Here is a 576,716-nt window from a genome sequence, read left to right as displayed (position 1 = left end):
CCCTACCTTGGGCAAGCTGCACAGTCCCTGGGTGGCCCCAGAAGCAGGAAATGGAAAACCACTTCTACATAATCTGTACCTGGAAAACCCCAAGAAAGGTCACTATGAATCAGAATTGACTACACAGCACACAATTAATAACAGTTTTAGAAATGCTGTTAGAGAAATGTTTTTAGTCCTTGAAGCAGAAACAGCCTGTAACTCTAAGTAGGAAAAGGAGCTGCAATCATTTGCATGGATTTTCTCACATATAAAGCTGTTCTACCAAGAAAGCTTTGTTTTAGAGAGGGTCTGTGTCAATTAGGGGTGAGTGTTGTATTCTGCTGAATCCCCAAAGATTAACTTGAGATATTTGTACATTTCCATGATTACCATGAGGTGGACCAAGCAGCCTAAGGGTATCCAAAAAATAGAACAGCATCTATGGTGTTTAAAATGTTAAAGTAAAAAAGACGAGACATAATTAAACTTGAGGAGAAAGAAATCAGTTGGAAACGTACTGAGCCGGTGCCAAAAGAAAAGGAGATTGACAGCTTCACCACCCTCTATAAAGCCTGAGATCTCTCCTGCGCACTCCAACTGCTGAGTTGCTATCAAGGGTCTCTGAGAGAGGTTTCCGGGCTGTAGCAGCTGCTTTCCACCCCACACCATGCCCTTTACCTGCACTGTGAAGTGAAGGACTTCCAGTAGAGCATAATGCCTTGACTTTGCCTTTTTAATTTTGTTTTTGAAACTTAGTAGGTTAGACTGACGGCATTGTGTGTTTGCACACGCACAAATGAATACTCACATTCTTGCAGTTAATTCAGAACTTCATTGTAGTATGTTACCCAAGCAAGTTATCAGAAGTAATTGGTTCTTGAGATGTTCTCATGTCTGTGGGTGCTTCCAGTCAATGGGCACATACCAGTCAAACGACAGTGTGACCCAGCTTAAACTGTGTAGTCCACTCTGCTCAGTAGGAAAAAAAATCAGGTGGTGGGACCTGAAGATATAAGAAGGTGTAATCTAGTTTGCTTATAACATTCTGTTAATGTGGTACAGTAACTGCACCGTGAAAATGTGGTTTGGGAGCACCCTGACTCTTGCACTAAACAACACAAGATTTCCAAGCACGTTTGCTTAGGACTGTATTCCTTTCTCAACATCTTTCCCTACCTCTTCTTTTTCTCTTTTATTATTGGTGCAGTGGTTCCACTGCTAAAATTCATGAAGGCTGGAATCCTATTGCTTGGTGTATATAGGAAATTGTGGCTAGATTGTTCTATGTCCATTGAATCCCTAGGCCTTTGGTGAGTCAGTTCCTTCATAAGTTCCCTTATTTAGGCATGAATCGAGTCAATGGGCCAGGGTGCACCTCTGACACAGGTCTTCCACCTATTCACTTGAAGCTTGGCTCACTTGCTTTGTCTCAGAGGATAGAACTATGTCTGCATGCTTCTCAGATTCTTCAGAGAATTAAAGCAGTTACTCCCACTTCCATTTAATAACATTGCTCAGTTACGGTGCTTTACTTATTTTCGTTATGAGTTTTATCATTTTGATTATATTCCTCTGTCACCAGATTGTGTTCATATGTCACCTAAATGTCGTCTTAAGCCCTTTTTTCACAACAGGAGAGACTGTTCAGAATACAAAAACTCAAATCACAGTTACAAACACTAACAATAAATGGGAAAAGCTGACACTCAGTTTAAGACATTATTCACAGAAACTTCATGTTATCATGTAGCAGGCACGCTGAAGCCTCTACCAACTCAGGCCTCCAGGAGTGCTCACTCTTCTTCTTCAGGTAGCTGCCACCAATTTTATCCAATATTTAGAAAGACAAGGGTTGTTTCAAAACAAAAACTTGTTTATTGGTTTAACAAAATAAAGTAAGTAAATCACAGGATGTTAATCAAGGTCTCTCACTCACTGACACACACAGACTCTTCCCTCACTGACTGTTTGGCTCACAGGCCCATAGACACAATCATCACTCACTCTCACAAAATCTCTCTCTAATCTCCCCTTACATCATACACCCCATTATATATTCCAGCTCCTCCCCCTTCTGCACCACCTTCCGTCCCCTCATTGGCTGAGGTTCCACTGCCCAGCTGTAACGGACAGGTGGGGCAGGGCTGAATGCTACATATCAGTTCTCGTCTGTCATAAGTATGTTAGATAAAGTAGATCTGGTTTTTTTTAAACTTTCGGTAAGGCAGATCTCAAATTGGAAGTAAAAAAAATGAAGGTTTGAGAATAAATTCTTCTTTAGACAAATCATTTTCAAAGTCTTCCATTCTTACCCCCTGTACAGCCTGCAACATCCTTTAAAGGATTCCGGCTCTGCCAAAGCATTATTCAGTTTTGTCTATTTGGGTGCTAACAACAACCTCCGATATGCAGATGATACCACTCTGATGGCAGAAAATGAGGAGGAATTAAAGAACCTTGTAATGAGGGTGAAAGAGGAGAGTGCAAAAAACGGTCTGATCATGGCCACTGGTCCCATCACCTCCTGGGAAATCGAAGGGGAAGATATGGAGGCAGTGACAGATTTTACTTTCTTGGGCTCCATGATCACTGCAGATGCCTGCTTCTTAGGAGGAAAGCAATGACAAACCTTGACAGCATCTTAAAAAGCAGAGACATCACCTCGCCAACAAAAGTCCGAATAGTCAAAGCTATGGTTTTTCCTGTAGTAATGTATGGAAGTTAGAGCTGGACCATAAAGAAAGCTGACCGCCAAAGAACTGATGCTTTTGAACAGTGGTGCTGGAGGAGGCTCTTGAGAGCCCCTGGACTGCAAGGAGAACAAACCTATCAATTGTGAAGGAAATCAACCCTGAGTGCTCACTGGAACGGCAGATCCTGAAGCTGAGGCTCCAGTACTTCGGCCATCTCATGAGAAGAGAAGACTCCTTGGAAAAGACCTTGATGTTAGGAAAGTGTGATGGCAAGAGGAGAAGGGGACGACAGAGGATGAGATGGTTGGACAGTGTCATCGAAACAACCAACATGAATTTGACACAACTCCGGGAGGCAGGGGAAGATAGGAGGGCCTGGCGTGTTCTGGTCCATGAGGTCACAAAGAGTCGCACATGACTAAATGACTAAACAATGACAACGATAATCCAATCAACTGCAACATTTTCAGAATGGGGCTGAAAAATGTCAAATATATTTCTACTCATGTAAAGTTAAGACTCAAAGCAGCAAGTGATATTCCCCTCCCGTATAACTACCATGACCACAAAGAATGGGTGGGTAGCTGAGCGTAGAGAGAAAAAAGCAATAGCTGCATAAAGTGTTGGACCATAGGAAGAAGTTTCCTGTTGCAGAGTTTTGAATTTCTAGTAAAATACCTTTTTACTATGCAGCAGAATTATAGAAACCCACAGGAAAGAAAAAAGCTACCCAGAGCCCACCCCTTGTCTGAGCAGCAAATGAGACTCTATACTGGGGTGGTGAACCTTTGGCACTCCAGATCTTTTGGACCACAACTCCCAGAGATTTTTTTCTAAATCATTGGCAATACAGACTGGAGATTCTGTAATTCTGAAATGCACCTGAGGTGGCAGCACCAAGATAAAGCTGGAGTACATTGAAGAAATTCATTCTGAAATTGGAGCCTTCACTACAATGGCATAGGTAACTTCTATATGTAGTTATACTAGCACTGGTAGATCACCATCATTCATTCAGAACTATATTTCATTAAAAAATAGAGGGTTGTTTCTCCGATTTCTCTAGATATCACTTTTCATATCTAAAAGCTGCATTATAGAATTGAGCAGATCCAGCAAAATGTCAGAAATAGGAGATGTAGGAAGGTATGTTGTTGGTTTTCTTCAAAATGTTCTGCAATCCTTACACTGTGGTGTTTTGTTTCTTTACTATTTTATGCTGCAATTGAGTGGGAAGTGAATTGACTGGTGAAAAAAAAATACGTACTCTGTTTTCTGTGAGGCAAAGTGTAACAACTGAGTTCTATGCATTTTTCTTAGCTGTTTCAATCAACATGTTCCAAATCACACTTTATAATTATTTTGGGTTTTTTTCTGTTCATTTGTAAAATGGCACAGTTGGTTTCTGCCATTTCTGTAAAATTTGTCCAGTGCTGACTTGTATCAGTTCTACAGAAACAAGGAAAAACAGTGTAAACATTTATTTGTGCAGTAAAAATTTACAGTAAACAGTCTGTGTTCTGCACAAGAAAGATGTAAATCAAGCTAAAAGGCAGATAATGGTCTGTACATTTAGGAGACTTTAAGAGTTCCTTGGCAGAAAATGGAATTTAAAAAAAATCTGGGGGGGGGAATAAATCTGATCTATGGAAAATATTATTTGTTAAGAAAGTCCCTTTTTACTAAAACTGTTTTTTTTTAAATTTAGCTGGTTCATGCTGGTTTGATTTTTGGCCAAAGAGGGGTTCAGTGCTTCCCAGCCCTGCCTCCTCTAGAGCAGTGGTCCCCAACCTTGGGCAACTCCCAGAAGCCTTCACCACCACCTTGGCTGGATTTCTGGGAGTTGAAGTCCAAGAACATCTGGAGGCCCAAGGTTGGGGACCACTGCTCTAGAGGATGCCCACTCAGAGGCAGCGCCTCAAGGAGATGCAGCAGGGAAGCCAGGATGCTGTCTCTGAGTGGGCACCCGCCAGAGGAGGTAGAGCTGGAAAGTGCTGAACACCCGTGCTGCCAAAAGAACAAACCAGCACAAACCACCAAAGAGAATCATTTCTTCCCCTATTACCATATTTTTGCTCCATAAGACACACCTTTCCATAAGACGCACCAATTTTTTAGGAGAAGAAAACAGGAAAATATAATCTGTTTTCTTCGCTCCATAAGACGCACAGACTTTCCACCTCCCTGTTTTGTGGGGAAAAAGTGAGTCTTATGGTGCGAAAAATACGGTATATCTTGATGGCATGGAATGTTCTACCTACAAAGGTAGAATAAATTGCTTAACACCAGGATTCAGCCAAGCTACTCAATACATTTTTAAAACCTATTTCCCTTAGTCCAAAGCAATGTATCTCTCCCTCACTTTTTTCTTTCCTTGCCTCTGTAGATTGTATGAGTGAATGGTTTACGAAGGTTAACATGTAAAAAGTATATTGTTGTACAAAAAGATGATGTGATTTAACATGACAAGGTGGGACCCAAGGGCAGAAATAAACTAGATTCTTCTGTTTAAGCTGTATTACATGAGAATGAGGGGCTGGGAAACAGAAGCAGAAACACACTATTAACATGCATATGTTAAGAAAGAGCTTTGGTTCCTAATGTGACTCTCCAGTGCATTCTGTATATATCATGGTAATGACTGGGGAATACTCTGCTTCTATTTTGGCTTCGGCTCATTCACTTATTAAATTTTAATATGGATTTTGGGGAGGAAGTTGTTGGTATTAAAATAGATGGAACCACAGTAATAGCCATAAGATGAGATACAGGAAAGGATAATACTATGATTCTGTGCAAATCTATTCATAAGCAAGCATTACTGCATACAGTGATGTTTAATACCAGTCAAAACTGTACAGCAGGGGAACACAATTCATGAAACAGGTACGCTGCCCCCCTTTTTTGCAGTGAGCCCACACAAGTGCTCCTGTTGCCACTTTGCTGCTGAACATTTGGCATCACATAGTGAAAAATACATTTCCTTTTTAAACATGCCATTCTTTCCTTTAAAGTACACACTCCTCTGGCACCATGTTTACAAGTAGATTTGTGCCACTGAAAGCTTCCTATGAATCTGTGTGGCACACAGGGAGTGCACACCTTGTTTCAGCAGCAAAATTTAAAGTGGCAGCCATTGTCTTCCCCCTTCAGTTCAGAGTAAGGGGAAATATCCCTTGATTCATGAAAATTGTTCACCTGTTGTGTTTACAACTGCCCCCTAACATGAATAATCATGAGTCAGCCGAAAATATTTATTTGTGACTTTTAAAAGGAAAGACCCTATGCAAAATAACTTTCAATCTAGCTTGGCTAGTATAAAAATCAATAAATCAGTCAGTCAATCAATCATTAAATAGTCATTCCTTAAGTCTCATTCAGTTTTGTGACAAGGATTTTAAGACATGAATAAACACATTTGAGACATTTTCATTCATCCATCCAGCTAGCTGGCCAGACTAAAGTATAAGAAAATGCCATGTGACCAAAATCTGCTTTGTAATGATTGTTCATAACATTTCAGCAGAAGGTGACCTCATTCCCCTGGCAACCTATCTGTCAAAGCTGTGGTCCTTTAAGACAGTGGGCAAGGAGGTACAGGTTTCCTTCCTGAGCTCTTGCAGGAATGAGCTTAGGCCTTGGAGCATGAGATTGGATTCACGTAATTAATTTGAAAATGTTGTTAATGGTGATAAAATTATTCTGTCCTTTTAAGAGAACAGCAGCAAGGCTTTCTAGCTTACCATCCTGCAGCTATGAATCCCACAAGCTTGGGTACACATTGTATGAAGACATATTTCCTTTTAGTATTCTAGCTTTACAGGCCATTAATTTCTAAGTGACCCTTTGTTCTCATTAAGTTATGGGTCTTTTAAAAAATAGGAAAATCTCACTAACAATTAGTTCACACTGTAGAGTTTAACAGTGCCTCTCATTAAATAGGTCCATTTTTTTAAAAAAAAACTTAAAACAAAAAACTAGCATGCCAGAGGACTTCAAGACTATTTCCCCTCAAGTACCTTTCTGCATATTTCAATACATTGTGGCTGACACAGAAAGAGTCAGTGTTCCATTCCCTCAACTGGATGATCTGCCTGAGATGGTTTGCAGCACTTGTGAAGGTAGAAAATCTAGTGTTGGCTAGTTTGACCTTCTAGGCATAGCAGCAAAAAAGAGAAGAGAAGAGAAAAGAAAAGAGAGAGCATTGCTTATCACAAACTGTAACAGTACAATAAAAGGGAATGGTGATTCATTTATCAGTTTTTACCCCCTAGAATGCAGTAGATAACAGGTAGATTTTATCGTCGTCATTTAGTCGTTTAGTCGTGTCCGACTCTTCGTGGCCAAATTACTGGAGCCTCAGCTTCAGGATCTGTCCGTCCAGTGAGCACTCAGGGTTGATTTCCTTTAGAATTGATAGGTTTGTTCTCCTTGCAGTCCAGGGGACTCTCAAGAGCCTCCTCCAGCACTACAGTTCAAAGGCATCAATTCTTCGGCGGTCTGCTTTCTTTATGGTCCAGCTCTCACTTCCATACATGCTGTCGAGGTTTGTCATCGCTTTCCTCCCCAGAAGCAGGCATCTGAGCCCAAGAAAGTAAAATCTGTCACTGTCTCCATATCTTCCCCTTCTATTTGCCAGGAGGTGATGGGACCAGTGGCCATGATCTTAGTTTTTTTGATGTTGAGTTTCAAGCCATTTTTTGCACTCTCCTCTTTCACCCTCATTACAAGGTTCTTTAATTCCTCCTCACTTTCTGCCATCAGAGTGGTATCATCTGCATATCTGATATTGTTGATATTTCTTCCTGCAATCTTAAACTTTATCAGGAAGCATTAAAGGAGCCCTGGTTAGATGATGCGTTCAGTCCTTTGTAGCCTTGATCAGCTTTCCCTCAAAAAATTTTTTGTTGTACAATCCTATGTACATCTCAGAAGTAAACTCCACTGAGTTCCATGACTCTCACACAAGGAGGGTGATCCTCTCTGGACAAGATAGTTACCAGATGTTCTACACCACACACAACATAAGGATCCCTCATCCATCCTGGGAAACTCAACATTGACTGCTTGGACAATGCTGGGATCTAGTTGGGAATCTATAAGATTAGAAGGGGAGAAGTTAAGAAGACGAGATAAGAAGAGGGCATAGGCTAAGCAACACAAGCGTTTTGGTGAGATGGGAGAATTTTTAGTTAATTTATTTATTTCAAAAGTCATGTCGGTATTTTCTTCCCTCCCTAGCACAAGAATGGGAGAATAGGAGCAAAGTAACAAACAGGATTTTGTAACTTCTTTTTTTCCCCTCTCTTTCTCTCTCTCTAGTAAGGCTTTATTGCTCTCATTTAAATGCCAATTTAACTTTAATTGTTAAAAAGACTTTGAACTTAAGAGTGACTGAATCACTAGTCAGACAGGCAGCAAATGTAGCCACTCTGGTCAGTTAAAAAAATCTTAGTGTTGATACTGTGGCAGTCCCTTTATGAGACCAGTTAAATCTGTTTTATATAGCTGTTTTTGTGTTAAGAATTGCTGTTATTCTTTGCAGGGCACATTAAGTGGCCTGAAACACTGATTCTTATTAAAAACTTGCCATCTGTGTAAATTCTCCTAAGAAGCAACCACAGGGTTCATTGCGGCTGGGTGAACAATGAAGCCAGAAAGTTGCAAAGTACTCAGGAGCAAAGATAAAGATGGCTTTCCTGAAATATGGAAGTTAAAGAAAGGGAGCGCTTAACACTTCTCTGGACAGCTGTTTTTCTCTTGATGTTACCTGTCTTTTTTCACTCCCAACAGTGTCTTGGACATGTGGACCAACACAGGTCAAATTACCTGGAAGGGAAAATTTTATGAGTAAGGTTAAGTATTTCCTTCCTTCCCCTGGCTTCAGCCATACAGCACAACCATGTGTGATTCTGAGCATAGGTTGGAATGAGGGGTTTGTAATACACCAGGTTTATTTTGATTGGGTGAGAAATGATCATATTGTTGTTGTTTAGTTGTTAACTCGTGTCCGACTCTTCGTGACCCCATGGACCAGAGCACATCAGGCCCTCCTGTCTTCCACTGCCTCCTAGAGTTTGGTCAAATTCATGTTGGTAGCTTTGGTAACACTGTACAACCATTTTGTACTCTGTCGTCCCCTTCTCCTCTTGCCTTCGCTACTTTCCCAACATCAGCGTCTTTTCCAGGGAGTCTTCTCTTCTCATGAGATGGCCAAAGTATTGGAGTCTCAGCTTCAGGATCTGTCCTTCCAGTGAACACTCAGGGTTGATTTCCTTCAAAATGGATAGGTTTGTTCTCCTTACAGTCCAGGGGACTCTCAAGAGCCTCCTCCAGCACCACAATTCAAAAGCATCAATTCTTTGGTGGTCAGCCTTCTTTATGGTCCAGCTCTCACTTCTATACATCGCTACTGGAAAAACCATAGCTTTGACTATGTGGACTTTTGTCGGCAAGGTGATGTCTCTGCTTTTTAAGATGTTGTCTAGGTTTGTCATTACTAAATGATCATATAGTCTGTGGTAAACAGCAAGCTCTCCTTCTTTCCTCTGCTGCTTTAGCCGAGACTGGAGAAGAGGAGGGGCATGAGCGGGAGTCTCCCCTCAGGTCTCCTTCTCCGTAGCAGCATCTCCTCTGAGCTTTGTCACTTTTGTAGGAGGAGGGTACAGAGGTGTCACAAATTCTACTGCCAAATGAGGTGGGATAATACTGTGACAAACCCAGACCTACCGGGATATGCCACAGTTTCACTAAGCTGCCACCAACCATTCCCTATAAGAAGTCACACAGACCAGGGATGGATTTTTAACAAATAAAGGAATAAGGTTTATTTAATTAACACACAGGGAAAATAAAATGATCAAGTGAATAAGATACAGTAACGTGGCTTAAACATTTACCATTTACAATACATCAAGTTACCTTTATTCATACAAACCAGGCATGTTTAATAAACAACAGGTACATTTAACTTTTTGGTCACCAAAATATATACATAGTCCATGTTCCTTCCGCCGTCTTCATTCTTCGGGTCTTCTTGACAAGGCGTCAGCAACACAGTTCACTGACCCTCTGACCACCTTCACTTCAAAGTCATAGTCTTGCAGGTTTAAAGCCCACCTCATAAGTTTACTATTGTGGGTTTTCATTGTCTTTAACCATTGCAGTGGTGAATGGTCAGTGCACAGAATAAAATGTCTTCCCCAGATGTAAGGCTTGGCCTTCTGGATCGTGTAGACTATGGCCAGACACTCCTTTTCCACGGTTGCCAAATGTCTCTCACCTTTCTGGAGTTTCCTACTCAGGTAGGACACTGGATGCTGGTCACCATTCTCATCCTCCTGGCAAAGAACTGCTCCTACCCCGCTGTTAGACGCATCGGTGTAGATGATAAACTCCCGGTCGAAGTCTGGAGCACGCAGCACTGGATAGTTGATGAGGGCCTCCTTCAACCTCTGGAACGCCTCCTCACAGTCGCTGGTCCACGGGATGCGGTCATCAGTCTTCTTCCTCGTCAGATCGGTCAGCGGAGCCGCAATCTCGCTAAACCTCGGGATGAACTTTCTGTAGTAGCCCACCAACCCAAGAAATGATTTGACTTTTTTCTTGGTGTTGGGTCTAGGCCAATCACGAACTGCTTCTATTTTGGCCTCTAGGGGTTTGATCACTCCTCCCCCTACCATGTGACCCAAGTATTTTATTTCTGGGCTACCCAGCTGCAGTTTGTTCTCTTTGCAGAGCCTAGGCCAAAGCACTTCCTCCCCTGGGTCAAAGTGCCTCTCCCTGGCTTTCTGGTCATCCCAAGCTTTCTTTCTGACCTTTTGAGCTTGCAGGGTCTCTGCTGCTAGCTCTAGGTTTCTCTTTAGGTCATTCCTTAAAGAGTCTATATATGTCCCAACATCTTGTGGGTCATCCTGGGTGATCTGCTCCCAATTTTGTTTGATCAAATCAAGGGGCCCTTTCACCCTTCTCCCAAACAAAAGTTCAAACGGACTGAACCCGGTACTGGCTTGTGGCACTGATCGATAAGCAAACAAAAGGGATTGCAGCTTCTGGTCCCAGTTGTTTGGATTCTCTGCCAAGTAAGCCCTAATCATGCGCATCAGAGTCCCATTGAACTTCTCCGTTAACCCATTACTTTCAGGGTGATAGGCAGTGGTTTCCTTGTGTTTAATTCCACAGATTTGCCATAACCGTTTCATGAGCTTTGATGTAAACGATGCGCCCAAATCTGTGATTATTTCTGAGGCGAATCCCATCCTGGACATATACCCCACCAAGGCATCTGCCACTGTGTTAGTTTCAATGTTAGTCAAGGGAATGGCTTCAGGGTACCTTGTGGCATGGTCCACAATGGTGAGAATGAACCTGTTCCCCCTCTTTGTGGCCTTGGGCAAAGGTCCCACAATATCCACCCATATACATTTGAACGGAGTGTCAATCACAGGCAAAGGGCACAACTTTGCTTTGGTCCTGTCACGGTTATTCCCCTGCCTCTGACACACATCACATTGTTTACAGAACTCCTTGATCTGCTTCCCTATTTCAGGCCAGTAAAAATTCTGTGTGATTCTCTGCTGTGTTTTGTTCACCCCTAAGTGCGCAGCAAACATGTCAGAGTGCCCCCTTTGTAAGCTCATGGGGCGATACTTTTCAGGTACCACTAGCTGACTTTTGATCCCATCTCCCCCTTTTGAGATATTCCTCAGGGTCTCTCTATATAAAATTCCCTTTTTCTCGCGAAATCTCACTGGGGTTTCAGGTGTTAGCTGAGCGTCTGTCACCTGTTCAAAACACTTTTGGAGAGTGGCGTCTGCCTTTTGCTCTTGGCCAAATCAGCTGTCTGTGGTTAAGGTTTCCACCACAGCTTCGGAACTCCCCTCTGCTTCCGTCTCGGGCTCGACAGTACCCCCCTGAACTGTCCCCGTGGTAGCTTGTGAGCGTGTAATCACTAGCACCGGTTTTACATGTTCAGCCAGGTCATTTCCCACGAGCACGGCTGCTGGCAGAGTCGATGAAATCGCTAGCCGCCAAACTCCCCTCCAGCCTTGAAAGTTCACAGGTACCTCCGCTACTGGCAGCGAGATCACCTGTCCCTCAATCCCTGCCACCTTCATGCTCTCATTCGGGATTATATACTCCCTAGGAATAATATCTGGATGGCACAGGGTCACCTGGGAACAAGTATCCCTCAGCCCCCTATACTGATGGTCAAGTATTCCTACGTCCACCCCTGCGGTTTCAAACAACTGCGAATCTGTTCTCACTAGCAAGCAGCGCTTGACCTCCACAAGAGGACCATTTTCCTCAGCCTGATCAGCAGATGTAACTGTTCCAGATTGAGTAGCCATGGCAACAGGCTCCCTCAGTGACAAGGAGCTTTGCTCTTTCTGGACACAGAACACAGCTTTTGGCTTGGTTCCACTCAAATCATGAGGCACATTTCCTTTTAGCTGCTTTAATTTCTCACACTCTGAGATTAGATGGCCCTTTCCTTGACAGAAATAACATTTTCTGCTGTATTTTGAGTCTTTCTCATCTGGTTTTGGTTTTCCCTCCAAAATCTGAGGTCTTTGTTTTATGTCTGAGGGCTTCCCTTCACCATGGGCCCCTCCCCCTTGCTGGTTTTTCCCTGGTCCCTGAGAGTACTTGCTGTAGGTTTCTTTGGGTTTACCTACAGATTTTCCCTCACCTAAGGGCTTTCTTATTTGGGAAATAAAATCTGCGATCTCGGCCGCTTCTGCCACAGATCTAGGTTTCCTTTCCCTCACCTGGAACTTCAGTTCCCCATGCAGGACTGAATAAAACTGTTCCAGCGCTATCAGGTCTTTGAGCTGCTGGTAGGTCTCTGTCCCCTCCTGAGATAGCCATTTCTCTAGCAGCCTCACCAGTTGGGCCCCCACTTGGGTAAAAGTCTGCTCTGGTTTCTTGGTGAGTGACCTGAATCTTTGCCTCAGCTGTTCCGCATTTATCCCATGTCTGGCAAACACCAGTTTTTTAAACTCAGCGAAATCTTTTAACAGTTCCTCTGGCATCTCTGCATAGACTTCTGCCAGGCTGCCACTGATTAAAGATCGCATAATGGTCATCTTCTCAGTTTCCTTTACTGAGAAGTCCACAAACGCTCTTTCCACTAGGGAAAAGAACACCTCAGGGCAATCCCCCTTGTGGTACACAGGGAATTTCTTCAGGTCCGTTTTAGACAATTGGCCTCCCTCAGAATCTCTATTGTTATTATTGTTCTGATTCATCAGTTCCAATTTTCTTAACTCAAACGCCATCCTTTCTTTTTCCAGAGCAATTTTCTCTCTCTCCCTCTCCATTCTTTCTTCTCTTTCCATTCTCTCTATTTCAAATTGCCTTTGTTTCTCTCTTTCCCTTTCCTCCATTTCCCTCACCCTCAGTTCATGCTGTTGGGCTATGAGCATTTTCCTGAGTTCTGGGTTCTGCTCTCCCGTGCTGTCATCCTGCACTGAGCCAAATTCATCCTCAGAACCTTGGTCTACTTGTGGGTCTTTCACTTCACCCATTTCTGCCATTTGGCTTCGAGTCAAGGGCATAATCCCCCCCCCAGAACAGGCTGCTTTCAAAAGTCAAGCCTCAAAATAAAGCGACCACTTTTTTTTTCTCTTTTGCCTCAGAACCAGCCTTCTATAGATTGCTGCTGTTCTTCAGCACTAACTTGCAACTGTTGCCAGCCAGAGTCCACCCCCCTCTGCTAGGCCTCTCAGCAGACAGGCTAGATCACTGCTACTTCACTCAGCTTTGCCTCAGCTTTTTTCCCGCCAAAACAGGTTGCCTCAGAGCTCCCTAATCTAGTCCCCAATCTGAGGTTACACGTTCTTCCACTAGCGTACCTCCCCGTGAGGTAAGCCTAGAAGATTACCTACGCGCTCTCAGATTGTCCCTGACTAGACCCCCCTTGCTCTGGGCACACTTGCGAAGGCTTTGCTGTACCACTGGACAACTGGACCAGTCGTATCCCACACGCTGGACACCAATCAATGTGACAAACCCAGACCTATCCGGGATATGCCACAGTTTCACTAAGCTGCCACCAACCATTCCCTATAAGAAGTCACACAGACCAGGGATGGATTTTTAACAAATAAAGGAATAAGGTTTATTTAATTAACACACAGGGAAAATAAAATGATCAAGTGAATAAGATACAGTAACGTGGCTTAGTCTCAATCATACATACATCAGTTTGGTTCACACAGAACACCTTTAAATAAAGCACAGACCCTGAACCTATCAGTTCTGGCTAACCATACAGACACCTGAACCTATCAGGTTGGTACTGACTGACACACAGTAGTACCCTGTCTGACACACAGACTCCCACACCAGCTTCTTCTTCTCAGCTTCCTTCAGCTTCTCCTAAGTTCTCCACACAGGCTCCACATATATATACAGTACAGCCCCTCCTCCTGATGTCCCGCCTTCCACTCCCCATAGGATGGAACTTTCCCTCCAAACCCATGACAGACAGGTAACATCAGTGCTGTATGTAACAAATACGTGCTACCCTCTGCCCCCAAATGGGGGCTGCCAATGCCACCACCATTGCCCACTAGCGCTCCAAGGAGAAAGAGGACGGGGGGCAGTAGTGGTGGTGGCCAAGGCAGCAGGAAGAATGCCTCTCCCTCCATATATACTGCCGAAGAACATGTGAAGCAGCCATTGGTCCAGGAGAGGCCTTGTTGACCCGCAATGTCTCTACAGCTCAGCCACTTTTCATTTTGGTGTTTTAAAAAAATACCTGACCCAAAGAGCATCCTTGGAGCCAAGTCACTGTGGGATTGGTGGTCAAACAATTACCCATTTCACTCTTCCCATAATACTTTGGTCTCTCAGAGTCTCTTAGAGCCAGATATATTTGAAATAACTGGCCAAGAAAAAAACCTGCAGAAGCATTGCAGAACAGCAAGGGCCATCCTGGGGCAACGGGAGCCACCAGCTATCTCTTCTTCATCTCCAGCTGTAGAGGCTTATAGAGCAGCAAGACCCTCAAGCTCTGATAGTGGGTGTTTCTGATGGCAAGCAGAGGGTGGTGGTGGTAGCTCTGCCACCACCTTCAATTTGCTGCCTGAGGGGCCGACCTCACAAGGGCTAACAACAAAGCCAACCCTGGAAGGGTGACAAAGATGCAGGCAAGAATTGGCAATAGCTCCTTATATCTCCACTTTCTTGCTCACTGCATCACAGTAAGGGTGTGCTTAATACAGGAATATCATCAATTCACTGATAATATATAACACTCTGTCCCCAGCACAGAAGATAATCTACGGCTCACCTTAAACAATGATTCACCAATGGGCTGAAATCTGTTGGGCAGTTCTGCAAGGAGGATAACTTTAGATGTGAATTGCTGTAAACTAATTATGTTTCTGTGGACATTATCTCTCGCATACTGAGTTCCGTGACTCTGCTTGCAATGGATAATACCTCTGGAGATTTCTTAACATGTCGTAATTCATGTCTAAATGTTGCACCATTTGCTTTACTAAGCAACAAGATTTCAGCCACTGTGACAAAACATACGTAAGTTTAATTGTCCTTATCACATGACAGCAAAGTTCATCTAGTCCAGTAATCTCTTTTCAAGAGTAGCTTGAAAGCACACTCTGTTCTGGTAGGGATTGGTTTTGCTTTGCTTTGTTTTAGTTCTGTATTTATCTGAATCACACCTGCATTCTCACCCCATCCTTTGTTCTTATAATTCTCCCTAATACATCCATTATTTGCCACTGATAATAGCTCTGTTTTCCTCTGCTTGTGCTCATCTTTGGTCATTCATTTTCTAAATGTACTGTACACATGAGTCAGACTCTTATTGGCTTTCATGTGAGGTTTGTGTAAATTGATGTAGCTAATTGTGACTAACTGATGAGATGCTTGGGCATGTCTTGGTGTGTCCTTGGCTTGTCACATGCTTGATGGTGCAACAGAGGTGTGCCCCAGCACCTCTCTTGTTAGTCGCAATTAGCTGTGAGACGTTATACAAACCTTGTGCAAATACCAGTAAGATTCTGACCATAGTATATCTCTCTGGAAAAGGGTGGAAGCTCACAGCTAGATGCAACTTGTGTTTGAATGAATCACAGAATGTGTGCAATAGAAATGATTATAAAGAATCTTGTCTTCAAATGAAATTCTTTTGGAAACATTTCCTTCTGGAAAGAATATAGGAAGAGTGTGGTGGCTGCACAGTTTCCCTGTGGTCTTATCTCATGTTTCACTGAGTTGTTGTCGCTAGTAATTATCCCCTAATTCTTTTGGGGATTTACAGCTGATTGGGAGAATGATCTAGGAGTAGGTAAAAAATTAGAAAAGGCTAAGACTCAGGAGATGTGGGAAGGGCTTGGCAAGAGAAAATGAGAAGAATTAAGAGCGACGTTCTGATGATCTCAGTTCCGTGTGTCTACTGCTTGCTGGAATGAATGAATTGAGTGACAGAAGAGTGCTGGATGGGTGCCAGGTAAGACTGTTATGGCTATTCAGAGGGTGAAGAAAATCCCTCTGGAGAAACTTATTTTTCAATTACTGTCCTCGCCAGCCCTAAAGGGGTGGATGGACTGCATAAGAGTGGGTGAGTGTTTACGGGAGAGAGAGAGAGAGGGAGGGAGAGAGAGAGAGAGAATTAGATAGGTTTGGAAATTGGTTGAGACATTAGGATTAGGATTAGGTTAGATAAAAGACTGCTTGAAATATAATTATTTAGAATGTGGGTGACTATAACTCTGGGCTAGATAGATTGCTTCAGATAAACATACAGAAAGTGAATGGGTCATTGATGTCATGGAAAGTAATATTACACAAAAACTTTTACATTGTTTCCCTCTTACAGTTTTAATTGTTTTTATTCTTTTTAAAAATATTATTATCATCCCCACCCTTTACAATGTAATATTTTGTAAAAGTAAAGACACTTTTTGTATGTTACATTTTTCTTTACATTGTGGTGTGAACTGTCAGATAAACAGCCACACTGGCTGCTTGGCCTCAATGCAAACATGAGGGAAAGCAAAAGGAAAAATACAGATTGCAGTTTAAACCAAGTTTCTAATAAAGATGTTATACAGAGTGAAGTAAAGAGTGCCACACAAAAGCATAACAGCTTAGGGGTCACTCATGTTGTTACAACAGAGTAACAGAATCAATGAGTTACATATTAAGGGCAGCAGTGGGGTGGAAGGAGGGGCTCAATTGCCCCCAGTGTGTGGACACCACAATAACAGTGTGCTAGATATTATCACAATCAGATCTGATGAGTGCAGATTATTTTTATGTGTTATTAAAAAGTGGCAACTGTGAAGAGACTGAGAAATTGAAGAGAAGTAGTTTGGGGAACCTTTCTGGAAAAATTCAGGCTTTTCTCAATGCCTGGGAATGTCTGGCTGAGAGGAAGAAGCTAGGCAGCTTTTGCCCACAAAAGAATGTAAGCACCATCTGTGATTTATCTGGTCAAAGCCATTTGGGCTTGCTCCCTCGTTCTGTGCTAATTGGGAATGACTTCAACTGTGGTAAAGGGAGGGGACAGAAACTACTCTTGCCTTCATGAATATTCAAGAGAATGTGAATCCTGATTGGTGGACCACATTGAAAGGTCTGGAAGGTGATAGATAAGGTATAAAAAAAGTAGTTCAGGAGTAACTTTAGATGGTTTAATTATCTTTCAGGAGACATTGTGCTCAATCACTGTCCTTATTTGCCATTCTGTATGGGATGCATCTTGTGCATGCTCAGAGACCATGCTGAAGGTATACTAGTGTTTAAGTTCTAGGTAATTTTGTTAGCTTTATATATATGACAAAGGTCCGCACAGTCAAAGCTATGTTTTTTTCCAGTCTTAATGTATGGAAGTGAGAGCTGAACCATAAAGAAGGTTGAACACTGAAGAACTGATGCTTCTGAACTGTGGTGCTGGAGGAGACTCTTGAGAGTCCCCTGGACTGCAAGGAGAACAAACCTATCCATTCTAAAGGAAATCAACCCTGAGTATTAAATGGAAGGACAGATCCTGAAGCTGAGGCTCCAATACTTTGGCCATCTCATGAGAAGAGAGGACTCCCTGGAAAAGACCTTAATGTTGGGAAAATGTGAAGGCAAAAGGAGAAGGGGACGACAGAGGATGAAATGGTTGGACAGTATAATCAACGCTACCAACATGAATTTTATCCATCTCTGGGAGGCAGTGGAAGACAGGAGGGCCTGGCATGGTCTGGTCCATGGGATCATGAAGAGTTGGACATGACTTAATGACTAAAGAACAACAAAAATAATATATTATAGGGACTTCCGGCTTGACGTCGCGACGAGACAGCAGCAGGAGGACAGAGCTCTGTCCCCCGGGCTGAATTCTGACCTTGTTTGGGACACCATAGGGTGTCGGAACCACCCTGGAGGGGTGGTGAACTGGGGGGGAAGCCTGTTGATCACGGGGGGGCGGCCACCCCCATTCGATCCAGGAAACTCCCTAATCAGCCAACGGGCAGAAACAAGCAGCCTCGGCTCACTTGCAAGTCCTTGGCAGCCGGCTAAAAGAAGCAAGAATATCAGCTTTCTGGCATCGCTGTTTACCGGGTGAGATTTTTACAACTAATTGCTTATACCCCTGGAGGAAATAATTCCTATATATGGAAAAAAGAATTGCTATCTCATCTCAGAAACTATAAAGCGGCAAAAAATCTGGTGAGAGGGATAGCTGATAGAAAGGAAATAACTTTTAAAAATACACTTTAAGAATATTACAGTTTGGTGTTGTGAAGCTTGAGAAACTTTCCTGTGAGTTATACTTGATAAATCTGGACTCTGTTTGGACTACCTGAAATCTTTTGGCATGGAGCCTAGGAGCGGTGACCTTGAGCACTCTGCTGTTATTTCCTTTTGACTTTCTTTGAGCCTGGCTGGTAAATTAACCCTAAAGTGGACCTTTAAGGCCATCAGGCCACGGATACAAATATTGCACCCTACCCTGGTATTTTGAGGGTTCAAATTTGGTTCAGGCCTATTTAGCCAAAGCGGACTTTTTGAAATGACTCTGGAAACTTTGAATATCTGTTTATAACCATTTGGGCAGCTGAAACAGAATGGCACAACAAGGACAATTTTGGAATGAAATAAAATCTAACCTTCAGACAATATTAGAAACAGTGAGATCTCATTATCAAGAGGCAAAATTATCTAATCAACATCAGAAGAACTATAGTCCGCAAGCAACAGGGAATAACAAAGAAGGAAATGGGAGTATCTCAGATGATGTATGCCAATCAAAGCAGCAGCTGGAGGAAGTTAATCTAAGAGAAACATCAGTCTTGGACCAGAGGAGAGTACCAGGGGAAGACAAAGGGAAAAAAACAGCAAAATTAACCAAAAAAAAGCCTGGAAGACTCATTGAAGATAGACCAAGTACATAAAGAGTTAGTGGACATAAATCAGATCTGCAAAATGGTTTCAGAGGACATAAAAGATGACAGAATGCTTAGAGACACAAAAATGTTAAATGAGAAAAGGAAAATTAGAGAGGGAATTACCTAGAAAGATGAAAAAAGGGAAAACAAGGAAGGGCCCCTTAATATTGAAAACATGTTTATATCTATCATCTGGAACTGTAAAAGGGTATATTCTGTATATTAAAAAGGAGAACTAAATTGAAATAAGGGAGCCCTAATCAGGGTAAAGATGTTATATGGTGATTTTTTATTTTAGGTAAACTAAACTAGATATAAAGCTGGGTCATGGATCTGGAACCACTTTCAATAAGAATGTTATTAGAACACCTTGAGAATTTTATATAATATGAGAGTAATATTATGATAGTAGTCATATTATATACTAAAATTTGTATGTGAATGGTTTGAATGTTTGAAAGATGTTTGGAATTTGAGGGGATAACCGGGAAGACACTGAGATGTAAAAAACCAAATAATTGTAAGCAAAACATGTGACACGATGTTTGACAAGCACAAAACAATGCAGATAAATTGAAAAACTAATAAAATGTTTATAAAAAAATAATATATTATAAAGCATCAAAAGGCATTAAATTATACTGTTACACAAGGCAAAGCACTCTTGGTGATATTGTACAAACAATAAAAGCTGTCTAGCTTCACCTAATGACTTAATTTCAGCTATCCCAAATAATTATTATATTGCCTCTAAGTAATCATGGCTACTTGTCTCCCTCAATCATTCCAAACAGCCTGAAGGAATGAAACACTCTTTCTCCATCTAGCCCTCTGTGCTTCTCTCTTCCTCTCTACCTCCCTGTGGCGATTGGCCCTGTCACTCCTGCCACTCATGCTCAATAGCTTATTTGTATGAGCCTATGAGAGAGCTGGAGAGGCTGAGTCAATTGATATAGGAGGCTTGGCTGAAGGAGGAGCAATCAGATAGGGATCAGAGAGGAATCAGATAGAAATAGGAGTGAGATAGCAGTGAGATAGGGATGAGTTAGGAGCTGGTTAGGAAATTGATGAGGAGAGAAAAAGAACTGGCTAGAAAGAGATAGGTTGGTGATGTGTTTATGAAGCTGTAACAAACAAAGTAATGAGGAAACTGATAAGCTAAGGCCAATGAACTTTGATTCCCTGAAATATTTCTAATACTGTTGGAAATACTGTTTCACTTCAATAAAAATGTTGTTTGTTCACAAGACAGGTGTTCAGTCATATTATTATTATTATTTATTGCATTTATATCCTGCCTATCTAGTCATTTCGACCACTCTAGGCGGCTTACAACATAAAACGTAACAAGTTCAAGAAAAATTTATAACAATTAATTAATTAAATGATTTTGCAATGGAAAAAAATACAAAATAAATCAAATAATAAGAGAAAAAAAAAAAGAGGACAGGAATTAACTGGAAGGGAAGGCCTGCCTATACATCCATGTTTTTAGTTAGTTCTTAAAAGTACCCAGCAAGGGTGCAGCGTGAATCTCCGGAGGTAGATTATTCCAGAGGCGAGGAGCCACCGCCGAGAAGGCCCGGTTTCTAGTTCTTTCCTTCCGGGCCTCCCTCAGCGTCAGGCTCCTCAGCCTCACCTCCTGGCTCGTGTGGGTGACACGGGTAGAGCTAGTTGGGAGTAAGCGTTCCGCCAAGTATTGAGGTCCTAAACCGTTTAGGGCTTTATATGTAAGCATTAACACTTTGAAGTTAATGCGGAAATGGATGGGCAGCCAGTGCAGCATGGCCAGAGTAGGAGAGATATGTTGGTATTTTCTCATTCTAGTAAGGAGTCTGGCCACCGCATTCTGTACCACCTGTAGTTTCTGCATCAACTTCAAAGGAAGCCCCACGTAGAGCGTGTTACAGTAGTCTAATCTAGAAATTACGAGCACATGTACTAAGGTAGTGAGCGCCCCCATGTCTAGGTAAGGTCACATATGATAATGATATTGTGGATTCAGATAATCCACTGGTGGCAGCATAAAGGGAACAGGCCTGTGGGCCTTTGTGAGGGAATAATAAACAAGGGACACAGGGTTCACGACACTCCCTTTTCTATAACTTAAATCAAATCTATGCAGTATGATGATATCCAATCAGCTTAAAATTCTCTGTTCAGAACTCCACACCCAGGATGTAAATTTTCCAAAATCCAGCCTCTGAGGTCTCATGAATTTCTGCTGACAAGCAATTAAGATAAAATTTGGTGTTTTATGTTCTTCTTCACATGACCTTGGAACTGGTCTGTAGCAGGCAGGAACACAGGAAAACAAGTTTTCTTTCCCAAACAGATTGTGAAAAGCCTGAGAGATAAGTACTACATATCCCATTTCCTCACAATGAGAAAACTGTCGGTTTCATTTTCTCCCCTATTCATGCTCTTTGCAACCTAGGTGTGAAAAAAGTCGCCCACCCCCGTTTTTAAATTCTCCCTACAACCACATTCCTGTGAAATAAAACCCTTCACAATTTGGCAGAATAAAGCAATTATCTGCATGGACAGCATTATATTATACCTACTTGCTGTACACAAATACAGTATATGCAAAGAATGAGAAAATAAGGATTTTAGCAGCTGATTTCTCATTTTATACATTTAATCTGGTCTGCCTATATTCCGCTGAAGTATTTTATGGAATTGTTTGCTTGCCAAGTAATTTTGTTATTGTTTTCCTCCTGCTGTAAAATCTGCCCCTGTCGCTTCCCAGACATTGAGAGAGGAATATATATAAAACAAAACAGAGAATACACTGGGTAATACTATGTAATATACAGAGGTTATAGACAGTGGCAGGCATTGACTGAGTTTCTGGGGAGAAGCTTCAATGAGCAGGAAATAAGATGGCAGCTGGAATCCGAAGATGGTTATGTGGAATTTCAGCCGCTGTTGTTTCTGATGATATGAATTAAGCTACTGAAAATGTTATATTCTGCTTGGATCTTTATGTGTATTCTTCAAACTGTGAGTACAGTCAGCAAAAGCCCCGTGAAAAAAAGAATATATTTTTAACATGCTAGCAGCATTTCAGCTGAACCATCCAGAGAAGGTTATCTATGCACCCAAAACATCTCTGTGATTTGTTAATTTTAAGTTGAGGCACGTGCAATTCTGAATTGGGGTGGGGAGAGAGAATGAGAGAGAAAGAGAGAAGAGTTAGGGAAAGAGAGCAGAAAACGATTGCCATTGAATCTGAACACATCAAAGCCAAGCGGAAAAAAGTCACCTTGCCTTAGAATCTGCAGTTTCTTTTTTTTTTTTCCTTCTTGCTCTAAAATTAGACACATTCATTTCAAAGGAATTGCCATCTGGGCAATTCTATGTAAAGCAGGAGACCAGACCTGGTATTCTTGAGAACGCAGTCATGGTAGGAGAATAAATTGTTCATCTACCCTCAGCCTACCACACCGTATCTTCCATTCCCCTTTCCTGATCTTAGACATACCGTATTAAGAAAATACAGCTGAGAGAAGGCAAAAGAAACAGGGTGATAGTGGTTTATTTTCAGCACAAGCCACTGTGTTTTCTCTGAAATAATTTCCACTGAGTTCAGTGGATTTCCCTTCCAATAAAGGTCAAACTGAATCTTACTTCTTGTATGTATCTTGTTTCTTTCTTTCTTTTTTATTCAAATATACAAAAGGGGGGCATGGTCCCCCACTAGGAAAACATATTGAGATGCCAGCAAGAGGGCAAGAAGGGAGCAGCAAGGCACTTAGTCCTTCCCTATTTCTCATGCCTCAATTTACATTGAGGTGAAAGGCTCCTTCGAACGAATGGTGTGCATAGGATTGTAGCTGTCAAGAGACAAATACTAGTGTTGCCTATTTTAAGCCATGATTCATTGATGTGCCTGCTACCCACAAGCAATTTCAAAACTAACTAGCACATGACATAATAAATCAAAGGACTTTGCCAAATATTGAAGGATCTAAAATCCTGATACTGTATTGCTCAGGACACATAGTATCACAAGAAAGTCATGGTGTTCTCCCTGGCTAAGTGGTGCAATGTATCTGGTGCTGGGCATGGCTTGTTATTTCTTTCGGAAATGTATTTATTTAGTACATTTTATATCACTTTCCAATCAAGTATGCCCAAGGGCAGGAGCTGGCTAACAGCATCTCTGCATTCCACTTAGGGTGGAAACACATTTCCGTGGAGTAAGATAGAAGATTGTTCCCAATAGCTGCACCCAAGATTATCGCATGCTTTACCCAATAAAGTGTAGCTAGTCCTTTCTTTGGTTGTTCTGCAAGATAAGGTTTGCTTCTCTTCTTGACCAAGATTTCTGCCATTTCTACAAAATATCTTCAGCTATCTGCATAACTATGGTGTCCTTTTATTTTGGTAGGCAATTGTAGTCAATTGACTAGATGGGTGGGGTGTAAATAAAATAAAATAAATAAATAAATAAATAAATAAATAAATAAATAAATAAATAAATAAATAAATAAATAAATAAATAAATAAATAAATAAATAAATAAGACAGAGAGACAGACAGACAGACAGAACCAATTATACCTTCAAATAATTTCTGCAAGATATGCAGTTTGCACAAGTTATGAAATTTGTGTAGCAGTGGCCAGGTCCACAGCACCAGAAAATGCCTCACCCCCACAAGGATGAGAGAAATAAAGATTTTTATCTCTGCTTCTCATCCACTCTCCAGTTTACCTGTGCTGTTTGTCATAATGAAACAAGACATGAAACATTTTTGTTCCTTATGTAAATTCAATGGGAATCTGTTGTGAAGAGCTTTTATTAAGTAAGGATGCTGAAAAAATGTGTGAGCTATATATATGGAACCCTAACATCTAGAAACAGGAATTCTTCAAGCATATCCTTGTGGAGCAGGGGGCAACTACAGATACACAATATAGATGAGGAGCTTGCTCTTTGGCATACTGGTTCCAGTAGGATGCCTAGACTGGTGAACTGTAATCTAGGAATGGATGAGAACTTTGTTTCAGGTTTCCTTCAGTGGGGAATGTGGAAATTTCTTTGTATTTGACATGGAAAGGACTTGAGGGCTTTTTTTTATTTTAAAAGAAAAATGGGAAAAGCCAAAATCGACAGATTTGTTCTTCTAGGACCAGAGGTCCAAATGGTTTTCAGTTTGGGGTTCGAATTTCTCTGTGTTCAACCTTGTTTCTATTAAATTAAGATTGCTGACTCTTTTCCCCTTCTCAGAAGCTCTACATCTTAAACACTTATGTATGTCAGATGACATAGCTTTTTCATGCTGGAATAGCTATACAGTGGTGCCTCGCTAGACAGTTACCCCGCATGAGAGTTTTTTCGCTAGACTTTGGCTTTTTGCAATCGCTATAGCGATTCGCAAAACAGTGATTCCTATGGGGGAATTTCGCTGGACAATGTTTTGTCTCAGTTTCGCAAACTGATTTTTGCTAGACGACGATTTTGACAGCTCCCTCCGTGCTCGCAAACAGGTGTTTTCGGGACCTAACCTTCGCAAGACAGCGATTTAAACAGCTGGTCGGCAGTTTGCAAAGCAGCTTTCCTATGGCCAATATTCGCGAGACAATGATGATTCTTCCCCATTAAACAGGTTTCAATGGATTCCAATGGGGAAATGCTTTTCACTAGACAATGATTTCGCTAAACAGCGATTTCAGTGGAATGGATTATCATCATCTAGCGAGGCACCACTGTACCTATTAAAGTAGAGTGTACAGATAGCAACAGATTTTGTTTCTGGTTTTTTTTTTGAAGAATTTATCAAAATGCATATGTTTTCATAGAATTTCACATTTTAAAACCATGTGAGGTTTAAAATATTTTTATATGCCACAAAGCAAAAGGGATAGTTTTCCTCATCCTTACTCTATTTACATATCACCACGAGGCAGATCCTACTATGGTTATTAAATTCAGAATTGAAAGACCCTGCCATTGTCGTTTGAGAAGAATGGAAAAGAAAGGGATAGTAAGTGACACAATATGGAATGAATCAAAATCTACTCAGCTATGTTTATGCTCCCCACTGAAATTATGTGCCATGTCCTTCATGCTTCACATCAAAAAGATGCAGGAGTGAGGCCCATGCCTATGGCATTCCTGCCTTATGTTTGGCCCCAAGTTTAGTGGCCATGAAGACTTTCTCATTTCAAGCTGCTTCTAAATTAATTAATTGATTGCATTGTGATCCGTATACATGCATAATGAATTTTATAAAAATGTTGCATTTACTATGAGCCATCTTGGGATCTTCGGCCTCAAAAGTGACATAGTCATCCTGAAATAAAGAAAGTACTGGAAAAAGCACACAAAGATTCTTGGCGAGCCAGTCCTTTTTATGCCAAGGGCCCACACAAACAATATTTGCCCATTCAGACAACACATTAGGCATGTGAATGCTGAGCTGCAGTTCAAAGCCTTAATCCAATTCCTAGTTCTAACTAGAGTAGACTCACAAACAGACCACAGTTTCTGTATGTTGAGTTAACATTTATGCAAATCCAATTGATTCAGTAAGTTTGTATTTATTTGGCACCATCAATTAGATTCAAGCTCAAAGGTCTGTCCATTTAAGGCTCCAATCTCCAGGGGAGGGACAATGCCTGAAAGCAGCAGGCTTGCCCAAAAGATAACGTAGGCTTCAGTGGAGCACCAGAACATGTTGGAGTAACTTGTCAGTTTGGAACTGTACAGAGTCTTGAAACAGGTGCCCAAATAGCTATATTGATCTATTAATATTGAACACAGCTAGCCCTCTCACCTCCTCTGGTTCTGCAGACTGCATCCATATCATGGCATCCATATTGGCAGTGTCTGAAAGGAGAGCTATATGTTTTCACTTATTTTAACAGCTTTCATTTATGTGGTAAAAAGCTTTTGTGCTACTTCAGAAGAATTGTGCACTGTTCTGCCAAAGAGGAGAGAAAGTGGGCAACCGCCCCCCCCCCCAAGTTTTCATGTGACTGCTGCTGCTAGTGAAAAAAAAATCCCCCATGCTTTTCCTGCTGCTGCTCATCTCTTTCACAAGGATGTTTTAATGTATGAATTTCATTGAAGAAGTTTTGTGGGTGTTTATTATGTCTTTATATGAAACACATCCTTAGTGTCTCTAACCAATGTTGAAAGGGATAGACAGACCATCATCCACAGAGGCAGAAGACAATTGTGGTTGGGCAGAAGTAACACCCACAAAGCACTCCTGCTGGCATGTCACACATCAGTCATAACTGTGACCAATAGCTGGCCACCAGGGTGTAATGCCAACTTGAACAATGTTTCAGCCAATAATTCCTGTCCTAGCACACTAAAATATCCAGCATGTGCTGCTTTCAGAAATCCACTTATATGATTTTAGCCCACAGAAGCAGCAGTTAGTTAACTAGATTTTACAGTATTTCTCAAAACAAAGTAGCTGCCATCAGGTTGTCCCTTTCTTTTCATCCAAGATGCCAAGCATTTCTGATTATCTTATAGTGTTGGGAGCAATGCCAGTGTAGATCTAGGCATATGTGGTCCCCCCCACCCCCGCATTGCTTTCAAATGTTACAATGCACTCTCCTGTATATTAATTTGAAAATAGAGGGTATTCAAATGATAGGAAACTTCCAAAAAACAGAAAGTCATGATAAATTAATACAAGATGCATTTAGGAAAAACCAAACAACACTCAGGCATACAAGAAAACAAATGAGGGGAGTCAAGGAGAGGAAGAGAAGAGAGTGACAGCAGGAAAACCAGAGGCAAGACAGGCTACAATAGATGTGCTGAAAATATATTACTGTAAAGCTATTATTATTATTATTATTATTATTATTATTATTATTATTATTATTATTATTATTATTATTATTATTATTATTATTATTATTATTATTATTATTATTATTATTATTATTATTATTATTATTATTATTCAACAACAACAACAACAACAACAATAACAATAACAATAATAATAATAATAATAATAATAAAAATAATAAAAATAATAAAAATAATAAAAATAATAATAATACTTTACAGTTACCTACACTTATTACATATTTCCTCCAAGAAGTGCTGCATTGGGCTTTTGGTTATCCATGCTTTGGGGCAATAAATGTGCAACTGGAAGATCACATCATTTGCATATGTACCATCACCTGCTCTCAAAGGCTAGGACTCCCCAAGATTGCAGAAGAAGCGTATGACATGAAGATGCTATTCTGTGCATACTTATCGGTCAGTATGCTCCCTTGACCTGAGGAGACCACCATTCCTAAGATCTGAATGCACTGAGCGTAGAAGACAGGGAGGAATTATGGCAACAATCTGTAATTCCAAATGGGTACATGTGCATGGCCATTTGGGAAAAGAGATGAACATAAACTTTGATGGCGTTCCTGATGGAAGAAAGAAGGGAAATGACTTCGAGGAGACAATGAAAAGTGTTGTGACAGTTTAGACACAAATAAATTCATAACAGCATGAGCTGCCAAGAACTATAGCCCGCTCCATCAGATGCATCAAGAGTTGCCCAGTGTTTCTCACGCACACTCTCTCACACACATACACACATATATATACAGTGCCCTTCAGAGGAGAGCAGATCTCTGTGTTTCGACTGCTGCTCTCAGAATTCTGGAAAAAGTCATTCAAAAACTACATATCTGCCTCACTCTAGTGCATGTGGTTGGGGGTTGGGTATCCTGAGGTCAAAGGGAAATTAAGTGCAGAATGTATTCAGAGTGACAATTACATTAGTAGTGTACTCTGTGTGAGCATAATGAGCCCGCTGACACTCATGCTTTAATACATTTATTAGCCTTCAAGGGGCAGAAGACTTTTGTTGCTTTTGCTGCAATAAATTAACAGCTGTACTTTTAGAAAAGAATAGCCTTCCAGCAAACAGGGCTTGCACCAAGCCAACTATGTGGTATCCTGCTGAGAATCAATTAAAGGCTGTGTTTGTTTGAGCACCGTGGGCATTTCCTCTTCAAACTGGCATGCTAAGGACAGTTTTAGCTAAAGGAGAATGGATGCTGTTGCAGCCTAATGAAAGAGATTTCCCCAAAAGATATAATCCTCTTTTACTTTTGGGGAATAGAATACATGGAAGAAAAGAGATAGAAAGAATCTGCTACAGAGGTGAGTTACTGTGGTGAGAGCAGAAATGGGCACACAGACAAAAGTGACTCACTTGAGAGGAGGATACTGTTCACATGACTCTTTTTGTTGTTTAATCCCAGAGAACACTGTTCAATACCCTCCATTTTCCTGAGTTGCAAGACTGTGGAAAGGAACATTTTATAAAGACTGTTCCATACGTGAAGATGAAATAATGGTGGTGTAGAATTTGTGTGATATGTTTTTATTTAGACATATATATATCTGACAAAGGTCCGCATAGTCAAAGCTATGGCTTTTCCAGTCGTAATGTATGGAAGTGAGAGCTGGACCAGAAAGAGGGCTAACTGCCCAAGAATTGATGCTTTTGAATTGTGGTGCTGGAGGAGACTCTTGAGAGTCCCCTGGAATGCAAAGGGAACAGTCCTATCCATTCTGAAGGAAATCAACCCTGAGTGCTCACTGGAAGGACAGATCCTGAAGCTGAGGCTCCAATACTTTGGCCATCTCATGAGAAGAGAAGACTCCCTGGAAAACACCCTGATGTTGGGAAAGTGTGAAGGCAAGAGGAGACGGGGACAACAGAGGATGAGATGGTTGGACAATGTCATCAAAGCTACCAACATGAATTTGACCAAACTCTGGTAGGCAGTGGTAGACAGGAGGGCCTGGCGTGCTCTGGCCCATGGGGTCACAAAGAGTTGGACATGACTTAATGACTAAACAACAACAACAAATGTTAAACAGGGGGCAGGAATCCAGAAAGCACAAGGCTAATGCTCCAGTGTGAGCATTAGCCAACAGCTATCAAAAGCTGTTAAGAATGTGTGGTCCTCTAGGTGCTGCTGGCCTGTAATACCCACCAATATTCCTTGCCATAGGCAATGATGGCTACAGCTGAAATGATTTGTAGTTCAACAACATCTGGAAAGGCCATACATTTCCTACCTCTGCATTAAACAAAGGCTTCCATTATCGAGCCATACAAAAACAGAAGACAAGTGGACATTTGATATTTCCTCAAAGCACGCTTATAATAATGCCAGTCTGAATCTTCCTCTTGAGTGTGCTCTGACAAAACTGTTGTGTTTAGGAAATCCACAACCAATCTTAAGAGTCACAGAGGGCTGGCAGTTGTTTTGCTGAGCTAATTGTAATGTGAATGGACTTCATTAGATGGTTCTGATGAATCTGACAGGAACAGCTGATGCACAGGACTGTCTCTTGGTGCGCCTGTATGTCCAGATATGCTTCTCTTTCAAAAGTAGTAATCCCTATAACATAGTGTACCTATCTATGTCTATGCATCATGTAAGCACATTATCTAAGCTGCTTCCCCCCACCCCAAATTTTAAAAAATCCTTCCCATGAAGTTCATCAATCAAAAATCCCTTCCTCTCATGTAGCTCTTGAGCTTACTGGAGGACAGGTGGGATCAAAATGAAATTATGAAAGCAATAATAAAAGGACATCCTAACTTTAATTGCAAAAGTAACTAATATAGATGATACAATCCATGAAATGGATTTCCCTCAGATACTTGAATGAGTTTTGGTTTTGATTGCATAAAACATGGTTTTGATTACGTAAAATGCTTACCCCTGCTAATAATAATTTTAAAAATGAATGAGATTAGGCTGCGCCATGGACTAAAAGCAAGTTAATTTGTTTTGGGGATTTATTTATTTATTTATTTATTTATTTATTTATTTATTTATTTATTTATTTATTTATTGGACTTATATACCGCCCCACTCCGGACGGTTTACAATTTTTAATTATACAGGCTACACATGCAGAAGTTCAAAATTTCCCTCACACACACAACTTTCTCATAATGAAGATTGGAGGGAAAGGTCAGCTCCAGAGGTGCTGCTGAGATAATCAATGTAACAGCACTTCTATTGATATACCCAGCAGCTATGCTTGGGTAAACTAAGGTAGTTGCTAGATACACAGCAAATTCGTTGTCTGGGTCAATATGCAGAGTAGTGAGTGCTCTTCAAGGTGAAATCAATGGAGAATGCCAACACTCAGGTTTAGATGAAGAGCCCCAGCAGGACCAAGGAAAGGGTCGATATTAAGATATTAACCACAAGGGGAGAACAATGATGCCTGCTAGTTATGCACTGTACATGTCACACTAAGACCATGTTAAAGGAAAATAAATGAATTCAAGTTTAGTCTCAATGGGGAATTCCAGCAAATAAAAGTGGCTTGGGTCATATCTACTCACAGAGCAGATTTGCCTTGCATTGAGACCATACTAAAGATGCAAGAATCAAGTTATTTACCATCCATTACATTTTACATGCATGAAATGAAATATGGACTAAGTTCATTTCCTGCATTTATTTATTTATTTGGCATGAATATTCATATTTAAAGAGATTTAAATTAGGGATGGGGGAGATTTTGGTTTGAGTTTTTCTTAATAGGAACTGCCAAAACAGAGAGAGAAAGAGAGACTGAGAGAGAGATGTCTACATTAGAGATGGGGATGACTCACCATTTTGGTGAATCGTCCCGCTTCATGAGTCATCCAAAGTTGATGACTCATGAAGCATGAAGTTGTCCCCCATGAAGCAACAAATAACGCAGTTATTCATCAATTTGTGGCCGGGGGGTTATTAAAAACACCAATCCCACCCTGCTGCTGCCACTGCCCCCATCCTCCCACTGCCACCCCACCCCCACTGCCACTCCCTATTGCCACGCCACCACTGAATCCAGGCTGTCCTTTACAAAGATGGCAGCTGCAGCTTCCCTACCCTAAATGAAGCCGCAGCCACCATCTTTGCAAAGGGCAGCCAGTCTCCCTTTTTACTTGCCATGGCTGCGGAGGCCAGATAGAGACCACGGCGGTGATTATGGTAAGGGGGTGTTGGTGGGGGGGCTAAGGTAGGTAGAGGAAGGGAGTAGACTGTGGGGTGGGTGGCTGCCTATTGGCCCGCCAATCAGCTGATCAGCAGCCGGTAGGCAGAATGGTGTTTTGTTTTTTGTTGTTTTTATTTTACGAAGGATGAATATAAATGGCAAAATATTTGTTGATCCATATTCGTCATGACTTAACATTTGATGAATATGGATCTACGAATATTTAGCGTCAAAAACGCCAATCCATTTTATATTCGTCCCCATCTCCAGCCTACATAATTGGACTGGAAATGTTGCAAGTTAAACAGGTTTTATTCAGAATAAACCAAAATTGACAGCTGCCTCTGCCAGGGCCCAGAGCTTTGAGTGCTTTACTCTTTAAAGTCTGGTTTATATCCCTATGTATTCTATGAATTTTCTGTAATTTCCTTTAAAGGCCACCTCTGTCAGGGGCCATTACCATCATTTTATTATTCAATGTGTAGAGAAGTATTTCTGTTTTTACTTGTGTCAGAGTATAAAATTTACAGGCCTGAGCAGAACAAATGTCCTAATGAGCAGCCATGATGTTCAGGTGTGTCAAAACGCTGAGTCACTGTGACTCAGGAGGGCTGGCTCAAAGATGATGCAACATCTGTGCTGATTGGACACAGCCAGATGCATAAGTGTATATATGTGGATTGTGTAGAGAAGATGTATTCCTGGTATTCTGATGAATTCATGGTGTCATGCTATCGCTCTGTATACTTGTAAATATCATGTAAATACATGTCTGGTGGTGGAAGAAGCTGATCGTGTCTGTGTGAGTCATTTTGCCACAAGGACCTTGAAGTTACTCTGCAAAAACTTTTCCGTGTGTTCGCGCACTAACATCTTGAAGGCACTATATGAAGATCTCCAGCAAAGGTCTTTCTCAATACCTATTAGCTGATTTTCTTTTCCATTTTTAACAGAAAGTGGTAATAATAATAATAATAATAATAATAATAATAATAATAATAATAATAATAATAATAATAATAATAATAATAATAATAATGATGATGATGATGATGATGATGATGATGATGATGATGATGATGATGATGATGATGATCATCATCATCATCATCATCATCATCATCATCATCATCATCATCATCATATCATCATGTGCTATCAAGTCAGTTCTGAGCTGTGGTGACTCTTTTCAGGTTTTCCCGGTAGAGATTACTCAGAAGTGGCTTAAAAGTTATGGGAAATATTAATGTTCCTTTCACCTGTGTCTCAAATGTGTGCACTAGGGCATTTAATGTATGTGTGTCCTCACTTATTCCATAGTCAGGTGTAGGAAGGAATGCTATGCACACTTAGCAGGCAATAAACTTTCTAATAATCCAGTTTCCTGAGATATGAAGTATTCCAGACCTCAGGGACTTGCTAGGCTTCTTCAGGTTTCCAGGCAGGAAAACATATATCTGGGTAAACAGTGCTGACAGAGGAAATTTGGTTTTTACATGTGAGATGGCTTCAGATTCTGGTCACCCTCCTGGCTAAAGATGAAGGTGTTTCTGTGTGCATATACATGTGCAACATGCATGCCCCAGAAAGCCAGGAGCAAGGGAAGGAGGCTGAATAGACAACCAGCAGGTGCATGCACTTGGGCCCCAGTGTAGCAGCTTGTGAGGTTTTGTCACAAATTCCTCATTCCCCCCTCTCCTAATCTCAGTTTTTGGGATGTTGCTCACCTGATAACCTTAGATTTAGGATTGCATTGTTAATATGCTGAGTAGAACACTGTTGCGGTGTTGATGTTTTCTGTCAGTCATAATAAGGAGCACTCCCCTGAGATTACTTTACAAACAACTTATTTGTTTGTGTCCACTTTAGAATCTTTCCTGTTTTGATGTGCCTAACAATCCGCTGGGATCCTGAAGTAATAACTTGGCCTCTGGTCTCCTGTTTCTAGTTCTTTGATGCTTGGATTGGATTTGCATCAGTGACTATGACACAAAAGGCTACATACTTCATTACCAATCTCTTTGGATGTCCAGTCCAGCGAAATAGGCTATTATCTAAATGCATCATTTTATTTCCTTATACCTGTCTAGCTGAAGGCACAGATAACTATAACAAACTGCTTCCAGCAGCATCCACAGACAGTAATATAGAGCAATTTAGTGGTAATGGACCTCAGAGTTCTCTAGTACGGAGAGATGGCATGTTTTTGAAAGCTAAGAAATAAGGTGAAGTACAAATATTGGTATTATTCCCAGGTAGCAGTCACTGACTATAAACACATTTTCCTGGTTCACATTTGTTGCAAGTGTAGGAATGATTCGGAATTCTCTCTAGTTTGTATTAAGCAGGCTTTATACAGAGGCTGAGTAAAAAAAAGGGGGGGCACTAAGTAATTTTCTTCTACATCTTACAGTTCTGTTTTCTAAGCCCTAAAATGACATAAATTGCATGATGATGTGACTGGGTAAATCACCACATTTTGTCTTCATCTTTCATTTCAACTGGGGATCAGATATGAATACTATATCCCATTAGGGAAGAATAGTCCTACCTCAGAGCAAAAATGAATGTTACCCACTTATCCCCTTTGCCATTTATCTTTCCTGCCTTGGATCAGAAGAATTCAGATAAATCAATATTATTCCTGTAATCTTTGAGCCAGACCTCTAAACATGGATTCCCAAGAAATCCAACCGCCATGTTGACTGATTGCCTGCCTCTGTTGCTTTTAGTGCAGTTGCTTCGAAGAACTGCACCCACTACTATCAAATGAGCAAGTGGTTTGGTTCCAAACAAGCAGCACCAAGAAACTCTGATTTTTTTTACTGTTGTTTCCACTTGCCCTATATTGCCTCAACCCTGCTAGAGGGATAATTAAGAATCACAATCTGTTCCTTAGTTTTTCTACAACAACCAAAGCATCTACTTTGTATTTGCTCTCCTTTACTTTTGGTGAAAAAGAGCTTCACTGATTTTCCCAGATGAAAGTTCTTGTCAGTCGAGAGAATTGTGTTAAAATGGGTGTTCGCAGAAACAATGTCATTAACAGATAGCCACTTTCAATATTTGTCACCTAAAGAAGCACATTTCCCCCATGATCGATATCAAGAAGTAATTTCTATCCCAAAGCAAGTAAGAAGGGGTGTCTATTCTTATTACCTTTCATAATTCCTTTTGTTTGTTCTAGTGAAGCAAACTCATACAATCTGCAACATATATTGTGACCTTGTGTGCAACAGAAAAAGAAGAGAAGATACAATGAGGAACAATATTACATGCAGGCTAAACAATACAGCCAGACTGCTTCAGAATATTTGTAAATAGAAAGTTCACCTCCTAACTCACTTGTTACACCATTCAGCACAAACTACCATCTATATGGTTCATCTCTCAGTGTGGTCAATGTGGAAGTTCTCTCCCTTGTGCAGATTGGCATGGTAACCATCTGTGTACTATGAAACAAAAGGAAAGACCAGAGGTTTATAAAGAATTAATGAAGAGAGAATTAAACTGGTCACATACAATTTGAGTAGTGAACATCTGAGGCTTAGCTGGAGTATACAAGAACTCTCCCTGACCTCAAAGTTGGAACAGTGCTTCGTATGCTTCCAAGCTGGGTTATTCATAATCTAGACACTGAGAATGAGGTGAAGAGTATCTGCTCCCTTCCACCTATCCCAGGAGGATATTTGTGCTTGTATGGATATGTGTAGGACTAGGGACATACAGCACTAGAGATTAAATGTAGAACATAAAATCAACAAACAACTGACAAGCTAGAATAATAAAGAAACGGTGTGTTAAATGAGAAATCTTCAGAAATGTTCTCCCCAATATTAGCAGCCATAAGATGGCAGGCTTTTTCTTTTTCCTTTCCTTTCCTCCCTCCTTACCAATTTCTCTTCTTTGAAGTTCTGTTTTTTCTGCATTTCAATGAAATATGCAGTATTGGAAAATGAAACACTGTTTGCTTAGTATAGCGAGTTATTTGTGTCCTTGTGGTCAATCGTCCTATCCTGTTGTCATTGCTCACTCTCTCTCTCTCTCTCTCTCTCTCTCTCTGTGTGTGTGTGTGTGTGTGTGTGCACGCACGTATGTTTGCATACATGGAGGTGATGAAAAATCCTCAGATAATTATCTCAAAGTCCATCTACATGAATCAAATACTACAGGATATGAACTGCTTATAAAATGAGTAAATTTGAAGTATTTTTTACAGACCATGTGATCCAATCAATCTAATCACTTTTTTTTCTCCCAAAGTAGCTTTCCCCCCTCTGCCACTGAGGGACTTCTACTTTTTCAAGCTGGAGCAATTCACATGGGCTTTTTCTCATGCAGTTAGCTGTGATACATCTTGGAAAGATGGGGCATGTTTGTATTGGTGTAATAAACTGTGACAAGAGATGAGTTAATTCCTGCATGAGTTACTTGAAAAACAACAACAACAAGAGAAAAACAGATGACAAGGGGAAGGTGGTGATCCGTGTTATGGAATCATTCTGATGTATGAATTATGGTGTATTTTGCAAAAAAATACTGTTCAAAATTTTGGTATTCTGTACTCTAAGACTGTGAAGTACCTTTTAATGTTATTTTTCCATAGAAACATTTTAAGGAATATAGTAGTCCGAATCTTTAGATGAAAAAGTGGCTTCACAACAAACCATAAAAAGATTATGAAAGGCTGGACCAGAGGAAGGAAGGATTGGCAGAGGAAACACCAGAGGAAGGAATCCAGTATGAATGGTGAACTCTTGAATCAATTTGCAGCCTTTGTGTCAGCACTGATTGTGATTTCAAGTGTAATACAGACAGTGAATCAAATAACAGCAAAGCTGAAGCATTCCAATTCAGCTTTCCAACATAGTTGCACCCTTACTCAACTTGATTCTTGGAATCACTAATATTTCTTCACATTCTCTTCAAAAGCATATTGGAGTGACCATGGTTTTAAATAAGATGGGAGAAAGGCATGTGGTCCTTGTACACAACCCAAAGACAAGGGTGAGTGCTAACCTTCATTTGACCACTAACATCTCGTACAGAGAGGGTATCTTTTTTGTCTACAAAATATTTATCAAGCTGGGTGATGTGCAGGGGAAAAATCCATGCCAAATGTACACACCAGGGTTTTCATTTAAAATAAGTTCCAAAACAGAGGCTGTAAAATCTAATTCGAAATGGTAGGTTTTTGACCTCACTTCTGGCAATGTGGATTAGAATGCCCCAATCTTATTAGACATAGAGCTGTTAGTGACTAAGTATCTCACCCTCCCATGCTTAAAATCCAAACATATGGTTCCCTTTACAAAATTTATGTTGTGAACGTGCACATACAGAGAGAGATGGAAGAAGAAATGTAAACAGAGATTAAATGATAAAGTAGAATAGAAAGTATAGTCTTAGGCAAGTCAACAAAATGTGTGTGAAAGAAAGTGACCCTGCTGCTGACATGACACAGCAGAATGCACCAAGATGAGGTCTTTATTACATGTGTTATGTGTTATTCAGTTGTATCCATCATACTGCAATGCTAACAGTGTTTTCAAGATAAGTCCGTTTTTAGGGAACAGTTTTAACAATGCCATCTCCCCAGTGAGTTTTGATGGCTGCAGGGATTGAACTCAGGTCTCCTGAGTCCTAGTCTGTCACTCTATCCACTACAGCATATTTACTAGGATCTCCTCATCTTCCTGTGCCTTCTCTTGAAGTTAGTCTGTATCATTTTGGGGAGGAAGAAATGAGCGAATTAAACAGAGAGGCAAATGTAAAAGCACATCCCCCAAATACCAACTGGGGACCCATTTTTGCTCCTTCCAACAAAAGATGCCTCTATTATTCATTAATTGTTTCATTTTATTTCTTTCTGGGTTCTGAAATGGTCTTAAGATGAAGTTTCCCATCACAGCCGAACATGCAGACCTGCATGCTCACTGAATCCAACTTTGCTACATAATATGTTATGTTGATTGAAGGCACGTGCACTTTGCCAGTAATAAGTATTTGCTGCCCTTGGGCCCAGCGCCGGCAATATTTTTAGAGTCTCAGAAATGTGGTCATTACTTTGTCTTAGCTGCAAAATTACTTTTATTGACTTGCTATTAAAATATCCTTCACGAAGGGCTTTTACATATTGCTTTGACACCCAGGAAAGGAATATGATGATTCTGTGTACAGCACAATGAATTTTGTTTCCAGGTTAGGCTTCTGAACAGGATGTGACACAGAAACTACCATTCTTTTAAAGAACTCAGGATGTCATCCTTGTGGCCGCTAGGAAGACTATACTGGCCTGATCCCATTCAGCTTCCACCTCTTACACTCAATAAATCTTTGAACCTGGTGCGAGGAAAACTTACTTTGGAAGACTGCAGCCTACAGAATCTTATCCCTTGGCTGTCATGTGGACCGGATTCTGAAAAGCTACTATCTGGAACTGAAACTCCCCCAGAAACTCTCAGTCAAAAGTCAGGGATCTAGTCCTTCTAATAACTTTTATTTATTTACTTTAAAATAAGACCCTTGCTGAATTTCAAGATGATTGTTGTTTTTGTTGCTAAGTGCCATAAAGTGGTCTTCAACTTATGGTGACCTTATAACTGAGCAAACGTGGAGCTGCCCTATCATTAATAGCTCTCCTCAGCTCTCAAACTCAAGACTATTCAGGTGTCATATTAGCTGATGCTCTGAACATGGGTAGAGGGGAGCATTCAACTTTGCCCTTTCTATCATTGTTTTCCTGACTAATTTCAGTGCCCAGTCCGAAAAGAGGGCAGTGACTGGTTGCATGTAAGCTCTACATGTGAGGAAGTACTCGGGAAAACTATGAGTTTGTGCTCATGAGCAGAGCCTATATATGAATAGCATCTCCTCCTCTCCTCCTCTGCAGATGTAACACTGAAGCCATGGAGGGAGATGAGACCAGGTGTTCATCTCTAAATGCCTTTAGTATACTGGTTTATACAAGACCTGAGTAGGACTGCAGCTGAAAACCAAACTCACCAAAGTGGGTGAAAGAGGTTTATGTGAACCTGTCTGTACCTTATAAGGCCCATAAGTAGACCTTTCAGGGAAGAATGCACCTCTGTGAGGATAAATGAATCCTGTTTTGTGACTCTCCCGCTGGTAGTTTGTTTCTGAGTATCGTATTTCACTCAGCTAGTTTCTCTGGATTTCTGCCCTATGATTGTTTTTTTTAAAAATGCTTAATGTGGCTCTTTAAAAGATTGAGTCTGAAAATAAATAGGAACTGGAAGAATTATAGTGGATATATATGTTCTGCAATCCCAGTGGGATTTGTTTCTCAGTCTGATCCAAAGAAATCTCGTAGCTTAATTGTGGTGTAAATTATTCGCTCTCTGTCACTCAACAGAATAAAACAAGAATGATCAGGAGCATACACGTGGAACCATTCATCTCACACTAAATTGTGTCATTGAAACTTAGACTGAAGGACAGCTAGGAGAAAGAGTGCTTTGTCAGGGCAACTCTCCACACAGAAAACAGGCAGTTTCAAATGCTCTTTGCTCTGGGTTACCCAGCGACAAACAAAACACCCTACTCTTTTCATTCTCATGCAGAAATGAAAAAAATCTCATAGTAATTCACAGTCTTTTTCAGTGTTTTTTTCCTACGTGTCAAGAAACTCTCTTTTTGTCAAGGAAGAGAAAACGTGCGAGCGTTCATTAGATCCTTAGCATTTACTAACACTGGGTTGGGAATGGGAGGAGATAATAATTATCTATTCTTATCTATCCTGAACATTGCACAATCATTAAGCCAGTAAATTCAAATCCTAGCAGCAATGTTACAGTCTAAGAAAAGGCAAATCTATTAATCAAAAAGGGGGAGAGCTTTAGATGCCAGAATGTGTGCAATCGAGAGACTGGGCAATGTTGGTAGGCAAATTCCTTTAAGATTTATTCTATTTGAGACCAGAGTCTAAGAGCAGGAGTTCTTTTACTACATGGGTGTTGGAGTTGGATGGGTGCAGGGAACCTGAGAGGAAGAGGAGGATGTAGCCAGTCTGATTCAGGGTTGGAGGAGCGATCACTGGGTAAAAAAATAAATCAGAACTACAGCTCCTTTGGTATATTCTGTGAGTACAAATGGAATTTATGATTTTATACTACCTGGATCCATCAGTGCATGGCTTTGCTCTGCTGCAAAAAAACTGATACATATCCTTGTTAGCTGACATTCAGCTGATTTGGTAAGACATTATGTAAAATGTAACTGACATTTCCAGTTTCTCAAAAGTAGTACTGCATCATTAAAGAAATATTTTTTTTAAATGAAGATAAATAGAAAAATATAGTCAAAGGGGGAGGGATTCCTCCAATCTATTTCAATGCCACAATCTATCTATTACATCACAGGGTTGTCCCCACAGTTAACACTACTCTCAGTGCGATTTTGTTGAAAGTACCCATCCATGAAGGCTAAACAAAGTGCTATTTTGGGTCTCACTGAATCTTGCCAAAAAGAATGCATGCCCTACCACTGATCCAGAAAGATAAATGACAGCTCTTAAAGGGGATTGTTCAGTAGATGTGGATGAGGTTTTCCCCCCCCCCAACCCAAATAGTGTCAACAGTCATCCATGTATCATATCTATGTTCCAGTGTGGACAGGCCCTGAATTTTCTTTATTTGCACAAACTGCACGATTCTGTTCAAAAACAGTGTCCCTTGCCTTTGATAGACAATGCACACCACAATCACAGAATGACTATTTGTTGAGAAAAGGTTGCAGACAAAGCCTATGATCCTTCCAGCCCTTACAAGTTGATGCAACAAAGCAGCATTCACCATCACTTTGCACACAGTAGGACCACTGTATCCATCGGATCACTACCCACAGTTTCACTTATCTGTTGCCTAAAAAATAAATAAATAAAACCCAGAAATACATATTTCCAAGTTACATTACCACGACTGATAGTAATACTAGATGGAACTAACGACTGTCCTATATAATGCACTTATGACCTCATGTTCTGTGGGAAGCATCTTCTGATGAAATGAAGAAGTTGCATGGGGGGTAGTTGCTTGTTTTAGGGAAGACTCTTTGGTGAGCAGGAGTACAAGAGACCCAGTCCTTTGGCAAGACTGGGCCACAGCTTCCTCTGCCAACCATGTATGGACACCAAAGAACCTGGAAGTAAGTGTTTGCTATTATCCATTATTTCCAGCATCTGCGGGATGGGGGGGCTGATCCTTGCAGATACTGTGATCCTACTGTAATTTGCATGAAGGCATTTTTTTAAAACTTATTCTTAATTTGAATAAAAATGCACCCTTCTCTTCTCTTGCCAAGAGCTCCACAGGATATTCCCCCCCTCAAAGATGCTCACCCTCAGGACAAACAAGGATTTATATCCCTATTCTGGAATACAGAGAAACAAAAATCACAGACATTTAAGAAAAACGAAACAGCGGTAGGCTGAATAATAATAATAAGCCACTGGCAATGGTGCGGCTAAAAAATATTGTAAATAAATAAATAAATAAATAAATAAATAAATAAATAAATAAATAAATAAATAAATAAATAAATAAATATGAAAGTCAAAAAGATTTCTAAAGCTCAATCTTTGGAATGAAAAAAAAAAGACATAATTTTAGTCCCGTGTTTTTCATTCATACAAGACATAAATTGTATGGAACACCTGTAGTTGCTAGGTCCTCCTAGAAGTTGATCCATGCATGTTGGTTGCTTCCCTTGGATTCCCACTAGAGATGGGCATGAACCGCCAAAATGGCAGTTCATACTGATTTGTGGAAGTCCATGAACCATGAATTTACAAATTTTTCCTGAATGAACCATGAATTGGGTGATCAGGTCATTCGGGAATTTTGTTTTTTAGACAGCTCAGTGTCTGTCTAACACCCCCAAGGCCATCTGCCTCTCTGCCCCACAGCCTGCCCTGTGCCACATTCCTACTGCTGCCATTGCCTCCCTACTGTTTCCTGCTGCATCCTCCTCCTCTCCCGCCATCTTGAGAAGCAACTGGCTCCCACAGGTTTTGCGCATGCACCCACCTCTCAGCTGAGAGGCAGGCATATGCCAGATACAGACACATGCGCAGATGGCAGCAGTGGCAGAACAAGTAATATTTTTTCAACAGCTGGCTTGTCAGCTGGCGGGGGGCTCTGCTCATGAAAGAGAGGCTGGCTGCTAAAAATAGATGATGATGATGATGATGATGATGATGATGATGATGATGATGATGATGATGATGATGATGTGTGGTGGTGGTGGTGCTCGCAGTCGTGCTGCACAGGACAAGGCAGGGAGGCAAAGGGGACAGTGGGAAGGGGGTGGGGGGCAGGCTGTGTGTGTGGCAATGAACCAGGAAATTTGTTAAATCAAGAAAAATGTTCATTGGTTTGGGAATGTTTGGGTTCTCCAGTTCAGAACCAACCCAAATCAATAAACCAGCAATTTTTTTAATAAACTTCCTGGTTTGTTGTTTTAGATGTGCCCATCTCTACTTCCTACAAAAACAGTGATCCTGCTTAATAGACCTATTCAGGCATTATACCATCTAGCACTGTCAACATACTTGGAGATGAGGAACTTCTCTCTAAGCATGTTGACAATGCCAGATTGTAAAATCTTTGTCTTTCTTTCTACCCACTTTCAGCACTGAATCTGAAGAGAAAAGATCCTGAGCAGGCTATGCATTGTAAGGAAAAAAAAGCTCTCCACAATCTACTCCCTTGTGTGGACAGCCTACATGCTTACAGAAAGATAATGATGCTGGCAGAATTGGAAGGTAGCAGGAAAAGAGGAAGTCCAAATATGAGATGGACTGACTGGGGAAGGGCAATGGAGCATTTTTGAAGTCAATCATTCATGAGGCAACTTGGTGGCACATAACAAGAAGCAGTGGCTTTTCCACTACAGGGATATTCATCTGCTAGCTTCTTGAGATACAAACTGCAGCACAGACGTCCAATATTTTTTCCACATCCACAAAATGTTCCTTCTGTGTAACTGCTTTTTCCATCATATATCCCACTGTCTGGCTAATGCATAATTTCTCCCATCTTCGCAAGCCACTCTGATTCGCTGTGGGAGGCAACATTCTCTACTATTTCTAAAGCATTTGTTTTGAAGGGAAGGTTTGTCTCACCCTTGGTGACTCCTTTATCGCATGAGCTGGAGTTAAAATATTCATACACTTGAAAAGCTTTTGTAGCAATAATTATTTCACTCTGCTGTCAACAGGCCTGTAAAATTCTTTCCCCCTACAGGACCCTCCTCCTGATTTGCTGCTTCCTTTTTGCAGGAAGCCTGATCTAACACCCTTGTCTCTTAATGACTACAGCCAAAGTTGCACACATATCCCTGTAAAGTGCAGAAATGATTATATCTTTATCATGTGTAAAATATGCACTGTTTTAACCACCTCTAGTGATATGTGAAGATTCTCAGTCATCCAGGTGTGGTTATCTGGAAGTTGAGTCATGGCAACTAGACTTCTTTCTTGTTAGGTTGAAAAATTTTGCTACTCTTCCAAGTAGCTTCTTCAGTTTGAGGAGAGTTGGTAGAAGATCCCTTATATATCTTCCCCATTTGTTTCACTTTCCCCTGGTCCAAAAAGGTTCATTAGAAGGACAAAGGACTGGGGGTGAGGGATAATCCCACTTCTGCAGTCCTTCTCTACCCATTGTCATGGGTTATTTACAGTTGCCATGACTCAGCTTCCAGACACCTCTAGTGATACTGATAGTACAGAGCATGACATTATTGGTAGTATGCTGTGTTCTAGACTGAACACTTTGTCAAACTACATGTGAGGGCAGTGCTATGCTAAAGTAAGTCCTACTTAGGTAAAAGGTAAAGGTTCCCCTTGAAAATTTTTGTCCAGTCGTGTCCAACTCTAGGGGGCAGTGCTCATCCCCGTTTCCAAGCCACAGAGCCAGCGTTTTGTCTGAAGACAATCTTCCGTGGTCACATGGCCAGTGCGACTTAGATACGGAACGCTGTTACCTTTCCACCCCCATTTATCTACTTGCATTTGCATGCTTTCGAACCGCTAGGTTGGCGGGATCTGGGACAAGCAACGGGCGCTCACTCCATCACGTGGATTTGATCTTACGACTGCTTGGTCTTCTGATCTTGTAGCACAGAGGCTTCTGCGGTTTAACCCACAGCAGCACCATGTCCCTACAGATTTGGAGTTACAGTATCTGCAGCAACAGTGATTCCTTTTAAAAATACATTTCCTATGTATCAGACACCTATAACTCGCAGGCCCTGGAAAATACATTGTTTATAGTTGAAAGGGAAAGGAAAACATCTGAAAGAACTATAAATATAGAGAGATAAGACACAAGTTCAACTCATCATTGCAACTCCACGCTACATCATATACCCTAAATATCAGCAACACTGACACTGAGCACCAGATACCAAAGAGCAACAATTGTATAGAAGCGCACCAACAGGCTTCATTTCCAGAAGCTGACAATAACAATCATAATGGATTTCCCTCCATAGATGCAAATTGACATAAAGTTGACTTGGCTGCATGAGACCATTATTTAATAATTTTTATGTGTGTCGAGTAGTATGCTTAAAGGAAGAAGATTACTTAAAATTTAAATACTTTTTACTTTTAAATGATGTGTTTTAGAAATCTATCCTCTGCCTTTTAGTTTAAATGTGCTTTTTTATGCTATTAGCGTTTGAATTTTTAGAGTGCAATCAAAACATCCATTTCGATATTTTATTGTACTTCTTATGCTCCTGATTTTGGAATCAATTCTGATGGAAGTATTTCACTGCAATTTAAATTTATTTTTCATAATTTTTAATAATCATTTCTGTCTACAGCTTTCCAGAGCTGTAAGACATATGGATATTTTCAAACTATGAAGTATTTTTATGCATATGGAACATATAAGCAATGTGAATTCATAAAGCTTGTAGAATTTGACAATCTGATGTTGCCTGGAATCATTGCAACAATTAAAAGACGTACCTTGAAACCCAGGTGAATTTTGATATGATAGGAAAATAATTGTGGGATTTCATTCTAAAAATTAACCATTTTGTGGGGAAGAGGGATAAATGCCAGCTTTGATGAATACAGGGTTCTTATTTTTTACCTAGAGGTCTATAAAGTTCTGTAGGACTTTTGGAGAGATACTCAGGCTTCAGAACCCCTGACCTAACAGAACTACTAGAAAATGTATCTTCCAGTACTAGAGATGGAACCCTTTGGCACCATCTCTTCTATCCATCCTCCTGGTTATCAGTTTTGCAACATTGTGCTTGAGCATTGCAGGGGCCATTGCCTTTTTACTAGACAAATTAATTCCTCCCTCTTTCTAAATTACATTATGTATTATAACTCATTTAAAGATCCAGTGGAATGAGAAGCAGTTTCTTGAGATACTCATCGGATTAAGCCAACGTTCTGCTCCATTCTGCATCTAATCCATAAATACCTATTTAATCATGTTTATATTGCTTTCTAAATAAATTCAAATTTTATGCTGCTGTTTATGTGGGCCAATTATATCACAATTGCATCATCAAGTGTTGCAGGTTATTAATGATTATGAGGTGAATCCCTAAGTCCTAACCATTTACATCAACAATTTCAATTTTTCTTCTGTTCAGCTTTAGACTTATGTCAAAAGCAAATATTTCACATCTGTTTATAGATGATAGATTGACATATAGACAGATACATAAGCTGACAACTAGGTAGATATGGACAGCTTATAATAACTTTGTGCTTTGCAAGGAGAGAAGAATGACTGGCATCAAATTTCATAATAAAAAGCCACATTAGAATGAATATGATATATGCTGATAAAAATTGGTTCTTTTTTTTAAACAAAAGTGATCAAGAGATTGAAAATCAGGAACTTTTAAGATGCGGCACGCTTTAGGCTATAAAGAGATAATGAAACCACAGTCTCTCTGTATCTGTCCTTTCCACACTCACTCACTCACTCTCCCACAATCAGTTCAGGAGTAAATGTGCCACATGTGATGCAACCAAAGGGTATTTAAAATGCACACAGTCCCACGATCAAGAAGTAAGTAAAACACACCCAGCAGTATCAGCAGGGAAAATAGATCCACATAATATGAAAGTAGCAACAGCCTGGTTCATTGTCTTTCTATGTGGACTGGAAGTTAACCAAGCAGATCTTGACCTCTCACAACTGCTGAGGCGTGTGTTAGCTTCATACATCTCTCAGTTTCAGAACACCAGGGACATGCTTTTGTGGTGGTTTTTAGCCCATGAGAAATGTGTGTGTGTGTGTGTGTGTGTGTTAGAAAGTGTGCATTGACTTCAAAATTTGATTTAAACACAAGTTTGAGCCTTGACACCACCCTTTCACTTGTTGCATTGAACCTGGAAACAATAACTGTTAGATGAGTGCTCCCCCCACCTCAATATCTCAGAACTAGGGTTTTGGCTGATGTGGAGAGTCTATCCAGATACATCAGCCTCTCCTACTTCAGACAGTCTCATTACTATGGTCAGTATGACAGTGGAGAAGGCAGGGCTACTTTGTTTCCTTCAATGCATGCTTTATGGGGCTCCATGTGTCTCCTTAGAGACTGAGTAGGGCTTTGGTGACCAGAAAACAGTCTAGTGTGGCAGTGATGGAGGCACTCCCAATTCCACTTGGAGATGGAGCCTGAACCTCTGCACTTCTGATTACCTATCACTGGAAAGCAATGAATCCTTTTTTTTTTTTTTTTTGCTCTTTGCAGGGTTGAACCTTCCACTGAGATAAAACTTGTCACCCCTTTTTAAAGGAACGAACACACACACACACACACACACACACACACACACACACACACACACACACACACACGTATAAATGCACAGTAAAATGACATGAAATCTGCAAGCAGTTGCCTCAGGGTGTGTGAATAAATAGTGCCATGTTTAAAATGAGGAGCTGCACGGATTTTGTGACAGAATAGCATTTAGAGTTTAGTGTTGCAAAAAAGAAAAGGAAGGAAGCAAGGAAGGAATAAGGGAGGGAAGGAAAAGGAAACATTTGTCCTTTTATTTATTTATTTATTTATTTATTTATTTATTTATTTATTTATTTATTTATTTATTTATTTATTTATTTATTTATTTATTTATTTTTATTTTTATTATTATTATTATTATTATTATTATTATTATTATTATTATTATTATTATTATTATTATTATTATTATTATTATTATTATTATTATTATTATTAGGTAACAGAAATGGAACCATGTAAGAGATTGCGAAAAGCCTGAAGGCTGGCTGGCTCTCTCTTTCTCTCTCTCTCTCTCCTTCAGGCTTTTCACAAATTCTTACCTGGTTCCATTTGTGTGTGTGTGTGTGTGTGTGTGTGTGTGTGTGTGTGTGTGTGTGTGTGTGTGTGTGTGTGTGTGTGTGTGTGTGTTTATTTAACCCCACCTTTCTTAAAAGGACCCACATTGGCTTACAGCAATCAAAGTACAATATTTAAAAGCAAAAAACGATGAGTGTACCAATATTCAAAGAGAATTAAACAACTATTATATTAGGTTCAACAGTTTTTGCAGAAGAGAAGTACGTCTGTCTGAAAATTTTCTTTCCATTTGCTTATGATTAGAATTTAATCATGAATGTACAAAGTTCAAATGTGGAAAACTCTGACACATTTGCCCATCCACTAGAGATGGGAGAGGATATCATTTCAGTTAAGACTTAATCAAATGCATGTGGCCTGTTGTCCAAGCGTTGGGGGTGTGTGCATCCCTCCTCTTGTCAGTGCTAGATGACATGCCATTCCTTCTCAGATCATGGGCTAGCAGGATCAGAGACTGCAAAGTTTTCAGAACATTTACATGTGAGGAAAAGAGATGTGTTCATTCCTAACTGCACACATTTCTGGGATGAGGAAGAAGAAGGGTCTCCCTCTCCCATTTCTATGAAACATCATAGTGGTGTTCTTGTGGGGGGTGGGGAGAGAACCTGAAAGAACTTTAGATGGATTGGTGGAGCTGCAAGGGAGTTACAATAAATCAGAAACAATCTTTCATGCTGGCTGTGCTGGGTTCTATTTGATAGGCCAAGCAAAATTTTTGCCACCAGAAATAGGTTGCCTGAGGGTATATTTAGTTAAGTGTTAACTGAGTCACTGTATCAAATATGTCAAGAACAAAAGTTCAACAGCTTCAATTTCAATTTGTCAAAGCCTCAGAGCGCTACAGAATTTTATGACATCCCTTGATAGATTTAGTCTGTGGTGCACCATCCCCCATGTAGGCATCCTTCAGTCTCGAGAGACTAAGGTAACGTGCTCTGAATAGAAGTCTTGGAACAGCATCTAGTGTAGCTGAGAAGGCCAATTCAAGAGTGACAATCCCTTCCACACTGAAGACAAATACAATCTGTCCCATGACCAGCTCCCTGGTTTTGCTGGTTTCGGGACTGCCTCTTTGCAGAGGCCATGCTGCACTGCCTGCCTCCAGGCTGAACGCTCAGATGTCAAAGTCTGCCAGATGTTGAGGTCCATTCCTGAGGCCTTCAGATCCCACTTGCAGATATCCTTGTATCGCGGTTGTGGTTTCCCTCTGGGGTACTTTCCCTGCACTAATTCTCCATACAGGAATCCGACTGTCAGCCGTTCTCATGACATATCCAAGCCAACATAGGCGTTGCTGTTTCAGTAATGTATACATGCCAAAAATCCTAGCTCGTTCCAGGACTACTCTATTTGGAATTTTGTCCTGCCAGGTGATACCAAAAATTTGTCAGAGACAATGCATATGGGACATGTTCAACTCCCTCTTCTGCTGTGCACAATAGTTGAGCTGTGGCTGAGCCATGCTTCGGCAGCGTGGCTCATCTTTGCCTTCTTCTCCAGAGGCAGCCGTTCCCCCCTCTTATCTTCCTCTTCCTTCACTGGCACGGTGCATGATAGAGTACAGCTTCTTAACGCTGCTTGAGCTGTGTTGCTGGAGACAAGGAGTATTCTCTGGCTTGAGAAGTCTTTGTGTTGGTGTCTTGTGTCAATACATGGTTAACTGACAAGAATGAGGAATTTAGGTGATTTTTTTCCCAACTCTTCACAAATGATCTCACAGCTTGCCATTAAGAGACTGTTGGTATGTATTAACTATTATAAATTTCTTCAAAAATACTTTCAGCCTCCTTTGTATTCATAATCTAGTTGGGGGCCAGTCTCTGTGTTGCTGACACTAAGGATTCAAGGAACAATTTTTGGGGAACTGAATACTACTATCCAATGCACATAGCTAGAAACTACAGTGTAGGTATGGAAGCTGTCATGCTTTAGGCACATCTGAGAAGAAAAGATTTCTTGGAAAAAACAGTAACATTAGGAAAAGAGGAGGCAACAGGAAAAGCATTGAATATGTATGATAAAGACAATGAAGGAAGCCATTGTCATTTGTTTGTATAATCTAAGCAGGGCTGTCAATTATAGGACCTCTTAGAGTTAATTAATTCATAAGGTCACCATAAGTTAGAAGCAAAATAACGGCACATAATGACTTGACAAGACACGTTTATTAATAACTACAATAACAGAAGCTACTAGCTCTAGTAAGAAAATTGCCTTCAGGATTCTTTTCCCTTTCATAACTATAATCAGGTCTCTCCTTTTCATAGCTGCAAATGCCTAGCAAATCCACAGCTCAAGGCAAATAAAGGGTGTACGTAGTCTCTGAGTGCTCAAAAAGTGAAGCTGTTTTCGAATAGAGCCTAACAATGTCAGTAGAAAGAAATAGTACTGATGAAACTGACAGCTTTAGACCCCTGTGGGGTGCTCGGAGCTCAGGAAAACTCCTACTGTTTTCATCAAGTTACCATGAAGCAAAGAGAGAAGGACATACCATCCTATACTGAAGTTCAAATACCCATGCCATTACTACATTGTAAACAAGGTGCATCAGCTCCCTAGTACGGTCCATTCCCAATCAGGGCATCTAGATAGCTGCCCAATATCCCCTGTACCCTTTTGGTGACATTCAAACTTGATCCTTACGTGAGTGCATTATGTTGCTTGTGCATTTCCAGTTCTCAGTGGAAAACCCCATTCCTGCCAATAGGGAAAATTCAAAGTGGCTGTGATGGCACTCTTCAGGCAATTGTGCAAAGGCCAGCAGATAGTGGGATCTGTGCTCGCTACCCCAAAGAAGAAGAAAAAATCAGAAGGAGTAAGGTGGAAAGACCCCAGAGCACGAATCTTGTTACAACCAATCAGATCCCATACAAGAAGAACACAGACGCACACAGACACACAAAATTCTAATAATAAATTGTTCAGCAAATTAACTAGGCTAGATGAAAAAAAATAATCTGAGAATACAAAGTCTTGCTAGCATCAAGGATACAAGTCTTCATTGGCCTCCCAACCCCGGAATAAAAAGGGGGGGGCAGTGATATGGGTCAAATACGGACCACACTTTATTAATATACATTCATATTCGAAATTGCCATTCAGAAGGAGGGGGCCTGCTGTAGTGCGTAAACAGTTAAATGACGGGAGTATCTAAATACTCCTAGATCAATGAAAGGGCGAGTCCCCAGCCCCCAGGCTCCAGCGATCTTAAGGATAGCAGGAACCTGACCAGCCACTAACAAACACTCCCAGACCTTGATCCCACTTTATTCGAGGGTTTTTAGTCTGGAATTGGCCCAGCGCATCTTCCCGCCACAGGCACTGTAATCACACGATCCGCAGTGCCAGGCGGTGGGATGTACTGTTGGCTTACTTCAAATTACAGCAGGACCCACTGTAAATACCTGTTTTTTCTGCACTCCCCGCCAGTGTGACTGAAGTTTTAATCCACCAAATTGCCACAACCGTCTTCTAGTGTGGGATAGGCAAAAACTCCCCCATCCACAGGCCAATCAGGATGAAGGCCAAAATTCCTACCCGGCCCCGTAACAGCAACCAGAATAACTCACACTAGCAATAGGGAGGGCGGGCGGGTGCCCGAAAAGAAGAGGGTGTTCCGGAGAGGAAAGCCTCTTTAAATACCCTGGCTTTCCCCTCCCATCACGTGAGACTAATCCGTCTCACAATATCCCGGGTGGAAGGCAAGGCCAGCTTCGCTGTTCGAGGTCCAGGGACCCTCCAGCGGCTGGATCACATTCTGCAGTGCCTACATGAACTGTCTGATGGAGTGGCTGCAAGGGAATATATAATGCATGGTAACACAAATAAATCTGGTTTGCACAGATACCTTTGGTATGTTCCATCTTTTCACATTTGACTGAAAACAGTGCAAAACTCCCTTGAAAATCACCTTTTGTAATATTACCCTCTCACCTCCTCTTTTCTCCTGACATTGAGACAGAGAAAGGAATAGAGAGAAAAGAAATGGTGGCTCAGCTATTCAGTGCCGATGGAAAAATAATAAGAGACAACAAAAAAAAAGCAGAAGTTTTAAATTCTTACTTTAGCTAAGTCTTTTTCTAAAGACATTCTATGCCGATCCAGGAAAATGTACAAATGGAGGGTTTAGGATTGCTGCTTCAGATTGATAAACAAATAGTCAAGGAGTACCTTATTCTTTGGATGAGTTCAGATCTCCAGGGCCTGATAAACTGCGTCCAAGAATACTGAAGGAAGTGGCTGAAGAACTCTCAGAACCACTCTCTATTATTTTCTTGAAATCATGGAAGATGGGTGAACTCCCAGATGATTGGAGGAGGGCTAAGAGAGATAGGGGCTTCATATATGAATATGATGCCTGCTGGCAGACGTGCCCAGCTTGATGAACACCCAGGCTCAGACCCAGCCAGACCACTTACCATGCAGCACACACATCTGGCATCATCTTCTGCGGTCCAATCGTGGCAGTACCTCAGCTGCTGCAGCCCTGCCTCCTGCTCACCCAGCCACTCCACGGCTGAGCAGGGGGAGACTCCTTGCCGGAGTGCTTGTTAGCTTCATTTTGAGAATAACATAGTGACAGGAAACCATTATGAAAATACATGGAGCCTAGAGATGGGCACAAAACCCAATTTGTGAAAAAATCAGGAAATCTGTGAAAAATCACCAGTTCATTGCTTTGGATTGGTTCGAGTTTGTCCAAACCAGAGAACCTGAACTTTCCTGCAGCAATGAATTTTGGTGCAATTTACAACTCTCCTGGTCCATTGTCTCCCCACAGCCTTCTGCCCACCTCTTCTGACTCTCTCTGCTATTTGTGCTTATATGGTTTATTCCAATAGTGGGCAATCTCTTGCATTCTAAGGGCTGAGTTCAATTTTAAGTCAGTCCCTGAGGACTGCAGTTCAGTGAGCGGGTAGAGGAAAAGGCAAAATGCTGGGAGCAAATATATAACCACAATTTAATTTAAAGCTATTACTTCCATTAACTAAGCCCTAGGAAAGGCATTTCCTCACATTAGAATGGGGAAAAGGTACAACAACTGTGAAAACAAGAGGCTTGAAGTTGCTTGCCCCTAACTTATGTCCTACCCAAACCATAGTGAAGTATAATTAATCATATTAGAGTAAGCAAACAGGATATTCCTGGAGGCAGCCAGAAAAGGGATAGAGCACCATCATTTTAGAACTGCAGAGATGGAAGGGACTATTGAGCCCAGCCCTTGTCAAAGAGGCACAGTGGGGAATGGGATTCCCAACCTCTGCAGCCAGAGACCAAAAGGGATGTGTTATGCAGCAGTTCTGATCGATGACATTATGACACATGGGGGGCCGTGTCTTCCCAAGATACAGCTTGGTGACATTCCCAAGCAATAACTCTCCAATTCATTGCAATCATAATGATGAATAAATATTATCTGAGCTTGCATATTCATACAAACTAACTGATTTCTTATGAGGGAAGTTTACTGATCCCTACTATAAACTCATGTAACATTAAATGAAACAAGGTTTTTAGGAAATGAAATTCTTCACCGGAGACCTAATTCTTTGACTGAACAGCACTGCTTGTGGGCCCGTGGAATACACAGTTTCTCAAGCTAGGAGCACAAAGCTGGGCAAATGTCCAAGTACATCTTTATTTTGTTATTTTTATATTCAGAACCTCACATTCATCCCATCTGTAAGCTCAAAATATAAAGCCTTTGGAATCATTGCACTAAAATAACAAAAGACATGCAAATCAACACACAACAATAAACACAGTCACCTTTTAAAATATAATCAGCAATACGGTTGTGTTCTAAGGCGAGCTTTGAAAAGGAGCTTTTTGAGGACTCCAGCTCCCAATATCCCTCAGCCAACACAGCCAGTAGTCAAATTGGTGGGGAATTCTTTTAAGAAATTAGCCTTTCCAGGCTATGACTCAAAGGAAGTTACAGTGAGCAAACACAAGTATGGAAATCCTTTATTGGATCCCTGATTAGGGAGGTATATGGGATATTTTTGTTGTTGTTTAGTCATTTAGTTGTGTCTAACTCTTCGTGACACCATGGACCAGAGCAGTCCAGGCCCTCCTGTCTTTCACTGCCTCCCAGAGTTTGGTCAAATTCATGTTGGTAGCTTCGATGACACTGTCCAACCATCTCGTCCTCTGTCGTCCCCTTCTCCTCTTGCCTTCACACTTTCCCAACATCAGGGTCCTTCCCAGAAAGTCTTCTCTTCTCATCAGATTGCCAAAGTATTGGAGCCTCAGCTTCAGGATCTGTCCTTCCAGTGAGCACAGGCTTGATTTCCTTTAGAATGGATAGGTTTGTTCTCCTTGCAGTCCAGGGGACTCTCAAGAGCACAATTCAGAAGCATCAATTATTTGGTGGTCAGCTTTCTTTATGGTCCAGCTCTCACTTCCATACATCAAGACTGGAAAAACCATAGCTTTGACTATGCGGACCTTTGTCGGGAAGGTGATGTCTCTGCTTTTTAAGATGCTGTCAAGGTTTGTCATCACTTTCATCCCAAGAAGCAGGCGTTTTTTAATTTTGTGGCTGCTGTCACCACCTGCAGTGATCATGGAGCCCAAGAAAGTAAAATCTGTCAATGCCTCCATATCTTCCCCTTCGATTTGCCAGGAGGTGATGGGATCAGTGGCCATGATCTTAGTTTTTTTTATTTTGAGCTTCAGATCATATAGATAAATAAAATAAATAGATATAGATAATATATCTATTGGTTGTTGTAGGTTTTTTGGGCTGTTTAGCCTTGTTCTGGAGCCCAAAAAACCTACAACAACTATCAGATCCCGACCGTGAAAGCTTTCAATACAACATGTTTATTATTTTAATCATCTATCTAAATGATTACTAAATTAGTAAGCTAATAAATCATACATTAATAAATAAACTTAATCACCATTTACGATTGTAAAATCCTGCATAGTTGTTTGGCAAGTATGAAAAAATAAACTCAAGCAAAGTCAATTTTGGGCATCAGAATTTTGGCACTGAGTAAGGATCGCTGGTCTGTCTGACAGATCACATAGAAAGTTGACACCCCCAAATCTGCATTAAAAGCAAGATGTGTTGTTCTATAATCTCCCTAAATTATGGTTAAAAAAAACACAACACATACAATAAAATGAATCTCACATACTAGAGAAAGCTGCCAATGCAGAGTCATAACTTTGGTTACTCTAACTCCACTTTGCTAAGTGGGAGAAGCCTTCCATGGCTGTTCTCAATACTACATGAAAATTCCCAGTGTTGAGCCTGGTATCCCTTTAAAGACACCTTTGATCCCTTTAGGATCATATGTTCCTGTGGCCCCCATTATAGCAGTGCCATTGATTGCCAATCCGTTTCCAGGCACAATTCAAAGTGCTGGTTCTAACCTGTAAAACCCTAAATGCCTTGGGTCCAGAATATTTCAAGGACTGCAATTCCCTTTATGGGCCTATGTGGGTGTTAAGATCATTAGGAGAGGCCTTCCTTTCAGTTCCACCGTCTTCACAGGCACGCTTGACGGGGACATGGGAGAGGGCCTTCTCTGTTGATGCTCCCAGACTTTGGAATTCCCGCCCACAGGACGTCAGACTGGCCCCGTCTTTACTGTCCTTCCACAAGCAAGTTAATTTTTTTTCTTCAGCCAGTCTTTCCGGAGTGATTGGCTGTCTGCATGAGGTTGTTAAACAAATTGTTATGCCTTACTGCTTTGAATGTATTTATAGTGTTGTTTTTGTTTACCATGTTGTAGTGTGATATTTGATCCTTCCTAGTATTTGTATACTTACTGTTTTTAGCTTTAAATATTGTCTTTTAATGTAACATGCCATCTTGAGTCATTTTTAAGAAGAAAGGTGGAGTGATAAATATTTTAACAAACATATTTAAAGTCACATGTGATGTGTGTTTTGGAGCAGTTTTCATGCTTGTGAGACTCTAGACCAGTGATGGTAAACCATTTTGAGCCCAAGTGCCCAAACTGCAACATAAAACCGACTTATTTATTTCAAAGTGCCAACTCTGCAATTAAACTGAGTTTTTAGTTTAGGAAAAACAACTGCACCGCATGTTGTTTTTTGCACTGCAAAAACCCTGCACTGCAACTTTTTTTCCCCTAGGGGTGGTATTAACAGAAAAATACTTACCAATCCTCCAATTCCTCATCGGGTTAGACCGGTAATTACTGCCATTGCACCTCTTTTCTGGACCACTGCACCAGCAGAGGGGAGTGCCGAAATCCAGGACCAGAGAACAGGTAAGTATTTATGATTTGCATGCCCACAGAGAGAGCTCTGCATGCCAGCTGTGACATACATGCCATAGGTTCGCCATCACTGCTTTAGACTATGTTGTCCTTCTTGTCATGTGTTAAAACCTGTTTAGAAAAGGGAGCAGGAACTTTAATTCAGCCCTACCGTTTCTTTTTCCTTGGCTCAACCATCAGTCCAAGTATAGATTCCGTAGCCAAGAAATTAGAAGACTGAGATTCAAAACAGCAGCCAGGAATGAATTAGAAAAGATATCAAGGGCAAAGATATGTCGCTGGAAACCAAGACAATTTCGTCTACACCATTGTATTCCCAGTTACTATGTATGGATTTGAAAGTTGGACAATGAAGACAACTGTTGAGAAACAAAAATTGATTTATTCAAAATGTGGTCTATCAGAAATACATTTAAATGGGTCCTCAATCAGATCAAGCCTAGACTTTTTCAGGGAGCAAGAAGGCCTAAAGTGAGGCTGTCATACTTTGTGCACATCACAAGAAAAAAATGTACAGTATGTCTGATGAAATGGATTTGGCCATGAGATGTGAGGTGTTTTTTCCCTGGGAGAAGGATCTACACAGCACCAAGGATAACTCCAAATGCTCCCTGGATTACTGTTTGCTGATCTCCTCCATTTGCTTTATGAGTGGAAGTGATTGTCTTAGAGATGCAGGTAGAACTGTTTGGAAAGAATGGGTCTACTCTGTCCGCGTAGTTCACATTTGTGAACAGTTGATGGTTTCCTTTGTTTATTTTGTAGCATTTACACTTTTTTCTCTTAAGCTGTTCAGGGAGACTGGTTTAAAATCAATCTCTTTCATCACTCAAAAACAGATATACAAATACACCCTTTTGCCCCATAACCTTTACTGCAAGCAAGTAAACACAGCAATGTAATCCTGCTAGCCAACCAAGTCCGCATATATATCACTTCATCAGTGATGTGAAAGAGTTCAAAATGAATACATGCTTTGATAGCTGCAATATCTCTTAACAGCAGGGCAAACCTCTCTACAGTCCAAAGAGTTTGTATTTGGGATAAAGAAGGTTCACTAGCTGCAATCCTGTTCCCTTATGGGAACTCCTAGGGCAACTGAGGCTGTGGTCATATTAGCGAAATAGCTTTCTTTAGTTACATGACATTTGTGTTCCTGCTGTGCTTTGAGGTCACGTGGCATTTATTCCCGAATGTCCATCCCATTGTGTATTTGGGTTTCAAGTCATTTCTTTCCAGTTCAGTAAACACCTAGAACTTCTTGTTGAGACCATTTGACAAAAGTTAACACAAATACCACGGAAAATTTTTAAAATGAAAACGTTTTTAAAAGAACGTGCACGGTTCAAAAAAAAAAAAGAGAGAGAGAGAGAGAGAGAGAGAGATGCAATAAAAGCATCAACACAAGTAGTGATGCAACATTTTTTTAAAAAATCTGCAACAAAGAAATGTAGAAGCCTCTGGCCGAGCAAGGAAGGTCCAAAGTTAGCATGCTTTCCAGGTATATGATTCACGAATGGCCGTGTGTCAAGTGACCGCGAATTTAAATTGCAAAATCAAAGGGGGAGAATTGGAAAACATTTTGTTGGTGTGACCACAGCCTGAATAAGTGTTTCTCTCCCTTTGATAGGCCCTCTTCTGCAGAAATGGACAAGCACTTGATTGTGATATTTGTTGTGCAAAGGCAAGTGTGTGAGAGGGCGGAGAAAAACCATTACTTTTAGGCACGTAAAACCTGAATAGGATTTTATCTGTTCTGTTTAATGGGTTTAGTGATAGGTGAGCAGAGAGAGTTTTTCCCTTCTTTAGAGAATCTAAGGTTGGAGCTCACCTCTTGTGTTTACTCAAAGATAAGGTGTAGGAAGCGTTAGTGTGACCATGTTTTGATGATAATGGGAGGGAGTTGATTTGTGATATGAATTTCCTTACTTTTGGAAGGTATAGCTTCAGTCATGACTTTCTGCTTTATCCGAAGTGATCCATGCATTTTCTCTTCAGGGAATATACTGCCAGGTCCAAGGAAAACTGGGGAAAACATATCATCTTAGGTGTCTGTTCACTGCAACAAACACCTTGCAGAAAAACAGAGACAATTCCCCCCCTGATACCAGATATAACCTAAACAGAAAATAATGGAGAGAAAACCCACCAAATGTGTCCATTTTCCCCAAAGCTTTAAGTTTGGATTGCTGTTTGATGTGGAAGTGCATGTTAATAATAATTTTAAAAGGTTCCACAAATGTCCACCTTTTAAAGATAACGGATGTCTGTTACCCGTGCATCTCATCAATTGTCTCAATTTGCTATAGCCTCCCTGGACCTTTATGCATTCATGAAGAAAGCTGTACTGAGGCCAGTACACATTATTTTCTCCTCTTGTCAGTTTTTTTTGTTTGTTTGTTTATGAGTGCTCATAGCGCTGAAGAATTAAAAGTGGATGTCTGTAACAAAACAGATTACCAGGATTAGATGCAGGTGTTTGTACATAAAGGCAACAATGTCCTGTTTACTGCAGGAATGATTTATTGGGAAAGTCCATTACATAAATATGCTTCAGGCAAATAATTGCTCTCTATGGGATCCATTTGCTCTCTGCCTTCTAACCTTTCTCTGTACGTAAACCCTTCCCAACTCATTATCAAAAAAGAGCACATATTCTAATTAGCCCATTACATTTCTAGCTTCTCCATGCTACCTTTTGGATTAAACAAGAAATAGCAATTGTTATGCTTATGTCTGAGCTATCTTAGAATCAGAAAAGGGATCCCCAGGGTCACTTAGTCTAACCACTTGCTGGTTTATCACTGAGTGGGTTCCCCCCCAGGGCTCCATAAACTACAAAGGAGTGCAATACACACAACTCTTTGGAGAAACTCCCGGAGGGCAGCAGATGGAGTGGAAGGTGACACTGGCAGAGACCTTTTCACAGACAACAGCAGTTACACTCAAGCTAACTTTTGTTAGTACTATGCGGAAGGCAATGGTATTCCATTTCTGAATATTTTGTTTCTTTAAGATCCTATGATGAGCCAGTACAAATTGGGCTGACATAAATCAGAGTTGATCGGACAACTCATAACAACAAAACCATAAATAACACTCAACTGTTTTGTTTTGTTTAGAAGCCTAGGAAGTTCCCTATCTCTCATGAAATTTTCTTCCTTAGGAGTCAGAATAACTTGAACAGCTACATGCATTTAATGGATCATAATTGACAGGAAGGGGATACATTTCCTGCTGTGCCTCAGACACAAAAATCCTTGGGCCGGCCCTGAATAGAAGAAATCATCAGATGCTTGTTATCAGATGCTAAGGAAAAGAAAATCCACTAGGACCAATAGCATCTGAGTAAGAGTCTCTGTTTAAAAATCTCACCCATGACTGAAGAAAATCCAAGGCATTATACTTTTCTAGTACAGTATGTCTCTTATTATGATTTAGAATGTAGCATACTACAGTACTTGATCACTGCTAATTTTTCTCACTAGAAAATAAATGAGACTACATTCCGTGCAACAATTGATTAAAAAAATTCATTCCCTATGTAATGAAATAATTTTCCCTCTTAAATTACCATGAACTCAGCTAAAACTTGAAGGAACTGGGGGATGGGTAAAATCCTACAACTAAAGCCACCATTTTAAAATCCTCAAAAGCTAAGCAATACAAAGACAGCAGTGGTAAGTCAGTTGAAGGTACATGCTAATTTTTCTTGATGAAATGAAGATGGTAACCTGCACAAAATAGGGGCTGGACTGGACTGTATGAATGAAAAATGGCAGAGCTGATTGGGGGGTGGGTGCATTCGAAGTACCAGCTTTTATATTGTTTAAGTTTGAATATAATGTTGAAGATCTAAAACAAAATAAATATAAATATAAGCCTGCCAGTCCTGGAGTCTAAGATTCTCACTTTTTCAGCATCAATACAGATATTACAGGCATCATCATCATCTTAAAACTGCAGAGCTGAAAGGAACCCTATGGATCATCATGTCCAGCCCCTGCCAGGGACGTACAGTGAGGAACTATGCTCCCAACCTCTGGCTCTGCAGCCAAATACCTAAAGCATTGAGCTATCCAGCAATTATTCAGCATTTCCTTCTCAGCCTTATAGTATTTATTTTATTTAAAATACTTTTACCCCCTCCTTTTCCTTAAAAAGGACCCCAGGCCATTTGCATCATTAAAAGGCAATATTAACACTAACAATGGTGAGTATATAAATACAGAAAAGGATCAAAGAAATAACATTCTAGAAAAACATAAGCAACACCTGAGTAGGCAATGCAGAGTGAAAAGTCATCCAAGTAGGATCTGTGGTCAAACTGAAGTTCCTCTAGAAACTGCAAACTTGAAGAGAATGTCTGAAATTTCCAAATTTCAGGTTCCAAGTCAGGAGACACAGAATCAGTTTCCTCTCTTAATTTCTATAGCCCAAGCATGGTTTCTGTAATGGCTGGAAATTGAAATACCCAGAAACATAGCAATTTGCATAGGAGAAAAGATAGAGATTAATTTTAACTTAAATTTATCAAATCCAGTAGCTAGGATGGCGTCAACTTTCCTTCCTCCCGCCCCTCTCCTAATCCTACCCCAGGCTGTCCAATGGCCAGGCAGTGTCCCAAAGGAATGGCATTTTCATATTTTGGCGCTCAACTCTCATATATCTGTTACTCCGCTCAGGTTTTGGATTCTGCTCATAGACCATTTAGCTGCGTTTCTTTCCTGTCAGAAATGTCAAAGTAAGAAAAAGGGTCAGGCTCAAAGTCGCCCAGAAGCTGTGAGGATTTAAACCTGGATCTCTCAAGCCCCAGCATGTTACCCTTTAGCTACAGCCCTTCCTCATGATTTTCTCTCAGAGTCGTGGACCTCTGTTTTCGGAAAAATAGCAGGCTTGCATCCACTAACATGATTAGTGTATGATACTTATTTCCTACTGACTAGATGGGTAATATTCTTCCCACCTTCCAGCATTTAGAGGAAAACTGTCATTCCTGCTTACTTGGAATGCTAGTGTGTTATTAATTGCTCTTCCTTGGCCATCCTTTGAGAAACAGGTATGGAAATTTATTTATTTATTTATTTATTTATTTATTTATTTATTTACACCCCACCTATCTGGTCATTTTGACCACTCTAGGCGGTTTACAACATAAAAAACATAACAAATATAAGAAAAAATTATAACAATTAAATAATTCTGCAAGGACACTCCCTTTTGCCCCTTTTTTTCCTTCTGCCTGGAAGTTATGATGGCAACTTTAAGTAGGGAAGGATCCCTTTCCTACTTAAAGATGCTTATAGAATAAATTTTACTATAGAAAAAGCTAGTTTTTGTGTGCTTGAGGGAAGAGTGATGAGACTGGAGCTAATCTATCGGCATTGCTGTGTTATTTTCTGCATTGAATCCTGCCAATTAAAGGAATACCCAAATTCCTAGAAACCTGCTTACGAGGAAAAAAACAATGCATGTGCAACAGGCATGTCCTTTCTGTTGGTGCTCCTCTCCTCCTGGAAAACGCTGCACAATGAAATGAACACAATTCAAAACAATCCACACAATCTTTACTTCGTTAGAAGCTACTGAAGCTCAATGTCATAATCCTCAAGTCATTTATCTTGGCCTTGATTTATATGCATTGGCATCCTGTCGGTTTTCATTCAGAGCATTTATGTTGCAGAGCAGCTTCATTTCTTGCCCTTTCTTGCTCACTAGCTGCATGCATAATACAATTTACATTCTGGTGAGGAGTGAGCTACCCCCTCCTACATGTGGCAGCACATGACGTTCAGTATTGGTTTTGTACCTAAAAGAGCTTTTCAAATCTTCATGTCGCTTATATCCAAAGTAAGTACATATGTTCGCTTACAAAGACCCAAAGCTACTTTGTTGCTGGCACATATGCAATTTTTATACTTTACAAGCTTCTCCTTTGACTTGGGAACAAGAAAAGAAAATGGCTAGGATCTTGCCAAGTTCCTGTTAGTTACTTTTACGAGCAGAGAACTCCGTCTCCACCTATCTTACAGGTAATAGGTTATGGTTTCTTAAGGCTATGGTCCTGTGTTCATTTGCATGGGCATCAGCTCCACCCAACTCAACCAAACAAGTGAACGGATTAAGTGAACGTCCACTGATTCAGTTGGAGTGTCCAGTTTTCTCCTACTTCCAGTTGTTCACAAAACCTCCAAGTGTGCTGCAGAAGGTCCCCAAATCTGAAGTCAGTTTGGAGTCATGTAGAGTGGGAGAGTGAGCTTTATCTGTAGAACATTTAAGTACAATCCTTGTCATGTGTAATCAAGTTGTTTCTAATGTAAGGTGACTTTACGAATTCATGCCCTCCAAAAGGTCTTATCATTAACAGCCTTAGTTAGGTCTTGCAAACTCAAGATTGTGGCTTCCTCTGTTGAGCCAATTCATCATATATTATGTCTTTTTCTTTTCCTATTGCCTTCAACTTTTCATGGCATTACTGTTTCCTAGAGTGAGTTCTTGCCTACTCATGATATGTCCAAAGTAAGTGAGCTTCACTTTAGTCATTTTAGCACATTGTGAGAGTTCAGACTGGATTGGATCTCAAACTGACTTGTCCTTTAAGCAACCCATGGCTTCTGTGAAGCTCTTCAGTCCCCCCCCCCCGCCCCACAGCTTTCTTATCCAGCATTCACATCTATGCACAGTAACTGAGAAAAACATAGTATGGATGATCTTGGTGACACATCATTATACCTATGTTGTTGTTTTTTTAGTTTATTCACAGTTGCAGGTCTGAGTCTCAGTCTTCTGATTTTTTGGCTGTGGTTTCCATTTGGATTAAAGACTGAGCTAAGGTATAATTTTATTTACTAATTTGGTTTCTTCATTGTCAAGATAAGATTTACATAATTCTTCATTTGTCATGATTTTTGTCTTCATAATCTTCAACTGCAATCCTGATTTTGCACTTTCTTGTTTAAACTTCATCAACAATCATTAGAAGTCATTGCTGTTTTCTGCCAATATTATGGTGTCATATGCATATCTTATATTACTGGTATTTCTGCAATCATTTTTTTAGTCCTCTTTCATCTGAATCTAAACCAGTTTTCCATATGATATACTGCATGTAAAGGTTGAACAGAGGAGGGAGAAAATATACCCTATTTTACACCTTTGCCGACTGGAAACCATTCTGTTTCTCCATTTTTATCCTAATTGTAGTTTTATGTCCAGAATACAGGTTTTGTTTTGGGATCATTCCACTAAAATCTGTGGAATGCTCCAAATCCAACATGTATTTAGAATATGATCACTAATGATTCCTCATTCTCTGAATCTTGCTTGGACATTTCTCATTCCACAAATGGTAAAAGTCTCCATTATAAAAATTTGAGCACAACTTTGTTTTCATGAGAAATTAATGTGATGGTCCTATAATCATGGGACTCTTCCATATCTCTTTTTTGGGATTGGAATATAAATGGAACATTTCTAGTCTGGGTCTGTTATTGTGTTTTTAGTTATTTCTGGGCATATTCTTGTGGTAGATCTTATCTCTATATCATGACAGAGCTTTATTGCTTCTCATCTGTCATTGCCTCCCTCAAGGAGGCAAGAGGGATGGCTTGTAGACAAAGAGCCTTTTCGGCAGCTGGCCCCAGACTATGGAACGCCACCCCAAGGCAAATTCATCTGGTGCTGACATTGATGGCGTTTTGGTGCCAGGTCAAAACCTTCCTGTTCCAAAAGGCTTTTAATTGAAATAATATCAACTGTGGGTCCTGATGGCAATTTTTAGAGTATATATTTTAATTGTATCTTATATTTAAATTGTTGTAAGCTGCCCAGAGACCTTTGGGTAGTGTGGGTGGCATATAAGTTAGTTAGTTAGTTAGTTAGTTAGTTAGTTAGTTAGTTAGTTAGTTAGTTAGATAGATAGATAGATAGATAGATAGATAGATAGATAGATAGATAGATAGATAGATAGATAGATAGATAGATAGATAGATAGATAGATAGATAGATAGATAGATAGATAGATAGATAGATAGATAGATAGATAGATAGATAACCTCAGTCTTTCATCAAGGTTTGTTTCATTCTAGATTGTTGCATAGCTTTTTTGAGATATAAACTATTTGGGGGGAGCTTTGTTCTGAATTAGTCCTAATTCAGCTTAATTAGATGTCAAACCTATATAATGGTCCTTCTGGTGATCCATAGGATCTGTAAAGCTATCCTCTAACACCATATTTCAAATGAGTCTCCTCCTCTCCCTCATCTGAAATAGCTTCTGAAGCAACTTAAAGAAGAAAATGCAAAAGGATTACAGTTGGGGCATTTTAAAATTTATTTGGTTATAATGAGGACCTTTTCAATTGTGGCCCCCAGTATAAGGAACTGAAATGAGTGGACTCCCCATATAGGATTATCCTATCAAGAATTGAAGACTTATTCATCCACAAATTTTTGACCCCCAGCCTAACCTGTTCCCCCCAAAATAAGACCTAACCTGAAAATAAGCCCTAGTATGATTTTTCAGGATGTTCATAATATAACTCCTACCCCAAAAATAACGCCCAGTTCAGTGAAACTCCACCCTCAACCTTTGTGCAGCAACCAGAAGATGATGACATGACTGTATTTGAATAAATGTAGATTGTCGTACATGAAAAAAACCTCCTCTGAAAATAAGCCCTAATGTGTTTTTGGAGCAAAATTTAATGTAAGACCCTGTCTAATTTTTGAGGAAACACGGTATTCATATACAGTATTCTCATCTTGTCAATTGGCATTATGGAGCTACTATCCTGCCCCTTCTTTTAACAATTAATAATGAAGAGGAGGCGGATTTTCAGGGTGGACAATTTACAAGCCACCACTTATGCAGAAACAACATAAGACCTAAGTAGTTTTGTGAGGCTGGTCCATTCAGCCACAAGTAGAAGCATTTACACAGTTCCTATGGATTTCCAGTTCCAAAAGAAAGAAGCCCTATTGATCTCCATTCTCCCGGAAGAAAACAGTTTTCATATATCTTTTTCCAGGTGTGTTTATAACTTATGAAGCATCCTGGTATATCAAGAAGAAGGGCAAAAGGTTCTCTGACTTACAACTTGAGTAAATTTCTAGACATAATTTCCAATCAGAACTGTAGCAAATTGATTTGTGTGGGTATCGTTTGGAGGGATTATACAGTTTTATAAATGGAAATCTCCCACTACCTTCTTAAGCTCTGAAAGGTATTTGCATCAAGAATTCTATTTGAAGTATTTCCCTGCTTTTTCCCTTCAAATAATATATGTGTGATAGTGCTTCTGATATTATTCCTGATCAAAAGGCACCGCTTTATCTGGACCGTTGCCCCATTTCCTTCTTTTCTCACTCCTTTTCTTTCTGCATACATTTTAAAGTCTAATGTAAAATCCAACATCACACTAAATGCTGTCTGTTCTTTAAGATCCGTATTTCACTGTTCTTGTCTTAATTTCATCTCCTGCAATTGTAACTCATTATTCAGGTTATTTCTCGGAAGATTGATTTGAGTATTAAGGGATCATTTACTTTTCCATTACAATAGACACCTCAGGTTATACATTTCAGCTGTAAGGAGAAAATGTACTTATCGTTTTGTCAGCATTTGTGTAGGAAAGGCCCAGGGTTCTCTTGCTGATATTTTCCTAGTTAATACAATCTATGTTCCTTTATTTCCTGGAACTAATCCTATGGTTGTCTCCACTGAATATTTAAAAAGTGTGAGAGAAATAACACGAAGCTGAACAGTGGCGTTGTGATAGGATTTGAGAATGTGTCTGAACTGGAACGAAAATATTCCTCCTTTTAAAAGGTAGTGTTACTTTTTTTTCCTTGTTTGTGGATTTGTTTGCTCTGCCGTTTTGTAATTATGTTTTACGGCCAGTTCTGTAACCAATTTTAAATGGTTGGCGTCTTTAACCTAGTTTTTTTTAAAAAGAACCAGGGAAAGAAGACGGCTATATTTTGCGTGAGCATATAGAATGAATTAAGTTGCAGTTTTTTTAAAAGCTACCATGGAAGCCATTCTAACCAGCCAGCCTTTAGTAATCGCATTTCCTTGTTATTAAACTGGTAGCTATAAAGTCCTCATATGCAATACTCAATTTATTTTAGGAAAAGGCAGAATGTTCAATGGGTCCAGCAATGAAATGTTTCGGGGTAGAGGCCAGAGATGGGGGTATGCATATATGAATATCCCCGCACAGCTGGAGTTAATGACAGTCTGGTCCCTGGGGCCGGAACATCCACTCACACATCCGCCAACGCCTCTCTTCCTTCCAATGGCTCTGGAGCGCCATTCTCTTCCCGGTCATCTAGCCACTCCTGGCAGAGGGAGGGAGGAGAAGTCTCCATGCAAGGCTGCCAAGTGGCTAGCTGAGCAGCGCTCTGGAGCAATTGGAAGGAAGAGAGGGGCTGCCACTGCCGAAAATGTGAGTGGACCCTCATTACCTCGTGGCGCAGTGGTTAAAACGCTGTACTGCAGCTAAAACTGTGCTCACGACCTGGGGTTCAAATCCCAGGTAGCCGGCTCAAGGTTGACTCAGCCTTCCATCCTTCCGAGCTCAGTAAAATGAGTACCCAGCTTGCTGGGGGGGCAATGTGTATCCTGTATAATTAAAAATTGTAAACCGCCCGGAGAGTGCTTGTAGCGCTATGGGGCGGTATATAAGTATATAAATAAATAAATAAATAAATTAACTCCAGTTGTGTGGGAATATTCGTATTTGAATATGAATACCTTCATTTCTGGTAGAGACCTAAGATGAAATATTCTTCCAGTGGAAAGAGATTTGGGAGAGCTAGGATTTATTATGGACACTGCAAAAAAAATCAGTCAACTTTTGCAGGCCTCGAAAATAGTAACAGGGGACATTGTTACACATTTTCACTAGAAGAGAAGCACCAATCATGAAGTTGGAGGGGGGGTTGGATGGGGGTGGGATGAGTCACTTAACCAGAAAAAAATTATGGAAGCAGTATTCTTGTTACTGAAAGTCTGAGCTCCTTTACTTGTTGAGCTGGTTGTAAAAAGGGTGGGCAACGAGTAAGATTATGCTTAAAGATTTTCTGTCATGGATATGTGAAAAGAGCTGGTATTATTATATCACTGTAGTTCATCAGTTGAGATGTGTGTAACAGTGGTAATAACCTCGGCTTTATTATGTGGGCAGAAAAGTGTTTGAATGATTTAAAGGTAGGGATGTGGAAGTGTCCTTAATCAAATCTACAAGCACCAGCGCTAGATGTTCTCTTGATGTAATGAACCCCTGCCTACTCAGTAGCCTTCAAAAGCAATAGCTAATGGTGCTGCCACAAAATATGAAAGTGGTAGTGCCCTGTTCCCACTTGTAAATTGAGCACTTTTCCATCTGGGAAAAATTGAAGGCACAGGGACGAAAGTGAAGTAATAAGGTGATAAACTTTATCTAAGACTTTTAGGAAAGGGTGGACAGGACATCCCTAGTAAAACAACAAGCTACTAAAACTACATAAATAATAAAAGCAAGTCAGGAGACGGCAGTTCATACAACCCTCATGGCAAGCACACGGTCTCTGCCTCACGGTTGATCTGCATCCATGTGTTGTGTCTCTGTGTCAGGTAAAAGCAATTGTCCCCCTTTGTAGAGCCTTACCAGGAAGAGAGAAACAGAACTCATTGTCTCTAAAGTAGGTCACACTTCCAGCTGAGGTCTACTTCAGTTAAGACAAACGCATTAACCCCATAATGACTGGAATGGATGGTTGGAGTCAATACAGCCTCCCTTCCTCTCCATGTGCATTTGCTCTGGTTTATTTAATTGTTTCTGGCCAAAATCCTCTCTGTAGCTATGCAAATAGCACACTTTTTGGAGCAATTTGCCTCAAGTTAAAAAATCACTGATGACTTTAACAGTTACATGCTGAGTCACACTACCCATTATACAACATATGATGTCTACGGTGGGTTCTTCACTGAAGGCATTTTGCCTACAAAAGTTACACCATTTGTGTTACATCAGTGTTACTGGGGAAGAGGAGCTGAGCTGATGTACCACAAATACTTTGTGATGTGTAGCAGTATGCACATTTATCATGTGTTCTTTATCATATGAGCAATTTTTACATCTGTCAGAAAAAGAGTATACGCTATCATTTAAGCAACCTTCACTACTCAGATGCACTTTCCCTTTGTAAAGTGTTCCCAAGATCATCAGTTACAATTGCAACATAGTTTTTATGGATATACTGCCCTTAATAATTGTAGTCCTTCAAACTCATATCCCGGAAGGGATTGTCACTCTTGAATTGGACTTCTCAGCCACACCAGACGTTGTTCCAAGATCTCTATTCAGAGCACATTACCATAGTCTCTCGAGACTGAAGGATGTCTACATATAAGGTCACAGGTTATATAGTCAGTGCGTTCCAAAAAATATCGGACAAGTGTTTAGCCATAGTGCCAATTTCCTTCTGATTTCTACAGTATATTGGCAGCTGCTCCCATTAATGTACGAGTTAACAGTGATTCATCGCTTAGACTTGCCATCTATCATTCTGACTTTCTGGATATCTGTGATATTAAACCTTGGCTTTTCTGTGAAGTCTCTGCCCTCTTTCTGCATCTCCTTATTAAAAAACAAAATAATATACAGTGGTGCCTCGCTTAGTGATTGCTTCGTTTAACAATGTATTCGCTTTGCGATGGGTTTGTTTGAGGAATTTTCAGCATCGTTTAACGATGTTCTCTATGGGGGAATTTCACTGAGGGGAAAAACAAAAAATCACCAAAAATTAACGAAGATTCAGAAGAAAGCCAAACTAAGTGTGCATAGGTTTCACAAGGTGGACTAACTATTCCAACCATTTAAACATGTTCCAAACATTGTAAGACACTTAAAAATGAGCAAACACGGACATTGGAAAGCCATTCAAAAGCACTGAAGCCGGCTTCAGTGCTTTTGAATGGCTTTCCATTGGGGAAACATTGTTTCACTTAGCGATGTTTCCTATGGGGATTTTCACTTAAGGAAGTTAATCCGTTCCCATTGGAACGGATTAACTGGTTTTCAATGCATTCCTATGGGAAATGGTGTTTCACTTAATGATGTTTCCCATAGACATGGGTTTTTTGGAACCAATTAACATCGTTAAGCGAGGCACCACTGTATAATAATATATTTCTAGGTGGAAAAACTGGCCATATAAGCTCCTCCTCCATTTCAGGCTCATAGAGCCCCCTCAACTGGAAATTGAAATGGAAGGCTCAGGTTGGTGTAGAGAGTGAGAGCAGCCCTGCAGGGCCTGTTGGCTGAGGAACAAAGGGAGCCTCTCAGTCTCTACAAGTTGACTCCTCTTCATGCAAAATATAAGAAGGCGGGTGTGTGTGTCAAATAATAAAACAGTTACTGTAAGTAAAACACAGACAAATGTAATAGCTACAAATGGAGTGGATTCCAGCAAGAGAGCAATACTGAGGAAAAGCTGACTGAAATAAAACCAGTTTTGCTCCTTGTAGGAAAAAAAAAAGAGCAGATGTGCCTCTGATGAGGGAGTTCCTGTAACATCTGACCATGAAAATTTGAACACAGATCTCTTGGGTCCTATTGTAAGACTGTCTACTGTACCACACTGTCTTTAAGTGTATGTGTTCTGTGCTGTCAAGCCGGAACCAACTTATAGTGACCCTAATAGGCTTTTAAGGTAAGTGAAATATTTAAGGTTTTACCGTTTCCATTTCCCCAGTGAGTTTCTGTGGCTGAGCAGGGATTCGAACCCTGGTGTCCAGAGCCTTAATCTATCACTCTATCCACTGCACCACACTGGGAATTGAGTGAAAGTTAGCTAACTTTTATTAGTACTGCACAGAAGACAGCAATGTTAAACAACTACTTCTGAATGTTTCATTCTCCAGAAGTCCCGTGATGAGCTAGTCCATCATGAAGGGGGGGGGGTTGGGAATCCACTGTCCTAAGTCTGTATGAATTAATGACTTACTTCCAAAAAACTGAACTGTTGGAAGTCATTAATTCATAGATTCACCATAACTCTGAGGGACTTGATGGCACATAGCACATAAAGTGGGAGATGCCCAGATAAACAGATAAACCTTTAATTGACCATAGGAATGCTCAGCACCAGGAACTTATCTAAATCTTAAAACACAGTTTAATTACCTAATTATTAACCACTGAGCTTCCTAGGTGGGATTTTTGCCCATGGCCTCCCAAGACCAAGCCAAAACTTCTAAATTGGCTGTGGGAAATTGCCACTGAAATTCAATAGCAAATGTTTCAATTCCGGTGTTTTTGTTGTATTCTTGCACAGCAAATACTAGATGCCTATCTAGTCTCCTGTGCAGGTAGCTTTGCCATTTCAAGTGATATGTTGTGAAGATCTCTGAGGCTACATGTCCCACTACATTACAAAGTGAAAACAGTTTTCAACACTTTCTTAAAGGCATTCTGCAGAAACAACAGTGATCATTCACACTCTCTCACATTCCTTAAAAGGAGACACACATGCATGCACACTGAGAGTGTGGTGGTGTTGGGGTCGTTTCTAGTAATCACACTTCATTGCTGGTTTTATATGAGCTTGAAAACAGCTGACAGTCATAAGATGAAAGACCAAAGACATTGTTAATGACTTGTCATCATCCCTCCTTTACTCCTTTGCTGGACAGCCAAAAGCAAACGTTTGTGTGGTTCTTTGCACAAAAACCTGCCAGCCTTCTTGCTATTCCCAGTGCTGAGCTGAAACTGATTAACTGGAAATCAGCAAGCGAGAGAAAGCTGGGTATGCCTACGTCACCCATGCAGTCAGAAAGCCATCCAATATGAAATATGCCATATCTAGAGGGAAGTGGCAGCAAGGGAAAAGCCATTGCCCAATACAACCCTTTTGTCAATTATTTTGAGGCTGTAGCCTTGCTCATACCAAATGGAGTTGATGTAGTGTCTAAAATGCCACTGACAGCATGGCTACACAATAACTCCTCATGTTGCTAATAACATTTCAGTCATGGCAGGAAGGCTTTTACAAAACAGGGTCTACTCTTGAGCAGTTAAAAAAATCACATTTCATGGGGGTCTAGAAGGACTGACACAGACGGTGTCTTGATTCATGTGTTGTGCCAGAATAACTTTAACATAGACCCATCTACTTTTTTATAAAACAACAGAGGTAACACCACTGGGGACACTGAAGAACTCTTTGTAATACTCTGCTATGAAATATTCTTAATTCTATAAAACTTTAATGTGTGAATTGTCTGGAATGTGATTTCACCTTACAGCAGCTCTACATGATATCTGTCATCATGCACATTGTGAAACTAACTAAAATAGTAAATGGGGCTATTTGAACATTGTTGTGATCCTGGCTGAGACATTATCTTAAGAAAAAAAGCAATGTTTTCTACATCTGCATTGGTCTCAGAGGTCCACCTCTAGCACTTTCCCTAGCAGACCACTGTGGGTGTCACTAAAGAATCAGAAAATGGATAATGGAATCAGGCCCACATTGCCTTAATCAAAATATTTCAGTTCAACTGGATTCCACTTCATTGGACCTGTTAAGTGGATTAGTTGAAGATTTTACTTGAAAGAGATGGCACCAAACCAGATAATCAAATAAATGATGATTTAATGCAATATTAGGCATACAGACTTTGCTCTGAATATATGTTTTGCTTACTGCTATTTAATTTCGGGTGATTATTAGCAATTATTTGTATTAATATAGAAACCCAGCTGGTGTCAGCCAAGGCAAACTTGGAGAAGACCCCGTAGCTGGAAAAATGAGACAATCAATCTTGATACCACTAAGCAGATGGGAGCCAGCAGTAATTGGCAGAGAGTAATGGATGGGAGAAAAACATAATAATCTAATTTCATTAGCTATATCCATCCCTGCTGGCAAGGTGGTCCCAATGTGCTTGAGAGTACTCAGAAAGCAAGATGTTGCCCCGAGCAGCCTTTGCAGAAGTGATGGAAGTGAGATAGGATAAACAGGAAGATGTTGCTAACAGTACTGGGCTTAAAAGGACCTAGAAAGGACTTGTAAAGTCCTCTTCTAAGGAGTTGACTCTAGTGTAAGAAATTAAGGCTCTTAGCCCATCTTTGTGCCAGAATTGTGGACTGGAGGAGGTTTGGATGTTGTATAAATCTCTCACTCAGACCTTTTCTGCCCCATTTTGGCTCTTCTGCCAATAGTCCACATGTCAGGTCAGATAAACTGATGCAAGTATCTCTCTCTAAGGGTTCTAGAGAACTTTATTGACTTACACAGGAAAATCTGATGCCTGAGTTCATCACAGCTGGCATTTATCCCAAAAGGGTTAATTCCAAGAATGACCTAGAGGAGCATTACTCTTACAGGGAGGCCTATTCCTCTTTGCCTGCTTCCTGCTGAAGTGCCCCCGGGCTCTAAGAAGCCAGTGGATGCCTTGGAGGTGGGCAAGGCAAGGAGTCCCACAACACAAGAGATAGAACAAGCCTTACTTCTTAACTGTTAGAGCAGTATAGTAATAAAACCAGTTACCTCAGAGGTGGTGAGCACTCTAATGCTGGAGGCATTCAAGAGAACATTGGACAACCATCTGTCAGACCTGCTTTAATTTGGATTCCTGCACTTATCACGAGGTTGGACTCAAAGGCCTTGTAGGCCCCTTCCAACTCAATTATTCTATGATGTTATGTTTCTATGATTGACTCAAATGCCTTTATAAATGTGTACATTTTAAAAATATGTACATGTTGATAAGCAAGCAGAAACATGCAAAGTTCCAGCTACAAATTGTATATGTATCTGCACTCAGCACCATAAACTATTGATATGTAAATTGGAGGAGAGATCTGGGCAATGTAAATTCTTTGAACATCCTTCGTCTAGCATCTTGTTCCTAGTCAGTTGATTTATGCAGTTGTTGATTCTCCGAAGGGCCTGTGCAGGTACCTCTCCAGCAGCTGGGTTATGCTTCCTTCACTAATGCATGAAGCTGGTGCTCATGTTTGCTTTGATTTATGTGTACAGCTCATCTACCCCAGTTCTTTTTCAACTGTCAACTGCTTGAATGTTCTCTTCTTCTTTGGAACCCAGGAAGCAGCCTTACAGGAAGTCTGATCAACATCTATTGCTGGGGTGGAAAAACCTTTTCTTCCCAAATACTACATTCCAACATGGCTCAGATTCGCAGTGGGCTGCACTCCACCATTACTGCAAAATCAGAGGATGTGTCCAGTGTGCTGTGCTTAGGTCAAATATTAATGGATGAGTTTCAATTGTTGAGACCTGAAGATGTGGACAGGGTGCTTGGTTCTGTCCGTTCTATCACCACTCCTCTCGACCCTTACCCATCTTGGCTAATTGAAAGATCTGCCAGGAGGGTTCGTACCTGGGTCCAGGAGGCCGTGAATGCCTCTTTGAGAGAGGGAGTGGTCCCTACCACCTTGGAAGAGGCGGTAATTCAGCCACTCCTTAAGAAGCCTAACTTGGACCCAAGGCTGGAGGTTAACTACTTATCAGTGCTGAACCTCCCTTACTTGGGCAAAGTGTTGGAGTGGGTTGTGGCCGGGCAACTCCAGGTGCTGATGGATGAAAGGGATTTTCTGGATCCATTTCAATCAGGTTTCAGGCCAGGTTTGGGTATGGAGACTGCCTTGGTTGCCCTGTATGATGACATTTGCCGGAAGAGAGACAGGGGGAGTATGACCCTGTTGATACTCCTGGATCTCTCAGCGGCTTTCAACACCATTGACCATGGTGTCCTTCTGGATAGGCTGGCTGGGTTGGGAGTTGGGGGCACCGCTTTATGGTGGTTCTGCTCCTTCCTGGTTGATCATGTCTAGAGGGTGGTGCTGTCCTATGGCGTTTATGTCATGGGGTTTCTCAGGACTCGACACTGTCCCCCATGCTGTTTAACATCTACATGGAAACGCTGGGAGAGGTCATCAGGAGGTTTGGGTTGAGAAATCAGGAATATGCTAAGGACATATACCTCTCATTTTCCACCAATCCAGGTGAGGCGGTTTCTGTGCTGAACTCATGTCTGGACCTGATAATGGACTGGATGAGGGTTAATAAATTGAAACTCAATCCAGACAAGACGGAAGTGCTGTTAGTGGGTGCTTCGCCGGACAGGCTGGAGGGCCATTTCCCTGCCCTGAATGGGGTTACACTCCCCCTAAGGGACAGGGTCCACAGCCTGGGGGTGCTCCTGGACCCCAGTCTAACTCTGGAAGGCTAGGTGGACTCAGTGACTAGGGGCGCCTTCCTTCAGCTGTGGAAATTGTACCATCTATGCCCCTACCTGGACAAGCGGAGTCTCATGACAGTTACATACACACTGGTAACATCTCTTATAGATTATTGCAATGCTCTCTATTTTGGGCTGCCTTTGAAGATGGTCTGGTGACTGCAACTGGTCCAGAATCGAGCTGCGTGACTGGTGAGTGGAAGAGCCGCTAGGGCACATATCAAGCCGATTCTGATTAAATTACATTGGTTACCAGTTCCTGCCCGGGCCCAATTCAAAGTGCTTGTTTTGACATATAAAGCCCTAAATGCCTTGGGTCCTGGATACCTGAAGGACGGCTTCCTTCCATATGAGCCTACCCAGCAGTTAAGATCTAGCCCGGGGGCCCTTTTGAAAGAGCCATCCCTCAAGGAGGTAAGAGGGATGGCTTGTAGACAAAGGGCTTTTTCAGCAGCTGCCCCCAGACTATGGAATGCTCTCCCAACTGAGATTTGTCTGGCACCAACGCTGATTACATTTTTAGAGTATATGTTTTAATTGTATTTAAATTGTTTTATCTTTTTATTGTATTGTTATTGTATTTTAAGTGTTGTAAGTCACCCAGAGACCTTTGGGTGGAGTGGGTGGCATGTAAGTTAAATAAATAAATAAATGAATGAATGAATGAATGAATGAATGAATGAATGAATGAATGAATGCATAAATGCATGAATGCATAAATGCATGAATGCATGAATGAATAAATGAATAAATGAATAAATGAATGAATGAATGAATGAATGAATAAACAAACAAACAAACAAACAAACAAACAAACAAACAAACAAATAAATAAATAAATAAATAAATAAATAAATAAATAAATAAATAAATAAATAAATAAATAAATAAATAAATAAATAAATAAATAAATAAATAAATAAAGGTAAACCATCTGAGAGATACACAGCAACTTTTAGGTATAATCAGTCTAAAAGTGGATGGCATAACCCCTTTCATGTATACACATGGATGTGCAGCTCCATTAATTCATGCTGTTATATGGTCATGCTGATAATCTTGAGAATCTCTCTGTGTGTCATTCTCTCTGTCTCTCTCACACACACATACACAGAGAGAGAGACTGAGAGAGAGAGAGTTGATCAGGGTGGAAATACTCTGTGCACTCTTTACTTGGCCAATCAGATTCCATATTGGCCACAGAGATGGTAAAACTGCCGCCAATATTCACCAGTACTGGCTGATTCAATTGGGGAAGGAGGCAGGGTGTATTTGCTTTCATCAGCCACACTTGCCATATGGTGGAGAACAATGAGTCCCAGCTAAGTGCTGTGCCAAAGATTTCTCCATTTCACCTATTCCCAGTTAATATGACTGAAAAGTAATTCCCTTTAAAAAGAATGTCAGAGGAGGAAAATTTTCATAGAATTTCTCATGGGTTTCAGGAATTCTGTTAGACATTTACCATACATTTGGATAAATATGTAAGTACAAACCAAATTGGGGTTGGTTTTGTTTTGTTTTGTTTTGTTTTTTGATTTTTGAGGGGATCACAGGATAGAGTAAAGAGCTTTTACTCATCCATAGAGTGAAGGAACACTTCTGTGAATCCCTCATGTAAAATCCTCTATTCATTGGTAAGAATTAAAAGGGAGGGAGGGGGAGATGTAAGGAAGATAGAAGCTATGCTTTTATCTTAGAAATGATTCTTCCTTGCCATTCCTGTTGCTAAGTTATTGGTGAAATCACCGAAGTATTGTGGCTGCAGAACCAAGATGCAAGGAACAAAGAATGGCAGGGACATAGAAAAATCTGGAAAGTCTAGAACAGTAGCCTTGTGCATTGCCCTTTTAAGAAAAAATTAAAATTGTGGGCATGCGAAGTCAATAGCATTTATATTTTATTTTGCTTAGCTGGGTGTTTGGCTTGCAATAATCTCTAGTATACCTTCAGCACATTGCTTTTTAAACCACATTGATTAAACACAATCTAAAATTCCAGAGTTACAATTCTTATATTCCCCCCTTCATAATTTAACACCTTATTTATACTAAATATCAAACTTTGACAAATGAGCTTACTGCCCTTTTAAAATCCATCACTGACTTCCTCCCTGCCTTAGAAAATCCATTGGGTTTCTGTCTTGTAAGCTGGGGAGGGGGGGGAGGGGGAATAATATAAAAATAAAATACAGTATAATAAAATGCCCTGCCTTTGCTGTTTATATTTCCCCATTTGCAGGAATAGGATCTTAATGAAGAATTGGAAATATATAAACACCATAAGTGACCCAGAAAAGGATCAACTGTGTTTTTGTTCTACACCATCAAGTTGGAACAGACTTACAGCTACCTTAATAGGGATTTCAAGGAAAGTGAGATATTGTAAGGAGTGGTTTTACCAGTTCCACTACCCCAGTGAGATTTGTGGCTGAGTGAGGATTTAAACCCTGTTCTCCAGAGTTCTAGTTCATCACTCTATCCTCTGCACCACACTGGGAATCCAAGGATCAATTACAGTGTCACAAAAAGGTCATGGGGTGGGTTGACCTCCATTTGTATAGATTTTATTTGGACACAAATTGTGTTGGGGGTGGAAATGTCTGCACATCCCTTTGTTTCCTTTCTGTACCATGCTTAGGAATGTGTATACATGTCTTATCTTTTATCATACAGGAATCTATGTGGCAGTCAAAATTCCCCAAGCCCCTGCTTTTCCTTCTTCAATTAAAGCCCAAGAGAACATGTTATATGGTAACTTATTCCCTAGGGCTTTTTCCTGTGAGTGAGTGTGGGCAGCCAGGAGAAGTGACAAAGAGATGTACAGAATGTAGTACCCTCAATCTCTTTGCAGTGTTAAAGTTAAGAACACAAATATAAACAAAATAATTCACAAAGGCTTTCATGGCTGGGATCTAATGGTTGTTGTGGGTTTTTTGGGCTCTTTGGCCGTGTTCTGAAGTTGTTCTTCCTAACGTTTCGCCAGTCTCTGTGGCCAGCATCTTCAGAGGACAGGAGTAGCACTCTGTGCTCTGGTGCAGTTTGTTTGGGAGTTGAGTATTTATGGCTGTGGGGTCAGCTTTTGTCCTTTTCAGGAGATGGGTGATTATGGTGAGTTGTGTGTTTTTGTTGTGGGTGTATTGTTGTGATAAGGAGGAGAGATTATCTCTCACTGTAATTAATGGGTGTCATTAGCTGGTCTTTTGTGTGTAGTGATCACCAGTCCTTGTGGCTGGATAGAGTTCGTTGATGTTTTGCAGGCTGTATTTTTCAGTGCTCGGAGTCAAGCTTTATTCAGTTTTAAACTTTCTTCTTTTTTGTTGAAGTTCTGCTGGTGTTTGTGGATTTCAATGGCTTCCCTGTGCAGTCTAACGTAATGATTGCTGGTGTTGTCCAGTATTTCAGTATTCTGAAATAGAATTTCATGTCCAGCTTGTTTTAGGGCATGTTCAGCTACTGCTGATTTTTCCAGTTGTTTTAATCTGCAGTATCTCTCATGTTCTTTGATTCTGGTGTGGTTGCTTTGTTTTGTGGTTCCAATATAGACCTGGCCACAACTACAAGGTATCTGGTATACTCCTGCAGTGGCGAGGGGGTCCCTTCTGTCCTTTGCTGACAGTAACATTTGTTTTATTTTTGTGGTGGCCTTGAATATTGTTTGTAGGTTGTGTTTTTTCAAAAGTTTCCCCATGCGGTCTGTGATCCCTTTGATGTATGGCAGAAATACTTTATTTGTGGGTGACTGTTTTTCTTCTTGAGTTTGGTGTTGTTTTCTTGGTTTGATGGCTCTTGTGATTTCATTTTTGGAGTAGCCATTTGCCTGTAAGGCCCAATTCAGATGGTTGAGTTCAGTGCTGAGAATTTGAGCTTCACAGTTCTGATTTGCATGGTCCACCAGTGTTTTGATTATGCCTCTTTTTTGTTGTGGGTGGTGGTTGGAGTTTTTGTGTAGGTATTGGTCTGTGTGGGTGGTTTTTCAGTAGACCTTATGTCCCAATAGGAGGTCAGTTTTGTGTACAACCATGACATCTAAGAACGGGAGTTGACCCTCTATTTCTTTTTCCATGCTGAATTGTATATTTGGGTGGATGCTGTTGAGATGGTTTAGAAATTCTTCCAATTTTTCTTCACCGTGGCTCCAAATTGCGAAGGTGTCATCCACATATCAGAACCAGACTGTGGGTGCGAAGAGTGCTGAAGCCAGGGCCAGTTTTTCAAAATGCTCCATGTAGGAGTTTGCTATAACCGGGCTGAGGGGGCTCTCCATGGCCACTCCATCTGTCTGTTCATAGAACTCGTTATCCCACTGAAAAAAGCTGGTCATTAGGCAGTGTTGGAAAAGGGCCTTGATGTCTTCTGGAAAGATCTGCTGGATGAATGTCAGAGTGTCCTTTATCGGTACCTTAGTGAACAGGTACCGATATGTCAAAGCTGATCAGTTTGTCCCCAGAGTTGAGTTTTAGGGTGCTGATTTTGCTTATGAAATGTCCTGAGTCTTTGATGTAGGATGAGGTTTGTCCAATGTGGGTCTGTAGGAGGGTGGCTAGATGTTTCGCTGTTTCATATGTAGGGGAGCCGAGTGGGATCAAGTCTTTGTGGATTTGGGGGAGTCCATATAGTCTTGGTGGGAGAGCTTCTGTCTTGCAGATTTGTTGAAGGACGTTAGGGTGCAGGGAGGAACTCCTGATCAGCATGTTTGTTTTGTGATTTTCTTGGTTGGGTCCCGTTTCAGTTTTCTGTAGGTGGTGGGGTTTAGAAGTTCCCCGATTTTGTCCTTGTATTCTTCTGTTTCCACAATTACTCTGGTGTTGCCTTTGTCTGCTGGCAGAATGATGAGTCTGGATCTGAGTTTAGGGACTTTATAGCACTTCTCTCCCTTCTTGTTATGTTGCTTTTTGGTGGGGTTTGCTTTTCATAGGATTCTTGTCACTTCGCCTCTTATTTCTTCTGCTTTTTCTTCTGGAGGATGATATACAGTGGACCCTCTACTTAAGGAATTAATCCGTATTGGAACAGTGGCTGCAAGTCGAAAAGTCTGTAGGTCGAATCTCCATTGACCTACAACGCATTGAAAACTGATGAATCCCATAACTGGCAGTTTTTATTCTATTTTTGTTCCATTTTGGTTTTTTTCTGGTCTGTAAGTCGATTCTCCGGCTGCAAGTCGAATCTAAATTTTGCGGCCAGAGAAGTCTGTAACTCGAAAAGTCTGTAAGTCGAGCCGTCTGGAAGTCGAGGGTCCACTGTAATGCTGATTCCACATTGGCAATAATGTATTCCACAGGAATTTTACTGGGTGTGACTGCAAAATTTCCTCCTTTGACTAAGACTGAGGTTTCTTCCAATAGGTTGATGATGATGCATGAGGTGTCTAGTATAGGTTTCTGTTGGCTTGTTTGGCATCTGTTGAATTTCTGTTTTTGTCTGGCTGTGTGGTTCATCATTTCTTTTTCTATCTTTCTGTAAGAGACGGTATTGATCTTGTCCCAATCTTGACTTCTCATTTTTTGGCTGATATAGATGTGTAGGCATAGTAGTTCTTTGTCTGTGGAGTCCAGTTTTTTTGTGAGTTGTGTGGATTCTTTTTGTTGCAAAAAGTGTAGGGGGAAAGCAGCTTTCTGCAACAAAAGTGTAGGGGCAAAGCTTTCCCCCTACACTTCCATTGCAAATGTGGAGAGGGGAAAGCAGGGATCGAAGTACTTTGATTCCTCCCCCCCTCCTTACTTCTGTGTATAAAACAATCCTCATTTTTCCTCTAATTATTTTAGGAAAAAGTGTTGTTTTATACATGGAAAAATATGGTAGCTCTTGCTACTGCCTGCCATGGCCATGCAAAAGCCAAACACAACTTGTGGGGAAAAAGAGCAAAGATATGCTACAAGCAATGCAAATGAGGCACTTCACCACTGGGAAATTTTGGGAGAATTTCTTCTTTTCTTCACAGAATGAGGATGGTGAATTTTAAAAAGTCATTTGTACTCTGCTGTAATTCCAGCTTCACTAATCCAATTTTCTTCACTAGGACTGCCATGCTGGCAAAATAGTGCTTTTGTTGTTACTAAACTAAGAGTTTTGCTTCAGCAGAATGTTTGGGGTGGCCTGGCAGGCTGATCCTGTTCCATGAATTGGATTTTACTGATCCCTGGTCTATTATGTCTCACAACAGCTCCCATTGGGGTTTCACATAAGGGACTTTCCTAGCTCTCTCTAGAGATGCCACATGTTGCACATTGTTCCTTTTGATGTTAAACCCATCCCATGTGTCCTAACCACAATCTTACCTGTTCTGCTAGACATATCTATATGGACACTGAGTACACGTAAGTAAGGTTTGCACACATAAGCTAGAATGTTGAATATTTAAGCCATTGCTGAAGAACTGTTCAAGAATGTCTTGGTACATATGGACATGATAACTGGTGCTAATGCCAGCATTCATGTTTCTACAAACCAATTAATAGCAAGAGTTCTTTGGATTTATTTATGTATCAAGTGTCAAATTGCTAGAGTGTTATCTGATAGTTATTTGCCTACCACTTGATTCTCAGTGGGGCTAAACATTGCCCACAGAACAGAATACACATACTGAAATCTCATCCCATATCAGCCTGATGTGGCATATGGTCAACTGAAATGTTTTATAACATAGCACAGATAAAGCTCATTATATTTTTTTTGCACTCAAGCCTGTCCTCTGAAGACTGTAAAATCCAAGCAGACAACACCCTTCTGTAAGCCTTCGTAGTTACTAAAGTTTGTGGTAGACCATTGGACTTGAAGGAGTTACTCTTTCAGAATATACCACACAGAATGTCTGGTTAAAGGTATTCTTAGAGTTGTCATCTGGAAAATAAGTTATTATTGCTTTCCTCAAACAACACAGTGTAATACCCACGTAAGCTGGAGAGTTGGGGGAAAGTTGTTGCTTTCATCTGTAAGGAATCCATCTTGCCCACCAAGATGGTGGGCCCTACAGTTATCTTGTAGTAGCCAAGATTCCAACATGGAATTTTGTTCCCCATCAAACTTTCTGCTCCAGATTCCTTTCCCAATGAGAGAAGAAACACACTACCTCATTGCTGAGGCCTGTGCTAAGAGAGATGCTTCATATACTGCTAAAGAAGAAAGGAGAGAACTATACATTCATTGCAGTTTGCCCTTGCATTTTTATTCTGATGAGAAGCAGTGGGGTCATGTGTGGTGAGCTGGACTGATTGCAGCAAAGTGGGAGGGGGTTTCAACCTTTGGCCCCACCCTCATCAAAACCCCACTTGCTTGCTATTCACTATGACAGATAAAATTCAAAGGAAAGGCTATATGTGGCTATAGTAAAATGACTTCAGTTTCTAGGCAAGTGTTCTCTCTGGGATTTTCAACCTAATGGAGCTTGGTTATTGGATTTGTAGAAATTTTCATAAGGACTTACTTCATTTCTTTCTGCCTGTATCAGTTCTGGACCAGTTACTGTGTTGCCAAGGATACGGAGGAGGGATTAGTGCACTAGAATGCATATGTTCTCCCACATACTGTTATCCAGAGCCCACTAACATTTAGGGAATTCCTGTTCTGGGTGCTTCTCATGATGATTATGTTGATAAAGAGAGACAGACAAGGCACTGATACCGAAAGGAGAACTAATATTGCTATGAACCTGTCTCGCAATTAAGATTTGCATGAGAGACACGTTCCATTTAATAGAGATGTGTGAGAGGACCATCTCATTTGTCACTCCCAAATTTAGGATTGTTCCCCACTTGCTTTATTTTTAGGAAAAGTGTCAAGGGACATCTTTTTAACTTGGGTTTTTATACTTCTTTCTCTCCCTCTCTCCCTCTCCCTCTCCCTCCCTCTCTCTCTCTCTCTCTCTCTCTCTGTGTGTGTGTGTGTGTGTGTGTGTGTGTGTGTACATGTGTACGTGTGTGTGTGTGTGTGTGTGTGTGTGTGTGTATTTAGTGTTTCAGTGGTGTTTTTGTGACTGTCTTCACATTATTTCTATTTTTATTATTATAAAACGTTATACACCACCCTGCTGGCTTGGACATAAAGGCTATAGAAAAATACTTCAGATAAATAAATGATTAAAATAAATACTTGAATGTTAATGGTAAGTGAAAGCTCTATTTTGCAGCTTTTTCTCAAAGGAGAGTCAAACTTTTCCATTCTGTTTTGAAATCTGGTTAATGCCTGTGGTTTTGATGTGGTACTGTGCTGGTTTTATTAATTGTTCTGGCATTTGTTCTTATGATTTGTATGCTTCCTTTAGCATAGTCTGACAGAAAGAAATGAAGACATTTTATACATAGAGAGAAAGGGAGGGAAGGAATGAAAGAGAATCTGGAGATTGGGATATATTCTGTAATAAAGGTACACATGTAATTTGCAGTTGCAACCAAACACATATCAGAACTGCAAGCCAGAATTAGACTTGTGACTCCACATGTCAAAGTAAGGCTTCCTCTGTCACATGGATGTAAGTCCTTGCTTGTTTCACCTTGAAAGGCAAGGATGAGAAATTGCAGTAGTTCAGTCCTTGATATTGAGAATGGTGAGGAATTTTGAAAGCATGAGAGTCACCACAGTGGCAAGAATGATGTTTTGTGGGGGAAGCCGCCTATTATTTCACAAAAATGTAATTGTTGTTTTGCAACATTATGCAATTCAAGAATTGTGAGATTTGCCCCAAATTAACCATGATTACTGTTCTGATGAAGAATCTGAAGCATTAGGCAGGCTGTTGCCGTCTTTCTTAAGAATCCAGAAGTTCTTCTGTTCTTACTGTTTATGGGCATGCTTTATGAAAATTAAAGTCTTTGTCTCACTCTTGGATGGGGACAAAGAATCCCACAGGAATTTAAAACTTCTCCTGGACATGTTGCAGTGTGTTGAGACAGCCTACATTGGCAAGAAAAAGCAATCTAGCAACTATGCTTTCTATCTTTATTTCCAGAGCATCACTTGAATCTAGACAATATAGTAGTCATTTCCTACTTGGGCCTCCATATGTTCTTGAAGTACAACTCCCAGAGGTCCTGGCCAGCACAGCTAGTGGTGAAGGCTTCTGGGAGTTTTAGTCCAAGAACATATGGAGACCCAAGGTTGGGAACCAAAGCAATACAGAGAATATTAGTTCAGAAACAATTGATACATATTTTCCTTATGGTGAATATATTTGCCATGTAGTCCAGCTAATTCCTCAGATCTGCTGTTTAGGATCTTATTCCCCTCCTGCTTCCTCTTTCTTTTCTTTCTTGAGGCAGGAGAGATAGAGAAGGAAATAGCAACTCATAAAGCACAGAACTGTGTTTTGCAAGGTCAGCACTAGCAGTGTTATTATCATGCATCTTGTTGGCAATTCTAACAAACTTTATTTAAAGACACAAGGGGAGAAGTAGTGTCTGCTAATTGGAAATCCCCAGGTATATTTCTTCCCTCCTTTTATTTCTAGATGCATTATTCTCATGGATCCATTTTTACTTTGAAAGGCTGTAGCTGGGGCTGCTTTCCTTTCCTTTTGTCCCCACCCCAGTTTATGGTTGGTTAAATTCCGTTCCTGTTTATAAAAAATGCTAATTTTTATATGGGCTCTGAGCCATTTAAGAGAATCCTTCCTTCCCCTCCCATTTTCCCTGCCATGAAATCTTTTGTTAATGCCTGAATAAGAAGAATAATTTAAATGGCTTCATAAAGTACTTTGAGATTCTTTAAAAATAAATGCAATTTGGAAATATATGGTGACATTCCTTTCCAGTTCCAAACTTGCCTCTAGGCTGAAATGCAATCTGAAACACAGGAGAGTTCTGGAATCCTTATCCCAATAAGATCTGAGCTGTGCATGTGATTTTAAGGCCATTCAGTCCAAGAAGAAAAACTGCAAGAATCTATTAGTACTAAAAATAGCACTTTAAAAAGTTCTGGTCTGATACAGCCTAGCAGTGGAATTTTATTTGTCCTGAGGATTGATGTTGGTGTTAGTGAAGGCGAAGTAGTGTCCCTCAAATGGGGTTGCCTATACATCTTTACTTCCTTTTGTAACTTTTGTATACTTTATCTGTAAAATGCCTATAATTTTTGTTTTGTTTTGTTTTTTTTAAGAAAAAGGGCATCCAAGAAATGGAGATGATGCTGATGGAGAATGATGATGATGGAAGAGTCAGTCTGGAAGAAAATCAATGTTTCTTAACTACTACAATAATGCCCAGCTGGTTGGTAATGTAGCATGTATCATATGTGTCTAAAGCTATGTTCCAGTTCCAAATCTCTGATTAGGAACTACAGTTTAGTAGAACTGATATAGAAGCATCTGCTCAGGACTTCAAAAAAGATGACTGTTAATATCCTAGTGCCCATATTGATCTAAGCAGGCCATTGGTTTGATGTGCGGAAACTTAGAATCCTATAGAGAACATGGATTCAGCCAACAAAGCATTTGAATAGTTTTGAGGACTTCACAGCATAGAGAGCTGAACCAAAGCCAGGAAGCAATTGCTTCTGGGAACCATCTCAAAGACAGAACAGGCTGTCTGACTTTATGCCTCTCTGTGTATTAATAAAACAATTAAGACTGAAGCATGCAGCAGAGTGAATCCAAGCAGCTGCTGGACCAATGATGACATGGTATACCTACATACACACCATAGTCACAGGCTCCTCAAAAGAGGCAAAGTATGCTGAGTTGCCCTATCCTAACACAAAACTGATCCTATCTCCTCATTCCCACTTCTTGTTACTCCCTCAAACTCTATCTCCTCCCTGCTAGTCTTTGTTTTACTTCTGAGATTCACACTTATTTTTACATTATTCTGTGCAGTGGCTTCCAAGAAATTATTACTTATTCCAGAGCTTAAGTTTAGATGTTGCTAGCACATACTGTAGCTCACTATACAGATGTAACTCTTACCACAAGTCTGCTAAATTCATGTATTTCTCATAGTCATTTAATCTTCTGCTCTTCATTGTATCAGCCTCTTCCTGTTTGTTTTATTGTCCTGATTGCTTGGTTTTGTAATATACTAGAGTCCCTGTTTTGGGAACTGGACTCTGTCTTGGTACCTCTGTCTTTCACAGAATCCCTGGCACCTTCAAACCTAACATAAGAATGAAACCATATCCCTCTTCCCCCTTCTCCTTCCTCCTTCAAACTTTACCTCCACAATGACTGACAGAAATGTTAATTTTTCCAATGACAGCTATAAAGACACAGTGAGGACAATACTTCCAGTGACAGGTGCTGGGAAGGTAGCTGTGCTAACCCACAACTGCTATCATCTCTTGAAGATCACACCACAAAGCCTATTACACACCTTCTCAATTACCCTGATGGCCTCAGGAATGGTGGAGGAGAATGATCCATTCAGCTGGCCATCTGGTTCACTTCTGCACATAGTGGAAGGCCACTGTTTGGTCCTTTGCCTCATACAGCAAAACATCTGGGGTCATTCTCTGGTTAGCCAAAAGAGAGCAGCAATAGCAAGTAAACACAATGAAGTGTCTACAGATGTAGCACTAAGATATTTCTAAATGCAGGGGAGGTAAATTCCTACAGCTACCTCTTTGAGACTCTGAGCATATCTGTGGGCCTTTAAGAATCCATGTCTGTGTCTTTCCCTGAACTATAACAGGACCTCACCAAACTATAAATCCCTAGATCTGTGGCAGTTAAAGTGAGATTAAACTATAGAAATTCTGCAGTGTAGAAGGCTTACTTCTACTTATGCACAGTTATCCAGGATAACAGTAAATTAGAGGTGTGATGCTAACCCTTCTGGGTGGGCAAACTGAGTTGTGTGAGACCCAAAGCAACAGAGAAGAGTATGTGACTTGGAACCGATTGATACACTGGCCAAATCCTATTGCTTAGTAAGATAAATTATACTTGAGTAGGGCCATTGAATCAATTTGGTGAGTCATCACCTGCATAAGTTTTATTGACTCACACGAACCTACTTTAGTGTAATTTACTATGTTAAGAAACAGGATTTTGCACCCTGTGCATTGTCCATAATCCACATGAGTAACTGCTTATATGAGTGGCATTCTTGTACGAATAGAGCAGGATGAGATCAGCATATTTATAGAAGCAATATTCCTGCGACTTAGCAGCAGCTGCAGAAAGTTGTGCTGACCTGTAACAGTAGCACACAAAAAGAGACCAGCTCACAAATAAAGAACTTTAAAAGCAGAAAGTCTGTTACATGCAGTCCTATAGTAGTTAAGTACTGTTTGCACATGCAGCATCCAGTCTTCATCTCAAGTGGCTGAGATCAGCAGAGGAGCAAAGAGAAACACTGGCATGGCTGGGCTCATAGCCCAAATGACTTGAATAATGGCAGGCCTACACAGATGGTGTGGTGTTATTACATCTGCTCTCAAACACAGTCTTCTCCAGACACATCGAGCTATGAAGAAAGGGTTCTAAAAAGGGATTGATGGTGGAAGGGGAGAGGAGAAAAAGAATTGGGGAAGTAAAAGAAGGTCAAAGGCAAAACAGAATGAATGATCAAAGAGGGATGTTCATCCAAAAGCAGTGGTTTGACAGACAGCTGAAGCAAGGTTGTTTTGTGCAGTGCTATGAAAGGAAAGGCAAACAGAATAAGGGGCATGTATATGAGTACAATTTCTGATTCGTTTAGTTAGGAGATCAGAGGTCCCTATACTTCCATTGTTCTGACACAGTAGCTGAGAGATGCTATGTGATTAGGATCAAGCTGTGATAGATGGAAGGGAAGCAAAGCGTTTATTCCTTTGTTGTGCAGTGTGTGATGGTAAGCAATTTCACCACAGTTCAAGCTCTGGGGAGGTAGGGCTGGCCTGTGTCACTCCGTGATGCCACCCCACATGTTCTTTGAATTAATATTCAAAGGAGGGTTTTCTGAACAGTCCCCCTCCCTAATCCTTTGTAGCATAGTTATTAATTGAGCTGAAAATACTCTTTAGATTCCAATCTCTTCAAAATAGATTCAGATCCCTATCCCACAGAAGGCATTATCAGGCACTATGGATGAAAAAGACTTGTAAGATAAAGTGCGGTTTAATTCTGAATTGTGTGTGCTTGGAAGATCTGTGATGCATTTTGGAGATGTAATATATGCACAGAACCATGTGATAGTTTAAAAATGGATACACTTGACAACTAAATCCACTTGTTGATTGTAAGTAGAGAAGACCCATTGAGTCAATGGATCTCCTCTGATTTGGACAACCAATTGGATCTAGCCCAAACAATGGGGAAAATGCATCCCCAAATGCATACATTAGGAACAATGAATGAAAAAATGTGTACAGATTACCATGCAGGGAGAAAACAGGGACGTTTGATTAAGTACTTTAATCACTTTCTCTGACAGAGCTTTTTAAAAACAATTCTTCCATAAATTGAATTGGTGCTGTTTACTGAAATCTGGCTTTGCCCTTTCTCCGATAGCAGCTTTAAGAATGTTGCTAGTCATTTTTTTGCAATCAGTATGCAGGACAATGCAAGGCAAGTATCATAGACGTCTATAAGAAAAAGATACTCAAGCCATCCCTGCCAGTAAGATCTGGGCTGCAACTCCTCCACCTGTAGCTCTTACCCTCGCAAGAGCTGTTTGAGAAACTGCAAAGGCTGCCCCGTGATGCGTAGGCAGCTTTGTTCTCTCTTCAGACACTTAAGAAGCAATTGCTCCTATGAAGGAGTTGCCACTTAGGGGCCAGAAACTGGTGCCATATTTCCTCCCTGACTGGGCACACCTCATTAGGTCAATGATAGCCCTTGGTCAGACTCCCAGCTAGGTACAATTTTTAGGGACAACAGTGCAGCTTTGCCACTTACCAGTCAGTACTGGTAGATGCAACGACATTGAAGACATTAAGTGAAAAAGAGGAGAGACAGATTCATCGTTGTTTAGTTGTTTAGTCGTGTCCAACTCTTCGTGACCCCATGGACCAGAGCACGCCAGGCTCTCCTACCTTCCACTGCCTCCTGGAGTTGGGTCAAATTCATGTTGGTTGCTTTGCAGAAACTGCCCAGCCATCTCATCCTCGGTCGTCCCCTTCTCCTCTTGCCATCACACTTTCCCAACATCAGGGTCTTTTCCAGGGAGTTTTCTCTTCTCATGAGATGGCCAAAGGACTGGAGCCTCAGCTTCAGGATCTGTCCTTCCAGTGGGCACTCAGGATTGATTTCCTTTAGAATTGATAGGTTTGTTCTCCTTGCAGTCCAGGGGACTCTCAAGAGCCTCCTCCAGCACCACAATTCAAAGGCATCAATTCTTCGGCGGTCTGTTTTCTTTATGGTCCAGCTCTCACTTCCATACATCACGACAGGAAAAACCATAGCTTTGACTATTCGGACTTTTGTTGGCATGGTGATGTCTCTGCTTTTTAAGATGCTGTCAAGATTTGTCATCGCTTTCCTCCCAAGAAGAAGGCGTCTTTTAATTTCAGGGCTGCTGTCTCCATCTGCAGTGATCATGGAGCCCAGGAAAATAAAATCTGTCACTACCACCATATCTTCCCCTTCTATTTCCCAGGAGGTGATGGGACCAGTGGCCATGATCTTAGTTTTTTTGATGTTGAGTTTCAGACCGTTTTTTGCACTCTCCTCTTTCACCCTCATTACAAGGTTCTTTAATTCCTCCTCACTTTCTGCCATCAGAGTGGTGTCATCTGCATATTGGAGGTTGTTGATATTTCTTCCGGCAATCTTAATTCTGGCTTGGGATTCCTCCAGTCCAGCCTTCCGCATGATGTATTCTGCATATAAGTTAAATAAGCTGGGGGACAATATACAGCCTTGTCGTACTCCTTTCCCAATTTTGAACCAATCAGTTGTTCCATATCCAGTTCTAACTGTTGCTTCCTGTCCCACATATAGGTTTCTCAGGAGATGGATAAGGTGGTCAGGCACTCCCATTTCTTTAAGAACTTGCCATAGTTTGTTGTGGTCCACACAGTCAAAGGCTTTTGCATAGTCAATGAAGCAGAAGTAGATGTTTTTCTGGAACTCTCTGGCTTTCTCCATAATCCAGCGCAAGTTAGCAATTTGGTCTCGAGTGCCTCTGCCTCTTCGGAATCCAGCTTGTACTTCTGGGAGTTCTCGGTCCACATACTGCTGAAGCCTACCTTGGAGGATTTTGAGCATAACCTTGCTAGTGTGTGAAATGAGTGCAATTGTGCGGTAGTTGGAACATTCTTTGGCACTGCCTTTCTTTGGGATTGGGATGTAGACTGATCTTTTCCAGTCCTCTGGCCACTGTTGGGTTTTCCAAACTTTCTGGCATATTGAATGTAGCACCTTAACAGCATCATCTTTCAAGATTTTAAATAGTTCAACTGGAATGCCATCACCTCCACTGGCCTTGTTGTTAGCCAGGCTTTCTAAGGCCCACTTGACTTCGCTCTCCAGGATGTCTGGCTCAAGGTCAGCAACTACATTGTCTGGGTTGTCCGGGATATCCACATCTTTCTGATATAATTCCTCTGTGTATTCTTGCCACCTCTTCTTGATGTCTTCTGCTTCTGTTAGGTCTCTCCCATTTTTGTCCTTTATCATGTCCATCTTTGCGCGAAATGTTCTTCTAATATCTCCAATTTTCCTGAACAGATCTCTGGTTTTTCCTTTTCTGTTATTTTCCTCTATTTCTTTGCATTGTTCATTTAAGAAGGCCCTCTTGTCTCTCCTTGCTATTCTTTGGAAGTCTGCATTCAATTTTCTGTAACTTTCCCTGTCTCCCTTGCATTTTGCTTCCCTTCTCCTCTCTGCTATTTCTAAGGCCTCGTTGGACAGCCATTTTGCTTTCTTGCATTTCCTTTTCTTTGGGATGGTTTTTGTTGCTGCCTCCTGGACAATGTTACGAGCCTCTATCCAAAGTTCTTCAGGCACTCTGTCCACCAAATCTAGTTCCTTAAATCTGTTCTTTACTTCCACTGTGTACTCATAGGGGATTTGGTTTAGATTATACCTGAGTGGCCCAGTGGTTTTTCCTACTCTCTTCAGTCTAAGCTTGAAATTTGCTATGAGAAGCTGATGATCAGAGCCGCAGTCAGCTCCAGGTCTCGTTTTTGCTGACTGTATAGAGCTTCTTGGCTGCAGAGAATATAATCAATCTGATTTCGATATTGCCCATCTGGTGATTTCCATGTATAGAGTCGCCTCTTGTGTTGTTGGAAGAGAGTGTTCGTGATGACCAGCTTATTCTCTTGACAAAACTCTATTAGCCTTTGTCCTGCTTCGTTCTGAACTCCAAGGCCAAACTTCCCTGTTGTTCCTTGTATCTCTTGGCTCCCTACTTTAGCATTCCTGTCCCCTAGAATGAGAAGAACATCTTTCTTTGGTGTCAGTTCTAGAAGGTGTTGTAAATCTTCATAGAATTGTTCAATTTCAGTCTCCTCAGCAATGCTGGTTGGTGCATAAACTTGGATTATTGTGATGTTGAATGGTCTGCCTTGGATTCGTATTGACATCATTCTATCATTTTTGAGATTGTATCCCATTACAGCTTTTCCCACTCTTTTGTTGACTATGAGGGCCACTCCATTCCTTCTACGGGATTCTTGCCCACAATAGTAGATATGATAATCATCTGAGCTGAATTCGCCCATTCCTGTCCAGTTTAGTTCACTGATGCCCAGGATGTCGATGTTTATTCTTGCCATCTCCTGTTTGACCACCTCCAGCTTCCCAAGGTTCATAGATCTTACATTCCAGGTTCCTATGCAGTATTTTTCTTTGCAGCATTGGATTTTCCTTTCAGTTCCAGGGACGTCCACAGCTGAGCGTCCTTTCAGCTTTGGCCCAACCACTTCATTAGCTCTGGAGCTACTTGTACTTGTCCTCCACTCTTCCTCAGTAGCATGTTGGACGCCTTCCGACCTGAGGGGCCCATCTTCCAGCGTCATATCTTTTAGCCTTTTGTTTCTGATCATGGGGCGTTCTTGGCAAAGATACTGGAGTGGCATTGCCAGTTCCTACTCCAGGTGGATTGCGTTTAGTCGGAACTCTCCACTATGTCCTGTCCGTCTTGGGTGTCCCTGCACGGCATAGCCCATAGCTTCTCTGAGTTACTCAAGCCCCTTCGCCACGACAAGGCAGCAATCCATGAAGGGGACAGATTACTGATGTGAAAGAACCACCAAGTTATTAACAATAGGAGAAAGTTCCAAAGAATTTTATTGCATGTTATTTAGAGTGAATAAATGCAAAATGGATATTTTTATAAAAAGAATAGATGATTAGGGGGTGGGGAAAAACACATTCTGTCACCTCAATTAATGTATGAGGACAGTTTAGAATACATTTCTGAGTAGAGGCACTACAAATATTTTGCACTTTTAGACCACAGATTTATTTATTTATTTTTCAAACACACACACATGGGGAGAGTGAGTGGAAGGGAAAATTTTACACACGTTGCTTTATATTTAAGTTGTTCGTGGAACCTATATTTTACTCATTTAAAATATTTCTAATACCGGCTGAGGTTGCAAATCTGTGCCTGCTCTGTACCAAGTTTAAGCAGTAGATGGGATTTTAAAAGATGGAATTCCCCACAAAAGAACTTTCCTATGCACAGAAGATAAGCATATCTGGAAGAAAGTAAAGCCCTTTGCTTTCCTCTGACACCTACTAATATGTTGATGATGCCCAAACCGATCTTCACACCTAGAAACATTCCCTTTGGTTCAGTTGTATATTTCCAACTGCCTGCTTTATATCGGGCATGGACTGATCTCACTTCTCTGTATTTTTGCTTGGTTCTGGCACAAGGTTATATGCTGATTTGCAACATATGGGTCAGCAAACTTAGTGTCTCTAGGTGCTTCAGAGGCTGTTTTAAGTTGGTTAGTCATAAAAAATGGTAAATTTGTGATTCATCAACCTTAATGAATCATGAATCAAAATCACCATTTTTCTGATTTGTGCCCATCTCTAATTAAGATCATCAGGAAAGGGCTTTCTTTCATTCTTAACAATTTCACAGGCACGTTTGGTGGGAATGTGGGAGAGGGCCTTCTCTTTTGCCACTCCCAGACTCCAAAACTTCATCCTGTGGGAGGACAGGCCGGCCCCATCTTTACTGATCTTTTGCAAGCAAAGATCTTTCTCTTCAGGCAGGATTTCTCTTAAATGACTGGTTGACCAGGGGCACTTTTTAAAAGGTACTGTATCATTTTATTCTGTGTTTTACTTGTGTTTTTAGTCTTGTTCTTATTATGAGTTTTAATAGGGTATTAAGTTCTGTTTGTTTTACTTTTGCTTTACTTTGGCTGACTTTGCATCTGGATTTATCTTGTTTTGCTAGCCAGTTGTGACTTTATTGGCATCAATCTTAGACTGATACACACAGTTTCAAAGCTGGAGGACTTTTGTCAAGGCATAGGCTGCCCTCACATTGCTCCATTCTGCTGGCAAAAAACCTCTAACGTACCATTCCTACCCACCCACTCCAAACACAAAGATTGTGAGACAGGAAAGTATTCTGATACATTTTCCCCATAAAAGTTCCAATTAATTCTATCTCCAGAAGCTTCTTTGAGTTCAGTGGTTTCTGAGGAAATGTCCTAGTTTCTCAACCAGCAATTTCAGTACCTGCAGAGCAGATAGCAGCTTTTGCAAGGACAGCTCAAATAGTCTGTCCAGAGCAGGCAATAAGATCTTTTCTGCTTGCTGCAATTTCCAAGTTAAGTCAACATTGATTATAAAGGCTATCCTTGAACTTGAAGAATCGTCTCTTCTCATAGATACCTAAGTGGTCAACTTAGGTCATTGTCTGAGGCCACACTGCAAGTGCCTTTTGAGCTATGGCCCCAAGCTGAGGGATGTTTTCCTCACAGAGACCAACCTGGTGTCCACATAAACGTCTTTAATGAGCTTTTTTATTTTCATAGGAATTATGAACAGTTGCTATATTATGGTTGATCATTATGTTAACTCTTATCTTAGCATCTCAGAACTGGAAGGGACCGTATGAATAATCAAGTCCAGCTCTGTTAAGATGGGGAGTCAAACTCTTCCAAAGCTCAGACTCTGCAGTCAGATACTTAAACTACTAAGTTATCCAGCAGAATTACATCTTTGCTTCCTATGTAATTGTGCTGCAATGTTTTGTTCTCTTCCTCTTATTTCTGAGTACAGTTTACACCTACAGTATGGGTTTTGCTGTATTTAAATTCTATGGTATGCAACTATAGTTTTTAACTAGAATGCTCCCCAGAAAACTCTTTCTATAAGCTCTTTAACACAGTAGATGCTGTTCCAAGTCCTCCATATAGAGCATGTTACCATAGTCTCTTGAGACTGAAGGATGCCTAATCAAGCTCTTTAACAAACAAATGTAGAACCTTCTGGTAATGTTGGGGATTTATCAGATTTAGCATCATATGTGATAATGAGTATATGACAGAAGGAGATAACACTATGTTCACTTTCATCATGGGCACCCACGTACAGTCAGCATAGTAAAGTACAGAACTGGGTTGTGGGAGTCATCACATCAGCTGTGTATGCTGTGCAGTGGTGACTCCCTTAAAATGTGGATGAGATAATTTAACTCATTCTTTAAGGAGTATAAACATTGTACAACCAAAGGCAGAAGGTGACACGATACCCTTTCCTCAATTCCATATACAAAATCAGACCAGTGCTTGCTAACACTAACAACAAATACAAAATTAAGACTAATGAATTCATTTTATTGTAAGCTTTTGTGTGTTGTAGTTCCACTTCCTTGGACAAATGCCTTGTGTTTAAATATATTGATTGTAATCTATGAAATTTAACTCTGAAACAAATTTGTTAGTCTTAAAGGTGTTGTAAACTAGTGGTTTTAAAAATACCAAAAGAAGTTTAATGTATTTTAATAGTAACACTTTATTGTGAATTTAAACATACATATATATATTTCACAATTGTAAAGTGCCCTGAGTTTCTTCATTGAGAGAAAGGTGGGATATAGATAAAGTAGCTAAGTAAATAAATAAATACAGGGGCCTCAGTATCTTTGTGTTAGTTTTTATTGAAACATGCTAAAATGGCTACATTTCTGAAAATTTATTCAACACTAGCAGGAAAGGATGAGGGCTCAGGAGAAATGGCAAATGACTGTGATGATTGCCCACGTCACTCATGTCATTCATATTCATGAGCTGATTTGCATGAACCTATGAGAGGACTGGAGAGGCCAAGTCAGCAGCAACATGAGGCTTGGCGGGAGAAGGAGGAGTCAGATAAGGGCTGGTTAGTCAGAGAGAGAGGGAACAGATACTGAGAGATAGAGCTGGTTAGAAAAATAAGTAGAGAAGGTGGTACTGTAATGATATAGCAAGAGAAAAGAAGTATGCACTGAAAGAACTGTGGATGATTTGCTTATGTATAATGTGTATCTGAAGAACTTCTGTTATTATTCAATCTGCTTCACTTCAATAAATAAGATCTGTTTCTGTTCAGAAGACAAGTGTTCAGAAAAACATCATTTATTTTGTGGACTGAGGTAATCCACTGGTGGCAGCGAGAGGAAAACGTGATGTGAGCCTTTGTGAGAGAAAGACAAGCAAGGGCCACAAGGGTGAACACCACAGCTACCAATGTGATGCTTCATCCCCTGAGCTGCTTCTCTCACTCTTTCTACCCAAGAAGCATAAACACTCATGAAATCTGTGCTCAGTACCTGCAGAAAACGATGCAAGAAGGAGAAACCAATTTTTTTTTTTAAAAAAGGATATAAAATGAATCTGTATCCAAAGTGGAGTTCAGGATGCTGTAAAAATACAGGTTCAATTTAGTCTGGCAGGAACTAACCTCTCTGGGTATCTGGAGAGAGAGAAAATTACCATGACCTGAGACAAGAATTTGGATTTTATAATATAGGATTTATTGAAATACTGAGGCCCCTGTATTTATTTATTTACTTAACTACTTTATCTATATCCCACCTTTCTCTCAATGAAGAAACTCAGGGCACTTTACAATTGTGAAATATATATATGTATGTTTAAATTCACAATAAAGTGTTACTATTAAAATAGTTTTTGCAGAAAGGAGATGACAGGAGTCTTAACTCAAATCATGTCATCTCACCATAGTGAAAGCATAGTCGTTCCTTTATAGGAATTTAATTCATAACAAGCTGAGATCATTAGATTGAAACATCCCAGCTTCTTGATATTTTCCATATGTTTTGTACTTGCATAGTCTTTAACTGAAGGCATGTTTTTAGTCTTGTGGCATCACCTGATATTTTACATAGAACTTCAAAATTAATACTGATTACATAGTTAGAACACTGGGAAACAAGAACTATTTTATATTTTGAGAACAAAGGGTTAAATTGCTATAATGTTTTTCAGTGTTGCAAATGTCAGACTGACCTTCCCTTATCTTCCCAGTCTGCTTGACTCCGAACTGGGAGAGAAAGTATCTTGAGACATGATTAGAAATGTTTTAGGGCAAATTTCCTTTTGGAAAAAGTTCCTTTGTACTTTATGATGGGATAAGGCTTTTAAAGGAAATACATTGATTCTGTATATTGGAAAGGAAAAAGGGAAAATTGAAGTTTTCTCACAAGGATGGTAGCCATTAAAATGTAGACCATAGTATTAAAACAAGAACAAAACTCTGATCCAAACAATAACATCGAGGAACAGGCATCAAAAGATTTGCCTTACCTGAGGTCTATGAAAATGTTACTCAGTTGTACTTGATTGTACATCTGCCATCTGTGGAGCTGAACACGTGACTTTAATAGCAAATTTTGTAACATTAGCAGAGTTGAGTACAAGTGTCCATGCAGCAGTAGATGTCAGAGAATGTTTGTTAGACTGCGTTGCCATATACAATGGTAGAGGAGTAGGAGTGACATTTTTAAAAGCTGAGGGAAAGGAAGTTGTTGTAGTTTATTTTAGACTCGATTGGGCAGAGGCAGGCAGCCTATGGAGGTTGAAAATGCACTCAGGGCACCGACCACAGTGACCCCTTCACATCTTGCCAAGAGTGGTTTGGTGCTGAACCTGCCTAATTTTCAAAGAAATAAAAAAAAGGGGGGGAAGATATTCTTAAAACTGCAAAAATCCCCTATATACTCTAAAAAATAAAATAAGTGGTGGTGGTGGTGGTGGGCCTGCTGAGGCCCTGTAAATATGGCAAAATTTCCTCAACAGGGTGTTTTAAAATTTTTATATTTGAGTGAACACAAAAACAAAAATTAAATTATGTTGCTTATATACCAGCCCATAGTGCTTAAAGCACTCTCTAGTCAATTTGCAGTTTAATTATGCAAGCTATACACTGGATATTCGGTTTACTCACCTTGGGAGGAGTTAAGCTTGAGACAGCTACCTGGGATTGAACCTAGGCCATGAGTTTTGGATGCAGCAGTTTAACCACTGTGCCATGAAAAATACGAAAAATGAAATGATTTTAGAGGTGTGTGTTAGGAAGCTGGGACACATAGGAGTTCCTGCATTGGGGTGCCTGGAGTGCTGCATGCAGGCTATGCTTGCCCAGCCCTGAGAGACCCATTGAAGAGGGATTGTAGCTCACAGCTAGAATATTATTTGCACATAGAAGGTCTCAGTTTCAGTCCCTGGTGTGTTCAGATAGAGTTGGAAAAGTACCCTGCCCCGAATCCTGGAGTGCTGCCTGTGAGAGCTGGCAACACTGAGCCAGATGGATCAGTGGGGTGACTGAGTAATAAGTAGCTGTTGTGAATGGAAAAAAGTAGAGCGAGTAGAGTGGGATTTCAAGTTTTCCCAGTCAGCCATGAAACTCCCTGGGTGGCCTTGGGCCTGTCATATATTCCCATCTTGGTCTATCTCAGGATTTTGTGAGGGAAAAGTAGAAGGGAGAGTCCTGCATGCCATCTTGAGCTCTCTGAAGGAAAGATGTAGCAAATAAATAAATAAACAAAAATAGATATGGATTCAGAAGTAAAATTTGCAAGCTGCGTGTGTGTGTATCTGTGGGGTCCCATCATAAGTTCTGCTGTTGGTTCTTCTAAGGAAGCTGCTGATTTTTAAAATAGTGTTTGAAGCATCAGTGGCATTTTCTACTCACCCATACATAAAGGCAAGGTAAAAAACGATATCAGAGAACATCTTGTCTTGCACTGAAAACACAGAGTGCTAGATGATGACCAAATTCATCCACTCCTGTGCCAGAATGGGAGAGAATTTATACTACAGAGAGGCAGAAATCTGGCGTTTTGCTGTCAAAGCACAAGAAGAGAGACCATCAGTTCCTACAAAGTTCAACTGCAGTGTGATTGAGATATTTCCATAAAGTCTTGCTGAATTTCTTCTACAAACCATTAAGCCCTAATTTGTCACACTAAAGCTATTTTTTTATGTTAGGAAGAGCTCAAGAATCCTGCTGTTACTGTACCCAGTGGAGTCTGAGCAATCACTTAAGCGTCACTAGGTTATTTGCTGTGACCTTTTCAACTCGTAATTATTATTCATAATTATTCTGCCAGCACAGAAAACATGGTTTTGCTTGTCATTACTTAATAGTGTCACTTCTTTCACCATGACAATATGAACTTGTGTAAATAAGCACCATGATTAATCCAGTTTAGTGCTGAAGCAAGCACTTTTCTATTGATATGTTTTGAAATTAAACCTGGTTCATTTCTTCTCAGTAAAAGGCATATTTGCCCTTCTGTTCTAAAGGCACTCCAAAGGTGGGTTAGAAATCTCACCCCACAGAAGGGTGAACAATTTCATTTGTGACTATTGAGGACTGGCCTTAGTAGCACAAAGAGACAACCACCTTGGTGAACAGTGTAAGCACTAAGGATCAGCAATAAAGTTTCAGAGCATGATCTAAGGTTCCCTCTACATGTCCTGCCTTGCACCTGTAATTTAAGTTAGCTTTATGACCTGCTCTCTACCCAGTGCTTGTAGATGTGATGGATGAAAGATGCTGGCTCAAGTTCAATCCACTTTACTTCCATATGTCACATATGAGCACATATTGTCCTTTGCCTCAAGCAGCAAAATATATTAGATTGATTCTGAATGCACTCATAACAAATAGGCCCAGATTCTAAAGACATTCTTATTTCAAGCACCATAGACACATGCCTGTCTTGTTGTCTCCTCTGTGTGTGGATATTTGTTTATCTGAATTTCTTATCTCTGACTCAAAATTTTTCCTATGTTATTTGGAGGTCCAGCTGGTTTCCCATATTGTCTGTGGGTATTTTGTTTTTGCTTTGACTTCTTCTAAAATATTTTAATGGTTTAACATTGCAAAACAAAGTGTGCTGCTTACATACCAACCCATAGTGCTCCAAGCACTCTCTGGGTGGTTAATTATGTACAAGTTAATTATTGCAGGCTATACATTGCACTGCCCGCCCCGCCTCCAGCAAGCTGGGTACTCATTTTACCAACCTCAGAAGGATAGAGGGCTGAGTCGATCTTAAACCGGCTACCTGGGATTGAACCCCGGGTCACGAGCACAGTTTTGGCTACGGTACAGCAGTTTAATTACTGCACCATGAGGCTTACAACTTTTATTTTTATTTAAAATTGTAGTTCCTTACCAGAAAAGGAAGATCAGCCTTTAGAATCTTCCATAGTTGCTGTAATAGAGTAAAAGAATGATAGCAAAGCAGAAATGGATTGCTGGGTAGAATGAAACAAAGTGACAGGTTGCTGGCACCAGATTCAAAGGAATCCTAAATTCCAGGCAGAAACAGAAGGATTTGTATGATGTCTGCATAGAAGAGGAATGCCCCGATTCAGTTCTGGGATAAAGTGAGGTAAATTTACAAATCAGATTGTATCCAAGTCATAAACTAAATCTGGTGCAGGCGGCCGATTACATCAGCCTAGGGATGTGAAGTGTACATGGAAAAAATAAAGTTCATTCTCGGCAGTTTTCCAGGTCTCACTAGGATAACACTCCTCGTTGAGACTTCTTTCTGCATCAGCAATATTTTGTGCAATGGAAAAAGAGGATTTTTTCCCCTTGGTTTCACACCAAGAGTGAAAAGCTGAGATATTCATATCCCTAGAAAGGTTATGCAGCTTTAGATCAGAGACAAGAAGTGTGTTTATACTATGGAAATAAATCAGATGAGGGATTGGGGTTTTCGAACTTGGCTTGAAGTCACACGGTATTCATGTGTTTTTATAGTTGGTGCGTGCATAGTCTTGGGAAAACATTTTTTAAAAAACTGTGTTGTATATTGTTTGAGGGACTACATGAGCTTTTGGAATCTGCATTTAAGACTTTTTCCTGTGCCCACCTGCCTTCACTACATGTTTAACGTTCTTTTATGGCCACAGTTTCTCCAACACAATTCTAGCATCTCTCTATAAGAGAAATTAATATGAACAAGATTCACTCATTGTCAGTCTTGAGAAAACTGAATGAATTCCCTCTTTTAATGTTCCGGCCAGTCAATGCAAACCTACTGTGATGGTTCCACTGGGCATGTAAAACAAAAAACAAACATCCTATTATATATAAAAACATTGAGCAGCCAAAACATTTAACCTTTTAGACTATTTCCTCCTTGACCTCCATCCATTTGGTACTATCATCCAGAGTTCCTTCCATAGTACAGGAATGCACACATTGTGTACAGAATCACTTGTTCCCTGGCAATGAAAAGGGAATTCCTTCATTAGTATCAGTCTGCAGCGGTTGATGATGTCAATCATATTGTGCCAGCAGAGCTCTGCAAAAGGATACTGTCTATTGACCCTATTGGGTTTAAATCTGTGTTCCACCATCATTCAGCAGTTGATTCAATAAACACGTTTTAGTTTGAATCCCCACAGTAGCTGTGCTAGTCTGTGCTAACGTATCAGGCAAAACCAAAATAAAAAATAAAAAATAATGAAGACAAAAATATTGCGGCACCTTAAAGACAACCATTATAAATTTACCGTGAGCTTTCGTGGACAAGTCTACTTTTCCAGACTTTTTATTCTTCCTTTGATTTTGGCTGTGTTTAGGCATAATGCAAAGTCATCAAGGTCATAATGCTATATTATAAAATTTCCTCTGCCTCACTGCCTGTGAGAGATGGCCATGCTGACCGGATCATTCTGAGAGCTCTAATTCACAAAGGTAACTCTTCCAGGTTCTATTCCAGATGTATCCATAGGCCTAAACATTGCAACACCATTGGCTACATTCTCATTCTCTTCTTCCAACCTTGTCCAAGCAACATCTCCCAGCATTAACTTGTTTCAGACTCCGCCAGCATGCTTCTCCCCTATGAGTCCATGTTCTTTGGCAACCTAGCTTCCCAGCCAAGGATACTATCACAAAGCTTTATAATAAGGTTGCCCTCGTCCTGCTGATCTATTGGGCAGCCAGACATTTGGCCAACAAGTATGTTTGTGTGAATGGGCATATGTTGCCAGCCATCGACTGTGGGAAATTAGTTCTTTCAGGAGCCTATTTGGGAAAATGGCTTCAAGTGAATGAAGTCACCAGGCTGAAATGAGATCCAGGTTGCTTATTCAAGCAGCTCAACCTTACATTTGGTAGATGTAAACCACAGTAGTGCTAGATATAAGTCAGAATTAACTTGACATCACATGGTTATTAATGTATTCCTTTTATTAAATGAACTGTTGTTGTTTTTAAGAGACATGAGTGAAGAGTGAACAAACTGCAAAACACCCCATAGGAAGTAATGTTGTTCACACAGGGTTTGGGGAAGGTGACAGTGGTTGACAAATACTTACAGATGATAAATTTGAAGGAAGAGACCCAGTGGGTGCATGCAGTTGGCACCATTGTGCCCTTTGGTGCAACATGCATACAAACCACTCTGGCCTTAGCCAGTGAGTCCTGGCACTAAGTGGGAATGGATGGAGATGGATGCTCAGGCTTCCAGTGCCTCTTGCCCCAAGATTGCTCCTCACTTGGAGGCCCAGAGAAGCAGAGCAATTCCCTAAGACTCCAGGCTGTGTCCTGAAACACAGCAATCTGTGCTAGAATTGCCTGGGCTCCTTGCATGCTGGAGAAGGTTTGGGGAGAAATAGCCTTCTGTTATCTAGTTTGCAGGAGAAGAGAGACTTTATGGGACACTTCTCCAGTAACCTATTTATTTATTTATTTATTTATTTATTTATTTATTGGACTTATATACCGCCCCATAGCGCTACAAGCACTCTCCGGGCGGTTTACAATTTTTAATTATACAGGCTACACATTGCCCCCCCAGCAAGCTGGGTACTCATTTTACCGACCTCGGAAGGATGGAAGGCTGAGTCAACCTTGAGCCGGCTACCCGGGATTTGAACCCCAGGTCGTGAGCACAGTTTTAGCTGCAGTACAGCGTTTTAACCACTGTGCCACTCTCTTTGTGTATATGCATCAATGTCAATATGTATAGTACATTTAAATCAATATAGTATCTACATTGGAATATATTTGAAGGTCTGTTGCTGCTGTTGCTATCTGTTTTAAAAATGCAAATCCTTGCAAAGTTTCTGTGTTTGCAATATTTATTTAAAAGCTATCCCCAGAGACCCCAAGAGACTGGTACACTTGCATACCCTTGCAGCTGCTGTTTATACTGTATTTCAAAAAAATGCAGAGGCAGTCACTAAAAGAGAGGTAGGGTTGAAGGTGTTTGTGCTTATGCATGGTAGTCCTGCCCTCTCTTTCCCCGATACCAAATTGAGCAGGAAGGTCTGAAAACAAACATTACTTGTGTTTGCCTTTTCTTTCAAAGGAAACTCTTCCAAGCTCCACTTTGGACCTTGATGCTATACAAAAGAAAACGTGGACTGAGAAAGCAGGTCTGATAGATACTGGGATAGATGCTTCACTTAGCTGATGCTCACATCCCCATGACTGAAATGTTCAGTGAATTTTTGACGGCACACTTTCTGAGCATTTCAGGTCTCAATTGTATTAGGTTTTCAGCTGCAAAAACTGTCATGTGAGTTGTAAAGAAAGTTCTTATATTTCTTTAAAATGAGAACTTTCCCCACATTTCCAAATGTATTTGTAAATGTGACAGAACAAACTTCAGATTTATTTTTATAAAAATGAATGCGGGAGAAAAGGAAGTTGACCATTATTCATCCTCGCTGTGGGCTTGGAGTGCTTAAGTCTGAAAAGTCTGGTTTGTTTCTGCATGGGCTCAACCACGTGTATGTTGCTGATTTTCTCCTTGTTTTCCCTCCCTCCTTCTCTCTCTCTTTCAAGAGGCTGCATATCTTTAACAGCTACATGGTAGGTAATTATGACTTGGTTTTCTCCATGCTGGGGATAATTGATTTTTTAAAAATAAAAATAAGATTTAAACAGATTGAAAGTAAAATCAACAGGACATTTTCTTGTATCTTATACTAAGTAGGATGACAGCAGTGTGTATAAGAGCACAATCATATTCTTCTTGTTTGCTTTTCTCTCTCTCCAGACATGGATCTTACAGTCTGACTCAAACTGCTAGTAATTAGTTGCCTGGTATGGAAAAATGCCAGTAGTGACCACTTTTGAGGTAGGGAGATTCATCTTATTAATAAATCATAAAGGGATTATGCTTAGCATACACAATCACCCCAGCAGGGGGGCGGAAATCATTTTCTGCCAAAGGAATTGTTCAAGGGAGTCATGTTCTACACTGAGGCATGGAAGCACTTAGAAAAGCAGCAACATATGAATAATTTTAATCAATGCTACTAAATCCAAACAAGTAACATTAGTGAAGTGTTCAGAAGAAGGCAAATAATAAGAGGTCATTCTTTAGGAATCTTGATGAGCTGAGTTTAAGAGCAAAGGTCAAGCACAGCAATCATCTCTCCTAAATGAATAATGGAGAAAAGGTTAAAAAGACCACTGTGTAATCTACAACAGTTTAGGAGCTAGAAGTGGCTGATGGGCTGTTATTTTCTCCTTGAGATTTCAGAACTAGAGGCTGGTCTAAGCCAATGACATTTCCTTAGAATCCCTGCATCCACTGTTTACTTTCCCTTCTCCCTTGCCTTCCCATTACGCAGTACAGTTGCGGTTTCAGCAGCATGAACATCGAGGCCAAAGCCTGAGACATAGTGGCTGGCTCTTGTCAAGACACAGAGAAGAGGACCTTGAGATGTCACCAGGGTGGACCCATCAGTCACAGGCACAAGAGTGTGTCTGAGAGATAGTCTAATAGTGTAGAATGTACAGTGTATGATGAATTTCAAGACTAATATTTAAATTCCAGCAGCAGCTTTAGAGCATCCAAGGTTACTTATTTATTTGAAACATTTTAATGGATAGGACATGAGCATCTTTCAGTGTCATGTCCTGAGGCCATTATGAGAATGAACCTCAAAAGTTAGGGCTGTCCTTGCCTGAGATTTCAAGTTCAGCCTCTAACCCAGAGAAAAGAATCTAAAACATGTATATCACGGCCAAAAACCTGCAACCTGGTAACCCTATGAAGGACAGCTGTCTTGGGCAGCAGTTGCTGTGGTGAGGCAGGTACCACCACCACCACTACTACAGAAACCGTGGCCATTCTGCTTCTTCTGCAGGACACAGTAGTATATGCTGTCTGCTTGCCATGAAGCTCCTATACTTGACTATCTGCAAGTACAGTATATGGGAGGAAACTGTCCAAATACATACTGAACCTCTCTGTACTTGGGATGTTTTCAAAGACCTTGTCTTTTACTTCTCACAATAGAAATTCTATGGCCAACCAATCCTTCCCTTTATATTTTTAATGCAGGAGTACGGAGTGATGGATCAGAGTGAATTCCTTCTCTCTGCTTTTTTTTTTTTTTTTTTTTGCCTCATGACTATGGACTGTCTACCTGATTCATTATTTGCAGCCCACTGCCCCAGGAATCAATTAGCTAGGCCAAATAAGTGCCAGGGGTGCAGTGGTTAAACAGCCAAAACTATGCTTGCAACCTGGACTTCAGTCCCACGTAGCCGGCTCAGGGTTCACTCAGCCTTCCATCCTTCCAAGGTTGGTAAAATGAGTATCCAGCTTGCTGGGGGTGAGGTGGGGGGCAATCTGTAGCCTGCACAATTAACTTCTAAACTGCTCAGAGTGCCTTAAGCACTATGGGATGTAATATAAGCAGCAGACTTTGCTTTTTTTCCTTTTGCTTCAGAGGAGAAACAAAAAGGGGGGGTGCTTATATACAGCCCTATAGTGCTTAAAGCACTCTCTTGGAAACTTAGAATTTAATTAAATTATTCAGGCTATACATTCCCCACCCTCACCCCGTCTCAATTTACAAAGCTTTGGCTGCAGTACTGCAATTCAACCACTGTGCCAGAAAACTCTTAGACACCAGATGGAAGAGGCCAGCTTATAAATTTAAGACCCTGTCTACTTTTCATTGTTTATTACCTTGAGAAAGGAAGAGGCTACGAAAGGAATTTTACTTGAATTGCTGGTAAATTATAGCACAAGAGACATTTGGGCTTTCTCTTTGCCCTATTATATTTTCTAGCAAAGAGTATTATATATTATATATTCCTATCAATATCCTATTCACTTTTCACTGTAGGTGATGGAGCAATCGGGTCAGTTGCAGAAGACAGAAAGGTAATTTTTGAAACTGTAACTCCCAGGATCCATCAGGATTCTGAGAGTTGTAGTCCAAACAGAAACTTTTCTCAATCTCTGGCAGGATTCATAACATGCCAAGTGTGGGATTGGGTGTCTTGCTTCCACCTGGGGATTTCCCAGCTTGAGGTGTCTTGTGGCCAAAGCCCAGCTATGGTACTGGCATACTTGCCAAACACTCAGGTCTCAGGATTGGCCCACAGTATAACTGGGCACCATGGTGGAGCCCACTCATTTTGTCCTTTGACAAGAGCTGGCATGGCTAACAGTTCAGTTGCTCAATAGCTGGATCCTTGCCCTGGATGATACCAAGTTATAAATAAATTAACAATTAGTCTATCTGTTCTTGATCCATCTCAGTTAGTGTATGATCCTGCACCTATCTCCTCTACTTCATGGTGGAGACAATGGTGCAGATGCAGGGCCCTCCTGCAGAAAAAGTCACTGCAGCCTCACATTTGTAATTTCTTTAAATGGGGAATGATCTTAAAAAATAAGAAAAATAAGTGTAAAACATAGGCATTTTAAACTAATTTTTCAACAGACGCTTGCATAATTTCTCTTCATTAATTTATGGAATGTATCCCTGGCATCAGGGATTTCAGAGCAAAATATAATAAATTAAAACAGTCAAGGGTTAAAAGTATATAATACAATGTATTACTAGAACTTGAGTGGAATTTTTTCAGTCAAAAAATATTTGCCAAAAGAGAAAGGTCAAGAAATAAAAAAAAGTAGCTAACTTCAACTGAGTATACCCAGTGTGTTATATTGGATACATTAAAGAACCAGGACTCAGGAGACCTGGGTTAGAATCCTGGCTCAGCCACAGAAAGTCATTGTGGGGGTTGGAATTGGTGAGATTATTCCTTAAATATCTCACTTATGTTGAAAGTCCTATTAGGGTGGCTATAACTTGATTCTGATGTGATGGTGCATGATACATAACTTCAGCTGGAAGGACATTCCAGAAGATGGGATTCAATAAGGTGACCCCTCATGCTCATGTTCCTATGTGAGGAATGCTTCCACACTGATGGAAGGGGAATTAGGACTGAATTATTTGAAATTCCATTCCAATGAATCAACATGAGATCTGACACAAGTCTCCCTTCAGGTGAAATGTCAGCACATGAACATTTCTTGCAGAGAAGGCAGTATATATTTACTCCATGTTTGGAGGGAGGCTGAAATCCCACTGTTGCAGCACTGGAGGAAACTAAAGCTGAGAATCAATATCCTATTTTAAAACTCTCAAGACAAAAGCTTGTGCACATTAAGATCTGGCTGCAATTGTGCAGTTTTCTGGTTTTTTTTTAAATACCTCTGCTACTGTAGATTTTATACAGGAATGGAAAGTGCTATAACTCAATGCATTTTGCATTCAGAAGATCTCAGGGTCAATCCTTGGGGTATTCAGACAAGAAAAGACCCCTACTAGATGACTGCTACCATGAGCAGCCACTGTAAGTCAATATGGCTGATATTTAATGGATGAATTATCTGACTTGATGAGCTCAATGGATGAGTTACTTGACTCAACACCAGGCAGCTCTCTGTGGGTTAGATCCAAACATCCTACAGAGAACAGCCCCACTGAAATCAACATCATCAGATATTGAAGAAGACAAACATGAGCTTGAGAGAAGGAAACTGCAGTCACTTCTGAATCCTGATGAATGAAATGGTCAGTGTTTAGTTTTCCAATACACATTTGTGTTTTTTGCCCTTGACAATCTGGAGTAAAATGTATTTGACATAGTAAAATTAAAACACATACATACTATGTACAAATGGATTCTGTTGTGTAGAAGAGAGTAGAGGAGTCCTGAAGGAATGAGCAAGTTCACAGTCTAATGTTGAACCATTGTTTAAATATTAAAATAGTTTAAGGTCTCCCTTAGATCCCTAGCAACTAACTTGAGTTTTTTTCTATGCCTTGAAACTCTGTGTATATTTTGACATTTTTGCTATCAGATCAATACAACTAAAAAGCAGCTCCCAAATACATCTGGTTGACTACTGGACCACATAGACTTTTTTTAAAAAATCCAACAGGATTTTCCTTTTGTTCTTATTATTCCATCAAATGCAGAAAATCCTCCTTTCTCAAAAAATACCAAAAGGAATGCAGACTTATATGAATTTTGGCTGGTTCACACATTATCATTTGATTTCTGTGTACTTAAATACACCTGGTACAGTGGGGTCTTGACTTAAGAACGGCTTGAGTTAAGAACATTTTGACTTAAGAACCGCTCTCATAGGAAAATATTGACTTGACTTACATACTTAGATTTGAGTTAAGAACTGAGAAAAACCACGTGGGAGGCAGGGAAAGTGCAAAATTTGAACTTTCAGTTAACTGTTGGCCAGTGAAAAGGGTGGCTGTCTGCTTCCTCACTCCTCCCAGCGTTTAGAGAGTGGATTGGGAGACAGTCTTCAGACTGCCTGGTACTGTACTTGCCTGGACTGTATTTTCCCTGCCTTCCCTGAACCTTTCTTGACCTAAGAAAAAAAGAAACAAAATATCCCCCTCTAGTGGTCGAAGGCGGAATAGCAGCTTCCCATTAGTTTCTATGGACGGAAAAGAGCAGATACGGATCAAATGGTTTTCAATGCATTCCTATGGGAAATGCAGATTTGACCTGAGAACTTTTTGACTTGAGAATCGCCTTCCAATACGGATTAAGTTCTCAAGTCAAGACCCCACTGTAATGCGTAAACTGCTAATTCCACTGTGAATAACTGGTGGTGAAAGTTAGGTTCTGTTTGTGCCTATGGTAGTAATCCTTCATGCAAGTGGCAACTTTTTCAGAGATGCAACATCAAGTTATGAGCAGTCATAATATGTGTCAGCCTTTGGCACCATGACATGTGTGCATACATGCACATGCAATAGAAACATTTGCCAATCACACGTGTAGTACCAGGAAGGTAAACATCTGGTGTTGCATGCCATGATGATGTGTTCCTTAACAACTAGTAAATTTTGGAAGATATTTGGAAATCAGCTGCCCAGAGTAGACTTCGGTCTAGATAGGCAGGGTATAAATAAATAAATAAATAAATAAATAAATAAATAAATAAATAAATAAATAAATAAATAAATAAATAAATAAATGCAAGAATCTCCTTTTTTTGAGCTGAAACATGCATATTCTGCCACCCACAGAAATAGTGCCCTGTTTTGAAGCAAGCAATTACAAATTATTCATTAGCTTTGCTGGGAAAAATAATCAGAAACAATAGGAAAAAAACAACACACCAGCGACAGGTAATCTATATCCATTGTTGTAATAGCAAGTAGTCTCTCAAGGGCATTGAGTAATGGGAATGGATGCAATAGAAATACTTTTCATAGTAATCTACGCCTTTATTGTTATGTTGTTCAGGTGGCCTCCAGCTTCTAAAATGGTCAAATGGTTCTTAAGAAATGAATTTGGAACATACTCATCTAGATACTTCCCAAAGTGGAGTTTGGTTAACTGACTACAGAAGCATAACACACAATCATGGAGTGGTGTATTTCTGGATGTTCATTTCTTCACTAAAAAGAGAAACAGGCTGAAGACCTTTCCGCACAACCCAAGATTTCCAGTGGTGAAAAAAAAGAACTTCTGGACTTCTGAAGGACCTACCTTTGTGTAAGATAAGAAGTAGCTTAAACCAGGTGAATATATGTTATATGGATGAGTTGAATTCTTCCATGCAGTTGTTGAAATATCATCGACTGTGCAATCATTGGCTGATGTGATGTGTGACATTTAGGTTACTAGAAAAAAAATCAGCTCTGTTAAAATTTTGTGGAGTTACCCTCCCTCTGCAGAAGGATGTGTTGTACCCTATCTTGAGTCCTTCTTGCAGAATGAAGCCCAGGATGGCATGCCTCGGCTTGAGGGAATCTGGACAGAAGAAGGGCCTGAGGTGCAGGCTTCCAGTTCCTTTCTTCAGGGACTCAGGAGATTGTGACAAATCTTGGCTCTTTTCAATAGGACCCCGTCCCTCCAGATGGGGGAGGAGATTTCCAAAGAAAAACAACCTCCAAGTCCCAGATAAAGATGGCATCACAAGATATAGGGCAGCCAAACCAAGCTGAAATGAAATGCTCAGTTTTGTCAAAGTCTGCCTCCCTGAAGGGATCAGCCAAATAGTTGCAGCTGTGGAAAGAAATGGACTGAACGACAGTAAAGATAAACCTGCAGCTCAGACTCCAACTCCATGCTGAGAACAAGTTCCATCTTTCACTTGACTGATTCCTGGCTCTCAGTGTTCCTTACTTCACAGACCACCCACTGATCTAATTTACTGACCTTGTTCCTGCCTGTTCTATTTAAATTGTGAACCCAATTTGGTAGCGATTTAGACACTGGCTGTAGCCTGAACTTTTTATGTTCTTTTGCCCGTTCCCTGACTCTTAGTAAAATCTCCTCTGTATTTCAACTTCACCTGGTAGTGGACTCCCTTTTCACCACTGCTTTAGAGTTCTCATCACCTTTATGGCATACATCTCCCAGTCTGCACTTGTGACTTGAAAAATAGGAGAGGATGGCTGTAGCTGCTTAACTTCTAAGGGCAGGTAAGTGACTTAGAGTTTCTGTGACCTCTTCTATTGCCAATCATGCTTGAATACAATAGGTCCTCCTCAAAAAGGCCAGAGGACTTCAAAGTGCTTTCAAAGAGGCACAAAAGTGACTCACCACTTTCCAGAAAGGAAACTATATTTATTGAAATTCGCTTTTCTCTATGAACTGTAAAAAGAAGAAAAGGAGCCTGGCATATGGCCATCTGGGGAAAAGGGGCAATGTCCAAAAATGATATCCTACTTTTTCAGAATATCATGCATTCCTACTACTTACATTCTGGTAAGCACTACTGCAGTTAGAAGAAAGACAATTCTATTTCTGGGAGTGGAAGGAGAGCTCAGTAAATGTAGTGAAAATGTACAAGTTTTTTATGTGCAAAGATGTATCCTTCTACATAGAGATTAGTTTTATAATTAAGTTCAAGACCATTTATTATCTACCATAAATAGCTTATAAAGTAGAGGCTAGCATCCTCTTCATTGACCTTGTCTGATTCTGGAAGGTACCTCAGAAAACATCTAGTCCAATCCCCCACTTGATTTAGGATCTGCAATGTACTGTGTGACTACATCACTGGCAGGTGGCTCTTCAGCCATCTGTCCCACCAACTAAACTGCTGGTGCTATTAGAATGTTCCTCTGAATGTTTAATCAGTACCTCCCCACCACAATCATTTCCTACAATCTGTCCTACCTTCTACATGACAGCTCTTCAAGTCTTTAAAGATCACTATCATCACTCCTTAATCTTCTTCTCATCCTGATTAACTGTTTCATCTGTACCTTGTAGGACTTTGGTTGCCACCCTGAACCCCTTTGGATGAAACACTTCTACTGACTCAGATCATTTGCCCTTTACTGCCTCGGGCAGAGGCAAAAAAGTTGAGGGCAATTCCTATGTGTTCTCAACCTTGGCGTGTGTTAAGAAGTAGCACATAAAGGAAGTTCAGAAAGTGGAAGGTCCCTCTGCATCTCCAATATCCAGCTTCCCCCCCTCTGTTCATCCAGGTAACATGAACCATAAACCCTGACTGAGCAGAAGAGAAAGGCTGGATAAGGTTATGAGAGACACACAAGCCCTGTTCAAGTGTTATATGTGTGGGTACACTCACCATGTGAAGAAGAGAGTGTTCCTGTCCATTGACACTTTCCACATGAGTAATGTGTCTATGATTTTCTAACTCATGTGGAACATAGGTAGTGGATCTCTCCCTCTTCATACTCATTGATGCCTATGAACAGGAGGACAATGAAACCAGAGAAGAACAGGACGAGAATGTTCACTTCTCTACATGGTGAGTACCTACATATATAAAGCCTGAATTAGGCTACATTCCCTATAATATCCCATTGCCCTGCATGCATGAACATATGGAAAAGAAATTCCCATGAACCAAAAATAATAATTCATGGTGAGACTGTTACCAAAGGTGTGGACAGACCTTTCAGTTTCTTGTTCTTAGAAAGAAATCACAAGCTGTAGGTTCTCATTTCTTTTTGGTTTTCAAAATATGTGGAAATAAATGGGTGCAACCTAAAATGTATGTCTTTGAAAAATGCACACAAACATGGTTTAGTTAATGGAAAAATCCACGCAAAAGGAAAAGGGTGCACCAAACTATGCACAGATTTACATGCCCAGCCTCCCGCAAACTATAAGAAACAAAGATAGGAAGAAAATGCTGCTGGCATTGGAAGAAATGAACACTGCAGTTCAGCTCCCTTATGAACTAATAAGAAAGAAGCATCTAATAATGTTAGGAGTTGAACTCGGACCTTCATGGGGAAGATGTGCAACTACATGTGCAACCCATGCCTGTTATGTCCCCATCCTGTGCATCTCTGGTGTGTTAAATGTAGAGCTCTGATGCACGTTTCTCAGGTCATCTGGATAAATGCCTTTAATCACCTCCCAATGTTATTCTGTAGGAATTATAATTAAAATTTAGACCCCATGTATTCCTGACAATCCTGCATGCTTGTGGGGGAAAAAAAATCTAAAATAGTCAGCCAATTTGTAACCAAATTCTTATTTCAGTCCTTCTGAATTAATGCATCGAGGTCTCTATCCTCCCGTAGGAATGAGTATTGCGGCCAAGATCTTGATCCTGCACGCGTTCTCTGTGAATAAGACTCTTGGTTTAAAACTGCTTAAGATCACTGGATGATTGCATTGGCTGAATACAGTGCATTTCATTTGAAGGGACAACATGCATGCTTCAGGAGTTGGTGGGGAAAGTTAACAGTCAACTACAGTGGAATCCTGATGGATCCAACATGGATAATACACTCTCTATGTGCACTTGGACCTTCATGGGGAAGATGTGCAACCACATGTGGGACATGGTGGCGCTGTGGGCTAAACCGCAGAAGCTTGTGCTACAGGGTCAGAAGACCAAGCAGTCGTAAGATTGAATCCACGCGACGGAGTGAGCGCCCGTCACTTGTCCCAGCTCCCGCCAACCTAGCGGTTCGAAAGCATGCAAATGCGAGTAGATAAACAGGGACCACCTCAGTGGGAAGGTAACAGTGTTCCGTGCCTAAGTCGCACTGGCCATGTGACCACGGAAGATTGTCTTCGGACAAAGTGCTGGCTCTATGGCTTGGAAACGGCGATGAGCACTGCCCCCTAGAGTCGAACACGACTGGACAAAAATTGTCAAGGGGAACCTTTATCTTTACCTTATGTGCACTAATGTTACATGTTAATAGCTTTACTCTAATATTATTATTAATAACAATAACCTTTGAACTTCAGAGCTGGAAGGGACCCTATGGATCTTCCAACACCTCTCAAGGAGGCACAGTTGAGGATCGAAATCCAAACTGCTGTCTCCACAGCCAGATGCCTAAACCACTGATTCTAATGTACACAAAGAGCTCCTTCAAAACCAGAATTATCCCTTCAGTTCAATAGAATATTGATACATTAGCATCAGGCCTTGGAGAAATTTGGATTTATTAGAGACCGGGAAAATAGCAGAAAATGTCTGATCCATTTATCTGGGAGTCAACTGGAATGCTTATAATAATGCATAAGAACTTAATTTTGCAGAGCAATCGAGCAATTATTTGTAGAGCTCAGATGGTCAGCGAATAATCTTGGGCAGATGTCCATTGAGAGACCTCCACTGCAGTCAGCTTGCAGCTAAAAATTACCTGCACTGAAGACCTGCAACCTTCGGTAGCTCTTCTAAAGGGCTCACTAATTTACAAAGATCTTACACATTTTGTTTTGAAGCCGTGTGTTGAACTCTTCCTTTCATGGATATTATGGCTAGTAGTTGTTGATGTATTTCTTTTGCATGTTTCCTTATGTTATGCCTTGTTGAGAAAGGTTTGGGTGTAATGCATATGGAGAAGTGGGATACAAGCAAATTGACTGTGGCATTTTATAACATGGCCTTGATTGAGAAACTGGCACATATCCACTTAATATACGTATCGTGTGCTGGTTGTAATGTAATTGTTATCGCTAGAGCTGTAGCCCCAAAGTGCTCTGCACCTTTGAAAACACTTCAACCTGATCTTGTCAATGACAGCATTTGTGTGCTTCTAATTCTCCGTGAAATCCCAAGGTCTGTGAATAGAGAAATGCAAACAGCAGGCCCAGGTCATAGACTGAAGGATGTAAGCTGGACAGGAAAGCTCCAGCAATAGTCTGAAAAACTAGGTTGTCTGTTTTACATTTAATCCTCCACCTCACTTTTTCCAGTGGCCACAACAAAGTCCCACTTGGCTTCTTACAGCAACCACTGGGATGAGTGCGGAAAGAGGCTATAAAGCAGCAACTGAAAGTCTTCAATTATCCCTTCTTAGAAAAGCAGCACAGGGAGCCTGATGTTCTGGACTCTGTGTCCCTTCTGCCTCTCCTCCCACACCTGTTCTCTGGATCTGCAGTTAGTGGTGCTGCAGCCCCAAGACTGATGGTTTCATCAACTATTATGCAGTAGGAAAGGCAAAGAAGATTCCTTTCTAGGGTAAAGGCATATTGTCCTTCACCTTCCTTTGCTCTCCTTTTGCTCCACATCTAATGGTGATGTTTCAATGCCAGATTTAGCATGAGTCCAGGGAGCTGTTACTTCATCTTGTGAAGAAGCAACTTCAGCCTGTTCAACTAAAAGCCAAGTCCAGTTTTATCAAATGTTTTCTCCCTGCTAGTCAGCCTTTAAGGTGTGCACTTCCTCCTCAAACACATTTCATTTGTAATGTGTGGAGTACTGGGCTGCTGGGACATTGGCCAGTAACATATCCATTGCACCTTGGGTACAGATTACCTGTGACACAAGTAACATTAACAAAAGTTTCTGTCAAATATATTCATATTAAAAATCAGAAAAAGGCCACGTGCCCCCAAAACAGTACAAATACAGGAACAGGTGATGCCTTTATTGGAAAACAAAAACAAAAATATAAACAAACAAAAAACAGTGAGCTTTTAGTGATAATTCATCTTTCTCAGGCTGTGCACCAAGTTCTCATGGGTTGCTCCAAAATTATATGTTTTTATTAAAGTCCCAAAGTCCCATGGCCACTATTGAGGCAATGTGTAGCTTCTTAGATGGAAACAGTTGTAGTCTACAGTCTCAAAGAGTTTAACTAAACTTTTATTCACAACTCTGATGGAGGTTTGCCATCCTTCTAGTTAACTTGTTTTCCTTAGCTAAATGGAAACTCTTTGAGTTTCAAAAGAAGGTGGAAGGGTGAAAGGAAGGGGGGTTAGAATGCTTGGCCAACTTTTGTTTAGACAGATGGGTGATAAATTCCAAATTATTGGCTGCAGAGGGGACTAAAGCTACACCCTCCCCAGGCCTTTTGCAGACTGCAGCTATTTCCATCTAACAAGTCACGCTTGGCCCCCCAACAGTGACCGTGGGACTTTGGGCCTTTAATTAAAGAGTATAATTTTTTGGCAACCCATAAAAACTTGGTGCACAGCCTGAGGAAGATGAATTATCATCAAAAGCTCACTGTTTGTTTTTTGTTATTTTTTTTACTGGTCCAGTAAAGGTATTACCTGTTCCTGCATCTGTAGTCATATTAAAGGCATGTAAGACAAATCCCATTCTATGTTGCTGAGCGTTTTAATGTCAGAGGTATTGAATGGGCCAAAAATATCACATCTCACGATTTGTAAATAACTCCTGCAAAGGACTGTAGGATTTCAAGGATCTTTTCTTTTCATCAATAACATTATTGGTCTGTCACTCAAAACAGGGCCTCAGAATGAAGGAAAGGAAGTTCATTTTTCCCAGTATTTTTTTTACTGTACATTTTGTAGCAAAAGAGGGTGGGGGTGAGGAGGAAAATATTTTGACCACAAGGATGTCTTTCTAAAACTTCAAATAGGAAACATGACAAATAACAAGATCAAATACACAGGCATGTCACAATATATCTCTTGAGCTCTTTTAAAAATAATAATACATAGATTATCTTTCTCTCTGTGTGTGTTTCTTCTGCGCATTACAATCTTTTTCTGCACACTGCTCTGAAATAATAAATAAGGTGCAACGATGGAATAAGGTTCTTGGTAGACACATCCTTGGGAGAAAGGAAATATAAGAAATACAGAAAATGAGTCAGAATTAAAGGCAGTTGCTCTCACTGCTATAAATGCAGAAAATTCACAGTTGTCATGATGTTGTGGCATGGAGTATGTTCATCAACAGCAATCCTATCTCTGGGGCAAATGTTCCAAAAATGCCTTTTTGTGATAAGTTTGCAAGCCAAGAATGATTATCAGAATCCTTTGGCCATTTTGAGTAAGATATCTTCTCTAAGATATCTGAGCAGGAAGAGATACCAAGCTCTTGAACCTGGGACACCATTTATTCTGCAATACATCTTGTTTGCCATAGCTCAGGAGAAACACTCACATAATGAAACATTCAATTGCATGACATGCCTACTGACCTCAAATTTCATGCCCTTATTTTGACTGACAGGATTATATGCCATTTTGTAGCAAACGGGCATGAAGACCTTGTTTTTGTTTCTTATTTTATCAGTGATGCATGAGTCTAAATATTTCTTCCTGAGATTAACGAAAAAAGCAATGACGTGCCCTTGGCCAGAAGCAATTTCGGAAGAGGTCACTAGACCAGCCTCTTGCCTCATTCCCTATCTTTAGTTTATGAAAATGAGGTTGCTCTCTTCCACCCCATTAGCTCTCTGATACTATTTACCAATCACTAGAACTCTGCCTCACACACTGGCAAACAAGGGATCATGAATAAAATAAGTGAGGTGTGCATTTAAAATATGAATCTCACATTCTTTTGTTTTACTCAAAAATAGAGGGGGGGAAGAGCATGTGGAGGAGGAGAAGCACTGTGGAGTTCACCGGGTATTTGGCCTTTTTTAATGTCACAATGCTGCCACATATGTTTCTTGGACTCGGGGAAAGGCTGCAGAACAACAAGGGAAGAAAAGGGAAACATGAAAGAAAATCAAACTCAGAGACCCTTTTTATTCTTGGGAAAGAAAAAAAACATCCTTAACCAAACAGGTAAAGCACCACGTGGTGTGTGATGAGATATTTTAGATACACATGCTCCCTTTCTCCGGATGTTATCTTTCTTCAGTGACAGCTGCCGTTGCCTTTCTGTTGGCATTATAACCATGGGAGTGGTCTTCTCAGACCTAGAGAAAATGGAGAGGGAGGGCATTCCTCTTTAAATATGCATCACTTAACCTGTGTGACTCCTCATTTAATCTTGTTCAACAGTTCACCAGAAGACTGGGAAACCACTCAATGCTATCGGTGATTTCCTTTAGACGTCCACATGTACAGAACAAATGTATCGGAGGCATTTCATCAGCTCCTCACAGGCACACACACACACACACCCCTACCCACATTTGGTAACCCCTCTTACCTCACTTTTAAAAAATCTTAATATTTACTAACCAATATACGGCTTAGTTGTGTGTGTTTTTCTGTGTCTTTGTGTCCTCCCATTGTTGTTTATGGCCTTTTTTTTTAAACAATCATGGACCTTTTTTTTAATGTTTGAGGGACTACAAATGCAATGGAGCACAACTCTTATTTACACTGTGCTTTCCATGACCCACTCTGAGCTTCCATAAGTCCCCTTTGCCCCTGTCAGGTCACTGTCATCGTACTGCAAAAGCATGCCATTCACTGACAGGCTTCGTTTTGTCCAAATGTTTGTGATCTTTTTGGGGTAGTTGCAGCACTGAGAGGTGGAAAAGTCTCCCATGTCAAAAGAATGGCTACGTTTAGTTTTACCCTCCAGTGGTAACATGAGGAGGCTACGGAATTTGGATTCTTGCTGGCCCAATAGTGGTTCCTTGTCTGAGTGACGGGCCACTGTTGAAGTTCTGGAGTCTACTATGTCCTCTTTTTTCTGACACTTCAGTTCCAGAGAGGCAAAAGCTCCCATGAGCCGGTCAATGTTGTTGTGCTTTGACCTTGAAGGGGGCCTCCACTTACTGGACAATGTGCCCTGCTCACTTTGGAGGCTGTAGCCATCACAGTCGCGACTGTTCACAGAGCTAGAAGAAGACGAGATGCTGCTGTGCGCAGACTCACAGTTAAACTGCATGAGCTCATTCCTTACCACCACTTTGGGGTTGACTTGTGGCAGGACGCCATTCTGGACGGGTTGTGATCCATTAGTTTGCGAATAGACGTTGCTAACACTGGCCATTTTCCCTGGTGCGTTGTTGCAAACCTTGTACCGGACCATAAGTATGACGATGAACACCAACAGAGTTGCCACAATAATGCCTCCGATAATGAGGATCATTGTCCCACCCAGGAACTGGCTGTGCATGGAGTGGCACTGGGGATAGTCCTCTTTGGTGTAGAACTGGGCACAGCCAACAATGTTGGTAGCAGTCAGTGTTGTAGCAGTATCATCCCACATGGCCAGAACACACAGATCGTAGCCTGTTCCAGAAACCAGGTTGTTCACCACAAATGCTTTATTCGTCGCAGGAATCATCCTTTAGGGAAAAAGAAAACAGTAAAATCAGATGGAAACATATAATTAGTGTCAGCGGGAAAGTAGCACATAGTAGCATCAGAAAGGGATGGTAAATCTAGCCTTCAGATTTTTGAATCCTCAGATTCTTTCCATCCAAAAAACAAAGATGGCAGCACTATCACAATTGAATACACAATGATTCAAATTCCTAATTTGAACAGTTAGCATAAGCAAATATGTTGGTAAATTATAATCTAAAACAATATGGAATGGAATTCTCATTCATCCCATGTGACGGATATAATTATTCAAAAAAGAGGCTCTTGAGAGTCCCCTGGACTGCAAGGAGAATAAACTGATCCATTCTAAAAGAAATGCTCAGTGCTCCCAGGAAGGACAGATCCTGAAGCTGAGGCCCCAATACTTTGGCCATCTCATGAGAAGAGAAGACTCCCTGGAAAAGCCCCTGATGTTGGGAAAGTGTGAAGGCAGGAAGAGAAGCAGATGATAGAGGATGAGCTGGTTGGACAGTGTCATCAAAGCAGCCAACATGAATTTGACCCAACTCCGGGAGGCAGTGGAAGATAGGAGGGCCTGGCGTGCTCTGGTCCATAGGGTCACAAAGAGTCAGACACGACTAAACGACTAAACAACAACAAATCATTCAATAATACAGTGGTGCCTCGCTAGACAATTACCCCGCATGACAATTTTTCGCTAGACATTGACTTTTTGCAATCGCTATAGCGATTCGCAAAACAGTGATTCCTATGGGGGAATTTTGCTGGACAATGTTTGGTCCCTGCCTCGCAAACCAATTTTCACTAGATGGCGATTTTGACAGCTCCCTCCGTGCTCACAAAATGGGTGTTTTGGGGACCTAAACTTTGCAAGACAGCTATTTAAACAGCTGATCGGTGGTTCGCAAAGCAGCTTTCCTATGGCCAATCTTCGCTAGACAACGACGATTCTTCCCTATTGGAATGCATTAAACAGGTTTAAATGCATTCCAATGGGGAAATGCTTTTCACTAGACGATGATTTCGCTAAACAGCGATTGCAGTGGAATGAATTATCATCGTCTAGCGAGGCACCACTGTATTTCTAAGAACCATGAATGTGCAACAGTGCAATCCTAACTCAAGTGTGCATCAGCTATAGTAGTTTGGATAGCAGAAGCCTCTTGTGCCACCAATACTGCCTTTACAGTATGCCCAGCAAAAGGCCTTTTGTCTGGCTGATCTGTGCAATCTAATTTGAACCGTGATCGGGTCCAGTTGTATAAATCTGCTGGCACAACTACTGTGCTGGCTAAGAGTAGTTAGCCAAAATAGGGTGGAGAAGGGATGGAGCATGGAGAAACTGGGTTATACCAGATATTAACCTCGTCTAGCCAAGAGATACGGCCAACAGGCCAACACAAACTTTAACCAAGATGACTAGAATCCTAAATAATGTCCAGTATCATTCCTAGAGTAGAAGGAACTTGGATTCACAATATTTCAATAAGATACAGCTCTAATTATCTAAGACGATTAAGGACCAACAGAACTAATACAACAGCTGCTGAAGCTTTTCTGAATCTTGTTTAACCACTTAACTCTCAATATGTGCCTTTATTTTCACTAGTATTGTTGCTATATCTTTTTTACTTCTACTTCCAGCACAGTGACACTGTAGAATGAGCATTATCCAAAGCAAGAACAGAGAACCTCCAGCCTCTTGTCCAAATGCAGCCACCAGGGACTCTCCATTTAGCACACAAGCTACTGTTATCTAATGGCTAAAGATAGGTTATATAAAGCAGTATAAATATAGGTTATATAAAGAGTTGTGCAGCCTAGCAAGCTGTTGAATGGGACTGAGTTTTGCTATGCATGCATGAAAGCTGTTGCACTGGATCTTACCCTGTCCCAGCCCTTGAAGAGGTCACAGGCAAAAAGTTCATTGATGGGATTCAATCAACACATGGCCAAGCAGCAAGACTGCTGCTCTGTATTGACTGAGCAGCAGGAACTCGGTAGTGACTGGTTACTTCAGTTCAAAGATCTAACTGCATTACCAAGTTATCATTCTGCCAGCTTCCATTCCCTAATCATTCAACTCACTTGCTCTCTCATGCTCTTGGTTATTCAGCTGAAAGGATAAAGTTGCAGATGAAAATCCTGTCAACCCAGAGATTGGCTTATGGTTAACTTCTCCGGAAATGAATCAAAAGAGACACAAAGAAAGATTTCTTCCTCTGCCTGTCCATTGAGGAGCAGAGAAAGTGTTCTCTTTGTTGATATCCTGAAGTGGCTCACTTATTAAGCCACTCCACAATATCAGAAATTAAAAACTAGAAGGCTGTCTTTTCATTCATTTCCAGATGTCAAACACATTGGAAATAAAACAAAGCAAAGCTATTCTACGCTTCAGATATGTATAGCTAGGAAAGCTCTGGGAATGATTTGGTTCACTCCAGCAATTACATCATATGATCACTGGAAAAAGAAATAAATTAACTTGTCTCCACAGTGGACCAAACAAAAGGTTAAATGTCCACCTAATTGCACCTTTAAATAACTAACTGATGCAAGACGAGAGAAAATCCTCCATAGGGAGAACTGAGAGGAATGTGTAGGGTCACCTATGCCTTTATATAGATGTGCCCATTGGATGTGGAAGTTCAATTGCTGAATGGACAAGGGCTTTTGTCTTGGCCTCAAAAGCATTCTCTGATGCAATTCCCATGTACGGCTTTAGCATCCAGCTATGACAGTAAGCGATACTATCTATGTCCAGAGGGGAAAAGGTTATTTGAGTATTAGTAAAGTAATGCTTTATGCATATTAAGGTTAGTTTATAATGCTGGGTTAAGAATCTCTTCTTCCAGACTTATCCCCCTTTTCTCCTACATTTGAATGCAACATTAGAAACATTCCCAGAAGGTATTGAGAGGTTGAAATAATGTTGGAGGGCACTAACCATGACCTATGTTTTAAAATATTAAAGGAGGGCACCTCAGACGTTCTCCTGTTCTCAGACATTTGCCTAGAAAACATCATTTATAATTAAGACATTGATATTGGGTACATTTTTGCAATAGAATAAATGTGGGTATTTTTCATGAGTAAGCAAGGAAGGTTATTTATTTATTTATTTATTTATTTATTTATTTATTTATTTATTTATATCCCGCCTATCTAGTCGATAGACCACTCTAGGCAGCTTACAACATGGGATACCACAATAAAAACAACAGAATTACATAAAAGAAAACTTTCAACAATTGGGTTAAAACATTAGGAAAGAAAAGAGAAGGGGATCAGGAATTAACTAGGAGGGAAGGCCTGCCGAAACATCAATGTTTTAAATTGCTTTTTGAAAATACCGAGCGAGGGCGCCGCGCGAATATCAGGGGGAAGGTTGTTTCAGAGGCGAGGAGCCACCGCCGAGAAAGCTCGATTTCTTGTCTTTTCCTTCCGGGCCTCCCTCGGCGTTAGGCTCCTCAGCCTCACCTCCTGGCTCGCACGAGTGACACGGGTAGATCTTGGTGGTAGAAGGCGTTCCGCCAAGCATCGAGGCCCTAAACCATTTAGGGCTTTGTACGTAAGCGTCAACACTTTGAAGTCGATGCGGAATCTGATGGGCAGCCAATGCAATGCTGCCAGAGTGGGTGAGATGTGTTGGAATTTTTTCACCCCACTGAGGAGTCTGGCCGCCGCATTCTGCACCACCTGAAGTTTCCGCAACAGCCTCAAAGGCAGCCCCACGTAGAGCGCATTACAGTAGTCTAATCTTGAGGTTACGAGTGCATGCACCAAAGTGGTGAGCGCCCCAACATCGAGATAGGGCCGCAGCTGGGCTACCCGCCTAAGATGGTAGAAGGCGGTTCGGACCACCGACGCCACCTGGGATTCCACAGTGAGCGCCGGGTCCAGATGGATCCCCAAGCTGCGGACCCCATCCTTAGCAGGAAGGGTCACCCCACCAAAAGAGAGGGAGTTTCCCAAGCTCCCGACCATGGGGGCGCCCACCCTTAGTACCTCCGTCTTGTCCGGGTTCAGCCTCAGCCCGTTCTCCTGCATTCATTGCAGTACGGTCTCCAGGCAGCGCTGGATGGACAGAACGGCATCTCCTGCGGAAGGTGGAAATGAGATGTAGAGCTGAGTATCATCAGCATACTGATGACACCGAGCTCCACACCCCCTGATGACCCCACCCAGCGGCCTCATATAGATGCTAAACAGCATTGGGGAGATGATTGACCCCTATGGAACCCCGCAATTGAGATTCCATGGGGCCGAGACACTCTCCCCAAGCTGGACTCTCTGGGGACGGTCCTCCAAGAAGGAGCGGAGCCAGGCCAGTGCAAGGCCCCATTCCCAACTCGGAGAGCCTCCCCAGGAGGATACCGTGGTCAATGGTATCAAAGGCCGCTGAGATGTCGAGGAGGACCAGCAGGGACATGTTGCCCTTGTCGGCCTCTCTCAGTAGGTCATCACACAGGGTGACCAATGCCGTTTCTGTGGCGTGGTGCGGCCTGAAGCCCGACTGAAACGGATCCAGGGCATCTGTTTCGTCCAGGTGCGCCTGAAGCTGGTCGGCCACCACCCTCTCCGCCACCTTACTTAGGAAAGAAACATTGGCGACGGGCCTATAATTGCCAATTTCATTCGCCGCCAAACTTGGTTTCTTCCTGATGGGCCTAATGAGTGTTTCCTTGAGAGCAGATGGAAATCTGCCCTCAAGGAAAGACCCATTAATTATTGCAGTGGTCCATTCTGTTGTTGTAGGCCTGGCTGCTTTGATTAGCCAGGCCGGACAGGGGTCAAGGGAGGAGGTTGTGGCACAACAGCAATCAAGCACCCTGGTGACAGTATCATGCGTGACAGGCTGAAATGTGTCAAAAATTACCGGGCAAGACGGAGCGCTGGACATCTCAGCTCGACTCACTGTATTCAAAAAAGGAGACAGGTCCCAGCGGATGGCCTCCACTTTAGATTTTAAAAATGCTGCAAATTGGTCCGGTGTAAGACTAGGGGGAGGCCCATCACCCGGGCCAATTCCGGATAGGTCGCGCACTATGCGGAATAATTCCGCCTGCTGGTTGGACGCTTCGCTTATCCGGTTAGCGAAGTATGCTCGACTGGCAGCCTTTACCTTAGCCAGGTAAAGGTTAGTGGCGACCTTAACAGCTATCCAATTGTAATCCGTCGGGTCCTTTCTCCATTTGCGCTCTAGCTGTCTCCTGACCCGCTTCAACGCCCGGAGGTCCTGGTTAAACCATGGCGCCGGGCGAGCTCTGCGTTGGAGAGGGCGTTTAGGTGCGATCATGTCTACAGCCCTAACCACAGCGGCGAACCAGCTGTCCGTCAGTGCCTCGACAGGAGCGGCAGCCAGGTCTGCCATAGCACCTCTCATGGCATCCTGGAATCCAGTCGGATCCAGTAGCCTTCGAGGGCGGACCACAACAATAGGTCCCTGCTCCCTGTGAGGGGGGAGGGCCATGTCGAGGTTACATTTTATTAGGTGATGATCCGACCATGGCAAAGGGACCGACTCAAGGTCAGTCACCATCGGACCACTCTCGCTCCAACTGGAGGAAAAAACCAGGTCGAGTGTGTGGCCGCCCACGTGGGTGGGGCCGATGACATGTTAGGTGAGAAAAGGTCACTCCCATCCACTTTCCCTCTTAAGTCATTAAGAGGGGCTTTGTTCCTGAGGGAGGTGTGTGGCAGCTGCAGATCTCAGTGGACAGTGGATGTGTTGGTTTTGTTTTTGATTCCTAGTGTTTTTTTTTCCTTTAAAAGCCTCTTGAGGGATACTTTGATCCCCCCCCACCGGCCTGTCACTTGTCATTTAAAAGAGAAGATGTTTAAGGCGTAAAATAGGCCCAAGTATATGAGGGGGAATTATGTTTAAAGAGTAGAATACACATATATACATACACACATACACAAACACGAGGTCTCTTGAGGGTATGATCTTCAGCTACATATATACAAGCACACAGCAATGGCTAGGAATGGACAATAAATTTGCTAGATATGCATCAAATAGAAATATCCATTTTTTTCTGCATTGCAAGACTGGCAGTGGCACCCACTGCATCTTGCCATGAAAAGCTGTGCAACCTTGAACATTACATGTGCATATTAGGACTAAGCACGCATCTAAAAATGCACACAGATAGCCAGGCAGACACAGAAAATGTACACAACCGAAAACAGATTGAATGGAGTGGAAATACTGTTGGGATATCGAAAAGACAAGTTCAGATCCATAGTGAATGTCACCAAGTTAGATAGCTTGGAAAATGAATTAGAATCATAAAAGATAAAGCTGTAAACGTCTACCAGTCATGACTCATGACAGCTATATAAACTGCCTTCAGTATCAGAAGCAGCAAGTCTGTGCCGGGAAACATGAGCAGGAGGTTACTACCATTCCTTCTGTCCTGTTTATGAGTTCCCTATAAGCATTTTGGTGACCTGCGTGGGAACAGAACACTGAGCTAAATAAACCTTTGGCCTTATCTAGCATGGCTCTTTGTATTTTCTAAAACAAGTACATTCTAATCCAGACCACTAAAGCACCCCATGCTACCAAGCAGTTCTCAGCTAATTTCTTTTTTGTAACTGTTCCCCCCCCCCACAAAAAAAGTGATTTTTCTTTTGATGGAGTCAACCAAAGTCAGTGGTGTCCACATGATAAGGGCTGCAGCCCGCCCTTCCTGAGCAAAACCTCAGAATCAGAACTATCGTTGGGCCCAAGCCATCTAAATGACTGTATTAACGCTCCCAGACTCTGGAACTCCCTGCCACAGGAGGCCAGGCTGTCCCCATATTTGCTGTTCTTCCTCAAGCAGATGAAAGCCATTCTCTTCAGGCAGATATTCCTTTAAATGGCCAAGGGGACATTTTTTTTTCTTCTTTGCTATTCTATCTTGGTAATCCTCTCTTTAAATTAATTGTTTTAAATTGAAATTTGTAATTTTATGATTTTATATGTTTTTATACTGTTTTGTTTTATTTTGTAAGCCGCCCCGAGTAGACATGGTCTAGAGGGGCGGGGTAAAAATCAAATAAATAAATAAAAATAAATAAATTAAAGGATCATTTTATTCTGTTTTACTTGGGATTTTAATCTTTTTCTTATTTTGAGTTTTGATATCTGATTAATGCTTTCTGTTATTATTGTAATTACAGTGGTGCCTTGCAAGATGAATTTAATTCGTTTGGCGGTTAATGTTGTCTTGTGAAAAATTTGCCTTGCGAAACGCGTTTTCCCATATAAATGCATTGAAATCTAATTAATGTGTTCCTATGGGCAAAAAAAAAAACAGAACAAAGTCAAATTTGGTCTACAAAGGGTTTATTAAGTGCTCTTTAAAGCCATGCACATTGTGCAGATGACTTTAAAAAATTTCAATCAAAAATTGTAACTTTTTAAACTTCATAGAAAACCATTTAAAAATCAGCAAACATGAGGCAGGAACAAAAAACGGAAAGCATTCTTCTTGCAAAGCACGGCCATAGGAACATTTGTCTTGCGAGTCATCAACCCCCATTGCCAAAACCATTTGTCTTGCGAGTCTTGTCCTGCGAGGCATTTGTCTTGCGAGGCACCACTGTATTTAGCTTTTCATCTTGTTTCTTTTAATACTGAAAGCCACCTTGAATTCTTTAGGAGAAAGGGGGCATATAAATATTTTAAATAAATAAACTTGAAGTGGATATCTACTTGCTTCCTTTGTTGTGTATTCCTTTGCCCCAGTTATTAGCCATTTTTCAGTACTAGTCCCACCAGAGTTTCCTATACCTGTTCTAGAGCACAATCAATTTACATTTTTATGGTTGCATGACATCTGGAGAAGTCACTGGCCACCAATTGTTTGTTTGTTTGTTTAAGATACATCCCCATTAGTGTGACACACTATTCTCTGTGGTGTTTTATATGACATGACAAGCAGTGTGTTTCACCCCAAAGATTTTAACAATACTGACAGATGTATTTTGTCTTGTTCTCAGTTAACTGCTTGAATTAGCTCTCAAGATCTGTATCTTCTCTATCCATTTCCCTCTTCTTCAACCTTACTTCCCTATTGTTCTATTGTCTACAAGAAAGAAAGGTCAACTGACAAAAGTAATGCCACTGAATAGACTTTTTTTCTTTCTTCATACAAGAATAAAATTAATGAGTCTATCCCCCCCCCCCACAAAACTAAGAAATCAAAGGATTCATTCACACTTCAGGATTAAACAAGCAGCAGGTTCATCTCCTTACTTCAGCTGAAGTGTGAAACTAGCTGCACCGGATTAATCACACCATAATCCTTTTTCTAATTCACACAACCTTCATTTTAAATATGAATTAGCCACCTGCTATAAGCTTCCTTGAATTCTTTCAGGGTGTATATGCTTTCCTGGTTGTCTTGGATCACAGAACATGAAAACTAAAGGTACTGTTTCATCAGCCTTGCTGTGTTTATATTCTATGATTATATTCTGTGGAATTGCCAGCATAGTACTTTGAAACAGTCAGATATTTGCACATTTTCTCCTCACTACATGCTCATTCTAAATCAGCTTTCTTCCAGTTCAACTATTGATCTCCTCCTGCCTTCCTTGTCTTTATTTTCCACAGCACTTCTTGTGAAACAGTTAATGTCAAAGTTGGTTCCTGTTTACTTGTTGTTGTTTAGTCGCTAATTTGTATCCGACTCTTCGTGACCCCATGGACTAGAGCACGCCAGGCCCTCCTGTCTTCCACTGCCTCCTGGAGTTTGGTCAAATTCATCTTGGTAGCTTTGATGACACTGTCCAACCATCTCGTCCTCTGTCGTCCCCTTCTCCTCTTGCCTTCACACTTTCCCAACATCAGGTGAGCAGTGCCAAATCTGGTGCTGCTCAGAAGTCCAGTTTCAAACATAATTGTTTTAGAATTGCCTTGTAGAATGCATAAATCTATTTTAGGAATTACTCCATCCACCTTACCCAAAGGAAACTGCTACGTCTGTATAGGGTTCGCTTTGGTGAGCAGTGTACTGGAGAAGGGGAATAATAGAAATATAATACTTACCCCTCCAGGAAAAAAAATGGGGTAGGGCAAAGAGCCATGATCTTCCCACATGACTAGATTATTTGAAAAAGCATTTATTTTCGTAGGTATAAACTGGCTATACTAATATTTTCCTTGGCTCTTTCATTTGCCCTGAATAATTAGAAAAGTACAGCAGAGTGAAATGTTAGATCTCCATATTAAGCTACCATGTGCATTGCTTGTATTTTTATATTATTCCTGACTGATGACACAACATTCTCCCCAGACTTTTTTTCTTTTTATGTGAAGAACTCGCACATCTTCAAGCATAAACAAGTTTGCTTGCTAATCAGCACTTCCATTTCTAATGTTCTTTCTTGATGAGGCATTATCTTCTTGAGCACAGATTAATCCACCACAACTTCTTATTATGTTTAAGATGCTTGTCATGGCACTGGGATGCTATGCATGGCAAAGGACCAATCTGATCCCTCCCAGAAGATTTCTTGTTGTTATAATCCAGAGAAGAACAACAGTAAGGTGGAGAGGGGGATGAAGAAAGAGGATGGAAAGGAAAGTTAAGTTTAAGTAGACAAAATGGACAACGGGACCCTACAGCTCATGGATTCAGGAAAGGAGCACGATTTGGAAAGAAGGATTTTATGAAGGGAAAATAATGTGTGACATGAAATGATAGGAATATACTTGCATTATTTGTACTGTGGAGCTGAAAGGCAGGGATATATTAACTGAATGGGGTTTTTAGTTTGTTTTTTCTATTGGTCATTTAGGCAACAAATCTTCCTCCCTTCCCTCTGCTTCCCACCATTTGACATTCTGTTGTACCAGACTGAATATGGAGAATGTTGGAGAGACTAAGAATCCATAACCATTGACAGATAGATCAGGGCTCTCTTGTACTGTGTTGCCTGTACAGATGTTAGGGCTGTGCATTGGATCTGGATGATAACTGAAATTGAGATAACTCTGGCCCCTTTGAACTTATTTCTGGATTCCTCATTAAAAATGGGGGCAACAGGAAGTGTTTGCCTGCTCATTTGACCTTATGCTTGCCAGTGAGGCACCATTCACCGTTTTGCTGAGGTGGCCCTTCTGCACAGCAATGTGCTAAAAATGAATTCCTACACAAACGTTTCCAAAATAAAACTATGACTGTACTTCAGTTCTGAAACAAAAACACTTAGAGCTGAGTCAGAAGATATTCAAGTTCTCTGGGAGCAGCTAACAAATAAAAGCAAAGACAATTCTCTCATGTCTGAAGAGGATGATCTACTTTTCATGAAGCTACCTAATCGCAAGACAATTTTTTGAGACACTCTCTGAAACAGCCCGCCTCCTCCAAATGTATTGCTAGTCAGCTGTGATTGATGGCAGCTCTTAAGAGTCCTCACACCTAAAATCAATGCAGACCCATTTTCACTCTAGGATATTGATGACTCTTTGATTACCCCCAACACGGGAGTGGAGAGAGGCCACTTCAATCCCTGCTTTGCTCCATCACATGGTGCACACTTTTACAGCTACTCTGCTCGCCTGGCACTGTTAATCATGGAACATTTGCCATGCAGCAGGGAAGAAATAAAGAGCCAAACGGGTTCTCTTCAAGAAATAATCATCAATCGCTGGGTAAGACTCAACACCGCTCAACTATCTTAGTGGCAATCTGTGTTGGGATCTTTGTGGGAAATGGAAACTTTGGACAGTTGGGGCAATCTCATTCAGAAATTTAACCAGAGTGAAGACCTTGTAATGTTCTTCCATATCAAACGATCCACGATTGCTTGGATGAGATTAGTTGGATTTGCATTTTGATACTAATCTATAAATTTGCATTTCCTGAAAGTATGCATAATTTGATCATGCATGCCCCTGGGGTTTTCCTCAGGCAGCTCTAACAAAAATAAAAACAATGAATCCAGAATTTTAATATATATTGGCTGGAATCCTGTTGTGCAGTTACACCGATAGTGAAAGTATTTCACACATAGTGTAATTTCGAAGGAATTGCCATAAATTAAGAAATCTCCATAAGCATTAACTGTTGCATGCTGAACCATTCTTTTCTTACTCTTTTCCTAAACTATTCCTACTCTTATCCAGTTTGAGGATGCGCGAGGAGCACTATCTTTGCACATTTTAATTATTAGTTGATATTACTGGCACCTCCTGCATTGTGCTCTTCAGGTCAGAACAAAAACTCAGAAAAGTTACTTTTTTGTTGTACAACTCCCATTGGCGCTCCAGTTGGTGAAGCACTCTGTGCATTACAGATGATCAAAAACAGGGGTGGTGGTGGAGGGGGGTGAATATTTCTGAGTTATAGCCAGCTTCTATGTTCTCTGGATAGTCTAGTACATTTTTCAGTTGCAAAAATATTTTTAAAGTCTGCTTTTAGATAAAAGAAAACCAGGAAAAGAAGTATTTTAACAAGTCCTTAAAGGCAAAAAAAAAGAAGGGCCAGGGAGCTAGAAACCAAACCTTGGTTGGTTTCCAGCCCCCTGAACCAAAAGAACTGTGTTCAGAAAAGAAGACTGAAAGGAGATATGATAACACTTTTCAAATACTTGAAAGGCTGTCATACAGAGGAGGGGCAGGATCTGTTCTCAATCATCCCAGGGTGCAGGACATGCAACAATGGGCTCAAGTTAGAGGAAGCCAGATTTTGGTTGAATGCCAGGAAAAACTTCTTAATTGACTGTTAGAGCAGAATGGCAATGAAACAAATTATCTCAAGTGGTGGTGACTGCTCCAGGCATTAAAGAGAAATTTAGACAACCAAATGGCTAATATTCTTTGATCTGCATTCCTGCACTAAGCAGGGGGTTGGAATCGATAGCCTTATAGGCCACTCCTAACTTTATGATTCTATGATTCTATGATCCACTTTCATGTAGATTTTTTGTTTAAAAAAAGCATATTAACATAGAAGTGAAGTGGACTGAATGTTATAGATGAACATATATGAATATGTATGAGCGTGGAATAGAGATGGGGATGAACCGTCAAAATGGTTCACTACAATTTGTGGTTCATCAAGGTTGATGAACTATGAACCACGAATTTCACCCTGGTGAACGGAAAAACTACAAATTCGTTCACTGGGTCTTTTTTTAGACAACCCATGTGGCTGTCTAACAAAACAAGAGCTGCCCCCCATAGCCTGTCCCCAGCCCAGCCCCTTTTCTACAGCCCCATCACTTTCCTACCTTGTCCTACTGTGTCCGCCACTATTGGAATGGAAGCTAGGCTGTTGGAATGGTGGTTTCCTTTCCAGTAGCCTAGTTTCTGCTCCATTGTAAACAGCAACATGGGGGCTTCCCTTTGGTAAACTTGCCTGAAAGAGAATCCTCCCTGCTCTCTGCAAACCAGGTGGCTTGCCTTTCTTCCTGTGCCCCTGATGGCAGCTGATCTGTGGGGGCATAGACAGAAAGATGGCCCAAAGGGAATTCCACCCCACCTGCTGTCTTTACTGACCCGCAGGAGGCATAGAAAGATAAGCAAGCTGCCTGTCTGAACAAAGTGAACCCCCCCTTCTGTTTGCAAAGGGGGGGGATTTCCTTTGGGCAGGCTTTCCCTGTCTGTCTATGCCCCGTGGATCAGCTGATTTGCAGGGGCATAGGCAGAGACTAGGGAAGCTGACAAATGGACAAATATAAAAGGGGCATATTTGTCCCTTCATCTCCAGAACTCACAAATACAAAGGGACGAATATCTGACAAGTCATAGAAATCACAGAAAAGTGAAGCTGGAAGGGGCCTACAAGGCCATCAAGTCCAAACCCCTGCTCAGTGCAGGAATACAATCAAAGCATTTATGCCAGGTGATTCTCTAAGTTTTTCTTGAATGTCTCCAAGTGTTGGAGCACTCACCGACTCCCGAGGTAACTGGTTCCACTGATGTACTGCTGTAACAGTTAGGACATTTTTCCTGATCTTCAACTGAAATTTGGCTTCCTTTAACTTGAGCCCATTCTCACATGTCCTGCACTCTGGGATGATCGAGAACAGATCTTGCCCCTCCTCTGTATGACAGCCTTTCAAATATTTAAAAAGTGCTATTACCCCTCCGTCTTCTCTTCTCAAGGCAAAAGATGCCCAGTTCTTTCAGTCTTTTCTCATAAGGCTTGGCTTCCAGCCCCCTAATCATCCTTGTCACCCTCCTCTGAACTTGTTCCAATTTGTTAGCATCCTTCTTGAAGTGTGCTGTCCAGAACTGGACATAATACTCAAGGTGAAGCCTAACCAGTGCTGAATAGAGGGGGACTAGCACCTTGCAGGATTTGGAAACTATACTTCTATGAATGCAATATTAAATAAGCAATATTAAAAGAATATTGCAATTTGTTTTTATTTCCCTCCCCAAGTCTAATGTAGAAGGAATGTGAAACAGACTGATGTGTTGCTCTAATGTACATTTGGACAGTGGCAAAGGTACATTTGGTGGTGCTGCAGGCTAAACCGCAGAAGCCTTTGTGTGCTGCAGGGTCAGAAGACCAGCAGTCGTAAGATTGAATCCACGCGAAGGAGTGAGCTCCCATCGCTTTGTCCCAGCTCCTCGCCAGTCTAGCAGTTTGAAAGCATGTAAATGTGAGTAGATAAATAGGTACTACCTCGGTGGGAATGTAAACAGCGTTCCGTGTATAGCCACGCTGGCCACGTGACAACAGAAATTGTCTTCGGACAAACGCTGGCTCTATGACTCGGAAATGGGGACGAGCACTGCCCCCTAGATTTGAACATGACTGACTAAAATTTCAAAGGGAACCTTTACCTTTACCTAAAGATACAGAAGTGGCAGAGAAGGAATATGCAGTCCTCATGCATTCAAAGTTTTTTTCTACTCCCTATGTCCTGGGATTATCTATTGCAATGGTTCCCAACCTTGGGTCCCCAGATATTCTTGGACTATATTTCTGAGAAACCTTCACCACTAACTGTGCTGACCAGGATTTCTGGCACTTGTAGTATGAGAACATCTGGGCACTCAAGGTTGGGAAGCATTAGTCTGTTGTATTGTGGTGCTGGAGGAGGCTCTTGAGAGTCCCCTGGACTACAAGGAGAACAAACCTATCAATTCTAAAGGAAATCAACCCTGAGTGCTCCCTGGAAGGACAGATCCTGAAGCTGAGGCTCCAATACTTTGGCCATCTCATGAGAAGAGAGGACTCCCTGGAAAAGACATTAATGTTGGGAAAGTGTGAAGGCAAGAGGAGAAGGGGACGACAGAGGACGAGATGGTTGGACAGTGTCATCGAAGCAACCAACATGAATTTGACACAACTGTGGGAGGCAGTGGAAGACAGGAGGGCCTGGCGTGCTCTGGTCCATGGGGTCTTGAAGAGTCGGACATGACTAAACAACTAAACGACTAAACAACGACGAGTCTGTTGTATTATACTGATGACTGGGGAGGGATCCAAGGGTGGAATTCTAGCATAATCAAAATTGTGCATTAATAGAATATGCATCCACAATGACCTGGGTTTCTCTTCTGTGTTTTGTTGATTATTATATTGTTTGGGGTGAAGAGTTGATAACAACATGAGTTGTTTGCACATCCCAGGGAGCCTTTCCTCCAAAGTCGTGGATCACCGCTCGACAGATTTTCCTAGCCCAACAAGATTAATCATGTAATTGCCCTGAGGACTAAAAATTAATAAATCATATAACTGGAAATAAGGATAGTCTCATATTGCCTCTAACAATTCACACCCCCTGGCGTGCTCTCTCAGCATATATCAGCAGCTTACCATGTGATCTTGTGGGCACAGCATAGCATGAATGGTTTTTTTGCAATGCTTTAACTAGGTCTGCAACATCATTAAGCAAATTAGGAAATAAAAGGCTTTGGAAACCCAGCAGGAAACATTATTTTTCAGGTTTGTGGTGGACATCTCTCTCATTCTTGATGAGAACTTAATGCGTATATGTCCTGTTTCCAACCAATGGAATAAATCACAAGTTAACCTTCTGACATTAAAAGTTAAAAGGGAGGCAAAGAGGAAACTGATTAGGCTAATTGGTTTGGCTACTCTGTATTCCCATTCTCCATCTTGTGGAAAGGGATAAGAAATTATCTATTCTAAGCCTGAAATCAGAGGCTTAGGAAGAAGGGATTTAGAGAGAGGCTTTTGCAAATGCATCCAACCGCAGGATATGGTTGAGCATTTAGAGGGAGAAATATTTAATGACTAATTAGATTTTTGTCAAATAAAGGTGCTGCCTTTCCCAGGGCAAAAACTGAGGAAATATCTGTTCCTTTTACTTTCATTGTGTCAGAATGATAATTAATCTTGGCAGGTGAAATGTCTGGCCAGATATTAGCCTTAACATTTTAAAATTCTTGCTGGTAGCAGGGACATATTTCTAGAATGCTTTGCAAAATGGAATGTGGTGCTTTTTTTAGACATTAGCCCTGCCCCCCCCCCAAAAAAAATCTTGAGGTGCAAAAGATTTTCTTCAAAGTGTAACAGAGAAATTAGTAAAGAAAGGCCAGTTCCTATTATGAACTACTCCCCCCTGCGCCTGGCATATGCATCAAATGCTTCTTGCAGAATTAGCCAGTGTCACACATGATTATTTCCTGAAGAGGCTCGTCTGTTATTGTAAAAAGAGGTCCTGCCTGCCTCACAAAGTGTACTGCCTCCAAGCGATGACACTGACCGGCGTTTTAGGGAGATCCATACATTCATGGGTCAGCAAAACCATTTTATGACAGTATAGCAATTGATAGCTTACAGAAACAGCTCAGTGGGTATTATAAACTGTAGTTGGCAATTAGGGATGGTCCAACTTGTCTGTTGGCAGCTTTCCCCCCAAATTGAAAATGTTCATGTAAAGTTCTTTCTAACTTGTTTTTAGCGAAAGCTGTCATTCTGTATTATTTATTTATTTATTTATTTATTTATTTATTTATTTATTTATTTATTTATTTATTTATTTATTTATTTATTTATTTATTTATTTATTTATTTATTTGTTTATTTATTTGTTTATTTTCTAGACTGAAAAATGGTCACTCTGGGTAGTGTACACCAGTGGAAACAATGATAGATCATACAATATAAAATATACAATAAAGCTAAAAAAAATAATTTAAAATCAATCAGATGGACGCTGATGTTAAATATACATTCAAAGTGGAACATTCAATGACGGAATGAAACAAAGAAGCCTGCTGAAACAAGAAAATTTTGAAAGATTTATTGAAAACCCTCAGGGAGGGGGCTCAGGTGAATCTTGGGTGAGAGTTCATTCCAAAGCAGAGAAGCGACTACCAAGAAGGCCCAGTTCCTTCTGGGGCCTCTCAGGGTAAGCATTCTCAGCTGCCCGGTCTGAGATTAGTAGCTGGGATGGACATCTATCCTTGGAAGGAGGCATTTTGTCATGTATCAAGATCTCAGATCATTTAGGGCAGCGGTCCCCAGCCTTGGGCCTCCAGATGTTCTTGGACTTCAACTCCCAGAAATCCTGGCCAGCAGAGGTGGTGGTGAAGGCTTCTGGGAGTTGCAGTCCAAGAACATCTGGAGGCCCAAGGTTGGGGACCACTGATTTAGGGCTTTACAGGTCAAAGCCAGAGTTTCCTTAACTAATCTGGCTGCCATGTTCTGGACCTGTTGAGCCTTCCTAATCAGTTTCAAGGGCAGTTCCATGCAAGCGCATAACAGTAACCAATTCTCAAGACTTCCAAAGTATGGACCAATGTGGTTAGAAAAATGCTGTCAAGGTAGGGAAGCAGCTGTGTGATCTGACTAAGATGGAAATAGTTTGTAAAGACCACAGGCACTATCTGGACATCCATGGAAAATGCCTGATCCAAAAGAAGGCTCAAGCTGTGAACATCGTCCTTAATGGCGAGAGTGACTCTCTCCCCAATCTTAAGGTGGGCCTAATCTGTAAACAGCAGGAGCTCCCACCCAGAGGATTTCCATCTTGTCTGGGTTCAATATCAGTCTGTTGGCCCCCATCCATTCCAGCACTGCAGTCAGAGAGTGCTCAAGAATCAGGGTATCATCCATGGCAGAAGGATGAAAAGAGAGACAGAGCTGGGTGTCATCAATACGCAGATGACACCTAACTCCAAACCTCCAGATGGCCTCCTTCAACAGTCTCATATAGATGTTAAATAGCAAAGGGGAGATGAGTGATCTCTGTGGAACCCCACAATTTAGAGTTCTAGGGGCAGAGACCATCCCTCCCAGCTGTGCTTTCGGGATAGCCCGCAAGGAAGGATTGGAGTCAGAATAAGACCAGAGCTCCAATCCCCAATCCTAGGAGCCTCTCCAGTAGCATACAATGGTTGATAGTATCAAAGGCAGCTGAGAGACTGAGGAGGACCAACAGAGACACCTTGACCTAGTCAGCCTCCCTCAGAAGGTCATGTTGCAGGTGACCAATGCCATTTCCATGTCATGACACATCCTGAAACAAGACTGGAATATCTTGTAAGATAACCTAAAGTATATTTTGTGTAGTATAGCCATTGCTCATAGGAAGGCAGCCGATGCTCACTGGAAACAGTGCCTTATTATCATCACTAATCATTTTCACCCACCACTAAAAGCACTTTGTTAAGGCTGTTCTTGGATTATAAAAAGAATGAATTTCAGTGTTGGACCAAGGATGTGACAGAGTCAAACCCTCTCCACAATCCTAGGAATACACAATTAATCATGCAGTGTTTCTTGCAGAGGTAATTGCTCACTTTTCTGGGTCTGAAAGTAATTGATTTTATTACGGTTATAGTTTTTGAAAAGAAACTATTTACTTTTCCAGTTTCCTAAAATAATTTGAACTGTGACTTTTAGGGTTTTTAAAAAATATATATATAACACCCAAATGGCACAAATAATGGGTCTATGGAACAAAACAACCCTCCTTCCATCCTTATTATCATCACTATATCCACAATAGAGCATGAGGTAGCAGCAACAAGAGACACAGTACATGCCAATGTCAACCCTATTCATTTCCCACCATTTTGTAGGACGACACCATTCAAATTTGGAAAGGAACAAAAAAGTTATCCCACAAAAATGAAAGTTATCCCTCATTAATTACAATCCTATTGTAATTTAGTTAAGCCTTAAGGGACTTAACTAATAGAAAATAGACATTTGTGAAAGTTACTAGCTATTTCTGGATAGTTGTTTTCAAACTTTGACCTTTTAACGGGATCTGAAAAGGTTCTTACTCATGCCTGTCTATATGATGCCTTTCCAGAAGTCTCTACAACTTCACATGCCCTTTCTATCATATCCATGCGTCTCAGTGTTTACCATTCTCAATGGTAGCGCCTAGGGCCTTCTAGTTACCTGCAAAGACGAATCAATGATACATGTGATGTAAAAGTTAATCTTCAGGCCATGTATTTCAGTTTCAGTCTAGTTCCTTAAAGCCAGTTAAGCTTTAGACCTAACAGAGCCAAACTTCACAATCATTAATACAATTGTTCTCTATGTTCTTATTTTAATTCCTTTCCTTTTTTCACTGCATGCAAGCAAAGTCCAAGTTCAGTCTTGTGGTAGAACAATTATCATTAGAGTCAACTCCTTCCCCATACTTCTGAATACTGTCTTCCCATCACTCAGACATCCAGCTGCCCTTTGGAGAATTTGTCTTGTCAGATGAAACCCACAGTACATGTTGCCTCATTATTATTTCCTAATTTGATTATGCTCTTTTCAACTCATTTGGAAAAAGGGGAAGAAAAGAGAAAGTCAAAGGCGAATTGATAAGCCTTGTATGAAATGGTGAGCAAGACAGATACTGATAATGAACATTCCCCTTGAGCTTCAAAGAGAAGGGAAAGACGTGCAAGATTCTGTGCATGAGGGAACATTAATTAATGCTGAAATTTATTAGGCTGTAGAGCTGTGTCTCAAAGGGAAAGTCAGAAGAATATTTTAAAGGTGAACATACAAAGTACAAGAGTGCACAGCTTTAGGCCTTTATTGAGCAAAGCCACTTGCAGGGGGACGGGAATTTCTTTTAAAACCATTGTTAAGGCTTCTATATTTCTGACTCAATGTCTTTTCAGTGGGATGGCATATGATAAATGGGTGTGGAAAAAAACCTCATTATTTTGTAAGAGGTTGATGCATGGAAACGGGCTAAACTCTTACTGGTGCCCAAAACATTCCATTTATTGTTTGTGTTGTGTTCCTCAGAGATATTTTTTACTTTTGTTTCTTGAATATTTAGCTTCAGAACAAGGTGAAACACGTACCCTTTTGTTCCAATAGTGAACATATCATAATATTATTGAAATATATTTTCCTCTTCCAGCACATTTCTGGATACAATTTAAAGGGCTGGTTTTGAGGTAATGTCCTTCCACTACTTGGGACAAACGTACTGTATATGATACCACGTATAACTACTTGAGATGGAGTGGAAGGTTACTGGTGAAAGGGCCTTTTTGGTGGTGGTTCTTAGTTATGAATGGCTAGATAGCTCAGTAGTTTAAGTATCTGGCTGTGGAATCAGAGGTTGTGAGTTTGACTACCCCAGTGCCTCCTGTGAATAGAGCCATCCTGTGTGGCCGTGGGCAAGCTGCACAGTCCCAGGGTGCCGCCAGAAGAAGAACGGTAAATCAGCTCTCAGCACTCTTTACCTGGAAAAAAGTCTCCATAAGTCAGAACTGACATGACAGCACACAATTATTATTGTTTTATTATTACAGTGATGCCCTGCTTGACAACGATAATGCATTCCAGCAAGATTGCTGTTAAGCGAAATCGTCATCAAGCGAAAAAAACTCCATTGGAATGCATTGAAAACCGGTCAATGCGTTCCAATGGGGGAAATACCTCATCGTCCAGTGAAGATTGCCCATAGAGAACCGCCGGTGAGCTGTTCTAAATCGCTGTAATGCGAAGCTTCTGTCCGGAAAGCAGCCATTTTGAGAAGGGAGGGAAGCCATTTTGTGGAGGGAAGCCATTTTGCACAGCTGGAAAAAACATTGTATAGCGAAGAAACAGTTTGCGAAGCAGGCTCCTAATCAACGTAAAGTGGATTTCCCCATTGGAACCATCATTTTGCGATCGTCAAGCGATGTCATCGTCAAGCAATTTCGACGTCATGCGGGATAAGCATCTAGCGGGGCACCACTGTACCTAGTTATAGAACACACTTCTTCAATAGGCTCACTTGGCTGCAGTTTTGCCACCATATGTATAACTATGATAAGACTAAAGTAAAGCACAGAATTCAAGACGCAAAGAATAAAAGGTCAAATAAAAAACAGATGTAGTAGATTAAAACAGCTTGAATACATTGGGGAAAATAATAGAAAAAACACCTGTTATTTCCCCCAGTTCATTCAATGTGCTTTAATCTTCTAAATCTGTTTTTATTTGACTTTTTATTCTTTGCTTCTTAAATTCTGTGCTATATAGTACATGATTCTTATCATCATAGTTACTGGTTTTTGCTCCTTCTTCTTTTGAACAGAAAACTTTTTCACTTTTATCACAGAGTGATCCCACAGTTCCTCTTTGTCCCCGATTGTCCACTGTTTCTTGGCACTTCTTCCTAACAAGCTCATTGTGACTCCCCTTCCGCTTATCAATAGAGCACCATCTTAATTTAGATCAGCAACTTGAGAATCCAGGCCACATATCTGAAATTAAGCAAACCCTATCTAGCCTCATCAAGGAACTATAAGATTAGTCATAGCAACACTCTCATTCATGATTTATTCATGAACAAGTGAAAACAAAGTACTTGGGGAGAAAAAAATTAATAAAGGTTGCTGAATTAGAACTCCATTTCCCCCATTACAAAGATAAGAATGATAATTTTCTGTTAACAGTGAGCGGAAATTACCAGTCTGCCGTATGTGTGATATGGAATTCCACAGTTTATATATATATATGCTCTCATATATATATGCTCTCATAAAACCTATTAGGTTGTTGAGATTGTTAAGCATTAATATGACACTATGTTTTCACTGAAATTGGTGAAAACTGCTTTTTCAACAAAATTGCTAGAATACTAATTTACAGGGCTAGAAAAGCTATCCACCAGATCAAGAGCTCTGTGATGTTTCTGTCCTCATTCATTTCTATGAAAAGAGCAGCTCCAGAGATGCATTCCTAGCAATTCCATGGTTGTGAACAGTGACTTATGTTGTGATTGCATTTAAACCCCCACACTCATTAAGATTATTGGTAGTGCACTACTGTAGAAAGGTCATTTGATTTATTTAAAACAGATAGCTCACTGTTCACTAAGAAGATTTCATATTTCCCCACTAAATTTATTTAGGGTATAGATACATAGTATCTAGGGTATAGTCTGAATGCAGCCCCCCTCAGCTGTTTATGGAGGCACTGTTGCCCACCACTTAATTTGCTGTCACTACTATCATAACAAGTCCCCACAGACTGGTATACCTCAAAAATATAACTCAATTCTAAGAATTTACAGATGTTTGTTTTGGATTTTCTCTGTGTAGCATTTGATCATCTCTTTTCCCTCCTTTGTTCATAAACAAGGTCTCTTTATTTTGTGTTGGAGAAAGATTGGCTCATACAAGTCAAAACTTTACTACATACCAACAGCTGGCAAATTCTGTGGCAGTCATACATATACAGTTTAGTTACAGGAATCACAGAGTTCACTTTAGCCTTGACAAATCAGGATTATTTCAGAACTCAGGAAGAGGAGGGAGTCATCTGTGGAGCAGGTATAGTGCACTGGCCTTCACATATTCTTTTCCTATCTTTCATTTTAATAACACTTTTGTTATCTATTTACTCTCATTGGAAGGATGAAGTTCATGCCATTCAAGGCCTAAATTGCTTCTTCTTTTTTTAAAAGTTTTTTAAGCAGACAGTGTCTCAACCCCAGTTTTGGGGAAGAAGCTGCCACACATACTCTGGTTATGAGCTGCTCCACTCATATATAGTGGGAAGCAATATAAGGAATAAGGAATTCAGAGAAATCTGTACATTGTTCTTCCACAGCTAAAACCAAACAAATCCACCTCTTAAAACAAGAGTTGCCATCCAACTTGCCTTACAGACAAAAATAACTAAACTCTGATTATCATACTCTGGCCACATCAAGAGAAGACAAATCTCACCAGAAAAGACAACAATGCTTGGAAATGTTGAAGTCAGCAGAAACAGGAAGATAGGACATGAAATGGATTGACTCAAGAAATGAAGCCACAGCTTGTGTTTGCAAGATCTGAGCAAAGAATGATTTGGATGTCATTAATTCATAGGGCCTTCATAAGGCAGAAGCAACTTGACAGCACACAACAACAGTGTTAGGAGTACCGTGCACTGGACAGTATTGGTTTTCTTGTGTTTTTAGCAGCTCGGCAAAATTAATGGTGAGACTAACTATTATATTCTTTCTTCCTCATAATAATGAAGCTCATAACCTAATAGTAGGTTATAATTCTAAACATCATGATACTTCCCTTTAACTGCTTCATAGATACCCAGTGTAGTGTACTAGATCAGGGGTCTCAAACATGTGGCCCGCTAGCCGATAGTTTGTGGCCCCCGCCTTGCCTGCCCCCCCAAAGCACCCACGCATCCTCTGCTGTCAAGAGTAAAAAAAATGCTTTGCCTCGCTTGCTGGCTCTCTCCCAAAACAGTGCCTCTTGCAACCTCCGCCCGGAACTGCAGCCTGCCAGCCGACCCGCCTGTCTGCCAGTTGGTGCGCTGCCGGCCCTTCCCCCCCCGAGCGCCTGAGCAGCTGCCGCACAATTCCTGAGAACAGAGCTCACTCCTTGCCCGTCCTCGAAGATCACCTCCAAGCCACTAACAGCAGCTGCCACTGTCGCTGCCTCTTCCAGGGAAGTGGCTCTCTGGCTCTCTTTCTCTCTCAGCACTAGCCTGGTCAGCGGCCACCTCAGCACTCAGTGGTGCTTCCTCCTCCTCCTCCTCCTCTTCCTCCTCTTCGTCCTGCTTCAGCCACCTCGGCTCTGGAGGCTGCCTGAGCTCGCCTTGCAAAGTTTGCTCCTCTGTCATGGTGGGGGTAGCTGTGGCTGCTGAGTGTGCCTTTTTTTGAGGGTGCCCTCAGAGGAAGGTTGCCAAACCTTCTTGTGTGTGTGTGTGTGTTTGTATACATGCGCGCTTGCGCAACTGTGGGGGGGCACCCTGTTCTGTTTAATTTCGTGGGTACCAGCGGGGGGTTTTATGTCATGCCGTCGTCCCCCCGCTACATGGCCACCGGCGCTCCCTCCCTTCTCCGCTTGTTCGTCTTGCTACTGCTGCTGCTGGTGGTAGTGAAGAAGGAGCCGAAGGGGGTCATGGCTGGTGACAAGGGCTTGCACACCCCTCCTCCTCCTCCTCCTCCTTGGAGCCCCAGCTGGACTAAGGAAACTCCTGGGCGGCTTCCTCGGGCTCTTGCTCCACTTGGCGGAAAATCTGATGTGGCCCAGCCTCAGCCAGACTCTGCCTCCAGCGGCCCCCAGGTAAATTGAGTTTGAGACCCCTGTACTAGATAGAACAAGGGACTAGGAGTCAGGAGGCCTAGTTTCTCCGGTCAGCCATGGAAACTCATGGGGTGTGTGTGGCTCTAATAAAACCACTCTGTAAATATCACATTTACCTTGAAGCCCTATCAGGATTGGTATAAGTCAGTTCCAACTTGACAGCACATAGCAACAACAAACTGCTTCATAATAATGCTATAAAGAAAAGGTGCCCATCAAAAAGTGTTTGAAATTTTTCATTATATACATTGCTAACTAGATGCGTCTAGGGCAGTGATGGTGAACCGTTTTGAGCCCGATTTTGGAACACAAAATCAACTTATTTATTTCAAAGTGCCACTACTTCAATTAAAACCAGGATGCTGATGTTTTAGTTTAGAAAAAAAAACAACTGCTCTTGCACTGCAAGGATTAAATGCTTGTTTCTCCGCCCCCCCCATGGGCGGTATTAAGAAATAAATACTTACTGGTCCTCTAATCCCCTATTGGGCTAGACCGGTAATGGTTGCCATTGCACCCCTCCGCTGGACTACTGCACCAGCAGAGGGAACTGCCAAAATCCAGGATCGGAGGACAGGTAAGTATTTCTCTATGGTGACTTATGGCTCGTGTGCCCACAGAGAGGGCTCTGTGTGCCAGCAGTGGCACGCGTGCCATAGGTTCGCCATCACTGGTCTAGGGATAGAGATATTAGTCTGTCTTTTCTCTATGTCACTTTCATGGGTGTTTACTCACAGCAGAGTTTCCAAAGCTCACTTTTGTTGGAGTACAACTCCTGGAATCACTTAGCTGGTTACTGGCTATGTTGCCTAGAGGATTCTGGGAGTTGTAGTCAAAAAATAGTATCTTCAGCCTTTTTAAAAATCCATATATAAGTTATTTTTAATAAATTTGTAAAGACATATATTCTGCAATGTAAGTATATCTGAACATATTCAACCTGAAAATACTTTTTTTTTCAGTTTGCTTTGTGCCAAGAACTAGGGCAGAACATTTGGGAAGTATTGTTCTCTTCCTATTCAAGCCTTAGTCCAAGATGTGTGGATCATGTTAACAAGCTCAAAGAGTACATTTCTCAAGTATCACTACACACATTTTTTTTAAGCTGCAGTGCTTCATAGATTTTCTACAGTCTTCAGCCTGAGACAAAATGTCCATCCCTGTTTTAGCAGGTAGCCATGTCATGTAGTGACATCTTGTGGATATCATGTAAAATCCACATACTGCAGAAGGGCTGAGAGGCTAAAGTATCCTTTCCAACCTGACACAGATGATTTATTAGATTGCCTATCCCAGAATTCCTAATCAGAATTCCTGGCCCTCTTAGCTAATATCTCAGGGAAACTGAAGAACCGAACATTTGGAGCACATGAAAATGTTTGTCTAAAGCATCTGCAGGAACATTTCTTTCCTTGATCATGGTGAACTGAGAACTCCAGAAACAGAGCATGATCCAGCATACATTCTGCTGCATAAACTCTCCTAAAACTGCATAGATTTATCAGAAGGGTGAAGAATGGACTACAAATGACAACAATTTGTCTGGAAAGGAAACAGCAAAACTAGGTGAGACAAAGGTAAATGCCTAGGTCTGCAGGTCTTGAAGAAGTTTGATCAAAAGCAATTCACTACCTGGGAACTAAATAATCTCCTTTCTGAAACGGCGGATTTAAATTCAGGAGTCCAGACATTTTAATTCTATAAGATGAAGTCTACAATATTATAACACATCAAATTTAGTGACACACACTTCCGAAGTCACTTGTTCTAGATTATGAAGTGCCTTCAAGTATTTGAAGACATACTAAATAAGAAATTTCATCCTCCTTTAATGGCTGGTTGATCCTACTGACTCAATGCTGAGAGGCTGGTAGTATGTGGCAGTCTCAAATCTACTATTTGTGGGGCACAGCATATAAAATGATATTCTATAATATCTATAGAAGTATCATAACTATAGATATTCATGGATGACACTGATTTTCTTGATCATTTCCAGTCTGGGTTTTGGTCGGCCCCCTCCAGGTTCTCTCTCTCTCTTTCTCTTTCTCTCTCTCTCTCTCTCTCTCTCTCTCTCTCTCTCTCTCTCATCTGACAGAAAGAAGCATTTCCAAATGAAGTACTGGGCTCCAACTGCCCACCATATTTACTTTTTAAGTAATGCTTCTAGGTCAGTGGGCAGCCCAAAGCCATGCATGAAAAATATTAAGTGAGTAGTGGCTGGAAGGGATCTCAAGCACTGGGAATACTGTGTGTGCCTGTGGCAGAATCCTGCCAAGGAAATGTGGAGTGTTAATGCCCCACAGGCTCAGCCCTTATCCCAGTTCCCAGCTTGCAGTTGCACGCACACTGGAGATCGTTTCATTCAAAACAATGGGGCTTCCGCTTTCCCAAAGGAATATTAATACCCTCTTGATCAAAGAGCAGAGAAGGAGTAATCATATGACAAACGCCTGTTGAAGGTGTGACAAAAACCAAGAGTGCTTTCCCATTTTATCAGTATGTATACACAGATATATTGGGAAATATAGTAGAAAGAAATAAAAAAAAACATCAGTAAGGAAAATTCCAAATCCCTGGACCATGATAGAGAAGAGCCAATGGATGCCATGATCCAACAAGCCCATGGGCTGCAAAAAAAATTCACCAGAGACAGAACGTAAGGCAAACATAAGATTATTTTGGGGCAAACTAAAGAAAGGCTTGAGAGAACAATCAGGTCTTAGGTTTCCTCCTGAAACCCAGAAGGGATGGGCCTAGTGGCATGTCTAGCAGAAGGGAATTCCAGAGTGAGGCAGCCACCACAGAAAAGGCCCAATTGGGTGGCCTCCCCCAGGGTGGCCACCCAAAGCATCCCCATATAAGAGGTGTGGATGGGACAGGTGGCCATTTTGAGGGAGAGGCACTCAGACAGGAAGCAATGACCTAAGCCATTAAGGGCTTTAAAGCTAACATAAGCACCTTGAATTTGGCCCGGAAGCTTACAGGCAGCCAGTGCATGTTGGTTGACATTTCCTAATACAGCCATTCACTCAGTTACTAATACAGGACAGTAGTTGAAGGAAAACTGTGTGATAGTTCTGTCATTCACCGGCAAAATTACAATGAATTATGCTTAGTTTAAATAACTAATTAGCACTCGGCCATATGTAAAATTTAGCCATATTTACTGTTTGTAGGAGGATGAAAGGTTCATTTGCTATCATCAGCATCCTGTACTGGATTTTAAAGTCATGGGCAATTGTGTTTGAATTTTCAAATACTGTAAAATTAAATCAATGTCATGATTTTAAATCCACAGGAAGCCTATGTTTTTCACATACTTGGAAAGTTTACTTTTTTAGACTAGAGCTCCCAGAATCCTGCAGCCAGTGGCTATGGTATAAAGGGAATACTGCGAGAAGTAGCTCAAAATGTCATTTTTCCTAGGTCAGGGATTTCCAAATGTCAGGGACAGGGGGTTCTCTGAAATTTCTCCTGTTGCACATAGTGTGTAAAGGCATAACAGAAGGGTTTTGAAGTTTAGTTTGGGTTTAATTGCCTTCTATTTGCTAACTAATGACTTCAGTTCCTAACGAGAAAAAGTTTAAGAAAATTTAGTCATAATGATCAGTCTTGATGGAATGGATGAGTGTGAACTATTCTTAGCTTGCTTCCCCATTAATTTCTGACTCTGCTTCACCCTTCTACATCTACTTCCTCCATCTTCTATCCCTTCTTTCCAGTTCCTTTATCATTTTGATAGTCCTTTACTGATACACTGTTTGATGTTGTGTATAGAGTGACAGACAGGAACTTGAGACGCCTAAGTTTCAAATCCTTGGTCAGCCATGGAAAGTCACTGGGGGAGTAGAATTGGTAAACCCATACCTTAAATATCTCACTTACCTTGAAAGCCCTATTAGGGTCAGTATAATATGGTTTTAACTTGGTACCACATAGCAATAACAGCTTTTTTTCTACACCCTCACCAGCTTTTCATTTCAACATGGGTAAATCAGGCCTTCATATTGTGTTAAAAACACAGTATTGTATTTTTACTGTATTCCCCTCCCCTGAGGTTTAATAAGGATATTATTACACTAGCCATTTTATTTTCTGTTCAGACAAGGCTCTTCCAATGAGCTCTTTATGATTTAATAGTATGAACGGTAGAAAGGGTAAGGAAATGAAAATCTTTGGGTGTCAGTTCCCCTACATTTCTGCAAATTTCACTTGTATTTCCTTCCTGCCCTTGTCTCATGCAAGTGTTATTAGAACAGACCTATTAAATCAATGAGGATTTGATAAGTTAACTCTTCCATAAGTTTCATCGATTCAAATGGGTGTCCCACAACTGCAACATACATTAAAGCAACAATAGTGAGTGTAATTTAATGATGTATATGCATTTTTGTCTACTGTTTGTATTTCTACCCTTTCACAATTTAAAATGTGCAAATGTTATGCAAATGGGCAAATTCTCTAGAAGGTAGATGACAGGTATGCTTCTTTGTACATTTCATTTCAAAAGTCTGGAAAAAATACATCTGTCAAGAGTGTTAGATCTAATTCCTTTTTATCAAACCCAGTGTAGAATGATTCAAAGGTGTTCGGTTTATTTAGCCTGCAGAAGAGGAGATTGATGGGGAATATGACACCCATCTTCAGATGTCTGAAAGATTGCCACATGGGAGATGAAGCAAGGTTGTGATCTGCTGCTCAAAATTGATAGGACTGGAATCAGACTATTCAAATTACATTAAGGGAGATTCCAATTCTGAATTAGGAAGAACTATCTAATGGTAAGACCTATTTGACATATTGCCTTAGAGGTAGGTCCTCTTTCATGGCAGGCTTTTAAACCAAGGTTGGATGGCCATCTGTCAGAGATGCTTCAGCTGTGGAGATCCTACTTTGGCAAGGAGGTTAAATTTTATAACCCGTTCTCCCCACTTGGAAGAGCACTAGAGCTCCAGAGTTCTACGATTCTCTGTTTTCTAAGGTTAGCCTCTAGATATCAACAGCTCAATAATAAAAGGGACCCAGCTCAATAATAATAAGGGACCCAAGACACCATTGTGATGGAATTCAAGATGACTCATCCTGGGACACAAGGTCTACAGAAAACCCACCCACACAGACAGGTACCTACACAAAAACTCCAACCACTACCCACGGCAAAAAAGAGGCATAATCAAAACACTAGTAGACCGTGCAAATCGGAACTGTGAATCTCAGTTTCTCAACACTGAACTCGACCACCTGAATTGGGCCCTACAGGCAAATGGCTACTCCAAAAATGAAATCACAAGAGCCATCAAACCAAGAAAACAACACGGAACTGAAGAAGAAAAACAGCCACCCACAAACAAAGTATTTCTGCCATACATCAAAGGGGTCACAGACCGCATGGGGAAACTTCTGGAAAAACACAACCTAAAAACAGTATTGAAGCCCACCACAAAAATACAACAAATGTTATGGCCAGCAAAGGACAGAAGGGACCCCCTCGCCACGGCAGGAGTATACCGGAAACCTTGCAGTTGTGGCCAGGTATACATTGGAACCACAAAACGAAGCATCCACACCAGAATCAAAGAACATGAGAGACACTGCAGACTAAAACAACCAGAAAAATCTGCAGTAGCTGAACATGCTCTAAAACAAACTGGACATGAAATTCTATTTCAAAATACGGAAATACTGGACAACACCAGCAATCATTACGTCAGACTGCACAGGAAGCCATTGAAATCCACAAGCACCAGAAACTTCAACAAAAAAGAGGAAAGTTTGAAACTCAACAAAACTTGGCTCCCAGCTCTCAAAAATACAGCATGCAAAAGGTCACGAACTCTACCCAACCACAAAGTCAAGGGGATCACTACCATCAACCACAGTGACAGATAATCTCCTTATCCCAACAATACACCCACAACAAAACACACTAATCACCCATCCACAGAAAACAATACACCCACAACAATCCACACTAATCATCCCATCTCACAGCCATAAATACTCCACGCCCTAGCCAAACTACACCAGAGCACAGTTTGCTGTCCTCTGAAGATGCTGGCCACAGAGACTGGCGAAATGTTAGGAAAAACCACCTTCAGAACACGGCCAAGAAGTCCGAAAAACCCCACAACAACCATGACTAAACTAGAATATATACCTGTGAGGAACTTGTGTTAATTTTTGTTCATTCATCTACTGAAAGTGCAATCCTCAGTTCACCCTAGCCTGTTGTATGAATGAACAGTAGCAAAAAGCTTAATATATGACTTGCTATAAACCCTGAGGTACTTTGCCAGAAGTAAGCATATTTGTTCAATTAAGGTTCTGATGCTATAGTTCTTTGAAAATGAGGATGTCTGCCACTGTAGCCTCCACAACAGTTTGGGATTAACAATTCTGTAGCTCACAATGAAACAAAAGGAAGAACAGCATTTCATACTGTAAAAGGCCCACGTGGAATCAGGAAGCAATATGTTTCTTTTATTATGCAAATATGTTTGATCATACCTCACACAAACTAGCACAGTGCCATTCTCTGGGGGGTGAGAGATGAACAATTAGTATTTGTTTTCCCCACCAATATGGGTGGAAAAACCCACACCTCTAAATCAAACTAGGAAAATATTTATTACCCATGCTAGCATGAATGCTAGCATGTAACCAGCAGAGTTTATTTTTAATTCATTGAAATATTGTGAACCTTGTGGCAGCCTTTCCCCCTAACTGCCTCTGAGGCTGCATTAACACAGTGCCATGTGCTTTGAGGGTCACATTTTCTTCACCCACATTTATGTATATTTTGGAGTTATGCCTCACCTTTCCACTAAAGAATACCATTGCTGGAAAAGCAAGAAAAACAGCTACTCATCTGAAGCACATCGGGTTTGATTACATGGCTAACTTGAGGAGAGAAGGAGCACTGTTGATATTGGTGCTGTACATTTAGGTAAAGGTAAAGGTAAAGGTAAAGGTTCCCCTTGACAATTTTTGTCCAGTCGTGTTCGACTCTAGGGGGCGGTGCTCATCCCCGTTTCCAAGCCATAGAGCCAGCGTTTGTCCGAAGACAATCTTCCGTGGTCACATGGCCAGTGCGACTTAGACACGGAATGCTGAAACTGTATTTCACCAGGCTTGTGTCAGGTTTTTACCATCGTTTCGTATATTTGCATTTGTTCATTTTTAAAAATCTCTGCACTGTATTGCTTTTAGAGGACACTTTGGATCTACTGACTCCAAAGCCTCCTCATTTCTCCAACACTAGTGTTACGATGTCAGCAGCATTCCCTTTCTATTTCAAACAAAATGTGAGACCAAGGAATGAGTCCTCATAATATCACAGAGATAGGGCAGGGTTGGGAGAGGGTGTGTAAAACCTAGGCTTTGGGCCTAGGCTTTGCACACACACACACACACACACACAGAGAGAGAGAGAGAGAGAGAGAGAGAGAGAGAGAGAGAGAGAGAGAGAGAGAGAGAGAGAGAGAGATGAGGGTGTCATGGCTGAGTCCTTTTCAAAGGATGAAAGCAAGGACAATCCACCTCAGAAGGAAGAAACTAAGAGTGAAGAAGGACTTGAATTACCAGCTGGCAGTGCTGTTCCAGAAGAGAATGAACACAAAGAGATTGAGGAAACATATAGAGATGACCCAGCACTTCCAGGAGATTATGTCAGTTTGATGGATAAAAAAACCCTCTAGCCTTCGAGAGTGCTGGTGACTCCAGGTATTGGAACAAAGAAAACAATGGAAGCAGCCTAGGAGAAGAGAAATTTAGCTTTCTGCACCCTTAGAATTGCTTGTCTTGAAATTTATTTCATCATCTAGAGCAGTGGTTCTTAACCTTTGTTACTCGGATGCTTTTGAACTGCAACTCCCAGAAACCCCAGTCAGGACAGCTTAGTGGTGAAGGCTTCTGGGAGTTGCAGTCCAAAACTCCTGAGTAACCCAAGGTTAAGAACCAGTGATCTAGAGCTTCGGAGATACACAGCTATTGCCTAACACTCCAGCTGGTATGCTGAGGCCTGGAAACTATACCCAACACAAACCAACAACCCCCTCAAAATCTAGCATACAGTGTATTTTTTCCATTCCTCACCATTGGTGTTCCCTTGCCCAGTATGAAAAGGAAGTGTTTTGCTTATCACTTTGCCCAGCATTTTGAGGAAAGGTAGAAGGAAATATAGCAGATAAGAACTAACTTTCTTTTTGCCTAAATATGAAATTTTCAAGTCATGGAAGATGCCTTGGCCCCAAATGGGAAGAAGACATGGAGTATTATTCCCCCCCCCCCACCTGCCAAGATCTTCCTAATAATGCAAACTGTCTCTGTGTCATACTATTGACCTTTCCTTTTTAGACCCAAACTTCACATCAGACAGCAACTGTAGAATTGCTGACTGATTTTTTAAAGATGCAAACAATTGCTCCAATACTTCTAATCCTTAGAAACCTATGCAATGAACACCAGTTGTTTGCAAATTTGGGGGATCAGATTAAAGCATATGCATATTTTCTTTACCTTTACCTTTACCTTTTATATTTTCTTCCTAAAAAATCATGTCTTAGGAATGCACATCTTTCAGTGAGTGTTCCTTGCCTTAAATATCAGATGTACAAAAGAAGTCATGCTATTTCCCAACTAAAAAGCAGATTGACTTGACAAATGTGAGTTGAGGCAAGATCCTGTTAGACTAAATAGACAGTGTCTTCCTATTATAAGAACTCTTCTTCTAATTATGTTTAACATGTTGTCTGGTTTAGTTTTCACTCTCTTTTCTTGTCAAAAGCACCACAGAATACTTCAATCTCTCAGAGACTGAAGATGATGACTTTGTAGTTCCTTTTCTTTGTGCGTAAGGATGCGACAAACAAATATTTTCGTTGCTAAGACATGGCCACACACAGTTGCATTTAGAGGCAGCTATCCATAAATAGGAGTGAGAGAGCATCCACAACTGTCCAGGGCCATCCACCCAGCAGTCAGAACCTAATTTCAAGAAATGTGCCTTCTCTTCTGCCGCTGAGACTTCAAGATCTTCTTCATTCCTGCTCTCTTTCCTGCGGAGCTGCTTGTCCTTGTCTTCATCCTCTGAAGAGGACTCAGCCAAATAAGGCCCAACTCTCCCCACCACTCCTGCCTTTTTTGACAGTTATTACAACTTTGCTCATATAAGAATAAAAATATGAGGTATGATTCAATAATGTTTCTAATGCCATTGATTAATGATTACTCCACTTAAGCATTTTGGAAACTGGTAACAGGGCTCTGCATTGTATGTTCTCCTTGCACTGAAAACATCAACTGATGTAAACGCGGGGGGGAATCTTGTTCTATGAATTTGTAAAGCGTGACGTAGTGCTTTCTTCTTTATTTCTGAAGTAGGAGAGGGATACATTCACCTTTTACTTTAAATCTGGAAGTGTCTATAAATCAAATTCTTCTGTGCAGCATCAATGCAGCTACACCTGCTGGACTGAAATGTATCTACAGTCTGTGACAGCCAGATTAGAACAGGAGCTTTATGTGTGGATTCTTGAAGCCTACATGGAGCAAAATGACTCCCATCAGGCAGTGATGGCCTTCAGCACATACCCACACAAATTGGCAGTACAGTAGAAAAGGAAAAATGAAGAAGAAAAGTGCAGACTTAGTTTAACACACCCAAAATACTGTCAACTGGATATTTCTTACTCAGCATGTTGTTGTTGTTTGTTGTTAAGTTGTGTCTGACTCTTCGTGACCCCATGGACCAGAGCACGCCAGGCCCTCCTATCTTCCACTGCCTCCCGGAGTTGGGTCAGATTCATGTTGGTTGCTTCAGTGACACTGTCCAACCATCTCATCCTCTGTCGTCTCCTTCTCCTCTTGCCTTCACACTTTCCCATCATCAAGGTCTTTTCCAGGGAGTCCTCTCTTCTCATGAGATGGCCAAAGTATTGGAGCCTCAGCTTCAGGATCTGTCCTTCCAGTGAGCACTCAGGCTTGATTTCCTTTAGAATTGATAGGTTTGTTCTCTTTGCAGTCCAGGGGACTCTCAAGAGTCTCCTCCAGCACCACAATTCAAAAGCATCAATTCTTTGGCGCTCAGCTTTCTTTATGGTCCAGCTCTCACTTCCGTACATCACTACAGGAAAAACCATAGCTTTGACTATGCGGACCTTTCTCGGAATGGTGATGTCTCTGCTTTTTAAGATGCTGTCGAGGTTTGTCATCGCTTTCCTCCAAAGAAGCAGGTGTCTTTTAATTTCATGGCTGCTGTCTCCATCTGCAGTGATCATGGAGCCCAAGAAAGTAAAATCTGTCGCTGTCTCTATATCTTCCCCTTCTATTTGCCAGGAGGTGATGGGACCAGTGGCCATGATCTTAGTTTTTTTGATGTTGAGCTTCAGACCATTTTGGCGTTCTCCTCTTTTACCCTCATTATGAGGTTCTTTAATTCCTCCTCACTTTCTCCATCAGAGTGGTATCATCTGCATATCTGAGATTGTCGATATTTCTTCTGGCAATCTTAATTCCAGCTTGGGATTCCTCCAGTTCAACCTTTTGTATGATGTATGTTGCATATAAGTTAAATAAGCAGGGAGACAATATACAGTGGTGCCCCGCTTAACGACGTTAATTTGTTCCAGTGAAATCACTGTAAAAAAAACATTGTAAAGTGAAAATAAAAAACCCATTGAAACACATCAAAACCCGGTTAATGTGTTCCAATGGGCTAAAACTTCACCGTCCAGCGAAGATCCTCCATACGGTGGCCATTTTTGGTGCCTGTATAGCGAGGAATCCATCCCTAAGCACAGCGGGGAGCCATTTTGAGCACCCGGTGGCCATTTTGAAAACCCGACAATCAGCTGTTTTGAAATTCCCCCATTTAAAACATTGTTTTGCAATCGCAATTGCAAAAACATCGTTGTGAAGCGGATTTGTCGTAATGTGGGGTAATGGTTAAGTGGGGCACGACTGTACACCCTTGTCGTACGTCTTTCCCAATTTGAACCAATCAGTTGCTCAATATCCAGTTCTAACTGTTGCTTCCTGTCCCACATATAGATTTCTCAGGAGATAGATAAGGTGATCAGGCACTCGTAATTCTTTAAGAACTTGCTACAGTTTGTTGTGGCCCACACAGTCAAAAGCTTTTGCATACTTTATTCAGCATAGAATCATATAAAATAAAATTTGTTTTGAAGAAAATTGTTTTTCAGAAGAAGAGGAAAATAGAAAAAAGACATTCAATTATTATCTCTGAGACTCTGGAAAGGAAATAACATTTTTGGAAGTTATAGGGCCAATGATAGTATTTTCCCTCAGTGTATCCATCATACTAGAATCTACCTCCTTGAGAGGCTTTTAAAAATCAATCAATCAATCAATCAATCAATCAGTCAGTCAGTCAGTCAGTCAGTCAGTCAGTCAGTCAGTCAGTCAGTCAGTCTGTCTGTCTGTCTGTCTGTCTGTCTGTCTGTCTATCTATCTATCTATCTATCTATCTATCTATCTATCTATCTATCTATCTATCTATCTATCTATCTATCTATCTATCTATCTATCTATCTATCTATCTATCTATCTATCTATCTATCTATCTATCTATCTATCTACTTAATATTTATGTAACTTTACCTAGAATTAGTTCAAAACATTCAAATCCATTTCCAAAACTTTCAGGTAGCTCTTGAAGCCATGAAGGCAAATTTCATGCTTGAAATATAGGGAGAAAAAAAGAGAAGAATTTCCCAGCCCATGCTGTATAGTGCCAGTCTAGCTGATACTAGAGTTGTTTCCATGTTTATCATTTCTTGCCTCAGAGACACTGATCTTGGCATCTCATAACACTCATCTCAAATGAGAGACAAGTGTTACAGTTCAAAGAATTCAACTTCAGAGGGCTGGAAAGTTTAAAAAGAAAAAACATCCATGTTTGTGCACAATTGTTTTTTTTAAAACAACAACAACAACAACAACAACAGCTGTGGAATCTAGTTTAGATCAAATCCTGGATATGGATTATATTAATAGATAGAGCTAAATGTCTCCAAGGGGATCTTTCTAGGGCTTCAAAGTCTTGTTTGAAGCAATAATGCTTCCAACCTTGGTTGCAAAGAATTGTAGCCAGAGATTTTATTAATACAAACTCTGGCAAGGGGGTTTAAATCCTTGTTTCTTTTATTTTTGTGTGTAAGATTGAAGAATGGCAAACATTTTCTTCTTATCCTGAAAGAAGATGAGATATTTCGGGGTAGTAACAACTTGCCAACGTTTACACAGCTTGAAAAATCTTGTGCAAAATTATTTGCCCTAAACAAATAGGTAACTTCCACAGTTTGTGCAAATTACTCAGAGCTACCATCAATGCTACCACATTGTGTGGACTTTTGAAAAATAGATGGATTGTTTCTGTCTTTTAAAAATGGGTCCCTAGGCTTTCTCTGCTTGCTGTATGTGTGCTTTATTTCTTCAAGGGAAATGATACTAGATTTCCAAAAACTGCCCAAAGACCTACCTACCATGGTGAGCAAATAGCAGAAATTATTTTGATATCCATTGGCAAAGTTCAGCATTCAGTTTGAGACATGAACTCAGATGAGGACTAAAAACAGATGAGATTTTACATAGTTTATAATGGAGCTAAGATTATGAAACAGAATCAATTTGTATCTCCCACAGATTGGCAAGGATATTATCTTTCTGTCATGCTGTCCATTCATAGATGGCACTATGTCCATATTCAAGTGTGATTTTGTTGCATTGTACAAACTGGAATGAATACCAAAAGGAAAAAGAAACACAAAACAAAATGGATCAATTCCCAGGGATGTTAGCAAATCATTGGATCCGAGTCCAACGTCCAAGTCTTTGGAACCACGTCCCGAGTTCCAAGACCCAGGTCAGAGTCCCTATTTTAAAAAAGCTTGTTCCCCCAGAAAAAAAAGATGGGGTGAGTGGCTTCCAAGTCACAAGTTGAGTCTGAGTCATTGAAAGAAAGAAAAAACTCAAAACAAGTCTGAATCAAGTTTCTGGTGCAACTTAAGTCTGACTTGATTGCAGGTCCTGAAATTCAAGTCCCCATCCATCTCAATCGCCATCGAAAAAAATAGAAGAATCCTAGCTAATACTTATTGATTAATTGACTATAAAAATTGATCATTTGTGCACATCCTGTAGCTTTCTTCAGCCAGGAAAGATTAGTAATGCAGACATAAGCATTTCATCCTGAAACAGGCACATAGAACCTCATAGAAAGTCAAAAGCTAGGAAATCAAGCAGTGTCAAAAGACAGTGGCCTTTAGTTTCACTTAGCTTCACAGCTTATTAAGGCATAACTCTAACTCATTGTCATTAAATACAAATGCTTTATTAGAAGAATATTTAATTAGCATTAGATGTACCACCTTTCCAGTGGAGAAGGACTCTCTTCATAATGGCTGAACTTCACTGCTACGTTTACAAAATCCAATTGCTAGTTAATGAATGAGCTGATTGTCCACACAGCAACAGAGGAAAAAGCACAGGTTTCTGGGCCAAGATCATTGATTTCATGGGTGTTTGAATAGATGCACAAATTGGTGAAGCAACAAAAACAGGCAGTATTGTTATCTTGTGAAGTTTTCTGGCTGTTTTGCTGCTTTGTTGTATGCTTTGCAAAAGTGTGCCTCGCTTTCCCTTTCTGACACTTACATGATTAACAACGTACAGTAGACTAGAAGTCTCTTTGTGTCCTGTGCATGCATGGCTTGTTGCCCCCCACCCTGGCTTTTTCAAAGAGATAGCCAATGCCTTGAGCAAGAAGAAGCTTTGTTTGTCACTACTGACTGATCTCTGACTTGTACAATGACAAGGCGAAGATCACCTCGAGCAGCATGGGTGGAATGTAGTGCTCCACCTATGTTGCAACCGGATGCTAGTCAATAGCCATAGTTTTGAAAAATAAAGAATTATAAATACATGTCTTTAGTTGTCTTACATTTTGCAGCTTCTATTTTGCCTTCATCCCCTCCTTTATGTTCTCCTCCCCCACATTCAGCCAATTTGCTATTGAATGCTACTGTCAAGTCTTTGGCTGGAACTTACTGGCTGAAATATTTTCTTCCAACTGATTTTGATCTACATTGATTATCTGTTTTTTTTTAGCTCAATTTGAAGTGCTAAATTTTAGTCTTGGAAGCACTATATAGCTTAGAGTTATATATTTAAGAAATATATGTGCCACTTCAGGTAGTCGAGTTGGACTTGGATGTCCTGTACTTATTGTTGCCATATCTCAGAGCATCAACTGATTCTGGAGAAACCACTATGTTTCTCTGGGTTTTCAGGCAAGCAGTGCTGGAGGAGGATGCAGTTCAGTCGTGTTGAGTGCGAGTGCGAGTGCGAGTGCGAGTGTGTGTGTGTGTGTGTGTGTGTGTGTGTGTGTGAGAGAGAGAGAGAGAGAGAGAGAGAGAGCAGTAGCTTTGAAATTTAGACACCCACTTCCAACCATTGTCAGCTGCTGCTGCAGTTAACTTGCTCAACACAAAAATGTTTGCATTTGTGTTGTGCTTACTTCTGTCCCAATCCTTGTTTATTCTACGGCAGTGACATAATAAAAAAACCCCTTTTTTATCTCAGATTTTGTGACATCACAAAGGCTAACACCCTGTTCTCAAGTTTAGGCAATGAATGTTGCATCTTAAATATAAAACCTGAAATGGCATTATTGAATGTCATACCAGGAATTAATGATTACTCTGGGCCCAAAAATGGAAAAGTGAAGAGGTTCCAACGATAGAAAAGTTGTTAAAGAAGCTATGGGACATAGCAGAACTGGACATGCTATCAGAAGCACTACGGGAACAACGAAGAGACTATGTAAAACAAAGGTGGGAACTAATATACTCTTGGGCCCAGAAGAAGACAGGAGTGTACGGCAAATTTTACCATATATGTATATCTACTTAGTATACACTGGAAACCAAACCGGGGAGAGCAGAGGGTTAACAAGGCTGGAGTCTCTGACTCCAAAAGGGGGAGTGTTTAGCTTAGTAGAGGGTTTAGTTTAGTTTTTCTTCTTTATTATTCTCTTTTTGTTTTTCTGTTTTTTGTATGTCTGAATTCAAATAAAATTTAAAAAAGAAAAATAAGGAAGTTTAGGCAATGAATGTTGCATACCTGGCCACCTCGCTTATTCTGAACAAGCTGTTACAAAAATCTACTAAGAGCAGACCTTTTCAGTTACGGCGCCAATCTAACAAACACCATTTTGCACAGAGACTTGCCAAGTTACAAAATTTTGGTTTCTTGCCTCTACTTTTGATTCCTAGCCCTTTCTTTGGTCAGCCATTTTGGATTTTTAGGTTACTTTATACTCTTTCTGCTTTAGATGGCTTCTGTTGCTTTTTGCTCTTTTTGGATACCTTCAGCTATATTGGGATTTTGTGTTTGCTAGTTTTATAGTTTTGTATTGATGGTTACCTTGCATCTCTCTCATGCAAAAAAAGGTATACATTTTGAAGTTTCTTCTTCTTTTAGTCTTGAAAAATGAATAACTAGCCTGTAACACGAGACTTACTGCAATAGAAGAGTCATCAGAACAGCACTTCAGGTCAAGAGAACGGGTTTAGCAGAGAACAGGAAAGGCTATGGTACTCATAAAGCTTTGCCTCTCAACACAGGGGAAGAACAGAGAGGCTAAGCTCAGCAGGAAGGACTGCTGCTGCTGACATGGCCCACCCCCCAAGTTGATACAGGAGGTAGTCATCTCACTGTGCCTAATGGTGGGGTCAGTCTTTGCCTTTTCTATCAGGTTGTTTCTCTCACTGTTGATCTGAAATCCATTTCCTTGCAATTTAAATTAAAAAGATAGTTTTAGCTCCGCTCTAATCTCAATAGATTTTGATGTAGGGTCTGCACAGGTTACAGCAGACACTTAGTGGCATTGATTTTGTTGGTTTCAGTAAACATAATTGACTGATGAATTGACTTTTATTAAGTTTTTGAGATTCCGAGTAGCATTTTTTGCAGACAAATTGATTTCAAAAACCAGGAAAGAACAGAACTGACTCTGTAGGTAGCATCCAACACCAAAGGATTTAATCCAGTTATTCTTCTGTGGAGTTGAAAAAAATCCAGATAATTAGAAGATAAGAGGGAGCTACCCACCCCGATTCCATCCCAAATCATCTTTCCTTCAAAACAAGCTTTTGTGGACTGTTGCCAACTTCTTCAGATGCCCCCTCCATCCATAGCCTTCCTATGTCATATTCTAAAGAGTTGCTTACCATCTGTTCAGGAATGGTTTGAAGGGATTGGCAAGCTAAGGACTGAAGCAGAACAGGCCTGGCAGAAGCCCTGCTCTACAGGGAGAACCTCATTTGCAGTTCTCAAAGCTGAAGTCGGAGGGCAGAATCCTGCTACCCTGCTCTGCATCCCTGACAGTCTGGTGCCTGACTGTTTACAGTCTTATGCAAGGAGATACCCTGGATTTTTCTGTGAAAGCCTAAGCCCCATTGGTTTCAACAGCAAACATTCTGGCCAGAATCCTGTTACAGGACCATGTAATGTTTTACCTGTGGTGTTTCTTGATCTCCAACTGGAAATCATGGAACACCACAAGTAGAACATTAAGTGCTCCTGTGACAGGATTCTGGCAGAGATGCTGGCAAATCTTTGGGTCCAAGTCCCAAGTCCGTGTCTGAGACTTTGGTACCAAGCCCCAAGTCCGAGTCCCTATTAAAAATAATTTTTCCCCCTGGAAAAAAGGGAGGGTGGATTGGTTCCAAGTCATGAGTTGAGTCCATGTCACTGAGGAAAAAAACAACAGAGTCACCGGTATGATTTAAGTCCGACTTGACAGCGTGTCCCTTGACTCAAGTCCCCATCCCTGGATTCTTACCATCATGTTTCCATGCTAGTCAATGGCAATACTCACCCGAGCATTTAAAGTGGAAGATTAATTGCTTTGGTCTATTTGGCTGTTGTTGTTTGAGCTGTCAACTCAGACTTATAGTGACCTAATAGGGCTTTCAAGGTAAGTGAAATATTTAAGAAGTGGTTTTACCAGTTCCACACCCCCAGTGAGCTTCCATGCCCAAGTGAGAATTTGAACTGAGGCCTCCTGAGGCCTAGTCCATCGCTATCCATTACGCCACATTGGGTGTCTCCTTTCATTGTACATCACTGCAGTCTTGCACGCACTTAAAGGTATAAGGATTATTTATATCAGTGGCCTTCAGTGTGTTCAAGGGCATTGCTTGGTGGCTGTTTTATCTTTTTATATTTGAATTGTTCGCCTTTAAAGGATGAACTTTAAAATCTAGCAAACAAACAATTCCAATAACCCACTTTAACTAGCTGAAATATATTCTGTTTTGACAATTTCTGCAAATCACTTTAACCTGCTGAAAAAAAAATTCTTTTCTGAGGCTGCTTCTTTATGTCTGGGTGGATAGAAGGGAATTTACCGGATCTTTCATAATTTCTTTCAATACTATGTCCAGAACCAATGTGCCTTTTAGTCTTAAAATTGTTGTGCAGATGGCATATGCACAGCTCAAAGCCCTATTATTTTATTCATTAAATCTAATCAATTTATGTCTATTCACTTATCCCAGTGTATGAGATCAGTTGTCTACATTAATCTGCATCTCTATGAAACAGCTATAGAATGGCTGGTGCACTGACTTCTTCAATCAGAAGAGAGACATAAAAGCAGTCCTGTTACTAATCAGGCCTGGCTTTCCATCTCTTAAATAGAAAAATATTCTGCCATGAGTACTTGTAATTGATTCATGCAGTGTTAAATAATGAACACCCAAATAAATCTGCCAGATATCTTCAAATAACTTATAACCTGTGAATTACAATCTAGTCATGGGGCAGGCGGAAAAAAGGTCATATACTGTAGTACACATTATTCCATGCACATTCATGTAGCTCTTTCAACAGACTTTACCATTGACCTTTTGAAAATAATAACAATAAACAAATGAATGAAAATTGATGATACATAGATTGTTAAAATTGTTCTCCATCCAAAAACACTAACATGGATGGCATCCAACCCAAAGGGTTACTGCAGCTTTGTGGGCTGCCTACTAGGCAGCACCCCAAGTAGCTGGGTGGTATATAAAGGCAAAGCTACATGGTTCTCTTCTACCTTCTGTGTATTGCCATTACCAGATTGATGCTCCCATTCTTGCCTAACAACTCAAGTGAGAGAGTTCAAGGGGAAATGAACATAGGTTGGCTCTGCAATAAGCTAGCACCGTGGAGGCAAACCTTTTCCGGCTCAAGTGCCCAAAATGAGAAGAAACCGGTGGCTGCTGTGCTGCCTGGAAGATCAGAACCGGAACAGGAAGTGGCAGTTTCAGGGGGAATCATGGGGACAGACAGGAAGTTAAAAGGGGAACCATGGGGACGGACAGGAAGTTAAAGGACCCAGAACAGGAAGCGAAAGGGGGAATCCCATCTGCAGCCACTTCAAAAAGTTTGTCGCGTGTCAGAAGAAAGGGCTTTGCGTGCCAGCCGTGGCACGCATGTCATAGGTTCGCCATCACTGCGTCTCATGCATGCACAGAAGAACTCTTACAAAAATTGGAGAATTCTGATGTTCTTTTGCCATGTCAAGACAGTTTGTCTCAAATACAAAGAAGATATTGATAAAATGTGCATAAGACTGTTCACATCCCTAATTGGTCTATTGTTGATGCTTGGGTCTACAATGGGTCTTGAACCTGAGAAATGCCACCTGGAGTATCACCCTGTATATGCACACCATCACTGAGAATGAATCAGCTGGATTCCAGAGCAGAATGGCATGTGATTAGTAAGAAGGATTTTATTTTAAAAAGGTGTGTTCTGATTTTCACTAATTGGAAGCATTTTCTACAAACGTGAGGCCACCAAGAGTTATAACTATAAGAGCTTTCTTGCTATATGTAATTTTTTTCTTTGTTTTGATATTGGGGGAGAGACTGGCAATGGGCCAAGGTCAGATTTCATTATTTTGGGAGAGAGACAGGATAACCAGTCCAAAGGTCCAAGCGTTCTTATGTGGCGAAAATAAAAGGCTAAGGTGAGGGGAATCAGCCTATTTCTTGCCCACAATAACATAACCTCTTACATGACTGATTACTGTGTTTTTCAGTGTGAAGTTGCCTCTGAGGAAATGGGGCTGAATCCATGAAATCTTATGCCGAATACTATTTGTTAGTTTTTCAGTATGTCACAAAACTTTTGGTTGGAGATGGACACAGTCATCTATCTGTGAATTTCTAAAGTTGTTTTTGAGAGTGTGCATTTTTATCACAAAAAGCATAAAAGATGGACTACAGGTGAGGCACCTAACAGTTGGAGAGAGCAAAGTACAATGTTACAATATTTGTCAGTGACAAGGAACTTGTTTCTATGTACCACCTGCTTCACCTTTATGAATGTTTGATGTGGGCATAGTGAAGCAGAAAACAGAGGAGCTTTCTAAAAAAATTCCATCTAGTTCTTTCTTCTTATTGTTATGCTGTACAGCAGCAGCCTCTTCTTAAACTATCAGGAAAATACACACCACATGAATAGTCTGGGACTGCTTGCATTAGCCATACAGACATGGCTAGGAAGAAGGCTAGAACAATATGCACTCCAAACAACCAGATTTCATGTAGGCAAGAAAGCTACCCTCAATTGGCCTGGCTCAATTTGCACACCTTTCAGGGAGGAGAGCAGCTGGGATGAGGAAAATGGAAGAATGAGATCACATTTCCCTGAGCTTTCTGAGATATTCTCAAAGAAGTCTGGAAACACTAAGTGAGGATATGTGTTACTTATTATTACTCAAGTCTTATTGCATGTAACCATAGTATTTTGCAAATTTTATCAGACTGGAATTTTTTTTAAAAGGAGGTTAAATATACTAATCAAACAAATCTGTCATTTGCACATTTTATTGGAACAGCAATTAAATCCTTTGGTCTAATCTTTTCGGCTGCCAGAGTAAATACAGGTATTTGACTGGTTACCTACTGATGCACATCAGGGAGTAATTTGCTTTCACTCAGCCAACTCCTTAAAGACATTCCCTCCACCAAAGGTGCAATATATATATGTATAATATATATATATATATATATATAAAATTGGAAATAAGGGACATTGAAAATAAAGGACATAATTATTAATTATTTATTTGTATTTGCATGATGAAACCAGGAAATGAGAGAGAGAGAGAGATTTTCCTGGTTTTATCGTGCAAATACAAATAAATAATGTCCTTTATTTTCAATGTCCCTTATTTCCAATGCCCTATAAATGCAAAGATATAGAGATAAGGGAATATTTGCCTACTTCTCATCCAAGTATAGGGAAGGCATGGTCTGAAACCACACTTCCTTAAATGCCTTCCTTGACTCAAAGGGAACTGCAGTAATGAAAGCAAAGCCTCTCACACCAGTGAAGCCACTGTCTGTGTTATATGACAACAAATCGTTTATGGTGATCACAGCCTTATGTTGACCCTAATAGCTACTGAAGATATTTAAGGAGTGGCTAATCATGACTACATAATTTTCATGTTAATAATGAAGAAATTGAAATATTTAGAGATTTTGTATACCTTGGTTGAGTCATCAATTCTAATGGGGACTGCAGCCAAGAAATCAGAAGAAGACTGAGATAAGGAAGGGAACTAGATAATATCATCAAGTATAAGGCTGTATCATGGGAGGCCAAGACCAAGATCATCCACACTCTTGTATTTCTGATCTTTATGTATGGATGTGGAAGCTGGACAGTAAAGAAAGCTAACAGAAAAAAAAGATTAATTTGAGGTGTTGAGGGAGAGTTTTGTCTGGGCTGCAGAAAGATGAACAAGTGGGTCCTAGATCAAATCAAGCCTGAACTATCTCTGGAGGCAAAAATGTTGAAGCTGAGGCTATTCTATATTAATGCAGGGAAAGGTGGAAGGCAGGTGGAAAAGAGAAGACAAAATGCAAGATGGAATAACTAATGGAAGCTTTTATAGGAAGCTGAACAGGGCAGCTGAAGACAGGACATTCTGGAGATAGTTCATTCTTAGCATCACCATAAGTCAGAAGGGATCTTACAGCACATAACAACACAGTTAAAAATGGACTGTTATGAGTAGATGTGGTTCCACCTCCAGGTCTGTTCTCTTCCATATGGAATTCTTTGTTAATGAAAAAATACATGTATTTTGATTCCTCTTTTTCACATGAAGTCAGCAATGGATTAATAAACACATGCTTCCATTGACTAAAGCAAGGGATACCTGCAGTGTCAAGCATTCTTTTCTTTCATGGACCATATTGCAACCATGGAAATATATGGATTTCTAACCACAATTTAAGACTTTGTTCTGTATTCAGTCCAGGAGATGTGGAATTAGATCAATCAATTAAAAACCTATATGAAGCAAAATGTCATCCATCCTTGCTTATTTTTTTTACCTAAGCTATATTGGGGAGGATGCTGTATCCTCATTTGCTTCTACATACACAGTAAATGCATGAAATACTGTATATGGGTTAAGACCATGCCCTGCTGATCTTGCCCTTTATGTCTCTTGCATGGGTAGGATGTGTCAAAAGAAGGTCCTACAGATGTAGGTTTTGCACTGCAGTCAGGATCTCAAGCCACACAGTGGTCCTAAGCAACTGGCCCTTATCATACACACTGTTCAATGTGTGAGCAGTGAGTTCAGAAGCAATGTAGTAATGTTGGGAGTAGGGACAATAGATTATAGTCCTGCCACTTATTGTGTGTTTGGTCTATATGTGAAGGCATGTGGGAAGACGTCTATCCTATAGGAAGGCTCCTTAATGATGCCTGAATTCCAGATACACAATTCCTTCCTTTAAAAAAGATGAAATCTATGAACAATTAAAGCAAATACAGTGGTGGCGGCAGTGTGGTGTGGTGGCACAGTGCCACAACAGGAGTAGGTAGTCCCTCCCAGTGGGCATGAACCAAGAACTGCACCATGAGCCGGTTTAGTTTTCAGGTTGGTTCATGGTAGTTCATGGTCCGTGGTCCATGACTAACCACGAATCACCAGCATTTTTCTGGCTCATGCTCATCTCTAGTTAGTAATGCAATTTTCCACTGTTCCTTCCAAGAGAAGAGGCAGCCTGTGCAGACTTGGGCAAGCTTCAAAGTTCCAGAGCGCTCTCAGAAGAAGGGAATGGTAAATCACTTCTGAGTACTCTATATTCAGAAAATCCTGGAAGGGGTCACTATAAATAAGAATTGACTTGATGACATGCAACTTTCCATCTAATTTTCTGGAGCACTGTGTGCTGGCTCTGCTCTTTGCACGTAGAATTACGGCCATAAGTGGAAGCAAATATGTGGCGACACTGTCATGCCACCTATTTGCTTCCAGTTGTGGCCATAATCCTATGTGCAATTACATGGAGGCTGCACACTTGCATGTAATTATAGCCATAATTAACAATAGCATCAAAATCTTGCCTTGTGCTTTTAAGATTCATTTGAGTATGAACACGTATGCATTAGAATCCAAGGAAACTTTCACAGAGGAAAGGTTTCCTGCAATGGTTTCTAGCAGTGGGGTTTTGGGGGAGGGGGGGTAAGTGGAGCTTTCCTACTCTCCATTGACCTAAATCATTTAAGGATGCAGTGGAACAATGCTCAACTTGTTAAGGGCAGTTGAATTAACCTTTAACAACATCCCTTGGTTCCCTAAACCTTGATTGCAGACCCTAGGGTTCTGTGTTCTTGACAAAAATCCTGACTTCACCATCCTGTAAATCTCCCCACCCCCATCAGAACTGTACTAACATCTAGTTCAAATCTCAGTCAGAGTAGACACCTAGACCTCTAGTGTCAAATATAATCCAAATATACAGTATGCACAAAAGAATATATATTCCAGACCTTCATTCTACAGGCATCAAGGAATGGCAAAGTAATGCAACTTTATTGCCCATGTAATAAAGGTGAAGGTGAGATTGCTGATATAAATTCTTTATATAAAGAATTCCAGTATAAGTGCTGTTTCTTTCAAGCATAACCAGCAACTAAACCCAGTGGAGCTGAGGAAGTTTCAAGAGGAGGCTGCTGAGCAATGAAGCAGTAAAAGCAATTAAGAGAAATTGTTGGAACTTCCTTATTTTTGCTCTTTACCAAGAAATCCTCTTTCTGTCATTCTTTATTGCATTATTCCCTACAGCAAACAATCCAGTGAAGTAGGTCACTATTTCACAGGTAGCTAAATTTGAAAGATACTGATTTGCTCAAGATCATATAGTGGGCTCATTGAATAGGCCTCCCAAATTTCAGCCAGTCTCTTCATTCATTCATTCGTTCGTTCATTCAAAATATTTTTATCTTGCCTTTCTCCTTAAAAAGAATCCATGGTGGTTGAAATCATTAAAATAAATTCAAAAGGATCAAAACAAATACCATAATAAAAAGCATTAACAACACCAATTCAACAATACCACATTCAAAGCAGTAAGGTATCACAATCCATTTAAAACCTCATTCAGGCAGATAGTCATTCACTCAGGGAAAGCCTGCTTGAAGAGAAATATCTTGCAAACTAAGTCGGATGACTTTGTGTGCAACAGATATGGTCTATGGATATTTCTTAACTTATGACAATGTACCTCTAAAAGTTATACCACCTGCATAAATGAACAATAGGATTTTAGCCACAGTTGCAGTCTCTGTGCAAAACCAATGTTTGGAAACAAAGCACACAGACACAATGATCAGTGAACAATGGGCTGGCTTTTTAAAAGATACGCAGACAAACCATTCACTATTTGTGAGTCTTCAAAGTCCGTGCAACAAAGCAGCATTATTATAATTTTGCTCAACTGTACAGTTTGCTGTACCTTTACTTTTTTACAGCAAATACCTTCTGTGAAGGCGTATGTGAATGTATTGTTCATACTACTGCAGAAGCCAAACAGGGTTATGACAGCCTGAAGTTCTATTTGTTCATGGAAGACACTTTTGAAGACAAGAGTGCTGGTGACAGGAGATGCAAAAGGAATGGGTGAATATTGTTCAATTTCTGGATAATACAGAACACTTCTGTTGTTCTCATGAACTGGACCCTTGCTGTTGTTACTGAGTTTTGAATTTTAAGTTAAATTCCTCCAGTTGCACAGCAGAAGTGCAGGGATTCACAGGCCAGAATATCTTCAAGTTCCCCAGAGACCACCCTTTTTCTTTCATTAACTGGCACTTAAAGTCTGTTCCACTGTGAGACGCGAGGTGAGAGTGAATAGCAGAATACCTGAGGTTCAAAGTGGGGAAGGGAGAGATCCAACCCCAGCAGGAGAAGTTTACAAAAATATCTCAGTGGTATCGACCACAGACCAAGGGGGAGGTTCAACAATTCCTGCGTTGGTAGGTTACTACAGTTCATCCCACAATTCTCAACCATAGCAGCCTCTCTAACTGATTTGACCAAGAAGAAAGCACCCAAGAGGGTAAATTGGGATAATAAGCAAGAAGAAGTCTTTCAGACCCTTAAATCCATTATTTGTGAGATACCTACCTGCTTTGCTCCCAACTTTAACTTCCCATTTAGTTTGTTTACAGATGCCTCAGATACACATTTGGGGGCTGTGTTATCTCAGGTGCAGAATGGGGTAGAGTACCCAGTACTATACTTGAGTTGTACGTTATGTCCCAGAGAGCAAAAGTATGCAGTTATTGAGAAGTTATTGAGAAGGAGACTCTGGCAATAAAATGGGCCACATATGCCTTAAAGCAGTGGTTCTTAACCTTGCGTTGCTCGGGTGTTTTTGAACTGCAACTCCCAGAAGTCTTCACCACCAGCTGTGCTGGCTGGGATTTCTGGGAGTTGCAGTTCAAAAACACCTGAGTAACCCAAGGTTAAGAACCACTGCCTTAAAGTATTATTTACAAGGAGCCCCTTTCGCTCTTGTAACAGATCATGCTCCCCTCCAATGGTTGGTACAGATGAAGGAAACCAATCCTAGGCTAACAAGGTGGTATCTGGCCCTCCAACCCTTTGCTTTCACTGTCCAGTACAAGAAAGGTGCGGAACACGCTAACGTGGATAATTTTTTTTGGCAGGGACCATGGGCCAAGAGTGAACAGGAGAGGGCGACCCTCTTGGACATGTGTGTGTGAGAGAGACGCGAGGTGAGAGTGTAGAGGCGCTCACTACCTTGGTGCATGCGCTCGTAATCTCAAGATTAGACCACTGTAATGCGCTCTACGTGGGGCTGCCTTTGAGGCTGCTGCGGAAACTACAGGTGGTGCAGAATGCGGCGGCCAGACTTCTTAGTGGTGTGAAAAAATACCAACACATTTCACCCACTCTGGCCGCATTGCATTGGCTGACCATTTGCTTCCGCATTGACTTCAAAGTGTTGATGCTTACATATAAAGCCCTAAACGGTTTAGGGCCTCGATACTTGGTGGAACGCCTACTCCCACCAAGATCTACCTGTGTCACCCGCGTGAGCCAGGAGGTGAGGCTGAGGAGCCTGACGCCGAGGGAGGCCTGGAAGGAGAAGACAAGAAATCGGGCCTTCTCGGCGGTGGCTCCTCGCCTCTGGAATAACCTCCCTCCTAATATTCGCGCGGCTCTCTCGCTGGGCATTTTCAAAAATCAACTAAAAACATTGATGTTTCGGCAGGCCTTCCCCTCTGTCAATTCCTGATCTCCCGCTCCCCCCTCCCCTCTCCTTCCACTCCCTAGTGTCTGTCCCATCTTGCTGAAAGTTTTCCTTATGTAAAATTGCTTTTAATTATATTGTTGTTTTTGCTACTGTCAGCCGCCTAGAGTAGTCTTAACTGATTAGATGGGCGGGATATTAAATAAATAAATAAATAAATAAATAAATAAATAAATAAATAAATAAATAAATAAATAAATAAATAAATAAATAAATAAATAAATAAATAAATAAATAAATAGAGACTCTCGCCGGAGTGTCGTTCTTCCTCAAAAAGGAACAAGAGGCACAGACAAGACCCACCTGCACCACCCATCGAGACCAAACAGCAAGGAGTCGATACCTGGGAATTAGAGCGGGAACTGTTAAAGATGACAAGTGGCCACCCAGACCGGGAGTGAATTGGTGGGAAGAGAGGAAAGAGGGAGGTACATTGTAGAGGTGGGAATGGGAGATATAAAAGGGGAGGTAGACGTAATACCAGGAGGCTGGGAATTGATATGGGTAGAAGAGCCAGGGACTGGGAAATGGGAAAAGGTATGGGTCCCCAGAGAAGAAGCTGATTACCGGCAGAGAAGGGGGCTACCACAGCGTCCTTCCTATTGGGGAGAGTCGGAAGCCAGAGAGTGGTGCAGGAGGCTCAAGGAGGAAAAGGAGGCAGTAGAAAGGGAGGAAAGAGAACACCGGATATGGTGGCTAGAGGAAGCCCAGAGGAGGGGATACCTGATGGACGGTGGACCCCTCTTCGAGGAGAGGAAGACCCTTATGGGTTGGAGGGGCGAGATGAAGAGACCACCCCATTATTGAACCCTGAGATAGAGAATGGCAAAATGGAAACATCAACCCATTTTTGAAGGGACCTTGGGAGGACTTACACTGTAAGTCCTTTGTTAAAGAGATTTGGATGCCGTTGCTGGACCCGTTGCGATGAGAGAAAACGCAGAAATTGAGTTTGAGCATACAGATTTGTTCTTACTGGTTCCAATAAAACCCAGTTATGATTTTTCAACACGACTGTCTCCAGTGTCTCAGTTAAAACCAGGGGAGGCAAAATACGAACCCTCACATCCACTAGCTCTGAGACATAAATAGTAGAATGAATAAAACATATCTCTTTACTTACAGTTGAACAGATAACAGCAAGCTAAAAGAAAAAAAGACTGGTTTGAACAACAGACCTTGACAGACTCACCGCTTCCAACAGACTTGGGTGAGGGGGAAAAACTCAGAAGGAGAAAGGTGGGGCTCTCTTTGAATTCAGAGGCAGGGAAAGAACAATTGGTTAGTGCTGGATAGATTGACAGTCACCTCAGATCAGAGGGGTCGCTCCCAGACACACCTACTAGAGGCACTATGTGAAGTTGCAAAACTACAACAGCTGAGATTTTGCACCCATTGAAGATCATAAGCTGTAGCTAGAATATGCTACAGTGCTAAGCTGAATAAGTTCTAGGGATAAGTGGGTTGATTTGCACCCCATCTGCAACTGCCAAATTGCCATGGAACAGATTACATATTTGTTTGGAAGGAAAACTGTACTCCTTGAAGGCTTCAAGGAAAACAAGGCATGGTGTCTGCAACCTTTACATATCCAAAAGCAGCAATTTTATCACTGTTGCTGAAGAGCATTCAGCATCAGAAGAGGGAGCAACGAGAGGTGACCAAAAATAAGAGAAAATGCTCAAGTACAATCATGCAGCTCATCCCTCTGTATGTTGCCCACCTGTGTCATACAACTACATAATAGTGACAATGATTTCAGAAAATGATGCTGAACTGATAGTGTATTCTTTCATGTTATCCTTTCCTAGAAAGATTTTCTGACTTAAAAACAAGTACATACTGAAGCTGAAGCTCTGATCCAGCTGTAATGTTTCATTCATAACCTCTGCAGTAAATTTTCACTCACCACCTTTACCTCCTTAACAATGATAGCAGGTTTTACAGACTGACAGGCTAATGCTGTTAAGGGAAAATGTTGGCTCTTTGCGTTTCAAGATTCAATTTAAAAATCCAGCAGGCCTCATATATGTTTAAATAAACATATCTTTTCAAGTCAGTCATAAGAAGCTTGAAATAAAAATGATTCTGCTTTTTGAAAAATAAAGCACTGCCATTCGGCCCTGAAGGTTAATGGTAAGCTGTTTCACTCAGCATGTCTTTCTCTTGCTGGTTCTGGAATTACATGGACCTCTGCCCTTTCTCCTGTATATCTCCCCCCGGATTATAATTTCCAGTTAAAATCAGCTGTAAACACCCCACTTGCAGTAAGATCTTCACCCCTGCATGAAGATTCCCAAAGAAAAGTTAGTTTGGAATAATTCAGTAAAACTATTTAATGTCAGACTCAGAATATGTCACACCTCTGCATTAATGAGCTAGCGAAAATATAATCAACATCATTATACTGCAGAAGAAGGAAAGAATAAGCTATGCAGAATCGACAGGTACCATTCTTAAAAGTTTGATTCACACCAGAAAGATGAGAAACCCACATCAAAGAGACTGTTTCATTCTGGTAGCAACAGAAGTCAATATGATTATAATAGAAAGCAATTAACTGCATTTGATAAAAATTGATCGACTGATCATTGTAATTGATGAAAGCAATTATCCAGCACTGAAAGTTAACTGGGAAACAAATTAAGTTGGAAGGTATCTGCACGACACAGCTGAAGGAATTTGATTCTACTCCAGCTGCCCTGGCTGCATCCTAGGGAATCTCTGGATTTGTAGTTCGGTGAGCCTTTTTGGATTCCTAGTGAGAGAGCATCAGAGCTCATCTCTCAGCTATAGCAGAGAATTCCAAATGCTGCAGCAGTGGCTTTAATAAAAATGTCATTTTTCCCTCCTCTGTGTGTGCGTGTGTGTGTGTGCACACACACATGCGCACACGCCATCTTGAAATCTGATACAATGAGGGGATTGCAAACTGTTTTACCCTCTTTTTTCAGAGCAAATCTCTTGTGATTTCCCCATTATTTTATGTCCTTAATAGGACAATTGGTTACTAACTCCTTTTTTTAGCTCATTAACAATGCACTGTATTATGCTCTTTACTGTCAAGTTGCTTCCCATGATGACCTTAATAGGGCTTTTGAGGTACATGAGATTTTCAAGTTTCCATGGCCAAGTGGGGATTTGAACCCAGATATCTTGAGTGCTATCTGACAATGTGCTAAACTGCACTCTCTCAACCAAGTTCTACTCACTATTGGAAAAAAAATTGAAAAAGAATGTCCACAGCATAGTGGGCCGATTTGCCCCAGTTCCTAACTGTATCTGAACTCTGACGCAAGTATAGTATCCAAGCATGCCTGGGGTTTTGTTCTGTCTTTATTACTAGTTATCCATTTTCTAACAGGTTATATCTAACTGTTAAGTCCAGCTAGATCAGATTCACTGAATCATGGGACTTCTCAGGTCAACAGTTATGCATGTCCCACTGACTCTGTTGGGACTAACAACTCTATTTCATTCCATATTTTAACATTTTGATAGCGAACCACCTGAGTTGCTTGCTTTTGTTGTGACTCTATGGAAGCTTCTGCAGTTTTTTGTTTGTAAAGTGACCTGAGCACCTTTGTCCACTGAGCAGTGTAGAAATGAACATTAATACAATTGTTTTGGAAGGGCAGTTTATAGGAAATGCAGCTGCAAAACAGAACCATTCCAGATAAGATCTTTGCGATGTTTTACATGATCTTTTAAGACCCTTTTAATTAAGCCCAGCAGGCAGTTATAGGTTTCTCTTTAGCTGATAAGAAACAGTCCATAAGCTGATAAGCAATTACTGTAACAAAACTTTGAGGAAATGTGGGTTGTACATCTGCTTCCCTCTGCTGCCCGTTACTTCTCTTTCCTATCTGCCTCAATGACTTGTTCTTTGTCCCCTTTCTGACCTGCCTATATGACTTGCTCACTTGAGTGAAATAGCTCCTATATGCTTCCTTAGCGGTACAGTGGGGTCTTGACTTATGAACGGTTCTACATACGAACTTTTCAACTTACGAACTGCTCTCATAGGACTTAGATTCGAGTTACGAACTCTTTTCTTTCCTTTTTTAAAAATCTAAGTCATCTTAGGTTAAAAGGAAAAAAGAAAAAATATCCCCCTCTAGTGGCAGAAGGTGGAATAGCAACTTCCCATTAGTTTCTATGGATGGAAAAGAGCAGATACGAATTAAATGGTTTTCAATGCATTCCTATGGGAAATGCAGATTCGACTTACAAACTTTTTGACCTGAGAACCGCCTTCCAATACGGATTAAGTTTGTAAGTCGAGACCCCACTATATATAAATCTAAATACTATAATTAATTGAAATATAGTTAGTTAAAATGTATATTTAATGAAAATAAATGCAAGAATAAGTATGTAAATACAATGAGTAAATGTCTGAGGTCCAATGTGAATGGTGTCATCGGTAGTGGCAGATTGCCACCGATTAATGGTTTCCTTTTGAGATGCTGGGGTATACATGGCTTGTATACAATGCAAGAAATCACATGCACCCCCAAATTGCAACAGAAAGGCTTTAATCAGTGGCAGTCTCCAGCTGCCCATGAGGTCATTCCTGTTTTACAGGCACACACTACCCAAAAGCATCTGGGCTAATAAATGAATCAGTAAGTCAGACAGTCACAAGTAAACAGTTGCAAAATGACTTGGTTGCCTCAGGTGGCAGATAATAAAAAGCAAGTTAAGTAGTCCCCACTGGCTGCAGGTGATGGGAGGCACCTGCAAGGTGTTGTATGAAAGAGCTGCGTGCTATTGAGGTTGTGTTATGACCTGTAAACTAGGTTGAAGCCTTCAAATTGTGATAAAGAATGCTACCTGATTGCCAGTGATGAAGAGAATTTCAAGGTCAGTCCAGTTGACTTCTGTATGTGGAATAGAGGGGGCTGCATATTGTTCTCTGCCTCTGGCAACCAAGTCTGTTCACCCAGTCCTGCTAAATAGAAGCAGATTCTGAACATGAAGGCGCTGTACACTGTAAAGCACCAAGAAGACAACAACAGTGCAACTTGTAGCTCTCTGGATGGACTTCCCCAGCCAACATAGGCAATAGTAAGGGATTATGGGAGCTGTGTTCCAATCAAATCTCTGGAAGGCCAGAAATTTCCCACTTCTGGCATGAAGCATTTTGCAATTTGTCACAGTGGAAGCCTTAGGCAATGATCCTTGGAATGGCGGTATGGTTGTTTGCTAATGCCTCCCTCTTTTCTTTTGCAAAATAACAAACAGCGTGCATGACCTCTTTCCACACTATTGCTTTAAACTGTTACAATAAACAAAAGTGACAGGATTGATTAACTTGTTACAGAGAAGCTGAATACAAATGATTTATTATAACAAAGGCAAAACTGCTTTTTTGTTTTTTGTTTTTGTTTCATTTTTGTATTTTATTTAAAAAGCAGAACAAAGCTGAGGCAGCCTGGGTGGTTCTAAACTTTTGAAATTATACTGCTTTAAATATTTCTCTTGGGAAACACATGTGCTATTCTGATGGCTATTATTTTCTATGTTCTGACAATGTGCTGCAAGGCATGGAATAATGACAGTACATACACCTCTAACAATTCACTATTTATAAGGAAACATATCACACATACAGAAAACAAAGGCACAAACAGCAGAATAATTAGTGCAAGATTTACAGCTGAAAAGCCAGTTATCATCATCATCATCATCATCTTAGAACTACGAGGAACTCTGTGGATCATGGAGTCCAGCTCCATCAAGGAGGCACAGCTGGAACTGAATTCCCACCCTCTCAATCCACAGCCAGATACCTAAGCCCTTGAGCTATCCAGCAGTTCTTAAAATGGGTTATTTCCTGCACTACTTGTCAGATAGCATATTATTGCTCTTTTTGTCCTGTTGTTCTTTTTGGGGCTAGCCCCAGATATTCTTCTGCCTGAGGCATAGTAGTAAACAGTAGTTCATATACACCCAGCACAAGATACACAAAACCCAGGACATGAGGCAGAAAATCCTGCAAGATTCTCTTCTCATCCTTGCAGTAAAAAGACTATGGCCAAAATCCTATTACTTAGCACAGTAAACTACACTAGTCTATGGCAAGCCACACTAGATTCTCCACTGGGGATTTGAAAATCAACTTCTTCATTTCATTGAGTCAAATGGTCCTGCTTTAACTGCAACTTACTTTAGCATAGTAAGTTGTAATTAGCGTAGGCCTATTTGAATCAATAAAATCCTCTTTGATTCAATGGGCCTACGCTAGTCCACTTTACTACATTATGTAACATGATTTTGGCCAATAATTAAAAAGTATATAATCAGCTGCCTGCTGCAGCTGCTTCAGTATACCACCTAGACAGTGACAGGTCCCCAGGTCTCTTGTCTTCAGAACATAGGTAAAGGTAAAGGTACCCCTTGACATTTTTAGTCCAGTCATGTCCGACTCTAGGGGGCGGTGCTCATCCCGTTTTCAAGCCGTAGAGCCAGCGCTTGTCCGAAGACAGTTTCCGTTCTCACGTGGCCAGCATGACTAGGGAACGCTGTTTTACCTTCCCACCCAGATGGTACCTATTTATCTACTCGCATTTACATGCTTTCGAACTGCTAGGTTGGCAAGGAGCTGGGACAAAGTGATGGGAGCTCACTCCGTTGCGTGGATTCGATCTTATGACTGCTGGTATTCTGACCCTGCAGCACAGGCTTCTGCGGTTTAGCCCACAGTGCCACCACGTCTCCTTCAGAACATATTTGAGTGCAAATAAATTCAAGGAAACCTGGTTTTGAACCTTCAGTGATTAGACAGAACTGACACTGAAGACGTGTGTTTGTGCTTTACTTGAAAGACGATTGGTAGCTCACAGTCTAAGAAAGGGTGCACTTCCATCCATGTGTACATTCTCTGCCCCTTCACAAGTTGCTCAGCGCATTGGCTACCCTGGCCAAAGCTGATTCATTTCAAACAGTGCACCAATAATAAAAGGGCATACAAATGAGAGATAGAACTCTCAACATTTTTAAATGGCCACTGTCAAGTTATGTTAAATCTGCTTTAAGAACTAAAAGTCATGGGCCAATTAACTTACCTTCAGAGTTGATATCATTTGAGCCTCTCAAATGACAGAGAGCACTGCAGAGCCAGATTTTCAAAACACACAAAGTCTCCACCTTAGAGGTCACAAGCTTTAACCCAACACGATCACCAGAAATGGCATTTCCCCCTAATATTTTCAAAATGATTGTAACCTCCCTGCTTTTGATACTTCCGCAGCTATTCTGCCTTTCTTGCTGACATATCTGGTTTCTAACCCTTCTACCCATCTCTTCCTAAATTGTGAAATGAATAGAGGACCTCACCAAATTTTGTGTGTTTATTTGTTTGTTTAAGGTATCTACCACTGGCAAGCTGCTGGGGGAATTGGCATGCTTTGCACTCCAGTATTCCCCCCCCTCCAATTTTGAGGCTTTCAGGATCTATTATTTCCAAATCTGGAAGTCTTCTATTAATGTCCCTGTATTCAACATGGGCTTCAGGATAAGCTATTAAGCTCCCCAAAGTGGTGATCATCCCTTAAGTTGATTATCAGCCACACCAGAGCTCAAACATAGTCATATACCTTTTGTCCCTATTAATCATGGCATCATATTAAAGCCTGTGAAGAGAAAATAAATCTCAACTTTGTATAACTGTAGTAAATTCTCCAAGTCCTTCTTTCTTTGTCCCTCTCTCTGAAAGGAAGAAAGAAAGATATCCACCGCACCTTAAGCCCTAGTCTCTTGGGTATCATTCTGATGAGTATTTAAAGACAAATCCTTGACAAGTCTCTTGGAGATCAGAGATAAACTATTATTGCTGAATATCCCTCAAACTTGAAGTAGTGACATTTAAGGCACTTTACTCCTTCCCTGTTACTACAAGGCATGGAGACATTTCAGATCTCATTAACTCTCTGTGCTCATTTGTTTCCATTCCTGGTCACTTTTCTCACTGCAGACCAAATATGATCCTTGAAAAACAAGTACATTCTTTAGTTGCACTGATAAAGAGGCTACAGTTTCAAGTTGAAGACACTTAATTCTCATATAGACTCTTACACCTGCCTGCCACAGTCTACTACATATATTAAATTCAATAATATTGAGGTTACACAAGTAGAGGTCAAAAATAAAAGGTCAATTCAAGCTTTTCAACAATACTGACAGGATATTCTGAAGCTACCGAGTTTATAAGATGAGGATTTTCATATGAAACCCCCCCTCACCAGATGGTAATACATGCATATTAAATTGTGATAGCTATGTCCCATCAAATGAAATTACTTTTAGGATTTACTCGTTTTCAGGGTTGGAGGGGTGGCTTTGCAAGAGTAATGGATTCAGTAGGACTACTAAGGTTTAACTCTTGTTGGGGAAAATGACACATGAAAAGTCATCTAGAGAAGTCCCGGAGGCTGTTCTGGAAAATGGGAACCATATTGTGCTGCACTAGAAAATGGAAACTGTATTAATACAATTACTTAATGCAGTTTCCCAGCAACTGCATTAATACAATTTGTCTGTGCAAACTACAGTTTGTATGCTAACAAAGGAAAGGAGATCAAGAGCTGAGTCTAGATTCTATAAGCATCCTAACGTGCTGGTTGGACTGTTATACTTTACTGCATTGAATATGTTTTGGTGTTCCTTATGTTTTTTGGTATAGTATTCCTTTGTCCTTTTAGTATTGTATACTCATTATTACTAACTTAAATACAGTTTTTTAATTCTTAGAAGCCACCTTGGGTCTGTTGTAAGGAGAAAGGCAAATTGAAATCATTTAAAATAAATAAATAATAAATACGCTAATTTGTATTATAGTTAGAAACTAAAATTTCATAATTGGAACAGAATTACATTATACCTCACGTCCATAGAGAACAACATGACCAAATGATCCATGTGCCTGCTAATTTTTCTGTCCAGGGGAATGTGGCAATAGCCAACTACAAAAGCCTTGATTTTCTTCCTTATGCTTCTGTACCTCTAAATCGTAGTTGGACAGGAGAACCTTTCCAACAGAGGGCACCTTAAAAACATTGTTATTATTCAGTTAGAACTATCCATGTAAATAGCATAAACAAAACAGATTCTTGCTTCAATAACTCCCCATTGAAATTTCAGTTAGAGCTAAAGGCAACTGAAGTGAATGAAAGCAGAGGCAAAGGGAACACTGGAAAAATATGCACAAACCAGTTAATATCTAGTCATCAATCGAATGTAATGCTAGCTAAATAACATTTCCTACTAAAACAGATGCCTTGGATTCTAGCACTCTGCACAGTTGGATGTGCAGCTGCTAGCAAAATAAAAACTGTGTTACGGATTGTCCTTGTACTGTCTAAAATGCACAACTGCTAGCACAACAGGCCTTACACTGCCACAATGAAGTTACAGGATAACAGCCCCATTTGATTCAACTGAAAAGGGACGCAACATTATTTTCTGGCACATTGAATTAATAAATGCACCTTCCAGCTTCCAGGCTGCCCCCCCCCAATTCCACTTGATTTGGACAGTGTTTCCCAACCATTTTCGGGTTGTAACCCCCTTTTATAGTACCCAGGTAACCTGAAGCACCCCTACCATATTTACATAAAAGGTATTTTTAATGGAGTAAAGAAAACACATCAAAAAAGATTTTTTCAGAATATAATCCCAGCCCTGTTGAGATCCCCTCTCCCCTCACTGCATCGCCATATTCACATCTGGAAGTGTGGGAAACTCTGGCAGAGCGAAAGGTGTTGCTGCAGTAGCAGCAAAACCTTTTCAGTCCTGCTGCCATTTTGAGCGTCAGCGTTCCAGGCACTTGCCTCATTCAGGACTCTTTGAATCCGACTAACGCTCAGGTCCAAAGGGCTGATGGCATTCCTGCAACGGTGGATGCAGAGGAGCAGAGAAAAATGAGCGAGAGCAGCTCTTTCAGAGGGATAAAAGGAAAATCCATCCAAATAAGAACTTTAGGTTGCCTTTAATTCCAGTTCAGATTAAAATTATCTATCTGTGGGCCAAGAGGATTAAAATAAAACAACATTTTGTATGCAGTATTTAATATAAAAGAATATAAAAATAATTGCAACTAAAAATAACCGTGGTTAGCTCCCTGGTTAGGAACCTGTGGTTTAGGAGAACCTCTGCTGCAAGTTTACATTCAACGACTTGCCAAGGTCCAGTATATATAACCCCAACAAGTTACCAATATCTCAGTGGAAGTCCAAACTTGAGTTTAAGTGGGAATCAATCATGGTTCAACGCAAAGCCTAAGGACTGTAAAGAAGCAGAATGCATTAAGAAATCTAAAGTGGACATCACAATAGTATTTAATTTGAATTCCTGGAACTGAGGGAGCAAGCTCTTGGGCCAATACTACTTGCTTTAATTAAACAAACAAACAAACAAACAAACAAACAAACAAACAAACAAAGAAGCAAACAGAAAAATACGCAAAGTCTGAGCTGTTGTTTTCACATCATCTGCCGTACAGTGGAGTTTGTGAAATTCTATAAATTCCAACTTTCCCCACAGCTGAGGGAGCCCACGGTTCTATTTGTTGGCTTTTAATATTCATAAATTGTACAAGCACAAATATATTAACACCTCCAACATACACATGAAAATGGTGAGTCATTTGGAGTATAAATAAAGTGCTATTTGAGGGGAATTTCCTCCGTGTTGAAGGTACAAGTGTAGACTTTGCCATTTGGGTGACACACAACTAAGAACTGTGACAGATTTTGTGGGTAAGCACTGTGTAAGTCATTCTGAAGGTGCCTGGAGTGAAAATTCTGAGCCTTTGATGAGCTAGATAAACAATTAGAGAGAGTGCTAAAATTGAGCATCCCTAACTAGGTGCTACTGCAGAGAAAAATTTAACTTCCTCTAATATATTCACTTCCAGAAGTGTAACTCTTATGGATTTATTGCCAATTAACTCTAAAGTTATGGGAACACAGGCAGCCTTTTGTAAGCAAAATCCCTAGAACAGAATTTGGAGCTAGGCTATCATACATAAACATTCATGATTTATTATGCTGCACTCAAAGCAAAAAGAAAAAAAAGGGGGGGGGAATTACTTTTCTGGACTCCTGTTTCCAAAATTCACCAGTGTTATAATCCTATTCAGTTATTATTTAAGTAGGTAGAAGTGGAGTGTAATAGGAAAAGATGAAAACTTAACATAAGATGCATTGCCCTGAATAAAGGAAGTTCTAGCCTTTAGATTTCAAGGCCTGAGGAGAGCTGTTAAAAATAGGACTTTTGGGTGGTCATTAACTAATAGGGTAACAACAGTACATAGCATGCATAAAGTGGCCCAGAACTGTTCTGTTTCTGATTTCACATTCAGGGTGACAATAAACATGAAGAGGAAGAGTTTTGCTAATAAGAGTCTCCTTTGCTGTGGAGATCTGTTCCTCTTCAGATTCATTCTCTTCTACATGTAGGAGGGCAACAAAAACAAGCAGAGCTAGAGTGCTTCCCTCTACCCGCAGTACATATAACTGCTTAGGTAATGCCTGACTAGCGCTTCTGTCTGATTATACATGCAGCTTCTGCTATTACCACCTCTACAGCCTTCCTTTTGGCCTCCCCATAGTTCCTAGTAACTTCATTCCTCCTTAACAGGCTCCACAGCAAGGCTGAAGATGTACACACAGCCCTTATCTATTTCTACTAGCTCAGTAGATTAGACGTTATGCCTAGTGCCCATTGCAGTCTGGGCATATTGTTTGGAACCTTACGTTTGGCCAGTCACTGTCCTGGTTGATATATAAAGCACCATGTTAAACAGTGCTGTCTCTACCATTAAAGCATTCAGAAGTAGAGATGGGCATGGAATGAACCACAAATAAAAAACCTCATGAACCCAGCTTGTGGTTCATTTCACAACCCCGTTCAAGGATTCCATTTTGTTGAAGCAAAAGAAAACACAAACTGGTTCTTTTTCTTTGGCAAAAGGGGATGCCCACCCACCCCTGTAGCGTTCAGCCCTGCCCTCACCTGTCCGTCACAGCTGAGCAGTGGAAAAGCAGCCAGTGAGTGAACGGAAGGTGGTGCTAAAGGGGGAGTGGCTTGTATATAAATGGGGGTGTGTGTGGAGTATGAGAGAGAGATTTGAGTGATTTGAGATTTGTGAGAGAGATTGGTGAGTCTGTGGGCCTGCGAGCCAATAAGTCAGTGAGAGAGGGTTCAGTGAGTGAAAGATATTGATTATCAACTTGTGATTTACCTATTTTATTTTGTTAATCAAATAAACACGTTTTTGGTTTCAAAGCAACACTTGCCTTCTTAAATAATTGATACTGAAGTATTGGTGGCAGCAACTGAGTAGAAGAGTGAGCACCTCCTGGAGGCCTGAGATATTAGAGGCTTCTGCGCGCTCGCTACAACCCCCCCCCTTTCACTGCCCCCGTTGCCTTCACTTACTTGCTCCTGCCACTGCCACTTCCATCATCACCATCTTCTCCACTGCCATGGGTAGCAACCTCAGAGGCACTGGGCCCACCTTCCCTGCCAGGAGCCAGCTGCTGCCTCTCAACATGCATCCACAGTGGGGGCGGGAGGAGCAGGTAGCCCCCCCCATCACAAATCACGAACCAGTACATTTTTCTGAGGGTTTGTGGTGGTTCATGGTTAGTCCCTTTGGAAATTCATTGCCATTGCCACTAACTCTGAGTTAGTCTTTCCTTAATCCATGTTATTTGGATGTGTGGATGAAGGAAGACACAGCTGAACAATAAGCAAGAGTCTTCAGTATTTTCAATAGTAACCCAAGTGAGCAGGAATAAAATATTCCCGAAGTGTAACTCTCTCTAAAAGTAAGATGGCATCCATCTGGCCAAAAGAGCAGGGAGGCAGAGTTCCAGAAGAGTCACTTCCATATCTCTGCCATATTTGCTCCATGAATATGTAGGAGACTGGCTACTGTGAACAAGTCCACATTTTAGCATCTCATTTGACAGTTTCTGAACAAGCAGTTTCATCACACCACAGAGGAACCTGTTAAAATGACTCAGAGCTCAGCCCCACCATTACTCATGTACAATGCTTTCCACATCTGGTCACCAAGTGTCATCTAAAAGCAGCTAAGTGCTGGGATTCTGAGCAGTGATGTATAGTCTACTCCGTTGAATCGGCTTCATGGGTTGTGTGAGGCTGCTTAAACATGTGGTGTTCTTGTCTTTGGAGGTTAGTGCTCTGGCACAAGGCTCTCTATTTCTCACTGCATTCCATTTCATACATTTCCAGTTGGAATGACAGATGCAATGAATTATTCAGTTTTTTCCTGGAACCTTTCCAGTCTTAGATTCTACAGAACTGGTCTCTTGCAAGTTCAGTGATCAATGCACGGTAGGAACTGAGCTCTCAGTATTCTGCACGAACCTTGTACTCTGAAATATATAATGGATTGTCATACCTAAAGTAAGCTGCAGGAACCTCAAGCCTAGCTATGGAGTTCTCTTAGTATTTAAACAGAATGTGGAGGGGAGCATAATTCCACCAAGGATTTCCTTTTCCTCATGGTAAAAATTCTGATCACCAACTCTATTTATTGTCTGACTAAAACCTGGTCATAAGACATACCTTTTGTCATCAGAATTTAGTCTTGGTATTAACATTTGAGTTAATATTTGGGGATCCAAAATTCTTTTTTCAGAAACGATTTCCTTTTTGTTATACAGTAATGTCAAAAGCTTCACTTCCTCCTGCAAAATTATTTCCATAAACCTAAAAGCTTGCATTTACTTGCCTGGAATTAAATCCCATGGAAATCAGTGGCACTTACTTTGGAACAGACAAGATCTGCCCAGGCTTGCAAAATCATATGCCTTGGCGTGGGCCCTCTGTTCCTGAAGGTCTGCCTCAATAGAAACATCTTTGCCAGCTAGAAGAATAATAACAGTGGGAGTTGAGGGGTGTGTGTGCCCAGACTGTGTAATGCCACAGTCTGGGAGTAGCCACTGAAAAGGCTCTCTCTCTCTCTCTCTCTCTCTCTCTCTCTCTCTCTCTCTCTCACACACACACACACACACACACACACACACACACACACACACACACACACACACACACACACACACACACACACACACACACACACACACACACACTTTAACAGGAATGGAACCAACAGGAGGGCCTCTCCAACAGATCTCAAAGCAATGGCAGGTTCTCTGAGGACACATGGTCTTCCCAATAGCCTGGACATACGTTATATGAGGTTTTATAGGACATAAGCATCTGTTTGATTCTTGCCTGGAGATGGATCAGTAGCCAATGAAGTGGTTATAACAGAGAAGTTCCTTGCTCCTTGTAACAAGCTCCTCTCTTTTTAGATTAGTTGAAGTTTACAAACCTCGCTTAAATGCATCTGCACATGGATCATGTTGCAGTAATCCAAATGGGATATATGTAGATAAAGCATGGGCCACCATGGTCAAATTAGACAGCTCCAGACCAATGTATTGTGGATGATGAAGAAAAAACACACAAATTAATTAAACACGGACCATGGCAGAATGTTTGACTGTAATAATACAGTTTAACCACTGTGCCATGAGGCTCCTCATGATGAAGGTATCACATACTGTTCATTTTGCATCTTGTAAGGACCACACAGCTTTGTTTGTTCCTTCTGCACTAAGATTAATTAAACAGAAACTAACCACCATAGACTACTGAAACTGAAGAAAAGTGAGAGTATGGGGAGAGGAAAGGTTTGCATCCAAGTTTGAGAATTGCCAGGGTGAAAAAAAGAGAGTTTTTATCAAGTTTTTACAACAGAGCTGTACAGTGGTGGAAATGGTGTGAAATTTTTAACTTAAATGAGTCTGTAAAGTTATGGGTGAATAATTTTAAGAAAATAGAGACTCCAGTACCATAACCAGAATAACTTGCTTATACACTTTTTTCATGCTCTGTCATATTCTTTTTGGTTAATAATGTGGCACAAAATATCATTATATCCTTCTTGAAGCATGCTACAAAGGGCCAGGACTTTTTTCAAAGAACCTGCTGTTAGGATGCAACACCTAACCAACATGATATTGTGTATAACCAATTAATTTGACACTTGATGATCTAAATAATAATAATTACCTGTCTAGTTGATTCACTTATACTGACCTTTTCCAAGGATTTCTATAAGTCAAATAATGGCTTGTGACGGATCCCTGTGGGAGTGTATAACTTGCCCAGGACTGTACTGGTTCATTCTACTCCCAGATGCCACAGTGGGAATCAAACTCTTGACCACTGTCTAGGTCTTGCAAATATCCACCCAATTTAATACTCTAAACCAGGGGTCTCCAAACTTTTCAGTATAAGGGCCACATCATATATTTTACACATTTTCAAGGGCCGAAGGAGTGTACCCGAAGGGGGAACCCAAGTGATCTTCCACCCCCACTGTCAAAGACAGTGGGGAGTGGAGGATCACTTGCATTCCCCCTTCCCTCCTTTTCCTATGCCCAGGCCAGATAAAAAGGCAAGGTGGGCCAGATGTAGCCTGCAGGCCGTAGTTTGGAGACCCCTGCTCTAAACGCCCATCCACACTCACCCTGATATCAGACATGGCATACAGGTTACAGCTCCCTTAATGATACCTAGTGATTATGGGGGCTTTAGACAAAACACACTTTCCCAGTTTTTAGACCAGTGCCCTCAGATGATCTTGGACTCCAACTTTCAGAAATTCTGGTTAGCACAGCTAGTGGGGAAGGCTTCTTGGAATTTTAGTCCAAGAACACCGGGGACCCAAGGCTCTAGACATTAGGTTCTGGCAGTTATTTTATGATACTACTTTGTTAGGGTCTTGAGGAAGGTTTCTTTTAGTATTTTTAGGAAGACGGTGGTTGTTGTTGTTTTATAAGTTTATTTCCTCTATCCCCCTGGTTACAACTTCACAGAAGTCCTGTGACTAATTCTTTTTCTCCACTTCCTATTTTATCTTAGCCAGCTCCTCTTCTGCCTGTTATCTAAAGTCAGAAGTATGGAAGTTTAATTGTGAAGGGCATGCTGTGACCCAAGAAAAAAGTATGAAAGATAAGAGGACTGCACTGGAGTTGCTGAGGTCAGCTGTTTGTGAAGCTAGAAACCGTGTGAGTTCTCTTCATACCTCCCACATGCCACTGACTGAACTCAGCACAGCAGGTAAGTTCAGCAGCTTTTAATTGGGCACATGTTAAATCCAACAGAGAAATGATATGAGCCAGCAGTGGAGGTATCCCTAGGCACGTATAAACCTCTAAACCTCAAGCCTCTATTAGGAAACTGCAACAATTTCACTTGTTGTTTCATTGCTATGTCCCAACACTTCCCTATTTTTCCACAAATAATTCTGAACTGCTGAAAAGCAGTATGGGAATCCTTGGGACATCTAAAGGTAAATATATGGATGTATATTGAGAAGAAGTAGCTCACATATCTGTTCAGAAAGTTAAGGACCCAATGTCCGCTATTCAAACACCAACCACCTTGCAATGTTCTGGACACCCTATTTCTGTGTTCTGTAGTATACTGTAGTTACAATAAAGGGAATTACACTAATGTCTTCCATCCCCATTGTTGTTTTCTTCACCTAGAGAGCGTCAGGGCCTGTCCAGATTGGCTGTTTTGGGTGTGAGTGGGATTGGGATATAAAAGGTCTGTTGAGATTGGAGGAAGGAGCAATGTGCTATTTGGCATGAACAACAAATGACCCACTGTAGCCTTATCAGCTGCCAATTAAGCACTTCCCTTGATCACCTATGCAGGGTCAAAGGAATTGATTTTTACATCACTCCTTTCCTCTCTGTCAACACTGTTCTGTTTTCTCCCTTCCTTCATCCCTGCATCCCTTGCTTCATTCTCCACCTCTTCTCCCAACCTTTTTCCCCCTCCTCCTTTGGAATTTGCAACCACAATGGCAGATGCTGCTGATAGCTGCTATCTCCAGGATAAAAAAACAAGCCTGCCAAAAAGAATGCATGCCCTACTGTTGTGCCAGACAGGTATGCAACACTCTTAGAGGGGAATGGTGGATCGTTCTAAATAGAAACACTTGCAGATGATGTCATTTTGTCAGATCCAAACAGTGCCATCACGGATCCATATATCCTATGTATATGCTAGTGTGGACAGATTCTCAGTCTCCATAGAACAGTTCTTTCTTTACATGGAGACTAACTACATGATCAGGAAGTCTGGCTTTATACGTGCAGAGAGAGCAATCATGAAAGAGTGCACAACTACATTCTTCCTTTTTCTTTTTGGTTATATCAGGCCATATATCAGGCAAAGCTGAGACTGCAGTTCTAATGTCAAGGCATTTTGAAGGGAAACGCCCCTCTCGGAGGTGCCCAGGTTCTTCTTGGCAGGACAGATGTCTCACCAGAGTCAATTATCAATTCTCTTCTTCTGCAGGTCTTGTTTTATCTGGTGGATAACCAAGCTCTCTTATTGCTTGCAGTAATGGAAAGAATAAGAGGTGCTTTGCAGCATGCCTAAATTTCTATTCATACTGTGCACATGTTTTGGGGCATGTGTGAACATCTAATAAGATGTTGGGTATTCTTTAAGTTTTGTTATTGAGCTATGTTGGCTCTGTTACAGTTACATTGCTCTAATAAAAGAGCCTGTTCCTGCAAACGCTCTCTGTGATTTCGTGGAGGAGGACTGGTCACAGGTAAAAAAAATATTTTGTCCTTCTCCACTGCTGCCAACTGAGTATCTTCCTTAGTTTTGCTTTCTCTTTTCCCATTTCTAATCATGTAAAGGGGAACTATTGAGGCCCCAGAAATGCAAAAGTATCACTAGAATGGTTCATATATGTATTTACACATCTCTCCAAAGACTGTGCAATTCAAAATTCACAGTTAAAGCATGCTGCTGCTTATGACACTGAAAGTGCCATGACATTCGACGTGACAATGATACTGATATTTGGTTGTTTTAGGTTTCTCGAGCTGTCTGGCCATGTTCTTGAGGTTTTCCTTCCTAACATTTCTTTTCTGCGCTCTGGTTCAGAGCACAGAGTTCTGACTCCTGTCCTCTGAAAATGCCGGCCACAGAGACTGGTGAAACGTTAGGAAGGAAAACCTCAAGAACACGGCCAGACAGCCCAAAAAACCTACAACAACCATCCGATCCTGGCCGTGAAAGTGTTTGGAGAATACATACTGATATTTTTTATTTTAAAAACTTGAGCATTGCATTTTCTTCTACAATGCTATTAGTTTAATTGCACAATACCTCACACAAGTCAGTGTGTTCTTTCTTTTCTTCTGCAGAAGCATGACAACAACTCAGAAAACTGTTATTTTAATCAGGACATTTGTCTGTAGTAGAGAATATGTGACTTTTCCTCCTGAATACAAAAGCAAATATATCTCTAGTCCATATATTGTTCTTCATTTTAGGATTTTTATTTACAGTTATACTTCACCAGCAAGGCAGAAACAAGAATGTTTGCTGTTCTGAGAAGGCCTATTCTTAAATTGCAATGGTTGTTTCACACAATGATACTAAATTGCAGTGAGCTAGCTCTTCCTTTCCATGTGATGTCTAACTTCATATTATTTTTGAGAGAAACATTTCTCACCTCTATTTTTTTTACCTAGAATGTAAAAAGAAAAGGCCACGGTGGATTTTTTTACCTGTCATTTTCAAAGCATAACAAATGTTATGAAATGAATAATAAAATATAATGTTTTTCTCTCAGTGAACATTCATTCATTCAAATGTAAGATGTACTATATTCTGAAAAACTTTTGAGGGATCTCTAACAAATCTCCTATCTGGAGAACAATTATGGTTTCTGGAAAATAAATATGGACCAAAAGGGGGTAGGGAGAGAAGAGAATAAAAGATAAAAAACAAAGAAAGAAACAAAGAAAATAATGAAGAAACATTGTAGGCACCTCATGGCAGACAAATAGTATGTAAGCCAGTCCTTATGCAGAGAAAAATACAGTGGTGTCCCGCATAGCGACGATAATCCGTGCAGCCAAAATCGTTGCTATACGGATTCATTGCTATGCGAAATTTAAAAAGCCCATAGGAATGCATTAAAACCTGTTTAATGCTTTCCTATGAGCAAAAAACTCACCTTTATGCGAAAATCCTCCATACAGCAGCCATTTTCGCTGCCCGGTAAGTGAGGAATCGGGGCGAAAACACAGCGGGCAGTCATTTTTTTTTACCTGGCAGCCATTTTGGAACCGCTGATCAGCTGTTGGGAAATCATCGTTATGTGAAAATCGGTAAGCGAAACAGCTTACCGATCATCACAAAGCGATTTTTTCCCATTAGAAACATAGCAATGCGATCGCAAAAATGATTGCAAAAAATCCATCGCTATGCGGATTTGTCGTTAAACAGGGCACACGTTAAGCGAGGCACCACTGTAGATATAATGCTGCTGATGGCCCATTTTATGCTAACATTATGAAAATAAACTAGGAGATAGATCAGGGATTTTGAAATTGGGTTAGTCACATAGTACAGTGGTGCCTCGCTTAGCGATTCCTTCAATTAACAATGAAATCGCATACCGACAACTTTTTCAGAGTGTTTTTACGCTTCGTTTAACAATGGTCCCTATGGGTGATTTTCACTTAGCGATGTCGGGACCATGCTTCGCATAGTGGTTAAATTTTGGGTCCCCTGTTTCGCTTAACGATGGTTTTGACAGCCTGGAGGTCGTGCTTTGCTTGAATGGCGTTTTAACGGTCGCTGTTTCGCAATGCGACTGCCACCAGGGTATTTTTCCCTGTTGTTGTTTTCTTTCAAATTTAAACAGTCAATACCCAGGATGCATTGGTGTTTTTCCATGTTGCAATTTTCTTTCAAATTTAAACATTCAATACACAGGATACATTGTGCCTTGTGCAGGGAAGGTTTAAAAACCCTTCCCCATGCAGCCTAGCTTTACTTTTGCACGTGGAGTTCCAGGGCTGACTTCGTGAGGAACAACTTTGGTTTCTTCTGGAGAACTTGGCTAGCAGAAGGTAAGTTTGCATTTGTTCTCTTGTGTGGGTGGTGGGTTTTATTGCATAAGCAAGGACAAACAGATTCAAGAACAGCTTTTACCCAAGTGCAGTATTGAGTTTAAATGCGGGGTCATAAGTTTTTGGTGGAATTTTAATTGCTGGGAGAAACAGGGTATTTATATTTGTATGGTGAATGTTGTGTATATTTTTAACTTTTTTTTGTAGTGGTGTTGTCCAGTTTTACCTTGGGGAAGAGCACCTCATTTAGTTGCACCCACTTGTGAGTGCAATGACAAATAAATTTCTTATGTCTTCTTATGTCTTATGTCTTATGTCTTACAGGCATTTTTACAGTACAGTGGTGCCTCGCACAACGATGTTAATTGGTTCCAAAAAAAACCCGTTCTGTGAAACATCGTTCTGTGAAACACCATTTCCCATAGGAATGCATTGAAAACTGGTTAATCCGTTCCAATTGGAACGGATTGTTGTCCTTAAGCGAAAATCCCCATAGGAAACATCGTTGAGGGAAACACGGTTCCCCAATTGAAATGCATTGAAGCCGACTCAATGCATTTGAATGGGTTTGCGAAGTCCCTTTTCACTCCTGTAAAAGTGCCTTAAACTGTTTGAAAAGTGTTTTAAATGCTTGCAATTGTTAGCCCACCTCCTGAAACGTATGCAAACTTAATTTGGTGTTGTTCTGAGTCTTCGTTAATTTTTGGTGATTTTTTGTTTTCTCCATTGAAAGCCATTGGACGGACCATCCAATGGCTTTCAATGGAGAAAACAAAAAATCACCAAAAATTAACAACGCCTCAGAACAACACCAAATTAAGTTTGCATACGTTTCAGGAGGTGGGCTAACAATTGCACGCATTTAAAACACTTTTCAAACAGTTTAAGGCGCTTTTACAGGAGCGAAAAGGGACATCGTTGTGCGAAAATTCCCCATAGGAAACATCGTTGTGTGAAGCGGCAAATTTTTCAGGAAAAGCCATCGTTGTGTGAATTTATCATTGTGTGAGGCACTCGTTGTGCGAGGCACCACTGGGTATTTTCTTATTTTGGGGTAAATTGCGGGGGGGGGGTTGTGCATGCCTTTCAAAAGTTTAAAATTTTTTACTGTACTGTATATTTTTATTTTCTTATTTTGGGGTAAGTTGCAGGGGGGGTTGTGCAAGCCTTTTAAAAGTTTAAATTTTTTTACTGTACTGTATTTTTATTTTCTTATTTTGGGGTAAATTGCAGGGGGGTTTTGTGCATGCCTTTTAAAAGTTGGGATTTAAAGTTTAAAACTGCCTTTTTAAATTTTTTTCCTTGGATTGCTTTCCTTGGGTGTGAGAGAGTTCTGCAGAAGTCTCGGATGCAATTTGTGACTGTGTTTGAAGCCCATTCGGAGGAGCTGATGCCAGCCATTGAGGAAAAGAGGAGAGCACTAGCAGCATACAAAGCCTGTCCTAGTGAGTACAACTTGCAAGCTCTCCGAGCTGCTCATAGCCAAGTCCAACAGGCTGCCGGGAGATGTTCCAACGATTATTGGCTTCAGCTCTGCTCTCAGATACAGATAGCAGCGGACACAGGTAACAAAGGAATGTATGACAATATCAAGCAGGCTTTAGCTCCAATACAGAAGAAATCTGCTCCCTTGAAGTCTGCTACAGGTGTGATCATCCAGGACCAAGCACAGCAGATGGACCGCTGGGTGCAGCACTACTCTGAGCTATATTCTAGAGAGAATGTAGTAACCAAAGAAGAATTAAACAACATTGAGCGCCTGCCTGTCTTGGAAGAGCTGGACAGCAAACCAACCTTAGCAGAAATAAATGCGGCCTTGGATTCCCTTGCCTCCGGCAAGGCACCTGGAAGGGACAACATCCCTGTTGAAGTGCTGAAATGCTGTAAGGAGATCATCACCACCAAACTGTATGAAGTCTTTTGTCTCTGCTGGAGGGAAGGTGGAGTACCACAGGACATGAAGGATGCAAACATCATCACATTGTACAAGAACAAGTCTCATTCTTATTTTTTGGGGGGACTGCAGGGTGTTTTTGGGATGGCTAGAGTCTTGCCTTGGGATAAACTGCCTTTTAAAAAAATTTCCTTGGATTGCTTTCCTTGGGTGTGAGAGAGTTCTGCAGAAGTCTCATTCTTATTGGGGGGGGGGGAACTGCAGGGTGTTTTTGGGATAGCTAGAGTCTTGCATTGGGATTTAAAGTTTAAAACTGCCTTTTAAATTTTTTTCCCCTTGGATTGCTTTCCTTGGGTGTGAGAGAGTTCTGCAGAAGTCTCATTCTTATTTTTTTGGGGGGGGGGAACTGCAGGGTGTTTTTGGGATGGCTAGAGTCTTGCATTGGGATTTAAAGTTTAAAACTGCCTTTTTAATTTTTTCCCCTTGGATTGCTTTCCTTGGGTGTGTGAGAGTTCTGCAGAAGTCTCATTCTTATTTTTTTGGGGGGGGAACTGCAGGGTGTTTTTGGGATGGCTAGAGTCTTGCATTGGGATTTAAAGTTTAAAACTGCCTTTTTAAATTTTTTCCCCGGGAGAATTTGGATCTGCTATTGCATTGGTTCTGTGTGGGAGAAAAGTGGAGAAATGTGATTTAAAATTTTGGGTACCCTGCAGGGGAAACTTAGAGGATACAGTAGCTTCTGTTGTGGGTGTTTGAATGGAAGCCAGACATAGGCTCCTGTTTCAGTATTTTTTTAAGTGACAGCAGACTTCTGTTATGAGTGAGGGTGCCCAGGACACATACAGAGGGGTGGGGGGAGTGAGGCAGGAGACATTGACAAATCCCATTGGCTTCTAGGCTTGTGAAGGAGGGGACACTTTCCTTCTCATGCTGCCTGCCTTTTAAAAAAAAGTCTTTCAAACTGGGATATTGCTATGTCAAAATAACAGAAAAATAAAATAAAGCAGATGTGACTGCAGACTGACCACAGGGGCATGGGCAAACACACATGCACACACAAACGGAAACCCAGTGGTGAAGGAGAGGAAACTGGCAAGGGGCTGGTGAGAGGGAAGGCGCACCAGAGAGTGATGGGAGTGTCAAAACCGAAAGACACAATTTACACTGACAAAGGGTGTTCTAATATGCAAAAATGATTCAAATTAAATAGATTTCACAGCCACGTTAAAATAAACAACCCTCTTGCCACCGTGTGAAATACCTCACTTTCCAAACAAAAGCCATGCTTCGTGAGGGAAAAAAAATCCAAGCTATGTGTGTCATGTAGTCGCCATTTTAAAGAAAAATGATTTACAACATGCTAAACCCAATTCAAATACAGTTTTCCCCCTAGTTTAACCAAGCTCTCAGTGAAATAACATGCTAGAGGCATGAAGGGCCAAATTTACACCCAATGACTTGCTACAGGCTGCAGAAAACTTAGATATGATTGAAAATTGTCCAAGATATAGGAAAGTGAAACTAGCGGTGTCCGGGCAGCATTTATATTTTCTTTCTTTGCAGAGTTGAGGTGGTGGGGGAGGCTTCTGGACCAGAGTGAGAAAAGGCATTTTTGACTCCTCACCAACTTGCTGAAAATCATTTGCAAATCAGATCAGTTCAGGAGAGAATTGATGTTTCTTGCATGCCCCTAATTTAACTTTTAGTTGTCTAGGGGTGGGGTGGGGTAAAAATCAAATAAATAAATAAATAATAAAAACAAATCTTTTATCTGGGCCTCTTGACACCTTAGCTTCTCTACAGGGTTCATACTACTCTCAAAGAAAGTGAGAGTGAGTGAAAGCCACTACTCCCTGTGACAAACCCAGACCTACTGGGATCTGCCACACGTTAACTAAGCTGCCACCAACCATTCCCTATAAGAAGTCACACAGACCAGGGATGGATTTTCAACCAATAAAAGAATAGGGTTTATTTAAATACAACACACAGGGAAAATAAAATGATCAGGTGAATAAGAAATAGTAACGTGGCTTAGTCTCATTCATACATGCACACAGTTTGGTTCACACAGAACCCTTAACTTGAAGCACAGACCCTGAACCTATCAGTTCTGGCTAACCATACAGACACCTGAACCTATCAGGTTGGTACTGACACACAGTAGTACCCTGTCTGACACACAGACTCCCACACCAGCTTCTTCTTCCCAGCTGCTGCTTCTTCACATCCCAGCGTCTTCCACTTCACCACACAGGCTTCACATATATATACAGTACAGCCCCTCCTCCTGATGTCCCGCCTTCCACTCCCCATAGGATGGAACTTTCCCTCCAAACCCATGACAGACAGGTAACATCAGTGCTGTATGTAACACCTCCCCTCTTTATAAGTTGTTTTGTAGGGGGAAAGCTAAGGTGCTTTTTCCCAAAAAACAACCTGAATCCAAAACATACAAAAACATTTATACATACCATATCATACTTACTTATACTTACATTCTAAGTTAACCATAGCAATTAGGCATTTAACCATTTACCATATACATTACATCAATTTACCTTTATTCATACAAACCAAGTTCAAAAAACAGGTACATTTAACTTTTTGTCATCAATATATATACATAGTCCATGTTTCTTTCGCCGTCTTCATTCTTCAGGTCTTCTTGACAAGGCGTCAGCAACACAGTTCACTGACCCTCTGACCACCTTCACTTCAAAGTCATAATCCTGCAGGTTTAAAGCCCACCTCATAAGTTTACTATTGTGGGTTTTCATTGTCTTTAACCACTGCAGTGGTGAGTGGTCAGTGCACAGAACAAAATGTCTTCCCCAGATGTAAGGTTTGGCCTTCTGGATCGCGTATACTATGGCCAGGCACTCCTTTTCCACGGTTGCCAAATGTCTCTCACCTTTCTGGAGTTTCCTACTCAGGTAGGACACTGGATGCTGGTCACCATTTTCATCCTCCTGGCAAAGAACTGCTCCTACTCCGCTGTTAGACGCATCGGTGTAGACGATGAACTCCCGGTCGAAGTCTGGAGCACGCAGCACTGGATAGTTGATGAGCGCCTGCTTCAACCTCTGGAACGCCTCCTCACAGTCGCTGGTCCACGGGATACGGTCATCAGCCTTCTTCCTCGTCAGATCGGTCAGCGGAGCCGCAATCTCGCTAAACCTCGGGATGAACTTTCTGTAGTAGCCCACCAACCCAAGAAATGATTTGACCTTTTTCTTGGTGTTGGGTCTAGGCCAATCACGAACTGCTTCTATTTTGGCCTCTAGGGGTTTTATCACTCCTCCCCCTACCAAGTGACCCAAGTATTTTATTTCTGGGCTACCCAGCTGCAGTTTGTTTTCTTTGCAGGGCCTGGGCCAAAGCACTCCCTCCCCTGGGTTAAAGTGCCTCTCCCTGCCTTCCTGGTCATCCCAATCTTTCTTTCTGACCTTTTGAGCTTGCAGGGTCTCTGCTGCTAGCTCTAGGTTTCTCTTTAGGTCCTTCCTTAAAGAGTCTATGTATGTCACAACGTCCGGTGGGTCATCCTGGGTGATCTGCTCCCAATCCTGTTTGATCAAATCAAGGGGCCCTTTCACCCTTCTCCCAAATAAAAGTTCAAATGGACTGAACCCGGCACTGGCTTGTGGCACTGATCGACAAGCAAACAAAAGGGATTGCAGCTTCTGGTCCCAATTGTTTGGATTCTCTGCCAAGTAAGCCCTAATCATGCGCATTAGAGTCCCATTGAACTTCTCAGTTAACCCATTACTTTCAGGATGATAGGCAGTGGTTTCCTTGTGCTTAATTCCACAGATTTGCCATAAGCGTTTCATGAGCTTCGATGTGAACGATGCTCCCAAATCTGTGATTATTTCTGAGGCAAATCCCATCCTGGACATATACCCCACCAAGGCATCTGCCACTGTGTTAGTTTCAATGTTAGTCAAGGGTATGGCTTCAGGGTACCTCGTGGCATGGTCCACAATGGTGAGAATGAACCTGTTCCCCCTCTTTGTGGCCTTGGGCAAAGGTCCCACAATATCCACCCCTATGCATTTGAACGGAGTGTCAATCACAGGCAAAGGGCACAACTTTGCTTTGGTCCTGTCGCGGTTATTCCCCTGCCTTTGACACACATCACATTGTTTACAGAACTCCCTGATCTGCTTCCCTATGTCAGGCCAGTAGAAATTCTGTGTTATTCTCTGCTGTGTTTTGTTCACCCCTAAGTGCGCAGCAAACATGTCAGAGTGCCCCCTTTGTAAGATCATGGGGCGATACTTTTCAGGTACCACTAGCTGACTTCTGATCCCATCTCCCCCTTTTGAGATATTCCTCAGGGTCTCTCTATATAAAACCCCCTTTTTCTCCAGAAATCTCACTGGGGTTTCAGGTGTTAGCTGGGCGTCAGTCACCTGTTCAAAACACTTTTGGAGAGTGGCGTCTGCCTTTTGCTCTTGTCCAAATCTGCTGTCTGTGGTTAAGGTTTCCACCACAGCTTCTGAACTCCCCCCACCTGCTTCCGTCTCTGGCTCATCATTACCCCCCTGAACTGTCCCCGTGGTGGCTTGTGAGCGTGTGATCACTAGCACCCGTTTCACATGTTCAGCCAGGTCATTTCCCACGAGCACGGCTGCTGGCAGAGTCGATGAAATCGCTAGCCGCCAAACTCCCCTCCAGCCTTGAAAGTTGACAGGTACCTCCGCGACTGGCAGTGAGATTATCTGCCCCTCAATCCCTGCCACCTTCATGCTCTCATTTGGGATTACATATTCCCTAGGAATAATATCTGGATGGCACAGGGTCACCTGAGAACAAGTGTCCCGCAGCCCCCGATACTGACGGTCAAGTATTCCTACGTCCACCCCTGCTGTCTCAAACAACTGAGAATCTGTTCTCACCAGCAGGCAGCGCCTGACTTCTACAAGAGGACCATTTTCCTCAGCCTGATCAGCAGAGGTAGCTGTTCCAGATTGAGTCGCCATGGCAACAGGCTCCCTCAGTGACAATGAGCCTTGCTCTTTCTGGACACAGAACACAGCTTTTGGCTTGGTTCCACTCGAATCCTGAGGCACCATTCCTTTTAGCTGCTTTAATTCCTCACACTCTGAGATTAGATGGCCCTTTCCCTGACAGAAATAACATTTTCTGGTGTATTTTGAGTCTTTCTCATCTTGTTTTGGTTTTCCCTCCAAAATCTGAGGTCTTGGTTTCATGTCTGAGGGCTTCCCTTCACCATGGGCCCCTCCCCCTTGCTGGCTTTTCCCTGGTCCCTGAGAGTACTTAGGGTCCCATGTTTCCCTCATGTTTCCTTCAGAATAATTCAGGTTTTGTTGTGCCTTAACCTGTGTGCCTTCTTTTGGTTTCAGAATAGTTTGTGGCTTTATCTTTCTTTCACACTCATAAACCATATCCACTGCCACTTTGGATTGTAAATCTTTTCCCTCAGAAAACTCATCTATGCCGTATGCATCCTTAAAAACTTGCCTTAATAGAGTAAACCCAGACCTCTGTTTCTCTTTCAGTTGTTCAATATGTCTATTTTCCATTTGCTTAAATATATTGTCAATATTTTTCATATCTTCCATATACCTATCCCAGTCATCATCCCTCTTGGATTTTTCCTCACTATTTATTTTCATTTGGCAAGTGGTGCAGCTTTGACAAAATTCTTTTATTTCTTTTCCCATTTTTGGCCAGTAGTACTTCTGGGATATTTTCTGCTTAGTCTTTGCCATCCCTAAATGTCCCGATAGGGTGTCTGTGTGACATTTTTCCATTACTTTCTTTCTATATTTAGAAGGAACTACAAGCAATTTTTCCTTCGTGGAGTTTATTAAGATCTCCCTACATAAAAGGCCTTCTTCACAATAATATCTCTCACGGTTCTCAGGGGTTACTGGACAATTGCTAACCATCTTAAAGCACTGCTGCAAGGTTGGATCTAGTTGTTGATCCCATTTGCTAAACTCAATAGAGTCCTCCCCCTTTGAGTTCTCCATTTCTATTTCTAACTGCCTCATTTGAACTTCATGCTGTTGGGCTATGAGCATTTTCCTGAGTTCTGGGTTCTGCTCTCCTGTGCTGTCACCCTGCACTGAGCCAAATTCATCCTCAGAACCTTGGTCAACCTGGGGGTCTTTCACTTCACCCATTTCTGCCATCTGGCTTCGAGTCAAGGGCATAATCCCCCCTCAGAACAGGCTGCTTTAAAAGTCAAGCCTCAAAATAAAGCGACCACTTTTTTTTCTTTTGCCTCAGAAACAGCTTTCTCTATAGATTGCTGCTGTCCTTCAGCACTACTTGCAACTGTAGCGAGTTAGGGTCTACCCCCCTCTGCTGGGCCTCTCAGCAGGCAGGCTAAATCACTTCTACTTTACAGTTTTGCCTCAGCTTTTTTCCCGCCAAAACCAGGCTGCCTCAGAGCACCCTACTCTAGTCTCCCCTGTTGGCACGTTCTTCTACTAGCGCACCTCCCCGTGAGGTACACCTAGAAGATTACCTACGCGCCTCAGATTGTCCCTGACTAGACCCCCCTTGCTCTGGGCACACTTGCCAAGGCTTTGCTGGACCGCTGGACAACTGGACCAGTCGTATCCCACCGCTGCCACCAATCAATGTGACAAACCCAGACCTACTGGGATCTGCCACACGTTAACTAAGCTGCCACCAACCATTCCCTATAAGAAGTCACACAGACCAGGGATGGATTTTCAACCAAGAAAAGAATAGGGTTTATTTAAATACAACACACAGGGAAAATAAAATGATCAGGTGAATAAGAAATAGTAACGTGGCTTAGTCTCATTCATACATGCACACAGTTTGGTTCACACAGAACCCTTAACTTGAAGCACAGACCCTGAACCTATCAGTTCTGGCTAACCATACAGACACCTGAACCTATCAGGTTGGTACTGACACACAGTAGTACCCTGTCTGACACACAGACTCCCACACCAGCTTCTTCTTCCCAGCTGCTGCTTCTTCACATCCCAGCGTCTTCCACTTCACCACACAGGCTTCACATATATATACAGTACAGCCCCTCCTCCTGATGTCCCGCCTTCCACTCCCCATAGGATGGAACTTTCCCTCCAAACCCATGACAGACAGGTAACATCAGTGCTGTATGTAACACTCCCCTCTACTGATATGTGAACATCCACCAGTTGGAAGAGCTGTCATTGCTCTCAGCAGTCTCCGGAGACAGACACTTTCCAACCGTCTGGCTTTAATGACCTCTCAAGAGCCAAACATTGTTAATAAACTGTTCAGCAAAACTGTCTATGCTGCCTGCAATGAAATCTCCTGTGACATGCAATTTTCCTGGACACTTCTCAAACCATGATTGGCTCTGAAACATCCTGAGATTTTGACAATCACATAGCAAGTTTATGGAAAGCAGTGGTGCTTTCCACAGAGGAAGAAACAGTCATGATAGCTGTGAGAGAGGACAAAGGGGTAGGGACAGTGGTGTAAGGAGGGGAGGAAAAAGCAGTGGAAACAGAGGAGAGGAAGAAGTAGGTAAGGCAGCAATGAGAGCAGATGGTGGAGGATGTGGAGTGGAAGAAGAATAAGACACATAAGCAGAAGGGGGCAGCATTCTGCCTCCTAATACAAACCCTGAAAGAGATTGAGTTGCTCTTATTTCTTTACGTCCTATGACTTTGGGTCTGTCTTTCACCCAACAAAGCTGTACCTACAGCTTATGTGGGGCTTTAATCCTGTCTATACTCTTGTACCTACAGCTTATGTGGGGCTTTAATCCTGTCTATACTCTTGTCTCTCAGAAAACAAATTGCAAATGTTTTGCCTCTACAGTGGTGCCCCGCATAGCAACGATAATCCGTTCCGAAAAAATCGTTGCTATATGGATTCGTCACTATGTGGAACAAAAAAGCCCATAGGAATGCATTAAAACATGTTTAATGCGTTCCTATGGGCAAAAAACCTCACTGTTATGTGAAAATCCTCCATACAACCACCATTTTCGCTGCCCGGTAAGCGAGGAAAGGGCGCGAAAACACAGCAGGTGGCCATTTTCTTTACCCAGTGGCCATTTTAGAACCGCCAATCAGCTTTGGAAAAACATTGTTATGCGATAATCGGTAAGCGAAACGCTTACTGATCATCGCAAAGCGATGTTTTACCACTTAAAACATTGTTATGCGATCGGAAAAATTATCACAAAAACTCAATCGCTATTTATTTATTTTTTAGTTTTATTTTTATTATTTATGCAGATTCATCATTAAATGAAGCGCTCGTTATGCGGGGCACCACTGTAAATGGTTTGGGGGTGTTACAAGCATTCCCTAAGTATCTGGAATTTTCATACATGCCATCACACCAATTCACCAAACTGAGGTCAGAGACATCAAGATGTCAAAGTGCACAATGTGTATTCAGAAGGTGCCAGGTTCAGCCTCTGGCTTGTGGACGTATAGGTGGATGCTGGCTTCTGAAACAGTGCTGAGCTGAGTCAGTGCACAGAGTATTGAGCCAGATGGACCAATGCTATGAGTTAATATAAGAAGGCTTCACATGGATAGACATCTATAGCAAGGCTTCCTAAGCTCCCTGAATGAGTGCCAGCATGGAATTTAAGTAACAGCCTGGTTCTAATGGATGGCATTTGAAAGTGTATCTTACAGAGTATGAGGGGACTTATTTCTCAGTAAATATGCTTAAGGTTGCAAGCTAAATAATAATAATATATATATATATTTAAGCAAACCAGTCAACCATACAATTGTTTAAATAGGCTTGAGACATGGAACATTTATATATTTTGCACATTTTCCTCCCTGGGCTGTAAAGTACATATGAAAAATATAAAACTTGAGCAGTATCTAATATACATTTTCATGGTGTGAATGCAATCAATGCGCAGACTGAGATGCTGCAGTAACTCTTAATTTGTAGACTGGCTTTTATCGCCCTTAAGAAATACAGCAAAATGAAAAGAGCCTAAATCTGTCATAAATCCAATCGCTGTGAAGAGCTTCATGGAGGCACACGTCAAGAGCACCAGCACCATTTCTTCCTTCCAGTTCTATGCTAGTGAAAAGGATTGTGAAGTCATGGACTAAACTTGCCAGTCACTGTCGCTTTCAACAGGATTACAATTTGCATCTGGGATTCAAGATGACCTGGTCCATCTGGAGGTGCTCCAGCCAGGGACACCACAGTATCTGCTGTCAAGGTCAGGCTATGTTTGAGTCTGTGATCAGGGAATGGATTCTGGGTAGAAAGCTCTGCCTCATGGAAATAACTTGAGAGAAACCAGGTATCTGGTTTTGGAATGTCTGACTCCTGTACTTCAGACCTGTAGCTTGCTTCGGCCTTCATTGGATTCAGACAGATCCTGCACTAAGCTGGCCACTCACCGGAAAGGAGGGCCTGTAGCAAAAAAGAGGGCAAAAGAGGGCACTGATTTGCATGTGCTAATTTGTACATGAAGGTGTAAAGTGAGAAATGGTATTTGTAATTTTAAACTGAATCACAGGACATCTCATTTATATGAGAAGACAGTAACCAGGTGATTTGTGTACTCGCTGATTTGTCTACATACTTATTGTGAGGCAACATATGTAGGTCCCTGGATCTCTCTTCTTCTCCTTCTATATCTTTAAACAAGACTTGTTTTGGAAAGCCCACTATGGCCCCATAACAACTCCTCTGCTTGAGATGGAGAACAACAGTGCCAAGCTACAATGAGAGTGGTATGTGCCCCTTTTTTTTGAATCAGAGTCCTCCATTTGAAATAGAGTTCAGAATATTACTTTTAAAAAGTAAATTGTAATATTGTCCATTGGGGCATGTGACAGGGCTGGTGGAGCCAGGTCTACCCCTATGTCTCCCACTGGGCATTGCAACATGCCACTGGAGCCTGGTACTGGCATCCTGTGTGGCCAAATCAGGAGGAGGGACAAACCTTCTGAGTCACAGTGCCATCTGTGGAGGGCCCCTCCACATCAAAGGGCAGCTCTACAGCAGCAGGTGCAAGAGAAGAGGAGCCATCTGCTACGCATTTAAAGCACCTGTGGCTATCAGGTAAGGATGAGAGGCTAGAGAGTGGGATGAAGAGAGTGGGATGAAGAGAAAACCAGGGATAGAGAAGATGATAAGGAGGAAGATGAGTGGGTGGATGTCAAAGATGGAAATGTGCAGTTGATGTGCAGAAGGCTAGAATTATACTGACTGCGCCTTTGTCGATATACTATGTCACTGTTCCTGTGCTTACTCTGGATTGCTGTTCTGGTGTAACAAGAGGTGCAACCTTCACTGACCCAAAAAAAGATACTAAAGAAGGAAGCACCAGTTGTGGTGTCTCCACACTGAATGACAGCACCTTGAACAACCCCCTAGACAACAGATGGGGGGGCTTACCTGTCATTGATCGGTGGGGGGAAGGACCAGGTGCAGCCCAAGAAGTTCAAGTTGAGCTGCCTTTCCCTAAGGAATGCTGTTAATGAGGAGACTCCCAGTGGGGCTTCGTGCAAGAAGGCTGCCTTGTGTGTTCATTATGGGATGAAGAGGTGTTCAATGAATTTGGCTCATATGTTCATTCCACAAGGGCCCTTTGATACCCCTCACCTATGGGGGGCAGATGGTGGGAAATCACCTGCCTCATTGCCATTGACATTATGTTACTTCCCCAGAATAACAGCAAACTAAAGGTGGTGTGATGTGTTCTGTTGTCAGTGCTGTTTCTGACATGAGAAGATGCTGCTGCTTAGCTTTGATGGTGATGGCCAGATGCTCTATCTTTTGCTGAAAACAATGACCCCTTGCTGCTTACAGCAGTGCAAACTCGTTTCCTGCTGTAGAATGATTTAAAATAAATTCCTTTATTATGTCCCTCCGTCTCTGCAGGCCATCAGAAAGTCAATAGGAGGAAGTGCTCCAGGGAAAGGAGGAAGTCTTAATGCATTTTGTGGAGCCTTGCCTCACATCACTCTCTAGTGGCCGCCTGGAAAGGGACTAATAAATGAAATAAGAAATTTTAAACAGAACAGCAGGATGATGCAAGCTTTTGCCCTACTGTGAGCTGTACGGGACTCTTATCCCTGTCACCTTATTTTATACTAGGTACAATACAGGATTCCTCTGCTTATAATTTACTTTTGAGATTGTTATCTGCAAAATGGGACACTGAAAGGGACACAGATTTTGGATTCTGTGAGCAGCTGTGTTGGCCAAACAAATTATCTTATGGAGATGAAAATCCTCCACTATGCTGCATATAGAGTCATATACAGACATTCTTTGGGTATGGATGTAAAAGAGAAAGTCACATTTAACTGACATGACAATTTGGTCCACATTCTCAGAAATGTTTGATAGTTAGCTTAGGTCTGTGAGGAAATACGTAAGCTGCTATTTGTAAGTCATCTTCCTCTCCTGTCCCCTTCCTTATTATCCCCCCACCCCCATTTATGCTTTGTAATCTTGAGATGTTTGGATTGATTGATTGATTGATTGATTGATTGATTGATTGATTGATTGATTGATTGATTGATTAGGTTTCCATATGTGTTTGACTTAAATGTTGTAATATCAGTCACAGTTGTTGTAATGCTGTATGGCTGCTTCTAAAGGTGGGGGAAAGAGGTGAGAGTGACTTTGGGATGATGGTTTAAGTTATTTCACTGTACAGCGGTGCCTCGCTAGACGATGATAATCTGTTCCACTGAAATCGCTGTTTAACGAAAACATTGTCTAGCAAAAAGCATTTCCCCTTGGAATGCATTGAAACCTGTTTAATGCATTCCAATAGGGAAGAATCATCGTTGTCTAGTGAAGATTGGCCATAGGAAAGCCACTTTGTGAACTGCCAATCAGCTTTTAAATCACTGTCTTGTGAAGCTTAGGTCCCGAAAACACCTGTTTTGCAAGCGCGGAGGGAGCTGCCAAAATTGTCTAGCGAAAATCAGTTTGCGAAGCAGGGACCAAACACTGTCCAGCAAAATTCCCCCATAAGAATCACTGTTTTGCGAATCGCTATAGCGATCACAAAAAGTCAATGTCTAGCAAAAAAAAAATGTCATGAGGGGTAACTGTCTAGAGAGGCACCACTGTATTAAAACTAATCAAAAAATTTAATGGTGAAAAAAAGCAATATCTCCCCATTATTAGTAGCTATACTACTTTTAGTCATCAGGAGGAAAACTTACTTCATACATCATACTAACAGTGTGCCTTCTTTGCAAACAAAGTAATAATTAATTACTAATTATATTTAATTCATTTGAAACTCTGATTTGACAGAGTTTCTTTTGGGAATGGGTACTAGGAAGCTGCATTGCCCCTCCAAGTTCACTAGGGTCATAACCATTGCACAACAGAACTTCCCACAGTTGTGCCACTGAACTTTTGTAGCACAACTGCAAAACAGAATCCTTGACTGAAGGTTATTAATTGAAGGTCTCACAAGTGTCTGTGGATTGCGTGGCAAAACAGTGCAGCCAAAAGAGAACTCAAATTGCCTTATGTGTTTTTAAAGTTCTTAACATGAATGCTAGAGCTTTAGATGGTAGAACTGAAAATAGAATCCCTTTTTTTTAAACTGCCCCATATAAACCTAGCACATCATCATATTCATGGCAAGGAGAATGTGAGTTACAGCTTCAATGCACATGTCAGTCCTGCCCAAAGGACTAGTCTGTTTGAGCAAGTGCCACCTAGATGCTCATGAGGAAATTGGCCTGAGTCTAAACATTTGCTGTGCTAAACTATGTGTCTTATTCTGGTTCCACAGAGATTGATGTGATTTCTGCAGTTCAGGGCCTATAGTCAGATGCACAGTAAAACAGTGTTGTTGGAATTCCAGAAGAATACACTTACATACTGTTGGCAAACACTGACATTAATCCTAATAATACTGACACCAACAACTGTGTCACAATTTGACTGAGTTTGAACTTCCATGCAGCTGGCAGGACTGATGAGAAACTTTTCTCTTTATTTCTTGCTTCTACTGCTTCACAAGAGGCTACAGCAACCGTGAGATCTCCTTCAAACTGCCAAGAATGGCACAGAGAAAGCAGTTTCATACTATTATCTCAATGAAAGGGCCTGCAAAATACCTCTGGCATGAAATGAGTACCCTTACCCAACCAAAATTAATGGTCTTCACGGATAGGAGAAATATGGTCCTCGCACCCCTTTCACTGTTATATTTCAAAAGAATACATTGGTTGTGAAACCTATACAACATGCAGGTATCCTGCTCCCCACAGCCAAGAGCAGAATGAGCTGTTCCTTTTCACCTGGCAAAGCACCTTACATTCAATCCAGACAACAATAACAACAATACCTGGCATTGATTTTTCAGTCACTGCCAGAGCTTAGGAATCTTACTTTTCTGGCTACAAGTCTCAGACTTCCCTAGAGGCCCGGCTGACATAAATTTCTGGGAACCATAATCCAAAGAGCCAATGTTTCCAAGTTCTGAACCCTGCAGACATAGTTTTCTTTCCTGCTTGCAGTGAAAATATGCAGGATGAACAGTCATGGATAATGAGGATCGACTACCTGTAAATACAGAATCTATAAATACAGAAATTAAATAAATAAATAAATCTGTCAGATCTTTTTTATACAGACCCACAATGCACAATTTGACCAATGATAATCAAAGCAGAATTACTGTAGTGTAAGGTTAACAGCAAGTGTGAAGGTTGGGTAGCAACACAAAACATGTTTGGTAGAGTAATGGGGGAACACAGAGCAGAGCTGTTTTATCTGTTGTCATCGATGATCAACAGATCAAGATTGAGTTACAGATCAGGATTTTGAAGAATGGCATTTCATGGACTGCAAGGCCTATAAAGATATTGACGAAGATTTTTCAGGCATGGTTATTTGGAGACATACACAAATGCCCATCCTAGATGGGGCAGTCAGGGCCAGACAGTCCAAAGATTAAGGTTTCTGTCCTCTGGGGCTGTAGGCAGGCACCTTTATCCATATCCCTGGATTTCCTGTGTTACACCCTAGTATGTACCAATATTCTAGCAGGGATGCTAGAAGGCAGGGAACTATCATCTTTCCATTGTCATATTCTGTAACAAGTCTATCAGTAGGAGACAGATGCTATGATTCATTCGACCCAATCACCCACGGCCACCCCTTCATTTCTCTTCCAAGAAGAAAAGCTGACAGCCTTACCTGTAAATTAGAACTTCATCATCTGAGCAGTTATATTGTAGCTGGTACATTTTAACTCTTGGAGCAGACTTGCTCACTGTCCATTTGACCAAAGCTGAAGAAGTGGTTACCTCAGAAATCAAGACAGCCCTTTCTGGTGGTCCCTTGGCTTCCCCTCGATTGGACTTGCTGGAGCTGGTGATGTCAGACAGTCTGGATTTGGGTGGGGCTGCTCGTCCTGTGCCGTTGCTGAGATGTGGGAGCTGGACTATGGACAACTCAATTGTTGCCGTAGATTCTCCTGCAGCATTCGCTGCTATGCATGTGAATTTTCCATAATCCTTGGAGGTTGTGATCAGGATTTCTAAAGTGCCATTATCGTAAACAGCTGTCCTTGAAGAATTCCCAATAAGTCGATCATCTGGGGCTACCCAGTGAATGACCGGGGAGGGGTCCCCAATGGCTTTGCACTTTAAGGTGGCTGTTTGTCCTTCTAAAACCAACAATTTGTGGGTGTGCTGAGTAATCAGAGGTGGCTCACAAACAAACTCCTCTTCCCTGACATACCAAAAGTATCTCCCTTTGAGACCTGGTGGAGAAGCACATGTTTCCATGTCATCATCTCTATCAAGACGCCGCAGCCACAACAGTTCACAATTACAATGCAAAGGGTTTCCTCCAAAGCTCAGAGATAAAGGTGGGGAAAAAGGAGTTGAGGTCAGTGGAGATGTTTGGGACCTGGCAAATATGGGATCAGGAGGAAGTTTCTGAAGCCTGTTGGATGTTAGGTCCAACCTGGCTAGTTTCTGAAGGTCTGCAAAAGTCCCCTCTGTAATATAATCTATTAAATTATGATCCAAACTTATCTGGTGCAAGTTTACCATCTTTCTTATAGATTCCCATGGAATGCTTCTGAGGTTATTGTAGGAAAGATCCAGATCTTCTAAAGTGAACAAAAAATCTTCAAAGGCGTCATCTGAGATATAGGTCAGCTGGTTGTTGTTTAGAATCAAGTGCTGCAGATTAATGAGGCCTCTCAAAATATCCTCCCCAATATCGGGCAGCCTATTACTATCCAAGTGCAACGACCGCAGGCTTTCCAGGTCAGCAAAAGAATAGGGCTGTATGTAGCTTACAGTATTCCTAGACAACGTAAGGTCAACAAGTCCACTCATGTTGGCAAAATCTTGTCTGCTGATGTTAATAATGAAGTTCCCCCCAAGCCGGAGTTCAACAGTCCTTCTGTCTATGTCTGGTGGTACAAAAAGGAGGCCCTTGGAAGGGCAAAGAGTCCCCAGAGACTCAGACAGGTTCTGACAGACACAATATTTTGGACAAGCGTTGACCACAACAGCCACTCCAAACAACAGGATGCTGCAGAACAATTTTTCCATGGTAAATCACACGACGGGGCCTGCAAGGATGGGAGATAATCACAGATTAGAGGGGGGGAAATGAAAGTCAAATCAGAATCAGTCAATGCCTTCTCTGTGTGCCTATTCAACCAGCAGCACCCCACATTTGCAATAAGCCAAAGAAAACAAAGTGAAATCAGAATCAATCAATATTTCAAACTCTAGTCACATCTGAGGTTTCATTTCACCACATAATGCATGCCCAATGCATTTTGATAGTCTAACCATTTATAGCATTATTACCAGTGGCTTTTTCCCCTGGATAACATCACTGTGATTAGAGAGAGGATTGAAAAACGCTACTCATTTCTGCACACCGAGTAGCAATAGCAGCCAAAATCTTTTGTCATATTGAGAGACACTCTTTGTTTACATAGCTGATAATGAAATATTAATTAATCAGGTAAAGATAAGCTCTTTCTGTGCAGAAAAGATTTTGCTGCCTCCTGTCTTCAGAAAACGATTGTCACATCTATTTACAGTGGACCCTTGACTTACAGATGGCTCCACTTACAGACTTTTTGAGTTACAGACTTCTCTGGCCACAAAATTTAGGTTCAACTTGCAGCCGGAGAATCGACCTACAGACCGGAAAAAAAACCCAAAATGGAACAAACACGGCCGGTTACAGATTAATCGGTTTTCAATGCATTGTAGGTCAATGGAGCCTCGGCCTACAGACTTTTCGACCTGCAGCCACCATTCCAATATGGATTAATTTCGTAAATCGAGGGTCCACTGTATCTGCTGAACATACCCTGCACTTTTGACAGAACCCAGAAACAAGGTGTATGGTACAATCACAGTTTGTGCGGAATTCCGAAGAGGTCTGGAGTGAACAAATGGAAAGGCTGGGTCAAAGTGAACACGCTTAAGCCCTATTTATGTTTTAGCAGAATCACCACCAGAATAGGAACAGGGTGGCAACAGCACATATGTTTCCCATTGCCACAAGCTCTAAATGCTTTTTATATACATATGTGGCATGAACATTTTGAGGGAAGTGGCTCTCAAGCAGACCATTAGAAATGGATTTTTTTATTTTTTTTGCTAAATTTCATGTTCTCCTTGAACAGGCTGCTCAAATGAGGAATTTTTAAAGCTCACCTCTAGCCTAGGAATTCCCCCCCCCTCAGGATCTGTAATTCATACAGAATGTCCCTGGCTCCTTTCTTTTTGAGAAGCAAACAGAGAAGGATTTGTTAAGAAAGATGCAAACAACCAATCTAATGATCCATATGCTTAAATAAAGCAGTGGTTATCTTTGTGTTGGGCAATTTGCCCATTTCACACAATTGTGTAAATTGTGCACTTTTGAATTACATGGATAGTTCTGCATTACGTGGCCCTTTTTCTATGAAATATTATCACCATTGGGAAAATTCTGCATAGACTACCAGAAAATGTTTCATCATCCTTCCCAGCAATTGGAAAAATGTTGCAAGGATGAGAAAAACACAGCATTACATTCTGAATAGGATTTTGTGTGTGGAAGTTTCCACACAAGCCAGTATTCTGAGTTATCAGGATTCTAGCCCATGCATGCCTCCCCCCTTGCAGATGTTTACATAGATATGACATGGATTTGCATTAAAAAATTAAATTAAACCTATGCATGATGTGCACTTGTAGAGTCTTCTTCAACTGATTACAAACCTTGAAAAAACAGTGTTTTTTCATTGTGTAAGAAAGATACGAACATAAACGCAGTTTTACACATGTAGAGCAGAGTTGATGAATCTCTCCATGGCTGAATCAAGCCATGGAGAGATTTCATCAACTCTACTCTACATGAGTAAAACCATCTCAGCACAGTGGGACTATGTCTTAAAGATTCATTAACCCCATCTAGAGATCTTGGATTTGATGAAAGAATGAAATGTCAATTCCTTTCTCTCCATACACAGTATTTTTGCAATGCATGTAAAACTTAATTTTCATAATCAAGAACCAATCAAGTCAGGATTAATATTCCTAGTGTAGGGTTACTTCTGATATTGAAGACAGTGCTTGCCACTCGGCAAAGTTGCTCGTTCCCGTTTGTGTGGTTTTGCTTTATGCATGGACCACAGTAGACATGGCTATTGAATTCTATGCTAATAATTAGAATGTATCTTAAAAAGCACTGAGAACCCCATTGTGCCTGCGCATCTTCTGGACCAGTTAGCTTTTAAGTAAGGCAATCTTTAACCTTAGAAAATTGTTTATAAGATTCCTGTAAGATTTCTTCTAGAACAATGGTTTGAGAGCAACTGTTGTAAAGCTGCATGCACCGGAAGTGACTTGAGTTGTCATGACCACTGAATTTTTCCTTCTCATATATTTGCAACCATCCGGTACCACTTTAAATATCATGCCTTTATCCTACAGAATCCCAGGATTCTCAGCTTTGTATGTACAATTCTCAGTTGTAATTTAATGCAATGTACTGAAGCTCTCTAGAAGATAATTCTAGGTGCTTCACCAAACTACAAATCTTAAGCCTCCACAGCAAGGAGTGTGGCAGTTAACATACGGAGTGGCTATAAAAGAGCTGTATATATTGGATGACCAGATTAAAAACTGAAGAGGGTTCCTGAGCTCTTAACAACTGCTTAGAAGAAAATGTTTCAGCACATTCATATTTTAATGCAAGCCACACCTTTTGAAATTTCCTTCTCTACACAACTACTAAATGAACATGAGCCCTGTCTTCTTTTTCATCAGGTGACCCCTAAGTATAAGATTTCCCCTCCCTCCGCCCAAGAATCCTCTTGTATTATAAAGATAACATTGTGGTTGGATTTGGATTACACAAGGGAGTGGGGAAAACCAAGTATGGAAATACCGTATTTTTCCGTGTACAGTGGGATCTTGACTTGAGAACTTAATCCGTATTGGAAGGCGGTTCTCAAGTCAAAAAGTCTGTAAGTCAGGTCTCCATTGACCTACAGTGCATTGAAAACCGATTAGTCCCGTAACAGGCCGTTTTTGTTCCATTTTGGTTTTTTTCTGGTCTGTAAGTCAAATCTTAGTCTGCAAGTCAAACCTAAATTTTACGGCCAGAGAAGTCTGTAACTCAAAAAGTCTGTAAGTCAAGCCGTCTGTAAGTCAAGGGTCCACTGTATACGACCCACCAATATATACGACGATCCCTAATTTTGACCCTTGCCAGAGGCAGAGGAGCAGTCAATGGGCAGCCACGAGGGGCAACCCATCTCAGCTGCGCCTCTGCCTCCTGCTGCCCAATCAACTCCTCCAGGGCCAGTGCTGGGGCTCACCTCCAGCTCACGTCACCACCTTGTCCCCTCTCCAAAGGGAGCCCATGAGTGGTGCTGGAGGAGGTGATCTGAAGGCGGTGGCAGCAATCAATGGGCAGCCGCCAGAGGTGGGTGAGTGAGGCTGCTCCTTCGTTTCCGTCTGTGTATAAAACAACCCTCAATTTTTCCTCTAATAATTTTAGGAAAAAGGTGCTATTTTATACATGGAAAAATACGATATTTGCCCAGCCTATAATTAGAGCTATGCTCTTCTATGATCTTCTCATATTAATATCAGTGAGATCTTCTCAGAAACTATGTTGCAAAATGCTCAGAGTGTGTTTGTGCTAATGGGGCAGTATGGAAGTGGAAATAACAAATAAATATGAAAAGTTTATGTGTGTGACAGCTTGCATCTGTAGCCATTCTGAAACCATGCTCATTAACTCACTAATTACCACAGTTCTCAGATTTATAGTGTAGACTGAAAATCTGGGTCAAAAAGTGCTGGTTTGGATGATAAAAATAACAGCATGTTAATCTGCTAGACTCTAGTGTGATAATGGGCATGTAATTAAAAGACTAATGCCTAGATGGATTCAGGAGAAGGCCATGCTTCTCTCACCCATGAAAAATGCTCAGCAGAGTAAGTTAGGACAATATACATCTCATCTGAGAGCAGCACGTCCCTTTGTAGTTTCTGTGGTAATTAGGTTTATGATGAAGAAGAATATGGGATAATGGATGTCTTGAAAACAGACAGCATTTTGGACTTTCATAGAAATGGTGTTAATAGAAAAATGGTCTCCTGAGCAAAACTGTGAGAAAAAGAATGTACATAAACACTTCTATATGCTAACATTAGAGAATATAAGGATGAGTCCAAAATATTTTGCACCATGAGGAAAAGGAAAAATGCATCCCCCACCCAATTCATTTCATGTGGAGAAACCCACAAAGCTATTAGCTGAATCTGCAACAATGTCAGTGGGATAAGATCCTTAGCCATATTTTAAGGCCTCAGACTACTTTAAGTTATGCAGGGCACATTCTGTGAAATAAGCAATGTTGCTCTGCAAAACAGGAGAATGACCAACAGATACATGTACCAATGTATACTTTAGCACTTTGTCATTCTGCTGCTATTAGTTGGGGAGAGATGAACAAAGCTTGTATGAATACCAGCAGGATTCTGGTCTATATTTTCTTAATTATTATCAAAGTACAATAGCAGAATTGGCCACAAGAGGGAACTGGATAATATTTCCCTATATTTTTTCTGGCATTCTGGTAACATCACTGCCACATACAGCAGTAATACTACACCAACACCATTCACTTTTATAAACAGAACAACACTAACCATAATCTGACTGGCTCAAGGTAAACAGAGAGTTGTCATAATCAACTCACAGTTACCCACCAAAATTCTGTCTTTTCTCCTTCCGTAGTTAATTCCTTTTGCTGCTCAGTGACACCAGAGAAATAAGTTTATTTCATTGCATTACATAAAAATAGATAGTCAAACTGAATGTGTAAAATTTAAAAATCAATGCAAAATTAAAATAACAGAGTTAATTAACAAAAACAAAATAGTAAAACTGGGAGAAATAGAAAGTGAAATTGAAAACATGATAATTTAAAATGTCTAGTCAAATAGAAGGTTTTGTATTAACAGACTGGTGTACACCTTCCCCTTAGACTTAAAGATTGTGAGATATCAGTAGTCTTTTAGAAATATTTGCTTAAACTGCAATACAGTATCTTAAACCAATCAAGAAAGAAGGCAATTTTCTGCCACATAATATGTCACATTATATTGAGTCTTTTTTTCCCCTTACCAAAGGAATTTTTCTGCTCTGAATTATTGAGGTGTAGTAATATATAACAGTATTAATTTTAGTTTGGGAGTTAAGAGACAGGTTTGAAATGGCTCCGTTTCTTAAATTCTACTGATAAATACTTGAGATTTATGAGAAACAGAAGGTGTCTTTTGTTTCATTTTACCTTCTGTATTAAACCAATATCCAGTATTTTGTAGCTGTGCTACTTATGCAAAATCAGGGTGTGGACTCACATCTCTCTATTACCATTTCCACACAAGAATTGGAGTTTGTTCATGACTTTCTGTACCTTGGCTCAATGATTTCTGACACCCTCTCCCTAGATGTCGAGCTGGATAAATGCATTGGCAAAGCAGCTACCATGTTCTCTAGACTCACAAAGAGAGTATGGCTTAATAAGAAGCTGACAGCATACACCAAAATCCAGATCTATAGAGCCTGTGTCCTGAGTACACTCCTGTACTGCAGTGAGTCCTGAACCCTCTGTGCACGACAGGAGAGGAAGCTGAACATCTTCCATATGCGTTGTCTCCGACGCATTTTTGGTATCACCTGGCAGGACAAAGTTCCAAATAGAGTAGTCCTAGAATGAGCTGGAATTTTTTGCATGTATACATTACAGAAACAACGATGTCTACGTTGGCTTGGGCACGTCGTGAGAATGGCTGATGGTCGGATTCCAAAAGATCTCCTGTATGAAGAATTAGTGCAGGGAAAGCACCCCAGAGAGAGACCAAAGCTGCAAGACAAGGATTTCTGCAAGCAGGATATGAAAGGAATGGACCTCAACAGATGGGAAACCATGACATCTCAGCATTCAGCCTGGAGGCAGGCAGTGCATCACAGCCTCTCCCAATTCGAAGAGACCCTTGTCCAGCAGGCCGAGGCAAAGAAGCAGTCCCAAAACTAGCAAAATCAGGTTGCTAGACATGGGACAGTCTGTATTTGTCTTCAGTGTGGAAGGGATTGTCACTCTCGAATTGGCCTTCATAGCCACACTAGACCCTGTTCCAAGTCCTCCATTCAGAACATGTTAACATAGTCTCTCAAGACTGAAGGATGCCTAATCTAATCTATGCAAATCTGTGCCACAATTAACAAAACTCTGTGTATCGTATTTATCCAATACTAGCGCACAACTGGCTTTTAGAATCTTAAGGATAATTATTTTCTGGAGCTTTAATTTAGTGTGTTATCCTAGATATTTAACTATAAACGAAAAGGGAATTGAGAAAACAATTTGGAGGAATGAGATGGGTACTGTTAATTAGAAATAGGTAAAACTCACTTCACCCATGTACATTTAGTCCAAAACTACATTTGAAAGGGGGCTTGCTCAATATGGAGTCTACCTTAAGCGTGTTCCATTTCCCTAATCACTGTTTGATGAGACAATGTTATGTTTCATTGCTCTCCTGGGAGCAAGCTGACACTGAGGAGTAAAACTGAGGAGAGCAATAAAAGGAGAATACTTAGAAAAAACAGGTAGGAACACCAAAGAAATCATGCCTATGTAACATGTCTGTACACTTCTAAGGTAGCCTTTGCCAACCTGGTATCTGCCATAGGTTTTGGAGTACAATTTTCTCCAGCAACAGAGGATGATGGGAAATGTAGTCTAAATCTTCCAAGAGGAAGAAATAAAGAGTGAGGTTGCAAGCTAGGGATTTATGAGAGTGAAATAATACTTTTACCAGAAGTACATCTTGGACAAGTGAAAATACATAAGAGCTGTCATTCTTACTCTAGGCTTCTAACAATGTGCTTTTTGTAATGTCTGTAATGTAGAATTTAATCCTAAAGGAGAAAGGGATTAGCGCTGCTCAAATATATGAAGGGTTGTCATGGATCTTGAATGAACTTTAGGAGAAATTTCTGAATAGCAAGAACAAAGATACTAACATATCCAGTTCTGCCAGAGGGAAGATTTCCTCTAGGACAGTCAAACAAAAAGGGCAAACCACATAATGTGGTATGATTCACTTCCACAATGGAAGACAAAGCAAAGCAAAAGCAAAGTGTGCTGCTTATATACCACCCCACAGCACTTAAAGCACTCTCTGGGTGGTTTACAGTTTAACTAGGCAGGCTACACATTAGTGACCCACCCACACCACACAAGCTGAGTATTCAGTTTACCAACCCCAGCTACCTGGGACTGAATCACTTAAATGCATGGTGGGCTCTTCCTTGAAGGATGTCTTCAATCTGGGCACCTATTTCTTAGGGATGTTTTCACTCTAGATATTATTCACTGTATAGGGCGTTGGATTAGATGCTCTGAACCCTCACCCCAATGATTCTATAAGGTACAGTGGCATCAAACATATATTTGTAAAGGCAATCATAAATTGAGAACCTTAAATTATTGAGAAAGAGATGCAAAACAAGAAAGACTCAGGACTACTTTAATTCTCATCATATGAGGGTAGTTCCTAATACTCATTTATGACAATCATACTGACTTTGAATGGAAGCAAAAGAACTCAATTCTTCCCAAGTTCTTACTCAACGGTCCGTAGTTTATGGTGCAACAGAAGAAGTGAGTGGATCAGCATCACAGTAAGCAGCCTGCCCTAAATGCTAGCTCTCGAGTAGCTCCTCTCTTTGGCGGAAGTGGGCATGTTGGCTGCTCCCTTTCTTAAAACCTCCATACATGGTGAACTTGAATTTGGAGACTCATCCCACCAGTCTTCAACATCCTTGAAGATACCTCACAAAATGCAGATGGGGTGTCCGTGATATTTCACAATTTTTATAAATTTGCATTTAATAGGCATCTATCAGGCTGTGAAATTGGCCACTTGCAGAAAGTCTGTAAATCACGGTAGGCTCCTGTCCCAGCACAGAATGAAAAACAGCCACTTTAGTGCTCTTATAACAGGAATTAACATGAGTAACAGGCATAAAAGTTCTTATTTTTTATTCAGATTTTCCTTAATAAAGATACAACTCTGGAAACTCTGAAGAGATAGCATCTCATTTTAAAAGATATCTCCAATACATTTGGCTAAAAATGCTGTGCTCGTTTTCTTGAGCTTTACATATAAATTACAAATAGCCTGTGCACACCCTGGCATTAGTTGCCAGGTAATTATGAGATAAACAGTTTCAGTGGTCAGAAGCTACAATTTCCCTTCTCCTATAAAAGTACATAATTGCCCTGTTAGATCAGCCCAAGCTCTATCCATTCCACCATGCTGTTTCTAGCATAGCATGCTAATACCTTTGAGCAATCACAAAGAGCGGCGATGATGCTATGATGTTATTCCCCACATGCACATCCTTTAGTCGGAGGTTGATTTACAAGTAGCTTGGGAGGGCACACATCCCAAAATCTGGGCATAAAGCAACCTCCAAAAACATACTTTGCCCACATGCTGCCCCTAAGTATACTGCTTCAACAGATTATCACAGGGAGAATGCATACAACTTCAAGTGTATGCTACATATATGTTGGTTGGTTGCATTCATTGTCATGGCTAACCGACACATAATGACAGCAGTTAAATGTGTTTGTATGTCTGGGCTATTCATGTATAAAGCAATGGGGAGGAAGTTTGTATGCCTTCAACAGCAAGACATGTTGAAACTAAGCTTAAGAGATCAACCAGCATTGCCAAAAAGGTCATATTAGAACAATAATGACCACTTTCAAGATATGTTTTCACTCTTTCCTAGATTTTTCTTGGGATTATGTGCAATGTAACATTTTTAAAAAGAATAATATAAATTTGTTTCTAGTTGCAGGTGCCATGAAATCCGATACCCTAAATCTGACACTATAGGCAAATGACAGTTGATGGCTGCCTTCTCCCCTTGGAGTGTAACATTTGCAAATTGTTGTAAATTCTTACCAAAAATGAGCTGGAAGAAAATTCAAACCTGTCCTGTTCATACCAAACCCTCACCACTCTTCTATATAGCCATGTGAACAAACACTACATCTAGTTTGCTCTCCCCCACCCATCCCCATTGTCAAGAAGCTCTTGTAAGTTTGATGAATAAACTAACTCTATTCCCAGTGATAATCCCTCCAATATCCTTTCCCTTCCTCCTTTCATATCCTTGCTGGGTGCCTTGGCTGTTTCGATCTGAAATTCTTCAATGGAAGGTAGCAGGATACCGTCTTAATGTGTCTCTGAGGTATAATCTCTCTGTGTGAGCTTTGTTCTTAGCTGAAGCTCACAAGCATAATTGCAACACATGATAATTAACAGCATTAATTTACAGGGACTGCATCTTTTTTATAAAAAAAATAGCCATGATTAGCCATAATTATCAGCAGGAGGAGAAATTCTGTCCAGGTACTTTTTGCTTTTATGGCCATCCTCTGTTTTTATCAATGTGATTGACGCCTTTGTTTCCATGGCAACTGAGCTGGATCAAACAGAAAAGCAAACATAGGGAAGGCCCAGAAAGCCCCCCAGAAGTACACTAATAGAAGGCAAATAGACACTAGGAACAACCTATTTGATGATGTCAGTAGCAGTGTGGGAAATAATATGTATACTGCCATCTGTAAAAATTCATTGACAGATATGGCTTGAAAATCTTCCCTCCAGAAAAGCAAAGTAAGCAACTTCCTTTGATTTATTCTCAGGAAACAAGGTGGCGTTGATTCACACAGTAGGTCATTTCAAAGCTTGGGCAAAGTTACTTTTTGGATTATAACTTCCAGATGCCCTTAGCCCTAGACATGCTGACTGGAGGATTTTGGGAATTATAGCAAACCAGTAGCTTTTCCAAATCCTGATTTTTCCAGGAAACAGTGCAGTAGTTCCCTCCATGTTTACAAAATCCAAAAGAGGAATAAAAAATGAGGTATGTCATTCAGATGCCACTTCTTTCTACTGTGGAGACCCATGCATCTTATCACAGGTAAGGTAAAGGTAAAGGTTCCCCTTGACAATTTGTCCAGTCATGTCCAACTCTAGGGGGCGGTGCTCATCTCCATTTCCAACCCATAGAGTTAGCGTTTGTCCGAAGACAATCTTCCGTGGTCACGTGGCCAGCGTGACTAGACAGGGAACACTGTTACCTTCCCACCGTGGTGGTACCTATTTATCTACTCGCATTTTGCATTTTGCATGCTTTTGAACTGCTAAGTTGGCGGGAGCTGGGAGAAGCGATGGGGGCTCACTCCATCACAGGAATTTGATCTTATGACGGCAGATCTTTCTGACCTTGCAGCACAGAGGCTTCTTATCACGTCCCTTATCACAGGTAGCTTCCACATTTTTAGGGGTCCTTAGCAAAGAATCCTCTAGTGGGGCTTCTTTTATTTCTGTTGACCATGGTGGCAGGGATAACCATCATGAGCAGGACTGTGATGAGTGACAGGAAGCTTGGAGACACAGTTTTAAATTCCAAAGGGCATTTCAAACATTGTGCAATATCAAAATGTGATGAGCAATGTATGGCCCTGGAGACAATGATGAATTGTAGTCCCCATCCACTTTAGCAAGCACAGGGAGCTATAAGGGACAATAGGAGTTGCCGCATTTTGCCCAACACCTGGTTTATATTGTGGAGGGGAAGCAGGTAATGCTGCCAATTCTTCAGCTAAAGGTGGAATCTGCCTCCAAGAGAGACAACAGATAAGCAAATGCTGCAGTGACTATTCTCCTTCTGCAATTTCTTTCCTCTCATTTCTATTTCGAAGAACAGAATTGTAATTTTGCATTTCATTCCCATTATCACTTATTTCTGTGCTCTGAGATGTGTATTATGGATTTTATTGTTTGCTCTAGTTTACAGGAAACAATATTTCTAAACTCTGAATTTACCTGCATGTTCACTGGTGTTCAGATGCATGTTCGAAGAACAGAATTGTAATTTTGCATTTCATTCCCATTATCACTTAGTTCTGTGCTGTGAGATGTATATTATGGCTTCTATTGTTTGCTGTAGTTTAATTGTCATCATGCACCCCACAGAGAAGGACCTCAGACACTGCTATTTTCATAGATCACAACTACATACATTCTAAAGCAGGGTGGGTCAACAACATGGGGCTTCCAAATGTTGTTGGACAGGAACACACACTGTCCCTCTTAAAAGCTATGCTGGGTGAGGCAGTAGGCAGATGAAGTGCTGCAACATCTGCAGTGCCATAAAATGCCCACTTCTATGCTAAAGGCAATCTGCACATTAAAACTGTTAAAATTTTGTTTTAAAATCTGTTTAAAAAGATTTTCTCAGGAAGAAACAGGACCTGTTTCCAGACGTTTGCAGTAATCCGCATGACTCAGTCACCGTTTCATTGTCCACATCCAAAGAGCAAATTGTAAAATAGCAAATTAAATTGGAAGAATTATGTCGAGGAGGGGACAGGTTTGTTTTCCACGGCTCCGGGCACTAAGACAAGGAGCAATGGTTCCAAACTACAGGAAAAGAGAATGTATCTGAATTGCAGGAAGAACTTCCTGACAGTCAGAGCAAGTCGGCAGTGGAATATGCTGCCTCGGAGTGTGGTGGAGTCTCCTTCTTTGGAGGTTTTTAAGTAGAGGCTGGATGGCCATCTGCCAGGAGTGCTTTGATGGAGTTCCTGCATGGCAGGGAGTTGGACTCGATGGCCCCTGTGGTCTCTTCCAACTCTGTGAGTCTAGGATTCTATGTATGGCTATTTCTAAACTCATCATGTGTCTTCCCTGTTTAACAAGATTTTCTAAACTCTGAATGTACCAGTATGCTCACTGGTGTTCAGATGCATGTTCAAATACAATATCCTCCCCTCTGAGCCCCTCAACAAGCCTTACATTTCTTATTTGATCTTAGCTGAATTCTTCTACATTAACTGAAGGTTGGGGGACTGAAAGGTAGAGTAGATATTCCTAACAAAAATATTGTGTTGTGTTGTGTCGTGATGTGATGTGTATGTGTTGCATGCATACAAATACACATATGAGTACACACATGGAGGGATCAACATAACTGCCTTCATTTTGGAAACCTCTTTGTGGAGGTAGATGGGAGAATTCTAAATACATCCCTTCAGGGGATGTATTTCAGGGGCAACCCCCCCCCCCCCCCGGTCTGGACAAGGAAGCCCCTCCTCTGAAATTTTCAAATGAGATGTCAGCTTGCTTTGATCATGAGCTTCCTTTACAATGGTAAATAGTGGCACTCTACATTTATATCAAACAAATGCGCTTTTGGCTGTTCATCTTGGTTCTTAGCAAAAATGGTCTGTTTTGCATTAACAATAAAAATTATTTTAAAAAATCCCCCACCCCTTAGACATGCAAATTAAGTAAGCTTTGAAACAGAGGGAAAATATTTCATGTGAATTAGTCCCTTAATTTATGGGGTGCCTTAAAATATACAATGGCCCCAACTGTATTGAAGATCACAATGCTTTATGCAGATGTAAATGTTTATTATAAGCCACATCTCTGCATCAACTCCCATCTAAACCTTGTATAAACTCTGAAAGATTTTAGTTTTTTAATTGCAAGGAGATTGGCTCAGGACAGCAGGGAGACATGCCCAGCTGCAAGACACAAAATTAAGCCTGCTCAGCTGTGTTACTTGGAATCAATGCCTAAAACTCACCATCAGTGCAGACAAATGGCCTTTTAGCTTTCCATGTTTTTCAGAACAGAGAGGAAACATACAGACCTTATAGATCCTCAGAGACACATCCATTACAAGCAATGCAACACAGGCAGCTCTCCTGCTTTAGACACTGCTTCACATTCCAAGCATTTGCCGAACTTACACATCTCAACATTGTTGAAGGTTAAACTACTCTGAAGGTAAAAGAATCCATAATAATGTTCTGTTTAGACACTCTTTTTGGCAGCAAGAAACTAGTAAACATCTTGAGTCAAGCACTACAGTCACCTTCAGGAGACCAATGTCTCAATAACTTTTTCTAGGAATAGATAAGATTTATTTATTTATTTATTTATTTATTTATTTATTTATTTATTTATTTATTTATTTATTTATTTATTTATTTATTTATTTATTTTTGGACTTATATACCGCCCCATAGCGCTACAAGCACTCTCCGGGCGGTTTACAAGTTTTAATTATACAGGCTACACATTGCCCCCCCAGCGAGCTGGGTACTCATTTTACCGACCTCGGAAGGATAGAAGGCTGAGTCAACCTTGAGCCAGCTACCTGGGATTTGAACCCCAGGTCGTGAGCACAGTTTTAGCTGCAGTACAGCGTTTTAACCACTGCGCCACGAGGTTCTTCTTTTGATGTGCAGATTGCAGTGTCTTCATTTCAAATGAGCTAGGTTTTCAGTGTTCTCAGTGGCTCCTGCCAGGTTGTGGACCTCCTTGCCAAAAGAGGACAGACTGGCCCCATCGCTGTTGTCCTTCGCTGGCTGGCAAAAACCTCGGCTAGAAAATATGCTTTTAAAAGATGGGTTCTGTATTTTTAATTAGTGGCCAGAATCAGTCCAGCACATGTAAGCCTCATGATGTCATCAGCTGTGTCCTTTCATCTTTAACTATTTTTTCGCTAGCAGCCCCTCCCTGCAGGTTTTGAAGCTCCCTGAGGATTATTTTCAACCTGGAGAAGTCTTCTGGTCCTGCTGGGCACCCCCCCCCATCTCATTGCTTTCATTTAGGGATGGGGATATTCATATTCATAAACAAACACAAATATCCCGGTCCCAGGTGGCCTAATGAGGGTCCATCCTCTGTCCATCCACTCATGCTTCCTGGCGCCGAAACAGTACCGCTCTTCCCACCAATGGCATCTGGAGCTCCGCTGTCTTTCTGCTCAGCTGGCCACACCAGGCAAGAGGTGGGCGGATGAGTCTCTCCACAAGGCTGCCAAATGGCCAGCTGACCAGGACCTTCACGGCACCAGGACCTATGAGTGGACAGTCCTGTCCCCAGGGGCCAGACCCTCATTAGGTTCAGCTTGGACCGGGACAGTCGTATTTGTAAACAAATACAAATATCCTCATCTCTACTTCGTCTGACTTTTCCTAGAACAGGAATGGGAGACCTAAGGTCTCGAGGTCCCAATACATTTCTCTGGAGTTCCCCCAGATGGCTAGACCCTCTCCACATCATCTCTCTGTTTCATGGTTTTTCAGCTACGGCTCTGAATCCTGTTGGTGATTGATGGGTGCATAATCTGATGCATAACATAATGAGGCAAACTGCGACTAACTAATATTAGAGTTTTTGCAACCCCATATGTTGCCTGTAGTTTGTTTGGCTAGGAGTTGCCTTTCAGGGCTGGGGTGCCTATTAATATATCCAGCACTAATCAATTGTTCCTTCCTGCCTCTGATTTGGAAAAGGGGCCCACTTTGTCTTTTTCTCTCTCTTGAGTCTGCTGAAGTCACGTTTGTCAGTTTGGTCTTTGATCTGCTCAACCATAAGTAATGAAGCCTTACTGTAAGTGCTGGTTAATGAGAAAAGGAGTTGACTGCTTTAGGGAACTTGGGGGTATTCTGCTCTGTGAATCCCTGCACTTCTGCTGTGCAGCTTGAAGAATTTAACCAAAAGTTCAAACCTCTGCAACAACCAATGAGGTGTTGGCCACATGATTAGGCACACAAGTGTTGCACAGTTCATTGCATGCCTTGTAACATGATCAGCATGCCATTAGTTAGGGGCAATTTGCCACAATGAGTAATACAATTTAACTTAATTTGATTGATTATGTGCTATCAAATCTATTTTGACTCTTTGTTTCCAGGATTTTCTAGGTATAAAGTATTCAAAAGTAGTTGACTAGTCCCTTCTTCTGGGACTGTGCAGCTTGCCCAAGGCTGTCTCTTATCCCGGGAAGCACAGAAGGGAATTGAGCTCCCAACTTCTGGGTGTGCAGAGAACCAAGTGACTGAGCTATCCATGTTTAACTCTCCAACAGCATGGGATTTTTCTCAGTCTTAAAGATGGGAATTCGAGATGGACACATATTCAGAAACAAATTAAAAATTCTTTAAAATCACTAATTTGTTGATTTGTATTCATATCCGTATTCCTCCCTGACAAATATGACTCAATTAATTTTAGCAATTTTTCATTTGTCGATTCATTGGGCTGTAAAGTGACCCCCCCCCCATCACCTAGAGACATCATAATCACAGAGAAACTTCCCCTGACTCTCCTCTACAATCCCTCCAAGTTTGGTGAAGATTGGGTTCCTCTAAGACAGCTGCTAAAGGGCACTTTCCTGGGTATATAACCCACACTTTTGGGGTGTATAACGTGGATGACCAAAACTCTAATTTTACCAAACTTGTAGGGCATGTAGAGGAGAGTGATTGGAAGCTTCACTACAATTTTGGTGTCTCAAGGTGGCTGGGGGGGACTTTCATGGGTCCCCTCCTTGTGGATGTATAACTCAGACATTTGAAACTCAAATTTCACCAAACTTGAAGGGCTTGTAGGGGAAGGTTAGTAGGAGCTTCCCTGAAATTTAGGTGAGTCTAGGTGCTTAAGAGGGTATTTTATATGGTTGTAAAGGCACATTGAATTGTTGATTCATAAGGGAAAAAATCATGAATTTGTTATTCATAATTCATCGACCTTGACAAATCTCAAAATGAAACAAATCACTATTTTTTTTTCCAATTCGTGCCCATCTCTAGTGGGAGTGGTTCTCTTAAGACTTCATTATTGACAACAGGAGCTTTAAAACAAAATTTGCTGGTCTTTTCAGTCCCACTTTTTTGCTTTTGGCCCCCTTCAATGCCAGAATGCAGCCCATGAAAACCTTTCTAAAATTACATTTTGCCTTGGGCTGAAGAAGGTTTCAAGCTGTTTCCCTAAAACATATCTTCTAGCAATAGCACCTGAAAGAGGTGGTATGAAGAGCAAAGTTTTTTTATTTTTATTTTTATTTTTTAGGCCTTCATTATGGACTTATACTCTTAAGATCTCAGCTATAATTATTTGACTGGAGGAAAGAAAATAACCCAGAGGGCATAACAAAAGAAACACACCCATTTTAGATTCCTGCTTTCAATTCTTCATTCCTTCTTCTCTGAAATTATGATGAACAATATCAAATTTTGCTTACAAGTCAAAGGTGGACTTGCCAGTCTTACTCCCCATGTCATTAAGTTGAGCTCTTGTGTTATTTTGAGCTAATTTCAGTCAACCAAAGAACTGAGAGGCATTGCATGAACCAGGAGTTGCATGTGGGATGATTCTCCTCCACCATTTCATAAGACCATAACATCCAGAACTTTAAGAATAACTAAAAAGTTCCAGTTGCACTGAGGGGAAAAAAAGAACATTGATGTTTTCCCTTATTACATTAGGATTGCACCCTTTTTAAAGTCACAATCATCCCTATTGTTTGGTTACTGTTATAATGTATTATATGTAAAGATATAATAGAAATAAAAAAGAAAGACAAAAATGTGGCGGCACTAACTTTTACATGTAGATTCCTTACTTTATAAATTTTAATGTGAGCTTTTGTGGACTTCATCCTCAGACTATTGTAATGTAGTGAGGTTACACCTTCACTATTAGGGAAATTAAGTAATTGCAAGTAGATTATTATTTGCTGTCTGGATAGCTCAGGGGCTTTTTTTGCATTGCTTTTAGGTATCTGGCTTCAGAGCCAATGGTTGGGAGTACATCCAGCTAGTGTGACCTGGAGCAAGCCTCCATAGGCCCAACGTGCCCCCAGAAGAAGGGAATGGTAAATCACTTCTGAGTATTCTCTGCCTGGAAAGGATCACCATAATTCAGAATTGACTTGATGGCACTTGATGATTATGATGATGAGCCCATTACTTAGGCAACTTCCAAACTCTGAATTGTTCATATGGGCACTATAGGCCAAATTAGAGAAACTGCTATTTATTTATTTATTTATTTATTTATTTATTTATTTATTTATTTATTTATTTATTTATTTATTTATTTATTTATTTATTTATTTATTTATTTATTTATTTATTTATTCATTCATTCATTCATTCATTCATTCATTCATTTCCTTCCTTCCTTCCTTCCTTCCTTCCTTCCTTCCTTCCTTCCTTCCTTCCTTCCTTCCTTCCTTCCTTCCTTCCTTCCTTCCTTTATACTTAATGCAGTTCTAGAACATTAATAAAATATCTTCCATCCTTGATTCTACAGATGAAGTTGAAACATCCCATTAATCTTCTCAGCCTATTTGTACCCTTCAATTCCCCCACTGTACCATTCCCTGAGTAACACACTTCTTTACTTTTGCTTGGTTTTCTTTGCAAAACATGACATTGTATATTTACTTGTACAGTGTAATAATAAATTTCTTCTAAAGATTAAATGTATTATTCTTATTATGTTCTATGCCGCATTCAGTACAGGAACAATTCAGATCTCATTTAGATGCAGGGCACTGAACAGGTGATCCTTTGTCTAGGAAGCCACATTTATATTTGCAGAAAGAGATACTACAAACACTCTATTTCAACCCAAGTCTGGGTCTTGTATGATAAGAAAGTGATGACTGTAGATAAGCAGTGCCAATGCTTTATTTCTGCAAGAAATACTGTCTCAGTGCTATGACTGCAAATGACTGAGGGGGGTATTCATGCCTCAACACTTCACAAATGAAATCGGACATACACTTGGAACACCCTTATTTTTTCATATCACGGTCTGATCCTGCCAGTGGCACAGCATGGGTCGCCAGCACCTGAGGCAAGTACTGAACACTCTAACCCCCTTTCCACAGCTGCCCTCCTTTTCTCTCATTTCCCAAAATGAGTACCTCCAAAGCACCTTCCTCCTCCATCATCATCCTTCCTTTCCCCATCATCCTCCAGCTCCTCCTCACCTACCTCATGCTGGGCCCAGTCAGGGCATGGAGGGGCCCTCCTGTGCCTCTTGCTCCCATTGCTGCGCTGATGCCAACGCCTCCTGCAGCACTGACACAGTTGCGGTCCACTCCCACCACCAGCTCAGCAGGAAGAGCTGCCAGGATTGCGGCCCTCCTGTGTCCCCAGCTCAGCCTCTATGGCATTGGGTGCCTGGCAGCAGCAGTAGAAGCTTCACCCCCTACACCAGAGTTGGGAAGGGCCACCAGAAAGAGGCTACCAGCTTGCTCTGCTAAACATGATGCTCTACTTCCCTTCGTCACCCGGCACCGCACTTGTGCTGTGGGAGACAGTCTTGGCCTTGGAAAGAGGGAGGGAGGGAAGGAGGGAGGGAGGGAGAGGAGGACAGGGGACATGAAAAGGTTGTGATTGTGTCTCTTAGAAATGTTGCACTTTGGGGCAACTGCCCCTTGGGTGCCTCCCCCCGCCTATGCCACTGGATCCCCCTGCCATTTGTATCTATCAAGTGAGCAAAGGGGTATGCAGAGTGAGGCCCATTAGTTGCACTGTGATTCCCTAGGAGGTTCAGTGCAGGTTACCTGCCCTCTGTTTTAGGCCTTGAAATGTTACTTTTCAAAAATCAAAGCAACCAGCTGGTCACTGCCACTTCCTTTAAAAAAAGCATTAATATGCCTAAATGAGGGCCTAAAGGCGTGATTTACCTTTGGAGGCAAATAAACAATATGGGCTTTTTTGAGGGGTGAATTAAAAAGGGCATGTTTTAGAGAATGGCAAAAAATCACCCCCAGACCCTCGGAATTTGTTCACCTCTGGATTGAGGGTGGAACAGTTCCAATATTATGTGACATATTGCTACAGTGTGTCGAAATTAAATGAATATTTTGTGCAAAGATGGACATGATAAAGGACAAAAATGGTAGGGACCTCACAGAAGCAGAAGACATCAAGAAGAGGTGGCAAGAATACACAGAAGAATTATACCCGAAAGATCTGGATGTCACTGCAGATGGTGACAGCAGCCATGAAATTAAAAGACACCTGCTTCTTGGGAGGAAAGTGATGACAAACCTAGACAGCATATTGAAAAGCAGAGACATCACCTTGCCGACAAAGGTTCGCATAGTCAAAGCTATGGTTTTTCCAGTAGCTATGTATGGAAGTGAGAGCTGGACCATAAAGAAGGCTGACCACCGAAGAATTGATGCTTTTGAATTGTGGTGCTGGAGGAGACTCTTGAGAGCCCCCTGGAATGCAAAGAGAACAAACCTATCCATTTTGCAGGAAATCAACCCTGAGCGCTCACTGGAAGGACAGATCCTGAAGCTGAGGCTCCAATATTTTGGCCATTTCATGAGAAGAGAAGACTCCCTGGAAAATACCCTGATGTTAGGAAAGTGTGAAGGCAAGACAAGAAGGAGACAACAGAGGACAAGATTTTTGGACAGTGAAATGGAAGCTACCAACATGAATTTGACCCAGTTCCAGGAGGCAGTGGAAGACAGGAGGGCCTGGCATGCTCTGGTCCATGGGGTCATGAAGAGTCAGACACAACTTAACGACTAAACAACACAGCAACAAAACCATGTCACAATAATCAAAGGCAAAGATGGGCAACTTTTTTGGACCATTTTTCTGTGGTAATTTTTTGCTCCGCTAGGGTTGCATCAGCTTCTTCTACAAATAAATGCTCCACTATCCTTTCAAAATGAAACTGGAAGTGTTTAAAAGACCATCTACACCAGTTTTTTAAAATTGGCATTCTGGGCCTATTTAAAAGTTGAATCACTAATCCTGAAGGGTTTTTTTTAAATACCCTTTTCTGCTCTCTAATGTTCTCACATGAGAGTACAGCTGTCCCAGTCACTTTCACAGAAGAAAAAACAAAACAAAAGAAAACAACACTGAACTGCATTTGAATTGGTTTTTGATTCAAATTTATCAACATGCACAAAATTCCATTGTGTGAGAAATAGAAAGTGACAGAGATGTGTACAGTGGGGTCTCTATTTAAGAACTTAATCCGTATCGGAAGGTGGTTCTCAAGTTGAAAAGTTCTTATGTTGAATCTGCATTTCCCATAGGAATGCACTGAAAACCATTTAATCCGTATCTGCTCTTTTCCGTCCATAGAAATTACAGTGGTACCTCTACTTCAGAACTTAATCCGTTTTGGAATGGTGTTCTTAAGTTGAAACGTTCTTAAGTTGAAGCAAAATTTCCCATAGGAATGGATTGAAAACCAATTAATCCGTTCTGGCTGTTTTTTGTTATATAGAGGTGCGTTCGTACATTGAAGCATTAGTTCCCATAGGAACTAATGCAAAGCTGGTTAATACGTACTCTACCACTAGGGGGAGAATTTTTTTTTAAGCTAAGATGACCTAAGGTTAAAAAAAGAGCAGGAAAGGTTTTTTTCCCTGTTCTTATCTTGGATTTCTGTTCTCAAGTAGAAGCAAAATTTAGCAAATGCAGTTGTTCTTAAGTTGGATTGTTCTTAAGTAGAGACTTTCTTAAGTAGAGACCCCACTGTATTCCTAGTTACATCCTCTACTGGTTTATGTATGGCCTTAAATGTTAGATCCCAGTACTGTCTCGTTTTCATAGAACGGAACCGAACCATCATTCTTAAAAAGACAAATATTCATTTCCCTTACAAACAATGTTTCTCACTCCAGGAAAGTTAATTGGAAAGCTCTACTCACATATGAGTGCATTTAAGATCACAGAACCTTTTGTGCCATTTACTATATGGTTAGTTAATTTTAAGCTGGAATTAATTGCAAGCCATCTTTACAGTATGCTAAAGATAAATTAGCTTTACAAACCGGAGCACTGTGTGCTAGCCACATTTTTGCTTTCTCAGCAGACTTCTCAGAAAAAGTTGTGGCTCCAATCTTCCATTGCGATTACAACAAAAACAGCAAAGGGATCAAGCAATGACTGCCTCAGAGCTCTCCCCTACTGTGGAACATGACATTGCTCCTCAAATGGGCCTTGTTTCCCCCTTTGCAGTCAATTCATTCCCAACTCTCCTCATTCCAGCTCAAGCTTCCCGCTGTTCAGAATGCTAGCAACACCTCCTATGGAGAGCTGTTACGATGGGCTTGCTGTAATGCAAGGAAAGTGCTTCTACTTTCCAATTACTGCAGTGGAAGAGCTTATTAAGTCTAGGTCTTTCACGTTTTCTTCTTCATCTGTGATTATTCCACATCCATTGGAAGTGTCCTCGGGGCACACTTGCATTCACTGCTATCCATATTAATCTTAAATTGCTATATATTTTTTGTTAATCCAAATCATTTAGAAATGGTGGTTCAGAAGAGGGTTTAATACATCTGGATGTGAAAAATTTTGGCGAGATCCATCCTTTTTCTCCTGTTTTTGTTGTTGATGGTATTGACAGTGGATTCTCTGGCTTCAACTAAGAACAAACACCTAAGAAAAATACATCCTCACAGGATGTAGCAGTGTCTACACCATAGTATGAAAACCAACAGAGGCTTGGAAGCTTCCACTCGAGGTGGATAGAAATCAATTGTTTTTGACATTTCACAATTTAATTCTTTAAATTTTTTATTTATATCATTTTAAAAATCTGATTTTTAACTCATTATTTAAATTGATATTTAAATCAAACCTAGCCTGCTCCCACTACAAGCAGCTAGCCTAGCAGTAGCATCAGCCCTAGCTCTTTTTGTACATTCTCTGTAAGGTTGAGTGTCCCTCAGAAATCTGCTTTAATGACAACATTGTTGTGTTGACTTTGCCACATAGGGGAAACGTGCTTCTTAGTTCACAGTGGAAGCAGTGTTTCCAGAAGCAGCTCTATTAGCCTTCAGTTATGCAAGATCTGTTTGATAGTGCTTCATCGACTTTGTGATTTCCTTAGTTGCATGCTAACATTGTCCTAATTTAAGATGATGATACTATAAAAGAAGGGGAATGTGGTGCCAAAGCATCAAAAGCAGTGGGAAGCAAGGGCTGTGGGACATTTATGTCCTGTACTCTGGGATGACTGAGATTAGATCCTCCCCTTTTTCTGTATGACTGTATTTCAAGTATTTGAAAAATGCTATCATATCCCCTTCAGTCTTATTTTCTCAAGGTTAAACATGCCCAGTTCTTTCAGTCTTTCCACAGAAGGCTTGGTTCTCAGTCCCCTGATCATACCTACTGCCATCTTCTGAACTTGTTCCAGTTTGTTGGCATTCTTGGTAAAGTGTGGTGTCCTGAATTGAACACAGCACTCAAGATGAGATTTAATAAGTGCTGAATAGAGGGCAACTAGTACTTCATGGGATTTGGAGACTGTTCATGGGATTAATGAAGGCTAAGATAGCATTTTCCTTTTTTGCATTCACTGTTGGCTCACATTCAGCTTGTGATCTACAAGAATTACAAGTTCCTTCTCACTTGTAGTATTACTCAGCCAAGGACCCCCCCCCCATCTTGTAACTGTATGTTTGTTTGATTTTCCCCTAGGTGCAGACCTTTGAATTTATCCTAATTAAATTGCATTCTTTTTTTTAGTTCAGTCCTTATTGGACCCTGAAACTCACTGGGTGACCTAGAACTCTCTCTGTTCCTCTTTCTCTCAAAAAAATAAAAATAAATAAATAACAAAACTTTTCCCATTTTTGATCAAATCCACCAGACTTTGTTTGCATGCCTACCTTACTAATACAGCTATACAGTATATCAGTCAGCATTCCCAGATACTAGCCAAAATCGACTCTGTTTGGAACAAGAAAGCTATGAGGAAGGGTTGGCATACTACTGTTCCAATAAACCAGGTCTCTTAAATTTAAAAGGAATGTAAAAATAAGTGGTAAAAAATAAACCTCATATACTTCAAAGAATAAATCTGACCACACTTTACAGTTCCTGCTTCCCAGCTATTCACAGAATGATAGTGTTACTAGATACAAGGAGCCTGTTGCTGTAGACTGTATTTAAATTTATATTGCAAACAACAAGCTCCATTACCTCAGGATTTGCTTACAGAATTCCTAATTTTGTTGTTCGCCACACTTTTATTATTTCTTTCATTCTATGTTTTTTTGTCCTTAAAGCATGCCATTGCCCCTCATTTTCCCCCAGACTCCTTCCCAGTTCTATTTACTGTTGTTTAAGCAACATGGTGTTTCATGCTGCATATTCATCCACCTTCAGTCACATCACTTCCTCTATCTTGTGCAGTTTCTGTCCTCTCAGTTTGGGGTGGTTGTCTCCTCTGTGTCCATTTCAGGTGTGTGCCCCTCAGGTTAATGTACAATACTCAGTGCTATAAAAGAAAGAAAAGTAACTGTTTGGGAGACATTTGGAGGTAGGTGGAACACTTACCCCACACACACACCACCAATAACACACACTGCTGGGTAGGGATGTAAATCATGGCCTGGTTCTCCTTCAGATGTTGAACAAGAAAACTACCCCCCCCCCCCGAAAAGAGAAAATCTATTATAGAAAATGGCAGGTTTTCTTTCTCCCCAGTCTCTAAACAAATCTATGTATTTGGGCCAGACACAGCTCACTGGTGTACCTCTTATGTGTGTGAAGGTAACTCGGAAAAATGAGATTTCTTAGACTACAGCACCCAGATTCTCCTAGCCAGCATGGTAAGAGCTCTGAAAGATATACAGTGGTGCCTCACTAGACAGTTACCCCGCATGACAGATTTTTCACTAGACATTGGCTTTTTGCGATCGCTATAGCGATTCGCAAAACAGTGGTTCCTATGGGGGAGTTTCGCTGGACAATGTTTGGTCCCTGCTTCGCAAACCGATGTTTGCTAGACGACGATTTCGACAGCTCCTTCTGCGCTCGCAAACAGGTGTTTTCGGGACCGACGCTTCGCAAGACAGCGTTTTAAACAGCTGATTGGCGGTTCGCAAAGCGGCTTTCCTATGGCCCATCTTCGCTAGGCAATGACAATTTTTCCCCATTGGAATGCATTAAACAGGTTTCAATGCATTCCAATGGGGAAACACTTTTCGCTAGACAATGATTTCGCTAAACAGTGATTTCAGTGCAACGGATTATCATCGTCTAGCAAGGCACCAGTGTAGTCCAAAAATTCCTTCTCCAAGTAGGGAGTCAAGTACTGTATCTTTAACTTCATGGCCTCAGCTAAACACTAGCATCCCTGAACAGCTGTGTAGTTTGCCAAGTGACGCCTAAAGCAACAACTCAAGGCAAATGTTCAGCAAGGCAAAGAGCCTACATCCAAGAAAAGGCAGGAAATACAGAATATTTCACAGAGACTTACTCAGCATTGCATTACTTCTCCTAGTAACCTACTCAAGGTCTCTTTGAGCAGATGTTTGATGTGATGCTGTTCTTTAAGACTACTCCTCTTCTGTGTTAGCGTAACATTCAGCTAAAAATTGCTCCATATTCTTGTATATCCAGCCTTAGTTGCCATTTGGCAAGTCCAGCAGGAACTAGTGGGAGGAAATAGTTCACTTTGCCATGAACAGCCAGTGCTTGCCTCAATGCGTTGTGCCCACTCACCAAATTGTCTAATGCTGGTTTACTTCTTGTGGATGATAGGCATTTGCTCCCTCATTTCTGGGCTGAAGCTTCCTTCCTTCCTTCCTTCCTTCCTTCCTTCCTTCCTTCCTTCCTTCCTTCCTTCCTTCCTTCCTTCCTTCCTTCCTTCCTTCCTTCCTTCCTTCCTTCCTTCCTTCCTTCCTTCCTTCCTTCCTTCCTTCCTTCCTTCCTTCCTGGAATGTCAGTATTCCCAACAGCACTGAGAAATAAGCTGACAAAAACTAAGTCTACATATATTAGCCTGTGTGCAAAAAAATGTGCACGCATGCTCTCTCACACATGGACACACACACACACAAACACATGGAGCAAAAATACACAACTGATGCAAAATAAGTAATTTGAAAGGATTTTTATACTCTTGTGGGTCACAGACTAATGTGGAAATCAAACAGAATATAATTATTTATTAGTTACATTTATGCTGTGTGCCTTTCCTCAAGTGACTTGAGAGACAGACACAGATTTCCAATTCCCTTTTTCCCAACAGCCTTGTGAGGTAGGTTAAGCTGGCAGTGACTGATCCTGGGTGATCCAGGCTTCATGGTTCAATGGGGATCTCTGAAGCCTTAATCAAACACTGTAACAGATACATCTCACTGGCTCTTGTTGTATTGCGGATAAAGCATTCTGAAGTCACCAATCTGTGACACAAGGCAGAGAGGTCACTCTCTACATACACCATTTTTGTCTACAAAGTACAACCATTTGTAGCAAGAGTGTCAGCGATTCAGCAAGTCAAAATTCCCACATTGATGCAGACTGTCCATTTTGGCAACACCTTTGAAGAAGTTATCAGGCCCAAGTACGAAACTGAAGAAAATGTCTGTCTCCCCTTTTTAAAGATTTCTTTCTTGGGTAGGAGAAGGGAAGGGTGAATGAAAGAAGAAATGTCTAACGAAAGGTCATTTTGTATGTTATAATAGTTCATGTAATTTCTAGTATTTAACCTTGCAGGGTAAATAAAATAAAATAAAATAAAAGCCTGAGCCAGTTAATTGTCAGATGTGAGTAATGAAACCAAGGGGTTTCTTTGACCTTTCATCTTTTTAGAGAAAAAAAATAATTATGCTCCAGCAGTAGGAAATTTAAGCATGGCAAATTCTGATGAGGTCACTCCACTGGAGTGAGAATAAGAGCGTGCACTCACCCACGTTCCTCATGCCAAGAACAGCACTAATCTAAATGCTCATTGTCACAGCATGAGGGGCACAAATGAAGACATGAAATGTTCAAGTTCAACATTTATGTGATGAATATGTGAATGGATTTCTCCTCAGTCTAGAACATTATGGAGGTTTCTCTCTAAGACTTTATCTATCAAGATACCACCTATGAAAAAGAAATAATGATAGTGGGTCAGCTGCCTTTTTTGTCCACCACTTTTGGACCTCAAAAGATGGGGAACCCTGACATCTGAGCGTTCAGCCTGGAGGCAGGTGTTGCATCACAGCCTCTCCCAATTTGAAGAGACCCTTGTCCAGCAGGCCGAGGCAAAGAGGAAGTCACAAAATCAGCAAAATCAGGGAGCTGGACAGGGGACAGATTGGATTTGTTCTCAGTGTGGAAGGGATTGCCACTCTCGAATCGGCCTCCTCAGCCACACTAGACACTGTTCCAAGTCCTCCATACAGAGCATAGTCTTTCAAGACTGAAGGATGCCTAACTATAATTATTGCTGCCATTTTAGGACTGGAGAGCTGGAAAGGACCTTTGGTTCATCAAGTCCAGCCCCTATCAAGAAGGTACAGGAGGGAACCAAACTCCCAGCCCTTGGCTCCATAGTCAAATGCCTAAACCACTGAGCTATCCAGCTTTGTTTGTTTTACATTGCATTTGTTCTGTGTATGTGTTTGGAATCAAACAACTAAGCCAGGGAGCCACTAAGCCAGGGAGCCACAGTGCCAATCAGCATATGATGATAATTCACAGTGGAATGGGATTGTCAAGTAAATGGCTGGATCCCATTGTTTTTTATGTGAGTGGGAGGCAAACAGCACAACTTTTACTTGTTTCTAGCTGGCAATTAAGGATTCTTGAGCATGCATCAACTCAATGGGCATGGTCACTCCCAAGAAGTGCAGTAGCAATTCATTAACTGCTGGCTAGAAGTGAATGAGTGTTGTGCCATTTGGCTTCCTCGTGCATAAAAAAGCAACAGGATTTCAGGTACAGTATCAAATCTCTGCTTAGGACTGATTAGAGATGAGAGGCTTAAATCTGAGCTTCAATCAGAAAGAAAACTGCACTGTTCTTCTTGGTTGCTCCTGGAGTAGCCTCAGGCTCCTGAGAGATTTCTTCCTACAGTATATCATCAAGAGTCATCTCCTCTGACAGACTAATTCACAACTTGGGTGTTTATCTCCTTCTGCTGAAAGTTTAGCCCCATTGGGGTCAGACAGCCTGCTGTATCTTTGTACTCCACTGTCAGACTTTGTGACCTAGCTGGAACGGATGGTGCCCCTGCCCCCAGCTTTGCTTCTGTTCCAGTGATCAGGTCAATTGCTTGGGAAGGTCATATTCAGTGATTAGCAGATACTCTAACTACATTAAAAGTCACTTAAACACAATACAGCAAAGAGAAAAAGACACGAGAAAATGAAAAGAAGGGAAAGCCATGAAAAACTGGTTATGCATGAGGCTCAGTATGAAATTTGGAAATAAAAATGGAACAATGGGGAATTGCTAATGTGTTGTTTCTGCTTTGGAATGTTAAAATCTTGGAATTAATGTGGATGAAGAGAAAGAGCTCTTACAAAAGAAAGACATTCAGTAACACATAATGGGGTGGGTGGGAATGACATATAGTACCAGCAGTAAGCTTTTCGTTGTGAGTTATCTACACACAGGTATGAAACCACCTGTTTCATGCATCATGGTTTAATGTGATTACTCATATTGAAATAGGATGAGGAGCAGCTACCAGCCTACCAGCTGGCCAGTATTTACACCACTATTGACAGCATTGGGGCTAGGGCAGCAGTTTACTTGCTTGACACATGGCAAAGCAGAGCCTCTGGAGCTGGTTCTCCCAACATGAATAATATCACTATCTGGCCTAGTGCGGAGGTAGCCAGGAAAAGGACCTCCAGAGCCAAGCATTATGCAAAGAGCTGGCTGAAAAGTGACCATCCTATGGAGGTAGGCAGGGTTGCCATAGATTAGTGAGGAGAGCTTAGGTATCAGGTAAAGTGTGTATGTGTGTGCACGTGTGTGTGTTTCTCTTCCTCCACAGGACGGCCTGCTCAGACACTACTCACAAGTAACATGTTCCTCCAAATAATGATAGGCTTCTACAGGCAGCCACAAGGAAAGCATGGTGTAGGCAGCAGGGGTTTATATACGGGCCCCCCACAATTATCCTTGTCAACCTGAGGGGGAAACCTGAGGTCTACATACTTTTAATGGTATAAAACAGAACTTGGAAAAGTTGCCTTTTTTGAACTGTATCCCACACCAAGTATAGCCATTGTTTCCGTGACCAAAATCCATCCATCCATCCATCCATCCATCCAAACAACCAAACCACACACACACACACACACACACACACACACACACACACTTTTCCATGCACTGTTTTCTAGTAGGGTTCTATGTAACATTCAACACAACCATATACACTGTATACACCTCCATGTAATCAGTAGGCCTGTAATTATCAGAGTGTTGGTTGTTCCCCTCATCTTGCAGAGTGTGGGCAACATACAAGTCAAATAAATAAAAATAAATAAATAAATGGCACCTGCCACATAGAAATGTCTGAAAACTTTCCCTCACTTTGGTAAATCATCCAGTATATTACGTAGACTGCAATGTCTCATGGCCAGGACAGTGGAATATAGTAAGCCAGACTTTGCATCCTCTGAAGTACGCTAGGCCACATCTTGTGTGTATATAGCAGCAAAAAAACAAAAAACAAAAAACAAAAAACAAAACAACCCCACAACATTTCTTTAGTGTTCAGGCCTTGAAGTTAAGAGCAGCACAACTGGGAAAGATGTAGAAAACACTGTGGCCTAAGGATGTAAGGTGTGTTCTGTACCATCAAGTCAGAACGGACTTACAGCAACCCTAATAGGTAAGTGAGATATTTAAGGAGTGGTTTTACCAGTTCCACTCTTCCAATGAGTTTCCATGGTTTAGTAGGGATTCAAACCCTGTTCTCCAGAGTCCTAGTCCATCACTCTATCCACTACACCACACTGGGAATTCCTATGGATTTAGAGAGTACTGAAAATATCTTCCTCTGAACATTTTTCATGATTTTGCCATGCCAAGAAAAACTCACTCCAGACAGAGAGATTTTCTAGCTTTCTGTAGAAACAGAGAGACCAAGAGATCAAAAGACCTCTAGTTTTATTTACCCCATGTCACTCATTATCTATCTATCTATCTATCTATCTATCTATCTATCTATCTATCTATCTATCTATCTATCTATCTATCTATCTATCTATCTATCTATCTATCTATCTATCCATCCGTCCGTCCGTCCGTCCGTCCGTCCGTCCGTCCGTCCGTCCGTCCGTCTAACATTTCTGCACAGATTGGTACTCTGTTCATGATAGAAAGACGAAGAAACATCAAAGAAATTCTGCAAGTTTCCTCACAAGATTTCTTTGGGGTTAAAAGTCTCATATAGATGTTTGCTGTGAGGAGAAAATAAATTCTCCCTCCTGCTTCAGCTTTTTGCTGAAGGATTCACATTCGTATTTTTTCATGTATTTTCACACTAGGCCCAGAATGTGCTGAAAAGTAAAATTAGTCCAAAGTCTGTTGCAGAGCCTGAAAACATTGTTGCTTGGACTACAAGTCCCAGAATCCTCCTATCAGCATGAACGGTTGGAGATTTTTGACATTTTTTACCATTCCAAACTCTGATTTGCTCCAAAGGTATTTCGGCTCCAGCTGGAAGGGATAGTTCTGGCCTGAAGTTGGGAGTTTTTCTCCATCCCTATGGTAAATAATTATATTTACACCACACAGGTATTTGTTTTCTTGTTTGTTTACTTTTGGTGAAAGTTTTTCCTCATTAATTGAGTTGACACTCCTCTGTGTGCATTAAAAAATGTCAAGATGCAATAAAGGAAGGGAGAAGATATTGAGTGACATTTCTTGACATTTTCCACAGAAGTGAGGTAAGTTAACATTGTGGCTGAATGTTTAAAGGTCTAGGAGTTAATGTTCTTTCTCATCAGTGTGGCTCCAGGCAGGGCTGAATGAATGCAGAAAAAATATATTTCCTAACAGGTATTTTTGACTCCTCCAACAAGGATCAGAAACTTCCCATCTGATCTATTTATTCTAATAGTGAAGAAAACTTAGAAGGAAAAAAGTTGCCGGACATTTATCTCCCATTTATTTCACAGAACATGAGCTCCAGATGAGAAACATTCCATTCTAACTTTTAAAAATTGCTAAGTTTTTTTTAAAAAATTAATTAAAATGCATAACATTTCAAAATTTAATTCTAACTTTTAAAGTTTGTTGAGTTCTTAATTTAAAAAATACAGACTATTTAAAAATCTGAAATCTCTTTCATACCCCTCCCTATTATCGGTCCTTCTAATAATTGTTCTTGTATTGGTGAGTACCATTTAGTTCAGCTGCTTGCAAAACTCCTAGGTTAGATCCTTTCCAAACAGATACAAACATCTCCCAAAAGCTTTGCGAACAAAGCTTGAAACCGGGGGGGGGGGGGGGGGGGGGGGAGACTGAAAAGATGAGGTCATGGCTCTTTCCGGACATTCTCAAGCCCTTCCCTGAATCTTCATCTCTCTCATTCCAAAGTTAGGATTTTGTATTATACTTGTGGGGATATATGAGAATTTAACAAAAGCAATATTCTTTACAGTGGCTCACCAAGGAATAAATCAACTCTTCCAGTCTTTTAACTAATGAATGCAAAGGTACTGGGTTAATTGACACACACACATTTTTAAATCCTAATCAAATATCGTTGTATTAAAAAAGAATAAATCATACACAGACCATTGGGATTTAGCTTCCCCACTCCCTCGCTTCTCCACTCCTGCCTTAAAAATGTCAAGCTGCAGGTGATTTCTGGCTAGAGATAAGCCACCCCTGGAAACCATATTCCTGAGATTATAGAAATTTAGGAAACTGGTGAGTGGTGGGGCCGCTAGGGAACACATCAAGCCGATTCTGTTCAAGTTACATTGGTTACCAGTTGCTGTCCGGGCCCAATTCAAAGTGCTTGTTTTGATATATAAAGACCTAAACAGCTTGGGGCCTGGATACCTGAAGGACTGCCTCTTTCCATATGAGCCTACCCGGCAGTTAAGATCTAGCCAGGGGGCCCTTTTGAAAGAGCCGTCCCTCAAGGAAGTAAGAGGAATGGCTTGTAGACAAAGGGCCTTTTCAGCAGCTGCCCCTAGACTATGGAATACCCTCCTGACTGAAATTCGTCTGGCGCCAACACTGATGACATTCTGGCGCCAGGTCAAAACCTTCCTGTTCCAGTAGCCTTTTAATTGAAATAACATCAGCTGTGGGTACTGATGGCAATTTTTGTAAGAGAAAATGCTCAAGGTGGTGTAGTGCATAGATTGATGGACTGGGACTCGGGAGGTGTAGATTTGAATCCCCACTTAGCCATGGAAACTCACTGGGGATAAGGAACTGATAAAATTACCCCTTAAATACCTCTTACCTTGAAAGCCCTAGTAGGGTCATTACAAGTTGGAACAAACTTGACGGCACAGAATAACAACAGGAGAAAAGAGGCACATAGTTTATTTTTGCAGAAGTGGGAGGAATTTGGACTTATCACTAAAAGCAAAGAACAAGTTCTGTGGAAGTGAAATACATATCAAGCAGACAACACAAAATAATGTAGTGTGTTCTAAGAGGCAGTCCTCTAGCGAGGGACAGAATGGAAGAAAGAAGAGCGACCGTGGAAGGACCTCCAAAGGCGGCTTTTCTCAATCCTCAAAGCTCCAGTTTTTCCATTTCTGACAATTTTGCTACTATCATTCAGCACCACAGAAGGATTAAGCAAGGCTTTTGCCAACCATCACCTTTTATTTTGAACAAGGTGGGAGCCTCTATTTTACAAGTAGTGCTTCTGTGAGGCTTTTGGGGGTGCAAATCAACTTTCAAACAAGGCTCCTGCCTTCTTTAAAGCTGTTTCCAAAGAAGTAGCTGCATGAAGGCATGTCTGAGCCATGAAAGCTAACACTAAAATAAATCTGTTAGCCAGCTTTCTTTAAAGGAAAACAGTGGTGGGTTTAAAGGAATTTTTCCTTCACTGTGCTGCTAATCATATACCGTACTCCATCGCCTTTGTGCCCATTAAGAGCATAAGAAGATATCTGCTATATTGAATCATAAATCAAGAAATAGGCAGGTATTTCCTATTCTTTGCTCCCTGTTCTTTTACAAGATATAAAAAGCATGAGTCTGTTTGCTGTGGTTCCTTTTTACTACCGGGACATACAGTTGACCAAAATCTGATCTGAGATGCTGAAGATGCCATCTCCCTACATGTCACCTTCTGCTTCAGAGATCAGATTTATACAAATCATGGATACTGATGCCAGTGAATTGGACTGATGCCCAGGCTCAAACAGGCAACAAAGCACTGGGGATATGCCAAGTGTTCACCAAAAGAAACGGTGAACATTATAATGCTGCTGAATTCTTCTGGGACTGAAAATATAGCCAAACTGGTACAAATCAATCGATCAATCCCAGTTTACCTACCTTTCCACCTTCTTGTCCATCAATCAGCTAGCACCCTGCTCCAATTCCCCGCACCCTATTCCATTCATCACACACTTATAAGAGGTTGTAGAATGAGCAGCATGCTCGCCATGGTGGAAGAGAAGCCCAGAAACACCATCTGTCATTTCATCTCCAACACACAGCATAAGCCTCAGAGGTCCTCAGGAAATTCACATTTCCCAAGACCTGGTGCACTGACTCTCGGCTTATTGTAAACCTACTCTGACATAATCCATGAGACGGACATGAGCCATCCACCACTAAAAATGACAGACTTTAACAAACAGTACAAAAATATAGTGTGATGGGAACATCTCTTTCCCTTGAAGTGCTGATTAATTGCATTCTCTGTGTTTGCATTTGTATAAATGAAACGATAAGCAGATGAGGAAACAAAGATGATGTGTTGGGGAAATAGAATACAGCTATATATATGGATTATGTATAATTTAGAAGAAAATGTTCAGGTACTCAATGAATGATTTCTCATTTGTATGCAGTATTAAAAATTGCAATGCAAATACAGTTGATGGAAGATATTTCAAAGCCTTGTCTACTTCATTCCCCATATTAGCAAACAACACTTATGTCAACCTGAACAACCAATCAACACGTGTTTCATTAAAAAAAAACACTTTGTAGATAATCATCAGCAAACTCAAAGTGCAAGAGCCTATGAATATTTAACTCTACTGTCATTTACACAACAAATCTGGAAGATTCCTACTACTGCATAGTAAGTTGTAGCATTTATACAGCCATTTAAAGCATTCAAAGCACTTGACGTGGATTTATTATCTCACTAATCTATGCAACAACCCCATACGTAGGCCAGTGTGCTCCCTGTTTTTCCAGGAAAGGGCTGAGAGGCAGAGCGAGTGGTCAGTGTAAGTCCATTTGGTCAGGTTAGTGGAAGTTCAACTATCTCAAATTGGAGACTTCCAAATTTACATTGCTTTTTGCAGCTATTATGTGAATAATTACTTTAAAATTTAAATTGACACACTGCAACTAAAAGCAGTATGATTCAGTCATAATTGCAAAATAGTGTCTTTCCACCTAGCCTCGTGTTGTCAGGCAAAAAATTCAGTACCTTTCCAATGTAATCACCTGCTTTTGAGGAGAGCAGAGAGTGACAGACAACACTAACTAGGTTGTGGAGACATCTTGGTTTCAGGGAAATCATTCAAAACCCACCTCTATGTTCATGAAAACACTTCACACCTTCCTTCTTGTCAGCAGCCTCTGTCTGATTTACCACAATAATCTCACTTATTTCTGTACCTTTTCGATGCTTCCCACAACTCTTCTACTATCTCAACTTCATGCCTGTTTTAATCTAGTTCTGTCACCATCTTTTCATCCATTGTCCTATTTATCTAAATTAAGGTTTTCTGAATCGGGGTGTGTGAGACTTCGAGGTTCTGTAAGCTGCCTATCTTAAACTATAATGGGGGACGGGGAGAGAAGGTTGGATAGTACATGCAGTTGTACATACCAGGGCCAGTTCTATTCAGAACAGATTCTGGCTGTCACAGCAGGGCAGCAAATTATTTGTTATTTAATTTATCATGAATCGCTGAGAAGAGAAAGGGACCTGTGAGATGTTTCACCTCAAGACACGAAAGCAACCTGAAAAATGTATGGTCTCGTAAACATCAGTTCACCACTGCTGCTTCTCCACCTCAAGTGGAAAACGTATCTTGACCTAGCTCTGATGTCTACCTTTCCTTGGCTAAAAACACTCACCCAGACCAGAACATTGCCTGGAGAAAGATGTAACGTGTCTGCATTTGGTAGGTCTACAGACATAAGGAAACGTAGTACTGAGTTTCAGAAAACCAGAAGAAGATGGTCCTGTTTATCAGTTTATTTTATAAATATCAGATAATCTGTTTATCTATCCCACTATTCATTAGGCATGCTCAGATTATCATATTTTGCCATTTTGCCATTGTCCCTCTGTTTGACAGAAGCTGAAACACCTTGAAACTTTTAATTAACCACTGTTTCCTATTTTGCAGGAAATGAACTATAGTTAATTAAACGTTTCCTGGTTGAATCATAACTTATATGATGGTAGGATCAGAGGGGATCTCTGGGTGAGCAAAAGGCTTGTCCCTACTTAAGCTTTAATAAACTAGGTTATGACAATTAGAACTGGCAGTCGTTAAAAATATTCAGATAAAATCCAGTCTTACTGGGCCAAAACATTGAACTCAGGTCTAAACCACATGTCTATCCAAATATAGTTCCTCCAAATTAATTCCATATGAATGCCTGAATAATCATTGTGCATTCACATATAATTGGCTGATCTTCATTCTATAACATTTTGTACAAGTGCTATCCTATTGGACCAGGGTTGCTTATCCTGCCTTCAGTTTGCAGGTATTTTCTGCAGCAACAGAAGTGACATTTTCACACTGGAAGCAAAACATCTTGGCCTTGGCGCTGCAGGCTAAACCGCAGAAGTCTGTGCTGCAGGGTCAGAAGACCAAGCAGTCGTAAGATCGAATCCACGCGACGGAGTGAGCTCCCGTCGCTTGTCCCAGCTCCCGCCAACCTAGCGGTTCGAAAGCATGTAAATGCAAGTAGATAAATAGGTACCACCTCGGTGGGAAGGTAACGGCGTTCTGTGTCTAAGTCGCACTGGCCATGTGACCACGGAAGATTGTCTTCGGTCAAAAACGCTGGCTCTATGGCTTGGAAACGGGGATGAGCACCGCCCCCTAGAGTCGAACACGACTGGACAAAAATTGTCAAGGGGAACCTTTACCTTTACCTTTTTATTTGTAACATGCCTACTATATTCAGACAACTGATCTGAACAAAACATGACCTAACCATTGATTAAATAAGATTTCTTGACCTTGAGCACAGGTGCATAGAATCTTTTTGTTCCTCAACCATCTATGATCCTGGCACAGCATAGCTGGTAATATCTATGAAAATCAGCTGAAAAGCAAATCATATGACACTGTGAAAGCCAGTAATGCCCTTTCTGCCCAGGGAAATAGCAAATGTGAAGAGATCTTTTCTCTTCATTGGGACTCGTCAACAGCACAAACAGCTCCAGGTGGCACGTACCTCTCTCTTTCTCTCTTTTCACACACATGCACACACACACACACACAAAGGGGAAGGGGGGGGGAGAAAAACAAAGCCAAAGACTCTGAAGACGGTTCCCTGCTGTTGCAGGGTATAAACAAATGACAGGCTGGCACAATGCTCTTCAGTCTTCATTTATAAAACAAATAGTTTGTATGTTACTTACTCTAGTCAGGTTATGTTGAAACAGGACCTTCTGCAGAAGAAAAAGTTACCAATGATTATTATCTCACTAATCTATGCAACAACTCCATACATAGGCCAGTGTGCTCCCTGTTTTTCCAGGAAAGGGCTATTCAATTACAGCGATGGCTCGACTTATGACTATAATCCATTCCAGAAGATGGATGTAAATCAAAATGGTTGTAAATTGAAGCACCATTTCCCATTGAAGTGCATTGGAACGCGGTTAATCCGTTTCAGAAGAAAAAAACAACCCAAAAAATAAATTGAAAATAAAACACTGCAAGCCCCATAGGAATGTGCTGGGGCTGCAAAAAAAATAAACAACCCCAAAAATAAACAATGGAGCAAGCCCCGAAGGTGCTGGGGCTTTAAAATAAATTTAAAAAAAAACAACGGAGCAAGCTGTAGCATTCAGCCCTGCCCTCACCTGTCCGTCACAGCGGAGCAGTGGAACAGCAGCCAATGAGGGGACGGAAGGTGGTGCTAAAGGGGGAGGAGCTGGGATATAAATGGGAGGTGTGATGTATGCGGGGGGGATTTTTGAGTGATTTGAGATTTGTGAGAGATTTAGTGAGTCTGTGGGCCTGTGAGCCAATAAGTCAGTGAGAGTAGGGTTCTGTGTGTCTATGTGTCAGTGAGTGAGAGATATTGATTATCAGCTTGTGATTTACCTATTTTATTTTGTTGATCAAATAAACACGTTTTAGTTTAAAAGCAACACTTGTCTCCTTAAATAATTGATACTGAACTGAAGTATTGGTGGCAGCAACTGAGTAGAAGAGTGAGCACCTCCTGGAGGCCTGAGATAACAGAGGCTTCAGCGTGCTCGCTACACAAGCCAGGAAAAAAACAACAACAACGGAGCAAGCCGCAAAGGTGCTGGGGCTTAATAACAAAACAAAACAAAATATAAGCAATGGAGCAAGCCCCATCAGAAGGTGCTGGGGCTGCAAAAAACACACACAAACAAACAAAAAAATGAACAGAGCAAGCCCCAAAGGCGCTGGGGCTTAAAAACAAAACAACAACACAGCAGAGAAACATAACTTTCCCCAGCCCAAACCCACCCTGCAAAACCCACCCAGAACAGTTTTTAAAAAGCAGAAAGCAGCACCTTACCTCACCTAGCAGTCCCAAGCCTCCCTGCAAACAAACACACTCTCACTCAGAAGCAGAAGCCAGGCAGTCCAAAGCCTCCTCCGATCGCACTCACTCTAACTGTTGGGGCGAAAAAGCTACAAAGAAGCAGCCTATTCGCCTACCAATGTTTAGCAATTTGAATTCCCCATCTGGAAGTCCCTGCAAGGGAAGCATGCAAGACCCATCGGAAATGAGGGAAACCCCCCCCAAAAAAACAAGCCCCCCAAGACCCATCACAGCACAGAAACGTAACCCCCTTAGCCAAAAACCGTGCTGCAAAAACACCCAGAACAGTTTTTAAAAATCAGAAACCAGCACCTTACCTTACGAGGCAGCCTCCTCCAATCGCACAGTCTCTAGCTGCTGGGGTGAAAGAGCTACAAAGAAGCAGCCTCTTCGCCACAAACAGTTAGCAATTTGAATTTCCTGCCTTTTTCCCCTGCCTTTTTGTGTTAATACCTGGAAGCTCCAGCCGCAAGTCGAAGCAAAACTTTGCGGCTATAACTCAAAATGGTTATATGTCAGAACATTTGTAGGTCAAGGCATCACTTTTCATCATTCTGTGAAAAATGAAAAGGACAGAACTGAAGAGTCCACCCCCATGAAGTATGTATACAAGGGAGAATTTCAGCATTTTTTCCCCTGAATATGTTGTCAAGGTGTACATGAAAATGCCCCAGCAGCTTCTTAGAAGCAGTAGTGAGTCTGATGAGGCCTGTGGCTGAAAGTCAGTTAGCCATATTTTGTTCAGTATGGTGTTTGTTCACAACTGTAAGTAAATGAAACCTTTTATTCTTTCTACTTCAAATGTCTCTGACCGACTTACTGAGACTATAATGCCAGTTGATGAGAAAAAGAGATGGTCTACTCTGGGGACACTTGGAGATATTCTGTTGATCCCTACATCTCTGCTGCACAGCTAATGGGATTAAACCAAAATTTTCAAGACTCTGCAACACTAGAGTCAGTGGAACTTACATAAGTCTTGACTTACAAAGATTCCATTCCTTAAAAGGGTTAGCAACCACATTTAGGCTTATGTGTTCAATTTTTACATAGATACTCTCTGGCAATTGACAGTAGGCATCCATGAGAAATCTAAACTGAATGCCCTCAATATCCATATTTTCCACGCTCACAGGGAAGATCACATATCTGCATTTCCAGATAAGTGAAACAAACAAACAGCACTTTCTCCTCTGAACTTTCTCCTCTATTTCGGGGAGGAAGTAGTAGCTTAATCGAAAAAGCTGTTGGGCAAAGTCAGCTTTGCATGTGACAGTGATTTAGAACACATTAATATACAGTGGTGCCTTGCTTAGCGAATGCCTCGTTTAGCGATGAATTCGCATAGCGATGGGGTTTTCCGGGGAAAATACTGCCTCGTATAGCGATGTTTTCTATGGAGGAAACTCGCATAGCGATGGTTGGGACCATGCTTCGCATAGCGAATGCGGTTTATGGTCCCGTTTCGCTTAGCGATGTTTGCAAAAAGAGCGGGAAAACTGGCTGTGTTGCAATGCTAATTTCTTGTTTTCCTCAAATCCTAACTGCCAGTACCCAGGATGCATTGTGCCTGTGCGGGGAAGGTATAAAACCCCTTGCCCATGCATCCTGGGTTTACTCTCCCATGTGCACTTCCAAGGTTGGCATTTGTCACTTTGGACTGTGTTTTGGGGGTGCATCCTGTGCTTGAGCAAGAGAAGGTAAGCTTGCATTTCTGAAATGCTAGATGTTTTTTGCAAGGGGGATTTTGGGTCTGTGCATTTGTGTGGGATTTTGTGTTTTAAATGTTTTCTTTCTGCCATGTGGGGATGTTGGGTCTGGCTGGCTCTGGCTTTGGTTATGGGGGGGTGTTAATTGGGGGAATTGCAGGCGTTTTTTTGCTGGGGGTTTCTGTGCACTTGTGTGGGATTTTTGTGTTTTAAATGTTTTCTTTCTGCCATGTGGGGATGTTGGGTCTGGCTGGCTCTGGCTTTGGTTATGGGGGGGGTTAATTGGGGGAATTGCAGGCTTTTTTTGCTGGGGGTTTCTGTGCATTTGTGTGGGATTTTTGTGTTTTAAATGTTTTCTTTCTGCCATGTGGGGATGTTGGGTCTGGCTGGCTCTGGCTTTGGTTATGGGGGGGGGGTTAATTGGGGGAATTGCAGGCATTTTTTTGCTGGGGGTTTCTGTGCATTTGTGTGGGATGTTTGTGTTTTAAATGTTTTCTTTCTGCCATGTGGGGATGTTGGGTCTGGCTGGCTCTGGCTTTGGTTATGGGGGGGGTTAATTGGGGGAATTGCAGGCTTTTTTTGCTGGGGGTTTCTGTGCTGGGACTGCTGTTTCTGGTGGATTTATGCTTGCCTGAGCCTGGGATTGGGGTCCTCAACTGAAAAGCCATTTGAAAACTTTTTTTCTCTGTGCCTGGCTGCCCATGGGGTGGGGGGTGCTGGGGTCCAAGGGTGCTGGAGCCACACTGGGAATGCTGTTTCTGATTCCAATTTTGAATGTTTTTCCTGTAGGTGTGGTGTGGAGTGCTGTGGTGTGGTGTGGTGTGTTGTTGTGAGTCCTTTGGTGGCTGTTTGATCCTGAGGTAGGTAACGTTTCTTTTCCTTTGGGTTTTTTCTCCTTTGTTTGTGGTGGAGGGTGTTGTAAGGGTCAGTCTAATTGTTCTGAATTTTTCTTTGCTTAGGCCTTGCCTTCAGGTGTGCTGTAGCCTTTCCAGGCTTTTCCAAACGATCCGTTTGATCCTGAGGTAGGTAAGGGTTTATTTCTCCCCCCCCCCCAGGTTGTGGTGCGTGTGTGTGTGTGTGCCAAAACTGCCACTTGCCTGTCCAGGGCAGTTTTGGCCAGATGCGGGAAGGTGAGGCAGATGTACATCACTGACTGTTTTTTTTTTTTTTTCATTTAACGTAGCTACAGCGTTGGACATGGGTCCAAAGAAGACTGCTTCTGCCCAGGTTGGCAAGCCGACCAGGGAGAAGGTCACGCTTGAAATGAAGAAGGAGATCATTCGTAAATACGATGGGGGGAGACGCATTGCGGACCTCGCCCGGGAGTACGGGTGCAATGCATCGACCATCGGCACCATCGTGGCCAAGCGTGACAAGATCCTTTCAATGGATGCTGCCAAGGGTGTCACAAGGATCGCCAGGAACCGTCCAGCTGTCCTGGAGCAGGTGGAGAAGCTCCTGGTGATCTGGATGGAGGAGAAGCAGCGTGGAGGGGACACGGTCACTGAGGCTGTGATCTGTGAAAAGGCCAGGTCCTTGTACGCCGACCTCATGGCAGAGCAGCCCGGAACATCAGCTGAGCCTGAGGAGTTCAAGGCCAGCAGAGGCTGGTTTGAACGATTCAAGGCAAGATCTGGGATCCACAGTGTGGTTAGACACGGAGAGGCAGCGAGCTCAGACACCACTGCTGCAGAGGACTTTGCTGTGGAGTTCCTCGAGGTCGTAACTGTTACATACAGCACTGATGTTACCTGTCTGTCATGGGTTTGGAGGGAAAGTTCCATCCTATGGGGAGTGGAAGGCGGGACATCAGGAGGAGGGGCTGTACTGTATATATATGTGAAGCCTGTGTGAAGAGAAGTTAGAAGAAGCAGCAGCTGGGAAGAAGAAGCTGGTGTGGGAGTCTGTGTGTCAGACAGGGTACTACTGTGTGTCAGTCAGTACCAACCTGATAGGTTCAGGTGTCTGTAGGGTTAGCCAGAACTGATGGGTTCAGGGTCTGTGCTTTAGTTATAGGCGTTCTGTGTGAACCAAACTAGTGTATGTATGACTGAGACTAAGCCACGTTACTGTATCTTATTCATTTGATCATTTTATTTTCCCTGTGTGTTATGTAAATAAACCTTGTTCTTTTATTTGTTAAAAATCCATCCCTGGTCTGTGTGACTTCTTATAGGGAATGGTTGGTGGCAGCTTAGTGAAAGTGTGGCATCCTCCAGTAGGTCTGGGTTTGTCACAGTAACCACAGAGGGCTACCTTCCAGAGCAGGTCTTCAATTGTGATGAGACCGGCCTGTTCTGGAAGCGGATGCCCAAAAGGACCTTCCTCACCCAAGAGGAGAGCAAGCTGCCTGGCCACAAGCCGCCTGACCCTCCTCTTCTGTGCCAACGCCAGCGGGGACCTGAAGATCAAGCCATTGCTTGTCTACCACTCTGAAAATCCACGTGCTTTTAAGAAGCACAAGGTAGACAAAGCACGGCTGAAGGTGATGTGGCGTTCAAACTCCAAGGCTTGGGTCACACGGGTACTCTTTGTGGACTGGGTCAATCACGCTTTTGGCCCAGCTGTGAAGCGGTACCTGTTGGACTGTGACCTGCCTCTGAAGGCCCTGCTCCTAATGGACAATGCTCCTGCCCATCCTCCAGGCCTTGAGGATGACTTGTTGGAGGAGTTCTCCTTCATCCGGATCATGTTTCTCCCTCCAAACACCACCCCGCTACTCCAGCCCATGGATCAGCAGGTGATCACAAACTTCAAGAAGCGCTACACCATGGAGCTGTTCCAGTGCTGTTTTGAGGTGACTGATACCACCAGCCTCACCCTCCATGACTTCTGGCGTGATGAGTTTGACATCGTCATCTGCCTGAAGATGATCGCCAGGGCCTGGGACGGTATCACCCAGCGGAACCTGAACTCTGCGTGGCGCCCGCTCTGGCCAGGCTGTGTGGCTCCTGGTCCTTCAGCACCTGCACCTGAGTCCACAGTGATGCAGGACATTGTGGACTTAGGGAGGGACATGGGCCTCGATGTCACTGAGGACGACATTGCAGAGCTGGTTGAGGGTCATGACCAGGAGCTGACCACACAGGAGCTGGTGGATCTTCAGGCGGAGGCGAGGGAGGAGCACGAGGAAGAAGAGCAAGAGCATGCAGAGCTGTCGACTAGGGACCTTAAGAAGTTTTTGACCAGCTGGAATTATGTGCAGACTATAGCACAGCGGTATCACGAGGACACGAATCTGGCACAGAACTTATCGAATTCCTATGACGAAAGGATCGTGTCCCCTTTCCGAGGAATTCTGAAAAGGCGGCAAAGGCAGCTGACAATGGACAGGTTCCTCACAAAGAGACCAATGCAGGAAGAGGAACCTGCTCCTCCCACCAGTGCTGCTCAGGTTGCTTCAATGTGGAGCATTTCTTCTTCCTCCCCCTCATCAAACCCCTAAAAGAGTGCTGCATTGATTTGGGGTGGTTAGGGTGGTTTAGACGATTCCACCTCAATTGTTGTTAAAGTTGAAATGTTTACTGTAGTTTTTTGCTTCTTCACTGCAAGAAGGGTTTCTGTAGTGTACTGATGCACTTTCAAAAAAGTTTGTTGTGAAATGTTATGCTTCTTCACTGCAAGAAGGGTTTCTGTAGTGTACTGATGCACTTTCAAAAAAGTTTGCTGTGAAATGTTATGCTTCTTCACTGCAAGAAGGGTTTCTGTAGTGTAGTGATGCACTTTCAAAAAAGTTTGTTGTGAAATGTTATGCTTCTTCACTGCAAGAAGGGTTTCTGTAGTGTACTGATGCACTTTCAAAAAAGTTTGCTGTGAAATGTTATGCTTCTTCACTGCAAGAAGGGTTTCTGTAGTGTACTGATGCACTTTCAAAAAAGTTTGCTGTGAAATGTTATGCTTCTTCACTGCAAGAAGGGTTTCTGTAGTGTACTGATGCACTTTCAAAAAAGTTTGTTGTGAAATGTTATGCTTCTTCACTGCAAGAATGGTTTCTCTGCTGAAAGAGTTATGCAGATGTTCAATCACCTCGATTTCTGAGTCTAAAAAGTTGTCTTATGCTATAAAGTTTATGATGTTTAATGTGCACTTAATAAACCCTTTGTTATCCTGATTTGACTTTGTTCTGAGTCTTTTTTAAATTTGTTATAAGTTCTAAATGCTTGGGGTGGTCAGTGCAGGTTGTAAAACCTGTGCAGACTTAAACTTGGCTTGGTTGTGACTCAGTTAATTTTGGTTGAATTTTTCCCTCCCCCATAGAAATCCATAGAGCCCAAATTTTGACAGCTCCATTGTTTCCTATTGGGGAGAAAAAAAATCACCCTAAATTAACGAAAAGTCGCATCTAAGCCAAATTACATTTGCACCCGTTTTAGAAGGTGCAGAAACTATTTCAAGCATTTAAACCCATTTTTGCCCCTTGTATGACACATTTAAAATTGCAAAAATTGACTTCGCAAAGCCATTGAAATGTATTGAGTCAGCTTCAATACATTCCAATGGAGAAAACATTGTTTCGCTTAGCGATGTTTCCTATGGGTTTTCTCGCGTCACGACGGCAATCCGTTCCAATTGGAACGGATTAACCGGTTTCCAATGCATTCCTATGGAAAATGGTGTTTCGCATAGCGATGGTTTCACATAGCGATGGTTTTTTTGGAACGAATTAACATCGCTATGCGAGGCACCACTGTTATATGCTATTGTTGGGGCTTCTGAATGAGGACTCAGCACACAATTAAGCTAATCAAATGTACACACAGTACACAACTGTGATTGAGGATTGCACAGTTGCTGGTCCTTTTGAATGGGAACCACTGAAGATAATGAGGCACAATAATAATTTAGATCTGATTTGTGAGAATTGCATGGCTGCTGTTGTACCTATAAGCTTTCTAGAAGGCAAAAATATCTATAAAACTTAAGAGATGTGGGGGTTTTGCACACCCCTAAGCTAACAGCTTGGTCTGCACCACATTATTACAATGTGTTTACTCTTGTCATCCATTTGCAGACCTCCCTGCAGTTCTGTATTTTCCTACCAGAAATGAAGTCCTTCTTCCTCCATTTATTAGTCTAAATGGCCGTGTTAAATTTGCAGTGTGCATAGCCCTTCCAACATTAAGGATTGTACCAACAGGACATGATGCTCCCTTTGCGGTGATTAACTCATGCAAATCTCCCACTACATGCATTCATCTGTTTTCTCCCAAAACAAAAGCAGGTGATTAGAAATGTAAAACTAAACATGTAACCAGGGAGGAATAATACAGGGCGGTTCAAAAAACACGAACTCCAAACACAATCTTTCATAAGAAGGTGGATCATTTTGAATGAAAAGGCAATTAGAGTGCCCCTCCCACTGCCTGGGGAGATATGAGGTGGAACCACAGGCACCAGAAGGCCATTAAAAATAAAATAAAATAAAATGGTGTTGAGTTCAGCAATGCAGTATCTGTGTTTTCTTGGCTAGGCAGTCACATCCATCTTGTATGTGGGTGTTTCAGCCATATGTACAAAGGCGACAGAAAGCACGACCAAGACATTTGAAATAAAATTCTGTTGCTTGAACTTCTTAAAAGAAAAAAAAAGGCAACTTTGTTATGTAAGAGCCTTTTGCATAAAGATACTTATAGCAAAGTGAAGTACTGTACTAAGTGTAGCAAGTTACTTGGGGCAACTTGCATGTGGTCAGTCAAAGCTCAAATGGCTGTTGTGGGAATATAAGGAGAATGGGGCAGGAAGAGAATAAATTGTGTTGCCCTGAGTTCTTGGATGAAAGATATAATAAAAATCAAGCTACCATAGTAGAGATTAGTGTGTTCTTAGAGACAGAAACAATATAGCTAAAATCCTCATAAGGTTCCCAGTCCCATTAGTTTTCTCAGTACTGACACAATATAGGACTGCAGTGAGGAATTGCAGAGCTCTACAAGACTCCTTATCTGCAACTGTGAGTGAGTCAAAGAGCTCTTCCCTCTGCTGAGTTGTCTGTAATTTCCATTAAATATCTCTAGTGTCCTTTCACTTTCAGAAGCAAAGCACAACAGAGAGAGAGAGAGAGAGAGAGAGAGAGAGAGAGAGAGAGAGAGAGAGATATGGGAAAATATTTGTTAACAAAGATGGTAACAACTCATCTGCTACTTCAAATTCTGAAAGAGGGGAGCCAACATCTTAATATTGGGCAATATTTTGTGCAATATGTCCAATTTGCAAATGTTGTGATTATGTACAAAAAACCAAAATTTTGCACAAAAATGGAATCTTCAGAATCCTAACCAGTGAAGAGAAGAATACTGTAATTTCTTATCACTGGATTTGCATCCTGATATGTCACAACTCAAATTACTTCCATTACCCCAACATATATACCAGATCTGCTGTACTAAAGCTGTTGTTACTGAATTTTTCTTAGGCTGAAATTTCAAGCAATTTTGGACTTCCTGATTAGGGTACACATCTCAGAAATTCTGAAGAAAGCAAAAATGTTGTAAGGGTACTAATATTTCTTGAGAGGTGTTTTATTCTTCCATCTTGTCACAGAATTTCAATCCAAAGTGAATTTCTACTAAGATATCAAAGAGACTTTAGTTGAAGTTTTTAAAGGGGGAAAATCACTAAGACCAGTGAAGTTTCTCAGAGAATCCCTTGGTTATATATGTATCTCCATAGCAATTTTAATGGTGGGTTTTGACTAGCAGAATATATATATGAACTGTTGGTATGTACCTGCTTTTCTTCCTGAAATAATTCCAGGGGAGTGGGCAATATGTGTAATTTATGCAGAAGCTACTCTAAGAGCATCAAATTGGAAAACTGAACCTCCACTGTTATTTTTACCAATGGTTCCTTTGTATCCCATTAAAGAAAAAAACTTTATAAAATTCACTCATGAAAAGAAGTGAAACAAGAGCAGGATTAGCAAGCTTTTTGACATCTTTTTTATACAGGGATGCAAAAATATGTTTTTTGATCTACCTTCATTTTCTTATGAAATGTTATGCCTATCGGCATTCTCTTTTTGGAGTTTTTTAAATCCTTGGAATGAAGAAATATTGTTCGAACTGACGCAATGTGGGAGAAAGAGCATTTCACACATGTATGCATGTATATGCACACATGCACAAACACACAAACACAGACACACACACAAAAATCACCCATAACTTTCAGCTAATAAGGTGGAAGCCTACTCATTCTGAGTGAAGACAGGAAGTCAGATTGGAGCTGGCTACAGTATGTGGAACTATCAAGAATGGTATTCCGAGAGGGCAAATGCGTGTTGTGTTCACTCTGATTTATCTTTGTGACACTATCCCATTGTCAAAATTAATTGGCTGTATGTCAGCATGTTGACCCTAGATTGGCTGACCTCAGAACAAAGTCCATGTGTAGGTTTTAATTTAAAACATTGCTCACTGGGTACAAAAAACATTGCAAACCAATGACATTCCTTAAATGGGGGAAAGTGATGGACATTTTTCTTATAATGTCACCCAAGCCTCCACCACTCTTGCCCAATCTGTGCAAATTTTTATATTAGTAACAGTATAAGTAACATTTTTAAACTTTGCTTAGGGAAGTAAATAGAGACAAAAAATCATCTTCGTTTTGTTACAGGTTCTTTCAGAAGTGTTTCTTTCATTGTTTGTATTTTTCATGCATCATTCCTTTTATTTTACACAAAAGAAAAAGCCTCTTTCAAATAATTCATTTTGGTTTTTTCCTATTTTGGTTTTCTTGCTGTTCAAAAGCCCTATAACACCCTTACAAGCTACCGTACCACCCCAATATCCATAGGGGATTGGTTTCTCAATCTACTGTGGATGCGTAAAACCACATATAGGAGGCAATACACAGTAAATTAACAAAATAAGATTTAAAAAAAAAAACACCCAATCAAACAGACAAATCCCTTCACTGCCCCCCACAGGGGAAAGAATAGCAACATAAAAAGAAGAGACACACAGCGCCCTCTCCAAAAACTACAAAAAGCAAAAGCAAAACCACAAATCATTTGGGCTGAAGAGACTTTCTTTTAACAGTGAACAAAATAACATGAAACATGAACAAGGGAGCCCCTTTCATGCTTTGGGTCTTTTGTTAAAATACAAACAAGCCCATCCACAACATTAATTTTTGCTGGATGATACGATATCTGGATGTTGTGGAGGAATGAACAAAAGACAGATTTGGTAGTGCTGGAATCCAAGCATTACATGTATTTCAGATAACAAATCTTGGGCTTCTATATAAACAACATCATAGACTTCAGTGTTCTTTATAAAGAAATATTGAGAAACCAGGTGTACTGAGAAACAAGTGTGGATGGAAGGCTAGTACAGTATATTTCGAGTACAGTAAGTACAGTGTAGGTGAAAATACATCCATGCTGGAAAAAATAACTTACAATGGGAATCTGAGCAGAGACAAAGGAAAACACCAAGTACAAAAGAAGCCCCAGTAACAAGCAGTGTGAGGAACCTCATATTTCTTCTTTAACTGTCATAATACCTGTTTTTCACCAAATCCAGGATCAGTCACTCAAGACCTTCACCCTGTCACTTTTCACCTGCCTGACACTCCTCTGAGATGATATTTAGGGCTACTGATGTTAGTGAGCATGTGGATCCATTTCACTGCTCATTTACTTTTAATGTCACATCTGAAACTGGGCAACAGCATAACGTCTTCATCTCATCCACCCACATCCCTTGAAAGCATTCTTGCTTCACTAAATTGTCTGTTTGAATGGCTGCAATTCAAGAAACCTAAATTCCAGAATTCCTATAGACTCAAATCTTTGGGAGGCAATACACAGATCACTATAAAGCTTAGTTCCAGACCTTTCTTGTGGAATCCCTAAAGCAGCAGTCATTGGCAATTACGTAGTGTCATTTGATTATGAAGAAATTACTTTTTGTAATTTGTAGATTAGATTTATACAGATTAGGTAGGACAACATTTTGATCACTGAAAATAAGGCTCATCTGATGTGTCTGTAGATTTAACCCAGGTATTTTATAGGCTGGTATTCTGTAGCTTGCCATTTTGTAACTACACAAAATGGAGGCACACAGACAAACAAGTCAACAATAAGCACATCTTCCAAAACTGCACATTTTATAAAAGATTGTAAAAAACAAATTGCAAAATACACCAATTTTATTTTTAAAAAACACACAATGAAAATATATTTTAGAGATATTGTCTTGCAATGGGACTGGAACAATCCATTTTCTTACAGACCACATGAGGATGAATCAAAGTAGAATGCACACCCCTGTCCTGATATAGAGAAAGTATGTTCTCGCTTTCGCAGCCTGAGAAAGAGATTGAGAAGGCATGAGTGGTGATTTTTGACCAGCCCTACTTGAAATTCACAACCTAATCAGGGGAGGGCAAAATGCGGTCCTCCAGATGTTGCTGAACTTAAACTCCCATAATTCCTAGCCCACGTAGCCGATAGTGAGGAGAGTTGGGCCTAGCCCACACAACCAATAGTGTGAGGAGAGTTGGGCCTAGCCCACACAGTGAGGAATGTTCAGGAACATCTGGAGGGCCGCACTTTGCCCAGGTCTGACCTAGATGGAAAATTCTGAAGCAGTTTAATGTTTGCATGTACACTAGCCAGGTCATATCATTTTACAGAGTCTCCATCGGTATTCCAGCTGGAAAGTAATAATTCACCATAACTAACAGACAGAGATATAAATTAAATTTTCCCTAAAGGATTAAACCAAGGAACATTTGGTTTAAACAGGCAACAAGAGTTTAATTTCTGGGAACTGCCAGGAAATAGGGATTGACTTTTTTTTTCTTGCTACACTGCCTGGAAGGATTTGATTCCCTTAGCTGAGGTAAATGTATTATCACTTGATGTAAATGTGTTATTCTGTCATTAGCTCATTCCTTCTATACAAATGCACCTTCAAATCCAAACCCAAGTTCATGGAAGCATGTTGTGATTATTAAATTTCCTTCTAAAAGCAGATATAACTTATAAAGCTAGCTAGGCCCTTTTGCACACCTTCTTAAAATACATTTATAGTATTATTGACAAATGCTAAGTTAGCAGAAAGCTACTCAGTTGCAAATAGAGCTGCCCATCCATCACTGTAAGAGGAGGGGAATAGCATGCACAGCTTCTCCAAATCATTAGTGCATCACCATGGACAGAGCTCAGAAAATGTACTGTTTTGGACTACAACTTCCAGAGTTTTCCTGACAGCTCAGCCATTTTGCTGACATTTTCAAAAAAGGAATTGTGGGAAGGACATGATATCGTCTTTATCAAGCTGCCCTGTCTTCAATTTGTCTTCTTCTTCACTGGTGAGGCATACCATTGCCCCTTCCAAAAGCAGTGTGAAATAGCTGACTGACTGTTAAAGAGTCTGAACAGGATTTAAGTGCACCCTGACAGGTTGTTTTTGGCCTACTTCACAATGTTCCCCTCTAAAGAAGGTTCTGGTTTGGCTAACATTCAATTTGCAGTAATTTTAGGTCACAGTTTGATGTGGGTGTGAGCATGGAAATAGGTTTACAGATACCCTGGCAAAAACACTCCAGGGCACCACAAAGGTGAAGGATCACTGGCTCTTCATACTTCTCAGAAGACCTACTGGGCCTCTAGAGCCATGGGTAGGAAGCAGGCTAATTCATTATTTCTTAAAAACTCACTGCTAAGATGACCTGACAAGAAGATAATAAATACTAAGGCAGATTGTTACTCTTCTCTGGGGATGGAAGTCATATAGCTTAAACATGTTTAATTTATCAGACAATAATACAAGACAGGCCTTTAGAGACCAGAGATCTGCCCATGCGTGCTTATACTGAGTCATACGTTTGGTTCATCTCACCCACCACTGTCAGCTCTGACTGACAAAGGCACTCCGGGATTTCTGACAGGACTCTTTCTTCGTTCTACCTGGAGATCCCTGGTATTTCCCACTTGCTTCCCATCCAAGTGCCAGCCAGGCCTGAATGTGCTTAGCTTCCAAAATCAGATGAGATCAGATTGCAGAATCTTTATTATGAAAAGTGCTGATTGGCACTTGGGGAGTACAGAATTTTGAGCCAAGATCGTAAGGCGAGTTAAGGGAACAAGAATCCAAGTTACAGATGGAAGTATATCCTGCATGTAATCCTTGGTGCACTTTCTTCCACATATCCTTCTCATTAAAATCAATAAAACTACTCCTGCTTCATGTCTTCATTATAATATATGGGGAACAGAAACTCCCAACTCACATGATCATAATTCATTATTTCTTAAAAACTCACTGCTAAGATGACCTGACAAGAAGATAATAAATACTAAGGCAGATTGTTACTCTTCTCTGGGGATGGAAGTCATATAGCTTAAACATGTTTAATTTATCAGACAATAATACAAGATGTTATTTACCCTTATACAGGATGTACAATTTATTCAACAAAGCGTGAACATTTTAAAACCTGTTCACGGTTTCCCTCGTTGTAATAATTAAAAAGACAGCTGGAATCATATGTACAAGATGAGAAAGCATCTAGAGAAGAGGCACAAGGACTCGCTAAGTTTGCTTTGAATTAATCATTTCTGTACTCTGCCTTGAGATTGAGAGCTGAGATCTAGGCCAAAAAAGAAAAAGAAAAAAAGAAAAAAAGCAAGTTCTTTTCCAGCATCAGAATTTTAATATGTGTCAGACAATCCATGATGCATGATGGAGTCTCCCAGCATATTATTACTGAGACCAACCCTAATGGGAAGGTTTGAATCTCTCCTAAAGCTGCTACTACTGTGGCAAAGGAGTGAGTGTGAGGAATATCTCTGTCCCCAGGGCTGGCTGACATGAAGGCCAAGACAGTACCCTTTCCCTTCCTGCATACAAAAGCTTTATTCCACAGGGGATAGCATCTTCCACCACATCAGGAATCTGGAGGTTGGTTAAATCGTTCCACCTGGTACACAGAGTTCATTCTTTTGCTCCCACTTCCAGGCATCTGCTCCATTGTGCCCAATGGTAAGGCCATTCCTGGCTCCCTCCCTCCCTTCACTCTCAGCAAACAGCACCTTGGACAGCATAACTGAAGCTTGGTAAGAGTGTGGTAGAAGTACAGTGGTGCCTCGCAAGACGAGCGCCCCATTTAACGACGAAAGCACATTACGACGAACTTTTTGCGATTGCAAAAGCGATTGCTTTATGATAGTTTCAGTGGGAGAATTTTGCTTTACGATGATCGGTTCCCTGCTTTGGGAACCGATTCTCGCAAAACAACAATTTTTGGCCAGCTGATCGGCAGTTTCAAAATGGCCACCGGGTAAAAAAATGGCTCCCTGCTGTTTTCTGGGACAGATTACTCGCTGCACAGGCAACAAAAATGGCTGCGTTATGGAGGATCTTTGCTGGGTGGTGAGTTTCAAGCCCATAGGAACACATTAATCGTTTTTTAATGTGTTTCTATGGGCTTTTTAATTTCGCATTACAACGTTTTCGTTCTACAGCGATTTCGCTGGAACAAATTAATGTCGTAATGCGAAGCACCACTGTACATCTGGAGAATCCTCTTCCTCTATTACGCTATTTGTTTGATCCATGAGCTGCTACTGCTGAGCATAAACTAACCTGCTTACAGGCTAGTATGAGGTTGTTGTATGTGCATGCTGAAATGGAGTACGGCCATTTCAGGACTAAAGTCTAATATGGACAGGAAGCAATTTCCAAAAGATGGCAGAATGAGTACTAAAAACAGATATGTAATCTCTCTGAAAAAGATAAAATCAATTAATTCAAATTTGATTTGGACTATTATCAATGTTTGAAATCAGTTCTGATTATAACATTTAACTATTTTCCTTGGTGACCAGCATGGTTATTGTATGAATGCTTAGTGTCATATGACAATGTTGTTGCTTGAGTATGGCATCTGCAAGTGAGTGGCAAAGAACATGAGCGGTATCATTTGAAGCACACATGCCAATAAAGTCCTTCTGTAGCACCATTCTGTCTTCCATTCACTCCTGAATTTAATGGGCAAAAAAAGGCATTGTAGAAATATTTTAGAGTTATAAAATCTCACTGCTTCTATATATGATAACCTCATTGCTTGGTGATTTAGTTAACCACCCATAGTTCTTAGCTGAAGGAGGGATGGCGGGGGGGGGGGACGCCATTGCCAGTACATTTTGTATTGTTTCTGAAATTACCAGAATGGTAATTTCTACAAATCAGAAAACTGCAGTATGGAGGTCAAACAGAATAGAATCTGCCACGGCTGATATTTCCTGCTATACATCTTACAGTCTCATTTCCCTTCTGTTCTGAGAAGAAAAGTGGAGAATTCTAAGCCCTTGTGAATTCTAGTAACAGAAGACAGTTTAAATTCCTGTCAAAGAAAAACATTTGAAATGGCTCAATACTTTATGCAAAGGCCTATGAAAGTTTGATGAGCACACCCAATTAGTTAGATGAATGGTAAAATGCAGGGTCCTTCTGTGATGTAGATGTATATCTCAAAGAAATGTGCTGAAAGAACCAAAGAAGTGAATCCTCATTTCACCAATCAACAGAGCAGAAACTGTGTCCATACTGGATACAGGATTCTGGGAGCTAGAGTAGGGAAAAAAAAAAGGACTTAGCATAGCTCGGCTCTGCTGCTGAGAAGAAAACAAAAGAATAACTTCTCTATCAGTGTTGCCTCAGGTGACTTCTGACACAGAGGTGGGCAAGGTGCTGCCTGAGATTTTCATTCACCCCTTCAAAGCCGGTATTGCTATCTTTGGATATTCCTGTTTTCTGGATTTGCAAAAAAAATGGCTGACCTAGAACAATGCTTTCTTACTGGTTACACCCCCCCCCACAAAAAAAACACTCCTCTATTTGAGGTACACTGATGACTTTTCAAAATGTAGAACCATGGAAAGGACGCCCTAGAGAAAGTCCCCTGGGAGTTCAATGACTTGCATCTGAACATCAACCTTAACTTAGACCAGCAATGGCAAACCTATGGCACGTGTGCCACAGCTGGTGCGCAGAGCTCTCTTTGTGGGCATGCAATCTATTAGTTGCCAGATCATTACTTCCCCCCCACTGCAGCCAAACCTGTGGAGGAGGCTGCAGAGTGGGGTCTCGAGACACCTCCATGCCTAGGATTTCCCCTTCCGCCACCCCTTCCAGTTCTGCCACCACTGTAGCCCACCACCCACTGGTGGGTTTTTTTTTTCAGTTTGGGCACCTGGGCCCAAAAAGGTTCACCCTCACTGACCTAGACCAATCCATACAACAGGTGCATTTTCTTGACACCACGGTGAAGTTACAATATGGGCATCTTAACACTTCACTGTATCAAAAACCCACTGATCAATATATCTCCCTGAATTCCTCCAGCTTCCATCATGAACACATCATAAAAATCTACTGTTTACTGGCAAGTGCTCAAGTACAATCACATCTGCTCAGATCCACAAGACAAGAGACTCAAAACTCCAAGATCTCCAAAATGCTTTTCTCAGGCTACAATATCTATCCAATTGGTTAAAGAACAAATTAATAAAGCAAGATGAATGAATACACAGAAGCAACCTAATGCAAGATAGACCCAGAAGAGGAAATGGCCGAACACCACTAATTGTCACTTTCAGCCCACAATTGAGGCCATTCACATGCATCATAAATGATCTCCAAGTGATCCTTAATGATAATACTTAACTGTCCCAAGCACTTGGTAGGCCTATACTTGCTTATAAACAAGCCCACAATTTCAGGGAACTGTTGAAATACAACAAATTACACAACACTGATACAATGTTGGGGACTATGCCCTGCTACAAACCCAGATTCCAGCTCTGCCTTTGCATTTAATCTGGCAACACGATCACCAGATGGAATAATGTCACACACAACATCAAGGACACTTTTACTTGTTCCTTTCCTAATATGATCTATTCTATCTTTTGCCAACAATGCCCTTCTGCACTCGACATAGAACAAGCAGGAGAATCTCTATGCAAAATAATTAATTGATGTAAACTGGGGAAAAATCACAATACACAGAAACCTATCTCAAATCACTTCAGTCTACCAGGCCACTTTATGAAGGTTGCTGTTCTGGAGAAAAAAAATTACTGGAAAAGAATCCAAACAGCAGAGAAAATATATACACATACTGGAAACCCATCTCAACAGATTAAATATTGGCCAAGGTTTCATAAACCATTGCCAAATATGATAATTGTCTTGTCATCAGCTGTAATTTTGCTTCCTGATGAACCAGATCCACCTTTTCAGAATGAGGCTCAAAGGTAAACTTGTGCATTCTCTAGTTGTTTCCTTTAATCACTGTTGCTCTTTACAAAAACAAGCTTCAAAATAACTGAATACCAAACAGGTATTTGCTAGGTGTGAAATGCAACCAAACACAATTGTCCCTCTGTCTTACAGCCTTGCATGTATGCTTTTGCTATGCAGACTCTGTATTCTGACTCATATGTCTGATGAAGTGGACATGCTCCATGAAAGCTTACATTAAAATATAGCAGTTAGACTAAGGGCTTATTTACATTAAAGCAATGCTACAGAATAAGTGTCGGTGTAAATTAAATTGAGTTAAATAAAGTCATAGTCACATGGTATTTGAATCACATTTTGCATTCCTTTAGAACAAGTTATAATCTAATGTTTTTAAAGAGACATCCTTGCCAGATGTTTCCACTCTCTCTCAGTACTTTACTTCTTTCTTATATAGAAATTCAGTTATATTACTCAGATACTGTGCAAAGCTCAATTCTGCATTCCATAAACCAACACAAATAATAGGGGTGGTCTGAATTAAAAATGATAACTTTGAAACTGGACCTCAGACCAGCACCACATCTGACACAGAGGTAGCAAAGTGTGCAATGTCACTTTGTGAATGGCAGAAGAGGGTATCCTGTAGACCAGTGGTCCACAGCCTTTTCCGAACTGCAGACTAGTTAGGGGAAGCCATGCGTGGGGGGCAGCCCCCTGCTTGGTGGGCGTGGTGCACTCACATGCATGCATGGGTGAGTGTGGTGCGCTTGCAGGTGAACGTGCTGCGCTTGCATGCATACACTGATGGGTGTGGCGCACTCGCGGATTAGCGGGGCACACTTGCATGCATGTGTAGGTGAGTGTGGTGTGCTCACAAGGTAAGCATGGCACACTTGCACCCTTGTATGGATGGGGGTGGCATGCTCATGGGTGAGTGGGGCCACTTGCATGCAGGCGGGTGGGCCGTGAATGCATGTGGGCATGCGTGTGGGGAGTACATATGGGCGGAGAGATCTGTCTCTGTGGCTTGGTCCTCAGAAGGCCACGGACTGGCAACAGGCCGCAGACTGGGGGTTGGGGACCCCTGCTGTAGACTATTTTGACTTCAATTGTTGACTTGGTATTGTCAACATTCAGGTTCCCCTTGTTATGTAAAGTTTGGCATCCTGTTTCCTGCTGGCAATATGGGCAGAATATTATGCAGCAATACTGGGCCATTTCCTGGCTTTTTGAATTGGAGGTACAGAAGAATAGTATCCCACATTTGTAAACCAGATGTTTTTAAGAATTGAATTTTACTTACACATTGCCTCATACATACCTTTCCACTGTTTACGAAGAGTGTTTGTGAACATCTATCTCTCCAATGGTTTATATATTAACTTTTTATGATTAAAATTGTATGCATTGTTTTCTGTGCATGTGCTTTCTCTGTCACATCCGGTTACTCTTGTAAATGTGCAAATTCTTGAGGGGAGGGGTATTTTTTCTTGCAACAAGTCCTGAGAGATGCAAAAAGGGTCCTTTTTTTGGATTTTTGTTAAGCCCTATTAAGTCTCTCTGCATTGGTATAGCTTGTCTGTGAAGTTGAAGAGGTTTACAACCAGAACTTTCGAAAGTTACTTTTTTGGACTGCAAATTCCAACCCACCATCAGTCAGCAAGAGCAGTCGCTATGGTGCCTGGGGAGGGGGAGGGGGACCTCAGAACTTGCAGTTCAGAGAAACAGCCCTTTGAAGATCGGATTGTAATTGCTTGCTTTAGATCCTTTCCGAGCTCTGTTTACAACTCTGCAATCCTGCTCCTTTTTACATAAGGTAAAGTTATGGCAGCACAAGCCTGCCGGCTGTTATGTTCAGGCACTCCGGATTGCCTAATCAGATTGTACAATCTTGTTCATTTGCTTGCTTGCTTGGAACAAGGAAGGCACGGAAGCATAGCAGAAGCTGGCTTCTGCCAAGCTGATTATTGGGGGATTTCGCAACTGTGCTGGGATGGGAAGGGAAGGAGCATGTTACTGGCTGCAGTTGTGAATGCATGTATGTGTGCACACGCACCCAGCCTCTAACAGAGGATCAAGCTACGAGCACAAGAGGGAAAGCTTCCTCTGTACCTTTTAGGAGCTTCCCTTTGGAGTATTGACATGGTGGGAGAAGGAAGAAAAAAAAACAAGACTGAAGAAGGGGATAAGGTAGGGAAAGACAGTCAGGCACAGGAGGAAGTATACATTCTTCCTCACTTTGGAGGTCACATGCATTACATACATCCGAGTGCAGATATTCTCAAACGACTGCCTAACCTGACTGGAATTGAAAATGTATACAAAGTGACAATCTCCTACTGAGGAAGCCTATTTGCATCTCAGAAAGCTAAACAAAGAAGCACCTACAGCAGTGCCGATGAAAGCTCTCTTTATTTAATTACTTTACAAACGAAAATGTTGCTGAAAGTGCTACACTTTACATACCTCCCTGCGTGCATCCTCTGTCCAAGTGCTGCCTTTGGCTGATGTAGCAAGAACTATTTTCTTTCCACTGGAGGTAGATAAAGTAATTCAGAACTGAAAAATAAACAGAACCCTATATTTGATGTGTGTGTGTGGGGGGGTTGTTTGTTTGTTTGGCAACAATAAAAACTGAGCTAAAATTCAAGGGTAACTTTTGAAAATTATTCCAGTGTATGTGTCTTTGTGTTTGGCTAGAGTTGAATGAAAGGGCAAAAAGATTCTCACATGATGTTCTTCACTGCAACCCAGTTAACAGAGGTTCCATAAAAGGTAAGGGAATATATCCTCAGCATACCTTGTGGAGTTTGTATCTGGCTGCAAGAGACACAGGTTTGGAGCTTGATGCCCCACTGTGCCTCCCTTGAAAAGAGCCAGCCTGTGTGGCCTTGGGAAAGCTGCACAGTGCCTGGGTGCCCTCAGAGGAAAGGAAAAGGAACCATTTCTGAATACCTAGAAAACCCTGAGAAGGGGTCCCCAAAAGTTGGAATCAACCTGAAAGCATGTAATTATTATTACTGTATTACATCTCTAAAGAAAAATGGTTCTGAAATGAACAGGGGCGGGACACACAACTTCACATTGTCATTTTAGGCTGTCTTCCACTTTTGTGAGGGATATTGGCATTTCTTTGGGTCCAAGACCTGAATCTCAGTCTTTGGTACTAAGTCCTAAGCACCATGTCCTAGAGTCTATTTAAAAAAAGAAAGAAAAAGGGAGGGGTGGATGGGTTCCAAATAGTTAGTTGAGTCAGAATCTTTGAAAAAACCACCATGTTGAGTCCGATTTGAGTCACTGGTGTGACTTAAGTCTGTCTTCACAGTCCCCATACCTCCCCTTCGGAGTTGTTTTCTAAGGGTGTGACTAAACTGGCAAGCCAAATCGGAGTGATTCAACTTTGACGTGGCTTGAACTGCAGTATTTTTAACCGTTGTATTTGGTGGATCATATTGGGATAATAAAAATCCTGCATGCAGTAACATTGGGTGCCACTCGATTTACAAAAGAGCTACTTTAGTTTAGTACATGTTGCATAATATGTATAGACGGGACAAACACTTTTCAACACAAGAGAAAATATTCCTCAAAAATGAGGAGTTGAGTACAAATGATTTGAGCCCCTTTGCAAGAGTGCAAAGCTGCCAGGGAGGGGTTTCTTTGCCCACCCAGCCGGAGGAGATGGACACAGGGAGCTGCGTTATATCGGACAAGCAGGCAGGGCCTGGAAGACGCTTTGAAAAGCCTTCCCCTGCCTGGTTCATCAGGCCTCCGCCACGTTCCTTCTTGGCCCACCCACCCACCTAGTACTAAGAATAAGAGTTGCTGGTTGTTTTGGGGCCGGACAGGAGTTTTCGATCAGCACCCAACTGGCCTAAAGGTGCAGGTGAGTTTTTGCCCATCCCATTCTTATCTACACGAGCGATCGTGGGCTTTAAAGTTAGGTAAACATGTTTGCAGCACAGTCACTACTGTGAGCAATGCAAAAAAGGATTAGGTTCAGGTGGGTGCAAGGCACCCCTCTTCTCAAAATGGAATTAATAGAGGTGCAGTGGAGGAGAGAGGAAGCAGGGGGACACCAGTGGATTCTGGGCACTTAGGGTCTTGAGGCTTGGGTGGTGGTCTGCCTCGATGTACTTTGGCATTTGTATGGCTGAAAGTGTGCTGTACAATAGGCTAGCATGCTTGTGGAGCAGGAAATCTCTGGTAGAGGTCTGGAGAGGGAACAGGTCTGATCCCAGACCTGTTTGCACTACAGTAGGCACCCCTGCAAAAGGGGAAGTTAGAGTCTGAAGAGTTAATAAAATTGTGGCTCTAGTTTAACCCCATTCTTCTGTGTCTTGTCCTGTTATTCCGAGCTGGGCGGGCAACTTCTTGACATTTGGATATCTTTGACTCTTTGCAAAACGCCATGGTCGACTCAGTACTCTCATGGAGGAACTCGTTCACGTTCTATCCAGGCATCTAGGCTATTAATGTATAACAGCAGAGTATGAAAGATAGCATATGGCAGACTTAGCAGCAAATTGCAGTGAGCAGAAATTTTCTAAAGCTTCTCAAGCAGCAACAGTGAGGCATAAAAACATGTTTCTTCTCTGCACCATACGGAAGGCACCAAGCTATGTTGGCCGGATGCAAAATACTCTGCTACTATACAGAGGGAAGGTGATCCAGAATCTCTCATTTTACAACTCCTTTGACATATTGAAGAAATCAGAATATGCTGCTTGTGGTTTCTTTCTCGATGGCCACCATCTGCTGCTTTAAAACCTCACCATAAGACAGCACTTTGATGGTAATTAAACAGCAAGACGTTTTTAAGAACCTGGCTTTTATTTTCATATGGAAGCTTTCAAAGGCAACTGCTTCTAACAGAGCAGCATTTCCCACAATACAAAACTTAAGGAGATACAACCCCCACCTCTTTTTTTCCTCATACAGAAGCTTTCCAATCACTAAGCTGAGAAAAATTGTCACTCTCAACATAACTGAAATAACTTGTATGTGTTGCCTGAGGCTCAGTAAGGCTGCCAGCATTTTACAACAGGTGATGTAATAGTCATCTTATCCAGCCATCATAACCCTTAGACAATGATCAGGGCTGATGAAGCGTGTAATTATGAATTCGGGGGACCAGAAGCCTTCAAGATCCACCTTGAACAATATTATTTTTATTTTTAAAATTAAAAAAATTATTTAACTTATATGCTGCCCACACTACCCAAAGGTCTCTGGGCGGCTTAAAACAATTAAAATACAGTAAAAAAAGAGGTAAAACAATTAAAATATAATTAAAATATTATTTTGTCAGGATTTGTTCCTTTAAGTGAACAAGGGTTAAATTTAATATTATAGAGACAATGCAAAGTCATACCTGTAACGTCAAGTCAATGGATGATTGATAGCATACAGATGGGACAAGCTTAGGTAATGCTTGTCGACCATGTTCAGCTGCCATGTCTGCAGTGATAAGCTGCTCTCACTATTTAAGCAAGAGTGTGAGAACAGCACTTTACCACTCAGTTGTGAGTCTGCTGGTCTTTACTTTACTTGAATGTGAATATTAGGTTGCTCTGAGATATCTATGCCAATGTATATATTGCCATGTCTAACCAAGTCTAATATATTATGCTATAAGTTTTATTAGAATTATCTCCATGCATTTTCTCATACATCCGCGTCTTTACCCTGCTTATAAGGGGAGGGTTTGAAGCTACCAGATAAGAGACTCTGTGTAACTTATTATCTTGGGCTCCAAGGTTTGTTTTCCCTAACACAGCGCTCTTGGAAGCTTCACTATCCAAATCTGACTCCAAGCTTTATGAGAGGCAAACACCACATCAAGCCTTTGGAGTTGGCGCCATGCCAACATATTTATAATTATTCACGTTCATTAAAAACTAGTCTGGATAGAGATGGGTGGGTAGATGGATAAAGGCCCACATGGATAGGTAATAAATCTCTCATTGTCTACAGCTGTGAACATACTACTAGTACTGTGGGAACAAAGAGGGTGGCAACCAGCGGTCTTGTTGCTGCAGTTGTACCACAAGCTCAGGTGATGGCTTTTGCCAGCAAAAATGTCTAAGAAGAGAGAAAGATACAAAACACCCTCCCTGCAACACTCTGTTGAATTGTTTTCCCCTTCTTCCCATTTATGAGCTTGAATTTTAGACCTTGGTGAAGGTAAATGTAAAGGTTTCCCTTGACAATTTGTCCAGTCATGTCCTACTCTAGGGCGCGGTGCTCATTTCTGTTTCCAAGCCACAGAGTCAGCATTTGTCTGTAGACAGTGTCCGTGATCACGTGGCCAGCGCGACTAGACATGGAATGCCGTTACCTTTCTACCATGGTGGTACCTATTTATCTACTCGCAATTTTACATGCTTTCGAACTGCTAGGTTGGCAGGAGCTGGGACAAGCAATGGGTGCTCACTCAATCACGTGGATTCGAACTGCTGATCTTTTGACCTTGCAGCCCAGAGGCTTTGCAGTTTAGCCTGCAGCCAGTGACTGGAGTGGCCAATCCAGAGTTGCTGTTTTGGTCCACCCCGTACCCATAAATGCTTCTTTATGTAGCCTGGTAGTCCTCCATTTCCTCACATGATGATATAGTCTGACATAGGCTTTTTTCCCTGTCATTTGGCCACAGACAGATTTCTATGTACACAAAAGGTGCCATATGCAAATGCACCCATACTGCCATGTTTTAATATTGTAAGCCACATTGGGTTCTCTTGAGGAGAAAGGTGTGGTGTAAATATTATAAATGAATAATAAATATTCCAACAAAAACATGCACCTTGAATTTCTTCATATGCTCTTTTTTCCCTGCTGCCTGGTCTACATTTACCCTGGATGATCTATACTTTATTATCTCTACTATGTCAGTGAAACAGCTATTTGCACCCATTGTACTTCTCTCTTTCATCTTTGTGTATCTGTGTTTTCACATATGAAACAGACTTACAGCTTCCAGGCTCCAAGGGATTTTCGTGACCTAGACATTCACAGCCCCTAAGCAATCTTACTGAGGATAGATTTCTCACTACCAGGTAACAGAACAGAAGGAACCTTTTAAACAACAAAAGCAATTTTCAACATTTCTTGAGAAAATGACAGGAATCTAGCTGTCTACAAAGTGTAACAAAGGAATGCAAAATGATCAGGGTCTGTAGATCACTGTTCCTGATCCTGATGGTCGTGGTGAGGCTAGTAGTATTTATCTTTGAATTTTTAAGACTCCAACCCCATTCCACTGACCCCAAGACTTCCCCAGGACCAAAGAAATGCTTAGTGAATCTAGGAACCCTAGAACATGTAGGAGATTGCATAGTCTGACAATCTGAAATTGAAAAGTGACATTTAATCAGTAATTAGTTACAATTATAATTCCAAGGCACTTAGAAACAGTTAATTAATGTTATAGTTACATCCTAAAAGCAACCCACTACTTTCCTATGTCTTTTAATTGCTTGAAAACATATTCTACAATCTGCTGTGCTGTGATACAAAACTTTCCTTCCATCCACCTCATCAATTCATCACTAACAATAGAACATGAGGCATCAGCACAAAGTGCAGCACAAGGCAATACTTGAACCATGCAGTATTTGCCCCCCATCACTTAGTGAAGCCACATCTCATAGCTATAAATGTTACCTAAAATTATAGTCATACTGCAAAAACAGTGATGCTGTTCCTAACTTAGTTAGTTGTAATCAAGCATGTTTGGACATGTTTGTTGGTTTTCAAACAGATATAAGGCTAAGCAGGAGAGCCCGAAGCAGCAGTGAGTTCAAATCTGACCTCTCTTAAACCACAAATATTGCTTGGGCTCTTCAGAGATTAAAAAGGTTTTTTTCCCTTAAAACATTAACTCAGAATACAAAAGTAATATTGTAGAACTAGGAAAGCCAAAGCAGAAAATGATTGACAGCTCAAGACCAATGAAAAGCCCAAGCTCTCCTGGAAACCTTATGGGCCTATGAAAGGGAATTTCTCTGTGATTGTTACTGGCAGCTTTTTTGTATGTTAGAATGAATGGAGACACTGCTATATGCTTCACTTGTATTTTCAGGAGATACAGTATGTGCATTAAAATTTTTCTTCTTTTCCTTACGAAGCTGCAAATCTCAGTCCAATGAATTGAGTGCATTGGATGGAATTTATATGCACACTGGAAGTCAAGCTTTGCCTGCACACCGGAGGTCAAACAATAGTTGTATGCCTCCAAATTTGGGACCCAGTCCTTTATTCTTCTCATTTACATTTTTCTTATTATTCCTACAAATGCATACAAGTACTTTAAAATAATCAGATACAGGTGGAATCAAATGGCTAAAAAATAGATCAAATTGAATAAGTTATAATTTATAAGACAAATAATTTGAAGGTGTCAAAAAAGAAAGTATTTGCACACCCCTAATTGCAATGCAATATGCTTACATTCTGTAAGCCGCCCAGAGACCTTTGGGTAGTGTGGGCGGCATGTAAGTTAAATAAATAAATAAATAAATAAATAAATAAATAAATAAATAAATAAATAAATAAATAAATAAATAAATAAATAAATAAACGAACGAACGAACGAACGAACGAATGAACGAACGAATAATAAATAAATAAATAAATAAATAAATAAATAAATAAATAAATAAATAAATAAATAAATAAATAAATAAATAAATGTTCTTTATTAGAGATATAATTACCAGGAGCTATAATTATATAAAGAGATATAATTACAAGGAACTTCGTATTTGTTGCCTTGCTACACGAACTTCCAGGAAGAAAGTTCAGATAATAGTTCTCATTTACACCCATGAATAGCATGACCATTGGCCTCTAAACAAGGACACTGTTTTATTAGTGGATCCTTTTAGGTTTTATTTACTGTCAGTCATTTATTGTTTCCCTATATCACCACTAAGCAACACATTGTTTGTAACACATTCCTATTGATCAACCCATAAGAGCACTTAGGCCAACTAGCACTATCACCACCATCACTAATTAGGTGTTGAATCAATTTTAATTAATGGAAATAAAGAAGACAATAGCTTACAGTGCCTCTGGTCAACCAAGAAAACGCCCTGATTAACAACTCCAGAATAAAAATTCCAGTTAATCAGATGGGTTTCATAAAATGGCATGAAAACCAACAATTCCAGAGACTTGGTAATTTGAAGTGGAATCAGAAACGCAAAGAAAATAAGCACACTTCATGCTGAAATCCTCTCACACATTTACTAGCATCAGTATACATTTCAGTGGTGAATCACCACCAGTTAAGAAGTCAGCAAAAGCATTTGCTATATAGCACCAGGTCTTATGATTTCTCCTCTTGTAGCAGTTTGTTGTTGAAATTAGACTAATGAGTTATGCCAGCAAGTGTAGCTAACAGGATTCTGTCCACTGTCTGACATTCTACAGCTCTGAAGTATTCAAATGCTGGGAAGTAAAATGTGTGGGAAACTAAACAACAACACTGCAGAAATGTAATTAAATCATTGTAACGGGAACAAAGGAAAAACAAAAGAAAAGCAATTATGAGAACAAAAAAACAGATTAAGTAAAGAGAAGGAAAATTTTACTCATGCCTAGTAGCAATGCAAAACGTTTATATGAAGAATACTGGATGTGTTTCACATATGCATATTCATCAGAAAACACTGATTAGCTGTGACTTCCTGTTGTGTGTGTGTGTGTGAAAATAGTTTAAAATATGGTCATAATTCAAGGTTGTTCTTTCAGATGAATTTTTTATGGGCAGTTCACTCTTATGTATACAGTGGACCCTCGACTTACAGACTTTTCGAGTTACAGACTTCTCTGGCCACAAAATTTAGGTTCGACTTGCAGCCAGAGAATCGACCTACAGACCAGAAAAAAACCAAAATGGAACAAAAATGGAACAAAAATGGCCAGTTATGGGATGAATCAGTTTTCAATGCATTGTAGGTCAATGGAGACTCGACCTACAGACTTTTCGACCTGCAGCCACCGTTCCAATGCGGGTTAATTCTGTAAGTAGAGGGACCACTGTAACTCAGAAAGAATAAGGTTTTATGGGGTTTACTTGCAGGCAGAGCTAGCTGGACAGCTCAATGAGTTGGGTACCTGTTAGCAAAGACAGAGATCAGGATTCTGATTCCTATTAGGTTTCCCAGAGGTAGAGCCAGCCTATGTAGCCTTGGGTGAGCCACACAGTCTCCAAGTGCTCACAGAAGATGGGCATAGCAAACAATTTCTGTGTACTCTATAGCTACATAAATCAGGAAATGTTTGCCAGAAATCAGAATCACTTGACAGCACATAATTATTATTATTACTCCCAGACAAGCATGTTTATACTTCTAATTTACATTGTACAAAAGCACTGCATTTCAAGCAGTGCTAAAACATTTTTAAAAGATAAAATAATTAATTACTTTGTGGCAGGCAGACTGCTGTTATCTTTATTTCTGCTGCTTCTATGAAAATAATCAACCCGCATTGTGGGTTATTAAAATACTGCATTGTCTTTACCAACAGGCAAAAGAACTTCAGAGAAATGCTCTTTTGTTCCTTCTAGTGACCAATTATGATATTGTCCATTGAAAGCACTAGCAAAAGCAAGCACTTCCTTACTTTCACAGCCGACTAGATCGCTCAGTGACTTGGGTACCTGGCTGAGGAGCCAGATTTTGGGAGTACAGTTCCCCACTGTACATTACAATAGTAAAGCCAGCCTGTGGAGCTATGGGTGAGCTTCACAGTCTCAGGACACTCTCAGAAGAAGGGACTAGTAAACCACATCTGAGTACTCACTACCTAAAAATGGTCATCGTAAGTCAGAATTGACTTTGGGGTATACAATTGTTATTGTTTCAGCTGGAGGCTAAGAGTGGCACAGGGCATTAAAAATCCTCATTGAAGTGTTTCAGTGTGTAAATAGATGAGAACCCGGACAAGACGGAGGTCCTGAGGGTGAGCGGACCTACCAACAGCAGTTTGAGAAACTCCCTCTCTTTTGGGGGGGGTTTGACTCTCACTGCGAAGAGTGAGGTTTGCTGCTTGGGGATTCATCTGGACCAGGCGCTTACCATGGAATCCCAGGTGGCATCCGTGGTCCGATCCATCTATTTCCATCTGTGGCAGATTGCCCCCCCATCTAGATGGGGGCTCGCTCAACACTCTGGTCCATGCGCTCGTAATCTCAAGGTTAGATCACTGTAATGCTCTCTACATGGGGCTACCTTTGAGATTAATGCGGAAACTCCAAATGGTGCAGAATGCGGTGGCCAGACTCCTTAGTGGGGTGAGAAAACATCATCATATCTCCCCCACCCTGGCTGCCTTACATTGGCTGCCCGTTTGGTTCCGCATTGATTTCAAAGTTCTAATGCTTACGTATAAAGCCCTATATGGTTTAGGGCCTCGATATCTGACGGAACGCCTCCTCCCACCCAAATCTACTTGTATCACTCGATCTAGCCAGGAAGTGAGGAGGGAGGCCTGGAAGGAAAAAACAAGAAACTGGGCATTCCTTCTGAGATTCATATGGCCCCTTCGTTGGGCATTTTCAAAGGCTAACTGAAAACCTGGCTATTTAGGCAAACCTTTCCTCCAGCCACCTCTTGATTTATTTTGTTCTTTCATCTTGAGTCCTTGTCTATTGATGTACTATCTATATTTTAAATGGTTTATTTTATATGTTGTTAGCCACCCAAAGTAGTCAGTTGACTAAATTCAAATTCAATAAATAAAGAAAAAAAAAAGTATGAAGAATTTAGTCAGTGTTATTTCCATGCATAGTTTGGTAGCCTTTGAATTTATATTTTGCCTCATCTTTTTCCTTAAAAGGACACAACAACATTAAACAATATTAAAGCTAACAATAGGAAAACTCAACAGTGGCCAGAGGACTGGAAAAGATCCGTCTACATCCCAATACCAAAGAAAGGCAGTGCCAAAGAATGCTCCAACTACCGGACAATTGCACTCATCTCACACGCCAGCAAGGTTATGCTCAAAATCATACAAGGTAGGCTTCAGCAGTATGTGGACCGAGAACTCCCAGAAGTACAAGCGGGATTCCGAAGGGGCAGAGGAACTCGAGACCAAATTGCAAACATGCGCTGGATTATGGAGAAAGCCAGAGAGTTTCAGAAAAACATCTACTTCTGCTTCATTGACTATGCAAAAGCCTTTGACTGTGTGGACCACAGCAAACTATGGCAAGTCCTAAAAGAAATGGGAGTGCCTGACCACCTTATCCATCTCCTGAGAAACCTATATGTGGGACAGGAAGCAACAGTTAGAACTGGATATGGAACAACGGATTGGTTCAAAATTGGGAAAGGAGTACGACAAGGCTGTATATTGTCACCCTGCTTATTTAACCTATATGCAGAATACATCATGCGGAAGGCTGGACTGGAGGAATCCCAAGCTGGAAATAAGATTGCAGGAAGAAATATCAACAGCCTCCAATATGCAGATGATACCACTCTGATGGCGGAAAGTGAGGAGGAACTAAAGAACCTTGTAATGAGGGTGAAAGACGAGAGTGCAAAAAACGGTCTGAAACTCAACATCAAAAAAACTAAGATCATGGCCACTGGTCCCATCACCTCCTGGGAAATAGAAGGGGAAGATATGGAGGCAGTGTCAAATTTTATCTTCCTGGGCTCCATGATCACTGCAGATGGAGACAGCAGCCCCGAAATTAAAAGACGCCTGCTTCTGGGGAGGAAAGCAATGACAAACCTTGACAGCATCTTAAAAAGCAGAGACATCACCTTGCCAACAAAAGTCCGAATAGTCAAAGCTATGGTTTTTCCTGTCGTGATGTATGGAAGTGAGAGCTGGACCATAAAGAAAGCTGACCGCCGAAGAAATGATGCCTTTGAATTGTGGTGCTGGAGGAGACTCTTGAGAGTTCCCTGGACTGCAAAGAGAACAAACCTATCAATTCTAAAGGAAATCAACCCCGAGTGCTCATTGGAAGGACAGATCCTGAAGCTGAGGCTCCAGTACTTTGGCCATCTCATGAGAAGAGAAGACTCCTTGGAAAAGACTTTGATGTTGGGAAAGTGTGAAGGCAAGAGGAGAAGGGGACGACTGAGGATGAGATGGTTGGACAGTGTCATTGAAGCAACCAACATGAATTTGACACAACTCCGGGAGGCGGTGGAAGATAGGAGGGCCTGGCGTGCTCTGGTCCATGGGGTCACAAAGAGTCGGACACGACTAAACGACTGAACAACAAAAAGCTAACAACAATGAGTATGCAAATACTAAAAAGGTTCAAACAAATGCATACAGAAACCATAACCAACACTAAAACACATTTAAAGCAGTAGGGTACAATAATCCGTTTAAAAATGCCACTCAGGCAGCCAGTCACTCAGGGAAAGCCTGCTTGAAGAGAAAGGTCTTTGCCTGCTTGCAGAAGGACAGCAAAGATTGGGCCAGCCTGGCCTCTTGTGGAAGGGAGTTCCAAAGTCTGGGAGTAGCAACACAGAAGGCTCTGTCTCCCATGTACCCATCAAATGCACCTGTGAAGGTGGTGGGATCAAGAGAAAGACCTCTCCTGATGATATATTGTTACAATGTATTTTCTTGTTTCTCAAAACTAACAAAAAAAAGGATAGCATCACTTATTTCTTTTTTTATGAGCTTTGGTACTTTTTTAAAATCTCTCACTTCACTATTGCTTCAATGCCTAGAGTGGAGCACAAGGCGACAGAGCCAGGCAGCACCTGAATCACATGATATGTCTCCTGCATCTTTTAGTGAATCCACCTCTTGACTATAATAGTAATTTAAAAATTAGCAACACAGAAAGAGTGTAGCTACTTCTCATTAAGTTATACCAGTTATAATGTGATACAATTATATCCTGGGAAAAGGAACTAATCGTAATTAGAGTGGTGCCTCACTAGACGATGATAATCCGTTCCACTGAAATCGCTGTTTCGCGAAATCCTTGTCTAGCGAAAAGCATTTCCCCATTGGAATGCATTGAAACATGTTTAATGTTTTCCAATGGGGAAGAATCGTCACTGTCTAGCAAAGATCGGCCATAGGAAAGCTGCTTTGCGAACCTCCGATCAGCTGTTTAAATTGCTGTCTTGCGAAGCTTAGGTCCCGAAAACAGTTGTTTGCGAGCATGGAGGTAGCTGTTAAAATCTTCATCTAGCAAAAATTGGTTTGTGAAGCAGGGACCAAACATTGTCCAGCGAAATTCCCCCATAGGAATCACTGTTTTGCAAATCGCTATAGCAATCACAAAAAGCCAATGTCTAGCGAAAAAACTGTCATGCGGTGTAACTGTCTAGCGAGGCACCACTGTACAATTGCTTCCAATTGGTTACTTATAGTATCTGAATACTTGTAGAGTTAAGCAGAATGAGATGGGAGACAGGCTGCCTGAGAATCCCATGCATTTTGTACAGTGGCAGGATGTAAAGTATTACCGGTAAATTACTATAGAAAGTTTCTGTAAATTTACCTACAGGATTTGGGCGGTTGTGTTTTCTTTATGACAGCTGTAAACTATGCCAAATAGTTCTGGAAGTCTGACATTTGAATTTTTGTAAAATATAGATTGGAGTTTGGGTGTTATTAAGTGGTTATGTTATTGTGAACTCCTCATTCAGTGTGGTGTCATTGTATATTAAGGACCTCTTAGACTTCTGACAAGCAAAAATATTTTCCACCCAAGCTGAAAAGTTCTTAGAGCTTAAAAGAAACCTATTTAATGGTAGCTGGTAAAAATTTCTTATCTAGTGATGTGTATAGGTCTACTCTGTCTGCGTCTAGTTTGTCTAAAGGCAATGCTGTTCTCCTTCTGATTCAACATGAGACTGCTGATCCAGATGGGCATTTTATTATTTTGGTGATGAACTGCACTGATAAAATTATGGTTATGGTTGCTGTTTATGGCCTGTACATGGATTCAACCATTATGTTTTATAGATCTTCGAGCCATTGGTAGTTACTACTTCTTTTTACCTGATACTACAGTGAGATTTTAATGATATTCTGGGTTCAAATCTCCTCATAGGGAAAACTGGAAATGGAACTCAACATTATCCCTTCTCTTATATGATTTTTCTGCATATTAAAGTATTGTGTGTAGGGCAATAAAGTGATTCTCGTTTCACTTAATTCTTAAGAAATTTGTTTAGCTGACATATTCTCTAAATGCTTGGCCTGGTTAGGAGAGTGAAGATTTGTTCATCAAAGGAATGTGAACAATTATTATTGTGTCTATATCAGCTAGAGACAAGTATCTGAGAAACTTTAGCTTATCAGGAAGCATAGATCAAATAAGTGAATGTCACATTATACAGTACTTAACAAACATGCAAAGTTACATGGGGGTGATGAACTTGTGTGTTTCTACTTAATGGATGCTTGTATTATTCTTGGTGATTATGATTGGTTATTCTATGTTAGGTGCTTCTGTCTAGTACCTGTACAATTGAACGGATGTGGATATGCATTTGATATTGAACTGGACTGAATGTATGGATTTTATTAATAAAGAACTGTTGCATAGCAGAAAGTTTTCTTTAATTGACTAAGAACCAGATGTAGAATTTCTCCAATGCCCCTCTCTCATGTAGAGTACATTATCTGGTGAAATCTACACCACAACATGAATTGGTGGAATGCTACATCCAGCAGGTACAGATCATAGATTTGTTCCACCAGTTTACCACAACAGTTTCTGATTAGGCTAATTTGTAGAGTCTTTGTTACCCGGCATCTGGCTTAGATCTGGCTTAGATTTCTGACAATTCATCAGCACTGTTATGTCTTCAGTTCTCAGACCATGCCAGCTTGCCTTTGGTCTGTACTTAACAATCTTTCTTTACTTAATGATGGGAAATTTAAAACACAGATTGTTGCTGAAATAACTGAATATTTTAATACCAATGAGGGATCAGTTAGTAGCTGGATGATTAAACTGGAGGCCTTTATGTGTAGTAGAATTGTTGTGCATGCTTCTTCTAAGAAAGCTGAGAATAAAGAGGGAATCTGTCTTGAACGATAAATTGAAAGTTTTATTTCATTAGCTTGCTATCATCCTTAATCCTGATCTTTCATGGGACATGCAAAGGACTAAACACAAGTGAAATAATGCATATTCACAGAATGTTGAATTTGCCTTTATATGTATGCAGGAGGCATACTGAGGAAGTGGTGAGAGCCAAATAAGATTCTGGCTTATTGGGTTAAGCAGTGGAAAAATAAGAATTATATTCCACCGATTAAAGATGGAAATAATGAGATGTGCACCGTTTGTGCAGATATAAATTCTCAGTTCTCTGAATTTAACTCTGAGCTATTCAGCAAAGACAGAGAGGATCAAGAGTAAGAATTAGAAGCTCTTTTTCTCTCAGCTTGATCTTCCTCCTTTGGGTTGTTTACAAAAGAAGACAAAAGCAAGAGTGGGTGATGAGTTTTTCTTGCACACTCCATTTAAAAAAAATAGCAAGCTTACATGGGTGAATAAGAGCCAGGGTGTAAAAATCTTGCTGAAGAGACACTAGAGGTCCATTAGAGAATTAGATCATCTCTCATAAGCATGTAACATCAATTTTGGAACCTTTGTCTACAATTTTTCTGCACTATTCATGAAACAGGTGTGCTTAGCTAGAGGAAGCTGTTTTCATCCATGAAAGCTTGCTGTTTTTTTTTTGTTTTTTTTTTGTGGTCCAACAAAGGATTATCACTCACTCTTGCATTTGTGCAATTTTGAGGACTACATGGCCTTTTCTTTGTTTTTGCAAAAGAAGATAGTTACGGAACCTTGCAATATAGAATAAATTGAAATAGTGATGAAAATATGAAGATAGGTGAATTGCAAGAACCCAATGGGTTTCCAACTGAATGGCATGTATTCTTTGCTGACCTATTAATTTCATATTACAGTTTGTACAATGAAATATTTGGGCTTGGTTACTTATATTGCTATGACTCCCAAACTTGGAAACGACCACTTTCACTCTGCAAACCACAAATTGGTTTATCTAGTTAATGCTGATGCAAAGGTTCTTGCAAATAGGCTTCAAATGTTAGGTTTCTTTAAAAATACATTGGTTTGCATAGAAAAATTGGGATTTATTTAACATAGACAAGGCACTCAGCATCTCAGACTGATAATCTATTTCGTTGTTTTGAAACATTAGAAATCTGATCAGGTTTCCATTCTCTCATTAGATGCTGAAAAGACCTTTGACAAAATGCACTGAAAATTTAGGTAAGTCAGCTTTTTCTCAATACTTTTTGAAGTGGATTAAAACCTGTTTCCAAAATCTTTGGTCCTGGCAGAACTTTCCTATACTATTCACCATTGCAAGAGCTATTGGAAAAGGCTGCCCTCTTTCTCTGTGTTATTTGACTTATGTTCCCAAACCTTGGCTTACTTAAGAAGACAAAATCCTGCTATAAATGTCCTTACTCATTCTGATGAATTTGAAATAACACTCTATGATGATAGTTTGCTGCTTTTTTCTGACCCAAGTCTTCTGTTCAGGCATTAATTAAAACAATAAATACTTTTAGAGATCTGTCTGGTTATTCTGTCAACTGGTGAAAGCCAGCATTAATCCTAGTGAAAGACATATCACAGTTTCTATTTGCTGATTGACATTTTTGCTGATGCTCAGAAGTTGCTACGGGTCATATTACATGTCATTAAATATTTTTGGATACTAATTCTTAGGAATTGTTCAGAAATTACTAAATTTCTGATATACGTTTGGATATGGAAAGATGTGCACATTTAAATTTGGCCTATGCATGAAAAATGTATACTATGCCTTTGATAACTTACATTCTTCGTCCGACAAACATTCTAATACAATTTGCACTTTGTTCCAATGTTTTATATGGGTTTCCTCAACACCAAACATCTCCTTGAAGAAGATGTAACCTTTGTTTAATGAAATAGAATTTGGCTTCCCTCATATTAGGGCCTGTCCACATGAATTGACTGAAGCAGACTGGAACATTGGTAGGTGATCCAGTCTGCCATCTGATGTGATTCTTTGCCAGTATTGTGAAGTGGCTTAGTAAGACAGCCATTTCAGGATATTGGCAAATTAATCACTTCCTTGGCTCTGTGGATGACCCAAGGAAGTGAAAAAATAGTGTATATTTGACAGTGAATTAGAAATGGGCATAATCCAGAAAACTGGTGGTATATGATTAGACAAAACAAAACAAATGGCAATTTGTTTTGATCCGTTATTTGTCAAGGTTAATGGATCAACGAATATGAATATACGAATATTCTTTGACGAATTGATGGATCAATCTGTCGTTTCGTCTGCACTTTAAATGGCTATAACACTACCCCCAACCATCTGGAGACACCAAATTTGCAGGGAAGCTTCCTCAGATGCTTTTCTGCAACTCCTGAAAGTTTGGTGAACATTGGATCATAGACTCCTGAATTATGTAGTCACAAAGAGGACCCCCCAGGTAAGCTCCCCCCAGGACCCCCTCCAGGAGACTCCAGAATCACAAAGGAGTTTCCTATGTCTTTCCCCAACACACCTGCCAACTTTGGTGAAGATTGGATATCAGACATTCAAGTTATTCACCCAAAAATTGGGTCCCCTATCCAGGAGAGCTTACCATGCAGCACAAAGGCCATTCTGTCTACTGGCTGCCAATCAGCTGATCAGAAGCCAATAGGCAGCCACCCCCCCACCCCCCACACACAGCCAGCCACCCCAACAGCCTACCCCCACACCCCCTTCCTTTCTCTACCTTAGCTCCTATCCCATTCCCACTGACACTCCATCAGACCTTCGCAGCCATGATGTGTAAAAAGGGAGACTGGCTGCCCTTTGCAAAGATGGTGGCTGCAGCTTCATTTATGGTAGGAAGATGCAGCTACCGTCTTTGCAAAGGGCAGCCTGGATTCCCTTAAGGCAGGCTAAGGGAATCCAGGCTGCCCTTTTCAAAGATGGCAGCTGCAGCTTCCCTATCCTAAATGAAGCTGCAGCCGCCACATTTGCAAAGGACAGCCAATCTCCATTTTTCCATGCATGGCTCCAAGACCAGAAGACTTTGGCAGCAGAGATTAAGGTAAGAGGGTGTTGGTGGGGGTGGCGTTGGGCCTAAGGTAGGGAAAGGAAGGGGTGGGGGGTAGGCTGTGGTATTGGGTGGCTGTGTGGGATGGTGGCTGCCTTTCTGCTGCTGATCAGCTGATCGATGGCTGTAGAAAGGATGAATAAAAACAAGTAAATATTTGTCCCTTCCTATTTGTGGGGGTCTCTGGAACCCACAAATACGGATCGATGAATATTTAACAAATCATCTATATTCGTTGGGAAAATTATCTGTTTTTATATTCATCCCCATCTCTATGATGTTTTGGGTTCATGACTACCCACAAACCAAAAAAGTTTACAACCCCACAAAACAAATCTGTTTGCAATTCATTTTGGGGGTTCATGCTAGTGGGAACTGTCCACCCATCCTTTCCTTACCCCTCTTGCCTCCATACCTTGTCTTCATGCTACCAATGCCACCTCTGCTGTTGCCATCACCATCCTGAGAGGCAGCAGGATCCTTGCATGAAAGCCAGGCTTACTGCCTATGTACATGTGCCCGCCTGTCAGCTAAGTGACAGCATATGTATACAGACAGCAGACCCAGCTCCTTGCATGTATGCTGTGCCTGCTTTTTGTGCAAGGAACTGGGCCTGCTGCCTCTTAGGATGGTGGTGGCGAAGGAGGTGGTGGCAGCTTGAAGACAAAGCAGGAAGGTGACGGGAGCAGGGCAAGGGAAGGAGTGGACATCCATTTGCTGAAGCAAAACAAAGCATCTAGGAGAAAAGAGTTTGGTGCATTGTTTCATTTTGACAAAACATGTTGCATGAACTGAGCCATGAAATGAATTACAAACCAGCACAGTTCATGTTGTTTTGTGGTTTGTAGTTTGGGTCATGCCCATCTCTACAGTGAATATTTGCTTCATCACTTCAAATGGAAAGCTTCCTGCAGCAGAATACATTAAAAATGTCTAATGATGAACAATATGTATGATATACATGGAAGAAGGGTTAAAAAAGCCATTACTATTGCTCTCCTTCCCCCTCATTCCCTTTTTTTGTTTTTAATCAATTTAAAAATGATTTGTTTTGTTTTTCTTTTATTTTTGGTTATTTGTGTGTTTTGTTTTGCATTGTTTCCATGATTTAAGCACAATTTTGAAGGATTTTTAAAAAGGGCATCTATAATACACATAAGATGTTAGACCTCAAATCACATCTGCCCCAGCTACCATTGGCAATGTTCAGGGATAAGGACGGTAGTTCAGCAACATCTGGAGTGCTGTAGGTCCCCCACCACTCTTCAGAAAGGTACCCTAAAATTAAGCACTTCTGCTTAAATCAGTGGGAAGTGAAAATACTTGACTTAGTTATGTATCATGCACATGCAGCCATTTAAAGAATAGCAGCAGCACAGGCCAAATCAAAGCCTACTAAATAGCAAATAGCATGAGGGCCCTTAATGGGCTTTTGGATCAGGCTCTTGCAGAGATGATCATTCCTAAAGCTTATTATCTGCTTGGCGAGTGAGCTTCATGAACAGTTGTTAGAGTGTATATTCCTTAATAATTACCAAATGAGAAGGGGTTTTCCCTTACTCTTGCATTATAGTTACTTGGTACAGATGGTCTGGATTAATGTGTCACCACTGATATCCATGTTTCACTTCCAGAACTAAATCACAATATTCTTTAAAAAAAAAAAAAGCTTTGGAGGATCAGTTGTTGCTATGGCAACACATGCTATTTTTACAACAGGGAAATGAATACTCCCCTCTAACCCACAACGATCTCCCTTTTTCCTCCTTCAGACTACATTTTCAATAACCTTCGTAAAACATCTTAGTAACATTAATTTGCTTGAGAAACACTTCAGATTATCTGTGTCATTCACAGCTCATATGCACTTCCCCTATGCCACAGATCCAGTTCTTTAGAATGTTGCCACAAAAGCTCGTTTATGGAGGACTCTGGCAGTGGGACACTTTTGCCTTGCATGGTGCTTTCCCAACGTTGGGACAAGTTACATGTTGGGATTTTGGCAGTTTTAGGTTAAAAAAAAATCTCATCTCTGGTTTTGACCTACAGTGTCTGTGTAGACTTTGGCCAAGCTACATGGTCCAAGAGCATCACCAGAAGAAGGGGATGGTAAACCTCCTCTGAGGACTTTATATGTATGGTCACCCTAAGATGGTCAGCCTAAGATACAATTGACTTGATGGAATATATTACATCCAGGGACACCATCCTGGACAGACTGATATGATGACCTGTTCAAATCTTTCCTTTAAGGACCAGCTGCCGATACCTTTGGGACTAGATTTTCTTTTTAGTCTTTTATGCATTAACAAGCCAGATGATATAACAGACCACTATCTTAATCATTTGACTTCCGTAGCTATGCAACCTTCAACTTCTTCTACAACAATCAACACTAACCCATTTCCGCATTCTAAACTGCCATTGTTTACGGTTATGTCTTTTGATTAAATCCCTGGGTTAATTTTCAAGGATGGCACAGTAAGCCTGGAAGCTAAAATCCCTTCTGTAGTTCAATATCTTTATGAGGGTGAAAGGATGTTAAATGTGGCAGTTAAAATGCTAAGCAAAGTAATCAGTTCATTAGGAATTGGTTCAATATGTTTGCTGTCTGTAGCTAAAGCTGTTAAAAGTGGACTTGCATAAATCAATGGACAGTTTAGGGTATCGAGAAGCTATACTCTTCTCAAACACCCAACTGCAGAACCTACAGGATTTCATGTCCACAATATTATCATGTTAGTATCTATGGTCAGATATATTTAACCAGCTTCCAGTGCAGACAAAAACCAGAAATGTCTGGTAGTTGGAATGAAATATGCAAAGTTGGCCAGCTATGTTATTTCATTCTCAATTTGAATCCATTTATATACAAACTCACAATATAAATATTCAAATACAGTCCCCTAGTAAGAGCTTCACAACAATTCATTGCTCAGCTTATTCTTTGCTTTTGCCCTATTGAGCATGGAACTCATTTAGTGCTTGAAAGGTCAATTCATAAAATCCTTCAGGTGTTTCAGCCATGGCCCAGCCTCTCTGATGGTTTTGTTTTGGTAGCAAAAAAATGTATGAATGGAAAGAGCAAGGGTAAAGCCAAATCAATCTCCAAACTCTGTACCACATTTTAAATCAATATATAACTCTCAAAAAGGAATAGAAGTCCTTGGGCTAGCAAAAAAATATATGAGCATTTCTATGACAGCAGCAGCATAGTCATTGTTGGGAGTCTCTAGAATGGAGGTTCTGGGATCATTAGATATCATTGGACTATACCTCCGAGAATCCAGGACTCAACTGCAGTAGTTGGGGCTTTGGGGAGTTGAAGTCCAACAACTGCTGGAGACTTAGGAGTGGAATCCATTCCTTTACAGTAATGGTTTCTAGCCTTCGGTCCGCAGATGTATCTCACGGTTGTCCTTATTTTAAGGACTCAGACAGGATTATACAGCTATAGGTGCATCTAATAAGGGATCAAAGCAAATGAAACATCTGCCCAGAGTAGACCTTTCATCTGGATGGGTGGGATAGAAATCCAATAAATACATAAACATCTCCTCAGTTCTGTCCATGTGCATGAAGGCAAGCAGGAGAAAATTACACTCCATTGCAATATATTTGCCCTGTGTTTGATATAACATATTTTTCCATGTATAAGACTATACTTTTGTCTAAAATCTTTAGACTAAAAATTGAGGGCAGGCTTATACATGGGAGTACGTTGAGGAGATAACAAAAACAAGTGGAGGGGAAAGCAGGGATCAAAGCTATCCTGCAGCGCTTTGATCCCTTTTTGAAGTCCTCTTAGATTTCTTAATTTTGGATTAGAAAAGTGGGGGTTATCTTATACATGGGGGTGTCTTATACACAGAAAAATATGGTACTTGCACACATTTAGATGTTCTGATGTGGGTCAGAACATGTGAATTTGGCCTGTATACATAAAATTCAAGGCACATACTAGCACGTAATTGTGCACATATTTATCAAGCAAGAGCCACATGATCAGCTTTTTTGCTTGACACGCCAGATGTCTATTGACTTTATGTATCTGATACTGGTGGAGTACTACCAGACTGAGGTGAGTAACCAGCTGTTACAGCTGGGTTCAGACCAATTTCAGTCTTATTTATTCAGCAGGTCTTCTGTAAGTGTGACTATATTTGGATCCAATCCTATGATGGCACAAGAGAAGCAAGCAAATATCCGTAATGCTTGTTCCCTGGCACGTACAAACATATATTAGCTGTTGTGTTTGAAGGAAAGATGCATGCTTCTAGTCTCTTTGGGGAGATTCTTCAAGTAAACCATATAAGAAAAGAGGATAATGGAGAAAATAAAAGCACCTGGAAACCTATCAAACAAAATATTGTGCAGTGGACTACCTAGACCTCTGTTTTAATCCATATATACTAGACTAAATGCTTCATAACAGCAGCACTGTCTGGTTTGAGTGTGGTACTTAATGAGAACAAAGAATCCATGAAAAATTTCACCTGGTCTCTGCCTTTTAATGAGGAAGAGCGTAAAAATATTAGGATCAGAGAGCTCACAGGCGTGAACTGTACCTTAGCTATTTGGAAAAATGGTACGCTTGTGGAATCAAGCATTTCTTCAGACAATAGTCCCAAAGATACACCATCTTTCTTTTTTCAGTGAGGCAGAAATAGCTACAAAAACAACTGCAGACAAAAAGATGAAAACAGGGAGAAGTTTCTAGCCTTGCATAGTTTTTTTTTTTAAAAAAAGCTCTGAGGTTGAGAGAGACTAAATATATGGAAGGCACATATGTCTGAAAAGGGTGCTGGACTCACACCTCCTACTATGAGTGTCATCACTAAAGTTTCCTGATTGATTCTTCATAGAGAACAGAAGAAAAGGGAAGAGTACTGGGAAGGAGATGGGATCCATGAAATTACAGGCTGGTTCCAGGGAAGATGGTGGAAAGCCTCATCCAAGATAAAATCTTAAAACATATAGAAAAGCAAGCCTTGCTGAGGGAAATCAGCATGGGTTCTGTAAGGGTAAGTCTTGCCTCACAAACCTTTTAGAATTCATTGAAAAGTTCAGCAGGCATGTGGGTGTGGATGAACCAGTGGATATTGTCTATCTGGATTTTCAGAAGGTGTTTGACACGGTCCCCCACCAAAGGCTGCTGAGAAAACTCCACAGCCAGGGGACAAGAGGGCAGGTCCCCTTATGGACTGAGAATTGGTTGAGAATCAGGAAACAGTGAGTAGGTGTCAATGGGCAGTTTTCACAATGTAGAGAAGTGAAAAGCGGTGTACCCCAGGGATCTGTCCTGGGACCGGTGCTTTTCAACCTATTCATAAATGACCTGGAGACAGGGATAAGCAGTGAGGTGGCCAAATTGCAGACAACACAAAACTTTTCTGGGTGGTGAAGACCAGAAGGATCGTGAAGGGTTCTCAAAGGATCTTTCTAAACTGGGAGAATGGGCAGAAAAATGGCAATTGCGTTTCAATATAAGAAAATGTAAAGTAATGCACATTGGGGCAAAAAAAAAAAAAATCAAAACTTTAGTTATCAGCTGGTGAGTTCTGAGTTGTCTGTGATGGATCAGAAAAGAGATCTTGGTGTGCTGGTGGACGGCTCAGTGAAAGTGTCAACCCAGTTTGTGGCAGCAGTGAAGAAAGCCAATTCCATGCTAGATATCATTAAAAGGGGAATTGAAAATAAAACAGCCAACATTATAATAATATTGTACAAAACGCTGGTAAGGCACCTGGAGTATTGTGTACAGCTCTGGTCACTGCAACTCAAAAAAAAAACAACATTGTGGAATTGGAAAAGGTGCAGAAGAGAGCAACTAAAATGATGGCTAGGCTGGGGCACCTCCCTTATGAGGAAAGGCTACAGTGTTTGGGGCTCTGTAGTCTAGAAAAAAGGTGCCTGAGGGGGAACATGATTGAGACATATAAAATTATGCAGGGGATGGGTAAAGTGGATAGATGGAAGCTCTCACGTAATACCAGAACCAGGGGAAATCCACTTAAACTGACTGTTGGGAGAGCGAGAACAGACAAATGTTGTTAGTCTGTGGAACCTCTTGCCACAGGATGTGTTGATGACATCTGGCCTATATGCCTTTAAAAGGTGATTGAACAGATTCCTGGAGGAAAAGTCAATTGCAGGTTACAAGCCATGATGGGGATGTATAATCTCCAGACTTAAAAAAAGGTACCTCAAAATGCCAGATAGAGGGGTGTGGTATCAGGAGACAGGTATCTAGTTGTCTCATGTGTTCCCAGAGGCATATGGTGGTGCTAGTAATGGAAACAAATTAGTTTAAAATGCAACCTTCTGAGTTATGGGTATGGGGCTGCATATGTTCTTTGCTACTCAACCTGAGATTAAAATTAAATCAGTTTTCTTGTTCACAGGGAGTCTTAACAGCTTCCCCTTCTTCAGATAGCCATCTTGTCCATAATTAAATTGAATTTTGTTTTAATTTTAAAACTGTAAGTTAAATTTAAAGAGTGAGGTGGGACTACCTGTGGTCCCTTCGACGCCTGTAGGCTCTACACAATGTAAAGCATCATTGAATAGAGGTTCTGCAGTCCATCAAATCAGATCTCTTGTTGCCAATAGAATTCAATATTTACTGTACGTGTCCATGCAACCTATACACTTCATAATCGAATGGGTAAATTATGTGGTCCTGTACCTGGGCATTAAAATAGCTTCCTGAGCTCTTGCAGCCCCACATGCAATCAGTCTACATTCTGAAATGGAAGGTTTTATTACATACAGCATGCATAACTATTCTTGTTATTATTAGGCCTAACAACAGTTGTTACAGTTCAACAAATACGTCTTTATCAATTTGAGTTAGAGAAACATTTTTTGTATACACAAATAAGTGTAACCAAATACAACACAGATTTATAGTGACAGGGCTACTTCCTGACATGCCCAATGGATTCAGTATTCACTGAGTGAACATAATTCCCCTTTGAATTGTTAATAGAAGAAAAACTATGCAGCTGTTAATATTAATGAGTAGCCTTCTCTACAGTGTTGGGCCAGTTTCACAGCCAAAAGTTATATCTATGTACAAGCAGAGGAGAATATTCATGGCAATTGCTTTACATAATATGAAATAAAGCAATGGCATATGATTTTCCAAATGCTGTTTTCCTCCCAACCATTATCAGCCTTCTCCAGAATGGCTATTAGTAAGGGAGGATGGGAGCTGTAGTCCAACGACTCCTAGAGAGCCACAAAGTTGTCCACTTTTGCTGTAAAGAATTTCGTAACCTAGAAATGGACAAAGAAGTGTTAAAGGCAATTATGGCAGGGGCTTCTAATCCCACCAGCCACTCCTGGCATAGTGGACAAGGATGATGGAAATTGTACTCCAGCAGCACCTGGAGTACTAAATTGAGTCAGTTCCCCCTTCCACCTGATAAATTAATTTCCAGACCATTATAAGACTACAATGCAAAGGAGAGAATTCCACCCCAGAAGGCATTAATTAATCCCTTTGTATTCCAATGCAGAGCCTACTAGCCTCTACCTTCATGCCAGAGGAACATACTGTTCAAGTTTACCTCAACTTTTTTACCACATACTCCTGCTGCTTAAGTGTAATCCCCAACACATCCAGTAGAGCACAGTACTGACTCTTTAATTATGTGTTTCCATGAGGGAGAATTAGCTTGAAGTTCACTGCTTAACCACCATCTGGGTCTGAGTAAATTACTGCCTGTCAGTTTGATCCCTTTCAAGGGCTATCCTGAAGATAAACTCAATTAAAGAACCAGAAAGCACTTCACTGATACTCTAAAATGTAATATAGAATTAGTATTTATTATAGAAATTGGTCATCACACTTTAGTAAAATGCTTTTCTGACAGTTTGCATTTATTGTGATTTTTTTCTTTTTTTAAATGCACATTAATGTTGATTTCTCCAACTACCCCACCAGTACTCATGCAATTTCTCTGTTGCTGCCTTTGTTCATTTAAAGTATCTCTATCTGTGATTGCTGGAAAAGGATAAACTTTGAAGAAAGCACAGTTAATATTATAGCAAGATGAGCAATGTGGAGAGACAAATTTGCTAGAGTGAAATTCAATGTGAATTTAGTGTTGCAATAACAAGAAAAAGCCCAATTGCCTGTTTTTTAGGCTTCTTACTTTATTTTCCAGAGACAAACAGTCTAAATTTTTCCCCTCATCCTGCAGATTTGAAGCTGGCATGCAGCAGTCCATGCTAACAACTCTCATATATCTACAGGCCCCATTTAAGGGCCTGTCCAGATGAGGGAATTTGGGCTTAAAAGCTTCTTATTTCAGTACTATCTATTTTATCTTGCACTTGAGCTATTCTCACTGGAGATGTTTATTCTCCCATGAGAAAGGTCTTTGGATTTTTGGTTTATTTATGAGAAAGGTTTGCCCAATTTACTTGCATTTAATGGGTACCTGGTTTACTCAGGAGGTGGCAGTGCACAACCTCACTGTGGTGGTACCAGTGCAATGTTGGGATTATGGTTGGGGAGACATAAGAAAGGTAAACCTCCCTTTTCTTGGCATTTCTCCTCAGCTGGGCTCTGCTAAGGCTCTGTTGCCTTTTGCTGACAGAGCCGTGGAACTACCCTAGTTCACTTTTACCATGGCCATCATTAAGCAGGTCATGGTGACTTTCTTAAAGTAAATGGCATAGCAAAATAGCAATGCATCAACGTAACATTGTATACGTATTATACATATTGTACCAAAAGACACATTCAGTATATTAGAATTATGCTGCATCACTTTGGCAAATATTAAAGAAAAAGAAGACAAAAATAGAGGAGGGTGTGTGTCTCCATCCACACTTTTATTGTCACAACCCACAAAACACGTTGCAGGGTTGTCATCTCAGATAATGCTGCCCATAGCTCCAATTGGGTGCAGACTAACCATCCACACAGGAGAATGCCAAATTGCACCAATGCTCACTCATCAGAAACCCTTGCACTGTTTCAGAAAGAGATGCATCTTAAAAGGGGGGCAGGATGGAGCATTCTAAGTCAAAACACATGTGGATGCTGTAATTTGGTTTGAACCAAACCACACCAAAAAAAATTCAAAAGAACATTTCATATACTTGTCTGGACAGGTCTTAGGCATACAATTATTGGTTGTTGTAGGTTTTTCAGGCTGTTTGGCCATGTTCTGGAGGTTTTTCTTCCTAATGTTTCACCAGTCTCTGTGGCCGGCATACATACAATTGTTCTTTGAGTGTTCTCATGCTTAAATCAAATCAAATGGATGGATGGATTGATATGCACTTGCCTGTGCATATTTATTTAGAAGTAGGTCCTACAGGGTTCAACCAGGCTTCTCATGTACGTAAGTGAGATTGTAGCTCTAATCTTAAAAAAAAAAAAAAAAAAAAAGCGCGCTGCTTATATACCGCCCCATAGTGCTTCAAGCACTCTCTGGGCGGTTTACAAGTTAATTATGCAGGCTACACAATCTAGTGCATCTTTACTCGCAAATAAATTCTACAGAGTTCCATGGAGCATTTTCCTGAATGAACTGGGCTGAGAATTCAATCCTGAATGTTGTAAGACTCCTTCCTTTTCAATGTGACTACATTTATTCATCACACCAGCTATCTAGACTTCTAAATAAATAAATAAAAAAGAAATATGGGGAGGTTTTTTTGCAACAACAGAGAATTTGGGATAGAAAACCTGAGAGCTTCAAAATATTTTAAACTACATGTCTCATCACTCCCAGCCAGCATAACAACAGATGGGAATTATGTAGTCCAAAGCATCCAGAAGGCACCAACTTATCTGCATATTGGTTATACTGATGGAGGAATAATGTCATTCCCCAGCTCTGCTCTGCAGATGCAGAAGACATCAAAGTTGAACAAAGCATGAAGTAAGATGCACCAGACCCCTTTTAAACTCAGTAGGGTTTAAGGTACCCATGTATTGTACTTTAGAGTTCTCTATTTGAAGGACCGTCAGAGGAGAGCTCTCCTGTTAAAGGTCTTCTGCATTTGAAGCACTGCCCGGTCAAAGTCTTTTTTGAAGATAATGAACCTTAAAAAGGGAGAGAAAGGACCATGGAGATGCTTATCAGTGTTTAGCTCCTGGACAAACAAACTGGGCACATTCAAGATTACCTACTCATGATCTTTGTTGCCACACAATACAGAGACCTATTTCTATTTAAATAATGAGAATTATTTCTGTGTTTGCATGGTCACATATAAATGAACCTATAGCAATTTTTTGTGCGGTAAAATTTTGTGTCCTCTTTTGTTCTCTTTTTGGGAGATGCATAACAGGAGCCTGTATTACCTCTCCTGTAACAGCCTCCCTGCAGACCTAGTTATTATTCCATTATTCCATTTTTTTAATTATTCCATTATTCCAACCACTGGTGACTTGGATTGTTGGGAACTGTCATCCCACACACCTGGACACCACCAACTTATCTATAAGCATTATGGTGTGGCGAGAATCCTCCCATCTAGCTGATCCTTCCTGATTTTTTTTTTCTACCTAGGTTGACTTTTAGACAGAAAGGTATTTTTGGTACCTCCTTTATAGTCTGTAAAGTTGTTAATAATGGTTGAGCTACATTTTAGTAATTGCAACAAGCTGTGCCAGACCAACATTTTCCCTTGATCCAGACTGACCCAAAGAATAGATGTTCACCTCTCATAAAGAGAACAACTTGTTTTATTTGAAAGGAGGAGGAGGGAAGTTCAAGGTTGTACTTGCCAACCTGGCTTTACAAAAGAGGGTTTGTATTAGACATTTTTTGTAAATCTTAGCTGGTTCCCTTCTGCAATAAAAGTATTCACCTTTTGCAGGGAGACATGATGCACTCCCCCCTTTTTTTGGGGGGGGGGAGAGGGATAGCTTAAAACAAAAACAGAAATTTGAACAAAGCATACATTTTTACAGGGTTCACCTTCCCCATCATTGCAAACTATGAATTAACTGACAATAGAAATGGCTTGTACCATTACAGATGTACATGCAATGCCATTCATTGGATGATATAGGCAATTGTGTTATATTTAGAGGTATTGCAAATTAGTTAGTTATTTTCTAAAGAATATCAATAAAAATAATATATATAAAACCCTTCATCTTCATTGTTTCTTATATGCTTTGGTTTGCTTGGGCTGTATTTTGGTGATTTTATTATAAATCACCATTGGGAGCCTATTTTCAGTGAAAATTAAGGTCATAAAAATGACAAATTAAGTGTCTTTAAAGTTGGTATTTGATTATATGGACTTTCACAGGGTAGGAATGTTGAAGTGCACAAGGCAGTTGGTTAGCAGGCCTTCCTTTCAGCCTTTGCGCAATATCTACTCATCTAAATTCACTATGCATTCTGGGCAAGTAATGGCTTGCCTAAGCTCTCCTGGTGCTCACAAAGACACACACAAGAAAAGCTTTTTGTAGTCTAGCACCTAAATTGTGCATTACAATCCATATAGAACCATAGATGCAACTCCAAGGATCATAAATAGAGATGGTGAATCAGAAAAATGGTGATTAATTTTGATTCATGATTAAAAACTGATGAATCACAAATTACGAATTTACGATTTTTTCTGATGAATCGATTGTCAATTTATTTTTTAATTTAAAACTCTATAACATAGCCTCTTAAGCATCTGGAGACACCCAATTGGCAGGGATGCTTCCCCTTAATCTCATCTACTACCCCTGCAAATTTGGTGATATTTGGTAAAGTTTGTTTCCAAACTTGAGTTATATACCAACAAAGAGGGTCCCCCAAGAAATTTCTCTGGAAAACTAGAAGCACCAAAACCACCGAGAAGCATTCCTCAACTCTACTCTAAAATCTCTCCAAATCTGGTGAAGACTGGATCTCAGACGTCCAAGTTATACACTCACAAAGTGGGTCCCCATAGGAAAGTGCTCTTTAGCAGCTGGCTTGGGAAAACCCAATCTTCGCCAAATTTGGAGGAATTGTAGAGAAGAGTCACAGGAAGCTTCCTTGTGATCTCTAGGTGCCTCAGGGGTTGTTTTATATCCAAACAAATCAATGAATAAAAATTGCTAAAAATTCATTGGTTCATATTCATTGGGGGCATTGATTCATATGAATACAAATAAAAAATTAGCAATTTTTGACCAATTTTTGTAATTTTTTTGTGTGCCCATCTCTAATCATAAAAAATTCTAAATCATCCAAACCTCTGCTTCCAAATTGCCAGTAGAAGAGTCCACCACTCTCTGAGGCAGTCAGTTCCATTGTCCAGTGGCTCTCGTTGTTAGGAACTTATTTTATCCTGCTTAAATAGGATCTTCTTTCTTGTAATTTCTTGAAGTTAAAAAACAGCCTGCTGCATCTTCCACATGATAGCCCTTTAAAAGATGGAAGATGCCTTTCATTTTGCTTCTCAACCTACTCTTCTCCAGGTTAAATGTGCCATGTTCCCTCAACTTTCTCTCATAGGGCTTGGTCTTACCATTCTGGTTGCCCTCCTTTGGACATGTTCCAGCTTCTCAAAGTCCTTCTTAGACTGTGGTGCCCAGAACTCAACATAGTACAGTTTCCCAGAAAATAAGACCTAACCTGAAAATAAGCCCTAGTATGACTTTTTCAGGATGCTCGTAATATAAGCCCTACCCCAAAAATAAGCCCTAGTTAAGTGAAACCCCGCCTTCCACAATTTTGCAGCATTGTGCAGCAACTAGAAGAAGATGACATGACTGTAAAATAAAACATCCCCTGAAAATGAGCCCTAATGCATTTTGGAGCAAAAATCAATATAAGACCCTGTCTTATTTTCGGGGAAACATGGTATTTGAGCTGAGGTCTGATCAAAGCAAAATAGAGTGGTACTATTACTTCTGTTTATGTGAGTGCTGACACCCTAATATATCATTCACTTTTTTTGCTGCTGCTGCTGCTGCTGCATCGCAAGATTGTAAACCACAAGCTAAACATCACTCATGTGTAGCTTGTGATCTACTAAGATCCTTAGCTCCTTTTTATAAGTACTATTTCCAAGCCAGCTCTTACCCATTCTATATTTCTGATTTTTATATACATCTGATTTTTCCTGCACTTAACATTTTTTTCCTTTGTGGAAATTCATCCAGAACTTGGAAAAGCAATTTTTTCAACTACAAATTCCATGATTACTCAGTTATCATGGTCAGAATGGGGATTATGGGAACTGTAGTCAGAAAAATAACATGTAAATTCTAGCTTTAATTGCTGCTAAGCTGAGAAAATCAGTGCTCTGTTGTTATGTAATTATTTTTGTTCAAAGAATAGAATGATATGACCTGGGCATTAGAAAGCATTTTTACAGGCATGTGACAAGTATTCAGAAAATGTGTTGTTCTCAGTGATCTTCTGAGTCTCTCCATACCATGCCCAATGAGACCATCCCTTGCATCAGTGTGATTTCAAATTTCCCATGAAAGCAAGACTCTGGTTTCACGCCACTCCCTATTGTGTGGAAAAATCTTGAATCTTGTGTGGAAAAAATGTGATTTTACATAGAAATTGTAATAATACTATACAGGTTGGTATGTCTGCCAGAAAAATATAACCACAAACCTCTTATGAGGTTACACAAGATGTTCTACAAAATTAAACAAAATTAAACAAAATGTCTTTGTTTAAAAAGCAAAGCTCATAAGTCTTACGCTAAGGAGAAAAGTGTGATATTCTTTATGTCTGTTGGAGAGCAAGAAGCAGTGAAATTCACATCTCTGCTCTGAAAGGTTTACTTTTCTTATGAGAGCATTGAAAGAGGACTGTTAAGTTTGTATTAGACAGTTGTTATTTTAAGTAATTGGTACATAGCAACTGGGACAGATCAGACATGTTATCTTTTTCAGCCCTGCTTATATTAAATATTATATTATACTATATTATATTATATAGGCATATAGAATTGTTTTAGCAAGGCTTGCCAAGACTTTGGACTAACAATCAGCCTGAAGAAAACACAAGTCATGGGCCAGGGCATGGACTCACCTCCCTCTATTACCATCTCCACACAAGAATTGGAGGTTGTTCATGAATTTGTGCACCTTTGCTCAATGATCTCTGACACTCTCTCCCTAGATGTTGAGCTGGATAAATGCATTGGAAAAGCACCTACCATGTTCTCTAGACTCACAAAGAGAGTATGGTTCAATAAGAAGCTGATGACATATACCAAGATCCAGGCCTATACAGCCTGTGTCCTGAGCACATTCCTGTACTGCAGTGAGTCCTGGTCCCTTTGTGCACGACAGGAGAGGAAGCTGAAAACCCTCCATATGTGTTGCCTCCGACGCATTTTTTGTATCACCAGGCAGGACAAAGTTCCAAATAGAGTAGTCCTAGAATGAGCTGGAATTTTTAGCACGTTGACATTACTGAAACAGCGACGCCTACCTTGGCTCGGGCATGTCGTGAGAGTGGCTGATGGTCGGATTCAAAAAGGCCTCCTGTATGGAGAATTAGTGCAGGGAAATCGCCTCAGAGGGAAACCACAACTGCGATACAAGGACATCTGCAAGTGGGATGGACTTAGGAATGGACCTCAACAGATGGGAAACCTTGACATCTGAGCGTTCAGCCTGGAGGCAAGCATTGCATCACGGCCTCTCCCAATTTCAAGAGACCCTTGTCCAGCAGGCTAAGTAAAGAGGCAGTCATGAAAGCAACAAAATCAGGGAGCTGGACAGGGGACAGATTGTATTTGTCTTTAGTGTGGAAGGGATTGTCACTCTCGAATTGGCCTTCTCAGCCACACTAGATGCTGTTCCAAGTCCTCCATACAGAGCATGTTACCATAGTCTTTTGAGACTGAAGGATGCCTAATATTAACTAACAATTTCTTTCCTTTTTGTAATGCTCATGGCCAGTGGCATCAGACAGTTGCCTTACTTATTAATAACAGGACCAAAGTAATATGCTCAGAAAAGCAAACTACGAATAGCATTCTGACAACAATTTTCTAACACACTAACTTCCGAAACTAGTGGATAATAGATTGTTCTTGCAGAGAAAATGCATACAGCAGGTCAGCATGAGTCACAGTGATGCATAATGACAGAGGAGGAACTCAGGTAATAATGCTTGTTGTGAGCAGAATAGGCAGCTTTCAAGTACAGAAGAACTTCCCTTGTTTTGTTTACAACTAAGTGAATGGCATACCTCTCTGTAGCCTTTTAAAAACAGGCTTGGAAGCTGTTTTCCTATTAACGCCCTATATTCAGATTTAAAACACAAACAGGTAGGTTAAATATCAAGGGTGGCATGTGTTCCTTCCATATTTTTGAATGTATCCATTCAAAGTGATACAAAACTGATTATAAAATCCAAAGGGGAAGAAAATGCAGGGGGTAATTCTGGAGATGAGGTGTGGCATTGAAGAAGAAAGGCTGTGTGTGCAAAGAGTGTGTGAGTTTCCTTCTCATTCATTTTATATTCGTCTCTCAAGCCATGTGCCAACTCACCAACCTCCAACAAAGCCTAGATGGACAATACCCTCCTATGAGGTTTTTTTTTTTCAGATGTGGAAGTGGGGGCAGCTGAGGAGGCTGAAAAATGGGTGAGAGTTGTGTAGCAGAAAGTCAGAGAACACCTACAAATTCACTTCACAAAAATAAGATAAGCTTTAAAAGAAGATATTCTTAAGGAATTTTAACACAGAGAATGAGGAGGGAAAACAAAACATCTAGGAAAAGTTCGAGATGAAGAGGACACCCTGTATTTCTAACTTCTAAAGCTTTTTTAAAAAATTAATTCAGTGATTGTTTCAGTAAACAGCAAGTTTAACTCAGTTTTAATATTCAAACTTAATTGTGTTTTTAGTCATGTCAGTTAACCATTTTGCAAGCTCAGCCTCAGGGCTAATAGAAAATCGTATTTTGAGTGAGAATCGTATTTTGAGTGAATTCAAATGGCATTTTCTGTACAGCTGTTGCCTCACCTAAGGAGTCGTCAGTATCTTGCTTTAGGCTTTCTCAAGAAGCTGTCATCTCTAAGCAACGGCATCATCTTATCCTGCTTAGCTCAGGCGATCTGATAGGATCTGACAGCAAGGTACAACAGCTTAGCAAGAGCTTATCAAAGCTATCTGTTGCAGCCTAACTTCAACCCCTTTCCAGTTCTGGGAATTGTAGTCCAACACAATAACATTTTACATTTTGGAGGCGTCTGGTAGGCCCAGAGAACAATAACGCTTTCTTCACCACAGTTCCAGATCCGTTCACACAAAGCCTACTTTGCTACTATTCCTGGATCGTAATTTCTCCCTGCTTCACTAGTTGTGGTCACTTCCCCCCCCCCCGCTTCATAAGAGGTCTGCATTTTTACCTGAAGACGATGTGGTTTTCAAGCATTTCCCAGGCACCTTAAGGGATGCACCTTATTTTCCTTCCCTTACTCAACTTGGAATAATGGACATCCTCTATTTTTGAATGCTACAACTCCACCTGGCCCATTTTTATTTGTAGCTCTGCTGTGGTGAGCTTATTTCCTTCGGCCACACCTGACTCCAATCAGCTGCAGTGGCTTCATCCAAGAGGAGCTCCTGTAGAGAAGAGCAGTTTGACAGATTGGTGTTTAATTACCATCAGCTTAGAGACCTTGTGGGGAGCTGAAGAGATGTCATGTGGCTAGGAACAAGAAAAAAGAGGCCATTAACCTTTGAAGGGATGGCAGCCCCTGATCTAGCCGTGAGACCTCAAACATTATAGTTGGACATAGCCAGCCTAAAGCTTGAGATTTATTCCTTGATGTTAAAACATGCCTGACCTAATCACAGAAGGGTGGGGAGAAGCATTGTGATTTGGTGCTCGGAAGGAAGAGACAAGAGGTGACATACAAGAGCCTCTGGACTTAAGAAACAATAGCAGCGTAACTAAATATTTACTCATATAAACATCAATTTCCATTAGAAATGCTTTTGGTCTGAACTAGAAATGTAAATCCTTCTCTATCTCACCCTTATGTGCGAAGATAAGGAATTGCAAAATTATCTCCTGATGCTGCTAGAAAAAAAGTACCTTGTCACACTCTCAATGAGAGATTCTATTTATTTATTTTTGCACAAATTAAGCTAATACGTTCAAACAATACTTTAATCTTCAAAACCGAAGCTTGTAAAATGGTGGTGGCTGCTGCTTTGTCATAGCACATTAAAATCAGAAGCACCAGAAGGGTTGTTTACATCCATAATCTACAATCTTTCTGTATGCTGGTATTCACTACAGGAACTTCTCAATAGGAAAGCTGCATTCCTGTGGCAACTTCCCTATTTCCCTTCATGAGGCAGAACTTCCCAAACAGATCAAGTCTGACATAAATCAAATTCCATGGTCTTCTTTGACAGCTGCTGGATGAGAAGAGTAAATTCACATCGGGATGGAATTCTGCTTTGTCATACAGTCCATTCTGCTGGCAGGCATTGCATAAGAGTTTTACTATTCAAGGGAAATGATATGGAATCATTTCCATAAGATATGTATGTATGTATGGTATATGTGACATTTGTGAAATTTTAATACCTCTCTCTGAGCGAATCTGGAGTCATTTTATGAAGCTGAGTTGAGGGAAATTCAGGACAGATGAAAAGAAGGATTTCTTCACACTGTGTGCTTTAAAACTGAAATTCAAAAACCACAAAATGTACTAATGATGGCCAAGACAGGTTTCAAAGGAAATGAGACATATTCACAGAGGATGAGATGATCACTAGTTGCCAGTCATAACGGCTTTGCCTTATCTTCAGCATCACAGGCAGTAATGTCTGTCAGGACCAAATCTCCCTAAGGAGCATAGGTCCTTCAGACAGGGAGTTCACAGGCCACAAATCTACCACTTTACACATGGCACTTGCACCTGGAACAAGCCTGTCCTTAAAATAACACTTTACTTTTACTCAGTACTTTGCAAATACAGATGCATGGGCTTTGTGATTCCTTAGAACTCACAACAGCTCAATTAATTAGGACCTCTCTGGCAGCTAGCTATTGGCCTTTACCATTCCTCTGGATTTAGCCAAACCCTGCTGATCCAAGAGACCAGTCCTCAGTGACGATTTTTATAACTATTTTTTATTAAGAAAATATATGCTTTCATAGAAACAGTTTGTTTGTGCTCAAGTATTAACATAAAGACATGTTCAAAGGATTATCATAATTAAATACAACAACTAATTCCCATTAAAATAATAAACACTAAAACTGAGCTATGGTGGCCTAGCCCCACCTACTTTTTTCTTACCTACATTCTTTATCCTTCAAGCTACACAACACAAACCATCAAGAACTCCTCTCAGGCAAAATTTCTCTTCTACAAAATGGTCTCTCTCATCCCATAGTCTCTCTCCAACATAACCCATCTTCAGTTTTTCTACATTCCTCAGACCTCCTCCTTCATGACTGTAAACCAATTAACTCAAAGAGGCATAACTGTCCGATCCACTTACAATTCTCATGGAGATGCAGGTGGGTTATGTCCATTCCAATTAGAAAAGAATTTGTTGGGTTTTTGTGCTGGGCCTCCTTGCCCTTGCATCCTTATCAGGTTTCACTCTGTACCAGCCTGGCTGTAAATTAAGAAAAACAGCCTCTCTGCCTTTCTCACATTCCCATGTCTTCAACTCCTTTCACTTTTAAAAACGAAGAGACTCAATTTTCTTCCCTTCTCATTGACTACAAATCCCACTATCCTTCAATCTCATGACAATGTCTGTGTACACTAGAGTCAGGGGAACATGAGCAAGAGAGAAGGCTTACATTCCTTTCTTGGATGGGTAACAAAAACTGAGTGGCCACTGTGTGGACAGAATGCTGGATTTGGGTCTGATCCCAGTGTAACTCTCTTTATTTTTTTATGGCTTGGACCCCTGCTTGGCACCAAAGCATACAAACATTGCCCCCAAATGTACATATTTCCTTGGTTTTCTCTACAGCCCATTCCCCATTGAATTCATTTCCCCCATTTCTTTTCATAAGGATTGATATGTTCTTTTTGCTACAGAATTCTAAACCAAACTGAGCAATTTTGAAAATGGAGGGCGGAGGGAACGATTCATCCATTTGTGTCTGGAGCGACAGCCCAGATTGTGCAGGAGGTCTGATGGAGATGGTGGTGGCTGTGAGGCATTGTGCTGGCTGCCAGCATGGGGGGCAGTTTTGGTGTCCTCCCATTGGCTAGCCACAGATTTCACATGGAGCAACCAGACCAGAGTGGTGCAGTTTCGACTTCAGTCAGTTTCCACCACATATAAGGCTCCCCAACCAGTGTATGACTTGCCAGCTTTCCCTTTCTTCCTGTTTGCTAATTCTTATAGGTCATTACTCCAGAGGTGAAGGTTTGTTGGGGGGTTTAATGGGTGCATGGGGATTATAATGGACCATCTTTTTCCTTTTAATTCATTCAACTTTGTGAGTGGGCTGGGGGCATTGTGGTGGATCCTGCTTGTGTAAGTGGTGGCACATAAGACCCTTTTGCGTCTGGGTACTGAGGGACCCTCTTGAGAAAAACTGGGGATGGGCCATGGTATGGCCTAGCTCAGAGGCCAAATACACAGAGTGATGTGCACCCACCCATGAGGTCTCAAGACTGTTACCACTGATGGTGATGGCGAATTAATGAGGGGAGGTGGTGGCATAGGGAGACTGGCAATACACTGGATCCATACCCAATGCTGGGCCAGAAAAGCTGCTGCTGTAAACAATAAAGCTGTGGCTTTTCCTTCCAAAATCAGTCAGTGTGTTTAATGTCACAGTATGTGTTTTATGCAATCCAGGCCTGCTGAGCCCTAGACCAGCAATGACTATGGACCATGCAACTCCACAATGGAAATAACAAGCATGATGTCAGTGGTTTGGATATCCAGCTGTGGAGCAAGAGGTTGGGAGTTTGATTCCCCACTGTGCCAACCTGACAGGGGCTGGACTTGATGACCCACGGGCTCCCTTTCAGCTCTGCAGTTCTAAGATAATGATGTATCCAAACGTTTATTTTGCAATATATCCTATCTTTGTGAGGAATCTAAAGGTATGGAGAGGAATGCATACATGCTATGGAAAATTCATCTAGCATACCAGAGAAATCCTTTAGTTTCAATACAGTGCTCACATTTGTCAATCAGGGCAGGGGAAAGCCCAACAGATTAAGCAGGATGCAGAGGAAGGCTGGCTTCCTACACCTGTTACAGACTTAAGGCCAGCAGGGAGTAGTTGGTATTTGCATGGCTACACTGAACAGTGACTCTGACAATAATGGTGGTGGTGGAGAAGAAAGGGAGAAAAGACAGGGCCTAATGTCCTAAATATGTCATCTGTTGGACTGAGCACATGTATGATTGTGGAAGGATAGCTGTAAGGGCTTTGAGTGGATAAAAGCAAAAAGGCAAAGTGTGCTGCTTATATACCACCCCATAGAGCTTAAAGCATTCTCTTGGGTGGCTTACAGACTACACACTTGCTTGGCCTCCAAGTGAGCTGGTTTCTCATTTTACCAACCTCGGAAGGATAGAAGGCTCAATCTACCTGGGATAGAACCCCGGGTTGTGAGTACAGTTTTTGCTGCAGTCGTGGTTTAACTACTGTGCTCCTTGGTCTGCCCCTGGGGTTGCCCCAGAACTGCACAAAGTAGCCCTGATGCAGTCTAGTTTTGCACATTTGTTTGATGACAATGCACATATCTGCTAAAAAGCTATGCTAAGAGGGAAATCTTGAGTCACAGAAGAATTATAATAAAACATAAGGAGCAAAAGAGAAATATCTATCATGGCATAATTTAATGGAGCTTCTAGTAAGATGAGACACCATGGATGCCATGAAGCAAATTTGCCAGTGTTACAACTGCAGCAATGAACAGACAAGCTAACAAGACACTGTAGCCCATCAGTCCTTGATATCTTCCTAATTTCCTGCCTGTCTAGAACAGTAAGGGGAGGGTTGCAGAGAGAAAGAGCGAGAGAATATCAAGCACCTGGTAGACTGAAATACATGACGAGCATGCTGTTTTATGAGCCAGCTGCTACTGCTGCTTTGAGAGGCCTGATTTAGAAAATCAGATCTAGTGTGAATTGGATCTATCCCTTTGATGTTGCTGGTTATGAAAAACCCTACAGAGCTTCACAGCACTAAAACTGGGAGGGGGAGGGAAACAGAACTCATTTATCCCCAGGGTCCACTACTTCCCAATCTTAATGATCATGAATTATCTCTCACCAAATTTGAGATGGGCCTGCAAACCACTGAATAAGGACTTCAACCTCTGAAGATTATTCTGCCCTGATTTGGTGGGCAGTCCATGGAAGGCGGGTGTTGGTGGTGGTGGTCTGAAAGTGTTTATCCCAAATGGATGCGGGAACCTTCGCCCTTGGAACGCCCAAGCTTCCAGCCTGTGGCAGCTGCTGCTTCATTCATATTGCATGAGGAGTTACAGAGGCAACATGAAACACTGAAATTAATCCTGATAGAGTCATGAATAAAATGTAAATATAATCTCTGGGAGGAAAACATTTTGCAATGGAGTCCCAGAAAGTCAAGTGCAGGGAGGGGAGGAGGATTAATTGCGCACGGTGGTGTTCAGAAATGACACCTGGTCCCACCGGCTTTATTTTAGTACCACAGACCAGAATCTAAAAGAATCACACACAGCTGAGAATGGAAACTGTCATATGCTACACCTGGGTTGGTAGAAAGGGGAGGGCTTGCAATGCAGCAAAGAGAGCCAGGGGGATCTTTTCAGCTCCAGAAAGCTAACTATCTGGCGTGCTGCACAGCCTAGGCAAGAAACAGGGATTCCCCTTTAAATGGGGAGTGGTGCAGTTAGCTGGAATGGGGTGATCCATCATTTTCACTTTTCAGCTCAGTGCATCCCCATTTCTAAAACCTCGAGTTCTTTCTGTCTCAGATACAGAGATATTTGTGGAATTCAGCAACTTCTGAACCAGGAAAAGTTTTCATCTTTTTGCACCCGCTAAAGTCTTGTGTTCATGCCAGAGGCAAAAAAAATCACTAGTGAAACCTAGTGATTTTTCACTAGGCTGTCTTGATGTGTCGTGACACTTTAATCTCATGGATAACAACTAATTTTTTTTGCAAGAATTCTTCATACCCATATTAGCCACAGAGTCTGCCACTCATTTGTGTGGCTTGGAGAGCTTTAAAAGGGGATGAAGCAAATTTATGGAAGATGAAGCCATCAATAGCTACCAGTCAGGATACTAGTCTCTCACAGGAAGAAAGGTGGCATATAAATTATACAATGTAAATAAGTACTGAATGAATGAATTAACGGTGGTTATATATTACTTCCAGTGTCAGAGCCACAGTATTCTATTCAGTTATTTGCAGTCCATGGTTTAAGCTGAGGTGGGGCTCTTCATCCCAATGTCAGATGCTTAAATCAAAGGTCAGTAGCACTTTTGATATTCACTTTGGAACACCACGAGTGGGTGACTGCAACTGTATTCACATTCTACTTCTGGGTTGTGAAACAGGATACGGTATTGGGCTACATTGGGCCTTTGGACCAATGTAGCACGGCTCTTTTAACATTCGTAGATGGATTGCCAGTTTACAGTATCTGTAGAAAAGAAAAGAGCCTAGAAATGTGACTTTTTAAAAGACAGAAAATGACAAGCAATGAGATTGTTGACATTCTAAAGTAACTAATGTATTTTACCCTTGAAAAAGATCTTCCATCATGCACAGCATGACGGAGGTCTTACCAGCCATTCGCTAAAGCAACACATTCCTACACAGCTCATGGAACAGTAGAAGATACAAAATCACTGCTGCTGCTGCTGCTTCTTTTAGCAAAAGCCACAGCGGGAGTATTAAGAAACTAGAATGCAATTAAATGAAGTGGAATCGTGCATTATCCCCATCACATGTTTCTTGGTACAAATGTCAAACACTGCTTACAACCTGGTTACTTTGAACTGTATTTTCCAGGTAATTAATACGGCACCTGAAACATAAAATATTATTTAAAATAGCAAACAAATGATTATATATCTCTGTTTATGAATGTGGGATATTGTGCTTCTGAACCCATGATTCAAAAAGTCAAGAAATGGCCCAATATTGCTGCACCATACCGTGCCCATGTTGCCAGCAGGAAAAAGGATGCCAAGCTTTACACAGCAAATGGCATCCTGAATGTTGACAATGCCGGTGGCAGCAGTCAAGATGGTTTACAGGATACGTTTTTCTGCTCACTACCATTCAAACTTGTTGTTTGGGTGAGAAGTGATCAACTGATGAAAAAAGGAGCCAGCTTCTGGGATTTTCCTTTGTGCGGTGTCACTTTGCAAGGATCATGGGTGGGGAAATGATGGTCCAGTGAGCACAGACCTTGGGGTTGTACTGCAGCAGCATCTGGAGGGCCCCAAGTCCGTCACCTCTGGTGTAGCCAATACTGACCTATGTGGACCAATAACCTGATGTAATATTCATCAGCTACTTCTGCATCTTATTTAGAGGATTTTATTTTATTTTATTTGCAAAATACAGATATTGTAGCAATTGAATAGCATCATGGGAAAAGACATATGAAACATATGACTGAAAAATGGACCAAATTACCTAATACTGCAAGATGAAACTAATTCACTTTTCTCATATTTTCTTTCATGTGAGCATACTGACCTCCAACCCCCCCCCCCCAAAAGCATGTCTTCTTTTATATAACCACCACTCCTACCGGTTTTCTGTTCACCAGGGACAATATTTTGCCTTATCCAATGAACTAGACTCCAGTTTATGAAAGCAAAGCCAAAATACTGTATATCTGTTAATCTAGATGTTTGGAAAATAGTAGGCAATGCCCAAATCTCCCAGCCAGCATGACCACAAGAGATCCCTCTGTTTGTTTTTTAATCACATAATATCTTTTAAACACACACACACACACACACACACACACACACACACACACACACACACACACACACACACACACACACACACACGCGCGAAAGAAATGAGCAGGATGAAATATCCTATTTTCCCATTGGATGGCCAAGTGTGCTGACCCTTTCTGCCTTTGAACTGATACAATTTCAATGAGATCATGGCATACATTGTTCCCACATTGTGCGCATCTCAACTGAACAAAAGAAACTCCTCCAGAAGAGAAAATGGAGCAAAACTGAAGGACAAATCATAAAGCCATTGGAATGGAAAATTAGAAAGCAGTATAAATAGGCTCTTCAGAGACAAATAGGTGTTTCCTGCAACAGTAAGCATGCATAAACAATAAAAGCTCATGTCAGTATGGGAAAGGTACTTTCCAGAAAGGGTCTTATTAACTTTTCTTGCAAAGAGTTCACACAGCAGAAGTTTAATGCAGGCAATTAATTAACATTACTCGATTTCTCCAATATTATTGCACCTTAAAATGTAGTGGCAAATCTTAACGCTATTCTCTTGGGCAGTGCATAGTCAGTACATAGTCAGTACATAGTCAGAGCCCATGAATTTTACCTGGAAAAACTGATTGACTGAGGAAGGGTACAGATTGCAGCTTTCCAGATGTTACTGGGACTGCAACTCCCAGCAGCCCTAGCTAGGCTAACAAATATTGAAGAATGCTGTGAGTTGTGGCTTAAGTACATTTGGAAGGTTCCATTTTGTCTATTCCTGGTGAAAAGACCACAGAACGAGTAAGTCCTTCTACAGCAAGGGTAGGGAATATGGAGGCCTTTAGATGATGTTGGAGTGCAACTCACCTAATTTTGCAAAAGATGGACAGAGGTGAGGAATAATGGGAGTTATGGCCCAAAAACATCTGGAGATGTTCACATTACCTATCAATGCTCTATAATTAACTTTTAAAAATATATATCTAATGTCCTTTTCATCATTATTATCACTGTCACCACAATCACTCTCATAATGAATTTGACACTACTGTTCTTTGCAGAAGCACAAGACTTTTGTGAAAAGTGCTGTTGCACCACTCTTCAGTTTGAACTTAAAGCATACACAACCAGTAAGTTTTGCTCAGGTCTTGCAAACTAAAAGCTTCCTTTATTGAGGAAGGCATCCTTTATTAGCATCCTTTAAAGGCATTCTTCATTGAGATAATAAGTTTCACATTGCAGTAGTTCTAATCTTAAACTTTTCCTTAATCTCTTCCCCTATACACTTTTATTTTCTGACCAATTCTGTATTCTCATTATATGTGAATGGTAAGATAGTCTCAGTTTAGTCATTTTTGCTCTAATGAGAGTTCAGAATTGAGTTCACTGAGTACACTTTTTCTGCCTATCTGTAGTATCTATAAGGCTCTCCTAGAACATTACATTTCTTCACTGCATTTCACACAGTATGGATGATTTTGACCATTGCGATCTATGAGCTCTCCTCCCCCCTGTAATTCCAAAAGATTATCTTTTGGAAAACATGTTTGTAAAGGTTTTGATGGAATATACTTCTTCTTGCTCAAGTTGCCTATCTCAAGGGAAGGGTTTAGAAATATGTATTCATGAAGGCTTTCACGGCTGGGATTTAATGGTTGTTGTGGGTTGTTCGGGCTCTTTGGCCGTGTTCTGAAGGTTGTTCTTCCTAACGTTTTGCCAGTCTCTGCGGCCGGCATCTTCAGAGGACAGCACTCTGTTTAGAAATAGTTTTCCAGTCTGCATTTTGAAGAATGGGCGTGGCAACTTCTGGTAGACCATCTTGACTATTGTCACAGGTGTTGTCAACATTTATGCTGCTCTTTGTTATGTAAAGCTTGGCATTGTTTTTCCTACTTGCATTGTGGGCACAATATTGTGCAGCCATATTGGTCCATTTCCTGGTGTTTTGAATAGTGGACGCCGAAGCACAATATCCCACATTCATAAACCTGTAGAATTTTCTGAAGAACTGAATCTAAATTATACAATGAAGATATCTTGAGATCATATCTGCCTCCTTTTTTGTTCAAAATCAAAATAACCATGTTCAAGACTATGGCAATTTCAGCTAGAGTAAAGGGGCATTCACTGAAATGAATTCATAAATAGTATGAATCATCTTTTATACTTTAGCATATACTTATAACATCTTTTCATATCTGGAAAGACTACTGGGTGCTTCTGTCATAGGATGTAGAAATATAAAAGTGTAGATATGTTTGTAGTTCAGGTTTATGTTGGAATAAGTAAAAATTGTATGTTCCCCTTTAATTTCTTATTTCAGATTTTGGGGAAAATGGAATCAATGACTTACTGCACAAGGACTTAGTATTTTTTGTTGTCTCGGGCAGATTTAGCTTATAAGTAGAAAAGTAATAATCTCCTCACAGTGTTTACTCGGCAGCATACAATGCTATGGGTATTAGCCTTGCTAGACAAATCAACTCCATTGGTTCAGGTATCTAAGATAAACAGAGCTGCACTCATTTCAGGATTAATGCTTTATAATTCTTAATGTGTATCCATGAACACAAACACATGCATGTAGAAATTCACACAGAAACAGACACAAGCACATATATACGTACAGATATTCAACTCAATACATCTGGTAGAAGGACCTGATCATTCCACTGATGTCATATGATTGTTCATTCTATGGAAATCTGTCTTCACAAATCATAAAATCATAGAATCATGAAGTTGGAAGGGGCCCATAAGGCCATCAAGTCCAAACCCCTTGCTCAATGCAGGAATAGAAATCAAATGGTATCTGCCAGGTGGTTTCCTTGTTTCTCTTGAATGTCTCCAGTCTTGGAGCACTCACTATCTCTCAAGGCAATTGATTCCATTGCTGCTCTAACACTTAGGATTTTTTTTTTTCATGATATTCAACCAAAACCTGGCTTCCTGTAACTTGATCATGTTAGGTTTTGAGTTCATGTATATTATATCATTTCTGGATTTCTGTCCTATACTGTAGTGTTGATAACAAAAAATACTATGCAAGTATCATTTAAATAGCCAGGTTCAAAACCTGAGCCACTGGAACCTGAGCCACTATTATACAGCACAGAATTATTATAGTTTTCCAGTATTTTGATCTACCTTTCCATGGATTTGCCCTTGTACAGATAGTTTGATTGAGGAGCAGGGTAAAAGAGGAGACATCCACCCCATATCTAATGTTATCGATGTTATTTGTTAATATAATAATCCTGATCTTTCATTTGTTCTTTTTAATTTAATAATTCTATGTCTACCAGCATATATTCAACATGAAAAAAAAAGTATCCTGATTTATAAATAGGCAGTGCATATCAAGACAGATAACTGTTAATACAGTTCGTTAAATGTTTAGAGATGGAGAATTCTGAAAGGATTTTGTTCCATGAATGAATAACTACCGCAGAACTAGTCTTTAGCAAGCCAGAATCCACATCATCACCTTGCAGTTTTGATTTGGTGGGAAGAAAAGGCTGGAATAGAAAGCCTAGTTTAGGATGATAATGGGAAGTGGAGACTGTAAGAAAGAGCATGGTTGATCCCTATAGCTTTAGGCTATAATGATATGAGGCAATTTTATTTTCTCATTATATCCTATTTCTTTAAAAAAGAGCTTTATTTTTCATTTCTAGGGTGAACATTTTATTCTTTCCTCTCTTAAATGACTTTTCCTTCCCTGCCCCCATCTCACTCCTTTACTAAAAAAAGAGTGAGGGAAGCGAGACAGACAAACAGAGGAAAGTTTATCTGGACCATATTTCTGCCCTCCAGCATCTTGACATTTGAATGATGGAACTAATTTGGTTTGGATACATATTACATTGCAAATTGCAAATTGATGTTATAGAAGATTCGGAGAGAATTGCTTACTGCAAATATCCATAACTTTTGTTTGTATAAGAAAAGTGAATAATCAGCATTATTAATAAGTATCCCGACTAGGTCCCAGGTTTCAGAATGTTATTAAGAGTAGAAGAATCTCCAAGGGAGGGGTGTCCTTGCATTCTTTTTATGCTTGCTGGAAGCTTCCTTTTCAAACAGGAAGCTAAATGAAGCTAGTCCTATGTGAGGCCATGAAGTCTTTCAGCTTAGGCCTTTCTTCCACATGAGCCGTATTTAAGCATTTGTAGGTGTTCCTGCAATATGATCACTTAAAATTGTAGAGTACAGGTGAGAAGCAAAAATGAAAGGTGACAGAAACTTGAGTACCATTATTGTGCAAATAGAAGGCTGAGACAAATAGGACTATTACAATAACCAATGCAAAGAAATAGAGAACAATAAAGGCTTGGGGTGGGGGAGGCCGCTTTCAGAAGATCCAGGAAAACAAAGGAAATTAAAACCTAGATTAATGAATGCTGACTGACCAAAAGGGAAGCAAATTATCTGACCAGGAGAAAATAAAAAAGATTAAAACAGTGAAGAGTATAAAGGATGACAGATTCCTTTGAAAAGAAATATTGAACCTATATTTTTAGAAAGTGAAGTGAAATTTGTTCTGAAGGTACTAGGAAGAAGTAAATCACCAGGGATAAATGAGATACTGATAGAACTATTTCAAGCCGCAGAGACTGAATCTGTCAAAATCCTAACAAGAATATGCCAACAAATATGGAAAACAAAACAATGGCCCACATATTGGAAATGTTGAATATACATTCCAAATCCCAAGACAGAGATGCAAAGGAGTGCGGTAACTATAGGACCATTGTTTGATCTCCCATGCAAGTGAAGCAATGGTCAAAGTATTCAAACAAAGCTTTTTTTAACCTTTTATGAATTGAGAAATGTCCACTGTTCAAACTGAATTCTGAAAAAGAAGAGGCACTCAGGATTGTATTGCAGATATCCATTGCCTATTGCAGCGTACAAATGATTTTTAAAGAATATCAGTCTATGCTGTATACACTACAGCAAAGGCTTTGACTGTGTAAATTATGAGAAAATATGGGTTGTTCTAAAAGAAATGAGTGTGCCTCAGCACTTCATTGTCCTGATGCGTAACTTGTATTGGGACCAAGAAATTACCATTAGCACAGAATATGGAGAGACAACAGGGTTTCCTATAGGCAAAGATGTCAAACAAGGGTGTAAGAAATGCAGATGACATCATTTTGCTGGCATAAATTAACTGAAATTGATTGATTGATTGATTGATTGATTGATTGATTGATTGATTGATTGATTGATTGATTGATTGATTGATTGATTGATTGATTGATTGATTGATTTTTTTATACTGCCTGTCTGGCCGAGGCCACTCTGGACGGTTTACAGCATATAAATATCATTAAAAAATAATAAAATACAAATAAGCAATAAACTCAAAACACAAAATACACCAAAATTAAATATTTAAAAACATTTAAAAATATTCAAAGCAATTAAAACATTTTAAATATTTAAGATGGTGGATATTGGAAGATAAGCTAATTAGATTCAGCTGACTTTTAGTGAAAGTGAAAGAAGAAAGCGCCAGAGCAGAACTGTAGTTGAACATGAAGACCAAAATCATAACTACAAGAGAACTACACAACTTTAATGCTGACAATGAAGAAACTGAAATAGTGAAACATGCAGCCAAGAAATCAGAAGAAGACTAAGAGTCAGAAGGGTGGCAATGAATGAAATAAAAAAGACCATTAAGTGAAAAGATCTATCCCTGGAGACCAAGATCAAGATTATCCACACTTTTGTATTTCTGATCACCATGTATGAGTTTAAAGGCTGAACAATAAAGAAACCCTGAACCACTCAACTCTGAGTGCTCACTGGAAGGACAGATCGTGAAGCTGAGGCTCTAATACTGTACTTTGGCCATCTCATGAGAAGAGAAGACTCCCTGGAAAAGACCTTCATGTTTGGAAAGTGTGAAGGCAATAGGAGAAGGGGACGACAGAGGATGAGATGGTTGGACAGTGTCATCGAAACTACCAACATGAATTTGACCCAACTCTGGGAGGCAGTGGAAGATAGGAGGGCCTGGCGTGCTCTGGTCCATGGGGTCACGAAGAGTCGGACACGACTAAATGACTAAACAACAACAATAAAGAAAACTAAAAGGAGAAAGCATTTCTGAAATATGATGCTGGAAGAGAATCTTTTAAATACTCTGGACTGCAAGAAAGACAAACAAGTGGATCCAAGAGAAAATCAAACCTGAGCTATTTCTGGAGGCAAAAATGATGAAACTGAGGATGTCCCACTTAGGGCACATCATAAAAATACAAGATTCTCTGGAAAAGGCAGTGCTGGGAAAGACAAATAGTAGATGGATCAACCCTCTCAAGGAACCCACAGGATTGAGTTTACAAAATCTGAACAGGGCTGTTGAGGACATGACATTTTAGAAGTAGCTCATTCATAGTGTTGTCATGAGGTTGAGGTGACTCGATGGCATGTAACAACAGGTATCTGTCAGTTGTGTATCCCAGAATGGAGAATTCTGGGATTTTTAGTCCAAAATGAATGGCACATCCCTAATTTTCTCAGCATCCACAACAGAGCATGAGGAGTAGCAAGAGAAAAAGGACAAGCCAATATTTAACCTATCAATGAGGCCACAGCAGCAGCAGCACTGTAAAAATGCAATAGGAACAAAATGTTCACTTTTAAGTTACAAGCCTACTGTGTAGGTAAGAATCTGGACCACAGATTTCATGTTTTAGTGGCAGTTAAACCTAGGTGCAAATAAGGTTAAACCTAGGTGCATTGTCAATATAACATATGCCATCATCTAGGAATTTAGTTTGACATTTGCACAGCGAACATCTGACCTTTCATTTCTCTCAGATGAAAATTACTGCTGAGCACACATAGCTTTCTGCTGTTGATTCTACTCTGTTGGTTGAACAATAGTTCACCGTGGTTGGTTCTACACTAGGCTGTGCAGCTATATAAGTACATTGTGTAAGCTTCAGTATGGTGTACAGTTCCTGTTGACTTATTCACTACTCTGAGCATGGTAAGAGGTGATTAGTTGTGTGTGAAGAATGTGAAATAGGAGAGACCAAAGCCTCCATGTGTGTGTATGGGGGAGGTGTTTATGTATATCACCTGCTTTGTATGCAAAATCTCCCAGGATCAACCTGTGGTACTTCCTGCTGGAGAAGGCCAAAGAATCTTGGCTGAAATCCCGAAGAATCATTGCCAGTCAGTATATTTTTTTTGTTCTGAAAGGCACAAAGTCTATGCAATTGTACAAGGAACATCACACAAGCGTTTTCCATCCTTCTGATGAGTTGTGAAACCAGGCATGGGACTGATCACCCTGGCCAAAAGGGTGCACGTCTGGGCAACAGTTGCTCAGTTAAATTTCTCTGTCCTCTTTCCACAAGCAATTCATGGCAATGCAACAATCTGCTCTTATTAACACACAAAACAAGCCAGTGAGGTATGTTAAACTGAGATATCATGACTCAGATCCCCATTGAATTTGATGGCTGACTGGGCATGTGTACCAGGGTTTCCCAAGTCTTAAGCTGGCACTGCACCATCCTGGCTGCCTTCTGGTATATTGATTTGTTGAAATCAGCCTTGAATATTAATAATTAAATTAAATGAACCAACCAACCCATCTGGCTTCCTGTGTTCCCATAAATACGAACTAGGTGCACCTAAAATGCTCTCAGAGATTTATTCTGCAGGCTTTAAATATTACATTCTTCTGCGAGTGCTCCTGCCCACTCATGGGAATAGGGTGGCAGGTAATCCTTGGGCTTCAGACCAAAAGGTTGAGGCAACTCTGCAGACCTGGTTCCTTCACTGGCAATCCCCTCCACCTGAGCCCTGTTGGCAGGGAGCCCAGTTCCCTGCACTGGCCTTGGGGTGAACATTGTCTCTTCCTGCTCCCCAGATCCTTTCACCAGGTATAAATGGAACAGGAACTGCTGATCTGACAAGAGTAATTGCAGAAGTCTTTACACTCTGGCCCCCTTTAGGTTCTTGTAGCTTCTCCTGGACCCTCACCTGGGTTCTAGGACAAGGACGCCTGCAGACACCAGAGGCATTCCCATTGGCACTGTCATTGTCGCCTCCAGCACCTCTTCTGCATGGAGGTGAGTCTGGGCAGGTGATAGTGGCAGTGGAGGAACTTGCTGGTGGTGATCCGGGTACTTCCACTGAAACTTTTTGCTGTCTTGGATGGTACAGGCCCTTGCTGTCCTCTTAGGGACCTGTAGCAGCACTAGGATCCTGGCCCAAGGGTCCTTCTTGAGGACATTCTCAAACAGATCCTCTGCCAGGTAGGTGGGTACCAGCTCTTGCCTAGTGTCAGTCCAATGTTCCTCTTCCTTGAATTCCCCACTCTGGATTCTCCAAATTCCTGCTCTTCTTCCCCCTCTTACTCCTCCATCTCTCTCTCTCTATAGCCCCTACCTGTTCACACGACCCCTACCCCATCCATGGCCCAGGTGCTGGTTCTCATCCCCTGTAGCTACCTCTTCTTCACGGGTGGACCAACAAATCCTTGCTCCCATCTGAGGTCCAGTGGGTTCTGGATTAGAACTGATGGCCTGCTCAGGGCACTAACCACAGTGACGCTCTCACATCTTCCCAAGAGCGGCTTGTTTTCAAATTGGACTGGAAGAACTGACTCATACATATTGTACACACACACACAAGAACTTCAGCAAAGCATTTCGGCTTCTGCTTTCTTCAGCTGCTCTGGCACTGTCTAGTTCTTTCTCGCTGTATGAATAAGCTAGACTTCTAACTGCAAACACTGGAAGCAACAAATAGGCCCTACAAGCCTTGCTAGTCTCATTAAAGCTCAGTACTCTGCTAAAATCTATGGTATTTAAATCCAAATATATCAATAAGACTGACACCAGCATCAGTCCTGTTTGGAGTATTTTTAAAAGAAATGGAAGCCTCTTCTGAGTATTACACATGCAAGACCTCTAGCTGATCTGAGAATCCCTCAGGGGAGTTTATTCTGAATCTAATGCATTATCAAAGCAAGAAAAGAAACAGCTGCATCATAATACAGCTACATTCTAATGCCTTCTGCTTTGACTGAATCCCTAGAACAGTGATGGTGAACCTTTTTAAGCCTGAGTGCCCAAACTGCAACACAAAACCAACTTATTTATTTCAAAGTGCCAGTACTGCAATTAAACCTGACTACTGAGGTTTTAGTTTAGAAGAAACAACTGTCTCTGCACCACAAGGGTTAAATGCTTGGGTTTTTTTCCCCCTAGGGGCAGTATTTTTTTAACAAATCGTCCACAAAGGGTTAAACTGAATGACTACATCTCTACTGACAAGATACTCAGCACTGGCACTCCACAAGGCTGTGTCCTTAGTCCACTACTGTTCTCCATTTATTCATCGGATTGCACCAATAACCATCCCAGTAATAGGATTATCAAATTTGCAGGCGATACTACACTAGTAGGACTTATCTCTGGGGATGATGAGTCTGCGTATCGGGACGAGGTATTACAGCTATCCCGCTGGTGCAAAAAAAAACAATCTTTTATTTAACATCCAAAAAACCAAGGAATTCATAGTGGACTATAGGAAAAAAGAGCAGACATTCAGCCACTGTATATAGATGGAGTTTGTGTGGAACAGGTGGTTGAATGTAAGTTTCTTGGGACTATCATAACAAATGACCTGACTTGGAGTGCAAACACCGCTGCGTTAATCAGGAAGGCACAACAACGGTTGTATTTTCTAAGGATTCTTAGAAAGCAACAATTGACTGAGAGTTTGTTAATCACCTTCTATCGGAGTTCGATTGAGAGCATATTATCCTACTGTCTCTGTGTATGGTTCACGAGCTGCACAGTGGCAGAGAAAAAGGCAATTCAAAGGGTGATTAAGACGGCCCAAAACATCATTGGCTGTTCACTCCTCTCTTTGGAAGAATAGTATAAGAACAGATGTAAGAGGAGGATATCTAACATACTGAAAGACTCCTCTCATCCGGGATATCAGCTCTTTAAACTATTACCATCAGGAAGGAGATTCAGGGTATTGAAAGCAAGGACAAGCAGATTCAAGAACAGTTTTTACCCAAGTGCAGTATTGAGTTTAAATGCGGGGCCATAGGTTTTTGGTGGAATTTTAATTGCTGAGAGAAAAAGGGGTATCTATATTTGGATGGTGAAAGTTGTGTATATTTTAACTTTTTTTTGCAGTGTTGTCCAGTTTTACCTTGGGGAAGAGCACCTCATTTCGTTGCACCCACTTGTGAGCGCAATGACAAATAAATTTCTTATGTCTTATGTCTTATGTCTTATTAACAGAGAAATACTTACCAGTCCTCCAATTCCCCATCAGGTTAAACCGGTAAACACCGCCATGGCACCCCTCCGCTGGACTACTGCACCAGCAGAGGGGAGTGCAGAAATCCAGAATCGGAGGACGATTCTCAATGCCGCCTTATGGCCCGCATGCCCACAGAGAGGGCTCTGCATGCCAGCTGTGGCACATTGGTGTAGGTTCACCATCGCTGTCCTAGAACAAAAGCAAGAGCTGTGTTTCTGCAGCTTTGGCCTCTTTTCAAGGTTCCTTCTGCAAATTGCCTTGACCATCCAGGGGAAATCCTTTGAGCCCAACAAGCACCAGATAACCTCTGCATTAAAAAGTCTTTCCTTGTACAGTGGTGCCTCGCTTTACGATTGCCCCACATTACGATAAAACGGCATTGTGACAATCTTTTTGCAATCACAATTGTGATCGCAAAACGATGTTCTATATGGGTTTTTTTTTGCTTTGCAATGATCGGTTCCCTGCTTCAGGAACTGATTCTTCGCAAAACGACGATTTTCCTCCAGCTGATTGGCGGTTTCAAAATGGCCACCAGGTAAATAAAATGGCTGCCCACTGTTTTCTGGGACGGATTCCTCGCAAGACAGCCACCGAAAATGGCCGCCCTATGGAGGATCTTCTCTGGATGGTGAGTTTCCAGCCCACTGGAACGCACTGAAGGGGTTTCAGTGAGTTTCAATGAGCTTTTTATTTTCGCATTACAATGTTTTTGTTCTACAGCAATTTCGCTGGAACGAATTAACGTCGTAATGCGAGGCACCACTGCATTATAAGGCGGCACTGAGAATCAGCTGACACCAAACCCTTTAAAAACATGTGCCTTCAGCTTGAAGAACACGGAAACACAGAGGAAACTGCAGGTTAGCTGGCATGACAAGATTTTGGATTGGCCTAACTCAGAGTATATGGGTGTCACTCTGTATTGAATCTTGGCCTTCAAAAAACATCATCTAAACACGAAAATTACCACCAGAACTAACATATTTAGGAAATTGACTGTGTTAGACTTGGGTGCACACTGGGGTGCATAACCACAAATAATAAGAACAACTACAGAGAGAAGGAGAAATAGAAGAGCATAACAGAGAAAACTAAAAGCACTGGGGTGAGGGGGATAGAAGGGTTTCTAACCAAGACAAAGCTGGCGCAAACAGCATTTGGCATTCAGGTCTGCATTGTTGACACCACTTTCACTGATATTTTGGAGATGAAAATGAGGACTGGAATATTATCACATATCATTATCAAATCCAAAAATCTGTATCTGGACTTTTATTTTCCCATTCTGAGTATTTTATAATTTTGGCTTGCTTTTCTTTAGAACAGCTTTTATTGCACTGTCTTCTGAAATGCTAAAACAAGGATGCTTTAAAAAAAACCTCAGTCTTCCAAATTTTGCTAGAAACTGAGGAGATCCACAACTCCTGTACACTTGTGGATTAGATCCCCACCCTCTGCCACCCATTTTTCTCAGTCTCTGGCAGTTCTGAAGCACTTCTCGGGTCAAACAATGCATTGTGATAAATTTAAAAGGTGTGTTTGAGAGCAAATGTGTTAAGAAATTTATGTGTGTGTGTGGGGGGGGAAATAGCTTTAAAATACATTATTTAAAAATTTAAAGATAAACTTGTAAAAGTTGTGTTTTTTGGCTTCACTTTCCAGATACACCACTGGCCATGCTGGTTGAGATAGTATGGAGGTTGTAGTCCATACAAGTTATGATTCTAAGTGTATTCTTGAAGGCTTTCACAGCTGGGATCCGATGGCTGTTGTAGGTTTTTGGGGCTGTTTGGCCGTGTTCTGGAGGTTTTTCTTCCTAACATTTTGCCAGTCTCTGTGGCTGGCATCTTCAGAGGACAGGAGTTAGAAATCCGTGTTTTTTCCAACAGACCTTTCCAGACCTTACAACACCTTAATTAGAACACCTAATTACAGTGAGTCGTCTCAACATTTATACTTTCAGTCCTGCTGTCTTGCTCTATATTATTTCATATTATTTTATCTATTATTAATTAAATTGTTAGTTGTTTTATCTTTATTTTGATTTTATATGATTATGTTCATTGTTTCGAATTGTGTGTGTTTTATTTGTTTAATATGGAAACTGCCCAGAGTGGTCTAGTAGCCAGATGGGCAGTATAGAAGCCAAATAAATAAAATAAAATAAAATAAAATAAAATAAAATAAAATAAAATAAAATAAATTCTGGGAGTTGCACTCCAAGAACACCTGGGTTACTCAAGTTTGGGAACCACTGTCTTGGTACGTTTGGAAATTGGCAGGAGCAATATATATCACACTTAAACTGAGATGCCCTTATACAGATCTGCCTCTATCCTTCCCTTCTTTCTCATATTCCAAACAATGATCTACAGTAGGTAAGGGAAAGCCACTTGTACACTAATCCTGTTCTGACAATATCCTCTTTATTCTTGGGGCTGGGAGAACACAGTACCTGTAATGCTAGCTTCTCCTCCTTGCATTTTTTAAAAAAATGCCTGCTAGAGAGTTTGATTACATGCCTGGTGAAGTTATAATTTCTACTCCGACAAACTACAGTGAATAAAGAGAAGGAAATCTTTTCTTTTCCTCTTCAACCAAGCAAGAGAATGAGTTTGTTTTCCAGGCGAGGGAAAGGTGCCAACACATAATCATGATAATTAAAGAGCCATTTCATTTTCTAGGCCAATTTTGTCCACTTTCAAAGGTAATACAGTATCTGCTTGGTAGAAACACAAGAATCGTTTTCATGCTCACAAAATTAATATGTTCTGTCCACACATGTCTCTATGGCTGGACCAGCATAGCTCTACAGCAGATTGGTCTGATGAAAATTCAGAAATTGCAGAAAAGATCCTTGTTAGGAACTCAGCTCTTTTACAAATCAATTAAGAAAGACTCTGCAAATCCCATACAGCTTAGATCTACAGGCTTTGGCAGCAAGTTTATTAGGAGGTGTCTATACTGTATCAGAATTTATGAAGTGTAAAGTAATAGGTTAAAACTACTGTAGAGCTGCACAGCAATATTAGTTTTATGCAAGTTATGCTTTAAGACCACATATGAAAGTGTGTGTTCTGTGCTGTCAAGTTAGAACTGACTTATAGCAAACCTAATAGAGCTTCCGAGATAAGAGAAATATTTGAGGAGTGGTTTTATCAATTCTGCTCCCCCTGTGAGTTTTCATGGTTGAGCAGGGATTTGAACCCCTTTCTCCAGAGTCCTAGTCTGTTACTCTAATACTCCATACTAGGAATCATATGGGAACCACATATGAATCGGTCATGAATATCGTCCAGAATAACTATAGACATAGTTATACTGACAGGTATAAGATTCACATATCTGCATCGATATGGATTGAGAGAGAAACACACGCATGACAATCCCTACTTCTGTTTCTGTCATATGCTGTATAGCGATCACCCTGCCTTTGCTCATGTATGAGGTTATTTGCATGCACCAATGGGAGTTGTTGGGAGGTGGAGCCAGAGAAACTAGAAGGGAGGTTTGAGATAAGAGCAGTTAGTTAGTCAGTCAGTTTCTTTGCAATCATAACCTGGGATATAGCTCAACATTTAATTATTTTGATGACATTTGTGCAGAGAATGCCATGGTTTGGGATGGCATATTATGCTTTGGATTAGAACTTGGGAGATCAAGGTTCTAATTTCCAGTGAATCATGACTGTGTGCCAGTCATTCTCCATCAGGTTGACTTACCTCACAGAACTGTGATGACTATAAATTGTGGAGCAGGAAAGTCCTGTACTTATGCTACCTTAGACTCACTGGAGGAAAGACAGAATATAAGTATAACTACAGATATACTTAATAAATGCAGATAAAAATAACACATGGAACTGTTGAAAACACAATAAAGTATAAATAAAGAAGACAAAAAACTGGCATTTTAAAGACCAACTGCTATATTTTAATGTGTGCTTTAATGAACAAGTCCATGTCCTCAGACTTCTCCATGAAAGCTCACATTAAAATATAGCAGTTTTTAAGGTGACATAATGTTTTTGTCTTCTTTATGTCTATTTCTGTTTTGTTTTTGCCCGATATGCTAGGGTAGACTAACACGGCCACCTCTTCTAAAACTACAAATATGAAACTCTGTTAGGCCAGGTCCAACAATTCATCTATCTAGATCAGAAATGGGCAAATTCCAGAGGTCTAGGGGCAAAACATACTTAACCCATCACAACCTCTAATGGTGAAATTAGAACAAACACAATAAATTTTGAGACAGCCTCACCCAATGAAAAACCTCCTCACCCTCCCCAGCAGCCATCACATACTCCTTAAGGCTTAAGGCATTTCTTTCAACATCATAGGGGAGAGAGTTTTGGGGGGGATGCAGAGGCTGCATTCAGGGTCCTGGGACTATGTATGGCCCACCCACCCACATTTTACCCATTCCCAACATAGACTAATGCAGTGACATTGTAGAGTCCCAGGGAAACAGCCTTTTAATCCCATGCTCTCAAAAGTCTTTTGAAGGGGGAATGGGGACTTCCTGCATGGTCTCTGCCACTGATTTACAGTCTGTCTGCAAGGCTGTTAGCTTAGTAGTAACTAGCAAAGCTAAGCTGGCACGAGTAGACATGCTCTAGAGGGGCGCGGTATAACTAACTAACTAACTAACTAACTAACTAAATAACTAACTAAATAACTAAATAACTAAATAACTAAATAAATAAATAAATAAATAAATAAATAAATAAATAAATAAATAAATAAATAAAATAGTTTACCTGCAGCTGTGCTGTATCCAAACCCTTTGCAGGCTCAGTGTAGTGGAAATTACTTTAGGACTAGCCTGCTATTGTGACATTTTGTGTCCTTGGGCTGGAAAAGAGTTGGATCTGACACAACAACTCAATGGCTGCTTCCTCCATTTCTTTTATTTTTTTATTTAAACATTTATTGCCCTCCCTATACCAACATGAATTTGACCCAACTCCAGGAGGCAGTGGAAGAAGGCAGGAGGGCCTAGCATGCTCTGGTCCATGGGATCATGAAGAGTCGGATACGACTTAATGACTAAACAACAACAATATCACAAGATCTCAGGTCGGATTACAAAACTGTATAAAATGATTTTAACACATAAGATATTTAAACAAATTAAAATCAAACAGCACAATATAATTCAAACCTTTAAAAAATTAAGCCATTTATAAGTCGTCAAAACCCTCAGCTGAGACAAGGAAGCATGTTGGCAGCCAGTACGAATCCTTCAGAGCCAATGTCATGTGAGTTCGGAAGGACATTTCTGTTAGCAGTTCAGCTGCTCCATACTGCACCTGCCGCAACTTCTCTGTCATATTCAAGGGTAGCCCCACATGGAGTGCATTGCAGTAATCTAACCAAGAGTTTACCAGGCATGGATTATTCTGACCAGGTTATCCCTGTCCAGGAATGGTTATAGCTGGTGGAGCAGCTGAAACTGACCTCAGGCACTCTGAGCTCACAGGAGCCTTTAATGCTAAGAATGAATTTAGAAGTATTCTCAAACTATGCACCTGTTTCTTCAGGGGGAGTGAAACTCCATCCAGAACAGGTCTCTTAAACCAACTCCTTGACCTGAGAATTGTCAGAGCACAGACCCTTGGTTTTGTTGGGATTCAGTTTCAGCTTATGTCCCTCATCCAGCCCAATACAGCCTCCAGAGTCGGTCTAGCCACCTGCACAGCCTCAGCTAACCCCAATAATAAGAAGTACAGCTGAGCTATGCATTTCTTTGGCATTTCCGCCACAGACCTTCATTGGCATAGTGGTTCTGTTAGCAAATCTCTCCTCTGGGAGACCTCCAAGATCAGCTGGCATTAAGAGGTTCTGCAGGGAAGGCTGCTTCTGCCAGTACATGATGCTTCTATCTGTTTCAAACATCCTAGTTATAACTGGACCATTTTTTAAAAATTAAGAGTACACTGGAAGGGGTACAGCCCTATGCACATCTATGAGGGAGTTGACTTTCTTTCAGTAAACAGACTGTGACTGTGTTATAAGGCACACCTTCTCCCTTCTTGACCAGCTTTCTCCAGGCTCCTTTCTGCCAAAACATTCACACAACCCAGTCTCCTTAAAAACAGACTGTACATATTAACATGTCTATTAAACGGAGACAGAGAAAGGGTGAGAGAGAAATTGTGGCCATCTTTCCTGAGGCCTTGATAATCCTCTTCAATGATAAAGCTTTACTTTTCAAAGCTAGCAGCCATATCAGCTTGTCCTTCCCCGGCTTGTGCCACAATGTGTGACGTGCTTGGAGAAGAAGGCTTGTCTGTTTGCATTTGCTTTCTGCAGGGGATCAAAGAAGTCAGAAACAGCTCTGACACCTTGCCAGGAATGAGTGGGTAGCGCTCAGCTCTTTCTGGAGCTTAGCATTTGCAATGCATGCTGGGATGGAAATCTCATTATGCTGCAATTTCCCACCCACCCTCATGTCTCATCCTCACACACACACGTGTGTGTGTGTGTGTGTGTGTGTGTGTGTGTGTGTGTGTGTGTATTTTCCCCAAATCCAGAATATAAGTGATTTGGGTGACAGATATAGGACCACCTAACAATCATGCAGCGGAACTCAGAAACTATTGGAGTAAAAGAACTGGCAAAGCAGTGCTTCCACATTTCCGCATCAGCTCTGCAAGGAGTACATAGCAAGAAGACAAAAAAAGTATCACCACACTTGAATTTATCAAAACAAAGTGTTCTTCTAAAGACTACAGCAAAGCACCCAGGCTGTACAACACTGATCTGTAGGTCAAGGTTGCTTTTAACTATGGCTTGAAATGAGTGGCCGAGGATTTTGCCTTATTTGTTCTGATACTTCAACCAGAAAAGGTTAATAATAAATCCATAAAAATAAGTGTCTGGGGAATTTAAGAAACTCCAGAAGCAATAAATCACATTGTTTTCCGAAGCTATGTGTTGTTTTTTCAGATCCTCTACAGAACAAGCAACTAAAATGCCCCGTTTTGGGCTTATTCCTTGAAAATGTAAAAGAAAAGAAAAGAAGATAAAGCAATGTTCTTTGTCTTTTTTTTTGTACTCCAAGCATTGCATTATGACAAATATTTCTTCACACTTCATCAGAGGAAATAGTTACATATCTGCTGTGTATCTACAATATTTTCCTTGTATCTTACATAGGGGGAAGGGTGGGATGAAACTCAAATTTCCCCTGCATTACAAATTAAAAAGTAAGGATGGGTGGAGCTTTTCCTTACACTCAGACTCCATCAGTCTCACATACCATGTGTTGATTTGTTGAGGAAATTTGAAAATTTCTGAGTTTTCTTAGAAAACAAGCCTAATGACATGATCACCGATCTGTGTTGGGCCGAGTGCAGCTATTCCCAATATGGAAAGGACCATGCTCTACTTGCTTGTGAGTAGTTGCTACATACAAAACGACTCTCAGAAAGAAAAGAAAAAGGTGGTACCACTAACTCAGGTCCACAAACCTGGTTGAATACACTGGGATTCAAAGTCAGATTTCTGAGCACCTGGAGCCCAAAGTCTGGGAAGCAGAATCTCTCCGCTTCACTTCTTCCTATATATTTGTACACATTTGCAAAGAGATACAATGTCCTCAGCTTCATAATCCTGTCTGTGACCAGAAAATCATTCTGCTTAGAGATTTGGAAGTGGCCAAGCTTCTTCCATGAGTCGTGTGAGGCCTCTGAAACTGGCTTGTCTCTCAGAAGTGGGAGTTAAGAAGGAAGAGATCACAAAGGTTTTCCATCTGCTATGGTTTAAGTTGTTTCAAAGGATTTCAAGCTAGTTTAAAGAGGACTGTTTTAGATCATCATTCATATATTTCATTGCTTGGTTCAAGCAAAGTAGGACAATAAGGACACAATAAAGGACAATAAGGATCACAGTAAAGTCATAGTCCGGGGGAAAACAACAACAATACATCATCAACACAGATAAAGGTAATCAATAAATTGATTACATTACATAAATTGATTACATTACATAAATTGATGCATTACATCAGGGGTGGGCAATTAATTTCTATAAGGGGGCCACATGAAAAACCTGAAATGTGTTCAGGGGCCAAAACAACTTCACTTAAAAATAAAATGAAACACTGATGTTATGATTGTTTTTATTTTAAACTTATTAATCTTCACAAATGCTAAAGAGGTTTTTTGTGGTATGTTAAAGATAAGCAACTGATCAACTTTAGACAAAAAACTATAAATGGTTTTGATGTTCAAAACTGTCTGCGGGCCAGATAGGAACAGCTTGCGGGCCGTATGTGGCCCTCAGACCACACTTTGCCCAGATTTGTATTACATGAACACTTCATAATTAACATCCCACTTGGAAAGCCCTTCTTCAAAACTAATGGTTCTGTTCCATAAGGAAAGGAATGTTTGAATGTGTTATTAAAAGAATTAAGGAAAACAAGAATGACGTGACTTGGGAAAGGTTACGGATGAGACAGCAAAGAGAGAAGCAGAAGACAGAGGACAGAAGTCAGCTATACCAGACAGGTGAGGAATGCAGATAAGGTCCGTGATACCTGACTAGTAGGGTATATAAATGTTAATACACATCTGTGACACATTATTCAGGTATTAAGCCATGTGTAGTCATTCTGCAGGATAAATAAATAATAAAAAGCCCTTTCATAGTGGGTATTTTCTGTTTCTCCCACCTTGTAGGTAATTGGAATTGGTCTACCAAGGTGTTTGAACTGTTAATTTTTGCATCAGCCAGTTCTGTAATGCTTGAGGAGCACGTAATTGGGATCAGAGTGTCAGCACTCAACCTCATGGTGCTAAAGACAAAAGCCTCATAAAGATAATACGTACCCTAAACAGGTACAAGTAAACATATGTGGAAGAATGGAATTGCACTCACTGGTTACATGGTAACTGCCCAGTTCCCATTCAGTGGAGGTTCCATCTGCATGAGATATGTATATATATATGTGTCTCTGTGTATATATATCTCAGTATATGATCTGTATATAGGAGAATGTACGGGAGTGTTCATCTGTTTTGAAACCGCAATGTGCTTGTGTATGTTGGGATATCGACCCTTTTGCCAACAGAATTTCTGTTACATGTAGGTCAGTGGACATTAAATCTGAGCTGACTACCACCACATATATACTTCAACATGTTTTGAGGACCATTTATACGTGTCTCATGTAAGAACAAGGGCAGTTATTCTTAAATAAGTTGCTGGTATGTGTTTTGTTTTGAACAGCATTTGCCAGTCTAAGGTGTAAAGATTCATGAATGTAAAAATACACCCTTTATCTCACTGGTAAATGTGACAGGATATGTTTTAAGTGGCTGTTCAGTACCACTCAAAATGGTTTGGTTTTCTCTGGAACAGCAACTAAGACTAGACTATATCTTCCAGTAGGTCAGCTCCTCCTTGTCCCTCATGTGCTGCCCAAATTAACTCCAGATGGTTGGGACAGCCTTGAAGTTGCATAAGGAAGTCTTATGATATGTGTGACATTGCATGTAGTATCATACTGTAGATATTGACTTGGGATGCCATACCTTTGCTCCTAGCATGACTCTGAAGGCATGTACCCCTCCTTTTGGCCTCAATGCAACATAATTTTAAGCATGTTTAAGTCTATCAAGTTAAAAATGGATTTAAACAGGCATATAATTAATTCTGCAATGAGTAGCCCATCTTTTGTGCTGAAACCCTCATGTCCTTTTTTCCATCTTGGTTGTTTGATTCAACTGAGTAGTTCTTATGCACAAATGCACTTATCGGCTGCAATCCAACCAGGCCAAAGGATATGGGACAAGCAGTTATGACTATGCAGTCACATGAAATGATTATGTCCTGTGGTGACCCAGTAATTATGCTTCGCCTTGGTAGCAAGTGAGGTAAAGGAAAAGAACAGCAGTTAAATCTAACTCAGACACAAGACAAACACATCTTATCTTCAAAAGATGGGCTGGATCAGTCAAATGGTGAAGTTCTCTAGATGAATATGATTATAGCCTAAAGCCACTGGTTACCTCTAGCTAAAGCAGACTTACTGGATCAATGGAAACTTGGTAAGTAAACATATACATAAATTCTACCGATTCATTGGATCTGTTGTGGCTGGGACTAATAATTGGATTAGGTCCTATTTAGCCAAGTTAAGCACATATATCAACAACAAAAAATAACCCTGAAAAGACCCTACTTCACTGTTACCCTTATGATTCTTATTAAGCATCAGCAGAGTGCATGATGCTACAAATAAACACAGAAATAACTGAGCCATTTACCAGTATTCATTTTTTTTGGAATGGAGCACAATCCGGAAATGAACAAGCTCAAAACCATGTCATTTAGCCCTGCCACATAGAAGAGATCATAAAAGGCCAATCAGCACTTAAATCTCACTAAATTCTTCTTTTGAAGGCTTAAATGAGTATTAGCTGCTGGTTACAATATAAGTCGCACTGGCCATGTGACCACGGAAGATTGTCTTTGGACAAACGCTGGCTCTATGGCTTGGAAACGGGGATGAGCACCGCCCACTAGAGTTGAACACGACTGGACAAAAAATTGTCAAGGGGAACCTTTACCTTTACCTTTTTACAATATAAGAACACACTGCCTTCTATACAGGACTGAGTTTTATTTAAACAGAAAATAGATGGCATAAGTGTCAAATGCACTGGTTGGTTGTAATTTAGAAGATGTTTATGTAGTATAAAAAGAGAGATTTAATAGTGCTGTATCACACAAAAGAGACAACATTTGTCAGCGGTACACATAAAGCAAAGAAACCAGGGAAATAGCGGAGAGAAAACAGCCTCCTTCATCCAGTGCCTTAGGAACTTCTGGACATATTGGATGAGATTGGGAAAGAAAGGTCCCATTATCTCCAATCACTGATCAGGGATAACATTCTGGAATCTCCTCCACACTCAGGAGAATCTCTACCGTTATCGTCAAAGAGTGATTAGATCTTTGGGACTCTCTTCTTGGCAGAGAGGAAAATGGCTTTGGCAGGCAGTCTGATTATGCATTAAGTATGTGGGCTACAGCCGGTTGGATAGCTCAGTGGTTTAGGTATCTGGTTGCAGAGGCAGCAGCTGGGGGTTCAATTCCCTGCTGTGCTTCCTGCAAGTAGAGCTAGCCTGTGTGGCCTGGAGAAATGTACACAGTCCCCGGGTACTGCCAGAAGAAGGGAGTGGCAAACCACTTCTGAGTATTCTCTACCTGGAAACCTCTGAAAAGAGTTGCCATAAGCCAAAGCTGACTTGACAAGTTGTTGTTGTTGTTGGTGGTGGTTGTGGTGGTGGTTGTGGTGGTGGTTGTGGTGATTGTGGTGGTGGTTGTGGTTGTGGTTGTGGTGGTTGTGGTTGTGGTGGTTGTGGTGGTTGTGGTGGTGGTGGTTGTGGTTGTGGTTGTGGTTGTGGTTGTGGTTGTGGTTGTTGTTGTTGTTGTTGTTGTTGTTGCACAAACAATCGAAATTATAAAAACACTGATAAAAACGTAAGTATCTGTTAAATATCAGCAGACGGGCCAGATATTCTCCTTAACCCCAATCTATATTGACTCTCATCCACTCTAGGATTTCAAACAGGACCTTTTTGAGATCCATCTAAAGATCTTTTGGATTAAGCCTGCAGCATTCTGTATCATGTGCTCTACATTTGTGTATATGGCTTTCAACAAGATCTTGCAGGATTGTTGGGCAGAAAGAACTACCTGTCTGTTTGGAACTCTTCTCTTCATTGAAACTGGGAGAGGCTGATCATTTGGTCCCCCTGTGTACTCTCAAAATCTTCTCCAGAACGCAGAGAAAGTTTCTGAAGTGGGTTTTCGGATCAGCAGCAATGTCTGAAATACATGATAGATAATAGCCTGCACAATTCCATAGTTTTTTTAAAAAATCAAAGCACTACCTATAGAAAGTTAGTACGTTGTTGGGAAAATGTCTAGAGTGAACAGATTATACAGAAATTACTGCTGGAGCTTTCCATTTAGGTGCTTATAATGTAACAGTGACCTTCATGTCAGGAATAATTGTGGTTTAAAACAAAAGCAGCAGAGATTTTGCTAGCCTGATCTCTTGGGGATATTATCACAGAAAGAGATCCATGTATTTATTTCTCATATAGCATGAAAAGGATAACAAAGAGATCGCCTGAAACACCAAACGAAACAAAACAAAACAAAACATTCTTTTGCTCTTTCACCCTCTAATATCATATCCAGCTTTCCCCATTCCATGTAATGTCAGGAAAATAATTAAAAGGCTCCAGGCTGTTTCCAAGCTTTTGCTACAGATGCTTTCAGGAAAAACTCAGGTCCTGTTGCTGAAGTTAACATGAAGCCAAAGGTCTGGTTCCTTGCTGATTTACTGGAATGTATAGGCCCAAGCAGAAACAGTACACCATCTAAAGACAGAAAAAAAATGCTCTAGGCTTGAAACTTAATGCAGAAATATTGGGGCCCAGGAAAAATATCTTCTGCTACATAGAGAAGAATAAGAATGAAGGAATGAATTTATAAAAAATATATGTCAAGTGTAATCTAGCCCAACTTTCTGCCAATGCATGAATGCAAGAAAAAAGTGAGGGCCACAAGGACCTAGAAATGAGACCTAGATGTCTCTTCTCTCCTACCGCAAGCTTCTCTCCGCTGCTGGTGTGGTTAGCAGGGAGGAAGAGAGAGAGAGAGCAAGCAAATGATTATAGGTAGAAGAGGTAGATTATTGGCATTGTACATCCTCAGTACAATGGGAAGAGAAGAATTAAAATCAGCCAAGCTCCTTTCAGGCACATAGACCATTTTCAAAAAGAGAGATGTGTCACTCTGTTTCAGCATGTGTAACAGAAACAGCAATGACAATAACAGCAACACAACAAGTATCATGGTATCTTTAGGACTAACAGATTGATTCTGGCACAAGCTTCCATGGATTACTGTCCACTTGTATCTGAGGAAGTGTCTTGTATTCCACAAAAGCTCAGAATTTTTTTTTTTTTTAAAAAAAATCATTTTCAATAAAGGTAGGGGTTGGGGTATGGGTACAAGGAGATAAGAAGAAAATGGATAGGGGTGGGGTGAGGATAAAATTCCAGAGGGTGAAAAAATATTCTTACATCCACTTACTTAGTTATGTTAAAATGGGAAATCACATAGATAAACCATCTAACAATTTTCGCAGACAATCTATCTTTACAGCTCTCGCCATTCCTTTGGACCTTCTCATACTTCTTTTATCTATACTTTCCAGTCCATATTTCATATCCAATTATAAAACTGTTCTCATTTTTAAATCCTTTTTGAGATGATCTTTCATTTAGTGCTTCTGTTAGAACATCCATCTCTGCCACTTCCTGTATCTTTTCTATCAGATCCTCCAGAGAGGGCACCTCTTCTTTCTCCCAATATTTTCCATATAGTATCCTCGCTGCCATAATTACATGTATTATCAAATATCTCATTTCTTTATCTACAATTTCAGTCATAACATTACGAACAGCATTTGTTGAAGATATTGTTATACAGTTTAGACAGTTTCGTTGGAGGCATATGCCATCTGTAGAACATCTTATATATTTTTCTTTAACGTTTTCTAATTTTTGTAAGTTTAATATTATTCTGCTAAATTTGGGCCCACTATTATAAATCATTATGACCAACATTTTGTGCCCATTTTATCGTATAGTCTTTTACCACTTCATCTTCATATTTAAAAGATATCCATACACTATTTTATCATTTGTCTCTAACAGTAACTTGTCAAATGTTGCTTGTTCTTCATAGAAACCCTTTATTTTGTCACAAAAGTTCAGATGTCTATTGCATCTGCTGGTTTGGGTTTGGTGTTGATCAAATTCACTCTGAGATCACCTGCACCAGGATTTTCCCTTTCAGGTTCTTTCACTTTCTTGGGACCCATTACATTTCTGTATTTTTTTTTAAGTTATCATCTGTTTACCTGAGAAAACACTCATTTATCATACAAATCTACTGTTATTTTCCTTCCTTCAATTTCTATGTCTGTTTTCTTAACCAAACCTAACCTAGTACACAGAACTGGTGTGAGGATGAATTAGATGGAGTAAAATATGGGGAAGCACTTGACCATGACTTCTTTAGAAGGATATGGTGTAAATGAATATTCCTACCAACTAGAGTGGTCGCAATGACTAGATAGGTGGGGTATAAATGGAATAAATGAAATAAAATAAAATAAAAAACTTCACCCAATTTCTCATCTGGAAAAAAAAAAATCATTTTCAGGAACAGCTGACCTGCTAGATAGCTCAGTGGATTAGGTATCTGATGGTGGAGCCAGTGGTTGGGAGTTCGATTCCCCTGTGGACTTAGTGATCTATAGCAACGGTCCCCAACCTTGGCCTCCAGATGTTCTTGGACTACAACTCCCCAAAGCCTTCACCACCAACTCTGCTGCCCAGGATTTCTGGGAGTTGAAGTCCAAGAACATCTGGAGGCCCAAGGTTGGGAACCATTGATCTATAGGGTTCCCTCTAGCTCTGCAATTCTGAATGATGATGATGATGATGATATAATTGGTTCAGACAATGCATATTGCAAAAATATTGGACAGCACAATACAATGGTTCATTTGTTCTGTCTACACATTTTATAAAAAAAAACTTGCCAGGAAAACATGGACCCAAACACACATAAGTATACGTGCCCGTTATATTGTTTGCATCCTGCATCTTCCTAAGGAATTTGGGAAGATAGAAGAAAACCATGCATTTCAAACAAATCAAACAAAGACAAGAGTAAACATGAGAAATTGTACTGCAGCTGCAACCCTGAAATTATATTTATGAGATAACTGGAAAGCCACTGAGAGGCAGAGTTCTATAGATTGAGTGAATCAAGCTCTCATCTTCAGATAGCGATCACACTAAAAAAAATTGAAAGATTGTTTCTTTATTTCTACAGCCCTTTGTCATTGTCTCCATTTTGTCTCAAGGGTCCTTCATATCCAAATATCATCTACTTGTTCAATACTCTATTATTTAAAGAACTGATGTGTCTGTATAGTAGCGGTAATAGACAGAGAAAGGAGAACTAAAATGTGGAAGAACTAAGAATTTTATTCAGTATGCGTAAGACCTAATTCTTATATCTTGGGCTAATACATACATTGAAGTGTCTTCCTTCTTTGGTTTCTATGCTTCTTCAAATGTGATGATACAGTCCCTGCCTCAAAAAGCTATATCTAAATGCACATGTACATGCATGTTTCCAGTTAAAATGTTTGCAAATATGTGTAAAAAAAGGACACTTTAAGGTAACATGAATAAAAATGTAAACACACAGAAATAGAGGTTCATATGGATTTGTCCCTGAGTCTGCATGTCCAGGTTTCAGTGGTGGCCAGGATTGCCTTTGTACAACTAAAACTAGTGCACCAGTTGTGTTTGTTCCTAGAGGGGCACATGTGTTAGTTACATCTTGGCTGGACTACTGTAACATGCTTTACATAGGGTTGCCTATGGAAAGTGCCAGGAAACTTCAGCAGGGCCAAAATGCAGCAGCCAGATTGCTAACTGGGGCTGGACACAAAGCCCCCCTCTTACAGTAGCTCCAATGGCTGCTGATCAATTTCCAGGCAAAATGCAAAGTGCTAGTTTTAACCTATAATGATCTTAAAGGTTTGGGCCCATGCTATCTCAAGGGCTCGAGCCTGCCCGAGTGTTAAGATCATCAGGAGGGGCATTCCTGCCATCTTCACACGTGCATTTGGTGGGGACCTAGAAGAGAGCCTTCTCTGTTGCTGCTCCCAGACTCTGGAACTCCCTCCCACAGGAGGCTAGGCTGGCTGCACCTTTACTGTCCTGAAAGTAGGCAAAGACTTTTCTTTTCAGGAAAGCTTTCCCTGAGCAAATGGCTGCATAGTGGGGGTTTTTAAGTGAATTGTTGTACCTTATTGGATTGAATGCATTTTGATGTTGCTTATGTTTTGTGGTATTGTATTCATTGATCATTTTAGTATTTTATGCCGTTATTTGCTTATACCGTATTTTTCGCACCATAAGACGCACTTTCCCCCACAAAACAGGGGGGGTGGAAAGTCTGTGCGTCTTATGGAGCGAAGAAAACAGATTATATTTTACTGTTTTCTTCTCCTAAAAAATTGGTGCGTCTTATGGAAAGGTGCGTCTTATGGAGCGAAAAATATGGTATATTGTCTTTTAATTGTTGTAATGGGCCCTTTTTAAGGAGAAAGCCAGGTTAAAAGCAGTTTACACACACACACACAGAGGGGGGGGGGAGGGAGGGAGAGGGAGAGAGTTATGTGCCATCAAGTTGCCTCCAATCATGGTGACCCTGTGAATGAGCACTCTCTAAAATGTCCTGTCTTCAGCCGCCCTGCTCAGCTCTTATATATACCTTGTTGCCAAGGTACTGAAAATAATCTCTTATTTCCCACCACTTAATAAAGAAATAAAAAATGCACATTGCAGGGGAATGGGATGGATTGTGCAGACAAATTATCGTGGATCACAAACGGACTGATTGATTCAAATATTACATTCAGGAAAGAAGAATGCATTTAGGAGTCTCACATATCTTATATTCATCTAAAATATAGTAATTCACCAGTTATCATTCCAACAGCCAAATGTACTCTGTAAATTGTAGTCTTGTACTATAGCGCTCTGCGGGCAAATGCTATTATTTATATAAAGACTTCCATTTTTTTGAAAAATTTAGAGACACAAGGTATTTGCATTTTTTCCCCTCACTTGCTTGTTTGGGCACCCCTCTTATAATTTGGGCTTAACAATTATTTGCCAAACACCACAAATAAGGGTTGGATTATTGTTAATGGCAGCATTTCCTCACCTATTCTCCTAAACACACTAATATTAAATCCTCCTTGGCCATTTCAGATGGATAACAGAGTGGGAGAACCTTGAGCCTGATTACTGGGGATGTTAGTAACATATAGGTCATCAGTACATAGGTCTCTCATTGCTTTTCTCCCATGTCCTTAACATGCCAGGGCTCAAAGCTATTAACTACTTCAGGGCAATTAAGAACTTACAAAACAGTACACAATGGCTGGCTGGCAAGAGAACTTGCATTTGAACAATGTTCTAATTTGACATCTCTCTTTTCACAAGGTGGTTTGCCCCCCTTTCAAAACTCTGTAGAAATAAGTTGCCTATTTCGACCAAGAGCAGAATACAGTGGTGCCTCGCAAGACGATTGCTTCGCATGGTGAGAAATTTGGTTTACGATGAGGTTTACGGAGCAATCTTGCTCTTCATTTAACGATGTTTCCTATGGGCGATTTTCGCTTTACGATGTTAGGGACCTTGCCTCGCAAGACGGTTAAATTTTCGGTCCCTGTTTTTCACTTTACAATGTTTTTGACAGCTTGGTCTTGCTTCGCTATATGAGTCTTTTAATGGTCTCTGTTTTGTTAGACGGCTGTCTTCGCTTGGGAACCGTGTTTCGCTTAACAATGTTTCCTATGGCAATTTTCGCTTTACGATGACAATCCGTTCCCATTGGAACGGATTGTCAGGTTTTCAATGCATTTCAATGGGAAAATGTGTTTCGCAAGACGATGTTTTCACTTAACAGCGATTTTCGCGGAACGAATTAACATCGTCTTGCGAGGCACCACTGTAAAAGACAATTGGTTCTTGTCAATTTAAGCTAGTCCTATTAATGCTACAGTCATAATGTGCTGAAATCATTCAAAATCTCAGCTTTGTGCCTGTCATTGCAATGCTCTACAGATAAAGGAGCAAATGCTATTGAACCTTGTCATACAGACTTCCACTTCTCCAACAATGCTGGCATTAGGGTCACCTGTGTAGTTCAAAAACCATGTATAACTCTTATGCTCCACAAACCACGATTACAAAGCATAAATAGATGATTCACAAACACACGCTATATACACATCAGTTCTCTCTTTTGGGATTCTCTTCCATAGTGTTGACAATCCTTTCTATACAGCGTGTAATGAGTCTTAAAGGTCCTTTTGATCCCCTGGTCTAGAGGCTGAATTAGAGATGTTGTGTTTGGGAGAAAGCAGACCATTTCTATACATTTGGAGTTGAACTCATGTCCCTAGTTCTGGACAGCCAGGGACACTGTATATATTGAGCACTTATTTATTGAATGTTTATTTATTTATTTAAATATTTATTTATTTAGAATAAAACCATGTATAACCAAAACCCAGACCCATGCTCAGACCCATGCAATTTGAAGAAGTGTAAATCTATTTAAATTTCTAGTTTCAGCCCTGATGGGATTTAGACCTATCTAAAAGCTGAGGCTGCAATACTGTACTTTGGCCATCTCATGAGAAGAGAAGACTCCCTGGAAAAGACCCTGATGTTTGCAAAGTGTGAAGGCAGGAGGGGAAGGGGGTGGCAGAGGATGAGATGGTTGGACAGTGTCTGCGAAGCAACCAACATGAATTTGACACAACTCCGGGAGGCAGTGGAAGACAGGAGGGCCTGGCGTGCTCTGATCCATGGGGTCACAAAGAGTCGGACATGACTGAATGACTAAACGAAATGTTTTCAGCTTTCACACACTATATTCTAATAGTTGTCTGTGTACTCTGTACTCATGAAATAATTGCTGTTTATCATGGCCAGAATCTGATTTACATATGTGACTGAGTAAGAGGAATCACATAATCAATCCTTCCCTTGGTATATTGTCCACTGAATGCCTGATCTCACATTGGTTGTACATTTGGGCACATGGTCAGGAGGCCACAACAGGGGAAAAACTGCTAGGCCAGTGGCCTTCTGTTTACAGTTTTTCTCAAACTGAATTTTTCCCCATATGAGTTCTTGGATGTTTCTGTCTCGTACTGGCTATTGCACATTGCCACAGATGAGGAGATCGCTCTGGGAAGTGATTTGTAAAAACATAACATCTAGACCTCCCTTCCTCTATGGCTAGTGGCCACACTGACTCTGGAATGCTGGCAGATGTAGTCCGTTAACATACCTTTGCTGGCCTCTGGATAAGTAATATTCTGTTGTATCTTTAGCATTCATGATATGAGTGAATCCACAGCAGAAAATGTTTAATATGTGCATAAGCTCTGAGACAATTACATTCCACTTCACATATGCTGTCCCCCACCCTAAGTCACGCAAGACCATAAAGGCATATGGGCTATTTCCTTAACCTGCGAGATCATGCAAGGGCTATTCTAAGACTGCAGAAATAGTTGTTTGATCCTCTGCCATCATATTCTCAATGGTTCATTTCAAACTAATCTAGCGTCTGTATAAAGTCAGCTTCCTTATTGTGCTTAGAGATAATTTCTGCTGCTTCTGCATGTACAATATTTAAAATATTAGGTCCATGAAATGTATGTTCCATGCCACCAGAGCAAAGATTTGTTAATATTATTTATTATTACTGAGTGAATAAAGAAGCAGGTATTGGAGTCACTGGGAAGGCAGAATAGACCAAGTAAACAAAGCAAATTGAAATCTTGCATCACGAGCTTCTTAAATTCCAAGAATATAAAAGAAACAGAATATATCAGTATGTGAGGACAAAGAGCAGGAGAATTTGAATTACAGTGGGGTCTCTACTTAAGAACGTCCCTACTTAAGAACAATTCCACTTAAGAACAGCTCCATTTGCTAAATTTTGCTTCTACTTGAGAACAAAAATCCAGATAAGAACAGGAAAAAAAAACTTTCCTGCTCTTTTTTTAACCTTAGGTCATCTTAGGTTAAAAAAAGTTCTCCCCCTAGTGGTAGAGTACGTATTAACCAGCTTTGCATTAGTTCCTATGGGAACTAATGCTTCAATGTACGAACGCACCTCTACATAAAAAAAGCAGCCAGAACGGATTAATTGGTTTTCAGTCCATTGCTTCAAAATTAGCTTCGTCAGAAGTGCTTTTAACACTGTTCCCTGACCTAAGGGAGTTGGCTGGCAATATAACCAGTGCAGGAAATCTTACACTGCAGAAACCTACAGAAGGAACTGTTCCCCATAATCCCTCAAACTCTGCTTAAAAAATCTAGTAAAAGAGAATTTACCATACAAACACACACGACCCAGCAATATTTCACAGAAGGAATGAACATGAGAGCTGTGAAATGAAGAATTGAGGGGTAGAGTGAAATGCACAAGAGAGTTTCAGTGCATAATTTTTAAAGGTTGTGTATTCAACTTTGGTATTCAAACTTTATCACTGGATTAGGGCTTCTATCTCTTTTTCCCTGACAAGCTCTTCAACTTGTTGCACAAATGTATTCATGTAGCCTCATGGTCTGCCTGATTATGTCCCAAGACCAGAGATTCAAGTGTCAAAGACCAAGTGAGACTTTTTCAGAAGTTTTATTCTGAGGAATAGGAGCTGTTGCCCAAAGTTATGTGTCTCTCTGATCCAGGGAAAGGTGCTCTTTTTAAGCACACATCAGTTTGATACAGTTCATCACTTAATTCTAAAACCAGTTTCAACTAAAACAAATAGTGTACGCTCCCTCAGGGTTTATCTTACTATTCATATATTCCAAGGTGTAGATAAAGAAGACCAAAACTTAAGCTGCAACTTCCTCATGAAGTTAATGTTTAGATTACACATTACTTCTTCCTTGCTAATTTAATATCTAAATTACACATTACCAGCAACCTCACACTTTGGTCAGCACATACACATAAGATTATATAGACATGGAAGGGCCTTTTTAAAATGATTACATTATTGCTAAGCAAGAAATACAGCTTAATTAATATTTATAACGTTCTTAAGGAGATACAGAACAGGCAGCTAAAATACAGTCATCTCCATGCTGGGAATAATAAAACCTACCGGAATGGACCAGCATAAAAGGATGGAATTTCTCTTTATTTTTTAAAAGAATGTAACTCAAATTTGCAAATAACATTATAAACAAGTTGGAAAGAACACGAGATTTTCTTTTAAAAAAATGAATGTGAAACTGACAGATTCTGACATCTTTATTTGTTCATCTACATTCTTTTTCCCCCTCATAATTTTAACCTATTGGTTCAGTGTCCTAATCTATGGAGCAACTGAAAACAAATCTGCTCTATCATCTATGCAAGAGCCTGCGAAATAGTTGAACATGGCCAGGTTACTAGATGAGCACTGGAATCCTACCTCAAAGATGTGCTGGTTTGCAGAAACTACTAATGCCAGGAGAAGAACCAAAAAAGAATGAGAGAAGGAACAGACCTAGGTGGCTTTACACAACACCCAAGCCTTCTGTAGGCCAGTGACACAGCTGCAAAGATAGCACAAAGTTAGGCCGAAACAAAGGGAATTCTGGGTAATTTCCAAAATCCTGAGACTGGGAGGGGTTTGGGTACAACACTGCTTAGCTTGCTTGGTGCTGGGTCATCTCTCCTTGAGCGTTTCGTCCAATTAGGACAAAACAATTGCATTCTCAGTCTTGTGCTTCTTATGGTGTGTTGGCAGAGAGGAAATCTAGCATGGAGAAAGTCCCATATTGAATTGCTTGACCTTTGCCACACAGCGCAGTTCATTTTTGCTTGTGGAAAAATGCAAGTTTCAAAGCTAAGCAGTACTTAAAGGGAGGTTATGTTATAAATTCATTTCACTAAATTATTATTCTTTACTATTTATTGAAGATATGTCTGTACCTTTTTTTTCATTTTAAAAATCCCCAAAGCAGTTCATAGTGTTTGAAACCAAGAGAATACAATAAAACCCAATTAATTAAACTGTTAAACAAGAACAAAATGGTAACATGTTTCATTAAGAATACTAAAATCATTAGGGATAATTGATGAAGCCAGAGATCAGGGAAATGCCTGGAGTAAATCTAGATTAAGGACGTGAATGCTTGCGTGTTTTGTCCTCACACAGGGAGACAAGGAACAGCAAAATTGTTTTCCTTGACTCATGAGTGAGGTTTTTTTATGGCACTTTCAAGAATTCAGAGAAGGATTTTGTATGCAAATTCAACAAAACATCACAAAACAATGTTTTAACACAAATAACACAACTTGTGCAAATGGTAGGAATTGCTGCTTTGTTGCATTGACATTTAAGAGTTAGAAGCTTTCACATTGGAGGCATCCAAGAGAAAATTGGACAACCATCTGTCAGATCTCCTTTGATCTGGATTCTTGCATTGAGCAGGGGGTTGGACTCAGGGGCCTTATAGGCCCCTTCCAACTCAATTATTCTATGGGTCTGTGAAGCACTGCACTGAATGTCTGCCTCTTTTAAAAGAATTAGCCCATTATTTGGTGCTTGTTGCTGGTGTCTGTGTACATGCAGACACATGCAACGTCTTGTCAAAGGGAAAGGACATTAGTTTTATGCTGAGAGACTTTGTGCAAGTTACAAAGACCTTGATTAGAAAAAATAATGATCCTTGTCTTGCTCTTGGCTGGAATTCCACCAAGAGGAAATTCTCCTCATCAAATCAGGACAGCCTAAAATCTTTACATCCCTAATCTAGACCTAAGCAGGAGGAAAATGGTCTTTCTGTGTTTGTGATTTTTTATTATTTCAGGCCATGGTTTTCGATGCCAAAAAAGGTGTTACAAAGGGGAACTGATCCACGAGAGTGGTGGTTTAAAAAATATTTAAAACCCGACGCTATGCCCGTGGCATGGGTAGCTGGAAGTAGTATTAAAGAGCTGGTGGATTTCCCTTCTTTCGGGCAGAATGGGATGTTTGACTCACCTTATCTTTGCTTTATGTGGAACTGCAGCTTGGGAAAATTACTTTGGGGGCTACCAGTTCCAGAATTGTGCAGTAAACATGGCACGGGTTGTAACCCAAAATAACTAACTTATGGTCATTACAAAAGGAATCCAAGTAGCTGAGTTGGAAAATAAAGCAACAGTTGCAAGTTCTGCAATATGGCAGGTAGGAGAAAGGGTGTAATCTTCCTTTCCTTGCAGTGCTAAACATTTTAAAAATTGTTTCTGATGTGCAGTAATAAATTTGGAAGGACAGGTGTTCATTTTGTTACTCCCCATAGGCACCATCCAGTGTGATAGGAGTTCAAAAATAATAGGCAGTAGGACCATCCACATCAACAGTTGAGAAGAGGTCTTTTATGAGCTTACAATTGCTTGTTTGTGAACAAGCCACCCTCAAATACTTTTGATTACAACAGAAATGGCTTGGAACAACTGACTGTTCTTGGGAAAATTAGTTTCCTTTCCAGCCACAGTGTTGTACCTAAATTCAGTGGAAACAGGGAACCCTAAGGAAGGTGGCAGATGATGTCACAATTCCTGTCAAGCGGAAAGCCCCATGCTTTCAACCCTTCAAACCCTGGTTCTGCTACACAAGTGCTTTAATCATCTACATAATAATAATCTTAGAACTGCAGAGCTGGAAAGGACCATATGGATCATAAGTCCAACCCCTGTCAAGCAGGCAGCCAAACACCTCAACTACTGAGCTGTCCAACAGCTTTGCTTTTCAGCTATCTGTCCAGGATCAAACGGAAATAGCTATGAAGTTACAGAGAGTCTTGTGGTTGCTACAAACAGCTATGAAACTTGTCTTCAGTTCAACCCACAAATTAAAATTCCTGATAAATTTGCCCCTCTCCAATTTCAACCACCTTTTCCTTTTACCTCCACATATGATTGAAATAAATGTTTGGCCAATTCTAACTGAAGCCTAAGGGCTAAAACTTTGATTACACCAAAGCTATGTAATACAGTATTTGTTTGGTTACCTCTTGTCTTTGGTTCAGTAAAGACATATTAGAAAGGAACTGCCATTTGGGAAAAACAGCTTTTTGCTCCCACAACTTGCTAAAGACAAGCCAGACCTAACAGAGATAGCTATGAAACCCAAGGGGAGCCCAATGCTTCCGTCTGCTGCCCTTCCATACTTAATGTAAAGGAGATATCTTTATGTAGCAGCACAAAGGGAAAATGGATTGTTTGCCTAACAAGGCTGCTAAACCGTCTCCCCTCCATACTGTCACCTCTGCTTTGTGTTGCTTACAACTTGGCAGAAGAGTGATGCATTCAAATGAGCTGCTAACAGTTTCTCAGCAAGGCTGGGGTGTTCAGTTCAGATAAGCACCACAAAAGGTCAGATGATTATCAAAAGCTAATCTGGCACCTTTGGCTGAGAAATCCTTGGGGGTTGAGGCTTCTTGGTGTGATACTAGAGTGCTTCCCATTCAAGGCTACATTTGAAATTTCCTGCGAGCTGCATTTCTTTGAGGCATTTGGTAATTCTTTTATAGCTAGTTGTTATCAGGATAACCAGATGCTCCTTTAAAAAAATAAGTCAACATTCAATTTCCGCACTTTCAGAACAAAGTGTCACTTCAATGCCGTATCAGTGTTGGCATAGACTTATTTTGGCACAGTGCTGAGGAGTTGTTATCCCCTGTAGGTATAAGGATGCAGTGTTGCATACTGCCTGTGGCTTCAGGCCAGGTCATCCATCTTTTTATGTGCTTTTTATCTCATCACATCATGGCTGCCTTTGTTGGAAAGGGGCTTCTCTAATCAAAGGAATAGCTAAACCCCCAGTTACAAATATGACACAAAACATGTAGCATATTGAATGGGCGAGAGGAGAGATGAAAAAGGCATGTGGGGTGTTGGTTGCAGTTATTCGCTCCCTGCAGAGGCCTTCACCCCAGATACCTTCCATCTCTACAACCTCACAAAGTTTTGTCCTTACAGACCTATTTCATTGTGGGACTGCGATAGTAATTGGCTGGGTTATTCTGGGTGCTGTCATCCAAGAATGCAATCCCGCATCTCTGTGCATGTGCACATATACATCACCACCCCTATTGCTAGCACAATATCCTTCTTAAATCATTTAGATAGATTTGAAACCTAGCAGAACCAAGAAAAAAAAATCTTATAATTTGAGAGTGCTAATGATAAAAGAAGGATCTTGGCCACTCAGGGGCCACTCAGAGTGGTCTTAACTGACCAGATAGGCGGGATATAAATAAAATAAATAAATAAAATAAATGAGGGCAGAAGGAGAGGTTTAAGTGGCACTTAGCTGGCCAGTATCCTGCAGACTGTGGTGTCCACCAACTTTGTCATGTCCTATGAAGGGTTTTAGAAGATGCTAACCATGCAGCCCTTATGATGTCCAGGGATTTCTATCAAACATCAACAACTTGAACATTTGCTTTAAGTTCTTCTCGGCTTGACTTTCAGAATCCATTTTGAATCCTGGTATCCAGGAAATTTTCAGACATCTTTTACATAACAATTATGTTCCGCCTGTCCATAATTTTTATGGCTTTTGTTCTCAAAACCTAATGAGAGGAAGCTCTCTTAAGGGCGACTGGTGTTAAAATTCACAGTTACGATCTTATTTCCTTTCTTTAAGTAGGCCATTTAAATAAGCAGTCTCACTCAGTTGATTGGAACTTTCTGGCATTAAAACCTGAAACATCTGTGAAGTGATAAACATGGGCATTTAGAACCAGATTGATCAGCGAAGCTGATACAGGTCAGAAGGACCTTTTGTATGCCAGATGTTGCCTAATCTCAGTCATTTCTCAGCATCAGAGAAAAACGGCTTACACAAAATGAAGCACAGAAGGGGAGCGGGGAAGCAGCATTGTATTTTTTACACACTAGGAGTTTGGTCCTTGTGGAGATACTAAATTTTTGCCAAGCTGTGCTCTAGATAAAGATGATACCCTTACCCTATAATCCTCCCTTGGAAGTGAAACCACAAGTCTGCCAGAAGGTTAAGATCAGAGATTAGCTGGAGGTATGCATTAAAAAGATATATATGAGACATGTGCCATGGCTGTGTTAATGCAGCATTTTTTTCATATATTTTAGAAATATCATATGAAGAGCATTCGAAGCATGGAACATCAGCATTTCCAAATCTATACCGGCGTTCTGGTAGCTGTGATTATATTGCAGGACCATAAGCTTCTGGCCAGAGTCTCATCCAATCGTTTTACAGAAGAAAAGTGAAGACCTTGCCTGAGGCAGGAGTTAAACTAGAACACATTCCTGACAAATCTAATTGATGGATGGAATTAATCAGACTTCTAATCAAGCCTTTGACTGCAGTGTTTCCTTCTTCTTAAATTCCCTCCCTGGCGGTTCCCGAACCAGGGTGAGGCATAGCTCTTCCGCAGAACCATTCTTTCTCAATATCTTAAAACCCTTCTCCCGTTACCTCATGTCTTACCCTGTAGAAAGAATATCCACACCATTACCTAAGACTCTTTCCAAACACAGTTTTTTTTTTAAATTTCAAAACTGCATATCCCCAAATGACAAGTGGCCTGCGGTATCAACATTTTCACAGCTGCTCGCAGGCTGTTCTCCTTGTTCCCATAGCAGCTTTCAGTCATGAGAGGCAAAGCTGAGAGAACTCAGGTGTGTGGTACTGCGCCTCATGCATGCTGTTGATCGGCTTGGAATAGCAGCCACCTGATGGCATTGGTATGCTCCTTATTCCCTTCTTCCCTCAGCTAAAAGACTCTTCAAATGTTCTAGGAACCAAACCGGGGGAGACCCAGGTGCTGCTCAGTTTTAAATGACTGCACACTTTTTTGTCACTCTACTCGTTCAGTGGTGATTTTATTCACTGGCTTTATCAGATTCTGGCTTTGAACACTTTTATCTATCTTTAGTACTAGGGAAGAGGATAGTGTGACAAGTGCATGTAGATTACCTTGAGAGAAAATGCTATTTGGGCATCACCGTCCTTGCAATGGATTATTATTAATTGCACAGAGGGGACAAACACTTGTCTACCCTGTTCCTATTACATTCCTCCCCATCCTTGTTTGGGGAAGGGCATCTGTAAGGAGAAACCTGCTGTAATTTCTCCCTTTGACTTGGATTCCAGTGAGGATTCAGAGAGCTTACATGTGTATAATAATCCAGTGGAGAGAAATGTCTGAACAGGGCTCACTGTGGTACATGTCACACATACATAACATGGAGTCTAACACTGAATGTGGATTGCCCGGAATCTCAAACTTTACTTTTTCAAATGCAGCCTTGTGGGAGATGAGACAGCAAGTGAAGCTATGGCAGTGTCCAAGAAAAAGTTTCAATTTTACACCCTATGCCTCTTCCCTAACATCCTGCCAGACATCTTTGCCTCTGCATCATGGTCCTTCCTTATCCAGGCCCCTCTCTTTTCCTTCTCATGTCTTGGAAAACCCCATACAACAGACGTGGAGTTTCAGCATATTTAAAGACAATTGTCTCAGTGGCACAGCTTCACATTATTCATTTGGAGTGCAGAGCTTTTTCCTTCCTGCCACACCCAGAGTACTGAACGACCAAAAACTGTGTAGTTGTGGATGGGCAATGAACATAAAACAAAGCCTGGATGACACAACCTGTTAGGATCACTTGTCTATTCCCAATGACAAAAAAGTCTATTTATGTTAAAATACTTACATATATAAAGTGCATACAAGTGCATATACTTGAAAAATAGAACACTTTCCCAAAGCTTTTAAGAGCTTTTTCTAAAACATCAAGTGTTATTTGTTGCTAGGGGACTAGAAGCAGTAGATTAGATTCCCTGGTGACTGTTCTAGTAGAATACGTTCTGTATCCTTTAACACATGAAAACTCTTATGAAACCAGCACATTTGTCTACTGACTTCATCCTCTGGGCAGAATCACCTAATTTATTCCAGGCACACTCATAAAGGAAATATGTGCTCTATGAGTACCTTGAAGATCAGTACAGTATTGGCATCTTTTTTCTGTACCTTGTTCTTTAACTGGTTCATAAATGGCCAAGAGCAGTGATGGCGAACCTATGGCACGCGTGCCACAGCTGGCACGCAGAGCCCTTTCTGCCCGCATGCGAGCCATAAGTTGCCAGACCGCAATTCCCCCACCCCGTGCAGCCAAACCTGAGAAGGCGGCTGCAGCCGCGGTGCTGGCGCTTCGGCAGGCAGATCTGGAGCAGCTGGTATTGGCAGCGGATCCAGAGTGGGGTCATGAGGTACCTCTGTGCTGGAATTCCCCCTTCTGCCGCCACTTCCGGTTCCGCCGTCACTGCCCACTTTTTTTCCTCCCAGTTTGAGCACGCAAGCCCAAAAAGGTTCACCACCACTGGCCTAGAGTGAGAAGTGAGTAGAGAGGTGGACAGGTTTGTTGATGGCATCAAATTACATAGGGTTATTAGAATGGAAACAACCTGCAAAGAGGTCTGAAAGGACCTTTCCAAGTAGGAGGAATGGACATTCATGGCAAGGGAGAGGCCATGTAGCCAAATATTAAGGGAGACATAGAGGGGCGAAAGAGCTCCACTACGAACATGGGATCTGTGGTGGTGACTGAGTAAGAAGGGGATCTTTGGGTTCTGGTGCTTAACCTGGTGAAAATGTAAAGGCAGTGAAAAATGCAAAATCTTCATGGAGCAGAATTCAAAATAAAAATTTTAAAATAAAATTTACAGTATCATTGCTCTTACACAAATCCGCAGTGACACCATACTGGGGACAGTTCTGCTCTGGCCATGCTTGGAAAAAGGATACACTAGAGATAGAAAAGGTAGAGAAAAGAGCAACTTAGAGGGACAGAAGGAATTCCTTAATGAGAAAAGGCTAAAATGTTTGGGGTTGTTTAACTTGGGGTGGGGGAAAGGAGAGGCATCAAAGTTGAGTTGAAAAGCACAGAAAGTACAGAAGTGTTCTCCTCTTTTCTCTCATAATACCAGACATTTAGGATCACCCATGGATCTGAATGGTGCAAGGTGTGCAGGATAGACAGAAGGATGCAGCTCCTCACATTTTACTATGGAACCGACCACAGGGATGGCTGCCAACCTGGATGGGTTTTAAAACGAGACTGGACAAATCCCTGGAGAATGAGGCAATGATACCAGTTACAATGCTTATCTTCCTTTCTGCAACCAGAGACAATACAATCCTGTTCAGGTATGCAATTGGAGGAACTGAGGACTAAACCAATGGCCAGGATTTGGGCATGCATATAAACCTTGCTCCTGAATATCCTCATGCACCTGTCCGGGATATTTACCTTTTCACATTAAGTAGCAAAACATGTCAACAGGGATTCTGTGACTGAGAACTTTGAAAAGCCTCCATGGAAAGAAATCTGGTGTATGGGAATATTCAAGGGTAGGATATTTGCTGAAGGGGGAAAATCTCTCATTAGTACTAATGGGGAATTATCTTTCTCAAGTCAGAGCTTGGAAAGATTAGCGTTAGCTCTGACATACTAATGTTAAATTGCTGAAGACGATTAACATTAAACTTTACAATGTTAACATTAAAATTTTACAAGAAAACAGTAAAAGCAATTCATTATATTAATAGTTAACATTAATAAAAATTAATCATGATTACACCGTTAAATAAAGCAATCCCTTAAAATTATGGCAAATGGTCAGCCCCTGGGAATTAATTCATTGCTATTAATATATTAATGATTAATGAAAATAATCAATCACTCAAATTTTAGAACTAAAATCATTTAAAATAATCAAATAATAATAATTTACCATTATGAAAACTGGCCTACCTCTCACAAAACTAGTTCCCAAAGTAATGCATTCAAATAACATGAAATATTGATTACTACAAGAAAAATTAACATCATTGATGTTCAAGGATTAAAAACGACGAATGTTACTGTCACTGTTGAAATTCTTTAATGACTCAGGGTAACAAACACATATTTAATTCATTATTTCAAAGCTCTGGCCACAGTAAATATCCAGGATCTTCCCCATGACACAGGCAGGAAAGGAAATGATCAAATCCCCTTCCTATCCAAATGATGCTATTTGCATTTTTTTAAAAAAAAAACCTCTGCACATCAGCAAAGTTCAACCTCATGAGTAGTTTGGCCTTTAGAACCAAAACAACATGAACTGCTGGATAGCTCAGTGGTTTAGGCATCAAGCTACAGAGCCACAGGTTGGGAGTTCAATTCCCCGCTGTGCCTCTTTGACTCGATGATCCATGGGGTCCCTTCCTGCTCTGCAGATATATGATGATGATGATGATGATGATGATGATCATCATCATCATCATCATCATCATCGCTATTTGGCTATCTGGTACACAATGAGGCACATCATAGCGCCAGTTTGCAATTCAATTTACATTTACTGTGCCAGCTTCAAAGACATTTTCAGCAGCATTGCATTTCACAGCTTCATCATGAATCTGGGTCAGGGAGTGAGCTGTGAGCTGTGCGTATGGTGAAGCAGTCGCACATTTAAGCCACTGTGAGCTGATGGAATAGCAGGGATATATTAATTAAAGTTACACCTCCCTCGGTCTAAGGGCTGGTGAAAGAGGCAATCCTTGAAATGGTCTCTGCCAGGATTAAGTGAGTGCACTCAGTCAGTGAAGATGCTATCATTTTTTAATGTGCAGTCCCAAAACAATATGGAGAAAATACCTATTTGGTATTTAAGAAGATTTATGGAAACAACAAATAAACACTTCATTTGATAGCAAAGGAAATAAAGATTAGCACGGGGAAACATTCATTTTCTAGTTGAAAGCCAACTTCTCATGTTTTCAAATGTGGGGAGAAACATGTGGCCAAGTGCTTCATCAAAGATTAAAATATGAACTGGTTGTACTTCTAAAACATCACTAGTTTGGGAGGGACTGCTGAAAATACCCAAAATGCATGCCACCATATTCAGTTTCTCAGGCAAGAAATTATTATCAGAGCTTGGAAAAGGTACTTTGCCAAGATGGCTGCAGAATCCCAGGAGGAGCTTCCCAAGATCTGATCATCCCAAAGTGCAGGACTTGTAATAATGGGCTGAAGTTACAGGAAGCCAGATTCTATCAGGAAAAACCTCCTAATTGTTAGAGCAGTACAATGGAACCAATTGTGACTTAGAACTTTGAAAAGCCTCCATGGGAAGAAATCTAGTGTATGGGAATATTCAAGGGTAGGACATTTGCTGAATGTTAGACATTTGTTACAGCAGTATGACAATGGAACCAATTTATTTATTTTAATTTATTTATTTAATTTATATGCCACTCACTCTACCCAGAGGTCTCTGGGCGATTCATTGGGAAGTAGTAAGTGCTCCAGTGCTGAAGGGATTCAAGACAAAATTGGACCATGATCTATCGGATATGCTTTGATTTGGATTCCTGCACTGAGCTGAGGGTTGGGTTGATAGCCTTATAGGCCCCTTCTACCTCAGTTATTCTATGAATCTGTGATTGACCTTAATGGAGCCAAAACGCACAGACAGATAGGAAAAATCCGGTTATTTTTCAGACCAATGGCTCCTTTAGTACAACATTCTGCTTCTAACTGAAGCTATTAGTATGTTTCTGGGAAGCTTGCAAGAAGAATATGAAGGCAACATCTTTCCACATCTGCTTGCCCTCATCTATCTCCCTTTAAGGTACGCTACCACTAACCTTGGAGATTCCATTTAGCTATTATCATTGTTTCTGATTTGATTCTGATATTATTTAATTGTATTTGACATATATTGAGGGTTTTGTGTTCACTGCAACTTTTACTTACTGTAATTTGTTTTGAACATTAGCTATTGTTAGTACTTCACAAGCTATAATAGATCATGAATAAGCCATTTCAAGTATTTTCTTTTTTGTAGAGTAGAGAAAGTAGGGTGAAAAACGTATCTAAATAAATAGATTAGTAATTGTAGATGATAAACCTCCGTAGCTTATTCTGACCTCTCTAAAAAACCATATAGGACAGTGGTTGTCAACTTCATAGGGCTCACCTCTTCATTACTACATATATTTCACGGCTGTTATGTATGTATGTATGTATGTATGTATGTATGTATGTATGTATGTATGTATGTATGTATGTATGTATGTGTGTGTGTGTGTGTGTGTGTGTGTGTGTGTGTGTGTGTGTGTGTGTTTGTGTTTGTGTGCGTGTGTGTGTGTGTATGTGTATGTGTATGTGTATGGATGGATGGATGGATGGATGGATTTATTTATTTACTTACTTACTTACTTACTTACTTACTTACTTACTTATTCATTTATTTATTTATTTATTTATTTATTTATTTATTTATTTATTTATTTATTTATGTGTGTGCTCATATAATATGGATAAAACTCTTCATCTGTTTTGTCCTCAGAGGTGAAGAATTCCCAGTCTTCTCATCAGCAAGGATGAGCCAATTTCCTAGTTCAAATTCAACAATGATTATAAGTAATCTGTGCAAACTGATTGCACAAAATTGGGATGACCACACTTTAGCTTAAGGGGCATGTGCCAATTTCAGACTTCAAGGGATGATGTCTAAGATGCTTTCTTAACTGAAGACAATTTACATCCCAAAGTTATGCCATTTGTGTTGGCCTGCATAAAATCCCAATAGGTTTTTGGCCAATAATTCTTCAATCATTTACACTGCCAAATTAAACAGATGCAGCTATTTCCAACATTAATGAATGGATTAATGAATCATTGGGCAAAATTCTGTTTGGGTAGTTATGCCAGATCTGGGCACTGAAAAAAAATATCAAATGAAATGAATTGAAAACTTCCTGTCCCTCTCTAAGGTTCTTGTATGCCCAGGAGAAGCCTTTGGGAGCCTCAGGAGAAAGAGGAGGCTTAATGGCCACTGGATCGCCACTGGTGGGACTGAGACTTCCAGTGGCCATCTGGGTCCAATTTTTGACTATATCCCAAAAGCTTCCTTAAGGCAAAAGGAAACCCTATGGAGCCTCAGAATCTGAAAGAGGAGGAGGGGTAGAAAGGCTTTAATTCATTTAAACTGATTGTTTCCAGTACCTGGATTTGGCTTATGCTGATGCAACTGTGTGAATGAGAAATTTGTCCATTGATTTGTAGGACAGCCATAAATCAGAAATGACATGAAGACAACAAGCCGCAGCAAGGAATGGAGTATGTTTTATCTGCTTTTCATGATGTTGTTAAAGAAATCTTCCAGAAATGAATGGGTGAATAAATGAAAAGATGGATGAATGAATGAATGAAAGCAATGGTTAGGATTTCACTAAATCTCTTAATCCTGAAATCCCAGTGTTTCCATCCATAATGGATAAAAACACTGGGACTCAAATCCTTACTTTCAAGAGCTACATAATCAAAGCCCTGAGCCTAGATAGATGAATCTGTCAGTTTTATTTCTACTCTTAATTAACTTTTTTTTTTAAAAAAAAAGGAAGCTCTTTCCTTCATTGATATCAAATAATTAATGAACTGGAGTTAATGCTTATGAAAAACAGATATACATTAAATTTGCACTCATCATGTGAAGACTGGTTACTCTGATTTTGCAGAACTGGTGGGTTCACTCTGGGTTTTAGCTTGAACTTTACAGAAGCTATCCAGGATTCTGGAGTGCCTCAAAACACTTTCAGCTCAGATAGCTCCTCCAAATCCATGTTTTTTAAAAATTGCTGATTCTGGCTGATTATCTAGTTTTCTTTAATAAAGAATTCAGATCTAAAATTATGTTGCTCTTATAATGCCAGAGAGGACAAACCATCTTATATTCAAAACAACAGTATTGATTTGATTAGGGTTTACATGAAAAATGTTTCCTCTGGAAGTGAGTAATTTTCTATATTTTAAACACAAAGAGCATGAAGAAGACATTTGAATAAGATGTTTCTGCACCTAATTTCTCCTTGCAAAGGAGATCTGTTTCAAACATGAGTCTTGACCATGCACCCTCACATTGTACCCTTGATTCAGGAACAAGGATATTTTAATCCCTATATGTCAAATAGGAATACAATATACAGATCAAGTTTTAAAAGGTATATAATGCTTAAAATACATCATACGAAGATCCTCTGATTTCACTTTTTAGAGGCCACTAGACAAGAAACATCAATACTTCAAGATATGCAGATGACACCATCTTACTAGCAGAAAGCAGCAATAGATTGAAATGACCTGAAGAAAGTGGAAGAAGAAAATGGAAAAGCAGGACTGAAGTTGAACAAGTCTTGACTACAGAAGGATTATATACAGTGGACCCTTGACTTACAGACGGCTTGACTTACAGACTTTTTGAGTTACAGACTTCTCTGGCCGCAAAATTTAGGTTTGACTTGCAGACTGAGATTTGACTTACAGACCAGAAAAAAACCAAAATGGAACAAAAACGGCCTGTTACGGGATTAATTGGTTTTCAATGCACTGTAGGTCAATGGAGACTTGACTTACAGACTTTTTGACTTGAGAACCACCTTCCAATACAGATTAAGTTCTCAAGTCAAGACCCCACTGTAGCTGTAAAGCTGACCAAGAAACTGAAACTGTGAAAGGTTTTGTAAACCTCAGTTCAATTAATAATACAAATGGACAGTACAGTCAAGAAATTAGAAGACAGAGACACAGAAGGGCAGCTGTGAAGAAACTAGAAATAATCGTCGTGTAAGGATATGTCACTGCAGACCAAGGCCAAGTTCATCCACACTATTGCATTCCTGATTAACTGGATAAGGAAGAATACTGATAAGGAAAAAAACATTTCATTTGCAATATAATGCTGGAGAAGAGCTTTGTGGATACCCTGGACCACTAGAAGCATAAACAGGTGGGATCTTAGCTTCTCTAGAAGCAAAAATTACAAAATTGAGGCTGTTGTACTTTGGGCCCATCAAGAGAAGACAAGATTCTCTGAAAAAAGACAATAATGCTAAGAAAAATTGAAGGCAGCAGGAAAAGAAGATAATCAAACATGAATTGTAAAGACTGTACAAGGGAGCCCACAGCGTTGAGTTTGTGAGAGCTGAGCAGGGCTGTTGAGGAAAGGACATTTCGGAGGTCACCCATCCATAGGGTCACCATAAGTTGGAGACAACTTGACAGCAAAATAACAACAACAGACAAGAAAGCCTTGCTTTGGTTTATAAAATTCATCTGGATGTGTCAATGCATTTTCATCAGAGATGAAAACTGCCAGTTTTCTGAACTACAACTGAGCACAAGCAGGCATGCTAGCTATGTGATTTTGAGAGCTGTAGACCAAAACCCCAACATTTTCCATCTCTGTGTATTAATCTAACTAATGTGACTGTAGTTTGCTTAAAAATTCTCTATTACTCAACCTGCAATTCAGCCATCTCTTCCCCCCTCTGTCCCCCTTCCCCCACTTTAAAAGAGCCCTACCTTCTTTATCTTTCATTCCCTTCCAGTGCTTTGTACGAGACATGAGTTAAGTTAAAAGAACTTAAGCCCTCTGAGCTATGTTCAGGTGACTGTTGAGTTCACAGCAGCCACTGCTTTATACATAAGCTGTGCCTGTATGCCTGGGGGTGGACTGCATTCTCCAGCATTGCACAACAAAGAAGTAACTCCAGCTATTTGCAGGGCATTACACAGGAGAAATCCAAGCAATATTGGAAAAATCTAGCTCTAACAACGTGGCAATATTAACTTGTTTTACAAACTGCACTGAAAAATGGAGCTTTAATGTGTAAAATCCAACTAACCTTCCTTTCCACAGTGCAGACCTTTAAAGGTTCTCCTTTCCAGGGCTGACACCAAAAGACTCTCCTTTTTAAGGTACAAAATTAACCATTAAATATGTGCCATCAAGTCAAAGACCATCCTACCCCCAGTTATTCCTAATTTTAGTCAAATAGCTGTCTTGGTATTTGGTCAGCTAAGTATCCAGTTGCTAAGAAATGGTTCACCAGTTGTCCATTCTGGTGGTGCTCTGGGATATTGCAGCTTGCCCAAGGCCATACAAGTGGCAGGGCCCCCAAACCCATTAGCTACACATGCTCTAAGAGGCTGTCCCCTCTCCCAAGAATAGTGGAGATACAAACTCTTAGCTCCACAACCAGGGCTCCAACCAACAGAGCTACATCAGCTCCTGACCTCAGGTACTAAGGGGTTCTTTTATATCAGGAAAGGGAGAACTTTTATGTAATTTAGGGATAGTTTGCCACAAAACATGGTGATTTTTTTTGCACTTGTTCAGCATCCAAATGTCTGGCATTCTGTAGTGAGAATGCACTAATAGAAAATGCTCACATGGACTCTGTTCAGCTCTTAACTACATAGAAGCTTCTGAGTTTTTATTAATATCTATCACCCAAAGATAATGTTTCCCAGCTCAACTGCGTGGCATTTATTGGGCACATTGGTCATGGCAGCAGTCAGATATTTCTGGATTGGAACAAAGTTGCAGAATCCAGTCAGTTGATTTACATTACTTAGCAGCTTTCCAGCAGCAAAGCTGGATATAGTGGGTGGTGACAATAACAAGAAGGCATTTGTTTCAAATCAAGGAATGTAAAAACCTGCTGGCAGAGCATCACGGTAAAAATTGGGATAATTTATATTTTGAACAACTCCCAAAGCCCATTTTTTCACATCAGTGGGTTGTATTTAACTAGCCTCAGTTTTGTACTGCAGGCTCAAAAACATTCCACAACAGAACCTCTCTTGGCTGATAAATCTCCTGAAAGAAAGGAAAACATCTTTCACGGAAGAACCTAACATACATTAATATTGCTGTTTTCTGGTAACTAGGGAGCATGAGATACTGTTTCTCAGGGTCCTCCTTCCCCGCTACTTTGACTGACACAGTGCTCTGCTAAACAGATGAATCAATTTATTCATTTCTATTCTACTCCACTGTGTTTCCCTTGCCTACAAGGAAAATGTGCTGAATTTATCAATGTTATTCTGGTTTGCTATCTGGGGCAGGCGAGGAATAACCAGCATTTTGATCTTGGTGTGTGAATGCAGTGGGACAAACCTATTAGACTCACCTTTTCCTTGCCTCTGTAGGGTTTGTTTGGGGTAGGTCATGCCTGCTTTACCCCCTTAAATTTGCCTTTCCTGCAAAACCTGAAGCCTGTCTTAGGCATGAATAGTAGTCTTTTGTCTACAGACCCAATAATACTCACAGCTTGGTTTGCACCAATACAATGGTACAGTTCATCATTGCCACCTGCCCAGTGCTTGATCCATTTCATGGAAGCATGCCAAGATGGCTCTAGAGGTTGAAGCTATGTCACTCACTTGTCCATTGTCTTGATTCATATTTTCTGAACTGATGTTCATGTGAAAAAAGTGCAAAAGATCCCCCTCTTTTGGACTGAGCTGAAAATATGGATGTTAATCAAAGATGAGCAATACTATTGTTATTACCTAGAATAATCCAGAACAGAATTTTGAGTCCTAAATATAATCTAATTTGCAATTGAACCGTAAACCCATACGCAAATTATGGGGGCAAAGATGATCTCACCACCATCTTTTCCTAATTTTAGCCAACTAGCTGCCCTTTTGCCTTTCTAAATACAGTAACTATGGGACAATTTCACAAGGTCGGGGGGCAATCAGGTTTGTTGTCTCTCTGTCCCCACCCCCATTAGGTCAAACACTAATCATGGGTGGTTGTAAATAGTCAGCTGAGGTCCAAACTCCGTGTAACTGCCTGTGTTGTGCTCCCAGGCAGGCTGGCACCAAAGGGAAGATCCTGGTAAGCTTAGCTAGGGGAGTTCAGGACAGGTGTAAAGTGTAGAGGTCTAGCAAACAGAATTATACTGTTAGATTAAAGGCACCATCCAAGAGCAATTCAGAGTCATGCCAGTCCAGTGGTATCAGAAAACAACATACATAATCAAACAGTTACAGTCATATATATCCAGAAAGGGATCAACAAAGGTCAGGACATGGCAGGCAAGAAGTGGATCAAGAACAGGTACATACTGTATAGGTGGGCTGCTGGAGCCCTACGCTAAGCTCAGTGGCAGGCATTTGACCTGCTGGTAGGGGAACTCAAGGAGATTCCCCTTCTTCCAAGCAGTCTTTATCCGCAGTTGAGTGCTTCATGTGTGGGCCTCTTCAGTCTGAGTTCCCTTTGATTCAGGCACTAAGCCGTCTTCTTCTGTTCCAGGGTCTGAAGATTCTGGCAACTCCTCCTTGTTATCAAGTTGAAGTGTTCTGGCTCAAATCCACTGGAGGCTTTCTCCAGTGAGACCGTGACACTATGAGTGCAGAAACGTTTCTAATCTGCTCTCCCAAAATTGCCAGTGTCATGGCCCAGATTCAAGCCACAGGAGGGGGGGGGCTTTCCACTGTCCCCACCTGAGTCCCCATCTCAATTATTTCCTCTGTGCTAGCAATTTCTGAAGGAAGAGTCAAATTACACAATTAAGGTCATGTGTAGTATGGCCCTAAGGCAAAGAAAAAAATGAGAAAGAAAAAAGCCATAAAAAACTGAAAACCCAAGTGTTAGCTACACTCAAAGGTATAGCTATAGAAAGACAGGATGGAGAGATCTGGCCAGGAGAGCCACAAGGCTTGATGACTCTGAACCAAAGGAAATGTGGTGTGGATTGACAAATCACGTCTCCTTGGAGCCTTTCAAAACAATAGCTAAAGGCAGCATCACAAGAGCAGGAGACAAGCACTATAATTAATTCAAGTACTAAAAGTAATAAACAAGTAAAACACTGAGTTCATCTAGATCGCATCGATCCCTTTCCCCTTGTACTTCTGTATTGATCCCAACAGAAACAATGAGTTCAGAATGACTATTATTATTTGCAGATAATAACAGGATTGTGTGGTGTATATTTGTGGATACACAAGCTGTTTGAATAGTTCAGTGGTTTAGGTATCTGGCTGTGGAGCCAGCAGTTGGGAGTTTGATTCCTCACTGTCCTTTCCCATGGAACCACCAGCTTATGTAGCCTTGGGCAAGATGCATAAGTCCCAAGGTGCCTCTAGGTAGAAGGTAATGGGAGATCACTTCTGAGTGTTCTATATACAGAAAACCTTGGTAGGAGTCACCATAAGTCAGAACTGACTTGATGGCATGTGGCTATTAGTATCACTGTTGGTAGGAAGGCATAGGCTAGGTGCTAGAGTGATTTGTGGAGGAGTGGTGGAATGTTTGGTGCAGGGCAGAATGCTGACTGGATGATATATGGGAAGTGTGAAGGAATGTTATGTGGAGGGCAGTCTGTGTGGGGCAAGCAATGGTGAGGAGTCCATAAAAGCTTTGACATACAGAGTGTGGTGAACAGTTTGGTCTTAAGTTTGGGTGTAGGAGAGGGGTCTGTGGTGAAGTGTGTGTGAATATTGTAGTTGAATATAATATTACAGTGGCTTTCCCTTCATCTAGAATACTTAGACAATTTCCTTTTGCTGTCCCCATTTACCTGGCCATCCCTAATAAACTCCTTTAGTTTGTTCCCAGACATAACTCTCATTATTTGTTTCAAGTATAGCTTCAATACAGTATATTTAGCAGTCAACTAACGTAGAGTACAACACCCACATATCTGCAGGCAAAGAAGAAGAAGAAGAATCAGCAGCCAGAATTTGCACTAAGCGGAGCTTTTCACTCAATAGCATATCAAAATATAAACACTAGCTGGGATACTGGAAGGGGTTACACCATTAAAGGAGCAACCCAAAATACTTAAGAAGGGGGTGGGGTTACTTGTTCCTAGGCAAACACCTGAAGTAACAGCACAAATAAAGATATGGCCGGGTTTAGGGTGAATGTGCCAGTTTAGAGTGACTACCAGGGAGTATGTATCTCGGTAGTATGGTAATAATGAGTAGGGATGCCTCTCTGGATAAATTACAACTGGCACAGTACTCTGCTGTTTTGTTTATTACTGTATTATTGCCTTGGCCTGCCCAAGCCATTATGCTGCTGAAGGCACAACAAAATAGCACAACCCTCTAAATCAAATGAAAGGGTATGGTACCCAAGGCTCAGAATGCTCAAGGCCAGCAGTCAAGTTGTTTTAGTGTCTGAGGCAAAACAAACATCCCAGAAACATTTACCTCCATCCCTCCCTACTCCTGCTTGGCAGGAAAAATAATTTTTAAAAACCACATTAGACAATCTCTTTCCCCAAAATATGCTGCCTCAGATCGTTTAACGGCCAAGGAAAGAAGGCCGGTGGACTATTTCTGCACATGAACCTGAGGCTCACCACCATTTTCCTGTCCATGTCATATACACAAATGTTTGCTTCTGGAGTGGTGGTGGGTATAATCTAGTCCCACTTCCTCCACCTGCCAAATGTAGGTGCATAGAATATGGGGCATGCTATGCAACAGTCATGAGAAAGGGTACCCAGCACAGACATCTACAAGAGCTTAATGATTTAAACTCACATTGTTCTACAATAACATAGTTCGAACTATGTTCGAAAATTATTCTTTTCTTTTGCCAATACAGTATAATATATTAATATAATCTCTATATCAATTTGGTATTACTTTTAAGGGTTTTCCCTCATAATAAAACAACTAATAAAAGCAAGCAAAAAAGGAGTACAGTAACAGCACCTAGATGTCAACATCTTTGAAATTAAAGATCTTTAAGAAAAAAAATCTTCAGTTCAAATTCTGTGGTGTCCTGGTTTTGATTTTCCAGAAGGGACTGCACAAAACGAAACCAAGGATGAATATATGGATGGGTTTAAACTTATGCCATTGCCTTTTATCATGCTTGGCCATTTCATATGATGTGCCATTTGAGGTTGTTCATACCTAATAACCATGTGAAGGAAGACCCATCTGCAGATGAAAATCAAGCACAAAAACATTAGCCATTTGTCCTCCTTAACGGGCCCCTGGTCATCCTACTGTAAAGGCTGCAAATGTAGATGACAGGTTTTTTAGCATTACCAAGCAAGGACAACACTTGACAGTTCAACATAGGCCTATTTATTGAGTCTCTACAAATGTAGCGGGAGATGTGTGGCTTGTTGCCAGGTGCTAATGCAGATCTCCACTAGAAACAGGGATATCTGTCAGTTATGCTTTTTCCTGCCTTCAAATTTTGAAAACCTGGAGTCCTTACTATATCATATATTAACACATTTGTGCATTTTAGGACAACATGTGAAGAATTCTGGGAATTAGAGCCAGAACAAATATAAATTTCTCCATTTCTGCTTTTGAAAAGTACCTCCTAGTATATCCTTCCCCCCCCCCAAAAAAGGGGGGTAATAAAATATTATTTTGCCTTGCTAGCTGAATAGGTAGAGGTTCTCTCAGCCCTGGATAACCATTTCTACCTGCCTGCCACCCAGTCACACACGGCGACCAATCTTTCAGGAAGAAAAATAAAGTGGTGACTCTAAAATTCATCACAAACTTTGCTCAGTGCACAGAAGTTCAATTGTAGACCTTTAATAGTTAAACAGAATCATAGAATCATATAAAAGTGAAGTTGGAAGGGGCCTACAAGGCCATCAAGCCCAAACCCCTGCTCAATGCAGGAATACAATCACAGCATATCTGCCTGGTGATTATCTAAGTTTTTCTTGAATGCCTCCAGTGTTGGAGCAGTCACCAACTCCCAAGGTAACTGGTTCCACTGTGGTACTGCTCTAACATTTAGGAAGTTTTTCCTGATATTTAACAAAAATCTGGCTTCCTTTAACTTGAGCCCATTGTTGTGTGTCCTGTACTCAGATAGAGAATAGATATAGCCCCTCCTCTGTATGACAGCCTTTCAAATATTTGAAAAGTGCTATCATATCACCCCTCAGTCTTCTTTTCTCAAGGATAAACATGCCCAATTCTTTCAGCCTTTCCTCATAAAGCTTGGTTTCCTGCCCCCTGATCATCCTTGTTCCCTTCCTCTGAACTTGTTCTAATTTGTTAGCATCTTTCTTGAAGTGTGGTGTCCAGAACTGGACACAATACTCAAGGTGAGGCCTAACTAGTCCTGAATAGAGGGGGCCTAGCACCTCGTGGGATTTGGAAACTATACTTCTATTAATGCAGCCTAAAATACCATTTGCCTTTTTTGTTATCAGATATGGTGTAGACTACCGTCTCCATTTGTCAATGGAGGGTTCATTTTGCATTCTGTTATTCTTGGAGTTCTATTGGCTGGGCAATGTCCTTTCAGCTGTTGCACCCAGACTCATTTTGATCTGGTTTTGGTCAATTTATTAGCATGTTATAAGAGCTGTCGGTCTGTGTGAATCACCACCTGCTCATTCTGCTTCTCTCACCTTAGTTGTGTTGGGTGCTATTCAATGGGGTGAATCTCCTTGAGCCACTTAGGCCAGTTGGAAAAGATCTGATGGGCCCATGAGGACCACCCTTTTACCAGAGTTTAGAAATGTTATCTTTTTTGGACTACGAATTCCAATGGCAGAGTTTCTGCAAGATCTCTGTTCCAAAAACATAACTTTTCCAAGCTTCACCTTTCAACCTACAGGTGCCTCATATTTGAGATGTGAAGTACACTTGTTAAATTCCCCAACACAATGAGAAATCTCCATGAGGAATCTCTACGCTCTACATACAGGTAATTCCTCATCTCCAGCTCAATAGCAACACGAGTGTTTTTTCCCCGTCAAGACTTCTGTAATTTGCACAAATCATCTCTGCAACAATCTGCACAAAACCAATCTAGTTTCCCTACAAGAAGCAAAGCACACACACATGCAAACCAAGCATGGAAAAATTGTCCATTGTTTAGAAAGATGCAAACAAGCCACCCAATGTTTCTCACTGGGCCATCATGCCTGGTCCAGTGACTTGAAAATCATGATTTGGAACCAAGGTTGGCACCGGCAACAGTTTGTGTCCTTCTGCTGCTGCCATAGAGGTCTCCCAAACTACAGCAGTGCAGAGAAAAGGAAGAGGGGCTCCCAAGCAGAGAATCAAAAATCACGACATGGAAATATGGGTCTGAGACACACGTCAAGTCCAAGTATTTTTTAAAAAAAACCCAAGGTGAGTCCAAGTCAAGTCACCAGTGCGAATTAAGTCAGATTCGACCATGACTTGCAGGTCCCTGTCCCTGCCACAGGGTGTCCACCATGTTAATAAATTCACCCCCATTCTTGCCTATTATCATGCCAGTGGTGGCCATGAAAGAATAATGGAAATCAATGACCTGAATTAGTATTTTATTCAACATTAGGGAAGAGTAGAATTGAACCCCTATAGCCAAAACAAGGAAATGACCCCCAGAAAAACCTACTCAGGAATTTAGTTTATCCATGTGGATAACAACCTACACTTTAAGCATTTATGCTAGCCATGGGAATGTCTAAATATATTGGAGGTTATTCAGCATTTTTATACAATGACATAAAAAGCTGTTTGCATTTAGAACTTTTACACAAATTATACTGTAAACCATATTGTAGGGTTTGTCCCCAACTCCTGCGATAAAAGCAGATTTCCCCAGACCTTGGAGAAAAATTCAGGATATTATTATATTCCTGGGTGTCTGCTTTCCCACTTGTTTTTCTTTCTATTTTTTGTTTTGCAAGTTTTATCTGAAACAAGACTGAAATGCCTGCCCTGAGGATAGTGGAGAGGAGGGAGGATAATACAAGCTGGGGTGTGCGGGGAAAGAGAAAAGGCTGACAGCTGCCCACGGAGTTTCTGTATTGTGAGCAACATAAAATATAATGGTATTTTCATTATGAAAATGGCATCTAGAGCAATATCCAGCCGTTTGCAAAGCATTATGTCTTTCTACCTCCTTGCTTGGAGGGACAGCTAACCCCATTCACTGTAATGAATGCAGTACACTGCTTACATGCTGATTCTGTCCCTCCCTCCCCACACATGTATAAGTGGCAGCGGTTTGTGGCTTTTGATGCAAAACTTGTTTTTAATAAATGTAGAATAATGTCCTGGGGTGCAAATATCAATACAAGCACCCCCAGGTTCTAACTTTTGAACTTCCAGCTGACTTATGACCCCAGTCCTTTTAATAGGCCGCAAGGAACTTATATATTATGCCAGCAAGGGCCTGTCTACCCATGTGGGGTTGGGTGGTGTGGGAGACTAACTGTTATTTTCCCTATCTGTCTGGATATTGATTCATTTTTCCTCAGAATGTGCTTCTTCCTCCCTGGTGGCCCCTGATGGAACTGAGTCAGCCAGATAGAGCCATAAACCATTTATTTTGACATTTCACCCAACCTATATTCCTCATGTTTCAGGGTGTATCTCTGAGTGAGAATGTTTTGAAATGTGTGGGAGGATATGTTGAAATTCTATAGTCTTCAGCGTGTTTGATATTGTATAATGTAATATTGCTGGGAACTGAGTATTTATCTGTTTATCAGATCTATATCTTACCTTTTACTCCAGAAATGGAACTTAGAAAGGCTCCAGGTATTATTAAATACAAAGAAAATCAGCACTAAAGAAGATCAACAATGAAAACAAATTTAAACTAAAAATATAATGTAAAACCGTTACAGCCCTAACTTTACAACAATCCCCTAAAAACTTATAAAATTAGAGCACCCTGCTGGTAACAAGCCTCATCTGTAGCAGCCAATTGACAATAGCTTGCCTGAATAAAATCTTCCTGCTGGTAGAAAGATAATAGGGAAGAAGTTAGCTTAGCTTCCTTTGTGGTGGATTCTAAGACTGAGGGTAGCAATTGAGAAAGCCCTTTTTTCACATCCATACCAACATGCAGTTAAGACAATTGTCTCTTTTTTTTGTCCTTTATTCCAGTGACTTTCAACTTTGTGTTTTCCCCACCAATCATTCTGTCAAAGTCTAAGCATAGCAGAAGCGAGCTTACTTTTCCCAAGACGGACATATATATGTTTAACAGCCATTATATAAATACAATTTATCAGTTACAGTAAGATGTAAGGACATAAACATTGCAGTAATATTGTGGCAGTAAACACCAACCAACCAAAAGAATAATCCCATTAGCAGCAGAAACTTCTAATGAAACTGTGGAGCATAAATCTTGGCTGGTATAGCAACCATAAAAGGGAAAGATGCCAAAAATGGCACAGAAAACCGCTAAAAGCTGTGACATGCAAAGACAAACGCAATGAAATCAAAAAGCCATGCTAAAATATAAGGAAAATAATCAGTTAATCAACAAAAGTAAATGATATCCTCCCCCCTCAACAACAACCTACTTTATTTTTCCGTGTATAAGACTATACTTTTGTCTAAAATTTTTAGACTAAAATTGAGGGTCATCTTATACACGGAAGTAAGCTGAGGAGAGTACAAAAACAAGTGGAGGGGAAAGCAGGGATCAAATTGTTCCTGCAGGGCTTTGATCCCTGCTGTCCCCTCCACTTGCTAATCCTTAGCAAAAGGAAAGCAGAGATCAAAGAGGTGCAGGATCTCTTTGATCCTTGCATTCCCCTCTGCTTGCTAAGTCCCATGGGGCTTAACAAAAGGAGGGGGAAAAGAATCAAAGCAGTCCCGTGGCTGTATAAGGGGGAAAGGGATCAAAACAATCATGCAATTGCGGGCTTAGTACGAAGGAAGAAAGCAGGAATCAAAGCGGTCCTGCAGTGCTTTGATCCCTTTCCACCTACACTTGCTAAGCCCCACTTAGATTTCTTAATTTTGGCTTAGAAAAGTGGGGGGCATCTTATACATGGGGGGTCAGTGGTGGAATGCCCCACATCACTCCTGTCCATCATGGGGAGCTCAAGGGGAGGAGCCTATGACAGGACAGAAGGGGCGGAACAAAAAGAACAGTTAGAGAGTTAGCTAGACAGAGGAACAGTTGGAGAAAAGAGGTTGTGTTTTGAGATAGGGAATTGAAGAGAGAGAGTTAGGAGATTGAATTGGCCTAAGAATTGACAGAGATTGGAAAGTCAGAATGCTAAAGAGAATAGGTAAGAGATAAAAAATATAGGGAATAAATAGATAGTCAAAGAGTATTGTTAAAGTGAATAAAAACACATACAAACGAACTTGAAATCAAGTGCTATTTAATAAATGATCCTAAACATATGTGATTTACATCTGTGATTTGCATAACAACTATAAGATCAATAAATCTGTTGTACTGGTAGCACGTGTCTAAGATACATCTATTTGGTATTGTGGGAAAAATACCTGGCAGCAGTGTGTAAAGAGGAAACGCATCCAGAGGGTGAACCTGTGTTTAAGGGAGAAACAAACAAGGGACATCGGGTGGATGTGACAGCATCTTATACACTGAAAAATACGGTAGTTGTGCTGCTAAAGTCCAGTGTACCAGTCACAACACTGATTTGCCTCTCCCTGTTTCAGTTCAAATGACACAATGGGTCCAAGTGCATTTCTCCCATTCAGACGCTCCCCATCCATTCTCCTCATTCTTGGCCGCTAGATGCGATAATACTGTGCAAGCACAGAACACATGCAAACACCTTTGTATGAAGCCAGTGCCCTGACACCAGGGACGAATTAACAGAGTGGTACTCAGATGATAAAGTCTCCTCACATATGACAAGCTCTCTCTTCCTCCACAGAGGAAAAGAGTGTCCCCATGCCCTGAGAATTGTTTCCTCACCTGCAGAAGCACAGCAGAGATTTCAGTTGTCACCGAGAGATCAAGTTATCCCATGCTCTCTATAACTGATGAGCATGTTTTTGTATTCATGGTGATGGGTAAATACAACCAGGTGCCATACTTGTCATGCCAATAAAAACTACTACTTCCTCCACAGTCACAGGATGGATATGAGAGATGGAAAAATTCAGGCACAACTCTCTTCCCCCCCCCCATGGTGTGAAGTGCAGACAGAATTAAGTGCTCTATAACAGAAAAATGGAAGCAGGAATTGGAGGCATATCCTTATTTGCAAGGCCTTGTGAACTGCCTTATCATTTGGGAGAGCAACGCATAGCTAAGCATGAGGTCTGAGGTGGAGAAGTTCTTTTGAAGTTGGAGACTATCAGTTTTATTGGACAGGAGGGTGCAGCATACACAAGTGCATGAGAGCAAATAACAATCAGAGAGCAAGAAGTCACAAAGCCAAACTCAAATATCACAAATGGATGTGTTTCTAAATCAAACACACTCTGGAGAAGAGAATGAAACAGATATCTTGAAAACTGGAGGAGGTTTCAAGATGGTGATGAAAACTGTGTCAACAACAGGTGAGCCTACAGTCTTTTGTTAAGAGGGGGGGAAATGACATGAATACTTCACTGGTGAAAATAACCTTAAATTTAGTCTCCTGTACCTATGAGAGTAAAAGGGATGTGGTGGTGCTGCGGGTTAAACGGCAGAAGCCTCTGTGCTGCAAGGTCAGAAGACCAGCAGTTATAATATCAAATCCACGTGACAGAGTGAGCTCCCATCACTTGTCCCAGCTCCTGCCAACCTAGCAGTTAGAAAGCATGCAAATCCGAGTAGATAAATAGGTACCACCTTGGTGGGAAGGTAATGGCTTTCCGTGTCTAGTCTACTCTCTTTGCACAAACAGGGATGAGCACCATGCCCTAGAGTTGGACAAAACTGGGCTAAATGTCAAGGGGAACCTTTACCTTTACCTTTACCTTACCTATGAGAGTTCACTTCAAATGATGAAGACATTTGAGAATGTTACCCATTCTGCATATCCTTGACATGCCATTTTTTCTTTCTTTCAAGGACTTCACAGTACAGCACAAGGCTTGAACACAAAGGGAAAATATGTAGTTGCTAAGGCAACTAGGAGATATTTTCCTGTCTGCTTGTGCCAGAAGACTGGGAAAAGTTACCCAGTTGCCTAAGCAACAAAGGAACTTGCTGAGAAGACAAGTTGCCTTTTACTTCAGCTCTATGTTGGTTCACTCAAAGTCTTGAGCAGAATTTTGTCAGGTTCCTGGTTTGTTCTCAACAGGATACTAAGGAGTTGAATCTCCTCAAGTAGTTCATTATGATTTGTTTTATCTAGTACTTCCAGCTTTCCTCCTCCCAATCCTGCACAGTCTACACGAAGGCCAGCCAACAGTTAAGCAGACTGAGGCAGGATTTCAATAAATGATTTTAGTTTTATGCACAGGGAGAGTTGTTTGTGGAATTTTCTTTTGTTGTTTAGTCATTAAATCATGTCCAACTCTTTGTGACCCCATGGACCAGAGCACGCCAGGCCCTCCTGTCTTCCACTGCCTCCCGGAGTTGGGTCAAATTCATTTTGGTAGCTTCAATGACACTGTCCATCTATCCCATCCTCTTTCGTCCCCTTCTCCTCTTGCCTTCACACTTTCCTAACATCAGGGTCTTTTTCAAGGAGTCTTTTCCTCTCATTAGATGGCCAAAGTATTGGAGCCTCAGCTTCAGGATCTGTCCTTCCAGTGAGCACTCAGGGTTGATTCCCTTCAAAATGGATAGGTTTGTTCTCTTTGTAGTCCAGGGGACTCTCAAGAGTCTCCTCCAGCACCACAATTCAAAAGCTGTCACCCTTCTTTAAGATCCAGCTCGTACTTCCATACATCACTACTGGAAAAACTATAGTTTTGACTATGCAGACCTTTGTTGGCAAGGTGATGTCTCTCCTTTTTAAGACGTCTAGGTTTGTCATCGCTTTCCTCCCAAGAAGCAGGGGTCTTTTAATTTTGTGGCTGCTGTCCCCATCTGCAGTGATCATGGAGCCCCAAAAGATAAAATCTGTCACTGCCTCCATACCTTCCCCTTCTATTTGCCAGGGGGTGATGGGGCCAGTGGCCATGATCTTAGTTTTTTTTTTTTTTATGTTGAGCTTCAGACCATTTTTGCACTCTCCTCTTTCACCGTCATTAAGAGGTTCTTTAAATCGTCCTCACTTTCTGCGATCAGAGTGGTATCATCTGCATACTAGAGGTTGTTGATATTTCTTCCGGCAATCTTAATTCCGGTTTGGGATTAATCTAGCCCTGCCTTTCGCATGATGTATTCTGCATATAAGTTAAATAAGCTGGGGGACAATATACAGCCTTGTCGTACTCCTTTCCCAATTTTGAACAATCAGTTGTTCCATATCCAACTGCCACCTAGAGTGGTCTTAACCGACCAGATAGGTGGGATATAAATAAAATAAATAAATAATAAATAAATAAATCCAGTTCTAACTGTTGTTTCCTGTCCCACATATAGATTTCTCAGGAGATAGATAAGGTAATCAGGCACTCCCAATTCTCTAAGAACTTGCCGTAGTTTGCTGTGGCCCACACAGTCAAAGGTTTAACAGGTGGAGGTAGTATGGAGAGGCAGGTAAACTACACTGTCCATCTTCTCGCTTCACCATGAAATGCTAAGCACAAAGGTCTGAACAGACAGTGTAAACATGTTCAGTTGAAGACATTCTGTTTTGATAAGCAGCAACCTTGAGAAGGGTTGCCAGTTACAGAAGTGCTGTAAACATGTTCAGCTCCATGAACTCACCATATCTGTGCAGCTATTCATATTGAGCACACAAAGGGGTCCAAGATTTTGGAGGGGGAATGTGCCCAAGACAGGGCAGCTGCTCTCATGCCCCCACCACACTTGTGTTTCGAACCAGATGCCTGAATAGCTCTACAATTTTTTACCTACTTTTAAAATTCCTAGCTTAATATTTTGAAGAAGTCTCAAGGGTATTTGGTAGTTTAGTTTTTGTTTCCACAATATGTTTCTGAAATATGGTTGCTTTATTTGGGACACTTAGATGCAACTGAAAACAACCAACACTTGATTTTGGAATTAGAAAATCATTAATACACTTTCAGTATTCCTCCTGAAGTGCTAGAGCAGCAATATGGCACCCATGCCAAGTATGCCAACTGGGGCATTAATGTATGTGTCTTTGTCTATATTATATTTTTACGCCACATTTGCTCCAAAAAATTCCATGGCCAGAATCCTGTTGGCAGTCTCAGAGTAAATATATTGCACCAAATATTGAAAGACAGGCCAACAATTATGTAAATCCCATTAATTTAATTACACTACTCTATTTGGGACTACAAAAAGGATTCTGGCTCAGGTGGCATCCATGGGGTTCCTCCTCTCTACTTATAACAGTATTGTGAGGTAAATCGGGCTAAGATGGAATGAAAACACCAAGGTCAGTTTGTGAGTTTTATGAATCAATGAGAACTTGAACCTGGATCTCCCAAGTTTCTCAACCTTCTCTTCCCACACTAATACCATCTTACAACCAGACTTGAACACATTTTGCTGATGTGCTAATTCTGCACATAGTCAGAGGAAACGCTTCTCCTGTCAGAAATTCATGCCTCCCAGTAAAAGAGCAGAAATCCCATTGCTTTGAAGGGGAAAAGTTTCCTCAAATCACTACAAGGATTTAAAAGAGAGAAAGAAAGGCCTATAGCTGAGAGAAGAATTTTCTTCTGAGCTTCTGATGAGTACTCCTTGAGGAAAAGCACTAGCTGCTTGGAGAGAAGATCATTCCTTTTGCCTCTAAAGAGCTGTAATGAAAGCTCCCTGGCTCACTGAGTTTTATAGAAGCTTTATGGAATGCATGTACACTGAGCAAGGTTAGAAGCGGATGCTGTAATTCAGGATGGGTGGTCTTTACCCTAAAATATGAGATTTTGGCAATGGTCAAGTTAAAGCCTTCCTAGCAATCTCAAAAGATGATAATCCATTTACCTTGAGAAATTTCTAGGCAATTTTGGTGGTGCTCTTCATATAAACACTGAAGAAGGGAAGGGTTATTTTGGGGTGTTGCACCTAGGGTTCTTCTGGAACATCATCTCAGTTGTTTTATATGATCAGACATGCAGGAAATATCCCAGAAGAAAATCTACCATACCACCCCCACCCACCCCCGCAAGATGTCTGCAATTTGTGTTAGTCTCAGTTAAGCATCTACTTTGGTATTGCCAGCATCTTTATGCCCAACCAGAGTGAGAGTCAGAAACATGGAGATACATTTAGTTGAAATGGTAAAAGTGAAGGAAGTTGTCAGTGGGTTGTATTTCAAAAAGCTTTGGTGGTGTCCAGAATAATCTCCCTGAACCTCAGAGTACATTGCAGAATCTGACATAAATTTCATGGATGAAGGCTGTGGATGTTTTAAGACCTACATCAGCTGGCAGATGGAAAAACCATGGCACAAAGAAGATTGGCCCCAATCCTCCAAGAGATCTCTTGATCGTCTTCAGAAAAAGAACAAGGAATTCTGACTCCCAGTTTAACAGCAGCAACAATGAAGCAAATGCTTCTTCTCCATTATATCACTGAAATGAAGATGAGGCAGGAAGGGGACCAAGAGTGGATTTTTATATGGAAGGACAACAAGCCCACTTGCAATCTGGTTAGGGTTGCCATATGACCCACTTCCCCCTGGATTTTAGAGGTCCTATCCCATGACCATTTGGACCATCATCTGGCCTGGATCCCAAGCTTTTGTTTTAGAAAAAAAAAGTAAGGGCATGGCTACACTGCAATTTACCCTGCAGTTTGCTCCAGATTTAGGAAGGTTAAAATCAGTGTATTTTCCATTGATATATAGCTAATCACAAGTACATTGGGTCTTTTCTCATGGACATTCACTCTTTTTAGTTCAGCCAGTAGGGACTAGTTGTTTTAGTTTGATTAGTTTTGTAGGGGAGGTGGTTGATAGCAATTCTGCCTGCATCCCTCTTTTGTTTTGTTTTGTTTCTGGCACATGTAATTGCCTATATTGGTCCAAGGGGACAATGTTGGACGTATCCTAGAAAGAAGTTGATAGTAGGGCATTGAAAAAAGGCAAAAAGCAAAGCAAAGCATGCTGCTTATATACCGCCCCATATTGCTTCAAGCACTCTCTGGGCAGTTTACAAGTTAATTATGCAGGCTACACATCGCCGCCCCCCCCCCCCAGCAAGCTGGGTACTCATTTTACCAACCTCGGAAGGATAGAAGGCTGAGTCAACCTGGAGCCGGCTACCTGGGATTGAACCCCAGGTTGTGAGCACAGTTTTGGCTGCAATACAGTGCTTTAACCACTGCGTCATGAGGGTAAGGAAGTGACATAGTGCTAAATTTATATAACGTTCTGAAGCTGCAGCACTAGTCTGACATCACATTATACTGGAAAGGCACCAAAAAAAGTGGAGGAGAGACAAGAAGCACTCACTTGAGAGGGATATTCCCACTAAAGTGTGTAGCACTGCAGGGTATGTCAGTATACCCTTTGCTTTATATTAAGAACCTGGCCCTCAATTGTCTCCTGCCTCTCCTGCAAATAATGTTTTCAAATTGTGTTTTTCTGATATAGTGCTATGTCAGCACTGACGCTAAGCACTGAAATTTTACAAGTTATATCAATTCATTGCTATGTGACTTGCCAAATATATATATATGTATATAAGTGGATAAGAAGGCAATGGCAATGACAAAGGAGGATGTGTGACCTGTAATCCCAGTAAGAACTGCAGCAATTTGGTGTGTGGTGTGAACTCTTACTCCAAAAATTGCCCAGGGTAATTAAACATGCCATATGAATGACAACAGCAATTAACTGCTATGGAAAACTTCAAATTAACCAAGGGGAGCCTCCCTGTCTAGTTGCACCCTAATTCTCTAGCCTTCAAAAAACAGGAGATACAAGGCAAAATGTACAGTTAATGTTCTGGCTTATTGTTTGTGAGAAACAAGATTTTCTGTATTAACAGCCAATGAGTGAAGCCCTCCAGAGAATCATGAGTAAGTATTGCAGTGTTAAAAACACATTGTTCTTTTGCAGGTGAAATCTGTTGAAAGAAATCTGTTCACAGATGTGCCTGCATTGTTTCAATGAGAATGATACACACAAAAAAAGAAATCATGTCATGGCAGTGAATGGTAGGTGGAGATTATGGGAATGGTAGTTGAAAAAATGATTTATTTATTTTTAAAAAATCTGTGACACGATGCACCTCACTACATTCCCTTTGGCATGGAGTTGAACTTAATTACACTTATGGTTTACAGCATTGAATTCAAGTTTACTTCCTCCAGGCTTCTGGGAGCTTTGCTGAGAATGAAGTACTACCCTGTGGAAAGGTAGTACTGGCAAAAGATGGAGCGCAGGTGAGGAGAAAGGAGAGGAATAGAAGAGGGCTGTTACTTACCTGCAGATTCTTTTCATCACTAATGTTGAGCTTATGGTTACTGTGAATTTTAAATTTCATCAAACAGGTTTCTGGCATTGAGAACATGCAATATGTATTTCTCTTGATATGCTTTTCAAAAACCTTCTTACTCATATAATACATCCTAATAAATTAAATGGGGGCTATCCAGTGTGGTTTAAAAAGATAATGGACTAGGACTCAGGAGACCTAGGTTTGATCCCTAGGTCTGCCATGGGAACTCACTGGTGGTGGAACTGGTACAACCAAGGTTGATACAACCAAGGTTGGCATCAGCAACAGTTTGTGTCTTTCTGCAGCTGCCATAGAGACCTCCCAAAGTGCAGCAGTGCAGAGAAAAGGAAGAGGGGCTCCCAACCAGGGAATCAAAAGCACGACATGGAAATATGGGTCTGAGACACAAGTCAAGTCCAAGTATTTTTTTTTTAAAATCCAAGTCGAGTCCAAGTCAAGTCAAGTCACTTGAGTCAGATTCAACCATGGCTACACTGTGCCTGTCCGTGCCACATGGTGTCCACCATGTTAATAAATTCACTTCCATTCTTGCCTACTCTTAGAGTTGCTGTAAGTAAGTTCTGACTTGACAGTAGATAACAACAACAAATTAAATGGATCTTACACCTTAGCAAACATACATAGGAAGTTGATATCCCTGTACTCACCATGCGGCTGACATTGGCAGACTTACTTTCTTGGACTCTTATCTCCCAGAATCTCCAAGCCAATATGGTCAGTGATCCCTATGCTCTCCTGCCAGAGTTACAATCATAACTACAACCATATCTTCAACCACTAACTAAGGAATGTGTGCTTTGATGTGTGCTTCAACCACAGTGTTTGTGTGTGTCTGTGTGTGTTCTATGCTATCAAGTCAGAACTGATTTACAGAGACCCTAATAAAGCTTTCAAGGGAAGTGAGGTAATTAAGGAGTGATTTTACCAGCTGCACACACCCCCAGTGAGTTTCCATGACAGACCCACGCAGGGTTTTAGTGTATAACTGTTGCAACATGTTCTACTGGTAGATCCTGAAGTTGTGATAAAAAAAAGAAAACAGTTGGACCAGTGAGGTGATCAGCTATGTGGGCCCATGTGCAGATACAGCAGGCCCGGAGGAGGTGACAGAACTAGGTAGGGAGGTGATGGAGGCAGTGGGCAGGCTGTGGGGCTGCAAATCCAGTGCCACATAGTGCCAGATCAGAGCCATGTGGCCCCAGATTGTCCGTTCATAGTGATGGAGGAAGAGGAGGAGGAGGCAGGACCATGGAAGGGAGGCAATTGGAACAGTTGGAAGCGGGTGGGGGCAGGCTGTGGGTTGAAATTCCAATACCACATAGCACGTAGCATCAGATTAGAGTTGTATGGCACTAGATCACCCATTTGCAGTGATGGAGGAGGAGGAGGAGGAGGCAACAGGACCAGGTAGGGAGGTTTGGGGGGCAGTGGGAAGGAGGTGGGGGCTAGTCATGGTGGGGTTTAGTTTCCTCTCCCTCCAGCCACAAACGTTTTTTTTAAAAAATAGACCAGTTTATGATTTGCTCTTTAAAAAGTTCAGATGCTTCATGGGTATCCACCATTGTTGTGATTTATGCCCATCTCTGTTTGAAACTATAGGGCACCTCCTTTAGCAGCATACAAAGGAATTACAACTGTGTGCAAGGACGTCTGTGAGATTTTTGTCATCCTTCATATTAATTGTCTTTTGTTTCTGTAGTTTTTGAAAGCAACATATATATTTTTGAAACTTTGAGATGAGAAAAACCACTTGGGCAGAATTCTGTTAGGGATCATAAAATGTCGCTCTGGGCATACTCTGCACAATCTCCAGTTTGTGGTCAAATGTGTCACCAGGTATACTGTCAGAGCACATGTGCAAACTCACACATGATCAGAGGCACAACCATAATGGATCTTGAACTATACCAATGAAGCATCTTGATACAGATTGGGCTGAGTATATCTCACTCACGCCAAGCTATTCATAAGGGTAATTTTATTGAACAACCCAAATTACAATATATAGAAAGTGCTTATATTGAGAAATAGCAAAGACTAAACAATAGAGTAAATAAGAAACATGAGGAAATATAGACTCAGAAGAAGCAAGCTTGCATGACTAAGAGGGTTGTGAGATTCAGGTTGCACTGCAAATTCCATTTCAAAGAAAATTTCTGGCTTGCTTGATTCCCTTCAGCAACTAAGAAGCCCTTTTTTATAGATAACATGCCACAAACAAGTGGCTCCTAGATCAAATCAAGCCTGAATTATCTCTAGAGGCAAAACTGCTGAAACTAAGGCAGCCTTACTCTGAGCACATTATGAGAGAGCAGGATTATCTGGAAAGCACAAATATTCTGGGGAAAGTTAAAGGCAGCAGGAAAAGGGGAAGTCCAAATACTAGATGGTTTTCTCCCTAAAGGAAGCCACACAGTTAAGTTTACAAGAGCTGAGCAGAGCTGTTGAGGACATTTTTGAGATCACTAATTCATCGGATCACCATAAGTAAGCAGCAACATGACGGCACATTAACAACAACATGTCACTGTATAACACTGTAGACAGTCTTTAGTTCTTGGAAAGAAACAAATCGAATAGTAACTATTTTCTCCTCACAGCAATATTTCTCTGCAAAAGGGTCTTTTTCCCTCATTATGTGTTCAATTTTTATGGAAGAAACAGCATGCTGTGAAGGATTGTGCAGATTGGCATTTTCCTGCATGGCATTTGTCTGGAAAGAGCAGAAGAAACTCAAAACTGCAGAGTATAGGTACCATTCTGCGCTGAATGGCATCCTTCTGGTGCGGAATTTACCCGGCAAGAACAGAAGAAACACCAAGCTGTGCAGGGTTGTTACAATTCCTGTGCAGAATTCAACACAAAGGGCATTAAGGCTTCCTAAAAGGTGGCACTTTCCTGCACAGAACAATGGGTAAAAAAAATGAAAATAAATAAAAGGGAAATCGAGAATCTCATTTTCTCTGGAAGTCAGAATGTCTTGTGATGCAGGGAGAAGTCTTGGCAGGGAATCTCTGTATGGTGAGACTCAGAAAATCGCTCAGCATAAGAAATGTTGGCAGCTGCTCATCACATCTGTAGTGCAGACTACTACCCATGTATTTACGTCAACCCAATAAGCAAAGGGTTGAAATTGTATGCAATAACACCACCCCCACCCTTCCTTCTCTGTGTCCTGAGACTCTACTTTGTTCCCTTGCAAGCACTCAACACCATCCAGATGATAATTCAGCAGCCTGGCTGCTCTTACCCTCAGAGGATGAGGTCAACCAATTTCAAATGCATTTAAGAGCACAGCCAAATATTGCGATGTGGAGTTTAATACTCCTCCTGGATCAGGATTACATTATATCCTATTCTTGCTCTTATGCATCCAACTACTCTCTCAGGTAAATTCATCCCCTGTGCACATTCTCTGTCATGTGCACTCTCCCTCTTTTTTGCACATTCACAGGAGTGGCTGTTTTCTTTCATGTGGTCACCTGCACCCTGTCACTCCCTTTTCTGCACACATGCTGTCACCTTCTCACTCGTGCATGCACTCAACCCCTTTCTCATGTATGTCCCCTGCTCTCCCTCTTCTATGCACAAGCTTCCCTCATACACCCTGCTGCTGTCTCCAATGCATGTGGATGCTTGCCTGATCCCATCTCTTCTTTTGCACTCTCATGCCCACCCACTCTTGCTCACGCTTTCTCATGCGTGCATGTGCCTAAGTTCTCTAATCACCCATCTTCCTGCCCACTCTTGTTCTCACACCCTCACACATGCCTGCTCTCATTTCTCTCATATGCCTCCCTGCCATCACTCTTTCTTGCACACCTGTCTAAACTTACTCTCCCTTGCTGTTCTCCTTCATTCCCATCTCCGTACAAACCACCTCCATAAAGAAAGATATCAGGACATAGTAGTGCAAAATTAGCCACTCATGTGACCCATCTCTGTCTGTTCTCACTGCTCAAGCCATCCCACCATCATCAGGAATGAGTAACAGGCAAACACTCATTACCAAAATAGCTCATTACAGCCATAGTTGCTACAAACAAATCAGTTATTTCCTTCCAGCTTGCTACTGTAGAATGTAACCCATTCCAAAAGTAACTTGTTAACACAAATTATCTGTTGGCTCTAAACACATGAGGAGATGCCAAATGGAAGCTGTAAGTCTCCAGGACATTATAAGGCTTTTTGCTGTGATACTTTGTTTTTGGTTTTGGAGTTTGCTTTTTCAGCAGTGTACCACAGCAACTGGACAGTGAAGAGAGAGGAAAAAGACTGATTTATTCACAAAATAAGGTCCCAAAGAGAGCTTTATGGATGCCATAGAGTTCCAGAAAGATAAATTAGTTCTAGATCAAATCAAGCTTGAGCTAGAAGCAAAAACAACAAAACTGAGGCTGTCGCACTTTGTGCACATCATCAGAAAACAAGGCTCTCTGGAGAAGATATCAATGCCTGGAAGAGGTGAAGGCCACTGGAAAACAGGAAGACCAAATATGTGATGAATTGTCTCTGTGGCCTTGAGTTTGGAAGACTTGAAAAAACCTCTTAGTGACAGAACATTCTCGAAATCACTCATTCATAGGTTGGGGATGACTTGACAGCATATAATACAGCCACTCCTCTCAAACAGAAAAAGCTTCCTTTTTTGGCCAGTTAACTGAGACTGTTCTGCTTGAGTCGTTCCATCTCTGTTATCTTCACTCTACAGGCAATTTGCCAAACATATTATAAGGAACTACTTCTCTCAGATCTGCAGAGTCTTCCTTAAAGAGCTAGCTTGGGAGAAGGATAAGACCTAGGGATGAAGAAGACGTTCATTTCAGCTGGGATTTGATAAGAGTTTATCAGAATTCTTCACAAACTTCTTTACATTCAAGATAGAAAGAGTTGTGCATTCTCTTTCCACAATGATCAACGAGCTACCTATGGGAGTTCCAAAAGCAGCAACTGGGCACAATAGCAGTGTCACACTTGATTTCTCCAGTAATTTGTATTCAGTGGTGTTCAGCATCTGACATTGGAGGTAATATATAACTATCATGACTGTGGCCTTATTTCCCTCATCATTAACAGAGATAAGATTGAAGTCAATTGTAACAAAGGTCTTGGGAGAATAAAGTCCCTTTTGCAACTAAATACACTTTCCTTCTTCCCTTTCTGGTAAATTGCAGGCAAGGCTTATCGCTAAGCGATAGCCTATTGCTACTTATAATGCCATCTGAGGTGGTGGAAAAGATTAAATTGTTTGCCTCTTGTTCCTCTCCCCCCAATCTCTCTTTCTTCCTAATTCTGCCCCATTGGCTGGAGCTACCTATCAGGCTAATACCTTTGAACACCAATGATGCCAGCACAACCATCTAGCCCAGTCTTGTTCACTTCTGTCTCATGAGAGACAGAAGTGTGGTGTAGTGGAGAGAGTAATGTGTTAGGACTCAGAAAGACCTGGGTTCAATTCTCTGCTTGGACATGGAAATTCACTGGGTAGGCCTGAAAGGGGTCAAAACCACTCGTTAAATACTTCACTTGCCTTGAAAGCCCTATTAGGGCCTGTATAAGTCAGTTCTGACTTAATTGTGCATAACAGCCACTCATAAGACAGTCTAAAGGAGAAGCAGTGGTGGCTTATTGCTTTGGTGGCACTTCAAAGATGAGATGAAAATAACAGCTTCGGGGAAGCAAAAGGGGGGAAAGAAGAAAAACAAACTCCCCAGAAAATAGTGCAGCCACAGGTCTCTGATGTCCATCAATCCTAGCCCGTAGCCACCTACATGTCCGACACCTCTATTCTCCCATGCATGCACACATGACCCCTTCATTCAAATCCCACCTAAAATATCTATCAGAAAATCCTCTGTTTTTGCTATGGATGACTTTAGTCATTTTCTCAAAGCATGAGGTGCCCTGATCCTTTAATCCGGCTGACTTTTCAATATGAAAATTTCCATCAGGAAAGCTTGTTCTCTGAATGTCTGTCTCTACCCTCCCCTTCCTCAACATAAAAAACCCCAAATAAATCAAAACAGAAAATCCAAGCCTAGTTGAGCTCCGGAAGGTTTCTGCTTTCTCTTTCTCATTCTTTTTCATCACTAAAATAATAATAGCTCGTATTCAGTTTGTACCCTTCACCTTGCCAAAAAATCTCTGAATGCTTGATGTGCTATGAAGTATAATGTAGCAGCAGCCATAGTCTGGAACGCGGCTGTGTTAATCAGCTTCCAGACTGCTGAAACAGGCAGAAAACTCCTGAGGGGTAGCACAAGGGAAAGGAATTACTGTACGTTGTGGTTCTTTAGTCTTCATGAAGAAGCCAATTCAATGGTTAAGCAGGATAGCTTCCAACATGAGGAAGAGTCTTCCGTTTACACAATGGACTAAGAGAGAATGTGGTTTAGTGGACACAATATTGCATTTCAGAGTGGCCTAAGGCATTTTTCTCCCTGATGCTGTGCCCTCCCACTCCACAGACAAAACCCAAGTGGAATCTTTGTTCAATACCACCAGCTGGAAGACGGCATTATTCAGGACACCCAAAGGCAGTCTCGGGGGCAAGGCTAGCTGCATAGCTCACAGCTCGCAAGTCCAAAAGCAAAGCCCTGTTCAGTTGTTCAGTAATCAGCTGCTGGAAGTGCCTTACAGTAGGGAAGGCCCTGCTGGCCTTAGACTGGGAAGACCTGGTTTTGAAGCCCCGTGTGCCTCAGCTTCACTAGAGCTGGAGGCCATTAACATCACAGGGTTGTTTAGAAAATAAAAGGATAACCACCAGGCGTTTTACTTTGAGGTCCACAGAGGAAATGCACAATACAAATGTGACAATATAGCTAATAAACAGAATGCATGGTCAACCTGCAGCAAAGATGGGTGAATTTGTCCACTTCAGCTCTGTGCCATTTTCACATGTGTTTGGCCACAGGTCTGTTCCATCCCATTTCTTCATTAATCTGCTTTTATTTTTAATTATCTTCTAAAATGGCATTTAAATACAAAATTTAAAAAGGACTTTTCTCCCAAAAGTTCTGTCAGAGGTACAGGTCTTATCAAGATTCTCAAAGGCTGAATTATTGCAACAGCCTTCTTGACAGGCTGGAATCACTGACCCATAAGGTCCTTTCCAGCTCTGAAGTTCTAAGATGGTGGTGGTGATGATCAGCACCCCAAGCAGAGATGTTTCAGACTATCATTTCCTAAGTTATACTGGTGTTCTCTTTCTTGTTTTTTTTTTTTTAATGCAGAACAACATTATAAATGTGATCTGTTCACCTAAATCTGCAGTAATACATCTCACTACTTCATCTCAGGATTCCACCAGCTCACACCACGTCATTCAGTAAAGGTCAGATTTCAGTTTTGGCCATTTCTGTGATTTCCATGCAATCTTTAATTTTACCAAAAGGGTGTGGCATTTAATCAGTCAGAGATCTATGACTCTCATGAATGCTGTGGCGGAAGGCCCATGTCCCACCTGTCCGTCATGTGGATCTCTAGAGCTGGAGGCTATGAGAGGACAGGAGGGTGGAATCAGAGAGACAGTTGGGAGACGAAGAGTGAAGGAGGGAGGAGGTTAGGAGAGTTTTAGGAGAGAGAAGGCTACACCTGCACAAGCTGATGAAATCATCAGCCATGAGCTTTATGATTTTATATATTTTTATACTGTTTTGTTTTATTTTGTAAGCCGCCCCGAGTAGACATGGTCTAGAGGGGCGGGGTAAAAATCAAATAAATAAATAAATAAATAAATTTCCTGCTCATTAAAGTTTTATTATTACACACAGACACACTACATTCCAAGGCTCCCACAGGATCCCTTTCGACCTGGAAAAGCCTCTGGGAATTTCTGCAGGCATAACTACAGGAACTTGTGTGGGCATAACGTTATGCAAGAGGATTTCGCTCATTGTGAGCTCAACAAAATATTTATTTCCCAGGAGCAATAAGAAGTTGCATTGCCATTTGTCCCTATGTAATGAGGAATTATTGCTAAAATTCATTTCATACATGTATGATGCATGTGTGAAATCCCAACTTCTAGAGGGAATTTTTGACACTTTCAATTAGATAGTTGAAGTTCACAGGAAAATAGTACATGGCCTGTCAACTATTCTAAGAGGTTAAGTGTTATCTACAATTTTGAAAAACAAATAAGCAAATGGAGGATGTCCGAATACATATTTCATTTTATTAGAACATTTCACTCTTTAGATACAGATGAGAGATCATTGCCATATACACAATATTTTACTATATAAAGCTAGCTGTAAAGAACAGACTTTTGATGAGTAGCAGTGGTCATATTTTGCTGAGATTTCTGTATCTTAATCAGACAGTAAACTAGCTACAGTTTCACCATCATAGTTTAAGATGGGACAATAGCCTGTGTCTGTTGTCTATTGTCATGTGCCTATCGAACTATTACCAGAAAGATCCAGGTTTTTAAAAATCTTATTTGAGGAAAAATAAATAAATAAAAATGCCTCCTCCTCAGGGAGCTTAAAAATTTACACACACATACACTTTCTCTTATATTCATTTGCTGCCTGTTCCTCAGAACTTCAATTAAGCTCTTCCTAGATGAGTGACACCTGTCAGTCAGTAACATCATGGATCAACTGAGAATTTCTCAGCTTGCCTAGCAAAAGATGAGCAGAGATTTGGTCTGTACTGCAGGATGGAGGGACCTTTTTCTTAATAAGGACATGAGCTAGTTTCTCCTCACTGTCTGCAGCAAAGGCAGAATGGCATGAAGAAAAGAAAAATATTCCCGCCTTAGCTACATCAAGGTGACGAGCAAAGAATATTCCTTTTGTTCCCCAAGTTCCCTTTGATTTCAAGGTTTAATTCTCTTCTTTTCTGAACAGATTCTATGTGGACTTTCTTTTTAATATGAATGTTGTGTTGGGGGGGGGAATTGCAAATTCTGGACCTTTAAACCACTGGATTCATGCTCACAAGAAAAGCAGTGTGGTGAATTGCATGGTATCAGTACACATAAATTTCTCTCTACTGCAGATGTTTGCTGGCTATGCATGGATGTCTGGAGAGATGGGTCTATGAGATGATGCAACCTCAGGAGTGGAGTTACTTGCGATAGCCCCATCTCTGCTCCCATGGCAAGATCATCTACATTTGATAACAGTGGATGGATGGGCCGTGTGTGTGTGTGTGTGTGTGTGTGTGTGTGTGTGTGTGTGTGTGTGTGTGTACCATCAAGTGGATTCTGACTTACGTTGACAGTTTTCAAGGTTTTGTAGGTAGAGAGTACACAGGAGTGGTTTACCATTTCCTTCTTCTGAGGGCATTCTTGGATTGTGCAGCTTGCCCAAGGTTGTACATCACCAGAGGCACAGTGTGGAATTGAACTTTCAACCTCTGGCTCCACAACCAGAACTTAAACCACTGAGCTACGAATTATCCAACCAGCTCTCTGGGTTTTAGTCTGCACATTATGGATGTTATTCAAGATGTTGAACATTTGAGGGGTGAGATTGAAGACCTCTGATATCTCCTATAAAGTGTAGACTAAAATGTTGAGTGGATTCACTGCTGGCCCCATTGTAGTCCACTGTTGCTACTGCCTGAATAGTGCTATAGATGGGGCAGAATCCAAGATCTAATGTGGGAATGCGGTCTTCCAGATTTTGTTGAGATGCAGTTCCCATGATTCTTCAACACCAGTTATGCTGACCTGGGCTATTAGGAACTATATTTCAACATAACCTGGAAATTCTACACATTCTTCATTCTTGTTCTAATACATGGAAAACTTTGATTGCATTGAGCATCTTGATTTTCAACAGCTCCCTATGAAAGCTTTGTGCTGAACAATGAGTCATGCAGGTGATACAAGAACTATGCTGGTAAAAACAGCAGTGGCAGCTTGCCTCTGCTTCCCAACAGCTCATATATTATAGCCAAAATGTGTTCGGCTGCTTTTTACGCAAAACAAAACACATCCTACCTGGAGTACAGAGGTTGTCCTCAAATCTGTGCAGAAAAAATATCATTTTTCCTGCAAGCTACATTTACAGGTATAAGATTCTGAGGCTGTGACTCCATCAAACTGTGCAAACCTTTGCACCAGTATTTGATTCCTAAGCCTGGGCTAGAGTGCAATGGGAGGATGTCTGGAAAATATAGTTGGATATCCCGTGCATTGACTAGGATGATCATGTACAGGTTATGTTGGATCTTGATGTACAGTAAATAAAGCTGACAGAAAAATAAATCAATTCATTCAAAATGGGGTTTTGGAAGAGATGTTTAAAGATGTCATTGATCACCAGAAAGGAAAATAAGTGGGAGCTACATCAAATCAAGTCTGAATTCTCTTATGAGATGAAAATGACTAAGCTGAGGGTACTGAATTTTGGCCACATCATTAAAAGACTCGATTCAGTGGGAAAGGTAATACTGCTGGGAAAAGTTGAAGGCAACAGGGAAAGAGGAAGATGAATCATGAGACAGACTGACTCAATAGAAGAAACCATGGCTTTTAGTTTGCAAAACCTGAACCCGGCTGTTAAACATAGGACTCTTTTGAATGTCACTAATTCATAATGTACCTGTAAGTCAGAAAAAACTTCACACCATTTGTTACATCATGTTACTTTTTTGTTCTCAGATAAAGCAATGAACTCCCCCCCTCACATATTGACGATGTTTAAATGCACAGGCACAACTGCTTCTTTTCCCTGTGCTCTGCCAGAAGCCATACCGTTGTCGACAATCATGGCAAAAACAACCCTATTAAAAGTAAGTGCAACCATCTGTCAGCCCCCAGAGAGAAAAAAGAATTAGTTAAACTCTGCACGTTTCCTTCGCTTCTGCAAGGAATGATGAAAATAGAATGATGCTCCTTCCATCCCCCAGTCCTGATGCCTTGCTATTGCCTTGCTTGGCATCTGCAGCCTGATGGTTTTAAAGGAAAGCAGGAAAGAACCAATGGTTTCTAAGTTACAGGTTGGTGGAAGAAGGGAGAAGTCCCCACTACCTTGACATTGGGGTGTCCCTTCCCTTTAACATGCTGTAAGTAACTTAGCATTGCTCCTTTTATTCCTGTTTCAGGGTTCACCCAACCTCCCCTCTCCTGCTGAAAAATGTAGCCACACTGTATTTGGCCAGTGGGGGTGTAAGTGACAGACAAACACATAGCAAGGTGGGATGGGGCATCTTGACCTCTCTTGGCTTTTTTCAGTGGCCATTTGTTCACGTTAGGTCACTCGTCCTTCTTCAAATGGGAGTCTTTAGTTCATTGATCTCCTTTGTCCAGGATGGATGGCCAGTCATGAGGCTCCATCTCCATGACAGCCATCAGCACATCTGCATGCATGAAAATCAATGAAGGATTCTGTAGTCACGTCTACATTTATCCTATCTTATTCTGCATTGAATTCTTGGAACAATAAATGTAGGTTGTTATTTGATCAAACATTGGCCTAAATAAATACTTTCAAAATGATTGCTTCTAATTCACAGCTATAAGTTCACCCTACTAGCCGCCTAGAGTGGTCGAAATGACCAGATAGGCGGGGTATAAATACAATAAATAAATAAAATAAATAAATAAATACTAGCCTGTTCCACTTTTCTAATGCAGTTGCTGCAGCTTGCTGCAACTGGATCTCCACACAAGTAAGGAAAACCTCTGAAACAAATAGAAGGGAGGACAGTAAAATCATGACAGTAGCTGTGTGTATTGGGGGGAAGGGAGCACTCATAACAGCAACATGTGTTAGAAGCAAGTCATACCCTAAGTCCTATCAATAGACAATTCCACAACAAACAAATTCAAGGAGGATCATGATGACTCATGTTAGCATGGTAGGAACCTATGCTAACATTGGTCATGACTAGGACTGTGTTCGACTCATACATGCACCCAGAATTCTCTCTCTCTCTCTCTCTCTCTCTCTCTCTCTCTCTCTCTCTCTCTCTCTCTCTCTCTCTCTCTCTCTCTCTCACACACACACACACACACACACACACACACACACACACACACACACACACACACACACACACACACACACACACACACACACACACACACACACACACACGTCATGCAAAAATTTTTGCCTCTTCTCATCTTTTCCCCTCCTAACATGTGGAGAAATGCTATATATAAACAGGGATGGGGCTTCTATATTTTTGGGACTACAGCTACCAGAGGTCTCCAGGAACTCCCCCAGACTGAATTCTGAGGGATTCCGCTTCCAAATTATAGAGCTTAGTCCTACCCAGCCACTTCATCCATCTGTCTCTGTCATTAGAGAGACTCATCATGTCCAAGATGGAGTTCCTCGGCAAGCTTTTAGAAATACATGAGAGGACTTTGGTTGTACAGTTGAAACTCCCAGAATACTGGCTGGGGAAATTTCTGAAAGCTTCTAGGGGCAGTAGTCCAAAAATGCAGAAGTCCTATGCCTGAACATAAACATGTCAATTTACATAGTATATTGTTATTACGTTGCCTGTGTATGAATGGTTGCTTGGGGGCTGACTGTAGACTTGGAGCCCTATTTGGTGAAAACGACAAAGTTGCCACTGCCCATGGGTTGGGCAGGCAGGAAAAGAGTTCAATACCACCTTCTGTACACCTGTGCTATACTTCATATCGTCCTCCACTCTGTTTGATATGAATTGCTTTATAGGCATTTGGTACTATTTTTACTTTCTAACTCACAGGTTGTGTTACCAACATACAACTTACAGAAGTAGAGTTTTACTTTCTTGCTTGATTTTCTAAGAACTGGATGATGACAATATCACAATTTCTTGGCATCAATAAAAAGAAGCCAAACTGTCTCAATATGCTCTATAAATGCTGCTAACCATATCACACATGCACATATTCCAGTTATGTTTTCTGTTTCTGACATCCTTAGTTGTTTTGTAACCACTCTTATTGAGAGAAGAGGCAGAATTATGTCACTGACTGCTAGTCTCTCTTGCCACCATTAGTAAATTCCATGCAAAATCAAAATGTTCTCCATTAAGTACCTATACTTCAATGCACTATTAAGATATTAATAGGATTGAGTGGAAAATTGTGCTTAATCATCAGGCTAATTATATACAAGCCCTTCTTTTTTCAGCCAAAAATGAGTTTCAATATTTGTGTTCCAGGAAAGGAAAGGGAAGCATTCATACATTGATTGATTGACTGATTAGTCACAACTAGTGGTGTGGGTATTAGTACAGAGGGATTCGAGGTCTTTATATTTCTTTTAATCTGGTTCTTTTCTTGTTCATTTGCAACACATAGTGTTTTAAGGCTAATCAAGTTGAAGCATCAATGAATCATTCATAGAGATGGACAGATCAGTCATTTTTAGGTAGATGTCAATTGTGCACAAGTTCATATACTTTTTCTGTATCAATCTGCATTTTAAAATGAAAATAAAACATAATTTTGAAAGTTCTGTGTGGGTGTTTGCAGAATATTTGCATGGGATTCTGCACAAAATGCTCACTTTTGTACCCACTGTACTGAACAACATGGACTTTTATTCAATTCTATCTTAAACTGCACCTGTTCGTACACTTTTTTAAAGCCAAGAACCAAACTGCACAATTTTTTTAAAAAAGTAGAAGCCAAAATATAACTGTGTTGTAATCCAGATTAGTACGATAAGCAGAAATCAAGTGTTGTTGTAGGTTTTTTTCAGACTATTTGCATGTGTTCTGGAGGTTTTCCTTCTTAACATTTTGCCAGTCTCTGTGGCTGGCATTTTCAGAGGACTGGCAAAACGTTAGGAAGAAAAACCTACAACAACCACCGGATACCGGCTGTGAAAGCCTTCGAGAATGCACAGAAATCAAGTGTGTTCACAGACCAATCAAAATCCATAAGCCTTTGTCATCATTAGCAAGTGGATGATGTTGCCACAGTGGGAACAGTAACAGAGGGAACCTTCTATGTACTACATTGCTTGTCTTGGAGATACACTGGGTTGGCTATGAAACCTCTGATCTTGCTGGAAGTACAGTTCAAAGAAAAGAAGAAACTCCCAATAAAATTGCATGATTCAGAAGGGGGGGATGGACACCACCTTAACCTTATTACCCTATCTTTTGTACTGTAATGTATTTTATAACTTCTCGTAGGACAATCCTATACATATCTACTGAGATGGGGATCTTACTGATTTCAATGGGGCTTGTTCACCGGCAGGTAAGAGGGTATAGGACAGCATAAAAATTAACAAATTATATCCAATATTTGTGAATGAACCAGAAGGCTCTTCATCCACCTACTGTCAGTCTCTATGCTTTCTTCGGGGTGTAATCACAGAATGCCTCCCCTAACCAGTTCTGTATTATAAAAGTGCCAGTAGCTTAAACAGTCTGTCCAGCAGGTCTTGTGTTGCCATTGTTTTCTCTTATTTTTTACCAGGCTTAAAAGCTATCTGAGCAAATGTTTACTACTCGCCTTTTCATATCATTTTAAGCCAGTGGGCTATCTGACTGTGGAGCCAGAGGATGGGAATTCAGTTACCCACCATACATCCCAGAAGAGTCATCCTGTGTGGCCTTGGACAAGCAGCAAAGTCCCAGGGCACCCTCAGAAGATGGGAACAGTAAACCACTTCTGAGGACTCTCTACCTAGAAAACCCTGAAAAGGGTCGACATGTGGCAACACTTTCCAGAGTTTCCTAGGTATAGAATACCCAGAAGTGGTACACCATTCCTCTGTTTTGAGAGTGCTCTGGTATTATGTAGCTGGCCCAAGACCACACACGGTGACTTATTTACTACAAGGCACAGTGGAGAATCAAACTCTCAACCCCTAGATGCTCCTGGTGCGCCACCTGAACTATCAAATTAGCTTATATTTAGTTATATGAAATTTCCTACCCTGTGCAAGCTGGTGAAACTGTAATAAAACAGAATATAAAATTTTAAGGTCCTGAAAGAAGTTGTTTTTTTTAAAAAAAGAGAATCAACAATATAATAAAAACAACAGGTGGAGCGAATAAGGGGTGGAGGGGGGATTTTTATTTAATAAAACACCTGCCTGGACAGAAGGATTTTTGCTATGTGATGAAATGCCATTATGCCTGAGCTATCCAGGGCATAGTATTGGCAATCTGGGCACAGTCACAGAGAGCATATTTTGTCTTATCACCATCATCTCAGCCTGTATCTCTGTTAGATTTTAGAGCCAGACCAGACATCATAAAAGGATGCTGGCCAGGAACCATATACAGCTTTCAAAGTCATCACCAACAGAAACAAATTGGTAAGTTGTAGAGCCTTTGCAGGACAGTGTAATATGATCTCATAACGGACAACCCACTAGCATTTTCACTGCTGCATTCTGGATCAATAGTCGTTTTCAAACACTTTTCAAAGGTAGCACTACAAGCAGCACATTGCATTTGACCAATCTAAGTATAATATAAATAAAATAAAATAAATAATAAACCCCAGAGTCACTATCTTCAGATATCACTTCGTTAGGAATGGATCCATTTAGAGCAATGAGGAGAGAGTCACTCCTGGGTACACTCGCTAACCAGATGCAAAGGCAAATCCAGAGGAACTCACATGCTATCACTTGAAAAGGATGCTTTTCAAGGGAAGCTTCTTTATCTTACCTGGGCTAAGTTTCAGGGGCATGAGGCACAGTTCTGCATCAGAGCACATGTTTGCACACAGAAGGTGTGTATTAAATATTCAGCCTCTCCAAGCAACACATAACAAAGATCTAACAAAGAATGCTACTTGCAAACATTGGGTAGCCAATAGTAGGTTAGATGGATAAATACATTGATCTGACTTAGAGATGGACACAAACAGGAAAAACAATAAATCACGGTGTTTTGTGGTTACCCACAAGCCACCCCTGAACCCCAGGAAAAAAAAAATCAACCATTTTTGGGTTTTGTCGTGTCTTGGGATTAACCTTGCTGTGTCCTTCCAGGTTTTCGTAGTAGCCTGGTGGATGCAACAGCAGCTGTTACGGATAACTTCCCTCCCTGCAATTAGCATGGATCTGGGGTAATTGGGGTGCGGGCGGAAGCCTTCAACGAGAGGCGGGGGTTTTATGTATATATATATGTGTGTGTGTGTGTGTGTGTGTGCATTCTTTTTTTATCCAGTAAAGTTGTGTGGAACTACTGCTGCGTGTGACTCTTATTCGGCATCAATATTCCACTATCCAACAGGTTTGTTTTCCTGGTTCGTGCCTAGGGGAACCTAATGTTTTCACCCCCTCTGCCATCTCCACCCCCCTTCCCACTGTCACCTCCTGAAACTGGGCCTATCAGCTGATTGGCTGGTGCATGCACAGAGAGACAGCTGGGCTGGCTTCTGGAAGGGAAGACAGGCTTGTGTCTCTGAAGATGGTGGCAGCAGAGGGGGTCATGTAGGAGGCAGCAAGACCATTTAAGGAGGTGATGGGGCCAGCAGGAAGTGGGCAGAAGGCAGCTCAAAGAGGGTGGGGGGGATCCATTTTGCCAAAGCAAAATGAAGCACTGAGGGGGCGAAAAGTTGGTGGTTTGTTTCATCTTGGCAAAATAGCTTGTGTAAACCAAACCATGAACCAAACCACGAACCAGCCCAGATCACGGTTTTTTTGTAGTTCGGGGTGTGTGTGTGTGTGTGTGTGTGTGTGTGTGTGTGTGTGTGTGTGTGTGTGTGTGTGTGTGTGTGTGTGTGTGTGTGTGTGTGTGTGTGTGTGTGTGTGTGTGTGTGTGTGTGTGTGTGTGTGTGTGTGATCTGACTTAATATACTGTCCCGTGTTTCATATAATCTTGCGCTTCTGTGAACTCTTATTCAACAGATGATTCCATCATGGTATCAGAAGTATGTCTACACATTCAACAGTCTTAACAAATTTAGAACTTTTTTTAGAAAAAATTTTTTATATTGTTCATGTCTCCAGTCATTTAACAATCTGTTGTGGAAAATTTAAACAAAACAGCTCCTTTTTACAACTCCTTTTCCAGATCAAAGTTCCAGAGCAAGAATGATCTTATGTTGACTCTATGACATATATGGTCCAAGTCACCGTAGCCATAGATACGACTTGAAGCAATTTATTACGAAGGCAGCTGCAATTTTGTATGACACAGCAGTGAAAGGGAGTACAACAAGCCATATCCACATTGGCTTCTACCATGCTCTCTGTTTTGTCCAGTCACTGCAGCACTGCCAAATGTATTGTAAGAGGATGCATCTCTAGGCCAGATCATTACATGGACTGTGACTAGTAGCAGAAAAGGGGACTGAGTCATAATTCCTCTAACTGGTGGGGGAAAATATGGAACTTTGTGGAGACAGAGGGTATTATGCAGGATATCAACTCTTCTGCAGTCTTCTGAAGAAAGGCTCATAGCATCTCTATTTATTATGGCTGATGGGAATATCCATCAAAGAAAGTAAATTTAGCTTGCCAAGCAACCTACTCCGAATGGCTCTATTACATTCTGATGCTCTCTGCAATGCAGCAGATAAGGATCAAAACCTCAAGGAAAGGAAGAGTGTGTTACACATTTCAAATGATGCAACGATACTCTGTGCAGCCTACTGGTTCTGGGGATGACATCTGGCAAGTGTCCTTATTGAAGAGATCAGACACATCTACTGAACTTATTCATATAAAGATCTACACAAGCAGATCTGTGTGTCTTTGCTGTGTCAATAAATAAATAAATAAATCTCCCCCTCTCTGCTTCTGTTGCCAGTTGAGGGGGAAAAAAGTGTGCCCTGGAGCTAAAGCTCTGCTCATTTATTCTGGCTGACTTTGCATATTTGGAGAAGGGGGGGAGTCCAGCAGAAATGATTCAGAAGTAGGCAATTGAAGCTGGACGTTATCCAATGAGTTTCTATGGAGCTCTTTTATCTTTGTTCCCAAAGGGTTCCATTTACAAGGAATCAAACCTTTGCTGTTTCTTAAGTGTGCATGCACGCATGCACACACACACGCACACACGCACACACGCACGCACACACACACGCACACACGCACGCACACACGCACACACACACACATCCCCAAGTTGTTAGGGGGGGAAGAGGATGGCATGACAGTCAACTGAAATAAAATCATCATCATCATCATCATCATCATCATCACATGCTGGCAAGTCAGTTCTGACTTATGGTGATGCTTTTCATAGTTTCCCAGGTAGAGAATGGACTCACAGAAGGCACAGTGAGGAATAAAACTCCCAGTCACTGGCTCTGCAGCCACATAACTAAACCACTGTGCTATCCAGATGAAATAAAATATAATGATATACAAATGCAAAATACATTATGATTCACACTAAAATTCTGCACTTCCTCTAGAGGAGCACCATCCTCTTTTACTGAATTTGACACAAGTTAGCACATGAAGGGAAATGAACTCACTAATTTCACCCTCTGACAGTGTTTCCACTACCCCTGCTACACCATCCATGTAGGATCATCATGTGATTGAGATCATTAAAAAAAACTGAACAAACCAGTATCTAGTACCCAGGATTTGCAAAATCTGGTTAAAAATTGTGTGGAAAGCCCCATATACAGCAGAGACTATTCACTCTATCTATTCACCTACCATGCACAGAAGATGACAGAAATGATGGTAGACGGATCAGTGCTAGCTTGTTCCCCTCTTCTTGCCTATTTATTCACATTGGATTCAATAATATCTGGATAGGGTGGTTTGGTGCTTTATGAGCAATTAAGACCTAATTAGTTCACAGAACAAGTGCCCTCTATTTGTTGATAGGAATCACTCTAGCCATCTGTACTTTTGGACTTTCCTTATGAGGAAAAGGGTGACTACGGACACTGTCAAGAGGAACGGCCACATGCCCAAATTTACCACTACAGCACCACTGGAGTGCATGCTTAATGTACAATCCTTGTTGCCTCTAACTAGACCACTGTCCAAAATTCTGCTGCCAGTGGCTAGTTAGTCAAGATGGCTATGTATGATATTCAGTAACAGACAGTATGACTCTGACAGCCAATGTAGTTAAGTGAATGTGTACTTGATGAGGACTCAGGAACATTAGGTTCAAAGCCTCATTTGGCCATAGGGGTTGGGGTGGGTGGCAGTGGTAAACTATTACTGGGTACTTTTCATACCTTGTAACTTTATTAGGGCTGCCACACAAGAGAAGCAACTTTACAGCACATAACAGCCCCATGCCTCTCTACCTACTATTAGGGGATATAAAAAACAGGGCATAACTGCACTTCTCCTAGGCCACTATGTGGACAGACCACTGGCCTAGATAGGCCTTCCATATGATTCACCATGGTTCATCTTGAGCTGCAGTGCCCAAACTGCCTAGTGAGAAGCACCACTTCATAAGAATTCTCACATGTAATGTACCATATTTTTCCATGTACACGATCCTCCAATGTATAAAACAACCCCCTAATTTTGACCCTTGATGGAGGTGGAGGAGCAGTTAATGGGCAACTGCTCCTCCACCTCTGTTTCCTGCTGCTGTCTCCACTGCCTGCCTGATCACCTCCTCCAGTGTGACTGCTGGGGCTCACCTCCAGCTCACATTGCCGCCTTGTCTCCTGCCCTAAGGAGATGATAGCTGGAGGAGGTGATTCACCGGCGGCAGCTGCAAGAGGCGCCCAAGCGCATGTGAATGCTCCTTCACCTCTGCCTGCTGCTGTCTACGCCACCAGAGGGGACAAGGCATGATCTGAGCCCATCAGTCACACTGGAAATGGTGATCGGGCAGGCGGAAGAGGCAGCAGCAAGAGGCGCCCCAGTACATGTGAATGCTCCTTCGCCTCCATCTCCTCCTCCTCCTGCTGCTGCCACAGCCACCGGAGGGGACAAGCCGTGAGGCGGCGATGGCACTAAGAGGTACCTGAGTCCGCTTGCAATGGCTTCCTTCCATGTATAAAACAACCCTCAAATTTTCCTCTAATTATTTTAGGAAAAAGTGTTGAAAAATATGGTACTTTTTTGTAGGAAAGAACCCTCCATTTGAATAGGCAGACATGAAAGTTGCACAAAATAATGCACACAGCAAAATGTGCACACACATTTGTTGGCCTACGTATCAGTTGAGTGTATTTCCCAGCCCCCATAACAGGAAAAAAAAGGTAAACTGAAGAACTGATTCTGACCCACTCCATGCCCAGATATATTAATTATGTAGTCCCTGGATTTCAACACCAGCAGCAAACATGAAATGGGTGGGAGAGGGGCAGGGATGAAAACAGTGATGATCTCCAGAGGGGAATACAGTGGAGCTTCATTTGAACAAGCATCATATAGACACCAATTTCATGAGGACATTTACTTGGACATCTGGAAGGTCTATTGAGTTATATGTCTAATACAAGATATATGTAGCAAAACTATATTGTTAATTTGTAACCGTGATTTATAGTGAGTGGTAACATTAATGTAACTTTTTTACTCTATTTTCAGTATTTCTTCCTTTGTTAGTTCAATCTAACTTTTTTTTATGTTAAATTTTCTAAAATAAAAATAAAAAGTGGGGCGGGCGGGAAGTAAGAAGAGCTCAAAGATGCAATGCTGATCCTATTTAATTAAAAGTAGGAATATCAAAAGTATTGCTTTCTCTCACTCTTGCATTTTTGAAACCTCAAGTTCTTCCTGCCCACAATATGAAGAAATCTGTATTTTTTCCATAAATTCTTCAAAGAGAAAGAGAGAGAGAGAATAACCCCCCCCCCTCTGTTTTGCACTGATTGGATTCAAAGGTTACAGATACTCCCTGCAAGGAGAGGAACCTCTCTGGGGAAGAACGTCAGTGGCTTTCTTACACCACTAATATGCCTAACTACACAAAGATTCAAGTATTCAAAGCTTGGATGAACCTGCTTTTCTCAGTTTCCCCCACATATGTTTGAAATCTAAAACGCTTTCCATCCTAAAAATGACAGGCTTGTAATTAATGATAGTTTCAAAGTTTACACAATGCTTTTATTTTTGTTCTCGTCTGTTATTGAACCATAACATTATAAAGTCACAAAGGCCCGCTACTCCAGCCCTCTGCTGATACAGGACATACACAACTACTGTACATAACAAACTTTGGTCCTATAGAAAAGGGTACAGGATCGGAGTAAAAAAGACCCTGGATTTTGGCTAAAATGCCAGTGAAAGTGAATACAGAGAAATATGGTTGGAAAATGCAGTGTATCACTGGTACTGCAACGACAAAACAAATCCTATAAAAGCCCTCCAGAGTGCAGGAATTCTTCGCAAAATGATAAATCAGTCTCATAAATGAAAGCATTTACATTTGCAGAGTGGCTTCATAGATTGTTTGGCATCATAATCGGAGAATTTTTATTGCTAGTTTACTTTACTGCTAGTTGTAAATTCTGCTTAAACTACCTTGAAAGGATTTTTTGCAAACATGAGATAGCATGTGATGTTCAGGCCAGGCTCACCTGTATCCTAGAATCCCTCCGGCTGGTTGAATTATATCCCAATCAACTCTCATATTATCTTGCAAATCTAATAACATTATTCTACCCAATGACTGGCATTGAGAAGCTTTATGAGAGTGTGGCTCTGATTTCAATACATACCAAGTAATTACAACAACAGTAGTTATTAATTTTTTCATTTGGTAGCAGACAGATCCTAGATTGCAGTGAAATCAGAAGTGTATCCGATATTTAAGGAAATGAAAAGAAATAAGTTTCACTTACTGGAGTAAAAAAGAATACTTGGCATTACAAGGAATTTGCCCCAGGGGCTATGCGTCAATTATTTGGTGCTGTCTACATTCTCTTATTTGTAAAACAACCCAAAAAGACAGGGAAACTGAGCATCCAAGCAGCACGAAAGGCTTCATAAGGCCAGGTTTCATCAAAGACAGAGATAATATTCCATTTACATCTTGACTATCAGAAAACACTGATACACTAAGATATGCTCTCTTTTATCTCGGACATACGAGTTTGAATTAAAATTTGCTCCATAACTTATGAGAAATAAACAAGGAAATCCACACGTGAACCAACAAATCAGCAAAGTAACTGGAATTGAGGACAGGAAAACCAACACAACTTTGCAGACAAAACCTCTTCTGTGAAACCCGAATAGTGTCAAGATTTTCAGCCTTGCCCCCTCACTCCTATATCTCTCCCCATCAAAGTTTCCAGTTCAATGCAGTAGGTTTTTAAGGTTTATGCAGGGAGGGGGCAATACGCAGAGATATGGTGTTGAAGGGCACTTGCCACTTCCACCTGTGGATGAGATGTTGTCCTGTTGCCACTCGCACCAATGGGAATTGTTTTCTTTGAACCAAGCATATAATATCAGTGCTGGGTCCTGTCCCTTTTTTGAAGAGCCCTATTCAGTCATTAGCAAATCATGTTTGGGCTTTGGGTAGTGGGAAGCAGTCTAACCTCACCAGCTCTGCTCCCAGTTGGGCCACTCTCCTATATGTGGACAGCGACAAGTCTGAAGAAGAGAGTCCCTTCTTTCTGTGGAGGCTCTCCATGTCATTTTGTTTTGTTGTTATCTGCTATCCAGTTATAAGCCTGATTTATGGTGATCCTATGGATTAGAGATCTTCAAAATGTCCTGTCCTGAACTGCCCTACTCAGCTCTTGCAAGCCCAAGCCTCTGGCTTCCTTTAGGAGGTCAATGTATCTCATATTCGGGCTTCCCCATTTCCTGCTGCCTTCAATCTTTCACATCCTTATTGTTTTTCCAGATAATCCTGCCTTCTCACTATATGTCCAAAGTACAGCCGCCTCAATTTCAACATTGTTGCATCCAGGGATAGTTCAGGCTCGATTTGCACTAGTTCATCTTTCTGGCAATCCAGGGTATCTGCAAAGCTCTCCTCCAGCACCATATTGCAAATGAGTTGATTTTTTTCCCTGTCAGCTTTTTTTTTTTCCTATCCAGCTTTTACACTCATACATGGCAACTAGAAATACATGTTCGATCTTGGTTTTGGTATCCAGTAACATATTCTTACACTTGGTCTTTCCTAATTCTTTCATTGCTACCCTTTCGAGTCTCAGTCTTCTGATTTCTTGACTTCAGTTTCTCTTTGTATTGATGACTTGAACCAAGGTATAAAAAATCCTTAGTAATTTCAGTTTATTCACTGGTGACATTAAAGTTGTATAGTTCTTCTGTAGTCATTATTTTTGTCTGTTTCATGTTCAGCTGCAGTCCTGCTTTGGCACTTTGGCACATCTTAATTGCTGGGGTTTCTTCCACTAATTTCCACTCCTTTGTCTGAATCTAGCCTGGCTTTCTGTATACATTCTGTGTACAGACTGAACAGATAACAGTATAAAATCACCCTTGTCTGACACTTTTGCCTACAGAAAACCATTCTGTCCTCTATATTATGTTCTAAGTGTAGCTTTTGGTCTACAATACAGCTTACAAATTAGGACAATAAAGTGCTGAGGCACATCAATTTCTTTCAGAACTGCCTATAGTTTCTCATATCCACAAAGTCATTAGTTTTGCTGTAGTCTATAAAGCACAGATTGATCTTCTTCTGAAATTCTTTGGTGCTCTGGAATAGCCAGTGGATATCTGCAATATGATCTCAAGTCCTTTTTAGAATCCAGCTTGAACATCAGGCATTTCTTGCTCCATACAAAGTAAGGGCCCTTGTACCCACACTTTGAGCATCACTTTGTTTGCATGGGAAATCAAAGCAATGGTCCTATACTGCAATCTTCAGCATCTCCTCTATTGAGGAGTGGAGTGTATTTTGAACATTTCCAGTCTGAAAACCATTATTTTGTTTTCCATATTTGTTGGCATATTCTTGTTAGGATTTTGACAGATTCAATCATTTTGCAGGATACTGATTTACACTCATATGCTCATGAATAGTGGAGGCTCTCATCTTCAGACTTCTCATCCTTGACATGTAGAAAAGTGAAGAAACAGGAAACAAGGGGGCAGGTCTACTGTGCTCTCTTTGACCCATGGTAAACATACACTAGAGATGTGCAAATTTGTGGATTTGAAATATAATTACTAGAAATATGGATGCAGAACTGTGTAGGATATTCTGGGATACTTTGTTATCCAAAAACACAAATCTGTATGCCTTTAATATATACCATGTGCTCACAAACTGATAGGGCTAAGGTGCCCTCTGTTTGTCTGTAATTCTAGAAGCATCAAAGATATACGATTCTATGTTAACCAAAGTAGTCCACTTTAGAGACAGAGAAGCCTAAGATGGGACTGCATAACATTGTTTCTCAATAGTTCATTCCAGACAGTAGACTATGCAAGGCACAGAGGTCACAGGCTTCCTCACTGCATGAACATAGGAAGCTGTTAAACATGTTAAGTCAAGCTACTAATCCATCTAGTCCAGTACTCACTGCTAGTGGCTATCCAGGACTTCTGGGGAGATTGTTTCCTTGCTCTATTGGGAGGTATTGGGGACTGAAGCATGACAGTTCTGCATGCAAAGCATGTGGTCACTCTCTATGGCAAGATTGACTATCTGGTGAGATACATTATATTTCTATTTACATTATAGTCATAATTTTAGATGTCAGAATAGAGAAACTGTATGCAAGATTTTTCAGCAATGCATTTCTTCTGTGGAAATTATGAGTAAGTGAGCATCCTACCACCATCACATTCGATGGGAACATAGGAGTGGGAGGTCTCTGTTGCTGTTCTCAGACTTTGGAACTCTCTCCCACAAGAGGCCAGGCAGAGCTCACGTTTGCTGTCCTTCTGAAAGCAGACAAAGACCTTTCTCTTTAGGCAAGCTTTCCCTAGTGACTGGCTGCTTGAGTGGGGTTGTTAAACAGATTGTTGTGTCTTACTGCTTTTAATGTGGTTTTGGTATTGTTTTTCTTTACTGTGTTGTAGTGTGGTATTTGACCCTTTCTAGTATTTGTATGTTTACTGTTTTTAGCTTTAAATATTGTCTTTTCATTATGTAAGGTGCCTTGGGTCCTTTTATAGGAGAAAGGCAGGGTGAAAATAGTCAGTCAGTCAATGAATCAATCAATCAATCAACTGAACTCTGGAAGAAGAGGTAGGAGAGAGAACTGCTGCCAGTCAAAGTAAACAACATAGAATTAGAGAGATCAACCACCTTACTCAGTTGAAGACTGCTTCACATGCTTATATGTCTCTTCAACTGACTACTCTTTGAAAGGCTAATGAAAACAAATGCTAACTGAAAAAATCATTAAGCAAAGGAAGCCATTACATGAGCACAACACACAAAACTGGGAACTTAATTACACAGAGAAGGCATCACATCCCACAGATGGATATACTATAAAATGCAAGATGACTCACCGAGTTAATCAATTAGATACAAAACCATTTCTGGATCTCAGTCAAGGAGATGAGGTTTAAGGACCACATGCATTAAACCACACACAAAGCAGCAGCAGCAGCAGCATGATCCATACCTACAATACTGTATTTTGTTGGCATTTAGGCATAAGAATACTTTTGTTCAGAGCCAAGCCTGGCATCATCAGCATTGCTCGTAGCATCCTTGGCTCTTAAGCAGATTATTTACAACAGTTTTCAGATCATTTATGTTTCTACCTACCAACACTATTTGGACACTTGACACCTTTTGTTCTTTCAAGTATCTTCTCTCTCTCTCAGGCACGAGGCCCAGAAATGGGGCGTGAAACTATGAAACTAGGCCAAAGGACCAGAGGAAATATATATATATATTTTAAAAATGCATCTGGAGCTCAAATTCCTTTCAGAACTGGGAATTTCCAAGAGAATAAATCAGGGACAGTATTCTTCTCTGGGTATTGCACCAAAACTAGAGGTTCCTTCAGCCTGCCTATACATGCCTTCTTGCACATGGATGTTCTCATTTGGGCTACGTAAGCACCAGCATTTGGGAAACTGAAATAACAACTGAAAATAAGTAGCTCTCAGTAATAGGAAGCAGCTTGTGAAGATCAAAATAGTGAAAGAAAATTCACTTCTGAATCCTGTTTTGAAAACTATCTCAGGCCTGGGGTTCTTCCTTTACTAAGCTGTCTTATATCTACACAAGAGACAGGTGGCTCCTTGAGTACCTTTTTACGCTGCTCTTAGTTATGTACTTCATTTTATAATTTTAAAGATGAGGTTTATTGTTATTTTGATCTTTGTAGATGATGGCTGGATTTTGTTAGCTCATTTTAGCACCTTCTGTGGAGGAAATTAGGGTAGAAATCTATAAATCAGCATGTGAAAAGTACTTTGCAGATGTTACTAGCTGCAGTTAGAATTCAAAGTTGTCCACAAGTGGCTGGTTATTATAATTATATCATTATAATTTTTATTCTCCTGTTTCTTAAAGGTAACTCATCTGTGATGCTCAAAAAATCTATTTGAATGTTACAGGTTGCTGGCCTATGGTTCAAAGCATGAGGCAGTAGCAGGCACAACAGAAGCCACTACATAAGGTTTTGTGGGGCCACCATCCACATCTATCAGGTAATCAAAAGTTGCAGCTACACATAGGATTGCCAGGTTTTGACATGCTGGTTGAATTCCTGTGGTTCCCTAGATCTGCAGGAGTGGAATCAAATCTCATTGTGTTTGTCATTAGAGAAAAAGAAAAACTGGTTTTTGGGTGTGAGGTAACTCTGATTATACTTTTTAAACCCATTCCCCAGACAACAGGGCTCAGGGGCTGAACACAACGGTTGTTATGCCTGTGCAGTGTCACAAACCAGAAGTGTAGAGGAAAGAAGGTTAAGGAAGGACTAGTAGATACACGGGTCTAACATACTGCTTGGAGGGTTAGAGAGGGCTGAGCACTGCCATTACAATTCCTGATTCGTCTTGGTTGTTGTTGTTGTTGTTGTTGTTATATTTCCACTTCCACACCACCCCATTAGTGTGAACACTTTCTGGGTGGTTCACAACATACAATAAAAGCATACAATTAAAAAAAACACCAGTATAACATAAATACAATAAAATACAAAAAACAAACTAACCACCTATTGCTAGCTAAACAAATAAACCTATCTTTAAATAAATTACACTAATTTAAAACATTTAAACATCTCAGGTCGATAGTTCAAAACTAGTAGAAGGTGGTTTTATATAATTCCGGTCTTGGTTGGCTTTCTAAAAACAGAGGGATAGCACATGGCGAACCCCTGTAGGAAGCTTATCCCAGAGGGAAGGGGCCATAATGGAGAAAGCTCAGTTTGTGGTATTAGCTCTTTTAGCTTCCTTGGCTGTCACAATTTTTAGCATGGACAGAAAGGAGTGGATGGGACAGGTTGCTATTTTGTGGAAGAGATGTTCCACCAAGTATTGAGGTCCTAAGGACTGTATAAGGGCTTTATGTAGGACATAGCCAACATCTTGAATTAAGCACAGAAACTAGCAGAGAGCTAATGTCAAGACTGAGGATATGTCTTCATATCTACCTGTAATCAGTATGGTAGTCATATTTTAGACCTGCTGAAGTTTTTATACTTTAAGGGCAGCCCTGTGCAGACATAAGCAGTTTATTTTAGAGATTACCAATGCATGAACCACTGCTGTTAGATATTTTTTTTTCTCCAGGCAGGGAGGCAGCTGGGAAATCAACTGAAAATAAAAGGGACTCTTGGCCAAGGAGATATTTGTGCCTCCACAGAGACAACTTGATCCAAGGGTACCCCCGAGCTGCAAACCCAATCTTCCAATTCTCTGTATGACATCTGCGAGCAGCTTCATACAGGTTTTGAAAAGCATTAGGAAAACAGCCAATCCCTCAGGTATACCATAATGGGCGTCCCAAAGGGTGGACAGCACCTCCCCAAGCTGTAAAATCAACCCTCAGGGAAGGATTGGAATCACCAAAAAGTCCTAAACTCAATAGCCATCTCAGAAGGATACCATAGTTGACAGTATTAAAGATCACAGAAAGAGCCAGGAGGACCAGCAGGGTTACACATACCCCGTCTGCCTCCTTCAGGAGATTGTTTTGCAGAGTGCCCAGTGGAGTTTCAATTCTATAGCCCAGTCTGAACCCTGACTGAAAGTGATTTAGACCAGGGGTCTTTAAACTTTTTTGAGGGCTGAAGGAACATGTGCACACATGTGCATACACACGAACACATGCATGTGCTTGTGGTAAAAGCGTTCCTTAGAACTGCCTTTACACGAGACAGAGAGGGATTCAGAATGATTAGTCCCTAATGCCAGCAAAATCGGGTCCTGTAATTTTGCTCTAGGCGCCTTCACACTCCTTCACCCAAGTCTGTCTCGATTTTAAATAAACCATCTGGAAGGTCTGCTCTTCCTCTTGTTTACTTTAGGACCCTCTTTTGGTAATTTGGTAATGTGGCCAGATCAAAACAATCTTAGTTCAAAATATCCAATTTACTACTGGAGCATGGTCTAAACAAGGAGACAGCTTACAGACAATTTGTCTTTTTATATTTTATTACAAAAGATAACATTTCAACAAGCTTAGTTTACCGTCATTTAGTATTTCCAAAATAACCCCCAGCCTTAGCCACCAGTTATTTCCTCTATAAAGTGAAAACAATAAAATGTCTAACTAGATCTTAAATAAGCATTCTTACGCAATCCTTTTGATTAAAGTTCTGTCGGCTGCATTTCGCTCGGTGTCGTCTCTCTCCCTTCCATCTCTTCTCCCGTCCTTCTTCTTCTTCTCTGTCTTCGCCCATCTTCCTTAAATTAAGAAGTTATGTCCTTGTCCATGGAGTTGAGATAAGATATGGGTCAGCTTGCTCTTCTTAACTCTTTTTTTTTTCTTTAGCTGGAGAAGAACTGACCTTGTACATTTTTTCCTCTAATTAGCACCTGGGCATAAGCAGATTTCTAGCTTTTTCGTTGCAGCTCTGAACTAAATCCTATGAAATACAACACTATTCTATTTTCATAATCAAATCCATGACAGTGCTCACCACCACCCTCACATAGATGCCCACCCAGGCACTTGTACGCAACACTCTGCATGCACACACACACCTTCTGGCTTGGGCATCTGCCCGCTCGCACACATGGATGCCCACCCATCCCCGCCTACGTGCATGCACCCCTCTGCTGGTGCACATTCACAGGCTAAAGGGAATGTTTCAGATAAAATGACAAGGCAGGCCAGATGTGGCCCCCAGACCATAGTTTGGAGACCCCTGGTCTAGGCTATCCATTTCCTGTAGGTGGTCAGCCACCACTCTCAATCAACTTGTGGAAGAATAGAATGTTACTAATGGGCCTACAGTTATTGAGATCATCCATTACTAAATTTAGTTTCTTTGGAATGGGCTTTATAATGATTTTTAAACCGAAGAGTAAGTAGAGATTTATTACTGATGTACAATCATTTCCTTCTTGATTTTAGGAACCACAATGAACAAGAGAGAGGAGTGGTGGCTTTGCATTGTGCAGATGCCTTGTCCACATCCTCTGGCTTTCCTAGCCGAAACTGATCCAGCTTAACTTGGCTAAATGTGCATTGGACATCTCCATCAGATCTAGTGATCAACAAGGAGTCAACTTCTCAATGGATGCTTTTAACGTTAGATCTAAAATGGGGTGCCAGTTTGATCACAGTTGTCCATATTGGGATGAAGAGATTATTTTTGCTTCAGTGAACTGCATCTCTGCAAGTATGTCAAAGTCCCCTAGTTCATAATGTAACTTATTTATACCATATTATTAAGAAAAAGAAATAATTACAAACAACTAGCTGTTTATACCTAGTTTCTTCCAAAAGTTGGTATATAAAAAAATAAATCAATAAACAATTACTACAATCTGTTACTTTGCAATACTTTAGTGCAAGCCTCACAATCCAGTTCCATGTTGATATTAACTTATTCTTTTTTTTTTAATCCTGTTTTACCTTTATATATGTTTTCAGGGAAGGTTGAGAAATTTATTAAGATTTACATTTCAATGCATACTTATCAAACTCACATTAATCAAGATGCTGTCATACATCAATATTTTGCAATGCAATTCACAAACTTTAAAAAATGTTCACAAAATTAGTATAACAAAGCAAAAATTCAGAGGAACATCTATAATACAGAGGAAAGTTGCTTGAAAAAAACTCAGACATTATGAAAACATTGTGAAAAGTACATCCAAAATGTCCAGAAAGGCTTATGCAGACAATCACAAAAGATTTTCAGGGATACGGAAGTGGGATGGAGCTGTGTTAATTTTGGAAAAATGAGAAACTTAGTATAATCAAATTTGACAGTACAGTGGTTCCTCAACTTACGACCATCCCAACATACAACCATTTTGAGTTGTGACCAGCTGCAGCTGCAAAATTTTGCTTCAAATTGCAGCCGGAGCTTTGAGTTGCAAACAGAAAAGAGGCAGGGAAAAAAATGCGGGGAATTCAAATTACAGGACTAATCATTGGTCAGCAAAGAACTTCTTTGTAGCTCTTTCATCCCAACGATTAGAGTGTGTGCATTTGCAGAGAGGCTTCAGACTGCCTGGTGCTGCTTTCTGTTTCTGGGTCAGTAATTTACGGAGTTTTGCAGGATGATTTTGGGCTGCGGGGGTTATGTTTCTGTGCTGTGATGTTTGGTGTGTTTGGTGTTTTTTCCCCCAGCCCCATAGCGTTCCAATGGGGCTTGCTCTGTTTGTTTGTTTGTTTGTTTGTGGCCCCATCAAATTCTGATGGGGTTTCCTGTGCTGTTTATTTTTGTTTAGTTTTTTTTTCTTTTGGTCCCATCATGTTCCGTTGGAGCTATTTATTTTTGTTTTTTTCTTTCTTTCAGCCCCATCGCATTCTGATGGCGCTTCCTGTGCTGTTTATTTTCTTTCTTTCTTTTTTTTCTTTCAGCCCCATCACATTCCGATGTGGCTTCCTGTGCTGTTTATTTTTGGTGGTTTTTTTTTCTTTCCGCCCTATCACGTTCCGATGGGGCTTCCTGTGTGGCATTTTAAAAAAAAATTCTTCCAGCCCCATCACATTCTGCATTGCTGTGTGGTGTTCTGTTGTTGTTGTTTTTTTTAATTTATATTATTTTTCATCTGGAACGGATTAATGGGGTTTCAGTTTTCCTATGGAAAATGGTGCTTTGACTTATGCCCATCTTCTGGAACAGATTATGGTCATAAGTCAAGGTACCGCTGTATCATTCATTCCTCATTTCAAGAGATGGGGAACTCCACTATACCTATACATAGACACAATAAACAAAATCCAATAGTGTTTGTGAAGAGATCACACAAGTTGCCGGGTCAATCTGAGGCTAATGTGGCCAGATGACAGACACATGTCCAGCATCTCATCAGTTAGCTGCAAGTAGCCTCTGCAACTTTCATGATCCCTCCATAAAGATTAGTACAATCTAGGCACATAAAGGAAGTAAAGGCACATTATTACTAGTAGGAAGGCTTGCAGAATTTAAGCTTTGTGGATTCTGATGTGAACTGATCCCCTCAAAGGATAATTTTTTTTCATATGGAGGGCTTTCTCCACATGATTAAGAACCCAAATTTCCAAGCATTCTTGCTCAAATGGGGAGTCTTCAGACTCACCACTAATCTCAATGTGTATTTAAATGCCAGACAGAGAGAAAGAGACAGATGAATTTTGAGTGTGTGTATCTTAAATGCAGATTGAAAAGAGAATGAACTGACAGGTGAACAGAAGAAAAGGTGATATGGGTTATGAATAGACTGATTTATAAACCCCCACTTTAAAAAATGTCTGTAGTGAAAGGTTTTGTTTTCATTGTACACCGATGCTTTTGAAGTACATTTTTGTTGAAGAACACTTTTTGTTATCCAGGCTACAAAAACAAAGATCACAAACAAGCCCATTTGCAATACATTATCATTCCATCTTCACTTTCCATACATACTGTATCTCACCCAGAGAGAATATCAAGGAACTAATGTATTACAACACCTGCATCACTGTGTAAAAATTGAAAACATCTCATTTCCAGAGCTTAAAAGAAGAAGCACTATTAATGTTATTACTTCTTTGGAACAATCAGCATTGAGGGAAGTAGGAAAAAGAAATATTCTTTGCATCAAGTTACAACTGCTATGAGGTAGACCAGGATGCTACTACAATCTCCTTCAAACAACAAACCTGTCAACCTTGATTCTACCAAGCTTAGTTTTATGGCTTCTAATTTCTTCAGTTTCAGTCCATGCCTCTTTTACATGTTCACTCACAGATCTATTCCATCCTAGTTATGCAGGATTCTTAATCTTTATTTCTTCAGGAAAGAAGACTTAGAAGAAAATCTTCTTTCATTTTTTTTCCTTTGGTATCAAAATGTTAACATACTGTGAAAATATTGCTTATTACATGCTGTGAAGTTGCACTTGAGTTATGGTGACCTTCATAGGGCCTACAAGTTACATTAGACATTTCAGGAGTAGTGGTTTTACCAGTGTCACCCTTTGCATTCACGTACCTACTAGAGATGGGTACAAATTTTAAAAATGGTGATTCGTTGTGATTTGTGCATCATCAAGGTTAAGGAATCAATGAATATGAATTTACAAATATTCTCCAATGAATCGACAAATTTGTCAATTCATTTTCACTTTGAAATGCTATAAAATTGGTTCCCAAGCACCTAGAGACACCAAATTTCCAGGGAAGCTTCCTCAGATGGATTTTTACAAGTCTAGCATGTTTGGTGAACATTAGTTTATGGACCCCTGGGTTATATAGTCACAAGGAGGACACCTCCAGGAAAGCTCCCCCCAGGTATTTAGAGAATCCTGAATCACACTGAAGCTTCCTATGTCTTTCTCCAACATGTCTGCTACGTTTGGTGAAGTTTTGATATCAGACATATGAATTATTCACCCACAAATTGGGTCCCCCCCCCAGATAGTTTACCTGTGGCACAGAAGCAGATGGCATTGAAGGAGTTTGATTTGGCCCCAGGAGAATGAGATATCTTTGACACTGAGGTACTGTAGCTTGGCTCGTCTCTGACAGGCACACAGAGGCATGAGGCATTGAGGTAGAGTTTGTCTTCAGCAACATTTGGCAGTGAAGTAGAGTTTGCCCCCAGGAGGCAATGAGGTTTTTGTCATAGAGGTAGAGTTTGGCCTCGTCAGGTACTGAGGCGCATGGCAGCAAAGTAGACTTTTTGGCCTCATCAGGCACTGAGGCTCATGGCAGCAAAGTAGACTGTGAACACAAGCCTCCAAAAAAGAAGTAGCCTAAGCTAACTGAAATCAGCTAAGGAAATCCCTCCCCAAATTCCCAGTAAAGTTGTAGTAATAAAATAACTGAAAAAGAAAAAGAAGTGTTTGCTTTGCTGCCACAGAAGTGAAAGCACAGCCACAAGAATGGCACAAGCAACTGTCCTCACTCTGGAGAGAATCAGAACAGAAGTGGGAAATGGCTGCAGGGGAAAAGCTTATAAAGGCTCTGTAAAAGTTACACCCCCACAGCCCTTTCAGCAATGCTATTGGCTGCCAGACATACCAATCCAGGATCTCCTGGCTGGCCAGAGCTTCTGATTGGCACCAGCAAGCTCAGAGATGGCATAGAGAGGCCCCAAAAAGGGTAAGATCGATGGATTAATGAATAAAACCAGGAAAATATTTGCCAAGTCGTATTTGTTGGGTCCTACTGTAGCTCTATTTGTAAGCATTTCAGGTCTAAAGTAATCCCGTGTCACAAACCAAATTTTAGATGCAATATATTCAGGATATAACACTATTCTTGGATTTATTTTTTAAGTGAATATCAGAGCATATTGGTCGGATTCCAAAGGATCTCCTGTATGGAGAATTAGTGCAGGGAAAGCGCCCCAGAGGGAGACCACAACTGCGATACAAGGACATCTGCAAGCGGGATCTGAAGGCCGTAGGAATAGACCTCAACAGATGGAAAAACCTGACATCTGAGCATTCAGCCTGGAGGCAGGCGGTGCATCACGGCCTCTCCCAATTCGAAGAGACCCTTGCCCAGCAGGCCGAGGCAAAGAGGAAGTCACAAAAGCAGCAAAATCAGGGAGCCGGACAGGGGACAGATTGGATTTGTCTTCAGTGTGGAAGGGACTGTCACTCTCGAATTGGCCTTCTCAGCCACACTAGACGCTGTTCCAAGTTCTCCATACAGAGCACATTACCATAGTCTCTCGAGACTGAAGGATGCCTATACAGATCAGAGCAAAATTGGATTCTAAAAATGGGTACAGAACAAACAAAACATTATAACTTTGAAACTGGACTTTGAGTCAGCACCAAATTTGGTAAACGTGTAGCAGACAGTTTTCTCTTGTTCTGGGCCAAATCTGAAGTTTGATAAAAACACTTTTAAGTAATGAGTTTTTAAATGCAAATTTATTTTACCCCATATGCAAAACTAAGCAACCCTAAACATACCCAGATTTAAAACCGCTCATACAAAAAAAGGGGGGGGGAGGAAATACTAATATTGTTTGTTTTGAAAGAAAATTGTTATTCCACAAGCTTTTTTTTATTTGGAAAGAATCCAGAATGCAGGGGCTGAAATGCTGATCCTAAAAATGCTTTTCAAAAGATAAAAACAACCACTTTGTTATAAGATTGAGTATGAATGGAACAGGCATACCACCAAGAGCATTCTAAAGTAGTTACACTGTTGCTAATTCATGTGTTAAGAAGGGAAATGTTTAAAGAGCAATGAAAGATCACAGAAAGAGTCAAAAGACAGATTTTCTTTTAAGAGTCAAAAAAGCAGGCTTGCTTTAAAGATAGTCAAGTGACAGTCCTCGAAAAAGAAGGACATTCTCATTATACAGTTCTTTGGCATTTAAGACTATGTTTTTGCTATTTATGCTGTATTTAGTTCTGTGTAGTTTGTTTTAACTGTCTAAACTGCCCGGAATAGTGCTCCAGCATTAATTAGTAAGGTGGTAAATAAATAAATAAATAAATAAATAAATAAATAAATAAATAAATAAATAAATAAATAAATAAATAAATAAATAATTTATTTATTTATTTATTTATTTATTTATTTATTTATTTATTTATTTATTTATTTATTTATTTATTTAAGGGGGGAAACCTCCAAAGATGTTATGTGCCATCAAGTCACTTAGGATGTGTGGTGACTACATGAGTTAATGACCTCCAAAATGTCATATGATTAACAGCTCTGTTCAGATGTTAGACTGTTCTTTTCTTACTGCCCCCAGAAATACGGTCTTTACCAGTAAATTCTCCTCCGATCTTGCAAAACTGGCAGCTATTCATTCCTTTACTGGGACAATCTATCTTGTGTTAGGTCTTTCTCTCTTTCTCCTGTCCCCTCCCCTATGTTTCCAGTAATGTCGTCTCTCCTGGTCAGTTCTGTATTTTCATTATATGTGCCTGGTAGAATACTCTTATTTTATTGATTTTTGCTCTAGTGAGAGCTCAGGATTGACTCAACTGAGCACCCCCTTTTTTTGTCCTGACAATTGTTTTTTGTTTGGATGAGAATGGCTTAACTCACACCTGGGCAAAGTGCGGCCCGAGGGCCACATACGGCCCGCGAGCCACTCCTGTCCGGCCCACCGGACATCAAAACCATTTATAGTTTTTTGTCTAAAGTTGATCAGTTGCTTATCTTTAACATATCGCAAAAAAACCTATTTAGTATTTGTGAAGATTAACAAGTTTAGAATAAAAACAATCATAACATCAATGTTTCATTTTATTTTTAAGTAAAGCTGGTTCGGCCCCCAAACACAGTTCAGATTTTTCATGTGGCCCCCCTATAGAAATTAATTGCCCATCCATGGCTTGACTGATGGAAAAAAAGGAATCAGCTTCTGGGATTTTTCCTTGCTTGGTGTCACTTTGTCAATGATAGTGAACACAAGAGAGTATTATGTATATCATTGTGATTGCTGCCATTGATGTTGTCAACATTCAGGCTGCCCTTTGCTATGTAAAACTTGGCATTCTTTTTTCTGTTGGCAGTGCTTTCATAATATTGTGCAGAAATTGTAGATACAGAAACACAATATGCCACCTTCATAAGCTGTAGGGTTTTTGTTTGTTTGTTTTTTGAAGAACTGAATATACAGAAGAGGATTTTAACAATATTTAAGTTTGACTTTTGGACTTGTAAATGTGCAGAACCCTTGAAAAGTCAGTGGGTTTTTTTAATGCATCGGAGGGATTTTACCTCAGCTATTGCTTTACAGTGCTAAAGTTAAACTGTTCAGGGAATTTCTAAGGTGGTTATGAGAAGATACAAAAGGACATAGAAAGTCAATTGGTTCACACACGTGTTCAACAGAGCTGGCTCTTCTGAGAGAATCCGCAATGGCAGTTCTGTTTTAAAGCCTTGCTTTTGTCTTCCAGTATGACAGATATTGATGGCACAGCTTCTCCTTTGGACCCAGAACTGAGAATTATAAACAAAAAACAGAACAAGTATGCATAACAACATAACTGGTGCTGATTCAGATACCTACACATTTATACAGGGATCTGTCATATACAAGAACCTATAAGGCCATCGTATTGTCAGATCTGAGAATAAAGGGAAATGAAAGGCACATTTTTGATAATGCAGATGGACAATCAAATTTAACTAGTTCTTCTTTTGTTGCTTGTAGTTTTGTAGAGTAAACTGTCAAGGACATATCCTGATTGTCAAACTGAAGAGTGACTTGACCCTTCAACAGTGGCAGAGATAGAAAGACAAAGCCTTCTATCCTGAAATTCCAGGAAAGGAAGGTAAAATAAAATTACAGGGAATAAAATTCAAAATAATACAGTAAAAATATCCCACTTGCCTTTGAACAATTGTGAACATTGTTTTGTCTTGGAGTTGCCCAGACATACATAGTTTTGAGTAGAGATGGGGACAAATTTAAAAAATGGTGATTTGTTTTGATCTATTATACGTCAAGGTTAATGGATCAATGAATACACAAATATTTGTCGATGAATCGATGGATCAATCCGTTGATTTATCTGCACTTTAACTGGCTATAACACTACCCCCCCCCGGGCGACCTAGAGACACCAAATTTGCAGGGGAGCGTCCTTAGACACAGTTTTACAAATCCTGAAATGTTGGTGAACATTGGATCAGACCCCCGAGTTATATAGTCACAAAGATGACCACCCCAGGAAAGCTCCCCCCAGGTACTTAGAGAATCCAGAATCACAATGGAGCTTCCTATGTCTTTCCCCAACACGCCTGCCAACTTTGGTGAAGATTGGATATTGGAACTCCGAGTTATTCACCCACAAATTGGATCCTCCAGAAGAGTTTACCACATGGCACAGAAGCCCATGGCATTGAGGGACTTATATTTAGCCACAGCAGAACTGGAGGCAAGGAGGTATTTGGCACTGAGGAAGTTGGCAGCAGGAAAACAGCCGCTTTTGGCCCCATTGGACACTGAGGGAAAAGGCAGCAGGAAAGCAGGCTTTTTTGGCTGCATCGGGCACAGAGGTAGTTGGCAGCAGCAAAGTACTGTGTCTTGCCCCATCAGGCACTGAGGTACATGGAAGCAGTAAAGTGGCATGTGCTGCCCCATCAAGCACTGAGGTAGTTGGCAGCAGCAAAGACAGCTGCTCTTTTCCCTCTCACAGGTGGCGCAGATGAAGTGCCTTCTCTGGACAGGAGCCTTGTGTGGTGCCTCTCCAGATGCTGGCGGAGGGTGGTAGAGGACAGAAGCCTGGGGTCTGGCCCTCTCCGGACCACCACAAGGCAAGCATTGCAGTGTGGCAGCCATGAGTCACTGAACATCATGAAATGAGCCCATGTGGCCCCTCTGCCATGTTGGCCCAAACAAGGACCCACTGCCTGGCCCTGATTGCTGGCCTGGGAAGAACTCTCTGTCCCAGGGGTGCTGCTGGTGTGGGAGGAGGGAACAGATGACTCTGGGGACATGGGTGGGGGGGAACTGTGAAACCTGCCCTGCCGTTACTGGTTCCAAATCAGACTGGGGATCTTCAGAAACAACCAGTAAGTCCTCAGAGTCCTCTAGGAAGAGGAGCGGCAGTTCTTTAGGCACTTCTGGAAGCTGTGCTTCCATGCCTGCCTCCAAGGCCACCGAAGGAGGAACAGTCGTGGCCGTGGTGGTGGCAGTAGATGTACACGTGGTGATGATGGACATGCTTTAGAAACTAGGTTTCAAACAGTCTAATCTAAGAAGTATAAATGGAAATACTGTGTACTACAACTCACAGAAACCTTAAATAAAAGGATTAATACCCCAAATTGTTTTTCTAGATCTCTTATGAGTTATAGTTTAAGAGCAACAGGACCATAGGGTTAAAAACTCCTGCTTTATAAGCAAACATATTACATTAGTTCAGCACACTTCTTTAGCATAACACTATGGAACCTTTGGCTAGAGTATCAGCCTTTTAAAGAAGTGGAAGAGAGAGCCACATGCCTATCTGATCCCAGGCTGCTTCTAAATCTGTCATGATTCCATTTCTATTGCACCAAACCAGGCCAACCGCACTTTCTCAAGCCACCTTGAGAAAGCTGAGGTAAATATATTTCAAATAATAAAATAAATAGATATATACTGATTTCCATTGCCAGCAAAACCCCAATCCATCACTCTGCTTGCAAAATGAGGCTGGGATGATTTGCATGTCCCCTAAAGGTCTCTGGACACAAGAAAAACCCAACCTACTGTTGGAGAAACTGCACATCCCTCAAATTGTTCCCTATGTGAATGAAAATAAAAATACTGATTAATGAACTTGAAAAGGAAAAAAAAATCTAAACTAATCTAAACCTCGATGCAAGGAAAAGTTCATCTTCTTAGTGCCAAGACTTTATGACTGAACTGGCAAATATGTGCTGCTGTGTTCTACATCTTGAATTCCACAGGGGGATTCAGATGAAAAATAAGTAATATGAAAAACAGGTGAAACCCAAAATCCAACAGATAAAACTAAGCCATCAGCAGTAGTCCTGAAATCTTGGTTAATCATTTTGAGCTTGTCACGTTCTATTTTGGGGATGAAATGAAAGGCCAACACTGGTGTCAACTGGGCCTCCAGTGTTCGTATGAATATTTGTATTGCTTGATATGTCCTATAGAAACTACAAATGGTTGTTAGTCTCCCCTTCTGGCACAGAATATGTAATTGAGGCAATATCATCACCTCATTATCAGAAGCTGGTCTTGTAGCCTTGGAAATATTTTTTTAAATCACTCTCAGATCTCAGCATTTCATCTGAGGCTCAGAGCTCTGAAACCAGAATTCAATTTAGGGCCAAACTGAATTATTTTTTCCTTCATATTTTCAAGCAGAGGTTATTGACAGAACAGCAGAAAACTCCAACTAGAATAAGATAAAATTTAGAAGAAATGCTATAAAGGGATACATGAATTTATCAGGTTCACTTTCTTGTACTTTCAAGTGTATTTTTTAAAGTATATATTTGCAAGAGGGCAAGAAAAAAATTCACAAACCTAGTAAGTACTTACAAAATAATGAAATAAAATTTGTACTAGATACAGTTACTGCCAACATGCAGCTAATACAAAAGTCCAGCTAATACAAGATTTATTTATTTATTTATTTATTCCATTTATACCCCGCCTATCTGTTCATCACAAACACTCTAGGCAGCTAGATCTTGTTTTGGAAAAAGATGCAGATCTGGCTTGCATAACCGAGATGTGGATGGGTAGTGAAGGGGGTGTCTCTGGCCTGTTCCCCCAGTTATGATGTCCAGCACCAGGGTAGCCTGGAAGGTTGGGGGAGGGAGTTGCCATTGTTTATAAGGACACCTTTTGAGGTTGTCAGGCTCTCTGCCAGGTCTAGAGACCCTCCATGTGTCAACTGGGGTATGGTATTGTCAAGGTCCCATCTAAACTCTACCTTGCTAAGGTAGAGGCTGCTAGGAAAGCCTACTTCGCTATCTGGATAACTGAAGCATCCAATCAGCGAGCAGAACTTTTCCGTATAGTACACAACCTATCTGGAATTGGCCACAACAATTGGCCTCCATCTAGCATTTCTTGTGACCAATTTGCAGCATTTAAAAAAAAATCAAAAGTGGAGGCCATCCGCCGGGATCTTGCACCCTATTCGAAAACAGTGGATTGAGCTGAGATGTCCAGTGCAGTGTCTTGTCCGATGAAACTTAATCACTTTCAGCCTGTGACATCCACAGTGGTTGACAAGGTCTTTGATCGCTGCCGAGCCACCATGTCCTCCCTTGATCCTTGCCTGGTCTGGCTAATCAAAGCTGCCAGGCTAGTGATAACAGAATGAGCCATTGAAATAATAAATGGGTCTCTTTTTGAGGGCAAGGTTCCTCTTGTCCTTAAGGAAATGCTCATTAGTCCCATTAGAATGGAACCAAGCTTGGCAGCAGACAACATGGGCAATTCTAGGCCTGTCACCAATGTTTCTTTTCTCAGCAAGGTAGTAGAGAGGGTGGTGGCCAACCAGCTTCAGGCTCTTTTGGATGAAACTGATGCCCTGGATCACCATATTTCCCCCACCTTGGCTGCCTTACACTGGCTACCTGTCTGCTACCGCATTGATTTCAAGATGTTAATCATTGCATATAAAGTCCTTAACAGTTTAGGACCTCGATATCTGGCAGAGCGCCTTCTTCCACCCACTTCTACCCATATCATCCACTCCAGTCAGGCTGGGCAGCTGAGGGGCCTAATGCCAAGACAGGGAAAAATACAGAAATTGGGCCTTCTTGGCAGTGGCCCCTCACCTTTACAACAACTTACCTGTTGAGATCTGCCTGGCAACCTCGCCGAGGGCCTTCAAGACTAACTTGAAGACATGGCTATACAGGCAAGCTATACAGCCATTACCTAGCCTATCACTTCTTTTCTTCTTTTTTTTCTCTCCTTCTTCTTCCCCTCCCCTTTCTCTTTTCTTTTCCCATCTTGGATTAATCTGGATTTTATCTTAGTTTATTTTTATAGTATATGCCAGAGTAGACACGTTCTAGATAGGTGACATATAAATCTAATAAATAAATAAATAAAATAAAAATGCACAGGACTACCCTGTACCTGTTTCCTGTACAACTCGCAGAATCCCCTAGCTGTTGTGGACAACGGATATACTTGCTGAAGGATTCTGGGAGTTGTAGTCCAAAACCATACATTTATATTCTTTGCATACAACTGTGATGAATATCCTGTCAATAGATGAATATTCAGATTAAAAACAATAAAAAGGGCTTTATTAGTTATGCCTGCAGAAAAAAAAAAACAAGGAAATAATAGGGTCACTGCATGAAGAAGACAGCCAACTACTGAATTTCTCAACACTTTCTTTGCCTCAGTTTTCTCCAAAAAGGAAAATAGTGCTCAACCTGAGGGGCGAAGAGCAGGTGATGTAGTGAGGGAAATGGAGCACAGAATAGGTAGAGAAGTAGTTCAGGAATACCTGGCTACTCTAAATGAATTCAAGTCTCCAGGGCCAGACAAATTACATCCAAGGATATTAAAAGAACTGACAGAAGTAATTTCAGAACCATTGGCAATAATATTTGAGAATTCTTGGAGAACAAGAGAAGTCCCCACAGACTGCAGGAGGGAAAATGTTGTCCCTATCTTCAAAAACGGGAAAAAATAAGACCCCAAAAATTATTGCCTGACATCAATCCCCAGAAAAAAATTCTAGAGCAGATCATTAAACAGACAGTTTGTTATTACTGTACTTAGAAAGTAATGCTGTCATCACTAAAAGTCAATATGGGTTTCTTAAAAACAAGTCATGCCAGACTTATCTGATCTCTTTTTTTATAGAGTTACAGGCTTGATAGATGAAGGGAATGCTGTAGATCAGGGGTCTCAAACTCGCGGCCCGCAGGTCAATAGTTTGTGGCCCCTGCCTTAATATGAAAGTTTAAAGAGGGGGAGCAGCGGTGGCAGCACCTACTTAGCGAGGAGCCCCTATGAGGCTGGGTCCCGCTTGCCTCCCCCCGAAATGCCCACACGTCCAGAAAGGGAGCCCTCTCCTTGTCCGACAGTCTTCTCCCTCAGGAGTTTGGCACAACCGGGATTTCTGCTTTTAGGTCTCTCTCTCTCCCCCCTCCACTGTTCTTCGTGGGTCACCTGGTGAGGGTGCTGCTGCTGTCACCTCATCCTCTCTACACTTCTTCCCCCCGCCTGACGCTCCTCTGCTCCCTGCCCAGATGTGCCATGGGAGGGGGTGCTGCCAAGAGAACAGCCTTCTCTCTCCCCCCCAGTCTCCCTGAGCCACACTGGGCAAGACCACAACATCTTGACAGAGTGGGAGTCAAGAAGCTCCAGGAAGCCCCATTAGCCCTTGGGTACAGGGGAGAGATTATTCTGCTGATGGGGCCAGCCTTGCAAAAGGGGTCATGCAGCTGTTAGGTGTGTGTGTGTGTGTGTGTGTGTGTGAATCTGTGGGCATTTCAACCCTGACAGTTTACTACCACCCCCTCCATGGAACCTGGGTGCCTTTTCTTCCTGCAGCATCCCTCCATTGTCCCCAACCTGCATCTAAAGAGGACACGCTTCTTATGTGGAGAATGGTAACATTCAAGGAAGAGCAGACCACATGGGGAAATTTTGCTCTCTCTGTGTTGTCATCCTTGCTTGTTCGCTGCATTTATGTTACTTCTGGCTCAAAATATGCAGGTGGGAACCCTTACAAAAACAAGTTCCCTGCAAGGAGGAGGACTTGTGCTCTTCACTCCCTTCCACCCCTTTCCTGTTTCTGCTGACAGCCAGGTGAGCAATGCACAAGCCAGGCCATCGCCAAAGACAGCCGCCTTTTCCCTTCTGTCTTCCCTCTGTCCTCGGCTTTTGAATGCTCGCCCAGATGTAGTGTGTCTGAACAGGGAGGTTCTCTCCGCTGACTGACTGTTGTTTATCCTCCCTCCTCCTCCTCCTCCTGCCCGCAGAACCCTCCGGTAAGAGCCCTGTAGCAGGACAAATGGGGTTGACCCAAGGAAGCGGCTCCATCGCCCATTCATTAGGACCTGCAGCCGCCAATGCAGGAGCCACTTCCTTTATACCCTTTTGCTGTGGAAGGGGTGCCAGGGTGACCAGCCTGTCCAGCGGATCAGGCCAGCTTGCCGAGTGAAAGTGTGCCAAAAGCATCATCATCATCATCATCATCATCATCATCATCATCATCATCATCATCATCATCATCATCATCATCCTGATTGATTAATCAATTTTCTTATTAATTCTTAATTTGTTTATTTTTTCATCTTATTTTGTACTAAAAAATAAAGAGATCTGAGAAGATTGGAATTTTTTTAACAAAGCTTTTCTTGTGGAAAATCTGATGCAGCCCAGCCTCACCCAGTCTCTGCCTCCAGCAGCCCCCAGGTAAATTGAGTTTGAGACCCCTGCTGTAGATGTAGCATATCTTGATTTCAATAAGGCCTTTGACAAAGTTCACCATTGTGTTCTTGCAAGGAAGCTAGTAAAATGTTGGCTAAGCAGTGCTACTGTTCAGTGGATTTGTAATTGGTTGACTGACCGAATCCGAAGGGTGTTCACCAGTGGCTTCTCTTCATCCTGGAGAGAGGTTACTAGTGGGGTGCCTCATTGTCTTGTTCTGGGTCCTGTGCTATTCAACATCATTATCAATGACTTGGATGAAGGAATAGAGAGTATGCTGATTAAATTTTCAGATGATACCAAATTAGGAAGAATTGCTAATTCCCAAGAGGACAGGATTAAAATTCAAAATGACCTTGACTGATTAGAGTCCTGGGGCAAAACTAACAAAATGTATTTCAACAGGGAGAAATGTAAGGTCCTACAGCTAGGCAGAAAAAATGAACTGCACAGATATAAGATGGAAAACACCTGGCTAGACAACAGTACCTGTGAAAGGGATCTAGGAGTCTTGGTAGACCACAAACTGAACATGAAACAGCAGTGTGATGCAGCTGCCAAGAAAGCCAATGCAATTCTTGGTTGCATCAATAGGGGTATAGTGTCTAGATCAAGAGAAGTGATAGTACCACTCTATTCTGCTTTGGTCAGATCTCACCTGCAATACTATGTCCAGTTCAGGGCACCTCAATTCAAGGAGGATGTTGACAACCTGGAACATGTCCAAAGGAGGGTGACCAAAATGGTCAAAGGTCTGGAAGCCATGTCCTATGTGGAGCGGCTTACGGAGCAGGGAATGCCTTACTTTTTTTTTGCCTTACAAAACAGAAGGTTAAGAGGGGCCATGATAGTCATGTTTAAATATTTGAAGGGATGTCATGTTGAGGAAGGAACAGGTTTGTTTTCCCTTGCTCCGGGCACTAGGACAAGGAGCAATGGTTTCAAACTACAGGAAAAGAGACTCCACCTGAATCTCAAGAAGAACTTATTGACAGTTAGAGCTGGTCGGCAGTGGAATATGCTGCCTTGGAGTGTACCTTCTTTTGAGGTTTTTAAGCAGAGGCTGGATGGCCACCTGTTGGGAGTGCTTTGATGGAGGTTCCTGCATAGCAGGGGGTTGGACTCCATGGCCCTTGTGGTCTCTTCCAACTTTGTGATTTTATGATTCTATGATCCTGTCAGGAAAAGAAAACTTAATTCAACACTGCAAATGCGACATAATTGGCGTGGTTTCAAGGCTAGAATTTTAAGAGCTCTTCACTGAAAAACTCCTGCCACAATAGGTAAAATTATCCCTTTCACTTTCTTAATCTCATGTTCTTTTCATAGAATTTATCAAAACATTTGGGCATGTTGCAAAGTTTTTAGCAAACAAATGTAGTTTCCTTATATTCCTTTTCTTTCCACTTATTCCCCCCCCCCTTTTATGTGTATTTTTCTGCATTTAACTTTGTAAGAGTGATGGAAGCGATTATCTTGACTCTATTGATTTGTAAGCCACTCTGAAGAGTGAGGCCCAGATGCTTTCACTAAAAAATAAATAAATAAATCACCCATTATGTAAGATATGAGGAACATTAGATAGATTTTAAAACCCATCTTCATTTTTTACAAACAAAATTAAACTAATTGAATTACATGAAACCTATCAAGCCACCTAGTACCTGTTCCTCCACCAATTCCAAAGACCATTCTCTTTGATTTTTCCAGACAACCTTTAAAATGTCCACTAATGGAGCCTCCTAAGGGACACCTTCTTCCACAGCCTCATAAATCTCATTGTCAGGAATATTTTCCCCCTGACATTCCGCCTTAAGCATCTGTTTACTTGAAAAAAAAAAAAAAACAAGGGATGAAAACAACAGAGAAATACACATCTCAAACCTCAGCAGAATTGTCTCCTAACAGAACCTTCTTTCTGCATTTTCTAGAAGGCATCAGCACTTCTTTAAATAGCCCTATTAAAATGTGAATTGGCAGAGAGTGTTCCTCAGGGCTGTGGGGGCAAGTGGAAAGGAGAAGAGAGGAGAAGACAAGTTTGTGATCAGAAGAGTATAAACAAGACCCTGAACAGGACCACAAAATGGCAGATCAAGGCAAGTATATAAGCAGGTCTAGCAAAATGGGCAGAGCTCAATACCGAAGCACCCATGTCTACAGAAGGCAGCTTTCCCTTGGGAACTCATTTATTTGAAAGAACATTGTTAACCAAGAAAACGTTACAGGTACCAGGAAGGAAATGTTCACCTTGCCTTTGGGATCACACATACGATGACCTGAGTTTCTTTACATTCTGTTCAAGGTTGGTGTGACGGACAAGTCAGTAACTACTCCTGTCCATCACAATGGAACCCTGATTTAACAACCAATGGTTGAAAAGGAGGGGCAGACCTAAAGAAATATAAGAAGAATGGAAGATAATCAGGGATATCAGTTAGAAGTTAGAGTTAGGGACTTCAGTTAGGGACTTCCGTTAAGGATATCAGTTAGAGAGAAGCAGTTTAGGCAGGTAGGACTAGCCTCGTGTTAGAGAAGAGTAATAGAGAGACAGAGAATAAGACAAGGAAAGTACAAGTCTTGTATGGTTTATGGTTATGATTGGAAAGAGTTAGAAGTGATAAGAAATGAATAAATACCTTGAGTAAAATGATTCTACCTAAGTAAATATAAATGTTAACAAAGCACAATTTATTGAATGAATAACATTTTTATATTGGATAACTGATTTAAGAGTCATATTTGATATAGTGAGGAAAATATCCTCTGGTGGCAGCAGAAAAGATTGAAAAGTAAATGTCATACCCGAAAGCGAACCTGGGTTGTGTGGAAGAACAAACAGGGGTACTGAGGGTGTGTGACAGTTGGAAACTCAGAAATGTAGTTAAATTATACCAGTTTTGGGTGCAAATGTTTAGCCTTCTCCAAAGGGATGTGCTGTTTCACCCATTGCAAAAGAGTCACTATGATGCATAACATAACCTGTGAAACAGGTTCTGCAGATATATAGCAGTAACGTTCAATAGCAAATGTTTGCAAACCCTGCAGGTGAAATCTGGCCCACCATGATGGGAATTACCATTGGGGATGTATCTTTGGAGACACCGGATACATCCTCTGTAAAAATGCATCCTAAGGCAAGAGAAATTCAGGCAATTGTAATTCAGGGTCAATGGTGAAATACAAAGGGATGTAAAAACAGAGTTCAGCACTCAAAGTCATGAACATGGAGAAGGGAACCTAACTAAATAATAAATATATAAGGATGTAAGGGCTGGTCCCCTTGGGGAAAAGAACTACACAGACATACCACATGTAGGAGCTATGCATTCGTGGTACCCTGGAGCTAGCAGTTGTCATGGACCTGCAACTGTCTCTGAACACATATGCTGCACAAAAGCTGAACCACTGCCCCTCCTGACAGGCTGAGAGCGGGGAACAGGGGATGGGAGAAGACTTTGCTTTCAGGCATTTTAAAATAACAGTTTCACAGAATGTGCAAGTTTATTCATATTCAAAATGATAAGAACTTTAGAGTAACAAAGACTGAATGGGAACAAACCAAAACTGACAGATTCACCCGCACAAGTTCAGGGTTTTGAGTCTGAAATATTCAGACGCTGAATATTTCTTAACTCTCAAATATTTCTGTTTCAACCACCATGTACGCTCTGAATCAGGGTTCCTCTCTCTTTTGAACACCCAAGAATATCTGCACCTGTTTGAACCCATCATGCCTTCACTGGCAGCTATAGGCAGTGTCTTTCTGTTCCGTAACAGGTACTAATGGAAAATACACCTTGAATATATTCTCGAAGGCTTTCATGGCCAGGATCTGATGGTTGTTGTGGGTTTTTTGTGGTTCTTTGGCAGTGTTCTGAAGGTTGTGATCACCTTGAATAATTTATCCAAAGAGGTGTTGTGCTTCCTCAATTCAATGCCTTCCTTTTCCTTGCCCTCTGCCGTCTCCCCTCAGAGTTTCCATCCAATGTCACTTTCAAGAAGCAGTCCTGCTTCCAGGCTGCCAAGAACTGAAGCAGCTGGAGTGAAAATGCCAAGGGGAGTAGAATTTCAAAGGCCAAGATGAACACATGATCTCCGACAGGCTAACAAGCTGATTATGTACAATGTATTTGACTAAGACCACTCCTCCTTAATACAGGCAGATGGGTTCTTGGTCCCACCACTTATTTCCAATTTCATGAACATCCACAGAAAAAAGATTTGGAGAAAAGAAATGAATAATGACAGTTTCTGGTCGCTTCTGGTCCCTTTAATTGCCATGTTATTATTTCCCTGGGCATGTTCCATAATCCCAGAGTGCTACCACAAAGAGGTCTGGTAAACCACATCTGAGTACTTTATTTATATTTGAAAGCCCTGGGAGGGCTGCCATAAATTGGGATTAACTTGATGATGTACAATTATCGTATTACTTCCTTAATTCTAATGTTGCTGTCTCCTGTCCCAGCAATCAGTAAGTATGCACACACACACGTGTGTGTGTATAAATCTGACTCTCCAATCAGCATTTTGGTGAAATCATACCCTCACCCCCACCCTGGTAATAATTAGGGTGTAACTGATTGTGTTGGGTTTGGGATTAGACAGATGACCCAGGTTCAAGGACCTACTGAGTCATGAAACTCACTTGGTGAGCTTATCACTTTCAGTCACTTTCTCTCAGCCTGACCCACTTTCTTGGGTTATTGTGGGGATTAAGTGGGAACATGGAGATTCTTGTGCCCCATCTTGAACTTTTTGGTGGGAAGGTTAATATCAATGTTGCTAGCCCAACAACACAACAAAACAGAAAGGGTCATAAGCACTAAGTATACAGTATCCACGTGAACCTTAAAAATCAAAGTTTGAAATGAAAGGAATCAAGATTAAAAAATCTTTTGTAATTAAAAACAGGAGCATGCTCATAACACAGTAAGATGTGGAAATTTGAAACTCTTCTTCACTTTACACACTGTAGTGGAGTAAATGGAAAACTGTTGTAGAGTTTTCCATCCACTCTGTAGTAGCTTCTCCTGCATAGTAAAAACCAAGAGATTGTTTATAGCGTGTGTGTGTTTAAAAGTATATTATAAAAAACATTATGTTGCATCCAGCATAATGGTGGACAACAAAATAAAAAGCTGTTGTAGTTCCATCAGTGGCTCTGTAGGGACTAGCAGAACATAGAAGTGCTACTAGCAACATCTAATGCAATGATTCCCAAACTTGTGTCAGAGGTAGCAAACCCTTCAATATCATTTGCTTGGAGGCATGAGCAGGAGGAGGATGCTACTGCACTCAACTTCTGGACATCCAGGAATATCTGACAGACGACTGTAGGAAATGGCCATTGCTCTGCTACACTGTGAGTATATGGGATAACAGAGTTTTTCTGAGGAAGGTCTGGGTATTAATATGACGTGTAAACAAACTTCGGCTGGAAGCATTCTAGTTTCAAATACTAAGCTGAGTTTGAAAACCTGCAAGATTGCTTAGTTTAGTTTATTGTTGAAACAGGGAAACTGTACAGTGGTGCCTCGCTTTACGATTGCCCCATTTAACAACGAAACCGCATTATGACAAAGTTTTTGCGATCGCTTTTGCGATCGTAAAACAATGTTTCTTATGGGGGAATTTCGCGTTGTGATGATCAGTTCCCTGCTTCAGGAACCGATTCTTTGCAAAATGATGATTTTCTGACAGCTGATTGGCAGTTTCAAAATGGCCACCGGGTAAACAAAATGCCCCCCCGCTGTTTTCTGGGACAGATTCCTTGCTGCACAGGCAGCGAAAATGGCCACCCTATGGAGGATCTTCACTGGACGGTGAGTTTCAAGCCCTTTGGAACGCATTAAATGGGTTTTAATGCGTTTCAATGGGATTTTTCTTTTCACATTACGACGTTTTCATTCTACAGCGATTTTGCTGGAACGAATTAACGCCGTAATGCGAGGCACCACTGTATTTTAATACCTAAAGTAATTGTGTTCTGACATCCTAATATAACACTATCTTTTCTTAATTTAAAACCTGCGGGTTCTTCCATCCTGATAGGGAAATCATTTTGTGGGATAAACGGTAGTGTTCAATTTGCATATTCCACATGGATTGTCTCTGAAACCACAGGCTTGACCACATAGCTCCTTCCTGAGAAAGTAACTTTCAGTGGTGACATACTCATCCAGCGATGTTGTTTTGAAAGAAAACCTGTGGTATAGTTGGAAGTGTGCTGTTAAAGAGATCATTTGGAACTTGCATTGTGCACCTCAACAGATGTAAAGATCATGCTAAAGAGACATCTAGTTGGGCCATGACGAAGGGACCTATTGCATCTTGATGCTGACGCCAAGGGGACAAAGTTCAGAAAAATTGGGAAAGGTCTGCAAGGTCCAAAATCTGGACAACCATGTTGGCTGGGGAATTCTAAGAGGTGCCATAAAAACCAGAAACATTTCTCAGTTCCTCAGAGGGTGTGCATAATCTCACCGTACATTTCGGCCAAAAACCTCATCTTTTAATCATTCTGTTCATCCTACATTGTCTTCAATAAGCAGCTGGTTGCTGTTGAGACTAAGGAGAATTTTCCTCTGCCCTTGGTCATTCAGTTTCTTTCACTTGCTCTTTATTGATCCACCGGGTTGGATTGAGTCATAGAAGGTTCTGACATTGTGACTTAGGTGAAGATGGTCAGTATGAAGATGATGGGAATGGTTAAGTCATTTGTGAGCAGACAGACAACAAAAAGATGAAAGGGGATACGCATGATCTGACAGCTGAGGCACATGGGATGGGAATTAACCCTTTGGTGAATAAGTGAGTCACATACAATTACAGGATTAAAGGTGGATGTCTTGTGTCAGAAGGGCACCCATCCACCTCCCATGACAAAAAAAGTTGTTTTGACAAAGGAGACAGACATTTCACAGTTAACACACTTAGGCTGGTTTAGACCCACACAGTTTACCCAACATCTTGTGTCTCCCTCTTGGTCACAAAAAGAACAAAGGGGAGGCCAAGAGAAGAAAGGAGCATGGTTATAGCCACATTGTTCATATTTGAGTTCAAAGTGTAGGAGGTGAAAAATAAGCCTTTGAAGCAATCATCGTGCACAAACCAGGAGGAATTTATTAGAATCATGGTTGCTTAAAATGTTTGTGGTTCCCTACCCAGTCTTTTTGTATAAATCTCTTTCCAGCATCTTTTGTTTCACCATCTTTCCTCCCACATCAGTAGTAAACTTACATCTTTGAAGCTCCTAACAGGAGAAGTATTTGAAAAACAAACCAAAGCCAAATGGAAAAGCCTTTTAGTACTGTTTCCATACACACTTCAAGGTCAGGAAAAAAAATTGAGAAAAAGGTTGTGTGGTCCTTCCAAAAAAGGAAATAAAAAATACAAATCCAGAAACAAGTGATACCTTTATTCAACCATGGCGGGGGGGGGGGGGTCATGTAGATAGCTAGTTTCTGATGGCAATCCATCTTCATCAAATTTTGCACCAATATCTCGCACTTTGTTCAGAAAAATTATATATTAGAGTCCCAAAAGTTTCATGGCATGGTTCTTGTTCATGCCAGGCAAGTTTTTTTGAGCAGTCTGGAAAAAGCTGGGGGGGGGGGCTGGAAACTCATGCCCAAGCAATATCTTGGAATTTATCTCCCATCTCTTCCAACAAAGAATCACCAAACAATTTGCACCTCATTTTGACCCCCCCCCCCACCACCACCATTATAGCCTTCTTTTGAAACTCAACATATCTGTTTGGTGGGTTGGGGGAGGGCAATGCAGCGACATGCCAGGCCTCCATCAGAAAGCTGGGATTAAAATATAATTTAACGACCAGGGAAGGCCAATTTTAGTAAACTCACACTCAGAAAACCTGGTGGATGTTTTCTTCAAGTTGCAGTACTGTTTAGCTAGTGTCAAAAGTCCACACTGATTTCCAATTGGTGCCCTTGGGTGGCCAATCTAGCCACCTAGAGTGGTCGCAATGACCAGATAGGAGGGATATAAATGGAATAAATAAATAAAATAAATACAATCAAGGGGTATCCTCCAGAGTTCAGGAAAAAAAAATCCGAGAAAGACTGTGTGATTCCACCCGTCACCCCCCAAAAAATACAAATGCAGAAGCATGTGATTCCTTAATTGGACTTCAAGACAGTGATGCACAGATGTGTCATCCAGACCATCTGGAGGGGACTGGGTTGGGGAAAATGGCAGTTGATTATTCTACAACAAGATCTACCAAAAAAGGCAAAAGTGTGCTTAAGGCAGTAACATAAAATTCAACCGATAGAAATAACACGTGTAAAATGCTGAATTTATAATTAAAGAATATTTCTGTGAGTGTAAAGGTGTTATCAGTTTTGGTGATAAGCTGCTACAGCAGATCACAGGAGAATGTGAATTACCAGTTGAAACAGGTAATGAAAAAGAATAAATGCCGTTTTAATTGGATTAAGAGAACATTGTATCCAAAGCATAGAAAACAATATTTGGATTACAAGCAACACAATTGAATCCTCAGGTGGAGAATTTGTGTCATCTAATTTAAAGAATGGGGTAAATAAAAGAAAAATGATTTGGGGAATAGCAATAGAAGTGATTAATGTTTCAGTATATGAGAGAACAAACCAAGAAATACTTCCTTCATTCTGACTTTTCCTCGCATAACATGGGTCAGCGATGCCTAACAAAACTCCTTAGCCATTGTGAGGTAACTGAAGGAGCTCCCTTCTCCTTTTACTCCTCTTCCTTCAGCCAGAAAAGAGCCTATGCTACACCACCTTGGCTGAACAGAAAAAAATTTAAGGGGCACATGTATAGCACATATTTTCAAAATGACAGCAAATGCCCCCCGGACAAGACAGTTTCTGAGGGTGGGCACCCCCACAGTAGGTGGTTTGGGAAACTCTCTCTCTTTTTGGGGGGTGGCTCTTGCCACCAAGAGTGGGGTTTGCAGCTTGGGGACCTATCTGGACCCGGTGCTCACTATGGAACCTCAAGTGGCATCGGTGGTCCGTACTTCCTTCTTTAACCTCCGGTGGATAGCCCAGCTGCAACCCTATCTCGATGTTGGGGCGCTCACTACCTTGCGGAAAGTCCAAGTGGTGCAGAATGTGGTGGCCAGACTCCTTAGTGGAGTGAGAAAATACCATCATATCTCTCCTACTCTGGCCGCACTGCATTGGCTGCCCATTTGGTTCCGCATTTATTTATTTATTTATTTATTTATTTATTTATTTATTTATTTATTTATTTATTTATTTATTTATTTATTTGATTGTTTGTTTGATTGTTTGTTTGTTTGTTTGTTTATTTATTTATTTATTTATTTATTTGATTTATATCCCGCCCATCTGGTCTGGTCGACCACTCTGGGCGGCTCTGGGCATTGACTTCAAAGTGTTGATGCTTACGTATAAAGCCCTAAACAGCTTAGGACCTTGATATTTGTCGGAACGCCTACTCCCACCAAGATCTACCCATATCACTCGATCGAATCAGCAGGTGAGGCTGAGGAGCCTGACGCCGAGGGAGGCCCGAAAGGAAAAAAAAAAAAACAAGAAATAGGGCCTTCTCGGCGGTGGCTCCTCGCCTCTGGAACAACCTCCCTCCAGAGATTCGTGTGGCCCTGTCACTGGGTATTTTTAAGACACAATTAAAAACTTGGATGTTTAAGCAGGCCTTCCTTCCAGTTAATACTTAATTCTCCTTTCTTCATTTATCTTCTGTTATCTTTTCATCTTGAAGAATCTGTTTATTGTTTATTGTTCTATAAATTTTTATTTTGGTATATGTACATGTTATTCTTTATTTGTCTGGAAGCTGCCTAGAGTGGTCGCAATGACCAGATAGGCAAGGTATTAAATAAATAAATAAATAAATAAATAAATAAATAAATAAATAAATAAATAAATAAATAAATAAATAAATAAATATCAGTAATTATCATAGAATAATTGAGTTGGAAGGGGCCTATAAGGCTATCAAGTTCAACCCCTGCTCAGGAGCATATTACTGTATTTGCCCCTGCAGAAAGGCCAAAGAGGTGTGTGTTCAAGAAGGGAAATGTAGAACCAATATTAGGGATGAGGTCCAGTCAAAATTACAAGACAAATGAGAAACCTTATTAAATATTTTTAAATGATAAGCATTCATAACTCTCTCGAATGATTGAAAAGATAAAGACTTGTGAAAATATTTATAATATGGATTGTAAAACACTTGCAGTCCTTAAGTGGAGTGACACTTGTTCTTGTCCTCCATGAAAAAGGGTATCCTAACACATTAAGACACCAGGCTTTTTAAAAATGGATAATTTCTGCAAGACTTTTGATTCCTGAAGTAAAAAAGAACACTTTTTCAATCAGCAAGAACATTCACAAAAAGCTCTATTTTTACACAAATTCTTTCTCTCTGTGTGTGTGTGTGTGTTTGCATCAAAAACCTTGTATTTTGCTCAAAAAATAAGGGCCAGTAGCCTATTGAATCTATTCTTGAATGGTAAAAACAGGACTGATGTAAATTCACTTGAGTTTATGTATCTGCTCTACAACTGGAACTAGGGTACTGACCAAAGTTTTCTACAAAAATACATGGATTGTCCTGCAAAAAAGAAAAAGAAAGAAAATATTCCTTTTTTTAAATGCCAAAATTGAGGGAGGGGGGAGGAAAGGGACCCACAATAACTCTCTTATGAGAGTTATTCTCACTCACCGTGGAGAAAACATTTGATATTTTCACTCTTGCCTGTAAGAATGAAATAAAACCTATATGCCTAAATAGTACTGTGATAGGAAATCATTACTGTAATGTGTTATTGATATGAAGAATAAGAATTTTATTTGCTTGGATAACTGGCTACGCTTTAAACTGCTTATAAGTTTAGTTACCTACTCAAGTAGATCAGATTTTTAAAGGTAAAGTGGCAAAAATAATAAGCAAGAAAAATTACATGAAAGGAACAAGATTGGAAGTAAGAAATGAAATGTTCTCCTGATTAGTGATTAGGCATCCTTCAGTCTCGAGAGACTATGGTAACGTGCTCTGTATGGAGGACTTGGAACAGCATCTAGTGTGGCTAAGAAGGCCAGTTCAAGAATGACAGTCCCTTCCACACTGAAGACAAATACAATCTGTCCCCTGTCCTGCTCCCTGATTTTGCTGGTTTCGGGTATGCCTCTTTGCCTTGGCCTGCTGGATAAGTGTCTCTTCAAATTGGGAGAGGCCATGATGCACCACCTGCCTCCAGGATGAACACTCAGATGTCAAGGTTTCCCATTTGTTGAGGTCCATTCCTAAGGCCTTCAGATCCCGCTTGCAGATATCCTAGTATCACAGCTGTGGTCTCCCTTTGGGGAGATTTTCCTGCACTAATTCTCTATACAGGAGATCTTTTGGAATCTGACTATCAGCCATTCTCACGACATGCCCAAGCCAACGCAGACGTTGCTGTTTCAGTAATGTATCCAGCGCTCGGTCTTGTCCGGTAACTTTTGATACCTTTCAGCCTGTCACGCTTGACTCTGTGGCCAGGGTGCTTAGTCGCTGTCGAGCCACCACCTCCTCCTTGGACCCTTGCCCGGCCTGGCTAATCAAAGCAGCCAGGCCGATAACAACAGAGTGGGCCACCGCAATAATAAATGGGTATCTCCTTGAGGGCAGATTTCCTTCTGCCCTTAAGGAGACACTCATTAGGCCCATAAGAAAGAAACCTAGTTTGGTGGCGGATGAAATTGGCAATTATAGGCCCGTCGCCAATGTTTCTTTCATGAGCAAAGTAGTCGAGAAGGTGGAGGCTGACCAGCTTCAGGCACACTTGGAGGAAACAGACGCCCTGGATCCGTTTCTGTCGGGCTTCAGGCCGCGCCATGGTACAGAGACAGCATTGGTCGCCCTGTACGATGACTTGTTGAGGGAGGCCGACAGGGGTAAGACGTCTCTGTTGGTCCTCCTCGATATCTCGGCAGCCTTCGGTACCATCGACCACGGTAACCTCCTGGGGAGGCTCTCCGAGTTAGGTATCGGAGGCCTGGCTTTGGCCTGGTTCCGCTCCTTCTTGGAGGACCGCCCCCAGAGAGTGCAGCTTGGGGAGAGTGTTTCGGCCCCGTGGAGCCTCAAATGTGGGGTTCCACAGGGATGGGCTATCTCCCCAATACTGTTCAACATCTATATGAGGCCGTTGGGTGGGGTCATCAGGGGGTGTGGAGCATCGTGTCATCAGTATGCTGATGACACTCAGCTCTACATCTCCTTTGTACCAACTGCAGGTGATGCCATCCTGTCCCTTCAGCGCTGCCTGGAGGCTGTACTGCAATGGATGCAGGAGAACGGGCTGCGGCTGAACCTGGACAAGATGAAAGTTCTGAGGGTGAGTGCCCCTGTTGTGGGCGGCCTGGGTGACTCTCTCTCGTTTGGGGGGATGGCCCTGGCCACGAACAGTGCGGTTCGCAGCCTGGGGGTACACCTGGACCTGATGCTCACCATGGAAATGCAGGTGGCATCGGTTGTCCGCACCGCCTTTTTCCACCTTTACCTAGACACGAGGGCGCTCACTACCTTAGTACATGCACTTGTAATCTCTAGATTAGACCACTGTAACGCACTCTACATGGGGCTCCCTTTGAAGCTGATGCGGAAACTTCAGGTGGTGCAGAACACGGCGGCCAGACTCCTCACTGGAGTGAGAAAATACCATCATATCTCTCCTACCCTGGCCAAGCTGCACTGGCTGCCCATTCGTTTCTGCGTCGTCTTCAAAGTGTTAATGCTTATATACAAGGCCCTAAACGGTTTAGGACCTCGATATTTGGCGGAACGCCTGCTCCCACCTAGACCTACCCGGATCACCTGCACAAGCCAGGAGGTGAGGTTGAGGAGCCTAACGCCGAGGGAGGCCCGGAAGGAAAGAACACGAAATCGGGTCTTCTCAGCGGTGGCTCCTCGCCTCTGGAATAACCTTCCTCCAGCGATTCGTGCGGCCCCTACGCTGGGCATATATAAGAGTCAACTAAAAACATGGTTATATGTTCAGGCCTTCCCTCCTGTCAATACTTAATTTCCTTTCTCTTTCCATTTATTATTTGTTTTATTATATGTGGTATTGTTTATCTGAAAATTTTTTATGTTTCACTGTATACTTTTTATGGAAGCCGCTCAGAGTAGTCGATTTGACCAGATGAGTGGGATAAAAATCAAATAAATAAATAAATAAATAAATAAATAAATAAATAAATAAATAAATAAATAAACAAACAAACAAACAAACAAACAAATAAATAAATAAATAAATGCTAAAAATTCCAGCTCCTTCTAGGACTACTCTGTTTGGAACGTTCTCTTGCCAGGTGATGCCAAAAATGCATTGGAGACAACGCATATGGAAGGTGTTCAGCTTTCTCTCCTGCCATGCACAAAGGGACCAGGACTCGCTGCAGTACAGGAGTGTGCTCAGGGCACAGGTTCTACAGACCTGGATCTTGGTATATGCCGTAAGCTACTTATTAAGCCATACTCTCTTTGTGAGTCTAGAGCAGTGGTTCCTAACCTTGGGTTACTCAGGTGCTTTTGAACTGCAACTCCCAGAAACCCCAGCCAGCACAGCTGGTGGTGAAGGCTTCTGGGAGTTACAGTCCAAAAACACCTGAGCAACCCAAGGTTAAGAACCACTGGTCTAGAGAACATGGTAGCTGCTTTGCCAATGCATTTATCCAGCTCAACATCTAGGGAGAGAGTGTCAGAGATCGTTGAGCCAAGGTACACAAAGTCATGAACAACCTCCAATTCTTGTGTGGAGATGGTAATAGAGGGAGATGACTCTGGCCCATGACTTGTGTTTTCTTCAGGCTGATTGTTAGCCCAAGGTCTTGGAAGGTCTTGCTAAAACAACTCATGAGTTGTTGGAGGTCTTCATCAGAGTGGGCAACAATGGCTGCACTGCAGGGCACCAAAACAGTGGGACATGCTCATCTAATCAAGCCCTCACTATCACTATCATTCATTACCAAGACAGACAGACGATAGATAGATAGATAGATAGATAGATAGATAGATAGATAGACAGACAGACAGACAGACAGACAGACAGACAGACAGACAGACAGACAGAAAGAAAGAAAGAAAGAAAGAAAGAAAGAAAGAAAGAAAGAAAGAAAGAAAGAAAGAAAGAAAGAAAGAAAGAAAGAAAGAAAGAAAGAAAGAAAGAAAGAAAGAAAGAAAGAAAGAAAAATTCCCTATAGTGAGTTGAGGTCCAACCATTACTTGTGGTTCATCACTTCTAAGCTGCATAATGTTAAGAGTGCTAGTTTTCTTTTCTTTTTTTCTTTCCTTTTCCTTCTAGAGGGAGACCAAAAGTGTCAATCTGTGGTGGATGTCCCAGTGATGCCGAGGCTTTGGCATCTGCCTATAAATTCTGGGCATTGAAAATGGTGCTGCTTCTAAACATTTTTCACGTTTCCTAGCATATTTATGGTTTTGGCTTTAGAACATTACAAAGTCCATTTCACACATCACCTAGAGCCCACAAAATTTGCAATCAGCCCTCTGCTCCTTGACAAGTGTACACAGACATTTTTACACTTTAAATGTCTTAGGAATATACCTACAAAATGTGTGAAATGGCCCTGTTGTACCAGCTTCATTTCAACAATGTGCTGAAGTTCATAAAGATAATTAGTTCTGGACTAGCCTGAAGTTATCATTTTTTGATGTAACTGTTCCTTAGGTACCTATAGGTAACCTCCCTTTCCTTTGAAATACACAATGATCCTCGTGTGACTTCTCATTTTAGGCGATGTCCATTCTCCTTCCACTGTCTCACTGCACATTAGAACTTATCACAGGAACAGCACTGCTGAGTCCAAAGGACCATGGGAAGCAAATATGAATGGTTCTCTGAAAGTACAACTATACTCAAAAGGAAACAGGCATCAGAGGCAGAAGCCACAAGTGTCTATGTACTACAAAGCACTTCACAGATATGTTATGTATCTCTATTTTAAAAATTTGGGAAAAGTTCAGGGAAAGATAAAGGAATTATTTTAATTGTGGTAAGTCTATTTCAAAGGAGCTTCAAATCTGGTATCATTGGGTTTAGCAAACAAATGCCTAAGGCATCTTAAGGGCCAAGGAGGAATGTCCCACATCCTCAAGCAAGGAATTTGATCCAGAATTCAGACTTGGCCACCATAACCACCAATAGAGATACAGCACTCACAATTTAATCTGCTACATCTGCATCCAAGTCCAAATTCGTGTGCCGAATACAAAGTCCATCTCAAGAAGGAAAAGCAAAAGTGCTAACAAAACAGGGTTCATTGTTAGGAAAATACAAGACACAAAGGCAGGCTGACCTTACACAGATGGCTTCTGAAGATTTCGCCATGCTATGCTTCGGAGGCAAGCAGCACGACCTTCTCTCTCTGTTGCTCTTCCAATACTTGGAAAAACTACTAGTAGTCTAAATTGAAAATCAAGGATGAATCACTCTGTTGCCCAAGTGATGGGGGCTAGCAATGAGTATTTTGGCAACAGAGGGACCTGGAGCCACCCTAGCATCCTATTGCTACAGCCACCTTTCCTAGTATTAAGGAATGTAAGAGCTTTTAACAGCACATTGAAGGACTACAAATCAGCCCTATCCCAGAATACGATGCTGCATTAGCCTGTGATGCAAAACCAAGAAACTCAGAACAAATGGCAGCATGAGACCAGGTACGAAGTCATAAAAGACAAATCTTCATTCCAGGAACATAACAAGTATTCAGTTAAAACTAAGAAAAGCTTAGGGTGGATAAAACTCAGTAATTTTTTAAAAAATCAAACTGATTTAAACCACAATTTGAATTTTAAAAAATTAAATTTAAATTGTCAAAAAATCTGCTTAAAAATTAAAATTGTTATTTAAATCAATTTGATTTAAATCAAATCCACTCTGGGAAAGAGTTTTTAAGAATACAACTCCCAGAATACCACCAGAAAGCAATCTTGTCCAGGTTCAGCCCCAAACACATAACCTGCTTCCTCAGCATGCACACACATGTGCACGCATGCATGCATGCACACACACACACACACACACACACACACACACACACACGCACACACTTTTTTTTTCTACGGACATTATATCTGAGGAAATCAGGCTTCGTTTCTGGGGCTTATTGATTTCCCACAAAGCAATGATAAAAGCCTCAAATTATTTGTCTTTCAGGGCTGCAGGCCAGAAACCTCTGCGTCTATAACACTGGCAAATCTTCACTCAGGCCAGCACAATAGGTTGGAGGATAACATGGCAGTCTCCAATTTATTTCTATTTAGGCAAGCAATCTGTGTTTAGGCAAAGCAACTCACTTGGGGCTTTGCTATTTTGCTTTTCTCTCTAGCAGATCAATTCAAACATAGTCAAGATGCATTTATATTTATCTCCAATACTTGCAAAAGTCCTCTATTTTGTATAATAGCAGGACGTAAAATAGAACAATATGTATTTTGACGGAGAAGACGAAATGCCCATTAGAAATGCATGCTTCTACACCAGATGGTATCGAGAAAGCAGTTAAAATGACTGCCTCTAAATAACTGAAGCTAAAGTTAGAGCAGAAGAAATCTAGTAAAATCCATTGTCCAATATAAAATAAAGGTGAGAAAAAAAGTCAAGACAGATACACAGTAGGGAGTTGAGATTTAAGGGTTACTACCTTAGTTTTCAGGGACTTGGTGCTGCTGCGAGTTAAGCCACAGAAGCCCCTGTGCTGCAAGGTCAGAAGACCAGCAGTCGTAAGATCGAATCCACGTGACGGAGTGAGCTCCTATCGCTTGTCCCAGCTCCTGCCAACCTAGCAGTTCGAAAGCACGTAAAAATACGAGTAGATAAATAGTACCACCTCGATGGGAAGGTAACGTCATTCCGTGTCTAGTCGCGCTGGCCACATGACCATGGAAACTGTCTTCGGACAAACACTGGCTCTATGGCTTGGAAACGGGGATGAGCACCGTGCCCTACAGTCAGACACGACTGGACTAAATGCCAAGGGGAACCTTTACCTTACCTTAATTTTGCTAAAAAGTAACTATGGAATCTTAAACAAACACAAGCTTATCTTGCTTTGTGTTTAGAGCAGCAAGCACAATGTATAAATAACTAAGAATACTGAGGTAAGGCCCTCTAAAGGCTAAAATACACATGATAGTAATATTAAATGTGCCTTTGCATCTGAACACAGTTTTATTTCAATTCAAATTGCCTCAATTGGCAGAAGGATAATTAATCTGAACTGGTGAAAGGCTAATTAAGTGGGCCCTGTCCACGAAAGCTAGCAGATCATATGATTCCTTTAGTGGCTTATACAGGTATCAACTACTCCTGTTTTTGTGTTAATCTGAACAGGATGAGAACAGGAGGGAGGGCGTTAAAAACTTTCCCCACTGCTGCTCAGCTAAAGCCTACAAAAGAATCTGTGGATTTCCCCATGACTACCACAAACGCTACTTACTGTCTTTCTCAATGCAAAGAAGGGGAGTCTCTATTCTTTTCTGTACAGCTAAGACATTTCAATCTTTTGCACACTTACAGTTGGTCCGAATGAAAGCATTGCCTACTTGTGGATTTGGAATTGTGTTATACTTGCCTGGAACAACATCCCTTTTTGGACCTGTGCTTCTGATGAAAGCCTGTTTTCTGAAGCTACTTGGAGGGAAATCTCCCTCCTGGCCTGAAAAAGTGCTCTGCAAATACAACCCCACTCCCAAAGCTGAAAAAATCCTTCTCCTAAAGGTAAAGGTAAAGGTTCCCCTTGACATTTTAGTCAGTCGTGTTCGACTCTAGGGGGTGGTGCTCATCCCCGTTTCCAAGCCGTAGAGCCAGGGTTTGTCCGAAAACAATCTTCCGTGGTCACGTGGCCAGCACAGCTATACACAGAACGCAGTTTACCTTCCCATCGAGATGGTATCCATTTATCTGCTTGCTTTTATATGCTTTCAAACTGCTAGGTTGGCAGGAGCTCTCCATCGCGTGGATTCGATCTTACGACTGCTGGTCTTCTGACCCTGCAGCACACAAAGGCTTCTGCGGTTAGCCAGCAGCGCCACCACGTCCCTAGCTACATCCTTCTCATAGCTACTCATAAATCAGAAACATACATCAAGAATCCGCTCAAGGCCAATGTCTCCTCCTCACATGTACACATGGATCAAAAGGCTTCCTATGCAATCTTTTTGTCAAGAAAGAGCATGTGGAACAGACATTTTCAATGCATATGGATCCTACTTTCCCAGTTTAATTAATTAATTTTACCTTTTTTCTCCTTAAAAAGGACCATATTTAAAGGCTGTTAATGATTTCTAGGTGATGCATTGGTAGCTTTCACAGGAGACGGTCTTTTTTTCTCTTGTTCCTTGTTTGCTTTATTGCAGCTAACATAACTTTTCATCCAACCTACTCATCCAAAGAGAAACTGCAAAACTCATGTGTTCATTAAAGGGCAGAGAATATTGATAATCGCTGTCATCATTCCATTAATTGATTCTGAATGATTGAACAGGGAGATAAATAAAGGAGATCCGTAAAGGGCACTGAATATTTGCCAGTAATGGTTAGATACCACTGTTTATATCTGATTAAGTTTATGAGTTTGAAAAACAGATTGGGGCAAAACACATCATTCAAACAGCTAACATGGACACACGAAATAGCACTCATTAAACTCTACCACTTTCCAAAACACTGAGTGAAATCTTATTTCATAAGTTATGCAATGTAAGCTGATGATGCAATTGGCCACAGTGATTTTTCAGAAATAAAAAAAGTTCTGATTCCCTCCCCTTGAAGGTCCCAAGGCCCTCATAAAGTCCTTTTCTATGTCAGAAAGGCTTTGAGGGCCACAGGACAGAAGAGAAGCTTTTAATTTTAAAAAATCATCATTGCCTGTCAAACCAGTTTGGTGGTGCGATTCATCAGACTTAGACAGTCCTGCTGCTCAAACAGGATTTCAGAGGAGGTGCATATGTGTCTTTGAATGTGTTCATTCAAATGCTCATGCCCATCCAAAATTCTGTACTGTATTAGGAAGACTGAGTGCAAGGGCACTTTCATACCATTGTCATCAGAGTGGTTATATGAATCTATGCTTTATCCTTATCAGTTCTCTAATATACTTGAGCAACTGAAGTTCACCTTGTATAGTACACTAGAATGACAAAGGTACTTCGGTAAGGTGACTGGGGGAATGGCTTAGTAATGCCCATTTGGTGTGATGAGGCATGAAGCCTTATAGCGTATAGCAGTGTCTTCCAACCTGATGGTGATGAACCTCAAAGGGATCATAAAGTGTTTTCTGGGGCATCACAGGTCACCTTACAAGTGTTGCAGCCCTTGTTAAATAATTTTTTCTTGACTTTTCAAAGTGAGATATTAAAATTAGTGTGTATGTATGAGGAAACAGGTCCTTTCCAGGAAGAAAGAAGTCCCTATTTTCTGAGAAGGGATGGCTTTACTCCATTAAAAATGCCTTTTTATGCAAACATGTCACAGGGGTGGCAGGTTACTTGGCTGTTGTAAAAGGGACCCATGACGTGAAAAAGGTTGGGAACCACTGGTATATAGGCTGACTTTAGACATTTTGTGGCTCAGCCTACAGAGCAGTGCTTCCCAACCTTTCTCTTGTGAGCGAGAGCATGGCGCTTATATATGCATGTCCACAACCTAAAGCTGCCCTGTCCACATCCGTGACTTACAAGGATGCGGACTGGCCTCCTTGGGTCCTTTTAAGGAGAAAAATGGGGTTAAAAATAAATAAATAAATAAATAAATAAATAAATAAATAAATAAATAAATAAATAAATAAATAAATAAATAAATAAATAAATAAATAAATAAATGCAGAATGTGGAAAATCTGGATTCTCAGAGATCCTGGACAGGATTTAGTTTCCTAAAAGAAGCTATCTTTCAAAATAAGTAATTTTGCTTAGCTTCCGTAGAACATTGAAGCGATCTATCTGATCTGGCTACAAAGAAAGATAAAGCTGACCTTCAATAATAAGGAATCAATGTTGTTTTGTAATTAAAGCAACAACAACAACAACAACAACAACAACAACAACAACAACAACAACAACAACAACAACAACAACAACAACAACAACAACAACAACAACAACAACAACAATGTAAATACAGTGGTGCCTCGACTTACAAATGTCCCGACTTACAACCATTTCGAGTTACGACCAGCTCTGGCCGCAAAATTTTGCTTCGACCTACAGCCGGAGTTGTGACAGGAAAAAGGCAAGGAATTAAAATTTGCTAACCTTTGGTCGGCGAAGAGGCTGCTTCTTTGTAGCTCTTTCACCACAACGGGTAGAGTGAGTGTGTTGGAGGAGACTTGGGACTGCCTGGTAAGGTAAGGTGCTGCTTTCTGCTTTTTAAAAACTGTTCTGGGTGTTTTTGCAGGGTGGGTTTGGGCTGGGGGGGTTATATTTCTCTGCTGTGTTTTTGTTTTGTTTTGTTTTGTTTTTTGTGTTTTTTGGCAGCACCAAATGTGGCTTGCTCCATTGTTTATTTTTGGTGTGTGTTTTTTTTTTAACCCAGCACTTTCAGGGCTTGCTCTGTTGTTTATTATTATTTTGCAGTCCCAGTACCTTCCAACGGGGCTTGCTCTGTTGTTTATTTATTTATTTTGTTAAGCCCCAGCGCCTTCCGATGGGGCTTTCTCCAATGTTTATTTTTGGGGTTTTTTAAAAAGCCCCAGCACCTTTGCGGCTTGCTCCATTGTTTATTTTTGTATGTTTGTTTTGTTTTGTTTTTTGCAGCCCCAGAGCGTTGGGCTTGCGGTGTTTTCTTTTGTTTTTAATTTTGGGAGGTTATTTTTTTCTTCTTCTGGAACGGATGAATCGCGTTCCAATGCATTTCAATAGGAAATGATGCTTCGACCTACAACCATTTCAAGTTATGTCCATCTTCTGGAATGGATTATGGTCGTAAGTCGATGCAGCACTGTATCAAGAAGCTGCAGACTTCCCTAACATGAGCTAAGCTAGTCAATCACCAGTTTTCAAGGCCTAGGAAATCTGGTATGAATTAATTTTTCATCAAACCACTGTGAGTCACTTGTATTCACATGCAATAAACACAGAGTCAGTGCCCCCACTTTTTTATAATATAGATAGTATTTGACTTTCTGGTAATCACAAACACTAATGCCAATGGGAGGTGTAGAGCTTCACAGCCCTGGAACCATCTCCATTGCAGCTCAGCGACCAACTTACTATTAGTGTACGAGAGATAATAGTATATTCTATCCAAAGGGTTGTTGATTAGTCATGACCCAACTGCCAATCTCTCTGGTCAGCTGATACATTATTCCAGCATACTTTTATGGGTTTACCAGGGATGTAAACATCTGCCAGTTTGACTTTCTCCAACATTTGGTTAAAATAGCAACAAGAGCAACAAAACCCACTACCCTACTCTAAAGGTCTTTCTCCCATGAATATTACATTTGACTGTTGGTGAACTATTCAAAAATTAGCTGAAATGAAATTGTTTCCTCATTTGCAACGGATCAATTGAATAGGTATACTGAGAGATGGAGTTTCTTTCCAGCCTTATCTCTAAGGCTGGAAAGAATCATGCCATATCTATCTTAATGAGAAGAGATTCTGAAAAATACAGAGATTGCGACCCTAACTCAACACTACCATGAGTTAACACAACAGTAAACTCAGAGTTTTCAGACTTGGTCACTTGGAGTTCAAGCCTGAATGGACAAATCTTTCAGTTTGGGTTTGGACTCTTTAAATCTCAAATTCTTTCTGTCGTGAATATGAAAACGTTTCTGAATTTCATTAAATTATAACCAAAAACCTACAAAAGCCTCTGAAGCAAAATTCTCACATACCTCTAAGGTTTACTCTCTGACTGCCACATCATCACTGGGCACCTCCTTCGCAAGAAAGCTTGTTGATCAAACGGAGAGTTCCTCTGAGGACCGCTAATCAGAGAGGTCAGCTCCATTCATTTTGTTAGGTATAAAGCCCTCTCTGATAAGACCCCAACAGCTTTTCATCACTCCTGTCTCCCCATCTTCTCAATATTTCCCAGAATGGAAAAGTAACGGATACCCAGCATGGTGTACTAGATTGACTGATGGACTATGACTTAGGAGAACTGGGTTTGAATCCCCGCTTAAGTTCCAACTTGATACATGACACACCAAATTCTCTCTGATGAGGCTTAACTAGCTTTTTGCAAGCCCTGCTGGCCAGTGTTTATAATATTCTCCAGAGGGAAATCTGGATTATATAACTCTAGTTATAGTGCTGCTTTGCCACAGGTCATGAGATGAGCTTGACACAAGATTCAAACCACGTGAATGGACGCCTTCCAGCATATGAATTGCTGGACTACAGAGACTATGAAGGGCTTTGATTTTATCTCTATGGTGAAAAGCATTTGGCTTGTACTAAACAGACAGACTTGACTGAGAACTATGACACATGAATATATTTTTGCTCCTTGATGCTTGATTACTTGCCAGTTTTATTCAACGTGATGAGGACATTTCATGGAATCTGTTTCAGCTGTTAAGAAGCTGGTGGAACAGCTATTACACCAGGGAAAATGTGCAAGGCACTAGCACATTCTCTCTCTTCTAAAGTTGATGATGGCTTTTTTACATCACACTTACATAGAAGCAAAGCGCTAGAATACATTGCAGTAGTCAAATGTTGTCACACACTCACATAGGGCAGCTGTTGAAGCGATTAAGGCAGAAAAGTGAATTACATACACAACCTATGTTAGAAATCTGCACCATATTCAAATAAATAAGACCGAAGCCACTGACACCAGCCCATCAGTCTGGAGACAAAAATGCAAGAGCACCATGCTCCACCATTTTCGATCAAGTTCTGATAAAATTCACTCAACAACCTGGCAATTGCACATAAATGATATATGCACACATCTATAGAAACACAACCCTACCTTTTGTCATTTATACAAACCGAGTGAATGAAGTCAATCAGAGAATTGGGCTAGACGACACCAGTACAGAGATGACACCTGACATTATTTATCCCTCTCACTGGAAGTGCCGAGCTGGTTGCCAAAACAGAAAGGCACTGTGCAAGGCTAAGTCAGGGAGGCTCAACTAGGCTTATCAAGGGGGCTAAGTCTAGATGGTCCACAAGACCATTCATCCAATTCATCCAATTCTTGAAATTGTTGCAGTCCTCCTGAAGGAACAAGTTCATGCTACAGATGTTCTCTATATCTAGTTTTGTCATTACACCAACAATGGCTCATAAAGCATTCTCATATCACCTGAGGAGTGAGGAGAAATGCCACTGTCATCTTTTCCCCTAGCCACCACTCCTACCATTCCCTCACTGCCCAACCTTAGAGACAAGACATTGTGGATAGATGCCCTGAGAAATTATCCACCATGACTGATAAACTCTTAACTTGGATTCCTGAATTGAGCAGGGCATTGGACATGATGGCCTTATAGGCGCATTCTAACTCCATTGTTCTATGATCCTACTGTTGCAACGTTTTGAATTTCTGGTAAAATTCCTTTTGCTACAGAGCCAAAATATGGAGACTCACAAAGGGAAAATAGCTACAATTTAACCAGAGCCCACACCTTTCCCCTTAACAGGCACTTAAAATCACAATAACTCACTCTGAGACATTTGTAGGGGAAAAAAATAAAAAGCATTTTTACTTATAGTTGCTTGAAATTACACACTTTTCCATGCTTTCTTAACAGCACACATAGTTAGTAACAAACCTAACAGTTCAACAGCAAACAAAACAACTGCCGGGGGTCTCTTTGAATTTGGAGGCTGGAAGGAACAATTGGTTAGTTTTGGACAGATATACAATCTCCTCGGCACAGAAAAGTTCCTCCTAGTCACAAAAACTATAGACAGCATATGAGATGGAAAACAATTTTAGACTTCTGTCTCAGAGTATTGGCAAACAGTAGTGGATTCCATTGGTAGCCATTTCTTCTGTGAGCCCATTAATCACTCCCACAGTCAACCACCTTACGCTGTTGAATGGGAGGATCAGCCTCACACCACATGCTGGAGTGTCATTTGTGGTCTTGAATGCCTTCTTACTGCTGAGATTGGTGTTCAGCTGTGACTTCTCCTGGACACAATCACCCATGCTCTGGAAACTTCTATACTAGACCATTGCCATGCATATGTTTGAGGTTGCCTTTGAAGGCAGCTTGGAAACTACCTCTCAAGCAGACTGCTCAGATCCTGACTGGAACCGCTTTTTCTAACCATCTCTCTCCAGTTTTAAGACAAGACGGCTGGCTGCCTATCCATCCATGACCTAAATACTAAGTGTTGGCGCTTACATGCAAGGATCTAAAAGGCCGGTGAGATGGATACATCAAGAAGTTTTACTTCTATAACAGCTTGCCAACGCTCATAGGTAATCTGCCAATGATCCTTTGTCTACCAATAATGCTTTAGTTACACTATTCCTGGCCCAGGAACCTTGTCCAGCATAAAGGTGGCTTTCTTTTAGCTAGGAGGCAACCCTCCCCCCCTTTTATTTCATTGAACATTTCAAATGTACTCTCTATCAGTGCTTAAGGTATTGTTGAGTATGTTTGTACAAATTGCCTCATGTTTGATATTTGGTTTTATTCCCTGCTTTTTGTAGTAGTTTTAATCTTCTAAATTTGCTTCAGAATGCACTTTGACGAAAGCATTTTAGTTGCAAAAGCTATCTACCTAATTGTATGAACCCCTGGGGGACAGACATGGTTTTCCTATATATAATTCTCATGGAAATAAAAATCTATGTTGTGCCACAGCATTATTCACAGCATTCTAAAAGTACATGGCCGTAGCCAAGCTCCCAAGGACTTCAAACACCTTTAATGAAATATTTAAAATAGATGGAAAATATGGATCAAAAGCCCTTGGACTACTTTCTGACTAAATATATGAAACCCACCCAGCATCCAAAAACACCAAACTACTTTTGACCCTAGCACATACACACACAGATAACTCCACCCACCTCATTGGAAAGTTTCATTGAAAGGTTTGCTAGAGAGGAAAGGGGCAGGGATCATTTGTGGTTAGATGTTGCGCAGAAGTGATCTGTGGTTTGCAGCTCAAGAAGCTATTGCTTGCAAGCAAGTCTAAATTCAGATTTACAGCCCAGGTACCTGGGAATGGAACTGAATCCTGGTCTTCAGACGGTCAGCAGTATATTCAAGGTATAAATCCTTGTGTACAACTGAGCTGTGCTTTGCATGATGGCAGCTTACCTGAACTCCAGCTTCCTTCTGAGCAAACATGCACAAACCAGAGAACTGCTACATACAGCTGATGCAAAAACAAAAAATCCTAATTGGTTGGTAAGAATTACATCTGGACTCACCTCCCTCGACTCCATCCATTCTTGCCAGTGCTGGAATGAGACTTCAGCAATACCCTTCCCAAATGGGTACTCTACCCATGAGCTGGCAATATAAGGCAGTGTTTACCAACCTGTTGGTTGTGATCCCCAAGGGGGTTGTGGAGTGTTTCTCAGGGAGGTTGTAGCCCTTGTTTAATCATTTCTTCCTTGACCTTTCAGAGTGGGATACTAAAGTTAGTGTGTATGTGTATGAACAAGAAACAGGCCTGGGCAGGTGAGGGGAGGAGAGAAAGAACCTCTACTTTCTGAGAAGGTATGACTTTACCCTATTAAAAATGCATTTTTATGCAAATTTGGTGTGTGTGTGGGGGGGTCACAGGTTATTTTGGTAACATAAATGGGGGTCATGACTCAAAAAAGGTTGGGAACACTGATATAAAGCATCTTACTTTATGAGCTGCCCAGGTGTTAAGAATATCAGGGAAAGCCTTTCTTTTCTTGGTCCCTCCACCCTCATAGGAGTCCTTGGTAGGGAATGAGGCAGGGCCTTTTCTGTCACTGCTCCCAGACTCTGGAACTCCTTCCCACAGGAGGCCTGACTGGCCTCACCTTTGCTCTTCTTCTGCAAGCAGGTGAAGACCTTTCTCTCCCAGAAAGCTTTCCCTCAGTCACTGACTCTCTAAGAGAAGCTTCTGAATGGACTGCTGTATGTTGCCTTAACATGCGTTTTTAGTATTGATTGTATTTGCCATTTTTAATGAAATATTTTTTTAAAAATTCTTATTTAATATTTATGTGCTTACTGTTTTTAGCTTTTAAACATTGTCTTTTAATGATGTCATCCTCTTTGGAGAAAGTGGAGTGAAAAAATTCCAACATATTTCGCCCACTCTGGCCGCATTGCATTGGCTGCCCATCAGGTTCCGCATCGACTTCAAAGTGTTAACGCTTACATATAAAGCCCTAAACAGTTTAAGGCCTCGATACCTGGCGGAACGCCTTCTCCCACCAAGTTCTACCCGGGTCACACGGGCGAGCCAGGAGGTGAGGCTGAGGAGCTTAACGCCGAGGGAGGCCCGAAAAGAGAAAACAAGAAATAGGGCCTTCTCGGTGGTGGCTCCTCGCCTGTGGAATAATTTACCTCCTGGTATTCGCGGAGCTCCCTCGCTGGGCACCTTTAAGAATCTACTAAAGACCTGGATGTTTCGGCAGGCCTTCTCACCAGATTACTTTTGATTTTCTTTTCTCTTACTGTCTTTTCACCTTTAATTGTTTTGTATTTGTTGTTGTTTTTTTATAGTATTTTATCTCTGTTGTAAGCCGCCTAGAGTAGTCCTCCGCGACTAGATAGGCGGGATATAAATAAAATAAATAAAATAAAATAAGGTGGGGTAAATGTTTTACTTATAAACAAACAACTCTGGACTGGACCTATTCATTTGGCATGTTGAGCTCTTCTTTCCATGCAGAGTATTGACAGAAGCTGCGGGATCACCCAGAGAAAACTTAGGAAATCACCCACCCTTATTTTCTTCCCACTTTCCTGAAGGGCCTGATGTAGTGCCATGGCCTTTATAACCCTTTGTACCGATCTTTGAAATCTCTGACATAGACCACGTAATTGTGCTAAAACAATACAAGGAAAATCCACAGCAGCAGCACTGTTAAGCCCTGCAGCCTTTCCTTGCTGTTCACAGATGCCATTTTTAACCCTAATAGAAATGTCTTTTTCGACAATCATGTAAATACCCAGACAAGAGGAAAAACATTCCCTGGTTTGTCTCTGTACCATTTCTTGTCTCCTTTTTTGGATAAACGTTGAGCCAGTGTAAAAAAGAAAAGGTACACCTTACTACAAATTTACTCTCAGTTGACCTCCTCTTTAATCCACCTTTCTTGTCTTGTTAGCTGTAGATGCTGTCATGGACTGGGATGCACCAGTCCAGCTTCTTATCTTGCAGCCAACCAGAATCTAAGCCCTGGGATTTGTTCGCTATTCCAGGACCTGTCTCCTTATCTTACCCAGTTTTAACACAACCCAGTTTAACACATCACAACACCTGCTGGGAGGATTAGAGGTGGGCTCTTTCTAAAATCCTCACCACCCAAATGGCCTTTTTAACACCTTTGTGTTTATCCAGATCACATTATCTTTGCTGTCTCTCCATTCAGAAATCACAGTTGCTGTTATGTCCAGATGAAAAGTGTAATATTTCCAGGTTCAGAATGCTACTTCAGGGATGTGGGTGTTATGTAGTGGCATAACATCCTAAAGATCAGTCATTCAGTGTGTAACTAGATAGCCCAATTATCCCAGCCTGGATCAGTTTAAATCATGTTAAACAGGATCACTTTGAAGTGTGATACATTATTTGGGGCAATCCTTACATCCACGTCTCATGTGACCCTCTTTAACACAATCTACTCCTTCAGCATTTTGCTGCAACCTCCCAGAGTCTGCCACCTGGAAAGACTTCCTCATTCTGCCTTACGGTAGAGCCAGCTGGCAGTAGTTTTGAAAACTACCAAAGACCAGGCCAATTTCAGAACAGAATGCTGTAACATTCAGCATTCTGGACAGGAGGGCCTGGTGTGCTCTGGTCCATGCGGTCACGAAGAGTCAGACACGACTGAACGACTAAACAATAACAACAAGCATTCTGCAGACAGTTAAAGATACCGTTGTTTCTTTACATAAATACTTAGAGATACCATTCCATCATAAATGCTTGTTCCCTGTAAGTCTCAAAATTTTGCTGAAATATAGACATGGAGATTTGCTGTTACATCAGTCCCCAAATCATACATTAGGAACCCGTGAGAGTCAGATCGATATCCTTGGTGAAAAGCTAGACGGTCAACAATAAATGTCAGGGATATTCCATCTAAAAACAATGTTGCATAGTGGGGACATTTCACCTGAACATTAGAAAAAAATGCTGATTTTAGGCAGCTGGCAGTGGAAGGATGATTTGATAATTTAGAGGATGATCCAATGGACATATTGCTCACTGTTTAGTTTCCCCTGTTTTCTGATGACCACATGTACTTTAAATAAAAGTAATCCAACCCACCTTCTTTACAACCTGTTCCTCGCCTTTCTAGCACAGCACTATAGCTGCAGTTTATTTCGAGCAGTTGGGAGCACTCCTGATTATTCTGTTCTGTAGCCCATGAGAATGGTTAATTCACACCTAAGTAGAGTTGTAGGCAGTGTTCTCTGAGGTGACATATCCTGTGGGTTGTGACATTAAAAGGGAGGACAGAAAAACCTCATTCTCTATATTCTTCTTCTGCTTCTTCTTCAAAAATTCTCTAACTGATGCAGTGTATTAGAAATATCTTTTGGTACAATATGTACAATATATAACCATGCTCTGTTGATACATTGGATAGGCATCCTTTAATCTTGAAAGACTATGGTAACGTGCGCTCTACGGAGGACTTGGAACAGCATCTAATGTGGCTGAGAAGGCCAATTCGAGAGTGACAGTCCCTTCCACACTGAAGACAAATACAATCTGTCCCCTGTCCACCTCCCTGATTCTGCTGGTTTCAGGACTGCCTCTTTGCCTCGGCCTGCTGGACAAGGGTCTCTTTAAACTGGGAGAGGTTGAATGCTGAGATGTCAGGGTTTCCCATCTGTTGAGGTCCATTCCTAAGGCCTTCAGATCCTGCTTGCAGATATCCTTGTATTGCAGTTGTCGTCTCCCTCTGGGGTGATTTCCCTGCACTAATTCTCCATACAGGAGGCCTTTTGGAATCCAACCATCAACCATTCTCTCAACATGCCTGAGCCAACGTAGACGTTGCTGTTTCAGTAATGAATACATGCTAAAAATTCCAGCTCGTTCTAGGACTACTCTATTTGGAACGTTGTCTTGCCAGGTGATACCAAAAATGTGTCGGAGTCAACACATGTGGAAGGTGTTCAGCTTCCTCTCCTGCCATGCACAAAGGGTCCAAGACTCAATGCAGTACAGGAGTGTGTTTGGTACAGTGGGGTCTCGACTTACGAACCTAATCCGTATTGGAAGGCAGTTCTCAGGTCGAAAAGTTCTTAAGTCGAATCTGCATTTCCCATAGGAATGCATTGAAAACCATTTAATCCGTATCTGCTCTTTTCATCCATAGAAACTAATGGGAAGCTGCCTTCTGCCACTAGAGGGGTATATTTTTTTCTTTTTTCCTTTTAACCTAAGATGACTTAGCTTTAAAAAAAAGCAAAAAAAGAGTTCGTAACTCGAATCTAAGTTCGTAAGTCGAGTCCATATATTCCTATGAGAGCGGTTTGTAAGTCGAAACGTTCGTATGTCGAGCCGTTCGTAAGTCGAGACCCCACTGTATATGTCATCAGCTTCTTATTGAGCCATACTCTCTTTGTGGGCCTAGAGAACATGGTAGCTGCTGTACAACTACATTGCTGTAGCACTATATTACTTACTTTATCTAACAACAGAAAAGGGGAGAGTTCGCCACAGCCCATGGAAGGATGTGCATGTCAAAAAACATAGAGTAAGGACCTAAAAAATCAAAAGAAGGAGATATTGGAGTGATCCAAAGAGCTGTCTGGATCTTTCTCAAGGGAGAAGGAATGTCACCTATGTGAATGGAAGGATCACCCAAATGCAAGATAAAATATATAGGTCCAATGATAAGAACCTTTTAAATGGGTACCAGAGTGCTCCAAGTTACCCTGTCTGGCCACACCCTTAGCGCCAGACAAAAGAAAGGTCTGGAAAAGGTCAGGTTTAGAGACAAGCATTTAGTCTCCTCTTTGGTTGCATTGCTTTTGAAAGAACAGGGTCGTTGCTTGGGATCAGTCCTTGATTTTTACTGCATTTCAAAGCAGTATTGGCATAAATAGTAGTTACAGATTTACTTCAGTGGACCATATGGGAACTTTCTTGAGTTGGTCTCATTTAGTAGCAGTTATCATGTCTTGATGGCATCACATTTAGATTACAGCAAGCCACTCTGCCTAGGACTATCCTTGAAGAGTATCCAAATGCTTCATCTGCTGAAAAATATGCAGCTACTAGGCTGTTAATTGGTACACAATTTCCAGATTACAGACTAAATCCATTGTTAGCCTGTTTCCCCTTCTCTCTCCTCTCTACCACGTGCAAACTCTGGTGTTGCCTTGTACCTTGTTTTGGTGCCTTTCTTAGTTCACAGAGGCAAAATTCTGAACTGCACTGAAGGGATATGATATAACACTGCCCCCACACAAAATATGTTTTGCCAATACCTAAAGATCTGAACAAGCTACCAATTCAAGGCTCAGTTCAAGGTGTTTGGCTTTAATAGCTTTGGGTCCAAGGGTTTGTAAGTCTTGTTATAAAGCCGTCTAGCTAATCAAATCGACAGGAGAAAATCTACCTCCATTTTAAACAAAAAAAACAAAAACCAAAAACCAAAAACCAAAAAACAAACAAACAAACAAACAAACAAACAAACAAACAAACAAACAAACAAACAAATAAATAAATAAATAAATAAATAAATAAATAAATAAATAAATAAATAAATAAATAAATAAAGGCATGGATAAGCAGCATGATCCAACAACCACTGTGCTGGCAGAACCTTCTGCTCAGAAGATGTTCAGTAGTATACTGGCCAATAAGCTCAAGAATCACTAATGTTTTTAAAAGGCATTTGCAAAGGAAAATACTCTGTTTTAAGAGGAGGAAGAAACATAGACCCTATGGCTGTCAATTTTTTTTCCAATCAGAAATAAAAAATGTCAGTATACAGACGGAAGGGAAGACAGGGGACAATCAGACAGGCAAACAAGAGTCTGAATGATTCCAAAACTTCTTCTGGGGGCGGGGAGAACAAGAAACGGAGTGGGAGAGGAAGAAGAAATCATACCTGACGAATTTAACATCTTCATCATCCCTACATGGCATGTTTTCCATTTCCCATACAACATCTTTCCAGACTGTTTGGCAGCATGTTTACATCTGCTTGTGTCATGCAGGCCACTGGCGGCCTGCCAAGGGGAAGGTAATTCAGGTTATTACAATCAGAAAAACCAATGGTAGCCCTCCCATTCCAATCTGGAGATAGGGTGGGATCAGAAGCAACATCTGGGAGTAGGCTGAGTGCTCTTGTATTGTGGCAAATGGGATTTGCCTATTCAGTTTTATTTTTCATTCCTTCTGCACAATTAAAATGCTGCTCCCCATGGCTTAAAGCGACTGCAATAAATAATGTGGATGAAAATTATTAAAAGCATATACAGCTTACGTCATCATGTGTATTATATCTTCCATTACAACATAATAATAAGGGAGTCCAGGGCCATAGGGATATTTTATTTTATTATAGATCACTCAACACTAGGAGCCTAGCTTATCTCTAGGAGCTTGGTATCTAATGAGTTAACTCTGGGAGCCTAGTGAATATGTTTTTTCCAGAGCAGCACTTTACAAAGCTCTTTTTGGACTATTATTTGCCAACTTCACCAGCCAGCCAAGCCAAAAAAAGGTTATGGGATTTGTAGTTCAAAAGTTAACTGTTTCAAACTCTTGTCATGTTTCCAGTGTTACTAACAATGTGTATGTGTTGTAATTCTCTATGTAGCTATTTTGTGCGGTAGCATTCTTTCCTGTTTCTCACTATGGCCTTCTCTGTTCCTCTTACAGTTTCAGATCCTTTCCATCTCTTCTGTCTTGGAGCTCTACTCATTCCGGACATCCTTCCTTAGGCACTTTTGTCTACCTTTAACTCACTTGAGCAGCTCATTCAAGAACAGCCTAAGATCTTTGGATGCAAAGCATAATAGCCAATGGCTGCCTGTGTCCACTCTTCTAACTGGCAGTTCTGTGACATTACAGCAAAGCCAAACACTGCTAGAAGCTTTCTCACTATCACCACAGAACCCAGAGTGTATTGTAATGTAGGGAATCAGTGCTAACATTGCCCACAGACACTGGAGCTCACTATCAATCAGCAGAAATCTAGTTATTCCCAAATTCTTTCAACATTTTTGGTAATGTTCATCTACACCAAACTGACCCCATACCAGTTCCATATATTCACTGAGAATTGTTTATGTATCCTCATATGAATGATAAAAATATAGAATAGCTTGTCATTTATATATTTTATTTATTTATTTATTAGAGTTCTATCCCACCCATCTAGACCAAACTCTGGGTGGTTTACAAATTTAAAAAACAAAAAACCAATATTATAAATCCAAGAAGGCAAAAGTGTAAGAAATTAAGATACAGCGGGAGGGAAAGCCTGCCTAAATAGCCTGGTCTTAAGTTTGTTCCGAAAACACCCAGGGAGGGAGCCAGTCAGATCTCCACTGGCAAGTTGCTCCAAAGGTGAGGGGCCACTGCCGAGAAGACCCGGTTCCTCATTCTTTCCTTCCGGACCTCCCTCGGCGTTAGGCACCTCAGCCGTCCAGCCCATCTGGAATGAGTGACTCTGGCAGAATTTAATGCATGACCTTATCTTCAAAAGCTCTGTGCACCCTATTTAGCAACCTTTATTAGGTATGTCATCTATTCTTCTCACACTCTACTATGATTAATACGATCTAAATGTGCAATATATAGTTTTATTTTAGTTTAGCAACAGAGGAAAAGAGTAACACTTTCCTTAAATGCATCTTTACATGATTGGGCTCTCCCATCACACTTCTCCTTATTAATGTTTACCATGTTCTATTATTATCATCAGGAGACTTTAACAAATTGACATACTTTTTAATAAGCCCTTGGAGTTTGATAATATAAACAGGCTTTCATAATCTGAGTTCCCAATAGTCTCTTAGGCACTGGGAAAAATGGATCATTTGTAAGTGTCAGAAAAGAGTTAGCCTCTGCCCATTATTTATGTATACAGTTTATTATCTCCTAACCCAGTCTGTTTCAGAGAGTGCCACCAGAAGCAAATCAGCCAGGATACCATTCCATAGGAGCCATAGTGGCTAAGCAGCCAGGATGCCATTCCATAGGAGCCATAGTGGCTAAGCAGCCATAGTGACAACTTGATCCCATCAAATATCTTAAGCTGCAACACATGCCAGCCTCGTATAACATGTTCAACAGTCAGGGATGATGAGAGTGGTAATCCAGGCCATCGTCCAGGTTGGAGATGAGAGATACTACATGCCCTGTGTTGTGATCCCCAGCAGCTTGAGTTAAAATAATTCCAATGCAAAGTCCAGAAAGATTCTGCCTGGGTTTGATTCCTGAGATGCTGAAGAGCTATCCACTATCACAGCAGGCAATACTTGGCTAGACAGATCCATAACTTGGCAAAGAAAAAGGTGACGGCTTAGATGCTAATGATCACAGTGACACCACTGGTGCCACACTGGTCTTTTCCAACTTCTCTGAGAAATCAGAACAATGTATTTCCTTTGGAACAAAGATAAGGCTGCCATGCAGGTGATTTTGTAGATCTGTGAGAGATCTTGGAGAAACAACCAAAATGCATTCAGGATTGGGATGCTTCAGGTGAGTGCATTTGAATTCTCATCAGTTATATGCACACTGATAATGATCACCACATTAAAGCAGGTCAGAAACGATGTGCAAAGTCCCAGTTATGCACATGTACTATATGCTTAAAAGATGTACAGGAACCTGAAAAGCAGATTCCTCCCTTTAAAACCGCTTTCTCCATCTTCACCAATATTTTGCAGCAATGGTTATGCCATCATAAATTTTATTTATTTATTTAATTAATTTTTGGACTGCTTAATTTAATATAATCTTCAAATAACACGAAGACCTGGATTGCACATATGGAAAATTCAGATACTTTTTCAGGCCTTTGAATAACCAGAGACTGAACAGTGTGAGGTTCCGGCTCTTTCACTGAACCCAATCTATTATTCTGGGTGGGGGGGACATCTGTACAGAAATCAACTGGCTGAATAATAATTTATTCATCTCAGTGTGTGCTACTTTAGAATTTAGAATCTCTGAATTCTGTAGTGCACAATATGTTGCTTGTTAATATGTTTTTACTTGCAATTACGTTGTACCATAGTTTGTGTCATCTTACAGATGTACAACCATCCATTCATTGGAGAAAAAGGAACATTACAGAAATTACAGGAAAGGGGTAGGTATATGGGAAATGTTCAGTCACCAACAATTATGAAATGCTTGCTGCTGTAAATGTATGTCTGCTTGTCTGTGGACAGAGACATGTCTTGAACCAGTAAAGTAGATTTGTCCAAAACATAGTGAATTTTCATATGGTTATTACAATGGTCAGCCAATCAGATCTCACGGGCTTCAAGTGCAGTTGCATTGGTTTGTGTGTGTGTGTGGGGGGGGGGAATCTGGCTTCCTACCTTGTGGTTCAATTTTAATTGGCTGCAAGTATCAACATTTCCTAACTGTAATCAAAGTTACAATAGCAACTTTTTAGCTCAGCACCTCTCTTTATGGGGTTGAATGATTCAAAACATAAGGGCCTTAAAAACACCTGAGTGGAAAATCTTTACCCAGAAGTCTCTTGTTTATGACTTTAGACATTGCAAGCAGGAATTGGTTCCTATCCTTAGAAGTAAAGCTAAGGAAAACAGGAGCAAGGGTGAGCTTTGGCCCAACTTCACTATATTCTGAGGAGAAAAAAAATGTTCAAAGCCATCTGTGGAGAATCTTTCACTCCAGTGAGGGGACCAGAAGCCAAGAAGGAGAGCAATACCTACCTGTACAATCATGTTTGAGAAACAACTGTTTTAACACTCAGCTTCACAGGTGGCTTCCATACGCAGTAGAGCCAGCATTCCTTGCCAAAGAGCAATGCCCCACTCAAAAGAAGAAGAAAAAGAAGCAGTTCTATCCACTCCCTCCCAAAACAGACATGACTGCCACATTTCAGACGTCACAGTAGATGGACAGACGGCTTTCACTAAAGAGACACAGTGAGATGACTTGTAAGGAACTGTCTGAGAGCTGTCAGTTCTTACCCCATGATGCCGAAAAGGGACACAGCAGCTGCCATAGCAATGCTAAGTGAGCTGCTCCTGTTTTCACAAGAGTGGGAGGCCAAAGTAAGTGGATTATATTCTGCATGTGATGCTAAATAAGTATTATCAAATGGGAATGACACAGGACAAGAAGCAGGCAGGAGGAGGGCAAAAAGCACCAGAAAAGAGTTAAAGCCCTTGCTGCCTTGTAGGGCTGGGAACTCTAGATGTGAAATGGACTGGCTACAAGGATTTCAATGTGCCTTAGAACATTAATCACCCTGAAAGAAAAACTGGATTCTACTATTGCTTTATTTCATCACAGTCATGTTGCAGTGAAGATAATCTCAAAATCCATATGTAAAAGATGCAGATTCCAAAAAGCTATAAGAACAGGGTTTCATTCGTTTTCCCTCCCTACTGCAATATCTCTCCTTTAGCAGATCATTAATTCTAAGGAGGTCTGCAGCTGTCTTTGCTTTGCTCTGTTTTGACAGGAGTGTGCAAATAATCTAGACCGGGCATGTGTCAATACACAGCTAATTGCCAGCTAAGTGTAGGAAGACTAGCAAAAAGGGGGTGGGGGACATGGGAATAAAATGACCAGCCATCCTATGTATAGATAACAACAAGATGTCTCCCATCCATACAACAATTTCCACGACCCATTGCCTATTGACATCTTGAGTACCATAGTTTCTCCATGCTGTTGACTCTACATGTCCTTGAAATGGGTATAAGTGGTACTGCAAACACTTGTTTGACTTTCCAGGGATTGATGCAGATGCTATACCAGTGTTGACCTGGTTGACCAGTTTATCCTGTGCCTGTTTACCCAATCAATGCATTTTTTTAAAAATGCTGGTCTGGTTACAATGCTCATCTTTTCTTGCCTTCCTGCTGTTTCTCAGTAAAAAGTTGCTCGTATTCAGCAGCATAAAAACTCCTCTAATTTCTTTTTAACATTTCCAGCAACTGGAAATTTCCGCAAAGACATGCCTCATACTCAATATATACACATAAATATCCTTAGTTTGTGTTAGTCTAGGCTCAAGTATACATTATGTGGAGCGGCTGTCCACTTCCACAGGGCCATGAGGTTGGGAGAAGTCATCAATCTGCATCCATCACCATGCACCTCCAAAAAAATTTTCTTTTCTCTGAGTGACCCCTTGATCACAACTGATCTTTTCCTTTCATCTCTCTCTCTCTCTCTTTGTTTGTTTTTGTTGCAAAACTCCAGTTAGTTTATATCCTATTTGGGTGCAAGGGCCAAAAAGAACTAGGGAGGACTCATTCTCAGTTGGTTCTACCATGCTACACACAAGCACCACCATCTCCAAAAACAGCTACACAGTTCTTTCAGAGAATTGTAAACATCTGATGACGCGGGAGTGACATGATCACGGCACCCTCCTTCTCGGATGCCCATTCATCACGTAACAATCTCTGACAGTTTTAACTGCCTACTCCCACTGGAATCATTTCATTTCACCACCATGAGGGATTTTTCTGCCTATGGACCACAGGATGCTATTTTCCTTGACCTTCCCTTTTCATCCTATCACCTCTCAATGGCTCCAGTCATGTTATCTTTAACTTCCTTTTTCCCCCTCCCCTACAGCATCTCAAAAGAGCTTCTGTCCTTGAACTCTATATTCTCACAGAGGAGTTCGATCCACATAGCAAAGTTCTTCCTCCTTTCAATCCCTAGGTGGCTTTTACAGATTTCACCTTCCTTCCATTCCTCACAATTCTGACTCTCCCACAGAATGCCGTTCATTCATCCTGCTCCTCCACTCCAGATCTGTATTGATCTCTGATGTGCTCTAGCAGGAATGGTCTCAAATTTCTAGCAGTAGCCAGTTTGGAGGTGGGGAGGGGGCAGAAGAAACAACCCACAACCAGCAACCCACAAACAAATCTGAACTCCTTTTTTCACAGTTAAGAAGAGCAAAGCACACATTTTCAAAAGGGGCTCATCTGCAAGTGTAATCCGGTTTCTCCCTGGCAGAGAGCTAAAGTTATACCTTTTCCCCTTAATGCCCTTCAAAGCCATTTCAAACGCTTTTTCCTGAAATTATAGTCAAGGACTAGATCTTTGCACAGATTGAGAGGTTTTCAGGAAACACCCAGCACTTACCTTTTGTGGAATCACATTTATCCTTGCTTTGAGAATACAGTGTCCGGAGGGGATTGAATCCTTCTTGCTATGCCATTCATCCTTTCTTCTTCTTCCTCCTCCTCCTCTTTCTCCTTTTCTTCAGACGAAGATGCAGCAATAATAATTTTAGAATCCTCGGTCGATCCAGCTATGCAAAAATGAAGAAAGCTTGGCAGATGGAACGTGATTCAGAGAAGTCCAAATGGCTGAATCCTTGAGACTCCTTACCCAGTAATATCCACAGAAGGGAGAGGAAAGGACAAAAACAGAAGACCCGGGTAAGGGTGTACGTGTGTATTACAATAGAGAAAGGAGATGAACTTATTTTTTCCCTCTCTCTTTCCAAGAGACCCTGTTGTCCAAAGGCTAAGCAGCCTGCTGGCGTTTGCAAGGTCTGTTTTCTAAGGCATCCCGGGGTATCACATGGATGTGGCTACGGCAAGTCCCCAAGTTCGCAGAACCCGTGTGTATGTATGTACGTATGTATGTGTGTGTGTGTGAGAGAGAGAGAGAGAAAGAGAGACAGAGAGAGACAGAGACAGAGACGGGGGGGGGGGAGCGAAGGGAATACCCGCTCGTCGCGCGCGCACAGGCACACACATGCACATACGCACCGAGAGAGATGGACGGACAGATGGATGGATGGAGAGAAAAGGAGGAGGAGGACGAGAAGGGGGGAAGCCAGCAGATTGGAGTGATATCATAAAGTGCTCTAGATGGCAGAACCTGCACAGTTTGTAAGACAAGAGGGAAGCTGATGAGGGGAGAAGCCTCCGAAAGACACACACAGAGAGATTTCACCCTCGCTCGGGCATTTCTTGCTACTTCTTCAGATGCCGCTTCACCACAGAGCAAGGGGGCTCTGCGGCAGCCCAAGGAGCCATCGGTCCGCCCCGATCGGGTTTTTCTCTCCCCGCCCGGCTCCGACACCCGAGGGTGCGCAAGACTTTTCCAAAGGAAACGCCGCCGGCAAACCCCCCCCCCACACGCACACATACACAAACACGCGCACACACGCGCGCGCACCGCCCGCGTAAAGCGGATTAAAATCCGACCAGGGTGCGGGGAGAGGTTTAGGACGCGGGCTAGAGAGAGAGGGGTGGGGGTGGGGGTAGGGGAAGAGGGGGGCGGGGTGATCAGCCTTGAGAAGGCTTGGGGGGGCTTGAGTTTTCCCACCCCCTCTCCAGCCCGAAAAAGAAAGCCTCAAACTCCCGGACTCGAACGTGGCGCGGCTCTGCCTGGGCTAAGCCCTTGCGTAAGAAGAGACCTCGCCCCCCATCTCCAGCAAGCTGCAGAGACGTTGCCCCACATGCTTAAATCCTCGGCGCTCTCTGGGAACAGTTTGACAGCAGAAAGCATGTCTGCTCTTGGCACCGGGCGGGGAAGGATCGGGCTTCTTTCTCTCTATCCTTTACTTTTAAAAAATTTTTTAAATACATACATTTTTTTAAAAGGGCAGTTTTTTATTGCTGGTGCTGCTGCAAAGGGTTATTAACGCAGCAGCAACTGTGCCAAAACCTCGGATGTAAAAAAGAGAGAGAGAGAGAGAGAGAGAGAGAGAGAGAACGAGGGAAAAATTGGGAGAGGAGGTTCTATTAATAAATGTAAAAACAGCGTCCCCTCTTCTTACTGTGCTCAATACTGAACAAGCAGCTGCGTTTCTGATCTCGGCAAATTCTGGTAACTTCAGTGGCAAAGATGGGATTCTATTTTCCTTCCGCCCCCTATTTTTTATGCCCTCCCTCCTTTTTTCTTTCTTTTCTTCCCCCTTTTTTTAAATTAGGGAAGGAGGAAAGGTACGTATTTATAATGGAGATGTGTCTGATTTTTTTTTAAATATGATTTTATTAAAGAATACATAAAAACTTTAAAAAACCACACAAAACAACTTTATGACAGATGTTTTTGATTGTATTTGATTTGATTTTTTTAATTATTATTTTTGGTAGTAGGTCCAACCTGAATTAAATGAACCAAAAGCCAAGCTTATGAGGGAGAAAGATACATTTGCTGACTGTTGATGCTCTCTTCCTTTCTCATCAAGAATTCTCTTTTTTCTCTCCTCATCTGGTGCAGTTTTTGCATATGGGCTTTGGGAGATGTGACGACTCATTTACAGGAGAGCAACAATATCATGGAAGAAAGAGGGGAAATGTCCCTCTTGGCATAGGGGAAATCCTAAACTGACAGAGGGGACATTTGCATTGGCAGAATAGCCTACTCTCTGGATTGCTTTTGGTGCTGTTTGTTTGTAGTGGTCACACGTGTTTTGATTTAGAGCCTCCGTACTGGCATATAGATATGGTACATGGATCACTGATGACACAGTTTGGATTGGGGAAAAAAATAAAGACTGTCTCTGCTTGTGTTTCTATTGTGAAGATCCATCTTTCCACTTTAAGAGCTGCCACACACCATTCTGGCCCAGTTGCAGGGCATGGATTCTTTTTGGCACACTTATTGTTTAGTCTGGAGATAACAGCCACCAGCAGCCTCCACCATCATGAGTGCAGATTCCAAGGGAAGAGGGAGAAAAGTGGTGTGGGGGAGAAAACATGGGAAGGGAAGCAGAGACAGGGGAAGGAACAACACAGAACAGCAGGGAGAAAGGAAGAGAGGAGCGACGTAAAAGAATAATAATAATAAATTCACTTCCCCTGACCTTCCAACAAATGATCAGAGGAAGCACTTAAATGACAAATGATCAGGCTACAAGGAGTCGTTTGCTGTTCAGTTGGGAGGATCATGCCAAATGGTACATTGATTCTCCCCCTGACCTCAACTAACCCTTTGTAGCCCTATCTATCTCACATCCAAAATGGCCAGTCTGATCAGTCTCTTAGAGAAATCCATCCCATCTCTTTTTTAGAGCATTTCCACCCTTTTTTAGTGTATCCCCACTCCTTTTTGGCACAGAGGTTGTGCTGCAGGTTTTTTGGCTTGATTTGAACTGCTCCTATTTATCCCATTCTGTAGCCTGTGTGGATGGTTTGTCTGCACCAAAATAGACCTGTGGCATCTGACATATTTGCTGGGATACAGCATTGAAAAGAACAATAGGAGAACCCCATTCTCTATTTTCATCAACTCTACCATTCTAATTTTTTGAAAGTCATCATCATCAACATCATCATCTTAGAACTGCAGAGCTGGAAGGGACCCTATGGATCATCGAGTCTAGCCATTGTCAAGGAGTCACAGTGGGGAATCAAACTCCTGACCTCTGACTCCACTGCCAGAGACCTAAACCACCGAGCTATCCAGCAATACATATTTCCTTTTGATGCAGTGCGATTCTGTATAATTGAGATGCATTGTCATTATTATTATTATTATATAGCAGGTAGATGTATTGCTGTTTAACTGTGTCTAGAAATGGGCATGAACCACTAGTTCAGCAGTTTGTGCCAGTTTGTGAGAGTGTCATTAATCAAAAGGGAGACAAATTAGGATGACCTGTCTGGACCCTTCTCATGAAAGAAGAAACACTGATCAGCATGGATGGAAGGATTGCTCAAGTGAGAGGCAAAACAGATCTCAGTAAACATAAGAACCTTTAAAATGTGATCCAGAACACTCTAACGTCCCCATCTGAACATGCCCTGAGATGTTTCATATTGATACAAGATCTATGTAACATCCGATCGTACCCAGTGATACAGAGATGGGGGCTGGGGGAGATTGTAGAGCTAAATTTTTCTTTGGCTTAGAGGGCCAATACAATATCAAAATGTTCAGATGATCGTTTTCTCATGGTGACTTAGGGGAAAGTTACACTAAGCAAACAGGCCTCACCAGCAGCTGTCACTGCAGCAGATTTGGCAGGCATCGCTGTGTGTCAGTCAAGTGGGCGCACACACACACACACACACACACACACACACACACACACACACACACACACACACACACACACACACACAGAGAGAGAGAGAGAGAGAGAGAGAGAGAGAGAGAGAGAGAGATTCAATCCATGTGATGCAGGTGTATTTGTAGAAACATCTGAATTTTCAGGCACATGGAACTGACCATATGTTCAGCAATTTTAAAAACTTCAGACCTACAGCTAAGAGAACCTGTACTGGACCAGATGTTGTAGAACCCCAACCTTCAGCAGCTCTTGCCAAAATTGCCAATGTTGATGGATGTGTAGTTTATAAATACAGTATCTGGAAGACCACAGTTTCTCAATCCCTCATCTTCACTTACCAATTTTTATTTTAGATATAAAGTGAAAAGTGCATGGGGAATGGAATGAGAACTTACGCACCATACACATTGACTATTCAGAGGCAGGAAAGATTGCAGGTCCTCTTGAATGTACAGTAGTGTTTTTATTCATTCGTTTGTTTGTTTTAATTGTGCAATGTATGAAATAGTCTTTAAAAGCCCTAGATTTTGGCTGTCTAGTTATTTTTCTAAAAAATAAGTTTACTAGTTTCATTTATCTATGCTTTTACTGAAAACAAACTAGCCATTGAGCAGGTGGAATTAGCCTCACTTTGTGAAAACAGCAGAAAATAGTAAGCAAAATATAATGCAAGTTTGCCCTCCCTCCCTCCCTTCTTTCCTTCCTTCCTTCCTTCCACTGTCTGTCTGTCCGTCCGTCCGTCCGTCTACTTTAAAAAAGTAAAAACAGAGAGTATTAGATGCAGTGGGTGGGGATGGGCATCAGTGGTTCATAGAAATTGATTCTTAATAATAAAGACAATGTGGGTAACTTCTAGTGGAAAAAAATATTGATTAAAACTCACTTTTTATTTAAAATATGGGCCTTTCCAGATGGGGAGGATTTGGAGCAGTCTGGTTCAGGCTTAAAAGGTTCTTGTCTTCAGTGTGGTCCTATCTTATCTCATACTTGATGATCCCTTCACACTAAAGATGTTTATTCTGTCATGAGAAAGATTCAGACAGGTTTTTGAATCACCAGTTTACACGTTTGCAAGTTTACCTAGTTTACTCATGAGTAAAGAAGCAGCAGCAGGGGACAGTGACAGTGCAAAGAAGCTCACAGTAGCTTTACTGGTGGTACTGGTGAGAAGGAAAAACATTGGGGTGAAGGTTGGAGGGGAAAGAAAGGAAATAATTCCCCCTTTCCCCACTTTTCTCCTCAGCTGGGGTTCTGATGCCTTGTGGGAACAAAGTCCATGGAGTCGAGGTATCCCCCTTCTTTTTCCATGGCCATCATGTGGTGATTTTCCTTTGTTAAATAAAGTAAGTGGCATAGTGAAACAACAATGCATCAACATAGTACGGTATACCTATTACATATTTTATACCGAAGGACACCTCTAATGTATTAGAATGGTCACATCAGATGATGCCGCCCACAGCTCCATTTCGATGTGAACTAACCAATTGCACAGGCTACACAATGGGACAATCAGGAGCACGCTGAATTGTGTAAAAACCAACCAACCAACCAACCCAGAAACACTGTGCCAGAAAGAAACAGGATGGCCCTAAAAGGCAACAGGATTAAATGCTCTAAGTCAAAACACATCTAGATGCTATACCTTGTTCTGAATCAAACCACACCAAAACCGATCCAAATAGTGATCTATTTACCTCTCTGAACAGGCCCTGTGTTATCCCTGGCTTTAAATATGTTGTGTGTTTGTGTGTGTCCATGCTATTTATAGAATAGTCCATAACTGTTCTATAAATACAAACAAAAATTGTTAGAAAACAAAGATGCTAAACTGTATCAATTTACATGAGAATAAATATCACTGAATTCAGTGGGATGTGTTGCTGACTACATATACTGTACATAGGATTATGCTAGAGACCAGGAAAATCAGGTAAAAGAGTTGTGCTGAAAGCAACCCATAGTGACTAAAAACCAGAGAAAAGAGAAACGTTTTTCACAGATGTCTAGAAGTCAACATTGATTTTAAGACCAATGATAAGGAAGTCTATGTTCACTTTCAAATAACCATCCATCTGATCCCAGAAGAGAACTTGGAAGTAACTAGTTAAAAAATTACTTGCAATGAGTTCCTTTCTCAGTTACTAAGAGATAATGAAGTTATACTACAGTGGTAACTTGACTAGGGATAATGTTGCAGTATAACTACTTTTTAAAATTACTTTTAAAGATATTTCCTCTTGGGGAACTGGAAAAGGAGAAAGTATTTATGAAGTACAGTACTTGTTTCCTGTTGCTGTATGGATTTTCATTATCATCTTCAATGGTGCTGACACATGCAAAGGGACTCTAAGAATTTCATTACAATGGTTATCACTCTTTGGTTATCAATCTTTTTATTTTTACTTCTGGATGGATAATTCAGTCCTTTTAAATACTTCTGAGTAGATATGCATAAGCTGGATTGTTGTATTGTGCTGTTCTCCACTCCCCCATTTTTCCTTTTCCTGACTACAGCATCCATTCAGAGAGATTGCTCTGGGAATTCTTTGTTGAGGGCCCTTTTCTGTGCAGTAACTTATTTTTAAGCAAAACGTGCAAGTGAGGGCACACTGCGATGCCATTTCCTAATGAACCCTATGGACATTTTAAAGAAATGCTGTCTTGTCACTGTGTATTTTTTCCCCAGATTGACTTGGACTGCTTGGATGTGTTTTGTATGACAGGATAATGATTTATTTATAAATGTGTAACGAAGGGTGCAATTACATTGGCTCAAATTACTTGCTTTGGCTTGATTTACAGTCTAGGCTTAGATGAGCACACAAAGACCCCAAGTTGTTTCAGTCCAAATGTCCACACTGGGCTCTGAAATTGATGCTGTTTGATCTGTGCCCTTAGCTCCCCTCCCTTTGAAACTGCCCTCACGCCAATTCCTGGCTCTCCATTTACGATTTGCTGTCAATCTGCTGAGACTGTTAAAAGGGCAGTATATTCATCAAAACAACAACACAATAACAACAATGATAATGATAATAAAGGGTTGCATGGCAGTAGGAGGAAAGGGACAGTTTTCAAAGTTCTCCTTACATATACAAACATCTACACATAGAAAGGAAACATTTCAGTCGGCTGGAATTCATAGGAGTTTTATTAATGTCATATTTATTTTTAGTCTGCGTGTGTGCATGTGTGCAGAGGAGATTCAGTGCTAAACTAATGTATCAATGCAGTGGTAAGGTGATCTACAGCTAGATCCAATCATTTGTTTTAAAAAGTACTTTGGGGAGAACTAGGGAGAAAGATGATGGGTGGGTATTCCCACTATCCCAAAACATCACATCTCAACTTCTTCACCAGAAAACCACTCAAAGCCACACATACCAGTCCTTTTGTGAAACAAAACAAATGATCACACAAGCAAAATGCCATCTGGTCCGGTGGGCCAGATAGGCGGGGTATAAATTAAATAAATAAATAAATAAATAAATAAATAAATAAATAAATAAATAAATAAATAAATAAATAAAAATAACTGCAGTTGGAAAAAAGCAGAAGGCCCAAGGAGCGGGGGGGGGGGGGGGATCCAAATTGGAAAAAAAAAGCTCTGGTTTGCATTGGTGTTTGTTTTTTTTTTAACATTGTGTGGTCTTTGAAAAAAAAAACCTTCACATTCACTCATGCCACTTCTGGAGCAAATTATGAAGTATTTTCCAATGTACTCACACCCTAAAAGGTGCGTAAGTGGGCAAAGACCTTTTTCTTCAGGCAAGTTTTCCCTTAATGACTGGCTACCTGAGTGCCATTTTAAACAGATGGCTGTGCCTTACTGTTCTGAACGTGTTTTTCATGTTGCTTTTGTTTATCATTTTCTTTACTGTAGCATTTGTTTGATCCTTTTAAATATTTGTATACTCACTGTTGTTAGTTTTAAATATTGTCTTTTAATGTTGTAAGCCTCCGTAGGTCCCTTTTAAGGAGAAAGGTGGGGCAAAAATATTTTAAATAATCAGATTTAAATAGTTTACACATTCTAGTTTCATAGACTAATTACTTTAGGGGACCTTGTAGCTAATAGTTTTCACCTAATAACTGAAATCTAGTTGCTTGTGGGATTCAAGTGAGTTTTCATAAAATAACTAAAAAGAAACCCTCTTAGTTATTTTTAATACAAAAAGTTACTCTACAAATTACAGTTACAACAGCAACTAATCAGTTTGGGGTTGCAACAATAACATCATGTTTTAAATGTAACTTTTCAGGCTGTGCTTCAGGAAGGGAAGGTGGGTATCTGATAACAAGTTCAATGGGGAAGAAGCAGTTTTCAAACCATTCATTCCCACTTCAGCTATGGATGCAAAATAGGTAACCAGGGCATGGGTTAACTCAGAAATTGAGTCCCTTAGCAATGCAGTGAAGCTTAGCTGCTTCATATGGCAATACAGGGCGTTAGGACAAATATGGAGCATCTTTGCTGGCATTGTGCACTCTGACCTCCCCAGACAGAATACTGAGGTGAGGCGTGGGTGTATGGTGGGGTATAAGCACAAGTAAGTGATGGCTTTGCATAACATCACTCCTAATTTATCTTGGAGCATTATCTCTGAAGGCATCAGGCTTAGTTTCTAGTTTCCTGGCATTGTTGAGCACAAGCCAATAAGAAGCACCTTTAACTCTGGTGTGAAACTAACACAGTTTGAATAGATATAGATATAGAATAGATATAGATATACTGTAGATATAGATATAGATATAGATATAGGATATCTATCTATCTATCTATCTATCTATCTATCTATCTATCTATCTATCTATCTATCTATCTATCTATCTATCTATCTATCTATCTATCTATCTATCTATCTGTCTGTCTGTCTGTCTGTCTGTCTGTCTGTCTGTCTATCTATCTATCTATCTATCTATCTATCTATCTATCTATCTATCTATCTTTACTGGACAGAAAATGTCTCCTTAAGCCAAAGCCATATTTCTTGTCTGGAAGACAGTAGCAAGCATTGCTATCAGTGCTCATGGAAGAACTGAACAAGGAGATCTCAGTAGAGCTGAAGAAATGGAGATGCTTCAACCGCTGTTTGGACAATTTAATTTGCTGCAAATGTCACTCACCTTGAAAAATGTGTAGAGAGCATGGGCTGAAGTCCTAGCCCTTGCACCACGTGTTGACAGAGCAATTTCTCACTGACATTTGGAGACTTCATGATTCTGCCTCACAATTTTCTCTTTCCTCAAATGTCGAAACTATGCAGCAGATCTGATCTGCATGGGCTTGAAGAAGATGCCTGATCAATGACTGGCAATCAATTTCATTTACTGAAGCCGTGCTTAAAGCAGGTACCTTACAAAGGTTGATGGGTTATCAATGGCAGTGGGAGCAACTCTTAGAGCAACTGCAAAATGAATCCACAGACACCTTATATACACATATAATAGAAATTCCTTTAAATATTTTCTTCTAGCATCTAATAAAAAAAGTACATTATTCACATTATTTTTCCTACCTGTCTGTTCATGTGGAAAGATGTCTTTGTAAGGTACCTGTCAAGTACACTTCCTTCTTATTTACCAGAAAAAAATGAAAAGGAAGATGTTAGTCTTCAGATAATTGTTGAAGCAAACACACAGAAACAGAATTTAGCCCCTTGGAAATGCAGGGACCAGGAACCAAAATCAGATCTTCCATGAGTTACTCATTAATTTGGGTCACCCAAATTATTGTTGTGGTAAATTCCTGCATGTTCTTTTAATCATTCATTTTGTCCTCATTGCCCACATGCCAGTACATTCAGGGAAGTACTCTCCATTTCCCTCTAATGGGCAATTCTGATATTGTACCATGAAAATATGAAAATAGAAAAGTCACATAAGCTTGGAATTGTAAAGCGGAATGGAACCCCAAGTGCCACCTAATTCAACCGCCTTGCTGATAAAGGAAATCAGTATCTAATTCCTCTCTGAAATGAAGCAATATTTTTCATTGTGGACTAAATAACTCTTTAGTAAAGCCTCTATTGCCAAGCAAGTAACTCCATTACTTATACAGTAATCAGTTCCAAGATCTGCCAAGCATACAATGCCGGATAGATAACTGGTTTGAAGAACAAATCTATAGGTTCAGTGACACTGCTTATAATTTCTGTCCAGAATTAGGTTTTCTCATAATGCTTGCTCAGAACTATAGAGAGGTTCTCAAGAGCATGTTGTTCATATTTATTCTCAGCTATTAATATTCAGCATCATCAGCCTCGCAATATTTGAGGAAAGAGTCCTCAGTGGATCTGGTCTCTCAACAGCGCTGATGTAATAGCCTTGTTCTCATCTCTCTCTGCTGCAGCCTGATGGACTGGCCCTACCATGAATTACTCTTACACATTTATAAAGCCATATTTCTGATAGGTAAAGGTAAAAGTTCCCCTTGACATTTAGTCCAGTCATGTCGGACTCTAGGGTGTGGTGCTCATCCCTGTCTCCAAGCCATAGAGCCAGCGTTTGTCTGTAGACCATTTCCATGGTCACGTGGCCAGCGTGACTAGACACGGAACACCATTACCTTCCCACTGTGGTGGTCCCTATTTTTCTACTTGCATTTGCATGCTTTTGAACTGCTAGGTTGGCAGGAGCTGGGACAAGCAACGAGCACTCACTCCGTTACGTAGATTCGATCTTACGACTGCTTGGTCTTCCGACCTTGCAGCAAAGAGGCTTCTGCAGTTTAACCCACAGCGCCACCACATCCCTATTCCTGATAGGGATGAGCAAATCCGTCCTTTTCAGTTGACAAAAATCTCAAATTCTATACACTGTATGAAGTAATGAAGGGATTTTGTTGTTGTTGTTGTTGTTGTTGTTGTTGTTGTTGTTGTTGTTGTATCAGAATCAATCTATATTGGTTAAATGCAATAGGTTCCCACATGGGAGGCAGCCATATGTATCACCTGCCATGCAACTATTAAAGATATGGGCCTGTGAGGAAAAAGAGGTGACATGCTCAATTAGCACCACAAACATAGTAAAAGTTACAAAGGATTTGAAGAGAGACTTCTCAGAGCACAGTCCCCAAAAACCCTCTGCCTAGCTGGAAAATCTTTCAAGCTAAGATAAATGGGAAAAGAAAGGCAGACGAGAGAAGAACATACTGGCTGAAGAAGCAGGGAGGCAAGACAGCATTGCTTTTTCAGAGCAGCCCCATCCAAAGTTGGTTTTGCTTTAGCTGTGTTTCAAATGTCAAATTATTTCCATCATGTTTATAAACAAATTTGCAAATGTAGGAAAGCACCTACCAACAAACATTTCACCCATTATTGCTGCTGGCCGACACAGCATTTTGGAACAGTCAGTGACAGTGATGGATACCTAAATTCCTTTTCTCTGCTTTAAGCATATTGCCTGCCAATTTGCTAAGAGGCTTTGTGTCTGTTTTTTTTTTTTAATTAATTAAAAGTATGTAATTTTTCCCTACCTGCTCTTAGATGTATATGCAAAACTTAACCTCTATATCTTTAGAGGTATGATTGCCAGGTATGACTGCCAATCTAATACTCGCTTCTAGAGCACAGAAAAGTCTCCAGTGATCAATTTTTTTATGGTCCTCTTTGGTCTCTTCCTAAGCAACATCCATCAGTAGCAAAGCACAATACCCAGAATACAAACAACCTAGAAAACCGATGATCCACCAGGCGGAAGGCAAATCACCAGCCACCTGCTCCACCCCTCTTTTGCTGTGCTGCACAATCAGAATGACCATTATGCTCCTTTTGGGTTGCTTCATGGTTTTTTTAATGCATAGCATGCTGTGCAGATCGGTGAAGTATGCAAATGGAAATGCAGTATAGATACAATAAATTCAGCTATTTCTGTATTTCCTTGATTTATATCCTACCCTTTATCTTTTGTCTCTTACCTAACAAAATCTAGCATTAAATCTGCATTCGACATTGCTACAGCATGTCATATTTATATTTTCAGAGAATATTTCATATTCCTGCAAGGTTTTCCTTTCTGAGCAGTTGCATCCAACTTGGGACTCATGTACACATTAAACAAGAACCATGCATTCAAATTCTCATGACCATACACTAATCTGTGATTGAATTGCCATGTTTTAGGCAACAGAAATATTAATGTATTGTTGTGCTCATGTTCAGGTGGGTAGCAATATCTCGGACTGAATAACAATGAAGAAGGAGAGAGTTTCATGCTTATTGTTGTTTTGTTATTTAAACTCTTTGTGACACCATGGACCAGAGCACGTCAGGCCCTCCTGTCTTCCACTGCCTTCCAGAGTTGGGTCAAATTCGTGTTGGTAGCTTCAGTGACATTGTCCAACCATCTCATCTTCTGTTGTCCCCTTCTCCACTTGCCCTCACACTTTCCCAACATCAGGGTCTTTTCCAGGGAGTCTTCTCTTCTCATGAGATGGCCAAAGTATTGGAGCCTCAGCTTCAGGATCTGTCCTTCCAGTGAGCACTCAGGGTTGATTCCCTTCAAAATGGATAGGTTTGTTCTCTTTGCATTCCAGGGGACTCTCAAGAGTCTCCTCCAGCACCACAATTCAAAAGCATCAATTCTTCGGCGGTCAGCCTTCTTTATGGTCCAGCTCTCACTTCCATACATTGCTACTGGAAAAACCATGGCTTTGACTATGCTGACCTTTGTTGGCAAGGTGATGTCTATGCTTTTTAAGATGTTGTCTAAGTTTGTCATCACTTTCCTCCCAAGAAGCAGGCGTCTTTTAATTTTGTGGCTGCTGTCACCATCTGCAGTGATCATGGAGCCCAAGAAAGTAAAATTTGTCACTGCCTCCATACCTTCCCCTTCTATTTGCCAGGCATTGATGGGACCAGTGGCCATGATCTTAGTGTTTTTTGTTTTGTTTTGTTTTGCTGTGAGCTTCAAAGCACTTTTGGTGCTCTCCTCTTTCACCCTCATTAAAAGGTTCTTTAATTCCTCCTCACTTTCTGCCATCAGAGTGGCATCGTCTGCATATCTGAGGTTGTTGATATTTCTTCTGACAGTCTTAATTCTGGCTTGGGATTCCTCCAGTCCAGCCTTTCACATGATGTATTCTGCATATACAGTAATTCAATTAAGCAGGGAGACAATATACACCCTTGTCGTACTCCTTTCCCAATTTTGAAACAATCAGTTGTTCCATATCATTTTTATTAGCAGACTTTAAACTCTGAGCAGCCCTATCCACTTATCTCCAACTTCATAATCTAACTGTAAAGTTGTTTCTATGTATTTGCATAATGCCAGCATCTGAAAAAGGCAGGATCAAGGAGGCAGAACAGAGAAACAAAGGGGGCCTGCATCGGGGCCTGTCATGCTGTTTGAAGCCAGATGTGCATGGAGAACTAGCTCTATGACACTCGAGCCTTCTTGTTATGTAAGCTCTGGTAGCAGTATCATGGAGCCTGGAAAAGAAGAGCCACCATAAATTGGTGATGAACCTTTCGCAAGCCCTAGTAGCAGCTACAGTGTGTGCGGTAGAGAGGCTGCATGCAAGCTCTAGAAGAAACTCTAGCAAACTCTAGAGTTTTTGACATCTGCCTGGGCAACAAAACAGCAACATCATTAACAACAACAAAGGCTGTTGCTTGTTTCCAGGGCAATGTCAACAGTGCCAGTAAGTGGTGCTTTGGTTTCCACCTGTTATTGCAGGAGATTTTGGGCCACCCCTTGGGGCTAATACACTATTCATCCTTGATTGTTTAATCTACATGCTCAGTGTATTGATAATGCCTGGAAAGGCATGTGGAGAGAATGCTAAAACTAGGAATAGGAAATGCAGTGAAGGAGGGAAACTACTCCCATACCGAAGTCATATCTCCTGTGCTGTGTTTCTGGAGACATAGAGGTGTTGACGGAGTGATAGGACAACATACAACCAAATAATAAAACTGTGTAAAGAAGCTAAATGTTCACAAACAAACAGGCTGCTTAAAGACTGGCTGCCAGGTTGTTTCTGAACCCCTTCAAAGTACCAAGCCACTTGGGGCCAGATTACTTGACGAGTGCCTGTTCCTACACGTACCTGCTAATGCCCTGCAGTTCCAGGTGCTCCTCCAGGCATCCCACAACCAAAACAGGCAAAGCAGATGCTTACAAAAGACGCTTCTCAGTTGTGGCCTCTCATCTGTGGAACATCCTCCCAAAATGAACTCTTTTGGCCTGACACCATGGTCTTTTCAGTGCCAGTGTTGGTATGTGGCTGTGGAACCTGCAAGTACAGCCAGCCTGTGTGGCCTTGGGCAAGCTGCACAGTCCTAGGGTGCCCCCAGAAGAAGTGAATGGTAAGCCACTTCTGAGTACTCTCTACCTGGAAAACCCTGGAAAGGGTCACCAGAACTCAAAATTGACCTGATGGCACATTATTGTTATTTAAAGACCTTCTTATTCTCCTAAGCATTTTAAGACATGTGTTTCTGCTGGCATACATATCCTGCTGGTGCTTTTAATTTTACTTTATGTGCTAAAATGTTCCATTATTTTATGTTGGGTTCATCTTGGTTTAAAACTCTGTTGTCTTTGGTCATTGTTTTATTGCATTATTACACTTTATATGTTAAGAGACTTTATACCAGCTAGAGAACTCTGATTCACCCGAGGCTTAGAAACCCAGCAAACAAGCAAATATATATATATTGGTATGGTATTTTAAGGCACTCATTGGTTGCACAAATGCACATATTATGGATCTGCTTCTACGATTTATGGAAATCACTGTACTTTTAACAGCATCAGTTTGTTGTTGATTATAGAATTTGGGAGCATCATTCATTTAAAACCAGAAAAATATATTTGGCATATGGGACCTCTTGGTGTGATACAGTTTCACTACAGAAATTCTTACTGATCATCAAGGTACTGTGTATTACAATGTTCTTTGACTTATAGTAGAATCTGTGGGCTTCAAAAGCTTCTGTTTTAATAGCCATCTGTCTTCTGATTAATGTATTCTCGAAAGTGAAGAGAACTTTTGCATTGTGATTAAGAGTAGATAAGTGAGATACCATAACTAGGTTGAAACAAAGGCTACAACTTTATCTATCAATAAAGGATGTCCGGAACAAGCTCCTTCCATTTCCAGTCCAGATATAATAGCATTTTTGGGATTGTCCATTTTCTGACTGAAGGTCTTCTGCTACAACATTTCAAAGCTAAATGTCCACCTCCTATTATTCAATAGATGTATGACCTTATAACTCTTTCAAGAGTTTGAATGCTCAGCATACAGATCTCAGCTTTGTATCACTACCTTGACATTTGGTGCTTGTTTATCGAAGCTTATGCACAGCTTTTCTTCCCACTGACGAATTATCATATCTACATAGCTTTTTAAAATGGAACTCATTCTTTTTCCTTCTTGTGTTTCTTTTCAACCCTGCTGTTGTGTGTTCTTCTTTTTCTCATTTATGCACATTAAAAATAAATGGAGAAAAAGAAACCAAATATGTCTATGTGTCATCTTTTCAAATCAGAACTAGCCTTACCATGAAGTAGAGTACGGCAAAAGTCTGAGGCAGTGGCTAGCCATTATAGAGGACCTGATCTCTGTGCTACACACTAGCTTACAAGTCTTCGGACATCATAGAAAATTCTGTCCTGTTGCCACAGCTGAAGTCACACTGAACTGCCAGTCTAGTTCTCCCTTGCCTCTGGGATTAGCTTTGTCTGTGGTGTGACTGGCAATGTTACTCAACCTCTCCTGGCTTTTCATTGCCATACAGCCCTAGCTGTGTTGAGGGAGGATTTCCTAAGTCTCCTTCACAACCCAATAGCTGTGTGTTTAACAGGTCAACATGCCTCAAAGGCATTCTAGTTCTTGTATTGAGCCTAATGGCACCTAGAAACTTAGAATCATATACAGTAATAGTGAAGTTTGAAGGAGCCTATAAGGCCATCAAGTCCAGCACCTTGCTTGATGCAGGAATACAAATTAAAGGATATCTAGCAGATGATTGTCTAAGTTTCTCTTGAATGCCTCCAGTGTTGGAGCACTCACCACCTTTCGAGGTAATTGATTCCATTGCCATACTGCTGTAACAATTATGAAGTTTTTCCTGATATTCAGTTGAAATCTGGCTTCCTGTTACTTGAGCCCATTGTTGTGTGTCCTGCACAACAGTCATTGAGAAGAAATCCTCCCCTTATCTGTATGATAGCCTTTCAAGTATTTGAAAAGTGCTGTCGTACCTCCCCTCAGTCTTCTTTTCTGAAGGCTAAACATGCCCATTTCTTTCAGTCTTTCCTCATAGGGCATGGTTTCCAGGCCCCTGATCACCATTGTTCCCCTCTTCTAAACTTCTTCCAATTTGTCAGCATCCTTCTTGAAGTGTAATGTCCAGAACTGGAGATAATACTCAAGGTAAAGCCTAACTGGTGCTGAATAGAGACTCCCTTTTCCAGTCTAATTGATTAAAGATGTTAATGTTCACAGGTAAAAGCAAAAACACCCCGGAGTTCTCTTCTTATTAAGGCATGCTGGGTTGCTGTTCTTGAGTTTTTCTTTTCTTTTCTTTTGCTTTCGAGAGAGAGAGTGTGTGTATATATGCATATTCTTTTATATTTGGCTCCTTTTTTGTGGGAAAGCTATTGAATTGTTTTCTTTGTAACAACAATGTGTATTATATGTATAGGAACCATGTATTTTGCACCAATTTTTAATAGGGAAAAGGGCAGAATGCCAGGGTTTTTGCATATACAAACACTGTTCTGGGGGATAAAACAAGATTAGGAGTTATAGCCCCCCTCTTCACTCGCATGCATGGTGCAAAATATCACAGTGCTTTTGATGACAGATTGTTCGGTGTGATACCGTTTTTTTGTAGAGAGGAAGAAAAATGTGAGCATATTTCTTACATCCTTATTGATAATCCAGGATGCCATGAACAACTTGCTTACATTTGTCCATCTCCCCTTCTGTGAACTAGCTTATCACCATCATTGCTGAACGGCTTGACTCCATGGTGCACATTTATATATGTTTATCACCATTACCTATCATTTCTGCTGACTGGAGACTCGTTTGCTCTTTCTCTTGCACCATTTTAATGCATCCTTCTTCAATTTCCTACTTTCTTCCAATTGCCCCAGCTCTGACCCTTTAATGGTGTGGCTTTCACAGCGTTTATTGCAGTTCAGAATGGTTAGCTATTTATTTTATTAATTTCTCTATGCAGTTCAAGAACTATGAGGGGTTGCTGATAAGTATTGAGCCCTTCCCAGAATAAAATTGAGCTAGGAAGCTGCAACTGCCACACTATTCGACATATCCCCCCCCAGGAAATCAATGCACTTGCGACATCTGTCCTCCAGCTTAAGTCCCTGCAAATAAAATTCTTCCGACTGCTGGTGTAACCACTCATTTGCAGCCTTAGTTGCCTCCAGAACACTCCCAAATCATTGTCCCTTTAGGTGTTTTTTGACTTTGGGAAACAAATAATAGTCAGAAGGAGCCAGGTCAAGAGAATAGGGTACATGGGCCATCACTTGAAAGCCTAAGGATGTCAGTTTTGCCATTGTTTCACCTGCCGTGTGTGACGAGGTGTTGTCATGCAACAGGATGACACCTTTGGAGAGCTTTCCTTGATGTTTTTCCTTCATGTTTTTCCTCAACTTTGTCAATAAAGCACAGTAATATTTTGCATTGATGGCTGAACCCTGTTGGAGGTAGTCCACCAGTAGAACTCCCTTCTTATCCCAAAAAACTGTTGCCATTTGCTTCTGCACCGGCCTTTGCACTCTGAACTTCTTTGGCCTGGGGGAACCACTGTGCCTCCTTTCACTAGATTGTTCCCTTGTCTCAGGGTCATAACAGTAGATCCATGTCTCATCACCAGTTACCAGTTTGCCCAGGAAATCTGACTCATTTCTTGCAAAATGTTCCAAAACAGCCACCAATGACTCCACACGTTTCCCCTTTTGTTTGGTTGTCAAAAGTTTGAGGATCCACTTTGCTGCCAGCTTTCTCATTTCCAAATCGTCATGGATAATGGCATCAACTCTCTCACGTGATATTCTCAGATATATAGCAATACTTTTGGCTGATATTCGGCGGACCTCTATGGTCATATCATGGATGGCTTTCACATTTGCAGGCACAGAGACAGAAACAGGCCCTTTCAGCTTTGGCCCAATCACTTCATTAGCTCTGGATCTACTTGTCCATGTCCTCTGCTTTTCCTCAGTAGCATGTTGGTCACCTTCTCACCTGAGGGGCTCATCTTCCACCATCATATCTTTTAGCCTTTTGTTTCTGTCCATGGAGTTTTCTTGGCAAAGATACTGGAGTGGCTTGCCAGTTTCTTTTCCAAGTGGATCGCATTTAGTCAGAACTCTCCGCGATGGCCTGTCCATCCTGGGTGTCCCTGCACGGCATAGCCCATAGCTTCTCTGAATTACTCAAGTCCTTTCGCCACGACAAGGCATCAATCCATGAAGTGGTCCTTTGTTTGAAAATTAATTAAATAGCCAGAGCTTCTTCTAGCCTGCTTCTATCTGGAGCCCACATTTACAAAGGGAAATATACCTTAAAAAGAAAATGCTTAGCCACATTTCCTGAAGATTGATCTGTCATTGGACAGTGTCTGATTTCTCTCACTTGCTCTAGGAGATGGGGTGATTGTATGAGGCTGGCCAGCATAGGAAATCTCACAATGAAATCCCCTGCCTTAAATGAAGTTCACTCTTTGGTTCTGGTGAAGTCATTATTTTCCAGCCTAGTGTAATACCTGCTTGTTTCTCAGCCAATTTCAGGTGCTAGCACTTATCTGTAAAATCCTAAAGAGCTTCACATGTTCACTATTTTTTTCTAGTATGCAAGTCATCTATAAAAGATTCCAGTCAGTTCCACGAAACTTAACATTGCACTCTTGTGTACATATCTACTATGAAGTGAGGCTCCCTGAATTCCATGGGAAAACTAGTGTAGGATTCCATATATAAGCAGCACGCTTTATTCAGTCTCAATTAAGTATATTGTCTTAATGCTGTGTTGGATGGTAGTCGTATCATTGTCTTGGTGGTAAATAACTGTTAATAGTGTCCTATTCTGGTGTATTCTGACTCAAATGCTCCACTGCAAAACTGCTAGAATAGCTGTTCCTGAGGTCTTTAGGGCTTCTCTGTTTCTGTATGGTTTGACACAAAGAGATGGAATGGCAGGAGATGAACCTGCACCTCCTGCTGGACCTATGTGCAATTGAATGAATCTTCTGCATGAAGATGGAAGGCTGAGTCAATCTTGAGCTGGCTATCAAACTCTGGTCATGAGTAGAGTTTTTGACTGCAGTGCTTCAGTTTAACCACTTTGCTACAAGGCTCTTATAAATACATGTGTAATTTGTGTGTTTTTGTACAAATTGCTATGCACTCTGAGCTTTTACAATGAATAAATGACATATTTTTGTCCGTCCATCTCAAAGGTGGGACAAGATTCTGCAGCTGAGAATAGCTGGATCTTGCACTTAAAGAAGAGGAGCAGGTAACCTTCCTCTTCTAGAACAGCAGCAGGTTTTTTCCTAGCACATTTGGGAGAGAACACTGCTAAAATACATTCTGATTAAAGCAATGCCTTTGACTTAATAGGATGTTTTCATTGTTGCTGTTGTTTCTCTGGAGGCATAATGCTATTAATATTGCCTTTCCTTCTTACAAGACTATGCAACAAGCATAAAGGGGCTCATTTAGCAGACTTTTGTACTGATTGTGAGGCTATTAACAGCTTATTAAAATGACAGTCTTTTCCCTCCCTGAAAAGCTAGGCACAGAAGAGATGGCATCATCAATTCAGTGTTTAACAGAAAACAATGATTGCTGGGTGATAAGGGCTGCCCTTTCTAGGGCAGAATGAACAACTCTGTTGGATCTGGGATCAATTTTGTGCTTTCCAAGACCATCTAGGGCCTATGGAGGCAATCCAAAATCATTTTAAGGAAGCAACAGTTCAACAAACTAGAATTCATTAGAAATTGTTATTGAACCAGTTGAGGCACATAGTCACAAACACTATGAACCTCATACTTAGCCCGATGCTACTCCACAGGTGGACACACCAAACCAGTGTGGTGTAGTTCAGCTCATGCAAAACAGGTAGATGTACACTCAGTGAAAGCTATAGTACAGAATCAGTACTGCATGCCTGAAGCCAACTCCTACTGATAAAATCAATTGCCTAGCAGGCATTGTATCCAGTGGTATATGGAGACAGGTAGCAGCTAGTAGCAAAAGATTCAAAGCATCCACATCAAATGTGCATCTACTCTTTGCCTACCATCCCACCTGTCTCAGATTAAAAGCAAGAAAAAGTTTTTTGGAACATCTGTGAATCTTGAAGAAATCACAAAGAAAGCCAATACTACACTAAAGAAAGAAACAACTACCCACCTGTTGGAATCCCATGGTAGTCTAACTTCCATCTACATGGAAAATTGAGTTACCTGCAAGCCATGTACTAGGTTATGGAGTGGAGTTGGCAGAACCAAAGTGAGCATAGGAATCTAAGTACTTCCTCTTCAGAAAGGAAGCTCCCAGACAGTAGTGGGGTAGAAACAAGAAACTTGGGCAGAGCTTAGTTTCAAAGACTTCCAATGAAGACCTCTCTTCCAGGCGCATCACATTTAGGTGTTTGTAAGGTACCTCTAAAGCAGGTAGAATGTTGGTTGGCTGAACTTTTAAACTACTCAATTAATTCAAGGCACTCCTCTGGGTGGTTAACAGAGAAGTAAGGCCAAAACAAATCAATAAACACCATGAAAAACACACCAAGAGCATCAAGCACTAATCTGACAGGCAGCACAAATATGACAAATTCATTAGAAGATGCCATTAAAGTTCTCATTAGAAGGCATCATTTTAAGTGACCTTTTTAAAGGCTGAGGAGGAGAGGACCAGGTGCAGCTGAACTGGAAAGCCATTCCAAAGGGCTGATGGCACAGCCCTAGTTACCAGTTATGATTACCAATTTACGGTGCTTGTAGTCTAGAAAATGCAGAAATGCCATCCTTACAAGACTGGCTGGAGTTTCTGGAAGTTGCTCTGTTTTTGTTAGTTCTCCAGGTGAGGGGAAAATTCTCAGAGTGAACTCTGCTGGTGAAGGAGAAAGTTTGATTTTGGTGCGTGAGATAGCTACAAAGTCTGAGCTTTGTACAAAACCCACCCATTCCCAGCCAACATCAAACTCACTGTTCACTGTGAATGTGTTTCCACCCTTGTTGCATGTGCACAATGTTAGTATCCCAAGAAGCCCAGAAAGGGAACAAGGGAGATAAACAGTGGATACACACATTTGGTCCTATTGTGCCATTTGGAGCAATGCAGGGAGCAGAGCGCCAGTCCTGCAACTTTTTAGATTCTTGTCTGCACATGTGCAATGGTACACGGCCTGTGAAAAGAAAAGAAAAACTTGTAAGCTAGTGGTGAGCTTTCTCCAAGTCGCAGCAGCAGTGTACAACATGTAATGGGTGTGAGCCCAGTGAGACTAGTGGCAACTACTGCTTGCATTTTGCCACCTGCTCATCTGCCGAAAAATGTTCTTTCTCCCCATTTCTAAATTGTCATCGTCGTCGTCGTTTAGTCATGTCCGACTCTTCGTGACCCCATGGACCAGAGCACGCCAGGTCCTCCTATCCTCCACTGCCTCCCGGAGTTGTGTCAACTTCATGTTGGTTGCTTCGCAGATATTGTCCAGCCATCTCATCCTCTGTCGTCCCCTTCTCTTACCGTCACACTTTCCCAACATCAAGGTCTTTTCCAAGAAGTATTCTCTTCTCATGAGATGGCCAAAGTACTGGAGCCTCAGCTTCAGGATCTGTCTTTCCAGTGAGCACTCAGGGTTGATTTCCTTTAGAATTGATAGGTTTCTTCTCCTTGCAGTCCAGGGGACTCTCAAGAGCCTGCTCCAGCACCACAATTCAAAGGTATCAATTCTTCGGTGGTCAACCTTCTTTATGGTCCAGCTCTCACTTCCATACATCACTACAGGAAAAACCATAGGTTTGACTATTCGGACTTTTGTTGGCAAGGTGACGTCTCTGCTTTTTAAGATGTTGTCAAGGTTTGTCATTGCTTTCCTCCCAAGAAGCAGGCGTCTTTTAATTTCGTGGCTGCTGTCTCCATCTGCATTGATCATGGAGCCCAAGAAAGTAAAATCTGTCACTGCCTCCATATCTTCCTATTCTATTTCCCAGGAGGCGATGGGACCAGTAGCCATGATCTTAGTTTTTTTTGATGTTGATTTTCAGACCGTTTTTTGCACTCTCCTCTTTCACCTTCATTACAAGGTTCTTTAAGTCCTCCTCACTTTCTGCCATCAGAGTGGTATCATCTGCATATCGGAGGCTGTTGATATTTCTTCCGGCAATCTTAATTCCGGTTTGGGATTCCCCCAGTCCGGTGTTTCGCATGATGTATTCTGCATATAAGTTAAATAGGCAGGGAGACAATATACAGCCTTGTCATACTCCTTTCCCAATTTTTAACCAATCAGTTGTTCCATATCCAGTTCTAACTGTTGCTTCTTGTCCCACATATAGATTTCTCAGGAGAGAGATAAGGTGGTCAGGCACTCCCATTTCCTTAAGAACTTGCCATAGTTTGTTGTCATCAGCACAGTCAAAGGCTTTTGCAATGAAGCAGAAGGAGATATCCATTTATCTCATGCACATTTTCAGTCAGCTGATCCAGATCAAATTCTGGATATCCTTCCAACCTTGCCTACTCTGCACCTATAACATCATATGGACCCATTCCTGTGGTAATACGGTGATCCATCCCATGATGTCAGAGGAAATGTAGTGCTGCTGATCCGGCAAGAAATATGGAAGCAGGGTAGAACATGTGGTGCTTTAGAGACTGACAGAATTTGTGGCATAAGCTTCTTGACTTTGTGTGTGTGTGCTATGTATCATAAAGTCAGAACCAACATATAGTAACCCTAACAGGGCTTTCAAGGCTCCCGCCCTGTGAGTTTCCATGGCCAAGCAGAGTTCAAACTCAGGTATCTTGAGTCCTATCCACTGCAGTGCACCGACTTAGTCCTTAATACATGGGTTAATATTTGAGATACCAGAAGTCTCTTCATTGGTTTTCATCCTGCAAATTAGCTGACATGGCTTTGCCTCTGTGACAGAAAGCCTCCTCATTTTCACTCGAAGTTCAACAAGATGGGCTCCAGCAAAGCAGCTTATGTGCCCCACTTGATGTTTTAAGTCCAAAGGTGAATGTCTGTATGTGATCATTTAAAACACGGGCTTGACTTTCTCAGCTTGCATTGGCTTTAGTCTTCTGTGAGGGCGTATAGCTCCCTGTTATGTCTTCAGCTAGCATATGCAGCGGTGCTCCCAAATTGTACAGCAACCGTTCAATGCTGCAGCACTTAAGCCTGAATGCAAGTCAAGAGAAAAACCTTTTATCCTTTCCTGTTTTAATAACAAGTGCCCTTATCACATAGCCGGGGCTGTTCCTGAATAAATGGGTCCAGCTTTAATATCTCAATATACAGTAGGAGCATTCCTATGCAAAGGCCCTCAAAACTCATTTTTTTTTAAAAAAAAAACTGTTTTAGGTGTCAGCATATTCTTTTAATTATATTCTTCCTTTCTGTCCCCTTGTCCTCTCTGGGTAAGCTTATTGAGAAGAGGTTGAAGGTTCTGCTGACACATTCTCACCACTTCCACCCTTAATCTCTCACACAAGTGCTGACAGGACAGAGGAGGATCGCTCGGCTCCCCAGAGCATGGACTGAAGACGGCTGATTGCCTCCCTGTATTTTCTTTATAAAACTTTAAATATTCATAGCACTGTCAAATTAAATGAGATTCTTACCCTGTCATTCTGTGCAGCTCATTGAGTCCACAGGTGCCTGTCCTGCTGCTATTTGAAATTTCTCTAGATGCTTCACATTTATCTAACATTACTCCTTACCAGCTCATTTATCAAACAACTGGAAAAGTGATAGAATATATGAAGGGGATTGTTTGCTGATTGCTGATAAGAACTTCCAAGTCTAGAATGGGAAAATGTTTAAGAAAGATGCAAATAAAAACCATAAACAGTTTGGGCAAAATCCAATTCTGAGTTAACCCATTGAATTGACAGGTTTAATATAAGCATTGATTTTAAAAGTCCCATTTATTCAGTGGGTCTTCTATTTCTCACAGTTGGGTATAGCCTATTATGACTTAACAACTATCAGTTTGTGGCCTCTTGGAGGATGTAGTGGAAATATTCAGACACAATAGTTCCCATTTCCAATTTCAGGTGTAAGAGATTCACCTCAGAAGACCTGCCCTCACATGCTTCCATACTGTTACCACAGAATCCTCCATTGCCCTTACCTCTGGGATGTTCAGTCAACATACGGCCACAAACCCACCCAATCTCATCTGATTTTGGGAGCTAAGAGGGTAAGGGATGGTTAGTGCTTAGATGGGTTCTCCAAATAGGGCTAGGAAACAATCCTGGCTCAAGCTAGTACTGGGCTAGATGGACCAATAATTTGACCCTGTATAAGGCATCTTCCTATGTGTGATTGTTTGCTATGTTTATATTCTTCAGTGAGCTCAAGGTGGTGTACATGGGCTCTCCTCCCTCGCCCATAAATCCTCACAACAACTAAGTGTGACTGGCCCAAGGTCACCCTGTGAATTTACCTGAGTGGAGATTTGAACCCTGTTTCCTGAATCCTAACCCGTCACTCCAACCACTATATTACACTGGTCTTCCTGTTACTATGGTATTGTTGCTCCATGGAAGCATTACACGGGTATGCTGGGAATGTTTAGGATCCAGTGCTTCTCTATTCCCACAAGACAACCATCACCACCTACAGCACAGCAAAATGTTGTTTTCACCTGAAGAGGACCGTCATGGAGCAGGTGTATGTGAGAACTGCCACTTTATTGCAATTATGCCTTTTTTGTCCATGGTGTTTGAGAGTGTGGTAGCTAGGTGATGTCAGATGTTCCAACAGGGACCCATTTCAGTCTGATATGAAATTTTGGTTTGGAATCAGCCTCATCTGACCTCACTGATGTTGATCTTCTCAGGAGGAGTGCTGCTCTGCTGATTTCCTTGGATGCCTCAGTAACTTGTGATACCATTGACCATGACTGTTGGACCAACTGTGCAGAAAAAGGATTGGGAAAATGGTCTTACAGTTGTTCCATTACTAATTGGAGTGCTAATTCCAGAGGGTCGCATTAGAAAATATATGTGCAGTTTCATGGCAATCAAGCTGTGGGGTTGCTACAGGGATCCCAGGCTATCTACAGTATCTACAACATAACATTGGAAACATTAGTGTGCATCTATATGCATTAAATTTGCTGCAGATGATCATCTGTAGAAGATGCTGCTGTCTAAATAACTATTCTTTACATTGGACATCTCATATAGAGAATTGCTCTCCTTGGTAACCATCAACCTTCAAAACAAAAGTGAGAACATCAAAAGGAGGACATTTAAACAGTAGCGGTTAAGCAGAAGGACTGAATCTGTTACTAGCTAGTCCCAAACTGTTTACAGAAAGGATGGGGAATGGTCATTCCCTATCCTGGACACCAACCTTAGAAATGCATTATACAGCACTGGTAGCTTCCAATTTGTCTTTAGTATAGGAATTATTTGATATTTCATTCTGTTTATATTGTGACATTCTACCATTGAACCTAAGATGAAAGGGGTAGCTGGTGTCCTCCCTACTTTCCCCCCACAACATGTGAGCTAGGTCAAGCTGAGGTAGGTCAGACTAAACCCTCACTGTGGCCAAGTGAGGGTTTGAACTCAGGTCTCCTGAGTCTAGGTCCAGCACTCTAACCCAGTGCTTCCCAACCTTGAGTCCCAGATGTTCTTGGACTACAGTTTCCAGAAACCCTGGCCAACCCAACTAATGGTGAAGGCCTCTAAGAGTTTTAGTCCAATAACAGTTGGGGACCCAAGACTGGGAACTACTGCTCTAACTATTAAACCACACTGGAGGATTTATTTATATTTAAACATTTATAAGCTAGTGAATGGATATCTTGCATTTTTGGTGGCAGACTCAGAACAGAGAGTCTTGTTTGTTGCTAAATAATTATCTTGCTCCTGCCCTCAGTTTTCAGTTAAACACATACACACAAAAAAACCCTGCTTCTCATCATCAATCTTCTTACATATTCCTCCCACGTGATTTTTTTCCCTCCTCCAGTGCCTTTGTTGGCATAATTTATATACTTGGTTTATCTACACATGATTTACAATTACAACTGGAGAAATACTACTGTGCAGTTTTATTTTCTGTCTGTATTGACTGATTTATGTTGAACATTCACTCTTGAATAGCTGCAATTAAAAAATATCAGTAAAATATTAGCCCCCTACCCCCACACGCAAGGAACATCATGCCACCATAGAATAAAGGCAATTATTTTTCTCTAGAAGGAAAAAACACCAGAGTAACATTGGTTTGATGGCTAAGAAACGTCTCTCAAGGGCTTTTTTTGCTTGCATTCCCCAAATACTAGAACAGCTTCACAATAGAGGCTACTTTCATGCCTGCTTTAAACTATATTAGGGGCATAGGACCAACTGGTCCACTTTGGTCAACTGGTCCATTTTGCCCAGCATTGTTGACATGGACTGACAGCAACTCTCTCCAGTATTTCCAACAAAAGTCTGTTCTGGGTGGAGACACTGAAGGGTGAATTTGGGGCCCTCTGCATGCAAATTGTTTACTTTCCCAAGGCATCAAGGATAGGCATCACTGAGCACCAGCCAATACAATGTTATAAGGATCTCTGCCAATCCCTTCCTTCCTGCCAGTCTTCTTCTCATTGCTCCCGCTTATTCTCCTTAGAAGAACAGCGTAAAACCATCAGAACATCAGAAGTTGTCTAGATCTGAACGTTGGTCCTTCGAGCTCCATATTGTCAACTCTAACTGGCAGTGGCTCCCTAGCACTTCAGGCAAGGTTCTTTCCTAGCTCATGATGAGTACCCCTGGTATTCCTACACTGTCTTCCATCCAAGTTTCCCATTCAAACAGTAACCCGCCCTAACCCTATTTAGCTTGCAAAATCAGACAAAAACAGGTACATTCCGTGGGTATGTTGAAGCAGTAACCTTCTATATGCCTACCTTTCCCTTTAGAAGCTGGTACAGAGTAGAGATGGGGATGAATATAAAAATGGATAGCCTGCCTTGAGGGAAGCCAGGCTGACCCTTGCAAAGATGGCAGCTGCAGCTTCCCTACCCTAAGTGAAGCTGCAGCTGCCATCTTTGCAAAGGGCAGCCAGTCTCTCTTTTTACATGTGTGTCTGGAGGCTAGATGAAGACCTCGGCAACAGCAATTAAGGTAAGGGGGTGTTGATGGGGGTGGGTGGGAGCTAAGGTAGGGAAAGGAAGAGTGTGGGGGGGGGGTAGGCTGTGGGAGGGGGATGGCTGCCTATCGGCCTCCAATCAGCTGATTGGCGGCGGGTAGGCAGAATGGGCTTTTGTGCTGTGTGGTAAACTCTCCTGGGGGGGACCCAATTTGTGGGTGAATAACTCAGATGTCTGATATACAATCTTCACCAAAGTTGGCAGACATGTTGAGGAAAGACATAGGAAGCTCCCTTATGATTCCAGATTCTCTGAGTATCTGAGGGGAGCTTTCCTTGTGGTGTCCCCTTTGTGACTATATAACTCAGGAGTCCATTATCCAATATTCACCAAACTTTTGGAAGTTGTAGAAATGCATCTGAGGAAGCTTCCATGCAAATCTGGTGACTCTAGGTGATTAGGAGCCAGTTTTATAGCCATTTAAAGCACAGATGAATTGACAGATTGCTTCATCAAAGAATATTCATATATTCGTATTTGTTGATCCGTTAAGCTTGATGAATCACGAATCAAAATGAATTGCCATTTTTAAAAAATTTGTCCTCGTCTCTAGTACAGAGTAAACCCAGGAGGAAATGCAATTGAGCAAGCAGTAGCAAGAGCACCCACAGTAGCTGGCTGAACTCAGAGAGGTGATCCACTGAAACATCTTGCCCAAGCATCTGCAAAATCTGGCAATACCAGTATGTGTCTGAAAAAAAGCCAACAAAAGCTATTTTCATCCTCTGGCCTTGGCATGATTTAAAACATTTTATAGTAAGGAATGATAGTGCTTCGTTCCTTTGTCCTAGCTATACCCGATTAGAATCTGCACTCTCCTCTAGGTGTTCAGATGTTCCTATGTTCTATCATGGGAAAACTTTGGCTCACCTGTCAGACCTAACTTTCAGTTACTTGACACCCACACCCACCCACCAAGTCCTGCAGAAATTCAATTGACCTCCCGGGAGAGGGCAGAATCAAAAGCTGTGTTCATCACAGCTGGCATTTATTTCAGTAAACGGTTAATCCCAGAATGAAACCAATTAAACCAAATATTAATCTGAGTATCAAAGTAGAAATCTTGTCACTGTCAGAGTAATTCCAGGCAACTCCTGCTAGTTTATTTCTACAAGCTTTATTTATCTACGGTGTGTCTATGTTCCATATGCACACCGTCATATCAAAGTTATTGTAGCATCCAAAGGTCTTACAGTTGTTAAGAAAAGTGTATACTTAAAATCCTTCTTTGCAATTTATGAAAGTTACAGGTGTTAAAACTTAAGTTACAGCAAATACTTCAGCAAAATAAGAACAAAATAAGTAGCTTACAAATATGGTCTTCTCTTGCTGCCCTAGACTAGTTACCAGCCGGTTACCTATTATTATCTGCTTTGTTCTGGTCAGTCTAACAGATGCATGGAATACTTATAATCTGATTCCTTTGAGAATTTCAAGATCTTGTCTCAGTTTCAATTGTTAGCCAACGTGAGACATATAGATGCATCAGGAGGAAGGGTATGTTTTCGTCTATAAATAAATGGAAACAATATGTACAGAGAAGAAATGCAAAGGATAATTGGGAGAAGAAATGCCAGGATATGGTTTCTTTTTGCCCAGGATAAGAGAGACAGCACTAACAGACAAGACTTACATGTATTACTGTCAAATGTCAGCTTTCTGTCTTCTCTGGAAGCACTGTTATCCCCACTGTACATTTATTTAACCTGTTGCCTGAAAAGGCCAATGTAGATAAACAAGTTTTCCCCCCTTCCAGATGATCCATATACCTCCCGTCATGACATTTTTAAAGAGGACAGCTAACCTGGCCAACTACATATTTCAAAGACATGGAAAATGGCATTCTCAGCCTCCTGACAGCTTGAACATGTTGAGTGCATATGGGCATTATTCCCTCTATCCGTCAAAGTTTGTCACCTATTAACTAACACCTTCCAAATCTCACTTCATTTTCCTGTTGGCTAAGTAACACTATTTCACTTTTGAGCGCCTGAGAAAAATCTCTGCTTGTGTCAGACCCAAGTGTGAAATATCTGTAATTGCTTAATTGCTTAATTAACTCACTCCCCAGCTGAGCAGAGCGTAGGATGATCCTCTTCTCTTGACCTGGTCCCTAAATAGCTGTGGCTGACACATCCTAGCCTTCATGAAAAATAATGGGTTGAGCCCAACTGATTCCTCCATCATGCTGCATTCACCTCCTGGAGTCAGCAGAAGCAGCAATAGCTTTTCTTTGCATGAGAACAGTTCCATAAGCAAGGTCTGTAGGGCCAAAGCACCGGTATCTGCAACTGGCTGCAGAATTTTATTTTCCTCTGAGCTTAGCTGTAGTGCTCGGGGTCACTAAGTAGGAGAAGGAGGGACAAGCTAGATTGCCCCAGCAGCAATATATTCTCTCTGTGTTCCCCTAGTTGCAATGTAAACTGTAATGGGATTATTTGCTTTGAAGGCACAATCGAGAGCTTTGTCTTTGCAAAAGACTGATTTCTGAAGAAACTCATTTGTTGTTATGCTTCAAGACAACTGTTCCCCCATTTAGACTCTACTTGCAGGCATGACTGAGGAAAACATTATGAGGAGCACCTGTACTTCAAATTTTGCACTTCCAGGTCTACTACCATGACACAGAATAAGAGGGGATTCCTTATATACATAAATATATACATATTGCCTACTGATCTAAAGGTAAGTATGTTTTAACATGAACTGAGGTGCTTCATAATACTTGGTTCTGAATGTCTTCACAGATTTACCCCTTTTTCGAGTATTATTCACTGCCTTTAGCCAAAAGCAAAGCAAAATCCAAGTGTACTGTTTATGTTATATCCCTCAGCACTCATATAAGCAGCACACTTTGCTCTAAAGCACTTTCCATGGGCTTAAACCCATGGAGAAGAAAAACAACACAACTTGCTAAATGGAAGAATGCTGAAGACAGACTCTGGCTGGCTCATCTAGAAGTCACTTAACAGACTTCAAAGTGAAGTAGAAGATAATAAAGTAAAATGGGACTACATGTACAAAAGAAGATCTAACAAATGGCCAAGATAAAACCATTGAGCTAGCCCACTTCTGATCAAAAATAGTCTATCTGAACATTTTTTTAAAAAAACACCCCTATATTTCATATACACTCATAATTTTAAATAATGCAACGCTCTGATATGAATAAAGACAGAATTCACAAATACTGATTGCCTGGCCTCAAAAATTCATATTTACCCCACATGACTTAAAAAGGAATCTGGAAGGAAAGGGGTTGCACACATCAGCTTGCCAATTAGTACATAATCCTGGCTCATCCTCCCTAAAACTAATCTAAAACTCTATGAGATTAATAGAATGGTAGCTCCCAAGTCAACACTTCAATGAATTTTCCCCGTAGACTTTGCAAATGGGTCAATTCTGTTTTCCCTTAAATGTATATATTTTAATAATTTAGTCAGCAAACATGCACACTAGTGAGCATTTCCCTTCCATTCAAGAGACCAGCGTTCTTTTCTCTGCTGTTAAGGAAATGTCCAATTAACTATGAATCTGATTTACCTCTCTCCACATACTGAGCGCAAAGCTTCTTTAGCCACAGAACAGAGAGGCAGTTCAGTACACATCTAATTCAGCTGAAAATGTGGAACCAACTGTAGGAACAAGAACAAATGCTTCTCTTTGTGGAAAAGCAAAATTTGAATGGCTTCTTTATTACACACTCATAAGTTTGTGAGTCTACTTGAATTGCTTTGCAGGAAAGGAAGTACATTAAAGCAATGTTTTCTTCTACTTCTACTACTCTCTCTCTCTTTTCTTCTCCCTCATCTACTAGTCTTGTTTCTTTTTGTCTTGACAATGTACATCCCGTCCTATGCCTCATTTCACATTTGATGATAGCATCCAAGCACCTTCAACACACACATTTCCAGCACAAGTGTTAGGGGATGCTTTGTTTTCTCCGGTGCTGCAACCTGGTTAGGAAGAGAAAATGATTTCCTTGCCTTCAGCAATCTCAACAAAAGTAATATTTGCAACCCTTCTCAATGTGCAAAGAAATCAGCCTCATCTCAACAATGTGTATGTTTGTGAAGTAAAGAGTATATGAATGAAGAAAAGAAGAGTGTATGAATATCTTTTAAAATGTGTACAGCAATAATACCTGCAGTTCAAAAAAAAATCTGCACAAACACACTTCTGTTTATAATGGAAATGTAAATCAGGTAATATGTCTTCTACATGAAAGTGTACTGTATATTAGATAAAACACATGTATAAAGGAACATAGAATAATATGGAAAACATAGATGTATAAATTTCAATGCAAGCATTGAGATTAAAGCCTTGAAACCTGGTATAAAATTAGGACAGGAAGAAAATGCAAAGAAGATTTGGAGGAAATGTGACAAAATTGAATCTGACAGATTTCCACATCCCAAAACATTAGGGAGGATGGGGGGGGGAATGCATCAAAATTGAATTTCAGATATTTTTGCACACCTAGCACAAGAATCCCACTCTTGTGCTAGATAAACAGCAGTTTCCCACCCTTAAGCCAAAGCACAGCTTAGCAAAGTATGGGGGGCTAGGTAATTCTGGGAGCTGTAGTACAAAGAAGGAATGCTGCCAACAAGCTCTGAGTGAAAGCATTTTGGAAGGGGGAGTTCTCAAGCCATGCACTTTACCCTTGCCCTTCATTCATTCATTCATTCATTCATTCATTCATTCATTCATTCATTCATTCATTCATTCATTCATTCATTCATTCATTCATTCAGTCAGTCAGTCAGTCAGTCAGTCAGTCATTCATTCATTCATTCATTCATTCATTCATTCAAACCTGTCTTTTTCCCAAGGTGGCTTACAGGACTTAAAAGATAATATTTAAATTAGCAACAAAGATTATACAATACTACAATGAATACAACACCAAAAACAAAAAAGCAGAAGCAACACCAAAGTACACTCAATACAGTAAGTTACAACAATCCATTTTAAAAAAGTTCACTTGGCAGCCAACCACTCAGGGAAAGCTTGCCTGAAGAGAAACATCTTTGCCTGCTTGCAGAAGGACAGCAATGATGGGGCCAGCCTAGCTTTCCATGGGAGGGGGTTCCAGAGTCTGGGAGCAGCAACAGAGAAGGCTCTTTCCAGTATCTCCTGGGCATTCAGCTTCAGAGACAAATCCAGGAGTACCCTGAGGATGTACACCTGGGTTTCCAGTGGGAGTGTCACCCCATCCAGCACAGGCAGCATCCCTATTCCCTGATCTGCCTTTTGACTGACCAGGAGCACCTCTGTCTTGTCTGGATTAAGTTTCAGTTTATTCACTCTCATCCAGTTCATTACTGACACTAGACACTGATCTACAGCCTAAATAGCTTCCTCAGATTTAGATGTCAAGGATTCCCCAGTACTGCCAACAAGCAGCCTGGCCCATTACAGTCTTCCTTCTCTCCTAATTGGATGTAAAGGTGTAAAGACAAACAAAACCTCCCAAAATCAATCAGCTCCACAGGTAAAAATAACCAAACACCATTTAGTCTCATTGTGACCAGGTAGAATTTACACTGAGTGCTACAAGTATCAATGAATGAAACAGCCAACTGCTACACCACTAAGCTTTTAAAACCCAGTGCCACTGATGCCATGCACACCCACACAATCCCTTCTTGGTTCCTTATCCTTTCAAGGGATCAGAATAATATCATCACCCATCTGAATTTCCTGTATGAGCTCAAGGACAAGAAAGCACCTCCCAGTACATCCTGTCTCTGAGTCATGGCTCAGATCCAAAGCCCCTCCCCCCCACAATGGTTCAAAATAAAATTGCTTAGCATCTGCTTTTAGCAACTGCAACAATAAGAGGAACATGTGGGAGAGGGCCTTGTACATATCTAATGTCATGTCTGCTCTCTAAGAAATAAAGCAAAGAAAAACAAAGCAAATGATACAGGATGACACTAAAGTCTTGAACTTTGGATGCAGACACAATGAGAACATTGGTGGTATAGCAGTTAGGCTTTGGGACTGGAGCATAGACAACAAGGGTTGTGTGCCTTATTACACTGAGCCAGATGAAGCTCCTCGGGTGATCTTGGGACATTCACTCTCAGAGAACTTAAATACATAAAGTCTCAGAAGTCTTTCATTATGGTCTTCATGTTATATAGTTTGAATACCATGTTACTGACATATCATTTATCATTGTGAAAGAACATATTCCACACTCAATTTTCCCCCAAATTTTCTTGGGGGGGAACAGTTTTCAAAATAAATTGGGGAAAAACATGTCCCCCCCCCCATTTTTCTATTTTATTTTTCAAGGCTTTTCCATTTCTACACTTGCCTCACAGGGTTGTGGTGAAATTCTAGGGATAAACTGAGAAGAATCCTGTGCAGCACCTCGAACCCCCTTGCGGTAGGGTTCCCACCTTACAAATTAAAAATGTTCACAGATGAATAACCTGGGTTGTTTTGCCTTTGAGGAGCACATGAAAAACATAAGAATTTGTTTTTTCTTGCTGGAAAACAGTTAAAAAGATATGTTGCTCTTGGAGAGCCAGTGGCTGAAATCCTGTTGCACAGCTACCTATAGAGTGTAACTTTTCGAAGCAAATTGCTGTAAGTTAAGAAATCTCTATAGGCATTATCTTACAATCTTAGACCTGCAGAGCTGGAAAGGACCCTATGGATAATTGAGACCAGCCACTGTCAAAGAGGCACAGTGGGGGATCAAACTCTGAACCATGGGCTCTGCAGTCAGTTACCTAAAGCAATGCATGCCTATTGTTTGTCAAATCATATGGCTCAGGACGTAACAAATAATGTCTACAGAGATTTCTTCATTTATAGCAATTAACTTCCAAAAGTTATGTCATTTGTACAACTGTGCAACATGATTTCCGCCAATGTGTATTTGTGAGAAACATTTTGCACATATTTGAAAATGAACAAATTTGTTGTATTCGCGAAGGCTTTCATGGCCGGGATCCAATGGTTGTTGTGGGTTTTTCGGGCTTCTTGGCCGTGTTCTGAAGGTGGTTCTTCCTAACGTTTCGCCAGTCTCTGTGGCCGGCATCTTCAGAGGACAGCAAACTGTGCTCTGGGTAAGGCTTGAGAGTGCAGTATTTATGGCTGTGAGAAGGCTTGTTTGTGAGAAGGCTATCAGGAGATGGTTAATTAGTATGTTTTGTTGTGGCTGTATTGTTTTGATAAGGAGGGGAGATTATCTGTCCCTGCGGTTGATGGGTGTCAATAGCCTTCTCACAAACAAGCCTTCTCACAGCCATAAATACTCCACTCTCAAGCCTTACCCAGAGCACAGTTTGCTGTCCTCTGAAGATGCCGGCCATAGAGACTGGCGAAACGTTAGGAAGAATAACCTTCAGAACATGGCCAAGAAGCCCGAAAAACCCACAACAACCAACAAATTTGTTGCTTTCTTGCACAAAATGCATCCTCAACATCTTCCCAGAGAGGGGAGATGAGGCAGGGAGTGCAGGCACAGTTTGCTTTCATCTAGTTCAGGATCTTGCAGGGGTCCTCCAAGAGGGGAGTTCTTACTAGGTAACACATCCACACCTGAGGATAATTTCACCAGATCTGGGCCCTTTAAATAGGACACCCATCCTACACCCATGTCTTTCCAGGCTGAAAGGCAATACCAAAAGTTCTTGCTACCTGCTTTGGACTTACTAGTGTGCTGGTGGACAGCTCGATGAAAGGGCCAACTCAGTGTGCGGCGGCAACGGTACAAAATGCTGGTAAGGCCACAGCTGGAGTATTGCATACAGTTCTGGTTGCCACACCTCAAAAAAGACATAGTGGAACCGAAAAAGGTGTAGAAGAGAGTGACTAAAATGATCACTGGACTGGGGCACCTCCCTTATGAGGAGAAGCTACAGCATTAGGAGCTCTTTAGTTTAGAGAAAAGGCAATTGAGAGCGGACATGAATGAGATGTATAAAATTATGCAGGGGATGGATAAAGTGGGTAGAGGGAAACTCTTTTCCCTCCCATGCAATACCAGAACCAGGGGACATCCAATCAAACTGAGTGTTGGGAGAGTAGGAAGAGACAAAAGTAAATAGTTCTTTACCCAGTGTGTTGTTAGTCTGTAGACCTCCCTGCCACAGGATGTGGTGATGGCATCTGGCCTAGATGCCTTTAAAAGGGGATTGGACAGATTTCTGGAAGCAAAGTCCATTGCAGGTTACAAGCCATAATGGGAATGTATAATCTCCAGGATTAAAAGGAAGGTACCTCAACCTGCCAGATGCAGGAGAGGGGGATCAGGAGACAGGTATCTAGTTGTCTTGTGTGCTCCCAGGGGCATCTGCTGGGGCCACTGTGAGATACAGGACGCTGGACTAGATGGGCCCTTGGCCTGATCCAGCAGGGCTCCTCTTATGTTCTTATGTACTCCTTTGGAGCTGAGTTTTTTTGCGCCCCCTGACCAGCAGAAGTAAGAATCAGTGTATGAGAATGGATGGTGGGTGGGTATTTTTCTCCCCTTCCAGACAAGCAGTCATTTCTGTCACTGTCACAGCCCCATCATTCCTTGCAATTTAATTCTGCACTCTTTATCCTCTTTCTTTCTCTCTCTCCAATCTGCATCCCTCATCTCCCTTCTCTTTTTCCTAGTGTCTACCAGCACCAACACAGTCGTAGCGCCAGTGCTGTGGTTCCCATACCTTGACTCTGCTCTCTCTGCCTGCTATTTGCTTTCATCTAATAACTTTGCTAAGCCAGATGTCTTATTTCTCCCTGGCTTCTGGTTACTATCTCTTTAATCTGTGTGTTTACCTCTTGTTTTGTTTTATTTGGTTTTATGCAACAAAATAACATTGAATACTTCTCTCCTTTTTCACCATTCTCACTGAATCTGCATCTTTTTACTTTTATCCCACCTCAGTTCTCCTGGCTTCCTTTCCCACTCCACTTTCTGGCTTTCACTTGTTTGCTCCATCCACAGCTTACTTCTGTGTTTATCTTGTTCAAGCCCTTTGTCCAAAACCACCCTTTCTCAATGCCTTTTCCCACATACAGTAATTCTTGCTTTCTTCCATGAATTAGTATACAGAATAGAATCCGATGGGTGGTTTGTGTCTCTTTGGATCCATCAGCCCATTCTTTTCATTTGCTGCATGTGAGAGCACTAGTTGTTTCCTGCCACATTTTATTAACAACTTGAAATCCCTGGAGACAAGAACTTTTCTGAGGGTTGAGGTGTCCTGTCTTGACAGGAGACAAGAAATTGCAGGAGGGAAGGTGTCACGTTTCAAGCATACACTCAGTCCTGCATACTCATCATGTCTCTGTGCATAGGTGTGAATATTTACTTGCAAGGTTTCTAGACTATGAGATAAAATGACACACAGTTGGGATCTGCTGGAATCAGCTGGAATTTACATCAGTGGAACTGTCTCACTTAAGTATGGGATATAGAAGAGCAAAATACATTTCCTCTAAGGCAGATAGGTGCATCGCACATGCCCGGATTAAACTGTTCAGGTCAGATACACAATGAATATTTTAGCGATAAAGCTAGGTAACAAATATTTCAATCTGGGCTCTAGAAATAGCTTCTATGTGTTATCTTCATTAGCCAGGTTAGCAGTGCAGATGCAGAGTGACCTCTGCCTGGAAAGTAATTAGTATGGAATTGAGGTCAACGAGGTCCAGTAGAAATATCATTTGTTAGGAGGGGGGAAAATCCACAAACGACCCAGTTGCATCCTGGAATTGAAATTTGGTCTCCACCGTCATGTCTTTCATCTGCCATCACCTTGTACTTCAAATTGCTCAAAGAGGCCGATGCATTAACCAGTACAAATGAATGCAAGCTTTTTTCTTCCCCCTTTTGGTACTGTTCTTGAAGCCTTTGCTGAGATGATTATTAAAGCCAGCCCAAGGAAATATAAGAAGGAGAAATAATGTTTGGATGTTGGCATTATAGATGCATATAAGAACGAGGCACTTGTGACCTGGGGAAGCAATCTTCACTTTTCCTTCTCCTGATGTTTGCATCCATATTAAATCAATTGAGTTCCATGTTGTTGTCAACAATATTTTTCTCTAAAGATGTTCTTTCAAATGGCTTATGGATAAGCTGTTTGAAAGTTAAGGTAGGAGGGGAGGCCATTTTTTATTTTATTTCTTTTTCCTTAGCTTTCATTTGACTGTGCCTTTTTTAAAAAAATTAGAAAAGGGTCCCAACAGACAAGGGAGAACTATGTTTGGATAACTGAGCCAGAATGCTCAGTATGTGGAAGTACAAACTTGGCAGGCATGCACACATGAAAAAAAATTCTGATAAACAGCTAGCAAATTACCATATTTTTCCGTTTACAAGATGACGCAAAGTATAAGACAAATCTCCCTTTTTCTAACCCCAAATTTTAAAAAAAAACAGGGATCAAAGGGCTCCCTTTTTGCTAAGCCTCTTGTCTTGGCAAAAGGCGAGGGCGCGCTGAGTTTAGCAAAAAAGGAAGGGAAGCCATTGCTCCCTTTCCTTTGCTAAGGAGGCAGGAAGAGGTGCCCCAGTCCATGGCTCCTGGTGCCTCCAGCATGGGAGGGGACGGATGGGACAAAGCAGAGGCTGTGCTGAGCCCCTCAGTCTCACTGGAGGTGGTGATTAGGTGGGTGGGGGGGAAGGATGGCATCAAGTGGTGCCAGAGCGCGTGTGAATGCTCCCTCGCCTTCATCTCTGCCTCCTGCTGTTGGTGCTGCCTCGGCCAGGGAGAGGACAAGATGTGAGCTCTGAAAGAGGCAATTGGGCGACAGCGGTGGCAGCAAGAGGTACCTGAGCACGCGTGGCTGTGTGCGTGACTGCTTCCTTCCATTTATAAAACGACCCTCAATTTTTCCTCTAATTATTTTAGAAAAAAGTGTTGTCTTGTACATGGAAAACTACGGTATTTATTGCAAGCAGGAAGTGATGCTCAGCGTTGCCTTTGAAGGCGCCATCGTTTTTGCGCTGCCACTTCTCAGAAGAAATTGGGAGACTCGCTTTTTCATACTATAACTCCCAGAATATTCCAACTATCATGTTGTTGTTGTTTAGTCATTTAGTTGTGTCCGACTCTTAGTGGCCCCATGGACCAGAGCACGCCAGGCCCTTCTGTCTTCCACTGCCTCCTGGAGTTTGGTCAAAGTCATGTTGGTAACTTTGATGACACTGTCCACCCATCTCATCCTCTATCATCCGCTTCTCCTCTTGCCTTCACACTTTCCCAACATCACGGTCTTTTCCAGGGAGTCTTCTCCTCTCATGAGATGGCCAAAGTATTGAAGCCTCAGCTTTCAGTGAACACTCAGGGTTCCTCCAGAACCAACAAGCATAAGCAGTCTAAAAAAAGGGGGAAAGAGAGTAACTCCTCGCCCCAACCGCGCTTTCCAGGGATAAGCGTCAAGTTTATGGACATGCCAAGTTTCAAAAAAGACAAGGAGCAGTGTAGTAACAAAATCTGTCTGAGCCTTTAAAAATATTGATTCATGGTAATGTTGGAAGAGTGGCCATCTCATGGGACCATCCTTGTCCACTACACAAGAGCAAAGCTGGATAAATAGTGACTCTCCAAGGGTAGTAACCTTCATAGCAGACTGGTGACCAGATCCTGGATTTTGCAAGTCTTCAATCAAACCTCCAAGCAATACATTACATCTGCTCACTGGAATCCATTGATAGGTATTAATGCATAGTATTATGCCTTGAAACTTTTCTTTGTGCCACGCTCTGGAAAAGAGAGGTTTGAAAGAAAGGACAAGTATTTAAGATGCCAGTAGATATAATAGGCACTACCTTGGGTTTTATAACCAAAGAATAAAAACAGCCTTGATAGGAAGTGAGATAAAATCAATTGATAGAGTCTTATCATGCAGAGTTGATACAGGAAGAATAGCTAAACTAACATTGTTCTGCAGATAGGAAAGCTTCTGGAATTTACTCCAAAAGAGGTAGGTATTGCGGTTGTGTATATAAGATACAAGAAGGTCAGAAGGTCCGGAAACCAAATATTTTCTCCTCTTTCTTAACAGAAAGCTACAACCAACAGAAGAGAAAACTGTTACAGCACTGGCAAGAGTGATCTGAGTCTGTGCAATCATTCTTCTTGGTAGATCCACTGCAAGCTAATAATTGGGTGTAAGAGCAAATATCACTGCGTCAGATATAAACTGTCAGGTTGGTTGAGAACTTCAGTTACCCTCCCCCCCCACACACACACACATCAGAGATGTCCTTGTACATTAAATGGACTCCATGAAATGAATCTTGTATGGGGTCCGGTAGGAGTTGAAGAGGAAAGGGTTAATGGAACCATTGAAAACTGCCAAGATTCCTTTAACGGCCAGTAGCTACAATGCTGCTGACACATCTTTTAATATGGAAAATTTCCATCTGTAAGAGGGCTTTGGTAGGTCCAATTCTGTATAACAAAGCAGTTGATCAACAGTACAACAGGACTTAAACATCAGGGTACCCACAATTTAGTCCAGTAGTTAATATCACACTTTGGTGACCTTGAGGCAATACTTATCTTCCAGAGATGTCTAACTTGGTTCCCTCCCCCTGTTCTTCCACTACACTTCACCCAGCATAGCCAACAGAGAGGGAGGGAAAAGCATAATATAGGCAAATAACATCTGGAGAGCGACACGTCCATCCTTGTCTTAAATTAACACATTCCACAGAAATGTTGTAAGAAGAATAAAAAAAGGTAACTCCCAATCAATGCTACCTGGAGTTCCCTGAAAGGGGAGGGCTGTAAATGTGAACAAAAAGTATATAATAAATGAAGGTTAGTTCCTTTCTCCCAGAAGGAAACCTAATTATTCTTTCCACTCCTGCCCTGACTCTCACCTAATATGCTCTGTCATGCCAGAATTACAGTTACTCCTTTTTCCATCTCATAACTCGTGAAACATTTTCACCATTTTCTTCCCTATCAGGGTTGTCAAGAGATCCAGCCGGGAAAGATTTGCTTGTCCTACACCTTTTGTAGCTTCACATCATTCTAACAAACATTTAGCAGATGTGTCTTCTTCAGTTCTAGCAGGGTTTGCCACCTGTTCAAAATCCATATGAATTATCTGTGCTAAACTGAAAACCCAGAATACAGATGGTGCTTATTCATAGCATTTGTGTTAGTACAGTTTTGCAAAGGTGAGAAAAGTTATTTTTGTGAAGTTTTGGGCTGCCACTGGCAGTAAGAATCTGTGAGTTCTACTCCAAAAAAATTACTTTTCCCATCTTGGTAGTTTTGTGATTCAGTTGATTGTGATCTATCTTAACTTGTTTTATCTGAAGCATCCTGAAACAAATGTTTAACATTTCAGTGTGTTTTAGATCTTGGATAGTTCGTGTCATCCACCAACTACAGGATTCAATGTCTAAAATCATTCAATCCTAGCTGCAGTTAAATGGGACACAGTCTCATTAGATGGAGAGAGCTAGTTTAGGCAGCAGTGGCAAACTGTGATCATGTAAGAGGAGGTGAAGGCTTTGCAAGCTAAAGGATGAATATTATTCAGAATCTAAACTCCCAATAAATTCTTTCTCATCTTTAGATGCTACTGGCAGCAGGAGGTGGCAACAGTACTGGCATTCCCCACCATGCCCCCAACTTCAGTGTTATTCTAGGGCAGTGGTTCCCAACCTTGGGTCCTGTGACGTGTGCCATGACGTCACCTGCCTGTCTTGGCTAAGGCTGGAGTTTCCTAGCCTATGGCAGGGCAGGAGGTGGGTCTTAAAGGGGTGGAGTTTTTGTATATAAGGGGGGAGTGCAAAGAGGGAAAAATTTTAATTAGAGAGTTGGAGAGTTAGAGAGAGAGATAGAGAGAGAAAGAAGATCTGTAGACAGGGTTAGATATAGGTTAGGTAATTGAGTAATTGAGTGTTAAGTAACAAAGAACTGTGCAGGGTTAAGGTCTGAGAAATATAGTGTGACAAGTGATTCTTTTACTTAGTGATTTCCATTTTATTTTTGTATTCAATAAATCATCATTTTTATTTTGAAATCCATACTAAGTCTGAAGTGTCAGGTTTATGTGTGGTTGGTGGCAGCGAAGTAGTGTGTGTGTGTGTGAAGGATCGTGACCTGTCATCTCTTGTGGTGACGTAGGAGGAGGTGGCAGTCGCGACAGGTCCTCATAGTCTCTTGGACTAAAACCCCCAGAAACCTTCATTATTAGCTGCGGTGGCCAGGATTTCTGGGAGTTGTAGCCCATCTGGGCACTCAAGGTTGAGAATCACTCTTCTAGGGCATTGGTGTGGAGAGAAATTGCCACTCCCTCAAGGAAATGGTCGACATTTTTCACCGGTCTCCTTCCACATGTTTTGAATTGCAGCTCTCATAAACTTTGGCTATGGGCCAGACTGGCTAGGGCTTATGCCACTTGTTGCTCAAATCATCTGGAGGACATCAGGTTGCCTTCTTCTGGTCTATTGTAAATCAAAACCACATCATTTAAATTTAATTATTTATTATATTATTTATTGTATTTTAAATGCTGTAAGCCGCCCAGAGACCTTTGGGTAGTGTGGGCGGCATATAAATTAAATAAATAAATAAATAAATAAATAAATAAATAAATAAATAAATAAATAAATAAATAAAATATTAAGTATAGAAATGGATAATGGGTCACCAGTGCCTAACCTGTTGGTTTTATCCAGGGTTATCTTTTTCATTATTTATAGTTATAATTTAGTTCCTACAAATCTCCTTGAAGACAAAAGCAAATGTGTTTAAAAACAAAACAAAGCAGAAATGACAAACAATAACAGAGTTGAGAAAGGTTCCAGAAATTGCAGGTCAGCTAAACTAATGTTTGATCCAGATAAAAGGTGAAAAATGCCAATAAATTGGTTGAACCCATTATGAAATATAGAATTATTAAATATAGTGAAGAATAAGCCTTGCAGAACAAGGATAGTAATGGCTCCTGCCTCAGTAAGCTTGTGGAGTTCTTTATAAGGTATGAAGTTGCTGATCTTTTAACTAAAATATACAACTTAAAATAGCCACAGTGCCAGAGGACTGGAGGATAGCACATGTCACGCTAATCTTTAAAAAGGTAATGAGGGGGGACCCGGAGAACTACATACCGGTTAGCCTAACGTCTCTTCCAGGGATGATAGTGGAAAGTCTCATCCAAGATAAAATCTTAAAACAAACAGAAGAGCAAGCCTTGCTGAGGGAAAATCAGCATGGGTTCTGTAAGGGTATGTCTTGCCTCACAAACCTTTTAGAATTCTTTGAAAAGATCAACAGGCATGTGGATGCGGGCAAACCAGTGGATACTGTCTATCTGGATTTTCAGAAGGTGTCTGACACGGTCCCTCACCAAAGGCTGCTGAGAAAACTCCACAGTCAGGGGACAAGAGGGCAGGTCCCCTTATGGCCTGAGAATTGGTTGAGAATCAGGAAACAGAGAGTAGGTGTCAATGGGCAGTCTTCACAAGGGAGAGAATTGAAAAGCACTGTACTCCAGGGATCTGTCCTGGGACCGGTGCTTTTCAATCTGTTCATCAGTGACCTGGAGACAGGTATAAGCAGTGAGGTGGTCAAGTTTGCAGATGATATGAAACTTTTCCAGGTGGTGAAGACCAGAAGGGATTGTGAAGAGCTCCAGAAGGATATCTCCAAACTGGGAGAATGGGCAGAAAGATGGCAAATGTGTTTCAATAGAAGAAATCAGCTGATAGATTCTGAGCTATCCGTGATGGATCAGGAAAGAGATCTTGGTGTGCTGGTGGACAGCTTGATGAAAGTGTCAATCCAGTGTGTGGCATCAGTGACGAAGGCCAAATCCATGCTAGGTTTCATTTAAAAAGGGGATTGAAAATGAAACAGCCCACAAAAACTCCAAATAAAGAGTCTCACAGAATGTCTCCAGACTTTTGGCTGCCTTAGTCAGAGGTGCAAATGGTGCTCCAACGTTGTATCCGAGTGAATGTGATGAGAAATCAAAACCAGAGCCATTTTTAAAATTATGACAGGACCCATTGAATTTTAACTGCAAATTGCCTTTAGTCTTTTTTTACAAAAAGCTTGAGCTGCTGCTGCTTCTGATGATGATCATGATGATGATGTAATTTTGGCACATGATGCAGACAATCCAACAAGCTCCTCTCCCCATCTCTGGTGGCAAAAATTCAATAATAATAACAACAACAACCTGGCATTAAAAGTACAATTTAATGTTATACTTTACAATTTGCTGCCTGACGTGAATGCCTCACTCTGGGTAATGGCAGGGCTGGCCCAGTATATCACTGCTATAAATATCAGCAGCATGAGAAGGCAAAGAATACTTCAGAGAAAAAGTGCCAGTCACACTGCAATGGTGACCGTGCTTCTAAGTAACTTTTCTTTTTCTGGTGACTTATCCCCAGCTGAATTCCTCCCGCCAAAAATAAGATGGAGAATTTTAAAAGGGCATTTGTGCAGACTTATTTTTCAAGTATTCCGTTCAATGCTTAAGTGCTTCTATTAAGTTTACCACTCAAGAATCTCCAACTGCTTGCAGGGTGAGCTGATGCATGTGTGTATGACACTAATTACAATTGTAATTGAAAAAATGATAGCCTTTAATTGGAATTAATTGACTAACTTCCTGCAGCCTCAACTGGTAGCCTTGCAGTATATGCATGTCAAATGTCCATGGTGTATCGATCAAAACCATCCATCCTATCCATCAAGACTGTATATACAGAGCTTTTTCCAACTATGAGTGTTTTCCACTCTCTATTCAAATGTGTACCGATTCCTTCCACTGAAATAAATAAGACAAATGATGTACACAAGAGGTTGTGGGTATTAAAATTAGGAATTTAAATCCTGGGGTTTTTTTTGTCCTTGTGTACTGAATGAGAATTTTTTAAATACTGAACGGGAAATGCTATGAGATGGTCATAATTTGAGAGTATTGGTATTAGGAAAATTGTGCATTTTATAAGGGCTTTGTTGTTCCTGTGAAATGTGCAGTACTGAAAAATATGACAAACCTTCCATTGTTCCACTACCTAGTAAAATTACTGGAAGTGGATGGAGTGTTTGTGTCTCTCTGTTAAATCAGTCTGTCCTGTTTGCTTGGTGTATGTGTTAGTCTGGTGCACTTAAGAAAGAAAACAGAGAGTCGCTCTGCACAAAAACAGAAGTGCTATATTTTGCACAAATTGCATTGCTATGCTCAGACAGCCAAAGTTGATGGAAATCACAAGCCCTATTTGGATACTAGAATTTCTGATTTCATCAACACATTTAGAGGTGAGCCGTTAACCACCACCACCCCTCCATCATAACTTTTTTTTAGTTTGATGGTGGAATGTGAACAGGTGAGATTCTTGTTCATAGGAAAGCCCTCGAGATGAGCATAAATCCTGGAAAAACTGGGTTCTTACTTGCATGTAGAGTCTACAAACAAGCACAGATTTTCCCTCTTCAGACTCCTCTATCACTGTAGGAACAAGTGATGACAAATGGGGGTGAGGATAAGCATTGTTCCCTAACCATTTGAAAGAACTGGGAATTTTAAAAAAACCAAATAGATCCTGAATAGATTTCTTCACATCCTTAATTGGAATGTACCCTGGACACTGGATTAGGGCAATTGTATAGCCCTATTTGGGCACCATGCTTGAAATGTGTGGTATCACATGGAGATACTTCACCCCCTTTGTGCTCATCACACCCTGAAGTCAGTAGAACCCCTGCATGTTTAACATGAATGTGTTAAACATGCAGAGGTTCTACTGACTTCAGGGTGTTGTGTGCACAGGAACATGAAAGCATGCACAGGAAATCATAAGTACATTCAAAACTACCAGGAGGGAAGCAGAGGTGTGATAGGAGGGAGCACCCCCTCCCTTTCATTCATTAACCCTCCATGATCTCAGTCAAAATATCTAGATAGGATTCATAGGAAATGCAACAGGAAGAAACATTCATGGACAAGAAGATACACAGCAATCATTCTTTGTGTTGCGACTGGTACAAAATAATGGTTCACACAGCAGTGGATTCCACTGTCAGCCAAAGAAATGCAGTATATGTGTGGAGAAATAACAACAAATAGTGTTGTGGTAGCTTAAACAGTGACACATTTATTATGGCAAATGCTTTTGTGGAGGAAGGGCTGACAGCTCTTTCCTCATCTCACTTTCATCCCAGATAAATCCTAGAAAGTACTTCCAGTGAAAAATGGATTTGGCTCATTGTAGGGCTTGACATTACTTGTGCAAGTAAAGCAAAGGAAAGAGACTCTTTTCCCCTGGAAATGCAAAAGAACATATTGAAAGTGACAATAAAAAATCCAGCATAAGCTGAAATAAAGTCCAAATCAAGCATGCTCCCAAGATCCTGTTAAAATTGGCCAGCTTAGAAAGTGTTGTGAAACTCAAACTTAACATTTGGGCCACCGTGTTTCTTCAGCGTTTGTGTAAAAGGAACCATTTTCTCAACCTCTGTTTTCCATTTCATGTTTTTAGTTTCTAGTTTCTTCAAGAAACTAGACTTCAAAGTTACATACAGACTTATGTACTTTAAAATTGATTAGGCCAACACACACACACACACACACACACACACACACACACACACACACACACACACACACGTGCTAACTAGGCCATGTTAGCTTAATATATATATATATGATGAAATATATTTATTGTAGTGGCTAGAATAATGGAATAGGAGGCTCTGAGAACCAGGGTTCAAATTCTCACTTGACCATGGAAACTAGAGATGGGCATGAATTAAAATATGTATCACCAAATTCATTCAAAAATCACTAATTCATCAATTTGTATTCATATGAGTTAATGCTTTGATGAATCATGAATCAATGAATTTTTAGCAATTTTCTATTTGTCTATTTGTCTGGCTATAAAACAGCCCCCAAAGCATATAGACACAACCAATTTGCAGGGATGTTTCCTCTGATTCTCCTCTACAAACTCTCCAGGTCTGGTGAAGATGGGGTTTTCTTAAGCCAGTTGTCTGCAACCCAGTATTCACCAATCTTCACCAAACTTGGAAGGGTTGTAGAAGAGAGTTGGGAGGAGCTTCTCTGTGATTTTGGTATCTCTAGGTGCCTGATGGGAACTTTTCTGGGGGCCCTACATGTGGTTGTATAACTTGGACAACTGAAACCCATCCTTCACCACACCTGTGGGGCTTATAGAGCAGCGTCTGGGGACGTTTTCCTGAAAATCTGGTGTCTCTAGGTGGTTTTGAGGACTTTTTATAAGATGTTGACAAATCAATTCATCAGAAAAAAATTACAAATTCATAATTCATGATTCATTAATATTGCTGAATCAAAACAAATCACAATTTTTCTGATTCATGCACATCTCTAATAGAAACCCATGAAGAAGTGAGGAAGTGTTAAAAACACTCCTTAAACACACTTACATTGAAAGCCCTATTAAAGTTCCAATAAGTTGGTTCCAAGTGGACAAAACATATTAACTAAGTATTCTATGAATTGGAAGCTCCCTTACATGACAAAATTGTCTTTACTTGCCATTAACGCTCATGAAGCCAACTTTTGGGGCTGCATCGCATCCATACAAAGAACCTGAAAGTGCCTGTTCAAAATAGGGGAACAAGACATACCAACTGTAGCATTCTATCAGAAGATCTGGGGATCTATTTTCTTCTAAATATCTGGCATCCCTTTGTTTGGTGAACTCAGAGAAAGGAACCAGCCAGCAGCCATCACACTCTTGAGTTTGCAGCCTGCATTTGGGCACTCCCTTTCAAGAAACAGTCCTGGCAGGGACAACTGCCATGATTTTTGCAACTTTGATTTGTGTTGTTGTTGTTTTTTGCACCAGCCACAAATAAGCTTGTCAAAGACTTCCAGAAGCACTCTAGCCTCACCACTCCCATCCATGGTTTTATCTTGCTCTCTCTTCAAGCTCATTTTCATCCACATTAGGACAGAAGTTGGTAGGGCTACCATGCTTCCCCCTATACATGGTGACTTTAAAAGATTGCATCTGAATAGGACTGCAGCCAGTGCTGAAATCGAGAGGGCATTTTTCTCCCCAGTCAGGTGAGTGATCGTCCTTCCAGTCTGAGTCAGCAATACTATCAAAACAAGTCAATGCATCACATGCAGGATGTACCAAATAATTGTTATTTCAAGTGCCATCTACACACACACACACACACACACACATACACACACACAGAGAGAGAGAGAGAGAGAGAGAGAGAAGATAAAAAGGTTATGTTAGTTGTCTGCATTTACTTTGATGCTATATCTGTTGGAGCTTTTACAACCTCGCATGCTGCCAGCATGACTAGACATAGAACACCATTACCTTCCCACTGAGGTGGTATCTATTCATCCAGTCGCATTTTCATGCTCTCGCACCTCTAGGTTGGCAGGAGCTTGGAGAAACAATGGAAGCTCAGCCCATCGTGTGGATTCAAACTGCAGACCTTTCAATAAACAGCTCAGTGGCTCAGCGGTTTAACCCACAGCACCATCCACATTCCCACAACAATACTTACCTTCTAAAAGCTTTTTAAATGTAGAACATTATACAGAGATCTTAAGATCAATTATTGTGTACTCAGTCCAGCCGTCTGTCCCTACAGTGGCTAGTCAGATGCCTGTGGAAAGCACCCAAATAGGAAAAAAGTGCAGTAGCCACTTACTTTGATTGAAGCCTCAACATTGGCAAACGGGATTTGGTCCCATAATTTACCATAAACATAACAGCAGAGAATCTAAACTTCTCAACATTCTGTCCATGTCTTATCAGTGAAAGATAGTTAAGTTCTAAGCAGATTCCGATTATCCTTTCCAAACTTCCAATTGCCCATGTTGTCTTAAAAAATCTACTGTGAAAAATTTTGGACCCTTGTGGAGGGGGGCTGCAAAGAAAAAAGGGATTTTGTAAAAAAAAAAAAAAAAAAATTGGCCTTCTCCACAATGTTCTGCCTATGGTAAACCTTCCTGAAGTCCCTATGCAAGGGCAGCTCAGAAAACTACTAGACCAGGCTCAGACGTTCAAAGGCTCAGAGGCCAGTTTCCAACCCCTGTGACGCCCTGGCCACATTTATTCCAAAAGCCTTAGTCCACTTGATACTGCAGAATTTGTGTTGGCATGAGCAAGACAAGGCAAAGGGGGCTGTGTGCCTTGTGGAAAACCACAGCTCCAGGAGTAGGAAGCAAGAATTTTTCATTGAACAATATTCTTTTGGAATGGGGAGTACAAGAAGTACCCAAATGCAAAAATTGCAAAAATGGCCCAGGCAGCATGATGCCTCAGATGGCATGATGCCAGTGTGGTTCTGACTAGTAACAGGATGTAGGCTTCTGAGATTACAACAACATGTCTCCAAAATAATATCTGTCTGTTCATTATTATGAAGAAAAGCCAAATAAGAACCTGGTACCCTGCAGTTACCAAGGAAAGCAATGAGAAACCTCGACAGCATCTTAAAAAGCAGAGACATCACCTTGCTATCAAAGGTCCGCATAATCAAAGCTATGGTTTTTCCAGTAGCGATGTATGGAAGTGAGAGCTGGACCATAAAGAAGGCTGACCACCGAAGAACTGACGCTTTTGAATTGTGGTGCTGGAGGAGACTCTTGAGAGTCCCCTGGACTGCAAAGAGAACAAACCTATCCATTTTGAAGGAAATCATCCCTGAGTGCCCACTGGAGGGACAGATCCTGAAGCTGAGGCTCCAATATTTTGGCTATCTTCATGAGAAGAGAAGACTCTCTGGAAAATACCCTAATGTTGGGAAAGTGTGAAGGCAGGAGGGGAAGGGAACCTGATAGAACGAGATGGTTGGACAGTGTCATTGAAGCTACCAACATGAATTTGACCCAACTCCTGGAAGCAATGGAAGACAGGAGGGCCTGGTCCATGGGTCTATGGGGTCACAAAGAGTCAGACACGACTTAACGACTAAACAGCAACAACCCTGCAGTTAATTACTTTTAAAGGAAGCCGAGCAAGTTGATCTTTCACTCTGTTTTTAGGGCTAAATCTCAAGTCCTCTCACCAGATCTGGGCTACTCCAAGATGAAGTAACTCTAAGGGATGTTAGACTGGCCCCCTCCCTGTTGTCCTTCTGTCAGAAAAAAAAATTTTTTTTCCTCAGTCAAGATTTTGCAACTGATTGGCTACCGCAGAAAGGGCTTACCATAAACCACCCAGAGTGGCCTCGGCTGCCAGATGGGTGGTATATAAATCAAATAAATTAATTAAATAAATAAATAAATAAATAAATAAATAAATAAATAAATAAATAAATAAATAAATAAATAAATAAATAAATAAATAAGTGGATGCATTTTGTTTAATGCTGCTTTTTAAAATTGAGCTTTAAATTGTGCCTTTAATTTAATTATGCTTTAATCTTCAGTTTTGTATTATGTTTCTGTCATACTTCTTCAGTATTTCTACAAGCCATATTTATTTCCATTTTTGAAAGAAAGTTCGGGGGGAAATCCAGTAACTAGCTAGATAAGTAACAGGAATCTTGAGCATCCTGGAATATGTATTCATGCTAGGTGTGGTTGTTAAATATTTGCCATTTTCTCTGAATGCTTAATGTTCTTAATTGCTTGAGCTTGTTTCCGGATAACCACTAGTCCTCTCCCTTCTCCTCTGTGCTTGTCTAATTTTTGGATGTTGTGTTTGTATGTAGAGGTGGAACGGAATTTTGTTGGACTGGGCAATCTCAAGAAAAATCAGTGCTTTCATGCCTTCCACTGCTCCTTGTGAGAAGAAATAGACCTTGTCTCAAAAATGTGCACACCTGTGAAGCTTATGTTGTGTGTCACATTGTAATTCTAATAGCTAAAATGTATGCACTTGAAAAATATGCATAAACACCCTTTAGTGAATATAAATTAAACTTTGTATTTTAGGTAATATATGCCAATAAAGATACACAATGGGAAAAATTATAAACAGACGTGACACAAAGTGATACAAATCAAGAAACAGGATCCCACTGAGGTAAATTGCTTGTGCAGCTCATGACCAGGAAGGCTTGCACGGCCCACATTTTAGAATGAGGTGCCCCCCATCTCAGTCCATAAATCCACCATGGCTAACTGGGACAGCGAAATAAGCAGGAAAGTTATTGGAGGCGGAGTCCCTACAAGAATTGGAATAGCTAATATCCTGGAAGACAGAAACAAAATTCAAAATGATCTAAATAAGCTTCAGCACTTGGCTGAAAACAAGAGAAGAAAATTCAACAGGAACCAAACAAAGAGTTACAATATGGAAGATATGTAGCTCAGCAATACTACCAGCACGAAGGCTCTTAGAATCATATGAGATCATGAACTGAATATGAGCCTACAGTGTGATGTGACTACAAAAAAAGAGGCTATTTTAAATTGCATTAATAGAAGTTTAGTCTCCAAATTCCGTGAGGTATTAGCTCACTATTTGGCACTGGTTAGGTCTCATCTTGATTACAGTGGGGTCTCGACTTACGAACGGCTCGACATACGAACGTTTCGACTTACGAACCGCTCTCATAGGAATATATGGACTCGACTTACGAACTTAGATTCGAGTTACGAACTCTTTTTTTCCCTTTTTTTAAAAGCTAAGTCATCTTAGGTTAAAAGGAAAAAAGAAAAAAATATCCGCCTCTAGAGCAATTTAGACAACCACCTGGCAGATAACCTTTGATTTTTAACCCTGCATTGAGCAGGGGGTTGGACTCAATGGCCTTATAGACTCTTTCCAGCTTTGTTATTCTATGATTCTATGATATTTGAGTTTAGGAAAATTCTGGTTGGTTCTTCAGTTACAAGAATGTCAATATGGGTCATGATTTAAAAAGCAAAAATTTTAAAAGGCAAATCGAGCAATTTTCTTACTTTCTTTTTCGATAGCCACGCTGCACGTGCTTTGCGTCCACATCGTGATTGTTTGCTATTCTGGTATTTCTAGGTGTCTTTCTTGTTGGCATCTGGCACTACCTGAACAGGGCTGACAGATGATCTATTGCTCCCTCAGGTGGGGAACAAGATGGTGTTTCCTCATTCCACATTACAAAAATGACCTTAATTAGATGCTAAATTTTACTTTAGTACTGATGAGAGGATAGTGTCCTACACCATACCTGAGGGCAACAGACTAGTTTAAGGGGTGTGAGACAAAAAGTAACAGTGTCCAAGGATAAACTGTATCCTTCATTATTGAATATGGGCCTTTCAGAGAAAAATGTGATCCCACCTAGAAAAAAAAAGTGTTTCTTGCTGTTTTTTAAACCAGATCTTATCTTTCTTATTTACTGGGCTGATACTGTCCTCCCTGCCATCCTCATAAGCATTTGGAAGAATCCCAGGTTTTCCTGGAAAACAGTATTCTACTAACCAAGGTAATGATAAAGACATTTAAAACAATTCCCTCTGTGGCAAGATGAAAGTATGCCTAAGCAGCCAGCTTTTAATGAATTGATATAATTAACAGAAATATGCTTGAGAAGAAAGCAAAAAAGAACCTTCTCAGGGACTGGTTTGAATGTAGCCATAAATAATCTTGTTAGTGTGAGCTACTGAGGCTGATGCAAAATTATTTACAATAAATGACAAAAGCAAGCAACTCGTAGAGATGTGTATGAACTGCCCGTTTGGCAGTTTGTGTCAGTTCAGCCAATGGCTGCACAGCTGTTCCATGGTCCGGCACCCTGCCCCCTCCAGTGGGCACCCACCTGGAGGCAGTGTTTTGGCTTCCCTGCCCCACCTCCTCCATACACTGCTTCTGAGTGAGCACCCACTGGAGGGGGGCGAGATGCTGAACCACACAAGAGTTGCGCAGCTGTTGTCCAACCAGCACAAACCACCAAATGCCATCTCTACAAGGAACTAATTATTGGAAAATGTTAATCTCTAGTGAAAAACTCTAAGTTCTACAGTATGTTTGTAAATTTAGTAATATATGAATACATGAACACATGTGGATTTTGGCAATTTTTTATAAAAAGTCAACAAAGGGAGACCACACCGATCTCAAATATGATATATCTTTGGAATATTCTGCCACAACGGTTGTACATATTCTATGTTTTTCTGACAAGTTGATAGATCTCTACATGGGGCATCAATGTGGGATTTCAGTATTGGGATAGGCTGCCCAAACAGGCACAAAGATTTCCTTCAGCATTGAATATATCGTCTAATAATTAATGGAGGAAAAGCTAGAAGCATCCTAAATTTCTCGTATCAAGACTACAAGTAAGAATGCTTGATTCAGCAGCAGCTATCTCTCTCTCTTTGCACCGCTCAGGACTCTTGTGAACAGAAATGCATTTTGGCTCACACATTTACACAGAGATATTTCAAAGAAAAAAAATGCACATGTAACAATTTGTGTTTACATTTGTATGCCTAGAATGCACATGAGTTGTTGTTTTTTTTTAAAAAAAAATCACTTTAGTCAAGGCAGAAAATTTGCATGAGATGCACAAATAAATGTGTGTGTTACCAAAAATGGTGTAGGGAAGAAAAGCACACACTCTCACAATTGAGTAAGAAATAAGTTTGGAAGAAAAAGCATGCAGCAATTGGACAAAACAGGCAAAATGAAAACTGAAAACTGAATTCCTAGCTAGAAGAATCCTTATGTTTTATCGTATACACCTTATTGGAAGCCGCCCAGAGTGGTCGACCAGATCAGGAAATAAATAAATAAATAAATAAATAAATAAATAAATAAATAAATAAATAAATAAATAAGATGGAGGCAGTGGAAGACAGGATGGCCTGGCATGCTCTGGTCCATGGGGTCACAAAGAGTCAGACATGACTCAATGACTAAACAACAACAAAAATAATAATAAGCATGTGCTATCAAGTCAATTCTGACTTAACGGTGACCCTTTTCAAGGTTTTCCAGATAGAGAGTACTCAGAAGTGGTTTACCATTCCCCTCCTCTGGGGGCATTTTGGGACTGTGCAGCTTGCCAAGGCCACACAGATTCTACTCAAAGGAGATACAGTGGGGAATCAAACTCCCAGCCTCTGACAAAACAGCCTGAAGTATAAACCACCAAGGTGTCCAACCAGCACAAAACCACTCCTTAAATATTTTGAAAACCCTATTAAGGTTGCTATAAGTTACATGTGACTTGACAGCACATAATACAGACATAACAAGATGAGGAAATGAGGTTCTAAATCTTCTACCACATTTTTACAAACTGTGGGGAAAGGATGAGAGCCTTTGTGTGGTTGATTTTTTTTTAAACCTGGAGTTTAAAAAAATAGCAAGTCCAAGTTTTGCTTTCTCTTCCTAGAAGTTGTGCTTTTCCTCAATGAGATGTTGTGGAGGTGGGAATTAGCTATATGTACATGGAGAAAAATCAATAATTACCTCACAGATCTATCTGGCTAGTACCTTATTACATGACAATGGGATTTATGATTAAGCAATAGATATCAATTATTGCATAAAATTCTCTTTGCTCTGCCTCTTTTGCCATTATTTGATTAAAAGTCCAGGAAAAATTAAGATAATTGAGTTCAGGGGAAAATTATGGACTAGTTACCTACTTCCATTTCCTTGAAGCATATCAGACACTCTGGGATGAACATGGCGCACAGCCAAGGACTGCTCTCATAGTTCACTGCAGATGTTAATAAGTGGTATTGCATTTTTTATATACTCTTTAATCTCAGGGTGTGTTAGTGATAAGGCCCAAAACTGCATTGTACAGATGAGACAAGCTGGAGAGCCTATTTATATTATGGAAGTGTAATGTAATAATATATGCATAACAAGCCCTCTTTATTCAAAATAGTTTTAGGAGTGGAATTATTTGCATATCAGCAAGAGGGTGAGGGAGAGAAACAGGAAAAGAAAAGACTGGGTGGAAGAAGAGGTTCTTAAGTGTTTGAACTGAATACATCATGCAATCAGAACTAATGGGGGGCAGGCACCTTTAATTCCACAAAGGTAGAAAAGATACTCAGTTGATTATGGAAATTTATTCCTCTGGAACTGCCATTCTCATTCACTCACTTTCTGTGGAGCAGTCAGATGAAGTCATTCTCATACAATTTGACTTCCAGGGCTAAATTCAATTCTTAACCTGAGCTAGAGGAGACCCTCTGAATGAATGTTGTTGCTGCTGCTGCTGTTGTTATGTGCCATCACGTTCTCTCAGCTATATGGTGACCCTATGAATGAGTGATTGCCTGAATGTCCTACCACGAAGAGCTCTTGCAAACCCAACCCTGTGTCTACTTTTATTGAGTTAGCCCCACTCATCAGGTTAAGGCATGCGTCCACAAGAGAGATTGGCTGTGTGGGATTTGTTGTTCAACACAATCTAAATCCAATTTTTAAATCCAGTAGAGCATATCTATCATATCAAATGTTGAATTACTGCTGCTGCGGTGGTGGCTGCTGCCGCTGGTGGTGGTAGTAGTAGTAGTAGTAGTAGTAGTAGTAGTAGTGGTGGTGGTGGTGGTGGTGGTGGTGGTAGTTTGAATTAAACCAAAGCAAAGCTGAATCTGAGCCTATGTACTCTGAAACTCAAGGAGTGGGGGTGAATAATTTCACTCCGAATTGTCCCGTGTCATTTTCTGATCACATTTGAAGAAATATGATGACCAACTTCATTGTTTTTGTCTTATCTTTTCTCTAGTTCTCTGTATGCTTCCCGCTAATGGAGGAAAAACCCAGCAGCACTAATGGTTCTTAGTGTGGCACACTGTATTTCTCAGATTATCTTCCTTCGATGTTGTTTAAGTGACCTTTTAGTATTTGTGTTGTTTGCCTGTATCTTTCTCCTCTTTACATGTGTGCAGGAGGCAAGTGCAGAAGCTTTTTAGCCCTGCCCATATTTGAATAAAGGCATACACATCAAGCCAACTTGCCTTGTGCTTTTGGAGGAAATTCCAAACTTATCCTTACCTGGGTCATAGAATCATATAATCATAGAAAAGTAAAGTTGGAAGGGGCCTACAAGGCCATCAAGTCTAACCCCCTGCTCAATGTAATACAATCAAAGCATATCTGCCAGGTGATTATCCAAGTTTTTCTTTAATGCCTCCAATGTTGGGGCACTCACCTACTCCTGAGGTAACTGGTTCCACTGTCGTACTGCTCTAACAGTTAGGAAGTTTTTCCTGATATTTAACCGAAATCTGGCTTCCTTTAACTTCAGCCCATTGTTGTGTGTCCTGCACTCCGGGATAACTGAGAACAGATCCTGTCCCTCCTCTGTATGACAGCCTTTCAAATATTTGAAAAGTGCTATCATATCACCCCTCAGTCTTCTTTTCTCAAGGCTAAACATGCCCACTTCTTCCAGCCTTTCCTCATAAAGCTAGGTTTCCAGCCTCCTGATCACCACTGTCACCCTCCTCTGAACTTGTTCCAATTTGTTAGCATCCTTCTTGAACTGTGGTGAGGCCTAACTCGTGCTGAATATTGGGGAACTAGTATGTTGTATTGTAAACACAAACCTTCTTAGAACTGGATTCCAGGCACTCCAAAATTATACTTATTAGATTTGGACCTGAAAAGGAAGAATGTGCCATGTCTTTCCTCTTGGAAAGCTCAAGTCCCTGGTTTCTGTATTGGTATATCTCTAGTCTTTTAAGATTACTGAGCAATTTTCCCCAGGGAGCTGAGTTTTTCTGGTTCTTTTTCTTTCATCGATCCTCTGCTAGGAAAACTGCTGGAATGTACACTTCCTCCTCCTCCTCGTCCTGGAAGCTCAGCCATCTTTTCTGCCTGGTTCCAACACTTTCCTGGATCCGATCCTCTCAGCAGTGCCCAGCTGATACCCATGACTAGATCCTCTGCAAGAAAAAAGAAGAAATGATCAAGGGGAAGAAAGGCAGACTGTACTGCCTTAACTGTTGTGACATTCACTCGAAGCATCCTTCCACAACCACACATGTGCTAAATCCTGTTATGGCTGAAATACAGTAGCAAGTCTCAATTCAGTCAATGAAACTTACAGAGGACTCATACCCATCTGCATGTATGGAAATTTTTGGCCGTCTGGAGATCATGAAACAGATAAGTACAGACAAGGATCCAAATAAGGATTGGTTCAGAATACATCAGATTGGGCATCAGTCTGTTTACCTTTATTCAGGCATGAACCCAATCAGGGAGCCAATGCACACCCCTAGTCCACTTGGATTAACTTTTAATTCCTCCCCCCCATTCTTCCAATATTTATGCTGAAGTGTATTTTAACAATTTTTAATAATGCTCTGTTGCTAATGTTGAGTGCTTGAATATCCTACTGTAATTTTCAAACTTAAATATATATCTCCGAATGTGTGCACACACAAACACGCACACACACACAAACACGCATGCACGCACGCACACACGCACACACGCACGCACGCACACGCACACACACACACACACACACACACACACACACACCTCTGCCTGTTTTGTCAGAAAACACAGATTTCTAAATGCATTTGAATCAAAGATATAAATTTCTTATGAACTTAAGTTGCTGAACCGAGATTTCAGGTTGTGGAGAACTGTGAGGGTGTGGATTAGGTCCTTTTCTTCGAAAACCGAGACCAGACAAAATTCTCAAATATAGGTAATATTGTATTTCTTCTAATAGGAATAACAGATTCTGGCAAATAAATGAAAAATAAGCCACTGAGCTTCTTGTAAGCTGCAAATCACATGGCAAGAGAACATAATCATGCAATTAGCATATCATGAGAATGGGCCCTAGGTGGCAGTGATTCATTGATCACCTAGCAATCTTTTCTTTTGGCCCTTTGTCTTTATTTGTGTTCATTTAATTAAATTTTCCTTCTGAATCAGCACTGGTATATTTTTATTCAGCACACAGTCTGCTTTGCTTTATATGGTAATATTTTCCTAGCACTCATTATCTGCCTCTTATAATTTTACTTTATAATACCCTTTAATCGAATTGAACTGTAATTGTTAATGCCATAACCTGCTTCCCGTTGTTTTGCTATTTAGGGACCTCTTTTAAGTCTGTTGCAAAGGAAGCGTGGGGAAATGGTAGCCCTCTAAATATTGCTGGATTGCAGCTCCCCCTTTCCTTTTTCACTGCCTACACTGGCTAAGATGTCTGGAAACTGAATAACATAAGAGGGGGTACACATTCTCCAGCTGTGGTCTACGTGGTTGCACTCCATGATGGCTTTGCTCTGGTGGAAAGGCGTTTCCACACACACTAGGGTGGGGCACCCAATTTGTATGGATTCTTAACTGTTGTAATCCTGTGAAACACATCCCATACTGTTTTATTGCTCCTACCCCTCAGGAGCAACTTTTTAGGAAGTTTTAGAAGATGAGGTGGGCAAGGCATTTAGCAAAAATCAGGTCCGCCCCCCCCCTGTGAGAGACTAAGTGCCCTTGGTTAATAAAATGTAATCATTTGTTAACAAGCAAATATATTTTAATTAAGAGCCACCAAATTAACCTATAGTCCCCCCTCTCTCCACATCTGACCCATCTAAGTTTAATCCTTTGCTTAAAATTAAGAAGTGCAATGCATGTGTGTGTAACACTTTTAAATTGTATGGGACTTTTTTTTTTACTTTGAATTTCACAGAAATGAGTCTCTTCTTATTCACAGTTAGGTGACAGACAAGAGGAACAATTATAACAGCAACCAAATGCTACAATTCGTGCACCTAAGTCCTGGGCAGCAGCATCAATACAGCAGTTGCTTGCAGAATAGCAAATTTCAAGTGCCCTTTTCAATTTCAAATTCAGACAAAAATCTAAGTTATCTTCCTCAACTGGGTTGGCATCCAGCAACATAGAAGAATCAGCTCCACATGCAGAGTGTTCAGAACCGTAGATCAAGTTGTCTCTTACTCACAGCCCCACTTTTTTCTTAGTCCAACTTCTTTGGGAAGGGGAAGGAGAACCCTTGGTAGGCTGCATGTGGCCCACATCCTACATGATTCTCAACCCCTCTGCTCTAAACATTAAGCCACACTGTCTTCAATGGGTCTCACTTTGCCCTTGATCTGTGGCTGCAGATGCTTGTCAAGCACAGTCCTGTCTTATGAGACAAAGTTTCCTGTCAGCTGCATGAAAAGAAGCATGCCCAAGCACTTTCTTTTCAGAAACTCTGGCTTAGAACGTTTGTGTTTTTAGGGTTAAAACACAGACACACATATAGAGTGTGGTGAGTCACACACTACCTTCCCTTGGAAAGCAAATATTTACTTCAGCTTCATTAATCACAGACAGATTAATAGCCTGTGATTCAACATGTACGCGTCATTCAACGTCCAGATTCCAGGGTTTTATCACCCTGCAGAAATAATGCAAATGCTGAGAACTGAACCACCAACTTAAAACAAATGCAGCTAAGCAACAGGAAAATATGCACAACAGTGGTGCCTCAACTTGTGACCATAATCCGTTCCAGAAGATGGGCATAACTCGAAATGGTTGTAAATTGAAGCACTGTTTCCTACAGGAATATGTTGAAAGCCCATTAATCCATTTCATCCAGGGGAAAAAAACCCCAAATAAATAAATGAATAAATGAATAAATGAATAAATGAATAAATGAATAAATAAATAAATAAGTAAGTAAGTAAGTAAGTAAGTAAGTAAGTAAGTAAGTAAGTAAGTAAGTAAGTAAGTAAATAAATAAATAAATAAATAAATAAATAAATAAATAAATAAATAAATAAAAACACTGCAAGCTACGGGGCTGGGGAAAAAACACTCAAACTCTCACACACAGAGAGACAGCCCCAGCGGAATGCCATGGGGCTGGGGGAAAAAACACAAAAACACCCCCCAACACACACAGCAAGCCCAAATGCGATGGGGCTGGGGGAAAAAAACACCAAAACACAAAAAACATCACAGCACAGAAACATAACCCCCCCCCAAGAAAAAACCAAATCCACCCTGCAAAACAAAGTAAATGTACTTACTCAGGAGCAGGAAGCAGCACCAGGCAGTCCAAAGCCTCTCTGACCACTCACTCTAACTGTTGGGGCAAAAGAGCTAAAAAGAAGCTGCCTCTTCGCTTACCAACGGTTAGCAAATTTGAATTCCCCGCCTTTTCCCCCTGCCTTTTTCCTGTTGTAACTCAAAGCTCTGGCCACAAGTCGAAGCAAAATTTTGTGGCCGGAGCTGGTAGCAACTCGAAATGGTCATAAGTTGGGACGTTCGTAAGTCGAGGCACCACTGTACTCCCCTTTTTAGGGGTTTGTGATTATTTCCAATTTCATTGTTTAGGTTATAGGTGAAACAGCTTCAAAAGAACATTTTCTCCCTTCTTCTTCTTCTTCTTCTTCTTCTTCTTCTTCTTCTTCTTCTTCTTCTTCTTCTTCTTCTTCTTCTTCTTCTTCTTCTTCTTCTTCTTCTTCTTCTTCTTCTTCTTCTTCTTCTTCTTCCAGACTCTCTGTGCAGTGTCTAAAGTCCACGTTTATGGCCCTCAACCAACAAACAATCATTAATTTCAGCCAGTTATAGTCAATAACTGATGTCATTCCCTCCACTTTATGTAGTTTTGTGCCCTTCATCTCATTTTACTTATAATAAAGGAAGCTTTTATGAGGGGCTTGCACAAGATTTAGTTCAGAGAAGCTTTAAATCAAGCTAGATATTAAAGCGAAAGATGGTGGGACTTAAAAATACAAACAAAGACAAGGATGAATGAGTCACAAAGCTTCCACCCTGGAAACTGACACAAGGCAAAAGAAAGAGCCAGAAACTAAGGCAAACCTATCAATATAGATCCACCCGGTGTGAAATCAAGAAATGCTCAAATGTAACAGAAACTGTATGCCACCTATGAGTGGGTGAGAAATTTCAGATCTAACATATCTTAGCAAGTGTCAGGGAAGGCTAACAGGATTTATTTGGCATAAGCTTCCATGGACTGCATGTCCATTTCATCAAATTGCACTGGAGTGGCCTGCACAGAAGCTATTAACTCATAAAATTCGTTAGTCTAAGATGCTGCTGGACGCTTTGTTATTTTTGCTGTACTCTCCCCTGAAAATTCAGACCAATTCACATTTACAAGATGTTGCAAAATTCACAGAGTTCTTCATTTCTGAGACAAGTAGAATGTGATATTTGAATAATTCCCCCCCCCGTTCCGTATCAAGCACTTTCCCATTAAGTTGTCTTTTCCATTGTGCCCCAGGATTTTTGACTAGGCTTCCTTGTAGCAACCATCATCATCTTAGAACTGCAGAGCTGGAAGAGACCCTATGGATCATCAACTTCATCCTCTGTCAGGAGGCACAGTGGGAAATCGAACTCCCAGCCATACCTAAACCACTGAGCTGGGCGTTTTGTTTTTGCTTTAGATAAGTAATGCTTCCCACCAGATTCTTCCCATTTCATATGAAACCTGCACACTTTCAGGACTTACATGTGATTATTAGATTGAAAAGCTGCAGTCCAGAAGAACAAAAGTGTGGCAGTGAGGAAGACAATGTTCAATGTCCCCTTGAAGTCACACGGTTACTATGCTGAAAAGCATACTGCTGAAGGAGGTTTAAATTTCAAGCCTTAATCATAACATGACCTGACCTGTGTAGACAGAGATTTATTTCATTAAAATGAGGCCATTAAGGCTCAATCTCATGAGGACATTGTGTCCTGTCATTTCACACTCACTGCATATGTCCGTTGTCTCTTATTTTTTTTTAAAAAAAAAACACTTCATTTTAAAAAAATAAAACATCACTGTATCCTGAGTTCATCAGGAGGACATCATCCTGGTAGGTTCTGGAAATCAACCAGATCTGAGTGAAAGTCTTGTTTGGCAAACAACAAAGAGAGAGAGGAAAGAACAATTTCAAAAAGCGGGAGGATGTTGCTGCCCCATCTTTGCATCTTCGCTGTCATTGTTGTCATTCACCCCACCATTTGCAACAAAAGGAAGACATGAGACAAAATGTTTGTCCGAAGGGTCACAACTTGCCTAAAAAAAAACCAAAAAAACCCAAAAAACCCTCTCAGGATCTACAGCAAAAGAAACTAGGTCCATTCTCTTTACAAAGGTGGATGAACCTGGCATTGTGCTTTCCCCGCACATTTGTTTTGTCAACATTCTCAGCATAGATGCTGAAGTCCAGGGAACCCCCAATATCTATCCCATGACCACCTCTTTCCACTAGAAGAATCACTGGTCCTCCCCCACCCAAGTCAATGGTACCTGCATTTCTGCATGATCCAGTTTACAACTGTGGAAATCTGGTACAAAAATAAAGATCTGCTGCAAATTCCCTTCTGTAGCCTGGAGCATCTAGCCTGAAATTATCCCTCTTTGGTTGAGATGGGTCATAGAGATTAAATGAGAAGGAAGGCAGGGAACCATGATCATTATTATCGTTATTATCCACACAGCCTGAAATTGTAGTTCAAAATTGAAAAGGAAAGGTTTTGAAGGGGGGGGATGTAATCTGAGTAGTGATGTCCAGCAGGTCAAAGCATAGTGGGAAAACATTTGAGTAAAGGAAGTGACTCAACAGATTCAGATCCATCAAATTACTAATACCACCCATATATGTTTAGACTTTTGAGTCATCTGTGTTTTTATGGAAGTCTCTAAATGTCAGCTCCTCAGGTGCCAAATGACAAAAGAGTCCCACATCCCAGGAGATTACAATAAGCTCAAAACACATTATGAAGTGTCCAATTGCAGTCTGTTTAGTGAAACACTTTGGAACAGCAACAACTTTGCATGTGTTTTGGGCATGGGTTACCTTCAAACACATAAAGAGATGATGATACATACTCATTCACATTTGACCCATGCATTGGAAGGCAAGCCTGTATTGTAAAGAATGTGTCATATTGAAAGATTAAATTAGAGAGGAATCAATCAATTGGCATAGTGCTTAGACTTCAGAATAGATTTAACCCTCCCGGATTTATAACTGCAAAGAAGCTTTTGAATTACAGAAAAAGCCATTAAATATGTAGCTGGCACTCAAAGCTCAAATGTTCCCCATTTCTAACTTCTACATATTAATATTTAAGGCAAGGCTGGACAGCTTTGGATGACATCCTCTGCCATAATTCAAAACAGAGCTGACGATTTATCACATAAATAGGGAGTGGGCTAGAGTAGTGCCCCTAACTATAAATGTTGCGGTGTTCACTGACATTCACTGAGCCTGGCAATTTTCTGTTTGATTTGGCTCTCGGGTCAAAGGAAATATGTTCCATCTTTTTTCCCATGTATCTGGAGCCCTTCCATGCTCCTGCTTTGTGACCTCCAAAATAACCCCCTCTGCTCAGGCTGAAAGCTCAGAGTGGGCTACAGATTTATTGCAGAAAATAAAGGTACACTTGCATGCATCCAGATGTCTAAAATGTTATTGTTGTTGTTTTGAGTTAAATACCAAATTATAGTGCTAAAGCACACTCTGGGCAGTTTACAATATAATTGTGCAAACAATGCTTTGCTCCCATAGGCAGCTGGGTATTCATTTTACTTACCTTGGAAGGATGGAAGGCTGAGTCAGCCTTGAGCCGGATACTTGAACCCATCACCATGAGCAGAGGCATGACTGCTGTACTGCAGTTTAACCAGTGTGCCATGAAGCTCTTTTTTCTTTGAAATTGCTCAATCATCTCCGGTGAGTAATGGTCAGGTTTCATTTGTCTTAAAATATCTCAGATATGCATGCTTGTATATAGTCTCACCAGAATGAAACAATGTGAATGATTTGAAGCAGGTCACGTAAAGGTGAATTTTTACACTCCAACTCCCAGAGTCCCCCATCTTCTGAAACTACAGTTGCCTTTCCTTGGACTTCCTGGATTAAAAAAGCAAAACTTCTAATTTTTATACTAGAGCTACTAGCCACCATGATGGCTAACCAATGTACATATATGTTAAAGTGTACCTCTAAGGATGGGGACAAAAAAAGCTTGTTTGGAAATATGCATCATATATTAGACTTTACAAACTTGTGCATGATGTTGGCAAAATAGATACAGTAGGACCCCCTATCTGCAGGATCAGTATTCACGGATTCACTTATCCACTGCTTGCAAATACTCAATACCCCCCAATACTTAAGGTAAAGGTAAATGTTCCCCTTGACAATTTGTTCAATCGTGTTCGAGTCTAGGGGGCGGTGCTCATCCCCATTTCCAAGCCATAGAGCCAGCGTTTGTCCGTAGACAGTTTCCGTGGTCACGTGGCCATCACAACTAGACATGGAATATCATTACCTTCCCATCGTAGTGGTACTTATTTATCTACTTGCATTTTTACATGCTTTTGAACTGCTAGGTTGGCAGGAGATGGGACAAGTGACGGGAGCTCACTCCGTCGCATGGATTCGATCTTATGACTGCTGGTCTTCCAACCTTTCAGCACAGAGGCTTCTGTGATTTAACCCGCAGTGCCGCCACATCAGGTGTATTTACCAGAACTGGCCACTAGATGGAGACAGAGACAATACAGTTTTTACTTCCACATTTTTTTCGGCATCCATGGGGGTCTTGGAACCGATCCCGCATGGATTGTACGGTCCTTCTTTAATACAAAAGTTTCCCCTTGCCTTAACACTAAAGCTGAGGGATATATGGTAATAGACTAGGAAAATTCATGGCACTATGTCTGAAAATCATGTGTTGAGGAATAAAACCGGGAAACTGCCCTTATGCACCACTTTCGGGCTTCCTCACAACATGTTTTCTTCCCTTGAAGTTCCCTAGACTTGTCTGGTAAGGTATATTAGAAAGATGCCATCCTCTTTGAAGGGACATCTTATCAGCAGCGACCCCTGTGTGTTGTACGGATGGCACTGCCACATAACACAAAATCAGTCACATAGACCTGTTCACAATCTTTGGTGTAGGTCAACTGGAGAGAGGCATGGAGAATCATCTGTGAGAATCATGTGCTCAAACCAGTAACTTAGGTCTCTGTTGAGCCTACCCCTTCATCTGACATTCAGGAAAAAAGGACGGGCAGTTATCTAAGTCATTTTGAAAATGAAAAGGCTGGTGACTTAAGAAATGCAGTGTTTGCTGCCTGTCGCTATCATCAACCACACTCTTCATTTGCCTTTGCCCGTGATAGATTGGATAACGGAATATAGCAGAGGATCAGAAGGCCGGTAAGTGACAATGAAAGATTCAGAGGATGAAAGGTAAGGAGATTAAGAAGCAGAGCAATTCGAAGGAGTCGCAAGGCCAGCTGCAAAATTTGATGCTTCCAGTAATTAGGAGGTGGGAGAAAATTACGTAAGGCAAAATCCTGCCCGAGCCATCTCTGTTGCTGCTGCTTCTTATTTTGTTGATGCCATGGGGGGGAGGGTATCAGCTACAAATGGAAAGGCCTGTTTGCAATTGTTGCTGTTGCAAGGTTGCATCTCGTGCTGTTCACCACCTTTGGCTCCGTGAGCTAAAGTTGATGGGAGCTGTAGTCCAAGAACATTTGTGTCTGTTCTGTGCCATCAAGTAAGAACCAACCCATAGCAACCCTAAGAGGTCTTTCAAGGTAAGTGAGATATTTAAAGAGTGGTTTTACCAGTTTCACTCCCCCAGTGAGTTTTGATCGCTGAGCAAGAACATCTAGTGAGCCACAAATTGCCCATCTCTGATTTAGTTGCTGAGATGAGACAGGGGCATTTGATTCAATTTCCTGGATCAGGGTGAAAATATTTGTAGTTGTATTTAAGTCCCTTGCTCCTTTTGTCCTCCATCCACAAGGACATCAACAAATCAGATTTCAGCTATTACTAAACTGTAACATTATAAAGGAAACCGTTTACTTTCATTAGAGTGCAACCTGTCATCAACTACAGAAGTGTACTCCTTGTCAGTTAGTCCACAATATCTATAGCTCCATAAAGTGCTACAGAGTCACACACACTTGATCTGCACATTCAGAATAAGCAATATGGTCCAGCCTAGGCAGAGCTCTGCCAGCTCAAAATGCAAATGGGAGACCAAATTGAGCTTCATGCTCAAAAGAAGCAAGCCAGTCTTCTTATACACACAAAATTAGTACAGAAGGAGGAGGAGGAAAGCTGGACTAGGAAGATGATATATCAGAATTGAGGCACACCTCCACATGAGAGTACATTCTATTATATTACCTCTCCCCCATGTATGGTCTAAGAACATAATGCCACATGGACATTGTTGCACCCATTTTAAGCCTCAATGGAATACCTATATTGGGTTTGTATACAAAGAGATTTGGGTGCCTGGGTTGTTGATGGTCCTGAGCAGAGTGGTGGGGTAAGTGGTTGTCAAGTAGCTGAATGGTTGGTTTGGGCGCAGAGGGAGGATTGGGGCAGGGAAGACCGCCATTTCCCTTGCCTTCCTGCTCCTCCTCCTCCACCACCACCCACTTCTAGGTGGGCCTGACCTGCTGCCCAGTCCTCCCAGGCATCTCCTGCCCAAGGCACGAAAACAATGTTGGAGCCTTCTCAGAGTGACCCACTTCTGCCAGGCCGCCCCAGATGGCCTCATGTACTGCATCCCAGCCCTGCTCTACCTGCCCTCTGAGTCAACCTTCCTGGCGTTTGCAGAGAAACACACCTCGTTCAGGGACAAACATGCTGAATTCCTTGTGATGAGAAGGGGGCAGAAAGATGGAATGTCGGTCCAGTGGGGTCTGGGGGAGGTGCTGTAGACCACCATGTTGCCCGGCCACCGTACTATGAACCCTTGCCCGGTTTGACAGAAAAAATGACACTGTTTTCCTCTTCTTCATCTGTGTCCAGACCCACGTTACAGAGGGGCACCAAATCCAGACGGGGAGGAATGAGGCCAGGCTGTGCTACGTCTCCAGCCAAGATGGTGGCCACACCTGGCGTCAGGCGACCGACCTGACAGACTAGACGATAGGGGATGACTTGAGAAACTGGGCCACTTTTGCTGTCGGGCCAGGCCACGGCCTCTAGTTGAGCTCCAGGCGGCTGGTGGTTCTGGCCTACGCCTACTACATCCACAATGACTCCTCTGGTGACAAAGTTGTATCTTCGACAGAGCCCCATTGCTTCATATTGTACAGCGATGATGGTGGGCAGAATTGGGCCTGTGGCCAGCTTCTAGTGAATTTGCGGACCACAGAGTGCCAAGTGGCTGAGTTGATCCACCAGGATGACAGCAAAATCTTATATTGCAGTGTGCGCAGTCCTGACCGGAAGCGGGCCGAAGCCTTTACCAACCTTGGCCAAGACCAGTTTGATGTGTCCTCTCTATGCAAAGGGTTGTCTGAGCCACCCCATGGTTGCGAGGGAAGCATCGTGAGTTTTATCCACCGTGCTGAGACCTTTGGAGTTGGATTGGTCCTTGATGTCCCTCAAGAGCACTAAATCTTGGCTGATCTTCTCGCATCGCACCCATGCACACAAGCGCACGGATCTGGGTATCTACCTGATGACCTCCGCTCTGGAAAAGGGATGCTGGACAAAACCCTGGGTCTTATATAAAGGACCCAGCAGCTACTTGGACTTGGCCATGTGTGAGGAGGTTGAGTTGCTGATGTTTGGCTGCTTGTTCGAGGGTGGAGTTTCCTCAGCCTGTGAAGAGATTGTCTTTCAACTCTTCAGGGACATTGACCTCTTGAGGAATATGAGGGAACGTTGCTCTCATCCTGAGACCCACTTGGAAGCATCACTTCCAGACGATATTCAGCGCTCAAGAACAGCCAACGAGAACCTGCAATTTTTCTTCTCCTGCCTATCTCTCTGTCAAGAAGGGAGTCTCTTCTGTCGGGCTTTTCCTTTGTAAATTGGGCCACTTTGCCAGGATAGCTTCTCTGTCCCCCTTCAACATCACCTTCCTGTTCTAATGATTGGAAGTCTCTTTCGAAAATTAAAGCAAAACTGAAATTCCTGCCTCTCTGATGAAAGGAACTTATGCCTCCAGCTCAGGGGTGATTGCTTTCCACCCAGAAATAGGAGTGGGACAGGGTTCAGTCCTTGATTTGTGTGCCTTCTGGAGAACTCGGCAGCATTTGAATTGTGTCTCAGACACCTTTCGTTACTTGACATCTACTCTACCTAAACACAACGATTCTTATAAGGAACAACCCTGTTTGGGTTGAGCTGGTGGCCTGAGTTGCCTTCAATATGTCTTGATCAGTGGTTGGCAGGAAATAGGGTAACGTCCCACTGTGTTCATTCAGGGGGACTTACTCCCAAGTAAATGCGCAGCCAATGCAGAGTAAGGGACAAAATGTTGCATTCGGAAGGCCTGAGTGGCTGAATGTTGGTTGCTTGACCTGATTGGAATGTTGTAAGGAATGGGGTCTGGGGGTCTACTGAGAGTTAAGCTGTGAGATGACTGATTAGTGAGAAAAATAAGAAAAGTTAGAGGAGAAAGCTGAAGGGAATTAGAAATCTGTTTGAGGACGAGTGGTCATCTCTGTACAATATGTGTGAAATAAAGATTACTGTAATTATTTTGAACTTTAAATACTTGAGAAATATTTATAAATCTTACTTTATTTTAACCCTTATCTTTCATATCCAAGAATCTACCCTTTCACAGGATACATGAATTATCTAAGATGCCAGTCTGGGTTAAAGGAGGTTGTGGCTGAAACAGTATAAGTAGAATAACCCCAGAATACTTGGAAGGATTTTTTGAGGGTGGCTGTTTTCCCAGTTTCTTGCTTTCTCTACTGGCACTAGGGAGTGGTGTTTAGGATTTGATGCATTAAACGGGGGTAAAAAGGTGCCTGAGTGGTGTCTGTGACTGTCTGAGGAGTGTATGAAACAGCTAGTGTGAAAATTCATGGAGAGGTGAGTACCTCCTTGGGCCAGAACACTACCTAGTTCAGTTTAGTGGACATAGTGAGAGACTAGGACTCTGAAGACCTGGGTTCAAATCCTTTCTTGGCCATGAAAACTCTATGGGGGGGTGGAATGGATAAAAAACACTGCTTACACATTGCATTTACCTTGAAAATCCTATTAGGGTTGTTATGAAGTGGTTCTAACTTGATGACACATAACATACCCATCGTCCGATAAACTTTCTCATATGATTTTCAAAGCTATGAAAATATAATAGCAATATAATGATTTTATCTTTCTTAATCTCATCTTAATAGAGACACAAAGTCTGAAATCCTACATCCACTTTCATGAGAGTAAACACCACAGAATTCAATGGCACTTATGCATCAGTTTGTTCTGTCTCTCTGTGAATGTTAAGAATAGCTTATCTACACTAAGCAGTTTTGTGATCTTATGCCTGGGGGCTACTTTCGATTCAGCAGTTTGCAGACAGCTGTCATAACTGTGTGAGTAATAGTGGACTTTCTTATGGTGTGTCAGCATGAGCCTTAGAGGGGAGGGAACAGCATGTGCTCTTTCAAAATCAAGCCCATCTTGAAATTAATTATATTATATTTTCATCCAAGTTCTCTATTGGGGCAATGCTCTGAGTGTAAGGGAAGTGAGAATTTGCAAGTCCCTTTTCCTGTCTTGCTTTGCTCCCTTAGCCTGACGGCAGAGGTTTAGCCAAGAAAGCTTCCTCACCTCAAAGGCTGTTTTTCATCTTTGAAATCGGGGGTGGGGGACATATTTTGAATGCTGAGAATTAAAGGCCACAAAATGGATGGATTTTAAAGACTAGGGATTCTTTTTCTTTTTGCCTCTCTATCTCATTTCTTTTCCTTTTTGACAGTCCTGTAGTTCAGCTGTAAGTGCAGTGAAACTGTACTGACTGTGACAAACTGAAACACCTTGAGGGTGTTCAACTGTCAAGCAAATTCATTCACATCTCATCTCCTTTCCGAATGAGATATGAAATGAGTCGTCGGCTGCATTACATCGGCTGTCAAAGCAGAGAAGGAATGAAGCCCCCTCCAGACTGACAGGAAGTTGCTTTCCTTGCTCCATCTGAAGAAAGGGTACACGCAACTTTCAGCTAAATCCCCAGGGAAATACTATGTCCTTTGTGTGAAAAATGTAGAAATCGGTTAAAACTGGACTCAGAGGCTAGAGAAACCTGTTCAGCTAGACATGGAGCAACTATCACTTTAACATAGGTTGGATGAATCTGTCATCATGGGAAGGAATACTTCTCAGAACGTTGATTTTGCCCACTTGTTTGATTTCATTTGTGAAAACAAAGTTCATGTGTCTTCACAGTTGGCACCACATGATGGGAAATGAATTTGATCTGAATTTAGTAAACTGAAGTTCAGATGACTTCAGAGCTGATAATGTGGAGAAGGTTTTTGACACGAAGCTCATGAAGTGGTATTCCGTTTCATTTTAATATTAGGTATGCTGCCTAGGATACCCTTCTAAATCAAAGGCAAGATTGGACTCATATAAAAAAAAATACTGTACTGAGACAGGATAGAAAATGAAAGCCTAATTAAATTTATGGGAAGAAATAAGAGTCTCTTGAGTCCCCTTATTTATTTTTATTTGATTTATTTAAAATATTTTTACCCCACCTTTCTCCTTAAAGAGGACCTAAGGTGGCTTACATTTAAAAGAAAGTATTCAAAGCTATTGCCAGTGAGCATACAAATACTAAAAAGGATCAAACAAATACCACACTAAAAACGGTTAAAAAAAACAAACCCAAAAACCCCACCAGCAAACACATTCAAAGCAGTAAAGGAAAATGATCCATTTAACAACCCCACTCAGGCAGCCAGTCACTGAGGAAAAACTTTCCTGAAGAGTTGCTTGCAGAAGGACAGCAGTTCGGCCTCCTGTGGGAGGGAGTTCCAAAGTCTGAGGGCAGCAACAGACAAGTCCTAATCAAACATACTTGTGAAGTGGTGGTACTGAGAAAAAGGCCTATCGTAATGAGCTTAAAACCTGGGCAGTCTCATAAAAGGAGAGATAGTTCTTGAGATAACTTGGATCCAAGCCATTTATAGGTTAGAACCAGGACTTTAAATTGTTCCTGGAAACAGATTGGGAGAAAGTGGGCTTATAAATAAAATAAAATAAAATGAAATAAAATAAAATAAAATAAAATAAATTAAATTAAATAAATAAATAAATAAATAAATAAATAAATAAATAAATAAATGGGGGATAAAAAGCACTGATACATCAGTTTTGAAAATGCTCCGTGGCCTGCCACTACAACCAATAATTTTATCCCCATTTTCTAAACTGCCAGCTGATACTAAGTAACAGATGAGAGACATGTGCAATATGCAGAAAAGACAGCAGGCTCAAATTGGAATAGCATGACTTAATAAGACTTTCGTAGCCATTGAGACTTTTTAGCTAGTGTGAATCGACATACAATGGTTCATGCAGACCCCTCTGTGGATTTCAAAATTATGGCTTCTCAATTATATTTTCAACCTTCAACCATGGTCTCGGATAACATCATGAATGAACTTTGGAATATACTGAGGCAATTGCTAGGGGAGTCTATTTTTCCAGTAGTTCCCCATGTAGCCATTGCCCCCACACCTGTTTGTCAAAAGCTTGTTGCTGTTTTGGTATACAGAAAGTAAGAGACAAGGGTTTGGAGCATCTGTGGTCAAAGTTGTATAGCACAAAGTATAATAAATTCTGCAGCCTATGATCTGTCTGGGTCCAGAACAGATGCCTTTAAATTCTGTCAGTATGAACCATGCACTCTTCAAACCTATATGACTTATTGCCTAGAGGAGGAGAAATGTATGGTTCATCTATAATGTTGAAGAATTGGTCCTAAACTGAGCCCTTCCTGCAGGAGGAAGTCATAATGCCAAATTTGAAACATGAGAATTAATTCCATCGCTACACACAACTGGAATTCATGACAGGATTATGAAGACCCTCTGGATGCAGAAGTCTACCTAAGCATACAGTACGTCAAATTTTGTGAGGAGAGTCTGGATCTCTATAATTCATGAATTTGTCAAAATACTAGCAAACTGTCTGTGGGGAGAAAGACACATAGATGCATTATTTTTCTGTGGAATTCTCTTCAAGAATGATTCCTCTACAGCACAGCTAGTGGTGAAGGCTTCTGGGAGTTTTAGTTCAAGAATATTTGGGGACCAAAGTTTGGGAACCACTGGACTACAGATACCCGGAGCCTGGAGAAGTTTCGCTTTTTGTTAGTCACAAGAACAAGGGTGGTGAACCTTTATCACTTTTGGACAACAATTTCCATAATTCTTTATCACAGGCAATACAGGTTGGGGATTCTGGGAGTTCACCACGCTTGGCCTAGAATTCACTGTCCATCATGGCCATACATTTGAAACCCTAACTTTTCAAGGTTCTGTACACATCCCATTAGAGATGTACACAAATGATCATGTATTGAAATGCTGGTGCTCCAAACATTCCATTTGGTGCTGTTTCTAATCATCTACATATTGGATAGTTCAATTTTTAATACAGGTTCAGATGTCCTGAAGAACACCTGATACCTAAGACATTGCTTCAAATGCCCTGAAGACCTTCACACAAAACACACAAAAGTCTATATTAATTCTGGTTCTCATGTTGCAAACTAAGCATTTCATTACATTTGGCTCCATTGCTAATATGTGTGCCACTTGCCTATGACGGGTCTCCCTGTCTTTCCTGAATAACTGATCTCTGAAGGTAATGTTGGGAGACTCCTGCTCAGTACTCTGGCTATCGGCCTGTGGTGTTCCTCTCGGCTCTGCCTTGTCTTCCATGCCGTTTAGCATATACAGTACATGAAGCTACAAGGAGACATTGTGCCGAGTTTTGGAGTTCAATCCCAGTAACATCTAAATCTGTGATGCTTGGACACAGTAATCATAATTTCATTCATGCATTACATGCTTGTATAAGAATACTGTCTTAATTTTTCCAAGTTATTGTTTGTGTTACCTACACATATTAATGTATGTTACAAAAAGAAAAGAAAAGTCAATTTCTGGCTATTAAAGTGGAGAAATCTTTCCTGTTTGAAATTTGTATTGTAAATAAAAATTATGCTCAGCCAATATCTAAGACTTCTAGCAAGAATGTTCTTTTCCCTTTAGAGTGATGCAAATCCATTAAATTGAAACAAATTAACAATTATAATAATGAATTCTACAGTCTTCAACCAGAGGCTTTACTGAAGTTTTCATCTCTTGTGGAAGAACAACATTACTGAAGTGTACTCTTCAGTGGAATGCAGTGAGGTCAGAATTTAGGGTTAACTTCCACCTGCCATGGATAAGTATTGCACTGCAGTTCTTTCTCAATGCTTGGTCCCTCATCTCTAAGCCATTCGCAATAAGTGATTGATCTCACCGCACTGTTGAGAAAGGGGAAAATACAGTTTAATGGAATTTACATAATTAAATTGCTAATTAGCACCACAATTAGGTCACCTGGGAATGTGTGCCATTGGATTCAGTGGGCTATACTTCTAAGTAAAAATGCAAAGAAATGCACTGTACAAGAATAATAATGTATCTTGTGGTAAACAAGCCATGTTTAATTGGTATTGCCTCAATTTATTTATTTATTTATTTATTTATTTATTTATTTATTTATTTATTTATTTATTGATTTGATTTGATTTGATTTGATTTGATTTGATTTGATTTGATTTGATTTCTATCCTGTCCATCTAGACCAAAGGCGTACTCTGGGTGGTTTACAGATTTAAAAACAATAAAACCAAAAACATATTATAGATCCAGGTGGCGAAAGTATAAGAAATTAAAATATAGCAGGAAAGAAAGCCTGCCCAAATAGCCAGGTTTTAAGTTTGTTCCTGAAAACACCAAGAGAGGGAGCCAGGCAGATCTCCAATGGCAGGTTGCTCCAAAGGCGAGGGACCACTGCTGAGAAGGCCCGGTTCCTCGTTCTTTCCTTCTGGACCTCCCTTGATGTTGGGCCCCTCGGCTGCCCGGCCTGGCTGGAATGAGTGACCCTGGCAGAACTGGGTGGGAGAAGGCGCTCTGCCAGATATCGAGGTCCTAAACCTTGAACTTTGAAATAAACGTGGAAACAAACGGGCAGCCAATGCAAGGCGGCCAGTGTCGGAAAAATATGTTGGTACCTTTCCACCCCAGTAAGAAGTCTGGCCGCCGCATTTTGTACTATCTGAAGTTTCCAAATCAGTCTCAAAGGCAGCTCCATGTACAGTGCATTACAGGAGTCTAATCTTGAGACTATGAGTGCATGGACCAAAGTGGTGAGCACCCCCACATCAAGATAGGGATGCAGCTGGGCAATCTGCCAAAATGTGTGGAACCATCAAAGCGGTGAAGGTAAGGGTATGGGACATTGAACTACAGGACCATGTTGGCCAGTTAGGGAAATATAACTTTCTTAAGAAATCTGCTTTTATCTACTCCTCGTATTTAGCCAGCACTATGTCATCTAAAGCCATAAAGGCTTTTGCGCTAGCTAGGCTCAATGTCTTTCCTTCTGGAAGGAAGATTTCAAGGTTTGCCTACATCAGATTCTCTCTGCCCTTGCAATAGTGATAAAGTTGAATCAGTTGATTATGTTCTCCTTTTCCGTACTTGATATCGGGATCTTTGTATGGAGCTTTTATCACCTATTATCTGTAAATCTACAGATTATCTCTTATCACCTATTATCTGTAAATCTCCCGGGAGATCAGATGAGGATTATGTCCAGTTGCTACTCTCTGACAATGCCCCTTATATTACAAGACAAGTGGCCAAATTCTGAGCTGCAGCAATGGTTATTCGTAATCAGATATTTGGGTAGGTGATTTTAGATGGATGATATAATGTTTTTAATATAACAGTGGCTGAGGTTTTACTTATATTAAGGATATATGATGTTATTAACTGGAAAGAAGGGATTACTTTATCATGTTTTAATGGAATTTTATTACCCTAACTGACTTTACGAAACTATAATTATATGTATCTATTTTATATTGATTTGGTTTTAATGGTCTTTGACTGTAATAAAGTATTCTTCTAAGTGTGTGGAACAGACCACTGACGGCACCTGGGTCTCCATGGTGAGCGCCAGGTCCAGATGTATACCCAAACTGTGAACCTCACTCTTGGTGATAAGAGTCACCCCGCCCCCCCCAAAGGAAAGGGAGTTTCCCAGACCACTGGTGCCTTGGACACCAACCCGAAGGATCTCCGTCTTGCCCGGATTTAGCCTCAGTCCATTCACCTGCATCCATTGCTGAACATCTCCCAGGCAGCGCTCAAGGGATGAAACAGAATCCACTGTTGTTGGAAAAAAGGAGATGTAGAGCTGAGTATCATCAGCGTACTGATGACATGAAGCCCCACATCCTCTGATGACCCCTCTCAGAGGCCTCATATAGATGTTAAACAGCATTGGAGAGATAATCGAGCCCTGTGGAACCCAACAATTGAGGCTCCATGGAGCCAAGAAACTCTCTCCAACCTGCACTTTCTGGGGATGGTCCTCCAAGAAGGGATGGAGCCAGGCAAGAGTCAGGCCACCGATTCCCAACTCGGAGAGCCTCCCCAGGAGAATACCGTGGTTGACGGTATCAAAGGCAGCTGAGATATCAAGGAAGATCAGCAGAGACATTTTGCCCCTGTCGGCCTCCCTTAGGTCATCAAACAGGGCGACCAGTGCTGTTTCTGTGTCATGGCATGGCCTGAAACCTGACTGGAATAGATTCAGGGCATTGATTTCATCCAGAAGAGCCTGTAGCTGATTGGCCACCACCCTCTCAACTACCTTGCTGAGGAAAGAAACATTGGCGACGGGCCTATAATTACCAATATAGTCTGCCGCCAAGCTCGGTTTCTTCCTAATGGACCTAATGAGTGTCTCCTTGAAGGCAAGGAGAAACTTGCCCTCCTGGAGAGACCCATTAATTATTGCCATAGCCCATTCAGATGTTATAGGCCTGGATGCTTTGATTAGTCAGGCCGGGCAAGGGTCAAGGGAGGAGGAAGAAGCACCGCAGAGATAAGGATGTTAATCCTGACTTGGTTATTCCTCATGTGAAAAACATACACAACCACCAACACCCCACTCCCCCAGAGATAGTGATTTCTGTAAACTTGCAAAATTTAAGACTATGATGATTGTTGCCTTGTTGCACGGACTGGTAGAAGTAGTCACACTGGGCGGGGTGTTTATGTCTAAGCCTGTGCATCGTTAATCAGACCCAGAAAGGCAAAGGGTGCTAGTTTTTGCTTGGAGAGATTTTTGCACAAGTTGTGAAAAACAAAAAGAAGAAAAATAAGAACATAAGAAGAGCCCTGCTGGATCAGGCCAAGGGTACACCTAGTCCAGCTTCCTGTATCTCACAGGGGCCCCAGCAGATGCCTCTGGGAGCACACAAGACAACTAGATACCTGTCTCCTGATACTCCTCCCCTGCATCTCTCATTTTGATGTACCTTCCTTTGAAGCCTGGAGATCATACATTCCCATCATGGTTTGTAACCTACAATGGACTTTTCCTCTAGAAATCTGTCCAATCCCTTTTTAAAGGCATCTAGGACAGATGCCATCACCACATCCTGTGGCAAGGAGTTCCACAAACTGAACGACATGATGGGTAAATATTTTCTTTTGTCTCTTCTCACTCTCCCAACACTCAATTTTAGTGGATGTCCCCTGGTTCTAGTATTGCATGAGAGAGAAAAGAGCTTCCCTCCATCCACTTTATCCATCCACTGCATTTCTATCCCTTTCAACATATGGTTGATGCCTTAATCTTGCACTAGTGAGAAGATCCTCCATGGGGATTGGAGAATATTTAGAAAGATTGTTTCAGCTAAAATTAATATAATAGTGAAATTCGTGTCAATGTAAACTGTACATGGGGGGGGGGAAGAGCCTGTATAAAATGCTACCATGATCCCATATTTTTCTTCATTTACTGGTTCACAAAGAGAATAATGTTGGCAGTTCCAATTTACTCACTGAAGTGTTCAAACAGTTCTTAGCCTTCATTTTGATCTCCCCCTCCAACCCCCCCCAGGAATCTGCAAATTCAAAAGCCAGAAAAATACTCTAGAACAAAGCATTGTATCCAAAGTATTTTGTCAGCCTTCACGTAGTAAAACTGATGAGTCACCATTGTGTAGAGAGATCGTGCAGAACTGCAAAAGAGACAGGTTGAACACCAATGCTCTACTTTCACTCAGCACTTCATTTCATTGCAAGGAATCTGGGTAGTTACTTTTCTGTGGACTTTCCTTTTAAGTTAGGCCAGAAATGTCTGGATCTGTAGTGACTCGGCCACAGTGTTTGTTCCTCATTGCTCATTATAGAAAATGCAAATGCCTTGTAAGTAACCTGACGTCTCTCCCACAACAAGATTTCCTCAGAGCTAACACGTTTCAGCAGTCAAGCTTGTAAACTGAGATGTTTATCTTCCAGTCACAAAATATAGTATATTAAATTCAAGATTCATTGGTGAGGAAAACTATGCGTTGTGCCAGACATTGGCCAACACTTGCCCTGCCAACTGCCATGCATGCTAAACTGCAGTATCCAGCAATGATAGCAGTCATGGCAAAAACAGTTCCCATGATACATGTGACAGATTTGACTGTGTTAGAGATGTATGGTGATCTTCAGGGCTTCCATAGTGTTCCTGACAGGAATAATAATAATAGCATGCCATCAGGTCAGTTCTGACTTATGGCAACCCTTCTCAGAGTTTACTGGGTAGAGCATACACAGTAATGGCTTACCATTCCCCTCTTTTGGGGCACCCTGGAACTGTACAGCTTGCACAAGGCCACATAAGCTGGCTCTACTCAAATACCTAAACCACTGAGCTATCCAGCAAGCTCCTGCCATGAATATAGCTCTATTTTCCACTTCTAGTTCCAGGTTTTGTTTTGTTTTTGTTTGTTTGTTTGTTTGTTTGCACATAATGAAGAGAGATCCTATGAGGGGTCCCATGAATCTCAGCTACATTTTGGCAGAGAGGCCCAATCTGCTTCTGTTGTCTGGAGTTGGGTTCAATGTTGTAAATGTCTAAGGTGGAGATGTGTGAAGACCTATTTCTAAATTTCTTGTTTTCAGCTGAGAGTTGTTATATTGACACGCCATGACAGCCTTCTGAAAAAGGGATGACTCTTGTAAAAGATCTCACTTCCAGGAAAACCAGAAGAAAACAATGTGTGCCTTTTCTGTGGAACTTTCCACATTTTGCACAAAATAAAACACACAAACAAATCATCTCATGTTTTCACTTCTTCTCCCATCACACATGGAACAATGAAGGGTTTCTCCTATGTCTTTAGTCTAAATTAGAGATGGGCTCATATTGAAAACTGGTGATTCATGATCCAACCCATGAACCACAAACTATCACCACCCCCTGCCCGAAAAATGAACCTATTATAAGGAGCTGGGCCTGCCGCTTCTGTGCAGGTGTCATCTGCTCAGTTGAGAGGCAGGTGCATGCATGCACACATGCGGCAGGCGCAGGCAGTGGTGGTGGCTTCAAGATAAGGTCTGAAGCCATTGTGGGCAGGGGGAGGCAGGCATCCCCTTTTTGCCAAACAAAATGAAGCACCGAGGGGGGGGGGAATGTTCAGTGCTTCATTACATTTTGACAAAGCAGGATCCCTGAACTGAACCATGAACCAGCCCAGTTAATGGATTTTTCTGATTTGTGGTTTGGTTCGTGCCCCTCTCTAGTCTAAATGGTCCATCTTGAAGTGCAAAAAAAGCAAGAAGAATGGCGGGCAAGCAGACACTGCAGCTGTATGAGCTATGGAAGTTGCCAGCCAAGCTTTGGTACAAGTGCTTTCTAATAAAGGCCAAAAGCGTTGCTTGCTCCCAGCTGACAGGCACCACACTGTACAAAACACAACAAGATTGTATCCTAATGTAACAAATTTGTCACAGCAGGCAAGCCTAAATTATATGAAACTAATGAACTGCAAAGTGTCCCTGTTCCATTCAGAACTAAAGCTGGTTCTTGATTGTTAACATTTCCAAACCATGTGTAATGAGCCAATGCAATGTTTGTTTTCTGCTCTCCCTCCTTTCTTGTGTGAGCGACTGATATGAACTGAATTTCCACCAGGTTTTATCAGGAATAATTTATTCTCCTTTCAGGGTAGGTATGCCAGGATGTTTTCAGATACTAGCAGTGGTAATGCCAACTCTGCCCTCATTTCATTTCTATTTACAATGAACATTGTAGACTGGGAGTTAATACCAGTAGAATCACAAGCAATTCCTATTACGTTTTAAAGTTATTATTCCTATTAATGCTTTCTGTTACATATTTACAGGTTACCTGGCTCAAGACATTTGGCTGCTGGATACAAAGAATTTATCCATTATTCCTGTTTACCTGCTCATCCCAAATAAATTCATTTTGCTTGTTTCTTTGGCTTTGCTTGTTGTCCTCATTATTTATTTTGAAATGTAATTTTAAAAAAGATATTTAGCAGTAAAGAACTAGTGAATATAAGGTCCACTTCGACACAAGCTGCATTCAAGAAGGAGAAGAAACCAGAGTGTTAACTGGGGAGGTATTTTCACCCAAAAATCAAATAAATACCAACTGGGCCAGGGAGGCACCAACTGGATGGCATGGTTAAGGCCATAACTCAAAATATTTTGGAGAAATTTGAAGGTTGTTGTCTCTGGGCTAACATCAAGCCTAGCAGCAAAGAAACTGGCTTTTGGTTGCAGGTGAAGGTGCCCAAAGTCCTTGTGACTACCTGCGGGAGTGTGTAACTCACTATCATGATAGTAGTGAAGAAGGATGTCTCCTTGGGAACATGGCAGGGAGCAGGAGGCACAATTGTTCCAGGCCTCACATATGAAAGATGTATCAACTGACATATAGCGATGGCAGAAAGAGGTGTAATATAAAATTTCTGCCCCAGATCTCTCAATATCTTAAAAAAGGCTCTGACAGACCTGGCTCTAGAATTCAGCAGAGTGAAGGAGTATCTCATGTAGGAGTTCCAAAGTATGAGTCAGAAGATGCTTCAGGTTTCTGCCTCTCCAACCCTCCATCCCCCATCCAAAGGTTCATCCTAGCCTTATCCCATCCTCTAGTAGTTATTCCTAGCTTCCTGAGTCAATGCCTTACCATGGTGATGCTTGCTCAGTGCTGGCTGGTTCTGGCTGGCGGTGTTGCTCCTGCACTAGACTTGGGCACAAACCAGAAAAATGGCAAATCGGGGTGGTTCATGGTCCAAACTACAAACCACCCGTGAACCCTGGAAAAACAAACCCATTTGTGGTTCATTTTTTTTCTGATTCAGCCTGGGGGATGGCTCACCAAATGGCTCTAATAGCACTCACCCAATCCTTTCCCATAGCCCCTGTCACCTACCTAACTGGTCCTACCACCTTCTCTTCTTTATCCTCCACAGCCACCATCTTTAGAAGAACTGGGCCAACTGTCTCTGTGCATGTGCATGCCTATCAGCTGACTTTCTCGCAGTCCACTAAGCATCCCCTGAGCACCACATTTCAAACAAATCAACTTTTTTTCCTGTCAGCTTTCTTAAATGGCCAGTTTTCACACCCATGCATGGTAATTGGAAATAGGAGAATGTGGGTGATCTTGGTCATGGTTTCCTGTAACACATCCTTACGCTTAATTATCTTTTCTAGATCCTTTGTTGCTGCCCTTCCAAGTTTCAGTCTTCTGATTTCTTGCTGCACCCTCCATTTGAGCAGATGCTTGAACTGAGATATATAAAACCTCTGAGAAAACCTAGAAAAGGGGGCAAAAAAATGGCCCCTTTTGCCATTTCAAGCATTTTTAAAAAGCCAATAAATGTATTAAGAGCCATTGTGGTCTTCCATAAATAGTTGGTGGGCTTTGATTCAGCTTGTTTAATCAAAAGCAGGGCAGGCCTACTTTAGCACTATTTAGAAATAAGGATTCTTTATTCCAGAGAGGCCTGTGACATCCAAATTCAAATTAAAAGGAGAATGCAAAGCCCGAAATTTCAACTTGATTAAAATGTAATACCATTTTCTGATTCTCTTCAATTTATTCATTAATACAAGCACATCCATAAATCAAAAGAATAACTTTGATATTTCAAACAGGACCCAATGTAGTCTTTAGAAGGACGTCATAGAAAGGGAGGCATTAGATTCAGGTGCTGGATATGGCATGATAAAGTAGTTTAACATTTGGGTCACTGACTCCTAGTTTGCCTTTCTGTTAAATGTCAAAGCTGATACATTGCCCCCTATCCAAAGCGATGTTTTTAAAGAGTTTATAATTTTAAAATGTGTACTTAATGGGAGAGAAAAGGGCTTAACTATCAAACAGCCATGCTCCACCGCAGAGGCAAACAGCAATGAGTCTGTGAGCCTTATGTGGTTCTTGAATCCATTTTCTGGCCCACTAATATCTTCACCACTGCAGAACTGCAAGTGGCAACCACCATTTTGACTATTCACACCACAAAAATCATGGCAGTTTCTTCCCTTCTTTTTCTCTTGCTGCAGAAATGGAACAGCCACTCTTCCTTGACATCCTACAGGAATCTATGATGTAGGACATGGGTAGGCAATTAATTTCTATAGGGGGCCACATGAAAAATCTGAACTGTATTTGGGGGCCGAACCAACTTTACTTAAATATAAAAGATAAGCAATTGATCAACATTAGACAAAAAGCTATACAGGTAAATGGTTTTGATGTTCAGCTTGTTCAGTGAGAGAAATCCAGTCTGTCTTGGGCTTGAACAAGTGCTTGAACACCGGACTGGAGCGACGACTGACAGGCCAGACAGGAGTGGCTCGTGGGCCATATGTGGCCCTCGGGCCGCACTTTGCCCAGGTCTGATGTAGGAGGATACTTTCATGTAGATATGATGGTTACTTGCAGAAGTTCTTTTTCCTGGAAATTTTCTAAATCTTGTTACAATTGGACTCCTCATCAAGAGGAGCATTGGCAAGATTTCCCAGTTTCCCACAAAAATGAGATCTTCTTATTGATTGATTGATTGATTGATTGATTGATTGATTGATTGAGTGAGTGAGTGAGTGAGTGAGTGAGTGAGTGAGTGAGTGAGTGTTATATAAGGGAAACTGCCAAAAGAAGAAAAAAAATAAAAAATAAAAAGAAGAAAAAATTAAAAAATTCCCCCCTAGTGGTAGAGTATGGATTAACCAGTTTTGCATTAGTTCCTATGGGAACTAATGCCTCTACCTACGAACAATGCCTCGACATACGAACAAAAAACAGCCTGAATGGATTAAATTGTTTTCAGTGCATTCCTATGGAAAAGTTTGCCTCGACTTACGAACTTTTTGACGTATGAACACCGTCCCAATACGGATTAAGTTCGTAAGTCAAGGTACCACTGTATCTCAGTCTGCAGGCAGGAAAGATAGTGACCCCTGTACTCCTGGCTTCTAAAAAAGGAGGTAATTCAGTAAATGTTATCATGGAAGATATGGTACAATGCCACACAATCTTCTTGAATGTATATTTTAGACAGCTAAACCTAAAATAAACCAAGACAATTAGTCTTATTGTTGATTCAGTCAAGATTATAAACAGAGTGAGAAAGAGCAGTGCAAACTGTATCAAGAGCAGCCTTGGTGTTTAACAAAAAAAACTTAGGTGATGGGATTCTGTGTTGCAGTTAAATGCATCTGCTAAACCGTAATCAAAATGTTTAATGAATGGCTTTGGAGAAATTGTGCCCAAGTAGAAGCAGCAGTTTTCTTCACCCCACCCTCCTTTATAAATTGGAGTTATTGCTAGAAGCTAATTAGGAAGATCAAGTTTTTTTTTCCAAAGGCATTGGAAGAGGTGGCTCAGTAAACTTCTAATTTTCAAAAGCAAAGAGAAGCTGAGGGCAGAAAGAGTAACCAGAATAGATTCAGTGTGAGCCCCGAAGCATGTAAGTGCCAGCAGCTGCTGTTTTAAAGTCACCATGGATTTTATGGATTACAGTCTACATGAGACTCAAAGGTTACAAGCATTTGTTGACCAGAGGAATTGACTAGCCCGCAAGTCTTATTAAACTGGCCCAGGGAGGGCTTGAATCTCACTGATGTAGACAATTAGATATTATGTAAGTTGGTACAGAGAAGAGAGGGGGGAAATTCATGTCTACACAGTTGAGTTTCATTTATTTTTTATCACACAGAACGGATTTCTCTTTCTACCATGTTTGCATCCATCTGGGGAACCTTTACCTTTGCCTCTCTCTATATATAAAAAAGTAACATGTGGTGGTGCTGCGGGTTAAAGTGCAGAAGCTTCTGTGCTGAAAGGTCAGAAGACTTGCAGTTGTAAGATAGAATCTACGTGATGGAGTGAGCTCCTGTTGTTAGTCCCAGCTCCCGCCAACCTAGCAGTTCGAAAGCATACAAATGTAAGTAGATAAACAGGTACCACCACGGTGGGAAGGTAACGGCGTTCTGTGTCTAGTTGCGCTGGCCATGTGACCACAGAAGATTGTCTTCGGATAAACACTAGCTCTATGGGTTGGAAATGGAGATGAGCACAGCCCCCTAGAGTCAGACACAACTGCACAACTGGACAAATTGTCAGGGAAACCTTTACTTTTACCTTTACCTAGATAGCTAGATCACCATCTGATGGCAGAAAGTGAGGAGGAATTAAAGAACCTCTTAATGAGGGTGAAAGAGGAGAGTGAAAAAAAATGGTCTCAAGCTCAACATCAAAAAACAAACAAACAAACAAACCAAAAAACCTAAGATCATGGGCACTGGTTCCATCACCTCCTGGCAAATAGAAGGGGAAGATACGGAGGTAGTGACAGATTTTACTTTCTTGGGCTCCATGATCACTGCAGATGGGGACAGCAGCCATGAAATTAAAAGATGCCTGCTTCTTGGGAGGAAAGCGGTGACAAATCTAGATAGCATCTTAAAAAGGAGAGACATCACCTTGCCAACAAAAGTTTGAATAGTCAAAGCTATGGTTTTTCCAGTAGTGATGTACAGAAGTGAGAGCTGGACCAGAAAGAAAGCTGACCACCGAAGAATTGATGCTTTTGAATTGTGGTGCTGGAGGAGGCTCTTGAGAGTCCCCTGGACTGCAAGGAGAACAAACCTATCCATTTTGCAGGAAATCAACTCTGAGTGCTCACTGGAAGGAGAGATCCTGAAGCTGAGGTTCCAATACTTTTGCTATCTTCATGAAAAGAGAAGACTCCCTGGAAAAGCCCCTGATGTTAGGAAAGTGTGAGGGCAAGAAGAGAAGGGGACAGCAGAGGATGAGATGGTTGGACAGCATCATCGAAGCAACAACATGAATTTAACCCAGGCAATGGAAGACAGGAGGGCCTGGCTTGCTCTGGTCCATGGGTACATGAAGAGTCAGACATGGCTAAATGACTAAACAACAACACCAGAGAGACAGAGAGAGAGAGAGAGAGAGAGAGAGAGAGATTTAAAAAGGAACAAAAAGAATTAAGTGACAAAAGAAAAGCTATAATAATGTGATATAAGGTGGCGTGTCTCTCTTTTGATATCTCTGTGCAATCTGCATCTGTTTTTAATGGACCTTTTCAATGAACTATCACTTCATCTTGTAATCAAGCACTTGGGATGCTACCTGCAGCCCAAATGCAGAGATTGAAATCTAATATAACTGGGTGTTATTCAAGGTTCCCTCTAAGGTGCCCCAACCTGCTCCGGTATGCAACTCTGCCTCCCTCCTCGCAGCTTTCTTCCTCTTCTGCACACTGACAGCTAATGTTTTCAGCCCCTTTGGTTCCAGTTGTGACAGCACCCTGTGTGTGAGCCATTCAGCCATACGTAGGCAAAGTGGTACATGCAAGGGGCAGAGCCCCCAAGCCAGTGAAGCTGAAAATTAGAGAACGTTGGTTAATAATCAATATTTTGTAACTATATGAATGTTTGGATAATACTCAGATATCACCAATTGAAAGAACTGTGAAGGACAAAAAATTTTTAAAAGTACACCATGACCTTTCTACAGGGCAATGTGCATTAATGTTTTGGGACTACCTCACTCTTCATTCTATACAGGAAAAAATGCTTCTTGTACATGTCCAACTCAATTTTAACCTATGCATTCTTGTTCAGATGCAAGTAATACTTCCAGCTGGATGGCATTCTTTCATATGGGCATACCTCTGTGTAGGGAAAATGCTCTCGTTAAATGATTTGAATTAAAAAACAGTTAAATCAAGAGATCTTTCCCTCTGACTATCGTACCACAATGGAAGACATTTTCTGTGTTTCCAGTGCTTTAAAGGCAGCATTTAGGACTCTTGCTGGATTGTTCATCCAGATCAGTTGTTTTTGTTCTACATTCCCAACCAGAAACCATCATTAACCTCTGCAGACATTGCTGGTGGTTAATCCTATAAAACATGCACTGGCGTCCAATTTAATGGACATGCATTTCTCCATGTAAAAAGGGTGTGAATCAATTGATCCTTGTGGCTAAACAGATTTTTACCCCCAGTCTTCTGGTCAATTGATCTAAATGCTAGATGTAATCAAAGAGTACAGACCGATTTCTTCATCTGTTTCAACAGAGGCTGTTTCACCCCATTCCTTTGGTCAATTAGCTAAAAGCTGGAGCCTTATGTTTCTCAGATAAGCTCACCGTCAGGCCATGGACAAATAGTACCTTAAAAGATGTAGGGGAGAAAAGTCCCGCAGTATGTTTGCCACAGACTGCTGGTGGCTCATCCCATCAGCACTTGAGCGAGAAAAGATGCGTTTACATCATTTTTACCAACCTTGAACAGCAAGAGATGTCGGTACATGTGTCTATTGTGTTGATCATTCATTGTGGAGATGTAGAATTATTTCAGGGGTCATCATCCCCCCAAATGGAGATTCTCTCACATCAAATGTTTTTTTTTATACAGGGATGTAACAAATATGAACAAAATTTCTCTCTCTCTCTCTCTCTCTCTCTCTCTCTCTCTCTCTCTTGTTATTTTCCAAGTCTCAAAATGCTAAGAATCTTTGCTGGGATGTCCTCCTTTATCAGCGTGATTACCTAGCTTCCCACAAAAACAAGCATTTCCCTTTTTTGTTGTTGCTAAAAAAAAATCTATTGTTCTGCACAGGAAGCTGACAAATTCTGTACCACATCATGGCATTTCCAGTTAATCCTATGGAGGAAAGGGGCCATACTGCACGGAAATTGTAACAATCCTGTTACAAGTGAATCCTAAGCAGGAAAGATAGCATACTGTACATGAAACTTAGCAATGTTACACAGCTTGGTGTTTCTTAGTCTCCACTGGATGAGCTTACACTTCCCTCTGAAAATAAAGGTGTGCAGCTTTGGGATATTTCTGGATTCATCTCTGAGCTTGGCTGCCCAGGTTTTGGCGGTGGCCAAGAGTACATTGGCACAATTAAAACTAGTGCACCAGCTGTGATGGTTCTTGAAGAGGTCTGATCTGCCATGGTGATGCAAACCTTAGTTACATCATGGCTTGCTTACTGTAACACACTCTACTTAGGGCTGCCTCTGGAAAGTGTCAGGAAACTTCAGCAGGTCCAAAATGCAGCAGCCAGATTGCTAATTGGGGCTGGTCACAGGGATCACACCACCACCACCACCACCACCACCACCACCACCACCACCACCACCACCACCACCACCACGTTACAGCAGCTCCACTGACTGCTGATCCTTTTCTGAGCACAATTCAAAGTCCTGGTTCTAATCTATAGACCCCTGAACAGCTTGGGTCCAAGCTTTCTCATGAACAAAATCTCCCTTTATGAGCATGCTCAGGTGTTAAGGTCATCAGAAGATGGTTCAAATGGTACCATAGCAAGAAACCAGAAGTTCTGCTTACAATGACAGAGGTTCAGCACAAAGGTTTTTAATCCAATAGCTGATCCTAACTAGAGTAGATTCATCAAATAAACTGCAGAATGGAAAATCAGCACTTATGTAAATCCCAATGATTCAATAGGTCTACTTGCATTACCACCAGGGAGAGATTTGAGCCAGAGCATTCAATGGTAATTTACATATGAGGGGTAATTCGAAAACCAAAACCTGTCTTCGTTAATATCTGCTATTCTTATATCTCTAAGTTTCACTCATTTGAAGAGAAGATAAATTGGCTACTGTTGCTGACACAGAGCTGATGTTTTCCAGAACCTGCAGAACATCCAGTCATAACTTTTTAAAAGCCATTTTTTCAATTCACCTACATAGTCAAGACCAATTGATCTAAAGAAAGCCAATTGCCTTTCACATCCCACATATTTATTTTTAAGACACTCCCTTAGGGATGCTGGAGTTGAAACTTGCCTATGATTCCACTAGGAAATCACATGAGGTTTTTTTGTTGTATGCCTAAATATGCATTGGCAGGAAAGGAGTAGATAATGCCTCCCCAAAGGCTGCTATGGTCAATTAGGCCCATAATATGCATTTACAAAGCAAATTAGAAATGCATTATTATTTGACCAATAAACCACAGAAGGAAATGCTTCCACCAAGCAGATAAATACAAAGCCTTTGCCTTGTAAATATTATCCTGGCAGTCACACCAGCACCTGGGTTGGGTGGGAATGAATGCTTCTCAGCTTTGGCTTCTGCTGTAAGAGCCACAGACCAAGATGGAGGTTGAGAAAAGACAATTTGCAACAGCCTGTGACCTGTTGACGGAGTGATAGAAGGTCAAGTAGAAACTCAGAGCATCACTGGTGAGGATGCAACGGGGATATTGAACAGAAAGAAGGTGAAATCACACTGTGATTGTGTATTTAGTATGCAAAGATAAAGCTGGCTCATTAGGCTGCAGTTATGGAAGTCTCAATAGTAGCTCCTTGTAGATAAGACAGCAATTGTGTACAGTTTCCCATGGTTACAGATAGCGCTGGCATTTTCAAATGTATTTGGTTTGTGTTGGGGATTTTTCGCAGCTTCTCTCTCCCACAAAGAAGGTTGTAATAATCATTTCAGGCTCTATTACCTGCCTTGCAAATGAGCATGCTGGAATTGTGTTTATTTAATTCCACAGGCTCTTTGTGCATTTCAGTATGAAATGATAGTATGCTCATGTATCAACAGTGATTTTTCTGAATGTTAATAAATTATTATAGGCAAAGGGATGTTTAGAAACTGGGGATCTGGCCTTAGGGAACTGTGTAGTTGAGCAGGAGACATTTCCCACACTCACACATTTTTGTTGTTTTAAAGCCAATCACTGAATGAGGGAAGTGCTGACTGGAGATCAGATAATCTGCCAGTTTCTCTTTCCCCGCATTCAAGTCTTTAAAACTTAAAGTTCTTGCCATCCTGAAGATAAAGAGGTTTGCAAACGGTGATGAATCCTCAAATCCCCAATTAACAACAGAAAGTGAACATGGGGGAACTCCGCTAAAATGGAATTATCTTCATTGACACTAGCCAAGCTCAACAAGTATAGCTAGCCTGAGTCTGAGGAAGGTCATATTACACTTGCTGTATTAATTTTTAAAAAGTGTGCCTTTCAGAAAAAGAAATGGCAGCCCCAATTCATCTCTGACATGTTCGAAACATTGAGGTGCAAATGTTAAACAATGCACATGTTAAACAATAAAAACGCTATGTCTGGTTGGACAAATCTGTTGGTTTTGGTGGCTCTAACGCTTACTTTTTTTAAAAAAATCTTCAAGTTGTCTCCATCCTGAACATGAAGACCACTGAGAATTCTGGTGAATTCTTATAAGAACAAGGTAAAGATAAAGGTTCCTCTTGACAATTTGTCCAGTCGTGTCCAACTCTAGGGGGCGGTGCTCATCTCCGCTTCCAACCCAGAGAGCCAGCGTTTGTCCGAAAACAATCTTCCGTGGTCACGTGACCAGCGGTGACTAGATATGGAATGCTATTATCTTCCCACCGTGGTGGTACCTATTTATCTACTTGTAATTTTTTGCATTTTTGCATGCCTTCGAAATGCTAGTTTGGCGGGAGCTGGGACAAGCGATGGGGGCTCACTCCTTTGCATGGATTCTATCTTACGACTGCAGGTCTTTTTTAATAAGAACAAACTGAAACATAATTCTCCTCCCTCACTATTTATGATCCATGTTTTGTGGTGTGGAACTACTGCAACAGAAAGACATCAGTGCCCAGATTCCTCGCTGTCTTTGTATAGCTCTAAGTTGGACCAAGAGGCAGAGAAAACTAGCAATCCCATACACCCAACCATTTTTGATATTAAAAATAGACCTTTGACATCTTCCATAAATTTGAAAGGACATAGCATTTCATTTCCACTGTCATATGATTAAGAGAATGACGAAGTAAGATCCTTCATGCAGGCTGCAGTCCACAGTCTGCACGTGATCTTTCAATGAAAAGGAAAAAGGTTCCTTTCTCAGGCCCTGAAGAAATGTTTGTCCTGTGGAGAATTTTAAAGCTTTGAATTCACCATTAGATTTCCATTTGTCTTCGTCTTGGATCCAGTCAAGCAGGAAGGAAGGGACAACCAGTTCCCTTGTTGGTTCAGTTTATGTGCTTCAGGCAGCATGTAAATGGTAGTGAAGACAAGTTGTGGAGAGGAATTCTGGTCCCTTACATGGCCACTGAGAAATCTGACTATGAAGGAAGCAAGGTCCAGAAAGGAAACATTTGCAGCTGAATATATCTGTTTGAAGAGTACCGCTCGAAAGATTAGGTTTGGAGAGTGAACAGTTATGGTTCAATGTTAGAAACTAGAAAATTAATTCCTTGCATTTGATGTCTCTTGGGGATTTGAATGAGCCTTAAGTGAAGAGTTAATTAAATAGTTAGTTAGGGAATAAACAGTGAATTTTACAAAGAACGGCATATGGGTTGTCACCATTGACCCCTAGTGGCACATTTGTTATTGCCTTTGTCAAAAGTGGTCCTTTTAATTGTTTCAGATGTGATGTTTTCAGATGTTTTCTCCCACATGGACTACAAATCCTATAATATACTTGTCAGCTACAGATGATGAGGTCCAACAGTCAGAAACAGTGAGATTGAGGAAGGCTGTCTGTTCTAAACCAAGGGATTTAATTTTGCAACCTGTTCAGTTGCATTCTGTCAGATTTGCTGTCAGATTCTTTCCCCTGCTCTTTCCATTCCATGCCTACCTATGCCAATGTAGCTGCATCTTTTTGCTTTATAGTTTTATTGGCTGACTCTTGTTGCTTAGTATAGTAAGTTACAGTAAAGGAGGCCTGTTAAATCACTGGGGATTTGGTGAGTCAATCCTCTGCAAATTCTATGAATTTAAATGGGCATATTCTAGTTGTGGCTTACTTTAGCATAGTACGTTGCAACTGGAGTTGAACCAATGACATTCACCCATCCCACCTGATGAGAAGAGATGTATGCAGCAACCCATGAAACAACCTCGGTTTTCTGTTGCATGATAGGCACTTCCCCAGGAACTGCATGTGGCGAAAGTGACAGAAGGTGTGATTACACAAAGAAACAATTTGGACAATTTCTGTAACAGTCCAGGGTAGCATGATAAATAGGAGACAGATTGTGTCTAAGGCCTCCATCCCTGTTGAGTGAGGGATTTTCTATATGCACATGTATGGCCTCCTATTTATCATGCTGCCGTTTCAGTTCCCAGAAAGATCAGGACCACAGCCACCGGAAAGACCACTGTTAATGACAGTGGGTGGAGAAGGATTGCAGAAGTGGGATTTCCCCCTCACCTGGAGTCCTTTGTCCATCTGTCAAGCTTATTCAGACCATAGAGAAGTGAAATCAACGTGGAAGATATATCAGGGGTCTCCTACCAACTCTCCTCAGACTGAAGAAGCTACTTGGATGAGTAGCGAAATGTTTCAACCTAATAAGAAAGAAGGCCAGTTGCCCTGACTCAGCTTCCAGATAACCTCACCTGGCTGACTGAGAATCTTTACAGATATACTTCTGCTTTGTACTTCCTCGTTTTGTTCCAGTATTATTATTACTTTCTAATTGAGACTTGCTGGTACTAAGTCCCCCTCACCCATACACACACTCTTTAATATTTCTAACCTCCAAAGTAGCAAAGCTAAATTAGATGCTTTAGAGAGCTGCATTTTGATTTGGAATCTGCTTCAGTTTTCCATGCTTCACTGGGACAGAAATGGACAAATACCCTTGCTTGGCTTTGTTTTCTGAATAAATGCCCAAACGGAAGCATATCTTTAGTTAATACTGAAGGCAAAATTTCCCAGCTTGCATCTTCTTAGGCAGAGGACATAATGGTGATTAACAATGATTACCATGAGAACACATCATTAAGATTACACTGAAGCAGGTTCAAACCTCAAATTGCTACCATTATACTTGTGCTGAGAAAAAAAAGTGATTTACAAACTCTCTGGAGGAGCATATTTCAAACACACTAGATTTGGCAAGAAAATCCTCTACCACGCCTATTGTTTTTAAAAGGTTTTGAAGTCCTTCATAATTGCACTATTTCAAGGGAGAGCCTTTGGCTTAAATTAGACAAACATTTCAGCTTCAGTGAGGTTAAATTCCTAGTTCTTCCCACCAAAATTCACTAGCTGTGTGGCTGCAAACAGTTAGTGTGATCCCATGTGCACCTGTAAGGATCTGTGCTGACATTGTTGCATACGTGCCACAGAACACCTGCATCTGGCAGAGGATGCTGGCACATATATTAGGTAAACCTTCAGTTCAGAAAAGGCAATAGCGAGTCTCATGAATTACGGCAAACTGGGAATGCTGTTGGACATTTCCCCCAATCTCTTACCTTCTTTCCTATTCTGTTGCATCCAGAATGTAAATTATCTGAAGTGTCATGGTGAATTTGAAATGAACACACCACAGGCAACAGAATTTCTACCTGGAAGAGGCAGAAGCCCATTATGAGGATGTAAGGAAGATCAATAGCAGTGAACAAGCTGTCTTTTAGCTACTACTGTCATTAGGATACTGTTGATAAGAAGGGGCTTTGTCTGATTTTTTTTGTTTATTTGTTATAGTTTTGTTCTTAAAAAAAAAAGAAAGAAAACTGGTCCTTGAAATATAGCTACGAAAACTACAAAGGCCTTTGATTTGGTTAGCATGGATGGCCTTTTTAAAATACTTCCCAAGATTGGATGTCCATCTCCTTAACATCATCAAGTCCTTTCATGAGGAAATGAAGGGAACTATAGTTTTTGATGCCTCAACATCAGATCCCGTTTGACATCCGAAGTGGAGTGAAAGAGGGCTGTGTACTTGCTCTGACCCTGTTTAGGATATTTTTTGCTGTCATGCTGGAACTGCAACACAAGGTGTCTATCTCCGGACTAGATCAGATGGAAAGCTCTTTAATCTCCCTAGATTGAGAGTGAAGACCGAAGTCCAGCTGAAATGCATGTGGGACTTCCTGTTCACTGATGATGCCCATCCTGCTGAAGACCTCCAATAACTCATGAATCATTTTAGCAAGACCTACCAAGACTTTGGACTAACAATCAGCCTGAAGAAAACACAAGTCATGTGTCAGGGCGTGGACTCACCTCCCTCTATTACCATCTTCACACAAGAATTGGAGGTTGTTCATGGATTTGTTTAGTTTGGCTCAACAATCCCTGACACTCTCTCCCTAGATCTCAAGCTGGACAAATGCATTGGCAAAGCAACTACCATATTCTCTAAACTCACAAAGAGAGTATGGTTTAATGAGAAGCTGATGGCATATACCAAGATCCAGGTCTATAGAGCCTGTATCCTGAGCACACTCCTGTACTGCAGAGAGTCCTGGACCCTTTGTGCATGGCAGGAGAGGAAGCTGAACACCTTCCATATGCATTGTCTCCAACACATTTTTGGTATCACCTGGCAGGACAAAGTTACAAACAGAATAGTCCTAGAATGAGCTGGAATTTTTAGCATGTATACACTACTGAAACAGGGATGTGTACATTGGCTTGGGCATGTTGTGAGAATGGCTGATGGTCGGACTCCGAAATATCTCCTGTATGGAGAATTAGTGCAGGGAAATCACCCCAGAGGGAGACCACAGCTGCGATACGACAGGGTCTTCTTTCCCCGCTGATTCTGCCAAGCCCGTTCCCTTGGCTGTGGTTTCACTAGATAGTAGGTAGGGACAGAGGGAATCTCGTTCATCCATTCATGTGTGTCACTAATTAGATGACGAGGCATTTGGCTAGATATCATTTATTATCAGATTTAACCAATTACAATAATGTCACAAACCAAGAGTAGCAGGAAAACATGGAATGGTGAAAAAAGAGAAAAGATAACTAATTGAAAAGATAACTAAGAGAAAAGATAACTAATTTGTCCATTGGGAGGATTATTCATCACTTGGTAAATCTGAGGCGAAGATCGCTATTGACATCAACATCTGGGAACATCGCCACCAAAGGCAGGTCATAAGTTGCAACCGGCGTCCTGTCTTCGTTGGCGTCTTTTGTAGTCCATTGTACTTCTTGTACAAGGAAAGGATCGACCACATTGACAGACGAGGACCAGAGGCAGCACCAGTGGCTCCATCGATGTTGATGTCTCTGCTGACATCCTGGGCATCGAAGGAGCCAGGAGATAATTTTCGTTTGGAAGACAAAACCAACAGAGAAACCCTTGGCTGGAATGCTAGCTCATCCAGGGGGTGGCCTGGATCTTAGTTCAGACAGGGACAGAAAGGGAGCAAGCCCCCAATCAAGTACCCGATCCTATCCAGCGGTCGCGAGGTGCCCAGGCCGTGTAACCAGACCCTTAAGAGAGTCATAGTTACTCCTGCCATTTACCCGTGCTTCATTGAATTTCTTCACTTTGACATTCAGAGCACTGGGCAGAAATCACATCACGTCAACACCCGCCGCGGGCCTTCGGTTCCGGTAGGGTGTGGCAGCAGCGTTCTCTCCCTCACGTTCCTGCTCTTTTGTTTTTATTCTACCTTTTTAACTTGTATACATACATAGTTTTTTTCTTTTTAACTACGCTTAACTCCCTCTAAATAGCTTCTAATTAGCTCTTGAAGAAGCTTTTGAAGCCAAGCATTTAGGGAGTTAAAACAACCTATGGAATTTTCTGCTGTTTTTAGATATACAAGGATATCTGCAAGTGGGATCTAAAGGCCTTAGGAATGGACCTCAACAGATAGGAAATCTTGACATCTGAGTGTTCAGCCTGGAGGCAGGTGGTGCATCATGGTGTTGCCCATTTTGAAGAGACACTTGTCCAGCAGGCCGAGGCAAAGAGGCAATCCTGAAACCAGCAAAATCAGGGAGCTGGACAGGGGACAGATTGGATTTGTTTTCAGTGTGGAAGGGATTGTCACTCTTGAATTGGCCTTCTCAGCCACACTAGCTTCTGTTCCAAGTCCTCTACTCAGCATGTTACCATAGTCTCTTGAGACTGAAGGATGCCTAATCTAATCTACCTAATCTAATAGTGCCTTACTATAGTACAGTGCCGAATTAAAAAAAAACTCAATAGTGTTTAATGTCCGATGGCATTCAATGGATACCATGGAACAGTAGACAACAGAATTTTCAGAGGTCCTCCACTTTTGGTTAGATCCCAGTTTGGCATTTCAGACTGAACCCCTATTTGGTCTGAGGTTAACTGGATTTCATCTGATCTGATCCCTGAATCTGAACTGTGTTTTGGATTTCTGAAGCCCTATGACTTGAGTCAGAAAACTCAAATTACTGGTCACTTCGCTCTGGAAGGATGAGCAGCTAGGAACTAAACCTTCGCGTCGCCGATATGGTAAACAACTTTTAAAATGCATTTCTTCTTTCTGAAGACTGCTTTTTTCTGCATAAACCTTTGGAGGGAAAGATAAGGAATGTGTACAGCTAGTCAGACTCTTTAAAGACTGTGTTGATTTAGAGTTGAATACTGCTTTCGTTTTTGAGTCTGATAAGCTTTTAGAGATTTTTAGAGCCCTGCTTCTAAAGAAAGCTCCCAACAACAATTTTCACTCCTAATTATTCTTCTCTATGCCAAAGAAGAAGGATAAAGCTTTTAAAATTCCTGCTTGGACAAGAGATAAAACTTTAGATAAAACTTCTGACAAACCATTGGATCGCAGCCTGGAGCGCTTGAGGATGGAGGAAGCAGTAGTCCTACCAGCCCAAGCTGTAGATAACCAGGAAGCAATGGATGAAGACACAGATTGTGAAGGACATGTCTTGTAAAATGAGTCAGAAGTATGAGCAAGCAGCAACACAAACGAAATCTGTTGAAGCGAGGATTAAAAAACTTCAATATCAAATTGCAGTTTACTATATTTTCTTTTAGTACATTATTTCCTTTATATAATTTCTGGTAAAATTCTTGAAAAATCTTCAATTTATCTTTCATTATGTTACACCTCTTACCTGTTCTATCTTTAATTACCCCAATAGGGTTTTTTAATCTTCCATTTTTGCACATTCTAGCTAATAATTTTGAATTTTTATTGCTAAATTTTTTAAAAAATCCTCTTTATATACATCAAATCTCTCTGGACTTTCACTGTCTCCAAGTTTTCTAGTTCCTTTCGCTTTGTCTGAATTTCTGCCAATATCCTACTATCTGGTTGTTGTGGGTTTTTCGGGCTCTTTGGCCGTGTTCTGAAGGTTGTTCTTCCTAACGTTTCTCCAGTCTCTGTGATTGGTATCTTCAGAGGACAGCACTCTGTGCCCAGAGCAGATGCCGGCCACAGAGACTGGCGAAACGTTAGGAAGAACAACCCTCAGAACACGGCCAAAGAGCCCGAAAAACCCACAGCAACCAGATAGAAGGATATTGGCAGAAATTCAGACAAAGCGAAAGGAACTAGAAAACTAATAAACTATCATGATATAATTATATCCAGTTAGATAGTTGGACAAATGAATGGTTGAAAACTAATGTCAAATGTAGAGAATGTACTAAGTATGAACAATTTCTATCATCACATGTTGACATGCAGAAAGACGCTTTGAGGAAGGGAGTAGTAAGTAGAATTTATAATCTAATTTTGGAACAAGAGGAAAAAGAGACAGAAACAGAAAGTTTGAAATCAGTTTGGGAAAATGATTTAAAGACAGAAATTAAAACAGAGTATTGGACAAAAATTTGGAAGATGAGAGTTTTAAAATTAATGTTGGTAAGAATAAAGGAAAAAAATTAAAATTAGTTGGTATATGACTCTGGTGAAATTGAATATAATAAATTCAGACTATTCTAACGCCTGCTAGAAATGTGATGAAGAAACTGGCATGTATTATCATATGTGGTGGGACTATTAATTGATTCAGAAATTTTGGAAACTGATTTTTAAGGAAATATATGATATATTTGAAAAAGATATTGAATTCAATTCTAAAATTGCTTTGTTGTCAATTTTCGATAGGATAGAACTTGATTATTGCTTAAAGGAATTGATTTCCAATTTTATGACGAGTGCTAGAATATTAATAGCTAGATTCTGGAAAGATAAAAATGATATTAACTTAGAGGACTGGTATAATGAAGTATAGATAGATAGATAGATAGATAGATAGATAGATAGATAGATAGATAGATAGATAGATAGATAGATAGATAGATAGATAGATAGATAGATAGATAGATAGATAGATAGATAGATAGATAGATAGATAGATAGATAGATAGATAGATAGATAGATAGATAGATAGATAGATAGATAGATAGATATTTTCTGCTGCCGAATTTTGTTAACACAGGAATGGTCATTATTTGCATTGGACATTTTATGTAGAATGGCTCTGTGGACACTAAGGACTGCAGGCAGTAGAGGTAAATACAAGAAACAGCATGTCCTGCACTGTCATCTTTCATTGCCATGGCAATAATTTGTTAGTGAAAGCTCTGAGTGAAGAAAAACTCTGGAATTCATACTGTTCAGCACATGGAAGTACCCTTCTTCCAAAAGGGATTTTCTAAACTGGATTAATACTTCTGTACTGACAATACTTTCACCTGAACACTCCAGATTTGTTTTTGCCAGCAAAATTGCTGCTTTCTCTAGCAACAGCACCTGACAACAGGGGAAGAAAAGGTTGGAGAGCCAGGTGAGACAACCCTGTGCTTTTAACCTGGCCCCCCAACAGCATACACCAACATGTAGTTAATAACATTATTACAGAAAATCACAACTGGACAGAAAATCATAAAGTGTGCTGCTTATATACCACCCCATCATGCTTAAAACCTCCCTGGCTAGTTTACAGTTTAATTACGCAGCTTACACATTGCCACCCTACCCCCAGTGAGCTGGGTACTCAGTTTATTGACCTTGGAAGGGTGGAAGGCTGAGTCAACCTCAAGCTGGCTACTCAAGCCCAGGATTGAATTTGTGAGCAAAGTCTTCAGTACTGCTATTTAAGCACTGTGACACAAGACTCCTTATGAGTGGATAAAAGATCTCAGCTTGGATTGATTACAAAAAGAACAATATTAGTGTAGCAGAAAGAGCAGAATCCAGCACCAGGTGACCTACTTGCTAGCTGATGCAGTCTTCCCAGCACCTGTTGGTTCAACCAAGGATGGTTGAACCAATGTGGGTACAAATATCCCTTGGGCACAAGACCACTGGAGGGCACCTGTTACGAGACACTATGGCAGCCCTACAGAGGCAGACATGCCTTTGTCGGTCCCCCACTCCCTAATCCCACTAGAAGGGAACTTTTGCCCGGCTGATATCCATCTCCCTTGTGAGGGATCCACTCCTGTACATAAAACTGTCATCCTGCTGCAACCAATGATTCCATGACAGACTCAAGATAATACAACATAAAATTACAGCTCCCCCTTCTGCTCTCAATAGCATAAATCATCATTACCATCCACAGAAAAATAGTGAGGGTGGGCAAGCAAAGATCAACAGCAGATTGCCAGAGCTTTTCATTCAGAATCTGCGAGTTATACTTCCCTGACTAGCCAGAGTGGAAACTTCCTCCTTTAAGTCCACAAGAGAAAATCCCTCCTTTCAATCCCACTCCTGCCAACCTATTCCGCATTAGCTAACCCACTGTTACTCCAACTCCGCCTCCTCCCTGGTGCAAGGCAGACTGGAAAGAAGATGATACCAGAAGGCCAGGAGAAGAAGGCACCCAACTCCCATGCTCTGGGTCCTGTTGGGATGCAAACCAGGCCCCCAAGGCAATCCAGCTAGATGATCCATGCTTGCAGACCCAGGCAAGACAAGCCTGCATTTCCACCCAATAAAACACACCAGTAAACAACTTAATTAATTAATTAATTAATATGCTACTCCATTAGTAGAAAGCACTCTTCTGGATGGTTTATAACACAACAGAGCAGGCTCCTAAGAATTGCGATGGAAGGAACAAGGCACAGCTCAACCTGGACTTGGTTCCAAAGTACTGGTGCCACCACTGAGAAGGACTCACATCTTGTAGATGATTTTTCTGGGCTCTGTCGGACTGGCCACCTGGAGGAGCATTGCCTGGGAGAATCTGGAGGTGCAGGTGGATGGGAAAAGGTGCTCCGACAAGTAACCACTTCATTGCAGACAACATGGGCAGACATTATGATAAAGTGGAACAGTACTGGCACAGCATAAGGAGCAGATCCATGCTGACCTGCTTGCTAATCAAGGTAACCCTCCCAGCCCCTACTGGGCAGCCAAAGATGGTTGGACTAATGTGGATATGAATACTTATGAGGTATAAGACTACTGTGGAGGGACTGTGGCAGCCCTCCGGAGCAGGACGAACCCTTGTCAGTCCTCATTCCTTAATCCCACTGGAGGGGATCTCTTCCCTGTGATAGGCCAACCACCTGCTTCCCTTACCAGGGACCCACTCCTATTCACAAACCAGACCAATTACCAAGGTAATTGGACGGAGTGACCTGTCTTTGTGGCTAGAGGCTGCTGTGATTTTTTCTCCATTTTTTTCTCTAGCTAGGATTTGTCTTCCATTTTATTCTAAGATGAAGTGTTGTGTCTCCAGTAGCTAATCTTACCAGCTTTAGGAAAATATGCCTTGCCTGCTTTCTGGCTAGGATGCCCCTTCTGGTAGTATAATATGAGGTTCGTAGCAGTAGAAGTATAATATGGGCATGGGCTCCGAAACGTTACTGAAGAGGACCTATGTTCTGTAACCACTGATGCTTCTCCCGGAAAAGTAAACAATGTTGGGAGGTATTACTATCTAATTTTTCTAACACTCACAAGTTAATTTATCCTTACATTTTTGGCACCCTCTACATTTTGGTGTCAAGAAAGGGAATCCAAAGAAAAAGAAAAAGAAAATGACTGCAATTAAAAAAGCCTGCCATAAAAGTCATTTTTGTTCTCCTAGCAACAGACTGACATAACTAGCCCCCTCTTGTCCAGATCTCCTGATTCTTACCCACAAACACTTGGATAATGGAGATGGACAATATGTATGCCCTGCAATATACTGGAGTGAAAAAATACATCATCAAAAATCACCTGCTGGATGTTGCTTTGTGAACAAGGACAAGGATTAAGAACAAGGCTCTGCATCGGTGGCTCTTCTGATTTATATTTCAAGACTTCCTTCTTTTGTCCGAAAGGGAGGAAGACAACAATGCTTCTTGTACTTCATAGCAAATTGCTTTCCCCCAAGAACACAGAAGAAGGAAGCTTACGTTTATTGGGAGGATTTTGTTGCTGATGTTCCTTTGACAGCTTATAACACTTTAGACTGGGAATTCATTGGTGTGAATTGGAAGGAGAGGTGAGTGTGAAAATATGTGTGAAAATCAACACACACAAAGAATGCAAAGAGTTCTGAACTTGTGATGGCAAGTTGCTCACCTCCTCTGAAGGAAAAATGAACTCAGCATGTCTGCACTGCGCCAAGTAATGCAGAATTTTTAAATATCCAGGTATCTAAGAGAGCTAAGCCATAAAGCAGTTGCCTTTTCAGCATGCACAGCAGGAGACATTATTCTGGGAGGACTGCTTTTCTAGTTCATGCAAATGAATTAGCCTCAACTCAAAGACAACAACTGCTTCCCCTTCTGATGGGTATACCTGGGGACTGTACCAGAAATGGAGAAATTAGATTTGAGTCAGGATGGGGAACAGGGGGTGGGAGTGGGGACATTTGGCTGAAATGGATGTTCTTGGACTGAAACTCTCATCATCTGCCACCACTGGCCACTGTTTCAAACCATTCTACTGTGAGGAAAACTGTGCGACTCTACAGTGAAGGAAGGAATGAGCAGTAAAGTACAGTCCTTCGTGGCAAAGAACTGAAGAAATGTTTCATGCTCTATTAGATTCTGAAATTGAAAAGTTAATTTAAAAGCTCATTACTAATTGCAGATGCTATTCCAAGGAACAAAAGTAATTTTTATATTTTTAAGTGAACATTCAGATTAACTTTTTAATTACTTACCTTTCAAAAGTAACTAAATAGTTACAATTTAGTAACCTGTACAAAACCAGAATGGCCTGTGGTCAAAGCACCATAGTACTGAGACCATGCTGTAACTATGAACTATGAAAGTAACTAAAACCATTACAATCACATCACAAAATGAATCGTTATCCTTCATGGCTTCATGTAATTTAGCTGTGCCTTACTCACTGGGGGGGTGGGGGTGGGAGAAAGAAAAAGAAAAAAAGAATTATTTACAGTATATCATTGTTTGTAATTAATTACTTCCATCTTCAGTCCATAACCTAATGCTGCAATGTTCAGAAGAAGACATATATGTCTGATTATATACCAAGACAGTCTTCTGAAACTGCTTGCACCAGACAAATATGCCCCAGTTATACCCCAGTTAGACAGCTTCATAAATTTCTGATCACATGACGCACAGCATGATAAACCATTTTCCTGTTCAGCAGTGTATCTGTAGTTTATTTCCTCCTTGCTGGGAGGGTTGTGTTACTTTGTTCCAATAATGTATTGGATCATCCCTTACCGGTATTGCATGTATGAATGTCCCTATTGTGTTTTTTTTCCAATGACAAGTCCCTGTGGAAGGTGACTGCCATTATTGACATGCAGCCTGCCTTGCAATTACTGTTATTTTTCCCCCACACCTGGTACAGTGGTGTCTCCACTTATGAACATCCCTACGTACGACCAATTTGACTTACAACGAGCTCCAGCCACAAAATTTTGTTTCTACTTGCGACCAGAGCTTCCACTTACGAACAGAAAAAGGCAAGGAAAAAAGGCGGGAAATTCAAATTGCTAACTGTAAGTGGTGAAAGAGGCTGCTTCTTTGTAGCTCTTTCGCCCCAACAGTTAGAGTGAATGTGATCGAGGGGGGGACTGCCTGGCTTCTTCTTCTCAGTGAGCATGTGTTTTTGCAGGGAGACTTGGGACTGCCTGTTAGGTAAGGTAAGGTGCTCTTTTCTGCTTTTAAAAAAAACTGTTCTGTGTTGTTTTTGCAGGACGGTTTTAGGCTGGGGGTTATGTTTCTATGCTGTGATGGTTCTTGCGGATTTCTTTTTTTGGGGGGGGGTTCCCCCCATTTCCAATGGGTCTTTGGGGGTTTGGTTGCTTTTGGGGTTTTTTTCCCCATTTCAGATGGGCCCTGCATGCTTCCCTGGCTTTTTCCTTTCTTTTCTGTGCATTTCCAACCTTGTCCCTCTGTTTTCTGTGCATTTCCAATCTGCTTTGTTTGTTTTCTGTGCATTTGCAATGGGTCTTGTATGCTTGATTGCTTTTCTCCCCTGCCCTCGGCCAGAAGGGATTAATCACATTTCCGATGAGTCCTACAGTGTTTTTTTAAATTTTTTTCTTTGGCTGGAACAGATTAATGGAGTTTCAATGCATTCCTATGGAAAATGGTGCTTCGACTTACAAACATTTCAACTTCCGTCCATCTTCTGGAACCACTGTATATCGATACAGTGGGGTCTCTACTTAAGAACGTCCCTACTTAAGAACAATCCAACTTAAGAACAGCTCCATTTGCTAAATTTTGCTTCTACTTGAGAACAGAAATCCAAGATAAGAACAGGAAAAAAAAACCTTTCCTGCTCTTTTTTTAACCTTAAGTCATCTTAGGTTAAAAAAAATTTCTCCCCCTAGTGGTAGAGTACGTATTAACCAGCTTTGCATTAGTTCCTATGGGAATTAATGCTTCAGTGTAGGAACGCACCTCTACATAACAAAAAAAACAGCCAGAACGGATTAATTGGTTTTCAGTCCATTCCTATGAGAAATTTTGCTTCAATTTAAGAACGTTTCAACTTAAGAACACCATTCCAAAATGGATTAAGTTCTTAAGTAGAGGTTCCACTGTAGTTTCTATGGACGGAAAAGAGCAGATACGGATTAAATGGTTTTCAGTGCATTCCTATGGGAAATGCAGATTCAACATAAGAACTTTTCAACTTGAGAACCACCTTCCAATATGGATTAAGTTCTTAAGTAGAGACCCCACTGTATGTAGGTAAAGTACGTCAATGGCTTTACAACTAGGGAAGTTCTCCAACTCCACCAAGTATGCTACAGCATTGGTAGGTGTTGCATCACTCCACCTACTATCTGTCATAGGGGCTCTGACCCCATTGTGTGCAATGCATTTGTTCAAGGTGCCGCATATAAAATATTATCAAACAGGGAGCCCTAATCCTTCCCAACATATCAATGTATTGATTATAAATAGGAAGAAATGAATTGGCAATCTTTAAACAAATGAGAACGTTCTCCCCAAAATATGACTATGATTCAACAGAACAGAGATATGGAAAGAATGGTTAGAACCAGGGTACATTTGTCTGGTGCGGTCAGGCCCTCAGCTGTATCCTTTATGTCGTTCCCTCCCTTCAATGCATGCTTTCAAGAGGATACCTGTGGATCTGGACTTGAGTCCCCAAATATTCCTCATATCATCTGGAAAGCCATGAAACTTTACTGTCTGAAAGCATTTGAAAGAGTCGAAGTTCTATCTTTTTTGAAGAAAGAAACATTTGGCGTGAAGTACAATTCCTTGAATAGTAAAAATGATAGACGTTAATACATTTAATTAGTTACAGTGCTGAATTTGACCCATAACAATTCATGAGTCCCTTTTTTGTACAAAATATTCCAATGGCAAGAACTTTCATAGAGCAATCTATCTCTCAAATCTCATGAAATTTCATCTCATCCCACTAAAATGTAACTACTTGTAATAACTTATTTATTTTCCACAACTCACTTTTTTACTGGCATAACCCGCACCATTTCTGCCTTATGATTTCTGCACATGTTTTTCCCTTTCCACAATTTCAGATATTATATTTTTTTTGTTATCAAAGTGTGTTTTAATATCTTCTTTTTCCCATTTGCCTTTTCTGAAATTACTGTGGTTAATCTATTTTGGCCTCTTTTTTACTTATTTAATTTATAGGTCTGATGTGCCTACTCTGAAGATGGAACACTCTAACGCTATGCTATCAATTTGCCTTGTCAATGTAAGATTTCTAAACACCTCTTTCACGCATGTCAGCTGACGTGTCCTTTACTGATGAAGCCCAATGTCAACCTATTATTAATCCATATTAATCTTCTTGAGGAAATCTAATACAAATGATAATCCAAGTCATTATTAACCATATAACATTCTAATAACCAATATTAAACACTGCTGAGAGGCTATCAGTCTATGTTAAATAATCTTAACGTCCAAGAAGGCAATATTATAAATGCTTGCACCAGCCCTCCTAAATCTTATATCATCCATTTTTATTCATCATAATCCTCAGCGTGCCAGCTTTTCCATAATTGGAACTTCTATGTTGAATGAGAAGTTCACTCTATATGTCGGTTCCATTCTTACTACAATCTTCTTGTGTGAACTATTATTCTGGAGGGAAGGATTAAAGTGTAATTCAGCACCCAGTAAAAAGGAAATAAATAAAACAACTAGAATGCCTCTAGCATAGTGAAGGAATTGCATTTCAAGGTCTAATTGCTGAGGCAGTACTTAATGCCAGAGAATAGGAGGGAAAACTCATGGGTCCTATTCCAGATACTCAACTAACTTATGACCTTGGACAATTGGAATATTGACCTTTTGCTTTCTGCTTTTTTAAATGAAGCTGCATTTGCTTTCTAAAAATAGCAAATTACCTTAAAGAGAGAGAGAGAGAGAGAGAGAGAGAGAGAGAGAGAGAGAGAGAGAGAGAGAGAGAGGAGATACACTGGTTTCAGGTAAAGATGGCCACGGACCAGAAAACAGATGGTTTTGTGGGTCATGGCTAACCATGAATCACCACAAACCCCTGGAAAAATGAACAAGTTTGTGGTTTATGTTTCTAGTTTGTACCTGGGAGGGGGGACCTACATGCTCCTGCCTCCTCCCCCACTGCTGCCGCCACCGCTGCCACCATTCTCAGAGGCAAAGGCCCAAGTTTCCCTGCCAGAAGCTGGGCCCGCTACATCTGAGCATGTGCCCACTGCCCAGCTGATCAGCATGGGTACCAAAATGTTCTTTCCATAGATGATTTGTGGCTTCCTGCATATGTCTTATGCGTTGTGTGTTGTGAATTTAGTTGGGTTATACTGCTTTCTTTCAAATCTTTTGCTTGTGCTACTTTGGCAGTGTGGCTCATCTTTGCCTCCTTCCTGGGATATTGAGGGACTTTTGAGTCTCGTGTGAGCGACCCAGGAGGAGAGGGAGGAATGAAAGGATATTTAAGGGCTGTTCCCCCCTCTCTCTGCCCTCTTCCTTTGTTGGCAACAGACAAGGATGGAGTTCAGCTGCTCGGCTGTTTTTTTCAAACTGCCTAGTGCGGTGGCGAGGCCTGCATGGCTTAGTGTTTGTAATAGGGGGTAGCATCGATCACACGCAGCTACCAGAGTGCTGATTGTGATACTGATCACTTCCTGGTGTGCAGTAGAGTAAAACTGCAAACAAAGAGATTGTATCACACGAAAAAGGAAGGAAGACCACGTATTGACATCAGCAAGACTCGTAATCAAAGAAAAGTGGAGGAATTGACCCAAGCACTTCAGGAAACCCTTCCAGGTCCGGCTGATGCATATGCACCTGAACAATGGGAACATTTCAAGAAAGCTATGTATAACACCACCTTGTCCACCTTTGGCAAGAAGACCAAAAGATGGCCGACTGGTTTGAAGCACATTCGGAGGACTTGATGCCAGCCATCGAGGATAAGAGGAGAGCTCTAGCAGCATACAAAGCCTGTCCTAGTGAATGCAACTTGCAAGCTCTCTGAGCTGCTCGTAGCCAAGTCCAACAGACTGCCAGGAGATGTTCCAACGATTATTGGCTTCAGCTCTGCTCTCAGATATAGATAGCAGCAGGCACGTGTAACATCAAAGGACTATATGACGATATCAAGCAGGCTTTAGGTCCAATACAGAAGAAATCTGCTCCATTGAAGTCTGCTACAGGTGTTATCATCCAGGACCAAGCACAGCAGATGGACCACTGGGTGCAGCACTACTCTGAACTATATTCTAGAGAGAATGTAGTAACCAAAGAAGAATTAAACAACATTGAGTGCCTGCCTGTCTTGGAAGAGTTGGACATTGAACCAACCTTAGCAGAAATAAAAGCGGCCTTGGATTCCCTCGCCTCCGGCAAGGCACCTGGAAAGGATAACATCCCTGCTGAAGTGCTGAAGTGCTATAAAGAGATCATCACCACCGAACTGTATAAAGTCTTTCGTCTTTGCTGGAGGGAAGGTGGAGTACCACAGGAAATGAAGGATGCAAACATCATCACATTGTACAAGAACAAGGGAGACAGGGGTGGCTGCAATAACTACCGTGGCATCTCTCTTCTTAGCGTTCTAGGGAAGCTGCTTGCCCGTGTTGTGCTGAAGAGGTTTCAGGTACTTGCAGACAGAGTCTATCCAGAATCACAGTGTGGATTTCGAGCCAATAGAACCACCACTGACATGGTATTCTCCCTCAGACAGTTGCAGGAGAAATGCAGGGAACAACAACAGCCAGTCTTTGTGGCCTTCATAGATCTCACAAAGGCCTTTGATTTGGTTAGCAGGGATGGCCTTTTAAAAATACTTCCCAAGATTGGATGTCCACCTTGACTCCTTAACATCATCAGGTCCTTCCATAAGGGAATGAAAGGCACTGTAGTTTTTGATGGCTCAACATCAGATCCCTTTGACATCCAAAGCGGAGTGAAACAGGGCTGTGTCCTTGCACCAACTCTTTTTGGGATCGTTTTTTGCTGTCATGCTGAAGCATGCCTTTGAAACTGCAACAGAAGGTGCCTATCTCCAGACTAGATCAGACAGAAAGCTCTTTAATCTCTCTAGATTGAGAGCGAGGACCAAAGTCCAACTGAAATCCATACCGTACTTCCTCTTCGCAGATGATGCAGCCATTGTTGCCCATTCTGTTGAAGACCTCCAACAACTCATGAATCATTTTAGCAAGGCCTGCCAAGACTTTGGACTAACAATCAGCCTGAAGAAAACACAAGTCATGTGTCAGGGCGTGGACTTACCTCCCTCTATTACCATCTTCACACAAGAATTGGAGGTTGTTCATGACTTTGTGTACCTTGGCTCAATGATCTCTGACACCCTCTCCCTAGATCTCAAGCTGGATAAATGCATTGGCAAAGCAGCTACCATGTTCTCTAGACTCACAAAGAGAGTACGGCTCAATAAGAAGCTGACGACATATACCATGATCCAGGTCTATAGAGCCTGTGTCCTGAGCACACTCCTATACTGCAGTGAGTCCTGGACCCTTTGTGCATGGCCGGAGAGGAAACTGAACACGTTCCATTTGCGTGTCTCTGACGCATTTTTGTTATCACCTGGCAGGACAAAGTTACAAATAGAGTAGTCCTTGATCGAGCTGGAATTTTTAGCATATATACATTACTGAAACAGCGATGTCTACGTTGGCTTGGGCATGTTGTGAGAATGGCTGATGGTCGGATTCCAAAAGATCTCCTGTATGGAGAATTAGTGCAGTGAAATCACCCCAGAGGGAGACCACAGATGTGATACAAGGACATCTGCAAGCAGGATCTGAAGGCCTTAGGAATGGATCTCAACAGATGGGAAACCCTGACATCTGAGCGTTCAGCCTGGAGGCAGGCGGTGCATCATGGCCTCTCCCAATTTGAAGAGACCCTTGTCCAGCAGGCCGAGGCAAAGAGGCAGTTACGAAAGCAGGGAAAGCAGTGGAAGGGATTGTCACTCTCGAATTGGCCTTCTTAGCCATACTAGACACTGTTCCAAGTCCTCCATACAGAGCACATTACCATAGTCTTTCGACACTGAAGGATGCCTAATGAATGATCGACTCCCTCCCACGGTTTGTTTGCCATTTCTTATCTTTGATTGGAATCTGAGTTTAATTTTCTTAAGAATAATTTCATCTAATTAATTTAGCTGATTGAACTGGTTAATGGTACTAGGGGCAGGGGGGCTGTGCAAGGTGTGGTTTGGTGGGTGTGGCCCCCTGGGGATTTTAGCAACATTAATTAGTATTGTTTGGATCAATTAAGGGGAATAAAACTAAAAAAAGTTAAAAAAAGTTTTTCAGGCACACTATCTTTTGATCAGGGCTTGTCTGCAGGGCAGTGGGGAGCGGAATCAACTGCGGCGCAGTTCAGCTGTTTGGTGCTCACCCCTGTTTTGCCTTGAAAGCCAAATAGGCTTCGTTAAGGAATCTTCGGTTAATGTAAGCTCATCTGATCTCCCAGCACTGCAGATTGTGCAGTGACAGTGCTTGGAGGGAAAGATGTGCTGGGGCCACAACCAGACCAAAAGTCAAAAAGGAGAAGGTGGCTTGAGATCAAGGGGTGGTCAAATTTGGGCCGGCTGCATTCTCTCTGTCTTCATGACCGTGAAAACTTGGTGCCAGGGACTCACCCATTTGTTTGTTAAGGGGTCTGTTGAGACCTCTGCGCTTAAACCTGATTTCACACTATGGCAGGATCCCCCCCTATGCCAATGGAAGGCAACAATAATTATTTAAAAAAGGGTGGCCCGTGTTTACTCCATAATTCTTTCTTGCGTCTTTATTCTGGGGTAAGAGGGCAAATTGCATAATCAACAGATCATTGCAATTTTTAAAAAGAACTTAATATGCTGCATTAGAGCAACGGTACCATCATGTCATAGGTATCAGTAAAATACAATGAATTAAAATAATGGTAATATTAATACTTTAAAATGGGGCTGTAAATATGATTATTATTTATTTAAACCAGTGGTCCCCAACCTTTTTTGGAACCATGGACTGGTTGGGGTGGGTGGGATCTGTGTGCAGGGGGGTGGGGCACATTCATGGATTGGTATGGCATGCTTTTGCATATGTGCAGATGGGCATGGTGCAATCGTGGGTGAGTGGGGTACACGTGCACACATGCACACACATGCACTACACCCACCCGCGAGTGGACCACGCCCACCCACAAATGTGCCCGCTCACCATGCATGCACGCGAGCATGCCACGGCCACCATGCATGCAGACAAGGGGTGGGAGATCTGTCTCTGCGGCCCAGTCCTGCAAAGCCCATGGACCGTCACTGGGCCACGGACCGGGGGTTGGGGGATCCCTGATTTAAACAATTTTAGTTAAATTCTCCTAAAATTCAATGTTAAAACTTAAATGTAACATTTAAATTACATTTCATATGGCTGTCTTCATACATCTAAATCTTTATGGCAATTTAAACAAATATTTTCCAAATACTTAGCTCTACTTATAGCAGCTTTAAAAGCAAATATTGCAAATCTATTTATTGTATGTGAATTGGGTTTTTGGAATAACAAGCTCAGTTTCTCTGGGATGCCTCTATATTTCACTTTCTTTAAGATTGGCTGTAAATATATCCATATACAGGGGGCAAGGAAAGGAGTACGACAAGGCTGTATATTGTCCCCCAGCTTATTTAACTTGTATGCAGAATACATCATTCAGAAGGCTGGACTGGATGAATCCCAAGCCGGAATTAAGATTGCCGGAAGAAATATCAACAACCTCAGGTATGCAGATGATACCACTCTGATGGCAGAAAGTGAGGAGGAATTAAAGAAGCTTGTAATGAGTGTGAAAGAGGAGAGTGCAAAAAACGGTCTGAAACTCAACATAAAAAAAACTAAGATCATGGCCACTGGTCCCATCACCTCCTGGGAAATAGAAGGGAAGACATGGAGGAAGTGACAGATTTTATTTTCCTGGGCTCCATGATCACTGCAGATGGAGACAGCAGCCACGAAATTAAAAGATGCCTGCTTCTTGGGAGGAAAGCGATGACAAATCTTGACAGCATGTTAAAAAGCAGAGACATCACCTTGTCAACAAAAGTCCGAATAGTCAAAGCTATGGTTTTTCCTGTCGTGATGTAAGGAAGTGAGAGCTGGACCATAAAGAAAGCAGACCGCCGAAGAATTGATGCCTTTGAATTGCGGTGCTGGAGGAGGCTCTTGAGAGTCCCCTGGACTGCAAGGAGAACAAACCTATCAGTTCTAAAGGAAATCAACCCTGAGTGCTCAGTGGAAGGACAGATCCTGAAGCTGAGGCTCCAGTACTTTGGCCATCTCATGAGAAGAAAATACTCCCTGGAAAAAACCTTGATGTTGGGAAAGTGTGACGGCAATAGGAGAAGGGGACGACCAAGGATGAGATGGCTGGACAGTGTCTGCGAAGTAACCAACATGAATTTGATACAACTCCGGGAGGCAGTGGAAGATAGGAAGGCCTGGCGTGCTCTGGTCCATGGGGTCACGAAGAGTCGGACACGACTAAACGACTAAACGAACGCATGAATGAGGTGGCAATCAAGCACATAATAAGCCAAGTCCTCAAGAACAGGGTTTCCACAAACACACAATATATCATCTAAAGGGATACCATGAAACCTACCCCATTTCATCATTGTATCTATTTGTTCAAATCTTAAGAGTGTATATGCTTTTCTATGTTGCATTTTCATAGGGACTGTTAAATAATTTTTAAATTGTTGCAATTGTTTTGTATTGGTCAGACATTTTGAAGTTTTTGTGGATGCAACAGTTGTTATATTGGTCTGAGCTCCTACATCAGAAATCCTTTGCTTAAAGATATGAATTGCATCTTTCTGCAATGGGCTTAGAACCTGTGTTGTAAAACCAAATTTTGGAAAAAGTTTAATCAGTTTTTGCACCCATGTTTGTTTGTGCCTTCAAACAATTTTTGAGCAATCTTTCTTCCATTAAATTACTTGTTCTGCACCAATACTTTATCATTCTTACAGTTATCAGACCGTAAATCATTTTTGTAAGAAGTTTTGCTCTAACTAAATGAGCTGGGGTAGAATGCGAAACTCCCATGATGACTTGATAAAATTGTGTTTGAACTTGTTCAATTTCCTCGTGGTCTGAAAAATCCCATATTTCAGCACCATAAATTAACATAGGAATTATTTTAGCTTTGATTTTTTAAAATTCAATTTAAAGTACCTGGATAACTTCAGCTTAAAAGTTTGTAAATTGACTACAAACTGCTCCATACTTTTAATATATTTTTCTTTATATGCAGTGCCAAATATCCTGTTGCCATAGTTAATTTCGAAATAACAGTGACATTTAACCTGCTGTAACTCTTTGGCATTTATAGACCCTTTGTGGGCTTTTCTCTTTTTTTGCCAAATACAACCACCTTAGATTTATTATTGTTAATGCATAGATTATTTTCTTAACAATAGATATCAAACCGTATCAAAAGTCTCCTCATATCCACTTGAGTTGTTGATAATAATAGCATATTGTCAGCATATAATAATATATTTACCTCTCTATTTAGACTCTTAGGCATACAATAACTCTGATTGTGTATAAACGTCACCACATCATTGATAGAGAAGTTAAATAAGAACGGAGATAGAATGCATCCTTGATGGACACACTTGTATTAATTAATTAATTAATTAATTAGCTTTTAATTAGCTTTTAATTAGCTTTTTAATTAATTGATTGATTGATTGATTAATTAGCTTTTTACCCCACCCCTCTAGACAATGTCTACTCGGGGCGGCTTACATAGATAAAAACACATCAGTATAACATGTATAAAATCATAAAGAATACAATTATAACAGTTAATTCCAAACAACACATTATCAAGATGGCATGTATGTTGGAACAGAGTTTGTAAGCACAAAATTTAAACCTGATCTCACCTTCAAATTAGTTTCTTGATACAGTACTTTTCATAGTAATAATAATCTTGGATCTATATTCTTCATAGCCAATTTTTCCCAGAGATGATCTCTATTTGTAGGATCAAACGCTGCGGTTAAACCGATAAAGGCTGCAAATAACTGTCCACCCTTAATGGTATAAAATGTTTATAAGATTTTGTAATATATAACAATTGTAAGGGTAGAACGTCCCTTCTTAAAGCCCGACTGTTCTTCAACAAAGATGGAATTTTCTTCTTCCCAGTCCACTAATTTATGTAAGAAGTGCCTCGCATAAATTTCTGTTGGGATATCAATTAGGCTAATAGGCCTGTAATTGTTGGGATCTTGTCAATTACCTTTCTTAAATAGCAGAATGATGATACTTGCTTTCCAGCCTTTTGGAATACAACCAGTCTTATTTATGTGTGTAAGTATGTAAGGTGTGTGCATGTTTGGCCTGGAAAAGGTGAAGAACCAGAGAGAGAGAAAGGACACAAAGATGGAGACCAACAGAACCAGAGGAACTATGGGACTTTGTATTTCCGGCTATAAGCCCTCATAGTAAAATTATTGAACTGTGAGCTTTTTGAACTATGCTTTCAGTAAGTTAGAGCAAACTCAGGGATTAAGAAGACCATGGTACAAGGATCCTCTTGAGCGAGCAGATTCCACATCTGTCCACTAAGTGATGGCAGACGCACTACGTGCATTCCATGCTTCACAATATGAGATAAGGACCATATATCTAGGGGAAAACAAAGAAACATCTAATGCACATGCTCAGCTAGCAACCTGCTATATAATAAGAATATAATAAGAGGGGTCTGGGCAACCATAATTTGTCTGCAGAGACCAAAAGGCTTTGGGAACCGACTACTTTTTTTTTTTTTTTTTTTGGAACTTGGATGATGCAAATAAACAATTCTTCTCTCTTTGGATAGCATGTATGTGATGTGAATATGTTGAATGCATGAATCCCCTTTTATTAGAATTGTAGTCAGTAGGTAATAAAGTATATTCATTTTGCATTTATAAATGTGTATTGTGAGGTCCTTTGCTGTTTAATATTGTTCTTCTTGGAATACAAAGATCTAGTACTCACCCTTTTGTGACAATTAGCCCAGACAATATGGAGGCCCACCAATCTACATTACTTTTAAATAATTTGTGGGGTAAGAAATCCTCCCCAGGAGCTTTATTATTCCTCAGAGTTTGAATAAGCTGCTTTAACTCCTGTGCTGCTACAGGTGACCACTGAGGTATTAGGCTTGCATCCTGAATCCCTGGGAGTTTGTCAATCTGATTTACATCATTCTCTTCCTTAAATAATTCCCTATAATATAATTCCCAAGTAACAGCTGGGATAGGAACATCCGTAACAGACTTTGCCTCATGGATCCTATCAGCCACTAAGTGCCAAAAATAAATTACATCTATCCTGGTTGCAGCTAATTCTAGCTCTGCCTACATACATTTCTGATATTGCCTTTTCTTTATTGTATTTAATTGTTTATATTCCCGTCTAAGTTTTAACATGGTATTATGTATCTCTTGGTCATACATTAATTGTACTTCCCTCATCTGTCTCCTCACTTCCTTTCTCAGAAACCTGCATTCCTTGTCAAATCTTGTGGGACCTTGTGTTTTCTGTCTGCTTTAGTTTTGTATCTGTTATTAAGAAATGTCTCATATTCTCACAGATTTGATAATATGCTTCCATAAATATATTTATGTTATTATCAGGATCTAGAATTATACTGCTTAAATTTGAACAATAAATAGCATTTTGGAATTCTATAATTTTATGAACTTACATTTTTTGCCATTTCAGTCTCCTCACCCCTTGTATTTTTAAATTTTGGACTAGCCATTGATCTTGCAGGCTTACTTTCCTCTGGTCAGTTTTAGCTATTACTTCCAGTGCTATAGACTGATGGTCACTATTCACCATAGGGTGTACAGTTATGCCAGAAAATAGATGAACTTTTCCTCTTGGGACACACACATAATCTAGCACACTCCCTGACCGTTGGGAAAAATAAGTATGTGGGTATGGAAAATTACTGTTATTATTTCCTGGCATATGCAGGTCAAACATATAAGTTAGCCTAAACAGATTTGTACCAGTATAATTTATTTTTACATCCTGAGTGTTCCAATAATTCAGATTAATAAAAATGATTCCCAATTCTTGCACTAAAATTATTTATTTATTTATTTATTTATTTATTTATTTATTTATTTATTTATTTATTTATTTATTTATTTATTTATTTATTTATTTATTTATACTCCACCCATTTAGACCCAAGTTTACTCTGGGCGGCTAACAATAAAAAATAACATTAAAGCAATATAATGAAAAAGAGAACAGCAATAATAATATTGTTTAAGATGGGGAAAAGATAAAGATAATGACATTTTAATAAAATTAATCACCCAATAATATAGGCAATGTATTTGGAAACCTTATACAGTACTAAGATCTTCTAATGGGTTATACTACTTGGAAGCTCCTATTCTAGGCCATTGTGTTCCCATTCTTGTGGACTTGGGGATAAAAAGGGCTAATAAAATAGTAATATTGGTTGGGTTTGAGGTATAAAATAGTGTTTGGATGCTTGTCCAGTACATTCCACTCTTTTTGGCATCAGTTGTTATTAAGAAGTCCAGACCAGCTTTTACCTAGTTCCTTTAAATTCTGCAAAAGGAAGGAAGGAAGGAAGGAAGGAAGGAAGGAAGGAAGGAAGGAAGGAAGGAAGGAAGGAAGGAAGGAAGGAAGGAAGGAAGGAAGGAAGGAAGGAAGGAAGGAAGGAAGACTAGAATAGAATAGAATAGAACAGAACAGAATAGAATAGAATAGAACAGAATAGAATAATTTGAACAAAATTTACATCAGTCTGGATCAGACAAATTCAATGATGCAGCTGTTCTCAATATGGAGTAGACCATGTATTCCTGACATGTAGTTGCTGAAGGTGATAAGCAGAAGAGAAGAGAAGGGACAATGTTATTTAAATGGTTTAAATGAATTTAAATCCCAGATCTTAATACCAAGGCAATCAAAGTCTTTTGTCCAGAGTGCTGAATGTCAGTTTCTTCTTCTTTCACATTTAAATGTTTAAAATCTAATTTTAGTTCATTGTGATTGCAAACACATTTTTAAATTTGGGGAAGCTCTTATTATATGATAGAAATTCTGACTCATATCTGTCTGAATTAGGGATGTGAAGAATACTCACCACGTCCCTTATCCTTGATACTGAGAGAGTCTCTTGATGAATAGTTGGCCCTCACAAGAATTCTTGCCTCAGGTAAGAGAACAAGACAAGGAGTACTTCTTTCTCATCATTCTCAGAACAATGAGTTCTCTCATCAAGAAAGTATTTTTTTCCAGCTGACAAACAGTAAACTTTTCATGCTTCTTATTATCAGGCAGGAGAACGAGACAGACAGTGATCTATTCTTCACTAATTTACTTTTTGTTGTTGTTGTTTAGTCGTTAAGTCGTGTCCGACTCTTCGTGACCCCATGGACCAGAGCACGGCAGGCCCTCCTGTCTTCCACTGCCTCCTGGAGTTGGGTCAAAGTCATGTTGGCAGCTTCGATGACACTGTCCAACCATCTCATCCTCTGTCATCCCCCTCTATTCTTGCCCCACTTTCCTAACATCAGGGTCTTTTCCAGGTAGTCTTCTCTTTTCATGAAAATAGCCAAAGTATTGGAGCCTCAGCTTCAGGATCTGTCCTTCCAGTGAGCTCTCAGGGTTGATTTCCTTTAGAATGGATAGGTTTGATCTCCTTGCAGTCCAGGGGACTCTCAAGAGTCTCCTCCAGCACCACAATTCAAAAGCATCAATTCTTCGGCAGTCAGCTTTCTTTCTGGTCCAGCTCTCACTTCTGTACATCACTACTGGAAAAACCATAGCTTTGACTATTCAAACTTTTGTTGGCAAGGTGATGTCTCTCCTTTTTAAGATGCTGTCTAGATTTGTCACCGCTTTCCTCCCAAGAAGCAGGCATCTTTTGAATTCGGTGGCTCCTGTCACAATTTGCAGTGATCATGGAGTCCAAGAAAGTAAAATCTGTCACTGCCTCCATATCTTCCCCTTCTATTTGCCAGAAGGTGATGGAACCAGTGGCCATGATCATAGGTTTTTTGGTTTTTGGGTTTTTTTTTGATGTTGAGCTTCAGACCATTTTTGGCACTCTCCTCTTTCACCCTCATTACAAGGTTCTTTAATTCCTCCTCACTTTCTGCCATCAGAGTGGTATCATCTGCATATCTGAGGTTGTTGATATTTCTTCCGGCAATCTTAATTCCAGCTTGGGATTCCCCCAGTCTGGCGTTTCGCACGATGTATTCTGCATATAAGTTAAATAAGCCGGGGGACAATATACAGCCTTGTCGTACTCCTTTCCCAATTTTGAACCAATCAGTTGTTCCATGTCCAGTTCTAACTGTTGCTTCCTGTCCCACATATAGGTTCCTCAGGAGATAGATAAGGTGGTCAGACACTCCCATTTCCATAAGAACTTGCCATAGTTTGTTGTCATCAGCACAGTCAAAGGCTTTTGCGTAGTCAATGAAGCAGAAGGAGATTTTTTCTCTGGCTTTCTCCATAATCCAGCGCATGTTAGCAATTTGGTTTCTAGTTCCTCTGACCTTCGAAATTCAGCTTGTACTTCTGGGAGTTCTCGGTCCACATACTGCTGAAGCCTACCTTGGAGGATTTTGAGCATAACCTTGCTAGCCTGTGTAATGAGTATAATGGTACGGTAGTTGGAGCATTCTTTGGCACTGCCCTTCTTTTGGATTGGGATGTAGACTGATTTTTTCCAATCCTCTGGCCACTGCTGAGTTTTCCAAACTTGTGGCATATTGAGTGTAGCATCGTAACAGCGTCATATTTTAACATTTTAAATAGTTCAACCTCCACTGGCCTTTTTTTTAGCCATACTTTCTAAGGCCCACTTGACTTCACTCTCCAGGATGTTTGGCTATTACTTGTTTTATATTTTGCACATTTTTCAGCAATGAATAAAAATCAGTCTTGCAAATGTGGACATCTCTGGTCAACCCAACTGTGTAATGTCTAATTCACTATGAATAAACCGAGTCATGTCTTACATATGCAACTGGGTTCTACTTTGCATGGTGATGAGACATCAAGGCCCCTTGTAGGGACAGTTGTAGTTTAGTAATATTTGGAATGGTGCAGGTTCTTTACTTTTGTTTTAGAAGCTACTGTATGGCGATACCAATAGCAAACATATCATTTCTGCTTCCACTGCATCTGCCCAGGGGTAGCCAAAATGAATCAAAATCAGATGCTGGAACTCAATGCTGAGGGAGACCAGACTGGCTTCATCCCTGTAGTTCTTCTGCCAGCAGACAAATGGGTTTCCTCTGCTTTTGGCAGATAAACCGATCTGTGGTTGAAGTAGATTCAACTGTTTAGGTGTCAATTCTATCTTTTACTGATTTTTTAAAATTGTATGCTTTACATCAGTGGTTCTTAACCTTGGGTTACTCAGGTGTTTTTGAACTGCAACTCCCAGAAACCCCAGCCACCACAGCTGGTGGTGAAGGATTCTGGGAGTTGCAGTCCAAAAACACCTGAATAACCCAAGGTTAAGAACCACTGCTTTACATGACTGGCTTTCCTATTATCAAGATTTTCCTTTCGATTTCCCATTTTAGTAATGTAACACTAGCTGCCTTGAGCACCTTTTGGATGAAATGGCAGAATATATGTTAATTAAATAAAATTAAGAGCTAAATTCCAAAAGCAGCAGATGTTAGTTCAAGCAAAAGAATAAAGCTGAATCACATACTTGAGACAAGTAGTCCACTGGAGCAAATGTTTCCTGTTTTAACTTGCTATTTAAGGGTTCTGTGTGGTCATGACTGGTACCATCTTTAGAAGAAAAAGTCTTCATGATACCTTCATGACTGACATATTTTATTTGTCCTCTGTTTCTGTGGGCTAAAGATCACCATCAAATGCATGGAGGATTATCTTAGTTGGCAGATTCATTACACCTGTATGTGAATAGATGCCTATATGGCCAGCAGCAAAATGTAAGAACTGGAATGCCAAGTACAATATATGTACTAAAAGCTTAACCATTGCCATTAACTTAGAGGAGGTGGATGACAGCACAGACAGTATGGCATTGATCAGCTAATTACAAATTTATCCAAATAAAGGGACTTCAAGACAAAGAAGCTAGAGTGGAGTTTCTTGATAAATTCTTATTCAACTGTTCATGTTAGGATCTGTCTATGAGATTTTCTGCAGTAGATCATGTTAGTGACTGACCAGTTATCACATGGTATGTAGTATGAGGATGTGATCTCACCTGATTGCACCAGAGGGAGCTCCTTTAGCAGGAGCAGTCTTCATTAAAGTCACCCTTCCAGCTGCTGCGGAATCGCTCCAGCCTGGCCCCCAAAGGTAAAAGCCCTCCAGATGGACCAAAAATGTCCAGGTTCAGCAGACATGAGGGTTGGACTGGGGTGCATTTCCCAGAACATCTTGTGATCACTAGAAATAGGTCGCACCAGACATCTCCACCCAGAAATCCATCACACCAGACTTGTCCAATTGTGATCTATTTCCCCATGTGATCATACCCTAAATTAGACGAATCATGCTATTATGTGCTTCTCAGAGGGTGATACCTTCTTAACTTGGCTTCTGGGTCACAAGTAGAGATGTGAGAAACTGATATCATTATGGAAGCTAACACATGGAGGCAACCCACTGAAACTCCCTTGTCCTCTGTGAGCTGGGACTCTTTTGTCCCTGTCTTCTATGCTAATCTGAATTCTTTCTCAATCCTTTGCTTACATAAATGGTATTACTATGGAGGGGTGTTGAAGTTTACTGTATAAAATTGCTTTTAATTAAGAATTATATGGTGGGGGTGAGCGGCCCACACACACACACACACACCCTTCGACAATGCTACAAAGCGTAGTTGCTGGAACAGGCTCTTTATCTGAGTGATGAAACTCTTAAAAGGCCAACAGGGCTAAAATATAAAACAAACAACTCAGGGCACCAGGGACTTAACTTTCCTCCCACAGTCTCTGGGGCCAGGCCCCTCAAAGATCTTTTACTGGGAGGAGTGAAGCCCGGCCTCCTCTACCAGTTCTAGGACACGTCGTAGGTGTGTTAGGCATGAGGCGCCACATCAGAGGTATTGTATGTAAGTGGTCAGATGTCCTTGGAGTCGAGTGGCAAAGACTCCTTCTCTTCCTATGCCTCCATAGCCTGCTGTTGTACAAGAAAGGCTTATCAATATTCCATGTTTTGAGGAATGAATGGAGGTGAACTGTGGTCTAAATTACCTTATCATTGAAAGTAGAACATTGACCACAACTCTTTCTTTTAATCCAAATGGAATCTTTCTCTTGTGAGGGGCTGGTCATCATGAACTGGGACAATAGATTGAGATAATTGATTAGAAGCTGAGTCATTATATATTTAATTTAAAAGACATACCGTATTTTTCGCTCCATAAGACGCACCTTTCCATAAGACGCACCAATTTTTTAGGAGAAGAAAACAGGAAACTATAATCTGTTTTCTTCGCTCCATAAGATGCACAGACTTTCCACCACCCCTGTTTTGTGGGGGAAAAGTGCGTCTTATGGTGCAAAAAATACGGTACTTTTTGACCAAACTGCCCTTCATCTGTTGGTGGTGTAATTTGCATGGAAAAAACTCCCACGCTTTCAATATCAACGGAGCCATGTGTTTTTCTATCACACTGGAGACAAGCAATATTTCATTTCGGGTGAAGAACAAAGTCAACAGAAGGGGCCTCCTGTTCCTTCTGCAAGGTAAAAGTCACTTTGGACTTCTCCTTCAGGGAAAATATTATAATTATTAAAAAAATATTGCAGAACTATTGTTTTGCATGACAGCTGCTTGAGTCCATAATGAAGTGTCTCTCAGAGAGATATATGCCCTGCAGTGAACACAAATTTTAATTTCAAAACGTGCATCAGCACTGTACAGGATTTAGGAACTCCATTTTTGTACTGTAGCCCAGGGTAGAATAACTGACAAGAACATGCCAAAGCTACAGCACATCAGTGCATATAAAGGAATGCAGAATGCTGCCAATATACTCCAGAAAGTGCTAAGTTTGAATTAGGGATAAACAAGTCAAAGATCTTAAAATAGGTCACATAGTCATCAACCATTTTCCATCTATACAATGTTCCTAGTGACCTTTCCTGGAGGATTATATGTGATTGTTATTATAAATTGGTCGCAATATAATGAATAATATGAGTCAGAACACACACACACACACACACACACACACACACACACACACACAAGTAAAATATAGAAATATATGTATATAGATATTGATGGTACACACAGAGATGAACAGTCATTAGTTTGTGCATACAGTAAATGTCAAGCAAGAAACATACTTTAATACTGCTTTTTTCTCCAGTTTGAATCATCTTAAAGATGTGGAGACCAGTAGGCTCTAGAGAGAGGGCCTCTGTTATGAGGGTTCTGACCCACATGGTGAGTTCTCACAAGCAGCAGATGCTCTCTTCTTCAGAACCTCAGCATGCACACAGTCATGGCAACCAGGGCTGAATACAAGATAGCAAGTCTAGAATTTTCCTTCAGCTCATATTTTCTGTACATGATGACCAAATGGAGCTTCAGATAGAGGTAAATAGATATGGAGTACAGATAACATAGAGGATAAAGATTTAAATACAAACAATTTAGTGTGTTCGGTATTTGACTATAGAGTCAGAAATTGGGAGTTTGATTCCCCAATGGTCCTCCAGGGAAAAAGGCAGTTGTTGTAGCATTGGACAAGCTGAATAGTCCCAAGGCATATCCAGAAGAAGGGAATGGCCAACTAATTCTGAGAACTCTGTACTTAGAAAACCTTGGAAAAGGTTGTCATAAATCCAAATTGACTTGATGGCATGTAATCATAAATTAATCCCAACCCCTCTTCAGTCACAGCAGTTTGTGTAACTTCAGTAAAATAAGAAAAAAGACAAATTGTACCTATGAACGTACAGTCTAAAAGTCTTGTCACAAAAGGAAAAGGATATAAAGAGGGAAATCGAAAATGAGCCAAGGCACCAGGTCTTAAAAATGTTAGATTCTTGCAATTACTGGTGCTTGAACAGAACCATCTGGAGGAGGACCCGAAGGAGACGGTTTCTCAAAAATCTAATTTTTTCCTCTGCTAACAGATGGACATCAATAGTTTTCCTCCTTCTCCTCCTCTTTCTCTCCTCCTTAAAATCTCAGGGTCTTCAAATCATGCTGATCATCATCATGTGCTATCAAGTCAATTCTGACATACAGGGACCCTTTTCTAGGTAGAGAATACTCAGAAGTGATTTGCTGTTACCTTCTTCTGGGGGCTTCCTGGAACTGTGCAGCATGCCCAAGACCACACGGACTGTCTCTACTTCACAGGAGGCAGAGTGGGGAATTGAACTCCCAACCTCTGTCTCCACACTCAGATACATAAACGACCATGCAATTCAGCCAACTGGCCATGCAGATAAAGGTAAAGGTAAAGCTTCCCCTTGACAATTTTTGTCCAGTCGTGTTCGACTCTAGGGGGCGGTGCTCATCCCCGTTTCCAAGCCATAGAGTCAGCGTTTGTCCAAAGACAATCTTCCGTGGTCACATGGCCAGTGCAACTTAGACACGGAATGCTGTTAGCTTCCCACCAAGGTGGTACCTATTTATCTACTCGCATTTACATGCTTTCCAACCACTAGGCTGGCGGGAGCTGGGACAAGCAACGGGCACTTACTCCGTCGCATGGATTCGATCTTACGACTGCTTGGTCTTCTGACCCTGCAGCACAGGCTTCTGCGGTTTAGCCCGCAGCGCCACCATGTCCCTTGGCCATGCAGATACTTCCCTCTTATTTCTCTGTGGCATTGTTTTGCCAGGTGCATTATCTATTTGAGGGAGTGATTCAGAAACTGGATTCAAATGGCACCAATAATGCCAATTATAAGCTAAAAAGCAGTGGTAGGAACAATTATGTTCTACTGCTACAATTGCACTTTTAAAATGAAAAAAGAGTGTTTTGCCATTTTAATCTCTGCTATTTTTATTTGAAATGGAACATCAGAGTTCTTTAATTAACAGAAAAATGCATTAGGAACTCAAGAAACCTGGAAGGTACATCAGGATGTGACATAAATTTGTTTTATTATTTAACCCTCATATGCTATTTTAGTCTCCCATTTTGTTGCAGAATTCAAAGAGAACTAGACCTATAATGTAAAAATTCTGCAGCATAGTCATATGAAAATTTGTAAGCAACATCCCTAAGTTTCAGCCTGTCATCACATATGGATTTTCTACCAAAAAAATTCTGCAGAGACCAACATTTTATGGTGTCACTGGGATATTCTGCCACCTCAGCGAATGTAATGTATTGGGATACAAATATCCCACACTATTTACAGTGAACCACAAGACAGAGAGCAGGAATGGCATGAACTGTAGTTACCAGTAGGCTGGTTCTTTGGGGGAAGGATGTTCTGGTCCTGCTAGAAGACACCACCAGTGATGGTTTGAAACCCACAAACCAAATGTTGGTGGCAAGTTGGGACAATAAAAATCTGAACCTTGTGCTCTTCTGCTAGCAGAAATACTGTTTTTAAATGGTATCTCATTTCAGATGTTACCATTAAACCACCCCAGGTCCCAGTTGTGGGGAGAAAAACAGGACACAAACAAAATCAAATGAAACAAACAAATAAATCCCTAGAGAGAAACAGCTCTGCTCTAGAGTCAGAAGAAGCTGCTCTTCCCTGGGATATAGGAAAGGCATACCCTGAAGACCTAAGCTTGATTTGAGGCCCACAGATGAAGTGACCAGCTGCACAAAGGAGGACTCCTTGCAAGTTGGGGTGTCCTGAAATGTAGGGCATGTTCCTGACCGAAGGCCTTTCCTCCCAGAGAGACCAACTGTCCAAATGCCTGGAGTTATGGATAAAGCCTCAGCAGATCTGCAAAAAGACTTCAGCCTTGGAACTTTTAAGTTTGCTGGAAAGAACATCAGTCCTAAGCTCCTGATTGTGCCCACTATATTCCTTGGATCCTCACCCTTGCTGTGCCTTCACTGCTGTGTATGAAATATCTTGAATGCACCTCCTAGAATATTCCTGCCTGTTTAAATAATAATAATAATAATAATAATAATAATAATAATAATAATGATGATGATGATGATGATGATGATGATGATGATGATGATGATGATGATGATGATGATGATGATGATGATGATGTGTCACCAAGTCAAACTTATGGCAATCATTTTCAGGGTTTTCCAGGTAGCGAATACTCAGAAGTGGTTGACCATTCCCTTCTTCTGGGGGCATCTTGAGACTGTGCAGCTTGCCCATGGCCACACAGGCTGGCTCTACTCATAGGAGGCACAATGGAGAATCAAACTCCCGATTTAGCCAAGCAACTAAATCTCTGAGCAATCTAGCCAGCTGTTTATAAATTAGACTGACCCTGCTTAGACCCCTGGGCTTTCATTTTGTCTCCTCTTCTCTTGGCTTGCATTAATCTCAGAAGGATTATGTCTGTTTCTTGACTTTGTTTTTGTTCTGTTCATTTTCCTTGCTTGGGAAAGGAACTGCCCCACATCCCTTCATAGGACACTTCCTTGCTACCAGGGCTTTGCCCATCTAGGATAAGGAAAGAGGATATTAGAAATCTTGGTGTATTCAAGAACTACAAGATATACATATGAAACCCTAACTTCAAACACAACCTTAAGCCTTCTGAGAACTGTTGATATACTGTATTGGAATTCTCATAAGGTGAGAAAATATCTCAAATTCATTCAGTACATTTTTTAAATCCAGTGAATGAATGTTAAAGTCATATCTTTGTTAATGTGGCTTATAGAGGAACAGTGCAAGAAGCAAGGAAAGAGATATCAGTTTCCTGTCCAACTACTTTACATGAACCCTTGGATTTGCAAAATGTTTTCCTTTATCTGTTAAGCAAATTTGCATAGCTCTTCTGTGGTATAACACATAAGCAATATTATCAGAGTACTCTCCTTAATGGCACTGTGTTGCCCAGCCCTGTAGTGGGGGAAGCAGAAAAGTGCTTGGCATGATTTTGGAAAATTCTTTTGTCCCCTTCAGAATGCATTTTGGGCACAGCTGCTGAAGGATGAGGACAAAAGAGAAAAATCAGTTCTGTGTGTCAGCCTTTGCTTGAGCAAATCAAAGCCTATGCATTTAAAGGATGCAAGGGTGGAATCTGATGGCTGCAAAAGCATGCACACAATAGCAGAAGAAAAGGCTTCTTTTACAGGTGTGATCTCCCTTAGAGTGACCCTTTCATCTGCAGGGAAACACTTCAGCCCAGGCCAAAAGTAGAAGCCCTACAGCTAGAACAAAAAGGTTGAGCTTGGGCATGGAGTGGAAGGCTGGAATGCATTTCCCTGTGTGCTGTGTGATTGCCAGGAAATAGACTGCACCACTCCATAGTCTAAACTGATACAGTATTTATTTCCTCATCCTGTTCAAGTCCTCCATAGTGGTGGTGTTCTGTGTTGCCAAGTCTCTTCTGCCTCATAGTGACTCTAACAGGGAAATTTCCATGACCAAAGAGTGATTTGAACCAGAGTCCCCTGAATCATAGTCTGACTATACTACACTGACTATACTACAGACTAATCCTAGTCTGACTATACTGCATATATTCTGCTATACTACACTGGCTCCAAGAGGTACAGACAAGCAAATGTTCAACCATGAAATAAAATTTCATAACTGTACCCGTGTCTTTCTATGTAGATGTATGTGCTATGCCATCAAGCCAGAACTGACTTACAGCAACTCTAATGGATCTTTCGAGGTGAGACATTTAAGGATTAGATTTACTTGTTCCACACTCCTTGTGAACTTCCATGACTGAGTGGGAATTTGAACCCAGGCCTTTTGAGTCTTAGTCCATTATACCATACTGGGTATCTATGTAGACAGAAGTATTTAATTGAAAAGACATGTGAAATACATGAGTAGGATGCATTAGCTTATTATCTTAGGCTGAATATAGTAGTGCTGAATAACGCATACACTTTCCCTGTTTTAGCACCTTCTGGTGCCCTGTCACTGGGAACATGATAGTGGAAAGGGATGACAGATGCATTCCTGCAAACTCTTACCTTGTTTCTAAGCCAAATTAAGTTCCTAAAAGATTTATTCAGTTCTTTAAGAAGACGCATCCTTCCCTCTACCTTGTTTCAAAATGCAAATACAGCCTCTCCAGTGTCTCAAGACTGAAATTTAGTGGCGGGATTGGGTGTGGCCCCGACAGACCCAAAGACCACTTGAAATTGCCTATTTTTAGTATATAGGCTTTATTTTACTGGAAGCCCTACGTATTATAGAACCAATTAGTACAAATTCTTGTTCAGGAAATAAGTTTACAATGTCGAAAAGAGGAAACTCTATTTAAATCAGCATCTTTTTTTTTTCTTAGTGGTTATAAATCAAGATACAAATTGCCTGTTTAAATTGCTGTGGTTTCAATCAATCTACCCTGCAAAGAAAGGCAGAGCAGGGAAAATGTCTCCCAAGCAGCTCTTGTCCTCTTTCATACTTCATTTAATCCTGGGCACGTGATCAAAGATAACATTGAGGTTTCACACAAAACAGAAACATGAAATATGAAAGGGGAAAAAAAAGACTAACGACTGCCTCATTAAATCGTAGATAGCAGCAAAACTGCTATGCAACAAGTCTGCCAGTAAATAATAGAAATGATGATTAAGAGTCTACTACCCAGCCATGAATCCCTTTTCTAGTCAATTGTAGTAGCTTCTCCAAAGCTCCATGATGTGATGAACTCAGAAGCAAAACACTGCACAAACAACTGGTTTGTGTCACTGGAGACTTGCTTCGACTTGTATTTGCAATAGGAAAAGGAATAAAAAGGTGTTTAATCATCATTTCGCTTATGTGTTGGGTTAGTTGGTTAAAAAGAGTAATGATTTGCTTGATATTTGATATTTGTGGTTTATATTTGTTCAATCCGCTTGAAGGATTCAAAAGAAACCTGGAAAATTATTGAAAATAGGCCCACACAGAGTTCTATTATAGCAACTCCATTGTCAATCAATCGTCTAAACCGAGCCCCACCAGAATATTCCATGGCTGCTTGACCAGGTCTAATTTGGCTGCAAACTTAACTCATCATTGTTCGAGATTCTAAGAGAACACAAAGAAGCAGTTGAGGGGCTAAGCAAACCTTCCCTGAGTCTACAAACTGGCTTGCAATTTTACTAGATTTTATCAAAATTAATTGAGACTTCCATCCTTCCAAGGTTGTTAAAAGGAGTACCCAGCTCGCTGGGGGTCAGGGGGAGGTCAATCTGTAGCCTCAGTAACTGGCAGAGCACCTACTTCCAACTAGATCTACCCATCCTGCATGAACATCTGAAGCCGGTCAGCTGAAGATGCTAACCTGAGAGAGGACTGGATGGGGAAGACGAGAAACCAAGCCTTTTCAGTGGTTGCTCCTCAGCTGTGGAATGAACTCCCTCCTGCAGTCTGCCTGGCCCCTTCACTGGCAATTTTTAAAAAGTTACTAAAAACCTGCTATTCAGGGAAGCATTCCCAAATATTACATCTGTGGACTCTGTTGAATTTGTTTAGTCTTAATTTGAATAATTTTGCCATTTTAAATGTTTTTATAAAATTATATTTTAATGCACTTTGATAATACTGTTTTTGGGGAGCTGTCAAATTGGTACTTTAATTATGCTGTTGTATGTTTTGTTGTAAACCATCCACAGTGGTCCTCTACCTGATCAGCGGTATAAAAATCAAATCAAATCAAATCAAATCAAATCAAATCAAATCAAATCAAATCAAATCAAATCAAATAATAAATAAATAAATAAATAAATAAATAAATAAATAAATAAATAAATAAATAAATAAATAAAACCACTCTGAAAGGGCTTTAAGCACTATGGGGCACTATGGGGCAGTATATAAGCAGCACATTTTGCTTTTTTTGCTTTTTTTCTGAACCAACCCCACTCTCATGCTTGCAGTTGTGGCCAAAAGGAGAAAAAATGCTGAGCCTGCCATACCTTCCCTCACCCCTCTGCCCTGTCAAAAACCCATTGTCCCTATCGCTACCTCCTCCTTTGCAGCTTGCCTCCATTTGCCTACCTCTCCTGCATCTTCTGGTGCCTTTTCATAACACACTAGCTGGGGCTGAGGTGTGTTTTCTCACAAAACTGTATATCAGATTTTGAGCACTGAGAAAGATCGTACCTTCATAAGAAAATGTTTACTTTGACAGAAGTCACACAGTTCTTATTCACAGAAAAACAGTGACAGCTGTATGTTAATTATGCTGTAAACTGATCATCTGGAAAAGTCATTAGAACTGTTAGGAACTGAACAGCGCATTCAGAAATATTACTGCTGAAAAAAACTTCTACAATATCTCTATAGGAACAGAAAGAAACAAGTATTGGAGTGTCCTTTCCAGTCAAACTGCTCTGCCCATAGAAAAACAACAACATATTTCCCACACTGTATCAGTATCTAAAGTACAGAGAGGTTTTGAGGTAAAAAAAAAATTCAATTTGTCTAAATCCCCTGCCTTTAAAGCATCCTGGCTTTTAGCAAAATACTCCAAAGGTAGAAATAACTTCCCCATGTGGGAGACAGAGGTAGACAACTAGTTCGCACATCTGCTTTGAGAAAGAGATTTTTTAGCACGCATGCCCCCCACATCTTAAGCCTGTTTGGCATGAGTGGTCCAGGAACCAGGATTCCCTACCAAGGAAGACTAAACTAACCTTCTCCCCTCCGTGTTGTTTTTCTATGGTCAGGTAAAGACTTGTAAAGACTCAGGAATCTCTCTCTCTCTCTCTCTCTCTTTAAGCTAATTTGCTCTATCTATCTATCTATCTATCTATCTATCTATCTATCTATCTATCTATCTATCTATCTATCTATCTATCTATCTATCTATCTATCTATCTATCTATCTATCTATCTATCTATCTATCTATCTATCTATCTATCTATAGCTATAAAATCAAGGTCCACCAAAGGAAGTTAGTTACCGTATATATATAAGTAACTAACTTCCTTTGGTGGACCTTGATTTTATAACTGTGAGTAATCACACTTTCAAAGTAACTTCCCAGAATGATGATTATTTAATTTCCTATTTCTGAAAAGTAATCAGCAGAGTCAAGAGCAGCAATTTAGCCATGCTCTGTCTTACCCACAAACACTTCTTTTCCTCACAGGTAACACGGATAAAGGATTCTAATGATTAGTATAAAAGGTCACCCAGGGAACTTTTAGAGAGAGAGGAGATTTTGAATTCAGTTATCCTTGTTCAATGCTTTTATTCAAAGCATCATAACTTGGATCTCTGAAGGTCAACGGAATTGTGAAAGTGTATACATAATTCAAGTAATGCAAAGGATAGATCCTGCTCACAAAACCAGAACTAAAAATAACAGGAAAGTCAAAAAATAATGTGTTCTGATAACTGAAGTGTAAAACATGGAGACTAAACTGAAAACAGGGCTGTTGAGCTGCTCCCAGGAGGACTGCTCCTAAGGGCAAATGTAGCAATTAATGGGCCCAGCCAGGCGAGTTCAGAATCAGAATCAAAATGCAACGGTGAAGTTTAGAGTCAGGTGAACCAGGTTCAGGAGCACCAAACCTGAAATCAAAAGAACAACCCAAAGTCAAGCTAGTCCAGCAGCAATCAGAAAAATAAAATGGGAAATCAATGAACTATGGTCAAGCCAGCCCAAAATTGATACATGCCAGGAAGCCAACGACAAAAGTGAGGGTACATCAGACACAATCTAGAGACATTTTCTCCAACAAACTCTAAGTACCTGAGGTTTATTTCACTCAGTTGCATTTTGGTTTCTTTGGGAGGTAGAACTTTCTTTCCAGGAGACCCCCACATCTGGAGAAACCTCTGCTCTTGAAAAATCTTTTCCTGCAGCCCCATACTTTGCCAGAATCTACCTACCTGGGCATGAGCCTTTATCCTAGAGCCATCTCATGAACTGGGGCAGGGTCCAGCCTCCTCTTCCAACTCAGGCACTGATCTGCCATTATCTGGGACTTTATATGCCTCCCAGTCCTCTCCAGATCCAGGGTGTACATGACTCAGGTGTTCCTCACCCATGTAAAGTTTGTGGCGTTCCAACTCACCCTTGCTGGAGGACTCATCTGACAGTCCATAATAGTCGACCAAGCTGACAAGGACAATTTCATCATTGTTTCATCCACAGAGCTGACAGGTATATGTTTTTGGTGTTGTTATTTTTTATTGTTAAAATTGTTAACAATTATTTAAAAGTGAGATAAAAACAATAATAGTTAAGACGCACGTACAATAGGTCTACACACACAATTATAATACAGTAGGGCCTCTTTATCTGCAGGATCAGTATCCACTGATTCACTTATTCATGGTCTGAAAATATTAAAAGAATAAATCTAGGAATATATATCTCTAAAGGTGAAGTAATCAAAACTGGCCACTAAAGGGAGCCAGAGACCATGAGATGTCTGGTGTTTGCTAGATAAATACATACCCATGATGTCATTACCAGAACTGGTCTCTAGAGGGATCCAGAGATGCTATGTGTAGTGTTCACTATTAAAACAGTGTTTGCTATAATCCACATTTTCCAGCATCCGTGTGTGTGTGGGGGGGTTAGAACTGATCCTCCATGAATTGCGAAAGAAAAGAAAAAATAGAAAGAAAACAAGGGAATGGAAGCAAAGAAAAACAAAACACAAGAGGGTCTACACACAGGCTTCTATGAAAGGTTTCCATATATTAAGAACTATATTCATGCCTTGCTGCTGTCTGTATGCCATGTGTTCATCTGTAGATATCCACTGGATTACTGGTGGTGGGCATCTATCCTTCCAAGTGGTGCACAATCAGTCTTTTGGCTGGTGGTTAATCTCCAAGAAGAAGGTATGTCGTTTAAATGTACGTAGGCATCAGTAACAATCAAAGATTGATCCAGTACAAAATTAACGCAAGCAAGAACTCCTTTCCAAAATGATTTTATATACAGGTATGGCCATAGCATATGACTAAGCCAGTATTTCCCAACCTGGGGGACATGACCATGGTGTGGAGTCACTGTGGCAGGGAGACTTTGCTTCTCTGCCCGGAGAGCCACATTGCAGTTGGATGATGATGCTTTCCAAGGGGAGGAGGGACAGAGTATTTAAGTAGGCATGGTCCCTCCAGCAAAGCTTCTTTGCCGTTTTTCAAGCAAAGAGGCAAGTCCTGGAGCCAAGCGAGGAAGCAGTTTCATTTTCCCTGCACGAGGCAGCTTCTCCCATCCAGGATTTGACCTGTGCTGGGTTCAATCCGTTCCAGCATTTCAAAAAACAAAAAACAAAAACCAACCAACCAACCAACCAACAAATCAATCAATCAAGTACACAGAAAGCCCAATCAGGAGGTGCTGGGGCTTTTAAAAAAACAAACAACCAAAAATAAACATAGCAAGCCTCAAAGGCTGCAAAAAAATCACCAAAAACAAACACAGCACAGAAACATAACCCCCACAACCAAAACCCATCCTGCAAAATCCACCCAGAAGTTTCTAAAAATAAAAAGCAGCACCTTACTAGGCAGACTGAAGCCTCCTCTGATGGCACTCACTCCCCGGCGGATGGCGGCCGGCTACACCCGCACCAGGGATGGGCAGAGAGTGCACCAGCTTCCTGCGCCCGGCAGCGAACTGGAGCTGCCCCGCTTCTCCTTCCTCCTCCTGTGCCACCGCTGCATGCCCCGTCCACGGAGGAGCCCCTCCGACCTGCGCACCCCAGGTCAGGGCCTTCGGTGACCCTTACTCATGAGTAGTCCCATGCTGTCATCAGCTCTTACTCATGCATAGAACCACACCAGGGATGGGCAGGGAGCGCACTGGCTTCCTGCGCCTGGCGGCGATCCGGAGCCCCCCCGCCTCTCCTTCCTCCTCCTGCCCCACAGGAGTAAAAATGTTCCCTGACCCTCTGCTCTAACCATTGGGGTAAAAGAGCTACAAAGAAGCAGCCTCTTCACCACCAGTGGTTTGAATTTCCTGCCTTTCCCCCGCCTTTTTCTGTTCTTACCTCGAAGCTCCGCTCGCAAGTCGAAGCAAAATTTTGCGAGCGCAGCTGTTTGTAAGTCAAAATGTTCGTAAGTAGGGGCATTCGTGAGTTGAGGCACGACTGTACAACATCATTAGAACACAATATTTAGAACAATGAACAATGAATAAGAAGGCATCTTACAACATTAACAGGCAATATTAAGACAAGGATCAATAAATATACAAAATTTAGAAAACAGTCTGAGAAATGAAAATAAAAAACAAAAAAGGAAAACACAAGTAGTACTAAAATCCAGTCAAGCAGTAATGTATACCAATCTATCTAAAATTCACACAGGTAGCTGGTTATTGAGGGAAGGATTGCCTGAAGGAAAAAATCTTTGCCTGCTTGCATTAAGATAGCAAAGATGGGGCCAGTCTGGCCTCCTGTGGTAGGGAGTTCCAAAGTTTGGGAGCACCAACAGAGAAGGCCCTCTCCCGTGTCCCCATCACATGCATTGGTGAAGGTAGCAGGAAGGAGAGAAAGGGCTCTCCTGATGATCCTAACACTCGAGAGGGCTCATAATGGGAGGTATGGTCTTTTAATCCAGGGGGAAATAGGCATTAGTTCATCAAAACCCATAGCATTTCCCATGTTTTTCCCAGTGTAGTCACAGCTATACTGCATAAAATTTGTACAAAAACATTGAATTTTCTCTCTCCTTGTGCTATAACTTCTAGATCAGAAGAGGCTCAAGGGAGCGTCAGAGACGGTCAAAATCAAATCTGTGCCAGAGAAAGAATGCTCTGCAGCCAAGGGGGCTGCCTCCACTGTGCCAGCACAGATCAGCCCTCTGTCCTTTACTATTGATGCTGAGATGGGCAGCACCTGGAATGGGAGGCATGCTCGAGCCTCTGATAGAGTCAAATGCCTCTGTGCCTTTCCTAGCACAATTCAGCAGGCAGCTGAATTGCCTCCAGCCACTGTGGCAATCCCAGTCATGGTGTTTTTTCAGAGAAGGAGTGCTGAGCACCAACAGGGGCAGCTTCCACTGCCTGTTGAGGAATGTCCTCAGCATATTCCCATCAAGGCAGAGATTGAGGAGCAGGATCCTTTGAGGGATCCAACCAGTGAAGCCTCTGAGGGATCCAACCAGTGAAGCGGGAGTAGATCAACCATCTCATCCAGGAACAAGCATTCTGGCTGGCAGGCAGTCGTGCTCTGACTTTGCTTCTTCCAATACCAGCTGGCAGGTGGCTGAAATTCATCGAGCCAGCTTGGCAATGCAATGCACCCACACACCGCACACAGCACATGGAAGGGACATGACCTTGGGGGTGAGGTCAGTCTTCTAATTTTATCTGCCTACCTCCAGTTTAATGCCCACTATCTTTGGCATTAGCCCTCCTGCTTAGGTTGGGCCCGTACCAGCTTTGAAGCTTTGGCAGCGCCATACCTGCAGTATTCTCCCAGTCACATGCTGGGATTTTATTTAGGGTTTGCAGCAGCCCAACTATCTTGCAATGCCATATGCGGGTTGTAGTTCAGTTCATCAAAGTGCACACCCTTAGGGTGCTCAGTATCTCCCAGTAGTTACCACCTACTTCTAGACCCTATAAAAGAATGGTGTGGTAAGTACGTGGATGTATTCAAACTTTTTAGATAAGGAGATTGAAGAAAAGAAGGGCTCTAAGGATGAGGAAAGGGAAAGGAGAAGTTTAGGAAAAAGAAGCCCATAAGATGTTTGGCAAATTGGTTGCCAGGCTTTTAATTATGCTGGCACCATTGTTGAGGCATACCTGGCTGAGGCTTTTGCCAATCTTTACCTTTGGGCGACTACCTGTATCGGCCCCCATAGAAAAATCTGGCATGGTAAATGCCTCATGTATTCAAACTTTTAAATAGGAAAATCAAGGAAAAGAAGGGTATTAAGGAAGAAGAAAGAGAAAAGGAAAGGTTTAGGAGAAAGAATCCTGAAATATATGGGGCGATATTGTTTACCAGTTTTCTTAACTTATGCTGGCTCTATCGTAAAAGCATACCCTTGTTCATAACTTGCTCTTTTCCCATCTTGGCGTCATCCTAAAATAGGCACCAAGGCTTATTTGGCTCATCCATTATCTATCATACCTAGCAGGGGAATCAGAAAATGACAAAATTCATCTAAACTGTATAGTCCCTTACACGTCATTTGATGCTGCCATAAGAATGATTAGATCCAGTCGCCTAGGGTTTGAACTGTGAATAGCAGAAATTAAGTTGGATCTGTGTTTGTTACCAGTTCACCCTGTTGATTTTGAATTATTAGATTTTCAATTTAAAGTTCCTTTTACATGGATAGGGCAGCGCCTAATCAGATGCTCGGTTTTTCATGTGCACCTTGATTGTCTCAGCTGATTTTAAAATGGGCCATTAAGTGTAGGAGCATACCCACATAGGTCCAGAAGGCCTGGCATGGTGATTACCTTTTAAAGATTGAATTGGGGACTATTCAGCAATCCAGCAGGCCGCTGAACAGTAATTATTGGAGCTTAGTATGCGAATCTGGAATTTTTAGAGCACACTAAAATTACACTAAAGGAACTATAGGAGGTGGTGGGTCACCTCAATTTCGCTGGTAAAGTCATTGCCCCTGGTTTGGCCTTTGAGATGACTTTGCAGGGCCATGAGTAGTCTGATGAGGCCATTGTCGTCTAGTCGTTTAGTCGTGTCCGACTCTTCGTGACCCCATGGACCAGAGCACGTCAGGCCCTTCTATTTTCCACTGCCTCCTGGAGTTGTGTCAAATTCATGTTGGTTGCCTCGAAGACACTGTTCAACCATGTCATCCTCTGTCATCCCCTTCTCTTCTTGCCATCACATTTTCCTAACATCAAGGTCTTTTCCAAGGAGACTTCTCTTCTCATGAGATGGCCAAAGTACTGGAGCCTCAGCTTCAGGATCTGTCCTTCCAGTGTGCACTCAGGGTTGATTTCCTTTAGAATGGATAGGTTTGTTCTCCTTGAAGTCCAGGGGACTCTCAAGAGCCTCCTCCAGCACCGCAATTCAAAGGCATCAATTCTTCGGTGGTCAGCTTTCTTTATGGTCCAGCTCTCACTTCCATACATCATGACAGGAAAAACCATAGCTTTGACTATTCGGACTTTTGTCGGCAAGGTGATGTCTCTGCTTTTTAAGATGCTGTCAAGGTTTGTCATCACTTTCCTCCCAAGAAGCAGGCATCTTTTAATTTCGTGGCTGCTGTCTCCATCTGCAGTGATTATGGAGCCCAAGAAAGTAAAATCTGTCACTGCCTCCATATCTTCCCCTTCTATTTCCCAGGAGGTGATGGGACCAGTGGCCATGATCTTAGTTTTTTTGATGTTGCGATGAGGCCATATCATAGACGAAAATGTCAGCAGGCAGGAGGGATGACCTGCACACCTGCTTACAATTCCTTGATGGATTCAATGGAATTTCATTCTGACGAGATGTGTTATGCTTGGGTGTTGAGGCCAAGTTCACTCTGATGCAGCGGCATTTATTTCAGGCCGATAGGTGCCAGCCGGTGCCAGGGAATGGAGTGGCTCTGAAGGCTGATGTTGGGCCACTTCAGCAGTCATCTTAGGTGTGACAATTGGTTATGTCCATGTGGTGCATACCCTCACTTTGATATCACAGAGGGTATTGAGACCAGTGAGAATTTTTATGCTGAACTATTTGGAGTATAATATTGTGTTCCAGACCTGTCATGTGCTTGATGTAAAGAATGAGCTGGCTGACGCCCTGTCCCATCACCAGATTGACTGGTTTAGGGCATTGGCCTGGGAAGCTCAAGCTCATCAAGAGATATTGCCTCACAAGGCATGGAGCATGGGACGAGTGAGAACAACAGAGCAATCAGTTTTGTGATCACTCCCAGTATTAGGCACAGCTATGATGGTTGAACAGTGTCATCAAAGCTACCAAAAAGAAAAAAGAAAAAGAAAAAAGCTACCAAGATGGTTGGATAGTGTCATCGAAGTTACCAATGTGAATTTGACCCAACTCTGGGAGGCAGTGGAAGACAGGGGGGCCTGGCATGCTCTGGTCCATGGGGTCATGAAGAGTTGGACATGACTTAATGACTAAACAACAACATGCAGCTGCAGGTGAGGAATTTGCCTTTTGAAGTACAGAAGGCATGGGTAGACCATGGTCTATAACAGCTGAGTAGTTGCAACAGTACGGAGTTCATCTTTTATCGAATAGGTTTGGCTCCCCAGACCATTTAGGGGAAGATGTCTGCCATCACTTTCTTTGCCAAGGCACATGATTGTCTGGACCCTGCCAAGGATCTTAGGGTTAGAAAATGATTG

General features: G+C 41.0%; 1 protein-coding gene, 3 long non-coding RNA genes and 1 pseudogene across 5 annotated transcripts; 4 read left to right on the top strand and 1 right to left on the bottom strand.

Annotated features, from left to right (window-relative positions):
- Positions 1-113,346: 113,346 nt before the first annotated feature.
- LRFN2 (leucine rich repeat and fibronectin type III domain containing 2) lies at positions 113,347-443,997 on the bottom strand. Its single transcript, XM_020804327.3, has 3 exons — positions 443,063-443,997; positions 201,316-202,708; positions 113,347-116,075 (listed from the first exon to the last, which is right to left on the bottom strand). Exons 2-3 carry the CDS (start codon positions 202,686-202,688, stop codon positions 115,154-115,156), a joined length of 2,295 nt encoding a protein of 764 aa, XP_020659986.3. The 5' UTR covers positions 202,689-202,708; positions 443,063-443,997; the 3' UTR covers positions 113,347-115,153.
- On the top strand, positions 377,128-380,301 carry LOC144585828 (uncharacterized). The gene is made up of 2 exons (XR_013540393.1): positions 377,128-378,508; positions 379,126-380,301. It is a non-coding gene; the product is annotated as an uncharacterized LOC144585828 (long non-coding RNA).
- Positions 382,142-395,543, top strand: LOC144585826 (uncharacterized). The gene is made up of 2 exons (XR_013540391.1): positions 382,142-388,761; positions 391,640-395,543. It is a non-coding gene; the product is annotated as an uncharacterized LOC144585826 (long non-coding RNA).
- On the top strand, positions 443,233-447,342 carry LOC144585827 (uncharacterized). Its single transcript, XR_013540392.1, has 2 exons — positions 443,233-443,361; positions 445,160-447,342. It is a non-coding gene; the product is annotated as an uncharacterized LOC144585827 (long non-coding RNA).
- A 60,101-nt stretch (positions 447,343-507,443) lies between these two features.
- LOC110084717 (sialidase-3 pseudogene) lies at positions 507,444-514,247 on the top strand (annotated as a pseudogene). The gene is made up of 2 exons (XR_013540729.1): positions 507,444-507,466; positions 508,758-514,247. The product of XR_013540729.1 is annotated as a sialidase-3 pseudogene (transcript).
- Positions 514,248-576,716: the final 62,469 nt, after the last annotated feature.

Source organism: Pogona vitticeps, chromosome 1 (genome assembly GCF_051106095.1).
Source record: "Pogona vitticeps strain Pit_001003342236 chromosome 1, PviZW2.1, whole genome shotgun sequence".
Taxonomy (NCBI): Eukaryota; Metazoa; Chordata; class Lepidosauria; order Squamata; family Agamidae; genus Pogona; species Pogona vitticeps.
This window is presented reverse-complemented; position numbering and strand designations above follow the sequence as displayed.

Bases quoted from the DNA above. Each gene is read 5' to 3' on its own strand.
- LRFN2 (XM_020804327.3), bottom strand. From the start codon at position 202,688: ATGGAAAAATTGTTCTGCAGCATCCTGTTGTTTGGAGTGGCTGTTGTG. The intron at 116,076-201,315 runs GTAAGGCTGTCA...TTTTCCCTAAAG, and splicing joins GATGAAGTTCTAATTTACAG to GATGATTCCTGCGACGAATA.